Here is a 576716-nt window from a genome sequence, read left to right as displayed (position 1 = left end):
CATCAGGATTGATGTAAATTTGACCTCACTAACTTTGTCAAATAAAATACAACAAATTAACACACAGATGTAAATGCATTAAATTACTATTTATTTGTCACTAAAATAAGAAACAATTGTGCAGGACCTTGGCACAGTGTTTGCACTACAATTACATATTATTTTATCAGACAGCCACAAATGCCAGATTTTGTTTTCAAAAGATAGTAGGCTATTCTAATATGTCATATGAGATATGACTCTCAACAGACGATTTTAGATGAAAAAGCAGTAATTTTGATGATTAGTTGTGTTTATTGATTTGTTACTCATGAAATTTTCAGTGTTCTCTGGCTTTTATTCTGAAATATTAAGTCAGTGAGACCAAAGGGGAGCGAGCATTGTTAATATCGGGACAAATAACCGATCCTAATATCTGATAGGTGCATCCTAGTCTCATTGGGCCTGTTGTGCTGATTCTTTGTCTCATTGGGCTTTAAGCCACTTGCCTATTGTCTGTTTTCTATATTGGCATAAAAGTCCTACAACTCAGGCCTCCTTAAGGCCATAGCTGACACCTATGTGACTCCAGTGTTGTGATAGAGGGCAAGTTTTTTTTCATGGTTATTCCTACTCCATCCACTGTGTGGCACTATAATGGATGTAGGCCAGGTTACAAGCCAAAAGGAGAGACCATGCTGCAGCAAAGAGGTTTACATGTGGCTAACTTCAGGCCTCACTGTAATGAAGATCCTGTTCTGCTTTGACAGAAAGCTTCTCTTTTTTCTTATTTGTTTATTTCTTTTGTTTACACTTCCTACAACTAACTTACTCTTCATGTGGATATTTGAATACCAACACACAGAGGACAAAGGTAGGATAAAGGTATCACTCCTGAATTGACTCTCAGCAACTCCAACCAAGGACCAAGGTTCAGATACGGTTCAGGATTATAAAATTCCACAAAAATATGTGGAAATAGTACCACCAGTGAAAGTGGTGAGATTGGGTATGGGGGTGAGATTAGGCATAGCCATGTTAACAGAGTTTAGTAAGTTTCTGTGGGTTGCTTTCCTTTCTGTTCCTTTAAAAAGCTCTTCTCTCTCCATCCATCCACAATGCTCTTTCTGTCTGTTTATCTATCCTGGATGATAGGTCTTCATTTGCCTACTCGCTGTTTGCTAGTTCTCATGTTGTTTGTTACTCCAGAATAGTGTTTTTTTAGCTGAAAATGCAGTAATTTTGATGATTAGTTGTGTGTATTTATTTGGAACTCATGTGTTCATCAGTGTTGCCTGGCTTTTATTCTGAAATATGAAGTCAGTGAGACCAAACATTGCATTGTTAATATCGGGATCAATATCCGATCGTAATATCTGAAAGATGCATCCCTAGACACATTGGGCCTGTTTTGCTGGTTGTTTATGTCTCATTAGGCCTGTTTTGCTGGTTCTTTATGTCTCATTAGGCCTGTTTTGCATGGTTCTTTATGTCTCATTGGGCCTGCTTTGCTGGTTCTTTATGTCTCATTGGGCCTGCTTTGCTGGTTCTTTATGTCTCATTGGGCCTGTTTTGTTGGTTCTTTATGTCTCATTGGGCCTGTTTTGCTGGTTCTTTATGTCTCATTGGGCCTGTTTTGCTGGTTCTTTGTCTCATTGGGCCTGTTTTACCTGGTTCTATATGTCTCATTGGGCCTGTTTTGCTGGTTCATTATGTCTCATTGGGCCTGTTCTGCTGGTTCTTTATGTCTCATTGGGCCTGTTTTGCTGGTTCTTTGTCTCATTGGGCCTGTTTTACCTGGTTCTATATGTCTCATTGGGCCTGTTTTGCTGGTTCATTATGTCTCATTGGGCCTGTTGTGGTTGGGCATTTAAGCCACTTGCCTATTGTCTATTTTTCTATATTGGCATAAAAAAAAAAATCCTACAGCTTGGGCCTACTTGAAGCCATAGCTGACACCCATGTGACTCCAGTGTTGGGATAGATGGCATGTTTTTTTTTTCATGGTTATTCCTACTCCATCCACTATGTGGCAGTATAATGGAAGTACGCCAAAGGAACGCCAAAAGAAGGAACCCATGCTGTAGCAAAGAGGTTTACATGTGGCTAACTTGAGGCCTCACTGTAATGAAGATTGTTATTGGTGGAACTATAGGTTATTTTACTCATTGTAAGTTTAATTATTTATATATTAAGCCAAGCCTTGCGATTTTATGCAAAAAAAGTCTTAATAAAACTCTCCATCCTGTTTCACTTCAGCGTTTCTCTCTTTTTTTCTGATCCACAGCACATCTCTAGCAGAGGAGCTGAGGTAACACCCCCCGAACGCTGATTGGCCGACTCTGACGCAGACCAGACCTTGGCAACAAGCTATTGGCTGTCATTTTAGGCTCGATTTATTGACTTTACTTATCAGTAAGTAATTTTCTATCTGCTTTAATGGCTGTTATATTATTTTAAAAATAAATGATTGTTTTTATTCATTTATTATTTTTTGCTTTACCTTACATTCTACATATTGAAGTGCTTTATTGACAGTATTTGATGTGTTTGACAGTGATATATTGACAGTTTTTTTAAGATTCTGCTATGTTTTTTTCAATGTGTCAATATTATGTGAAATATTACAACATAAACAACACTGACAATCTATCTAATCTATATTGAGCTCCATTGGCAAGCTCTTCTCTCTTCATCCATCCACAATGCTCTTTCTGTCTGTTTATCTATCCTGGATGATAGGTCTTCAGTTAACTACTCGCTGTTTGCTAGTTCTCATGTTGTTAATTACTCCAGAATAGTGTGTTTTAGCTGAAAATGCAGTAATTTTGATGTTTAGTTGTGTGTATTTATTTGGAACTCATGTGCCCATCAGTGTTACCTGAAATATGAAGTCAGTGAGATCAAACATTGCATTGTTAATATCGGGATCAATATCCGACCCTAATATCTGAAAGATGCATCCCTAGTCTCATTGGGCCTGTTTTGCTGGTTGTTTATGTCTCATTGGGCCTGTTGTGGTTGGACTTTAAGCCACTTGCCTATTGTCTATTTTCTATATTGGCATAAAAAAATTTCTACAACTTAGGCCTACTTGAAGCCATAGCTGACACCTATGTGACTCCAGTGTTGGGATAGATAGCATGTTTTTTTTTCATGGTTATTCCTACTCCATCCACTATGTGGCAGTATAATGGAAGTAGGCCAGGTTACAAGCCAAAAGAAGGGAACCATGCTGTAGCAAAGAGGTTTACATGTGGCTAATTTCAGGCCTCACTGTAATGAATTGGTGGAACTATAGGTCCTAATACTCATTGTGAGTTTAATTCTTTATATATTCAGCCAAGCCTTGTGTGTTTTATTTGAGATTTTGAGCAGATTCTTTTGCAGAAAGCTTCTCTTTTTCTTGTTTGTTTGTTTCTTTGTTTGCATTGTGTACTGGTAATAAGAGGGTGAGTGCAGACCAAATTTTACCCCCCTTCAAGCACTAGTGAGACAGTCCACATTATTCTGTCTTTCCTCCACTCTGATATTAATCTTAGTCTCATCTGTCTGCAAGACCTTTCTCCAGAATTCTGCTGGCTCTCTTAAGTACTTGTTTGCAAATTGTCTATTCTAAGAGTAGTAATATATTTATCAGATGTTTCTCTGTATACTACAGCTGAATTTGGATTTGTATTTGATATGGATGCTTCACTGGAACAATATTACGTAAAACATGTTAAAATAGGCGTATATTATAACTGTGTCAAAATAGTGATTTATTTGTTATAAAAATGCCCTACATACATGTTTAGATTGTCTAAAGTGAGGAAGTTCATTACATCTCAGGTTAGAGGTTTCAAATACAGGTTTGATTGTCTTTATAACTAACCTCAGCAGCTCCTTATCTCTGTGAGAGTTGTAGGCTTCTGCACTTTTACCATGTACAGCACCTGCTGCATGAATTCAGTCTATTTTGATTAAATATCCTTGTTAAAATTAAAACTGGAAATGTTGAGGAAATTAAGTGATTGTAGTTTCTCTATTGTTTTTAAAAAAAAAGTCACGTCTGAGATTTTAGGACATTGTGAGTGAGAGGAGGGGTGAAGTAAATATCAGCAGATCCAACATCAAACTAACTTGACTAAGCTCCCCAAACTCCAGTGAAAATGTGCTTCGATATACAAGCGAAGAACTGTTGTTTTTTTTGGCTCCTTAGTAAGACAGCATGATTCACTCTGTTAAAGTTTGAATGACTAGCGTTTCTGAGGAGACCCTTAAAGCTGGTTGCAATGACCTGTACATGGGTTACTGTCGTGGTCTTCTTTGGAGGACTTCTTTTGGAAAGGAGACTCGTGACCACAGTCTTTCAGTTGTAACAATGAAACATTTTATTCCAGTCAAAAGTACAGTGTGGAGAGAGTCTGCCAATTCAGGGTGCCCCTCTGCTCTCACTCCCAGACAAAGGAACACATTGTGTTTTATTCTCTACTACACGTCATATGTTGTTGTACTGTTCCCATATGCAGGATGTCTGCATTTCACCCAGGAATATTCATTAGCCCCCACAATTACTTATGTGGTCTATGTGCTGCAGACACAGCTGGACCTTTTAACATCTCTGTCACGTAAATCCGAAAGTATGTCTAATCTAAACATTTTATGTTCGTTCAGTTCATGTTCAGTTTATCAAATTTGGTCTGGGAGCAGATCCCAATCTCCTTTCCCAAGTGTAACCCATGGGCCTCACTATATTATTTCTCAACTCCATACCATTCCTTTAGGCCTATGAACATCTGCATAGCCAATAAATATACTAGTTGCTGAGAGTCAATTTATGAGTTGCTGAGCAACTCAAACCAAGGACGTGCATGGTTGAGGCATGGATCAGGATTATAAAATGTCTTCAGAAAGAAGGATGTCCGAAGTACAAAGACCATTGTGAGAGCTTTTCAACTCCTATGTTTTGAATTGTTCTTAAGAACTCAAAGTATGTACTGTTAATTAGAGGGTGAGTGCAGACCAAGCACTTCAAGCACTATTGAGGCAGTCCACATTTCTTCTTTCCTTCAGTCTCATATAGGTTAATCTTAGTCTCATCTGTCCACAAGACCTTTCTGCAAACTTACATAAAAAATGTTAAAATAGGCATATATTATGACAGTGTCAATATAGTGATTTATTCATTATTAAAAATGTGATACATGCATGTTATGATTGACTGGCTTTAAATTAATCTGCAGATGTTTAATGGGTAAGTGAACATTCGGTTTCTATATGCATATTGACTTTCTTTTTTGTCTTTCTTATTTTCAAGATCTCATGACCCACCTGACACACCTTTTTATCTGAAAGTGAATCTGGCCAACAAGGGGCAATCCATCTTCAGCTGTGAGTGGTTGTCTGCATCTGGAACGGGGTCTGGCTGGCTTGCAATTAGTCTGCAACTGTGGAACAGGTACGTGTTAATTCGGTTTTTATAAATTTATTAATTTTCATTTTTCTTGTCACACAGGATCCCATGACGCACCTTTTTACCTGGAAGTGGATCCGGCCAACAAGGGTCTATCCATCTCCAGCTGTTAGTGGTTGTCTCCATCTGGAAGTCTGTCAGCCTGGCTTTCTTTTCACCTACAACTGAGTAACAGGTAAGTGAACATTCGGTTTCTATACAAATGTTGAATTTCTTATTTGTCTTTCTTATTTTCAGGATCTCATGACCCAGCTTTTTATCTAAGAGTGGATCTGGCCAACAAGGGGCAATCCATCTTTAGCTGTGAGTGTCTGGCTGGCTTGCAATTAATCTGCAACTGTGTAACAGCTAAGTGAACATTCAGTTTCTATACTTATATTGACTTTCTTTTTTGTCTTTCTTATTTTCGGGATGTCATGACCCACCTGAAGCACCTTTTTACCTGAAAGTGGATCTGGCCAACAAGGGGCAATCCATCTTCAGCTGCGAGTGGTTGTCTGCATCTAGAATGGTGTCTGGCTGGCTTGCAATTAATCTGCAACTGTGTAACACGTACGTGTTAAATCGGGTTTTATACATATATTGATTTTCTTTTTTCTTGTCACACAGGATCTCATCACGCATCTTTTTACCTGAAAGTGGATCTGGCCAACAAGGGGCAATCCATCTTAAGCTGTGAGTGGTTGTCTGCATCTGGAACGGTGTCTGGCTGGCTTGCAATTAATCTGCAACTGTGTAAAAGATATATGTTAATTCGTTTTTTATACATATTGATTTATTTTTTTTGGATCAGTGTCTGGCTGGCTTGCAATTAATCTGCAACTGTGTTGACTTTCTTTTTTTTTATTTTTATTTTCAGGATCACATGACCCACCAGGCGCATCTTTTTACCTGAAAGTGGATCTTGCAATTAATCTGCAACTGTGTAACAGGTACGTGTTAATTCGGTTTTTATACATATATTGATTTTCTTTTTTCTTGTTACACAGGATCTCATGACGCACCTTTTTACCTGAAAGTGGACCTGGCCAACAAGGGGCAATCCATCTTCAGCTACGAGTGGTTGTCTGTATCTGGTACGGTGTCTGGCTGGCTTGCAATTAATCTGCAACTGTGTAACAGGTACGTGTTAATTCGGTTTTTATACATATTTTGAGTTTCTTTTTTCTTGTCACACAGGATCTCATCACGCATCTTTTTACCTGAAAGTGGATCTGGCCAACAAGGGGCAATCCATCTCCGGCTGCGAGTGGTTGTCTGCATCTGAAACGGTGTCTGGCTGGCTTGCAATTAATCTGCAACTGTGTAACAGGTACGTGTTAATTCGGTTTTTATACATATATTGATTTTTTTTTGTCACACAGGATCCCATCACGCACCTTTTTACCTGAAAGTGGATCCGGCCAACAAGGGGCTATCCATGTCCAGATGTGAGAGGTTGCCTGCATCTGGAATGGTGTCTGACTGGCTTTCTTTTCATCTGCAACTGACTTACAGGTAAGTGAACATTCAGTTTCTATACTTATATTGACTTTCTTTTTTGTCTTTCTTATTTTCAGGATGTCATGACCCACCTGATGCACCTTTTTACCTGAAAGTGGATTTGGCCAACAAGGGGCAATCCATATTCAGCTGTGAGTGGTTGTCTGCATCTGGAACGGTGTCTGGCTGGCTTGCAATAAATCTGCAACTGTGTAAAAGATACGTGTTAATTCGTTTTTTATACATATTGATTTCTTTTTTCTGGATCAGTGTCTGGCTGGCTTGCAATTAATCTGCAACTGTGTTGACTTTCTTTTTTGTCTTTCTTATTTTCAGGATCACATGACCCACCAGGCGCATCTTTTTACCTGTAAGTGGATCTTGCAATTAATCTGCAACTGTGTAACAGGTACGTGTTAATTCGGTTTTTATACATATATTGATTTTTTTTTTCTTGTCACAAAGGATCTCATGACGCACCTTTTTACCTGAAAGTAGATCTGGCCGACAAGGGGCAATCCATCTTCAGCTGCGAGTGGTTGTCTGCATCTGGAACGGTATCTGGCTGGCTTGCAATTCATCTGCAACTGCGTAACAGGTACGTGGTAATTCGGTTTTTATACATATATTGATTTTCTTTTTTCTTGTCACACAGGATCCCATCACGCACCTTTTTACCTGAAAGTGGATCCGGCCAACAAGGGGCTATCCATGTCCAGCTGTGAGAGGTTGCCTGCATCTGGAATGGTGTCTTACTGGCTTTCTTTTCATCTGCAACTGAGTTACAGATAAGTGAACATTCAGTTTCTATACTTATATTGACTTTCTTTTTTGTCTTTCTTATTTTCAGGATGTCATGACCAACCTGATGCAACTTTTTAACTGAAAGTGGATCTGGCCAACAAGGGGCAATCCATCTTCAGCTGTGAGTGGTTGTCTGCATCTAGAACGGTGTCTGGCTGGCTTGCAATTAATCTGCAACTGTGTAAAAGATACGTGTTAATTCGTTTTTTATACATATTGATTTCTTTTTTTTTGAATCAGTGTCTGGCTGGCTTGCAATTAATCTGCAACTGTGTTGACTTTCTTTTTTGTCTTTCTTATTTTCAGGATCTCATGACCCACTTGACGTATCTTTTTACCTGAAAGTGGATCTTGCAATTAATCTGCATCTGTGTAACAGGTACGTGTTAATTCGGTTTTTATACATATTTTGAATTTCTTTTTTCTTGTCACACAGAATCTCATCACGCATCTTTTTACCTGAAAGTGGATCTGGCCAACAAGGGGCTATCCATGTCCAGCTGTGAGAGGTTGCCTGCATCTGGAATGGTGGCTGACTGGCTTACTTTTCATCTGCAACTCAGTAACAGGTAAGTGAACAGTCAGTTACTATACTTATATTGACTTTCTTTTTTGTCTTTCTTATTTTCAGGATGTCATGACCCACCTGACACACCTTTTTAACTGACAGTGGATCTGGCCAACAAGGGGCAATCCATCTTCAGCTGTGAGTGGTTGTCTGCATCTGGAACGGTGTCTGGCTGGCTTGCAATTAATCTGCAACTGTGTAAAAGATATGTGTTAATTCGTTTTTTATACATATTTTGAGTTTCTTTTTTCTTGTCACACAGGATGTCATCACGCATCTTTTTACCTGAAAGTGGATCTGGCAAACAAGGGGCAATCCATCTTCAGTTGCGAGTGTTTGTCTGCATCTGAAACGGTGTGTGGCTGGCTTGCAATTAATCTGCAACTATACATATTGATTTGTTTTTTCTGGATCATTGTCTGGCTGGCTTGCAATTAATCTGCAACTGTGTTGACTTTCTTTTTTGTCTTTCTTATTTTCAGGATGTCATGATCCACCTGACGCACCTTTTTACCTGAAAGTGGATCTAGCAATTAATCTGCAACTGTGTAACAGGTACGTGTTAATTAGGTTTTTATACATATATTGATTTTCTTTTTTCTTGTCACACAGGATCTCATGACGCACCTTTTTACCTGAAAGTGGATCTGGCCAACAAGGGGCAATCCATCTTCAGCTGCAAGTGGTTGTCTGCATCTGGAACGGTGTCTGGCTGGCTTGCAATTAATCTGCAACTGTGTAACAGGTACGTGTTAATTTTGTTTTTATACATATATTGATTTTCTTTTTTCTTGTCACACAGGATCCCATCACGCACCTTTTTACCTGAAAGTAGATCTGGCCAACAAGGGGCTATCCATGTCCAGCTGTGAGAGGTTGCCTGCATCTGGAATGGTGTCTGACTGGCTTTCTTTTCATCTCCAACTGAGTTACCGGTAAGTGACCATTCAGTTTCTATACTTATATTGACTTTCTTTTTTGTCTTTCTTATTTTCAGGATGTCATGACGCACCTGACACACCTTTTTAACTGAAAGTGGATCTTGCAATTAATCTGCAACTGTGTAACTGGTACGTGTTAATTCGGTTTTTATACATATTTTGAGTTTCTTTTTTCTTGTCACACAGGATCTCATCACGCATCTTTTTACCTGAAAGTGGATCTGGCCAACAAGGGGCAATCCATCTCCGGCTGCGAGTGGTTGTCTGCATCTGAAACGGTGTCTGGCTGGCTTGCAATTAATCTGCAACTGTGTAACAGGTACGTGTTAATTCGGTTTTTATACATATATTGATTTTTTTTTGTCACACAGGATCCCATCATGCACCTTTTTACCTGAAAGTGGATCCGGCCAACAAGGGGCTATCCATGTCCAGATGTGAGAGGTTGCCTGCATCTGGAATGGTGTCTGACTGGCTTTCTTTTCATCTGCAACTGACTTACAGGTAAGTGAACATTCAGTTTCTATACTTATATTGACTTTCTTTTTTGTCTTTCTTATTTTCAGGATGTCATGACCCACCTGATGCACCTTTTTACCTGAAAGTGGATTTGGCCAACAAGGGGCAATCCATATTCAGCTGTGAGTGGTTGTCTGCATCTGGAACGGTGTCTGGCTGGCTTGCAATAAATCTGTAACTGTGTAAAAGATACGTGTTAATTCGTTTTTTATACATATTGATTTCTTTTTTTTGGATCAGTGTCTGTCTGGCTTGCAATTAATCTGCAACTGTGTTGACTTTCTTTTTTGTCTTTCTTATTTTCAGGATCACTTGACCCACCAGGTGCATCTTTTTACCTGAAAGTGGATCTTGCAATTAATCTGCAACTGTGTAACAGGTACGTGTTAATTTGTTTTTTATACATATATTGATTTTCTTTTTTCTTGTTACACAGGATCTCATGACGCACCTTTTTACCTGAAAGTGGATCTGGCCAACAAGGGGCAATCCATCTTCAGCTGCGAGTGGTTGTCTGCATCTGGAACGGTGTCTGGCTGGCTTGCAATTAATCTGCAACTGTGTAACAGGTACGTGTTAATTCGGTTTCTATACATATTTTGAGTTTCTTTTTTCTTGTCACACAGGATCTCATCACGCATCTTTTTACCTGAAAGTGGATATGGCCAACAAGGGGCAATCCATCTCCAGCTGCGAGTGGTTGTCTGCATCTGAAACGGTGTCTGGCTGGCTTGCAATTAATCTGCAACTGTGTAACAGATACGTGTTAATTCGGTTTTTATACATATATTGATTTTTTTTTGTCACACAGGTTCCCATCACGTACCTTGTTACCTGAAAGTGGATCCGGCCAACAAGGGGCTATCCATGTCCAGATGTGAGAGGTTGCCTGCATCTGGAATGGTGTCTGACTGGCTTTCTTTTCATCTGCAACTGAGTTTACAGATAAGTGAACATTCAGTTTCCATACTTAAATTGACTTTCTGTTTTGTCTTTCTTATTTTCAGGATGTCATGACCCAACTGATGCACCTTTTTACCTGAAAGTGGATCTGGCCAACAAGGGGCAATCCATCTTCAGCTGTGAGTCGTTGTCTGCATCTGGAACGGTGTCTGGCTGGCTTGCAATTAATCTGCAACTGTGTAACAGATACGTGTTAATTCGGTTTTTATACATATATTGATTTTTTTTTGTCACACAGGATCCCATCACACACCTTTTTACCTGAAAGTGGATCCGGCCAACAAGGGGCTATCCATCTCCAGCTGTGAGTGGTTGTCTGCATCTGGAAAGGTGTCTGGCTGGCTTGCAATAAATCTGCAACTGTGTAAAAGATACGTGTTAATTCGTTTTTTATACATATTGATTTCTTTTTTCTGGATCAGTGTCTGGCTGGCTTGCAATTAATCTGCAACTGTGTTGACTTTCTTTTTTGTCTTTCTTATTTTCAGGATCACATGACCCACCAGGCGCATCTTTTTACCTGTAAGTGGATCTTGCAATTAATCTGCAACTGTGTAACAGGTACGTGTTAATTCGGTTTTTATACATATATTGATTTTCTTTTTTCTTGTCACAAAGGATCTCATGACGCACCTTTTTACCTGAAAGTAGATCTGGCCGACAAGGGGCAATCCATCTTCAGCTGCGAGTGGTTGTCTGCATCTGGAACGGTATCTGGCTGGCTTGCAATTCATCTGCAACTGCGTAACAGGTACGTGGTAATTCGGTTTTTATACATATATTGATTTTCTTTTTTCTTGTCACACAGGATCCCATCACGCACCTTTTTACCTGAAAGTGGATCCGGCCAACAAGGGGCTATCCATGTCCAGCTGTGAGAGGTTGCCTGCATCTGGAATGGTGTCTTACTGGCTTTCTTTTCATCTGCAACTGAGTTACAGATAAGTGAACATTCAGTTTCTATACTTATATTGACTTTCTTTTTTATCTTTCTTATTTTCAGGATGTCATGACCAACCTGATGCAACTTTTTAACTGAAAGTGGATCTGGCCAACAAGGGGCAATCCATCTTCAGCTGTGAGTGGTTGTCTGCATCTGGAACGGTGTCTGGCTGGCTTGCAATTAATCTGCAACTGTGTAAAAGATACGTGTTAATTCGTTTTTTATACATATTGATTTCTTTTTTTTTTAATCAGTGTCTGGCTGGCTTGCAATTAATCTGCAACTGTGTTGACTTTCTTTTTTGTCTTTCTTATTTTCAGGATCTCATGACCCACTTGACGTATCTTTTTACCTGAAAGTGGATCTTGCAATTAATCTGCATCTGTGTAACAGGTACGTGTTAATTCGGTTTTTATACATATTTTGAATTTCTTTTTTCTTGTCACACAGAATCTCATCACGCATCTTTTTACCTGAAAGTGGATCTGGCCAACAAGGGGCTATCCATGTCCAGCTGTGAGAGGTTGCCTGCATCTGGAATGGTGGCTGACTGGCTTACTTTTCATCTGCAACTCAGTAACAGGTAAGTGAACAGTCAGTTACTATACTTATATTGACTTTCTTTTTTGTCTTTCTTATTTTCAGGATGTCATGACCCACCTGACACCTTTTTAACTGACAGTGGATCTGGCCAACAAGGGGCAATCCATCTTCAGCTGTGAGTGGTTGTCTGCATCTGGAACGGTGTCTGGCTGGCTTGCAATTAATCTGCAACTGTGTAAAAGATATGTGTTAATTCGTTTTTTATACATATTTTGAGTTTCTTTTTTCTTGTCACACAGGATGTCATCACGCATCTTTTTACCTGAAAGTGGATCTGGCAAACAAGGGGCAATCCATCTTCAGTTGCGAGTGTTTGTCTGCATCTGAAACGGTGTGTGGCTGGCTTGCAATTAATCTGCAACTATACATATTGATTTGTTTTTTCTGGATCATTGTCTGGCTGGCTTGCAATTAATCTGCAACTGTGTTGACTTTCTTTTTTGTCTTTCTTATTTTCAGGATGTCATGATCCACCTGACGCACCTTTTTACCTGAAAGTGGATCTAGCAATTAATCTGCAACTGTGTAACAGGTACGTGTTAATTAGGTTTTTATACATATATTGATTTTCTTTTTTCTTGTCACACAGGATCTCATGACGCACCTTTTTACCTGAAAGTGGATCTGGCCAACAAGGGGCAATCCATCTTCAGCTGCAAGTGGTTGTCTGCATCTGGAACGGTGTCTGGCTGGCTTGCAATTAATCTGCAACTGTGTAACAGGTACGTGTTAATTTTGTTTTTATACATATATTGATTTTCTTTTTTCTTGTCACACAGGATCCCATCACGCACCTTTTTACCTGAAAGTAGATCTGGCCAACAAGGGGCTATCCATGTCCAGCTGTGAGAGGTTGCCTGCATCTGGAATGGTGTCTGACTGGCTTTCTTTTCATCTCCAACTGAGTTACCGGTAAGTGACCATTCAGTTTCTATACTTATATTGACTTTCTTTTTTGTCTTTCTTATTTTCAGGATGTCATGACGCACCTGACACACCTTTTTAACTGAAAGTGGATCTTGCAATTAATCTGCAACTGTGTAACTGGTACGTGTTAATTCGGTTTCTATACATATTTTGAGTTTCTTTTTTCTTGTCACACAGGATCTCATCACGCATCTTTTTACCTGAAAGTGGATATGGCCAACAAGGGGCAATCCATCTCCAGCTGCGAGTGGTTGTCTGCATCTGAAACGGTGTCTGGCTGGCTTGCAATTAATCTGCAACTGTGTAACAGATACGTGTTAATTCGGTTTTTATACATATATTGATTTTTTTTTGTCACACAGGTTCCCATCACGTACCTTTTTACCTGAAAGTGGATCCGGCCAACAAGGGGCTATCCATGTCCAGATGTGAGAGGTTGCCTGCATCTGGAATGGTGTCTGACTGGCTTTCTTTTCATCTGCAACTGAGTTTACAGATAAGTGAACATTCAGTTTCCATACTTAAATTGACTTTCTGTTTTGTCTTTCTTATTTTCAGGATGTCATGACCCAACTGATGCACCTTTTTACCTGAAAGTGGATCTGGCCAACAAGGGGCAATCCATCTTCAGCTGTGAGTCGTTGTCTGCATCTGGAACGGTGTCTGGCTGGCTTGCAATTAATCTGCAACTGTGTAACAGATACGTGTTAATTCGGTTTTTATACATATATTGATTTTTTTTTGTCACACAGGATCCCATCACACACCTTTTTACCTGAAAGTGGATCCGGCCAACAAGGGGCTATCCATCTCCAGCTGTGAGTGGTTGTCTGCATCTGGAAAGGTGTCTGGCTGGCTTGCAATAAATCTGCAACTGTGTAAAAGATACGTGTTAATTCGTTTTTTATACATATTGATTTCTTTTTTCTGGATCAGTGTCTGGCTGGCTTGCAATTAATCTGCAACTGTGTTGACTTTCTTTTTTGTCTTTCTTATTTTCAGGATCACATGACCCACCAGGCGCATCTTTTTACCTGTAAGTGGATCTTGCAATTAATCTGCAACTGTGTAACAGGTACGTGTTAATTCGGTTTTTATACATATATTGATTTTCTTTTTTCTTGTCACAAAGGATCTCATGACGCACCTTTTTACCTGAAAGTAGATCTGGCCGACAAGGGGCAATCCATCTTCAGCTGCGAGTGGTTGTCTGCATCTGGAACGGTATCTGGCTGGCTTGCAATTCATCTGCAACTGCGTAACAGGTACGTGGTAATTCGGTTTTTATACATATATTGATTTTCTTTTTTCTTGTCACACAGGATCCCATCACGCACCTTTTTACCTGAAAGTGGATCCGGCCAACAAGGGGCTATCCATGTCCAGCTGTGAGAGGTTGCCTGCATCTGGAATGGTGTCTTACTGGCTTTCTTTTCATCTGCAACTGAGTTACAGATAAGTGAACATTCAGTTTCTATACTTATATTGACTTTCTTTTTTATCTTTCTTATTTTCAGGATGTCATGACCAACCTGATGCAACTTTTTAACTGAAAGTGGATCTGGCCAACAAGGGGCAATCCATCTTCAGCTGTGAGTGGTTGTCTGCATCTGGAACGGTGTCTGGCTGGCTTGCAATTAATCTGCAACTGTGTAAAAGATACGTGTTAATTCGTTTTTTATACATATTGATTTCTTTTTTTTTTAATCAGTGTCTGGCTGGCTTGCAATTAATCTGCAACTGTGTTGACTTTCTTTTTTGTCTTTCTTATTTTCAGGATCTCATGACCCACTTGACGTATCTTTTTACCTGAAAGTGGATCTTGCAATTAATCTGCATCTGTGTAACAGGTACGTGTTAATTCGGTTTTTATACATATTTTGAATTTCTTTTTTCTTGTCACACAGAATCTCATCACGCATCTTTTTACCTGAAAGTGGATCTGGCCAACAAGGGGCTATCCATGTCCAGCTGTGAGAGGTTGCCTGCATCTGGAATGGTGGCTGACTGGCTTACTTTTCATCTGCAACTCAGTAACAGGTAAGTGAACAGTCAGTTACTATACTTATATTGACTTTCTTTTTTGTCTTTCTTATTTTCAGGATGTCATGACCCACCTGACACCTTTTTAACTGACAGTGGATCTGGCCAACAAGGGGCAATCCATCTTCAGCTGTGAGTGGTTGTCTGCATCTGGAACGGTGTCTGGCTGGCTTGCAATTAATCTGCAACTGTGTAAAAGATATGTGTTAATTCGTTTTTTATACATATTTTGAGTTTCTTTTTTCTTGTCACACAGGATGTCATCACGCATCTTTTTACCTGAAAGTGGATCTGGCAAACAAGGGGCAATCCATCTTCAGTTGCGAGTGTTTGTCTGCATCTGAAACGGTGTGTGGCTGGCTTGCAATTAATCTGCAACTATACATATTGATTTGTTTTTTCTGGATCATTGTCTGGCTGGCTTGCAATTAATCTGCAACTGTGTTGACTTTCTTTTTTGTCTTTCTTATTTTCAGGATGTCATGATCCACCTGACGCACCTTTTTACCTGAAAGTGGATCTAGCAATTAATCTGCAACTGTGTAACAGGTACGTGTTAATTAGGTTTTTATACATATATTGATTTTCTTTTTTCTTGTCACACAGGATCTCATGACGCACCTTTTTACCTGAAAGTGGATCTGGCCAACAAGGGGCAATCCATCTTCAGCTGCGAGTGGTTGTCTGCATCTGGAACGGTGTCTGGCTGGCTTGCAATTAATCTGCAACTGTGTAACAGGTACGTGTTAATTTTGTTTTTATACATATATTGATTTTCTTTTTTCTTGTCACACAGGATCCCATCACGCACCTTTTTACCTGAAAGTAGATCTGGCCAACAAGGGGCTATCCATGTCCAGCTGTGAGAGGTTGCCTGCATCTGGAATGGTGTCTGACTGGCTTTCTTTTCATCTCCAACTGAGTTACCGGTAAGTGACCATTCAGTTTCTATACTTATATTGACTTTCTTTTTTGTCTTTCTTATTTTCAGGATGTCATGACCAACCTGATGCAACTTTTTACCTGAAAGTGGATCTGGCCAACAAGGGGCAATCCATCTTCAGCTGTGAGTGGTTGTCTGCATCTGGAACGGTGTCTGGCTGGATTGCAATAAATCTGCAACTGTGTAAAAGATACGTGTTAATTCGTTTTTTATACATATTGATTTCTTTTTTCTGGATCAGTGTCTGGCTGGCTTGCAATTAATCTGCAACTGTGTTGACTTTCTTTTTTGTCTTTGTTATTTTCAGGATGTCATGACCCACCTGACGCACCTTTTTACCTGAAAGTGGATCTAGCAATTAATCTGCAACTGTGTAACAGGTACGTTTTAATTCGGTTTTTATACATAGGATCTCATGACGCACCTTTTTACCTGAAAGTGGATCTGGCCAACAAGGGGCAATCCATCTTCAGCTGCGAGTGGTTGTCTGCATCTGGAACGTTGTCTGGCTGGCTTGCAATTATTCTGCAACTGTGTTGACTTTCTTTTTTGTCTTTCTTATTTTCAGGATCTCATGACCCACCTGACGTATCTTTTTACCTGAAAGTGGATCTTGCAATTAATCTGCATCTGTGTAACAGGTACGTGTTAATTCGGTTTTTATACATATTTTGAATTTCTTTTTTCTTGTCACACAGAATCTCATCACGCATCTTTTTACCTGAAAGTGGATCTGGCCAACAAGGGGCTATCCATGTCCAGCTGTGAGAGGTTGCCTGCATCTGGAATGGTGGCTGACTGGCTTACTTTTCATCTGCAACTCAGTAACAGGTAAGTGAACAGTCAGTTACTATACTTATATTTATTTTCTTTTTTGTCTTTCTTATTTTCAGGATGTCATGACCCACCTGACACACCTTTTTACCTGAAAGTGGATCTTGCAATTAATCTGCATCTGTGTAACAGGTACGTGTTAATTCGTTTTTTATACATATTTTGAGTTTCTTTTTTCTTGTCACACAGGATGTCATCACGCATCTTTTTACCTGAAAGTGGATCTGGCAAAGAAGGGGCAATCCATCTTCAGTTGCGAGTGTTTGTCTGCATCTGAAACGGTGTGTGGCTGGCTTGCAATTAATCTGCAACTATACATATTGATTTCTTTTTTCTGGATCATTGTCTGGCTGGCTTGCAATTAATCTGCAACTGTGTTGACTTTCTTTTTTGTCTTTCTTATTTTCAGGATGTCATGATCCACCTGACGCACCTTTTTACCTGAAAGTGGATCTAGCAAGTAATCTGCAACTGTGTAACAGGTACGTGTTAATTAGGTTTTTATACATATATTGATTTTCTTTTTTCTTGTCACACAGGATCTCATGACGCACCTTTTTACCTGAAAGTGGATCTGGCCAACAAGGGGCAATCCATCTTCAGCTGCAAGTGGTTGTCTGCATCTGGAACGGTGTCTGGCTGGCTTGCAATTAATCTGCAACTGTGTAACAGGTACGTGTTAATTTTGTTTTTATACATTTATTGATTTTCTTTTTTCTTGTCACACAGGATCCCATCACGCACCTTTTTACCTGAAAGTAGATCTGGCCAACAAGGGGCTATCCATGTCCAGCTGTGAGAGGTTGCCTGCATCTGGAATGTTGTCTGACTGGCTTTCTTTTCATCTCCAACTGAGTTACCGGTAAGTGACCATTCAGTTTCTATACTTATATTGACTTCTTTTTTGTCTTTCTTATTTTCAGGATGTCATGACCAACCTGATGCAACTTTTTACATGAAAGTGGATCTGGCCAACAAGGGGCAATCCATCTTAAGCTGTGAGTGGTTGTCTGCATCTGGAACGGTGTCTGGCTGGCTTGCAATTAATCTGCAACTGTGTAAAAGATACGTGTTAATTCGTTTTTTATACATATTGATTTCTTTTTTTTGGATCAGTGTCTGGCTGGCTTGCAATTAATCTGCAACTGTGTTGACTTTCTTTTTTGTCTTTCATATTTTCAGGATCTCATGACCCACCTGACGCATCTTTTTACCTGAAAGTGGATTTTGCAGTTAATCTGCAACTGTGTAACAGGTACGTGTTAATTCGGTTTTTATACATGTATTGATTTTCTTTTTTCTTGTCACACAGGATCTCATGACGCACTTTTTTACCTGAAAGTGGATCTGGCCGACAAGGGGCAATCCATCTTCAGCTGCGAGTTGTTGTCTGCATCTGGAACGGTGTCTGGCTGGCTTGTAATTAATCTGCAACTGTGTTGACTTTCTTTTTTGTCTTTCTTATTTTCAGGATCACATGACCCACCAGGCGCAACTTTTTACCTGAAAGTGGATCTTGCAATTAATCTGCAACTGTGTAACAGGTACGTGTTAATTCGGTTTTTATACATATATTGATTTTCTTTTTTCTTGTTATACAGGATCTCATGACGCACCTTTTTACCTGAAAGTGGACCTGGCCTACAAGGGGCAATCCATCTTCAGCTACGAGTGGTTGTCTGCATCTGAAACGGTGTCTGGCTGGCTTGCAATTAATCTGCAACTGTGTAACAGGTACGTGTTAATTTTGTTTTTATACATATATTGATTTTCTTTTTTCTTGTCACACAGGATCCCATCACGCACCTTTTTACCTGAAAGTAGATCTGGCCAACAAGGGGCTATCCATGTCCAGCTGTGAGAGGTTGCCTGCATCTGGAATGGTGTCTGACTGGCTTTCTTTTCATCTGCAACTGAGTTACCGGTAAGTGACCATTCAGTTTCTATACTTATATTGACTTTCTTTTTTGTCTTTCTTATTGTCAGGATGTCATGACCAACCTGATGCAACGTTTTACCTGAAAGTGGATCTGGCCAACAAGGGGCAATCCATCTTCAGCTGCGAGTTGTTGTCTGCATCTGGAACGGTGTCTGGCTCGCTTGTAATTAATCTGCAACTGTGTTGACTTTCTTTTTTGTCTTTCTTATTTTCAGGATCACATGACCCACCAGGCGCAACTTTTTACCTGAAAGTGGATCTTGCAATTAATCTGCAACTGTGTAACAGGTACGTGTTATTTTTGTTTTTATACATTTATTGATTTTCTTTTTTCTTGTCACACAGGATCCCATGACGCACCTTTTAACCTGAAAGTAGATCTGGCCAACAAGGGGCTATCCATGTCCAGCTGTGAGAGGTTGCCTGCATCTGGAATGGTGTCTGACTGGCTTTCTTTTCATCTGCAACTGAGTTACCGGTAAGTGACCATTCAGTTTCTATACTTATATTGACTTTCTTTTTTGTCTTTCTTATTTTCAGGATGTCATGACCCACCTGATGCAACTTTTTACATGAAAGTGGATCTGGCCAACAAGGGGCAATCCATCTTAAGCTGTGAGTGGTTGTCTGCATCTGGAACGGTGTCTGGCTGGCTTGCAATTAATCTGCAACTGTGTAAAAGATACGTGTTAATTCGTTTTTTATACATATTGATTTCTTTTTTTTGGATCAGTGTCTGGCTGGCTTGCAATTAATCTGCAACTGTGTTGACTTTCTTTTTTGTCTTTCATATTTTCAGGATCTCATGACCCACCTGACGCATCTTTTTACCTGAAAGTGGATTTTGCAGTTAATCTGCAACTGTGTAACAGGTACGTGTTAATTCGGTTTTTATACATGTATTGATTTTCTTTTTTCTTGTCACACAGGATCTCATGATGCACTTTTTTACCTGAAAGTGGATCTGGCCGACAAGGGGCAATCCATCTTCAGCTGCGAGTTGTTGTCTGCATCTGGAACGGTGTCTGGCTGGCTTGTAATTAATCTGCAACTGTGTTGACTTTCTTTTTTGTCTTTCTTATTTTCAGGATCACATGACCCACCAGGCGCAACTTTTTATCTGAAAGTGGATCTTGCAATTAATCTGCAACTGTGTAACAGGTACGTGTTAATTCGGTTTTTATACATATATTGATTTTCTTTTTTCTTGTTACACAGGATCTCATGACGCACCTTTTTACCTGAAAGTGGACCTGGCCTACAAGGGGCAATCCATCTTCAGCTACGAGTGGTTGTCTGCATCTGAAACGGTGTCTGGCTGGCTTGCAATTAATCTGCAACTGTGTAACAGGTACGTGTTAATTTTGTTTTTATACATATATTGATTTTCTTTTTCCTTGTCACACAGGATCCCATCACGCACCTTTTTACCTGAAAGTAGATCTGGCCAACAAGGGGCTATCCATGTCCAGCTGTGAGAGGTTGCCTGCATCTGGAATGGTGTCTGACTGGCTTTCTTTTCATCTGCAACTGAGTTACCGGTAAGTGACCATTCAGTTTCTATACTTATATTGACTTTCTTTTTTGTCTTTCTTATTTTCAGGATGTCATGACCAACCTGATGCAACGTTTTACCTGAAAGTGGATCTGGCCAACAAGGGGCAATCCATCTTCAGCTGCGAGTTGTTGTCTGCATCTGGAACGGTGTCTGGCTCGCTTGTAATTAATCTGCAACTGTGTTGACTTTCTTTTTTGTCTTTCTTATTTTCAGGATCACATGACCCACCAGGCGCAACTTTTTACCTGAAAGTGGATCTTGCAATTAATCTGCAACTGTGTAACAGGTACGTGTTATTTTTGTTTTTATACATTTATTGATTTTCTTTTTTCTTGTCACACAGGATCCCATCACGCACCTTTTAACCTGAAAGTAGATCTGGCCAACAAGGGGCTATCCATGTCCAGCTGTGAGAGGTTGCCTGCATCTGGAATGGTGTCTGACTGGCTTTCTTTTCATCTGCAACTGAGTTACCGGTAAGTGACCATTCAGTTTCTATACTTATATTGACTTTATTTTTTGTCTTTCTTATTTTCAGGATGTCATGACCAACCTGATGCAACTTTTTACATGAAAGTGGATCTGGCCAACAAGGGGCAATCCATCTTAAGCTGTGAGTGGTTGTCTGCATCTGGAACGGTGTCTGGCTGGCTTGCAATTAATCTGCAACTGTGTTGACTTTCTTTTTTGTCTTTCATATTTTCAGGATCTCATGACCCACCTGACGCATCTTTTTACCTGAAAGTGGATTTTGCAGTTAATCTGCAACTGTGTAACAGGTACGTGTTAATTCGGTTTTTATACATGTATTGATTTTCTTTTTTCTTGTCACACAGGATCTCATGACGCACTTTTTTACCTGAAAGTGGATCTGGCCGACAAGGGGCAATCCATCTTCAGCTGCGAGTTGTTGTCTGCATCTGTAACGGTGTCTGGCTGGCTTGTAATTAATCTGCAACTGTGTTGACTTTCTTTTTTGTCTTTCTTATTTTCAGGATCACATGACCCACCAGGCGCAACTTTTTACCTGAAAGTGGATCTTGCAATTAATCTGCAACTGTGTAACAGGTACGTGTTAATTCGGTTTTTATACATATATTGATTTTCTTTTTTCTTGTTACACAGGATCTCATGACGCACCTTTTTACCTGAAAGTGGACCTGGCCTACAAGGGGCAATCCATCTTCAGCTACGAGTGGTTGTCTGCATCTGAAACGGTGTCTGGCTGGCTTGCAATTAATCTGCAACTGTGTAACAGGTACGTGTTAATTTTGTTTTTATACATATATTGATTTTCTTTTTCCTTGTCACACAGGATCCCATCACGCACCTTTTTACCTGAAAGTAGATCTGGCCAACAAGGGGCTATCCATGTCCAGCTGTGAGAGGTTGCCTGCATCTGGAATGGTGTCTGACTGGCTTTCTTTTCATCTGCAACTGAGTTACCGGTAAGTGACCATTCAGTTTCTATACTTATATTGACTTTCTTTTTTGTCTTTCTTATTTTCAGGATGTCATGACCAACCTGATGCAACTTTTTACCTGAAAGTGGATCTGGCCAACAAGGGGCAATCCATCTTAAGCTGTGAGTGGTTATCTGCATCTGGAACGGTGTCTGGCTGGCTTGCAATTAATCTGCAACTGTGTAAAAGATACGTGTTAATTCGTTTTTTATACATATTGATTTCTTTTTTTTGGATCATTGTCTGGCTGGCTTGCAATTAATCTGCAACTGTGTTGACTTTCTTTTTTGTCTTTCTTATTTTCAGGATCTCATGACCCACCTGACGCATCTTTTTACCTGAAAGTGGATTTTGCAGTTAATCTGCAACTGTGTAACAGGTACGTGTTAATTCGGTTTTTATACATATATTGATTTTCTTTTTTCTTGTCACACAGGATCTCATGACGCACCTTTTTACCTGAAAGTGGATTTGGCTGACAAGGGGCAATCCATCGTTAGCTGCGAGTTGTTGTCTGCATCTGGAACGGTGTCTGGCTGGCTTGTAATTAATCTGCAACTGTGTTGACTTTCTTTTTTGTCTTTCTTATTTTCAGGATCACATGACCCACCAGGCGCAACTTTTTACCTGAAAGTGGATCTTGCAATTAATCTGCAACTGTGTAACAGGTACGTGTTATTTTTGTTTTTATACATATATTGATTTTCTTTTTTCTTGTCACACAGGATCCCATCACGCACCTTTTAACCTGAAAGTAGATCTGGCCAACAAGGGGCTATCCATGTCCAGCTGTGAGAGGTTGCCTGCATCTGGAATGGTGTCTGACTGGCTTTCTTTTCATCTGCAACTGAGTTACCGGTAAGTGACCATTCAGTTTCTATACTTATGTTGACTTTCTTTTTTGTCTTTCTTATTTTCAGGATGTCATGACCAACCTGATGCAACTTTTTACATGAAAGTGGATCTGGCCAACAAGGAGCAATCCATCTTAAGCTGTGAGTGGTTGTCTGCATCTGGAACGGTGTCTGGCTGGCTTGCAATTAATCTGCAACTGTGTAAAAGATACGTGTTAATTCGTTTTTTATACATATTGATTTCTTTTTTTTGGATCAGTGTCTGGCTGGCTTGCAATTAATCTGCAACTGTGTTGACTTTCTTTTTTGTCTTTCATATTTTCAGGATCTCATGACCCACCTGACGCATCTTTTTACCTGAAAGTGGATTTTGCAGTTAATCTGCAACTGTGTAACAGGTACGTGTTAATTCGGTTTTTATACATATATTGATTTTCTTTTTTCTTGTCACACAGGATCTCATGACGCACTTTTTTACCTGAAAGTGGATCTGGCCGACAAGGGGCAATCCATCTTTAGCTGCGAGTTGTTGTCTGCATCTGGAACGGTGTCTGGCTGGCTTGCAATTAATCTGCAACTGTGTTGACTTTCTTTTTTGTCTTTCTTATTTTCAGTATCACATGACCCACCAGGCGCAACTTTTTACCTGAAAGTGGATCTTGCAATTAATCTGCAACTGTGTAACAGGTACGTGTTAATTCGGTTTTTATACATATATTGATTTTCTTTTTTCTTGTTACACAGGATCTCATGACGCACCTTTTTACCTGAAAGTGGACCTGGCCTACAAGGGGCAATCCATCTTCAGCTACGAGTGGTTGTCTGCATCTGAAACGGTGTCTGGCTGGCTTGCAATTACTCTGCAACTGTGTAACAGGTACGTGTTAATTTGGTTTATATACATATATTGATTTTCTTTTTTCTTGTCACACAGGATCCCATCACGCACCTTTTTACCTGAAAGTGGATCCGGCCAACAAGGGGCAATCCATCTTCGGCTACGAGTGGTTGTCTGCATCTGGAACGTTGTCTGGCTGGCTTGCAATTAATCTGCAACTGTGTAACAGGTACGTGTTAATTCGGTTTTTATACATATTTTGAGTTTCTTTTTTCTTGTCACACAGGATCTCATCACGCATCTTTTTACCTGAAAGTGGACCTGGCCAACAAGGGGCAATCCATCTTCAGCTACGAGTGGTTGTCTGCATCTGGAACGGTGTCTGGCTGGCTTGCAATTAATCTGCAACTGTGTAACAGGTACGTGTTAATTCGGTTTTTATACATATTTTGAGTTTCTTTTTTCTTGTCACGCAGGATCTCATCACGCAACTTTTTACCTGAAAGTGGATCTGGCCAACAAGGGGCAATCCATCTTCAGCTGCGAGTGGTTGTCTGCATCTGAAACGGTGTCTGGCTGGCTTGCAATTAATCTGCAACTGTGTAAAAGATACGTGTTAATTCGTTTTTTTACATATTGATTTCTTTTTTCTAGATCAGTGTCTGGCAGGCTTGCAATTAATCTGCAACTGTGTTGACTTTCTTTTTTGTCTTTCTTATTTTCAGGATGTCATGATCCACCTGACACACCTTTTTACCTGAAAGAGGATCTAGCAATTAATCTGCAACTGTGTAACAGGTACGTGTTAATTCGTTTTTTATACATATATTGATTTTCTTTTTTCTTGTCACACAGGATCTCATGACGCACCTTTTTACCCAAAAATGGATCTAGCCGACAAGGGGCAATCCATCTTCAGCTGCGAGTTGTTGTCTGCATCTGGAACGGTGTCTGGCTGGCTTGTAATTAATCTGCAACTGTGTTGACTTTCTTTTTTGTCTTTCTTATTTTCAGAATCTCATGACCCACCTGATGCATCTTTTTACATGAAGTGGATCTTGCAATTAATCTGCAACTGTGTAACCGGTACGTGTTAGTTCGGTTTTTATACATATATTGATTCTTTTTTTTGTCTCACAGGATCCCATCACGGACCTTTTTACCTGAAAGTGGATCCGGCCCACAAGGGGCTATCGATGTCCAGCTGTGAGAGGTTGCCTGCATCTGGAACGGTGTCTGGCTGGCTTGCAATTAATCTGCAACTGTGTAACAGGTACGTGTTAATTCGGTTTTTATACATATATTGATTTTCTTTTTTCTTGTCACACAGGATCTCATGACGCACCATTTTACCTGAAAGAGGATCTGGCGAACAAGGGGCAATCCATTTTCAGCTGCGAGTTGTTGTCTGCATCTGGAACGGTGTCTGGCTAACTTGTAATTAATCTGCAACTGTGTCGACTTTCTTTTTTGTCTTTCTTATTTTCAGGATGTCATGATCCACCTGACGCACCTTTTTACCTGAAAGTGGATCAGGCAATCCATGTGGAGGGGCAATCCATCTTAAGCTGTGAGTGGTTGTCTGCATCTGGAATGGTGTCTGGCTGACTTGCAATTAATCTGCAACTGTGTAAAAGATACGTGTTAATTCGTTTTTTATACATATTGATTTCTTTTTTCTGGATCAGTGTCTGGCTGGCTTGCAATTAATCTGCAACTGTGTTGACTTTCTTTTTTGTCTTTCTTATTTTCAGGATGTCATGATCCACCTGACGCACCTTTTTACCTGAAAGTGGATCTAGCAATTAATCTGCAACTGTGTAACAGGTACGTGTTAATTAGGTTTTTATACATATATTGATTTTCTTTTTTCTTGTCACACAGGATCTCATGACGCACCTTTTTACCTGAAAGTGGATCTGGCAAACAAGGGGCAATCCATCTTCAGCTGCGAGTGGTTGTCTGCATCTGGAACGGTGTCTGGCTGGCTTGCAATTAATCTGCAACTGTGTAACAGGTATGTGTTAATTCGGTTTTTATACATATATTGATTTTCTTTTTTTTGTCACACAGGATCCCATCACGCACCTTTTTACCTGAAAGTGGATCCGGCCAACAAGGGGCTATCCATGTCCAGCTGTGAGAGGTTGCCTGCATCTGGAATGGTGTCTGACTGGCTTTCTTTTCATCTGCAACGGAGTTACCGGTAAGTGAACATTCAGTGTCTATACTTATATTGACTTTCTTTTTTATCTTTCTTATTGTCAGGATGTCATGACCCACCTGACGCACCTTTTACCTGAAAGTGGATCTATCCAACAAGGGGCAATCCATCTTCAGCTGTGATTGGTTGTCTGCATCTGGAACGATGTCTGGCTGGCTTGCAATTAATCTGCAACTGTGTAAAAGATATGTGTTAATTCGTTTTTTATACATATTGATTTCTTTTTTTTGGATCAGTGTCTGGCTGGCTTGCAATTAATCTGCAACTGTGTTGACTTTCTTTTTTGTCTTTCTTATTTTCAGGATCACATGACCCACCAGGCGCATCTTTTTACCTGAATGTGGATCTTGCAATTAATCTGCAACTGTGTAACAGGTACGTGTTAATTCGTTTTTTGTACATATATTGATTTTCTTTTTTCTTGTCACACAGGATCTCATGACGCACCTTTTAACCTGAAAGTTGTTCTGGCCGACAAGGGGCAATCCATCTTCAGCTGCGAGTGGTTGTCTGCATCTCGAACAGTATCTGGCTGACTTGCAATTAATCTGCAAGTCTGTAAAAGATACGTGTTAATTCGGTTTTTATAGATATATTGATTTTCTTTTTTCTTGTCACACAGGATCCCATCACGCACCTTTTTACCTTACCTGAATGTGTATGTGGCCAACAAGGGGCTATCCATGTCCAGCTGTGAGAGGTTGACTGAATCTGGAATGGTGTCTGACTGGCTTTCTTTTCATCTGCAACTGAGTTACCAGTAAGTGACCATTCAGTTTCTATACTTATATTGACTTTCTTTTTTTTCTTTCTCATTTTCAGGATGTCATGACCCACCTGACGCACCTTTTTACCTGAAAGTGGATCTGGCCAACAAGGGGCAATCCATCTTCAGCTGTGAGTGGTTGTCTGCATCTGGAACGGTGTCTGGCTGGCTTGCAATTAATCTGCAACTGTGTAACAGGTACGTGTTAATTTGGTTTTTATACATATTTTGAGTTTCTTTTTTCTTGTCACACAGGATCTCATCACGCATCTTTTTACCTGAAAGTGGATCTGGCCAACAAGGGGCAATCCATCTTCAGCTGTGAGTGGTTGTCTGCATCTGAAACGGTGTCTGGCTGGCTTGCAATTAATCTGCAACTGTGTAAAAGATACGTGTTAATTCATTTTTTATACATATTGATTTCTTTTTTCTGGATCAGTGTCTGGCTGGCTTGCAATTAATCTGCAACTGTGTTGACTTTCTTTTTTGTCTTTCTCATTTTCAGGATGTCATGACCCACCTGACGCATCTTTTTACCTGAAAGTGGATCTTGGAATTAATCTGCAACTGTGTAACAGGTACGTGTTAATTCGTTTTTTATACATATATTGATTTTCTTTTTTCTTGTCACACAGGATCTCATGACGCACCTTTTTGCCTGAAAGTGGATCTGGCCAACAAGGGGCAATCCATCTTCAGCTGCAAATGGTTGTCTGCATCTGGAACGTTGTCTGGCTGGCTTGCAATTAATCTGCAACTGCGTAACAGGTACGTGTTAAATCGGGTTTTATACATATATTGATTTTCTTTTTTCTTGTCACACAGGATCTCATGATGCAACTTTTTACCTGAATGTGTATGTGGCCAACAAGGGGCAATCCATCTTCAGGTGCGAGTGGTTGTCTGCATCTAGAACGGTGTCTGGCTGGCTTGCAATTAATCTGCAACTGCGTAGCAGGTACGTGTTAATTCGGTTTTTATACATATATTGATTTTCTTTTTTCTTGTCACACAGGATCCCATCACGCACCTTTTTACCTGAAAGTGGATCCGGCCAACAAGGGGCTATCCATGTCCAGCTGTGAGAGGTTGCCTGCATCTGGAATGGTGTCTGACTGGCTTTCTTTTCATCTGCAACTGAGTTACAGGTAAGTGAACATTCAGTTTCTATACTTATATTGACTTTCTTTTTTGTCTTTCTTATTTTCAGGATGTCATGACCCACCTGATGCAACTTTTTACCTGAAAGTGGATCTGGCCAACAAGGGGCAATCCATCTTAAGCTGTGAGTGGTTGTCTGCATCTGGAACGGTGTCTGGCTGGCTTGCAATTAATCTGCAACTGTGTAACAGGTATTTGTGAATTCGTTTTTTATACATATTGATTTCTTTTTTTGGATCAGTGTCTGGCTGGATTGCAATTAATCTGCAACTGTGTTGACTTTCTTTTTTGTCTTTCTCATTTTCAGGATGTCATGACCCACCTGACGCATCTTTTTACCTGAAAGTGGATCTTGCAAGTAATCTGCATCTGTGTAACAGGTACGTGTTAATTTGTTTTTTATACATATATTGATTTTCTTTTTTCTTGTTACACAGGATCTCATGACGCACCTTTATGCCTGAAAGTAGATCTGGCCAACAAGGGGCTATCCATGTCCAGCTGTGAGAGGTTGACTGAATCTGGAATGGTGTCTGACTGGCTTTCTTTTCATCTGCAACTGAGTTACCAGTAAGTGAACATTCAGTTTCTATACTTATATTGACTTTCTTTTTTGTCTTTCTTATTTTCAGGATGTCATGACCCACCTGATGCAACTTTTTACCTGAAAGTGGATCTGGCCAACAAGGGGCAATCCATCTTAAGCTGTGAGTGGTTGTCTGCATCTGGAACGGTGTCTGGCTGGCTTGCAATTAATCTGCAACTGTGTAAAAGATACGTGTTAATTCGTTTTTTTTATACATAATGATTTCTTTTTTCTGGATCAGTGTCTGGCTGGCTTGCAATTAATCTGCAACTGTGTTGACTTTCTTTTTTGTCTTTCTCATTTTCAGGATGTCATGACCCACCTGACGCATCTTTTCACCTGAAAGTGGATCTTAGAATTAATCTGCAACTGTGTAACAGGTACGTGTTAATTCAGTTTTTATACATATATTGATTTTCTTTTTTTTGTCACACAGGATCTCATGACGCACCTTTTTACCTGAAAGTGGACCTGGCCAACAAGGGGCAATCCATCTTCACCTACGAGTTGTTGTCTGCATCTGGAACGGTGTCTGGCTGGCTTGCATGTAATCTGCAACTGTGTAACAGGTACGTGTTAATTCGGTTTTTATACATATTTTGAATTTCTTTTTTCTTGTCACACAGGATCTCATCACGCATCTTTTTACCTGAAAGTGTATCTGGCCAACAAGGGGCAATCCATCTTCAGCTGCGAGTGGTTGTCTGCATCTGAAACGGTGTCTGGCTGGCTTGCAATTAATCTGCAACTGTGTAAAAGATACGTGTTAATTCGTTTTTTTTATACATAATGATTTCTTTTTTCTGGATCAGTGTCTGGCTGGCTTGCAATTAATCTGCAACTGTGTTGACTTTCTTTTTTGTCTTTCTCATTTTCAGGATGTCATGACCCACCTGACGCATCTTTTTACCTGAAAGTGGATCTTGGAATTAATCTGCAACTGTGTAACAGGTACGTGTTAATTTGTTTTTTATACATATATTGATTTTCTTTTTTCTTGTTACACAGGATCTCATGACGCACCTTTATGCCTGAAAGTAGATCTGGCCAATAAGGGGCAATCCATCTTCAGCTGCGAGTGGTTGTCTGCATCTGGAACGTTGTCTGGCTGGCTTGCAATTAATCTGCAACTGCGTAACAGGTACGTGTTAATTCGGTTTTTATACATATATTGATTTTCTTTTTTCTTGTCACACAGGATCCCATCACGCACCTTTTTACCTGAAAGTGGATCCGGCCAACAAGGGGCTATCCATGTCCAGCTGTGAGAGGTTGCCTGCATCTGGAATGGTGTCTGACTGGCTTTCTTTTCATCTGCAACTGAGTTACAGGTAAGTGAACATTCAGTTTCTATACTTATATTGACTTTCTTTTTTGTCTTTCTTATTTTCAGGATGTCATGACCCACCTGATGCAACTTTTTACCTGAAAGTGGATCTGGCCAACAAGGGGCAATCCATCTTAAGCTGTGAGTGGTTGTCTGCATCTGGAACGGTGTCTGGCTGGCTTGCAATTAATCTGCAACTGTGTAAAAGATACGTGTTAATTCGTTTTTTTATACATATTGATTTCTTTTTTCTGGATCAGTGTCTGGCTGGCTTGCAATTAATCTGCAACTGTGTTGACTTTCTTTTTTGTCTTTCTCATTTTCAGGATGTCGTGACCCACCTGACGCATCTTTTTACCTGAAAGTGGATCTTGGAATTAATCTGCAACTGTGTAACAGGTACGTGTTAATTCGTTTTTTATACATATATTGATTTTCTTTTTTCTTGTCACACAGGATCTCATGATGCAACATTTTACCTGAAAGTGGATCTTGGAATTAATCTGCAACTGTGTAACAGGTACGTGTTAATTTGTTTTTTATACATATATTGATTTTCTTTTTTCATGTCACACAGGATCTCATGACGCACCTTTTTGCCTGAAAGTGGATCTGGCCAACAAGGGGCAATTCATCTTCAGCTGCGAGTGGTTGTCTGCATCTGGAACGTTGTCTGGCTGGCTTGCAATTAATCTGCAACTGCGTAACAGGTACGTGTTAATTCGGTTTTTATACATATATTGATTTTCTTTTTTCTTGTCACACAGGATCCCATCACGCACCTTTTTACCTGAAAGTGGATCCGGCCAACAAGGGGCTATCCATGTCCAGCTGTGAGAGGTTGCCTGCATCTGGAATGGTGTCTGACTGGCTTTCTTTTCATCTGCAACTGAGTTACAGGTAAGTGAACATTCAGTTTCTATACTTATATTGACTTTCTTTTTTGTCTTTCTTATTTTTAGGATGTCATGACCCACCTGATGCAACTTTTTACCTGAAAGTGGATCTGGCCAACAAGGGGCAATCCATCTTAAGCTGTGAGTGGTTGTCTGCATCTGGAACGGTGTCTGGCTGGCTTGCAATTAATCTGCAACTGTGTAAAAGATACGTGTTAATTCGTTTTTTATACATATTGATTTCTTTTTTCTGGATCAGTGTCTGGCTGGCTTGCAATTAATATGCAACTGTGTTGACTTTCTTTTTTGTCTTTCTCATTTTCAGAATGTCGTGACCCACCTGACGCATCTTTTTACCTGAAAGTGGATTTTGGAATTAATCTGCAATTGTGTAACAGGTATGTGTTAATTCGTTTTTTATACATATATTGATTTTCTTTTTCCTTGTCACACAGGATCTCATGATGCAACGTTTTACCTGAAAGTGGATCTTGCAATTAATCTGCATCTGTGTAACAGGTACGTGTTAATTCGGTTTTTATACATATATTGATTTTCTTTTTTCTTGTTACACAGGATCTCATGACGCACCTTTTTACCTGAAAGTGAACCTGGCCAAGAAGGGGCAATCCATCTTCACCTACGATTGGTTGTCTGCATCTGGAACGGTGTCTGTCTGGCTTGCAATTAATCTGCAACTGTGTAACAGGTACGTGTTAATTCGGTTTTTATACATATTTTGAATTTCTTTTTTCTTGTCACACAGGATCTCATCACGCATCTTTTTACCTGAAAGTGGATCTGGCCAACAAGGGGCAATCCATCTTCAGCTGCGAGTGGTTGTCTGCATCTGAAACGGTGTCTGGCTGGCTTGCAATTAATCTGCAACTGTGTAACAGGTACGTGTTAATTCGGTTTTTATACATATATTGATTTTTTTTTTGTCACACAGAATCCCATCACGCACCTTTTTACCTGAAAGTGGATCCGGCCAACAACTGGCTATCCATGTCCAGATGTGAGAGGTTGCCTGCATCTGGAATGGTGTCTGACTGGCTTTCTTTTCATCTGCAACTGAGTCACAGGTAAGTGAACATTCAGTTTCTATACTTATATTGACTTTCTTTTTTGTCTTTCTTATTTTCAGGATGTCATGACCCACCTGATGCACCTTTTTACCTGAAATTGGATCTGGCCAACAAGGGACAATCCATCTTCAGCTGCGAGTGGTTGTCTGCATCTGGATCAGTGTCTGGCTGGCTTGCAATTAATCTGCAACTGTGTTGACTTTCTTTTTTGTCTTTCTCATTTTCAGGATGTCATGACCCACCTGACGCATCTTTTTACCTGAAAGTGGATCTTGGAATTAATCTGCAACTGTCTAACAGGTACGTGTTAATTCGTTTTTTATACATATATTGATTTTCTTTTTTCTTGTCACACAGGATCTCATGACGCACCTTTTTACCTGAAAGTGGACCTGGCCAAGAAGGGGCAATCCATCTTCACCTACGAGTGGTTGTCTGCATCTGGAACGGTGTCTGTCTGGCTTGCAATTAATCTGCAACTGTGTAACAGGTACGTGTTAATTCGGTTTTTATACATATTTTGAATTTCTTTTTTCTTGTCACACAGGATCTCATCACGCATCTTTTTACCTGAAAGTGGATCTGGCCAACAAGGGGCAATCCATCTTCAGCTGCGAGTGGTTGTCTGCATCTGAAACGGTGTCTGGCTGGCTTGCAATTAATCTGCAACTGGATAACAGGTACGTGTTAATTCGGTTTTTATACATATATTGATTTTTTTTTTGTCACACAGAATCCCATCACGCACCTTTTTACCTGAAAGTGGATCCGGCCAACAAGTGGCTATCCATGTCCAGATGTGAGAGGTTGCCTGCATCTGGAATGGTGTCTGACTGGCTTTCTTTTCATCTGCAACTGAATCACAGGTAAGTGAACATTCAGTTTCTATACTTATATTGACTTTCTTTTTTGTCTTTCTTATTTTCAGGATGTCATGACCCACCTGATGCACCTTTTTACCTGAAATTGGATCTGGCCAACAAGGGACAATCCATCTTCAGCTGCGAGTGGTTGTCTGCATCTGGATCAGTGTCTGGCTGGCTTGCAATTAATCTGCAACTGTGTTGACTTTCTTTTTTGTCTTTCTCATTTTCAGGATGTCATGACCCACCTGACGCATCTTTTTACCTGAAAGTGGATCTTGGAATTAATCTGCAACTGTCTAACAGGTACGTGTTAATTCGTTTTTTATACATATATTGATTTTCTTTTTTCTTGTCACACAGGATCTCATGACGCACCTTTTTGCCTGAAAGTGGATCTGGCCAACAAGGGGCAATCCATCTTCAGCTGTGAGTGGTTGTCTGCATCTGGAACGTTGTCTGGCTGGCTTGCAATTAATCTGCAACTGCGTAACAGGTACGTGTTAATTCGGTTTTTATACATATATTGATTTTCTTTTTTCTTGTCACACAGGATCCCATCACGCACCTTTTTACCTGAAAGTAGATCCGGCCAACAAGGGGCTATCCATGTCCAGCTGTGAGAGGTTGCCTGCATCTGGAATGGTGTCTGACTGGCTTTCTTTTCATCTGCAACTGAGTTATAGGTAAGTGAACTTTCAGTTTCTATACTTATATTGACTTTCTTTTTTGTCTTTCTTATTTTCAGGATGTCATGACCCACCTGATGCAACTTTTTACCTGAAAGTGGATCTGGCCAACAAGGGGCAATCCATCTTAAGCTGTGAGTGGTTGTCTGCATCTGGAACGGTGTCTGGCTGGCTTGCAATTAATCTGCAACTGTGTAAAAGATACGTGTTAATTCGTTTTTTATACATATTGATTTCTTTTTTGTGGATCAGTGTCTGGCTGGCTTGCAATTAATCTACAACTGTGTTGACTTTCTTTTTTGTCTTTCTTATTTTCAGGATCACATGACCCACCAGGTGCATCTTTTTACCTGAAAGTGGATCTTTCAATTAATCTTCATCTGTGTAACAGGTACGTGTTAATTCGGTTTTTATACATATATTGATTTTCTTTTTTCTTGTTACACAGGATCTCATGACGCACCTTTTTACCTGAAAGTGGACCTGGCCAACAAGGGGCAATCCATCTTCACCTACGAGTTGTTGTCTGCATCTGGAACGGTGTCTGGCTGGCTTGCAAGTAATCTGCAACTTTGTAACAGGTACGTGTTAATTTGGTTTTTATACATATTTTGAATTTCTTTTTTCTTGTCACACAGGATCTCATCACGCATCTTTTTACCTGAAAGTGGATCTGGCCAACAAGGGGCAATCCATCTTCAGCAGCGAGTGGTTGTCTGCATCTGAAACGGTGTCTGGCTGGCTTGCAATTAATCTGCAACTGTGTAACAGGTACGTGTTAATTCGTTTTTTATACATATATTGATTTTCTTTTTTTTTTGTCACACAGGATCCCATCACGCACCTTTTTACCTGAAAGTGGATCCGGCCAACAAGGGGCTATCCATGTCCAGATGTGAGAGGTTGCCTGCATCTGGAATGGTGTCTGACTGGCTTTCTTTTCATCTGCAACTGAGTCACAGGTAAGTGAACATTCAGTTTCTATACTTATATTGACTTTCTTTTTTGTCTTTCTTATTTTCAGGATGTCATGACCCACCTGATGCAACTTTTTACCTGAAAGTGGATCTGGCCAACAAGGGGCAATCCATCTTAAGCTGTGAGTGGTTGTCTACATCTGGAACGGTGTCTGGCTGGCTTGCAATTAATCTGCAACTGTGTAAAAGATACGTGTTAATTCGTTTTTTATACATATTGATTTCTTTTTTCTGGATCAGTGTCTGGCTGGCTTGCAATTAATCTGCAACTGTGTTGACTTTCTTTTTTGTCTTTCTCATTTTCAGGATGTCGTGACCCACCTGACGCATCTTTTTACCTGAAAGTGGATCTTGGAATTAATCTGCAACTGTGTAACAGGTACGTGTTAATTCGTTTTTTATACATATATTGATTTTCTTTTTTCTTGTCACACAGGATCTCATGATGCAACGTTTTACCTGAAAGTGGATCTTGGAATTAATCTGCAACTGTGTAACAGGTACGTGTTAATTTGTTTTTTATACATATATTGATTTTCTTTTTTCATGTCACACAGGATCTCATGACGCACCTTTTTGCCTGAAAGTGGATCTGGCCAACAAGGGGCAATTCATCTTCAGCTGCGAGTGGTTGTCTGCATCTGGAACGTTGTCTGGCTGGCTTGCAATTAATCTGCAACTGCGTAACAGGTACGTGTTAATTCGGTTTTTATACATATATTGATTTTCTTTTTTCTTGTCACACAGGATCCCATCACACACCTTTTTACCTGAAAGTGGATCCGGCCAACAAGGGGCTATCCATGTCCAGCTGTGAGAGGTTGCCTGCATCTGGAATGGTGTCTGACTGGCTTTCTTTTCATCTGCAACTGAGTTACAGGTAAGTGAACATTCAGTTTCTATACTTATATTGACTTTCTTTTTTGTCTTTCTTATTTTTAGGATGTCATGACCCACCTGATGCAACTTTTTACCTGAAAGTGGATCTGGCCAACAAGGGGCAATCCATCTTAAGCTGTGAGTGGTTGTCTGCATCTGGAACGGTGTCTGGCTGGCTTGCAATTAATCTGCAACTGTGTAAAAGATACGTGTTAATTCGTTTTTTATACATATTGATTTCTTTTTTGTGGATCAGTGTCTGGCTGGCTTGCAATTAATATGCAACTGTGTTGACTTTCTTTTTTGTCTTTCTCATTTTCAGAATGTCGTGACCCACCTGACGCATCTTTTTACCTGAAAGTGGATTTTGGAATTAATCTGCAATTGTGTAACAGGTATGTGTTAATTCGTTTTTTATACATATATTGATTTTCTTTTTTCTTGTCACACAGGATCTCATGATGCAACGTTTTACCTGAAAGTGGATCTTGCAATTAATTTGCATCTGTGTAACAGGTACGTGTTAATTCGGTTTTTATACATATATTGATTTTCTTTTTTCTTGTTACACAGGATCTCATGACGCACCTTTTTACCTGAAAGTGGACCTGGCCAAGAAGGGGCAATCCATCTTCACCTACGAGTGGTTGTCTGCATCTGGAACGGTGTCTGTCTGGCTTGCAATTAATCTGCAACTGTGTAACAGGTACGTGTTAATTCGGTTTTTATACATATTTTGAATTTCTTTTTTCTTGTCACACAGGATCTCATCACGCATCTTTTTACCTGAAAGTGGATCTGGCCAACAAGGGGCAATCCATCTTCAGCTGCGAGTGGTTGTCTGCATCTGAAACGGTGTCTGGCTGGCTTGCAATTAATCTGCAACTGTGTAACAGGTACGTGTTAATTCGGTTTTTATACATATATTGATTTTTTTTTGTCACACAGAATCCCATCACGCACCTTTTTACCTGAAAGTGGATCCGGCCAACAAGTGGCTATCCATGTCCAGATGTGAGAGGTTGCCTGCATCTGGAATGGTGTCTGACTGGCTTTCTTTTCATCTGCAACTGAGTCACAGGTAAGTGAACATTCAGTTTCTATACTTATATTGACTTTCTTTTTTGTCTTTCTTATTTTCAGGATGTCATGACCCACCTGATGCACCTTTTTACCTGAAATTGGATCTGGCCAACAAGGGACAATCCATCTTCAGCTGCGAGTGGTTGTCTGCATCTGGATCAGTGTCTGGCTGGCTTGCAATTAATCTGCAACTGTGTTGACTTTCTTTTTTGTCTTTCTCATTTTCAGGATGTCATGACCCACCTGACGCATCTTTTTACCTGAAAGTGGATCTTGGAATTAATCTGCAACTGTCTAACAGGTACGTGTTAATTCGTTTTTTATACATATATTGATTTTCTTTTTTCTTGTCACACAGGATCTCATGACGCACCTTTTTGCCTGAAAGTGGATCTGGCCAACAAGGGGCAATCCATCTTCAGCTGTGAGTGGTTGTCTGCATCTGGAACGTTGTCTGGCTGGCTTGCAATTAATCTGCAACTGCGTAACAGGTACGTGTTAATTCGGTTTTTATACATATATTGATTTTCTTTTTTCTTGTCACACAGGATCCCATCACGCACCTTTTTACCTGAAAGTAGATCCGGCCAACAAGGGGCTATCCATGTCCAGCTGTGAGAGGTTGCCTGCATCTGGAATGGTGTCTGACTGGCTTTCTTTTCATCTGCAACTGAGTTATAGGTAAGTGAACTTTCAGTTTCTATACTTATATTGACTTTCTTTTTTGTCTTTCTTATTTTCAGGATGTCATGACCCACCTGATGCAACTTTTTACCTGAAAGTGGATCTGGCCAACAAGGGGCAATCCATCTTAAGCTGTGAGTGGTTGTCTGCATCTGGAACGGTGTCTGGCTGGCTTGCAATTAATCTGCAACTGTGTAAAAGATACGTGTTAATTCGTTTTTTATACATATTGATTTCTTTTTTGTGGATCAGTGTCTCGCTGGCTTGCAATTAATCTACAACTGTGTTGACTTTCTTTTTTGTCTTTCTTATTTTCAGGATCACATGACCCACCAGGTGCATCTTTTTACCTGAAAGTGGATCTTTCAATTAATCTTCATCTGTGTAACAGGTACGTGTTAATTCGGTTTTTATACATATATTGATTTTCTTTTTTCTTGTTACACAGGATCTCATGACGCACCTTTTTACCTGAAAGTGGACCTGGCCAACAAGGGGCAATCCATCTTCACCTACGAGTTGTTGTCTGCATCTGGAACGGTGTCTGGCTGGCTTGCAAGTAATCTGCAACTTTGTAACAGGTACGTGTTAATTTGGTTTTTATACATATTTTGAATTTCTTTTTTCTTGTCACACAGGATCTCATCACGCATCTTTTTACCTGAAAGTGGATCTGGCCAACAAGGGGCAATCCATCTTCAGCAGCGAGTGGTTGTCTGCATCTGAAACGGTGTCTGGCTGGCTTGCAATTAATCTGCAACTGTGTAACAGGTACGTGTTAATTCGGTTTTTATACATATATTGATTTTCTTTTTTTTTTGTCACACAGGATCCCATCACGCACCTTTTTACCTGAAAGTGGATCCGGCCAACAAGGGGCTATCCATGTCCAGATGTGAGAGGTTGCCTGCATCTGGAATGGTGTCTGACTGGCTTTCTTTTCATCTGCAACTGAGTCACAGGTAAGTGAACATTCAGTTTCTATACTTATATTGACTTTCTTTTTTGTCTTTCTTATTTTCAGGATGTCATGACCCACATGATGCACCTTTTTACCTGAAAGTGGATCTGGCCAACAAGGGGCAATCCATCTCCAGCTGTGAGTGGTTGTCTGCGTCTGGAACGGTGTCTGGCTGGCTTGCAATTAATCTGCAACTGTGTAACAGGTACGTGTTAATTCGGTTTTTATACATATTTTGAGTTTCTTTTTTCTTGTCACACAGGATCTCATCACGCATCTTTTTACCTGAAAGTGGATCTGGCCAACAAGGGGCAATCCATCTTCAGCTGTGAGTGGTTGTCTGCATCTGAAACGGTGTCTGGCTGGCTTGCAATTAATCTGCAACTGTGTAAAAGATACGTGTTAATTCGTTTTTTATACATATTGATTTCTTTTTTCTGGATCAGTGTCTGGCTGGCTTGCAATTAATCTGCAACTGTGTTGACTTTCTTTTTTGTCTTTCTCATTTTCAGGATGTCATGACCCACCTGACGCATCTTTTTAGCTGAAAGTGGATCTTGGAATTAATCTGCAACTGTGTAACAGGTACGTGTTTATTCGTTTTTTATACATATATTGATTTTCTTTTTTCTTGTCACACAGGATCTCATGACGCACCTTTTTGCCTGAAAGTGGATCTGGCCAACAAGGGGCAATCCATCTTGAGCTGCGAGTGGTTGTCTGCATCTGGAACGTTGTCTGGCTGGCTTGCAATTAATCTGCAACTGCGTAACAGGTACGTGTTAATTCGGTTTTTATACATATATTGAGTTTCTTTTTTCTTGTCACACAGGATCCCATCACGCACCTTTTTACCTGAAAGTGGATCCGGCCAACAAGAGCCTATCCATGTCCAGCTGTGAGAGGTTGACTGCATCTGGAATGGTGTCTGACTGGCTTTCTTTTCATCTGCAACTGAGTTACCAGTAAGTGACCATTCAGTTTCTATACTTATATTGACTTTCTTTTTTGTCTTTCTTATTTTCAGGATGTCATGACCCACATGATGCACCTTTTTACCTGAAAGTGGATCTGGACAACAAGGGGCAATCCATCTTCAGCTGCGAGTGGTTGTCTGCATCTGGAACGTTGTGTGGCTGGCTTGCAATTAATCTGCAACTGTGTCAAAGATACGTGTTAATTCGTTTTTTTTTATACATAATGATTTCTTTTTTCTGGATCAGTGTCTGGCTGGCTTTCTTTTTATCTGCAACTGAGTCACAGGTAAGTGAACATTCAGTTTCTATACTTATATTGACTTTCTTTTTTGTCTTTCTTATTTTCAGGATGTCATGACCCACCTGATGCACCTTTTTACCTGAAAGTGGATCTGGCCAACAAGGGGCAATCCATCTTCAGCTGTGAGTGGTTGTCTGCATCTGGATTGGTGTCTGGCTGGCTTGCAATTAATCTGCAACTGTGTGAAAGATACGTGTTAATTCGTTTTTTTTATACATAATGATTTCTTTTTCCTGGATCAGTGTCTGGCTGGCTTGCAATTAATCTGCAACTGTGTTGACTTTCTTTTTTGTCTTTCTCATTTTCAGGATGTCATGACCCACCTGACGCATCTTTTTACCTGAAAGTGGATCTTGGAATTAATCTGCAAATGTGTAACAGGTACGTGTTAATTCGTTTTTTATACATATATTGATTTTCTTTTTTCTTGTCACACAGGATCTCATGACGCACCTTTTTGCCTGAACGTGGTTCCGGCCAACAAGGTGCTATCCATGTCCTGCTGTGAGAGGTTGCCTGCATCTGGAATGGTGTCTGTCTTGCTTTCTTTTCATCTGCAACTGAGTTACAGGTAAGGGAACATTCAGTTTCTATACTTATATTGACTTTCTTTTTCGTCTTTCTTATTTTCAGGATGTCATGACCCACCTGATGCACCTTTTTACCTGAAAATGGATCTGGCCAACACGGGGCAATCCATCTTCAGCTGTGAGTGGTGGTCTGCATCTGGAACGGTGTCTGGCTGGCTTGCAATTAATCTGCAACTGTGTAAAAGATATGTGTTAATTCGTTTTTTACACATATTGATTTCTTTTTTTTGGATCAGTGTCTGGCTGGCTTGCAATTAATCTGCAACTGTGTTGACTTTCTTTTTTGTCTTTCTCATTTTCAGGATGTCATGACCCACCTGACGCATCTTTATACCTGAAAGTGGATCTTGGAATTAATCTGCAACTGTGTAACAGGTACGTGTTAATTCATTTTTTATACATATATTGATTTTCTTTTTTCTTGTCACACAGGATCTCATGACGCACCTTTTTGCCTGAAAGTGGATCTGGCCAACAAGGGGCAATCCATCTTCAGCTGCGAGTGGTTGTCTGCATCTGGAACGTTGTCTGGCTGGCTTGCAATTAATCTGCAACTGTGTAACAGGTACGTGTTAAATCGGGTTTTATACATATATTGATTTTCTTTTTTCTTGTCACGCAGGATCTCATGATGCAACTTTTTACCTGAAAGTGGATCTGGCCAACAAGGGGCAATCCATCTTCAGCTGCGAGTGGTTGTCTGCATCTGAAACGGTGTCTGGCTGGCTTGCTGTTAATCTGCAACTGTGTAACAGGTACGTGTTAATTCGGTTTTTATACATATATTGATTTTCTTTTTTCTTGTCACACAAGATCTCATGACGCACCTTTTTACCTGAAAGTAGATCTGGCCGACAAGGGGCAATCCATCTTCAGCTGCGAGTGGTTGTCTGCATCTGGACCGGTATCTGGCTGTCTTGCAATTAATCTGCAACTGCGTAACAGGTACATGTTAATTCGGTTTTTTACATATATTGATTTTCTTTTTTCTTGTCACACAGGATCCCATCACGCACCTTTTTACCTGAACGTGGTTCCGGCCAACAAGGTGCTATCCATGTCCAGCTGTGAGAGGTTGCCTGCATCTGGAATGGTGTCTGACTGGTTTTCTTTTCATCTGCAACTGAGTTACAGGTAAGTGAACATTCAGTTTCTATACTTATATTGACTTTCTTTTTTGTCTTTTTTATTTTCAGGATGTCATGACCCACCTGATGCACCTTTTTACCTGAAACTGGATCAGGCAATGCATGTGGAGGGGCAATCCATCTTCAGCTGTGAGTGGTTGTCTGCATCTGGAATGGAGTCTGGCTGACTTGCAATTAATCTGCAACTGTGTAACAGGTACGTGTTAATTAGGTTTTTATACATATATTGATTTTCTTTTTTCTTGTCATACAGGATCTCATGACGCACCTTTTTGCCTGAAAGTGGATCTGGCCAACAAGGGGCAATCCATCTTCAGCTGCGAGTGGTTGTCTGCATCTGGAACGTTGTCTGGCTGGCTTGCAATTAATCTGCAACTGCATAACAGGTACGTGTTAATTCGGTTTTTATATATATATTGATTTTCTTTTTTCTTGTCACACAGGATCCCATCACGCACCTTTTTACCTGAAAGTGGATCCGGCCAACAAGGGGCTATCCATGTCCAGCTGTGAGAGGTTGCCTGCATCTGGAATGGTGTCTGACTGGCTTTCTTTTCATCTGCAACTGAGTCACAGGTAAGTGAACATTCAGTTTCTATACTTATATTGACTTTCTTTTTTGTCTTTCTTATTTTCAGGATGTCATGACCCACCTGATGCACCTTTTTACCTGAAAGTGGATCTGGCCAACAAGGGGCAATCCATCTTCAGCTGCGAGTGGTTGTCTGCATCTGGAAGGTTGTGTGGCTGGCTTGCAATTAATCTGCAACTGTGTAAAAGATACGTGTTAATTCGTTTTTTTTATACATAATGATTTCTTTTTTCTGGATCAGTGTCTGGCTGGCTTGCAATTAATCTGCAACTGTGTTGACTTTCTTTTTTGTCTTTCTCATTTTCAGGATGTCATGACCCATCTGACGCATCTTTTTACCTGAAAGTGGATCTTGGAATTAATCTGCAACTGTGTAACAGGTACGTGTTAATTCATTTTTTATACATATATTGATTTTCTTTTTTCTTGTCACACAGGATCTCATGATGCAACGTTTTACCTGAAAGTGGATCTTGCAATTAATCTGCATCTGTGTAACAGGTACGTGTTAATTCGGTTTTTATACATATATTGATTTTCTTTTTTCTTGTTACACAGGATCTCATGACGCACCTTTTTACCTGAAAGTGGACCTGGCCAACAAGGGGCAATCCATCTTCACCTACGAGTGGTTGTCTGCATCTGGAACGGTGTCTGGCTGGCTTGCAATTAATCTGCAACTGTGTAACAGGTACGTGTTAATTCGGTTTTTATACATATTTTGAATTTCTTTTTTCTTGTCACAAAGGATCTCATCACGCATCTTTTTACCTGAAAGTGGATCTGGCCAACAAGGGGCAATCCATCTTCAGCTGCGAGTGGTTGTCTGCATCTGAAACGGTGTCTGGCTGGCTTGCAATTAATCTGCAACTGTGTAACAGGTACGTGTTAATTCGGTTTTTATACATATATTGATTTTTTTTTTGTCACACAGAATCCCATCACGCACCTTTTTACCTGAAAGTGGATCAGGCCAACAAGTGGCTATCCATGTCCAGATGTGAGAGGTTGCCTGCATCTGGAATGGTGTCTGACTGGCTTTCTTTTCATCTGCAACTGAGTTACAGGAAAGTGAACATTCAGTTTCTATACTTATATTTACTTTCTTTTTTGTCTTTCTTATTTTTAGGATGTCATGACCCACCTGACGCAACTGTTTACCTGAAAGTGGATCTGGCCAACAAGGGGCAATCCATCTTCAGCTGTGAGTGGTTGTCTGCATCTGGAACGGTGTCTGGCTGGCTTGCAATTAATCTGCAACTGTGTAAAAGATACGTGTTAATTCGTTTTTTTTATACATAATGATTTCTTTTTTCTGGATCAGTGTCTGGCTGGCTTGCAATTAATCTGCAACTGTGTTGACTTTCTTTTTTGTCTTTCTCATTTTCAGGATGTCATGACCCACCTGACGCATCTTTTTACCTGAAAGTGGATCTTGGAATTAATCTGCAACTGTGTAACAGATACGTGTTAATTCGTTTTTTATACATATATTGATTTTCTTTTTTCTTGTCACACAGGATCTCATGACGCACCTTTTTGCCTGAAAGTGGATCCGGCAAACAAGGGGCAATCCATCTTCAGCTGCGAGTGGTTGTCTGCATCTGGAACGTTGTCTGGCTGGCTTGCAATTAATCTGCAACTGTGTAACAGGTACGTGTTAAATCGGTTTTTATACATATATTGATTTTCTTTTTTCTTGTCACACAGGATCTCATGACGCACCTTTTTACCTGAAAGTAGATCTGGCCGACAAGGGGCAATCCATCTTCAGCTGCGAGTGGTTGTCTGCATCTGGACCGGTATCTGGCTGGCTTGCAATTAATCTGCAACTGCGTAACAGGTACATGTTAATTCGGTTTTTATACATATATTGATTTTCTTTTTTCTTGTCACACAGGATCCCATCACGCACCTTTTTACCTGAACGTGGTTCCGGCCAACAAGGTGCTATCCATGTCCAGCTGTGAGAGGTTGCCTGCATCTGGAATGGTGTCTGACTGGTTTTCTTTTCATCTGCAACTGAGTTACAGGTAAGTGAACATTCAGTTTCTATACTTATATTGACTTTCTTTTTTGTCTTTTTTATTTTCAGGATGTCATGACCCACCTGATGCACCTTTTTACCTGAAACTGGATCAGGCAATGCATGTGGAGGGGCAATCCATCTTCAGCTGTGAGTGGTTGTCTGCATCTGGAATGGAGTCTGGCTGACTTGCAATTAATCTGCAACTGTGTAAAAGATACGTGTTAATTCAATTTTTATACATATTGATTTCTTTTTTCTGGATCAGTTTCTGGCTGGCTTGCAATTAATCTGTAACTGTGTTGACTTTCTTTTTTGTCTTTTTTATTTTCAGGATCTCATGACCCACCTGACGCATCTTTTTAACTGAAAGTGGATCTTGCAATTAATCTGCAACTGTGTAACAGGTACGTGTTAATTCGGTTTTTATACATATATTGATTTTGTTTTTTCTTGTCACACAGGATCTCATGACGCACCTTTATACCTGAAAGTGGACCTGGCCAAAAAGGGGCAATCCATCTTCAGCTAAAAGTGGTTGTCTGCATCTGGAACAGTGTCTGGCTGGCTTGCAATTAATCTGCAACTGTGTAACAGGTACGTGTTAATTCGGTTTTCACACATGTATTGATTTTCTTTTTTTTGTCACACAGGATCCCATCACAGACCTTTTTACCTGAAAGTGGATCCGGCCAACAAGGGGCTATCAACGTCCAGCTGTGAGAGGTTGCCTGCATCTGGAATGGTGTCTGACTGGCTTTCTTTTCATCTGCAACTGAGTTACAGGTAAGTGAACATTCAGTTTATATACTTATATTGACTTTCTTTTTTGTCTTTCTTATTTTCAGGATGTCATGACCCACCTGATGCACCTTTTTACCTGAAAGTGGATCTGGCAATCCATGTGGTTGTCTGCATCTGGAACGATGTCTGGCTGGCTTGCAATTAATCTGCAACTGTGTAACAGGTACGTGTTAAATCGGGTTTTATACATATATTGATTTTCTTTTTTCTTGTCACACAGGATCTCATGATGCAACTTTTTACCTGAAAGTAGATCTGGCCAACAAGGGGCAATCCATCTTCAGGTGCGAGTGGTTGTCTGCATCTAGAACGGTGTCTGGCTGGCTTGCAATTAATCTGCAACTGTGTAACAGGTACGTGTTAATTCGGTTTTTATACATATATTGATTTTCTTTTTTCTCATCACACAGGATCCCATCACGCACCTTTTTACCTGAAAGTGGATCCGGCCAACAAGGGGCTATCCATGTCCAGCTGTGAGAGGTTGCCTGCATCTGGAATGGTGTCTGACTGGCTTTCTTTTCATCTGCAACTGAGTCACAGGTAAGTGAACATTCAGTTTCTATACTTATATTGACTTTCTTTTTTGTCTTTCTTATTTTCAGGATGTCATGACCCACCTGATGCAACTTTTTACCTGAAAGTGGATCTGGCCAACAAGGGGCAATCCATCTTAAGGTGTGAGTGGTTGTCTGCATCTGGAACGGTGTCTGGCTGGCTTGCAATTAATCTGCAACTGTGTAAAATATACGTGTTAATTTGTTTTTTTATACATAATGATTTATTTTTTCTGGATCAGTGTCTGGCTGGCTTGCAATTAATCTGCAACTGTGTTGACTTTCTTTTTTGTCTTTCTCATTTTCAGGATGTCATGACCCACCTGACGCATCTTTTTACCTGAAAGTGGATCTTGGAATTAATCTGCAACTGTGTAACAGGTAAGTGTTAATTCGTTTTTTATACATATATTGATTTTCTTTTTTCTTGTCACACAGGATCTCATGACGCACCTTTTTGCCTGAAAGTGGATCTGGCCAACAAGGGGCAATCCATCTTCAGCTGCGAGTGGGTGTCTGCATCTGGAACGTTGTCTGGCTGGCTTGCAATTAATCTGCAACTGCGTAACAGGTACATGTTAATTCGGTTTTTATACGTATATTGATTTTCTTTTTTCTTGTCACACAGGATCCCATCACGCACCTTTTTACCTGAAAGTGGATCCGGCCAACAAGGGGCTATCCATGTCCAGCTGTGAGAGGTTGCCTGCCTCTGGAATGGTGTCTGACTGGCTTTCTTTTCATCTGCAACTGAGTTACAGGTAAGTGAACATTCAGTTTCTATACTTATATTGACATTCTTTTTTGTCTTTCTTATTTTCAGGATGTCATGACCCACCTGATGCACCTTTTTACCTGAAAGTGGATCTGGCCAACAAGGGGCAATCCATCTTAAGCTGTGAGTGGTTGTCTGCATCTGGAACGGTGTCTGGCTGGCTTGCAATTAATCTGCAACTGCGTAACAGGTACATGTTAATTCGGTTTTTATACATATATTGATTTTCTTTTTTCTTGTCACACAGGATCCCATCACGCACCTTTTTACCTGAAAGTGGATCCGGCCAACAAGGGGCTATCCATGTCCAGCTGTGAGAGGTTGCCTGCATCTGGAATGGTGTCTGACTGGCTTTCTTTTCATCTGCAACTGAGTCACAGGTAAGTGAACATTCAGTTTCTATACTTATATTGACTTTCTTTTTTGTCTTTCTTATTTTCAGGATGTCATGACCCACCTGATGCAACTTTTTACCTGAAAGTGGATCTGTTCAACAAGGGGCAATCCATCTTAAGCTGTGAGTGGTTGTCTGCATCTGGAACGGTGTCTGGCTGTCTTGCAAGTAATCTGCAACTGTGTCAAAGATACGTGTTAATTCGTTTTTTTTTATACATAATGATTTCTTTTTTCTGGATCAGTGTCTGGCTGGCTTGCAATTAATCTGCAACTGTGTTGACTTTCTTTTTTGTCTTTCTCATTTTCAGGATGTCATGACCCACCTGACGCATCTTTTTACCTGAAAGTGGATCTTGGAATTAATCTGCAAATGTGTAACAGGTACGTGTTAATTTTTTTTTTTATACATATATTGATTTTCTTTTTTCTTGTCACACAGGATCTCATGACGCACCTTTTTGCCTGAAAGTGGATCTGGCCAACAAGGGGCAATCCATCTTCAGCTGCAAGTGGTTGTCTGCATCTGGAACGTTGTCTGGCTGGCTTGCAATTAATCTGCAACTGCGTAACAGGTACGTGTTAAATCGGGTTTTATACATATATTGATTTTCTTTTTTCTTGTCACACAGGATCTCATCACGCATCTTTTTACCTGAAAGTGGATCTGGCCAACAAGGGGCAATCCATCTTAAGCTGCGAGTGGTTGTCTGCATCTGAAACGATGTCTGGCTGGCTTGCAATTAATCTGCAACTGTGTAACAGGTACGTGTTAATTCGGTTTTTATACATATATTGATTTTCTTTTTTTTTGTCACACAGGATCCCATCATGCACCTTTTTACCTGAAAGTGGATCCGGCCAACAAGGGGCTATCCATGTCTAGATGTGAGAGGTTGCCTGCATCTGGAATGGTGTCTGACTGGCTTTCTTTTTATCTGCAACTGAGTCACAGGTAAGTGAATATTCAGTTTCTATACTTATATTGACTTTCTTTTTTGTCTTTCTTATTTTCAGGATGTCATGACCCACCTGATGCACCTTTTTACCTGAAAGTGGATCTGGCCAACAAGGGGCAATCCATCTTCAGCTGTGAGTGGTTGTCTGCATCTGGATTGGTGTCTGGCTGGCTTGCAATTAATCTGCAACTGTGTGAAAGATACATGTTAATTCGTTTTTTTTATACATAATGATTTCTTTTTCCTGGATCAGTGTCTGGCTGGCTTGCAATTAATCTGCAACTGTGTTGACTTTCTTTTTTGTCTTTCTCATTTTCAGGATGTCATGACCCACCTGACGCATCTTTTTACCTGAAAGTGGATCTTGGAATTAATCTGCAAATGTGTAACAGGTACGTGTTAATTCGTTTTTTATACATATATTGATTTTCTTTTTTCTTGTCACACAGGATCTCATGACGCACCTTTTTGCCTGAACGTGGTTCCGGCCAACAAGGTGCTATCCATGTCCTGCTGTGAGAGGTTGCCTGCATCTGGAATGGTGTCTGTCTTGCTTTCTTTTCATCTGCAACTGAGTTACAGGTAAGGGAACATTCAGTTTCTATACTTATATTGACTTTCTTTTTCGTCTTTCTTATTTTCAGGATGTCATGACCCACCTGACGCACCTTTTTACCTGAAAATGGATCTGGCCAACACGGGGCAATCCATCTTCAGCTGTGAGTGGTGGTCTGCATCTGGAACGGTGTCTGGCTGGCTTGCAATTAATCTGCAACTGTGTAAAAGATATGTGTTAATTCGTTTTTTACACATATTGATTTCTTTTTTTTGGATCAGTGTCTGGCTGGCTTGCAATTAATCTGCAACTGTGTTGACTTTCTTTTTTGTCTTTCTCATTTTCAGGATGTCATGACCCACCTGACGCATCTTTATACCTGAAAGTGGATCTTGGAATTAATCTGCAACTGTGTAACAGGTACGTGTTAATTCATTTTTTATACATATATTGATTTTCTTTTTTCTTGTCACACAGGATCTCATGACGCACCTTTTTGCCTGAAAGTGGATCTGGCCAACAAGGGGCAATCCATCTTCAGCTGCGAGTGGTTGTCTGCATCTGGAACGTTGTCTGGCTGGCTTGCAATTAATCTGCAACTGTGTAACAGGTACGTGTTAAATCGGGTTTTATACATATATTGATTTTCTTTTTTCTTGTCACGCAGGATCTCATGATGCAACTTTTTACCTGAAAGTGGATCTGGCCAACAAGGGGCAATCCATCTTCAGCTGCGAGTGGTTGTCTGCATCTGAAACGGTGTCTGGCTGGCTTGCTGTTAATCTGCAACTGTGTAACAGGTACGTGTTAATTCGGTTTTTATACATATATTGATTTTCTTTTTTCTTGTCACACAAGATCTCATGACGCACCTTTTTACCTGAAAGTAGATCTGGCCGACAAGGGGCAATCCATCTTCAGCTGCGAGTGGTTGTCTGCATCTGGACCGGTATCTGGCTGTCTTGCAATTAATCTGCAACTGCGTAACAGGTACATGTTAATTCGGTTTTTTACATATATTGATTTTCTTTTTTCTTGTCACACAGGATCCCATCACGCACCTTTTTACCTGAACGTGGTTCCGGCCAACAAGGTGCTATCCATGTCCAGCTGTGAGAGGTTGCCTGCATCTGGAATGGTGTCTGACTGGTTTTCTTTTCATCTGCAACTGAGTTACAGGTAAGTGAACATTCAGTTTCTATACTTATATTGACTTTCTTTTTTGTCTTTTTTATTTTCAGGATGTCATGACCCACCTGATGCACCTTTTTACCTGAAACTGGATCAGGCAATGCATGTGGAGGGGCAATCCATCTTCAGCTGTGAGTGGTTGTCTGCATCTGGAATGGAGTCTGGCTGACTTGCAATTAATCTGCAACTGTGTAACAGGTACGTGTTAATTAGGTTTTTATACATATATTGATTTTCTTTTTTCTTGTCATACAGGATCTCATGACGCACCTTTTTGCCTGAAAGTGGATCTGGCCAACAAGGGGCAATCCATCTTCAGCTGCGAGTGGTTGTCTGCATCTGGAACGTTGTCTGGCTGGCTTGCAATTAATCTGCAACTGCGTAACAGGTACGTGTTAATTCGGTTTTTATATATATATTGATTTTCTTTTTTCTTGTCACACAGGATCCCATCACGCACCTTTTTACCTGAAAGTGGATCCGGCCAACAAGGGGCTATCCATGTCCAGCTGTGAGAGGTTGCCTGCATCTGGAATGGTGTCTGACTGGCTTTCTTTTCATCTGCAACTGAGTCACAGGTAAGTGAACATTCAGTTTCTATACTTATATTGACTTTCTTTTTTGTCTTTCTTATTTTCAGGATGTCATGACCCACCTGATGCACCTTTTTACCTGAAAGTGGATCTGGCCAACAAGGGGCAATCCATCTTCAGCTGCGAGTGGTTGTCTGCATCTGGAAGGTTGTGTGGCTGGCTTGCAATTAATCTGCAACTGTGTAAAAGATACGTGTTAATTCGTTTTTTTTATACATAATGATTTCTTTTTTCTGGATCAGTGTCTGGCTGGCTTGCAATTAATCTGCAACTGTGTTGACTTTCTTTTTTGTCTTTCTCATTTTCAGGATGTCATGACCCATCTGACGCATCTTTTTACCTGAAAGTGGATCTTGGAATTAATCTGCAACTGTGTAACAGGTATGTGTTAATTCATTTTTTATACATATATTGATTTTCTTTTTTCTTGTCACACAGGATCTCATGATGCAACGTTTTACCTGAAAGTGGATCTTGCAATTAATCTGCATCTGTGTAACAGGTACGTGTTAATTCGGTTTTTATACATATATTGATTTTCTTTTTTCTTGTTACACAGGATCTCATGACGCACCTTTTTACCTGAAAGTGGACCTGGCCAACAAGGGGCAATCCATCTTCACCTACGAGTGGTTGTCTGCATCTGGAACGGTGTCTGGCTGGCTTGCAATTAATCTGCAACTGTGTAACAGGTACGTGTTAATTCGGTTTTTATACATATTTTGAATTTCTTTTTTCTTGTCACAAAGGATCTCATCACGCATCTTTTTACCTGAAAGTGGATCTGGCCAACAAGGGGCAATCCATCTTCAGCTGCGAGTGGTTGTCTGCATCTGAAACGGTGTCTGGCTGGCTTGCAATTAATCTGCAACTGTGTAACAGGTACGTGTTAATTCGGTTTTTATACATATATTGATTTTTTTTTTGTCACACAGAATCCCATCACGCACCTTTTTACCTGAAAGTGGATCAGGCCAACAAGTGGCTATCCATGTCCAGATGTGAGAGGTTGCCTGCATCTGGAATGGTGTCTGACTGGCTTTCTTTTCATCTGCAACTGAGTTACAGGAAAGTGAACATTCAGTTTCTATACTTATATTTACTTTCTTTTTTGTCTTTCTTATTTTTAGGATGTCATGACCCACCTGACGCAACTGTTTACCTGAAAGTGGATCTGGCCAACAAGGGGCAATCCATCTTCAGCTGTGAGTGGTTGTCTGCATCTGGAACGGTGTCTGGCTGGCTTGCAATTAATCTGCAACTGTGTAAAAGATACGTGTTAATTCGTTTTTTTTATACATAATGATTTCTTTTTTCTGGATCAGTGTCTGGCTGGCTTGCAATTAATCTGCAACTGTGTTGACTTTCTTTTTTGTCTTTCTCATTTTCAGGATGTCATGACCCACCTGACGCATCTTTTTACCTGAAAGTGGATCTTGGAATTAATCTGCAACTGTGTAACAGATACGTGTTAATTCGTTTTTTATACATATATTGATTTTCTTTTTTCTTGTCACACAGGATCTCATGACGCACCTTTTTGCCTGAAAGTGGATCCGGCAAACAAGGGGCAATCCATCTTCAGCTGCGAGTGGTTGTCTGCATCTGGAACGTTGTCTGGCTGGCTTGCAATTAATCTGCAACTGTGTAACAGGTACGTGTTAAATCGGTTTTTATACATATATTGATTTTCTTTTTTCTTGTCACACAGGATCTCATGACGCACCTTTTTACCTGAAAGTAGATCTGGCCGACAAGGGGCAATCCATCTTCAGCTGCGAGTGGTTGTCTGCATCTGGACCGGTATCTGGCTGGCTTGCAATTAATCTGCAACTGCGTAACAGGTACATGTTAATTCGGTTTTTATACATATATTGATTTTCTTTTTTCTTGTCACACAGGATCCCATCACGCACCTTTTTACCTGAACGTGGTTCCGGCCAACAAGGTGCTATCCATGTCCAGCTGTGAGAGGTTGCCTGCATCTGGAATGGTGTCTGACTGGTTTTCTTTTCATCTGCAACTGAGTTACAGGTAAGTGAACATTCAGTTTCTATACTTATATTGACTTTCTTTTTTGTCTTTTTTATTTTCAGGATGTCATGACCCACCTGATGCACCTTTTTACCTGAAACTGGATCAGGCAATGCATGTGGAGGGGCAATCCATCTTCAGCTGTGAGTGGTTGTCTGCATCTGGAATGGAGTCTGGCTGACTTGCAATTAATCTGCAACTGTGTAAAAGATACGTGTTAATTCAATTTTTATACATATTGATTTCTTTTTTCTGGATCAGTTTCTGGCTGGCTTGCAATTAATCTGTAACTGTGTTGACTTTCTTTTTTGTCTTTTTTATTTTCAGGATCTCATGACCCACCTGACGCATCTTTTTAACTGAAAGTGGATCTTGCAATTAATCTGCAACTGTGTAACAGGTACGTGTTAATTCGGTTTTTATACATATATTGATTTTGTTTTTTCTTGTCACACAGGATCTCATGACGCACCTTTATACCTGAAAGTGGACCTGGCCAAAAAGGGGCAATCCATCTTCAGCTAAAAGTGGTTGTCTGCATCTGGAACAGTGTCTGGCTGGCTTGCAATTAATCTGCAACTGTGTAACAGGTACGTGTTAATTCGGTTTTCACACATGTATTGATTTTCTTTTTTTTGTCACACAGGATCCCATCACAGACCTTTTTACCTGAAAGTGGATCCGGCCAACAAGGGGCTATCAACGTCCAGCTGTGAGAGGTTGCCTGCATCTGGAATGGTGTCTGACTGGCTTTCTTTTCATCTGCAACTGAGTTACAGGTAAGTGAACATTCAGTTTCTATACTTATATTGACTTTCTTTTTTGTCTTTCTTATTTTCAGGATGTCATGACCCACCTGATGCACCTTTTTACCTGAAAGTGGATCTGGCAATCCATGTGGTTGTCTGCATCTGGAACGATGTCTGGCTGGCTTGCAATTAATCTGCAACTGTGTAACAGGTACGTGTTAAATCGGGTTTTATACATATATTGATTTTCTTTTTTCTTGTCACACAGGATCTCATGATGCAACTTTTTACCTGAAAGTAGATCTGGCCAACAAGGGGCAATCCATCTTCAGGTGCGAGTGGTTGTCTGCATCTAGAACGGTGTCTGGCTGGCTTGCAATTAATCTGCAACTGTGTAACAGGTACGTGTTAATTCGGTTTTTATACATATATTGATTTTCTTTTTTCTCATCACACAGGATCCCATCACGCACCTTTTTACCTGAAAGTGGATCCGGCCAACAAGGGGCTATCCATGTCCAGCTGTGAGAGGTTGCCTGCATCTGGAATGGTGTCTGACTGGCTTTCTTTTCATCTGCAACTGAGTCACAGGTAAGTGAACATTCAGTTTCTATACTTATATTGACTTTCTTTTTTGTCTTTCTTATTTTCAGGATGTCATGACCCACCTGATGCAACTTTTTACCTGAAAGTGGATCTGGCCAACAAGGGGCAATCCATCTTAAGCTGTGAGTGGTTGTCTGCATCTGGAACGGTGTCTGGCTGTCTTGCAAGTAATCTGCAACTGTGTAAAAGATACGTGTTAATTCGTTTTTTATACATATTGATTTCTTTTTCTGGATCAGTGTCTGGCTGGCTTGCAATTAATCTGCAACTGTGTTGACTTTCTTTTTTGTCTTTCTTATTTTCAGGATCTCATGACCCACCTGACGCATCTTTTTACCTGAAAGTGGATCTTGCAATTAATCTGCATCTGTGTAACAGGTACGTGTTAATTCGGTTTTTATACATATATTGATTTTCTTTTTTCTTGTTACACAGGATCTCATGACGCACCTTTTTACCTGAAAGTGGACCTGGCCAACAAGGGGCAATCCATCTTCACCTACGAGTTGTTGTCTGCATCTGGAACGGTGTCTGGCTGGCTTGCAAGTAATCTGCAACTGTGTAACAGGTACGTGTTAATTTGGTTTTTATACATATTTTGAATTTCTTTTTTCTTGTCACACAGGATCTCATCACGCATCTTTTTACCTGAAAGTGGATCTGGCCAACAAGGGGCAATCCATCTTAAGGTGTGAGTGGTTGTCTGCATCTGGAACGGTGTCTGGCTGGCTTGCAATTAATCTGCAACTGTGTAAAATATACGTGTTAATTTGTTTTTTTATACATAATGATTTATTTTTTCTGGATCAGTGTCTGGCTGGCTTGCAATTAATCTGCAACTGTGTTGACTTTCTTTTTTGTCTTTCTCATTTTCAGGATGTCATGACCCACCTGACGCATCTTTTTACCTGAAAGTGGATCTTGGAATTAATCTGCAACTGTGTAACAGGTAAGTGTTAATTCGTTTTTTATACATATATTGATTTTCTTTTTTCTTGTCACACAGGATCTCATGACGCACCTTTTTGCCTGAAAGTGGATCTGGCCAACAAGGGGCAATCCATCTTCAGCTGCGAGTGGGTGTCTGCATCTGGAACGTTGTCTGGCTGGCTTGCAATTAATCTGCAACTGCGTAACAGGTACATGTTAATTCGGTTTTTATACGTATATTGATTTTCTTTTTTCTTGTCACACAGGATCCCATCACGCACCTTTTTACCTGAAAGTGGATCCGGCCAACAAGGGGCTATCCATGTCCAGCTGTGAGAGGTTGCCTGCCTCTGGAATGGTGTCTGACTGGCTTTCTTTTCATCTGCAACTGAGTTACAGGTAAGTGAACATTCAGTTTCTATACTTATATTGACATTCTTTTTTGTCTTTCTTATTTTCAGGATGTCATGACCCACCTGATGCACCTTTTTACCTGAAAGTGGATCTGGCCAACAAGGGGCAATCCATCTTAAGCTGTGAGTGGTTGTCTGCATCTGGAACGGTGTCTGGCTGGCTTGCAATTAATCTGCAACTGCGTAACAGGTACATGTTAATTCGGTTTTTATACATATATTGATTTTCTTTTTTCTTGTCACACAGGATCCCATCACGCACCTTTTTACCTGAAAGTGGATCCGGCCAACAAGGGGCTATCCATGTCCAGCTGTGAGAGGTTGCCTGCATCTGGAATGGTGTCTGACTGGCTTTCTTTTCATCTGCAACTGAGTCACAGGTAAGTGAACATTCAGTTTCTATACTTATATTGACTTTCTTTTTTGTCTTTCTTATTTTCAGGATGTCATGACCCACCTGATGCAACTTTTTACCTGAAAGTGGATCTGTTCAACAAGGGGCAATCCATCTTAAGCTGTGAGTGGTTGTCTGCATCTGGAACGGTGTCTGGCTGTCTTGCAAGTAATCTGCAACTGTGTAAAAGATACGTGTTAATTCGTTTTTTATACATATTGATTTCTTTTTTTGGATCAGTGTCTGGCTGGCTTGCAATTAATCTGCAACTGTGTTGACTTTCTTTTTTGTCTTTCTTATTTTCAGGATCTCATGACCCACCTGACGCATCTTTTTACCTGAAAGTGGATCTTGCAATTAATCTGCAACTGTGTAACAGGTACGTGTTAATTCGGTTTTTATACATATTTTGAATTTCTTTTTTCTTTTCACACAGGATCTCATCACGCATCTTTTTACCTGAAAGTGGATCTGGCCAACAAGGGGCAATCCATCTTAAGCTGTGAGTGGTTGTCTGCATCTGGAACGGTTTCTGGCTGGCTTGCAATTAATCTGCAATTGTGTAAAATATACGTGTTAATTTGTTTTTTTATACATAATGATTTATTTTTTCTGGATCAGTGTCTGGCTGGCTTGCAATTAATCTGCAACTGTGTTGACTTTCTTTTTTGTCTTTCTCATTTTCAGGATGTCATGACCCACCTGACGCATCTTTTTACCTGAAAGTGGATCTTGGAATTAATCTGCAACTGTGTAACAGGTACGTGTTAATTCATTTTTTGTACATATATTGATTTTCTTTTTTCTTGTCACACAGGATCTCATGACGCACCTTTTTGCCTGAAAGTGGATCTGGCCAACAAGGGGCAATCCATCTTCAGCTGCGAGTGGTTGTCTGCATCTGGAACGTTGTCTGGCTGGCTTACAATTAATCTGCAACTGCGTAACAGGTACGTGTTAATTCGGTTTTTATACGTATATTGATTTTCTTTTTTCTTGTCACACAGGATCCCATCACGCACCTTTTTACCTGAAAGTGGATCCGGCCAACAAGGGGCTATCCATGTCCAGCTGTGAGAGGTTGCCTGCATCTGGAATGGTGTCTGACTGGCTTTCTTTTCATCTGCAACTGAGTTTCAGGTAAGTGAACATTCAGTTTCTATACTTATATTGACATTCTTTTTTGTCTTTCTTATTTTCAGGATGTCATGACCCACCTGATGCAACTTTTTACCTGAAAGTGGATCTGGCCAACAAGGGGCAATCCATCTTAAGCTGTGAGTGGTTGTCTGCATCTGGAACGGTGTCTGGCTGGCTTGCAATTAATCTGCAACTGTGTAAAAGATACGTGTTAATTCGTTTTTTATACATATTGATTTCTTTTTTCTGGATCAGTGTCTGGCTGGCTTTCAATTAATCTGCAACTGTGTTGACTTTCTTTTTTGTCTTTCTCATTTTCAGGATGTCATGACCCACCTGACGCATCTTTTTACCTGAAAGTGGATCTTGGAATTAATCTGCAACTGTGTAACAGGTACGTGTTAATTCGTTTTTTATACATATATTGATTTTCTTTTTTCTTGTCACATAGGATCTCATGATGCAACGTTTTACCTGAAAGTGGATCTTGCAATTAATCTGCATGTGTGTAACAGGTACGTGTTAATTCGGTTTTTATTCATATATTGATTTTCTTTTTTCTTGTTACACAGGATCTCATGACGCACCTTTTTACCTGAAAGTGGACCTGGCCAACAAGGGGCAATCCATCTTCACCTACGAGTGGTTGTCTGCATCTGGAATGGTGTCTGGCTGGCTTGCAATTAATCTGCAACTGTGTAACAGGTACGTGTTAATTCGGTTTTTATACATATTTTGAATTTCTTTTTTCTTGTCACACAGGATCTCATCACGCATCTTTTTACCTGAAAGTGGATCTGGCCAAAAAGGGGCAATCCATCTTCAGCTGCGAGTGGTTGTCTGCATCTGAAACGGTGTCTGGCTGGCTTGCAATTAATCTGCAACTGTGTAACAGGTACGTGTTAATTCGGTTTTTATACATATATTGATTTTTTTTTTGTCACACAGAATCCCATCACGCATCTTTTTACCTGAAAGTGGATCCGGCCAACAAGTGGCTATCCATGTCCAGATGTGAGAGGTTGCCTGCATCTGGAATGGTGTCTGACTGGCTTTCTTTTCATCTGCAACTGAGTCACAGGTAAGTGAACATTCAGTTTCTATACTTATATTGACTTTCTTTTTTGTCTTTCTTATTTTCAGGATGGCATGACCCACCTGATGCACCTTTTTACCTGAAATTGGATCTGGCCAAGAAGGGGCAATCCATCTTCAGCTGCGAGTGGTTGTCTGCATCTGGATCAGTGTCTGGCTGGCTTGTAATTAATCTGCAACTGTGTTGACTTTCTTTTTTGTCTTTCTCATTTTCAGGATCACATGACCCACCAGGTGCATCTTTTTACCTGAAAGTGGATCTTTCAATTAATCTGCAACTGTGTAAAAGATACGTGTTAATTCGTTTTTTTTATACATAATGATTTCTTTTTTCTGGATCAGTGTCTGGCTGGCTTGCAATTAATCTGCAACTGTGTTGACTTTCTTTTTTATCTTTCTAATTTTCAGGATGTCATGACCCACCTGACGCATCTTTTTACCTGAAAGTGGAACTTGGAATTAATCTGCAACTGTGTAACAGGTACGTGTTAATTCGTTTTTTATACAAATATTGATTTTCTATTTTCTTGTCACACAGGATCTCATGACGCACCTTTTTGCCTGAAAGTGGATCTGGCCAACAAGGGGCAATCCATCTTCAGCTGCGAGTGGTTGTCTGCATCTGGAACGTTGTCTGGCTGGCTTGCAATTAATCTGCAACTGCGTAACAGGTACGTGTTAATTCGGTTTTTATACATATATCGATTTTCTTTTTTCTTGTCACACAGGATCCCATCACACCTTTTTACCTGAAAGTGGATCCGGCCAACAAGGGGCTATCCATGTCCAGCTGTGAGAGGTTGTCTGCATCTGGAATGGTGTCTGACTGGCTTTCTTTTCATCTGCAACTGAGTTACAGGTAAGTGAACATTCAGTTTCTATACTTATATTGACTTTCTTTTTTGTCTTTCTCATTTTCAGGATGTCATGACCCACCTGACGCATCTTTTTACCTAAAAGTGGATCTTGGAATTAATCTGCAACTGTGTAACAGGTACGTGTTTATTCGTTTTTTATACATATATTGATTTTCTTTTTTCTTGTCACACAGGATCTCATGACGCACCTTTTTACCTGAAAATGGACCTGGCCAACAAGGGGCAATCCATCTTCACCTACGAGTTGTTGTCTGCATCTGGAACGGTGTCTGGCTGGCTTGCATGTAATCTGCAACTGTGTAACAGGTACGTGTTAATTCGGTTTTTATACATATTTTGAAGTTCTTTTTTCTTGTCACACAGGATCTCATCACACATCTTTTTACCTGAAAGTGGATCTGGCCAACAAGAGGCAATCCATCTTCAGCTGCGAGTGGTTGTCTGCATCTGAAACGGTGTCTGGCTGGCTTGCAATTAATCTGCAACTGTGTAACAGGTACGTGTTAATTCGGTTTTTATACATATATTGATTTTTTTTTTTGTCACACAGAATCCCATCACGCACCTTTTTACCTGAAAGTGGATCCGGCCAACAAGGGGCTATCCATGTCCAGATGTGAGAGGTTGCCTGCATCTGGAATGGTGTCTGACTGGCTTTCTTTTCATCTGCAACTGAGTCACAGGTAAGTGAACATTCAGTTTCTATACTTATATTGACTTTCTTTTTTGTCTTTCTTATTTTCAGGATGTCATGACCCACCTGATGCACCTTTTTACCTGAAAGTGGATCTGGCCAACAAGGGGCAATCCATCTTCAGCTGCGAGTGGTTGTCTGCATCTGGAACGTTGTGTGGCTGGCTTGCAATTAATCTGCAACTGTGTAAAAGATACGTGTTAATTCGTTTTTTATACATAATGATTTATTTTTTCTGGAACAGTGTCTGGCTGGCTTGCAATTAATCTGCAACTGTATTGACTTTCTTTTTTGTCTTTCTTATTTTCAGGATCTCATGACCCACCTGACACACCTTTTTACCTGAAAGTGGATCTTGGAATTAATCTGCAACTGTGTAACAGGTACATGTTAATTCGTTTTTTATACATATATTGATTTTCTTTTTTCTTGTCACACAGGATCTCATGACGCACCTTTTTGCCTGAAAGTGGATCTGGCCAACAAGGGGCAATCCATCTTCAGCTGCGAGTGGTTGTCTGCATCTGGAACGTTGTCTGGCTGGCTTGCAATTAATCTGCAACTGTGTAACAGGTACGTGTTAATTCGGTTTTTATACATATATTGAGTTTCTTTTTTCTTGTCACACAGGATCCCATCATGCACCTTTTTACCTGAAAGTGGATCCGGCCAACAAGGGGCTATCCATGTCCAGCTGGGAGAGGTTGCCTGCATCTGGAATGGTGTCTGACTGGCTTTCTTTTCATCTGCAACTGAGTTACAGGTAAGTGAACATTCAGTTTCTATACGTACATTGACTTTCTTTTTTGTCTTTCTTATTTTCAGGATGTCATGACCCACCTGATGCACCTTTTTACCTGAAAGTGGATCTGGCCAACAAGGGGCAATCCATCTTCAGCTGCGAGTGGTTGTCTGCATCTGGAACGTTGTCTGGCTGGCTTGCAATTAATCTGCAACTGCGTAACAGGTACGTGTTAATTCGGTTTTTATACATATATTGATTTTCTTTTTTCTTATCACACAGGATCTCATGACGCAACTTTTTACCTTAAAGTGGATCTGGCCAACAAGGGGCTATCCATGTCCAGCTGTGAGAGGTTGCCTGCATCTGGAATGGTGTCTGACTGGCTTTCTTTTCATCTGCAACTGAGTCACAGGTAAGTGAACATTCAGTTTCTATACTTATATTGACTTTCTTTTTTGTCTTTCTTATTTTCAGGATGTCATGACCCACCTGATGCACCTTTTTACCTGAAAGTGGATCTGGCCAACAAGGGGCAATCCATCTTCAGCTGCGAGTGGTTGTCTGCATCTGGAACGTTGTGTGGCTGGCTTGCAATTAATCTGCAACTGTGTAAAAGATACGTGTTAAGTCGTTTTTTATACATAATGATTTCTTTTTTCTGGAACAGTGTCTGGCTGGCTTGCAATTAATCTGCAACTGTATTGACTTTCTTTTTTGTCTTTCTTATTTTCAGGATCTCATGACCCACCTGACGCATCTTTTTACCTGAAAGTGGATCTTGGAATTAATCTGCAACTGTGTAACAGGTACATGTTAATTCGTTTTTTATACATATATTGATTTTCTTTTTTCTTGTCACACAGGATCTCATGACGCACCTTTTTACCTGAAAGTGGATCTGGCCAACAAGGGGCAATCCATCTTCAGCTGCGAGTGGTTGTCTGCATCTGGAACGTTGTCTGGCTGGCTTGCAATTAATCTGCAACTGTGTAACAGGTACGTGTTAATTCGGTTTTTATACATATATTGAGTTTCTTTTTTCTTGTCACACAGGATCCCATCACGCACCTTTTTACCTGAAAGTGGATCCGGCCAACAAGGGGCTATCCATGTCCAGCTGGGAGAGGTTGCCTGCATCTGGAATGGTGTCTGACTGGCTTTCTTTTCATCTGCAACTGAGTTACAGGTAAGTGAACATTCAGTTTCTATACGTCCATTGACTTTCTTTTTTGTCTTTCTTATTTTCAGGATGTCATGACCCACCTGATGCACCTTTTTACCTGAAAGTGGATCTGGCCAACAAGGGGCAATCCATCTTCAGCTGCGAGTGGTTGTCTGCATCTGGAACGTTGTCTGGCTGGCTTGCAATTAATCTGCAACTGTGTTGACTTTCTTTTTTGTCTTTCTCATTTTCAGGATGTCATGACCCACCTGACGCATCTTTTTACCTGAAAGTGGATCTTGGAATTAATCTGCAACTGTGTAACAGGTACGTGTTAATTCAGTTTTTATACATATATTGATTTTCTTTTTTTTGTCACACAGGATCCCATCACGCACCTTTTTACCTGAAAGTGGATCTGGCCAACAAGGGGCTATCCATGTCCAGCTGTGAGAGGTTGCCTGCATCTGGAATGGTGTCTGACTGGCTTTCTTTTCATCTGCAACTGAGTTACAGGTAAGTGAACATTCAGTTTCTATACTTATATTGACTTTCTTTTTTGTCTTTCTTATTTTCAGGATGTCATGACCCACCTGATGCACCTTTTTACCTGAAAGTGGATCTGGCCAACAAGGGGCAATCCATCTTCAGCTGTGAGTGGTTGTCTGCATCTGGAACGGTGTCTGGCTGGCTTGCAATTAATCTGCAACTGTGTAAAAGATACGTGTTAATTCGTTTTTTATACATAATGATTTCTTTTTTCTGGAACAGTGTCTGGCTGGCTTGCAATTAATCTGCAACTGTATTGACTTTCTTTTTTGTCTTTCTTATTTTCAGGATCTCATGACCCACCTGATGCAACTTTTTACCTGAAAGTGGATCTGGCCAACAAGGGGCAATCCATCTTAAGCTGTGAGTGGTTGTCTGCATCTGGAACGGTGTCTGGCTGGCTTGCAATTAATCTGCAACTGTGTAAAAGATACGTGTTAATTCGTTTTTTATACATATTGATTTCTTTTTTTTGGATCATTATGTTTTTTGGATACATAATGATTTCTTTTTTCTGGAACAGTGTCTGGCTGGCTTGCAATTAATCTGCAACTGTATTGACTTTCTTTTTTGTCTTTCTTATTTTCAGGATCTCATGACCCACCTGATGCAACTTTTTACCTGAAAGTGGATCTGGCCAACAAGGGGCAATCCATCTTAAGCTGTGAGTGGTTGTCTGCATCTGGAACGGTGTCTGGCTGGCTTGCAATTAATCTGCAACTGTGTAAAAGATACGTGTTAATTCGTTTTTTATACATATTGATTTCTTTTTTTTGGATCATTATGTTTTTTGGATACATAATGATTTCTTTTTTCTGGAACAGTGTCTGGCTGGCTTGCAATTAATCTGCAACTGTATTGACTTTCTTTTTTGTCTTTCTTATTTTCAGGATCTCATGACCCACCTGATGCAACTTTTTACCTGAAAGTGGATCTGGCCAACAAGGGGCAATCCATCTTAAGCTGTGAGTGGTTGTCTGCATCTGGAACGGTGTCTGGCTGGCTTGCAATTAATCTGCAACTGTGTAAAAGATACGTGTTAATTCTTTTTTTATACATATTGATTTCTTTTTTTTGGATCAGTGTCTGGCTGGCTTGCAATTAATCTGCAACTGTGTTGACTTTCTTTTTTGTCTTTCTTATTTTCAGGATCTCATGACCCACCTGACGCATCTTTTTACCTGAAAGTGGATCTTGCAATTAATCTGCAACTGTGTAACAGGTACGTGTTAAATCGGTTTTTATACATATATTGATTTTCTTTTTTCTTGTCACACAGGATCTCATGACGCACCTTTTTACCTGAAAGTAGATCTGGCCGACAAGGGGCAATCCATCTTCAGCTGCGAGTGGTTGTCTGCATCTGGAACGGTATCTGGCTGGCTTGCAATTAATCTGCAACTGCGTAACAGGTACATGTTAATTCGGTTTTTATACATATATTGATTTTCTTTTTTCTTGTCACACAGGATCCCATCACGCACCTTTTTACCTGAACGTGGTTCCGGCCAACAAGGTGCTATCCATGTCCAGCTGTGAGAGGTTGCCTGCATCTGGAATGGTGTCTGTCTTGCTTTCTTTTCATCTGCAACTGAGTTATAGGTAAGTGAACATTCAGTTTCTATACTTATATTGACTTTCTTTTTTGTCTTTCTTATTTTCAGGATGTCATGACCCACCTGACGCACCTTTTTACCTGAAAATGGATCTGGCCAACACGGGGCAATCCATCTTCAGCTGTGAGTGGTTGTCTGCATCTGGAACGGTGTCTGGCTGGCTTGCAATTAATCTGCAACTGTGAAAAAGATATGTGTTAATTTGTTTTTTATACATATTGATTTCTTTTTTTTGGATCAGTGTCTGGCTGGCTTGCAATTAATCTGCAACTGTGTTGACTTTCTTTTTTGTCTTTCTTATTTTCAGGATCACATGACCCACCAGGTGCATCTTTTTACCTGAAAGTGGATTTTGCAATTAATCTGCAACTGTGTAATAGGTACGTGTTAATTCAGTTTTTATACATATATTGATTTTCTTTTTTCTTGTCACACAGGATCTCATGACGCACCTTTTTGCCTGAAAGTGGATCCGGCCAACAAGGGGCAATCCATCTTCAGCTGCGAGTGGTTGTCTGCATCTGGAATGGTGTCTGGCTGGCTTCCAATTAATCTGCAACTGTGTAACAGGTACGTGTTAATTCGGTTTTTATACATATATTGATTTTCTTTTTTCTTGTCACACAGGATCTCATAACGCACCTTTTTACCTGAAAGTGGATCTGGCCAACAAGGGGCAATCCATCTTCAGCTGCGAGTGGTTGTCTGCATCTGGAACGTTGTCTGGCTGACTTGCAATTAATCTGCAACTGTATAAAAGGTACGTGTTAATTCGGTTTTTATACACATATTGATTTTCTTTTTTCTTATCACACAGGATCTTATGACGCACCTTTTTACCTGAAAGTGGATCTGGCCAACAAGGGGCTATCCATGTCAAGCTGTGAGAGGTTGCCTGCATCTGGAATGGTGTCTGACTGGCTTTCTTTTCATCTGCAACTGAGTTACAGGTAAGTGAACATTCAGTTTCTATACTTATATTGACTTTCTTTTTTGTCTTTCTTATTTTCAGGATGTCATGACCCACCTGATGCAACTTTTTACCTGAAAGTGGATCTGGCCAACATGGGGCAATCCATCTTAAGCTGCGAGTGGTTGTCTGCATCTGGAACGGTGTCTGGCTGGCTTGCAATTAATCTGCAACTGTGTAAAAGATACGTGTTAATTCGTTTTTTATACATATTGATTTCTTTTTTTTGGATCGGTGTCTGGCTGGCTTGCAATTAATCTGAAAATGTGTTGACTTTCTTTTTTGTCTTTCTCATTTTCAGGATGTCATGACCCACCTGACGCATCTTTTTACCTGAAAGTGGATCTTGGAATTAATCTGCAACTGTGTAACAGGTACGTGTTAATTCGTTTTTTATACATATATTGATTTTCTTTTTTCTTGTCACACAGGATCTCATGACGCACCTTTTTGCCTGAAAGTGGATCCGGCCAACAAGGGGCAATCCATCTTCAGCTGCGAGTGGTTGTCTGCATCTGGAATGGTGTCTGGCTGGCTTCCAATTAATCTGCAACTGTGTAACAGGTACGTGTTAATTCGGTTTTTATACATATATTGATTTTCTTTTTTCTTGTCACACAGGATCTCATAACGCACCTTTTTACCTGAAAGTGGATCTGGCCAACAAGGGGCAATCCATCTTCAGCTGCGAGTGGTTGTCTGCATCTGGAACGTTGTCTGGCTGACTTGCAATTAATCTGCAACTGTATAAAAGGTACGTGTTAATTCGGTTTTTATACACATATTGATTTTCTTTTTTCTTATCACACAGGATCTTATGACGCACCTTTTTACCTGAAAGTGGATCTGGCCAACAAGGGGCTATCCATGTCAAGCTGTGAGAGGTTGCCTGCATCTGGAATGGTGTCTGACTGGCTTTCTTTTCATCTGCAACTGAGTTACAGGTAAGTGAACATTCAGTTTCTATACTTATATTGACTTTCTTTTTTGTCTTTCTTATTTTCAGGATGTCATGACCCACCTGATGCAACTTTTTACCTGAAAGTGGATCTGGCCAACATGGGGCAATCCATCTTAAGCTGCGAGTGGTTGTCTGCATCTGGAACGGTGTCTGGCTGGCTTGCAATTAATCTGCAACTGTGTAAAAGATACGTGTTAATTCGTTTTTTATACATATTGATTTCTTTTTTTTGGATCGGTGTCTGGCTGGCTTGCAATTAATCTGAAAATGTGTTGACTTTCTTTTTTGTCTTTCTCATTTTCAGGATGTCATGACCCACCTGACGCATCTTTTTACCTGAAAGTGGATCTTGGAATTAATCTGCAACTGTGTAACAGGTACGTGTTAATTCGTTTTTTATACATATATTGATTTTCTTTTTTCTTGTCACACAGGATCTCATGACGCACCTTTTTGCCTGAAAGTGGATCCGGCCAACAAGGGGCAATCCATCTTCAGCTGCGAGTGGTTGTCTGCATCTGGAATGGTGTCTGGCTGGCTTCCAATTAATCTGCAACTGTGTAACAGGTACGTGTTAATTCGGTTTTTATACATATATTGATTTTCTTTTTTCTTGTCACACAGGATCTCATAACGCACCTTTTTACCTGAAAGTGGATCTGGCCAACAAGGGGCAATCCATCTTCAGCTGCGAGTGGTTGTCTGCATCTGGAACGTTGTCTGGCTGACTTGCAATTAATCTGCAACTGTATAAAAGGTACGTGTTAATTCGGTTTTTATACACATATTGATTTTCTTTTTTCTTATCACACAGGATCTTATGACGCACCTTTTTACCTGAAAGTGGATCTGGCCAACAAGGGGCTATCCATGTCAAGCTGTGAGAGGTTGCCTGCATCTGGAATGGTGTCTGACTGGCTTTCTTTTCATCTGCAACTGAGTTACAGGTAAGTGAACATTCAGTTTCTATACTTATATTGACTTTCTTTTTTGTCTTTCTTATTTTCAGGATGTCATGACCCACCTGATGCAACTTTTTACCTGAAAGTGGATCTGGCCAACAAGGGGCAATCCATCTTAAGCTGTGAGTGGTTGTCTGCATCTGGAACGGTGTCTGGCTGGCTTGCAATTAATCTGCAACTGTGTAAAAGATACGTGTTAATTCGTTTTTTATACATATTGATTTCTTTTTTTTGGATCAGTGTCTGGCTGGCTTGCAATTAATCTGCAACTGTGTTGACTTTCTTTTTTGTCTTTCTTATTTTCAGGATCTCATGACCCACCTGACGCATCCTTTTACCTGAAAGTGGATCTTGCAATTAATCTGCAACTGTGTAACAGGTACGTGTTAATTCGGTTTTTATACATATATTGATTTTCTTTTTTCTTGTTACACAGGATCTCATGACGCACCTTTTTACCTGAAAGTGGACCTGGCCAACAAGGGGCAATCCATCTTCACCTACGAGTGGTTGTCTGCATCTGGAACGGTGTCTGGCTGGCTTCCAATTAATCTGCAACTGTGTAACAGGTACGTGTTAATTCGGTTTTTATACATATTTTGAATTTCTTTTTTCTTGTCACACAGGATCTCATCACGCACCTTTTTGCCTGAAAGTGGATCTGGCCAACAAGGGGCAATCCATCTTCAGCTGCGAGTGGTTGTCTGCATCTGGAACGGTGTCTGGCTGGCTTCCAATTAATCTGCAACTGTGTAACAGGTACGTGTTAATTCGGTTTTTATACATATTTTGAATTTCTTTTTTCTTGTCACACAGGATCTCATCACGCACCTTTTTGCCTGAAAGTGGATCTGGCCAACAAGTGGCTATCCATGTCCAGATGTGAGAGGTTGTCTGCATCTAGAACAGTGTCTGGCTGGCTTGCAATTAATCTGCAACTGTGTAAAAGATACGTGTTAATTCGTTTTTTTTATACATAATGATTTCTTTTTTCTGGATCAGTGTCTGGCTGGCTTGCAATTAATCTGCAACTGTGTTGACTTTCTTTTTTGTCTTTCTCATTTTCAGGATCACATGACCCACCAGGTGCATCTTTTTACCTGAAAGTGGATTTTGCAATTAATCTGCAACTGTGTAATAGGTACGTGTTAATTCGGTTTTTATACATATATTGATTTTCTTTTTTCTTGTCACACAGGATCCCATCACGCACCTTTTTACCTGAAAGTGGATCCGGCCAACAAGGGGCTATCCATGTCCAGCTGTGAGAGGTTGCCTGCATCTGGAATGGTGTCTGACTGGCTTTCTTTTCATCTGCAACTGAGTTACAGGTAAGTGAACATTCAGTTTCTATACTTATATTGACTTTCTTTTTTGTCTTTTTTAGTTTTAGGATGTCATGACCCACCTGACGCAACTGTTTACCTGAAAGTGGATCTGGCCAACAAGGGGCAATCCATCTTCAGCTGTGAGTGGTTGTCTGCATCTGGAACGGTGTCTTTCTGGCTTGCAATTAATCTGCAACTGTGTAAAAGATACGTGTTAATTCGTTTTTTTTATACATAATGATTTCTTTTTTCTGGATCAGGGTCTGGCTGGCTTGCAATTAATCTGCAACTGTGTTGACTTTCTTTTTTGTCTTTCTCATTTTCAGGATGTCATGACCCACCTGACGCATCTTTTTACCTGAAAGTGGATCTTGGAATTAATCTGCAACTGTGTAACAGGTACGTGTTAATTCGGTTTTTATACATATATTGATTTTTTTTTTTGTCACACAGAATCCCATCACGCACCTTTTTACCTGAAAGTGGATCCGGCCAACAAGTGGCTATCCATGTCCAGATGTGAGAGGTTGCCTGCATCTGGAATGGTGTCTGACTGGCTTTCTTTTCATCTGCAACTGAGTCACAGGTAAGTGAACATTCAGTTTCTATACTTATATTGACTTTCTTTTTTGTCTTTCTTATTTTCAGGATGTCATGACCCACCTGATGCACCTTTTTACCTGAAATTGGATCTGGCCAACAAGGGGCAATCCATCTTCAGCTGCGAGTGGTTGTCTGCATCTGGATCAGTGTCTGGCTGGCTTGCAATTAATCTGCAACTGTGTTGACTTTCTTTTTTGTCTTTCTCATTTTCAGGATGTCATGACCCACCTGACGCATGTTTTTACCTGAAAGTGGATCTTGGAATTAATCTGCAACTGTCTAACAGGTACGTGTTAATTCGTTTTTTATACATATATTGATTTTCTTTTTTCTTGTCACACAGGATCCCATCACGCACCTTTTTACCTGAAAGTAGATCCGGCCAACAAGGGGCTATCCATGTCCAGCTGTGAGAGGTTGCCTGCATCTGGAATGGTGTCTGACTGGCTTTCTTTTCATCTGCAACTGAGTTATAGGTAAGTGAACTTTCAGTTTCTATACTTATATTGACTTTCTTTTTTGTCTTTCTTATTTTCAGGATGTCATGACCCACCTGATGCAACTTTTTACCTGAAAGTGGATCTGGCCAACAAGGGGCAATCCATCTTAAGCTGTGAGTGGTTGTCTGCATCTGGAACGGTGTCTGGCTGGCTTGCAATTAATCTGCAACTGTGTAAAAGATACATGTTAATTCGTTTTTTATACATATTGATTTCTTTTTTTTGGATCAGTGTCTGGCTGGCTTGCAATTAATCTGCAACTGTGTTGACTTTCTTTTTTGTCTTTCTTATTTTCAGGATCACATGACCCACCAGGTGCATCTTTTTACCTGAAAGTGGATCTTGGAATTAATCTGCAACTGTGTAACAGGTACGTGTTAATTCAGTTTTTATACATATATTGATTTTCTTTTTTTTGTCACACAGGATCCCATCACGCACCTTTTTACCTGAAAGTGGATCTGGCCAACAAGGGGCTATCCATGTCCAGCTGTGAGAGGTTGACTGCATCTGGAATGGTGTCTGACTGGCTTTCTTTTCATCTGCAACTGAGTTACCAGTAAGTGACCATTCAGTTTCTATACTTATATTGACTTTCTTTTTTTTCTTTCTTGTTTTCAGGATGTCATGACCCACCTGACGCACCTTTTTACCTGAAAGTGGATCTGGCCAACAAGGGGCAATCCATCTTCAGCTGTGAGTGGTTGTCTGCATCTGGAACGGTGTCTGGCTGGCTTGCAATTAATCTGCAACTGTGTAACAGGTACGTGTTAATTCGGTTTTTATACATATTTTGAGTTTCTTTTTTCTTGTCACACAGGATCTCATCACGCATCTGTTTACCTGAAAGTGGATCTGGCCAACAAGGGGCAATCCATCTTCAGCTGTGAGTGGTTGTCTGCATCTGAAACGGTGTCTGGCTGGCTTGCAATTAATCTGCAACTGTCTAAAAGATACGTGTTAATTCGTTTTTTATACATATTGATTTCTTTTTTCTGGATCAGTGTCTGGCTGGCTTGCAATTAATCTGCAACTGTGTTGACTTTCTTTTTTGTCTTTCTCATTTTCAGGAAGTCATGACCCACCTGACGCATCTTTTTACCTGAAAGTGGATCTTGGAATTAATCTGCAACTGTGTAAGAGGTACGTGTTAATTCGTTTTTTATACATATATTGATTTTCTTTTTTCTTGTCACACAGGATCTCATGATGCACCTTTTTGCCTGAAAGTGGATCCGGCCAACAAGGGGCTATCCATGTCCAGCTGTGAGAGGTTGCCTGCATCTGGAATGGTGTCTGACTGGCTTTCTTTTCATCTGCAACTGAGTAACAGGTAAGTGAACATTCAGTTTCTATACTTATATTGACTTTCTTTTTTGTCTTTCTCATTTTCAGGATGTCATGACCCACCTGACGCATCTTTTTACCTGAAAGTGGATCTTGCAATTAATCTGCATCTGTGTAACAGGTACGTGTTAATTCGGTTTTTATACATATATTGATTTTCTTTTTTCTTGTTACACAGGATCTCATGACGCACCTTTTTACATGAAAGTGGACCTGGCCAAGAAGGGGCAATCCATCTTCACCTATGAGTTGTTGTCTGCATCTGGAATGGTGTCTGGCTGGCTTGCATGTAATCTGCAACTGTGTAACAGGTACGTGTTAATTAGGTTTTTATACATATTTTGAATTTCTTTTTTCTTGTCACACAGGATCTCATCACGCATCTTTTTACCTGAAAGTGGATCCGGCCAACAAGGGGCAATCCATCTTCAGCTGCGAGTGGTTGTCTGCATCTGAAACGGTGTCTGGCTGGCTTGCAATTAATCTGCAACTGTGTAACAGGTACGTGTTAATTCGGTTTTTATACATATATTGATTTTCTTTTTTTTTGTCACACAGGATCCCATCACGCACCTTTTTACCTGAAAGTGGATCCGGCCAACAAGGGGCTATCCATGTCTAGATGTGAGAGGTTGCCTGCATCTGGAATGGTGTCTGACTGGCTTTCTTTTCATCTGCAACTGAGTCACAGGTAAGTGAACATTCAGTTTCTATACTTATATTGACTTTCTTTTTTGTCTTTCTTATTTTCAGGATGTCATGACCCACCTGATGCACCTTTTTACCTGAAAGTGGATCTGGCCAACAAGGGGCAATCCATCTTCAGCTGTGAGTGGTTGTCTGCATCTGGAACGTTGTGTGGCTGGCTTGCAATTAATCTGCAACTGTGTAAAAGATACGTGTTAATTCGTTTTTTTTATACATAATGATTTCTTTTTTCTGGATCAGTGTCTGGCTGGCTTGCAATTAATCTGCAACTGTGTTGACTTTCTTTTTTGTCTTTCTCATTTTCAGGATGTCATGACCCACCTGACGCATCTTTTTACCTGAAAGTGGATCTTGGAATTAATCTGCAACTGTGTAACAGGTACGTGTTAATTCAGTTTTTATACATATATTGATTTTCTTTTTTTTGTCATACAGGATCCCATCACGCACCTTTTTACCTGAAAGTGGATCTGGCCAACAAGGGGCTATCCATGTCCAGCTGTGAGAGGTTGACTGCATCTGGAATGGTGTCTGACTGGCTTTCTTTTCATCTGCAACTGAGTTACCAGTAAGTGACCATTCAGTTTCTATACTTATATTGACTTTCTTTTTTTTCTTTCTTAATTTCAGGATGTCATGACCCACCTGACGCACCTTTTTACCTGAAAGTGGATCTGGCCAACAAGGGGCAATCCATCTTCAGCTGTGAGTGGTTGTCTGCATCTGAAACGGTGTCTGGCTGGCTTGCAATTAATCTGCAACTGTGTAAAAGATACGTGTTAATTCGTTTTTTATACATATTGATTTCTTTTTTCTGGATCAGTGTCTGGCTGGCTTGCAATTAATCTGCAACTGTGTTGACTTTCTTTTTTGTCTTTTTCATTTTCAGGATGTCATGACCCACCTGACGCATCTTTTTACCTGAAAGTGGATCTTGGAATTAATCTGCAACTGTGTAACAGGTACGTGTTAATTCGGTTTTTATACATATATTGATTTTCTTATTTTCTTGTCACACAGGATCTCATGATGCACCTTTTTGCCTGAAAGTGGATCTGGCCAACAAGGGGGAATCCATCTTCAGCTGCAAGTGGTTGTCTGCATCTGGAACGTTGTCTGGCTGGCTTGCAATTAATCTGCAACTGAGTAAAAGGTAAGTGAACATTCAGTTTCTATACTTATATTGACTTTCTTTTTTGTCTTTCTCATTTTCAGGATGTCATGACCCACCTGACGCATCTTTTTACCTGAAAGTGGATCTTGCAATTAATCTGCATCTGTGTAACAGGTACGTGTTAATTCGGTTTTTATACATATATTGATTTTCTTTTTTCTTGTTACACAGGATCTCATGACGCACCTTTTTACCTGAAAGTGGACCTGGCCAACAAGGGGCAATCCATCTTCACCTGCGAGTTGTTGTCTGCATCTGGAACGGTGTCTGGCTGGCTTGCATGTAATCTGCAACTGTGTAACAGGTACGTGTTAATTCGGTTTTTATACATATTTTGAATTTCTTTTTTCTTGTCACACAGGATCTCATCACGCATCTTTTTACCTGAAAGTGGATCCGGCCAACAAGGGGCAATCCATCTTCAGCTGCGAGTGGTTGTCTGCATCTGAAACGGTGTCTGGCTGGCTTGCAATTAATCTGCAACTGTGTTGACTTTCTTTTTTGTCTTTCTCATTTTCAGGATGTCATGACCCACCTGACACATCTTTTTACCTGAAAGTGGATCTTGGAATTAATCTGCAACTGTGTAACAGGTACGTGTTAATTCGGTTTTTATACATATATTGATTTTTTTTTTTTGTCACACAGGATCCCATCACGCACCTTTTTACCTGAAAGTGGATCCGGCCAACAAGAGGCTATCCATGTCCAGATGTGAGAGGTTGCCTGCATCTGGAATGGTGTCTGACTGGCTTTCTTTTCATCTGCAACTGAGTCACAGGTAAGTGAACATTCAGTTTCTATACTTATATTGACTTTCTTTTTTGTCTTTCTTATTTTCAGGATGTCATGACCCACCTGATGCACCTTTTTACCTGAAAGTGGATCTGGCCAACAAGGGGCAATCCATCTTCAGCTGTGAGTGGTTGTCTGCATCTGGTTTGGTGTCTGGCTGGCTTGCAATTAATCTGCAACTGTGTAAAAGATATGTGTTAATTCGTTTTTTTTATACATAATGATTTCTTTTTTCTGGATCAGTGTCTGGCTGGCTTGCAATTAATCTGCAACTGTGTTGACTTTCTTTTTTGTCTTTCTCATTTTCAGGATGTCATGACCCACCTGACGCATCTTTTTACCTGAAACTGGATCTTCGAATTAATCTGCAACTGTGTAACAGGTACGTGTTTATTCGTTTTTTATACATATATTGATTTTCTTTTTTCTTGTCACACAGGATCTCATGACGCACCTTTTTGCCTGAAAGTGGATCTGGCCAACAAGGGGCAATCCATCTTGAGCTGCGAGTGGTTGTCTGCATCTGGAACGTTGTCTGGCTGGCTTGCAATTAATCTGCAACTGCGTAACAGGTACGTGTTAATTCGGTTTTTATACATATATTGAGTTTCTTTTTTCTTGTCACACAGGATCCCATCACGCACCTTTTTACCTGAAAGTGGATCCGGCCAACAAGGGGCTATCCATGTCCAGCTGGGAGAGGTTGCCTGCATCTGGAATGGTGTCTGACTGGCTTTCTTTTCATCTGCAACTGAGTTACAGGTAAGTGAACATTCAGTTTCTATACTTATATTTACTTTCTTTTTTGTCTTTCTTATTTTTAGGATGTCATGACCCACCTGACGCAACTGTTTACCTGAAAGTGGATCTGGCCAACAAGAGGCAATCCATCTTCAGCTGTGAGTGGTTGTCTGCATCTGGAACGGTGTCTGGCTGGCTTGCAATTAATCTGCAACTGTGTAAAAGATATGTGTTAATTCGTTTTTTTTATACATAATGATTTCTTTTTTCTGGATCAGTGTCTGGCTGGCTTGCAATTAATCTGTAACTGTGTTGACTTTCTTTTTTGTCTTTCTCATTTTCAGGACGTCATGACCCACCTGACGCATCTTTTTACCTGAAAGTGGATCTGGCCAACAAGGGGCAATCCATCTTCAGCTGCAAGTGGTTGTCTGCATCTGGAACGTTGTCTGGCTGGCTTGCAATTAATCTGCAACTGCGTAACAGGTACGTGTTAAATCGGTTTTTATACATATATTGATTTTCTTTTTTCTTTTCACACAGGATCTCATGATGCAACTTTTTACCTGAAAGTGGATCTGGCCAACAAGGGGCAATCCATCTTCAGGTGCGAGTGGTTGTCTGCATCTAGAACGGTGTCTGGCTGGCTTGCAATTAATCTGCAACTGCGTAACAGGTACGTTTTAATTCGGTTTTTATACATATATTGATTTTCTTTTTTCTTGTCACACAGGATCCCATCACGCACCTTTTTACCTGAAAGTGGATCTTGGAATTAATCTGCAACTGTGTAACAGGTACGTGTTAATTCGTTTTTTATACATATATTGATTTTCTTTTTTCTTGTCACACAGGATCTCATGACGCACCTTTTTACCTGAAAGTGGATCTGGCCAACAAGGGGCAATCCATCTTCAGCTGTGAGTGGTTGTCTGCAACTGGAATGGTGTCTGGCTAGCTTGCAATTAATCTGCAACTGTGTAAAAGAGACGTGTTAATTCGGTTTTTATACATATGTTGACATTCTTTTTTTTTTGTCACACAGGATCCCATCACGCACCTTTTTACCTGAAAGTGGATCTGGCCAACAAGGGGCAATCCATCTTCAGCTGCGAGAGGTTGTCTGCATCTGAAACGGTGTCTGGCTGGCTTGCAATTAATCTGCAACTGTGTAACAGGTACGTGTTAATTCGGTTTTTATACATATATTGATTTTTTTTTGTCACACAGGATCCCATCATGCACCTTTTTACCTGAAAGTGGATCTGGCCAACAAGGGGCTATCCATGTCCAGCTGTGAGAGGTTGCCTGCATCTGGAATGGTGTCTGACTGGCTTTCTTTTCATCTGCAACTGAGTTACAGGTAAGTGAACATTCAGTTTCTATACTTATATTTACTTTCTTTTTTGTCTTTCTTATTTTTAGGATGTCATGACCCACCTGACGCAACTGTTTACCTGAAAGTGGATCTGGCCAAAAAGGGGCTATCCATGTCCAGCTGTGAGAGGTTGCCTGCATCTGGAATGGTGTCTGACTGGCTTTCTTTTAATCTGCAACTTAGTTACAGGTAAGTGAACATTCAGTTTCTATACTTATATTTACTTTCTTTTTTGTCTTTCTTATTTTTAGGATGTCATGACCCACCTGATGCAACTGTTTACTTGAAAGTGGATCTGGCCAACAAGGGGCAATCCATCTTCAGCTGTGAGTGGTTGTCTGCATCTGGAACGGTGTCTGGCTGGCTTGCAATTAATCTGCAACTGTGTAAAAGATATGTGTTAATTTGTTTTTTTTATACAGAATGATTTATTTTTTCTGGATCAGTGTCTGGCTGGCTTGCAATTAATCTGCAACTGTGTTGACTTTCTTTTTTGTCTTTCTCATTTTCAGGATGTCATGAACCACCTGACGCATCTTTTTACCTGAAAGTGGATCTTGGAATTAATCTGCAACTGTGTAACAGGTACGTGTTAATTCGTTTTTTATACATATATTGACTTTCTTTTTTCTTGTCACACAGGATCTCATGACGCACCTTTTTACCTGAAAGTGGATCTGGCCAACAAGGGGCAATCCATCTTCAGCTGTGAGTGGTTGTCTGCATCTGGAATGGTGTCTGGCTGGCTTGCAATTAATCTGCAACTGTGTAAAAGAGACGTGTTAATTCGGTTTTTATACATATATTGATTTTCTTTTTTCTTGTCACACAGGATCCCATCACGCACCTTTTTACCTGAAAGTGGATCCGGCCAACAAGGGGCTATCCATGTCCAGCTGTGAGAGGTTGCCTGCATCTGGAATGGTGTCTGACTGGCTTTCTTTTCATCTGCAACTGAGTAACAGGTAAGTGAACATTCAGTTTCTATACTTATATTGAATTTCTTTTTTGTCTTTCTTATTTTCAGGATGTCATGACCCACCTGATGCAACTTTTTACCTGAAAGTGGATCTGGCCAACAAGGGGCAATCCATCTTAAGCTGTGAGTGGTTGTCTGCATCTGGAACGGTGTCTGGCTGGCTTGCAATTAATCTGCAACTGTGTAACAGGTATTTGTGAATTCGTTTTTTATACATATTGATTTCTTTTTTTGGATCAGTGTCTGGCTGGATTGCAATTAATCTGCAACTGTGTTTACTTTCTTTTTTGTCTTGCTTATTTTCAGGATCTCATGACCCACCTGACGCATCTTTTTACCTGAAAGTGGATCTTGCAAGTAATCTGCATCTGTGTAACAGGTACGTGTTAATTCGTTTTTTATACATATATTGATTTTCTTTTTTCTTGTTACACAGGATCTCATGACGCACCTTTTTACCTGAAAGTGGACCTGGCCAACAAGGGGCAATCCATCTTCACCTACGAGTTGTTGTCTGCATCTGGAACGGTGTCTGGCTGGCTTGCATGTAATCTGCAACTGTGTAACAGGTACGTGTTAATTCGGTTTTTATACATATTTTGAATTTCTTTTTTCTTGTCACACAGGATCTCATCACGCATCTTTTTACCTGAAAGTGTATCTGGCCAACAAGGGGCAATCCATCTTCAGCTGCGAGTGGTTGTCTGCATCTGAAACGGTGTCTGGCTGGCTTGCAATTAATCTGCAACTGTGTAAAAGATACGTGTTAATTCGTTTTTTTTATACATAATGATTTCTTTTTTCTGGATCAGTGTCTGGCTGGCTTGCAATTAATCTGCAACTGTGTTGACTTTCTTTTTTGTCTTTCTCATTTTCAGGATGTCATGACCCACCTGACGCATCTTTTTACCTGAAAGTGGATCTTGGAATTAATCTGCAACTGTGTAACAGGTACGTGTTAATTTGTTTTTTATACATATATTGATTTTCTTTTTTCTTGTTACACAGGATCTCATGACGCACCTTTATGCCTGAAAGTAGATCTGGCCAATAAGGGGCAATCCATCTTCAGCTGCGAGTGGTTGTCTGCATCTGGAACGTTGTCTGGCTGGCTTGCAATTAATCTGCAACTGCGTAACAGGTACGTGTTAATTCGGTTTTTATACATATATTGATTTTCTTTTTTCTTGTCACACAGGATCCCATCACGCACCTTTTTACCTGAAAGTGGATCCGGCCAACAAGGGGCTATCCATGTCCAGCTGTGAGAGGTTGCCTGCATCTGGAATGGTGTCTGACTGGCTTTCTTTTCATCTGCAACTGAGTTACAGGTAAGTGAACATTCAGTTTCTATACTTATATTGACTTTCTTTTTTGTCTTTCTTATTTTCAGGATGTCATGACCCACCTGATGCAACTTTTTACCTGAAAGTGGATCTGGCCAACAAGGGGCAATCCATCTTAAGCTGTGAGTGGTTGTCTGCATCTGGAACGGTGTCTGGCTGGCTTGCAATTAATCTGCAACTGTGTAAAAGATACGTGTTAATTCGTTTTTTATACATATTGATTTCTTTTTTCTGGATCAGTGTCTGGCTGGCTTGCAATTAATCTGCAACTGTGTTGACTTTCTTTTTTGTCTTTCTCATTTTCAGGATGTCGTGACCCACCTGACGCATCTTTTTACCTGAAAGTGGATCTTGGAATTAATCTGCAACTGTGTAACAGGTACGTGTTAATTCGTTTTTTATACATATATTGATTTTCTTTTTTCTTGTCACACTGGATCTCATGATGCAACGTTTTACCTGAAAGTGGATCTTGGAATTAATCTGCAACTGTGTAACAGGTACGTGTTAATTTGTTTTTTATACATATATTGATTTTCTTTTTTCATGTCACACAGGATCTCATGACGCACCTTTTTGCCTGAAAGTGGATCTGGCCAACAAGGGGCAATTCATCTTCAGCTGCGAGTGGTTGTCTGCATCTGGAACGTTGTCTGGCTGGCTTGCAATTAATCTGCAACTGCGTAACAGGTACGTGTTAATTCGGTTTTTATACATATATTGATTTTCTTTTTTCTTGTCACACAGGATCCCATCACGCACCTTTTTACCTGAAAGTGGATCCGGCCAACAAGGGGCTATCCATGTCCAGCTGTGAGAGGTTGCCTGCATCTGGAATGGTGTCTGACTGGCTTTCTTTTCATCTGCAACTGAGTTACAAGTAAGTGAACATTCAGTTTCTATACTTATATTGACTTTCTTTTTTGTCTTTCTTATTTTTAGGATGTCATGACCCACCTGATGCAACTTTTTACCTGAAAGTGGATCTGGCCAACAAGGGGCAATCCATCTTAAGCTGTGAGTGGTTGTCTGCATCTGGAACGGTGTCTGGCTGGCTTGCAATTAATCTGCAACTGTGTAAAAGATACGTGTTAATTCGTTTTTTATACATATTGATTTCTTTTTTCTGGATCAGTGTCTGGCTGGCTTGCAATTAATATGCAACTGTGTTGACTTTCTTTTTTGTCTTTCTCATTTTCAGAATGTCGTGACCCACCTGACGCATCTTTTTACCTGAAAGTGGATTTTGGAATTAATCTGCAATTGTGTAACAGGTATGTGTTAATTCGTTTTTTATACATATATTGATTTTCTTTTTTCTTGTCACACAGGATCTCATGATGCAACGTTTTACCTGAAAGTGGATCTTGCAATTAATCTGCATCTGTGTAACAGGTACGTGTTAATTCGGTTTTTATACATATATTGATTTTCTTTTTTCTTGTTACACAGGATCTCATGACGCACCTTTTTACCTGAAAGTGGACCTGGCCAAGAAGGGGCAATCCATCTTCACCTACGAGTGGTTGTCTGCATCTGGAACGGTGTCTGTCTGGCTTGCAATTAATCTGCAACTGTGTAACAGGTACGTGTTAATTCGGTTTTTATACATATTTTGAATTTCTTTTTTCTTGTCACACAGGATCTCATCACGCATCTTTTTACCTGAAAGTGGATCTGGCCAACAAGGGGCAATCTATCTTCAGCTGCGAGTGGTTGTCTGCATCTGAAACGGTGTCTGGCTGGCTTGCAATTAATCTGCAACTGTGTAACAGGTACGTGTTAATTCGGTTTTTATACATATATTGATTTTTTTTTTGTCACACAGAATCCCATCACGCACCTTTTTACCTGAAAGTGGATCCGGCCAACAAGTGGCTATCCATGTCCAGATGTGAGAGGTTGCCTGCATCTGGAATGGTGTCTGACTGGCTTTCTTTTCATCTGCAACTGAGTCACAGGTAAGTGAACATTCAGTTTCTATACTTATATTGACTTTCTTTTTTGTCTTTCTTATTTTCAGGATGTCATGACCCACCTGATGCACCTTTTTACCTGAAATTGGATCTGGCCAACAAGGGACAATCCATCTTCAGCTGCGAGTGGTTGTCTGCATCTGGATCAGTGTCTGGCTGGCTTGCAATTAATCTGCAACTGTGTAAATGGTACGTCTTAATTCGGTTTTTATGCATATATTGATTTTCATTTTTCTTGTCATACAGGATGTCATGACGCACCTTTTTACCTGAAAGTGGATCTGGCCAACAAGGGGCAATCCATCTTCAACTGTGAGTGTCTGGCTGGCTTGCTATTTATCTGGAACTGTGTAAAAGATACGAGTTAATTCGTTTTTTATACATATTGATTTCTTTTTTCTGGATCAGTGTCTGGCTGGCTTGCAATTAATCTGCAATTGTGCTGACTTTCTTTTTTGTCTTTCTTATTTTCAGGATCTCATGACCCACCTGACGCACCTTTTTACCTGAAAGTGGATCTTGCAATTAATCTGCAACTGTGTAACAGGTACGTGTTAATTCGGTTTTTATACATATATTGTTTTTTCTTTTTTCTTGTCACACAGGATCTCATGACGCACCTTTTTACCTGAAAGTGGATCTGGCCAACAAGTGGCAATCCATCTTCAGCTGCAAGTGGTTGTCTGCATCTGGAATGGTGTCTGACTGGCTTTCTTTTCATCTGCAACTGAATTACAGGTAAGTGAACATTCCGTTTCTATACTTATATTGACTTTCTTTTTTGTCTTTCTTATTTTCAGGATGTCATGACCCACCTGATGCACCTTTTTACCTGAAAGTGGATCTGGCCAACAAGGGGCAATCCATCTTCAGCTGTGAGTGGTTGTCTGCATCTGGAACGGTGTCTGGCTGGCTTGCAATTCATCTGCAACTGTGTAAAAGATACGTGTTAATTCGGTTTTTATACATATATTGATTTTCTTTTTTCTTGTCACACAGGATCTCATGACGCACCTTTTTACCTGAAAGTGGATCTGGCCAACAAGGGGCAATCCATCTTCAGCTGCGAGTGGTTGTCTGCATCTGGAACGGTGTCTGGCTGGCTTGCAATTAATCTGCAACTGTGTAACAAGTACGTGTTAATTCGGTTTTTATACATATATTGATTTTCTTTTTTCTTGTAACACAGGATCTCATGACACACCTTTTTACCTGAAAGTGGATTTGGCCAACAAGGGGCAATCCATCTTCAGCTGTGATAGGTTGTCTGCATCTGGAACAGTGTCTGTCTGGCTTGCAATTAATCTGCAACTGTGTTGACTTTCTTTTTTGTCTTTCTTATTTTCAGGATGTCATGACCCAATTGACGCACCCTTTTTCCTGAAAGTGGATCTGGCCAACAAGTGTCTATCCATCTCCAGCTGAGAGAGGTTGTCTGCATCTGGAAGTCTGTCTGCCTGGCTTTCTTATTTGCAACTGAGTAAAAGGTAAGTGAACATTCGGTTTCTATACATATATTGACTTCATTTATCTTTCTTATTTTCAGGATCTCATGACCCAGCTTTTTACCTGAAAGTGGATTTGGCCAACAACGGGCTATCCAGCTCCAGCTGTGAGTTTGTCTGCATCTGGAACGGTGTCTGACTGGCTTTCTTTTCATCTGCAACTGTGTTGACTTTCTTTTTTGTCTTTCTTATTTTCAGGATCTCATCACCCACCTGACGCACCTTTTTACCTGAAAGTGAATCTGGCCAACAAGGGGCAATCCATCTTCAGCTGTGAGTAGTTGTCTGCATCTGTAACAGTCTCTGGCTGGCTTGCAATTAATCTGCAACTGAGTAACGGGTAAGTGAACATTCAGTTTTTATACATATATTGACTTTCTTATTTTCAAGATCTCATGACCCAGCTTTTTACCTGAAAGTGGTTCTGGCCAACAAGGGGCAATCCATCTTCAGCTGTGAGTGGTTGTCTCCATCTGGAATGGTGTCTGACTGGCTTGCAATTAATCTGCAACTGTGTAACAGGTACGTGTTAATTCAGTTTTTATACATATATTGATTTTCTTTTTTGTCACACAGGATCCCATGACCCACCTTTTTGCCTCAAGGTTGTTCCTATGCAGTTGCTAGGTAGTTGCTATGGTGTTCCAGGTTGTTACCATGGATTTTGTAGGTGGTTGCTATGGTGTCACAGGTGATTGCTAGGGTGTCAGAAGTGGTTGCTATGTTTTTGCTAGATGGTTTCTAAGATGTTGCTAGGCGGTTGCTAGGATGTCACAAGCAGTTTCTATGATGTCACTAGGTGGTTGCAATAGTGTCCCTAAGTGGTTGCTAGGTGGTTGCTATAGTGTTGCTAGGTGGTTGATATACTGTTGCTAGGTGCTTGCTATGGTGTCCCAGGTGGTTGCTATGGATTTTGTTTGTAGTTGCTACGGTGTTGCATGTGGTTGCAATGGTGTCCCTAAGTGATTGCAAGGTGGTTGCTACGCTGGCATTGGTTAGTTGCTATGGTGTCGCCAGATGGTTGATAGGATGTTGCTAGGTGGTTGCAATGGTGTTGCTCTGAAGTCACTAGGTGGTTGCCTGGCCGGAACCCAGGCCGAAGTCTGGAACCAAGCCAGGACCCAGACCGAAGCCTGGAACCAAGCCTTGACACAGGATGAAGTTAGGAACCAGGCAGGGACCCAAGCCGAAGCCAGGAACCAAGCCAGGACCGAAACAGAAGCCGGGACTGTGGGAAGAGCCGTGGAAGGGGCCGGGGCAGTGAGGCTGGAGCAATACAGCTCCGTGAACCAGGCAGATGCACCAGAGAAACCCACCTGCAACCGTGGTTCTGGGCATAATTGTTTAAGAGTAGTGCTTTGACCCCTTAAAATTGCACTGCTTCCCAAAATCTCGACGGTACAGCTGAGTATGAGTACAGCTCAGCTACAGCTCTGTTTACAGAAGACTCAGAGTCTCAGGTTAAGCTACTAAGAATAAGAGGAAGGTAGAAGAGACCACTGAAAAGGAATCGAGAGACAACTGTAAGGCAGACAGCAGTTCTCACCCTCTTGTTCATGAACAATTTCTGATGCTCAGCCAGCAGAGTTTTCCTCACTCCAAAGGTCATACTGCTCTCATACAGGGTCTGACAGCCAGCTTCAGTCAGACTCTCATCTCGCACTCGTAGAAGCAGCATCCCCCTCTCAGCACAGCTGACAGTGACCTGCCTGATCAGCTCATCTAAGGGAAAGACAATCAATGTGTAAGTGAGCAGTGTGCTCACATTGTATCTTACCAGGAGAATTCACCACTTATTTCAACATTTCTTTATTTCTGCACTCCAGTGGATTGATCAACTACATCTGCTTTCAGTGAGCAGTGAGCTGGACTTCACTACAGGAAACACTAAAGCTCAGCTCACTGGAGTCACTCAATCATTTAACCTTTTCATTTCTAACCACCTCCACTCTGCCTGAATCTGATTTACAGGATTTTCATTAATAAAAATTTTAGTTCTTTATTATACAATATTCATTTATTTATTGGTCTTTATTGTCATTATAATTTTAGTGACATGTATGACTTTAATTATTATTATTATTTAATATTTTTAATATATATTAAAGTTACTTCAGTTAGTCTAGCTTAATGAAGGTTGATTGACTGACTGATCAATCACAGTTATTCACATTAGAAAGATGTTTCCTGCATTAGGTTCATGCTTTTAGCCTCTTTACATTCAGTTTAAACTAGATCAGTAAAAGCTTTTTTTAACCTGTTCATGGAGGAGAGGTGTATTCAGGGTGTTATCTGGCAGAACAGTGACTAAAGAAAGCCGTTGTAGCATTATCAGTATTACATGTTCATAGAAGAAAAGATGGAGATGGTAACACTGGTAATTTCAGTAGCAGGTGAGGAAGGTCATACCTTGGTAGCAGAATGGCATTAAGGATCTTCTGGGTTTCTCCTAAAGGTAGACTGTGGTTTCAGTGAAGGTGGGACGAGGCACTGCTGAGAATTTTAATATGAACACTTTTGAGAAATTTCTGATTAGCACTGCTGAGAAATTTTATAATAACACTGCTGAGGTAAATTTAATATTAACACTATTGAGATAAAAATATGATTAGCATTGCTGAGAAATTTAATATTAACACGGCTGAGGTAAATTTATGATTAGCACTGCTGAGATGCATTTCTTATTTACACTGCTGAAATTTTTTTTAGGATTAACACTGCTAAGGTACATTTAAGATTAGCACTGGTGAGAATTGTAATATTAACACTTCTGAGATACATTTATGATTAGCACTGCTGAGATACATTTAAGATTAGCACTGCTGAGATAAATGTAATATTAACACTGCTGAGATGAAAGTGATATCAACACTGCTGTGGTTAATGTATGATTAACACTGCTGAGAAAGTTATGATTATCACTGCTGACATAAAATTAAGATTAGCACTGCTATGGTACATGTATGAACATCACTGCTAAGATAAATGTAATATTAACACTGCTTAAATAAATGTAATATTTTATAAATATTAACATTCATGATTAGCACTGCTGAGATAAATGTTATATTAACATTGCTGAGATAAATTTAATACTAACACTGCTGAGAAATTTAATACTAAAGCTGCTGAGAAATTTAATATTAACACTGCGGAGATAAATTTAGATTTATCACTGATGAGATAAATTTAAAATTAACACTGCTTAAATAAATGTAATATTAACATTGATGAGATGAATTTATGATTAGCACTGCAAAAATGCATTTAATATTAACATTGCTGAAATAAATTTGAGACCAACACTTCTGAGAAAAATTTTGAATTAGCACTGCTGAGGTAAATTTAATATTAACACTGCTGAGATAATGTTATGATTATCAGTGCTGAAAAATTTTATATTAACACTGCTGTGGTAAATTTAAAATGAACACTGCTGTGGTAAATTTAAGATTAACACTGCGGAGATTAATTTATGATTAGCACCTCTGAGATTAATTTAATAGTAGCACTGCTGAGGTAAATTTATGATTAGCACCACTGAGATAAACTTAAGATTAACACTGCTGAGATAAATTTAAGATTAACACTGCTTAAATAAATGTCATATTAACATTGCTGAGATAAAATTAAAATTAGCTCTGCTGAGGTGAATTTCTGATTAGCACTGCTGAGATGAATTTAATATTAACACTGCTGAGAAATGTATTTTTATTAACACTATTGAGATACAATTATGATTAGCATTGCTGAGAAATTTAGGATTAGCACTGCTGAAATAAATGTATTATTAACACTGCTGTGGTAAATGTATGATTATCACTGCTGAGAAAGTTATGATCATCACTGCTGACAAATTTAAGCTTAGGACTGCTGTGGTAAACGTATGATTATCACTGCTGAGATAAATTCATCTCAGCAGTGTTAATCTTAAATTCATCTCAGCAGTGTTATTATTACATTAAAGATTAGCTCTGCTGAGGTGAATTTAATATTAACATTTCTGAGATAAATTTAATAAACACTATTGAGAAAATTATGATTAGCACTGCTGAGATAAATAAGATTTACACTGCTGTGGTTAATGTATGATTAGCACTGCTGAGATAAATTTAATATTAACACTGCTTAAATATATGTAAGATTAATACCGCTAAGGTACATTTAAGATTAGCAATGGTGAGATAATTGTAAAATTAACTCTTCTGAGATAAATTTATGATTAGCACTGCTGAGATACATTTAATATTAACATTGCTGAGAAATGTATAATTAGCACTGCTAAGATTAATTTATTATTAACACTGCTGAGAAATTTATTATTTACACTGCTGAGAAATATTTGGGATTAACACTGCTGAGATAAATTTAAGAATAACGCTGCTGAAATAAATGTAACATTAATTAACACTATTAACACTATTGAGATAAACTTATGATTAGCAGTGCTGAGAAATGTAATATTAATACTGCTGACATAAATGTATTAACACTGCTGAGGTTAAGATATGATTATCACTGCTGACATAAATTTAAGAATAAGACTGCTGCGGTAAACCTATGTTTATCACTGCTGAGAAATTTAATATTAACACTACAGAGATAAATTTTAGATAAGCACTGCTGAGATCAATTTAAAATCAACACTGCTTAAATAAACGTAATATTAACATTGCTGAGAAATTTATGATTAGCACTGGTAAGATACATTTATTAATAACATTGCTAAAAAATTTAGGATTAACTTCTGAGAAATTTATGATTAATACTACTGAGACAAATTTAGGATTAGCACTGCTGAGACAAATTTAGGATTAGCACTGCTAAGATAAATTTATGATTAGCATTGCTGAGGTAAATTTATGATTAGCATTGCTGAGGTAAATTTATGATCACTGCTCAGATTAATTTAATATTAACACTGCTGAGACATTTAATATTAACACTATTGAGATAAAATTATGATTATCACTGCTGAGAAATTTAAGATTAACACTGCTGTGATAAATTTAATATTAACACTGCAGAGATAAATTTAAGATTAGCACGGCTGAGGTTAATTCAAGATGATTAACACTGCTGTGGTAAATGTATGATTGGCACTGCTAAGAAATTTAATATAAACACTGCTTAAATAAATGTAAGATTAATACCGCTAAGGTACTTTTAAGATTAGCACTGGTAAGATAATTGTAATATTAACTCTTCTGAGAAAAATTTATGATTAGCACTGCTGAGATACATTTAATATTAACATTGCTGAGAGAAATTTATGATTAGTACTGCTGAGAAAGATTTAGGATTAACACTTCTGAGAAATTTATTAACACTTCTGAGATGAATTTAATAATAACACTGCTTAAATAAATGTAATATTAACATTGCTGAGATAAATTTAAGATTAACTTCTGAAATAAATTTAAGATTAGCACTGCTAAGATAAATTTATGATTAGCACTGCTTAAATGCATTTAATAACATTGCTGAAATACATTTAGGATGAACACTGCTGAGAAAAATTTTGGATTAGCACTGCTCAGATGAACTTAATATTAACACTGCTGAGAAATTTAATATTAACACTGTTGAGATTAATTTAATATTAACACTGCTGAGATTCATTTATGATTAGCACTGATGAGATGAATGTAATATTAACACTACTGAGAAATGTATAATTAACACTGCTAAGATAAATGTATTTTTATTAACACTATTGAGATTAAATTATGATTAGCATTGCTGAGAAAATTAATATGAACACTGCTGACAAATTTAAGATTAGGACTGCTGCGGTTAATGTATGATTTTTAAAATGTAATTTTCTGATTAACACTGCTGAGATTAATTTAATAATAACACTGCTGAGAAAATTATGATTATGATTGCTGAAATAAATTTAATAACACTGCTTAAATACATGTAATATTAACATGGCTGAGATAAATTTCAGATTAACAATGCTGAGATAAATTTAGGATTAACATTGTTGAGATAAATTTAGGATTAGCACTGCTGAGAAAAATGTTGGATTAGCACTGCTAAGATACATTTATGATTAGCACTGCTGAGATAAAGTTATGATCACTGCTCAGATAAATTTAATATTAACACTGATGAGATTAATTTAATATTAACACTGCTGAGATTCATTTATGACTAACCCTGCTGAGACAAATTTAATATTAACACTGCTTAAATAAATGTCATATTAACATTGCTAAAATAAAATTAAGATTAGCTCTGCTTAAGTGAATTTCTGATTAGCACTGCTGAGATTAATTTAATATTAACACTGCTTAAATAAATGTAAGATTAATACCACTAAGGTACATTTAAGATTAGCACTGCTGAGATGCATTTAATATTAACATTGCTGAGATACATTTCTCATTTACACTGCTGAGAAAGATTTAGGATTAACACTGCTGAGGTAAATTTATTTCTAACACTGCTTAAATAAATGTAATATTAACATTGCTGAGATAAATTTAAGATTAACACTGCTGAGATAAATTCCAGATTAGCATTGCTGAGATAAATTTAGGATTATCACTGCTGAGATAAATGTAATACTAACATTGCAGAGATAAATTTAAGATTAACTTCTGAGAAATTTATGATTGGCACCACGGAGATAAATCTATGATTGGCACTGCTGAAATAAATTTATTATTAGCACTGCTGAGATGCATTTAATTTTAGCACTGCTGAAGTAAATGTAAGATTAGCACTGCTGAGGTAAATGTATGATTAGCACTGCTGAGGTAAATTTAAGAGTAATACTGCTAAGGTACATTTAAGATTAGCACTGGTGAGATAAATGTAATATTAACACTTTTGAAATAAATTTAATATTTAACACTGCTGAGATAAATTTAATAAGACTGCTGAGATAAATTTCAGATTAATATCGCTAAGGTACATTTAAGATTAGCGCTGGTGAGATAATTGCAATATTAACTCTTCTGAGAAAAATTTATGATTAGCACTGCTGAGATAAATTTAATAACACCGCTTAAATAAATGTAATTTTAGCACTGCTGAGATAAATTTCTGATCAACATCGTTGAGATAAATTTATGATTAACACTGCTGAGAAATTCTGGATTATCACTGGTGACATAAATTTAATATTAACACTGCTGACAAATTTAACATTAACACTACTGAGAATTTTTGATTTACACTGCTGAGATAAATTTAGGATTAGCACTGCTGAGAAATTTAATATTAACACTGCTGACAAAGTTATGATTATCACTTCTGAGATAAATTTAATAGCACTGCTTAAATAAATGTAATATTAACATTGCTGAGATACATTTAAGATTAACACTGCTCAGATAAATTTCAGATTAGCACTGTTGAGAGACATTTTGGATTGGCACTGCTGAGAAAAATGTAATATTAACACTGCTGAGGTAAACTTATGATTAGCACTGCTAAGATAAATTTAATATTAACACTGCTGAGAAATTTATGATTAGCGCTATTGAGATACATTTATTATTTGAACTGCTGAGATAAATTTAATATTAACACTGCTGAGATAAACTTATGATTAGCACTGCTGAGGTAAATTTATGATCACTGCTCAGATTAATTTTATATTAACACTGCTGAGATAAATTTATTATTAACACTGCTGAGATAAATTTAGGATTATGATTAGCACTATTGAGACATTTATTATTTGAACTGCTGAGATGAACTTAATAACACTGCTGCGATAAATGTAAGGTTAACACTGCTGTGGTAAATGTATGATTATCACTGCTGACATGAATTTAATAATAACACTGCTGAGAAATTTAATATTAACACTCTTGAGAAATTTATGGGTAGCACTGCTGAGATAAATTTAATATTAACACTGCTGAGGTAAATTTATGATCACTGTTGAGGTAAATGTCATATTAACACTGTTGAGATTAATTTAATATTAACATTGCTTAAATAAATGTCATATTAACATTGCTGAAAAAAAAATTAAGATTAGTTCTGCTGAGGTGAATTTTTGATTAGCACTGCTGAGAGAAATTTAGGATTAGCGCTGCTGAGAAAGTTATGATCACTGCTCAGATGAATTTAATATTAACATTGCTGAGATTAATTTTATATTAACATTGCTTAAATAAATGTCATATTAACATTGCTGAGATAAAATTAAGATTAGTTCTGCTGAGGTGAATTTCTGATTAGCACTGCTGAGAGAAATTTAGGATTAGCGCTGCTGAGAAAGTTATGATCACTGCTCAGATGAATTTAATAACACTGCTGAGATTAATTTAATATTAACACTGCTGAGATAAATTTAATATTAACACTTGAGAAATTTAATATTAACACTGCTGAGGTAAACCTATGATTAGCACTGCTAAGATAAAGTTATGATCACTGCTCAGATAAATGTAATATTAACACTGTTGAGATTAAATATTAACACTGCTTAAATAAATGTCATATTAACATTGCTGAGATAAAATTATGATTAGCATTGCTGAGATAAATTTATGATTAGCACTGCTGAGATAGATTTAAGATGAACACTGCTGTGGTAAATGTATGATTAGCACTGCTGAGATAAATTTCATATTAATACTGCTTAAATAAATGTAAAATTAATACCGCTAAGGTACTTTTAAGATTAGCACTGGTGAGATAATTGTAATATTAAGTCTTCTGAGATACATTAATGATAAGAACTGCTGAGATACATTTAATATTAACACTGCTGAGAAAGATTTAGGATTAACACTGCTGAGGTAAATTTATTTCTAACATTGCTGAGATAAATTTAAGATTAATCCTGCTGAGGTAAATTTAAGATTAGCACTGCTGAGATCAATTTAAGATTAGCACTGCTGAGATCAATTTAAGATTAACACTGCTGAGGTAAATTTAACATTAACATTGCTGAGATAAATTTAAGATTAATCCTGCTGAGGTAAATTTAAGATTAACACTGCTGAGTGGAGGGTGGAAAAGGGGTAAATTTAAGATTAGCACTGCTGAGATTAATTTAATATTAACACTGCTTAAATAACTGTCATATTAACATTGCTGACATAAAATTAAGATTAGCTCTGCTGAGGTGAATTTCTGATTAGCACTGCTGAGGTGAATTTAATATTAACACTGCTTAAATAAATGTAAGATTAATACCGCTAAGGTACATTTAAGATGGTGAGACGCATTTAATATTAACATTGCTGAGATAAATTTATGATTAGCACTGCTGAGAAAGTTATGATCACTGCTCAGATCAATTTAATATTAACACTGCTGAGATTAATTTATGATTAGCACTGCTGAGGTAAACTGATGATTAGCACTGCTAAGGTAAACTTATGATTAGCACTGCTAAGGTAAATTTATGATCACTGCTCAGATGAATTTAATATTAACACTGCTGAGATAAATTTATGATTAGCACTGCTGAGTTCAACTTATGATTAGCACTGCTGGGATAAATTTAATATTAACACTGCTTAAATAAATGTCAAATTAACATTGCTGAGAAAATTAAAATAAGCTCTGGTGAGATAAATTTAATATTAACACTTGAGAAATGTAATATTAACACTGCTGAGGTAAACCTATGATTAGCACTGCTAAGATAAAGTTATGATCACTGCTCAGATAAATGTAATATTAACACTGTTGAGATTAAATATCAGCACTGCTTAAATAAATGTCATATTAACATTGCTGAGATAAAATTATGATTAGCATTGCTGAGATAAATTTATGATTAGCACTGCTGAGATAAATTTAAGATGAACACTGCTGTGGTAAATGTATGATTAGCACTGCTGAGATAAATTTCATATTAATACTGCTTAAATAAATGTAAAATTAATACCGCTAAGGTACTTTTAAGATTAGCACTGGTGAGATAATTGTAATATTAAGTCTTCTGAGATAAATTTATGATAAGAACTGCTGAGATACATTTAATATTAACATTGCTGAGAAAGATTTAGGATTAACACTGCTGAGATCAATTTAAGATTAGCACTGCTGAGATCAATTTAAGATTAACACTGCTGAGGTAAATTTAACATTAACATTGCTGAGATAAATTTAAGATTAATCCTGCTGAGGTAAATTTAAGATTAACACTGCTGAGTGGAGGGTGGAAAAGGGGTAAATTTAAGATTAGCACTGCTGAGATTAATTTAATATTAACACTGCTTAAATAAATGTCATATTAACATTGCTGACATAAAATTAAGATTAGCTCTGCTGAGGTGAATTTCTGATTAGCACTGCTGAGGTGAATTTAATATTAACACTGCTTAAATAAATGTAAGATTAATACCGCTAAGGTACATTTAAGATGGTGAGACGCATTTAATATTAACATTGCTGAGATAAATTTATGATTAGCACTGCTGAGAAAGTTATGATCACTGCTCAGATCAATTTAATATTAACACTGCTGAGATCAATTTAATATTAACACTGCTGAGATTAATTTATGATTAACACTGCTGAGGTAAACTGATGATTAGCACTGTTAAGGTAAACTGATGATTAGCACTGCTAAGGTAAATTTATGATCACTGCTCAGATGAATTTAATATTAACACTGCTGAGATAAATTTATGATTAGCACTGCTGAGATCAACTTATGATTAGCACTGCTGGGATAAATTTAATATTAACACTGCTTAAATAAATGTCAAATTAACATTGCTGAGAAAATTAAAATAAGCTCTGGTGAGGTAAATTTCTGATTAGCACTGCTAAGATGAATTTATTTTTATTAACACTATTGAGATAAAATTATGATTAGCATTGCTGAGAAAATTAATAATTAAATTAATATTAACATGGCTGAGAAATTTCAGATTAACACTGCTGAGATAAATTTAGGATTAGCACTGCTGAGGTAAATATAAGATTAGCACTGCTGAGAAAGTTATGATCACTGCTCAGATGAATTTAATATTAACACTGATTAGATTAATTTCAGATTAGCACTGCTAAGAAATATCAGATTTGCACTGCTGTGGTAAATGTATGATTAGCACTGCTGAGAAATTTCAGATCAACACTGCGGAGATAAATCTAAGATTAGCACTGCTGAGATCAACTTATGATTAGCACTGCTGGGATAAATTTAATATTAACACTGCTGAGATAATTTAATATTTAGCACTATTGAGAAATTTAACATTAACACTGCGGAGATAAATTTAATATTAACACTGCTGAGATCAACTTATGATTAGCACTGCTGGGATAAATTTAATATTAACACTGCTGAGATAATTTTATATTTAGCACTATTGAGAAATTTAACATTAACACTGCTGAGATAAATTTCTCAGCAGTGCTAATCCTAAATTTCTCTCAGCAGTTCAAATAATAAATGTATCTCAATAGTGCTAATCATAATCATAAATTTAGGATTAGCACTATTGAGATACATTTATTACTTGAACTGCTGAGATTAATGTAAGATTATTAACATTGCTGGGTCAGGACTGGTTAGGACAATGACGGGTGAACACTCGCGGTGCGATGCAAGACTTTATTAAACCAAACAGGGGAAACAAGAATGCAGCAATAACAAGAACGAATGAATAAACCAAACAAACGAGACAAACTAACATGAGCTGAACCTGAAAGCCACCTGAGGGCCGGTTGGGAGTCAGGGAGTCAGGCGAGTGTGTGTGTGGTGAAGGACAGTAGTGAAGGACAGATCAGACGGAGCACCGCGCTCGGATTAGCCGAATCCTCAAGACCCCCAACCTGCAGACCCTGAAGAGATCTACTCCTGAACGAGGACAGACTCTCATCCAAAGTCCTCGAGAGAAAACACCATAGACGAACATGAACATGAACATGAACATGAACATGAACATGAACATGAACATGAAGACAACCAGACAGCTTGAAGAATCGAGTATAATTCTCGGAGAGGAGGAGCTCGCTTTAGCTCCCTATAAACCCCCCAGCTCCCAGGTGACCCTAATCACAACACATTACACAGGATAATGAAGCCCACCTGGACTAGACAGAAAACATGGAGTCCTACATAAATGACTGTCAACATAAAAGTCCTGGACCTTGAAGCCTGTGGACCTGACAAAGCACTGCTGAGATATATTTAATATTAATACTGCTGAGATATATTTAATAGTAATACTGCTGAGATAAATGTAATATTAATACTGCTGAGATATTTTTAATATTAACACTGCTGAGATAAAATTAATATTAACACTGCTGAGATATATTTAATATTAACACTGCTGAGATAAATGTAATATTAACACTGCTGAGATAAACGTAAGATTAAAGTCATTTTTCTGGAACGATCTTCTCCAGGAGGTCTATGAACTGATTAGCTTCCAGCAGATGGAGATGAAGCTCCAGCAAGCGGAACTGAATTTCCGGTCTGAAGCAGACAGGACTTATTTAGTGAAGGTAAAGGGAGCAGTGGGAGACAGTGGGAGTAGAAGTTCTGATTTACAGCTCTGTAGTTTTTAAAGCGGGTTTTTTTCTGCTTCACTGTTTAATCATCTCATTTTAGCTCCACTTTTTAGCTCTTCACCTCTCTCCTTCTCTTGAGTTTGTGTGAATTATTGTTTATTATTGTAAGTCCATTGTTAATCCTCCTCCTCCTTCTACTAATAATAACAATAATAATAAAAGTGGAAATAAATAAGTATGAATTGCAGTTTGAAATCTAGAGGTGAAACATTAAGATGAAATATAATATAATATTTTTAATATAATAAAGTGCTGCTACTACTTTTTTGCTATAATTTTTACAGGGATAAGGACAGATATTTGAAAGAGACTTACATTGTAAACAGGTCTGTATGTGTTATGATCTATATTTATAATATATTTTATTTGAGATTTCAGAATCTTAAATTTTGGAGCATCACTGTAAAGATTTGATTGCATTTAGCAACAAGGGCATTGGTGTGGTCAGAATATTGGATGATCATCACCCAACCTCATCCCCAACTGAAAGATTAAAGTTTCCCCAGCTCATCCCAGAAGTAATGGGCACCGTTTACCATTCACTGGCCACTGAATGTTATTAGTTGCACCATTTTCCATGTTTTCAGCTCACACTAATCGTACAGGATACTTTACATAATAAAGTATGCAGAGAAACAGGAGGACTACAATCTGTAATTCTAGAACTACAAAGTTCTCCTACAGTGGGGAAAAAAGTATTTAGTCAGTCACCAATTGTGCAAGTTCTCCCACTTAAAAAAATGAGAGGCGCCTGTAATTGACATCATAGGTAGACCTCAACTATGAGAGACAAAATGAGAAAAAAAATTCTGAAAATCACATCACATAAAGAATTTATTAGACCCAGGGAATTGAAGTACACTGAGATGCTGGAGCTGTCGTCTCGCAGCTTACACGCGATCACTCAGGTTTGTTGACGGTGGAGCAGATGGGTCCTCCCAAGGTTTCTTCCTCCAGCTCTGAGGGAGTTTTTCCTTGCCACTGTTGCCGTTGGCTTGCTCATTGGGGGTCTTTGATTCGTTATTTCTTCTTTGTCTCTCTTTTATTAATCACTATTTATGTAAAGCTGCTTTGTGACGACAACAGTTGTAAAAAGCACAATACAAATAAATCTGACTTGACTTGACTCTTCTGCATTTTCTCTTTCATTAGTCCAACCAAGCCCGATTTTCCTCCACACATTACAGGTGCGGCATCTGTGGTTAATCCAACCAATTTTTCTCAGGGCAATGCATTTTTACTTAAGGACTTCTCCACCGCATCAAAAATGTCCCGTACTGTTGTGGTCCCATGCATGCCAGCTATATCCAACAGCTCCTCAGTGACAGAGAGGTCCGACTTCACGCCTCTAATGAAAATGGATAGCTGCGCTGTATCCGTGCTGTCTGTGCTTTCATCAAGCGCTAATGAAAAGGTGATGTAGTTGCGCGTCTCTGCGGCCAGCTGTGTTGCCAGGTTTCCTGCAAGTTCCCTAATTCTCTGGTCGGGACACAGCTGCTCACAGACCTTCAGCATACACTGCTTCAAAAATGCACCCTCTGAAAAAGACTTAGATGCGCGAGCGATTTCTTCAGCTACAATAAAGCCAGCTTTCACAGTTGCGTTGTTTTGGGCCGTAGCTCTTGTGAACATATTCTGCTGCGATCGCAGTTTGCCTTTTAATTCTTGTACAATTTGTTGCTTTTCTTGAAGGCTAACTTTGGCATACTTAGCTGCACTTTGCTGTTCATATCTCTTTGTTTTGTATTTGGTTAATAAAGTATCATGCTTTGATTTCCATCTCTGCGAGTGTTCATCCCTTCAGGTCTGGCCGTACACGCCATGACAATAACATTAACAGGTGAATGTCATTCTTTATTTTTAGCTTATTTATTTAGATTTTCATTTGTTGTATTTAATAATTAATTTATAATAATTTATTTAAGAAAGATGAGAGAGGCCTGTAATTTTCATCATAGGTACACTTCAACTATAATCCAGGAAATCACATTGTAGGATGTGTAAAGAATTTATTTGTAAATTTTGGTGGAAAATAAGTATTTGGTCAATAACAAAGGTTCAACTCAAAACTTTGTAACATAACCTTTGTTGGCAATGACAGGTCAAACGTTTCCTGTCTTCACCAGGTTTGCACACACTGTAGCTGGTATATTCAGCATGATTAAAAAACCACATGTATCCAGGATGTACTTGGATTACCTGGATGTCATGCAAGCTAGCAGACCAAGAAGCATCCTGGTCAATAAGATGCACAGATCTTCCATTAACTTCTGTTATTAGACTGTACTATTACACTGCATAGTGTTAGAAGGGTGAGCTGAACTGTATTGATTACTTAAGTGCTGATTTAACACTGGGAACTTTACTGTGCATGTAGTCTTTATAAGTCAGAAGTCAGAGGTTTCTTAATAACAAAAACTAACTGGCACCATCAATGATCAGAGACTAATCACATTCCTTTAACAGACGCCCTGGAGAGCCCAAACCTCACCCTAAACACCTCAAACTCGTCTCACCTGGGGAAGCAGTCCAGTACAGCTGTGACCACTGTAACATCTTATACAAATCACACAGGAGCAACTCCATCAGCATCACTGTGGGTAAGAGCACAGAGAATGGCTTTATAATAAGCTCATCTGACTGCAGTAGTAGTAGCAGCATTCTGTAATCATATGTGAGCAGCACGGATTGCTACTGGCTGTCTAAAAACGTCCATAAAAAAAAGTGTGCCACTACCGGATTCACACCCGGCCAGTTTTGTGCTTAGCATGTGCTGCTCTGTTTAGAGAACAGGTATGGACTATATGAAGTTATAAGAACCAATGAAAATTAAAGAGAATATTATATATATATCAAGAATTCTGTGATTTACACTATATGGACAAAAGTATTTGGACACCTGCTCATTCATTGTTTCTTCTAAATGAAGGATATAAAAAAGTATTTATCCTGCTTTTGTTGGAGTAACTGTCTCTACTGTTCAGGGAAGAAGGCTTTCTACTAGAGTTTGGAGGAGCATTGCTGTGAGGATTTGATTGCATTCAATGACGAGAGCGTTAGTGAGGTCAGGATGTTGGATGATCACCACCCCACCACCTCAACTATTAGATGGAGCACCACCATAATTCAGCTCAATGCTGGGTGGTTTTATACCCCTCTAACCCACGCCTGACATCAGGCATGGCGCAAAAAGGTTCATGTTTACTATCTGCTCCATAAAAAGTGTCCTATTCTAATGGCAGTACTTTTCTACAAGCACTAGACAAGCTGCGTGCTGTTTGCACATCTGTGTCAGAAATGGGTGCACCTTAAAGACGCTGAATTCAGTCATTAGAAGGTGTGTCAACAAACATTTGGTCATTGGCCATTATCTATTTTTAGTGGAGCAACTTAACTGGTATCTGTCTGGCTGTCATCAGCTCACAAACAGTAGCTTCCACAGAGAACTGCTGTATGTGTGAACAGCCACTGTGGGTGAGCTGCTGCAATCACAATGTGGCCTGTGTGAATGTTGTACCAGTTTACAGCTACTGATACCAGTTCCTCTTCTTTTCCAGTGAATTTGCTGCAGCCCAACATCTCCTTCAGTGCTTCACCAGTGTTTCACTGGTGGCTTGAAGGGCCTGAAGTGATCAGGAGCTACAGCTCCATCATCTGCTCCGTTCAACCGCAGTATCCAGGAGGCTCCTTCCACCTGGAGTTCAGTGGTGAATCCAGCATCACCAAAACTCAGTCAGCTGTTAACCACTCAACCACCTTCTCCTTCCCTGAGGCTGATTATGTCCACCAGGGAAACTACAGCTGTGTTTATGAAGTAACTGTGTCTTCACGCTCTTTTAGATCCTCCAACACGGAACTCTTGGCCGTCACTGTGAAAGTTACAGTAATAAGATGAGCTCATCGTTTTTCTGGACTAGTTCTCCTGAAGTGTAAATGTTCTGACAGTAATTTCTCCCTCAGTATCGTTGGTTCCCATCATCAGTTTTTCAGCAGCAGCAGCAGGACTGTTACTCGTATCAGTGCCGATCATTGTTTTCCTCAAAGGGAGAAATAAGCAAAAACTGCAGAAAGCTGAGAAGACGTATCGTAGACACTGTGAGTACTTTCTGTTCAGAGGACAGTTTACTGAGGTACATTGAAACTCACAGAAGGTAAACAGAGAGTAGATACACGTGTCCAAATGTTTGTGGACAACTGCTCATTCATTATTTCTTCTGAAATCAAGGGTATTAAAAAGTATCTTATTTTCTTCTCTGCAGAACGAGCATGGATGTGAGGATTACCACCCCACCTCATCCCAAACTCCCCAACTCATCCCAAAACTAATGGATGAAGCATCATCCATTATATTTTGAAGACATTTTACAAAATCTATAAGAAATCCCAAAAAGAAACATTCTTCTTGCAGACTACTTTGTTGAGTTGTTGTGGATCTCTATATTGAGAAGAAACAATGAGCATGAGCAGGTGTCCCAATACTTTTGTCCATATAGTGTACCTAGGTACTGTGTAGAATGCCTTTTGGTAAAAATATACTGAAAAACTATAAAAATAAATAAATAAATAAATAAATAAATAAATAAATAAATAAAAAAATTTAACCAGGCAAGGAACCATGTAAAATGGTGTCATGGTTTTATAAAGAGGTCTTTAAGAAAACCCTTGTTTAAAGTGTAGAGAAATGTGCTGCTGTAAAAGATGGTTAACCACTGAAAAGATGTATTTATTTATTTATTAATTTATCTCTCCACACAATTCTTCAGGTGCCAGAGCCCCGGCGGAAAATGAGGAGACTGAGGGGGAGGAGGATGATGATTATGAAAAAGCAGAAATCGCTCTTAAACAAAGAGAGGACTCTAATCTGGTGCATCCTGTTACACTTAGTAGTCTAATGCCTCTCTGGTTCGTCAGACTGGAATCTGATTGCTAAGTGGGATGAAATCTGCTAATTCACTCTTTTCCCAGTAAAGGGAGGGGATTTGGTTCTACTGGGAGGGACTTTGGATGTACGGAGAGGAGTTACGCTTGTACTGGTGGTGGTTTTGTTTGTACTCGCAAGACTTTTAATTGTACTGGGAAGAGTTCTGATTGTACTGGAAGGAATTCTGGTTGTCCTGGGAGGAGTTTGGGTTGTACTGGGAGGAATTCTGGTTGTACTGGGAGGAGTTGGGGTTGTACTGAACCAGGTGTAAGAGAATTAAAGAACTCTGGAATTAGAGAAGGGTGGAATTCTGGTGGCTTTTGCTTTGTGGGAGAAGACCAGACCCTCCTCTGAAAAGTGAAGCTAGGAGTGAGAGATGTGGCAGAGTTAAAGGAAAGTGAATTGCTACATAAGGTGGTTTTAAGCTTTTTCATATTTCTCATATTTTAACTGTATTGTGACTCAATTATTCTGTAGGAGAAAAAACACAGGATCAGGATCACCTGTTTGAGGAAGAAGATGGAGGTGAAGATGAAGATGATAATAATGAAAGTGGAGAAACAATTCTTCCAGAGAAAAAAAGATTCGGTGACTCTGATGATGACTACATCAATGTAGATGCTGATGTGGGAAAACCAGCATTGGAAAATCAGCAGCAGGTGAATGTTTATGTAAGCTGTGTAGATCATAGTCATTTGAGTCAGTACTGGTTATAATATTGGAAATGGACTTATTTCCCCATCTTTCAGGTTCCTGCCCATTTTGTAGTTCACATAACATTGACATTTTGTGGCTAAAATTGTGTCGTAAACCAGTTTTTCATTTGTGTGTTCTTATATGATCATCCTGTAGATGCCAAACGCACACACGACTGCCCATGTGGAGATTGAGATGGATGATGAAGATTATTATGAGAACTCAGAGGATTCAGAGTTCTCTGATGAGGACTACATTAATGTAAACTAGATAGTGGTGATGACGTACTCTGACCAGAAAAGTCAGGAGGCCTTCATACACATTCAGCCACTAAGCTCAGAGGAGCAGCAGAGTTGATTAGACCCTCTTCCTGTCCCTCTCCGGCTGAGTGCAGAAACCTTGAATCTTGTTGCTTCTTCCTACCCATCCAGCTCCTCTCCTGGAGACTGCTTTTATGACGCTATCTTTCTGGCTGTCCCAAAACCATCTCAACCAAAGGTGTTCCCCTGGATTCAGGTCTTGTGACTGGGAAGAACCAGTAGTGAAGAACACAGAACCCATTGTCATGAAACCAGTTTGAGAGATGTCTTGCTGGAGGTAGCCTTTAGAAGATGGGAAACTGTGGTCATAAAGGGATGCAACAACACATTCAAGAGAATATTGATTGGTATGAACGGCCCAAAGTCAACCAAAAAAACCTTCTCCACACCATTACACCTCCTCCACCAGCCTAGAATGTTCACACAAGGTAGGTTGGGTCTATGGATTCATCCTGTTTGTGCTAAATTCTGACCCTCCTATCTGTAGTGTTCCTCAGCAGAATTCCAGACTCCTCAGACTAGGCTACGTTACTCCAGTGGTGCAGTGTTGGTGAGCCTGTGCTGAGCCACTGCAGCCTCAGCTTTCTGTTCTTGGCTGACAGAAGAGGAACCTGACGTAATCTTCTGCTGTAGCTCCTCCATCCACCTCACCTGAGACACTGTTCTGCTCTCCACAGCTGTACAGAGTGATTCTCTGAGTCACTGTAGCCTTTCTGTCAGCTCCAACCAGTCTGACCATCCTCTGTTGACCCTCTCCTAGTAACAACGTGTTTCCGTCTGCTGGACTGGATGTGTTTTCTTTATTAAATCTCTGACTGTCTCAATTCCAGAAGAGGTGAGGAAAGCTTCTTCGAGCACCTGCTGAAACACTTTCTAGTGACAGATGTGAGTAACTAGGGCAGCGTCACTGCTCACACATTCAGACAGGGGGGACAGTGTGGAGGAGGCCGGCTGTGGTTTCCCTTCTGAGCTTTGCATGTGCTGCTATGTTGTTGATGCTCGGTGTAAAACATTAAGGAAAGGCCACACAAATACAAATCAGCTGGCCCTCCAGTTGGCTACCTGGAGAACTAGGGGCATGTCTGCAAGTGATTGCTGTGATTGTCTGAGTTCATCAACAGTCAAAATCAGTTGGAAGGAAGGGTGAGAACAGGAGCAGCAAGTGGGTAAAATAAGAGTTTTTAAAGTCGGCACAGACAGCAGTTTAACCTTAAGGCCACTACGTATTACTAATGCTGAGAGAATGGCAGTGGACACTAGTAATCTGTTTATTACGAGTGTCCACTGTAATACACTGTAATACACACACTCACACCTAGGGGGCACCATAGCCAATTTAGCATAGCCAATTCACTTACCATGTATTGTGGGAGGAAACCAGAGCAACCGGAGGAAAACCACACAGAGATGGGGAGAACACACCAAACTCCTCACAGAGACCAGAGCAGGAAAAGGTTCTACAGGGAGGTTCTATGGGGATGTTCTATAAGGTTCTATGGGGTGAGTTCTATAAGGTTTTAAGGGGAGGTTCTAAGGTGAGATTCTAAAAGGTTTTATGGGGAGGATCTATGGGGTAAGTTCTATGGGGAGGTTCTATGGGGAGGTTCTATGGGGAGGTTCTATAAGGGGCGGTTCTATAAGGGGAGGTTCTATGGGGTAAGTCATCTCTTTGAATGTCCTCAATGTTAAGGGCATAAAAAAAGGAATGAATGGCAGAATGTTCAGAGATGATGTCACAATGGGCAGCTCTCCCACACACAGCTGAGAGAACGGGAGCTACAGTTTGTTTCTTTAGTTCCAGTGCATTTAAACATTCAGTTCAAGTGAGGATTCTACAGATTTATCAATTCTTCTGTTTACAGACCGTCACTCTCCCTTTTCATGACGGTCATGAACTGAACTACATCCAGTTTTTTCACATATTTTTTTATTTTAAGATATGATTCTTCTCATCCCACCTACCACCTGGGAGTCCATGTTCAAGTATTTTCCAAGTATCGGTCAATAGATGCTCTAAATTCAGTTCAGGATGAGAAGATTACAGAGAGGACGTAATGTACACGAGATAAGGGGTAAAGATAAATTTACCATAACAGTGAAAGTAAATGTGTGTTCCCTTTTTACTCACATACTGAATTTACATATATATGGTCACCTGAAGTAATTCATAATTAATATACTGGCCTTTGGTCAGAGTAAGATCTTCCTGTCGTGAGTATTCAATCAGAAACCTCTAATCAGCATTAGTGAACAGTTCAGTTGTTTTTTGTATTGACTTTTACTGTTTTGACTTCTACATAGCCTGGTATACATAGAGACTAAATCTATAACCACTAGACTACTATAATAACACACAAAGTAAAGTAACAGCAAATGTTACATGTATTATGATTATTATTATTAGTGAAAAATAAGGGATTAAAGACTGCAGACACACTGCTTTCAGAATATAGAAGAGTATATATGATATACAAGCTGACAGCCCTAGTTTCTCTAAAGCAGGAAAGTACGAGCAGTTGGCATCATCACTCGACTATATGTTCAAAGTGTCAACAAGGAATAAATAATAGGAAAAGGGAGTGGTATTGAAACATTGGCAAAAAACAAAATCGATAAAAGGGGAAAAAAGCCTAATAAAATCAATTCAAGTTTATTTATAAAACAACGAATGTCATCACAAAGCATTTAACAGAGATCTGGGTATAAATACCTAGAATAAAACCCAGGAATAAAAACAATCAATCAATACTGAATTAATAGAATATGGAAATGCGCCGTCAAGCCATAAAAGATGAAAACGTGAGTGATATGTTGAAGTCCAGGCAGGTATGCATGGTCATGCAGTGAGGTGAGGATGAATCAACACGAGGCTCTAGATCAGGACAGTGGGCTGTAGGATAGTCGAGAGCCAGGTCTGGTGGTACAAGGATGGAATAGCTGGAACTGGGCATCTCAATACATGGTAGAGAGAGAGAGAGAAAACAGAAAGGAGGGGGGAAAACAAGGGGTTAGGAGATCCAATGGGTAGGGTGGGAGTCAGATCACGGCAAGCTTAAAACATCAACAACAAAAAAAAAACAGTAAAGGTTTCAAGCACATTTAAAACACATCTTAGATAAAACAAGGCCTTGATTCACAGGGAAAGTCCTAACTACATAAACATACTCAAAAGGATTGGATACAATAAAAATGTCCTTCCCTAAATTCAGGCCTCTTTTGCCACAGGACTTACTGTACAAATGACACGGGTAGAATTGATCAAGGTCATAACAGTAGACAGAATTGTGGCCAAAATACATTTGCAAAGAAACAGACATATCTACCACTCTGAGAAAAAGGCCTCAAATGAACAGGATAATACAGCAGTCTCGAGCACAAGCACTGCAATCCATATGATCAGTCCATAAACATTTTCCATTTACCAAACATGGATTTCTATCATCCCGTACAGAACAGCTCAGCCAGTTTGGAGCCGCTGCATTCTGAACTTATTTAATGACCCTGAGCTTATTTAAAGATTTACATAAACTTCCTACCATAGCAGCATTACATTAATCCAATCTTGAGGTTATAAATTTATATACATTTAATAGAGTGCGCGACTGAGTGAGCTCATTTGTGTTCTGTTCTGTTTTATTTTTTATATACATTTTCCTTTGACTTCCTTTTCCTTTGTTTCATAAATTCAATATCACTGTAACTTACCTGGAAGTATTCAGCTGTGTGCTTGTGGTGAAGCGTCCTTCACATCTGCTTGAAGCCACACTACCACATCACAGCCAGCCAGCCAGAGTTGCAGGTGGACAGACAGCCAGCTACAGATTTGTAGATGGGTAAAATAGAACGAGCTGCAGATGAACAGAAAAACAACCACAGAGCTGCAGATTTAAAGACAAACACAGTTGCGGACAGTCAGAGTTGGAACCAGAGTCTAAACAGAATGAACTGCAGATTTATAACCAGAGAGGTATAGATTGACAGACAGACAGACAGACAGAGATGCAGAAGGACCGAAAGCCAAGGGACATACATACAGTCAAACAGAGTTGCAGATACATAGTCGGAAAAACAGCCAGCCAGCCAGCCAGCCAGCCAGCCAGAACTGCACATTGAAAGAAAATTAGCCACTAAATTCTCACACAGTTGCAGATAGACACAACCAGCCAGAGATGCAGATAGTCAGACAGTTTCACATGGATACAGCGTTTCATATGGATAAACACAGCCAGAGTTGCTGCCAGAGCCTTAGCAGGATGAATTGCAGAGTTTTAGATGGAGACAGACAGAGATGCAGAACGGTAAGCAGCCAGCGAGCCAGCCAGAGTTGCACAAGGACAGCCAGTCCAGCCACAGAATCACACATGGAAAGAAAGCCAGCCAGCCACAAAGTTGCACATGGACATGCAAACAGCGCCACACACAGTTGCAGACAGACACAGTTTAAAATGGACAGCATCCCCAGTCAACCAGTTGTAGATGGACAAACAGCGAAATACACACTGCCAAACAGTCACACAGTCAGAAAGACAGCCATCCATTGAACTGCACATGGATAGACAGCCAGCCATCAGAGTTTAAACAGAACGCAACAAAATTGCAGATTCATAGACAGCCAAAGAGTGCTGATGGACAGACAAGCCAGAGAGTGTTGATGGACATTCACACAGCCAAATATAGTTACAGACGCACAGTCAGAAAGACAGCCAGCCACAGAGTTGCACATGGATAAACAGTCAAAGCAGCACACAACAACAGAGACGCAGACACATAGTCAGAAAGAAAGCCATCACTGCACCTGACAGCCAGCCAAACAAAGTTGCAGAGGGATTATCATACATTTGCAGATGGATAGGGAGTTTCACATGCATAGACAGCCAGTCAGAGTAGCTGCCAGAATCTAAACAGAATGAACTGCAGCTTTATAGACAGCCAGAGAGAGGTGTAGATGGACAAAGGAACATACAGTCAAACATGGTTGCAAATGCATAGTCAGAAAGACTGCCAGAGTTGCACATTGACAGACAGACACTGAATTGCAAACAAATGGCCAAGCAGACAGCCACACAGGTGTAAATGAAAAGGCAACCAGAGTTTTAAATGGAGAGACAGCTAGAGATGCTAAAGAACAGGCAGCCAACCAGAGATACACATGAATAGCCAGGCAGCAAGCGTTGCACATGGACATGCAGACAGCCATAGACAGTTGCAGATGGAGTGACAGCCAACCAGCCTGCCAGAGTTGCATCTAGCTTAGCTTACCAGTATACATCAACAAGGCCATGTAAACAAGACATGTAAATAATGTCGTATTGTCATTTTAGGATGTGATGACCACCCCTATAGCAAGCACTTGGTTCACTCCAGGCTAAGCAAAGAACGAGCGCCTTATGTAAAGAGTGTGCGACTTGTCTCTTTCATGTTCCGTTTAGACTTGGTCTATACTTTCCATTGACTTTTTTGCACGAATTCAATAAACATCACTGGATGTATTCAGCTGTGTACTTCTGGTAAAGTACACACTACCACAACACAGAGACAGCCAGCCAGAGCTGCAGATGGACAGACAGCAAGCTATCGTCTTGTAGACAGATAAAACAGAACAAGTTGCAGATGGACTGAAGAACAAATACAGAGCTACAGATTTATAGACAGAAAGTTGCAGACTGAGAAGAGGGACATACATACAGTCAAAGAGTTGCAGATGCATAGTCGGAAAAACAGCCAGCCAACCAGAACTGCACATTGAAAGAAAGTTAGCCACTGAATTGCCACACAGTTGCAGATGGATACAACCAGCCAGAGATGCAGATAGTCAGACAGTTTCATATGGATAGACACAGCCAGAGTTGCTGCCAGAGCCTTAGCAGGATGAATTGCAGAGTTTTAGATGGAGACGGACAGAGATGCAGAACGGTAAGCAGCCAGCGAGCCAGCCAGAGTTGCACACAGACAGCCAGTCCAGCCACAGAATCACATATGGAAAGAAAGCCAGCCAGCCACAAAGTTGCACATGGACATGCAAACAGCGCCACACACAGTTGCAGACAGACACAGTTTAAAATGGACAGCCACCCAGTCAACCTGTTGCAGTTGGATATACAGCCAGTCAGAGTTGTAGCCAGAGTCTAAACAGAACCAATTGCAGATTTATAAACAGCCAGAGAGTTGTAGATGGACAAACAGCCAGAGTTGTGGATCGAAATACACACTGCCAAACAGTCAGAAACCGTCACACAGTCAGAAAGACAGCCAGCCATAGAGTTGCACATTGTTAGACAGCAAGCCATTGAACTGCACATGGACTGACAGCCAGCCATCAGAGTTTAAACAGAACGCAACAAAATTGCAGATTCATAGACAGCCAGAGAGTGCTGATGGACAGACAAGCCAGAAAGTGTTGATGGACATTCACACAGCCAAATATAGTTACAGACGCACAGTCAGGAAGACAGCCAGTCACAGAGTTGCACAGGAATAGACAGACAGAGCCTAGGCAAAACCAGTTTTAAAAACTGTGATGGAACTATGCTAAACAAGTCCTTTTCAGTAACTGAAGCAGGTCTGCTTTGGAGCTGGTGCACCATTTATTAACACAAAAAGCTGTGGTTAGAGAGTGATGTGCAGGCTAGATCATCTGTTACATGAATCAGATCTTTACGGTGAGTCGGTAGGGAGATTATATGCCTTATATGTAAAGAGAGCTACCTCAGATTAAAAGTTGGACTGACACACAGACACTGAAAGTTGCAGATGGATGGACAACCAGCCAGAGTTACAGATGGACAAAGAGATAAAGATATACAGACAGTCACACACTGTTGCAGATGGAATAGATAAAAAGACTTAGCTTTTTATCATAAATATGCCGCCACGACCAGACCTGTAAAGAAAACTGTAATAGTTAAAACCTGGGGGAGTGGATTCATTCAGGGCCATGTATTCATTAGACATGGTGAACTAAGGTGGTTATCCCTAATAAAGTCATTGATAATGTTTGGTTACAATGTGTGGGACCAACACAGGTTAGATACTGCAGGGTTTGTCAGAAATATGAGCTAGAGACAATTTTTAACACAAGCAGAGCAATGGCAGAATTAATGACTGGAATAAAGTAAATCATGTAAATCACTGGCCCTACCCAGTCACACCAGTCAGGCAAGTCAGTCCTAGCATAGTACCTTCTTGATGTTCCCGGAGAGATCAACAGCACAGCTGAAGCCTTTCTTTGCAGAAGGGGACCGGACGTCAAACCTGCAGCCAGTGGTGGAGCGTGAAGAATTGGCTGAACGGCTTGCTCCCTCATCAGTAGATGGGCATGGGGCTAGAAATGACGATCCTGGCAGCGGTCTTCTTCCATATGTTGTCTGGGAGCCTGCAGTAGTGGTCCTCCTGGACACTGGCACCTTGGAGTTACCCTTTGTGACAGATATTAATTAGTGTTTTAGAAGAAGTCTCCAAAAACGAGAACACCACCCTGAGTAGTTGTCCTTCGCTGAAGACAAAGTGCCGAGGACATTTTACCGGTTTCCCTGGTCACGCTGACTCTCCCAGGGCCTCTCCACTGCCACCGTATTCCTTGAGTAAACACAGGGGTTAGTAAGTTAGTAAAGCAAAATAATATAAAGTAACACACTAGATAACACAAGGATTAAAACTGGCTAAGAAACAAGCCAATGCTAATATTAAAGAAAATAAAGAAATGCCTAGGAGTAACAAGCAACATGAGAGGTCTTGTGGACAGAGGAGATTAAGATGAACCTATATTAGAAAAATTGTGTGCTGCTCACTAGCACTTGGAGGGGGGTTAAATTGTCTGCAATCACTCCTTTATTTACATGTAGACCTATATGTAGACCATGGCTTTGTAGCTCATCCTCAGGTAAAAGAGAAAGAGTGAGAATAGAACAATCCACTAAAAGTTATTTGGTTTACTACACCACAAACCCCCAAACCCAATCAAAAACCCTAACATTCAAACAAACATACAGTCATTACACCAATACACACTTTGACGCAGATGACAGCAAAGTACGACCTTCGGCTCCAGCAGATGGACGTTACAACAGCCTCCTTGAATGCTTTAATTAATTGTGAGATCTGTAAGAAGCAACCAGAGAGATTTAAGCGAAAATCAAACATGGTGAAAAGGTTTTCTGTAAAATGATTAAGTCATTGTATGCTCTCAAACAGTCTGGAAGAACCTAGGGGGTGCATTATGATCTAGATGAAAATGGCTTTACACAGAACCTAGATGACCATTGTGTCCAAAACAAGCACACTAAAATCAGGTGGATAATACTAATAATCTGGATTAAGGATCATTTACCAGTTTTCCTACCCTGAGGATGAAGAATCTGGATTAATTCTAATAAGGTTGTTCGATTTTCTGACGTTCTAATTACAAATCATGCAAGGGACAGACAGTCTCGATACTGCAAGATTTGTCTGAAACATTGAGTGACACTGATATTATTTTTTCTGCTTGTATCAAAAAGTAATATCGCACACACACACACACACACACACACACACCTGCCAACTGTCCAAATCACCAAGAATGAACGACGGACCCCAGGCGGCCTCTTCGATCCTTGAGTCTGTCTTTTTCGGAAAGGTGTCCAGAAGTGTGCGGCAGTGCTCCTTCAGGGCCTCGCTGAGTCAGGTGGAGAACAGTGGAGAAAGATGATGCTGAAGGTGTCACACTGCCGAAGCACCAATGGAAGCCTGTTCAGGACACAGGCACCTAGAAAACAGGAGACAGCGGCGTTACTCTTTGGGCCCAAAATGTAAGTGTTTCACAGTGGAATCTCCAACAATGAGAACACGACGACTCTCCCAGGCTGCCTCCGGCCTAGTCTTCCATCTGTGGAGTTTGGTCTGTCTCTACAACAGCAACTAGATCTGCGGTTCAAGCAGGACGAGCTCCATGCAGAGCGTCTGTTCCTCCGCGGTCGCCATGTTCCTCGAGTGTAAACACAAAGACAGAAATGCAAAAGTCAGTTAGTGAGAAAAAGTACTGTACAGTAACACAGGTAGCAGATAGCACAGGGATTACAAGATAAATAAGACAAAGCCAATATTAAGGCTATAAAGTAGGGATAGTTGCTCGACTCGGAGTCCAATTACGTCACAAGCTTTCAAAGCAGGACCGCATCGAAACAGCAATTTGGAGTCTTGCTCAAAATACTAGCTGGTCCTATAGATCCAGTGTGCAAAAGAGGGTTATAGATACACTCTGATGAGAGCTATCCAACTACTGTTTTTGGGTTGTTCCAATAGACAAAGTATAAAAGAACCATTAAAAGAACTGGTGGATGTTTGTATGTTTTGTTGTGTTTTCAGTGGGTTTGTGGTGCAGTAAGCAAAAAAACACTTAGTGGATGGTTCGCTCTGCATTTTTTTCTTATTAGTTTGAAGACAACTTACAAAGCCGCAACCATTACAACATGTACAAGACCTGATCCAAGTTGGACAGTCACTAAATTGTCACAGTTCATTTGGGTCAGACAAGAACACTGGACTGCAGTCAAGCATGTAAGGAGGTACTTAAAGGCTCCAACTAATCATGGACTGTGTTACCAGAAGAGAGGAGAGAAACTGAAGCTTGAGGCACACAGTGATGCAGATTTGGCTTCAAATACAGAAGACAGGCGAAGCACAACAGACTCCGGTTTTAGTCCAACTAAAGATGGTCCTCTTACTCTCTGCTCGGTCTACATGTGAAGGAGAATATATGGCACTCGCTGTTACCATTCAGGAAAGCTTGTACCTCACACAGCTACTAAGTGCCATGAACAGTGATCACCAATATGCACCTGTGAAAATACCTGAAGACAATCAAGAAGCAATCACTCTTTCCATGAACCCTGTATGGTGACAAAGATGAAGACACGACCACATTAGACACCACTTCATTCGATCAGTGCTCCATGAGTGTTAAATAACTGAACACTGTCCCACAGCAGATATGGTTATGAAAAAGCCAAACCTTTTAAAGAGGAGAGTATTTGGATCAGTATACAACACTTACAAACATGACAGATAGAAGCTAGAGTCAAAATGAGAAAGGGAATCTTTGTAGGGTACAACAAGAACAGTCCATCATACCTAGTCTATTTTACAGACACAGGGAAAGTCCTCAAACGCAGACTGGTGAAATTTCTTACAGAGTGTGTTACTGAACACCAAACCCAGACTGACCAGGCAATAGCAGATGACTTCCATGGGGAGAGATGTGTACCCCCATGCCAACAGCTAACCGTGTTCAGACTCCAGAAGAGGTAAAAGGGTTTCAAACTGACGCTTAAGATGGCGTTTAAACAAAGGTTGACATAACAAACACTATTCAAAGAGAGACAGGAAAGCACCTCAGTATTTAAGCTGACTGTGTGTCAGATATTAAAGACCAGATACTGACCAATACTGACTACTGTTACAGGGTCTGTAATGTACCACAGAGCTTCAAAGAGGTGTTCAACAAAATCACAGTTTGAGTTGATGCAGATGACCTTGAGCTCCACCAGGTGGACGTTACAACATCCTACTTGTATACACAGATTGATGGTGAGATGTGTATGGAGCAACCAGAGGGATTTAAAGGAAAGACAAATACAGGTGAAAAGGTTTTTAATCTAGATTTGCACACAGAGAGTGTGTCTGAGTCCCGAACACCAATAGGAAGTCTATTCCAGAGTTGGGGAGCCTTAATAAGAGATAGAAGATAAACAAGAGAAAGCTCATCCTCCAGCGTTGATTCTTCTAAAGCGAGGAACTGACAGAAGGGCAGCATCCTGTGAACGAAGTGTACGTGATGGATTATATGGTTTAAAAAGTTCCCCAAGATATTGTGAGGCCAAACCATTTAGTGACTTCTTAGTCAGAAGGAGTGTTTTATAATCAATGCAGAATTTAAATGGTAACCAGTGCAGGGACGAGAGAATGGGACTAACATGGGCACATTTTCGAGCTCCTAGTGAGAACTCTAGCAGCTGCACTCTGAACTAGTTGGAGCTTTTTTTATTGATTTACATGATTTGCCAATTTACGCAGTTTGGCAATATTACGTAGGTGGAAGAAGGCTGTTTTAATTATGTAACAGATGTGTGCATCAAATGAGAGGACAGAGTCAAAAACAACTCCTAGGGTTTTTACAGTGCTACTGGGTATGACTGAGAATCCATTTAAATCTACAGCAATATTTGCATTTTTGGATCAATAAGTAAGACCTCTGTTTTTTTCTGGATTTAGCAAAAGAAAGTTGTGAGTCATCCAGTTCTTTATGTCTTTAAGACAGTCTTTGGCTGATAAGTAGAGCTGGGTGTCATCAGCACAGCAATGAAAGTCAATACCATGTTTACGGATTATTTTGTTCAGCGGCAGCATATAAAGAGTAAACAGTAGCGGACCCAAGATTGATCCCTGAGAAACACCATATTTTACTTTTGAGTAGTAGGAATTTTCATTATTTAAGTGAACACATTGGTGGCGATCTGTTAGATACAATCTAAACCAAGTGAGGGCCGATCCTTTAATTCCTACAGTATTTTCAAGCCTGTCAAGCAGAACTGCATTATCTATGGTGTCAAATGCAGCACCAAGGTCAAGCAGCACAAGAATAGTAGAGCAGCCCCTATCAAATGAAACGAGGAGGTCATTTGTGGCTCTTAGTAACGCTGTTTCAGTGCTGTGGTTGGGTCTAAATCCAGACGGAAAGACCTTGTAAATGCTACTGTTGTGGAGGTAGGTGCACAGCAGCTGAAACACTGCTTTTTCTAGGACTTCGGCTATGAAGGGGAGATTTGAGATTGGTCTATAATTACCAAGCTCATTGGGGTCAAGGTTAGGTTTTTTGAGAATAGGCTTGATAATTGCTGAATTAAGGGATTTAGGTATGTAGCCAATGTTGAGGGAAGAGTTAACTATGGCCAGTACTGCTTCTATAACCCTAGGCAGAACCTGTTCAAACAACTGTGTTGGAACAGGATCTAGTACACATGAGGATGACTTTAATGAGCTAATAATGCTAACCAAGTCCTTTCAGTAACCGGATGGAAATATTCAGAGTGTGCATTAAAGCTGGTGCACCATTCATCAACATTCACTGCAGTGGTCAGCGACTGACTATGAATTTTTAGTCCAATGTTTTCCATTTTATCCTGCTAATGTCAGCAGGAATGGCTGAGTTAGTGTGTCTGTGACTGCTGTTAAGTTTGATCACATTATTAAAAAGGAATCTGGGGTTGTGTTTGTTATTGTCTATTAGTGATGCGATTTATGATGATTTGGCTTTAATTAAGGCTATTTTGCATTCTGCATGACTATGATGCCATTCAAGCCGTAGAGAGTACATGTATGGTCATTATACCAGAGCGCTAGCTTTTTCTCCCTAAATTGTTTGATCTTAATTGGCACAACATTGTCAAGATTAGAGCGGAGCACGGACAGCAGATCATCTGTTTCATGCTCAAGATCTATATGATGAGATGGGCTGGAGATGGTAAAATCTGGAAGGTTATTAATAAATACACTAGCTGTAGACATTGTTATGGTACGTTTTTGCTCATAATGTGAGGCGGCAGGCGGATATCCTGGTTTAAGACTATATGATTAGGTAATGGTCAGAAATGAAGTCAGGCTGAGAAATGCTTACTAAATGTTCTGTTTCAATACCCAGGGTCAGAACTAGGTCTAGTGTATGGTTGGACCTATATTTATGAGTTGGACCTATAACATTTTAAATAAATCCCAAAGCATCAAGATTAATTTTAAACCCAGTTCTAAGGGGGTCCTGAGTCTTTTTTTTAAAGTTGATTGAAATCTCCAACAATCAAAGCCTCATCAGTAGAGAGAGCTACTTCTGAAAAGAAGTCATCAATTTCACTAAGAATACGGTCCAGGAGGACGATAGACTGTAATAAGCAGAAAACAGTGCTGCTTTCTAGAAGCCGGAGAATAGCCTTCCACTTTAAGACTAAGCACTTCAAACGATTTAGCTTCATAACCTGAGTTTTGGATTATGCCTAGAACTGAATCATAGATTGAGGCTACGCCGCCGCCACGACCTGACCGTAGTGGATAACTGCAGTAGTTAAAGCCTGGGGGAATCGATTCATTCAGAGCAATAATTCAGTAGGTTTAACCCACATTTCACAAAGACACAGTGAACTGAGGGGGTTTACAGTAATAATTTCATTGACAATTACTACTTTACATGCTAGAGAACCTATGTTTAACAGCCCAAACTTAATGTGGGAGTTGCTAGTACTCGGAAATCACGAAGCGCTAACGTTGATTCTAATCAGGTTGTTAAAATAGATTTTTGAACGTCTACAATTGTGGACTATATGAGGGACAGACAGAGTCTCAATACTGCAGGGTTTATCTGGTAAGCTATATGAGAGTGATACTGGTAAATTACTATTTCCCTCGGCCTGCTTCTCCAAAAGCCACTGGATCTTCTGGTCCAGCAGAGCAAGCTCCTTGCTGAGCGTCCGAAGAGCACATTCCTCTGTGGTCGCCTTGTTCCTTGAGGTAAACAAACACACAGAAGCGCAATCGACAGATGGTAAGACAAAGTAACGTGAAGTAAGAGGTCGCAGTTGGCACAAAGATTACAATTCCAACCAGCTAAGAGAAATAAGAAGCAAATAAGCAAAAGCAAAGATGAAGGGATATCAACTGAGGACTAGGAGTAACAAGTCATTTTTCAAGTAATAAGAGAGCAAACAAACAAACAGCAGGTGAGCGAGCGTACGACCTGTCCACCGGAACCGCAAACATCTGCAGTTCATAGCTTTATGATGGGAGAGTCATATGTCTGCTGTAACTGGTGGGTCATCATTTTCTATCTGTGGGGCTCTGGTAGGAATCTGCACCCAACATGTTGCACAGCTGGACTGTAATACCTTTATGTGTGTATTGGGGAATGTGGGGATGGGTCATTTATGCTTGATTTAAATATTAGAATGTAAGAATAAATCACAGGTAATAACTTTTGACTCTGTGGTTTTACAGTTTGTAGAAACATGAATTTCACTTACTGAAGAATTCAGTCTTTAAATGAATCAAATGCATCAATAAACTCAAAGTTCAAATCTGTTCAAATATCATTTATACCGTCTCATAAGGTAGACAATCTTTGCTCACATATTTTCTAGCAGTTCTTATTTTTTAAATGCATTATTGACAGTATTTGATGTATTTGGCAGAGATATATCAGCATAACTAAAGTCTTTTTGTTAAATTGCAGATGATTCTGCTATTTTTGTCAGTAAAGATTACTTTATTTTACAGGTAGTTTTGTTAAAAAGCCTTAACAGATTAAAAGCTGTTACAACAGATTTTTAATGTATTCCATTTATTCAGATTTTGTCAATATGTGCATCTATTTATAACTCTTGCAGTTTATCAGTTTGACCACATGGTGACATCCAAGCTCCATCCATGAGGTCAATTCCAAAGGGATTCCTTCTCACTATATAGAAGTGCACTCTTCTATTCGAGTGAACGGCTTCTGTGTCCTTAATAGTGAGTGATTGGAGTTAATATTATGTGAATATTAAAGAATATTAAAGACACTGTATTAGACTCTCGAGTGCAGAAGCCGTTGTTGTGTGTTTTTGCTTTATAAAAGTGAACTCCATAGAGAGGGAGAGTGTTCCTTCACATTACTTCATGAACTAAACTAAAGTCCATCAGAACCCTAAACTATTGCCAATTTGCACAACAATAAACTAGCTTTATCTTATTATTTCATATTTTAATATTTTTTTTAAAAACATATTGAACTTTAGCATTAACTGAAAGAGCAACAGAAACAGAAAAAAAATTAACAATGTTTATGGAGATTAAATTGAAAGAAATTGCACTCCATACCATTACAATATGGCATTAACAGCAAACAGACAATGAAACTAAGTAAAAAGGTTTTATTAAACCAGCTAAAAGAATCATATTTCATCCTGACATGGCAAAATGTACATAATGTAGGTTTCACTTATATAAGAGAATATCAGCCTTATTAAAAAGACACCCACCAGAAACCACAAGCAACATTTTACCACACAGAACCCACACAGTGTCTATGTTTTTTATATATGTGACTTTCCAAAACAATGGAATCACTTCAGTATGCAGACGGCCCGTCACACCAACATCATCAAGGGAATACTTACATAATTCTCCCTCTGAGAGCATCACTGAATTTAAGAGTCTTCTGTAGGTCTGCTGGTGGAGATGAAAATGGTGTGCTTACACTTTTGCTGAGCATCTCTTGAAGATGACCTGGGAGTCCTTTAGAGGAAAACTTGCAGCCCTGTTTCAGCTAAAGCGGTGACAAATGTTCCCCATCACAGGATGGATAGTACCAACATCATCATACACTGTAAGACAAAAGCAGAAAATACACAAAAGCTTCATTATGATGTTGCAATAAAGTGTAGTGATGAAGGCAGTAGTGCAGAGTAAAAACCTAGAACAGTCATAAATTAAGTGCTTTGAGAGACTGGTTCTACAGCACATCAGAGCCAGTCTCCCACTCAGCTTTGACACACATCAAGTTGCCTTTAAGGCAAACAGGTCCACTGAGGATGCCATCACCACTGCCCTTCACACAGCACTCACACACCTGGATCACCAGGGGAGTTATGTGAGGATGCTGTTCATAGACTTTAGCTCTGCCTTTAACACGGTCATCCCCAGCAGACTGGTGACCAAACTCACAGACCTCGGACTTTCCCAACCCACCTGCATCTGGATTAAGGACTTTTTAACAGGCCGCACCCAGTCTGTTAGATTGGGCCGCCGTCACTCCTCTAGGGTAACACTCAACACTGGAGTTCCACAAGGTTGCGTGCTGAGTCCTCTTCTCTACGCACTCTACACCCACGACTGCACCCCCACCCACTCCAGCAACACAATCATCAAGTTTGCGGATGACACGACCGTGGTGGGACTCATATCTGGTGGAGACGAGACCGCCTACAGGGATGAAGTCCAGGGAATGGCTGAGTGGTGTGCAGAGAACAACTTGAACTCTAAAACTTGAACTCTAAAACAAAGGAACTGGTTATAGACTTACGAAGGAGACGCATCGATCCCACACCACTCTTCATAAATGGGGACTGTATGGAAAGAGTGCCTTCCTTCAGATTTCTGGGTACGCACATCTCTGAAGATCTCTCCTGGAACACCAACACCACAGCTGCGGTCAGGAAGGCACAGCAGAGACTAATAAATAATAAATAAATAAAAAATAACCTCCATGAGAAGCTGCTGGTGTCCTACTACCGCTGTGCCATTGAGAGTGTGTTGACCTACTGCATCTCAATATGGTACGTCAGCTGCTCAGCAGCAGGAAGGAGAGCACTACAGAGAGTGATCAACTCAGCCCAGAAGATCACCAGCTGTCCACTGCCCAGTCTGGAGGACCTGTTCAGCTCCTGCTGCCTCAGCAGGGCAGCCAACATCCTGAAGGACTCCTCCCACCCTGGACATCATCTGTTCCAACAGCTGCCTTCTGGAAAACGCTTCAGGTCCATCACATCCAGGACAAACAGACTGAAAAACAGTTTTTACCCCAGCGCTGTACGGGAATCTGAACACAGCAAAACACACACACATTCACAGAGCACTACCAAGGAACTGAAAACTGAAAAGTAAAAAAAAAACAAAAAAAACAAAACAACAACAACACTGATAGCTGCACTTTCACCAGCCATGCGCACTTTCACTTTTCCATATTTATTTTGAAAAAATCTCTTAACTACTCAGGACTTGTGCAATAATCTGTTAATTATATTGTATATATTTTCATCATCCACTGTGTAAATTTGTGTGTCTATTTTTGTTTTTAGTCGTGTTAATTATTGTATGCTTAAGCACCTTAAGGATTGCTGCTCAATTTCGTTGTACATTGTGCAATGACAATAAAAGTATCTTATCTTATCTTAAATATCTTATAATCGACTATAAAAGACACAATTATTCATATGAAGTTGGTTCATCACATTACATTTGATGGCTATACTGTTTCACCTCCCATTACTTTATTCCACTTACCCCTGAGAATCTTCCAAGAGTCTTCTTCTTTTGTTTTCTAAGTAAAAATAATGAAATATCCTCCACAGAGAAAATTCTGTATGATTTCATGCAAATGACTTTTCTATTTACTAACTTTCTTTAGTTATTTGTGTTCCCATTAATAAAAATGCTGACCTTTCACTGAACACATGGTAGTTAGCTAGCTAATGATCAGGATTTGTCTCCAGATATTAAAGAAACACACAGGTTTCAGCTCCAGCATTTCTTGACCGCAGTGCTTCTACCTGTATGGTGGTCTTTGAGGGGTCAGGTACGGAGCGGATCTCTGGTTGTGCTGTAGCTTCCTATCCCGCCCATTGCCCCACTCCCCCACCCCCCAGTCCTACTGCCACACCCCGGGTTGCCAGATAAGGAAAAACAACAGCAAGGAAACACAGCGAGCTGCAGCCGTGGAGGCGAGGAAGCGACCTGGACCTGGATCATAAGATGTTACACAACTAATCTACGTCCGACTATCTTTCCAAAAATCCCTTTGAGGCGTTGATTCGTTATTTTCACAATGAGGAGTTTAGTGATCAGTGTAAAGAGGCTGCTGCATCCCTGTATAACATTCTAATGAAGTCTGAGGTTGGTGAAAAAAATGCTGCTGCTACTGTTACCGCTTTGTTTTTCTGCACGCTGTCATTTCATTTATTAAACATGTTCCTCTTCTCATTCTCATGTATTTCATGTTATACATATATATCCTGATGTAGACAAAAAAAATCCCCATAGTATTACTCCATATCCATATTTATCATGTTTTTGCCTTAAATGTATTTAACTACATTGATTAAACATATATAGCATGTGTCATATTATTAATACAACGTAGTATTACTTATGATGTTTAACAACTTTTTTTTACTTATTCAGTTTTACTTCTTTTTTTTATTTTTCAACCAAAAAAACAAAATATAAAAAATTGCATCCAAATAAAAAAAACAAAAACAATCTACAACTTTTTATTCAAATTTTTGTTGTTGATAAAAGGGTGGAGGAGGAATGGGTTCTTCTGGAGGTGGGTTTTTCCTTGACTTTAAATGTATATATATAGGTATAAAAATACACACACACACACACACACAGTCTGTCATTTGAGTTTTTTTTGGTTTGTTAGTTTGCTTGTTTTGTTTTGGGCTTTATTTCTAAACGTTATGGCAGCGAACGAACGTTTAGAAGAACTTTATTAGGACGGTGGGGAGTTTGAGCGGTAGACAGTTTTATCCATAGTCTAAAGTACTCTGGTTCCTTCAATAATAATAATAATAAATAATAATAAATAATAAATAATAATAATAATAATAATAATAATAATAATAATAATAATAATAATAAATAAATAATAAATAATAATAATAATAATAATAATAATATAAACAATAATATAATAATAAAATGAGGCTGATGTTTTTCTTGGGAGTTTAGACACCTATTCCTTACATAAACCCAGACTAATTAATTTCAGAAGGAACGTGGTTCTAGTTTTGGAAAAGGAAGCTCAGTGGTGAATTGATTTGGTGGATTTAAGCAATCTTTCAGTACAATGATGAAAAAAAATATTCTCACGTGTATAGACATTTTTTCTAAAAACTCCTGGGTAAAATAAATGAGCACGAATCGTGACTAGGGCTTATAAAATATTTTTGGAAGGCAGACGACCCGTCACTCTACAATCCGACAAAGGTAAGGAGTTTTTAAACAAATCTTTTTAAAACCCTTTGAAAAGATATAACATTAGACATTTCACTACGGCTAGAGAACTGAAGGCCTCGTGGTGGAGCGTTTCAACACAACTCTCACGGGTCGTATGTTTAGGTATTTTACGGGGTTAAACACTTACAGGTATTTAGATGTGTTGAAAGATCTGGTGCATTCATACAATCGTACGTTTCACAGATCTATCAGAATGAAACCCGTTGAGGTGTCGCGCCGTAATCAAGTTCAAGTTCATCATTTATAAGGTAAACGGGTTGGTGGTTAAAATATCTGGCATCTACATTTAAAGTGAACGACGTGGTTCACATTTCCAAAGAAGGCAGGGCGTTCACCAAAGGCAAACATTTTCAGTCGAATATTTCGGAAAGCGGGTCGAAGATTTACGGACAGTCAAGAGGGCACAGGTCTGTCCGCGCTCAGTCGCGTGCACATGCGCCCTCCGGGGCAACGCGTGTCTGACCCCCATAAAATCAGAGGATCTCCTTACAAAGCAGAAAGTGACTGAGGCGCTGACCTTTGGACATTCTTTGAAGAAAAAGCAAAAGAAACAAAGACCAAAACCGCAAAGAAGAGGAAAAGAGTTTGACTGAGTCCCGATAAATTTTAAAAAGAAGAAGAAGAAGAAAAAAACAACAAAACAAAAACAAGCATGTCTCTGATACACGCCGCTTCTACCGAGTGTTTGAAATCAGAGTTGGGCTTATTTACTCTGCCTATCACACAAACCAGCATCCAATCTTACAAATATGTGAAACGCCACCCATCACATCCATCACAGACACCGGTCCCATACATTTCTTCGTAGCAGGTTCGGGAGACGAGCATCTGGATTTGAGTCGTTGGCTGTTGTACCTGACCTGCAAAATGACGAATCCGGACGGTTCTGATTTAGAGCGCGACGCCAAGGTCGGTTTGATCAACTACCCCATCGCGAGCCTTTTTAGCCAGGTGGAAGTTTCTCTGGGCGATAAACTGATTTCCCAGAGCAGTTCGACCTACGGCTACCGAGGCGCCATGGAGTGTTTGCTGAATTATTCTGAGGAGACCCTGCATCTCAATTTCCCACCGGCATGTTTAGAAGGGATACTGCGGGACATATGGACGACGCTGACCCCACTGGAGAGAACCAGGGCCTGTCATAGAGGAGAGAACTCAGCGAACGGAGCCGGGTTTTTGAACTGCTGGGACACAGACACAGACATTTTTAAATTCCGTGGACGTGAGAGTTAAACTGCTGCGTGATAAATACGAATTAGTTTTGATGTCTTCTGATCAAAACCCGGCTATAATCTACGCATCCTGTCGGCTCTGCTGTACGTCAGAAAAGTCAACGGGCGTGAACCTCGCTCACACCTCCGCTCTGATGAGCTCAAACACCAAGTATCCGCTGGAGCGCGTGACCGCTGCACTGATCAGTGTCCCCGCCGGTCACCGCGGATCCAGTCAAGATCATTTGTTTCTGAAACAAGTGCCTAAATTTATAGCGTTGGGATTCGTCCATAACCAGGCCTTTAGCGGTTCTTACACTCGCAACCCTTTTCATTTTCATCACTATGACGTAGAATCTTAACATTTGGCAGTGGATGGCGTTTCCTACCCCGCTACACCTTTCCGCCCTGTTTGTAACTGTCAAAGAAGTCTGAGAGAATATTTGAGTCTGGTCGAGGCCACAGATCAGTACCTAAAGGATCAACATTTGGCCATGAGCAGAGAAGACTATCACCGAGGTTATACTTTATTTATTTCCAGAGTTGGGGGGCTTTATAAGAAAAGGCTCTTCCACCAACTGAGGTTTTCAGAATTTTGGGAACTACTAAGAAGTCAGCAGCCTGAGATCTAAGTATTCTTGATGGATCATAATATGTAATAAGATCTCGCAGGTATTCAGGAGTGAGGCCATGTAGGGCTTTGTATGTTAATAGAAGAATTTAGTAATCAGTACAGAATTTAACTGGGAGCCAGTGCAGTGCTGATAGAACTGGACTGATATGGTCAAATGTTCTAGTTTTAGTAAGGACCCTGGCTGCAGCATTTTGAACTAGTCGAAGTTTATTGAGGTTCCTGCTGGAACAACCTGATAAAAGTGCATTACAGTAATCTTGTCTTAAGGTAGACAGTGGCAGGGGACAAATGAACATTCTGAAATTGTACAATAGTACAGCTCATTTACACTCAGCTAAACGTCTCGCCATAGACGCTCTATTCTTAATGGGAAAGAAGGAGAGGAACAGTAGCATTAGCACAGCATTTACCCTGAGCAGCTGATAAAGAGCACCTTTATGTTAAAAAAGTGACAAATTCCAGCAGATTTTAAAAGTATTGAGCAAAGAAGTTATTCAGTGAATCAAGAAGTGTGTCCACTATTCTTAAAAGGTCATGTATAGACCTTGATGGTCAGGCATAGTTTTGAACTGCTTTAAGAGAAAATACAGGAGCAGTGCTTGAGCAGTTCTCTACCAGCTACATGATCTATATATAAACAGAACTCCAGCAGAATCCACTCTGTGCATGAACTTGATGAGACTCCACTGAATTCTGCATGCAAGGCACCTTTTACCACCCTGTATCCTGTCATTATTTTAAATGTATTTTTTTGTTTTTTAACATTTTTGATAATGTAATAGCAGTGATGTGTGAAGATCAAGACACACCTAGGGCTGGGCCTAAATGTCCAAATATGTTAAAGGACCATAAACTCCATTTTTCCTCTTTTCTCTTCAGTCCTACTTAGCGTTTATGAATCACACTTTAGCCCTTACAATTAAAACTGGCTGTTTTTGTTTATTACAGTGCCTTTAAGATATATGTAAATGAGCTTTGTTCTAATTAGCTGTGTTTCTCTGAAGTTCAAGCTCCTAACTATGGAGTGAAGCATTTGTCAAGTTCTATCAGACATATGAAGTGGAGAATTCAGCATTTCATTTCAGGTCATTTCTCCTGTGTGGGGTGAAACTTTTGCCGTTCTCGGTCAGGTACTTTAAACTACAGGATGTGGGAAAATAAAAATTTTATTTTAGGTCTTTTCAACTGTGTTAAATTCTATTTCAGGTACTTTAACCTAGATACAGTAGGGTATGAAATGTCTGATTTCTGATATTTACAGTATTTTTAGGATTACATTTCAGGGGGGTGAATCATGTTATCTGAAAAATGGGCTACGCTAACCCTCTTATAGAATCCATAGGGGGCGCTACAAACTCTGTGTTGAATGTGAAGCGCAACACTGTTGTATCCCGTATTCAGAGCTATGCTACTGAATTCTGTATGAAAAGTAGCAGAACTTTCCTACAGACCACAGTAACAGAACACTGTTCTACAAGAATAGAGTAGCGTAACGATGTCTTACAGAACACAGTAGCCTGAAACTGTTCATTCACAACAGAGTAGCATAACGCTTTCATTCAGAAGACATTAGAATAATTATTTTAATACAGAATACAGTACCAGTTCTCTTTCAACCAGAATATGGTAGCATAACACTACACAACCAGCATAGAGGAGAATAACTCACACAGAATACAGGATTCAATTCAAATTAATTTTATTTATACAGCGCTTTCACAACAAATGTGGTCACACAGCAGCTTTACAGAGATCGTTTGAGCAAGCCAGTGGCAACAGTGGCAAGGAAAAAGGAGGAACCAAGACTCAAAAAGGGAACCCATCCTCCTCTGGTCGACACCGGATAGCACAATGAAAAGCAAAACAGCAATAAAACACGGAAATAAGGGAATATGGCCAATGTGCCATCAAGCCATAAAAAGATGAAAACAGGAGTGAAATGAAGTCCATGCAGGTACACGGTCATAAGCACAGCCATGCAGTGAGGGGAGGATGACTCAATTCGAGGACCCAGGACCGGACAGCGGGCAGGAGGGTGGTGGAGAGAGAGAGAGAGGTCTGTCGATGGAACAGTTGAAACTGGGCATCTCAACACATGGAAACGAGAGAAAAAAAACAAAAAAAAAAACACAAAGGGTTAGGATGGGAGGGGTGGAATCACAGCAAAAACGTTTTAGAAATGGTTGCAGCAGGACATTGTAGGCAAAAGCAGCCAAACACAAATGCACTCGGACCCGCAGACAGCAGGGGGCAGCTTAGCACATGGAGACCAGAGATGAAATGAAGAAAAAGTAATAATGAAGAAAAGGTTTAGGTTTATATATGAATATGAACAACACTAACACCGCTCAAGCACAACAATTTATACAGAACACAGCAGCGTAATTTTCATGCAAAACACAAGCAGGACACAGCAGGCCAACATGGATCAAACTGAACACAAGCAAGTGGCACAGCTGCAGCCACCTTTAGCACTGTGCTTGCAAGGCAATCTCGAGAAATTGGATTTTTAGACACAGCAGCATAATTATTACACAGAACAGTTAATTGACATCGATCAAGCAGAACACAGCAGCGTAACAATTTTAATGAAAAACACAAGTAGGACACAGCAGCGAAATACCAAATCAAGCAGAACACAAGCAAGTGGCACAGCAGTAAAATCTCGTTCAAGCAGAACACAGCAGCATACCAACGATCATGCAAAATACAAGCAGGGCATAGCAGCCCAACATGGATCAAGCAGAGCACAAGCAAGTGGCACAGCTGCAGCCACTTTTAGCACTGCGCTGGCAAAGCAATCTCGTGGAAAATTGGAGACTGTGGGTGTAAAAGTTTTACCTGTTTCTTACTGAGAGGGAGATTGTGGAGGAGTCTGAAAAGTACAATGCGCCACCTTTTTGCACGTCACTGGGGAAGATGCAATAAAGGTCTACAACATGTTACAATTCAGTGAGGAAAATAAATAAATAAATAAAAATAATGAAGAAAAGGTTTAGGTTTGTATATAAATATGAAGAGCACTGCAACACCGCTCAAGCACAACAAAGCAGCAAAACAATTTACATGCAAAACACAAGCAAGACACAGCAGCCCAACACCGTTCAAGCAGGACAGAGTAGCGAAATATTATTCAAGCAGGACACAGCAGCAGAACAATTTTGATGCAAAACACAAGCAGGACACAGCAACGCAACATGGATCAAGCAGAACTTAGTAGAGAAACATTATTCAAGCAGAACACAGCAGCGAAATACCAAATCAAGCAGAACACAGCAGTGGAACAATTTTGATGCAGAACACAAGCAGGACACAGCAGCCCAACACAGTTCAAGCAGGACAGAGCAGCAAAATTATTATACACAACACAATTCATTGACATCGTTCAAGCAGGACACAAGCAAGTGGCACAGCAGTAAAATATCGTTCAAGCAGAACACAGCAGCGTACCAACGATCATGCAAAACACAAGCAGGACACAGCAGCCCAACACGGTTCAAGTAGAACACAAGCAAATGGCACAGCTGCAGCCACCTTTAGCACTGTGCTTGCAAGTGCGAGTGAGAGCTGTAACACATGCCTACACCAGAAAACAAGCAGGCACTCATGAGATTCATGGTCATGATTCATTACCTTTCCAAGTTTATTCCCAGCCTGTCTGAAGTCAGCGCACTGATCCAGAGATGCAGCTACTACACACAAGGACCATGGAAGGATGGCCCAATGAGAAAAATCCAAACATACTGGACATTCAAAGCAGAAAAGCAAAATACAGATTAAAGACAAGCTGTAGAGAAGACAACTCAAGCAGAACAGCTATTATGACAGACAAAGAGCCCACCAAGCATATACATGTGAGACAAGGTGAAAATTCAGAGAAGGGCAACCTGCTATCATGATCAGCCACGATTCTTCACAGTCCAGACGCCAGATGAAAGAACCTATAGGAGAAACAGAAAACAGAACACACATTCACAGGACACAGTTCAAGTTCCTGTCCCTCTCCAGATGTGGTAATGAACAGAAACAGAAACAAATGTCCTGCCTATGGCCAAGTGTGCAAATTCTGCAACAGAAAATCACTTTACCAAAAATGTGTCTAACAAAACAAACCAAAGCAGAAGGAGAAAAGAAATCATGTAGTTGAACAAAATGCAGAGGTTTACTCATTGGAAAAGCTGAAATCAGAAAAACATTGACACAGTCACAACAAAAGTGGAAAACTGGACAACTGGACTGTAAATAAAACAAGAACTTTGTCTTCAAGTTGGACACTGGTGCTGAATGCAATGTCATCGCAGCAGATCTACAAATCAAAAATGCAAGATTGAATTTTACATTGTTGACAGTGCAATACTAGGACGTGAGACATGCGAGACGTTAGGTGTGGTTTAAAGATGGAAGAACCTATAGGAGAAACAGAAAACACCTCCCATCAGCATCACCCAATGTTGTTGCTGAATCCCGTTTCGAGTCGCAGGTCAGTGAATCCGGTCCACCTGCAGAAACTGGTACTGCAAAACAATCTGACTTACCTGAGACATCAGAGAGAGACATTCTTCACAAGGTCAGGAAGACAAGTGAAAACACCAGCAAGATACAAGGACTGAATCTGGAACACACATACAGTACACATTTAGAATATTCACAAACACATTCAGAGGATACGGTTCAAGCTCCTGTCCATCTGCTGACTGAATTTAAAGTTACTGTCATTTATTGCATCTTAGATTTGTTTAGGTTATTCTGCAATGTCAAGCTATTCTCATATATGAATAAAAAAACAATTGTGGGGATGTCACCTATGTTATGTACCAAAGAGGCAATCAAACACAAAGTATATCACAGAGTCATCCTTAGTCCATACTTTACACTGAGGTACCGGTAAGAAAAAAGGAACACCGGCAGTGGTGTTCGAGGAGCCCTTAGCTTTTCTCGGGCCCGTTGAAAGCACTGACCACAGACCTGAAGAAGGCAAAAGACCACAAATTCACTGAGTTACATGACTCGTTAATCAGAGACAGGACTGTTTGTTGTTGACAGTGATGTACAAGCAATACTAGGACGTGAGACATGATGGAAGAACCTGTAGGAGAAACAGAAGACACCTCCTCAGGGCGGCTAAAAGAGTCTCCATCAGCATCACCCAACGTTGTTGCAGATTCCTGTGTCGAGCCGCAGGTCAGTGAATCCGGTCCACCTGTAGAAGCCGGTATTGCAAAGCAATCTGACTTACCTGAGTCACATCAGAGAGAGGCATAGAGAGAGGCTTCTTCCACAGACCTGAAAAAGGCAAAAGACCATGAATTCGGTGAGGTGCATGACTCGTTAATCAGAGACAGCACTGTTTGTGGTATTAGGGAAGACTAATTGTGGGCAAGGTTGCTGAAAGAAACAGATCAGACAGACAAAGGCCATGAATATCTGCTGTGCAAATGAAGGGACATCAAATGAAGTGAAAAAAAAAAAAAGTGCTCAATGAAATACAAAACAGAACAACAGAAACAGTTGGGTTTGAACAGAATAGCAAATCCAAACTAGCTAAAAATGAACAAGCAACAGAAGCAAGCTGCTCCAGATGTGGTTATGAACATAAACAGAAACAATGTCCTGCCTATGGCCAAGTGTGTAAATCCTGCAACAGAAAAATCACTTTACCAAAAATGTGTAAAACAAAACAATCAAAGCAGAATGAGGAAAAAAAAAAAATATCATGCAGATGAACGAAGGACAGAGCAGGAAGATTTCTTCATTGGAACAGTTGAAATCAGAAAAACAGAATATTAGACAAACAAACACTGTCACAACAAAAGTGAAAAGTGAAATCTTGAAATAAACAAGAACATTGTTTTCAAGTTGGACACTGGTGCTGAATGCAAGGTCATCTCAGGAAATGTCTACAAGTCACTTCGGTTTTCAAGCTGAATTCTGGAGTTTTGTTTTAAATCTCTCACATATTCACACTGCAGGTCACCGTTGGAAAAGCTAACGCTCACCTGTGAACACAAAAGCCAAAAATGCAAGATTGAATTTCACATTGTTGACAGTGATGTACCAGCAACACTAGGACGTGAGACATGATGGAAGAAGCTATAGGAGAAACAGAAAACACGTCCTCAGGGTGGCAGAATAAGTTTCCATCAGCATCACCCAACGTTGTAGGAGATTCCTGTGTCGAGCCGCAGGTCAGTGAATCTGGTCCACCTGCAGAAACTGGTACTGCAAAACAATCAATCTTACCTGAGACACATCCGAGAGAGGCATTCTTCACAAGGTCAGGAAGACAAGTGAAAACGCCAGCAAGATAAAAGGACTGAATCTGAAACACACACATACAGTACACATTTACAATATTCACACAAACATTCAGAGGACACGGTTCAAGCTCCTGTCCATCTGCTGACTGAATTTAAAGTTACTGTCATTTACTGCATCTTAGATTTGTTTAGTTTATTCTGCAACATCAAGCTATTCTAATAAATATGGTGTCAAATGTACAGTTCATGTAGTTCAGTTCAGAGACTTCATCTCATTTCCCTTGAGTTTTAAAGCATTATGGTCCGACAGTGTTTGTATGAACGTTGTTGAGAGTCCTCCACAGCCCAAATCATCCTCATTTATAGTTCTATTCATATTAAGAGAAACAAAAATATATAAATTCAAGTGTGGGGATTTCACATGTTATGTAGCTAAGAGGCAGCCCTACCTAAGAATCACGCAGGTCACCCAAAAGTAATAAAGTGTAAGTGTACCACAGAGTCGTCCTTCCTCCATACTGCACAGCCATGCTGTGAGGTGAGGATGACTCCCTTCGAGGCCCCAGAACCAGACAGCAGGCAGGAGGGTGGTGGAGAGAGCCAGGTCTGCCGACGGAACAGTTGAAACTGGGCATCTCAACACATGGGAAAGAGAGAAAAAACACAAAGGGTTAGGAGGGAGGGAGGGGGAAAATCACAGCAAAAACTTTTTAGAGTGGTTACAGCAGGACAGGGTAGGCAAGAGCAGCCAAACGCACCCGCAGACAGCAGGGGGCAGCTCAGCACACGGGGAAGAGAGAAGAAATTAAGAAAATAATAATAATAATAATAATAATAATGAAGAAAAGGTTTAGGTTTATATATGAATATGAACAGCATTGTTACACCGCTCAAGCACAACAAAGCAGTCAAACAATTTATACAAAACACAGCAGTGTAACCACTCATGCAGAACACAAGCAGGAGAGAGCAGCAAAACACTGTTCAAACAGAACACAAGCAAGTGCCACAGCAGCGAAATATTGTTCAAGCACAAGACAGCAGCGAAACAATTTTGATGCAGGACACAGCATCCCCACATGGTAAAAGCAGAACACAGAAGTGAAAGGTTGTTCAAGCAGAATACAGCAGTGAAATACCAATCAAGCAGAATACAAGCAAGTGGCACAGCAGCGAAACAACTTTGATGCAGAACACAAGCAGGACACAGCAGCCCAACACGGTTCAAGCAGAACACAGTAGTGAAATATCATTCAAGCAGGGCACAGCAGCGTAACAATTTTGATGCAGAACACAAGCAGGACACAGCAGCCCAACACGGTTCAAGCAGAACACAGTAGTGAAATATCATTCAAGCAGGGCACAGCAGCATAACGTTGATGAAAAACACAAGCAGGACACAGCAGCCCAACACGGTTCAAGCAGAACACAGTAGTGAAATATCATTCAAGCAGGGCACAGCAGCGTAACAATTTTTATGCAGAACACAAGCAGGACACAGCAGCCCAACATGGTTCAAGCAGAACACAGTAGCGAAATATCGTTTAAGCAGGGCACAGCAGCATAACGTTGATGAAAAACACAAGCAGGACAGCAGCGAAATTATTATACAGAACAAGTGACACTGTTCAAGCAGAACACAGCAGAGTAACAAATTTGATGCAAAACACAAGAAGGATACAGCAGCCCAACACGGTCGAAGCAGCACACAAGCAAGGGGCACAGCTGCAGCCACCTTTAGCACTGTGCTTGCAAGGCAATCTAATCAAAAATTGGATTTTTAGGTGCAAAAGTTTTACCTGTTTCTTACCGAGAGTGGGATTGTTGAGGAGTCTGAAAAAGTCCAATGCGCCACCTTTCCACACGTCGCAGAGAAAGATGCAGTGATTGTCTACAACATGTTACAATTCAGAGAGAAAGAAACTGAAACAAGAAATGCGCTGAAAAACAAGTTCAGCGATTACTGTGAGTCAAGAAAGAACCTACCCTATGTTCACTATTTGTTCTTCACGAGAGCTCAGGATCCAGGTGAAAGCGTACGGGAAGAATTCGGGGACCAAAAACTGCAGAATTCAGCACAGTACTCACATATTCTGGCCACTGCATGTCACCGTTGGGAAAGCTACCACTCACCTGTGAACACAAAAGCCAAAAATGCTAAACTGAATTTCACATATTGTTGACGGTGATGTACCGGCAATACTAGGACGTGAGACATGGGAGATGTTAGGTGTGGTTGAAAGAGTGCATGGAATCACAAAGTAAAATGACATTCTGAAAGACATTGATCTGTTCACTGTTCTTGGATTCCTACCAGGACATCATCACATTCAAGTAGATCCCATGGTCTCACCAGTGATTCATCCACCAAGAAAAGTCCAGATTGCCCTGAAAGACAACAATCATTGATGAGCTACACAAAATGGTCAGTGAATCCGGTCCATCTGCAGAAGCCGGTCAGACAATCAGACTTACCTGAGTCACATCCGAGAGAGGCATACAGAGAGGCTTCTTCCACAGACCTGAAAGAGGCGAAAGACCATGAATTCAGTGACTTGTTAATCAGAGACAGGACTGTTTGTGGTATTAGGAAAGACCTATTGGGCAAGGTTGCTGAGAGAAACAGATTGGACATAGACAAAGAATATCTGCTGTGCAAATGAAGGGACATCAAGTGAAGTGAAAAAAAAAAAAGAGCAGAATGAGGGGAAAAAAAAAATCATGCAGTTGAACAAAAGACAGAGCAGGAAGATTTCTTCATTGGAACAATTGAAATCAGAAAATCTCAATACATCAGAAAAACATTGACAGTCACAACAAAAGTGAAAATAACAGACCTGAAAATCAAAATAAAAACAACAACTTTGCATTCAGCACCAGTGTCCAATCTGAAGACAATGTCATCACAGCACAGATCTACAAATCAGCTTTGAAACAAAACTCCAGAATTCAGCTTGAAAACCGCTCCCATATTCTAGACACTGCAGGTCACCGCTGGGAAAGCTAACGCTCACCTGTGAACACAAAAGCCAAAAATGCAAGATTAAATTTCACATTGCTGACAGTGATGTACCAGCAACACTAGGACGTGAGACATGATGGAAGAACCTATAGGAGAAACAGAAAACACGTCCTCAGGACGACTGAAACAGTTCCCATCGGCATCACCCAATGTTGTTGCAGATTCCTGTGCCGAGCTGCAGGTCAGTGAATCTGGTCCACCTGCAGAAACTGGTACTGCAAAACAATCAGACTTACCTGAGACACATCCGAGAGAGACATTCTTCACAAGGTCAGGAAGACAAGTGAAAACACCAGCAAGATACAAGGACTGAATCTGGAACACACATACAGTACACATTTACAATATTCACACACACATTCAGAGGACACGGTTCAAGCTCCTGTCCATCTGCTGACTGAATTTAAAGTTACTGTCATTTACTGCATCTTAGATTTGTTTAGGTTATTCTGCAACATTAAGCTATTCTCATAAATATGGTGTCAAATGTACAGTTCATGTAGTTCAGTTCAGAGACTTCATCTCATTTCCCTTGAGTTTTAAAGCATTATGGTTCGACAGTGTTTGTATGAACGTTGTTGAGAGTCCTGCACAGCCCAAATCATCCTCATTTATAGTTCTATTCATATTAAGAGAAACAAAAATATATAAATTCAAGTGTGGAGATTTCACATGTTCTGTAGCTAAGAGGCAGCCCTAGCTAAGAATCACGCAGCTCACCCAAAAGTACTAAAGTGTAAGTGTAGCACAGAGTCGTCCTTCCTCCATACTTTACACTGAGGAACTGAACCGGTTAGCAGAGGGAAAAACGGCCGTGGTGGTCGAGGAGCTCCTCGGCTTTTCCGGGGTCACGCAGACGCCGCCAGTCCCTCTCCGGTGCGGGAGTGGAGACGACGACTCTCGGTGTCCGTCGCGCCGGTAGTGCTGGAGCTCAGACGCCGCGTTGGAGGAGTCACGGGTCAAGCTGGACGACTTCCTTGCAGAGCGGCTGGAAAGCTCGTTTTTCCGCGGTCGCCATGTTTCTCGAGGGTAAAGAGAAAAACGCAAAGGGCGGGTAGTGAGACAGAGGACTGTACAGTAACACAGACAGCACAAGGATTCCAACAAGTGCCTCAGATGAAGAAGACAAAGCTCACATTACGGACTATAAAGTAGGATGGCCGGTCGAAGCTCTGTGTGGAATCACGGCTCGAGCTTTGAAAGCAGGGCCGCATCGAAACAGCAGCTCCGAGTCTCCTGAAAATACCTACGATCACGTGACCGCCGGAAACGAAGCTTCGTTACGTCACTGGAACGCAATCGCGGTTCAATGCGCGTGAGTTTCCGGTCCCGCTGTAGACGAGCTGCATATAATCTGAAATATGTTCTTAAATAAAACGGAAATACAGAACATGTGTGAATTTGCTTCACTTTCATGATCAACTTATTGACATTCCTCAGCATTCAAGGTTTTTTACTGGAGACGATGTGAAATGACCTTGAATAAAAACATTTTACAGCTCTATTTCTGTGTTCAACAGATGTACAGTCTACATGCACATTCAACAGTGGTGTTTTTCCCTTAATCTAATAGTGTCAAACATGGCTGTTTTGTTTAGGAGGAGAGTAAAGGAATTACACACTCAGATGAAATTCATTCAGTTAAAGGAAGAAACGCAGTCCGACATCGCTGTATGGAGCAGTTTGGACAAAGCTTATGAACACAAGTGAATCAGGCAGTGGTGGTGTAGTATTGTATTTGTACAACAGGTGGCGCAGTACAACTTCAAATGAACCACTTCGGCTTCAAATGGTTAAAAAGCCTCGTTCTGCTCATCCCTGATACAAAGATATGACTGGGAGAAACAAGCAGCAGGAGAGCAGCGCTGGACCTGTCAGCCGGAAGTGACGTGTCTGTCCAGTAGAGACAGATTTCTTCTACAGTGTTAAAGTTTTCATTTCACTTCATTTATTTTTTAATAAATTCAATTACATCATGATTTCCAGTACTGAAGTTTACACTTTCTGTCTCTCAGTGTTTTCATCTGCAAGCTTTAAAGACGCTGAGAATTAACCTATTTAATAAAATAAAAATATAATAAAATGTTTAAATCTGTATGATTTACAGTTTAGTACTATAAATATGTATGATGTACTAAATGTGGATTGTTCATCAAATAAACAACATAGAAATACTATAGCAGCATATTCTGGACTTTCTAAATGAAATCAAATATGCTAATTAAACAGTGTGTGTACAATTGCATATGAGTGTACAGTGTTTAAAGCGTTATCTAAATGAGGAGCTTTAGCAGTTTTGAGTTTATGGAAGATTTTCCATCTGCAATCCTCATCGTCGCTCCAGCTTTGCCCAAATGAAGCTGTAGTCCAGTTGTGTTGGGACGAGGCGCAGTCACCGGTATCGCCCCTTCCAGTCTGTCAGTCTACTTCAAGGAGGCACCCAGGACAGACGTTCCCGATAGAGCCAGGTGAGTTCATGTGAACTAGCTGCTTTTAAGCTGATCTTTTACCTTATATGTGACCATAAACGTACAGCGAATATTTGAAAGCTTGGTTTTCTGGTTTCGTGTGTGTTTGTACTTTAGCTGTACGACTGGAGGAGCTAACTTGCTAGCGCTGCTGATGTTCGGCGTTAACTTAGAAACTTCGGGAGCTCTAACCTTTCTAAAAGAGGCTCTTATTTTCCACGTTGTTGGAAAAGGTCCTGATAAAAACACACTAACTTTTATATACTGTTTCATCCGACAACACAGGCTTTCTGCCGTTAGCTGTTTTAGCTGATCTTGTTGTTTCCTCCAGTAGGAATATTAGTTAGAGTTAATAGCTGATGCTGAGCTGCATTAGCTCTGTTTAACTCAACTTTACCTCACATATTTCATTAGTTCTTATTTAAGTGGGAATTGAAAACTTCCAGGGTCACATTTTAGCTCTGAAGCGTAATGAAAAAGTACTGATTGCTTTACAGTATCTGAAAGTAGTCCTCCTTCTAAGTAGCAGAATTAAACAGCTCCAGAAGCTGCTGCTTGTCTAGATATTGGGAGGCAGGGGCTAAATCTGCTAGTCCTGCTCATACTTTGGCAACACAAGATAAAATGAATTTGTGGGTTTTATTAGATCCTGAAATGTATTTGCAGAGACTCTGAATTGATGTAGTTAATTAGCATGTTTTCCTCTCTGACTAAAACCATTTGGTTTAACCTTAACCTTACTTCTACCTGTGCTGTAGGAGGTCTCCCACGTGAGACTTCTAAACCTGAGCCATTTCCAGTGTCTACAGCAAGTCTGTTTATTTACTATTTTTATCAGACCTCTGTTTATACCAACCAACCACTTAATGAATTCCCTCTTGTATCTACATGCTTTGTCCATATAATCAGCAGAAGCTTCCAGCCAGCAGTAATAAATCTACATGCTTTTTAGGACATTTCTGGGACTTCAGTCATTCTAAGGACAAGATTGTTGACTGCCAATCATCGCCCTCCTACTTTGAGCTCCACCTTTCAGTGGCTACATTTGGTTTAGAAATTTGACACTTAGTTTGTTCCCACCCTAATAAGTGTACGCAAGCTCCTCTTTCTCAAGTAAAGTATGGAAAGTGATTCTTTCCATGTCTCCCCTCCTTGTAGCAGACATGGATTGATCCAGTTTATGATTGTGTATCAAGTTCATATACCTAAAACCAAAAGTAAAGAAGTAGTACTGAATTCCACTTGTGACAGATGTAAACGGACACTCACAACAACTGGAATGATTCATAGGATCCTTGATGTGGGAGTCTCTCTTGATTTGTACAGTTATTCTGTTCATTTCAACATTTGAAGGACTGGTAAACATTAAGGTTCAGTTGAAGACTCTTCAGTTTTGTCCTGAGAGGTTTGGGCTTCAAGGTCGTGGCCACATCCAAAAGTTACCCCAACTAAGTGGCTGTTAAAATAATAGACAACAGCCCTGATTTCCTGCGCCGGGAAGTGGACGTTCTCAGAATAGTGAACCACCCTCACATTGTTCACGTCCATGAAATCTTGAACGAGACGGGCAGGTGTTCATCGTGATTGAGTCTGCCGCAACGGATCTAATGGGAATGTGATCTCCACAAATGGAGTTATGTAATAACTGAGGTTTGTGAGAAGGACCACGCCCAAACTTCTCCCCTCCATTTCTTCACACTATAAAACCGTTCCTCTCCCTTCTCGTTCTAGTGACGAAAACTTGCACAGACCAAGCTGTACCCGCCTATTCTGTGCGTCACTCACCTTCGCCTTTCCCGACGTGGATCTCGACATTACCTCGGATGACCAGCTCTTCTCTCTCGACCGGCGTTGTCTCTCTCCTGCCCCTCCTCGTTCCGCTCTGCGGCTCAGGTCGATTCGTTTCTAGCCACTCCTGCTAGTGGGTCTCATCCGGCTCTTCCTGATGCGGCCGCTCTCGTCTCCCTCATTCTGGTTCCCAGCGTTGCCTCGGATCTTCGCCGTCCTCCCCAACTGCACGCGGCTGCTCTCTGCATCCCAGACGTACTGCACCCACGCCGGCTTCTCCCGTGCCTCTGGTGCTTCCACGCGCCTCTTCTTTGAAGTCCAGTTCCCCTCGCATCTTGGATTAGACCGTTGTCAAGCTCCAGAAGGTTCTCCAAGACCGTAGGGTCTCCTTCACTCACTCTGCTCCCAAGGCTGAATTTTGTAACTCTGTATCTCTCCTCCTTAGGAGGTAAACAACCCGCTTTCTGAGTCGGATTTCCGTCTCAGCTATGCCACTGTGGACCACGCCATCGCCTTGATTAAACTGGCTGGCCGTGGTGCTTGGCTGTCCAAGGCTGATGTCGTCTCAGCCACAACATCCCCATGGATGCCAAAACGTGGTCCAAACAGTACCCCAACCAAGTGACTCTAAAAATATTGCATATGGTGATGAACTCGGATGAGGATTCTGATTTCCTGCCCCGGGAACTTGATATTCTCTAGTAGGGATCCTCTCTCACATCATTCACATCCATGACATTTCAATATCCTCATCAACCAGCCAAAACCGGGTTCTTCCAGCTCCTCAGTGCCATGATCTATCTGCACCAGCAGGACTTTCTCACTCGTGACCACAAAAGTGAAAATGTACTGCTGACTGCTGATGACCAGGTCAAACTTCAGTTTTGGTAATAATACAGAATCAATTATTCCTATAAAACATTGTTATAACTTTAAAACAGATATACACACAGTGAGCTCAAAGTCCTCCATTTCTATAGTTACAGCATATTAAATATCAAAGATTTTTACTAAACTAAATATTTTTATACATTTCATGTAATGTCCACTTTGTGCTACAGTTGAAAGGGCAGCTAAGGATTATGTTGTAGAACCGAGCCTCCAGGACACTTGGAAGAAAGCTGAAGATGTTTTTCAGGACAAACTCTGTGGTGCACAACACCTTCTCTTTTTCCCAACAGGATGCTCATCATTCTGCTTCCTCTGCAGAAGTTTCTGCTTCTTCGTGTTCCCAGCAGGCTTGTGAGGATGTGCTCTGTGGGGCAGTGGTGGAGGCAGAAGCTGTACTCACACAGTCCACCATGAAGCAAAGAACCAGGAGGCTAAAGTTTAAGGTATGTGAGCTGAGTGGTGAGTAAATAAATATATTTGTTGTTTAATCTTTTTTTTTTTTATTATTGTGTCCCTCCCACAGATCCTGACAAAGTCAACAAGGGTACACCCCCTGTAGCCCTCAAGCATGGATCTAAGTGTTGACCTACTGGCTGGGTTCAATTAGGAAAGTCCTGCTCCGTGGGTCGTTGTTGAGCTAGAACCGTTGCTCCCACAGTGATGCAGGAAACCAGGAGACAGAGGCTTCAACTCCCCTTCAGATTATTATTATTATTATTATTATTATTATTAACTAGCATCAGACTCTGAGGTATTTGATGTTATCCACATCACTTGACATGTTCTATATAATCTGTCATGTTGTCTCTCAAGCAGATCCTGAAGTCAAGGAAGACTATACCTCTTGTAGCCAGTTAGAGAAGATGTCCAGTACGATTCCAGGTAACTTTCAGTGTTTGTTTAAACTGTGGTGAACATCATGAACCCTTTTAACCTCTGAAACTCCACAGGAACTCATTCCTCACTCCTCTACCTTTAGAAGGATTTGGGCAGTGTGTGCTGTATTCCATGTCCTTGCTGAATAATAATCCTTAGAATGTCAAAGTCTGGGAGTTTAAGAGGTGAAGGAATAAAGGCCCTAAGAAGGTTCATGTCTTCTACATGACACAAATGTATTTCACAACAGGAGAGATGTCTAATACACAACTTTCCATTTTGAACTTCAGTTTCAGGGAGCATCAAGTCCTCTCAAGAACCAATCCAGCTACCAGCCCTCATCAGAGAACAGTCTTCAGAGAAATCCCCCTACTGACATTTATAAGAACTAAATGTGTTGTTGATCAGCTTCACCACCCCAGGAGGATTCATCATTTTAGAATAGAAAATCTTCAAAGGTAAAAATCTGTGCTTGGGTTCGGTACCTACACTGATTCTAACCGTCAGTTCAGTTATACGCAGTAAAAATACACAGCAACACAACACTGTCTAATCGCTCATTCATTATCATTCAGGTTCTGGCCCGCAAAGATGGTCTCTGGGCCTTTACCTTCAACATAGTCCCATACATCCGTTACCACAGGGCAGAGAAGGAGAGGTGGAGGGTAATGAAGGCAAAGGAGATATAAATAGAGAGAGAGAGAGAGAGAGAGAGACCCCCCACATTATGTGGTACAGATGAAAGAAGACAGCGCAGAGTTAAAAAATCTGGCCACGTCATCGGACCACTCCTCAACTCTCTCCACCACATTCACACACTGTATCTTACCTCACGCAGTACAGCGAAGTCTTAATTCCCTCAACTCATCAGACCTTTCCTGCTTGCTTTTTTAAATAAAACTGATCTGGATTAGCTAGAATATCTTTGGGGAACCCTGACTGTTGAGACATACCTCATTATACTGTATATTTACAGTACAACTACAATATGCTGGAGGAACCAAGCAAAGTACTTTATTAGAAATTAGAAACAGAAAAAAAAACTTAAACGAAGTACCAGTCAAAAGTTTAGAGACAGCTGGTTGATTGCGTCCTGCGGTGGGTACCCATTTGTCCCGAGTGTCCTCTTTTTTGAAAAGAAAAATACGGTCATCCTAGCATCAAACGTTTCAGTTAATGATCAGCACACATTCGACCAGGTGTGTCCAAACTTTTGACTGTTATTGTTGATCATTCATCCTTTCCAGTACAACCACACAACGTAAACAGCAGTCTTCCCCATAACAGAAACCCGACACCAAACCAGAACACACCACTTCCACCTAACCTAACACTGTCCACCAGAGCCTCTTCTACTTCCGGCTTCAGCAACTAGATGGAGACACTCAACAAGCCTTCTCCTCTGCTCTCCCAGAGGGAGCTGTCCAGTGCTGCTGGAGTCGAGAGATGCCATGCTGCATATTCGTCTCACGTCCTTTCAATCCCCGAGTGTTTCAGGAAGCATATTCTCTCGAGAGCGAGAAGACACAGGACATGAGGCTGTATGACGCCTCGCAGCTCCCCCTAAAGGAGTCTTTGTGCTCTACATTACACCTCTCTAGGCAAAGGAAGAACACAACACCATAGCAGGGTGTGCACAGAACAAGAAGTGGGCTAATAGCCTACTGTCATTGAGAGAGAGGGAGTTTGATCTCTGGGAGGCCACAGCGATCAGAGCCTGAGATCCAAGAAACCTTTTTCACAACAACCCTCACGCTAACCTGCTGTTTGAAGTTTCTGAACATGCTGATGCAGCATTTATCCACAACTGACTAAACTCCTCAACATACAGTTTTTAAACCAGGAGGCCGAGGTTTCCTCTCCTGTATCTAGACTAAGATTCATTTTTAAAGTATGTGAGATATTTCCTCTTATTGACCATCAGTGTGACCTTCAGTTTAAAATGCAGTCAGTGCAAAAGCTCTACACTCATGCTGCTCAAACACTTGTGGTACTTTTTAATATCAGTGCTGCAATATTTTCATTTCTGCCCCATTGTTGTTTTATAGAAACATGTTAGTGTGCAGTGTGTAGAATACACCCTAAATAAACCCTCATAGTTGGAGATGGAAGTGTATGCAGTGTTTAACGTATGTGTGTATGTGTGTGTTTTCCATTGTAGGAAGAGAACGGGCTGAGATCCTCCTTTTCATCACAACTCGTCCACAGAGAAGCACACGACTAATCAGTTTATCATTAATACTTACATCAGTGCTGAGCAGTGTCTTCATTTCTACACTTTCTTTAGACTCCTCCTTAATGCTTCATCTTTTCCAAACAGCTGTAAAGTTTATATTATTAATATCATGTTCAGGAAAAGAGCCTGAATGAAGAGCTGTTCTGCATTACTGATGTGTTCTGGATGTTTATTTGTTTCTACTCAAAGTAAAATTTAAAACTTCTCTCTGTATTTAGTCCATGTTTAAGTTTAGACCTGCTGCTCTCAGAACTGACCAGAGTCTCTTCAACAAAAGAATTCAGCATTTCTAAGAAAAACACTATATGACAAAAGTATTTGGACACCTGCTTATTTGTTATTTCTTTTAAACTCAAGAGTATTTATAAAGGAGTTTAGCCTGCTTTTGTTGGAGTAACTGTTTCTACTGCCATGGAAGACTTTCTGCTAGATTTTGGAGCATTGCTGTGAGGAATGCATTTAGCAAGAAGAGCATTGGTGAGGTCAGAATATTGGATAATCACCCAACCTCATCTCCAACTCAAAGTAAAAAGTTTCCCTAGCTCACCCTAGAAGTAAAGGACATCATGAGCACCATCATTCCAGAGAACACAGTTCCACCTCTCCTCAGCTCAATGCTGGAGGCTTTATACCCCTCTAGCCCACGATTGGCATTAGGCATGGAGCCGATAGGTTCATGTTTATCTGTTCCAGAGAGTCCTATTCTATTGGCAATACTGCATTACAGGGACAGTGTCAGCAATGGGTGCAACTGATTGCTGAATGCATTGATTAAAAAATGGTGTCCAAAAACATTTGGACATATAGTGTGTTACTGTCAGATAATATAAAGAAAATATCTAATAATTACTTAATAAAATAAAGCTCTGCTGAACTGAGGCTTTATAAAAGTCTAAAAACAGGGCAGATCCTTTATCACAAAAATGAGTCTGTAATCAATCAACCCTTTCATGCAGAAATGAGGGAAAAGTGGTTGGATGCTGCTCAGCTTCACAGCTCTACTGCGCCACCTGTTGTACAAATACAATACTACACCACCACTGCCTGATTCACTTGTGTTCATAAGCTTTGTCCAAACTGCTCCATACAGCGATGTCGGACTGCGTTTCTTCCTTTAACTGAATGAATTTCATCTGAGTGTGTAATTCCTTTACTCTCCTCCTAAACAAAACAGCATGTTTGACACTATTAGATTAAGGGAAAAACACCACTGTTGAATGTGCATGTAGACTGTACATCTGTTGAACACAGAAATAGAGCTGTAAAATGTTTTTATTCAGGTCATTTCACATCGTCTCCAGTAAAAACCCTTGAATGCTGAGGAATGTCAATAATTTGATCATGAAAGTGAAGCAAATTCACACATGTTCTGTATTTCCGTTTTATTTAAGAACATATTTCAGATTATGTGCAGCTCGTCTACAGCGGGACCGGAAACTCACGCGCATTGACCCGTGATTGCGTTCCAGTGACGTAAGGAAGCTTCGTTTCCGGCGGTCACGTGATCGTAGGTATTTTCAGGAGACTCGGAGCTGCTGTTTCGATGCGGCCCTGCTTTCAAAGCTCGAGCCGTGATTCCACACAGAGCTTCGACCGGCCATCCTACTTTATAGTCCGTAATGTGAGCTTTGTCTTCTTCATCTGAGGCACTTGTTGGACTCCTTGTGCTGTCTGTGTTACTGTACAGTCCTCTGTCTCACTACCCGCCCTTTGCGTTTTTCTCTTTACCCTCGAGAAACATGGCGACCGCGGAAAAACGAGCTTTCCAGCCGCTCTGCAAGGAAGTCGTCCAGCTTGACCCGTGACTCCTCCAACGTGGCGTCTGAGCTCCAGCACTACCGGCGCGACGGACACCGAGAGTCGTCGTCTCCACTCCCGCACCGGAGAGGGACTGGCGGCGTCTGCGTGACCCCGGAAAAGCCGAGGAGCTCCTCGACCACCACGGCCGTTTTTCCCTCTGCTAACCGGTTCAGTTCCTCAGTGTAAAGTATGGAGGAATGACGACTCTGTGCTACACTTACACTTTAGTACTTTTGGGTGAGCTGCGTGATTCTTAGCTAGGGCTGCCTCTTAGCTACAGAACATGTGAAATCTCCACACTTGAATTTATATATTTTTGTTTCTCTTAACATGAATAGAACTATAAATGAGGATGATTTGGGCTGTGCAGGACTCTCAACAACGTTCATACAAACACTGTCGAACCGTAATGCTTTAAAACTCAAGGGAAATGAGATGAAGTCTCTGAACTGAACTACATGAACTGTACATTTGACACCATATTTATGAGAATAGCTTGATGTTGCAGAATAACCTAAACAAATCTAAGATGCAGTAAATGACAGTAACTTTAAATTCAGTCAGCAGATGGACAGGAGCTTGAACCGTGTCCTCTGAATGTGTGTGTGAATATTGTAAATGTGTACTGTATGTGTGTTCCAGATTCAGTCCTTGTATTTTGCTGGTGTTTTCACTTGTCTTCCTGACTTTGTGAAGAATGCCTCTCTCTGATGTGTCTCAGGTAAGTCTGATTGTTTTGCAGTACCAGTTTCTGCAGGTGGACCAGATTCACTGACCTGCGGCTCGATACAGGAATCTGCAACAACGTTGGGTGATGCTGATGGGAACTGTTTCAGTCGTCCTGAGGTGTTTTCTGTTTCTCCTATAGGTTCTTCCATCATGTCTCACGTCCTAGTGTTGCTGGTACATCACTGTCAACAATGTGAAATTTAATCTTGCATTTGTGGCTTTTGTGTTCACAGGTGAGCGTTAGCTTTTCCAATGGTGACTTGCAGTGTCTAGAATATGTGAGTGGTTTTCAAGCTGAATTCTGGACTTTTGTTTTAAATCTGAGTGACTTGTAGACATTTCCTGAGATGACCTTGCATTCAGCACCAGTGTCCAACTTGAAAACAATGTTCTTGTTGTTTAAAGATTTTCAGTCCAGTTATTCTTTTCACTTTTGTTGTGACAGTGTTGATGTTTGTCTAATATTCTGTTTTTCTGATTTCAACTGTTCCAATGAAGAAATCTTCCTGCTCTGCCTTTTTGTTCAACTGCATGATTTTTTTCCCTCATTTTGCTTTGATTTGTTTTGTTTTACACATTTTTGGTAAAGTGATTTTTCTGTTGCAGGATTTACACACTTGGCTATAGGCAGGACATTGTTTCTGTTTATGTTCATAACCACATCTGGAGCAGCTTGCTTCTGTTGCTTGTTCAGTTTTAGTTGTTTGGATTTGCTCTTCTGTTCAAACCCAACTGTTTTTGTTTCTGTCGTTCTGTTTTGTATTTCATTGAGCACTTTTTTCACTTCAGTTGATGTCCCTTCATTTGCACAGCAGATATTCACTTCCTTTGTCTATGTCCGACCTGTTTCTCTCAGCAACCTTGCCCACAATTAGTCTTCCCTAATACCACAAACACTCCTGTCTCTGATTAACGAGTCATGTAACTCACCAAATTCATGGTCTTTCGCCTTTTTCAGGTCTGTGGAAGAAGCCTCTCTGTATGCCTCTCTCGGATGTGACTCAGGTAAGTCAGATTGTTTTGCAGTACCAGTTTCTGCAGGTGGACCGGAATCACTGACCTGCTGCTCGAAACAGGAATAGGCAACAACATTAGGTGATTCTGATGGAAACTCTTTCAGCCGTCCTGAGGAGGTGTTTTCTGTTTCTCCTATAGGTTCTTCCATCATGTCTCACGTCCTAGTGTTGCTTGTACATCACTGTCAGCAATGTGAAATTTAATCTCGCATTTTTGGCTTTTGTGTTCACAGGTGAGCGTTAGCTTTCCCAGCGGTGACCTGCAGTGTCTAGAATATGGGAGCGGTTTTCAAGCTGAATTCTGGAGTTTTGTTTCAAAGCTGATTTGTAGATCTGTGCTGTGATGACATTGCATTCAGCACCAGTGTCCAATCTGAAGACAAAGTTGTTGTTTTTATTTTGATTTTCAGTTCTGTTATTTTCACTTTTGTTGTGACTGTCAATGTTTTTCTGATGTATTGAGTTTTTCTGATTTCAGTTGTTCCAATGAAGAAATCTTCCTGCTCTGTCTTTTGTTTAACTGCAGGATTTTATTTTTCCTCATTCTGCTCTTTTTTTTCACTTCACTTGATGTCCCTTCATTTGCACAGCAGATATTCTTTGTCTATGTCCAATCTGTTTCTCTCAGCAACCTTGCCCACAATAGGTCTTTCCTAATACCACAAACAGTCCTGTCTCTGATTAACAAGTCACTGAATTCATGGTCTTTCGCCTCTTTCAGGTCTGTGGAAGAAGCCTCTCTGTATGCCTCTCTCGGATGTGACTCAGGTAAGTCTGATTGTCTGACCGGCTTCTGCAGATGGACCGGATTCACTGACCTGCGGCTCGACACAGGAATCTGCAACAACATTGGGTGATGCTGATGGGAACTGTTTCAGTCGTCCTGAGGTGTTTTCTGTTTCTCCTAAAGGTTCTTCCATCTTTAAACCACACCTAACATCTCACATGTCTCACATCCTAGTATTGCTGGTACATCTCTGTCAACAATGTGAAATTCAATCTTGCATTTTTTATTTGAGTTTTGTTTCAAACCTGATTTGTAGATCTGTGCTGCGATGACATTGTCTTCAAGTTGGACACTGGGGCTGAATGCAAAGTTCTTGTTTTATTTTCAGGGCAGTTATTCTATTGACTTTTGTTGTTACAGTGTTGATGTTTATCTAATACTCCTGTTTTTTTTTTCTTATTTCAACTGTTCCAATGAAGAAATTTTCCTGCTCTGCCTTTTTGTTCAACTGCATGATTTTTTTTTCCCCCGTCATTCTGTTCTGATTTGTTTTGTTAAACAGAAACAATGTCCTGCTTATGGACAAGTGTGCAAATCCTGTAACAGCAAAATCACTTTACCAAAAATGTGTCTATGTTCATAACCACATCTGGAGAAGGACAGGAACTTGAACTGTGTTCTGTGAATGTGTGTTCTGTTTTCTGTTTCTTCTATAGGTTCTTCCATCTGGACTGTGAAGAATCGTGGCTGATCATGATAGCAGGTTGCCCTCACTGAATTCTCACCTTGTCCCACATGTATATGCTTGGTGAGCTCTTTGTCTGTCTGTCATAATAGCTGTTCTGCTTGAGTTGTCTTCTCTACAGCTTGTCTTAAATCTGCATTTTGCTTTTCTTTTTTGAATGTCCAGTATGTTTGGATTTTTCCTCATTGGGCCATCCTTCCATGGTCCTTGTTTGTAGTAGCTGCATCTCTGAATCATTTGCTGTTGCCTTTCGGAATGTAATTTAGCCACTGGCTTTCCCTCCTGCAGAACTGCTGCTCCGAAGCCTTCTGAGCTCGCATCTACAGATGGTGTACCAGTACCATGGTGTTACCAGTACCAGAGATTTCAGTTTTTCATAGCTTTGTGCTCGACTTGCCACGGAGTGTCATGATCGAGCAGTTTTCTGAGAGGTGCACTGACTTGAGACAGGTTGGGAATAAACTTGGAAAGGTACTGAATCATGCCCATTAATCTCATGAGTGCCTGTTTGTTTTCTGGTGTAGGCATATGTGTTACAGTTCTCACTTTATCTCGATCTGGATTGAGATACCTTCTGCAGCGAGCATATGGCCAATGTAACTGATTTGGGATGATCTGATCTTGCACTTGTTTTTGTTGAGTTTCAGGTTCCACGGTTTTTCCCTTTTCAGCACTTGGATGAGCCTGCCGTCATGTTTCCTTAACTGTTTCACCCCAGACTAAGATATCGTTCGTAACGTTGACGACACCTTCCAGGCCTTTAATAGTCTGCAATTGACCTTTGGAATACATCTGAAGCTGAGGACACTCCAAAAGAAAGTCAAAGGAATCTGTATCTTTCAATGGGTATGTTCAGTGTGCAGAGCTTGGAACTTTCATCATGAAGTTTGATCTGCCAAAATCCTCACCACTGTGACCATGCTGCTTACCCAGTCGTTCGGTTCATGCTGTTTGGTGATTACACCCCTTTTCTCCATTTTGTGTAGCTCATCAATGATTGTTGTCTTTCAGGGCAATCGGGACTTTTCTTGGTGGATGACTCACTGGTGAGACCATGGGATCTACTTGAATGTGGTGATGTCCTGGTAGGAATCCAAGAACAGTGAACAGATCAATGTCTTTCAGAATGTCATTTTACTTTGTGATTCCATGCACTCTTTCAACCACACCTAACATCTCCCATGTCTCACGTCGTAGTATTGCTGGTACATCACCGTCAACAATATGTGAAATTCAGTTTAGCATTTTTGGCTTTTGTGTTCACAGGTGAGTGGTAGCTTTACCAACGGTGACATGCAGTGGCCAGAATATGTGAGTACTGTGCTGAATTCTGCAGTTTTTGGTCCCCGAATTCTTCCCGTACGCTTTCAGCTGGATCCTGCTTGTGTTCTGCATGAGTGGTTACACTGCTGTGTTTTGTATAAATTGTTTGACTGCTTTGTTGTGCTTGAGCGGTGTAACAATGCTGTTCATATTCATATATAAACCTAAACCTTTTCTTCATTATTATTATTATTATTATTATTTTCTTAATTTCTTCTCTCTTCCCCGTGTGCTGAGCTGCCCCCTGCTGTCTGCGGGTGCTTTTGGCTGCTCTTGCCTACCCTGTCCTGCTGTAACCACTCAAAGTTTTTTCTGTGATTTTCCACCTCCCTCCCTCCTAACCCTTTGTGTTTTTTCTCTCTTTCCCATGTGTTGAGATGCCCAGTTTCAACTGTTCCGTCGGCAGACCTGGCTCTCTCCACCACCCTCCTGCCTGCTTTCTGGTTCTGGGGCCTCGAATGGAGTCATCCTCCCCTCACTGCATGGCTGTGCAGTATGGAGGAAGGAGGCCTCTGTGCTACACTTACACTTTATTACTTTTGGGTGACCTGCGTGATTCTTAGCTAGGGCTGCCTCTTAGCTACATAACATGTAAAATCTCCACACTTGAATTTATATATTTTTGTTTCTCTTAATATGAATAGAACTATAAATGAGGATGATTTGGGCTGTGCAGGACTCTCAACAGCGTTCATACAAACTCTGTCTGACTATAATGCTTTAAAACTCAAGGGAAATGAGATGAAGTCTCTGAACTGAACTACATGAACTGTACATTTGACACCATATTTATTAGAATAGCTTGATGTTGCAGAATAACCTAAACAAATCTAAGATGCAGTAAATAACAGTAACTTTAAATTCAGTCAGCAGATGGACAGGAGCTTGAACCGTGTCCTCTGAATGTGTGTGTGAACATTGTAAATGTGTACTGTATGTGTGTTCCAGATTCAGTCCTTGTATCTTGCTGGTGTTTTCACTTGTCTTCCTGACCTTGTGAAGAATGCCTCTCTCGGATGTGTCTCAGGTAAGATTGATTGTTCTGCTACACCAGTTTCTGCAGGTGGACCAGATTCACTGACCTGCGGCTCGACACAGGAATCTGCAACAACATTGGGTGATTCTGATGGGAACTGTTTCAGTCGTCCTGAGGACGTGTTTTCTGTTTCTCCTGTATGTTCTTCCATCATGTCTCACGTCCTAGTATTGCTGGTACATCACTGTCAACAATGTGAAATTTAATCTTGCATTTTTGGCTTTTGTGTTCACAGGTAAGCGTTAGCTTTTCCAATGGTGACTTGCAGTGTCTAGAATATGTGAGCGGTTTTCAAGCTGAATTCTGGAGTTTTGTTTTAAATCTAAGTGACTTGTAGACATTTCCTGAGATGACCTTGCATTCAGCACCAGTGTCCAACTTGAAAACAATGTTCTTGTTTATTTTAAGATTTCACTTTTCACTTTTGTTGTGACAGTGTTTGTTTGTCTAATATTCTGTTTTTCTGATTTCAACTGTTCCAATGAAGAAATCTTCCTGCTCTGTCCTTCGTTCATCTGCATGATGTTTTTTTTTTTTCCTCATTCTGCTCTGATTGTTTTGTTTTACACATTTTTGGTAAAGTGATTTTTTTTCTGTTGCAGGATTTACACACTTGGCCATAGGCAGGACATTGTTTCTGTTTATGTTCATAACCACATCTGGAGCAGCTTGCTTCTGTTGCTTGTTCATTTTTAGCTAGTTTGGATTTGCTATTCTGTCTCAAACCCAACTGTTTTTGTTTCTGTTGTTCTGTTTTGTATTTCATTGAGCACTTTTTTTCACTTCATTTGATGTCCCTTCATTTGCACAGCAGATATTCATGGCCTTTGTCTATGTCTGATCTGTTTCTTTCAGCAACCTTGCCCACAATTAGTCTTCCCTAATACCACAAACAGTCCTGTCTCTGATTAACGAGTCATGCAACTCACTGAATTTGTGGTCTTTTGCCTTCTTCAGGTCTGTGGTGTACGCGTAAGTGCTTTCAACGGGCCCGAGAAAAGCTGAGGGCTCCTCGAACACCACTGCCGGTTTTCCCCTCTGCTTGTTTTCCTCTCTTCTTACCGGTTCCTCAGTGTAAAGTATGGACTAAGGACGACTCGGTGATATACTTTGTGTTTGGTTGCCTCTTTGGTACATAACATAGGTGACATCCCCACTTTTTTTTGTTTTTTTTGTATATTTGTTTTTATTCATATATGAGAATAGCTTGATGTTGCAGAATAACCTAAACAAATCTAAGATGCAATAAATGACAGTAACTTTATATTCAGTCAGCAGATGGACAGGAGCTTGAACCGTGTCCTCTGAATGTGTGTGTGAATATTCTAAATGTGCACTGTATGTGTGTTCCAGATTCAGTCCTTGTGTTTTCTTGTCTTCCTGACCTTGTGAAGAATGCCATTCTCGGATGTGTCTCAGGTAAGTCTGGTTTGTTTTGCAATACCAGTTTCTGCAGGTGGACAGGATTCACTGACCTGCGGCTCGAAACGGGAATCGGCAACAACATTAGGTGATTCTGATGGAAACTCTTTTTCAGTCGTCCTGAGGTGTTTTCTGTTTCTCCTTTAGGTTCTTCCATCTTTAAACCACACCTAACATCTCGCATGTCTCACGTCCTAGTATTGCACTGTCAACAATGTAAAATTCAATCTTGCATTTTTGATTTGTAGATCTGTGCTGCGATGACATTGTTTTCAAGTTGGACACTGGTGCTGAATGCAAAGTTCTTGTAGTTTTATTTACAGTCCAGTTATTCTGTTCACTTTTGTTGTGACAGTGTTGATGTTTTTCTGATTTCAGCTTTTCCAATGAGTAAACCTCTGCATTTTGTTCAACTGCATGATTTCTTTTCTCCTTCTGCTTTGATTTGTTTTGTTAGACAATTTTTTGGTAAAGTGACACACTTGTTCATAAGCAGGACATTTGTTTCTGTTTCTGTTCATAACCATATCTGGAGAAGGACAGGAACTTGAACTGTGTCCTGTGAATGTGTGTTCTGTTTTCTGTTTCTCCTATAGGTTCTTCCATCTGGTGTCTGGACTGTTAAGAATCGTGGCTGATCATGATAGCAGGTTGCACTCTCTGAATTCTCACCTTGTTCCACATGTATATGCTTGGTGGGCTCTTTTTCTGTCTGTCATAATAACTTTTCTGCGTGAGTTGTCTTCTCTGCAGCATGTCTTGAATCTGTATTTTGCTTTTCTGCTTTGAATGTCCAGTATGTTTGGATTTTTCTCTTTGGGCTATCCTTCCATGGTCCTTGTGTGTAGTAGCTGCATCTCTGGATCAGTGCGCTGACTTTAGACGGGCTGGGAATAAACTTGGAAAGGTAATGAATCATGACCATGAATCTCATGAGTGCCTGCTTGTTTTTTGGTGTAGGCATGTGTGTTACAGCTCTCACTTTCTCTCGATCTAGATTGAGACCTTCTGCAGAGAGCACATGGCCATGTACCGGATTTGTGATGTGATCTGAAGGTGGATCTGCCAAAATCCTCACCGCTGTGACCCTACTGCTTACCCAGTCGTTCAGTTCATGCTGTTTAGTGATTTACACCCCTTAATTTTGTGTAGCTCATCAATGATTGTTGTCTTTCAGGGCAATCAGGACTTTTCTTGGTGGATGAATCACTGGTGGGACCATGGGATCTACTGAATGTGGTGATGTCCTGGTAGGAATCCAAGAATAGTGAACAGATGACTGTCTATCAGAATGTCATTTTACGTTGTGATTCCATGCACTCTTTCAACCACACCTAACATCTCCCATGTCTCACGTCCTAGTATTGCTGGTACATCACAGTCAACAATATGTGAAATTCAATTTAGCATTTTGTGTTCACAGGTGAGTGGTAGCTTTCCCAACAGTGACATGCGGTGGCCAGAATATGTGAATACTTTGCTGAATTCTGCAGTTTCCGGTTCCCGAATTCCTCCCGTACGCCTCAGTGCTTTCACCTGGATCCTGAGCTCTCGTGAAGAACAAATGGTGAACATAGGGGTAGGTTCTTTCTTGACTCTCGGTAATCGCTGAACTTGTTTTTCAGCACATTTCTTGTTTCAGTTTCTTCCTCACTGAATTTTAACATGTTGTAAACCTTCACTGCATCTTCCCCAGCGACGTGCGGAAAGGTGGGGGCATTGGACTTTTTCAAACTCCTTAACAATCCCACTCTGTGACAAACAGGTAAAACTTTTGCACCCACAGTCTCCAATTTTCCAAGAGATTGCCTTGCCAGCACAGTGCTAAAGGTGGCTGCAGCTGTGCCACTTGCTTGTGTTCTGCTTGAACCATGTTGGGCTGCTGTGTCCTGCTTGTGTTTTGCATGATCGTTGGTACGCTGCTGTGTTCTGCTTGAACGATATTTTACTGCTGTGCCACTTGCTTGTGTTCTGCTTGAACGATGTCAATTAACTGTGTTGTGTATAATAATTTTGCTGCTGTGTTCTGCTTGATCCATGTTGCGTTGCTGTGTCCTGCTTGTGTTTTGCATAAAAATTATTCTGCTGCTGTGTCCTGCTTGAATAATATTTCTCTACCATTTCCTGCTTGAACGGTGTTGGGCAGCTGTGTCTTGCTTGTGTTTTGCATGTAAATTGTTTTGCTGCTTTGTTGTGCTTGGACGGTGTTACAGTGCTGTTCATATTCATATATAAACCTAAACCTTTTCTTCATTATTTTTATTTATTTATTTATTTATTTTCCTCACTGAATTGTAACATGTTGTAGACCTTTACTGCATCTTCCCCAGCGACGTGCAGAAAGGTGGTGCATTGTACTTTTCCGACTCCTCAACAATCCCACTCTCCGTAAGAAACAGGTAAAACTTTTGCACCCACAGTCTCCAATTTTTTACAAGATTGCTTTGCCAGCACAGTGCTAAATGTGGCTGCAGCTGTGCCACTTGCTTGTGTTCTGCTTGATCCATGTTGGGCTGCTATGCCCTGCTTGTATTTTGTATGATCGTTGGTACGCTGCTGTGTTCTGCTTGAACGAGATTTCACTGCTGTGCCACTTGCTTGTGTTCTGCTTGATTGGTATTTTGCTGCTGTGTCCTGCTTGTGTTTTTCATTAAAATTGTTACGCTGCTGTGTTTTGCTTGATCGATGTCAATTAACTGTGTTCTGTATAATAATTATGCTGCTGTGTCTAAAAATCAAATTTTTCTCGAGATTGCCTTGCAAGCACAGTGCTAAAGGTGGCTGCAGCTGTGCCACTTGCTTGTGTTCAGCTTGAACCGTGTTGGGCTGCTGTGTCCTGCTTGTGTTTTACCTAAAAATTGTTACGCTGCTGTGTCCTGCTTGATTGGTATTTCACTACTGTGTTCTGCTTTTACCATGTGGGGCAGGATCTCATGACCCACCTGACGCATCTTTTTACCTAAAAGTGTATCTAGCAATTAATCTGCATCTGTGTAACAGGTACGTGTTAATTCGGTTTTTATACATATATTGATTTTCTTTTTTCTTGTTACACAGGATCTCATGACGCACCTTTTTACCTGAAAGTGGACCTGGCCAACAAGGGGCAATCCATCTTCACCTACGAGTGGTTGTCTGCATCTGGAACGTTGTCTGGCTGACTTGCAATTAATCTGCAACTGTGTAACAGGTACGTGTTAAATCGGGTTTTATACATATATTGATTTTCTTTTTTCTTGTCACACAGGATCTCATGATGCACCTTTTTACCTGAAAGTGGATCTGGCCAACAAGGGGCAATCCATCTTCAGCTGCGAGTGGTTGTCTGCATCTAGAACGGTGTCTGGCTGGCTTGCAATTAATCTGCAACTGTGTAACAGGTACGTGTTAATTTGGTTTTTATACATATATTGATTTTCTTTTTTCTTGTCACACAGGATCCCATCACGCACCTTTTTACCTGAAAGTGGATCCGGCCAACAAGGGGCTCTCCATGTCCTGCTGTGAGAGGTTGCCTGCATCTGGAATGGTGTCTGACTGGTTTCTTTTCATCTGCAACTGAGTTACAGGTAAATGAACATTCAGTTTCTATACTTATATTTACTTTCTTTTTTGTCTTTCTTATTTTCAGAATGTCATGACCCACCTGACGCACCTTTTTACCTGAAAGTGGATCTGGCCAACAAGGGGCAATCCATCTTCAGCTGTGAGTGGTTGTCTGCATCTGGAACGGTGTCTGGCTGGCTTGCAATTAATCTGCAACTGTGTAAAAGATATGTGTCAATTCGTTTTTTATACATATTGATTTCTTTTTTTTGGATCAGTGTCTGGCTGGCTTGCAATTAATCTGCAACTGTATTGACTTTCTTTTTTGTCTTTCTTATTTTCAGGATGTCATTACCCACCTGACGCATCTTTTTACCTGAAAGTGGATCTAGCAATTAATCTGCAACTGTGTAACAGGTACGTGTTAATTCGGTTTTTATACATATTTTGAATTTCTTTTTTCTTGTCACACAGGATCTCATGACGCACCTTTTTACCTGAAAGTAGATCTGGCCGACAAGGGGCAATCCACCTTCAGCTGCAAGTGGTTGTCTGCATCTGGAAGGGTGTCTGGCTGGCTTGCAATTAATCTGCAACTGTGTAAAAGATATGTGTTAATTCGTTTTTTATACATATTGATTTCTTTTTTCTGGATCAGTGTCTGTCTGGCTTGCAATTAATCTGCAACTGTGTTGACTTTCTTTTTTGTCTTTCTTATTTTCAGGATGTCATGACCCACCTGACGCACCTTTTTACCTGAAAGTGGATCTTGCAATTAATCTGCAACTGTGTAACAGGTACGTGTTTATTAGGTTTTTATACATATATTGATTTTCTTTTTTCTTGTCACACAGGATCTCATGACGCACCTTTTTACCTGAAAGTGGATCTGGCCAACAAGGGGCAATCCATCTTCACCTACGAGTGGTTGTCTGCATCTGGAACGGTGTCTGGCTGGCTTGCAATTAATCTGCAACTGTGTAACAGGAACGTGTTAATTCGGTTTTTATACATATTTTGAATTTCTTTTTTCTTGTCACACAGGATCTCATCACGCATCTTTTTACCTGAAAGTGGATCTGGCCAACAAGGGGCAATCCATCTTCAGTTTCGAGTGGTTGTCTGCATCTGAAATGGTGTCTGGCTGGCTTGCAATTAATCTGCAACTGTGTAACAGGTACGTGTTAATTCGGTTTTTATACATATATTGATTTTTTTTTTTTTGTCACACAGGATCCCATCACGCACCTTTTTACCTGAAAGTGGATCCGGCCAACAAGGGGCTATCCATGTCCAGATATGAGAGGTTGCCTGCATCTGGAATGGTGTCTGACTGGCTTTCTTCTCATCTGCAACTGAGTCACAGGTAAGTGAACATTCAGTTTCTATACTTATATTGACTTTCTTTTTTGTCTTTCTTATTTTCAGGATGTCATGACCCACCTGATGCACCTTTTTACCTGAAAGTGGATCTGGCCAACAAGGGGCAATCCATCTTCAGCTGTGAGTGGTTGTCTGCGTCTGGAACGGTGTCTGGCTGGCTTGCAATTAATCTGCAACTGTGTAAAAGATACGTGTTATTTCGTTTTTTATACATAATGATTTCTTTTTTCTGGAACAGTGTCTGGCTGGCTTACAATTAATCTGCAACTGTGTTGACTTTCTTTTTTGTCTTTCTTATTTTCAGGATCACATGACCCACCAGGCGCACATTTTTACCTGAAAGTGGATCTAGCAATTAATCTTCAACTGTGTAACAGGTACGTGTTAATTCGGTTTTTATACATATATTGATTTTCTTTTTTCTTGTCACACAGGATCTCATGACGCACCTTTTTACCTGAAAGTGTATCTGGCCAACAAGGGGCAATCCATCTTCAGCTGCGAGTGGTTGTCTGCATCTGGAACGGTGTCTGGCTGGCTTGTAAATAATCTGCAACTGTGTTGACTTTCTTTTATGTCTTTCTTATTTTCAGGATCTCATGACCCACCTGATGCATCTTTTTACATAAAGTGGATCTTGCAATTAATCTGCAACTGTGTAACAGGTACGTGTTAATTAGGTTTTTATACATATATTGATTTTCTTTTTTCTTGTCACACAGGATCTCATGACGCACCTTTTTACCTGAAAGTGGATCTGGCCAACAAGGGGCAATCCATCTTCAGCTGCGAGTGGTTGTCTGCATCTGGAACGGTGTCTGGCTGGCTTGCAATTAATCTGCAACTGTGTAAAAGATATGTGTTAATTCATTTTTTATACATATTGATTTCTTTTTTCTGGATCAGTGTCTATCTGGCTTGCAATTAATCTGCAACTGTGTTGACTTTCTTTTTTGTCTTTCTTATTTTCAGGATGTCATTACCCACCTGACGCACCTTTTTACCTGAAAGTGGATCTAGCAATTAATCTGCAACTGTGTAACAGGTACGTGTTAATTAGGTTTTTATACATATATTGATTTTCTTTTTTCTTGTCACACAGGATCTCATGACGCACCTTTTTACCTGAAAGTGGATCTGGCCAACAAGGGGCAATCCATCTTCACCTACGAGTGGTTTTCTGCATCTGGAACGGTGTCTGGCTGGCTTGCAATTAATCTGCAACTGTGTAACAGGAACGTGTTAATTCGGTTTTTATACATATTTTGAATTTCTTTTTTCTTGTCACACAGGATCTCATCACGCATCTTTTTACCTGAAAGTGGATCTGGCCAACAAGGGGCAATCCATCTTCAGCTGTCAGTGGTTGTCTGCATCTGGAACGGTGTCTGGCTGGCTTGCAATTAATCTGCAACTGTGTAAAAGATACGTATTAATTCGTTTTTTATACATATTTATTTCTTTTTTCTGGATCAGTGTCTGTCTGGCTTGCAATTAATCTGCAACTGTGTTGACTTTCTTTTTTGTCTTTCTTATTTTCAGGATGTCATTACCCACCTGACGCACCTTTTTACCTGAAAGTGGATCTAGCAATTAATCTGCAACTGTGTAAAAGATATGTGTTAATTCGTTTTTTTATACATATTGATTTCTTTTTTTTGGATCAGTGTCTGGCTGGCTTGCAATTAATCTGCAACTGTGTTGACTTTCTTTTTTGTCTTTCTTATTTTCAGGATGTCATTACCCACCTGACGCACCTTTTTACCTGAAAGTGGATCTGGCAATTAATCTGCAACTGTGTAACAGGTACGTGTTAATTAGGTTTTTATACATATATTGATTTTCTTTTTTCTTGTCACACAGGATCTCATGACGCACCTTTTTACCTGAAAGTGGATCTGGCCAACAAGGGGCAATCCATCTTCACCTACGAGTGGTTGTCTGCATCTGGAACGGTGTCTGGCTGGCTTGCAATTAATCTGCAACTGTGTAACAGGAACGTGTTAATTCGGTTTTTATACATATTTTGAATTTCTTTTTTCTTGTCACACAGGATCTCATCACGCATCTTTTTACCTGAAAGTGGATCTGGCCAACAAGGGGCAATCCATCTTCAGTTTCGAGTGGTTGTCTGCATCTGAAATGGTGTCTGGCTGGCTTGCAATTAATCTGCAACTGTGTAACAGGTACGTGTTAATTCGGTTTTTATACATATATTGATTTTTTTTTTTTGTCACACAGGATCCCATCACGCACCTTTTTACCTGAAAGTGGATCCGGCCAACAAGGGGCTATCCATGTCCAGATATGAGAGGTTGCCTGCATCTGGAATGGTGTCTGACTGGCTTTCTTCTCATCTGCAACTGAGTCACAGGTAAGTGAACATTCAGTTTCTATACTTATATTGACTTTCTTTTTTGTCTTTCTTATTTTCAGGATGTCATGACCCACCTGATGCACCTTTTTACCTGAAAGTGGATCTGGCCAACAAGGGGCAATCCATCTTCAGCTGTGAGTGGTTGTCTGCGTCTGGAACGGTGTCTGGCTGGCTTGCAATTAATCTGCAACTGTGTAAAAGATACGTGTTATTTCGTTTTTTATACATAATGATTTCTTTTTTCTGGAACAGTGTCTGTCTGGCTTGCAATTAATCTGCAACTGTGTTGACTTTCTTTTTTGTCTTTCTTATTTTCAGGATGTCATTACCCACCTGACGCACCTTTTTACCTGAAAGTGGATCTAGCAATTAATCTGCAACTGTGTAAAAGATATGTGTTAATTCGTTTTTTTATACATATTGATTTCTTTTTTTTGGATCAGTGTCTGGCTGGCTTGCAATTAATCTGCAACTGTGTTGACTTTCTTTTTTGTCTTTCTTATTTTCAGGATGTCATTACCCACCTGACGCACCTTTTTACCTGAAAGTGGATCTAGCAATTAATCTGCAACTGTGTAACAGGTACGTGTTAATTAGGTTTTTATACATATATTGATTTTCTTTTTTCTTGTCACACAGGATCTCATGACGCACCTTTTTACCTGAAAGTGGATCTGGCCAACAAGGGGCAATCCATCTTCACCTACGAGTGGTTGTCTGCATCTGGAACGGTGTCTGGCTGGCTTGCAATTAATCTGCAACTGTGTAACAGGAACGTGTTAATTCGGTTTTTATACATATTTTGAATTTCTTTTTTCTTGTCACACAGGATCTCATCACGCATCTTTTTACCTGAAAGTGGATCTGGCCAACAAGGGGCAATCCATCTTCAGTTTCGAGTGGTTGTCTGCATCTGGAACGGTGTCTGGCTGGCTTGCAATTAATCTGCAACTGTGTAACAGGAACGTGTTAATTCGGTTTTTATACATATTTTGAATTTCTTTTTTCTTGTCACACAGGATCTCATCACGCATCTTTTTACCTGAAAGTGGATCTGGCCAACAAGGGGCTATCCATGTCCAGATATGAGAGGTTGCCTGCATCTGGAATGGTGTCTGACTGGCTTTCTTCTCATCTGCAACTGAGTCACAGGTAAGTGAACATTCAGTTTCTATACTTATATTGACTTTCTTTTTTGTCTTTCTTATTTTCAGGATGTCATGACCCACCTGATGCAACTTTTTACCTGAAAGTGGATCTGGCCAACAAGGGGCAATCCATCTTCAGCTGTCAGTGGTTGTCTGCATCTGGAACGGTGTCTGGCTGGCTTGCAATTAATCTGCAACTGTGTAAAAGATACGTGTTAATTCGTTTTTTATACATATTTATTTCTTTTTTCTGGATCAGTGTCTGTCTGGCTTGCAATTAATCTGCAACTGTGTTGACTTTCTTTTTTGTCTTTCTTATTTTCAGGATGTCATTACCCACCTGACGCACCTTTTTACCTGAAAGTGGATCTAGCAATTAATCTGCAACTGTGTAAAAGATATGTGTTAATTCGTTTTTTTATACATATTGATTTCTTTTTTTTGGATCAGTGTCTGGCTGGCTTGCAATTAATCTGCAACTGTGTTGACTTTCTTTTTTGTCTTTTTTATTTTCAGGATGTCATGACCCACCTGACGCACCTTTTTACCTGAAAGTGGATCTAGCAATTAATCTGCAACTGTGTAACAGGTACATGTTAATTCGGTTTTTATACATATATTGATTCTTTTTTTGTCTCACAGGATCTCATGACGCACCTTTTTACCTGAAAGTGGATCTGGCCAACAAGGGGCAATCCATCTTCAGCTGCGAGTGGTTGTCTGCATCTGGAACGGTGTCTGGCTGGCTTGCAATTAATCTGCAACTGTGTAAAAGATACGTGTTAATTCGGTTTTTATACATATGTTGATTTTCTGTTTTTTTGTCACGCAGGATCCCATCACGCACCTTTTTACCTGAAAGTGGATCCGGCCAACAAGGGGCTATCCATGTCCAGCTGTGAGAGGTTGCCTGCATCTGGAATGGTGTCTGACTGGCTTTCTTTTCATCTGCAACTGAGTAACCGGTAAGTGAACATTCAGTTTCTATACTTATATTGACTTTCTTTTTTGTCTTTCTTATTGTCAGGATGTCATGACCCACCTGACGCACCTTTTACCTGAAAGTGGATCTAGCCAACAAGGGGCAATCCATCTTCAGCTGCGAGTGGTTGTCTGCATCTGGAACGGTATCTGGCTGGCTTGCAATTAATCTGCAACTGTGTATCAGGTACGTGTTAATTAGGTTTTTATACATATATTGATTTTCTTTTTTCTTGTCACACAGGATCTCATGATGCACCTTTTAACCTGAAAGTAGATCTGGCCGACAAGGGGCAATCCATCTTCAGCTGCGAGTGGTTGTCTGCATCTGGAACGGTATCTGGCTGGCTTGCAATTAATCTTCAACTGTGTAACAGGTACGTGTTAATTCGGTTTTTATACATATATTGATTTTCTTTTTTCTTGTTACACAGGATCTCATGACGCACCTTTTTACCTGAAAGTGGACCTGGCCAACAAGGGGCAATGCATCTTCAGCTACGAGTGGTTGTCTGCATCTGGAACGGTGTCTGGTTGGCTTGCAATTAATCTGCAACTGTGTAACAGGTACGTGTTAATTCGGTTTTTATACATATTTTGAGTTTCTTTTTTCTTGTCACACAGGATCCCATCACGCACCTTTTTACCTGAAAGTGGATCCGGCCAACAAGGGGCTATGCATGTCCAGATGTGAGAGGTTGCCTGCATCTGGAACAGTGTCTGACTGGCTTTCTTTTCATCTGCAACTGAGTTACAGGTAAGTGAACATTCAGTTACTATACTTATATTGACTTTCTTTTTTGTCTTTCTTATTTTCAGGATGTCATGACTCACCTGATGCAACTTTTTACCTGAAAGTGGATCTGGCCAACAAGGGGCAATCCATCTTCAGCTGTCAGTGGTTGTCTGCATCTGGAACGGTGTCTGGCTGGCTTGCAATTAATCTGCAACTGTGTAAAAGATACGTGTTAATTCGTTTTTTATACATATTTATTTCTTTTTTCTGGATCAGTGTCTGTCTGGCTTGCAATTAATCTGCAACTGTGTTGACTTTCTTTTTTGTCTTTCTTATTTTCAGGATGTCATTACCCACCTGACGCACCTTTTTACCTGAAAGTGGATCTAGCAATTAATCTGCAACTGTGTAAAAGATATGTGTTAATTCGTTTTTTTATACATATTGATTTCTTTTTTTTGGATCAGTGTCTGGCTGGCTTGCAATTAATCTGCAACTGTGTTGACTTTCTTTTTTGTCTTTTTTATTTTCAGGATGTCATGACCCACCTGACGCACCTTTTTACCTGAAAGTGGATCTAGCAATTAATCTGCAACTGTGTAACAGGTACGTGTTAATTCGGTTTTTATATATATATATTGATTCTTTTTTTTGTCTCACAGGATGTCATGACGCACCTTTTTACCTGAAAGTGGATCTGGCCAACAAGGGGCAATCCATCTTCAGCTGCGAGTGGTTGTCTGCATCTGGAACGGTGTCTGGCTGGCTTGCAATTAATCTGCAACTGTGTAACAGGTACGTGTTAATTCGGTTTTTATACATATATTGATTTTCTTTTTTCTTGTCACACAGGATCCCATTACGCACCTTTTTACCTGAAAGTGGATCTTGCAATTAATCTGCAACTGTGTAACAGGTACGTGTTAATTCGGTTTTTATACATATATTGATTTTCTTTTTTCTTGTTGCACAGGATCTCATGACGCACCTTTTTCCCTGAAAGTGGACCTGGCCAACAAGGGGCAATGCATCTTCAGCTACGAGTGGTTGTCTGCCTCTGGAACGGTGTCTGGCTGGCTTGCAATTAATCTGCAACTGTGTAACAGGTACGTGTTAATTCGGTTTTTATACATATATTGATTTTTTTTTTGTCACACAGGATCCCATCACGCACCTTTTTACCTGAAAGTGGATCCGGCCAACAAGGGGCTATCCATGTCCAGATGTGAGAGGTTGCCTGCATCTGGAATGGTATCTGACTGGCTTTCTTTTCATCTTCAACTGAGTCACAGGTAAGTGAACATTCAGTTTCTATACTTATATTGACTTTCTTTTTTGTCTTTTTTATTTTCAGGATGTCATGACCCACCTGATGCAACTTTTTACCTGAAAGTGGATCTGGCCAACAAGGGGCAATCCATCTTAAGCTGTGAGTGGTTGTCTGCATCTGGAACGGTGTCTGTCTGGCTTGCAATTAATCTGCAACTGTGTAAAAGATGTGTTAATTCGTTTTTTATACATATTGATTTCTTTTTTGGATCAGTGTCTGGCTGGCTTGCAATTAATCTACCACTGTGTTGACTTTCTTTTTTGTCTTTCTTATTTTCAGGATCTCATGACCCACCTGACGCACCTTTTTACCTGAAAGTGGATCTTGCAATTAATCTGCATCTGTGTAACAGGTACGTGTTAATTCGGTTTTTATACATATATTGATTTTCTTTTTTCTTGTTGCACAGGATCTCATGACGCACCTTTTTACCTGAAAGTGGACCTGGCCAACAAGGGGCAATCCATCTTCAGCTACGAGTGGTTGTCTGCCTCTGGAACGGTGTCTGGCTGGCTTGCAATTAATCTGCAACTGTGTAACAGGTACGTGTTAATTCGGTTTTTATACATATTTTGAATTTCTTTTTTCTTGTCACACAGGATCTCATGACGCACCTTTTTACCTGAAAGTAGATCTGGCCGACAAGGGGCAATCCACCTTCAGCTGCGAGTGGTTGTCTGCATCTGGAAGGGTGTCTGGCTGGCTTGCAATTAATCTGCAACTGTGTAAAAGATATGTGTTAATTCGTTTTTTATACATATTGATTTCTTTTTTCTGGATCAGTGTCTGTCTGGCTTGCAATTAATCTGCAACTGTGTTGACTTTCTTTTTTGTCTTTCTTATTTTCAGGATGTCATGACCCACCTGACGCACCTTTTTACCTGAAAGTGGATCTTGCAATTAATCTGCAACTGTGTAACAGGTACGTGTTTATTAGGTTTTTATACATATATTGATTTTCTTTTTTCTTGTCACACAGGATCTCATGACGCACCTTTTTACCTGAAAGTGGATCTGGCCAACAAGGGGCAATCCATCTTCAGCTGCGAGTGGTTGTCTGCATCTGGAACGGTATCTGGCTGGCTTGCAATTAATCTGCAACTGTGTATCAGGTACGTGTTAATTAGGTTTTTATACATATATTGATTTTCTTTTTTCTTGTCACACAGGATCTCATGATGCACCTTTTAACCTGAAAGTAGATCTGGCCGACAAGGGGCAATCCATCTTCAGCTGCGAGTGGTTGTCTGCATCTGGAACGGTATCTGGCTGGCTTGCAATTAATCTTCAACTGTGTAACAGGTACGTGTTAATTCGGTTTTTATACATATATTGATTTTCTTTTTTCTTGTTACACAGGATCTCATGACGCACCTTTTTACCTGAAAGTGGACCTGGCCAACAAGGGGCAATGCATCTTCAGCTACGAGTGGTTGTCTGCATCTGGAACGGTGTCTGGTTGGCTTGCAATTAATCTGCAACTGTGTAACAGGTACGTGTTAATTCGGTTTTTATACATATTTTGAGTTTCTTTTTTCTTGTCACACAGGATCCCATCACGCACCTTTTTACCTGAAAGTGGATCCGGCCAACAAGGGGCTATGCATGTCCAGATGTGAGAGGTTGCCTGCATCTGGAACAGTGTCTGACTGGCTTTCTTTTCATCTGCAACTGAGTTACAGGTAAGTGAACATTCAGTTACTATACTTATATTGACTTTCTTTTTTGTCTTTCTTATTTTCAGGATGTCATGACTCACCTGATGCAACTTTTTACCTGAAAGTGGATCTGGCCAACAAGGGGCAATCCATCTTCAGCTGTCAGTGGTTGTCTGCATCTGGAACGGTGTCTGGCTGGCTTGCAATTAATCTGCAACTGTGTAAAAGATACGTGTTAATTCGTTTTTTATACATATTTATTTCTTTTTTCTGGATCAGTGTCTGTCTGGCTTGCAATTAATCTGCAACTGTGTTGACTTTCTTTTTTGTCTTTCTTATTTTCAGGATGTCATTACCCACCTGACGCACCTTTTTACCTGAAAGTGGATCTAGCAATTAATCTGCAACTGTGTAAAAGATATGTGTTAATTCGTTTTTTTATACATATTGATTTCTTTTTTTTGGATCAGTGTCTGGCTGGCTTGCAATTAATCTGCAACTGTGTTGACTTTCTTTTTTGTCTTTTTTATTTTCAGGATGTCATGACCCACCTGACGCACCTTTTTACCTGAAAGTGGATCTAGCAATTAATCTGCAACTGTGTAACAGGTACGTGTTAATTCGGTTTTTATATATATATATTGATTCTTTTTTTTGTCTCACAGGATGTCATGACGCACCTTTTTACCTGAAAGTGGATCTGGCCAACAAGGGGCAATCCATCTTCAGCTGCGAGTGGTTGTCTGCATCTGGAACGGTGTCTGGCTGGCTTGCAATTAATCTGCAACTGTGTAACAGGTACGTGTTAATTCGGTTTTTATACATATATTGATTTTCTTTTTTCTTGTCACACAGGATCCCATTACGCACCTTTTTACCTGAAAGTGGATCTTGCAATTAATCTGCAACTGTGTAACAGGTACGTGTTAATTCGGTTTTTATACATATATTGATTTTCTTTTTTCTTGTTGCACAGGATCTCATGACGCACCTTTTTCCCTGAAAGTGGACCTGGCCAACAAGGGGCAATGCATCTTCAGCTACGAGTGGTTGTCTGCCTCTGGAACGGTGTCTGGCTGGCTTGCAATTAATCTGCAACTGTGTAACAGGTACGTGTTAATTCGGTTTTTATACATATATTGATTTTTTTTTTGTCACACAGGATCCCATCACGCACCTTTTTACCTGAAAGTGGATCCGGCCAACAAGGGGCTATCCATGTCCAGATGTGAGAGGTTGCCTGCATCTGGAATGGTATCTGACTGGCTTTCTTTTCATCTTCAACTGAGTCACAGGTAAGTGAACATTCAGTTTCTATACTTATATTGACTTTCTTTTTTGTCTTTTTTATTTTCAGGATGTCATGACCCACCTGATGCAACTTTTTACCTGAAAGTGGATCTGGCCAACAAGGGGCAATCCATCTTAAGCTGTGAGTGGTTGTCTGCATCTGGAACGGTGTCTGGCTGGCTTGCAATTAATCTGCAACTGTGTAAAAGATGTGTTAATTCGTTTTTTATACATATTGATTTCTTTTTTGGATCAGTGTCTGGCTGGCTTGCAATTAATCTACCACTGTGTTGACTTTCTTTTTTGTCTTTCTTATTTTCAGGATCTCATGACCCACCTGACGCACCTTTTTACCTGAAAGTGGATCTTGCAATTAATCTGCATCTGTGTAACAGGTACGTGTTAATTCGGTTTTTATACATATATTGATTTTCTTTTTTCTTGTTGCACAGGATCTCATGACGCACCTTTTTACCTGAAAGTGGACCTGGCCAACAAGGGGCAATCCATCTTCAGCTACGAGTGGTTGTCTGCCTCTGGAACGGTGTCTGGCTGGCTTGCAATTAATCTGCAACTGTGTAACAGGTACGTGTTAATTCGGTTTTTATACATATTTTGAATTTCTTTTTTCTTGTCACACAGGATCTCATGACGCACCTTTTTACCTGAAAGTAGATCTGGCCGACAAGGGGCAATCCACCTTCAGCTGCGAGTGGTTGTCTGCATCTGGAAGGGTGTCTGGCTGGCTTGCAATTAATCTGCAACTGTGTAAAAGATATGTGTTAATTCGTTTTTTATACATATTGATTTCTTTTTTCTGGATCAGTGTCTGTCTGGCTTGCAATTAATCTGCAACTGTGTTGACTTTCTTTTTTGTCTTTCTTATTTTCAGGATGTCATGACCCACCTGACGCACCTTTTTACCTGAAAGTGGATCTTGCAATTAATCTGCAACTGTGTTGACTTTCTTTTTTGTCTTTCTTATTTTCAGGATGTCATTACCCACCTGACGCACCTTTTTACCTGAAAGTGGATCTAGCAATTAATCTGCAACTGTGTAACAGGTACGTGTTAATTAGGTTTTTATACATATATTGATTTTCTTTTTTCTTGTCACACAGGATCTCATGACGCACCTTTTTACCTGAAAGTGGATCTGGCCAACAAGGGGCAATCCATCTTCACCTACGAGTGGTTGTCTGCATCTGGAACGGTGTCTGGCTGGCTTGCAATTAATCTGCAACTGTGTAACAGGAACGTGTTAATTCGGTTTTTATACATATTTTGAATTTCTTTTTTCTTGTCACACAGGATCTCATCACGCATCTTTTTACCTGAAAGTGGATCTGGCCAACAAGGGGCAATCCATCTTCAGCTGTCAGTGGTTGTCTGCATCTGGAACGGTGTCTGGCTGGCTTGCAATTAATCTGCAACTGTGTAAAAGATACGTGTTAATTCGTTTTTTATACATATTTATTTCTTTTTTCTGGATCAGTGTCTGTCTGGCTTGCAATTAATCTGCAACTGTGTTGACTTTCTTTTTTGTCTTTCTTATTTTCAGGATGTCATTACCCACCTGACGCACCTTTTTACCTGAAAGTGGATCTAGCAATTAATCTGCAACTGTGTAAAAGATATGTGTTAATTCGTTTTTTTATACATATTGATTTCTTTTTTTTGGATCAGTGTCTGGCTGGCTTGCAATTAATCTGCAACTGTGTTGACTTTCTTTTTTGTCTTTCTTATTTTCAGGATGTCATTACCCACCTGACGCACCTTTTTACCTGAAAGTGGATCTGGCAATTAATCTGCAACTGTGTAACAGGTACGTGTTAATTAGGTTTTTATACATATATTGATTTTCTTTTTTCTTGTCACACAGGATCTCATGACGCACCTTTTTACCTGAAAGTGGATCTGGCCAACAAGGGGCAATCCATCTTCACCTACGAGTGGTTGTCTGCATCTGGAACGGTGTCTGGCTGGCTTGCAATTAATCTGCAACTGTGTAACAGGAACGTGTTAATTCGGTTTTTATACATATTTTGAATTTCTTTTTTCTTGTCACACAGGATCTCATCACGCATCTTTTTACCTGAAAGTGGATCTGGCCAACAAGGGGCAATCCATCTTCAGTTTCGAGTGGTTGTCTGCATCTGAAATGGTGTCTGGCTGGCTTGCAATTAATCTGCAACTGTGTAACAGGTACGTGTTAATTCGGTTTTTATACATATATTGATTTTTTTTTTTTGTCACACAGGATCCCATCACGCACCTTTTTACCTGAAAGTGGATCCGGCCAACAAGGGGCTATCCATGTCCAGATATGAGAGGTTGCCTGCATCTGGAATGGTGTCTGACTGGCTTTCTTCTCATCTGCAACTGAGTCACAGGTAAGTGAACATTCAGTTTCTATACTTATATTGACTTTCTTTTTTGTCTTTCTTATTTTCAGGATGTCATGACCCACCTGATGCACCTTTTTACCTGAAAGTGGATCTGGCCAACAAGGGGCAATCCATCTTCAGCTGTGAGTGGTTGTCTGCGTCTGGAACGGTGTCTGGCTGGCTTGCAATTAATCTGCAACTGTGTAAAAGATACGTGTTATTTCGTTTTTTATACATAATGATTTCTTTTTTCTGGAACAGTGTCTGTCTGGCTTGCAATTAATCTGCAACTGTGTTGACTTTCTTTTTTGTCTTTCTTATTTTCAGGATGTCATTACCCACCTGACGCACCTTTTTACCTGAAAGTGGATCTAGCAATTAATCTGCAACTGTGTAAAAGATATGTGTTAATTCGTTTTTTTATACATATTGATTTCTTTTTTTTGGATCAGTGTCTGGCTGGCTTGCAATTAATCTGCAACTGTGTTGACTTTCTTTTTTGTCTTTCTTATTTTCAGGATGTCATTACCCACCTGACGCACCTTTTTACCTGAAAGTGGATCTAGCAATTAATCTGCAACTGTGTAACAGGTACGTGTTAATTAGGTTTTTATACATATATTGATTTTCTTTTTTCTTGTCACACAGGATCTCATGACGCACCTTTTTACCTGAAAGTGGATCTGGCCAACAAGGGGCAATCCATCTTCACCTACGAGTGGTTGTCTGCATCTGGAACGGTGTCTGGCTGGCTTGCAATTAATCTGCAACTGTGTAACAGGAACGTGTTAATTCGGTTTTTATACATATTTTGAATTTCTTTTTTCTTGTCACACAGGATCTCATCACGCATCTTTTTACCTGAAAGTGGATCTGGCCAACAAGGGGCAATCCATCTTCAGCTGCGAGTGGTTGTCTGCATCTGGAACGGTGTTTGGCTGGCCTGCAATTAATCTGCAACTGTGTAAAAGATACGTGTTAATTCATTTTTTATACATATTGATTTCTTTTTTCTGGATCAGTGTCTATCTGGCTTGCAATTAATCTGCAACTGTGTTGACTTTCTTTTTTGTCTTTCTTATTTTCAGGATGTCATTACCCACCTGACGCACCTTTTTACCTGAAAGTGGATCTAGCAATTAATCTGCAACTGTGTAACAGGTACGTGTTAATTAGGTTTTTATACATATATTGATTTTCTTTTTTCTTGTCACACAGGATCTCATGACGCACCTTTTTACCTGAAAGTGGATCTGGCCAACAAGGGGCAATCCATCTTCACCTACGAGTGGTTGTCTGCATCTGGAACGGTGTCTGGCTGGCTTGCAATTAATCTGCAACTGTGTAACAGGAACGTGTTAATTCGGTTTTTATACATATTTTGAATTTCTTTTTTCTTGTCACACAGGATCTCATCACGCATCTTTTTACCTGAAAGTGGATCTGGCCAACAAGGGGCAATCCATCTTCAGCTGTCAGTGGTTGTCTGCATCTGGAACGGTGTCTGGCTGGCTTGCAATTAATCTGCAACTGTGTAAAAGATACGTGTTAATTCGTTTTTTATACATATTTATTTCTTTTTTCTGGATCAGTGTCTGTCTGGCTTGCAATTAATCTGCAACTGTGTTGACTTTCTTTTTTGTCTTTCTTATTTTCAGGATGTCATTACCCACCTGACGCACCTTTTTACCTGAAAGTGGATCTAGCAATTAATCTGCAACTGTGTAAAAGATATGTGTTAATTCGTTTTTTTATACATATTGATTTCTTTTTTTTGGATCAGTGTCTGGCTGGCTTGCAATTAATCTGCAACTGTGTTGACTTTCTTTTTTGTCTTTCTTATTTTCAGGATGTCATTACCCACCTGACGCACCTTTTTACCTGAAAGTGGATCTGGCAATTAATCTGCAACTGTGTAACAGGTACGTGTTAATTAGGTTTTTATACATATATTGATTTTCTTTTTTCTTGTCACACAGGATCTCATGACGCACCTTTTTACCTGAAAGTGGATCTGGCCAACAAGGGGCAATCCATCTTCACCTACGAGTGGTTGTCTGCATCTGGAACGGTGTCTGGCTGGCTTGCAATTAATCTGCAACTGTGTAACAGGAACGTGTTAATTCGGTTTTTATACATATTTTGAATTTCTTTTTTCTTGTCACACAGGATCTCATCACGCATCTTTTTACCTGAAAGTGGATCTGGCCAACAAGGGGCAATCCATCTTCAGTTTCGAGTGGTTGTCTGCATCTGAAATGGTGTCTGGCTGGCTTGCAATTAATCTGCAACTGTGTAACAGGTACGTGTTAATTCGGTTTTTATACATATATTGATTTTTTTTTTTTGTCACACAGGATCCCATCACGCACCTTTTTACCTGAAAGTGGATCCGGCCAACAAGGGGCTATCCATGTCCAGATATGAGAGGTTGCCTGCATCTGGAATGGTGTCTGACTGGCTTTCTTCTCATCTGCAACTGAGTCACAGGTAAGTGAACATTCAGTTTCTATACTTATATTGACTTTCTTTTTTGTCTTTCTTATTTTCAGGATGTCATGACCCACCTGATGCACCTTTTTACCTGAAAGTGGATCTGGCCAACAAGGGGCAATCCATCTTCAGCTGTGAGTGGTTGTCTGCGTCTGGAACGGTGTCTGGCTGGCTTGCAATTAATCTGCAACTGTGTAAAAGATACGTGTTATTTCGTTTTTTATACATAATGATTTCTTTTTTCTGGAACAGTGTCTGTCTGGCTTGCAATTAATCTGCAACTGTGTTGACTTTCTTTTTTGTCTTTCTTATTTTCAGGATGTCATTACCCACCTGACGCACCTTTTTACCTGAAAGTGGATGTAGCAATTAATCTGCAACTGTGTAAAAGATATGTGTTAATTCGTTTTTTTATACATATTGATTTCTTTTTTTTGGATCAGTGTCTGGCTGGCTTGCAATTAATCTGCAACTGTGTTGACTTTCTTTTTTGTCTTTCTTATTTTCAGGATGTCATTACCCACCTGACGCACCTTTTTACCTGAAAGTGGATCTAGCAATTAATCTGCAACTGTGTAACAGGTACGTGTTAATTAGGTTTTTATACATATATTGATTTTCTTTTTTCTTGTCACACAGGATCTCATGACGCACCTTTTTACCTGAAAGTGGATCTGGCCAACAAGGGGCAATCCATCTTCACCTACGAGTGGTTGTCTGCATCTGGAACGGTGTCTGGCTGGCTTGCAATTAATCTGCAACTGTGTAACAGGAACGTGTTAATTCGGTTTTTATACATATTTTGAATTTCTTTTTTCTTGTCACACAGGATCTCATCACGCATCTTTTTACCTGAAAGTGGATCTGGCCAACAAGGGGCAATCCATCTTCAGTTTCGAGTGGTTGTCTGCATCTGGAACGGTGTCTGGCTGGCTTGCAATTAATCTGCAACTGTGTAACAGGAACGTGTTAATTCGGTTTTTATACATATTTTGAATTTCTTTTTTCTTGTCACACAGGATCTCATCACGCATCTTTTTACCTGAAAGTGGATCTGGCCAACAAGGGGCTATCCATGTCCAGATATGAGAGGTTGCCTGCATCTGGAATGGTGTCTGACTGGCTTTCTTCTCATCTGCAACTGAGTCACAGGTAAGTGAACATTCAGTTTCTATACTTATATTGACTTTCTTTTTTGTCTTTCTTATTTTCAGGATGTCATGACCCACCTGATGCAACTTTTTACCTGAAAGTGGATCTGGCCAACAAGGGGCAATCCATCTTCAGCTGTCAGTGGTTGTCTGCATCTGGAACGGTGTCTGGCTGGCTTGCAATTAATCTGCAACTGTGTAAAAGATACGTGTTAATTCGTTTTTTATACATATTTATTTCTTTTTTCTGGATCAGTGTCTGTCTGGCTTGCAATTAATCTGCAACTGTGTTGACTTTCTTTTTTGTCTTTCTTATTTTCAGGATGTCATTACCCACCTGACGCACCTTTTTACCTGAAAGTGGATCTAGCAATTAATCTGCAACTGTGTAAAAGATATGTGTTAATTCGTTTTTTTATACATATTGATTTCTTTTTTTTGGATCAGTGTCTGGCTGGCTTGCAATTAATCTGCAACTGTGTTGACTTTCTTTTTTGTCTTTTTTATTTTCAGGATGTCATGACCCACCTGACGCACCTTTTTACCTGAAAGTGGATCTAGCAATTAATCTGCAACTGTGTAACAGGTACATGTTAATTCGGTTTTTATACATATATTGATTCTTTTTTTGTCTCACAGGATCTCATGACGCACCTTTTTACCTGAAAGTGGATCTGGCCAACAAGGGGCAATCCATCTTCAGCTGCGAGTGGTTGTCTGCATCTGGAACGGTGTCTGGCTGGCTTGCAATTAATCTGCAACTGTGTAAAAGATACGTGTTAATTCGGTTTTTATACATATGTTGATTTTCTGTTTTTTTGTCACGCAGGATCCCATCACGCACCTTTTTACCTGAAAGTGGATCCGGCCAACAAGGGGCTATCCATGTCCAGCTGTGAGAGGTTGCCTGCATCTGGAATGGTGTCTGACTGGCTTTCTTTTCATCTGCAACTGAGTAACCGGTAAGTGAACATTCAGTTTCTATACTTATATTGACTTTCTTTTTTGTCTTTCTTATTGTCAGGATGTCATGACCCACCTGACGCACCTTTTACCTGAAAGTGGATCTAGCCAACAAGGGGCAATCCATCTTCAGCTGCGAGTGGTTGTCTGCATCTGGAACGGTATCTGGCTGGCTTGCAATTAATCTGCAACTGTGTATCAGGTACGTGTTAATTAGGTTTTTATACATATATTGATTTTCTTTTTTCTTGTCACACAGGATCTCATGATGCACCTTTTAACCTGAAAGTAGATCTGGCCGACAAGGGGCAATCCATCTTCAGCTGCGAGTGGTTGTCTGCATCTGGAACGGTATCTGGCTGGCTTGCAATTAATCTTCAACTGTGTAACAGGTACGTGTTAATTCGGTTTTTATACATATATTGATTTTCTTTTTTCTTGTTACACAGGATCTCATGACGCACCTTTTTACCTGAAAGTGGACCTGGCCAACAAGGGGCAATGCATCTTCAGCTACGAGTGGTTGTCTGCATCTGGAACGGTGTCTGGTTGGCTTGCAATTAATCTGCAACTGTGTAACAGGTACGTGTTAATTCGGTTTTTATACATATTTTGAGTTTCTTTTTTCTTGTCACACAGGATCCCATCACGCACCTTTTTACCTGAAAGTGGATCCGGCCAACAAGGGGCTATGCATGTCCAGATGTGAGAGGTTGCCTGCATCTGGAACAGTGTCTGACTGGCTTTCTTTTCATCTGCAACTGAGTTACAGGTAAGTGAACATTCAGTTACTATACTTATATTGACTTTCTTTTTTGTCTTTCTTATTTTCAGGATGTCATGACTCACCTGATGCAACTTTTTACCTGAAAGTGGATCTGGCCAACAAGGGGCAATCCATCTTCAGCTGTCAGTGGTTGTCTGCATCTGGAACGGTGTCTGGCTGGCTTGCAATTAATCTGCAACTGTGTAAAAGATACGTGTTAATTCGTTTTTTATACATATTTATTTCTTTTTTCTGGATCAGTGTCTGTCTGGCTTGCAATTAATCTGCAACTGTGTTGACTTTCTTTTTTGTCTTTCTTATTTTCAGGATGTCATTACCCACCTGACGCACCTTTTTACCTGAAAGTGGATCTAGCAATTAATCTGCAACTGTGTAAAAGATATGTGTTAATTCGTTTTTTTATACATATTGATTTCTTTTTTTTGGATCAGTGTCTGGCTGGCTTGCAATTAATCTGCAACTGTGTTGACTTTCTTTTTTGTCTTTTTTATTTTCAGGATGTCATGACCCACCTGACGCACCTTTTTACCTGAAAGTGGATCTAGCAATTAATCTGCAACTGTGTAAACAGGTACGTGTTAATTCGGTTTTTATACATATATTGATTCTTTTTTTGTCTCACAGGATCTCATGACGCACCTTTTTACCTGAAAGTGGATCTGGCCAACAAGGGGCAATCCATCTTCAGCTGCGAGTGGTTGTCTGCATCTGGAACGGTGTCTGGCTGGCTTGCAATTAATCTGCAACTGTGTAACAGGTACGTGTTAATTCGGTTTTTATACATATATTGATTTTCTTTTTTCTTGTCACACAGGATCCCATTACGCACCTTTTTACCTGAAAGTGGATCTTGCAATTAATCTGCAACTGTGTAACAGGTACGTGTTAATTCGGTTTTTATACATATATTGATTTTCTTTTTTCTTGTCACACAGGATCCCATCACGCACCTTTTTACCTGAAAGTGGATCTGGCCAACAAGGGGCAATCCATCTTCAGCTGTGAGTGGTTGTCTGCGTCTGGAACGGTGTCTGGCTGGCTTGCAATTAATCTGCAACTGTGTAAAAGATACGTGTTATTTCGTTTTTTATACATAATGATTTCTTTTTTCTGGAACAGTGTCTGTCTGGCTTGCAATTAATCTGCAACTGTGTTGACTTTCTTTTTTGTCTTTCTTATTTTCAGGATGTCATTACCCACCTGACGCACCTTTTTACCTGAAAGTGGATCTAGCAATTAATCTGCAACTGTGTAAAAGATATGTGTTAATTCGTTTTTTTATACATATTGATTTCTTTTTTTTGGATCAGTGTCTGGCTGGCTTGCAATTAATCTGCAACTGTGTTGACTTTCTTTTTTGTCTTTCTTATTTTCAGGATGTCATTACCCACCTGACGCACCTTTTTACCTGAAAGTGGATCTAGCAATTAATCTGCAACTGTGTAACAGGTACGTGTTAATTAGGTTTTTATACATATATTGATTTTCTTTTTTCTTGTCACACAGGATCTCATGACGCACCTTTTTACCTGAAAGTGGATCTGGCCAACAAGGGGCAATCCATCTTCACCTACGAGTGGTTGTCTGCATCTGGAACGGTGTCTGGCTGGCTTGCAATTAATCTGCAACTGTGTAACAGGAACGTGTTAATTCGGTTTTTATACATATTTTGAATTTCTTTTTTCTTGTCACACAGGATCTCATCACGCATCTTTTTACCTGAAAGTGGATCTGGCCAACAAGGGGCAATCCATCTTCAGTTTCGAGTGGTTGTCTGCATCTGGAACGGTGTCTGGCTGGCTTGCAATTAATCTGCAACTGTGTAACAGGAACGTGTTAATTCGGTTTTTATACATATTTTGAATTTCTTTTTTCTTGTCACACAGGATCTCATCACGCATCTTTTTACCTGAAAGTGGATCTGGCCAACAAGGGGCTATCCATGTCCAGATATGAGAGGTTGCCTGCATCTGGAATGGTGTCTGACTGGCTTTCTTCTCATCTGCAACTGAGTCACAGGTAAGTGAACATTCAGTTTCTATACTTATATTGACTTTCTTTTTTGTCTTTCTTATTTTCAGGATGTCATGACTCACCTGATGCAACTTTTTACCTGAAAGTGGATCTGGCCAACAAGGGGCAATCCATCTTCAGCTGTCAGTGGTTGTCTGCATCTGGAACGGTGTCTGGCTGGCTTGCAATTAATCTGCAACTGTGTAAAAGATACGTGTTAATTCGTTTTTTATACATATTTATTTCTTTTTTCTGGATCAGTGTCTGTCTGGCTTGCAATTAATCTGCAACTGTGTTGACTTTCTTTTTTGTCTTTCTTATTTTCAGGATGTCATTACCCACCTGACGCACCTTTTTACCTGAAAGTGGATCTAGCAATTAATCTGCAACTGTGTAAAAGATATGTGTTAATTCGTTTTTTTATACATATTGATTTCTTTTTTTTGGATCAGTGTCTGGCTGGCTTGCAATTAATCTGCAACTGTGTTGACTTTCTTTTTTGTCTTTTTTATTTTCAGGATGTCATGACCCACCTGACGCACCTTTTTACCTGAAAGTGGATCTAGCAATTAATCTGCAACTGTGTAAACAGGTACGTGTTAATTCGGTTTTTATACATATATTGATTCTTTTTTTGTCTCACAGGATCTCATGACGCACCTTTTTTACCTGAAAGTGGATCTGGCCAACAAGGGGCAATCCATCTTCAGCTGCGAGTGGTTGTCTGCATCTGGAACGGTGTCTGGCTGGCTTGCAATTAATCTGCAACTGTGTAACAGGTACGTGTTAATTCGGTTTTTATACATATATTGATTTTCTTTTTTCTTGTCACACAGGATCCCATTACGCACCTTTTTACCTGAAAGTGGATCTTGCAATTAATCTGCAACTGTGTAACAGGTACGTGTTAATTCGGTTTTTATACATATATTGATTTTCTTTTTTCTTGTCACACAGGATCCCATCACGCACCTTTTTACCTGAAAGTGGACCTGGCCAACAAGGGGCAATGCATCTTCAGCTACGAGTGGTTGTCTGCATCTGGAACGGTGTCTGGCTGGCTTGCAATTAATCTGCAACTGTGTAACAGGTACGTGTTAATTCGGTTTTTATACATATTTTGAGTTTCTTTTTTCTTGTCACACAGGATCCCATCACGCACCTTTTTACCTGAAAGTGGATCCGGCCAACAAGGGGCTATCCATGTCCAGATGTGAGAGGTTGCCTGCATCTGGAATGGTGTCTGACTGGCTTTCTTCTCATCTGCAACTGAGTCACAGGTAAGTGAACATTTAGTTTCTATACTTATATTGACTTTCTTTTTTGTCTTTCTTATTTTTTGGATGTCATGACCCACCTGACGCAACTGTTTACCTGAAAGTGGATCTGGCCAACAAGGGGCAATCCATCTTCAGCTGTGAGTGGTTGTCTGCATCTGGAACGGTGTCTGGCTGGCTTGCAATTAATCTGCAACTGTGTAAAAGATACGTGTTAATTCGTTTTTTATACATATTTATTTCTTTTTTCTGGATCAGTGTCTGTCTGGCTTGCAATTAATCTGCAACTGTGTTGACTTTCTTTTTTGTCTTTCTTATTTTCAGGATGTCATTACCCACCTGACGCACCTTTTTACCTGAAAGTGGATCTAGCAATTAATCTGCAACTGTGTAAAAGATATGTGTTAATTCGTTTTTTTATACATATTGATTTCTTTTTTTTGGATCAGTGTCTGGCTGGCTTGCAATTAATCTGCAACTGTGTTGACTTTCTTTTTTGTCTTTTTTATTTTCAGGATGTCATGACCCACCTGACGCACCTTTTTACCTGAAAGTGGATCTAGCAATTAATCTGCAACTGTGTAAACAGGTACGTGTTAATTCGGTTTTTATACATATATTGATTCTTTTTTTGTCTCACAGGATCTCATGACGCACCTTTTTACCTGAAAGTGGATCTGGCCAACAAGGGGCAATCCATCTTCAGCTGCGAGTGGTTGTCTGCATCTGGAACGGTGTCTGGCTGGCTTGCAATTAATCTGCAACTGTGTAACAGGTACGTGTTAATTCGGTTTTTATACATATATTGATTTTCTTTTTTCTTGTCACACAGGATCCCATTACGCACCTTTTTACCTGAAAGTGGATCTTGCAATTAATCTGCAACTGTGTAACAGGTACGTGTTAATTCGGTTTTTATACATATATTGATTTTCTTTTTTCTTGTCACACAGGATCCCATCACGCACCTTTTTACCTGAAAGTGGATCTGGCCAACAAGGGGCAATCCATCTTCAGCTGTGAGTGGTTGTCTGCGTCTGGAACGGTGTCTGGCTGGCTTGCAATTAATCTGCAACTGTGTAAAAGATACGTGTTATTTCGTTTTTTATACATAATGATTTCTTTTTTCTGGAACAGTGTCTGTCTGGCTTGCAATTAATCTGCAACTGTGTTGACTTTCTTTTTTGTCTTTCTTATTTTCAGGATGTCATTACCCACCTGACGCACCTTTTTACCTGAAAGTGGATCTAGCAATTAATCTGCAACTGTGTAAAAGATATGTGTTAATTCGTTTTTTTATACATATTGATTTCTTTTTTTTGGATCAGTGTCTGGCTGGCTTGCAATTAATCTGCAACTGTGTTGACTTTCTTTTTTGTCTTTCTTATTTTCAGGATGTCATTACCCACCTGACGCACCTTTTTACCTGAAAGTGGATCTAGCAATTAATCTGCAACTGTGTAACAGGTACGTGTTAATTAGGTTTTTATACATATATTGATTTTCTTTTTTCTTGTCACACAGGATCTCATGACGCACCTTTTTACCTGAAAGTGGATCTGGCCAACAAGGGGCAATCCATCTTCACCTACGAGTGGTTGTCTGCATCTGGAACGGTGTCTGGCTGGCTTGCAATTAATCTGCAACTGTGTAACAGGAACGTGTTAATTCGGTTTTTATACATATTTTGAATTTCTTTTTTCTTGTCACACAGGATCTCATCACGCATCTTTTTACCTGAAAGTGGATCTGGCCAACAAGGGGCAATCCATCTTCAGTTTCGAGTGGTTGTCTGCATCTGGAACGGTGTCTGGCTGGCTTGCAATTAATCTGCAACTGTGTAACAGGAACGTGTTAATTCGGTTTTTATACATATTTTGAATTTCTTTTTTCTTGTCACACAGGATCTCATCACGCATCTTTTTACCTGAAAGTGGATCTGGCCAACAAGGGGCTATCCATGTCCAGATATGAGAGGTTGCCTGCATCTGGAATGGTGTCTGACTGGCTTTCTTCTCATCTGCAACTGAGTCACAGGTAAGTGAACATTCAGTTTCTATACTTATATTGACTTTCTTTTTTGTCTTTCTTATTTTCAGGATGTCATGACTCACCTGATGCAACTTTTTACCTGAAAGTGGATCTGGCCAACAAGGGGCAATCCATCTTCAGCTGTCAGTGGTTGTCTGCATCTGGAACGGTGTCTGGCTGGCTTGCAATTAATCTGCAACTGTGTAAAAGATACGTGTTAATTCGTTTTTTATACATATTTATTTCTTTTTTCTGGATCAGTGTCTGTCTGGCTTGCAATTAATCTGCAACTGTGTTGACTTTCTTTTTTGTCTTTCTTATTTTCAGGATGTCATTACCCACCTGACGCACCTTTTTACCTGAAAGTGGATCTAGCAATTAATCTGCAACTGTGTAAAAGATATGTGTTAATTCGTTTTTTTATACATATTGATTTCTTTTTTTTGGATCAGTGTCTGGCTGGCTTGCAATTAATCTGCAACTGTGTTGACTTTCTTTTTTGTCTTTTTTATTTTCAGGATGTCATGACCCACCTGACGCACCTTTTTACCTGAAAGTGGATCTAGCAATTAATCTGCAACTGTGTAAACAGGTACGTGTTAATTCGGTTTTTATACATATATTGATTCTTTTTTTGTCTCACAGGATCTCATGACGCACCTTTTTTACCTGAAAGTGGATCTGGCCAACAAGGGGCAATCCATCTTCAGCTGCGAGTGGTTGTCTGCATCTGGAACGGTGTCTGGCTGGCTTGCAATTAATCTGCAACTGTGTAACAGGTACGTGTTAATTCGGTTTTTATACATATATTGATTTTCTTTTTTCTTGTCACACAGGATCCCATTACGCACCTTTTTACCTGAAAGTGGATCTTGCAATTAATCTGCAACTGTGTAACAGGTACGTGTTAATTCGGTTTTTATACATATATTGATTTTCTTTTTTCTTGTCACACAGGATCCCATCACGCACCTTTTTACCTGAAAGTGGACCTGGCCAACAAGGGGCAATGCATCTTCAGCTACGAGTGGTTGTCTGCATCTGGAACGGTGTCTGGCTGGCTTGCAATTAATCTGCAACTGTGTAACAGGTACGTGTTAATTCGGTTTTTATACATATTTTGAGTTTCTTTTTTCTTGTCACACAGGATCCCATCACGCACCTTTTTACCTGAAAGTGGATCCGGCCAACAAGGGGCTATCCATGTCCAGATGTGAGAGGTTGCCTGCATCTGGAATGGTGTCTGACTGGCTTTCTTCTCATCTGCAACTGAGTCACAGGTAAGTGAACATTTAGTTTCTATACTTATATTGACTTTCTTTTTTGTCTTTCTTATTTTTTGGATGTCATGACCCACCTGACGCAACTGTTTACCTGAAAGTGGATCTGGCCAACAAGGGGCAATCCATCTTCAGCTGTGAGTGGTTGTCTGCATCTGGAACGGTGTCTGGCTGGCTTGCAATTAATCTGCAACTGTGTAAAAGATACGTGTTAATTCGTTTTTTATACATAATGATTTCTTTTTTCTGGATCAGTGTCTGGCTATCTTGCAATTAATCTGCAACTGTGTTGACTTTCTTTTTTGTCTTTCTCATTTTCAGGATGTCATGACCCACCTGACGCATCTTTTTACCTGAAAGTGGATCTTGGAATTAATCTGCAACTGTGTAACAGGTACGTGTTAATTCGTTTTTTATACATATATTGATTTTCTTTTTTCTTGTCAGACAGGATCTCATGACGCACCTTTTTGCCTGAAAGTGGATCTGGCCAACAAAAGGCAATCCATCTTCAGCTGCGAGTGGTTGTCTGCATCTAGAACGGTGTCTGGTTGGCTTGCAATTAATCTGCAACTGTGTAACAGGTACGTGTTAATTCGGTTTTTATACATATATTGATTTTCTTTTTTCTTGTCACACAGGATCCCATCATGCACCTTTTTACCTGAAAGTGGATCCGGCTAACCAGGGGCTCTCCATGTCCAGCTGTGAGAGATTGCCTGCATCTGGAAATGTGTCTGACTGGTTTCTTTTCATCTGCAACTGAGTCACAGGTAAGTGAACATTCAGTTTCTATACTTATATTTACTTTCTTTTTTGTATTTCTTATTTCAGGATGTCATGACCCACCTGATGCACCTTTTTACCTGAAAGTGGATCTGGCCAACAAGGGGCGATCCATCTTCAGCTGTAAGTGGTTGTCTGCATCTGGAACGGTGTCTGGCTGGCTTGCAATTAATCTGCAACTGTGTAAAAGATACGTGTTAATTCGTTTTTTATACATAATGATTTCTTTTTTCTGGAACAGTGTCTGGCTGGCTTGCAATTAATCTGCAACTGTATTGACTTTCTTTTTTGTATTTCTTATTTTCAGGATCTCATGACCCACCTGACGCATCTTTTTACCTGAAAGTGGATCTTGCAGTTAATCTGCAACTGTGTAACAGGTACGTGTTAATTCGGTTTTTATACATATATTGATTTTCTTTTTTCTTGTCACACAGGATGTCATGACGCACCTTTTTACCTGAAAGTGGATCTGGCCGACAAGGGGCAATCCATCTTCAGCTGCGAGTGGTTGTCTGCATCTGGAACGGTGTCTGGCTGGCTTGCAATTAATCTGCAACTGTGTAAAAGATACGTGTTAATTCGTTTTTTATACATAATGATTTCTTTTTTCTGGATCAGTGTCTGGCTGGCTTGCTATTAATCTGCTACTGTATTGACTTTCTTTTTTGATTTTCTTATTTTCAGGATCTCATGACCCACCTGACACACCTTTTTACCTGAAAGTGGATCTTGCAATTAATCTGCAATTGTGTAACAGGTACGAGTTAATTCAGTTTTTATACACATATTGATTTTCTTTTTTTTTTCACACAGGATCCCATCACGCACCTTTTTACCTGAAAGTGGATCCGGCCAACAAGGGGCCATCCATGTCCAGATGTGAGAGGTTGCCTGCATCTGGAATGGTGTGTGGCTGGCTTGCAATTAATCTGCAACAGTGTAACAGGTACGTGTTAATTCGGTTTTTATTCATATATTGATTTTCTTTTTTCTTGTTACACAGGATCTCATGATGCACCTTTTTACCTGAAAGTGGATCTGGCCAACAAGGGGCAATCCATCTTCAGCTGCGAGTGGTTGTCTGCATCTGGAACGGTGTCTGGCTGGCTTGTAATTAATCTGCAACAGTGTTGACTTTCTTTTTTGTCTTTCTTATTTTCAGGATCTCATGACCCACCTGATGCATCTTTTTACATAAAGTGGATCTTGCAATTAATCTGCAACTGTGTAAAAGATACGTGTTAATTCGTTTTTTATACATAATGATTTCTTTTTTCTGGAACAGTGTCTGGCTGGCTTGCAATTAATCTGCAACTGTATTGACTTTCTTTTTTGTCTTTCTTATTTTCAGGATCTCATGACCCACCTGACGCATCTTTTTACCTGAAAGTGGATCTTGCAATTAATCTGCAACTGCGTAACAGGTACGTGTTAATTCGGATTTTATACATATATTGATTTTCTTTTTTTTTGAAACACAGGATCTCATGACGCACCTTTTTACCTGAAAGTGGACTTGGCCATCAAGGGGCAATCCATCTTCAGCTACGAGTGGTTGTCTGCATCTGGAAGGGTGTCTGGCTGGCTTGCAATTAATCTGCAACTGTGTAAAAGATATGTGTTAATTCGTTTTTTATACATATTGATTTTTTTTTTCTGGATCAGTGTCTGTCTGGCTTGCAATTAATCTGCAACTGTGTTGACTTTCTTTTTTGTCTTTCTTATTTTCAGGATGTCATGACCCACCTGACGCACCTTTTTACCTGAAAGTGGATCTTGCAATTAATCTGCAACTGTGTAACAGGTACGTGTTTATTAGGTTTTTATACATATATTGATTTTCTTTTTTCTTGTCACACAGGATCTCATGACGCACCTTTTTACCTGAAAGTGGATCTGGCCAACAAGGGGCAATCCATCTTCACCTATGAGTGGTTGTCTGCATCTGGAACGGTGTCTGGCTGGCTTGCAATTAATCTGCAACTGTGTAACAGGAACGTGTTAATTCGGTTTTTATACATATTTTGAATTTCTTTTTTCTTGTCACACAGGATCTCATCACGCATCTTTTTACCTGAAAGTGGATCTGGCCAACAAGGGGCAATCCATCTTCAGTTTCGAGTGGTTGTCTGCATCTGAAATGGTGTCTGGCTGGCTTGCAATTAATCTGTAACTGTGTAACAGGTACGTGTTAATTCGGTTTTTATACATATATTGATTTTTTTTTTTTTGTCACACAGGATCCCATCACGCACCTTTTTACCTGAAAGTGGATCCGGCCAACAAGGGGCTATCCATGTCCAGATATGAGAGGTTGCCTGCATCTGGAATGGTGTCTGACTGGCTTTCTTCTCATCTGCAACTGAGTCACAGGTAAGTGAACATTCAGTTTCTATACTTATATTGACTTTCTTTTTTGTCTTTCTTATTTTCAGGATGTCATGACTCACCTGATGCAACTTTTTACCTGAAAGTGGATCTGGCCAACAAGGGGCAATCCATCTTCAGCTGTCAGTGGTTGTCTGCATCTGGAACGGTGTCTGGCTGGCTTGCAATTAATCTGCAACTGTGTAGAAGATACGTGTTAATTCGTTTTTTATACATATTTATTTCTTTTTTCTGGATCAGTGTCTGTCTGGCTTGCAATTAATCTGCAACTGTGTTGACTTTCTTTTTTGTCTTTCTTATTTTCAGGATGTCATTACCCACCTGACGCACCTTTTTACCTGAAAGTGGATCTAGCAATTAATCTGCAACTGTGTAAAAGATATGTGTTAATTCGTTTTTTTATACATATTGATTTCTTTTTTTTGGATCAGTGTCTGGCTGGCTTGCAATTAATCTGCAACTGTGTTGACTTTCTTTTTTGTCTTTTTTATTTTCAGGATGTCATGACCCACCTGATGCACCTTTTTACCTGAAAGTGGATTTAGCAATTAATCTGCAACTGTGTAACAGGTACGTGTTAATTCGGTTTTTATACATATATTGATTCTTTTTTTGTCTCACAGGATCTCATGACGCACCTTTTTACCTGAAAGTGGATCTGGCCAACAAGGGGCAATCCATCTTCAGCTGCGAGTGGTTGTCTGCATCTGGAACGGTGTCTGGCTGGCTTGCAATTAATCTGCAACTGTGTAACAGGTACGTGTTAATTCGGTTTTTATACATATATTGATTTTCTTTTTTCTTGTCACACAGGATCCCATTACGCACCTTTTTACCTGAAAGTGGATCTTGCAATTAATCTGCAACTGTGTAACAGGTACGTGTTAATTCGGTTTTTATACATATATTGATTTTCTTTTTTCTTGTCACACAGGATCCCATCACGCACCTTTTTACCTGAAAGTGGACCTGGCCAACAAGGGGCAATGCATCTTCAGCTACGAGTGGTTGTCTGCATCTGGAACGGTGTCTGGCTGGCTTGCAATTAATCTGCAACTGTGTAACAGGTACGTGTTAATTCGGTTTTTATACATATTTTGAGTTTCTTTTTTCTTGTCACACAGGATCCCATCACGCACCTTTTTACCTGAAAGTGGATCCGGCCAACAAGGGGCTATCCATGTCCAGATGTGAGAGGTTGCCTGCATCTGGAATGGTGTCTGACTGGCTTTCTTCTCATCTGCAACTGAGTCACAGGTAAGTGAACATTCAGTTTCTATACTTATATTGACTTTCTTTTTTGTCTTTCTTATTTTTTGGATGTCATGACCCACCTGACGCAACTGTTTACCTGAAAGTGGATCTGGCCAACAAGGGGCAATCCATCTTCAGCTGTGAGTGGTTGTCTGCATCTGGAACGGTGTCTGGCTGGCTTGCAATTAATCTGCAACTGTGTAAAAGATTCGTGTTAATTCGTTTTTTATACATAATGATTTCTTTTTTCTGGATCAGTGTCTGGCTAGCTTGCAATTAATCTGCAACTGTGTTGACTTTCTTTTTTGTCTTTCTCATTTTCAGGATGTCATGACCCACCTGACGCATCTTTTTACCTGAAAGTGGATCTTGGAATTAATCTGCAACTGTGTAACAGGTACGTGTTAATTCGTTTTTTATACATATATTGATTTTCTTTTTTCTTGTCAGACAGGATCTCATGACGCACCTTTTTGCCTGAAAGTGGATCTGGCCAACAAAAGGCAATCCATCTTCAGCTGCGAGTGGTTGTCTGCATCTAGAACGGTGTCTGGTTGGCTTGCAATTAATCTGCAACTGTGTAACAGGTACGTGTTAATTCGGTTTTTATACATATATTGATTTTCTTTTTTCTTGTCACACAGGATCCCATCATGCACCTTTTTACCTGAAAGTGGATCCGGCTAACCAGGGGCTCTCCATGTCCAGCTGTGAGAGATTGCCTGCATCTGGAAATGTGTCTGACTGGTTTCTTTTCATCTGCAACTGAGTCACAGGTAAGTGAACATTCAGTTTCTATACTTATATTTACTTTCTTTTTTGTATTTCTTATTTCAGGATGTCATGACCCACCTGATGCACCTTTTTACCTGAAAGTGGATCTGGCCAACAAGGGGCGATCCATCTTCAGCTGTAAGTGGTTGTCTGCATCTGGAACGGTGTCTGGCTGGCTTGCAATTAATCTGCAACTGTGTAAAAGATACGTGTTAATTCGTTTTTTATACATAATGATTTCTTTTTTCTGGAACAGTGTCTGGCTGGCTTGCAATTAATCTGCAACTGTATTGACTTTCTTTTTTGTATTTCTTATTTTCAGGATCTCATGACCCACCTGACGCATCTTTTTACCTGAAAGTGGATCTTGCAGTTAATCTGCAACTGTGTAACAGGTACGTGTTAATTCGGTTTTTATACATATATTGATTTTCTTTTTTCTTGTCACACAGGATGTCATGACGCACCTTTTTACCTGAAAGTGGATCTGGCCGACAAGGGGCAATCCATCTTCAGCTGCGAGTGGTTGTCTGCATCTGGAACGGTGTCTGGCTGGCTTGCAATTAATCTGCAACTGTGTAAAAGATACGTGTTAATTCGTTTTTTATACATAATGATTTCTTTTTTCTGGATCAGTGTCTGGCTGGCTTGCTATTAATCTGCTACTGTATTGACTTTCTTTTTTGATTTTCTTATTTTCAGGATCTCATGACCCACCTGACACACCTTTTTACCTGAAAGTGGATCTTGCAATTAATCTGCAATTGTGTAACAGGTACGTGTTAATTCAGTTTTTATACACATATTGATTTTCTTTTTTTTTTCACACAGGATCCCATCACGCACCTTTTTACCTGAAAGTGGATCCGGCCAACAAGGGGCCATCCATGTCCAGATGTGAGAGGTTGCCTGCATCTGGAACGGTGTCTGGCTGGCTTGCAATTAATCTGCAACTGTGTAACAGGTACGTGTTAATTCGGTTTTTATACATATATTGATTTTCTTTTTTCTTGTCACACAGGATCCCATTACGCACCTTTTTACCTGAAAGTGGATCTTGCAATTAATCTGCAACTGTGTAACAGGTACGTGTTAATTCGGTTTTTATACATATATTGATTTTCTTTTTTCTTGTTGCACAGGATCTCATGACGCACCTTTTTCCCTGGAAGTGGACCTGGCCAACAAGGGGCAATCCATCCTCAGCTACGAGTGGTTGTCTGCATCTGAAACGGTGTCTGGCTGGCTTGCAATTAATCTGCAACTGTGTAACAGGTACGTGTTAATTCGGTTTTTATACATATATTGATTTTCTTTTTTCTTGTTACACAGGATCTCATGACGCACCTTTTTACCTGAAAGTGGACCTGGCCAACAAGGGGCAATCCATCTTCAGCTACGAGTGGTTGTCTGCCTCTGGAACGGTGTCTGGCTGGCTTGCAATTAATCTGCAACTGTGTAACAGGTACGTGTTAATTCGGTTTTTATACATATTTTGAATTTCTTTTTTCTTGTCACACAGGATCTCATGACGCACCTTTTTACCTGAAAGTAGATCTGGCCGACAAGGGGCAATCCACCTTCAGCTGCGAGTGGTTGTCTGCATCTGGAAGGGTGTCTGGCTGGCTTGCAATTAATCTGCAACTGTGTAAAAGATATGTGTTAATTCGTTTTTTATACATATTGATTTCTTTTTTCTGGATCAGTGTCTGTCTGGCTTGCAATTAATCTGCAACTGTGTTGACTTTCTTTTTTGTCTTTCTTATTTTCAGGATGTCATGACCCACCTGACGCACCTTTTTACCTGAAAGTGGATCTTGCAATTAATCTGCAACTGTGTAACAGGTACGTGTTTATTAGGTTTTTATACATATATTGATTTTCTTTTTTCTTGTCACACAGGATCTCATGACGCACCTTTTTACCTGAAAGTGGATCTGGCCAACAAGGGGCAATCCATCTTCACCTACGAGTGGTTGTCTGCATCTGGAACGGTGTCTGGCTGGCTTGCAATTAATCTGCAACTGTGTAACAGGAACGTGTTAATTCGGTTTTTATACATATTTTGAATTTCTTTTTTCTTGTCACACAGGATCTCATGACGCACCTTTTTACCTGAAAGTGGATCTGGCCAACAAGGGGCAATCCATCTTCAGCTGCGAGTGGTTGTCTGCATCTGGAACGGTGTCTGGCTGGCTTGCAATTAATCTGCAACTGTGTAACAGGTACGTGTTAATTCGGTTTTTATACATATATTGATTTTCTTTTTTCTTGTCACACAGGATCCCATTACGCACCTTTTTACCTGAAAGTGGATCTTGCAATTAATCTGCAACTGTGTAACAGGTACGTGTTAATTCGGTTTTTATACATATATTGATTTTCTTTTTTCTTGTCACACAGGATCCCATCACGCACCTTTTTACCTGAAAGTGGACCTGGCCAACAAGGGGCAATGCATCTTCAGCTACGAGTGGTTGTCTGCATCTGGAACGGTGTCTGGCTGGCTTGCAATTAATCTGCAACTGTGTAACAGGTACGTGTTAATTCGGTTTTTATACATATTTTGAGTTTCTTTTTTCTTGTCACACAGGATCCCATCACGCACCTTTTTACCTGAAAGTGGATCCGGCCAACAAGGGGCTATCCATGTCCAGATGTGAGAGGTTGCCTGCATCTGGAATGGTGTCTGACTGGCTTTCTTCTCATCTGCAACTGAGTCACAGGTAAGTGAACATTCAGTTTCTATACTTATATTGACTTTCTTTTTTGTCTTTCTTATTTTTTGGATGTCATGACCCACCTGACGCAACTGTTTACCTGAAAGTGGATCTGGCCAACAAGGGGCAATCCATCTTCAGCTGTGAGTGGTTGTCTGCATCTGGAACGGTGTCTGGCTGGCTTGTAATTAATCTGCAACTGTGTAAAAGATACGTGTTAATTCGTTTTTTATACATAATGATTTCTTTTTTCTGGATCAGTGTCTGGCTAGCTTGCAATTAATCTGCAACTGTGTTGACTTTCTTTTTTGTCTTTCTCATTTTCAGGATGTCATGACCCACCTGACGCATCTTTTTACCTGAAAGTGGATCTTGGAATTAATCTGTAACTGTGTAACAGGTACGTGTTAATTCGTTTTTTATACATATATTGATTTTCTTTTTTCTTGTCAGACAGGATCTCATGACGCACCTTTTTGCCTGAAAGTGGATCTGGCCAACAAAAGGCAATCCATCTTCAGCTGCGAGTGGTTGTCTGCATCTAGAACGGTGTCTGGTTGGCTTGCAATTAATCTGCAACTGTGTAACAGGTACGTGTTAATTCGGTTTTTATACATATATTGATTTTCTTTTTTCTTGTCACACAGGATCCCATCATGCACCTTTTTACCTGAAAGTGGATCCGGCTAACCAGGGGCTCTCCATGTCCAGCTGTGAGAGATTGCCTGCATCTGGAAATGTGTCTGACTGGTTTCTTTTCATCTGCAACTGAGTCACAGGTAAGTGAACATTCAGTTTCTATACTTATATTTACTTTCTTTTTTGTATTTCTTATTTCAGGATGTCATGACCCACCTGATGCACCTTTTTACCTGAAAGTGGATCTGGCCAACAAGGGGCGATCCATCTTCAGCTGTAAGTGGTTGTCTGCATCTGGAACGGTGTCTGGCTGGCTTGCAATTAATCTGCAACTGTGTAAAAGATACGTGTTAATTCGTTTTTTATACATAATGATTTCTTTTTTCTGGATCAGTGTCTGGCTGGCTTGCTATTAATCTGCTACTGTATTGACTTTCTTTTTTGATTTTCTTATTTTCAGGATCTCATGACCCACCTGACACACCTTTTTACCTGAAAGTGGATCTTGCAATTAATCTGCAATTGTGTAACAGGTACGTGTTAATTCAGTTTTTATACACATATTGATTTTCTTTTTTTTTTCACACAGGATCCCATCACGCACCTTTTTACCTGAAAGTGGATCCGGCCAACAAGGGGCCATCCATGTCCAGATGTGAGAGGTTGCCTGCATCTGGAATGGTGTGTGGCTGGCTTGCAATTAATCTGCAACAGTGTAACAGGTACGTGTTAATTCGGTTTTTATTCATATATTGATTTTCTTTTTTCTTGTTACACAGGATCTCATGATGCACCTTTTTACCTGAAAGTGGATCTGGCCAACAAGGGGCAATCCATCTTCAGCTGCGAGTGGTTGTCTGCATCTGAAATGGTGTCTGGCTGGCTTGCAATTAATCTGCAACAGTGTAACAGGTACGTGTTAATTCGGTTTTTATACATATATTGATTTTTTTTTTTTTGTCACACAGGATCCCATCACGCACCTTTTTACCTGAAAGTGGATCCGGCCAACAAGGGGCTATCCATGTCCAGATATGAGAGGTTGCCTGCATCTGGAATGGTGTCTGACTGGCTTTCTTCTCATCTGCAACTGAGTCACAGGTAAGTGAACATTCAGTTTCTATACTTATATTGACTTTCTTTTTTGTCTTTCTTATTTTCAGTATGTCATGACCCACCTGATGCACCTTTTTACCTGAAAGTGGATCTGGCCAACAAGGGGCAATCCATCTTCAGCTGTGAGTGGTTGTCTGCGTCTGGAACGGTGTCTGGCTGGCTTGCAATTAATCTGCAACTGTGTAAAAGATACGTGTTATTTCGTTTTTTTATACATAATGATTTCTTTTTTCTGGAACAGTGTCTGGCTGGCTTACAATTAATCTGCAACTGTGTTGACTTTCTTTTTTGTCTTTCTTATTTTCAGGATCACATGACCCACCAGGCGCACATTTTTACCTGAAAGTGGATCTAGCAATTAATCTTCAACTATGTAACAGGTACGTGTTAATTCGGTTTTTATACATATATTGATTTTCTTTTTTCTTGTCACACAGGATCTCATGACGCACCTTTTTACCTGAAAGTGTATCTGGCCAACAAGGGGCAATCCATCTTCAGCTGCGAGTGGTTGTCTGCATCTGGAACGGTGTCTGGCTGGCTTGTAAATAATCTGCAACTGTGTTGACTTTCTTTTATGTCTTTCTTATTTTCAGGATCTCATGACCCACCTGATGCATCTTTTTACATAAAGTGGATCTTGCAATTAATCTGCAACTGTGTAACAGGTACGTGTTAATTAGGTTTTTATACATATATTGATTTTCTTTTTTCTTGTCACACAGGATCTCATGACGCACCTTTTTACCTGAAAGTGGATCTGGCCAACAAGGGGCAATCCATCTTCAGCTGCGAGTGGTTGTCTGCATCTGGAACGGTGTCTGGCTGGCTTGCAATTAATCTGCAACTGTGTAAAAGATACGTGTTAATTCGTTTTTTATACATATTTATTTCTTTTTTCTGGATCAGTGTCTGGCTAGCTTGCAATTAATCTGCAACTGTGTTGACTTTCTTTTTTGTCTTTCTCATTTTCAGGATGTCATGACCCACCTGACGCATCTTTTTACCTGAAAGTGGATCTTGGAATTAATCTGCAACTGTGTAACAGGTACGTGTTAATTCGGTTTTTATACATATATTGATTTTCTTTTTTCTTGTCACACAGGATCCCATCATGCACCTTTTTACCTGAAAGTGGATCCGGCTAACCAGGGGCTCTCCATGTCCAGCTGTGAGAGATTGCCTGCATCTGGAAATGTGTCTGACTGGTTTCTTTTCATCTGCAACTGAGTCACAGGTAAGTGAACATTCAGTTTCTATACTTATATTTACTTTCTTTTTTGTATTTCTTATTTCAGGATGTCATGACCCACCTGATGCACCTTTTTACCTGAAAGTGGATCTGGCCAACAAGGGGCGATCCATCTTCAGCTGTAAGTGGTTGTCTGCATCTGGAACGGTGTCTGGCTGGCTTGCAATTAATCTGCAACTGTGTAAAAGATACGTGTTAATTCGTTTTTTATACATAATGATTTCTTTTTTCTGGAACAGTGTCTGGCTGGCTTGCAATTAATCTGCAACTGTATTGACTTTCTTTTTTGTATTTCTTATTTTCAGGATCTCATGACCCACCTGACGCATCTTTTTACCTGAAAGTGGATCTTGCAGTTAATCTGCAACTGTGTAACAGGTACGTGTTAATTCGGTTTTTATACATATATTGATTTTCTTTTTTCTTGTCACACAGGATGTCATGACGCACCTTTTTACCTGAAAGTGGATCTGGCCGACAAGGGGCAATCCATCTTCAGCTGCGAGTGGTTGTCTGCATCTGGAACGGTATCTGGCTGGCTTGCAATTAATCTTCAACTGTGTAACAGGTACGTGTTAATTCGGTTTTTATACATATATTGATTTTCTTTTTTCTTGTTACACAGGATCTCATGACGCACCTTTTTACCTGAAAGTGGACCTGGCCAACAAGGGGCAATGCATCTTCAGCTACGAGTGGTTGTCTGCATCTGGAACGGTGTCTGGTTGGCTTGCAATTAATCTGCAACTGTGTAACAGGTACGTGTTAATTCGGTTTTTATACATATTTTGAGTTTCTTTTTTCTTGTCACACAGGATCCCATCACGCAATTTTTTACCTGAAAGTGGATCCGGCCAACAAGGGGCTATGCATGTCCAGATGTGAGAGGTTGCCTGCATCTGGAACAGTGTCTGACTGGCTTTCTTTTCATCTGCAACTGAGTTACATGTAAGTGAACATTCAGTTACTATACTTATATTGACTTTCTTTTTTGTCTTTCTTATTTTCAGGATGTCATGACTCACCTGATGCAACTTTTTACCTGAAAGTGGATCTGGCCAACAAGGGGCAATCCATCTTCAGCTGTCAGTGGTTGTCTGCATCTGGAACGGTGTCTGGCTGGCTTGCAATTAATCTGCAACTGTGTAAAAGATACGTGTTAATTCGTTTTTTATACATATTTATTTCTTTTTTCTGGATCAGTGTCTGTCTGGCTTGCAATTAATCTGCAACTGTGTTGACTTTCTTTTTTGTCTTTCTTATTTTCAGGATGTCATTACCCACCTGACGCACCTTTTTACCTGAAAGTGGATCTAGCAATTAATCTGCAACTGTGTAAAAGATATGTGTTAATTCGTTTTTTTATACATATTGATTTCTTTTTTTTGGATCAGTGTCTGGCTGGCTTGCAATTAATCTGCAACTGTGTTGACTTTCTTTTTTGTCTTTCTTATTTTCAGGATGTCATGACCCACCTGACGCACCTTTTTACCTGAAAGTGGATCTAGCAATTAATCTGCAACTGTGTAACAGGTACGTGTTAATTCGGTTTTTATACATATATTGATTCTTTTTTTGTCTCACAGGATCTCATGACGCACCTTTTTACCTGAAAGTGGATCTGGCTAACAAGGGGCAATCCATCTTCAGCTGCGAGTGGTTGTCTGCATCTGGAACGGTGTCTGGCTGGCTTGCAATTAATCTGCAACTGTGTAACAGGTACGTGTTAATTCGGTTTTTATACATATATTGATTTTCTTTTTTCTTGTCACACAGGATCCCATTACGCACCTTTTTACCTGAAAGTGGATCTTGCAATTAATCTGCAACTGTGTAACAGGTACGTGTTAATTCGGTTTTTATACATATATTGATTTTCTTTTTTCTTGTTGCACAGGATCTCATGACGCACCTTTTTCCCATGAAGTGGACCTGGCCAACAAGGGGCAATCCATCCTCAGCTACGAGTGGTTGTCTGCATCTGAAACGGTGTCTGGCTGGCTTGCAATTAATCTGCAACAGTGTAACAGGTACGTGTTAATTCGGTTTTTATACATATATTGATTTTCTTTTTTCTTGTTACACAGGATCTCATGACGCACCTTTTTACCTGAAAGTGGACCTGGCCAACAAGGGGCAATCCATCTTCAGCTACGAGTGGTTGTCTGCCTCTGGAACGGTGTCTGGCTGGCTTGCAATTAATCTGCAACTGTGTAACAGGTACGTGTTAATTCGGTTTTTATACATATTTTGAATTTCTTTTTTCTTGTCACACAGGATCTCATGACGCACCTTTTTACCTGAAAGTAGATCTGGCCGACAAGGGGCAATCCACCTTCAGCTGCGAGTGGTTGTCTGCATCTGGAAGGGTGTCTGGCTGGCTTGCAATTAATCTGCAACTGTGTAAAAGATATGTGTTAATTCGTTTTTTATACATATTGATTTCTTTTTTCTGGATCAGTGTCTGTCTGGCTTGCAATTAATCTGCAACTGTGTTGACTTTCTTTTTTGTCTTTCTTATTTTCAGGATGTCATGACCCACCTGACGCACCTTTTTACCTGAAAGTGGATCTTGCAATTAATCTGCAACTGTGTAACAGGTACGTGTTTATTAGGTTTTTATACATATATTGATTTTCTTTTTTCTTGTCACACAGGATCTCATGACGCACCTTTTTACCTGAAAGTGGATCTGGCCAACAAGGGGCAATCCATCTTCACCTACGAGTGGTTGTCTGCATCTGGAACGGTGTCTGGCTGGCTTGCAATTAATCTGCAACTGTGTAACAGGAACGTGTTAATTCGGTTTTTATACATATTTTGAATTTCTTTTTTCTTGTCACACAGGATCTCATGACGCACCTTTTTACCTGAAAGTGGATCTGGCCAACAAGGGGCAATCCATCTTCAGCTGCGAGTGGTTGTCTGCATCTGGAACGGTGTCTGGCTGGCTTGCAATTAATCTGCAACTGTGTAACAGGTACGTGTTAATTCGGTTTTTATACATATATTGATTTTCTTTTTTCTTGTCACACAGGATCCCATTACGCACCTTTTTACCTGAAAGTGGATCTTGCAATTAATCTGCAACTGTGTAACAGGTACGTGTTAATTCGGTTTTTATACATATATTGATTTTCTTTTTTCTTGTCACACAGGATCCCATCACGCACCTTTTTACCTGAAAGTGGACCTGGCCAACAAGGGGCAATGCATCTTCAGCTACGAGTGGTTGTCTGCATCTGGAACGGTGTCTGGCTGGCTTGCAATTAATCTGCAACTGTGTAACAGGTACGTGTTAATTCGGTTTTTATACATATTTTGAGTTTCTTTTTTCTTGTCACACAGGATCCCATCACGCACCTTTTTACCTGAAAGTGGATCCGGCCAACAAGGGGCTATCCATGTCCAGATGTGAGAGGTTGCCTGCATCTGGAATGGTGTCTGACTGGCTTTCTTCTCATCTGCAACTGAGTCACAGGTAAGTGAACATTCAGTTTCTATACTTATATTGACTTTCTTTTTTGTCTTTCTTATTTTTTGGATGTCATGACCCACCTGACGCAACTGTTTACCTGAAAGTGGATCTGGCCAACAAGGGGCAATCCATCTTCAGCTGTGAGTGGTTGTCTGCATCTGGAACGGTGTCTGGCTGGCTTGTAATTAATCTGCAACTGTGTAAAAGATACGTGTTAATTCGTTTTTTATACATAATGATTTCTTTTTTCTGGATCAGTGTCTGGCTAGCTTGCAATTAATCTGAAACTGTGTTGACTTTCTTTTTTGTCTTTCTCATTTTCAGGATGTCATGACCCACCTGACGCATCTTTTTACCTGAAAGTGGATCTTGGAATTAATCTGCAACTGTGTAACAGGTACGTGTTAATTCGTTTTTTATACATATATTGATTTTCTTTTTTCTTGTCAGACAGGATCTCATGACGCACCTTTTTGCCTGAAAGTGGATCTGGCCAACAAAAGGCAATCCATCTTCAGCTGCGAGTGGTTGTCTGCATCTAGAACGGTGTCTGGTTGGCTTGCAATTAATCTGCAACTGTGTAACAGGTACGTGTTAATTCGGTTTTTATACATATATTGATTTTCTTTTTTCTTGTCACACAGGATCCCATCATGCACCTTTTTACCTGAAAGTGGATCCGGCTAACCAGGGGCTCTCCATGTCCAGCTGTGAGAGATTGCCTGCATCTGGAAATGTGTCTGACTGGTTTCTTTTCATCTGCAACTGAGTCACAGGTAAGTGAACATTCAGTTTCTATACTTATATTTACTTTCTTTTTTGTATTTCTTATTTCAGGATGTCATGACCCACCTGATGCACCTTTTTACCTGAAAGTGGATCTGGCCAACAAGGGGCGATCCATCTTCAGCTGTAAGTGGTTGTCTGCATCTGGAACGGTGTCTGGCTGGCTTGCAATTAATCTGCAACTGTGTAAAAGATACGTGTTAATTCGTTTTTTATACATAATGATTTCTTTTTTCTGGAACAGTGTCTGGCTGGCTTGCAATTAATCTGCAACTGTATTGACTTTCTTTTTTGTATTTCTTATTTTCAGGATCTCATGACCCACCTGACGCATCTTTTTACCTGAAAGTGGATCTTGCAGTTAATCTGCAACTGTGTAACAGGTACGTGTTAATTCGGTTTTTATACATATATTGATTTTCTTTTTTCTTGTCACACAGGATGTCATGACGCACCTTTTTACCTGAAAGTGGATCTGGCCGACAAGGGGCAATCCATCTTCAGCTGCGAGTGGTTGTCTGCATCTGGAACGGTGTCTGGCTGGCTTGCAATTAATCTGCAACTGTGTAAAAGATACGTGTTAATTCGGTTTTTATACATAATGATTTCTTTTTTCTGGATCAGTGTCTGGCTGGCTTGCTATTAATCTGCTACTGTATTGACTTTCTTTTTTGATTTTCTTATTTTCAGGATCTCATGACCCACCTGACACACCTTTTTACCTGAAAGTGGATCTTGCAATTAATCTGCAATTGTGTAACAGGTACGTGTTAATTCAGTTTTTATACACATATTGATTTTCTTTTTTTTTTCACACAGGATCCCATCACGCACCTTTTTACCTGAAAGTGGATCCGGCCAACAAGGGGCCATCCATGTCCAGATGTGAGAGGTTGCCTGCATCTGGAATGGTGTGTGGCTGGCTTGCAATTAATCTGCAACAGTGTAACAGGTACGTGTTAATTCGGTTTTTATTCATATATTGATTTTCTTTTTTCTTGTTACACAGGATCTCATGATGCACCTTTTTACCTGAAAGTGGATCTGGCCAACAAGGGGCAATCCATCTTCAGCTGCGAGTGGTTGTCTGCATCTGAAATGGTGTCTGGCTGGCTTGCAATTAATCTGCAACAGTGTAACAGGTACGTGTTAATTCGGTTTTTATACATATATTGATTTTTTTTTTTTTGTCACACAGGATCCCATCACGCACCTTTTTACCTGAAAGTGGATCCGGCCAACAAGGGGCTATCCATGTCCAGATATGAGAGGTTGCCTGCATCTGGAATGGTGTCTGACTGGCTTTCTTCTCATCTGCAACTGAGTCACAGGTAAGTGAACATTCAGTTTCTATACTTATATTGACTTTCTTTTTTGTCTTTCTTATTTTCAGTATGTCATGACCCACCTGATGCACCTTTTTACCTGAAAGTGGATCTGGCCAACAAGGGGCAATCCATCTTCAGCTGTGAGTGGTTGTCTGCGTCTGGAACGGTGTCTGGCTGGCTTGCAATTAATCTGCAACTGTGTAAAAGATACGTGTTATTTCGTTTTTTTATACATAATGATTTCTTTTTTCTGGAACAGTGTCTGGCTGGCTTACAATTAATCTGCAACTGTGTTGAATTTCTTTTTTGTCTTTCTTATTTTCAGGATCACATGACCCACCAGGCGCACATTTTTACCTGAAAGTGGATCTAGCAATTAATCTTCAACTATGTAACAGGTACGTGTTAATTCGGTTTTTATACATATATTGATTTTCTTTTTTCTTGTCACACAGGATCTCATGACGCACCTTTTTACCTGAAAGTGTATCTGGCCAACAAGGGGCAATCCATCTTCAGCTGCGAGTGGTTGTCTGCATCTGGAACGGTGTCTGGCTGGCTTGTAAATAATCTGCAACTGTGTTGACTTTCTTTTATGTCTTTCTTATTTTCAGGATCTCATGACCCACCTGATGCATCTTTTTACATAAAGTGGATCTTGCAATTAATCTGCAACTGTGTAACAGGTACGTGTTAATTAGGTTTTTATACATATATTGATTTTCTTTTTTCTTGTCACACAGGATCTCATGACGCACCTTTTTACCTGAAAGTGGATCTGGCCAACAAGGGGCAATCCATCTTCAGCTGCGAGTGGTTGTCTGCATCTGGAACGGTGTCTGGCTGGCTTGCAATTAATCTGCAACTGTGTAAAAGATACGTGTTAATTCGTTTTTTATACATATTTATTTCTTTTTTCTGGATCAGTGTCTGTCTGGCTTGCAATTAATCTGCAACTGTGTTGACTTTCTTTTTTGTCTTTCTTATTTTCAGGATGTCATTACTCACCTGACGCACCTTTTTACCTGAAAGTGGATCTAGCAATTAATCTGCAACTGTGTAAAAGATATGTGTTAATTCGTTTTTTTATACACATTGATTTCTTTTTTTTGGATCAGTGTCTGGCTGGCTTGCAATTAATATGCAACTGTGTTGACTTTCTTTTTTGTCTTTTTTATTTTCAGGATGTCATGACCCACCTGACGCACCTTTTTACCTGAAAGTGTATCTAGCAATTAATCTGCAACTGTGTAACAGGTACGTGTTAATTCGGTTTTTATACATATATTGATTCTTTTTTTGTCTCACAGGATCTCATGACGCACCTTTTTACCTGAAAGTGGATCTGGCCAACAAGGGGCAATCCATCTTCAGCTGCGAGTGGTTGTCTGCATCTGGAACGGTGTCTGGCTGGCTTGCAATTAATCTGCAACTGTGTAACAGGTACGTGTTAATTCGGTTTTTATACATATATTGATTTTCTTTTTTCTTGTCACACAGGATCCCATTACGCACCTTTTTACCTGAAAGTGGATCTTGCAATTAATCTGCAACTGTGTAACAGGTACGTGTTAATTCGGTTTTTATACATATATTGATTTTCTTTTTTCTTGTCACACAGGATCCCATCACGCACCTTTTTACCTGAAAGTGGACCTGGCCAACAAGGGGCAATGCATCTTCAGCTACGAGTGGTTGTCTGCATCTGGAACGGTGTCTGGCTGGCTTGCAATTAATCTGCAACTGTGTAACAGGTACGTGTTAATTCGGTTTTTATACATATTTTGAGTTTCTTTTTTCTTGTCACACAGGATCCCATCACGCACCTTTTTACCTGAAAGTGGATCCGGCCAACAAGGGGCTATCCATGTCCAGATGTGAGAGGTTGCCTGCATCTGGAATGGTGTCTGACTGGCTTTCTTCTCATCTGCAACTGAGTCACAGGTAAGTGAACATTCAGTTTCTATACTTATATTGACTTTCTTTTTTGTCTTTCTTATTTTTTGGATGTCATGACCCACCTGACGCAACTGTTTACCTGAAAGTGGATCTGGCCAACAAGGGGCAATCCATCTTCAGCTGTGAGTGGTTGTCTGCATCTGGAACGGTGTCTGGCTGGCTTGCAATTAATCTGCAACTGTGTAAAAGATACGTGTTAATTCGTTTTTTATACATAATGATTTCTTTTTTCTGGATCAGTGTCTGGCTAGCTTGCAATTAATCTGCAACTGTGTTGACTTTCTTTTTTGTTTTTCTCATTTTCAGGATGTCATGACCCACCTGACGCATCTTTTTACCTGAAAGTGGATCTTGGAATTAATCTGCAACTGTGTAACAGGTACGTGTTAATTCGTTTTTTATACATATATTGATTTTCTTTTTTCTTGTCAGACAGGATCTCATGACGCACCTTTTTGCCTGAAAGTGAATCTGGCCAACAAAAGGCAATCCATCTTCAGCTGCGAGTGGTTGTCTGCATCTAGAACGGTGTCTGGTTGGCTTGCAATTAATCTGCAACTGTGTAACAGGTACGTGTTAATTCGGTTTTTATACATATATTGATTTTCTTTTTTCTTGTCACACAGGATCCCATCATGCACCTTTTTACCTGAAAGTGGATCCGGCTAACCAGGGGCTCTCCATGTCCAGCTGTGAGAGATTGCCTGCATCTGGAAATGTGTCTGACTGGTTTCTTTTCATCTGCAACTGAGTCACAGGTAAGTGAACATTCAGTTTCTATACTTATATTTACTTTCTTTTTTGTATTTCTTATTTCAGGATGTCATGACCCACCTGATGCACCTTTTTACCTGAAAGTGGATCTGGCCAACAAGGGGCGATCCATCTTCAGCTGTAAGTGGTTGTCTGCATCTGGAACGGTGTCTGGCTGGCTTGCAATTAATCTGCAACTGTGTAAAAGATACGTGTTAATTCGTTTTTTATACATAATGATTTCTTTTTTCTGGAACAGTGTCTGGCTGGCTTGCAATTAATCTGCAACTGTATTGACTTTCTTTTTTGTATTTCTTATTTTCAGGATCTCATGACCCACCTGATGCATCTTTTTACATAAAGTGGATCTTGCAATTAATCTGCAACTGTGTAAAAGATACGTGTTAATTCGTTTTTTATACATAATGATTTCTTTTTTCTGGAACAGTGTCTGGCTGGCTTGCAATTAATCTGCAACTGTATTGACTTTCTTTTTTGTCTTTCTTATTTTCAGGATCTCATGACCCACCTGACGCATCTTTTTACCTGAAAGTGGATCTTGCAATTAATCTGCAACTGCGTAACAGGTTCGTGTTAATTCGGATTTTATACATATATTGATTTTCTTTTTTTTTGAAACACAGGATCTCATGACGCACCTTTTTACCTGAAAGTGGACTTGGCCATCAAGGGGCAATCCATCTTCAGCTACGAGTGGTTGTCTGCATCTAGAACGGTGTCTGGCTGGCTTGCAATTAATCTGCAACTGAGTTACAGGTAAGTGAACATTCAGTTTCTATACTTATATTGACTTTCTTTTTTGTCTTTCTTATTTTCAGAATGTCATGACCCACCTGATGCAACTTTTTACCTGAAAGTGGATCTGGCCAACAAGGGGCGATCCATCTTCAGCTGTCAGTGGTTGTCTGCATCTGGAACGGTGTCTGGCTGGCTTGCAATTAATCTGCAACTGTGTAAAAGATACGTGTTAATTCGTTTTTTATACATACTGATTTCTTTTTTCTGGATCAGTGTCTGTCTGGCTTGCAATTAATCTGGAACTGTGTTGACTTTCTTTTTTGTCTTTCTTATTTTCAGGATGTCATTACCCACCTGACACACCTTTTTACCTGAAAGTGGATCTAGCAATTAATCTGCAACTGTGTAACAGGTACGTGTTAATTCGGTTTTTATACATATATTGATTTTCTTTTTTCTTGTCACACAGGATCCCATTACGCACCTTTTTTCCTGGAAGTGGATCCGGCCAACAAGAGGCTATCCATATCCAGCTGTGAGAGGTTGCCTGCATCTGGAATGGTGTCTGACTGGCTTTCTTTTCATGTGCAACTGAGTTACAGGTAAGCGAACATTCAGTTTCTATACTTATATTGACTTTCTTTTTTGTCTTTCTTATTTTCAGGATGTCATGACCCACCTGATGCAACTTTTTACCTGAAAGTGGATCTGGCCAACAAGGGGCAATCCATCTTCAGCTGTCAGTGGTTGTCTGCATCTGGAACGTTGTCTGGCTGGCTTGCAATTAATCTGCAACTGTGTTGACTTTCTTTTTTGTCTTTCTTATTTTCAGGATCTCATGACCCACCTGACGCACCTTTTTACCTGAAAGTGGATCTAGCAATTAATCTGCAACTGTGTAACAGGTACGTGTTAATTCGGTTTTTATACATATATTGATTTTCTTTTTTCTTGTCACACAGGATCTCATGACACACCTTTTTACCTGAAAGTGGATCTGGCCAACAAGGGGCAATCCATCTTCAGCTGCGAGTGGTTGTCTGCATCTAGAACGGTGTCTGGCTGGCTTGCAATAATCTGCAACTGTGTAACAGGTACGTGTTAATTCGGTTTTTATACATATTTTGAATATCTTTTTTCTTGTCACACAGGATCTCATCACGCATCTTTTTACCTGAAAGTGGATCTGGCCAACAAGGGGCAATCCATCTTCAGCTGCGAGTGGTTGTCTGCATCTGAAACGGTGTCTGGCTGGCTTGCAATTAATCTGCAACTGTGTAACAGGTACGTGTTAATTCGGTTTTTATACATATTTTGAGTTTCTTTTTTCTTGTCACACAGGATCCCATCACGCACCTTTTTACCTGAAAGTGGATCCGGCCAACAAGGGGCTATCCATGTCCAGATGTGAGAGGTTGCCTGCATCTGGAATGGTGTCTGACTGGCTTTCTTCTCATCTGCAACTGAGTCACAGGTAAGTGAACATTCAGTTTCTATACTTATATTGACTTTCTTTTTTGTCTTTCTTATTTTTTGGATGTCATGACCCACCTGACGCAACTGTTTACCTGAAAGTGGATCTGGCCAACAAGGGGCAATCCATCTTCAGCTGTGAGTGGTTGTCTGCATCTGGAACGGTGTCTGGCTGGCTTGCAATTAATCTGCAACTGTGTAAAAGATACGTGTTAATTCGTTTTTTATACATAATGATTTCTTTTTTCTGGATCAGTGTCTGGCTAGCTTGCAATTAATCTGCAACTGTGTTGACTTTCTTTTTTATCTTTCTCATTTTCAGGATGTCATGACCCACCTGACGCATCTTTTTACCTGAAAGTGGATCTTGGAATTAATCTGCAACTGTGTAACAGGTACGTGTTAATTCGTTTTTTATACATATATTGATTTTCTGTTTTTTTTGTCAGACAGGATCTCATGACGCACCTTTTTGCCTGAAAGTGAATCTGGCCAACAAAAGGCAATCCATCTTCAGCTGCGAGTGGTTGTCTGCATCTAGAACGGTGTCTGGCTGGCTTGCAATTAATCTGCAACTGTGTAAAAGATACGTGTTAATTCGTTTTTTATACATAATGATTTCTTTTTTCTGGAACAGTGTCTGGCTGGCTTGCAATTAATCTGCAACTGTATTGACTTTCTTTTTTGTATTTCTTATTTTCAGGATCTCATGACCCACCTGAGGCATCTTTTTACATAAAGTGGATCTTGCAATTAATCTGCAACTGTGTAAAAGATACGTGTTAATTCGTTTTTTATACATAATGATTTCTTTTTTCTGGAACAGTGTCTGGCTGGCTTGCAATTAATCTGCAACTGTATTGACTTTCTTTTTTGTCTTTCTTATTTTCAGGATCTCATGACCCACCTGACGCATCTTTTTACCTGAAAGTGGATCTTGCAATTAATCTGCAACTGCGTAACAGGTTCGTGTTAATTCGGATTTTATACATATATTGATTTTCTTTTTTTTTGAAACACAGGATCTCATGACGCACCTTTTTACCTGAAAGTGGACTTGGCCATCAAGGGGCAATCCATCTTCAGCTACGAGTGGTTGTCTGCATCTAGAACGGTGTCTGGCTGGCTTGCAATTAATCTGCAACTGTGTAACAGGTACGTGTTAATTCTGTTTTTATACATATATTGATTTTCTTTTTTCTTGTCACACAGGATCCCATTACGCACCTTTTTTCCTGAAAGTGGATCCGGCCAACAAGGGGCTATCCATATCCAGCTCTGAGAGGTTGCCTGCATCTGGAATGGTGTCTGACTGGCTTTCTTTTCATCTGCAACTGAGTTACAGGTAAGTGAACATTCAGTTTCTATACTTATATTGACTTTCTTTTTTGTCTTTCTTATTTTCAGGATGTCATGACCCACCTGATGCAACTTTTTACCTGAAAGTGGATCTGGCCAACAAGGGGCGATCCATCTTCAGCTGTCAGTGGTTGTCTGCATCTGGAACGGTGTCTGGCTGGCTTGCAATTAATCTGCAACTGTGTAAAAGATACGTGTTAATTCGTTTTTTATACATACTGATTTCTTTTTTCTGGATCAGTGTCTGTCTGGCTTGCAATTAATCTGGAACTGTGTTGACTTTCTTTTTTGTCTTTCTTATTTTCAGGATGTCATTACCCACCTGACACACCTTTTTACCTGAAAGTGGATCTAGCAATTAATCTGCAACTGTGTAACAGGTACGTGTTAATTCGGTTTTTATACATATATTGATTTTCTTTTTTCTTGTCACACAGGATCCCATTACGCACCTTTTTTCCTGAAAGTGGATCCGGCCAACAAGAGGCTATCCATATCCAGCTGTGAGAGGTTGCCTGCATCTGGAATGGTGTCTGACTGGCTTTCTTTTCATGTGCAACTGAGTTACAGGTAAGCGAACATTCAGTTTCTATACTTATATTGACTTTCTTTTTTGTCTTTCTTATTTTCAGGATGTCATGACCCACCTGATGCAACTTTTTACCTGAAAGTGGATCTGGCCAACAAGGGGCAATCCATCTTCAGCTGTCAGTGGTTGTCTGCATCTGGAACGTTGTCTGGCTGGCTTGCAATTAATCTGCAACTGTGTTGACTTTCTTTTTTGTCTTTCTTATTTTCAGGATCTCATGACCCACCTGACGCACCTTTTTACCTGAAAGTGGATCTAGCAATTAATCTGCAACTGTGTAACAGGTACGTGTTAATTCGGTTTTTATACATATATTGATTTTCTTTTTTCTTGTCACACAGGATCTCATGACACACCTTTTTACCTGAAAGTGGATCTGGCCAACAAGGGGCAATCCATCTTCAGCTGCGAGTGGTTGTCTGCATCTAGAACGGTGTCTGGCTGGCTTGCAATAATCTGCAACTGTGTAACAGGTACGTGTTAATTCGGTTTTTATACATATTTTGAATATCTTTTTTCTTGTCACACAGGATCTCATCACGCATCTTTTTACCTGAAAGTGGATCTGGCCAACAAGGGGCAATCCATCTTCAGCTGCGAGTGGTTGTCTGCATCTGAAACGGTGTCTGGCTGGCTTGCAATTAATCTGCAACTGTGTAACAGGTACGTGTTAATTCGGTTTTTATACATATTTTGAGTTTCTTTTTTCTTGTCACACAGGATCCCATCACGCACCTTTTTACCTGAAAGTGGATCCGGCCAACAAGGGGCTATCCATGTCCAGATGTGAGAGGTTGCCTGCATCTGGAATGGTGTCTGACTGGCTTTCTTCTCATCTGCAACTGAGTCACAGGTAAGTGAACATTCAGTTTCTATACTTATATTGACTTTCTTTTTTGTCTTTCTTATTTTTTGGATGTCATGACCCACCTGACGCAACTGTTTACCTGAAAGTGGATCTGGCCAACAAGGGGCAATCCATCTTCAGCTGTGAGTGGTTGTCTGCATCTGGAACGGTGTCTGGCTGGCTTGCAATTAATCTGCAACTGTGTAAAAGATACGTGTTAATTCGTTTTTTATACATAATGATTTCTTTTTTCTGGATCAGTGTCTGGCTAGCTTGCAATTAATCTGCAACTGTGTTGACTTTCTTTTTTGTCTTTCTCATTTTCAGGATGTCATGACCCACCTGACGCATCTTTTTACCTGAAAGTGGATCTTGGAATTAATCTGCAACTGTGTAACAGGTACGTGTTAATTCGTTTTTTATACATATATTGATTTTCTTTTTTCTTGTCAGACAGGATCTCATGACGCACCTTTTTGCCTGAAAGTGAATCTGGCCAACAAAAGGCAATCCATCTTCAGCTGCGAGTGGTTGTCTGCATCTAGAACGGTGTCTGGCTGGCTTGCAATTAATCTGCAACTGTGTAAAAGATACGTGTTAATTCGTTTTTTATACATAATGATTTCTTTTTTCTGGAACAGTGTCTGGCTGGCTTGCAATTAATCTGCAACTGTATTGACTTTCTTTTTTGTATTTCTTATTTTCAGGATCTCATGACCCACCTGATGCATCTTTTTACATAAAGTGGATCTTGCAATTAATCTGCAACTGTGTAAAAGATACGTGTTAATTCGTTTTTTATACATAATGATTTCTTTTTTCTGGAACAGTGTCTGGCTGGCTTGCAATTAATCTGCAACTGTATTGACTTTCTTTTTTGTCTTTCTTATTTTCAGGATCTCATGACCCACCTGACGCATCTTTTTACCTGAAAGTGGATCTTGCAATTAATCTGCAACTGCGTAACAGGTACGTGTTAATTCGGATTTTATACATATATTGATTTTCTTTTTTTTTGAAACACAGGATCTCATGACGCACCTTTTTACCTGAAAGTGGACTTGGCCATCAAGGGGCAATCCATCTTCAGCTACGAGTGGTTGTCTGCATCTAGAACGGTGTCTGGCTGGCTTGCAATTAATCTGCAACTGTGTAACAGGGACGTGTTAATTCTGTTTTTATACATATATTGATTTTCTTTTTTCTTGTCACACAGGATCCCATTACGCACCTTTTTTCCTGAAAGTGGATCCGGCCAACAAGGGGCTATCCATATCCAGCTCTGAGAGGTTGCCTGCATCTGGAATGGTGTCTGACTGGCTTTCTTTTCATCTGCAACTGAGTTACAGGTAAGTGAACATTCAGTTTCTATACTTATATTGACTTTCTTTTTTGTCTTTCTTATTTTCAGGATGTCATGACCCACCTGATGCAACTTTTTACCTGAAAGTGGATCTGGCCAACAAGGGGCGATCCATCTTCAGCTGTCAGTGGTTGTCTGCATCTGGAACGGTGTCTGGCTGGCTTGCAATTAATCTGCAACTGTGTAAAAGATACGTGTTAATTCGTTTTTTATACATACTGATTTCTTTTTTCTGGATCAGTGTCTGTCTGGCTTGCAATTAATCTGGAACTGTGTTGACTTTCTTTTTTGTCTTTCTTATTTTCAGGATGTCATTACCCACCTGACACACCTTTTTACCTGAAAGTGGATCTAGCAATTAATCTGCAACTGTGTAACAGGTATGTGTTAATTCGGTTTTTATACATATATTGATTTTCTTTTTTCTTGTCACACAGGATCCCATTACGCACCTTTTTTCCTGAAAGTGGATCCGGCCAACAAGAGGCTATCCATATCCAGCTGTGAGAGGTTGCCTGCATCTGGAATGGTGTCTGACTGGCTTTCTTTTCATGTGCAACTGAGTTACAGGTAAGCGAACATTCAGTTTCTATACTTATATTGACTTTCTTTTTTGTCTTTCTTATTTTCAGGATGTCATGACCCACCTGATGCAACTTTTTACCTGAAAGTGGATCTGGCCAACAAGGGGCAATCCATCTTCAGCTGTCAGTGGTTGTCTGCATCTGGAACGTTGTCTGGCTGGCTTGCAATTAATCTGCAACTGTGTTGACTTTCTTTTTTGTCTTTCTTATTTTCAGGATCTCATGACCCACCTGACGCACCTTTTTACCTGAAAGTGGATCTAGCAATTAATCTGCAACTGTGTAACAGGTACGTGTTAATTAGGTTTTTATACATATATTGATTTTCTTTTTTCTTGTCACACAGGATCTCATGACGCACCTTTTTACCTGAAAGTGGATCTGGCCAACAAGGGGCAATCCATCTTCAGCTGCGAGTGGTTGTCTGCATCTGGAACGGTGTCTGGCTGGCTTGCAATTAATCTGCAACTGTGTAAAAGATACGTGTTAATTCGTTTTTTATACATATTTATTTCTTTTTTCTGGATCAGTGTCTGTCTGGCTTGCAATTAATCTGCAACTGTGTTGACTTTCTTTTTTGTCTTTCTTATTTTCAGGATGTCATTACCCACCTGACGCACCTTTTTACCTGAAAGTGGATCTAGCAATTAATCTGCAACTGTGTAAAAGATATGTGTTAATTCGTTTTTTTATACATATTGATTTCTTTTTTTTGGATCAGTGTCTGGCTGGCTTGCAATTAATATGCAACTGTGTTGACTTTCTTTTTTGTCTTTTTTATTTTCAGGATGTCATGACCCACCTGACGCACCTTTTTACCTGAAAGTGTATCTAGCAATTAATCTGCAACTGTGTAACAGGTACGTGTTAATTCGGTTTTTATACATATATTGATTCTTTTTTTGTCTCACAGGATCTCATGACGCACCTTTTTACCTGAAAGTGGATCTGGCCAACAAGGGGCAATCCATCTTCAGCTGCGAGTGGTTGTCTGCATCTGGAACGGTGTCTGGCTGGCTTGCAATTAATCTGCAACTGTGTAACAGGTACGTGTTAATTCGGTTTTTATACATATATTGATTTTCTTTTTTCTTGTCACACAGGATCCCATTACGCACCTTTTTACCTGAAAGTGGATCTTGCAATTAATCTGCAACTGTGTAACAGGTACGTGTTAATTCGGTTTTTATACATATATTGATTTTCTTTTTTCTTGTCACACAGGATCCCATCACGCACCTTTTTACCTGAAAGTGGACCTGGCCAACAAGGGGCAATGCATCTTCAGCTACGAGTGGTTGTCTGCATCTGGAACGGTGTCTGGCTGGCTTGCAATTAATCTGCAACTGTGTAACAGGTACGTGTTAATTCGGTTTTTATACATATTTTGAGTTTCTTTTTTCTTGTCACACAGGATCCCATCACGCACCTTTTTACCTGAAAGTGGATCCGGCCAACAAGGGGCTATCCATGTCCAGATGTGAGAGGTTGCCTGCATCTGGAATGGTGTCTGACTGGCTTTCTTCTCATCTGCAACTGAGTCACAGGTAAGTGAACATTCAGTTTCTATACTTATATTGACTTTCTTTTTTGTCTTTCTTATTTTTTGGATGTCATGACCCACCTGACGCAACTGTTTACCTGAAAGTGGATCTGGCCAACAAGGGGCAATCCATCTTCAGCTGTGAGTGGTTGTCTGCATCTGGAACGGTGTCTGGCTGGCTTGCAATTAATCTGCAACTGTGTAAAAGATACGTGTTAATTCGTTTTTTATACATAATGATTTCTTTTTTCTGGATCAGTGTCTGGCTAGCTTGCAATTAATCTGCAACTGTGTTGACTTTCTTTTTTGTCTTTCTCATTTTCAGGATGTCATGACCCACCTGACGCATCTTTTTACCTGAAAGTGGATCTTGGAATTAATCTGCAACTGTGTAACAGGTACGTGTTAATTCGTTTTTTATACATATATTGATTTTCTTTTTTCTTGTCAGACAGGATCTCATGACGCACCTTTTTGCCTGAAAGTGAATCTGGCCAACAAAAGGCAATCCATCTTCAGCTGCGAGTGGTTGTCTGCATCTAGAACGGTGTCTGGTTGGCTTGCAATTAATCTGCAACTGTGTAACAGGTACGTGTTAATTCGGTTTTTATACATATATTGATTTTCTTTTTTCTTGTCACACAGGATCCCATCATGCACCTTTTTACCTGAAAGTGGATCCGGCTAACCAGGGGCTCTCCATGTCCAGCTGTGAGAGATTGCCTGCATCTGGAAATGTGTCTGACTGGTTTCTTTTCATCTGCAACTGAGTCACAGGTAAGTGAACATTCAGTTTCTATACTTATATTTACTTTCTTTTTTGTATTTCTTATTTCAGGATGTCATGACCCACCTGATGCACCTTTTTACCTGAAAGTGGATCTGGCCAACAAGGGGCGATCCATCTTCAGCTGTAAGTGGTTGTCTGCATCTGGAACGGTGTCTGGCTGGCTTGCAATTAATCTGCAACTGTGTAAAAGATACGTGTTAATTCGTTTTTTATACATAATGATTTCTTTTTTCTGGAACAGTGTCTGGCTGGCTTGCAATTAATCTGCAACTGTATTGACTTTCTTTTTTGTATTTCTTATTTTCAGGATGTCATGACCCACCTGACGCATCTTTTTACCTGAAAGTGGATCTTGCAGTTAATCTGCAACTGTGTAACAGGTACGTGTTAATTTGGTTTTTATACATATATTGATTTTCTTTTTTCTTGTCACACAGGATGTCATGACGCACCTTTTTACCTGAAAGTGGATCTGGCCGACAAGGGGCAATCCATCTTCAGCTGCGAGTGGTTGTCTGCATCTGGAACGGTGTCTGGCTGGCTTGCAATTAATCTGCAACTGTGTAAAAGATACGTGTTAATTCGTTTTTTATACATAATGATTTCTTTTTTCTGGATCAGTGTCTGGCTGGCTTGCTATTAATCTGCTACTGTATTGACTTTCTTTTTTGATTTTCTTATTTTCAGGATCTCATGACCCACCTGACACACCTTTTTACCTGAAAGTGGATCTTGCAATTAATCTGCAATTGTGTAACAGGTACGTGTTAATTCAGTTTTTATACACATATTGATTTTCTTTTTTTTTTCACACAGGATCCCATCACGCACCTTTTTACCTGAAAGTGGATCCGGCAAACAAGGGGCCATCCATGTCCAGATGTGAGAGGTTGCCTGCATCTGGAATGGTGTGTGGCTGGCTTGCAATTAATCTGCAACAGTGTAACAGGTACGTGTTAATTCGGTTTTTATTCATATATTGATTTTCTTTTTTCTTGTTACACAGGATCTCATGATGCACCTTTTTACCTGAAAGTGGATCTGGCCAACAAGGGGCAATCCATCTTCAGCTGCGAGTGGTTGTCTGCATCTGGAACGGTGTCTGGCTGGCTTGTAATTAATCTGCAACAGTGTTGACTTTCTTTTTTGTCTTTCTTATTTTCAGGATCTCATGACCCACCTGATGCATCTTTTTACATAAAGTGGATCTTGCAATTAATCTGCAACTGTGTAAAAGATACGTGTTAATTCGTTTTTTATACATAATGATTTCTTTTTTCTGGAACAGTGTCTGGCTGGCTTGCAATTAATCTGCAACTGTATTGACTTTCTTTTTTGTCTTTCTTATTTTCAGGATCTCATGACCCACCTGACGCATCTTTTTACCTGAAAGTGGATCTAGCAATTAATCTGCAACTGTGTAACAGGTACGTGTTAATTCGGTTTTTATACATATATTGATTTTCTTTTTTCTTGTCACACAGGATCCCATTACGCACCTTTTTTCCTGAAAGTGGATCCGGCCAACAAGAGGCTATCCATATCCAGCTGTGAGAGGTTGCCTGCATCTGGAATGGTGTCTGACTGGCTTTCTTTTCATGTGCAACTGAGTTACAGGTAAGTGAACATTCAGTTTCTATACTTATATTGACTTTCTTTTTTGTCTTTCTTATTTTCAGGATGTCATGACCCACCTGATGCAACTTTTTACCTGAAAGTGGATCTGGCCAACAAGGGGCAATCCATCTTCAGCTGTCAGTGGTTGTCTGCATCTGGAACGTTGTCTGGCTGGCTTGCAATTAATCTGCAACTGTGTTGACTTTCTTTTTTGTCTTTCTTATTTTCAGGATCTCATGACCCACCTGACGCACCTTTTTACCTGAAAGTGGATCTAGCAATTAATCTGCAACTGTGTAACAGGTACGTGTTAATTCGGTTTTTATACATATATTGATTTTCTTTTTTCTTGTCACACAGGATCTCATGACACACCTTTTTACCTGAAAGTGGATCTGGCCAACAAGGGGCAATCCATCTTCAGCTGCGAGTGGTTGTCTGCATCTAGAACGGTGTCTGGCTGGCTTGCAATAATCTGCAACTGTGTAACAGGTACGTGTTAATTCGGTTTTTATACATATTTTGAATATCTTTTTTCTTGTCACACAGGATCTCATCACGCATCTTTTTACCTGAAAGTGGATCTGGCCAACAAGGGGCAATCCATCTTCAGCTGCGAGTGGTTGTCTGCATCTGAAACGGTGTCTGGCTGGCTTGCAATTAATCTGCAACTGTGTAACAGGTACGTGTTAATTCGGTTTTTATACATATATTGATTTTCTTTTTTCTTGTCACACAGGATCCCATTACGCACCTTTTTTCCTGAAAGTGGATCCGGCCATCAAGGGGCTATCCATATCCAGATGTGATAGGTTGCCTGCATCTGGAATGGTGTCTGACTGGCTTTCTTTTCATCTGCAACTGAGTTACAGGTAAGCGAACATTCAGTTTCTATACTTATATTGACTTTCTTTTTTGTCTTTCTTATTTTCAGGATGTCATGACCCACCTGATGCAACTTTTTACCTGAAAGTGGATCTGGCCAACAAGGGGCAATCCATCTTAAGGTGTAAGTGGTTGTCTGCATCTGGAACGGTGTCTGGCTGGCTTGCAATTAATCTGCAACTGTGTAAAAGATACATGTTAATTCGTTTTTTATACATATTGATTTCTTTTTTCTGGATCAGTGTCTGTCTGGCTGGCAATTAATCTGCAACTGTGTTGACTTTCTTTTTTGTCTTTCTTATTTTCAGGATGTCATTACCCACCTGACGCACCTTTTTACCTGAAAGTGGATCTAGCAATTAATCTGCAACTGTGTAACAGGTACGTGTTAATTCGGTTTTTATACATATATTGTTTTCTTTTTTTCTTGTCACACAGGATCTCATGACGCACCTTTTTACCTGAAAGTGGATCTGGCCAACAAGGGGCAATCCATCTTCAGCTGCGAGTGGTGTTCTGCATCTGGAACGGTGTCTGGCTGGCTTGCAATTAATCTGCAACTGTATTGACTTTCTTTTTTGTATTTCTTATTTTCAGGATGTCATGACCCACCTGACGCATCTTTTTACCTGAAAGTGGATCTTGCAGTTAATCTGCAACTGTGTAACAGGTACGTGTTAATTCGGTTTTTATACATATATTGATTTTCTTTTTTCTTGTCACACAGGATGTCATGACGCACCTTTTTACCTGAAAGTGGATCTGGCCGACAAGGGGCAATCCATCTTCAGCTGCGAGTGGTTGTCTGCATCTGGAACGGTGTCTGGCTGGCTTGCAATTAATCTGCAACTGTGTAAAAGATACGTGTTAATTCGTTTTTTATACATAATGATTTCTTTTTTCTGGATCAGTGTCTGGCTGGCTTGCTATTAATCTGCTACTGTATTGACTTTCTTTTTTGATTTTCTTATTTTCAGGATCTCATGACCCACCTGACACACCTTTTTACCTGAAAGTGGATCTTGCAATTAATCTGCAATTGTGTAACAGGTACGTGTTAATTAAGTTTTTATACACATATTGATTTTCTTTTTTTTTTCACACAGGATCCCATCACGCACCTTTTTACCTGAAAGTGGATCCGGCCAACAAGGGGCCATCCATGTCCAGATGTGAGAGGTTGCCTGCATCTGGAATGGTGTGTGGCTGGCTTGCAATTAATCTGCAACAGTGTAACAGGTACGTGTTAATTCGGTTTTTATTCATATATTGATTTTCTTTTTTCTTGTTACACAGGATCTCATGATGCACCTTTTTACCTGAAAGTGGATCTGGCCAACAAGGGGCAATCCATCTTCAGCTGCGAGTGGTTGTCTGCATCTGGAACGGTGTCTGGCTGGCTCGTAATTAATCTGCAACAGTGTTGACTTTCTTTTTTGTCTTTCTTATTTTCAGGATCTCATGACCCACCTGATGCATCTTTTTACATAAAGTGGATCTTGCAATTAATCTGCAACTGTGTAAAAGATACGTGTTAATTCGTTTTTTATACATAATGATTTCTTTTTTCTGGAACAGTGTCTGGCTGGCTTGCAATTAATCTGCAACTGTATTGACTTTCTTTTTTGTCTTTCTTATTTTCAGGATCTCATGACCCACCTGACGCATCTTTTTACCTGAAAGTGGATCTTGCAATTAATCTGCAACTGCGTAACAGGTACGTGTTAATTCGGATTTTATACATATATTGATTTTCTTTTTTTTTGAAACACAGGATCTCATGACGCACCTTTTTACCTGAAAGTGGACTTGGCCATCAAGGGGCAATCCATCTTCAGCTACAAGTGGTTGTCTGCATCTAGAACGGTGTCTGGCTGGCTTGCAATTAATCTGCAACTGTGTAACAGGTACGTGTTAATTCTGTTTTTATACATATATTGATTTTCTTTTTTCTTGTCACACAGGATCCCATTACGCACCTTTTTTCCTGAAAGTGGATCCGGCCAACAAGGGGCTATCCATATCCAGCTCTGAGAGGTTGCCTGCATCTGGAATGGTGTCTGACTGGCTTTCTTTTCATCTGCAACTGAGTTACAGGTAAGTGAACATTCAGTTTCTATACTTATATTGACTTTCTTTTTTGTCTTTCTTATTTTCAGGATGTCATGACCCACCTGATGCAACTTTTTACCTGAAAGTGGATCTGGCCAACAAGGGGCAATCCATCTTCAGCTGTCAGTGGTTGTCTGCATCTGGAACGGTGTCTGGCTGGCTTGCAATTAATCTGCAACTGTGTAAAAGATACGTGTTAATTCGTTTTTTATACATACTGATTTCTTTTTTCTGGATCAGTGTCTGTCTGGCTTGCAATTAATCTGGAACTGTGTTGACTTTCTTTTTTGTCTTTCTTATTTTCAGGATGTCATTACCCACCTGACACACCTTTTTACCTGAAAGTGGATCTAGCAATTAATCTGCAACTGTGTAACAGGTACGTGTTAATTCGGTTTTTATACATATATTGATTTTCTTTTTTCTTGTCACACAGGATCCCATTACGCACCTTTTTTCCTGAAAGTGGATCCGGCCAACAAGAGGCTATCCATATCCAGCTGTGAGAGGTTGCCTGCATCTGGAATGGTGTCTGACTGGCTTTCTTTTCATGTGCAACTGAGTTACAGGTAAGCGAACATTCAGTTTCTATACTTATATTGACTTTCTTTTTTGTCTTTCTTATTTTCAGGATGTCATGACCCACCTGATGCAACTTTTTACCTGAAAGTGGATCTGGCCAACAAGGGGCAATCCATCTTCAGCTGTCAGTGGTTGTCTGCATCTGGAACGTTGTCTGGCTGGCTTGCAATTAATCTGCAACTGTGTTGACTTTCTTTTTTGTCTTTCTTATTTTCAGGATCTCATGACCCACCTGACGCACCTTTTTACCTGAAAGTGGATCTAGCAATTAATCTGCAACTGTGTAACAGGTACGTGTTAATTCGGTTTTTATACATATATTGATTTTCTTTTTTCTTGTCACACAGGATCTCATGACACACCTTTTTACCTGAAAGTGGATCTGGCCAACAAGGGGCAATCCATCTTCAGCTGCGAGTGGTTGTCTGCATCTAGAACGGTGTCTGGCTGGCTTGCAATAATCTGCAACTGTGTAACAGGTACGTGTTAATTCGGTTTTTATACATATTTTGAATATCTTTTTTCTTGTCACACAGGATCTCATCACGCATCTTTTTACCTGAAAGTGGATCTGGCCAACAAGGGGCAATCCATCTTCAGCTGCGAGTGGTTGTCTGCATCTGAAACGGTGTCTGGCTGGCTTGCAATTAATCTGCAACTGTGTAACAGGTACGTGTTAATTCGGTTTTTATACATATTTTGAGTTTCTTTTTTCTTGTCACACAGGATCCCATCACGCACCTTTTTACCTGAAAGTGGATCCGGCCAACAAGGGGCTATCCATGTCCAGATGTGAGAGGTTGCCTGCATCTGGAATGGTGTCTGACTGGCTTTCTTCTCATCTGCAACTGAGTCACAGGTAAGTGAACATTCAGTTTCTATACTTATATTGACTTTCTTTTTTGTCTTTCTTATTTTTTGGATGTCATGACCCACCTGACGCAACTGTTTACCTGAAAGTGGATCTGGCCAACAAGGGGCAATCCATCTTCAGCTGTGAGTGGTTGTCTGCATCTGGAACGGTGTCTGGCTGGCTTGCAATTAATCTGCAACTGTGTAAAAGATACGTGTTAATTCGTTTTTTATACATAATGATTTCTTTTTTCTGGATCAGTGTCTGGCTAGCTTGCAATTAATCTGCAACTGTGTTGACTTTCTTTTTTGTCTTTCTCATTTTCAGGATGTCATGACCCACCTGACGCATCTTTTTACCTGAAAGTGGATCTTGGAATTAATCTGCAACTGTGTAACAGGTACGTGTTAATTCGTTTTTTATACATATATTGATTTTTTTTTCTTGTCAGACAGGATCTCATGACGCACCTTTTTGCCTGAAAGTGAATCTGGCCAACAAAAGGCAATCCATCTTCAGCTGCGAGTGGTTGTCTGCATCTAGAACGGTGTCTGGCTGGCTTGCAATTAATCTGCAACTGTGTAAAAGATACGTGTTAATTCGTTTTTTATACATAATGATTTCTTTTTTCTGGAACAGTGTCTGGCTGGCTTGCAATTAATCTGCAACTGTATTGACTTTCTTTTTTGTATTTCTTATTTTCAGGATCTCATGACCCACCTGATGCATCTTTTTACATAAAGTGGATCTTGCAATTAATCTGCAACTGTGTAAAAGATACGTGTTAATTCGTTTTTTATACATAATGATTTCTTTTTTCTGGAACAGTGTCTGGCTGGCTTGCAATTAATCTGCAACTGTATTGACTTTCTTTTAGTCTTTCTTATTTTCAGGATCTCATGACCCACCTGACGCATCTTTTTACCTGAAAGTGGATCTTGCAATTAATCTGCAACTGCGTAACAGGTACGTGTTAATTCGGATTTTATACATATATTGATTTTCTTTTTTTTTGAAACACAGGATCTCATGACGCACCTTTTTACCTGAAAGTGGACTTGGCCATCAAGGGGCAATCCATCTTCAGCTACGAGTGGTTGTCTGCATCTAGAACGGTGTCTGGCTGGCTTGCAATTAATCTGCAACTGTGTAACAGGGACGTGTTAATTCTGTTTTTATACATATATTGATTTTCTTTTTTCTTGTCACACAGGATCCCATTACGCACCTTTTTTCCTGAAAGTGGATCCGGCCAACAAGGGGCTATCCATATCCAGCTCTGAGAGGTTGCCTGCATCTGGAATGGTGTCTGACTGGCTTTCTTTTCATCTGCAACTGAGTTACAGGTAAGTGAACATTCAGTTTCTATACTTATATTGACTTTCTTTTTTGTCTTTCTTATTTTCAGGATGTCATGACCCACCTGATGCAACTTTTTACCTGAAAGTGGATCTGGCCAACAAGGGGCGATCCATCTTCAGCTGTCAGTGGTTGTCTGCATCTGGAACGGTGTCTGGCTGGCTTGCAATTAATCTGCAACTGTGTAAAAGATACGTGTTAATTCGTTTTTTATACATACTGATTTCTTTTTTCTGGATCAGTGTCTGTCTGGCTTGCAATTAATCTGGAACTGTGTTGACTTTCTTTTTTGTCTTTCTTATTTTCAGGATGTCATTACCCACCTGACACACCTTTTTACCTGAAAGTGGATCTAGCAATTAATCTGCAACTGTGTAACAGGTATGTGTTAATTCGGTTTTTATACATATATTGATTTTCTTTTTTCTTGTCACACAGGATCCCATTACGCACCTTTTTTCCTGAAAGTGGATCCGGCCAACAAGAGGCTATCCATATCCAGCTGTGAGAGGTTGCCTGCATCTGGAATGGTGTCTGACTGGCTTTCTTTTCATGTGCAACTGAGTTACAGGTAAGCGAACATTCAGTTTCTATACTTATATTGACTTTCTTTTTTGTCTTTCTTATTTTCAGGATGTCATGACCCACCTGATGCAACTTTTTACCTGAAAGTGGATCTGGCCAACAAGGGGCAATCCATCTTCAGCTGTCAGTGGTTGTCTGCATCTGGAACGTTGTCTGGCTGGCTTGCAATTAATCTGCAACTGTGTTGACTTTCTTTTTTGTCTTTCTTATTTTCAGGATCTCATGACCCACCTGACGCACCTTTTTACCTGAAAGTGGATCTAGCAATTAATCTGCAACTGTGTAACAGGTACGTGTTAATTAGGTTTTTATACATATATTGATTTTCTTTTTTCTTGTCACACAGGATCTCATGACGCACCTTTTTACCTGAAAGTGGATCTGGCCAACAAGGGGCAATCCATCTTCAGCTGCGAGTGGTTGTCTGCATCTGGAACGGTGTCTGGCTGGCTTGCAATTAATCTGCAACTGTGTAAAAGATACGTGTTAATTCGTTTTTTATACATATTTATTTCTTTTTTCTGGATCAGTGTCTGTCTGGCTTGCAATTAATCTGCAACTGTGTTGACTTTCTTTTTTGTCTTTCTTATTTTCAGGATGTCATTACCCACCTGACGCACCTTTTTACCTGAAAGTGGATCTAGCAATTAATCTGCAACTGTGTAAAAGATATGTGTTAATTCGTTTTTTTATACATATTGATTTCTTTTTTTTGGATCAGTGTCTGGCTGGCTTGCAATTAATATGCAACTGTGTTGACTTTCTTTTTTGTCTTTTTTATTTTCAGGATGTCATGACCCACCTGACGCACCTTTTTACCTGAAAGTGTATCTAGCAATTAATCTGCAACTGTGTAACAGGTACGTGTTAATTCGGTTTTTATACATATATTGATTCTTTTTTTGTCTCACAGGATCTCATGACGCACCTTTTTACCTGAAAGTGGATCTGGCCAACAAGGGGCAATCCATCTTCAGCTGCGAGTGGTTGTCTGCATCTGGAACGGTGTCTGGCTGGCTTGCAATTAATCTGCAACTGTGTAACAGGTACGTGTTAATTCGGTTTTTATACATATATTGATTTTCTTTTTTCTTGTCACACAGGATCCCATTACGCACCTTTTTACCTGAAAGTGGATCTTGCAATTAATCTGCAACTGTGTAACAGGTACGTGTTAATTCGGTTTTTATACATATATTGATTTTCTTTTTTCTTGTCACACAGGATCCCATCACGCACCTTTTTACCTGAAAGTGGACCTGGCCAACAAGGGGCAATGCATCTTCAGCTACGAGTGGTTGTCTGCATCTGGAACGGTGTCTGGCTGGCTTGCAATTAATCTGCAACTGTGTAACAGGTACGTGTTAATTCGGTTTTTATACATATTTTGAGTTTCTTTTTTCTTGTCACACAGGATCCCATCACGCACCTTTTTACCTGAAAGTGGATCCGGCCAACAAGGGGCTATCCATGTCCAGATGTGAGAGGTTGCCTGCATCTGGAATGGTGTCTGACTGGCTTTCTTCTCATCTGCAACTGAGTCACAGGTAAGTGAACATTCAGTTTCTATACTTATATTGACTTTCTTTTTTGTCTTTCTTATTTTTTGGATGTCATGACCCACCTGACGCAACTGTTTACCTGAAAGTGGATCTGGCCAACAAGGGGCAATCCATCTTCAGCTGTGAGTGGTTGTCTGCATCTGGAACGGTGTCTGGCTGGCTTGCAATTAATCTGCAACTGTGTAAAAGATACGTGTTAATTCGTTTTTTATACATAATGATTTCTTTTTTCTGGATCAGTGTCTGGCTAGCTTGCAATTAATCTGCAACTGTGTTGACTTTCTTTTTTGTCTTTCTCATTTTCAGGATGTCATGACCCACCTGACGCATCTTTTTACCTGAAAGTGGATCTTGGAATTAATCTGCAACTGTGTAACAGGTACGTGTTAATTCGTTTTTTATACATATATTGATTTTCTTTTTTCTTGTCAGACAGGATCTCATGACGCACCTTTTTGCCTGAAAGTGAATCTGGCCAACAAGAGGCAATCCATCTTCAGCTGCGAGTGGTTGTCTGCATCTAGAACGGTGTCTGGTTGGCTTGCAATTAATCTGCAACTGTGTAACAGGTACGTGTTAATTCGGTTTTTATACATATATTGATTTTCTTTTTTCTTGTCACACAGGATCCCATCATGCACCTTTTTACCTGAAAGTGGATCCGGCTAACCAGGGGCTCTCCATGTCCAGCTGTGAGAGATTGCCTGCATCTGGAAATGTGTCTGACTGGTTTCTTTTCATCTGCAACTGAGTCACAGGTAAGTGAACATTCAGTTTCTATACTTATATTTACTTTCTTTTTTGTATTTCTTATTTCAGGATGTCATGACCCACCTGATGCACCTTTTTACCTGAAAGTGGATCTGGCCAACAAGGGGCGATCCATCTTCAGCTGTAAGTGGTTGTCTGCATCTGGAACGGTGTCTGGCTGGCTTGCAATTAATCTGCAACTGTGTAAAAGATACGTGTTAATTCGTTTTTTATACATAATGATTTCTTTTTTCTGGAACAGTGTCTGGCTGGCTTGCAATTAATCTGCAACTGTATTGACTTTCTTTTTTGTATTTCTTATTTTCAGGATGTCATGACCCACCTGACGCATCTTTTTACCTGAAAGTGGATCTTGCAGTTAATCTGCAACTGTGTAACAGGTACGTGTTAATTTGGTTTTTATACATATATTGATTTTCTTTTTTCTTGTCACACAGGATGTCATGACGCACCTTTTTACCTGAAAGTGGATCTGGCCGACAAGGGGCAATCCATCTTCAGCTGCGAGTGGTTGTCTGCATCTGGAACGGTGTCTGGCTGGCTTGCAATTAATCTGCAACTGTGTAAAAGATACGTGTTAATTCGTTTTTTATACATAATGATTTCTTTTTTCTGGATCAGTGTCTGGCTGGCTTGCTATTAATCTGCTACTGTATTGACTTTCTTTTTTGATTTTCTTATTTTCAGGATCTCATGACCCACCTGACACACCTTTTTACCTGAAAGTGGATCTTGCAATTAATCTGCAATTGTGTAACAGGTACGTGTTAATTCAGTTTTTATACACATATTGATTTTCTTTTTTTTTTCACACAGGATCCCATCACGCACCTTTTTACCTGAAAGTGGATCCGGCCAACAAGGGGCCATCCATGTCCAGATGTGAGAGGTTGCCTGCATCTGGAATGGTGTGTGGCTGGCTTGCAATTAATCTGCAACAGTGTAACAGGTACGTGTTAATTCGGTTTTTATTCATATATTGATTTTCTTTTTTCTTGTTACACAGGATCTCATGATGCACCTTTTTACCTGAAAGTGGATCTGGCCAACAAGGGGCAATCCATCTTCAGCTGCGAGTGGTTGTCTGCATCTGGAACGGTGTCTGGCTGGCTTGTAATTAATCTGCAACAGTGTTGACTTTCTTTTTTGTCTTTCTTATTTTCAGGATCTCATGACCCACCTGATGCATCTTTTTACATAAAGTGGATCTTGCAATTAATCTGCAACTGTGTAAAAGATACGTGTTAATTCGTTTTTTATACATAATGATTTCTTTTTTCTGGAACAGTGTCTGGCTGGCTTGCAATTAATCTGCAACTGTATTGACTTTCTTTTTTGTCTTTCTTATTTTCAGGATCTCATGACCCAACTGACGCATCTTTTTACCTGAAAGTGGATCTTGCAATTAATCTGCAACTGCGTAACAGGTACGTGTTAATTCGGATTTTATACATATATTGATTTTCTTTTTTTTTGAAACACAGGATCTCATGACGCACCTTTTTACCTGAAAGTGGACTTGGCCATCAAGGGGCAATCCATCTTCAGCTACGAGTGGTTGTCTGCATCTAGAACGGTGTCTGGCTGGCTTGCAATTAATCTGCAACTGTGTAACAGGTACGTGTTAATTCTGTTTTTATACATATATTGATTTTCTTTTTTCTTGTCACACAGGATCCCATTACGCACCTTTTTTCCTGAAAGTGGATCCGGCCAACAAGGGGCTATCCATATCCAGCTCTGAGAGGTTGCCTGCATCTGGAATGGTGTCTGACTGGCTTTCTTTTCATCTGCAACTGAGTTACAGGTAAGTGAACATTCAGTTTCTATACTTATATTGACTTTCTTTTTTGTCTTTCTTATTTTCAGGATGTCATGACCCACCTGATGCAACTTTTTACCTGAAAGTGGATCTGGCCAACAAGGGGCAATCCATCTTCAGCTGTCAGTGGTTGTCTGCATCTGGAACGGTGTCTGGCTGGCTTGCAATTAATCTGCAACTGTGTAAAAGATACGTGTTAATTCGTTTTTTATACATACTGATTTCTTTTTTCTGGATCAGTGTCTGTCTGGCTTGCAATTAATCTGGAACTGTGTTGACTTTCTTTTTTGTCTTTCTTATTTTCAGGATGTCATTACCCACCTGACACACCTTTTTACCTGAAAGTGGATCTAGCAATTAATCTGCAACTGTGTAACAGGTACGTGTTAATTCGGTTTTTATACATATATTGATTTTCTTTTTTCTTGTCACACAGGATCCCATTACGCACCTTTTTTCCTGAAAGTGGATCCGGCCAACAAGAGGCTATCCATATCCAGCTGTGAGAGGTTGCCTGCATCTGGAATGGTGTCTGACTGGCTTTCTTTTCATGTGCAACTGAGTTACAGGTAAGTGAACATTCAGTTTCTATACTTATATTGACTTTCTTTTTTGTCTTTCTTATTTTCAGGATGTCATGACCCACCTGATGCAACTTTTTACCTGAAAGTGGATCTGGCCAACAAGGGGCAATCCATCTTCAGCTGTCAGTGGTTGTCTGCATCTGGAACGTTGTCTGGCTGGCTTGCAATTAATCTGCAACTGTGTTGACTTTCTTTTTTGTCTTTCTTATTTTCAGGATCTCATGACCCACCTGACGCACCTTTTTACCTGAAAGTGGATCTAGCAATTAATCTGCAACTGTGTAAAAGGTACGTGTTAATTCGGTTTTTATACATATATTGATTTTCTTTTTTCTTGTCACACAGGATCTCATGACACACCTTTTTACCTGAAAGTGGATCTGGCCAACAAGGGGCAATCCATCTTCAGCTGTGAGTGGTTGTCTGCATCTGGAACGGTGTCTGGCTGGCTTGCAATTAATCTGCAACTGTGTAAAAGATACGTGTTAATTCGTTTTTTATACATAATGATTTCTTTTTTCTGGATCAGTGTCTGGCTAGCTTGCAATTAATCTGCAACTGTGTTGACTTTCTTTTTTGTCTTTCTCATTTTCAGGATGTCATGACCCACCTGACGCATCTTTTTACCTGAAAGTGGATCTTGGAATTAATCTGCAACTGTGTAACAGGTACGTGTTAATTCGTTTTTTATACATATATTGATTTTCTTTTTTCTTGTCAGACAGGATCTCATGACGCACCTTTTTGCCTGAAAGTGAATCTGGCCAACAAAAGGCAATCCATCTTCAGCTGCGAGTGGTTGTCTGCATCTAGAACGGTGTCTGGTTGGCTTGCAATTAATCTGCAACTGTGTAACAGGTACGTGTTAATTCGGTTTTTATACATATATTGATTTTCTTTTTTCTTGTCACACAGGATCCCATCATGCACCTTTTTACCTGAAAGTGGATCCGGCTAACCAGGGGCTCTCCATGTCCAGCTGTGAGAGATTGCCTGCATCTGGAAATGTGTCTGACTGGTTTCTTTTCATCTGCAACTGAGTCACAGGTAAGTGAACATTCAGTTTCTATACTTATATTTACTTTCTTTTTTGTATTTCTTATTTCAGGATGTCATGACCCACCTGATGCACCTTTTTACCTGAAAGTGGATCTGGCCAACAAGGGGCGATCCATCTTCAGCTGTAAGTGGTTGTCTGCATCTGGAACGGTGTCTGGCTGGCTTGCAATTAATCTGCAACTGTGTAAAAGATACGTGTTAATTCGTTTTTTATACATAATGATTTCTTTTTTCTGGAACAGTGTCTGGCTGGCTTGCAATTAATCTGCAACTGTATTGACTTTCTTTTTTGTCTTTCTTATTTTCAGGATCTCATGACCCACCTGACGCATCTTTTTACCTGAAAGTGGATCTTGCAATTAATCTGCAACTGCGTAACAGGTACGTGTTAATTCGGATTTTATACATATATTGATTTTCTTTTTTTTTGAAACACAGGATCTCATGACGCACCTTTTTACCTGAAAGTGGACTTGGCCATCAAGGGGCAATCCATCTTCAGCTACGAGTGGTTGTCTGCATCTAGAACGGTGTCTGGCTGGCTTGCAATTAATCTGCAACTGTGTAACAGGTACGTGTTAATTCTGTTTTTATACATATATTGATTTTCTTTTTTCTTGTCACACAGGATCCCATTACGCACCTTTTTTCCTGAAAGTGGATCCGGCCAACAAGGGGCTATCCATATCCAGCTCTGAGAGGTTGCCTGCATCTGGAATGGTGTCTGACTGGCTTTCTTTTCATCTGCAACTGAGTTACAGGTAAGTGAACATTCAGTTTCTATACTTATATTGACTTTCTTTTTTGTCTTTCTTATTTTCAGGATGTCATGACCCACCTGATGCAACTTTTTACCTGAAAGTGGATCTGGCCAACAAGGGGCAATCCATCTTCAGCTGTCAGTGGTTGTCTGCATCTGGAACGGTGTCTGGCTGGCTTGCAATTAATCTGCAACTGTGTAAAAGATACGTGTTAATTCGTTTTTTATACATACTGATTTCTTTTTTCTGGATCAGTGTCTGTCTGGCTTGCAATTAATCTGGAACTGTGTTGACTTTCTTTTTTGTCTTTCTTATTTTCAGGATGTCATTACCCACCTGACACACCTTTTTACCTGAAAGTGGATCTAGCAATTAATCTGCAACTGTGTAACAGGTACGTGTTAATTCGGTTTTTATACATATATTGATTTTCTTTTTTCTTGTCACACAGGATCCCATTACGCACCTTTTTTCCTGAAAGTGGATCCGGCCAACAAGAGGCTATCCATATCCAGCTGTGAGAGGTTGCCTGCATCTGGAATGGTGTCTGACTGGCTTTCTTTTCATGTGCAACTGAGTTACAGGTAAGTGAACATTCAGTTTCTATACTTATATTGACTTTCTTTTTTGTCTTTCTTATTTTCAGGATGTCATGACCCACCTGATGCAACTTTTTACCTGAAAGTGGATCTGGCCAACAAGGGGCAATCCATCTTCAGCTGTCAGTGGTTGTCTGCATCTGGAACGTTGTCTGGCTGGCTTGCAATTAATCTGCAACTGTGTTGACTTTCTTTTTTGTCTTTCTTATTTTCAGGATCTCATGACCCACCTGACGCACCTTTTTACCTGAAAGTGGATCTAGCAATTAATCTGCAACTGTGTAAAAGGTACGTGTTAATTCGGTTTTTATACATATATTGATTTTCTTTTTTCTTGTCACACAGGATCTCATGACACACCTTTTTACCTGAAAGTGGATCTGGCCAACAAGGGGCAATCCATCTTCAGCTGCGAGTGGTTGTCTGCATCTAGAACGGTGTCTGGCTGGCTTGCAATAATCTGCAACTGTGTAACAGGTACGTGTTAATTCGGTTTTTATACATATTTTGAATATCTTTTTTCTTGTCACACAGGATCTCATCACGCATCTTTTTACCTGAAAGTGGATCTGGCCAACAAGGGGCAATCCATCTTCAGCTGCGAGTGGTTGTCTGCATCTGAAACGGTGTCTGGCTGGCTTGCAATTAATCTGCAACTGTGTAACAGGTACGTGTTAATTCGGTTTTTATACATATATTGATTTTCTTTTTTCTTGTCACACAGGATCCCATTACGCACCTTTTTTCCTGAAAGTGGATCCGGCCAACAAGGGGCTATCCATATCCAGATGTGATAGGTTGCCTGCATCTGGAATGGTGTCTGACTGGCTTTCTTTTCATCTGCAACTGAGTTACAGGTAAGCGAACATTCAGTTTCTATACTTATATTGACTTTCTTTTTTGTCTTTCTTATTTTCAGGATGTCATGACCCACCTGATGCAACTTTTTACCTGAAAGTGGATCTGGCCAACAAGGGGCAATCCATCTTAAGGTGTAAGTGGTTGTCTGCATCTGGAACGGTGTCTGGCTGGCTTGCAATTAATCTGCAACTGTGTAAAAGATACATGTTAATTCGTTTTTTATACATATTGATTTCTTTTTTCTGGATCAGTGTCTGTCTGGCTGGCAATTAATCTGCAACTGTGTTGACTTTCTTTTTTGTCTTTCTTATTTTCAGGATGTCATTACCCACCTGACGCACCTTTTTACCTGAAAGTGGATCTAGCAATTAATCTGCAACTGTGTAACAGGTACGTGTTAATTCGGTTTTTATACATATATTGTTTTCTTTTTTTCTTGTCACACAGGATCTCATGACGCACCTTTTTACCTGAAAGTGGATCTGGCCAACAAGGGGCAATCCATCTTCAGCTGCGAGTGGTGTTCTGCATCTGGAACGGTGTCTGGCTGGCTTGCAATTAATCTGCAACTGTATTGACTTTCTTTTTTGTATTTCTTATTTTCAGGATGTCATGACCCACCTGACGCATCTTTTTACCTGAAAGTGGATCTTGCAGTTAATCTGCAACTGTGTAACAGGTACGTGTTAATTCGGTTTTTATACATATATTGATTTTCTTTTTTCTTGTCACACAGGATGTCATGACGCACCTTTTTACCTGAAAGTGGATCTGGCCGACAAGGGGCAATCCATCTTCAGCTGCGAGTGGTTGTCTGCATCTGGAACGGTGTCTGGCTGGCTTGCAATTAATCTGCAACTGTGTAAAAGATACGTGTTAATTCGTTTTTTATACATAATGATTTCTTTTTTCTGGATCAGTGTCTGGCTGGCTTGCTATTAATCTGCTACTGTATTGACTTTCTTTTTTGATTTTCTTATTTTCAGGATCTCATGACCCACCTGACACACCTTTTTACCTGAAAGTGGATCTTGCAATTAATCTGCAATTGTGTAACAGGTACGTGTTAATTAAGTTTTTATACACATATTGATTTTCTTTTTTTTTTCACACAGGATCCCATCACGCACCTTTTTACCTGAAAGTGGATCCGGCCAACAAGGGGCCATCCATGTCCAGATGTGAGAGGTTGCCTGCATCTGGAATGGTGTGTGGCTGGCTTGCAATTAATCTGCAACAGTGTAACAGGTACGTGTTAATTCGGTTTTTATTCATATATTGATTTTCTTTTTTCTTGTTACACAGGATCTCATGATGCACCTTTTTACCTGAAAGTGGATCTGGCCAACAAGGGGCAATCCATCTTCAGCTGCGAGTGGTTGTCTGCATCTGGAACGGTGTCTGGCTGGCTTGTAATTAATCTGCAACAGTGTTGACTTTCTTTTTTGTCTTTCTTATTTTCAGGATCTCATGACCCACCTGATGCATCTTTTTACATAAAGTGGATCTTGCAATTAATCTGCAACTGTGTAAAAGATACGTGTTAATTCGTTTTTTATACGTAATGATTTCTTTTTTCTGGAACAGTGTCTGGCTGGCTTGCAATTAATCTGCAACTGTATTGACTTTCTTTTTTGTCTTTCTTATTTTCAGGATCTCATGACCCACCTGACGCATCTTTTTACCTGAAAGTGGATCTTGCAATTAATCTGCAACTGCGTAACAGGTACGTGTTAATTCGGATTTTATACATATATTGATTTTCTTTTTTTTTGAAACACAGGATCTCATGACGCACCTTTTTACCTGAAAGTGGACTTGGCCATCAAGGGGCAATCCATCTTCAGCTACAAGTGGTTGTCTGCATCTAGAACGGTGTCTGGCTGGCTTGCAATTAATCTGCAACTGTGTAACAGGTACGTGTTAATTCTGTTTTTATACATATATTGATTTTCTTTTTTCTTGTCACACAGGATCCCATTACGCACCTTTTTTCCTGAAAGTGGATCCGGCCAACAAGGGGCTATCCATATCCAGCTCTGAGAGGTTGCCTGCATCTGGAATGGTGTCTGACTGGCTTTCTTTTCATCTGCAACTGAGTTACAGGTAAGTGAACATTCAGTTTCTATACTTATATTGACTTTCTTTTTTGTCTTTCTTATTTTCAGGATGTCATGACCCACCTGATGCAACTTTTTACCTGAAAGTGGATCTGGCCAACAAGGGGCAATCCATCTTCAGCTGTCAGTGGTTGTCTGCATCTGGAACGTTGTCTGGCTGGCTTGCAATTAATCTGCAACTGTGTTGACTTTCTTTTTTGTCTTTCTTATTTTCAGGATCTCATGACCCACCTGACGCACCTTTTTACCTGAAAGTGGATCTAGCAATTAATCTGCAACTGTGTAACAGGTACGTGTTAATTCGGTTTTTATACATATATTGATTTTCTTTTTTCTTGTCACACAGGATCTCATGACACACCTTTTTACCTGAAAGTGGATCTGGCCAACAAGGGGCAATCCATCTTCAGCTGCGAGTGGTTGTCTGCATCTAGAACGGTGTCTGGCTGGCTTGCAATAATCTGCAACTGTGTAACAGGTACGTGTTAATTCGGTTTTTATACATATTTTGAATATCTTTTTTCTTGTCACACAGGATCTCATCACGCATCTTTTTACCTGAAAGTGGATCTGGCCAACAAGGGGCAATCCATCTTCAGCTGCGAGTGGTTGTCTGCATCTGAAACGGTGTCTGGCTGGCTTGCAATTAATCTGCAACTGTGTAACAGGTACGTGTTAATTCGGTTTTTATACATATATTGATTTTCTTTTTTCTTGTCACACAGGATCCCATTACGCACCTTTTTTCCTGAAAGTGGATCCGGCCAACAAGGGGCTATCCATATCCAGATGTGATAGGTTGCCTGCATCTGGAATGGTGTCTGACTGGCTTTCTTTTCATCTGCAACTGAGTTACAGGTAAGCGAACATTCAGTTTCTATACTTATATTGACTTTCTTTTTTGTCTTTCTTATTTTCAGGATGTCATGACCCACCTGATGCAACTTTTTACCTGAAAGTGGATCTGGCCAACAAGGGGCAATCCATCTTAAGGTGTAAGTGGTTGTCTGCATCTGGAACGGTGTCTGGCTGGCTTGCAATTAATCTGCAACTGTGTAAAAGATACATGTTAATTCGTTTTTTATACATATTGATTTCTTTTTTCTGGATCAGTGTCTGTCTGGCTGGCAATTAATCTGCAACTGTGTTGACTTTCTTTTTTGTCTTTCTTATTTTCAGGATGTCATTACCCACCTGACGCACCTTTTTACCTGAAAGTGGATCTAGCAATTAATCTGCAACTGTGTAACAGGTACGTGTTAATTCGGTTTTTATACATATATTGTTTTCTTTTTTTCTTGTCACACAGGATCTCATGACGCACCTTTTTACCTGAAAGTGGATCTGGCCAACAAGGGGCAATCCATCTTCAGCTGCGAGTGGTGTTCTGCATCTGGAACGGTGTCTGGCTGGCTTGCAATTAATCTGCAACTGTGTAACAGGTACGTGTTAATTCGGTTTTTATACATATATTGATTTTCTTTTTTCTTGTCACACAGGATTCCATCACGCACCTTTTTACCTGAAAGTGGATCCGTCCAACAAGGGGCTATCCATGTCCAGCTGTGAGAGGTTGCCTGCATCTGGAATGGTGTCTGACTGGCTTTCTTTTCATCTGCAACTGAGTTACAGGTAAGTGAACATTCAGTTTCTATACTTATATTGACTTTCTTTTTTGTCTTTCTTATTTTCAGGATGTCATGACCCACCTGATGCAACTTTTTACCTGAAAGTGGATCTGGCCAACAAGGGGCAATCCATCTTAAGCTGTGAGTGGTTGTCTGCATCTGGAACGGTGTCTGGCTGGCTGGCAATTAATCTGCAACTGTGTAAAAGATATGTGTTAATTCGTTTTTTATACATATTGATTTCTTTTTTTTGGATCAGTGTCTGGCTGGCTTGCAATTAATCTGCAACTGTGTTGACTTTCTTTTTTGTCTTTCTTATTTTCAGGATCTTATGACCCACCTGACGCATCTTTATACCTGAAAGTGGATCTTGCAATTAATCTGCATCTGTGTAACAGGTACGTGTTAATTCGGTTTTTATACATATATTGATTTTCTTTTTTCTTGTTACACAGGATCTCATGACGCACCTTTTTACCTGAAAGTGGACCTGGTCATCAAGGGGCAATCCATCTTCACCTACGAGTGGTTGTCGGCATTTGGAACGGTGTCTGGCTGGCTTGCAATTAATCTGCAACTGTGTAACAGGTACGTGTTAATTCGGTTTTTATACATATTTTGAATATCTTTTTTCTTGTCACACAGGATCTCATCATGCATCTTTTTACCTGAAAGTGGATCTGGTCAACAAGGGGCAATCCATCTTCAGCTGCGAGTGGTTGTCTGCATCTGAAACGGTGTCTGGCTGGCTTGCAATTAATCTGCAACTGTGTAACAGGTACGTGTTAATTCGGTTTTTATACATATATTGATTTTCTTTTTTCTTGTCACACAGGATCCCATTACGCACCTTTTTTCCTGAAAGTGGATCCGGCCAACAAGGGGCTATCCATATCCAGATGTGATAGGTTGCCTGCATCTGGAATGGTGTCTGACTGGCTTTCTTTTCATCTGCAACTGAGTTACAGGTAAGCGAACATTCAGTTTCTATACTTATATTGACTTTCTTTTTTGTCTTTCTTATTTTCAGGATGTCATGACCCACCTGATGCAACTTTTTACCTGAAAGTGGATCTAGCCAACAAGGGGCAATCCATCTTCAGCTGTCAGTGGTTGTCTGCATCTGAAACGGTGTCTGGCTGGCTTGCAATTAATCTGCAACTGTGTAAAAGATACGTGTTAATTCGTTTTTTATACATATTGATTTCTTTTTTCTGGATCAGTGTCTGTCTGGCTTGCAATTAATCTGCAACTGTGTTGACTTTCTTTTTTGTCTTTCTTATTTTCAGGATGTTATTACCCACCTGACGCACCTTTTTACCTGAAAGTGGATCTAGCAATTAATCTGCAACTGTGTAACAGGTACGTGTTAATTAGGTTTTTATACATATATTGATTTTCTTTTTTCTTGTTACACAGGATCTCATGACGCACCTTTTTACCTGAAAGTGGACCTGGCCATCAAGGGGCAATCCATCTTCACCTACGAGTGGTTGTCGGCATTTGGAACGGTGTCTGGCTGGCTTGCAATTAATCTGCAACTGTGTAACAGGTACGTGTTAATTCGGTTTTTATACATATTTTGAATATCTTTTTTCTTCTCACACAGGATCTCATCATGCATCTTTTTACCTGAAAGTGGATCTGGTCAACAAGGGGTAATCCATCTTCAGCTGCGAGTGGTTGTCTGCATCTGAAACGGTGTCTGGCTGGCTTGCAATTAATCTGCAACTGTGTAACAGGTACGTGTTAATTCGTTTTTTATACATATTGATTTCTTTTTTCTGGATCAGTGTCTGTCTGGCTTGCAATTAATCTGCAACTGTGTTGACTTTCTTTTTTGTCTTTCTTATTTTCAGGATGTTATTACCCACCTGACGCACCTTTTTACCTGAAAGTGGATCTAGCAATTAATCTGCAACTGTGTAACAGGTACGTGTTAATTAGGTTTTTATACATATATTGATTTTCTTTTTTCTTGTCACACAGGATCCCATTACGCACCTTTTTTCCTGAAAGTGGATCCGGCCAACAAGGGGCTATCCATATCCAGCTGTGATAGGTTGCCTGCATCTGGAATGGTGTCTGACTGGCTTTCTTTTCATCTGCAACTGAGTTACAGGTAAGCGAACATTCAGTTTCTATACTTATATTGACTTTCTTTTTTGTCTTTCTTATTTTCAGGATGTCATGACCCACCTGATGCAACTTTTTACCTGAAAGTGGATCTGGCCAACAAGGGGCAATCCATCTTAAGGTGTAAGTGGTTGTCTGCATCTGGAACGTTGTCTGGCTGGCTTGCAATTAATCTGCAACTGTGTAAAAGATACATGTTAATTCGTTTTTTATACATATTGATTTCTTTTTTCTGGATCAGTGTCTGTCTGGCTGGCAATTAATCTGCAACTGTTTTGACTTTCTTTTTTGTCTTTCTTATTTTCAGGATGTCATTACCCACCTGACGCACCTTTTTACCTGAAAGTGGATCTAGCAATTAATCTGCAACTGTGTAACAGGTACGTGTTAATTAGGTTTTTATACATATATTGATTTTCTTTTTTCTTGTCACACAGGATTCCATCACGCACCTTTTTACCTGAAAGTGGATCCGTCCAACAAGGGGCTATCCATGTCCAGCTGTGAGAGGTTGCCTGCATCTGGAATGGTGTCTGACTGGCTTTCTTTTCATCTGCAACTGAGTTACAGGTAAGTGAACATTCAGTTTCTATACTTATATTGACTTTCTTTTGTCTTTCTTATTTTCAGGATGTCATGACCCACCTGATGCAACTTTTTACCTGAAAGTGGATCTGGCCAACAAGGGGCAATCCATCTTAAGCTGTGAGTGGTTGTCTGCATCTGGAACGTTGTCTGGCTGGCTTGCAATTAATCTGCAACTGTGTAAAAGATACGTGTTAATTCGTTTTTTATACATATTGATTTCTTTTTTCTGGATCAGTGTCTGTCTGGCTTGCAATTAATCTGCAACTGTGTTGACTTTCTTTTTTGTCTTTCTTATTTTCAGGATGTTACCCACCTGACGCACCTTTTTACCTGAAAGTGGATCTTGCAATTAATCTGCATCTGTGTAACAGGTACGTGTTAATTCGGTTTTTATACATATATTGATTTTCTTTTTTCTTGTTACACAGGATCTCATGACGCACCTTTTTACCTGAAAGTGGACCTGGCCATCAAGGGGCAATCCATCTTCACCTACGAGTGGTTGTCGGCATTTGGAACGGTGTCTGGCTGGCTTGCAATTAATCTGCAACTGTGTAACAGGTACGTGTTAATTCGGTTTTTATACATATTTTGAATATCTTTTTTCTTGTCACACAGGATCTCATCACGCATCTTTTTACCTGAAAGTGGATCTGGCCAACAAGGGGCAATCCATCTTCAGCTGCGAGTGGTTGTCTGCATCTGAAACGGTGTCTGGCTGGCTTGCAATTAATCTGCAACTGTGTAACAGGTACGTGTTAATTCGGTTTTTATACATATATTGATTTTCTTTTTTCTTGTCACACAGGATCCCATTACGCACCTTTTTTCCTGAAAGTGGATCCGGCCAACAAGGGGCTATCCATATCCAGCTGTGATAGGTTGCCTGCATCTGGAATGGTGTCTGACTGGCTTTCTTTTCATCTGCAACTGAGTTACAGGTAAGCGAACATTCAGTTTCTATACTTATATTGACTTTCTTTTTTGTCTTTCTTATTTTCAGGATGTCATGACCCACCTGATGCAACTTTTTACCTGAAAGTGGATCTAGCCAACAAGGGGCAATCCATCTTCAGCTGTCAGTGGTTGTCTGCATCTGGAACGTTGTCTGGCTGGCTTGCAATTAATCTGCAACTGTGTTGACTTTCTTTTTTGTCTTTCTTATTTTCAGGATCTTATGACCCACCTGACGCATCTTTTTACCTGAAAGTGGATCTTGCAATTAATCTGCATCTGTGTAACAGGTACGTGTTAATTAGGTTTTTATACATATATTGATTTTCTTTTTTCTTGTCACACAGGATCTCATCACGCATCTTTTTACCTGAAAGTGGATCTGGCCAACAAGGGGCAATCCATCTTCAGCTGCGAGTGGTTGACTGCATCTGAAACGGTGTCTGGCTGGCTTGCAGTTAATCTGCAACTGTGTAACAGGTACGTGTTAATTCGGTTTTTATACATATATTGATTTTCTTTTTTCTTGTCACACAGGATCCCATTACGCACCTTTTTTCCTGAAAGTGGATCCGGCCAACAAGGGGCTATCCATATCCAGATGTGATAGGTTGCCTGCATCTGGAATGGTGTCTGACTGGCTTTCTTTTCATCTGCAACTGAGTTACAGGTAAGCGAACATTCAGTTTCTATACTTATATTGACTTTCTTTTTTGTCTTTCTTATTTTCAGGATGTCATGACCCACCTGATGCAACTTTTTACCTGAAAGTGGATCTAGCCAACAAGGGGCAATCCATCTTCAGCTGTCAGTGGTTGTCTGCATCTGGAACGTTGTCTGGCTGGCTTGCAATTAATCTGCAAATGTGTAAAAGATATGTGTTAATTCGTTTTTTATACATATTGATTTCTTTTTTCTGGATCAGTGTCTGTCTGGCTTGCAATTAATCTGCAACTGTGTTGACTTTCTTTTTTGTCTTTCTTATTTTCAGGATGTTATTACCCACCTGACGCACCTTTTTACCTGAAAGTGGATCTAGCAATTAATCTGCAACTGTGTAACAGGTACGTGTTAATTAGGTTTTTATACATATATTGATTTTCTTTTTTCTTGTCACACAGGATCTCATGACGCAACTTTTTACCTGAAAGTGGATCTGGCCAACAAGGGGCAATCCATCTTCAGCTGCGAGTGGTTGTCTGCATCTGGAACGGTGTCTGGCTGGCTTGCAATTAATCTGCAACTGTGTAACAGGTATGTGTTAATTCGGTTTTTATACATATATTGATTTTCTTTTTTCTTGTCACACAGGATTCCATCACGCACCTTTTTACCTGAAAGTGGATCCGGCCAACAAGGGGCTATCCATGTCCAGCTGTGAAAGGTTGCCTGCATCTGGAATGGTGTCTGACTGGCTTTCTTTTCATCTGCAACTGAGTTACAGGTAAGTGAACATTCAGTTTCTATACTTATATTGACTTTCTTTTTTGTCTTTCTTATTTTCAGGATGTCATGACCCACCTGATGCAACTTTTTACCTGAAAGTGGATCTGGCCAACAAGGGGCAATCCATCTTAAGCTGTGAGTGGTTGTCTGCATCTGGAACGGTGTCTGGCTGGCTGGCAATTTTTATACATATATTGATTTTCTTTTTTCTTGTCACACAGGATTCCATCACGCACCTTTTTACCTGAAAGTGGATCCGGCCAACAAGGGGCTATCCATGTCCAGCTGTGAAAGGTTGCCTGCATCTGGAATGGTGTCTGACTGGCTTTCTTTTCATCTGCAACTGAGTTACAGGTAAGTGAACATTCAGTTTCTATACTTATATTGACTTTCTTTTTTGTCTTTCTTATTTTCAGGATGTCATGACCCACCTGATGCAACTTTTTACCTGAAAGTGGATCTGGCCAACAAGGGGCAATCCATCTTAAGCTGTGAGTGGTTGTCTGCATCTGGAACGGTGTCTGGCTGGCTGGCAATTTTTATACATATATTGATTTTCTTTTTTCTTGTCACACAGGATTCCATCACGCACCTTTTTACCTGAAAGTGGATCCGGCCAACAAGGGGCTATCCATGTCCAGCTGTGAAAGGTTGCCTGCATCTGGAATGGTGTCTGACTGGCTTTCTTTTCATCTGCAACTGAGTTACAGGTAAGTGAACATTCAGTTTCTATACTTATATTGACTTTCTTTTTTGTCTTTCTTATTTTCAGGATGTCATGACCCACCTGATGCAACTTTTTACCTGAAAGTGGATCTAGCCAACAAGGGGCAATCCATCTTCAGCTGTCAGTGGTTGTCTGCATCTGGAACGTTGTCTGGCTGGCTTGCAATTAATCTGCAAATGTGTAAAAGATATGTGTTAATTCGTTTTTTATACATATTGATTTCTTTTTTCTGGATCAGTGTCTGTCTGGCTTGCAATTAATCTGCAACTGTGTTGACTTTCTTTTTTGTCTTTCTTATTTTCAGGATGTTATTACCCACCTGACGCACCTTTTTACCTGAAAGTGGATCTAGCAATTAATCTGCAACTGTGTAACAGGTACGTGTTAATTAGGTTTTTATACATATATTGATTTTCTTTTTTCTTGTCACACAGGATCTCATGACGCAACTTTTTACCTGAAAGTGGATCCGGCCAACAAGGGGCTATCCATGTCCAGCTGTGAAAGGTTGCCTGCATCTGGAATGGTGTCTGACTGGCTTTCTTTTCATCTGCAACTGAGTTACAGGTAAGTGAACATTCAGTTTCTATACTTATATTGACTTTCTTTTTTGTCTTTCTTATTTTCAGGATGTCATGACCCACCTGATGCAACTTTTTACCTGAAAGTGGATCTGGCCAACAAGGGGCAATCCATCTTAAGCTGTGAGTGGTTGTCTGCATCTGGAACGGTGTCTGGCTGGCTGGCAATTTTTATACATATATTGATTTTATTTTTTCTTGTCACACAGGATTCCATCACGCACCTTTTTACCTGAAAGTGGATCCGGCCAACAAGGGGCTATCCATGTCCAGCTGTGAAAGGTTGCCTGCATCTGGAATGGTGTCTGACTGGCTTTCTTTTCATCTGCAACTGAGTTACAGGTAAGTGAACATTCAGTTTCTATACTTATATTGACTTTCTTTTTTGTCTTTCTTATTTTCAGGATGTCATGACCCACCTGATGCAACTTTTTACCTGAAAGTGGATCTAGCCAACAAGGGGCAATCCATCTTCAGCTGTCAGTGGTTGTCTGCATCTGGAACGTTGTCTGGCTGGCTTGCAATTAATCTGCAAATGTGTAAAAGATATGTGTTAATTCGTTTTTTATACATATTGATTTCTTTTTTCTGGATCAGTGTCTGTCTGGCTTGCAATTAATCTGCAACTGTGTTGACTTTCTTTTTTGTCTTTCTTATTTTCAGGATGTTATTACCCACCTGACGCACCTTTTTACCTGAAAGTGGATCTAGCAATTAATCTGCAACTGTGTAACAGGTACGTGTTAATTAGGTTTTTATACATATATTGATTTTCTTTTTTCTTGTCACACAGGATCTCATGACGCAACTTTTTACCTGAAAGTGGATCTGGCCAACAAGGGGCAATCCATCTTCAGCTGCGAGTGGTTGTCTGCATCTGGAACGGTGTCTGGCTGGCTTGCAATTAATCTGCAACTGTGTAACAGGTATGTGTTAATTCGGTTTTTATACATATATTGATTTTCTTTTTTCTTGTCACACAGGATTCCATCACGCACCTTTTTACCTGAAAGTGGATCCGGCCAACAAGGGGCTATCCATGTCCAGCTGTGAAAGGTTGCCTGCATCTGGAATGGTGTCTGACTGGCTTTCTTTTCATCTGCAACTGAGTTACAGGTAAGTGAACATTCAGTTTCTATACTTATATTGACTTTCTTTTTTGTCTTTCTTATTTTCAGGATGTCATGACCCACCTGATGCAACTTTTTACCTGAAAGTGGATCTGGCCAACAAGGGGCAATCCATCTTCAGCTGTGAGTGGTTGTCTGCATCTGGAACGGTGTCTGGCTGGCTGGCAATTTTTATACATATATTGATTTTCTTTTTTCTTGTCACACAGGATTCCATCACGCACCTTTTTACCTGAAAGTGGATCCGGCCAACAAGGGGCTATCCATGTCCAGCTGTGAAAGGTTGCCTGCATCTGGAATGGTGTCTGACTGGCTTTCTTTTCATCTGCAACTGAGTTACAGGTAAGTGAACATTCAGTTTCTATACTTATATTGACTTTCTTTTTTGTCTTTCTTATTTTCATGATGTCATGACCCACCTGATGCAACTTTTTACCTGAAAGTGGATCTGGCCAACAAGGGGCAATCCATCTTAAGCTGTGAGTGGTTGTCTGCATCTGGAACGGTGTCTGGCTGGCTGGCAATTAATCTGCAACTGTGTAACAGGTACGTGTTAATTCGGTTTTTATACATATTTTGAATATCTTTTTTCTTGTCACACAGGATCTCATCACGCATCTTTTTACCTGAAAGTGGATCTGGCCAACAAGGGGCAATCCATCTTCAGCTGCGAGTGGTTGTCTGCATCTGAAACGGTGTCTGGCTGGCTTGCAATTAATCTGCAACTGTGTAACAGGTACGTGTTAATTCGGTTTTTATACATATTTTGAGTTTCTTTTTTCTTGTCACACAGGATCCCATCACGCACCTTTTTACCTGAAAGTGGATCCGGCCAACAAGGGGCTATCCATGTCCAGATGTGAGAGGTTGCCTGCATCTGGAATGGTGTCTGACTGGCTTTCTTTTCATCTGCAACTGAGTTACAGGTAAGCGAACATTCAGTTTCTATACTTATATTGACTTTCTTTTTTGTCTTTCTTATTTTCAGGATGTCATGACCCACCTGATGCAACTTTTTACCTGAAAGTGGATCTAGCCAACAAGGGGCAATCCATCTTCAGCTGTCAGTGGTTGTCTGCATCTGGAACGTTGTCTGGCTGGCTTGCAATTAATCTGCAACTGTGTAAAAGATACGTGTTAATTCGTTTTTTATACATATTGATTTCTTTTTTCTGGATCAGTGTCTGTCTGGCTTGCAATTAATCTGCAACTGTGTTGACTTTCTTTTTTGTCTTTCTTACTTTCAGGATGTTATTACCCACCTGACGCACCTTTTTACCTGAAAGTGGATCTAGCAATTAATCTGCAACTGTGTAACAGGTACGTGTTAATTAGGTTTTTATACATATATTGATTTTCTTTTTTCTTGTCACACAGGATCTCATGACGCAACTTTTTACCTGAAAGTGGATCTGGCCAACAAGGGGCAATCCATCTTCAGCTGCGAGTGGTTGTCTGCATCTGGAACGGTGTCTGGCTGGCTTGCAATTAATCTGCAACTGTGTAACAGGTACGTGTTAATTCGGTTTTTATACATATATTGATTTTCTTTTTTCTTGTCACACAGGATTCCATCACGCACCTTTTTACCTGAAAGTGGATCCGGCCAACAAGGGGCTATCCATGTCCAGCTGTGAAAGGTTGCCTGCATCTGGAATGGTGTCTGACTGGCTTTCTTTTCATCTGCAACTGAGTTACAGGTAAGTGAACATTCAGTTTCTATACTTATATTGACTTTCTTTTTTGTCTTTCTTATTTTCAGGATGTCATGACCCACCTGATGCAACTTTTTACCTGAAAGTGGATCTGGCCAACAAGGGGCAATCCATCTTAAGCTGTGAGTGGTTGTCTGCATCTGGAACGGTGTCTGGCTGGCTGGCAATTAATCTGCAACTGTGTAAAAGATATGTGTTAATTCGTTTTTTATACATATTGATTTCTTTTTTTTGGATCAGTGTCTGGCTGGCTTGCAATTAATCTGCAACTGTGTTGACTTTCTTTTTTGTATTTCTTATTTTCAGGATCTTATGACCCACCTGACGCATCTTTTTACCTGAAAGTGGATCTTGCAATTAATCTGCATCTGTGTAACAGGTACGTGTTAATTCGGTTTTTATACATATATTGATTTTCTTTTTTCTTGTCACACAGGATCTCATGACGCACCTTTTTACCTGAAAGTGGACCTGGCCATCAAGGGGCAATCCATCTTCACCTACGAGTGGTTGTCGGCATTTGGAACGGTGTCTGGCTGGCTTGCAATTAATCTGCAACTGTGTAATAGGTACGTGTTAATTCGGTTTTTATACATATTTTGAATATCTTTTTTCTTGTCACACAGGATCTCATCACGCATCTTTTTACCTGAAAGTGGATCTGGCCAACAAGGGGCAATCCATCTTCAGCTGCGAGTGGTTGTCTGCATCTGGAACGGTGTCTGGCTGGCTTGCAATTAATCTGCAACTGTGTAACAGGTACGTGTTAATTCGGTTTTTATACATATATTGATTTTCTTTTTTCTTGTCACACAGGATCCCATTACGCACCTTTTTTCCTGAAAGTGGATCCGGCCAACAAGGGGCTATCCATATCCAGATGTGATAGGTTGCCTGCATCTGGAATGGTGTCTGACTGGCTTTCTTTTCATCTGCAACTGAGTTACAGGTAAGCGAACATTCAGTTTCTATACTTATATTGACTTTCTTTTTTGTCTTTCTTATTTTCAGGATGTCATGACCCACCTGATGCAACTTTTTACCTGAAAGTGGATCTAGCCAACAAGGGGCAATCCATCTTCAGCTGTCAGTGGTTGTCTGCATCTGGAACGTTGTCTGGCTGGCTTGCAATTAATCTGCAACTGTGTAAAAGATACGTGTTAATTCGTTTTTTATACATATTGATTTCTTTTTTCTAGATCAGTGTCTGTCTGGCTTGCAATTAATCTGCAACTGTGTTGACTTTCTTTTTTGTCTTTCTTATTTTCAGGATGTTATTACCCACCTGACGCACCTTTTTACCTTAAAGTGGATCTAGCAATTAATCTGCAACTGTGTAACAGGTACGTGTTAATTAGGTTTTTATACATATATTGATTTTCTTTTTTCTTGTCACACAGGATCTCATGACGCACCTTTTTACCTGAAAGTGGATATGGCCAACAAGGGGCAATCCATCTTCAGCTGCGAGTGGTTGTCTGCATCTGGAACGGTGTCTGGCTGGCTTGCAATTAATCTGCAACTGTGTAACAGGTACGTGTTAATTAGGTTTTTATACATATATTGATTTTCTTTTTTCTTGTCACACAGGATCTCATGACGCAACTTTTTACCTGAAAGTGGATCTGGCCAACAAGGGGCAATCCATCTTCAGCTGCGAGTGGTTGTCTGCATCTGGAACGGTGTCTGGCTGGCTTGCAATTAATCTGCAACTGTGTAACAGGTACGTGTTAATTCGGTTTTTATACATATATTGATTTTCTTTTTTCTTGTCACACAGGATTCCATCACGCACCTTTTTACCTGAAAGTGGATCCGGCCAACAAGGGGCTATCCATGTCCAGCTGTGAAAGGTTGCCTGCATCTGGAATGGTGTCTGACTGGCTTTCTTTTCATCTGCAACTGAGTTACAGGTAAGTGAACATTCAGTTTCTATACTTATATTGACTTTCTTTTTTGTCTTTCTTATTTTCAGGATGTCATGACCCACCTGATGCAACTTTTTACCTGAAAGTGGATCTGGCCAACAAGGGGCAATCCATCTTAAGCTGTGAGTGGTTGTCTGCATCTGGAACGGTGTCTGGCTGGCTGGCAATTAATCTGCAACTGTGTAAAAGATATGTGTTAATTCGTTTTTTATACATATTGATTTCTTTTTTTTGGATCAGTGTCTGGCTGGCTTGCAATTAATCTGCAACTGTGTTGACTTTCTTTTTTGTCTTTCTTATTTTCAGGATCTTATGACCCACCTGACGCATCTTTTTACCTGAAAGTGGATCTTGCAATTAATCTGCATCTGTGTAACAGGTACGTGTTAATTCGGTTTTTATACATATATTGATTTTCTTTTTTCTTGTCACACAGGATCTCATGACGCACCTTTTTACCTGAAAGTGGACCTGGCCATCAAGGGGCAATCCATCTTCACCTACGAGTGGTTGTCGGCATTTGGAACGGTGTCTGGCTGGCTTGCAATTAATCTGCAACTGTGTAACAGGTACGTGTTAATTCGGTTTTTATACATATTTTGAATATCTTTTTTTTTGTCACACAGGATCTCATCACGCATCTTTTTACCTGAAAGTGGATCTGGCCAACAAGGGGCAATCCATCTTCAGCTGCGAGTGGTTGTCTGCATCTGAAACGGTGTCTGGCTGGCTTGCAATTAATCTGCAACTGTGTAACAGGTACGTGTTAATTCGGTTTTTATACATATATTGATTTTCTTTTTTCTTGTCACACAGGATCCCATTACGCACCTTTTTTCCTGAAAGTGGATCCGGCCAACAAGGGGCTATCCATATCCAGCTGTGATAGGTTGCCTGCATCTGGAATGGTGTCTGACTGGCTTTCTTTTCATCTGCAACTGAGTTACAGGTAAGCGAACATTCAGTTTCTATACTTATATTGACTTTCTTTTTTGTCTTTCTTATTTTCAGGATGTCATGACCCACCTGATGCAACTTTTTACCTGAAAGTGGATCTAGCCAACAAGGGGCAATCCATCTTCAGCTGTCAGTGGTTGTCTGCATCTGGAACGTTGTCTGGCTGGCTTGCAATTAATCTGCAATTGTGTAAAAGATACGTGTTAATTCGTTTTTTATACATATTGATTTCTTTTTTCTGGATCAGTGTCTGTCTGGCTTGCAATTAATCTGCAACTGTGTTGACTTTCTTTTTTGTCTTTCTTATTTTCAGGATGTCATTACCCACCTGACGCATCTTTTTACCTGAAAGTGGATCTAGCAATTAATCTGCAACTGTGTAACAGGTACGTGTTAATTAGGTTTTTATACATATATTGATTTTCTTTTTTCTTGTCACACAGGATCTCATGACGCAACTTTTTACCTGAAAGTGGATCTGGCCAACAAGGGGCAATCCATCTTCAGCTGCGAGTGGTTGTCTGCATCTGGAACGGTGTCTGGCTGGCTTGCAATTAATCTGCAACTGTGTAACAGGTACGTGTTAATTCGGTTTTTATACATATATTGATTTTCTTTTTTCTTGTCACACAGGATTCCATCACGCACCTTTTTACCTGAAAGTGGATCCGGCCAACAAGGGGCTATCCATGTCCAGCTGTGAAAGGTTGCCTGCATCTGGAATGGTGTCTGACTGGCTTTCTTTTCATCTGCAACTGAGTTACAGGTAAGTGAACATTCAGTTTCTATACTTATATTGACTTTCTTTTTTGTCTTTCTTATTTTCAGGATGTCATGACCCACCTGATGCAACTTTTTACCTGAAAGTGGATCTGGCCAACAAGGGGCAATCCATCTTAAGCTGTGAGTGGTTGTCTGCATCTGGAACGGTGTCTGGCTGGCTGGCAATTAATCTGCAACTGTGTAAAAGATATGTGTTAATTCGTTTTTTATACATATTGATTTCTTTTTTTTGGATCAGTGTCTGGCTGGCTTGCAATTAATCTGCAACTGTGTTGACTTTCTTTTTTGTCTTTCTTATTTTCAGGATCTTATGACCCACCTGACGCATCTTTTTACCTGAAAGTGGATCTTGCAATTAATCTGCATCTGTGTAACAGGTACGTGTTAATTCGGTTTTTATACATATATTGATTTTCTTTTTTCTTGTCACACAGGATCTCATGACGCACCTTTTTACCTGAAAGTGGACCTGGCCATCAAGGGGCAATCCATCTTCACCTACGAGTGGTTGTCGGCATTTGGAACGGTGTCTGGCTGGCTTGCAATTAATCTGCAACTGTGTAACAGGTACGTGTTAATTCGGTTTTTATACATATTTTGAATATCTTTTTTTTTGTCACACAGGATCTCATCACGCATCTTTTTACCTGAAAGTGGATCTGGCCAACAAGGGGCAATCCATCTTCAGCTGCGAGTGGTTGTCTGCATCTGAAACGGTGTCTGGCTGGCTTGCAATTAATCTGCAACTGTGTAACAGGTACGTGTTAATTCGGTTTTTATACATATATTGATTTTCTTTTTTCTTGTCACACAGGATCCCATTACGCACCTTTTTTCCTGAAAGTGGATCCGGCCAACAAGGGGCTATCCATATCCAGCTGTGATAGGTTGCCTGCATCTGGAATGGTGTCTGACTGGCTTTCTTTTCATCTGCAACTGAGTTACAGGTAAGCGAACATTCAGTTTCTATACTTATATTGACTTTCTTTTTTGTCTTTCTTATTTTCAGGATGTCATGACCCACCTGATGCAACTTTTTACCTGAAAGTGGATCTAGCCAACAAGGGGCAATCCATCTTCAGCTGTCAGTGGTTGTCTGCATCTGGAACGTTGTCTGGCTGGCTTGCAATTAATCTGCAATTGTGTAAAAGATACGTGTTAATTCGTTTTTTATACATATTGATTTCTTTTTTCTGGATCAGTGTCTGTCTGGCTTGCAATTAATCTGCAACTGTGTTGACTTTCTTTTTTGTCTTTCTTATTTTCAGGATGTCATTACCCACCTGACGCATCTTTTTACCTGAAAGTGGATCTAGCAATTAATCTGCAACTGTGTAACAGGTACGTGTTAATTAGGTTTTTATACATATATTGATTTTCTTTTTTCTTGTCACACAGGATCTCATGACGCAACTTTTTACCTGAAAGTGGATCTGGCCAACAAGGGGCAATCCATCTTCAGCTGCGAGTGGTTGTCTGCATCTGGAACGGTGTCTGGCTGGCTTGCAATTAATCTGCAACTGTGTAACAGGTACGTGTTAATTCGGTTTTTATACATATATTGATTTTCTTTTTTCTTGTCACACAGGATTCCATCACGCACCTTTTTACCTGAAAGTGGATCCGGCCAACAAGGGGCTATCCATGTCCAGCTGTGAAAGGTTGCCTGCATCTGGAATGGTGTCTGACTGGCTTTCTTTTCATCTGCAACTGAGTTACAGGTAAGTGAACATTCAGTTTCTATACTTATATTGACTTTCTTTTTTGTCTTTCTTATTTTCAGGATGTCATGACCCACCTGATGCAACTTTTTACCTGAAAGTGGATCTGGCCAACAAGGGGCAATCCATCTTAAGCTGTGAGTGGTTGTCTGCATCTGGAACGGTGTCTGGCTGGCTGGCAATTAATCTGCAACTGTGTAAAAGATATGTGTTAATTCGTTTTTTATACATATTGATTTCTTTTTTTTGGATCAGTGTCTGGCTGGCTTGCAATTAATCTGCAACTGTGTTGACTTTCTTTTTTGTCTTTCTTATTTTCAGGATCTTATGACCCACCTGACGCATCTTTTTACCTGAAAGTGGATCTTGCAATTAATCTGCATCTGTGTAACAGGTACGTGTTAATTCGGTTTTTATACATATATTGATTTTCTTTTTTCTTGTCACACAGGATCTCATGACGCACCTTTTTACCTGAAAGTGGACCTGGCCATCAAGGGGCAATCCATCTTCACCTACGAGTGGTTGTCGGCATTTGGAACGGTGTCTGGCTGGCTTGCAATTAATCTGCAACTGTGTAACAGGTACGTGTTAATTCGGTTTTTATACATATTTTGAATATCTTTTTTTTTGTCACACAGGATCTCATCACGCATCTTTTTACCTGAAAGTGGATCTGGCCAACAAGGGGCAATCCATCTTCAGCTGCGAGTGGTTGTCTGCATCTGAAACGGTGTCTGGCTGGCTTGCAATTAATCTGCAACTGTGTAACAGGTACGTGTTAATTCGGTTTTTATACATATATTGATTTTCTTTTTTCTTGTCACACAGGATCCCATTACGCACCTTTTTTCCTGAAAGTGGATCCGGCCAACAAGGGGCTATCCATATCCAGCTGTGATAGGTTGCCTGCATCTGGAATGGTGTCTGACTGGCTTTCTTTTCATCTGCAACTGAGTTACAGGTAAGCGAACATTCAGTTTCTATACTTATATTGACTTTCTTTTTTGTCTTTCTTATTTTCAGGATGTCATGACCCACCTGATGCAACTTTTTACCTGAAAGTGGATCTAGCCAACAAGGGGCAATCCATCTTCAGCTGTCAGTGGTTGTCTGCATCTGGAACGTTGTCTGGCTGGCTTGCAATTAATCTGCAATTGTGTAAAAGATACGTGTTAATTCGTTTTTTATACATATTGATTTCTTTTTTCTGGATCAGTGTCTGTCTGGCTTGCAATTAATCTGCAACTGTGTTGACTTTCTTTTTTGTCTTTCTTATTTTCAGGATGTCATTACCCACCTGACGCATCTTTTTACCTGAAAGTGGATCTAGCAATTAATCTGCAACTGTGTAACAGGTACGTGTTAATTAGGTTTTTATACATATATTGATTTTCTTTTTTCTTGTCACACAGGATCTCATGACGCAACTTTTTACCTGAAAGTGGATCTGGCCAACAAGGGGCAATCCATCTTCAGCTGCGAGTGGTTGTCTGCATCTGGAACGGTGTCTGGCTGGCTTGCAATTAATCTGCAACTGTGTAACAGGTACGTGTTAATTCGGTTTTTATACATATATTGATTTTCTTTTTTCTTGTCACACAGGATTCCATCACGCACCTTTTTACCTGAAAGTGGATCCGGCCAACAAGGGGCTATCCATGTCCAGCTGTGAAAGGTTGCCTGCATCTGGAATGGTGTCTGACTGGCTTTCTTTTCATCTGCAACTGAGTTACAGGTAAGTGAACATTCAGTTTCTATACTTATATTGACTTTCTTTTTTGTCTTTCTTATTTTCAGGATGTCATGACCCACCTGATGCAACTTTTTACCTGAAAGTGGATCTGGCCAACAAGGGGCAATCCATCTTAAGCTGTGAGTGGTTGTCTACATCTGGAACGGTGTCTGGCTGGCTGGCAATTAATCTGCAACTGTGTAAAAGATATGTGTTAATTCGTTTTTTATACATATTGATTTCTTTTTTTTGGATCAGTGTCTGGCTGGCTTGCAATTAATCTGCAACTGTGTTGACTTTCTTTTTTGTCTTTCTTATTTTCAGGATCTTATGACCCACCTGACGCATCTTTTTACCTGAAAGTGGATCTTGCAATTAATCTGCATCTGTGTAACAGGTACGTGTTAATTCGGTTTTTATACATATATTGATTTTCTTTTTTCTTGTCACACAGGATCTCATGACGCACCTTTTTACCTGAAAGTGGACCTGGCCATCAAGGGGCAATCCATCTTCACCTACGAGTGGTTGTCGGCATTTGGAACGGTGTCTGGCTGGCTTGCAATTAATCTGCAACTGTGTAACAGGTACGTGTTAATTCGGTTTTTATACATATTTTGAATATCTTTTTTCTTGTCACACAGGATCTCATCACGCATCTTTTTACCTGAAAGTGGATCTGGCCAACAAGGGGCAATCCATCTTCAGCTGCGAGTGGTTGTCTGCATCTGGAACGGTGTCTGGCTGGCTTGCAATTAATCTGCAACTGTGTAACAGGTACGTGTTAATTCGGTTTTTATACATATATTGATTTTCTTTTTTCTTGTCACACAGGATCCCATTACGCACCTTTTTTCCTGAAAGTGGATCCGGCCAACAAGGGGCTATCCATATCCAGATGTGATAGGTTGCCTGCATCTGGAATGGTGTCTGACTGGCTTTCTTTTCATCTGCAACTGAGTTACAGGTAAGCGAACATTCAGTTTCTATACTTATATTGACTTTCTTTTTTGTCTTTCTTATTTTCAGGATGTCATGACCCACCTGATGCAACTTTTTACCTGAAAGTGGATCTAGCCAACAAGGGGCAATCCATCTTCAGCTGTCAGTGGTTGTCTGCATCTGGAACGTTGTCTGGCTGGCTTGCAATTAATCTGCAACTGTGTAAAAGATACGTGTTAATTCGTTTTTCATACATATTGATTTCTTTTTTCTAGATCAGTGTCTGTCTGGCTTGCAATTAATCTGCAACTGTGTTGACTTTCTTTTTTGTCTTTCTTATTTTCAGGATGTTATTACCCACCTGACGCACCTTTTTACCTGAAAGTGGATCTAGCAATTAATCTGCAACTGTGTAACAGGTACGTGTTAATTAGGTTTTTATACATATATTGATTTTCTTTTTTCTTGTCACACAGGATCTCATGACGCACCTTTTTACCTGAAAGTGGATATGGCCAACAAGGGGCAATCCATCTTCAGCTGCGAGTGGTTGTCTGCATCTGGAACGGTGTCTGGCTGGCTTGCAATTAATCTGCAACTGTGTAACAGGTACGTGTTAATTCGGTTTTTATACATATATTGATTTTCTTTTTTCTTGTCACACAGGATTCCATCACGCACCTTTTTACCTGAAAGTGGATCCGGCCAACAAGGGGCTATCCATGTCCAGCTGTGAAAGGTTGCCTGCATCTGGAATGGTGTCTGACTGGCTTTCTTTTCATCTGCAACTGAGTTACAGGTAAGTGAACATTCAGTTTCTATACTTATATTGACTTTCTTTTTTGTCTTTCTTATTTTCAGGATGTCATGACCCACCTGATGCAATTTTTTACCTGAAAGTGGATCTGGCCAACAAGGGGCAATCCATCTTAAGCTGTGAGTGGTTGTCTGCATCTGGAACGGTGTCTGGCTGGCTGGCAATTAATCTGCAACTGTGTAAAAGATATGTGTTAATTCGTTTTTTATACATATTGATTTCTTTTTTTTGGATCAGTGTCTGGCTGGCTTGCAATTAATCTGCAACTGTGTTGACTTTCTTTTTTGTCTTTCTTATTTTCAGGATCTTATGACCCACCTGACGCATCTTTTTACCTGAAAGTGGATCTTGCAATTAATCTGCATCTGTGTAACAGGTACGTGTTAATTCGGTTTTTATACATATATTGATTTTCTTTTTTCTTGTCACACAGGATCTCATGACGCACCTTTTTACCTGAAAGTGGACCTGGCCATCAAGGGGCAATCCATCTTCACCTACGAGTGGTTGTCGGCATTTGGAACGGTGTCTGGCTGGCTTGCAATTAATCTGCAACTGTGTAACAGGTACGTGTTAATTCGGTTTTTATACATATTTTGAATATCTTTTTTCTTGTCACACAGGATCTCATCACGCATCTTTTTACCTGAAAGTGGATCTGGCCAACAAGGGGCAATCCATCTTCAGCTGCGAGTGGTTGTCTGCATCTGGAACGGTGTCTGGCTGGCTTGCAATTAATCTGCAACTGTGTAACAGGTACGTGTTAATTCGGTTTTTATACATATATTGATTTTCTTTTTTCTTGTCACACAGGATCCCATTACGCACCTTTTTTCCTGAAAGTGGATCCGGCCAACAAGGGGCTATCCATATCCAGATGTGATAGGTTGCCTGCATCTGGAATGGTGTCTGACTGGCTATCTTTTCATCTGCAACTGAGTTACAGGTAAGCGAACATTCAGTTTCTATACTTATATTGACTTTCTTTTTTGTCTTTCTTATTTTCAGGATGTCATGACCCACCTGATGCAACTTTTTACCTGAAAGTGGATCTAGCCAACAAGGGGCAATCCATCTTCAGCTGTCAGTGGTTGTCTGCATCTGGAACGTTGTCTGGCTGGCTTGCAATTAATCTGCAACTGTGTAAAAGATACGTGTTAATTCGTTTTTTATACATATTGATATCTTTTTTCTGGATCAGTGTCTGTCTGGCTTGCAATTAATCTGCAACTGTGTTGACTTTCTTTTTTGTCTTTCTTATTTTCAGGATGTTATTACCCACCTGACGCACCTTTTTACCTGAAAGTGGATCTAGCAATTAATCTGCAACTGTGTAACAGGTACGTGTTAATTAGGTTTTTATACATATATTGATTTTCTTTTTTCTTGTCACACAGGATCTCATGACGCAACTTTTTACCTGAAAGTGGATCTGGCCAACAAGGGGCAATCCATCTTCAGCTGCGAGTGGTTGTCTGCATCTGGAACGGTGTCTGGCTGGCTTGCAATTAATCTGCAACTGTGTAACAGGTACGTGTTAATTAGGTTTTTATACATATATTGATTTTCTTTTTTCTTGTCACACAGGATCTCATGACGCAACTTTTTACCTGAAAGTGGATCTGGCCAACAAGGGGCAATCCATCTTCAGCTGCGAGTGGTTGTCTGCATCTGGAACGGTGTCTGGCTGGCTTGCAATTAATCTGCAACTGTGTAACAGGTACGTGTTAATTCGGTTTTTATACATATATTGATTTTCTTTTTTCTTGTCACACAGGATTCCATCACGCACCTTTTTACCTGAAAGTGGATCCGGCCAACAAGGGGCTATCCATGTCCAGCTGTGAAAGGTTGCCTGCATCTGGAATGGTGTCTGACTGGCTTTCTTTTCATCTGCAACTGAGTTACAGGTAAGTGAACATTCAGTTTCTATACTTATATTGACTTTCTTTTTTGTCTTTCTTATTTTCAGGATGTCATGACCCACCTGATGCAACTTTTTACCTGAAAGTGGATCTGGCCAACAAGGGGCAATCCATCTTAAGCTGTGAGTGGTTGTCTGCATCTGGAACGTTGTCTGGCTGGCTGGCAATTAATCTGCAACTGTGTAAAAGATATGTGTTAATTCGTTTTTTATACATATTGATTTCTTTTTTTTGGATCAGTGTCTGGCTGGCTTGCAATTAATCTGCAACTGTGTTGACTTTCTTTTTTGTCTTTCTTATTTTCAGGATCTTATGACCCACCTGACGCATCTTTTTACCTGAAAGTGGATCTTGCAATTAATCTGCATCTGTGTAACAGGTACGTGTTAATTCGGTTTTTATACATATATTGATTTTCTTTTTTCTTGTCACACAGGATCTCATGACGCACCTTTTTACCTGAAAGTGGACCTGGCCATCAAGGGGCAATCCATCTTCACCTACGAGTGGTTGTCGGCATTTGGAACGGTGTCTGGCTGGCTTGCAATTAATCTGCAACTGTGTAACAGGTACGTGTTAATTCGGTTTTTATACATATTTTAAATATCTTTTTTCTTGTCACACAGGATCTCATCACGCATCTTTTTACCTGAAAGTGGATCTGGCCAACAAGGGGCAATCCATCTTCAGCTGCGAGTGGTTGTCTGCATCTGGAACGGTGTCTGGCTGGCTTGCAATTAATCTGCAACTGTGTAACAGGTACGTGTTAATTCGGTTTTTATACATATATTGATTTTCTTTTTTCTTGTCACACAGGATTCCATCACGCACCTTTTTACCTGAAAGTGGATCTGGCCAACAAGGGGCAATCCATCTTCAGCTGCGAGTGGTTGTCTGCATCTGAAACGGTGTCTGGCTGGCTTGCAATTAATCTGCAACTGTGTAACAGGTACGTGTTAATTCGGTTTTTATACATATATTGATTTTCTTTTTTCTTGTCACACAGGATTCCATCACGCACCTTTTTACCTGAAAGTGGATCTGGCCAACAAGGGGCAATCCATCTTCAGCTGCGAGTGGTTGTCTGCATCTGAAACGGTGTCTGGCTGGCTTGCAATTAATCTGCAACTGTGTAACAGGTACGTGTTAATTCGGTTTTTATACATATATTGATTTTCTTTTTTCTTGTCACACAGGATCCCATTACGCACCTTTTTTCCTGAAAGTGGATCCGGCCAACAAGGGGCTATCCATATCCAGCTGTGATAGGTTGCCTGCATCTGGAATGGTGTCTGACTGGCTTTCTTTTCATCTGCAACTGAGTTACAGGTAAGCGAACATTCAGTTTCTATACTTATATTGACTTTCTTTTTTGTCTTTCTTATTTTCAGGATGTCATGACCCACCTGATGCAACTTTTTACCTGAAAGTGGATCTAGCCAACAAGGGGCAATCCATCTTCAGCTGTCAGTGGTTGTCTGCATCTGGAACGTTGTCTGGCTGGCTTGCAATTAATCTGCAATTGTGTAAAAGATACGTGTTAATTCGTTTTTTATACATATTGATTTCTTTTTTCTGGATCAGTGTCTGTCTGGCTTGCAATTAATCTGCAACTGTGTTGACTTTCTTTTTTGTCTTTCTTATTTTCAGGATGTCATTACCCACCTGACGCACCTTTTTACCTGAAAGTGGATCTAGCAATTAATCTGCAACTGTGTAACAGGTACGTGTTAATTAGGTTTTTATACATATATTGATTTTCTTTTTTCTTGTCACACAGGATCTCATGACGCACCTTTTTACCTGAAAGTGGATCTGGCCAACAAGGGGCAATCCATCTTCAGCTGCGAGTGGTTGTCTGCATCTGGAACGGTGTCTGGCTGGCTTGCAATTAATCTGCAACTGTGTAACAGGTACGCGTTAATTCGGTTTTTATACATATATTGATTTTCTTTTTTCTTGTCACACAGGATTCCATCACGCACCTTTTTACCTGAAAGTGGATCCGGCCAACAAGGGGCTATCCATGTCCAGCTGTGAAAGGTTGCCTGCATCTGGAATGGTGTCTGACTGGCTTTCTTTTCATCTGCAACTGAGTTACAGGTAAGTGAACATTCAGTTTCTATACTTATATTGACTTTCTTTTTTTGTCTTTCTTATTTTCAGGATGTCATGACCCACCCGATGCAACTTTTTACCTGAAAGTGGATCTGGCCAACAAGGGGCAATCCATCTTAAGCTGTGAGTGGTTGTCTGCATCTGGAACGGTGTCTGGCTGGCTGGCAATTAATCTGCAACTGTGTAAAAGATATGTGTTAATTCGTTTTTTATACATATTGATTTCTTTTTTTTGGATCAGTGTCTGGCTGGCTTGCAATTAATCTGCAACTGTGTTGACTTTCTTTTTTGTCTTTCTTATTTTCAGGATCTTATGACCCACCTGACGCATCTTTTTACCTGAAAGTGGATCTTGCAATTAATCTGCATCTGTGTAACAGGTACGTGTTAATTCGGTTTTTATACATATATTGATTTTCTTTTTTCTTATTACACAGGATCTCATGACGCACCTTTTTACCTGAAAGTGGACTTGGCCGTCAAGGGGCAATGCATCTTCAGCTACGAGTGGTTGTCTGCATCTGGAACGGTGTCTGGCTGGCTTGCAATTAATCTGCAACTGTGTAACAGGTACGTGTTAATTCGGTTTTTATACATATATTCATTTTTTTTTGTCACACAGGATCCCATCACGCACCTTTTTACCTGAAAGTGGATCCGGCCAACAAGGGGCTATCCATGTCCAGATGTGAGAGGTTGCCTGCATCTGGAATGGTGTCTGACTGGCTTTCTTTTCATCTGCAACTGAGTTACAGGTAAGTGATCATTAAGTTTCTATACTTATATTGACTTTCTTTTTTGTCTTTCTTATTTTCAGGATGTCATGACCCACCTGATGCACCTTTTTACCTGAAAGTGGATCTGGCCAACAAGGGGCAATCCATCTTCAGCTGTGAGTGGTTGTCTGCATCTGGAACGTTGTCTGGCTGGCTTGCAATTAATCTGCAACTGTGTAAAAGATACGTGTTAATTCGTTTTTTATACATATTGATTTCTTTTTTCTGGATCAGTGTCTGTCTGGCTTGCAATTAATCTGCAACTGTGTTGACTTTCTTTTTTGTCTTTCTTATTTTCAGGATGTCATTACCCACCTGACGCACCTTTTTACCTGAAAGTGGATCTAGCAATTAATCTGCAACTGTGTAACAGGTATGTGTTAATTAGGTTTTTATACATATATTGATTTTCTTTTTTCTTGTCACACAGGATTCCATCACGCACCTTTTTACCTGAAAGTGGATCTGGCCAACAAGGGGCAATCCATCTTCAGCTGCGAGTGGTTGTCTGCATCTGAAACGGTGTCTGGCTGGCTTGCAATTAATCTGCAACTGTGTAACAGGTACGTGTTAATTCGGTTTTTATACATATATTGATTTTCTTTTTTCTTGTCACACAGGATTCCATCACGCACCTTTTTACCTGAAAGTGGATCTGGCCAACAAGGGGCAATCCATCTTCAGCTGCGAGTGGTTGTCTGCATCTGAAACGGTGTCTGGCTGGCTTGCAATTAATCTGCAACTGTGTAACAGGTACGTGTTAATTCGGTTTTTATACATATATTGATTTTCTTTTTTCTTGTCACACAGGATCCCATTACGCACCTTTTTTCCTGAAAGTGGATCCGGCCAACAAGGGGCTATCCATATCCAGCTGTGATAGGTTGCCTGCATCTGGAATGGTGTCTGACTGGCTTTCTTTTCATCTGCAACTGAGTTACAGGTAAGCGAACATTCAGTTTCTATACTTATATTGACTTTCTTTTTTGTCTTTCTTATTTTCAGGATGTCATGACCCACCTGATGCAACTTTTTACCTGAAAGTGGATCTAGCCAACAAGGGGCAATCCATCTTCAGCTGTCAGTGGTTGTCTGCATCTGGAACGTTGTCTGGCTGGCTTGCAATTAATCTGCAATTGTGTAAAAGATACGTGTTAATTCGTTTTTTATACATATTGATTTCTTTTTTCTGGATCAGTGTCTGTCTGGCTTGCAATTAATCTGCAACTTTGTTGACTTTCTTTTTTGTCTTTCTTATTTTCAGGATGTCATTACCCACCTGACGCACCTTTTTACCTGAAAGTGGATCTAGCAATTAATCTGCAACTGTGTAACAGGTACGTGTTAATTAGGTTTTTATACATATATTGATTTTCTTTTTTCTTGTCACACAGGATCTCATGACGCACCTTTTTACCTGAAAGTGGATCTGGCCAACAAGGGGCAATCCATCTTCAGCTGCGAGTGGTTGTCTGCATCTGGAACGGTGTCTGGCTGGCTTGCAATTAATCTGCAACTGTGTAACAGGTACGCGTTAATTCGGTTTTTATACATATATTGATTTTCTTTTTTCTTGTCACACAGGATTCCATCACGCACCTTTTTACCTGAAAGTGGATCCGGCCAACAAGGGGGCTATCCATGTCCAGCTGTGAAAGGTTGCCTGCATCTGGAATGGTGTCTGACTGGCTTTCTTTTCATCTGCAACTGAGTTACAGGTAAGTGAACATTCAGTTTCTATACTTATATTGACTTTCTTTTTTTGTCTTTCTTATTTTCAGGATGTCATGACCCACCCGATGCAACTTTTTACCTGAAAGTGGATCTGGCCAACAAGGGGCAATCCATCTTAAGCTGTGAGTGGTTGTCTGCATCTGGAACGGTGTCTGGCTGGCTGGCAATTAATCTGCAACTGTGTAAAAGATATGTGTTAATTCGTTTTTTATACATATTGATTTCTTTTTTTTGGATCAGTGTCTGGCTGGCTTGCAATTAATCTGCAACTGTGTTGACTTTCTTTTTTGTCTTTCTTATTTTCAGGATCTTATGACCCACCTGACGCATCTTTTTACCTGAAAGTGGATCTTGCAATTAATCTGCATCTGTGTAACAGGTACGTGTTAATTCGGTTTTTATACATATATTGATTTTCTTTTTTCTTATTACACAGGATCTCATGACGCACCTTTTTACCTGAAAGTGGACTTGGCCGTCAAGGGGCAATGCATCTTCAGCTACGAGTGGTTGTCTGCATCTGGAACGGTGTCTGGCTGGCTTGCAATTAATCTGCAACTGTGTAACAGGTACGTGTTAATTCGGTTTTTATACATATATTCATTTTTTTTTGTCACACAGGATCCCATCACGCACCTTTTTACCTGAAAGTGGATCCGGCCAACAAGGGGCTATCCATGTCCAGATGTGAGAGGTTGCCTGCATCTGGAATGGTGTCTGACTGGCTTTCTTCTCATCTGCAACTGAGTCACAGGTAAGTGAACATTCAGTTTCTATACTTATATTGACTTTCTTTTTTGTCTTTCTTATTTTTTGGATGTCATGACCCACCTGACGCAACTGTTTACCTGAAAGTGGATCTGGCCAACAAGGGGCAATCCATCTTCAGCTGTGAGTGGTTGTCTGCATCTGGAACGGTGTCTGGCTGGCTTGCAATTAATCTGCAACTGTGTAAAAGATACGTGTTAATTCGTTTTTTATACATAATGATTTCTTTTTTCTGGATCAGTGTCTGGCTAGCTTGCAATTAATCTGCAACTGTGTTGACTTTCTTTTTTGTCTTTCTCATTTTCAGGATGTCATGACCCACCTGACGCATCTTTTTACCTGAAAGTGGATCTTGGAATTAATCTGCAACTGTGTAACAGGTACGTGTTAATTCGTTTTTTATACATATATTGATTTTCTTTTTTCTTGTCAGACAGGATCTCATGACGCACCTTTTTGCCTGAAAGTGAATCTGGCCAACAAAAGGCAATCCATCTTCAGCTGCGAGTGGTTGTCTGCATCTAGAACGGTGTCTGGTTGGCTTGCAATTAATCTGCAACTGTGTAACAGGTACGTGTTAATTCGGTTTTTATACATATATTGATTTTCTTTTTTCTTGTCACACAGGATCCCATCATGCACCTTTTTACCTGAAAGTGGATCCGGCTAACCAGGGGCTCTCCATGTCCAGCTGTGAGAGATTGCCTGCATCTGGAAATGTGTCTGACTGGTTTCTTTTCATCTGCAACTGAGTCACAGGTAAGTGAACATTCAGTTTCTATACTTATATTTACTTTCTTTTTTGTATTTCTTATTTCAGGATGTCATGACCCACCTGATGCACCTTTTTACCTGAAAGTGGATCTGGCCAACAAGGGGCGATCCATCTTCAGCTGTAAGTGGTTGTCTGCATCTGGAACGGTGTCTGGCTGGCTTGCAATTAATCTGCAACTGTGTAAAAGATACGTGTTAATTCGTTTTTTATACATAATGATTTCTTTTTTCTGGAACAGTGTCTGGCTGGCTTGCAATTAATCTGCAACTGTATTGACTTTCTTTTTTGTATTTCTTATTTTCAGGATGTCATGACCCACCTGACGCATCTTTTTACCTGAAAGTGGATCTTGCAGTTAATCTGCAACTGTGTAACAGGTACGTGTTAATTTGGTTTTTATACATATATTGATTTTCTTTTTTCTTGTCACACAGGATGTCATGACGCACCTTTTTACCTGAAAGTGGATCTGGCCGACAAGGGGCAATCCATCTTCAGCTGCGAGTGGTTGTCTGCATCTGGAACGGTGTCTGGCTGGCTTGCAATTAATCTGCAACTGTGTAAAAGATACGTGTTAATTCGTTTTTTATACATAATGATTTCTTTTTTCTGGATCAGTGTCTGGCTGGCTTGCTATTAATCTGCTACTGTATTGACTTTCTTTTTTGATTTTCTTATTTTCAGGATCTCATGACCCACCTGACACACCTTTTTACCTGAAAGTGGATCTTGCAATTAATCTGCAATTGTGTAACAGGTACGTGTTAATTCAGTTTTTATACACATATTGATTTTCTTTTTTTTTTCACACAGGATCCCATCACGCACCTTTTTACCTGAAAGTGGATCCGGCCAACAAGGGGCCATCCATGTCCAGATGTGAGAGGTTGCCTGCATCTGGAATGGTGTGTGGCTGGCTTGCAATTAATCTGCAACAGTGTAACAGGTACGTGTTAATTCGGTTTTTATTCATATATTGATTTTCTTTTTTCTTGTTACACAGGATCTCATGATGCACCTTTTTACCTGAAAGTGGATCTGGCCAACAAGGGGCAATCCATCTTCAGCTGCGAGTGGTTGTCTGCATCTGGAACGGTGTCTGGCTGGCTTGTAATTAATCTGCAACAGTGTTGACTTTCTTTTTTGTCTTTCTTATTTTCAGGATCTCATGACCCACCTGATGCATCTTTTTACATAAAGTGGATCTTGCAATTAATCTGCAACTGTGTAAAAGATACGTGTTAATTCGTTTTTTATACATAATGATTTCTTTTTTCTGGAACAGTGTCTGGCTGGCTTGCAATTAATCTGCAACTGTATTGACTTTCTTTTTTGTCTTTCTTATTTTCAGGATCTCATGACCCACCTGACGCATCTTTTTACCTGAAAGTGGATCTAGCAATTAATCTGCAACTGTGTAACAGGTACGTGTTAATTCGGTTTTTATACATATATTGATTTTCTTTTTTCTTGTCACACAGGATCCCATTACGCACCTTTTTTCCTGAAAGTGGATCCGGCCAACAAGAGGCTATCCATATCCAGCTGTGAGAGGTTGCCTGCATCTGGAATGGTGTCTGACTGGCTTTCTTTTCATGTGCAACTGAGTTACAGGTAAGTGAACATTCAGTTTCTATACTTATATTGACTTTCTTTTTTGTCTTTCTTATTTTCAGGATGTCATGACCCACCTGATGCAACTTTTTACCTGAAAGTGGATCTGGCCAACAAGGGGCAATCCATCTTCAGCTGTCAGTGGTTGTCTGCATCTGGAACGTTGTCTGGCTGGCTTGCAATTAATCTGCAACTGTGTTGACTTTCTTTTTTGTCTTTCTTATTTTCAGGATCTCATGACCCACCTGACGCACCTTTTTACCTGAAAGTGGATCTAGCAATTAATCTGCAACTGTGTAACAGGTACGTGTTAATTCGGTTTTTATACATATATTGATTTTCTTTTTTCTTGTCACACAGGATCTCATGACACACCTTTTTACCTGAAAGTGGATCTGGCCAACAAGGGGCAATCCATCTTCAGCTGCGAGTGGTTGTCTGCATCTAGAACGGTGTCTGGCTGGCTTGCAATAATCTGCAACTGTGTAACAGGTACGTGTTAATTCGGTTTTTATACATATTTTGAATATCTTTTTTCTTGTCACACAGGATCTCATCACGCATCTTTTTACCTGAAAGTGGATCTGGCCAACAAGGGGCAATCCATCTTCAGCTGCGAGTGGTTGTCTGCATCTGAAACGGTGTCTGGCTGGCTTGCAATTAATCTGCAACTGTGTAACAGGTACGTGTTAATTCGGTTTTTATACATATATTGATTTTCTTTTTTCTTGTCACACAGGATCCCATTACGCACCTTTTTTCCTGAAAGTGGATCCGGCCATCAAGGGGCTATCCATATCCAGATGTGATAGGTTGCCTGCATCTGGAATGGTGTCTGACTGGCTTTCTTTTCATCTGCAACTGAGTTACAGGTAAGCGAACATTCAGTTTCTATACTTATATTGACTTTCTTTTTTGTCTTTCTTATTTTCAGGATGTCATGACCCACCTGATGCAACTTTTTACCTGAAAGTGGATCTGGCCAACAAGGGGCAATCCATCTTAAGGTGTAAGTGGTTGTCTGCATCTGGAACGGTGTCTGGCTGGCTTGCAATTAATCTGCAACTGTGTAAAAGATACATGTTAATTCGTTTTTTATACATATTGATTTCTTTTTTCTGGATCAGTGTCTGTCTGGCTGGCAATTAATCTGCAACTGTGTTGACTTTCTTTTTTGTCTTTCTTATTTTCAGGATGTCATTACCCACCTGACGCACCTTTTTACCTGAAAGTGGATCTAGCAATTAATCTGCAACTGTGTAACAGGTACGTGTTAATTCGGTTTTTATACATATATTGTTTTCTTTTTTTCTTGTCACACAGGATCTCATGACGCACCTTTTTACCTGAAAGTGGATCTGGCCAACAAGGGGCAATCCATCTTCAGCTGCGAGTGGTGTTCTGCATCTGGAACGGTGTCTGGCTGGCTTGCAATTAATCTGCAACTGTATTGACTTTCTTTTTTGTATTTCTTATTTTCAGGATGTCATGACCCACCTGACGCATCTTTTTACCTGAAAGTGGATCTTGCAGTTAATCTGCAACTGTGTAACAGGTACGTGTTAATTCGGTTTTTATACATATATTGATTTTCTTTTTTCTTGTCACACAGGATGTCATGACGCACCTTTTTACCTGAAAGTGGATCTGGCCGACAAGGGGCAATCCATCTTCAGCTGCGAGTGGTTGTCTGCATCTGGAACGGTGTCTGGCTGGCTTGCAATTAATCTGCAACTGTGTAAAAGATACGTGTTAATTCGTTTTTTATACATAATGATTTCTTTTTTCTGGATCAGTGTCTGGCTGGCTTGCTATTAATCTGCTACTGTATTGACTTTCTTTTTTGATTTTCTTATTTTCAGGATCTCATGACCCACCTGACACACCTTTTTACCTGAAAGTGGATCTTGCAATTAATCTGCAATTGTGTAACAGGTACGTGTTAATTAAGTTTTTATACACATATTGATTTTCTTTTTTTTTTCACACAGGATCCCATCACGCACCTTTTTACCTGAAAGTGGATCCGGCCAACAAGGGGCCATCCATGTCCAGATGTGAGAGGTTGCCTGCATCTGGAATGGTGTGTGGCTGGCTTGCAATTAATCTGCAACAGTGTAACAGGTACGTGTTAATTCGGTTTTTATTCATATATTGATTTTCTTTTTTCTTGTTACACAGGATCTCATGATGCACCTTTTTACCTGAAAGTGGATCTGGCCAACAAGGGGCAATCCATCTTCAGCTGCGAGTGGTTGTCTGCATCTGGAACGGTGTCTGGCTGGCTCGTAATTAATCTGCAACAGTGTTGACTTTCTTTTTTGTCTTTCTTATTTTCAGGATCTCATGACCCACCTGATGCATCTTTTTACATAAAGTGGATCTTGCAATTAATCTGCAACTGTGTAAAAGATACGTGTTAATTCGTTTTTTATACATAATGATTTCTTTTTTCTGGAACAGTGTCTGGCTGGCTTGCAATTAATCTGCAACTGTATTGACTTTCTTTTTTGTCTTTCTTATTTTCAGGATCTCATGACCCACCTGACGCATCTTTTTACCTGAAAGTGGATCTTGCAATTAATCTGCAACTGCGTAACAGGTACGTGTTAATTCGGATTTTATACATATATTGATTTTCTTTTTTTTTGAAACACAGGATCTCATGACGCACCTTTTTACCTGAAAGTGGACTTGGCCATCAAGGGGCAATCCATCTTCAGCTACAAGTGGTTGTCTGCATCTAGAACGGTGTCTGGCTGGCTTGCAATTAATCTGCAACTGTGTAACAGGTACGTGTTAATTCTGTTTTTATACATATATTGATTTTCTTTTTTCTTGTCACACAGGATCCCATTACGCACCTTTTTTCCTGAAAGTGGATCCGGCCAACAAGGGGCTATCCATATCCAGCTCTGAGAGGTTGCCTGCATCTGGAATGGTGTCTGACTGGCTTTCTTTTCATCTGCAACTGAGTTACAGGTAAGTGAACATTCAGTTTCTATACTTATATTGACTTTCTTTTTTGTCTTTCTTATTTTCAGGATGTCATGACCCACCTGATGCAACTTTTTACCTGAAAGTGGATCTGGCCAACAAGGGGCAATCCATCTTCAGCTGTCAGTGGTTGTCTGCATCTGGAACGGTGTCTGGCTGGCTTGCAATTAATCTGCAACTGTGTAAAAGATACGTGTTAATTCGTTTTTTATACATACTGATTTCTTTTTTCTGGATCAGTGTCTGTCTGGCTTGCAATTAATCTGGAACTGTGTTGACTTTCTTTTTTGTCTTTCTTATTTTCAGGATGTCATTACCCACCTGACACACCTTTTTACCTGAAAGTGGATCTAGCAATTAATCTGCAACTGTGTAACAGGTACGTGTTAATTCGGTTTTTATACATATATTGATTTTCTTTTTTCTTGTCACACAGGATCCCATTACGCACCTTTTTTCCTGAAAGTGGATCCGGCCAACAAGAGGCTATCCATATCCAGCTGTGAGAGGTTGCCTGCATCTGGAATGGTGTCTGACTGGCTTTCTTTTCATGTGCAACTGAGTTACAGGTAAGCGAACATTCAGTTTCTATACTTATATTGACTTTCTTTTTTGTCTTTCTTATTTTCAGGATGTCATGACCCACCTGATGCAACTTTTTACCTGAAAGTGGATCTGGCCAACAAGGGGCAATCCATCTTCAGCTGTCAGTGGTTGTCTGCATCTGGAACGTTGTCTGGCTGGCTTGCAATTAATCTGCAACTGTGTTGACTTTCTTTTTTGTCTTTCTTATTTTCAGGATCTCATGACCCACCTGACGCACCTTTTTACCTGAAAGTGGATCTAGCAATTAATCTGCAACTGTGTAACAGGTACGTGTTAATTCGGTTTTTATACATATATTGATTTTCTTTTTTCTTGTCACACAGGATCTCATGACACACCTTTTTACCTGAAAGTGGATCTGGCCAACAAGGGGCAATCCATCTTCAGCTGCGAGTGGTTGTCTGCATCTAGAACGGTGTCTGGCTGGCTTGCAATAATCTGCAACTGTGTAACAGGTACGTGTTAATTCGGTTTTTATACATATTTTGAATATCTTTTTTCTTGTCACACAGGATCTCATCACGCATCTTTTTACCTGAAAGTGGATCTGGCCAACAAGGGGCAATCCATCTTCAGCTGCGAGTGGTTGTCTGCATCTGAAACGGTGTCTGGCTGGCTTGCAATTAATCTGCAACTGTGTAACAGGTACGTGTTAATTCGGTTTTTATACATATTTTGAGTTTCTTTTTTCTTGTCACACAGGATCCCATCACGCACCTTTTTACCTGAAAGTGGATCCGGCCAACAAGGGGCTATCCATGTCCAGATGTGAGAGGTTGCCTGCATCTGGAATGGTGTCTGACTGGCTTTCTTCTCATCTGCAACTGAGTCACAGGTAAGTGAACATTCAGTTTCTATACTTATATTGACTTTCTTTTTTGTCTTTCTTATTTTTTGGATGTCATGACCCACCTGACGCAACTGTTTACCTGAAAGTGGATCTGGCCAACAAGGGGCAATCCATCTTCAGCTGTGAGTGGTTGTCTGCATCTGGAACGGTGTCTGGCTGGCTTGCAATTAATCTGCAACTGTGTAAAAGATACGTGTTAATTCGTTTTTTATACATAATGATTTCTTTTTTCTGGATCAGTGTCTGGCTAGCTTGCAATTAATCTGCAACTGTGTTGACTTTCTTTTTTGTCTTTCTCATTTTCAGGATGTCATGACCCACCTGACGCATCTTTTTACCTGAAAGTGGATCTTGGAATTAATCTGCAACTGTGTAACAGGTACGTGTTAATTCGTTTTTTATACATATATTGATTTTTTTTTCTTGTCAGACAGGATCTCATGACGCACCTTTTTGCCTGAAAGTGAATCTGGCCAACAAAAGGCAATCCATCTTCAGCTGCGAGTGGTTGTCTGCATCTAGAACGGTGTCTGGCTGGCTTGCAATTAATCTGCAACTGTGTAAAAGATACGTGTTAATTCGTTTTTTATACATAATGATTTCTTTTTTCTGGAACAGTGTCTGGCTGGCTTGCAATTAATCTGCAACTGTATTGACTTTCTTTTTTGTATTTCTTATTTTCAGGATCTCATGACCCACCTGATGCATCTTTTTACATAAAGTGGATCTTGCAATTAATCTGCAACTGTGTAAAAGATACGTGTTAATTCGTTTTTTATACATAATGATTTCTTTTTTCTGGAACAGTGTCTGGCTGGCTTGCAATTAATCTGCAACTGTATTGACTTTCTTTTAGTCTTTCTTATTTTCAGGATCTCATGACCCACCTGACGCATCTTTTTACCTGAAAGTGGATCTTGCAATTAATCTGCAACTGCGTAACAGGTACGTGTTAATTCGGATTTTATACATATATTGATTTTCTTTTTTTTTGAAACACAGGATCTCATGACGCACCTTTTTACCTGAAAGTGGACTTGGCCATCAAGGGGCAATCCATCTTCAGCTACGAGTGGTTGTCTGCATCTAGAACGGTGTCTGGCTGGCTTGCAATTAATCTGCAACTGTGTAACAGGGACGTGTTAATTCTGTTTTTATACATATATTGATTTTCTTTTTTCTTGTCACACAGGATCCCATTACGCACCTTTTTTCCTGAAAGTGGATCCGGCCAACAAGGGGCTATCCATATCCAGCTCTGAGAGGTTGCCTGCATCTGGAATGGTGTCTGACTGGCTTTCTTTTCATCTGCAACTGAGTTACAGGTAAGTGAACATTCAGTTTCTATACTTATATTGACTTTCTTTTTTGTCTTTCTTATTTTCAGGATGTCATGACCCACCTGATGCAACTTTTTACCTGAAAGTGGATCTGGCCAACAAGGGGCGATCCATCTTCAGCTGTCAGTGGTTGTCTGCATCTGGAACGGTGTCTGGCTGGCTTGCAATTAATCTGCAACTGTGTAAAAGATACGTGTTAATTCGTTTTTTATACATACTGATTTCTTTTTTCTGGATCAGTGTCTGTCTGGCTTGCAATTAATCTGGAACTGTGTTGACTTTCTTTTTTGTCTTTCTTATTTTCAGGATGTCATTACCCACCTGACACACCTTTTTACCTGAAAGTGGATCTAGCAATTAATCTGCAACTGTGTAACAGGTATGTGTTAATTCGGTTTTTATACATATATTGATTTTCTTTTTTCTTGTCACACAGGATCCCATTACGCACCTTTTTTCCTGAAAGTGGATCCGGCCAACAAGAGGCTATCCATATCCAGCTGTGAGAGGTTGCCTGCATCTGGAATGGTGTCTGACTGGCTTTCTTTTCATGTGCAACTGAGTTACAGGTAAGCGAACATTCAGTTTCTATACTTATATTGACTTTCTTTTTTGTCTTTCTTATTTTCAGGATGTCATGACCCACCTGATGCAACTTTTTACCTGAAAGTGGATCTGGCCAACAAGGGGCAATCCATCTTCAGCTGTCAGTGGTTGTCTGCATCTGGAACGTTGTCTGGCTGGCTTGCAATTAATCTGCAACTGTGTTGACTTTCTTTTTTGTCTTTCTTATTTTCAGGATCTCATGACCCACCTGACGCACCTTTTTACCTGAAAGTGGATCTAGCAATTAATCTGCAACTGTGTAACAGGTACGTGTTAATTAGGTTTTTATACATATATTGATTTTCTTTTTTCTTGTCACACAGGATCTCATGACGCACCTTTTTACCTGAAAGTGGATCTGGCCAACAAGGGGCAATCCATCTTCAGCTGCGAGTGGTTGTCTGCATCTGGAACGGTGTCTGGCTGGCTTGCAATTAATCTGCAACTGTGTAAAAGATACGTGTTAATTCGTTTTTTATACATATTTATTTCTTTTTTCTGGATCAGTGTCTGTCTGGCTTGCAATTAATCTGCAACTGTGTTGACTTTCTTTTTTGTCTTTCTTATTTTCAGGATGTCATTACCCACCTGACGCACCTTTTTACCTGAAAGTGGATCTAGCAATTAATCTGCAACTGTGTAAAAGATATGTGTTAATTCGTTTTTTTATACATATTGATTTCTTTTTTTTGGATCAGTGTCTGGCTGGCTTGCAATTAATATGCAACTGTGTTGACTTTCTTTTTTGTCTTTTTTATTTTCAGGATGTCATGACCCACCTGACGCACCTTTTTACCTGAAAGTGTATCTAGCAATTAATCTGCAACTGTGTAACAGGTACGTGTTAATTCGGTTTTTATACATATATTGATTCTTTTTTTGTCTCACAGGATCTCATGACGCACCTTTTTACCTGAAAGTGGATCTGGCCAACAAGGGGCAATCCATCTTCAGCTGCGAGTGGTTGTCTGCATCTGGAACGGTGTCTGGCTGGCTTGCAATTAATCTGCAACTGTGTAACAGGTACGTGTTAATTCGGTTTTTATACATATATTGATTTTCTTTTTTCTTGTCACACAGGATCCCATTACGCACCTTTTTACCTGAAAGTGGATCTTGCAATTAATCTGCAACTGTGTAACAGGTACGTGTTAATTCGGTTTTTATACATATATTGATTTTCTTTTTTCTTGTCACACAGGATCCCATCACGCACCTTTTTACCTGAAAGTGGACCTGGCCAACAAGGGGCAATGCATCTTCAGCTACGAGTGGTTGTCTGCATCTGGAACGGTGTCTGGCTGGCTTGCAATTAATCTGCAACTGTGTAACAGGTACGTGTTAATTCGGTTTTTATACATATTTTGATTTTCTTTTTTCTTGTCACACAGGATCCCATCATGCACCTTTTTACCTGAAAGTGGATCCGGCTAACCAGGGGCTCTCCATGTCCAGCTGTGAGAGATTGCCTGCATCTGGAAATGTGTCTGACTGGTTTCTTTTCATCTGCAACTGAGTCACAGGTAAGTGAACATTCAGTTTCTATACTTATATTTACTTTCTTTTTTGTATTTCTTATTTCAGGATGTCATGACCCACCTGATGCACCTTTTTACCTGAAAGTGGATCTGGCCAACAAGGGGCGATCCATCTTCAGCTGTAAGTGGTTGTCTGCATCTGGAACGGTGTCTGGCTGGCTTGCAATTAATCTGCAACTGTGTAAAAGATACGTGTTAATTCGTTTTTTATACATAATGATTTCTTTTTTCTGGAACAGTGTCTGGCTGGCTTGCAATTAATCTGCAACTGTATTGACTTTCTTTTTTGTATTTCTTATTTTCAGGATGTCATGACCCACCTGACGCATCTTTTTACCTGAAAGTGGATCTTGCAGTTAATCTGCAACTGTGTAACAGGTACGTGTTAATTTGGTTTTTATACATATATTGATTTTCTTTTTTCTTGTCACACAGGATGTCATGACGCACCTTTTTACCTGAAAGTGGATCTGGCCGACAAGGGGCAATCCATCTTCAGCTGCGAGTGGTTGTCTGCATCTGGAACGGTGTCTGGCTGGCTTGCAATTAATCTGCAACTGTGTAAAAGATACGTGTTAATTCGTTTTTTATACATAATGATTTCTTTTTTCTGGATCAGTGTCTGGCTGGCTTGCTATTAATCTGCTACTGTATTGACTTTCTTTTTTGATTTTCTTATTTTCAGGATCTCATGACCCACCTGACACACCTTTTTACCTGAAAGTGGATCTTGCAATTAATCTGCAATTGTGTAACAGGTACGTGTTAATTCAGTTTTTATACACATATTGATTTTCTTTTTTTTTTCACACAGGATCCCATCACGCACCTTTTTACCTGAAAGTGGATCCGGCCAACAAGGGGCCATCCATGTCCAGATGTGAGAGGTTGCCTGCATCTGGAATGGTGTGTGGCTGGCTTGCAATTAATCTGCAACAGTGTAACAGGTACGTGTTAATTCGGTTTTTATTCATATATTGATTTTCTTTTTTCTTGTTACACAGGATCTCATGATGCACCTTTTTACCTGAAAGTGGATCTGGCCAACAAGGGGCAATCCATCTTCAGCTGCGAGTGGTTGTCTGCATCTGGAACGGTGTCTGGCTGGCTTGTAATTAATCTGCAACAGTGTTGACTTTCTTTTTTGTCTTTCTTATTTTCAGGATCTCATGACCCACCTGATGCATCTTTTTACATAAAGTGGATCTTGCAATTAATCTGCAACTGTGTAAAAGATACGTGTTAATTCGTTTTTTATACATAATGATTTCTTTTTTCTGGAACAGTGTCTGGCTGGCTTGCAATTAATCTGCAACTGTATTGACTTTCTTTTTTGTCTTTCTTATTTTCAGGATCTCATGACCCACCTGACGCATCTTTTTACCTGAAAGTGGATCTTGCAATTAATCTGCAACTGCGTAACAGGTACGTGTTAATTCGGATTTTATACATATATTGATTTTCTTTTTTTTTGAAACACAGGATCTCATGACGCACCTTTTTACCTGAAAGTGGACTTGGCCATCAAGGGGCAATCCATCTTCAGCTACGAGTGGTTGTCTGCATCTAGAACGGTGTCTGGCTGGCTTGCAATTAATCTGCAACTGTGTAACAGGTACGTGTTAATTCTGTTTTTATACATATATTGATTTTCTTTTTTCTTGTCACACAGGATCCCATTACGCACCTTTTTTCCTGAAAGTGGATCCGGCCAACAAGGGGCTATCCATATCCAGCTCTGAGAGGTTGCCTGCATCTGGAATGGTGTCTGACTGGCTTTCTTTTCATCTGCAACTGAGTTACAGGTAAGTGAACATTCAGTTTCTATACTTATATTGACTTTCTTTTTTGTCTTTCTTATTTTCAGGATGTCATGACCCACCTGATGCAACTTTTTACCTGAAAGTGGATCTGGCCAACAAGGGGCAATCCATCTTCAGCTGTCAGTGGTTGTCTGCATCTGGAACGGTGTCTGGCTGGCTTGCAATTAATCTGCAACTGTGTAAAAGATACGTGTTAATTCGTTTTTTATACATACTGATTTCTTTTTTCTGGATCAGTGTCTGTCTGGCTTGCAATTAATCTGGAACTGTGTTGACTTTCTTTTTTGTCTTTCTTATTTTCAGGATGTCATTACCCACCTGACACACCTTTTTACCTGAAAGTGGATCTAGCAATTAATCTGCAACTGTGTAACAGGTACGTGTTAATTCGGTTTTTATACATATATTGATTTTCTTTTTTCTTGTCACACAGGATCCCATTACGCACCTTTTTTCCTGAAAGTGGATCCGGCCAACAAGAGGCTATCCATATCCAGCTGTGAGAGGTTGCCTGCATCTGGAATGGTGTCTGACTGGCTTTCTTTTCATGTGCAACTGAGTTACAGGTAAGTGAACATTCAGTTTCTATACTTATATTGACTTTCTTTTTTGTCTTTCTTATTTTCAGGATGTCATGACCCACCTGATGCAACTTTTTACCTGAAAGTGGATCTGGCCAACAAGGGGCAATCCATCTTCAGCTGTCAGTGGTTGTCTGCATCTGGAACGTTGTCTGGCTGGCTTGCAATTAATCTGCAACTGTGTTGACTTTCTTTTTTGTCTTTCTTATTTTCAGGATCTCATGACCCACCTGACGCACCTTTTTACCTGAAAGTGGATCTAGCAATTAATCTGCAACTGTGTAAAAGGTACGTGTTAATTCGGTTTTTATACATATATTGATTTTCTTTTTTCTTGTCACACAGGATCTCATGACACACCTTTTTACCTGAAAGTGGATCTGGCCAACAAGGGGCAATCCATCTTCAGCTGCGAGTGGTTGTCTGCATCTAGAACGGTGTCTGGCTGGCTTGCAATAATCTGCAACTGTGTAACAGGTACGTGTTAATTCGGTTTTTATACATATTTTGAATATCTTTTTTCTTGTCACACAGGATCTCATCACGCATCTTTTTACCTGAAAGTGGATCTGGCCAACAAGGGGCAATCCATCTTCAGCTGCGAGTGGTTGTCTGCATCTGAAACGGTGTCTGGCTGGCTTGCAATTAATCTGCAACTGTGTAACAGGTACGTGTTAATTCGGTTTTTATACATATATTGATTTTCTTTTTTCTTGTCACACAGGATCCCATTACGCACCTTTTTTCCTGAAAGTGGATCCGGCCAACAAGGGGCTATCCATATCCAGATGTGATAGGTTGCCTGCATCTGGAATGGTGTCTGACTGGCTTTCTTTTCATCTGCAACTGAGTTACAGGTAAGCGAACATTCAGTTTCTATACTTATATTGACTTTCTTTTTTGTCTTTCTTATTTTCAGGATGTCATGACCCACCTGATGCAACTTTTTACCTGAAAGTGGATCTGGCCAACAAGGGGCAATCCATCTTAAGGTGTAAGTGGTTGTCTGCATCTGGAACGGTGTCTGGCTGGCTTGCAATTAATCTGCAACTGTGTAAAAGATACATGTTAATTCGTTTTTTATACATATTGATTTCTTTTTTCTGGATCAGTGTCTGTCTGGCTGGCAATTAATCTGCAACTGTGTTGACTTTCTTTTTTGTCTTTCTTATTTTCAGGATGTCATTACCCACCTGACGCACCTTTTTACCTGAAAGTGGATCTAGCAATTAATCTGCAACTGTGTAACAGGTACGTGTTAATTCGGTTTTTATACATATATTGTTTTCTTTTTTTCTTGTCACACAGGATCTCATGACGCACCTTTTTACCTGAAAGTGGATCTGGCCAACAAGGGGCAATCCATCTTCAGCTGCGAGTGGTGTTCTGCATCTGGAACGGTGTCTGGCTGGCTTGCAATTAATCTGCAACTGTATTGACTTTCTTTTTTGTATTTCTTATTTTCAGGATGTCATGACCCACCTGACGCATCTTTTTACCTGAAAGTGGATCTTGCAGTTAATCTGCAACTGTGTAACAGGTACGTGTTAATTCGGTTTTTATACATATATTGATTTTCTTTTTTCTTGTCACACAGGATGTCATGACGCACCTTTTTACCTGAAAGTGGATCTGGCCGACAAGGGGCAATCCATCTTCAGCTGCGAGTGGTTGTCTGCATCTGGAACGGTGTCTGGCTGGCTTGCAATTAATCTGCAACTGTGTAAAAGATACGTGTTAATTCGTTTTTTATACATAATGATTTCTTTTTTCTGGATCAGTGTCTGGCTGGCTTGCTATTAATCTGCTACTGTATTGACTTTCTTTTTTGATTTTCTTATTTTCAGGATCTCATGACCCACCTGACACACCTTTTTACCTGAAAGTGGATCTTGCAATTAATCTGCAATTGTGTAACAGGTACGTGTTAATTAAGTTTTTATACACATATTGATTTTCTTTTTTTTTTCACACAGGATCCCATCACGCACCTTTTTACCTGAAAGTGGATCCGGCCAACAAGGGGCCATCCATGTCCAGATGTGAGAGGTTGCCTGCATCTGGAATGGTGTGTGGCTGGCTTGCAATTAATCTGCAACAGTGTAACAGGTACGTGTTAATTCGGTTTTTATTCATATATTGATTTTCTTTTTTCTTGTTACACAGGATCTCATGATGCACCTTTTTACCTGAAAGTGGATCTGGCCAACAAGGGGCAATCCATCTTCAGCTGCGAGTGGTTGTCTGCATCTGGAACGGTGTCTGGCTGGCTTGTAATTAATCTGCAACAGTGTTGACTTTCTTTTTTGTCTTTCTTATTTTCAGGATCTCATGACCCACCTGATGCATCTTTTTACATAAAGTGGATCTTGCAATTAATCTGCAACTGTGTAAAAGATACGTGTTAATTCGTTTTTTATACGTAATGATTTCTTTTTTCTGGAACAGTGTCTGGCTGGCTTGCAATTAATCTGCAACTGTATTGACTTTCTTTTTTGTCTTTCTTATTTTCAGGATCTCATGACCCACCTGACGCATCTTTTTACCTGAAAGTGGATCTTGCAATTAATCTGCAACTGCGTAACAGGTACGTGTTAATTCGGATTTTATACATATATTGATTTTCTTTTTTTTTGAAACACAGGATCTCATGACGCACCTTTTTACCTGAAAGTGGACTTGGCCATCAAGGGGCAATCCATCTTCAGCTACAAGTGGTTGTCTGCATCTAGAACGGTGTCTGGCTGGCTTGCAATTAATCTGCAACTGTGTAACAGGTACGTGTTAATTCTGTTTTTATACATATATTGATTTTCTTTTTTCTTGTCACACAGGATCCCATTACGCACCTTTTTTCCTGAAAGTGGATCCGGCCAACAAGGGGCTATCCATATCCAGCTCTGAGAGGTTGCCTGCATCTGGAATGGTGTCTGACTGGCTTTCTTTTCATCTGCAACTGAGTTACAGGTAAGTGAACATTCAGTTTCTATACTTATATTGACTTTCTTTTTTGTCTTTCTTATTTTCAGGATGTCATGACCCACCTGATGCAACTTTTTACCTGAAAGTGGATCTGGCCAACAAGGGGCAATCCATCTTCAGCTGTCAGTGGTTGTCTGCATCTGGAACGTTGTCTGGCTGGCTTGCAATTAATCTGCAACTGTGTTGACTTTCTTTTTTGTCTTTCTTATTTTCAGGATCTCATGACCCACCTGACGCACCTTTTTACCTGAAAGTGGATCTAGCAATTAATCTGCAACTGTGTAACAGGTACGTGTTAATTCGGTTTTTATACATATATTGATTTTCTTTTTTCTTGTCACACAGGATCTCATGACACACCTTTTTACCTGAAAGTGGATCTGGCCAACAAGGGGCAATCCATCTTCAGCTGCGAGTGGTTGTCTGCATCTAGAACGGTGTCTGGCTGGCTTGCAATAATCTGCAACTGTGTAACAGGTACGTGTTAATTCGGTTTTTATACATATTTTGAATATCTTTTTTCTTGTCACACAGGATCTCATCACGCATCTTTTTACCTGAAAGTGGATCTGGCCAACAAGGGGCAATCCATCTTCAGCTGCGAGTGGTTGTCTGCATCTGAAACGGTGTCTGGCTGGCTTGCAATTAATCTGCAACTGTGTAACAGGTACGTGTTAATTCGGTTTTTATACATATATTGATTTTCTTTTTTCTTGTCACACAGGATCCCATTACGCACCTTTTTTCCTGAAAGTGGATCCGGCCAACAAGGGGCTATCCATATCCAGATGTGATAGGTTGCCTGCATCTGGAATGGTGTCTGACTGGCTTTCTTTTCATCTGCAACTGAGTTACAGGTAAGCGAACATTCAGTTTCTATACTTATATTGACTTTCTTTTTTGTCTTTCTTATTTTCAGGATGTCATGACCCACCTGATGCAACTTTTTACCTGAAAGTGGATCTGGCCAACAAGGGGCAATCCATCTTAAGGTGTAAGTGGTTGTCTGCATCTGGAACGGTGTCTGGCTGGCTTGCAATTAATCTGCAACTGTGTAAAAGATACATGTTAATTCGTTTTTTATACATATTGATTTCTTTTTTCTGGATCAGTGTCTGTCTGGCTGGCAATTAATCTGCAACTGTGTTGACTTTCTTTTTTGTCTTTCTTATTTTCAGGATGTCATTACCCACCTGACGCACCTTTTTACCTGAAAGTGGATCTAGCAATTAATCTGCAACTGTGTAACAGGTACGTGTTAATTCGGTTTTTATACATATATTGTTTTCTTTTTTTCTTGTCACACAGGATCTCATGACGCACCTTTTTACCTGAAAGTGGATCTGGCCAACAAGGGGCAATCCATCTTCAGCTGCGAGTGGTGTTCTGCATCTGGAACGGTGTCTGGCTGGCTTGCAATTAATCTGCAACTGTGTAACAGGTACGTGTTAATTCGGTTTTTATACATATATTGATTTTCTTTTTTCTTGTCACACAGGATTCCATCACGCACCTTTTTACCTGAAAGTGGATCCGTCCAACAAGGGGCTATCCATGTCCAGCTGTGAGAGGTTGCCTGCATCTGGAATGGTGTCTGACTGGCTTTCTTTTCATCTGCAACTGAGTTACAGGTAAGTGAACATTCAGTTTCTATACTTATATTGACTTTCTTTTTTGTCTTTCTTATTTTCAGGATGTCATGACCCACCTGATGCAACTTTTTACCTGAAAGTGGATCTGGCCAACAAGGGGCAATCCATCTTAAGCTGTGAGTGGTTGTCTGCATCTGGAACGGTGTCTGGCTGGCTGGCAATTAATCTGCAACTGTGTAAAAGATATGTGTTAATTCGTTTTTTATACATATTGATTTCTTTTTTTTGGATCAGTGTCTGGCTGGCTTGCAATTAATCTGCAACTGTGTTGACTTTCTTTTTTGTCTTTCTTATTTTCAGGATCTTATGACCCACCTGACGCATCTTTATACCTGAAAGTGGATCTTGCAATTAATCTGCATCTGTGTAACAGGTACGTGTTAATTCGGTTTTTATACATATATTGATTTTCTTTTTTCTTGTTACACAGGATCTCATGACGCACCTTTTTACCTGAAAGTGGACCTGGTCATCAAGGGGCAATCCATCTTCACCTACGAGTGGTTGTCGGCATTTGGAACGGTGTCTGGCTGGCTTGCAATTAATCTGCAACTGTGTAACAGGTACGTGTTAATTCGGTTTTTATACATATTTTGAATATCTTTTTTCTTGTCACACAGGATCTCATCATGCATCTTTTTACCTGAAAGTGGATCTGGTCAACAAGGGGCAATCCATCTTCAGCTGCGAGTGGTTGTCTGCATCTGAAACGGTGTCTGGCTGGCTTGCAATTAATCTGCAACTGTGTAACAGGTACGTGTTAATTCGGTTTTTATACATATATTGATTTTCTTTTTTCTTGTCACACAGGATCCCATTACGCACCTTTTTTCCTGAAAGTGGATCCGGCCAACAAGGGGCTATCCATATCCAGATGTGATAGGTTGCCTGCATCTGGAATGGTGTCTGACTGGCTTTCTTTTCATCTGCAACTGAGTTACAGGTAAGCGAACATTCAGTTTCTATACTTATATTGACTTTCTTTTTTGTCTTTCTTATTTTCAGGATGTCATGACCCACCTGATGCAACTTTTTACCTGAAAGTGGATCTAGCCAACAAGGGGCAATCCATCTTCAGCTGTCAGTGGTTGTCTGCATCTGAAACGGTGTCTGGCTGGCTTGCAATTAATCTGCAACTGTGTAAAAGATACGTGTTAATTCGTTTTTTATACATATTGATTTCTTTTTTCTGGATCAGTGTCTGTCTGACTTGCAATTAATCTGCAACTGTGTTGACTTTCTTTTTTGTCTTTCTTATTTTCAGGATGTTATTACCCACCTGACGCACCTTTTTACCTGAAAGTGGATCTAGCAATTAATCTGCAACTGTGTAACAGGTACGTGTTAATTAGGTTTTTATACATATATTGATTTTCTTTTTTCTTGTTACACAGGATCTCATGACGCACCTTTTTACCTGAAAGTGGACCTGGCCATCAAGGGGCAATCCATCTTCACCTACGAGTGGTTGTCGGCATTTGGAACGGTGTCTGGCTGGCTTGCAATTAATCTGCAACTGTGTAACAGGTACGTGTTAATTCGGTTTTTATACATATTTTGAATATCTTTTTTCTTCTCACACAGGATCTCATCATGCATCTTTTTACCTGAAAGTGGATCTGGTCAACAAGGGGTAATCCATCTTCAGCTGCGAGTGGTTGTCTGCATCTGAAACGGTGTCTGGCTGGCTTGCAATTAATCTGCAACTGTGTAACAGGTACGTGTTAATTCGTTTTTTATACATATTGATTTCTTTTTTCTGGATCAGTGTCTGTCTGGCTTGCAATTAATCTGCAACTGTGTTGACTTTCTTTTTTGTCTTTCTTATTTTCAGGATGTTATTACCCACCTGACGCACCTTTTTACCTGAAAGTGGATCTAGCAATTAATCTGCAACTGTGTAACAGGTACGTGTTAATTAGGTTTTTATACATATATTGATTTTCTTTTTTCTTGTCACACAGGATCCCATTACGCACCTTTTTTCCTGAAAGTGGATCCGGCCAACAAGGGGCTATCCATATCCAGCTGTGATAGGTTGCCTGCATCTGGAATGGTGTCTGACTGGCTTTCTTTTCATCTGCAACTGAGTTACAGGTAAGCGAACATTCAGTTTCTATACTTATATTGACTTTCTTTTTTGTCTTTCTTATTTTCAGGATGTCATGACCCACCTGATGCAACTTTTTACCTGAAAGTGGATCTGGCCAACAAGGGGCAATCCATCTTAAGGTGTAAGTGGTTGTCTGCATCTGGAACGTTGTCTGGCTGGCTTGCAATTAATCTGCAACTGTGTAAAAGATACATGTTAATTCGTTTTTTATACATATTGATTTCTTTTTTCTGGATCAGTGTCTGTCTGGCTGGCAATTAATCTGCAACTGTTTTGACTTTCTTTTTTGTCTTTCTTATTTTCAGGATGTCATTACCCACCTGACGCACCTTTTTACCTGAAAGTGGATCTAGCAATTAATCTGCAACTGTGTAACAGGTACGTGTTAATTAGGTTTTTATACATATATTGATTTTCTTTTTTCTTGTCACACAGGATTCCATCACGCACCTTTTTACCTGAAAGTGGATCCGTCCAACAAGGGGCTATCCATGTCCAGCTGTGAGAGGTTGCCTGCATCTGGAATGGTGTCTGACTGGCTTTCTTTTCATCTGCAACTGAGTTACAGGTAAGTGAACATTCAGTTTCTATACTTATATTGACTTTCTTTTGTCTTTCTTATTTTCAGGATGTCATGACCCACCTGATGCAACTTTTTACCTGAAAGTGGATCTGGCCAACAAGGGGCAATCCATCTTAAGCTGTGAGTGGTTGTCTGCATCTGGAACGTTGTCTGGCTGGCTTGCAATTAATCTGCAACTGTGTAAAAGATACGTGTTAATTCGTTTTTTATACATATTGATTTCTTTTTTCTGGATCAGTGTCTGTCTGGCTTGCAATTAATCTGCAACTGTGTTGACTTTCTTTTTTGTCTTTCTTATTTTCAGGATGTTACCCACCTGACGCACCTTTTTACCTGAAAGTGGATCTTGCAATTAATCTGCATCTGTGTAACAGGTACGTGTTAATTCGGTTTTTATACATATATTGATTTTCTTTTTTCTTGTTACACAGGATCTCATGACGCACCTTTTTACCTGAAAGTGGACCTGGCCATCAAGGGGCAATCCATCTTCACCTACGAGTGGTTGTCGGCATTTGGAACGGTGTCTGGCTGGCTTGCAATTAATCTGCAACTGTGTAACAGGTACGTGTTAATTCGGTTTTCATACATATTTTGAATATCTTTTTTCTTGTCACACAGGATCTCATCACGCATCTTTTTACCTGAAAGTGGATCTGGCCAACAAGGGGCAATCCATCTTCAGCTGCGAGTGGTTGTCTGCATCTGAAACGGTGTCTGGCTGGCTTGCAATTAATCTGCAACTGTGTAACAGGTACGTGTTAATTCGGTTTTTATACATATATTGATTTTCTTTTTTCTTGTCACACAGGATCCCATTACGCACCTTTTTTCCTGAAAGTGGATCCGGCCAACAAGGGGCTATCCATATCCAGCTGTGATAGGTTGCCTGCATCTGGAATGGTGTCTGACTGGCTTTCTTTTCATCTGCAACTGAGTTACAGGTAAGCGAACATTCAGTTTCTATACTTATATTGACTTTCTTTTTTGTCTTTCTTATTTTCAGGATGTCATGACCCACCTGATGCAACTTTTTACCTGAAAGTGGATCTAGCCAACAAGGGGCAATCCATCTTCAGCTGTCAGTGGTTGTCTGCATCTGGAACGTTGTCTGGCTGGCTTGCAATTAATCTGCAACTGTGTTGACTTTCTTTTTTGTCTTTCTTATTTTCAGGATCTTATGACCCACCTGACGCATCTTTTTACCTGAAAGTGGATCTTGCAATTAATCTGCATCTGTGTAACAGGTACGTGTTAATTAGGTTTTTATACATATATTGATTTTCTTTTTTCTTGTCACACAGGATCTCATCACGCATCTTTTTACCTGAAAGTGGATCTGGCCAACAAGGGGCAATCCATCTTCAGCTGCGAGTGGTTGACTGCATCTGAAACGGTGTCTGGCTGGCTTGCAGTTAATCTGCAACTGTGTAACAGGTACGTGTTAATTCGGTTTTTATACATATATTGATTTTCTTTTTTCTTGTCACACAGGATCCCATTACGCACCTTTTTTCCTGAAAGTGGATCCGGCCAACAAGGGGCTATCCATATCCAGATGTGATAGGTTGCCTGCATCTGGAATGGTGTCTGACTGGCTTTCTTTTCATCTGCAACTGAGTTACAGGTAAGCGAACATTCAGTTTCTATACTTATATTGACTTTCTTTTTTGTCTTTCTTATTTTCAGGATGTCATGACCCACCTGATGCAACTTTTTACCTGAAAGTGGATCTAGCCAACAAGGGGCAATCCATCTTCAGCTGTCAGTGGTTGTCTGCATCTGGAACGTTGTCTGGCTGGCTTGCAATTAATCTGCAAATGTGTAAAAGATATGTGTTAATTCGTTTTTTATACATATTGATTTCTTTTTTCTGGATCAGTGTCTGTCTGGCTTGCAATTAATCTGCAACTGTGTTGACTTTCTTTTTTGTCTTTCTTATTTTCAGGATGTTATTACCCACCTGACGCACCTTTTTACCTGAAAGTGGATCTAGCAATTAATCTGCAACTGTGTAACAGGTACGTGTTAATTAGGTTTTTATACATATATTGATTTTCTTTTTTCTTGTCACACAGGATCTCATGACGCAACTTTTTACCTGAAAGTGGATCTGGCCAACAAGGGGCAATCCATCTTCAGCTGCGAGTGGTTGTCTGCATCTGGAACGGTGTCTGGCTGGCTTGCAATTAATCTGCAACTGTGTAACAGGTATGTGTTAATTCGGTTTTTATACATATATTGATTTTCTTTTTTCTTGTCACACAGGATTCCATCACGCACCTTTTTACCTGAAAGTGGATCCGGCCAACAAGGGGCTATCCATGTCCAGCTGTGAAAGGTTGCCTGCATCTGGAATGGTGTCTGACTGGCTTTCTTTTCATCTGCAACTGAGTTACAGGTAAGTGAACATTCAGTTTCTATACTTATATTGACTTTCTTTTTTGTCTTTCTTATTTTCAGGATGTCATGACCCACCTGATGCAACTTTTTACCTGAAAGTGGATCTGGCCAACAAGGGGCAATCCATCTTAAGCTGTGAGTGGTTGTCTGCATCTGGAACGGTGTCTGGCTGGCTGGCAATTTTTATACATATATTGATTTTCTTTTTTCTTGTCACACAGGATTCCATCACGCACCTTTTTACCTGAAAGTGGATCCGGCCAACAAGGGGCTATCCATGTCCAGCTGTGAAAGGTTGCCTGCATCTGGAATGGTGTCTGACTGGCTTTCTTTTCATCTGCAACTGAGTTACAGGTAAGTGAACATTCAGTTTCTATACTTATATTGACTTTCTTTTTTGTCTTTCTTATTTTCAGGATGTCATGACCCACCTGATGCAACTTTTTACCTGAAAGTGGATCTGGCCAACAAGGGGCAATCCATCTTAAGCTGTGAGTGGTTGTCTGCATCTGGAACGGTGTCTGGCTGGCTGGCAATTTTTATACATATATTGATTTTCTTTTTTCTTGTCACACAGGATTCCATCACGCACCTTTTTACCTGAAAGTGGATCCGGCCAACAAGGGGCTATCCATGTCCAGCTGTGAAAGGTTGCCTGCATCTGGAATGGTGTCTGACTGGCTTTCTTTTCATCTGCAACTGAGTTACAGGTAAGTGAACATTCAGTTTCTATACTTATATTGACTTTCTTTTTTGTCTTTCTTATTTTCAGGATGTCATGACCCACCTGATGCAACTTTTTACCTGAAAGTGGATCTAGCCAACAAGGGGCAATCCATCTTCAGCTGTCAGTGGTTGTCTGCATCTGGAACGTTGTCTGGCTGGCTTGCAATTAATCTGCAAATGTGTAAAAGATATGTGTTAATTCGTTTTTTATACATATTGATTTCTTTTTTCTGGATCAGTGTCTGTCTGGCTTGCAATTAATCTGCAACTGTGTTGACTTTCTTTTTTGTCTTTCTTATTTTCAGGATGTTATTACCCACCTGACGCACCTTTTTACCTGAAAGTGGATCTAGCAATTAATCTGCAACTGTGTAACAGGTACGTGTTAATTAGGTTTTTATACATATATTGATTTTCTTTTTTCTTGTCACACAGGATCTCATGACGCAACTTTTTACCTGAAAGTGGATCCGGCCAACAAGGGGCTATCCATGTCCAGCTGTGAAAGGTTGCCTGCATCTGGAATGGTGTCTGACTGGCTTTCTTTTCATCTGCAACTGAGTTACAGGTAAGTGAACATTCAGTTTCTATACTTATATTGACTTTCTTTTTTGTCTTTCTTATTTTCAGGATGTCATGACCCACCTGATGCAACTTTTTACCTGAAAGTGGATCTGGCCAACAAGGGGCAATCCATCTTAAGCTGTGAGTGGTTGTCTGCATCTGGAACGGTGTCTGGCTGGCTGGCAATTTTTATACATATATTGATTTTATTTTTTCTTGTCACACAGGATTCCATCACGCACCTTTTTACCTGAAAGTGGATCCGGCCAACAAGGGGCTATCCATGTCCAGCTGTGAAAGGTTGCCTGCATCTGGAATGGTGTCTGACTGGCTTTCTTTTCATCTGCAACTGAGTTACAGGTAAGTGAACATTCAGTTTCTATACTTATATTGACTTTCTTTTTTGTCTTTCTTATTTTCAGGATGTCATGACCCACCTGATGCAACTTTTTACCTGAAAGTGGATCTAGCCAACAAGGGGCAATCCATCTTCAGCTGTCAGTGGTTGTCTGCATCTGGAACGTTGTCTGGCTGGCTTGCAATTAATCTGCAAATGTGTAAAAGATATGTGTTAATTCGTTTTTTATACATATTGATTTCTTTTTTCTGGATCAGTGTCTGTCTGGCTTGCAATTAATCTGCAACTGTGTTGACTTTCTTTTTTGTCTTTCTTATTTTCAGGATGTTATTACCCACCTGACGCACCTTTTTACCTGAAAGTGGATCTAGCAATTAATCTGCAACTGTGTAACAGGTACGTGTTAATTAGGTTTTTATACATATATTGATTTTCTTTTTTCTTGTCACACAGGATCTCATGACGCAACTTTTTACCTGAAAGTGGATCTGGCCAACAAGGGGCAATCCATCTTCAGCTGCGAGTGGTTGTCTGCATCTGGAACGGTGTCTGGCTGGCTTGCAATTAATCTGCAACTGTGTAACAGGTATGTGTTAATTCGGTTTTTATACATATATTGATTTTCTTTTTTCTTGTCACACAGGATTCCATCACGCACCTTTTTACCTGAAAGTGGATCCGGCCAACAAGGGGCTATCCATGTCCAGCTGTGAAAGGTTGCCTGCATCTGGAATGGTGTCTGACTGGCTTTCTTTTCATCTGCAACTGAGTTACAGGTAAGTGAACATTCAGTTTCTATACTTATATTGACTTTCTTTTTTGTCTTTCTTATTTTCAGGATGTCATGACCCACCTGATGCAACTTTTTACCTGAAAGTGGATCTGGCCAACAAGGGGCAATCCATCTTCAGCTGTGAGTGGTTGTCTGCATCTGGAACGGTGTCTGGCTGGCTGGCAATTTTTATACATATATTGATTTTCTTTTTTCTTGTCACACAGGATTCCATCACGCACCTTTTTACCTGAAAGTGGATCCGGCCAACAAGGGGCTATCCATGTCCAGCTGTGAAAGGTTGCCTGCATCTGGAATGGTGTCTGACTGGCTTTCTTTTCATCTGCAACTGAGTTACAGGTAAGTGAACATTCAGTTTCTATACTTATATTGACTTTCTTTTTTGTCTTTCTTATTTTCATGATGTCATGACCCACCTGATGCAACTTTTTACCTGAAAGTGGATCTGGCCAACAAGGGGCAATCCATCTTAAGCTGTGAGTGGTTGTCTGCATCTGGAACGGTGTCTGGCTGGCTGGCAATTAATCTGCAACTGTGTAACAGGTACGTGTTAATTCGGTTTTTATACATATTTTGAATATCTTTTTTCTTGTCACACAGGATCTCATCACGCATCTTTTTACCTGAAAGTGGATCTGGCCAACAAGGGGCAATCCATCTTCAGCTGCGAGTGGTTGTCTGCATCTGAAACGGTGTCTGGCTGGCTTGCAATTAATCTGCAACTGTGTAACAGGTACGTGTTAATTCGGTTTTTATACATATATTGATTTTCTTTTTTCTTGTCACACAGGATCCCATTACGCACCTTTTTTCCTGAAAGTGGATCCGGCCAACAAGGGGCTATCCATATCCAGATGTGATAGGTTGCCTGCATCTGGAATGGTGTCTGACTGGCTTTCTTTTCATCTGCAACTGAGTTACAGGTAAGCGAACATTCAGTTTCTATACTTATATTGACTTTCTTTTTTGTCTTTCTTATTTTCAGGATGTCATGACCCACCTGATGCAACTTTTTACCTGAAAGTGGATCTAGCCAACAAGGGGCAATCCATCTTCAGCTGTCAGTGGTTGTCTGCATCTGGAACGTTGTCTGGCTGGCTTGCAATTAATCTGCAACTGTGTAAAAGATACGTGTTAATTCGTTTTTTATACATATTGATTTCTTTTTTCTGGATCAGTGTCTGTCTGGCTTGCAATTAATCTGCAACTGTGTTGACTTTCTTTTTTGTCTTTCTTACTTTCAGGATGTTATTACCCACCTGACGCACCTTTTTACCTGAAAGTGGATCTAGCAATTAATCTGCAACTGTGTAACAGGTACGTGTTAATTAGGTTTTTATACATATATTGATTTTCTTTTTTCTTGTCACACAGGATCTCATGACGCAACTTTTTACCTGAAAGTGGATCTGGCCAACAAGGGGCAATCCATCTTCAGCTGCGAGTGGTTGTCTGCATCTGGAACGGTGTCTGGCTGGCTTGCAATTAATCTGCAACTGTGTAACAGGTACGTGTTAATTCGGTTTTTATACATATATTGATTTTCTTTTTTCTTGTCACACAGGATTCCATCACGCACCTTTTTACCTGAAAGTGGATCCGGCCAACAAGGGGCTATCCATGTCCAGCTGTGAAAGGTTGCCTGCATCTGGAATGGTGTCTGACTGGCTTTCTTTTCATCTGCAACTGAGTTACAGGTAAGTGAACATTCAGTTTCTATACTTATATTGACTTTCTTTTTTGTCTTTCTTATTTTCAGGATGTCATGACCCACCTGATGCAACTTTTTACCTGAAAGTGGATCTGGCCAACAAGGGGCAATCCATCTTAAGCTGTGAGTGGTTGTCTGCATCTGGAACGGTGTCTGGCTGGCTGGCAATTAATCTGCAACTGTGTAAAAGATATGTGTTAATTCGTTTTTTATACATATTGATTTCTTTTTTTTGGATCAGTGTCTGGCTGGCTTGCAATTAATCTGCAACTGTGTTGACTTTCTTTTTTGTATTTCTTATTTTCAGGATCTTATGACCCACCTGACGCATCTTTTTACCTGAAAGTGGATCTTGCAATTAATCTGCATCTGTGTAACAGGTACGTGTTAATTCGGTTTTTATACATATATTGATTTTCTTTTTTCTTGTCACACAGGATCTCATGACGCACCTTTTTACCTGAAAGTGGACCTGGCCATCAAGGGGCAATCCATCTTCACCTACGAGTGGTTGTCGGCATTTGGAACGGTGTCTGGCTGGCTTGCAATTAATCTGCAACTGTGTAATAGGTACGTGTTAATTCGGTTTTTATACATATTTTGAATATCTTTTTTCTTGTCACACAGGATCTCATCACGCATCTTTTTACCTGAAAGTGGATCTGGCCAACAAGGGGCAATCCATCTTCAGCTGCGAGTGGTTGTCTGCATCTGGAACGGTGTCTGGCTGGCTTGCAATTAATCTGCAACTGTGTAACAGGTACGTGTTAATTCGGTTTTTATACATATATTGATTTTCTTTTTTCTTGTCACACAGGATCCCATTACGCACCTTTTTTCCTGAAAGTGGATCCGGCCAACAAGGGGCTATCCATATCCAGATGTGATAGGTTGCCTGCATCTGGAATGGTGTCTGACTGGCTTTCTTTTCATCTGCAACTGAGTTACAGGTAAGCGAACATTCAGTTTCTATACTTATATTGACTTTCTTTTTTGTCTTTCTTATTTTCAGGATGTCATGACCCACCTGATGCAACTTTTTACCTGAAAGTGGATCTAGCCAACAAGGGGCAATCCATCTTCAGCTGTCAGTGGTTGTCTGCATCTGGAACGTTGTCTGGCTGGCTTGCAATTAATCTGCAACTGTGTAAAAGATACGTGTTAATTCGTTTTTTATACATATTGATTTCTTTTTTCTAGATCAGTGTCTGTCTGGCTTGCAATTAATCTGCAACTGTGTTGACTTTCTTTTTTGTCTTTCTTATTTTCAGGATGTTATTACCCACCTGACGCACCTTTTTACCTTAAAGTGGATCTAGCAATTAATCTGCAACTGTGTAACAGGTACGTGTTAATTAGGTTTTTATACATATATTGATTTTCTTTTTTCTTGTCACACAGGATCTCATGACGCACCTTTTTACCTGAAAGTGGATATGGCCAACAAGGGGCAATCCATCTTCAGCTGCGAGTGGTTGTCTGCATCTGGAACGGTGTCTGGCTGGCTTGCAATTAATCTGCAACTGTGTAACAGGTACGTGTTAATTAGGTTTTTATACATATATTAATTTTCTTTTTTCTTGTCACACAGGATCTCATGACGCAACTTTTTACCTGAAAGTGGATCTGGCCAACAAGGGGCAATCCATCTTCAGCTGCGAGTGGTTGTCTGCATCTGGAACGGTGTCTGGCTGGCTTGCAATTAATCTGCAACTGTGTAACAGGTACGTGTTAATTCGGTTTTTATACATATATTGATTTTCTTTTTTCTTGTCACACAGGATTCCATCACGCACCTTTTTACCTGAAAGTGGATCCGGCCAACAAGGGGCTATCCATGTCCAGCTGTGAAAGGTTGCCTGCATCTGGAATGGTGTCTGACTGGCTTTCTTTTCATCTGCAACTGAGTTACAGGTAAGTGAACATTCAGTTTCTATACTTATATTGACTTTCTTTTTTGTCTTTCTTATTTTCAGGATGTCATGACCCACCTGATGCAACTTTTTACCTGAAAGTGGATCTGGCCAACAAGGGGCAATCCATCTTAAGCTGTGAGTGGTTGTCTGCATCTGGAACGGTGTCTGGCTGGCTGGCAATTAATCTGCAACTGTGTAAAAGATATGTGTTAATTCGTTTTTTATACATATTGATTTCTTTTTTTTGGATCAGTGTCTGGCTGGCTTGCAATTAATCTGCAACTGTGTTGACTTTCTTTTTTGTCTTTCTTATTTTCAGGATCTTATGACCCACCTGACGCATCTTTTTACCTGAAAGTGGATCTTGCAATTAATCTGCATCTGTGTAACAGGTACGTGTTAATTCGGTTTTTATACATATATTGATTTTCTTTTTTCTTGTCACACAGGATCTCATGACGCACCTTTTTACCTGAAAGTGGACCTGGCCATCAAGGGGCAATCCATCTTCACCTACGAGTGGTTGTCGGCATTTGGAACGGTGTCTGGCTGGCTTGCAATTAATCTGCAACTGTGTAACAGGTACGTGTTAATTCGGTTTTTATACATATTTTGAATATCTTTTTTTTTGTCACACAGGATCTCATCACGCATCTTTTTACCTGAAAGTGGATCTGGCCAACAAGGGGCAATCCATCTTCAGCTGCGAGTGGTTGTCTGCATCTGAAACGGTGTCTGGCTGGCTTGCAATTAATCTGCAACTGTGTAACAGGTACGTGTTAATTCGGTTTTTATACATATATTGATTTTCTTTTTTCTTGTCACACAGGATCCCATTACGCACCTTTTTTCCTGAAAGTGGATCCGGCCAACAAGGGGCTATCCATATCCAGCTGTGATAGGTTGCCTGCATCTGGAATGGTGTCTGACTGGCTTTCTTTTCATCTGCAACTGAGTTACAGGTAAGCGAACATTCAGTTTCTATACTTATATTGACTTTCTTTTTTGTCTTTCTTATTTTCAGGATGTCATGACCCACCTGATGCAACTTTTTACCTGAAAGTGGATCTAGCCAACAAGGGGCAATCCATCTTCAGCTGTCAGTGGTTGTCTGCATCTGGAACGTTGTCTGGCTGGCTTGCAATTAATCTGCAATTGTGTAAAAGATACGTGTTAATTCGTTTTTTATACATATTGATTTCTTTTTTCTGGATCAGTGTCTGTCTGGCTTGCAATTAATCTGCAACTGTGTTGACTTTCTTTTTTGTCTTTCTTATTTTCAGGATGTCATTACCCACCTGACGCATCTTTTTACCTGAAAGTGGATCTAGCAATTAATCTGCAACTGTGTAACAGGTACGTGTTAATTAGGTTTTTATACATATATTGATTTTCTTTTTTCTTGTCACACAGGATCTCATGACGCAACTTTTTACCTGAAAGTGGATCTGGCCAACAAGGGGCAATCCATCTTCAGCTGCGAGTGGTTGTCTGCATCTGGAACGGTGTCTGGCTGGCTTGCAATTAATCTGCAACTGTGTAACAGGTACGTGTTAATTCGGTTTTTATACATATATTGATTTTCTTTTTTCTTGTCACACAGGATTCCATCACGTACCTTTTTACCTGAAAGTGGATCCGGCCAACAAGGGGCTATCCATGTCCAGCTGTGAAAGGTTGCCTGCATCTGGAATGGTGTCTGACTGGCTTTCTTTTCATCTGCAACTGAGTTACAGGTAAGTGAACATTCAGTTTCTATACTTATATTGACTTTCTTTTTTGTCTTTCTTATTTTCAGGATGTCATGACCCACCTGATGCAACTTTTTACCTGAAAGTGGATCTGGCCAACAAGGGGCAATCCATCTTAAGCTGTGAGTGGTTGTCTGCATCTGGAACGGTGTCTGGCTGGCTGGCAATTAATCTGCAACTGTGTAAAAGATATGTGTTAATTCGTTTTTTATACATATTGATTTCTTTTTTTTGGATCAGTGTCTGGCTGGCTTGCAATTAATCTGCAACTGTGTTGACTTTCTTTTTTGTCTTTCTTATTTTCAGGATCTTATGACCCACCTGACGCATCTTTTTACCTGAAAGTGGATCTTGCAATTAATCTGCATCTGTGTAACAGGTACGTGTTAATTCGGTTTTTATACATATATTGATTTTCTTTTTTCTTGTCACACAGGATCTCATGACGCACCTTTTTACCTGAAAGTGGACCTGGCCATCAAGGGGCAATCCATCTTCACCTACGAGTGGTTGTCGGCATTTGGAACGGTGTCTGGCTGGCTTGCAATTAATCTGCAACTGTGTAACAGGTACGTGTTAATTCGGTTTTTATACATATTTTGAATATCTTTTTTTTTGTCACACAGGATCTCATCACGCATCTTTTTACCTGAAAGTGGATCTGGCCAACAAGGGGCAATCCATCTTCAGCTGCGAGTGGTTGTCTGCATCTGAAACGGTGTCTGGCTGGCTTGCAATTAATCTGCAACTGTGTAACAGGTACGTGTTAATTCGGTTTTTATACATATATTGATTTTCTTTTTTCTTGTCACACAGGATCCCATTACGCACCTTTTTTCCTGAAAGTGGATCCGGCCAACAAGGGGCTATCCATATCCAGCTGTGATAGGTTGCCTGCATCTGGAATGGTGTCTGACTGGCTTTCTTTTCATCTGCAACTGAGTTACAGGTAAGCGAACATTCAGTTTCTATACTTATATTGACTTTCTTTTTTGTCTTTCTTATTTTCAGGATGTCATGACCCACCTGATGCAACTTTTTACCTGAAAGTGGATCTAGCCAACAAGGGGCAATCCATCTTCAGCTGTCAGTGGTTGTCTGCATCTGGAACGTTGTCTGGCTGGCTTGCAATTAATCTGCAATTGTGTAAAAGATACGTGTTAATTCGTTTTTTATACATATTGATTTCTTTTTTCTGGATCAGTGTCTGTCTGGCTTGCAATTAATCTGCAACTGTGTTGACTTTCTTTTTTGTCTTTCTTATTTTCAGGATGTCATTACCCACCTGACGCATCTTTTTACCTGAAAGTGGATCTAGCAATTAATCTGCAACTGTGTAACAGGTACGTGTTAATTAGGTTTTTATACATATATTGATTTTCTTTTTTCTTGTCACACAGGATCTCATGACGCAACTTTTTACCTGAAAGTGGATCTGGCCAACAAGGGGCAATCCATCTTCAGCTGCGAGTGGTTGTCTGCATCTGGAACGGTGTCTGGCTGGCTTGCAATTAATCTGCAACTGTGTAACAGGTACGTGTTAATTCGGTTTTTATACATATATTGATTTTCTTTTTTCTTGTCACACAGGATTCCATCACGCACCTTTTTACCTGAAAGTGGATCCGGCCAACAAGGGGCTATCCATGTCCAGCTGTGAAAGGTTGCCTGCATCTGGAATGGTGTCTGACTGGCTTTCTTTTCATCTGCAACTGAGTTACAGGTAAGTGAACATTCAGTTTCTATACTTATATTGACTTTCTTTTTTGTCTTTCTTATTTTCAGGATGTCATGACCCACCTGATGCAACTTTTTACCTGAAAGTGGATCTGGCCAACAAGGGGCAATCCATCTTAAGCTGTGAGTGGTTGTCTGCATCTGGAACGGTGTCTGGCTGGCTGGCAATTAATCTGCAACTGTGTAAAAGATATGTGTTAATTCGTTTTTTATACATATTGATTTCTTTTTTTTGGATCAGTGTCTGGCTGGCTTGCAATTAATCTGCAACTGTGTTGACTTTCTTTTTTGTCTTTCTTATTTTCAGGATCTTATGACCCACCTGACGCATCTTTTTACCTGAAAGTGGATCTTGCAATTAATCTGCATCTGTGTAACAGGTACGTGTTAATTCGGTTTTTATACATATATTGATTTTCTTTTTTCTTGTCACACAGGATCTCATGACGCACCTTTTTACCTGAAAGTGGACCTGGCCATCAAGGGGCAATCCATCTTCACCTACGAGTGGTTGTCGGCATTTGGAACGGTGTCTGGCTGGCTTGCAATTAATCTGCAACTGTGTAACAGGTACGTGTTAATTCGGTTTTTATACATATTTTGAATATCTTTTTTTTTGTCACACAGGATCTCATCACGCATCTTTTTACCTGAAAGTGGATCTGGCCAACAAGGGGCAATCCATCTTCAGCTGCGAGTGGTTGTCTGCATCTGAAACGGTGTCTGGCTGGCTTGCAATTAATCTGCAACTGTGTAACAGGTACGTGTTAATTCGGTTTTTATACATATATTGATTTTCTTTTTTCTTGTCACACAGGATCCCATTACGCACCTTTTTTCCTGAAAGTGGATCCGGCCAACAAGGGGCTATCCATATCCAGCTGTGATAGGTTGCCTGCATCTGGAATGGTGTCTGACTGGCTTTCTTTTCATCTGCAACTGAGTTACAGGTAAGCGAACATTCAGTTTCTATACTTATATTGACTTTCTTTTTTGTCTTTCTTATTTTCAGGATGTCATGACCCACCTGATGCAACTTTTTACCTGAAAGTGGATCTAGCCAACAAGGGGCAATCCATCTTCAGCTGTCAGTGGTTGTCTGCATCTGGAACGTTGTCTGGCTGGCTTGCAATTAATCTGCAATTGTGTAAAAGATACGTGTTAATTCGTTTTTTATACATATTGATTTCTTTTTTCTGGATCAGTGTCTGTCTGGCTTGCAATTAATCTGCAACTGTGTTGACTTTCTTTTTTGTCTTTCTTATTTTCAGGATGTCATTACCCACCTGACGCATCTTTTTACCTGAAAGTGGATCTAGCAATTAATCTGCAACTGTGTAACAGGTACGTGTTAATTAGGTTTTTATACATATATTGATTTTCTTTTTTCTTGTCACACAGGATCTCATGACGCAACTTTTTACCTGAAAGTGGATCTGGCCAACAAGGGGCAATCCATCTTCAGCTGCGAGTGGTTGTCTGCATCTGGAACGGTGTCTGGCTGGCTTGCAATTAATCTGCAACTGTGTAACAGGTACGTGTTAATTCGGTTTTTATACATATATTGATTTTCTTTTTTCTTGTCACACAGGATTCCATCACGCACCTTTTTACCTGAAAGTGGATCCGGCCAACAAGGGGCTATCCATGTCCAGCTGTGAAAGGTTGCCTGCATCTGGAATGGTGTCTGACTGGCTTTCTTTTCATCTGCAACTGAGTTACAGGTAAGTGAACATTCAGTTTCTATACTTATATTGACTTTCTTTTTTGTCTTTCTTATTTTCAGGATGTCATGACCCACCTGATGCAACTTTTTACCTGAAAGTGGATCTGGCCAACAAGGGGCAATCCATCTTAAGCTGTGAGTGGTTGTCTACATCTGGAACGGTGTCTGGCTGGCTGGCAATTAATCTGCAACTGTGTAAAAGATATGTGTTAATTCGTTTTTTATACATATTGATTTCTTTTTTTTGGATCAGTGTCTGGCTGGCTTGCAATTAATCTGCAACTGTGTTGACTTTCTTTTTTGTCTTTCTTATTTTCAGGATCTTATGACCCACCTGACGCATCTTTTTACCTGAAAGTGGATCTTGCAATTAATCTGCATCTGTGTAACAGGTACGTGTTAATTCGGTTTTTATACATATATTGATTTTCTTTTTTCTTGTCACACAGGATCTCATGACGCACCTTTTTACCTGAAAGTGGACCTGGCCATCAAGGGGCAATCCATCTTCACCTACGAGTGGTTGTCGGCATTTGGAACGGTGTCTGGCTGGCTTGCAATTAATCTGCAACTGTGTAACAGGTACGTGTTAATTCGGTTTTTATACATATTTTGAATATCTTTTTTCTTGTCACACAGGATCTCATCACGCATCTTTTTACCTGAAAGTGGATCTGGCCAACAAGGGGCAATCCATCTTCAGCTGCGAGTGGTTGTCTGCATCTGGAACGGTGTCTGGCTGGCTTGCAATTAATCTGCAACTGTGTAACAGGTACGTGTTAATTCGGTTTTTATACATATATTGATTTTCTTTTTTCTTGTCACACAGGATCCCATTACGCACCTTTTTTCCTGAAAGTGGATCCGGCCAACAAGGGGCTATCCATATCCAGATGTGATAGGTTGCCTGCATCTGGAATGGTGTCTGACTGGCTTTCTTTTCATCTGCAACTGAGTTACAGGTAAGCGAACATTCAGTTTCTATACTTATATTGACTTTCTTTTTTGTCTTTCTTATTTTCAGGATGTCATGACCCACCTGATGCAACTTTTTACCTGAAAGTGGATCTAGCCAACAAGGGGCAATCCATCTTCAGCTGTCAGTGGTTGTCTGCATCTGGAACGTTGTCTGGCTGGCTTGCAATTAATCTGCAACTGTGTAAAAGATACGTGTTAATTCGTTTTTCATACATATTGATTTCTTTTTTCTAGATCAGTGTCTGTCTGGCTTGCAATTAATCTGCAACTGTGTTGACTTTCTTTTTTGTCTTTCTTATTTTCAGGATGTTATTACCCACCTGACGCACCTTTTTACCTGAAAGTGGATCTAGCAATTAATCTGCAACTGTGTAACAGGTACGTGTTAATTAGGTTTTTATACATATATTGATTTTCTTTTTTCTTGTCACACAGGATCTCATGACGCACCTTTTTACCTGAAAGTGGATATGGCCAACAAGGGGCAATCCATCTTCAGCTGCGAGTGGTTGTCTGCATCTGGAACGGTGTCTGGCTGGCTTGCAATTAATCTGCAACTGTGTAACAGGTACGTGTTAATTCGGTTTTTATACATATATTGATTTTCTTTTTTCTTGTCACACAGGATTCCATCACGCACCTTTTTACCTGAAAGTGGATCCGGCCAACAAGGGGCTATCCATGTCCAGCTGTGAAAGGTTGCCTGCATCTGGAATGGTGTCTGACTGGCTTTCTTTTCATCTGCAACTGAGTTACAGGTAAGTGAACATTCAGTTTCTATACTTATATTGACTTTCTTTTTTGTCTTTCTTATTTTCAGGATGTCATGACCCACCTGATGCAATTTTTTACCTGAAAGTGGATCTGGCCAACAAGGGGCAATCCATCTTAAGCTGTGAGTGGTTGTCTGCATCTGGAACGGTGTCTGGCTGGCTGGCAATTAATCTGCAACTGTGTAAAAGATATGTGTTAATTCGTTTTTTATACATATTGATTTCTTTTTTTTGGATCAGTGTCTGGCTGGCTTGCAATTAATCTGCAACTGTGTTGACTTTCTTTTTTGTCTTTCTTATTTTCAGGATCTTATGACCCACCTGACGCATCTTTTTACCTGAAAGTGGATCTTGCAATTAATCTGCATCTGTGTAACAGGTACGTGTTAATTCGGTTTTTATACATATATTGATTTTCTTTTTTCTTGTCACACAGGATCTCATGACGCACCTTTTTACCTGAAAGTGGACCTGGCCATCAAGGGGCAATCCATCTTCACCTACGAGTGGTTGTCGGCATTTGGAACGGTGTCTGGCTGGCTTGCAATTAATCTGCAACTGTGTAACAGGTACGTGTTAATTCGGTTTTTATACATATTTTGAATATCTTTTTTCTTGTCACACAGGATCTCATCACGCATCTTTTTACCTGAAAGTGGATCTGGCCAACAAGGGGCAATCCATCTTCAGCTGCGAGTGGTTGTCTGCATCTGGAACGGTGTCTGGCTGGCTTGCAATTAATCTGCAACTGTGTAACAGGTACGTGTTAATTCGGTTTTTATACATATATTGATTTTCTTTTTTCTTGTCACACAGGATCCCATTACGCACCTTTTTTCCTGAAAGTGGATCCGGCCAACAAGGGGCTATCCATATCCAGATGTGATAGGTTGCCTGCATCTGGAATGGTGTCTGACTGGCTATCTTTTCATCTGCAACTGAGTTACAGGTAAGCGAACATTCAGTTTCTATACTTATATTGACTTTCTTTTTTGTCTTTCTTATTTTCAGGATGTCATGACCCACCTGATGCAACTTTTTACCTGAAAGTGGATCTAGCCAACAAGGGGCAATCCATCTTCAGCTGTCAGTGGTTGTCTGCATCTGGAACGTTGTCTGGCTGGCTTGCAATTAATCTGCAACTGTGTAAAAGATACGTGTTAATTCGTTTTTTATACATATTGATTTCTTTTTTCTGGATCAGTGTCTGTCTGGCTTGCAATTAATCTGCAACTGTGTTGACTTTCTTTTTTGTCTTTCTTATTTTCAGGATGTTATTACCCACCTGACGCACCTTTTTACCTGAAAGTGGATCTAGCAATTAATCTGCAACTGTGTAACAGGTACGTGTTAATTAGGTTTTTATACATATATTGATTTTCTTTTTTCTTGTCACACAGGATCTCATGACGCAACTTTTTACCTGAAAGTGGATCTGGCCAACAAGGGGCAATCCATCTTCAGCTGCGAGTGGTTGTCTGCATCTGGAACGGTGTCTGGCTGGCTTGCAATTAATCTGCAACTGTGTAACAGGTACGTGTTAATTAGGTTTTTATACATATATTGATTTTCTTTTTTCTTGTCACACAGGATCTCATGACGCAACTTTTTACCTGAAAGTGGATCTGGCCAACAAGGGGCAATCCATCTTCAGCTGCGAGTGGTTGTCTGCATCTGGAACGGTGTCTGGCTGGCTTGCAATTAATCTGCAACTGTGTAACAGGTACGTGTTAATTCGGTTTTTATACATATATTGATTTTCTTTTTTCTTGTCACACAGGATTCCATCACGCACCTTTTTACCTGAAAGTGGATCCGGCCAACAAGGGGCTATCCATGTCCAGCTGTGAAAGGTTGCCTGCATCTGGAATGGTGTCTGACTGGCTTTCTTTTCATCTGCAACTGAGTTACAGGTAAGTGAACATTCAGTTTCTATACTTATATTGACTTTCTTTTTTGTCTTTCTTATTTTCAGGATGTCATGACCCACCTGATGCAACTTTTTACCTGAAAGTGGATCTGGCCAACAAGGGGCAATCCATCTTAAGCTGTGAGTGGTTGTCTACATCTGGAACGGTGTCTGGCTGGCTGGCAATTAATCTGCAACTGTGTAAAAGATATGTGTTAATTCGTTTTTTATACATATTGATTTCTTTTTTTTGGATCAGTGTCTGGCTGGCTTGCAATTAATCTGCAACTGTGTTGACTTTCTTTTTTGTCTTTCTTATTTTCAGGATCTTATGACCCACCTGACGCATCTTTTTACCTGAAAGTGGATCTTGCAATTAATCTGCATCTGTGTAACAGGTACGTGTTAATTCGGTTTTTATACATATATTGATTTTCTTTTTTCTTGTCACACAGGATCTCATGACGCACCTTTTTACCTGAAAGTGGACCTGGCCATCAAGGGGCAATCCATCTTCACCTACGAGTGGTTGTCGGCATTTGGAACGGTGTCTGGCTGGCTTGCAATTAATCTGCAACTGTGTAACAGGTACGTGTTAATTCGGTTTTTATACATATTTTGAATATCTTTTTTCTTGTCACACAGGATCTCATCACGCATCTTTTTACCTGAAAGTGGATCTGGCCAACAAGGGGCAATCCATCTTCAGCTGCGAGTGGTTGTCTGCATCTGGAACGGTGTCTGGCTGGCTTGCAATTAATCTGCAACTGTGTAACAGGTACGTGTTAATTCGGTTTTTATACATATATTGATTTTCTTTTTTCTTGTCACACAGGATCCCATTACGCACCTTTTTTCCTGAAAGTGGATCCGGCCAACAAGGGGCTATCCATATCCAGATGTGATAGGTTGCCTGCATCTGGAATGGTGTCTGACTGGCTTTCTTTTCATCTGCAACTGAGTTACAGGTAAGCGAACATTCAGTTTCTATACTTATATTGACTTTCTTTTTTGTCTTTCTTATTTTCAGGATGTCATGACCCACCTGATGCAACTTTTTACCTGAAAGTGGATCTAGCCAACAAGGGGCAATCCATCTTCAGCTGTCAGTGGTTGTCTGCATCTGGAACGTTGTCTGGCTGGCTTGCAATTAATCTGCAACTGTGTAAAAGATACGTGTTAATTCGTTTTTCATACATATTGATTTCTTTTTTCTAGATCAGTGTCTGTCTGGCTTGCAATTAATCTGCAACTGTGTTGACTTTCTTTTTTGTCTTTCTTATTTTCAGGATGTTATTACCCACCTGACGCACCTTTTTACCTGAAAGTGGATCTAGCAATTAATCTGCAACTGTGTAACAGGTACGTGTTAATTAGGTTTTTATACATATATTGATTTTCTTTTTTCTTGTCACACAGGATCTCATGACGCACCTTTTTACCTGAAAGTGGATATGGCCAACAAGGGGCAATCCATCTTCAGCTGCGAGTGGTTGTCTGCATCTGGAACGGTGTCTGGCTGGCTTGCAATTAATCTGCAACTGTGTAACAGGTACGTGTTAATTCGGTTTTTATACATATATTGATTTTCTTTTTTCTTGTCACACAGGATTCCATCACGCACCTTTTTACCTGAAAGTGGATCCGGCCAACAAGGGGCTATCCATGTCCAGCTGTGAAAGGTTGCCTGCATCTGGAATGGTGTCTGACTGGCTTTCTTTTCATCTGCAACTGAGTTACAGGTAAGTGAACATTCAGTTTCTATACTTATATTGACTTTCTTTTTTGTCTTTCTTATTTTCAGGATGTCATGACCCACCTGATGCAATTTTTTACCTGAAAGTGGATCTGGCCAACAAGGGGCAATCCATCTTAAGCTGTGAGTGGTTGTCTGCATCTGGAACGGTGTCTGGCTGGCTGGCAATTAATCTGCAACTGTGTAAAAGATATGTGTTAATTCGTTTTTTATACATATTGATTTCTTTTTTTTGGATCAGTGTCTGGCTGGCTTGCAATTAATCTGCAACTGTGTTGACTTTCTTTTTTGTCTTTCTTATTTTCAGGATCTTATGACCCACCTGACGCATCTTTTTACCTGAAAGTGGATCTTGCAATTAATCTGCATCTGTGTAACAGGTACGTGTTAATTCGGTTTTTATACATATATTGATTTTCTTTTTTCTTGTCACACAGGATCTCATGACGCACCTTTTTACCTGAAAGTGGACCTGGCCATCAAGGGGCAATCCATCTTCACCTACGAGTGGTTGTCGGCATTTGGAACGGTGTCTGGCTGGCTTGCAATTAATCTGCAACTGTGTAACAGGTACGTGTTAATTCGGTTTTTATACATATTTTGAATATCTTTTGTCTTGTCACACAGGATCTCATCACGCATCTTTTTACCTGAAAGTGGATCTGGCCAACAAGGGGCAATCCATCTTCAGCTGCGAGTGGTTGTCTGCATCTGGAACGGTGTCTGGCTGGCTTGCAATTAATCTGCAACTGTGTAACAGGTACGTGTTAATTCGGTTTTTATACATATATTGATTTTCTTTTTTCTTGTCACACAGGATCCCATTACGCACCTTTTTTCCTGAAAGTGGATCCGGCCAACAAGGGGCTATCCATATCCAGATGTGATAGGTTGCCTGCATCTGGAATGGTGTCTGACTGGCTATCTTTTCATCTGCAACTGAGTTACAGGTAAGCGAACATTCAGTTTCTATACTTATATTGACTTTCTTTTTTGTCTTTCTTATTTTCAGGATGTCATGACCCACCTGATGCAACTTTTTACCTGAAAGTGGATCTAGCCAACAAGGGGCAATCCATCTTCAGCTGTCAGTGGTTGTCTGCATCTGGAACGTTGTCTGGCTGGCTTGCAATTAATCTGCAACTGTGTAAAAGATACGTGTTAATTCGTTTTTTATACATATTGATTTCTTTTTTCTGGATCAGTGTCTGTCTGGCTTGCAATTAATCTGCAACTGTGTTGACTTTCTTTTTTGTCTTTCTTATTTTCAGGATGTTATTACCCACCTGACGCACCTTTTTACCTGAAAGTGGATCTAGCAATTAATCTGCAACTGTGTAACAGGTACGTGTTAATTAGGTTTTTATACATATATTGATTTTCTTTTTTCTTGTCACACAGGATCTCATGACGCAACTTTTTACCTGAAAGTGGATCTGGCCAACAAGGGGCAATCCATCTTCAGCTGCGAGTGGTTGTCTGCATCTGGAACGGTGTCTGGCTGGCTTGCAATTAATCTGCAACTGTGTAACAGGTACGTGTTAATTAGGTTTTTATACATATATTGATTTTCTTTTTTCTTGTCACACAGGATCTCATGACGCAACTTTTTACCTGAAAGTGGATCTGGCCAACAAGGGGCAATCCATCTTCAGCTGCGAGTGGTTGTCTGCATCTGGAACGGTGTCTGGCTGGCTTGCAATTAATCTGCAACTGTGTAACAGGTACGTGTTAATTCGGTTTTTATACATATATTGATTTTCTTTTTTCTTGTCACACAGGATTCCATCACGCACCTTTTTACCTGAAAGTGGATCCGGCCAACAAGGGGCTATCCATGTCCAGCTGTGAAAGGTTGCCTGCATCTGGAATGGTGTCTGACTGGCTTTCTTTTCATCTGCAACTGAGTTACAGGTAAGTGAACATTCAGTTTCTATACTTATATTGACTTTCTTTTTTGTCTTTCTTATTTTCAGGATGTCATGACCCACCTGATGCAACTTTTTACCTGAAAGTGGATCTGGCCAACAAGGGGCAATCCATCTTAAGCTGTGAGTGGTTGTCTGCATCTGGAACGTTGTCTGGCTGGCTGGCAATTAATCTGCAACTGTGTAAAAGATATGTGTTAATTCGTTTTTTATACATATTGATTTCTTTTTTTTGGATCAGTGTCTGGCTGGCTTGCAATTAATCTGCAACTGTGTTGACTTTCTTTTTTGTCTTTCTTATTTTCAGGATCTTATGACCCACCTGACGCATCTTTTTACCTGAAAGTGGATCTTGCAATTAATCTGCATCTGTGTAACAGGTACGTGTTAATTCGGTTTTTATACATATATTGATTTTCTTTTTTCTTGTCACACAGGATCTCATGACGCACCTTTTTACCTGAAAGTGGACCTGGCCATCAAGGGGCAATCCATCTTCACCTACGAGTGGTTGTCGGCATTTGGAACGGTGTCTGGCTGGCTTGCAATTAATCTGCAACTGTGTAACAGGTACGTGTTAATTCGGTTTTTATACATATTTTAAATATCTTTTTTCTTGTCACACAGGATCTCATCACGCATCTTTTTACCTGAAAGTGGATCTGGCCAACAAGGGGCAATCCATCTTCAGCTGCGAGTGGTTGTCTGCATCTGAAACGGTGTCTGGCTGGCTTGCAATTAATCTGCAACTGTGTAACAGGTACGTGTTAATTCGGTTTTTATACATATATTGATTTTCTTTTTTCTTGTCACACAGGATTCCATCACGCACCTTTTTACCTGAAAGTGGATCTGGCCAACAAGGGGCAATCCATCTTCAGCTGCGAGTGGTTGTCTGCATCTGAAACGGTGTCTGGCTGGCTTGCAATTAATCTGCAACTGTGTAACAGGTACGTGTTAATTCGGTTTTTATACATATATTGATTTTCTTTTTTCTTGTCACACAGGATTCCATCACGCACCTTTTTACCTGAAAGTGGATCTGGCCAACAAGGGGCAATCCATCTTCAGCTGCGAGTGGTTGTCTGCATCTGAAACGGTGTCTGGCTGGCTTGCAATTAATCTGCAACTGTGTAACAGGTACGTGTTAATTCGGTTTTTATACATATATTGATTTTCTTTTTTCTTGTCACACAGGATCCCATTACGCACCTTTTTTCCTGAAAGTGGATCCGGCCAACAAGGGGCTATCCATATCCAGCTGTGATAGGTTGCCTGCATCTGGAATGGTGTCTGACTGGCTTTCTTTTCATCTGCAACTGAGTTACAGGTAAGCGAACATTCAGTTTCTATACTTATATTGACTTTCTTTTTTGTCTTTCTTATTTTCAGGATGTCATGACCCACCTGATGCAACTTTTTACCTGAAAGTGGATCTAGCCAACAAGGGGCAATCCATCTTCAGCTGTCAGTGGTTGTCTGCATCTGGAACGTTGTCTGGCTGGCTTGCAATTAATCTGCAATTGTGTAAAAGATACGTGTTAATTCGTTTTTTATACATATTGATTTCTTTTTTCTGGATCAGTGTCTGTCTGGCTTGCAATTAATCTGCAACTGTGTTGACTTTCTTTTTTGTCTTTCTTATTTTCAGGATGTCATTACCCACCTGACGCACCTTTTTACCTGAAAGTGGATCTAGCAATTAATCTGCAACTGTGTAACAGGTACGTGTTAATTAGGTTTTTATACATATATTGATTTTCTTTTTTCTTGTCACACAGGATCTCATGACGCACCTTTTTACCTGAAAGTGGATCTGGCCAACAAGGGGCAATCCATCTTCAGCTGCGAGTGGTTGTCTGCATCTGGAACGGTGTCTGGCTGGCTTGCAATTAATCTGCAACTGTGTAACAGGTACGCGTTAATTCGGTTTTTATACATATATTGATTTTCTTTTTTCTTGTCACACAGGATTCCATCACGCACCTTTTTACCTGAAAGTGGATCCGGCCAACAAGGGGCTATCCATGTCCAGCTGTGAAAGGTTGCCTGCATCTGGAATGGTGTCTGACTGGCTTTCTTTTCATCTGCAACTGAGTTACAGGTAAGTGAACATTCAGTTTCTATACTTATATTGACTTTCTTTTTTTGTCTTTCTTATTTTCAGGATGTCATGACCCACCCGATGCAACTTTTTACCTGAAAGTGGATCTGGCCAACAAGGGGCAATCCATCTTAAGCTGTGAGTGGTTGTCTGCATCTGGAACGGTGTCTGGCTGGCTGGCAATTAATCTGCAACTGTGTAAAAGATATGTGTTAATTCGTTTTTTATACATATTGATTTCTTTTTTTTGGATCAGTGTCTGGCTGGCTTGCAATTAATCTGCAACTGTGTTGACTTTCTTTTTTGTCTTTCTTATTTTCAGGATCTTATGACCCACCTGACGCATCTTTTTACCTGAAAGTGGATCTTGCAATTAATCTGCATCTGTGTAACAGGTACGTGTTAATTCGGTTTTTATACATATATTGATTTTCTTTTTTCTTATTACACAGGATCTCATGACGCACCTTTTTACCTGAAAGTGGACTTGGCCGTCAAGGGGCAATGCATCTTCAGCTACGAGTGGTTGTCTGCATCTGGAACGGTGTCTGGCTGGCTTGCAATTAATCTGCAACTGTGTAACAGGTACGTGTTAATTCGGTTTTTATACATATATTCATTTTTTTTTGTCACACAGGATCCCATCACGCACCTTTTTACCTGAAAGTGGATCCGGCCAACAAGGGGCTATCCATGTCCAGATGTGAGAGGTTGCCTGCATCTGGAATGGTGTCTGACTGGCTTTCTTTTCATCTGCAACTGAGTTACAGGTAAGTGATCATTAAGTTTCTATACTTATATTGACTTTCTTTTTTGTCTTTCTTATTTTCAGGATGTCATGACCCACCTGATGCACCTTTTTACCTGAAAGTGGATCTGGCCAACAAGGGGCAATCCATCTTCAGCTGTGAGTGGTTGTCTGCATCTGGAACGTTGTCTGGCTGGCTTGCAATTAATCTGCAACTGTGTAAAAGATACGTGTTAATTCGTTTTTTATACATATTGATTTCTTTTTTCTGGATCAGTGTCTGTCTGGCTTGCAATTAATCTGCAACTGTGTTGACTTTCTTTTTTGTCTTTCTTATTTTCAGGATGTCATTACCCACCTGACGCACCTTTTTACCTGAAAGTGGATCTAGCAATTAATCTGCAACTGTGTAACAGGTATGTGTTAATTAGGTTTTTATACATATATTGATTTTCTTTTTTCTTGTCACACAGGATTCCATCACGCACCTTTTTACCTGAAAGTGGATCTGGCCAACAAGGGGCAATCCATCTTCAGCTGCGAGTGGTTGTCTGCATCTGAAACGGTGTCTGGCTGGCTTGCAATTAATCTGCAACTGTGTAACAGGTACGTGTTAATTCGGTTTTTATACATATATTGATTTTCTTTTTTCTTGTCACACAGGATTCCATCACGCACCTTTTTACCTGAAAGTGGATCTGGCCAACAAGGGGCAATCCATCTTCAGCTGCGAGTGGTTGTCTGCATCTGAAACGGTGTCTGGCTGGCTTGCAATTAATCTGCAACTGTGTAACAGGTACGTGTTAATTCGGTTTTTATACATATATTGATTTTCTTTTTTCTTGTCACACAGGATCCCATTACGCACCTTTTTTCCTGAAAGTGGATCCGGCCAACAAGGGGCTATCCATATCCAGCTGTGATAGGTTGCCTGCATCTGGAATGGTGTCTGACTGGCTTTCTTTTCATCTGCAACTGAGTTACAGGTAAGCGAACATTCAGTTTCTATACTTATATTGACTTTCTTTTTTGTCTTTCTTATTTTCAGGATGTCATGACCCACCTGATGCAACTTTTTACCTGAAAGTGGATCTAGCCAACAAGGGGCAATCCATCTTCAGCTGTCAGTGGTTGTCTGCATCTGGAACGTTGTCTGGCTGGCTTGCAATTAATCTGCAATTGTGTAAAAGATACGTGTTAATTCGTTTTTTATACATATTGATTTCTTTTTTCTGGATCAGTGTCTGTCTGGCTTGCAATTAATCTGCAACTGTGTTGACTTTCTTTTTTGTCTTTCTTATTTTCAGGATGTCATTACCCACCTGACGCACCTTTTTACCTGAAAGTGGATCTAGCAATTAATCTGCAACTGTGTAACAGGTACGTGTTAATTAGGTTTTTATACATATATTGATTTTCTTTTTTCTTGTCACACAGGATCTCATGACGCACCTTTTTACCTGAAAGTGGATCTGGCCAACAAGGGGCAATCCATCTTCAGCTGCGAGTGGTTGTCTGCATCTGGAACGGTGTCTGGCTGGCTTGCAATTAATCTGCAACTGTGTAACAGGTACGCGTTAATTCGGTTTTTATACATATATTGATTTTCTTTTTTCTTGTCACACAGGATTCCATCACGCACCTTTTTACCTGAAAGTGGATCCGGCCAACAAGGGGGCTATCCATGTCCAGCTGTGAAAGGTTGCCTGCATCTGGAATGGTGTCTGACTGGCTTTCTTTTCATCTGCAACTGAGTTACAGGTAAGTGAACATTCAGTTTCTATACTTATATTGACTTTCTTTTTTTGTCTTTCTTATTTTCAGGATGTCATGACCCACCCGATGCAACTTTTTACCTGAAAGTGGATCTGGCCAACAAGGGGCAATCCATCTTAAGCTGTGAGTGGTTGTCTGCATCTGGAACGGTGTCTGGCTGGCTGGCAATTAATCTGCAACTGTGTAAAAGATATGTGTTAATTCGTTTTTTATACATATTGATTTCTTTTTTTTGGATCAGTGTCTGGCTGGCTTGCAATTAATCTGCAACTGTGTTGACTTTCTTTTTTGTCTTTCTTATTTTCAGGATCTTATGACCCACCTGACGCATCTTTTTACCTGAAAGTGGATCTTGCAATTAATCTGCATCTGTGTAACAGGTACGTGTTAATTCGGTTTTTATACATATATTGATTTTCTTTTTTCTTATTACACAGGATCTCATGACGCACCTTTTTACCTGAAAGTGGACTTGGCCGTCAAGGGGCAATGCATCTTCAGCTACGAGTGGTTGTCTGCATCTGGAACGGTGTCTGGCTGGCTTGCAATTAATCTGCAACTGTGTAACAGGTACGTGTTAATTCGGTTTTTATACATATATTCATTTTTTTTTGTCACACAGGATCCCATCACGCACCTTTTTACCTGAAAGTGGATCCGGCCAACAAGGGGCTATCCATGTCCAGATGTGAGAGGTTGCCTGCATCTGGAATGGTGTCTGACTGGCTTTCTTTTCATCTGCAACTGAGTTACAGGTAAGTGATCATTAAGTTTCTATACTTATATTGACTTTCTTTTTTGTCTTTCTTATTTTCAGGATGTCATGACCCACCTGATGCACCTTTTTACCTGAAAGTGGATCTGGCCAACAAGGGGCAATCCATCTTCAGCTGTGAGTGGTTGTCTGCATCTGGAACGTTGTCTGGCTGGCTTGCAATTAATCTGCAACTGTGTAAAAGATACGTGTTAATTCGTTTTTTATACATATTGATTTCTTTTTTCTGGATCAGTGTCTGTCTGGCTTACAATTAATCTGCAACTGTGTTGACTTTCTTTTTTGTCTTTCTTATTTTCAGGATGTCATTACCCACCTGACGCACCTTTTTACCTGAAAGTGGATCTAGCAATTAATCTGCAACTGTGTAACAGGTATGTGTTAATTAGGTTTTTATACATATATTGATTTTCTTTTTTCTTGTCACACAGGATCTCATGACGCACCTTTTTACCTGAAAGTGGATATGGCCAACAAGGGGCAATCCATCTTCAGCTGCGAGTGGTTGTCTGCATCTGGAACGGTGTCTGGCTGGCTTGCAATTAATCTGCAACTGTGTAACAGGTACGTGTTAATTCGGTTTTTATACATATATTGATTTTCTTTTTTCTTGTCACACAGGATTCCATCACGCACCTTTTTACCTGAAAGTGGATCCGGCCAACAAGGGGCTATCTATGTCCAGCTGTGAGAGGTTGCCTGCATCTGGAATTTTGTCTGACTGGCTTTCTTTTCATCTGCAACTGAGTTACAGGTAAGTGAACATTCAGTTTCTATACTTATATTGACTTTCTTTTTTGTCTTTCTTATTTTCAGGATGTCATGACCCACCTGATGCAACTTTTTACCTGAAAGTGGATCTGGCCAACAAGGGGCAATCCATCTTAAGCTGTGAGTGGTTGTCTGCATCTGGAACGGTGTCTGGCTGGCTGGCAATTAATCTGCAAGTGTGTAAAAGATATGTGTTAATTCGTTTTTTATACATATTGATTTCTTTTTTTTGGATCAGTGTCTGGCTGGCTTGCAATTAATCTGCAACTGTGTTGACTTTCTTTTTTGTCTTTCTTATTTTCAGGATCTTATGACCCATCTGACGCATCTTTTTACCTGAAAGTGGATCTTGCAATTAATCTGCATCTGTGTAACAGGTACGTGTTAATTAGGTTTTTATACATATATTGATTTTCTTTTTTCTTGTCACACAGGATTCCATCACGCACCTTTTTACCTGAAAGTGGATCTGGCCAACAAGGGGCAATCCATCTTCAGCTGCGAGTGGTTGTCTGCATCTGAAACGGTGTCTGGCTGGCTTGCAATTAATCTGCAACTGTGTAACAGGTACGTGTTAATTCGGTTTTTATACATATATTGATTTTCTTTTTTCTTGTCACACAGGATTCCATCACGCACCTTTTTACCTGAAAGTGGATCTGGCCAACAAGGGGCAATCCATCTTCAGCTGCGAGTGGTTGTCTGCATCTGAAACGGTGTCTGGCTGGCTTGCAATTAATCTGCAACTGTGTAACAGGTACGTGTTAATTCGGTTTTTATACATATATTGATTTTCTTTTTTCTTGTCACACAGGATCCCATTACGCACCTTTTTTCCTGAAAGTGGATTCGGCCAACAAGGGGCTATCCATATCCAGCTGTGATAGGTTGCCTGCATCTGGAATGGTGTCTGACTGGCTTTCTTTTCATCTGCAACTGAGTTACAGGTAAGCGAACATTCAGTTTCTATACTTATATTGACTTTCTTTTTTGTCTTTCTTATTTTCAGGATGTCATGACCCACCTGATGCAACTTTTTACCTGAAAGTGGATCTAGCCAACAAGGGGCAATCCATCTTCAGCTGTCAGTGGTTGTCTGCATCTGGAACGTTGTCTGGCTGGCTTGCAATTAATCTGCAATTGTGTAAAAGATACGTGTTAATTCGTTTTTTATACATATTGATTTCTTTTTTCTGGATCAGTGTCTGTCTGGCTTGCAATTAATCTGCAACTGTGTTGACTTTCTTTTTTGTCTTTCTTATTTTCAGGATGTCATTACCCACCTGACGCACCTTTTTACCTGAAAGTGGATCTAGCAATTAATCTGCAACTGTGTAACAGGTACGTGTTAATTAGGTTTTTATACATATATTGATTTTCTTTTTTCTTGTCACACAGGATCTCATGACGCACCTTTTTTCCTGAAAGTGGATCCGGCCAACAAGGGGCTATCCATGTCCAGCTGTGAAAGGTTGCCTGCATCTGGAATGGTGTCTGACTGGCTTTCTTTTCATCTGCAACTGAGTTACAGGTAAGTGAACATTCAGTTTCTATACTTATATTGACTTTCTTTTTTTGTCTTTCTTATTTTCAGGATGTCATGACCCACCTGACGCATCTTTTTACCTGAAAGTGGATCTTGCAATTAATCTGCATCTGTGTAACAGGTACGTGTTAATTCGGTTTTTATACATATATTGATTTTCTTTTTTCTTATTACACAGGATCTCATGACGCACCTTTTTACCTGAAAGTGGACTTGGCCGTCAAGGGGCAATGCATCTTCAGCTACGAGTGGTTGTCTGCATCTGGAACGGTGTCTGGCTGGCTTGCAATTAATCTGCAACTGTGTAACAGGTACGTGTTAATTCGGTTTTTATACATATATTCATTTTTTTTTGTCACACAGGATCCCATCACGCACCTTTTTACCTGAAAGTGGATCCGGCCAACAAGGGGCTATCCATGTCCAGATGTGAGAGGTTGCCTGCATCTGGAATGGTGTCTGACTGGCTTTCTTTTCATCTGCAACTGAGTTACAGGTAAGTGATCATTAAGTTTCTATACTTATATTGACTTTCTTTTTTGTCTTTCTTATTTTCAGGATGTCATGACCCACCTGATGCACCTTTTTACCTGAAAGTGGATCTGGCCAACAAGGGGCAATCAATCTTCAGCTGTGAGTGGTTGTCTGCATCTGGAACGTTGTCTGGCTGGCTTGCAATTAATCTGCAACTGTGTAAAAGATACGTGTTAATTCGTTTTTTATACATATTGATTTCTTTTTTCTGGATCAGTGTCTGTCTGGCTTGCAATTAATCTGCAACTGTGTTGACTTTCTTTTTTGTCTTTCTTATTTTCAGGATGTCATTACCCACCTGACGCACCTTTTTACCTGAAAGTGGATCTAGCAATTAATCTGCAACTGTGTAACAGGTATGTGTTAATTAGGTTTTTATACATATATTGATTTTCTTTTTTCTTGTCACACAGGATCTCATGACGCACCTTTTTACCTGAAAGTGGATATGGCCAACAAGGGGCAATCCATCTTCAGCTGCGAGTGGTTGTCTGCATCTGGAACGGTGTCTGGCTGGTTTGCAATTAATCTGCAACTGTGTAACAGGTACGTGTTAATTCGGTTTTTATACATATATTGATTTTCTTTTTTCTTGTCACACAGGATTCCATCACGCACCTTTTTACCTGAAAGTGGATCCGGCCAACAAGGGGCTATCCATGTCCAGCTGTGAGAGGTTGCCTGCATCTGGAATTTTGTCTGACTGGCTTTCTTTTCATCTGCAACTGAGTTACAGGTAAGTGAACATTCAGTTTCTATACTTATATTGACTTTCTTTTTTGTCTTTCTTATTTTCAGGATGTCATGACCCACCTGATGCAACTTTTTACCTGAAAGTGGATCTGGCCAACAAGGGGCAATCCATCTTAAGCTGTGAGTGGTTGTCTGCATCTGGAACGGTGTCTGGCTGGCTGGCAATTAATCTATAACTGTGTAAAAGATATGTGTTAATTCGTTTTTTATACATATTGATTTCTTTTTTTTGGATCAGTGTCTGGCTGGCTTGCAATTAATCTGCAACTGTGTTGACTTTCTTTTTTGTCTTTCTTATTTTCCAGATCTTATGACCCACCTGACGCATCTTTTTACCTGAAAGTGGATCTTGCAATTAATCTGCATCTGTGTAACAGGTACGTGTTAATTCGGTTTTTATACATATATTGATTTTCTTTTTTCTTGTTACACAGGATCTCATGACGCACCTTTTTACCTGAAAGTGGACCTGGCCATCAAGGGGCAATCCATCTTCACCTACGAGTGGTTGTCTGCATTTGGAACGGTGTCTGGCTGGCTTGCAATTAATCTGCAACTGTGTAACAGGTACGTGTTAATTCGGTTTTTATACATATATTCATTTTTTTTTGTCACACAGGATCCCATCACGCACCTTTTTACCTGAAAGTGGATCCGGCCAACAAGGGGCTATCCATGTCCAGATGTGAGAGGTTGCCTGCATCTGGAATGGTGTCTGACTGGCTTTCTTTTCCATCTGCAACTGAGTTACAGGTAAGTGATCATTAAGTTTCTATACTTATATTGACTTTCTTTTTTGTCTTTCTTATTTTCAGGATGTCATGACCCACCTGATGCACCTTTTTACCTGAAAGTGGATCTGGCCAACAAGGGGCAATCCATCTTCAGCTGTGAGTGGTTGTCTGCATCTGGAACGGTGTCTGGCTGGCAATTAATCTGCAACTGTGTAAAAGATATGTGTTAATTTGTTTTTTATACATATTGATTTCTTTTTTTTGGATCAGTGTCTGGCTGGCTTGCAATTAATCTGCAACTGTGTTGACTTTCTTTTTTGTCTTTCTTATTTTCAGGATCTTATGACCCACCTGACGCATCTTTTTACCTGAAAGTGGATCTTGCAATTAATCTGCATCTGTGTAACAGGTACGTGTTAAGTCGGTTTTTATACATATATTGATTTTCTTTTTTCTTGTTACACAGGATCTCATGACGCACCTTTTTACCTGAAAGTGGACCTGGCCATCAAGGGACAATCCATCTTCAGCTGCGAGTGGTTGTCTGCATCTGGAACGGTGTCTGGCTGGCTTGCAATTAATCTTCAACTGTGTAACAGGTACGTGTTATTTCGGTTTTTATACATATATTGATTTTTTTTTTTGTCACACAGGATCCCATCACGCACCTTTTTACCTGAAAGTGGATCCGGCCAACAAGGGGCTATCCATCTTCAGCTGCGAGTGGTTGTCTGCATCTGGAACGGTGTCTGGCTGGCTTGCAATTAATCTGCAACTGTGTAACAGGTACGTGTTAATTCGGTTTTTATATATATATTGATTTTCTTTTTTCTTGTCACACAGGATCCCATTACGCACCTTTTTTCCTGAAAGTGGATCCGGCCAACAAGGGGCTATCCATATCCAGCTGTGAGAGGTTGCCTGCATCTGGAATGGTGTCTGACTGGCTTTCTTTTCATCTGCAACTGAGTTACAGGTAAGTGAACATTCAGTTTCTATACTTATATTGACTTTCTTTTTTGTCTTTCTTATTTTCAGGATGTCAGGACCCACCTGATGCAACTTTTTACCTGAAAGTGGATCTGGCCAACAAGGGGCAATCCATCTTAAGCTGTGAGTGGTTGTCTGCATCTGGAACGGTGTCTGGCTGGCTGGCAATTAATCTGCAACTGTGTAAAAGATATGTGTTAATTCGTTTTTTATACATATTGATTTCTTTTTTTTGGATCAGTGTCTGGCTGGCTTGCAATTAATCTGCAACTGTGTTGACTTTCTTTTTTGTCTTTCTTATTTTCAGGATCTTATGACCCACCTGACGCATCTTTTTACCTGAAAGTGGATCTTGGAATTAATCTGCAACTGTGTAACAGGTGCGTGTTGATTCGTTTTTTATACATATATTGATTTTCTTTTTTCTTGTCACACAGGATCTCATGACGCACCTTTTTGCCTGAAAGTGGATCTGGCCAACAAGGGGCAATCCATCTTCAGCTGCGAGTGGTTGTCTGCATCTAGAACTTTGTCTGGCTGGCTTGCAATTAATCTGCAACTGTGTAACAGGTACGTGTTAAATTGGGTTTTATACATATATTGATTTTCTTTTTTCTTATCACACAGGTTCTCATGATGCAACTTTTTACCTGAAAGTGGATCTGGCCAACAAGGGGCAATCCATCTTCAGCTGCGAGTGGTTGACTGCATCTAGAACGGTGTCTGGCTGGCTTGCAATTAATCTGCAACTGTGTAACACGTACGTGTTAAATCGGGTTTTATACATATATTGATTTTCTTTTTTCTTGTCACACAGGATCCCATCACGCACCGTTTTACCTGAAAGTGGATCCGGCCAACAAGGGGCTATCTATATCCAGCTGTGAGAGGTTGCCTGCATCTGGAATGGTGTCTGACTGGCTTTCTTTTCATCTGCAACTGAGTTACAGGTAAGCGAACATTCAGTTTCTATACTTATATTGACTTTTTTTTTGTCTTTCTTATTTTCAGGATGTCATGACCCACCTGATGCAACTTTTTACCTGAAAGTGGATCTGGCCAACAAGGGGCAATCCATCTTAAGCTGTGAGTGGTTGTCTGCATCTGGAACGGTGTCTGGCTGGCTTGCAATTAATCTGCAACTGTGTAAAAGATACGTGTTAATTCGTTTTTTATACATATTGATTTCTTTTTTCTGGATCAGTGTCTGTCTGGCTGGCAATTAATCTGCAACTGTGTTGACTTTCTTTTTTGTCTTTCTTATTTTCAGGATGTCATTACCCACCTGACGCACCTTTTTACCTGAAAGTGGATCTAGCAATTAATCTGCAACTGTGTAACAGGTACGTGTTAATTAGGTTTTTATACATATATTGTTTTCTTTTTTCTTGTCACACAGGATCTCATGACGCACCTTTTTACCTGAAAGTGGATCTGGCCAACAAGGGGCAATCCATCTTCAGCTGCGAGTGGTTGTCTGCATCTGGAACGGTGTCTGGCTGGCTTGTAAATAATCTGCAACTGTGTTGACTTTCTATTTTGTCTTTCTTATTTTCAGGATCTTATGACCCACCTGACGCATCTTTTTACCTGAAAGTGGATCTTGCAATTAATCTGCATCTGTGTAACAGGTACGTGTTAAGTCGGTTTTTATACATATATTGATTTTCTTTTTTCTTATTACACAGGATCTCATGACGCACCTTTTTACCTGAAAGTGGACCTGGCCATCAAGGGACAATCCATCTTCACCTACGAGGGGTTGTCTGCATTTGGAACGGTGTCTGGCTGGCTTGCAATTAATCTGCAACTGTGTAACAGGTACGTGTTAATTCGGTTTTTATACATATATTGATTTTCTTTTTTCTTGTCACACAGGATCCCATTACGCACCTTTTTTCCTGAAAGTGGATCCGGCCAACAAGGGGCTATCCATATCCAGCTGTGAGAGGTTGCCTGCATCTGGAATGGTGTCTGACTGGCTTTCTTTTCATCTGCAACTGAGTTACAGGTAAGTGATCATTAAGTTTCTATACTTATATTGACTTTCTTTTTTGTCTTTCTTATTTTCAGGATGTCAGGACCCACCTGATGCAACTTTTTACCTGAAAGTGGATCTGGCCAACAAGGGGCAATCCATCTTAAGCTGTGAGTGGTTGTCTGCATCTAGAACGGTGTCTGGCTGGCTGGCAATTAATCTGCAACTGTGTAAAAGATGTGTGTTAATTCGTTTTTTATACATATTGATTTCTTTTTTTTGGATCAGTGTCTGGCTGGCTTGCAATTAATCTGCAACTGTGTTGACTTTCTTTTTTGTCTTTCTTATTTTCAGGATCTTATGACCCACCTGACGCATCTTTTTACCTGAAAGTGGATCTTGGAATTAATCTGCAACTGTGTAACAGGTGCGTGTTGATTCGTTTTTTATACATATATTGATTTTCTTTTTTCTTGTCACACAGGATCTCATGACGCACCTTTTTGCCTGAAAGTGGATCTGGCCAACAAGGGGCAATCCATCTTCAGCTGCGAGTGGTTGTCTGCATCTGGAACTTTTTCTGGCTGGCTTGCAATTAATCTGCAACTGTGTAACAGGTACGTGTTAAATTGGGTTTTATACATATATTGATTTTCTTTTTTCTTATCACACAGGTTCTCATGATGCAACTTTTTACCTGAAAATGGATCTGGCCAACAAGGGGCAATCCATCTTCAGCTGCGAGTGGTTGTCTGCATCTGGAACGGTGTCTGGCTGGCTTGTAAATAATCTGCAACTGTGTTGACTTTCTTTTTTGTCTTTCTTATATTCAGGATCTCATGACCCACCTGATGCGTCTTTTTACATAAAGTGGATCTTGCAATTAATCTGCAACTGTGTAACAGGTACGTGTTAATTCGGTTTTTATACATATATTGATTTTCTTTTTTCTTGTTACACAGGATCTCATGACGCACCTTTTTACCTGAAAGTGGACCTGGCCAACAAGGGGCAATCCATCTTCACCTACGAGTGGTTGTCTGCATCTGGAACGGTGTCTGGCTGGCTTGCAATTAATCTGTAACTGTGTAACAGGTACGTGTTAATTCGGTTTTTATACATATTTTGAGTTTCTTTTTTCTTGTCACACAGGATCTCATCACGCATCTTTTTACCTGAAAGTGGATCTGGCCAACAAGGGGCAATCCATCTTAAGCTGTGAGTGGTTGTCTGCATCTGGAACGGTGTCTGGCTGGCTTGCAATTAATCTGCAACTGTGTAAAAGATACGTGTTAATTCGTTTTTTATACATAATGATTTCTTTTTTTTGGATCAGTGTCAGGCTGGCTTGCAATTAATCTGCAACTGTGTTGACTTTCTTTTTTGTCTTTCTTATTTTCAGGATGTCATTACCCACCTGACGCACCTTTTTACCTGAAAGTGGATCTAGCAATTAATCTGCAACTGTGTAACAGGTACGTGTTAATTAGGTTTTTATACATATATTGTTTTCTTTTTTCTTGTCACACAGGATCTCATGACGCACCTTTTTACCTGAAAGTGGATCTGGCCAACAAGGGGCAATCCATCTTCAGCTGCGAGTGGTTGTCTGCATCTGGAACGGTGTCTGGCTGGCTTGTAAATAATCTGCAACTGTGTTGACTTTCTTTTTTGTCTTTATTTTCAGGATCTCATGACCCACCTGATGCATCTTTTTACTTAAAGTGGATCTTGCAATTAATCTGCAACTGTGTAACAGGTACGTGTTAGTTCGGTTTTTATACATATATTGATTCTTTTTTTTGTCTCACAGGATCCCATCACGGACCTTTTTACCTGAAAGTGGATCCGGCCAACAAGGGGCTATCAATGTCCAGCTGTGAGAGGTTGCCTGCATCTGGAACGGTGTCTGACTGGCTTTCTTTTCATCTGCAACTGAGTTACAGGTAAGTGAACATTCAGTTTATATACTTATATTGACTTTGTTTTTTGTCTTTCTTATTTTCAGGATGTCATGACCCACCTGATGCACCTTTTTACCTGAAAGTTGATCTGGCCAACAAGGGGCAATCCATCTTCAGCTGTGAGTGGTTGTCTGCATCTGGAACGGTGTCTGGCTGGCTTGCAATTAATCTGCAACTGTGTAAAAGATACGTGTTAATTCGTTTTTTATACATAATGATTTCTTTTTTCTGGAACAGTGTCTGGCTGGCTTGCAATTAATCTGCAACTGTATTGACTTTCTTTTTTGTCTTTCTTATTTTCAGGATCTCATGACCCACCTGACGCATCTTTTTACCTGAAAGTGGATCTTGCAATTAATCTGCAACTGTGTAACAGGTACGTGTTAATTCGGTTTTTATACATATATTGATTTTCTTTTTTCTTGTCACACAGGATCTCATGACGCACCTTTTTACCTGAAAGTGTATCTGGCCAACAAGGGGCAATCCATCTTCAGCTGCGAGTGGTTGTCTGCATCTGGAACGGTGTCTGGCTGGCTTGCAATTAATCTGCAACTTGTAACAGGTACTTGTTAATTCGGTTTTTATACAGATATTGATTTTCTTTTTTCTTGTCACACAGAATCTCATGACGCACCATTTTACCTGAAAGTGGATCTGGCGAACAAGGGGCAATCCATCTTCAGCTACGAGTGGTTGTCTGCATCTGGAACGGTGTCTGGCTGGCTTGCAATTAATCTGCAACTGTGTTGACTTTCTTTTTTGTCTTTCTTATTTTCAGGATGTCATGACTGACCTGACGCACCTTTTTACCTGAAAGTGGATCTGGCCAACAAGGGGCAATCCATCTTCAGCTGTGAGTGGTTGTCTGCATCTGGAACGGTGTCTGGCTGGCTTGCAATTAATCTGCAACTGTGTAACAGGTACGTGTTAATTCGGTTTTTATACATATATTGATTTTCTTTTTCTTGTCACACAGGATCCCATCACACACCTTTTTACCTGAAAGTGGATCTGGCCAACAAGGTGCAATCCATCTTCAGCTGTGATAGGTTGTCTGCATCTGGAACAGTGTCTGGCTGGCTTGCAATTAATCTGCAACTGTGTGGACTTTCTTTTTTGTCTTTCTTATTTTCAGGGTCTCATGACCCACCTGACGCACCTTTTTACCTGAAAGTGGATCTTGCAATTAATCTGCAACTGTGTAACAGGTACATGTTAATTCGTTTTTTTCACATATATTGATTTTCTTTTTTCTTGTCACACAGGATCTCATGACGCACCTTTTTACCTTAAAGTGTATCTGGCCAACAAGGGGCAATCTATCTTCATCTGCGAGTGGTTGTCTGCATCTGGAACGGTGTCTGGCTGGCTTGCAATTAATCTGCAACTGTGTAAAAGATACGTGTTAATTCGTTTTTTATACATATTGATTTCTTTTTTCTGGATCAGTGTCTGGCTGGCTTGCAATTAATCTGCAACTGTGTTGACTTTCTTTTTTGTCTTTCTTATTTTCAGGATCTCATGACCCACCTGACGCATTTTTTACCTGAAAGTGGATCTTGCAGTTAATCTGCAACTGTGTAACAGGTACGTGTTAATTCGTTTTTTATACATATATTGATTTTCTTTTTTCTTGTCACACAGGATCTCATGACGCACCTTTTTACCTGAAAGTCGATCTGGCCGACAAGGGGCAATCCATCTTCAGCTGCGAGTTGTTGTCTGCATCTGGAACGGTGTCTGGCTGGCTTGTAATTAATCTGCAACTGTGTTGACTTTCTTTTTTGTCTTTCTTATTTTCAGGATCTCATGTCCCACCTGATGCATCTTTATACATAAAGTGGATCTTGCAATTAATCTGCAACTGTGTAACAGGTACGTGTTAGTTCGGTTTTTATACATATATTGATTCTTTTTTTTGTCTCACAGGATCCCATCACGGACCTTTTTACCTGAAAGTGGATCCGGCCAACAAGGGGCTATCAATGTCCAGCTGTGAGAGGTTGCCTGCATCTGGAACGGTGTCTGACTGGCTTTCTTTTCATCTGCAACTGAGTTACAGGTAAGTGAACATTCAGTTTATATACTTATATTGACTTTGTTTTTTGTATTTCTTATTTTCAGGATGTCATGACCCACCTGATGCACCTTTTTACCTGAAAGTTGATCTGGCCAACAAGGGGCAATCCATCTTAAGCTGTGAGTGGTTGTCTGCATCTGGAACGGTGTCTGGCTGGCTTGCAATTAATCTGCAACTGTGTAAAAGATACGTGTTAATTCGTTTTTTATACATAATGATTTCTTTTTTCTGGAACAGTGTCTGGCTGGCTTGCAATTAATCTGCAACTGTATTGACTTTCTTTTTTGTCTTTCTTATTTTCAGGATCTCATGACCCACCTGACGCATCTTTTTACCTGAAAGTGGATCTTGCAATTAATCTGCAACTGTGTAACAGGTACTTGTTAATTCGGTTTTTATACAGATATTGATTTTCTTTTTTCTTGTCACACAGAATCTCATGACGCACCATTTTACCTGAAAGTGGATCTGGCGAACAAGGGGCAATCCATCTTCAGCTACGAGTGGTTGTCTGCATCTGGAACGGTGTCTGGCTGGCTTGCAATTAATCTGCAACTGTGTTGACTTTCTTTTTTGTCTTTCTTATTTTCAGGATGTCATGACTGACCTGACGCACCTTTTTACCTGAAAGTGGATCTGGCCAACAAGGGGCAATCCATCTTCAGCTGTGAGTGGTTGTCTGCATCTGGAACGGTGTCTGGCTGGCTTGCAATTAATCTGCAACTGTGTAACAGGTACGTGTTAATTCGGTTTTTATACATATATTGATTTTCTTTTTTTTTGTCACACAGGATCCCATCACACACCTTTTTACCTGAAAGTGGATCTGGCCAACAAGGTGCAATCCATCTTCAGCTGTGATAGGTTGTCTGCATCTGGAACAGTGTCTGGCTGGCTTGCAATTAATCTGCAACTGTGTGGACTTTCTTTTTTGTCTTTCTTATTTTCAGGGTCTCATGACCCACCTGACGCACCTTTTTACCTGAAAGTGGATCTTGCAATTAATCTGCAACTGTGTAACAGGTACATGTTAATTCGTTTTTTTCACATATATTGATTTTCTTTTTTCTTGTCACACAGGATCTCATGACGCACCTTTTTACCTTAAAGTGTATCTGGCCAACAAGGGGCAATCTATCTTCATCTGCGAGTGGTTTTCTGCGTCTGGAACGGTGTCTGGCTGGCTTGCAATTAATCTGCAACTGTGTAAAAGATACGTGTTAATTCGTTTTTTATACATATTGATTTCTTTTTTCTGGATCAGTGTCTGGCTGGCTTGCAATTAATCTGCAACTGTGTTGACTTTCTTTTTTGTCTTTCTTATTTTCAGGATCTCATGACCCACCTGACACATCTTTTTACCTGAAAGTGGATCTTGCAGTTAATCTGCAACTGTGTAACAGGTACGTGTTAATTCGTTTTTTATACATATATTGATTTTCTTTTTTCTTGTCACACAGGATCTCATGACGCACCTTTTTACCTGAAAGTGGATCTGGCCGACAAGGGGCAATCCATCTTCAGCTGCGAGTTGTTGTCTGCATCTGGAACGGTGTCTGGCTGGCTTGTAATTAATCTGCAACTGTGTTGACTTTCTTTTTTGTCTTTCTTATTTTCAGGTTCTCATGACCCACCTGATGCATCTTTATACATAAAGTGGATCTTGCAATTAATCTGCAACTGTGTAACAGGTACGTGTTAGTTCGGTTTTTATACATATATTGATTCTTTTTTTTGTCTCACAGGATCCCATCACGGACCTTTTTACCTGAAAGTGGATCCGGCCAACAAGGGGCTATCAATGTCCAGCTGTGAGAGGTTGCCTGCATCTGGAACGGTGTCTGACTGGCTTGCAATTAATCTGCAACTGTGTAACAGGTACGTGTTAATTCGGTTTTTATACATATATTGATTTTCTTTTTTCTTGTCACACAGGATTCCATCACGCACCTTTTTACCTGAAAGTGGATCCGTCCAACAAGGGGCTATCCATGTCCAGCTGTGAGAGGTTGCCTGCATCTGGAATGGTGTCTGACTGGCTTTCTTTTCATCTGCAACTGAGTTACAGGTAAGTGAACATTCAGTTTCTATACTTATATTGACTTTCTTTTTTGTCTTTCTTATTTTCAGGATGTCATGACCCACCTGATGCACCTTTTTACCTGAAAGTGGATCTGGCCAACAAGGGGCAATCCATCTTAAGCTGTGAGTGGTTGTCTGCATCTGAAATGGTGTCTGGCTGGCTGGCAATTAATCTGCAACTGTGTAAAAGATACGTGTTAATTCGGTTTTTATACATATATTGATTTTCTTTTTTCTTGTCACACAGGATCCCATTACGCACCTTTTTTCCTGAAAGTGGATCCGGCCAACAAGGGGCTATCCATATCCAGCTGTGAGAGGTTGCCTGCATCTGGAATGGTGTCTGACTGGCTTTCTATTCATCTGCAACTGAGTTACAGGTAAGAGAACATTCAGTTTCTATACTTATATTGACTTTCTTTTTTGTCTTTCTTATTTTCAGGATGTCATGACCCACCTGATGCAACTTTTTACCTGAAAGTGGATCTGGCCAACAAGGGGCAATCCATCTTCAGCTGTGAGTGGTTGTCTGCATCTGGAACGGTGTCTGGCTGGCTTGCAATTAATCTGCAACTGTGTAAAAGATACGTGTTAATTCGTTTTTTATACATATTGATTTCTTTTTTTTGGATCAGTGTCTGGCTGGCTTGCAATTAATCTGCAACTGTGTTGACTTTCTTTTTTGTCTTTCTTATTTTCAGGATGTCATTACCCACCTGACGCACCTTTTTACCTGAAAGTGGATCTAGCAATTAATCTGCAACTGTGTAACAGGTACGTGTTAATTCGGTTTTTATACATATATTGTTTTCTTTTTTCTTGTCACACAGGATCTCATGACGCACCTTTTTACCTGAAAGTGGATCTGGCCAACAAGGGGCAATCCATCTTCAGCTGCGAGTGGTTGTCTGCATCTGGAACGGTGTCTGGCTGGCTTGCAATTAATCTGCAACTGTGTAACAGGTACGTGTTAATTCGGTTTTTATACATATATTGATTTTCTTTTTTCTTGTCACACAGGATTCCATCACGCACCTTTTTACCTGAAAGTGGATCCGTCCAACAAGGGGCTATCCATGTCCAGCTGTGAGAGGTTGCCTGCATCTGGAATGGTGTCTGACTGGCTTTCTTTTCATCTGCAACTGAGTTACAGGTAAGTGAACATTCAGTTTCTATACTTATATTGACTTTCTTTTTTGTCTTTCTTATTTTCAGGATGTCATGACCCACCTGATGCACCTTTTTACCTGAAAGTGGATCTGGCCAACAAGGGGCAATCCATCTTAAGCTGTGAGTGGTTGTCTGCATCTGAAATGGTGTCTGGCTGGCTTGCAATTAATCTGCAACTGTGTAAAAGATACGTGTTAATTCGGTTTTTATATATATGTTGATATTCTTTTTTTTTGTCACACAGGATCCCATCACGCACCTTTTTACCTGAAAGTGGATCCGGCCAACAAGGGGCTATCCATGTCCAGCTGTGAGAGGTTGCCTGCATCTGGAACGGTGTCTGACTGGCTTTCTTTTCATCTGCAACTGAGTAACCGGTAAGTGAACATTCAGTTTCTATACTTATATTGACTTTCTTTTTTGTCTTTCTTATTGTCAGGATGTCATGACCCACCTGACGCACCTTTTTACCTGAAAGTGGATCTAGCAATTAATCTGCAACTGTGTAACAGGTACGTATTAATTCGGGTTTTTATACATATATTGATTTTCTTTTTTTTTTGTCACATAGGATCTTATGACGCACTTTTTTACCTGAAAGTGGATCTGGCCAACAAGGGGCAATCCATCTTCAGCTGAGAGTGGTTGTCTGCATCTAGATGGGTGTCTGGCTGGCTTGCAATTAATCTGCAACAGTGTAACTGGTACGTATTAATTCGGGTTTTTATACATATATTGATTTTCTTTTTTTTTTGTCTCACAGGATCCCATCACGGACCTTTTTACCTGAAAGTGGATCCGGCCAACAAGGGGCTATCAACGTCCAGCTGTGAGAGGTTGCCTGCATCTGGAATGGTGTCTGACTGGCTTTCTTTTCATCTGCAACTGAGTTACAGGTAAGTGATCATTAAGTTTCTATACTTATATTGACTTTCTTTTTTGTCTTTCTTATTTTCAGGATGTCATGACCCACCTGATGCAACTTTTTACCTGAAAGTGGATCTGGCCAACAAGGGGCAATCCATCTTCAGCTGTCAGTGGTTGTCTGCATCTGGAACGTTGTCTGGCTGGCTTGCAATTAATCTGCAACTGTGTAAAAGATACGTGTTAATTCGTTTTTTTATACATATTGATTTCTTTTTTCTGGATCAATGTCTGGCTGGCTTGCAATTAATCTGCAACTGTGTTGACTTTCTTTTTTGTCTTTCTTATTTTCAGGATCTCATGACCCACCTGACGCATCTTTTTAACTGAAAGTGGATCTTGCAATTAATCTGCAACTGTGTAACAGGTACATGTTAATTTGGGTTTTTATACATATATTGATTTTCTTTTTTTTTGTCACATAGGATCTCATGACGCACTTTTTTACCTGAAAGTGGATCTGGCCAACAAGGGGCAATCCATCTTCAGCTGAGAGTGGTTGTCTGCATCTAGAACGGTGTCTGGCTGGCTTGCAATTAATCTGCAACTGTGTTGACTTTCTTTTTTGTCTTTCTTATTTTCAGGATCTCATGACCCACCTGACGTATCTTTTTACCTGAAAGTGGATCTTGCAGTTAATCTGCAACTGTGTAACAGGTACGTGTTAATTTGTTTTATATACATGTATTGATTTTCTTTTTTCTTGTCACACAGGATCTCATGACGCACCTTTTTACCTGAAAGTGGATCTGGCCGACAAGGGGCAATCCATCTTCAGCTGCGAGTTGTTGTCTGCATCTGGAACGGTGTCTGGCTGGCTTGTAATTAATCTGCAACTGTGTAACAGGTACGTATTAATTCGGGTTTTTATACATATATTGATTTTCTTTTTTTTTTGTCACATAGGATCTTATGACGCACTTTTTTACCTGAAAGTGGATCTGGCCAACAAGGGGCAATCCATCTTCAGCTGAGAGTGGTTGTCTGCATCTAGAACGGTGTCTGGCTGGCTTGCAATTAATCTGCAACAGTGTAACTGGTACGTATTAATTCGGGTTTTTATACATATATTGATTTTCTTTTTTTTTTGTCTCACAGGATCCCATCACGGACCTTTTTATCTGAAAGTGGATCCGGCCAACAAGGGGCTATCAACGTCCAGCTGTGAGAGGTTGCCTGCATCTGGAATGGTGTCTGGCTGACTTGCAATTAATCTGCAACTGTGTAAAAGATATGTGTTAATTCATTTTTTATACATATTGATTTCTTTTTTCTGGATCAATGTCTGGCTGGCTTGCAATTAATCTGCAACTGTGTTGACTTTCTTTTTTGTCTTTCTTATTTTCAGGATCTCATGACCCACCTGACGCATCTTTTTAACTGAAAGTGGATCTTGCAATTAATCTGCAACTGTGTAACAGGTACGTGTTAATTCGGTTTTTATACATATATTGATTTTCTTTTTTCTTGTCACACAGGATCCCATCATGCACCTTTATACCTGAAAGTGGATCTGGCCAACAAGGGGCAATCCATCTTCAGCTGTGAGAGGTTGCCTGCATCTGGAATGGTGTCTGACTGGCTTGCAATTAATCTGCAACTGTGTAACAGGTACGTGTTAATTCGGTTTTTATACATATATTGATTTTCTTTTTTCTTGTCACACAGGATCCCATTACGCACCTTTTTTCCTGAAAGTGGATCCGGCCAACAAGGGGCTATCCATATCCAGCTGTGAGAGGTTGCCTGCATCTGGAATGGTGTCTGACTGGCTTTCTATTCATCTGCAACTGAGTTACAGGTAAGAGAACATTCAGTTTCTATACTTATATTGACTTTCTTTTTTGTCTTTCTTATTTTCAGGATGTCATGACCCACCTGATGCAACTTTTTACCTGAAAGTGGATCTGGCCAACAAGGGGCAATCCATCTTCAGCTGTCAGTGGTTGTCTGCATCTGGAACGGTATCTGGCTGGCTTGCAATTAATCTGCAACTGTGTAAAAGATACGTGTTAATTCGTTTTTTATACATATTGATTTCTTTTTTCTGGATCAGTGTCTGTCTGGCTTGCAATTATTCTGGAACTGTGTTGACTTTCTTTTTTGTCTTTCTTATTTTCAGGATGTCATTACCCACCTGACGCACCTTTTTACCTGAACGTGGATCTAGCAATTAATCTGCAACTGTGTAACAGGTACGTGTTAATTAGGTTTTTATACATATATTGTTTTCTTTTTTCTTGTCACACAGGATCTCATGACGCACCTTTTTACCTGAAAGTGGATCTGGCCAACAAGGGGCAATCCATCTTCAGCTGCGAGTGGTTGTCTGCATCTGGAACGGTGTCTGGCTGGCTTGCAATTAATCTGCAACTGTGTAACAGGTACGTGTTAATTCGGTTTTTATACATATATTGATTTTCTTTTTTCTTGTCACACAGGATCCCATTACGCACCTTTTTTCCTGAAAGTGGATCTGGCCAACAAGGGGCTATCCATATCCAGCTGTGAGAGGTTGCCTGCATCTGGAATGGTGTCTTACTGGCTTTCTTTTCATCTACAACTGAGTCACAGGTAAGTGAACATTCAGTTTCTATACTTATATTGACTTTCTTTTTTGTCTTTCTTATTTTCAGGATGTCATGACCCACCTGATGCAACTTTTTACCTGAAAGTGGATCTGGCCAACAAGGGGCAATCCATCTTCAGCTGTCAGTGGTTGTCTGCATCTGGAACGTTGTCTGGCTGGCTTGCAATTAATCTGCAACTGTGTAAAAGATACATGTTAATTCGTTTTTTATACATATTGATTTCTTTTTTCTGGATCAGTGTCTGTCTGGCTTGCAATTAATCTGCAACTGTGTTGACTTTCTTTTTTGTCTTTCTTATTTTCAGGATGTCATTACCCACCTGACGCACCTTTTTACCTGAAAGTGGATCTTGCAATTAATCTGCAACTGTGTAACAGGTACATGTTAATTCAGTTTTTATACATATATTGATTTTCTTATTTCTTGTCACACAGGATCTCATGACGCACCTTTTTACCTGAAAGTGGATCTTGCAATTAATCTGCAACTGTGTAACAGGTACGTGTTAATTCAGTTTTTATACATATATTGATTTTCTTATTTCTTGTCACACAGGATCTCATGACGCACCTTTTTACCTGAAAGTGGATCTTGCAAACAAGGGGCAATCCATCTTCAGCTAAGAGTGGTTGTCTGCATCTGGAACGGTGTCTGGCTGGCTTGCAATTAATCTGCAACTGTGTAACAGGTACGTGTTAATTCGGGTTTTTATACATATATTGATTTTCTTTTTTCTTGACACACAGGATCTCATGACGTACCTTTTTACCTGAAAGTGGATCTGGCCAACAAGGGGCAATCCATCTTCAGCTGCGAGTGGTTGTCTGCATCTAGAACGGTGTCTGGCTAGCTTGCAATTAATCTGCAACTGTGTAACAGGTATGTGTTAATTCGGTTTTTATACATGTATTGATTTTCTTTTTTCTTGTCACACAGGATCTCATGACGCACCTTTTTACCTGAAAGTGGATCTGGCCAACAAGGGGCTATCCATGTCCAGCTGTGAGAGGTTGCCTGCATCTGGAATGGTGTCTGACTGGCTTTCTTTTCATCTGCAACTGAGTTACAGGTAAGTGAACATTCAGTTTATATACTTATATTGACTTTGTTTTTTGTATTTCTTATTTTCAGGATGTCATGACCCACCTGATGCACCTTTTTACCTGAAAGTTGATCTGGCCAACAAGGGGCAATCCATCTTAAGCTGTGAGTGGTTGTCTGCATCTGGAACGGTGTCTGGCTGGCTTGCAATTAATCTGCAACTGTGTAAAAGATACGTGTTAATTCGTTTTTTATACATAATGATTTCTTTTTTCTGGAACAGTGTCTGGCTGGCTTGCAATTAATCTGCAACTGTATTGACTTTCTTTTTTGTCTTTCTTATTTTCAGGATCTCATGACCCACCTGACGCATCTTTTTACCTGAAAGTGGATCTTGCAATTAATCTGCAACTGTGTAACAGGTACTTGTTAATTCGGTTTTTATACAGATATTGATTTTCTTTTTTCTTGTCACACAGAATCTCATGACGCACCATTTTACCTGAAAGTGGATCTGGCGAACAAGGGGCAATCCATCTTCAGCTACGAGTGGTTGTCTGCATCTGGAACGGTGTCTGGCTGGCTTGCAATTAATCTGCAACTGTGTTGACTTTCTTTTTTGTCTTTCTTATTTTCAGGATGTCATGACTGACCTGACGCACCTTTTTACCTGAAAGTGGATCTGGCCAACAAGGGGCAATCCATCTTCAGCTGTGAGTGGTTGTCTGCATCTGGAACGGTGTCTGGCTGGCTTGCAATTAATCTGCAACTGTGTAACAGGTACGTGTTAATTCGGTTTTTATACATATATTGATTTTCTTTTTTTTTGTCACACAGGATCCCATCACACACCTTTTTACCTGAAAGTGGATCTGGCCAACAAGGTGCAATCCATCTTCAGCTGTGATAGGTTGTCTGCATCTGGAACAGTGTCTGGCTGGCTTGCAATTAATCTGCAACTGTGTGGACTTTCTTTTTTGTCTTTCTTATTTTCAGGGTCTCATGACCCACCTGACGCACCTTTTTACCTGAAAGTGGATCTTGCAATTAATCTGCAACTGTGTAACAGGTACATGTTAATTCGTTTTTTTCACATATATTGATTTTCTTTTTTCTTGTCACACAGGATCTCATGACGCACCTTTTTACCTTAAAGTGTATCTGGCCAACAAGGGGCAATCTATCTTCATCTGCGAGTGGTTTTCTGCGTCTGGAACGGTGTCTGGCTGGCTTGCAATTAATCTGCAACTGTGTAAAAGATACGTGTTAATTCGTTTTTTATACATATTGATTTCTTTTTTCTGGATCAGTGTCTGGCTGGCTTGCAATTAATCTGCAACTGTGTTGACTTTCTTTTTTGTCTTTCTTATTTTCAGGATCTCATGACCCACCTGACACATCTTTTTACCTGAAAGTGGATCTTGCAGTTAATCTGCAACTGTGTAACAGGTACGTGTTAATTCGTTTTTTATACATATATTGATTTTCTTTTTTCTTGTCACACAGGATCTCATGACGCACCTTTTTACCTGAAAGTGGATCTGGCCGACAAGGGGCAATCCATCTTCAGCTGCGAGTTGTTGTCTGCATCTGGAACGGTGTCTGGCTGGCTTGTAATTAATCTGCAACTGTGTTGACTTTCTTTTTTGTCTTTCTTATTTTCAGGTTCTCATGACCCACCTGATGCATCTTTATACATAAAGTGGATCTTGCAATTAATCTGCAACTGTGTAACAGGTACGTGTTAGTTCGGTTTTTATACATATATTGATTCTTTTTTTTGTCTCACAGGATCCCATCACGGACCTTTTTACCTGAAAGTGGATCCGGCCAACAAGGGGCTATCAATGTCCAGCTGTGAGAGGTTGCCTGCATCTGGAACGGTGTCTGACTGGCTTGCAATTAATCTGCAACTGTGTAACAGGTACGTGTTAATTCGGTTTTTATACATATATTGATTTTCTTTTTTCTTGTCACACAGGATTCCATCACGCACCTTTTTACCTGAAAGTGGATCCGTCCAACAAGGGGCTATCCATGTCCAGCTGTGAGAGGTTGCCTGCATCTGGAATGGTGTCTGACTGGCTTTCTTTTCATCTGCAACTGAGTTACAGGTAAGTGAACATTCAGTTTCTATACTTATATTGACTTTCTTTTTTGTCTTTCTTATTTTCAGGATGTCATGACCCACCTGATGCACCTTTTTACCTGAAAGTGGATCTGGCCAACAAGGGGCAATCCATCTTAAGCTGTGAGTGGTTGTCTGCATCTGAAATGGTGTCTGGCTGGCTGGCAATTAATCTGCAACTGTGTAAAAGATACGTGTTAATTCGGTTTTTATACATATATTGATTTTCTTTTTTCTTGTCACACAGGATCCCATTACGCACCTTTTTTCCTGAAAGTGGATCCGGCCAACAAGGGGCTATCCATATCCAGCTGTGAGAGGTTGCCTGCATCTGGAATGGTGTCTGACTGGCTTTCTATTCATCTGCAACTGAGTTACAGGTAAGAGAACATTCAGTTTCTATACTTATATTGACTTTCTTTTTTGTCTTTCTTATTTTCAGGATGTCATGACCCACCTGATGCAACTTTTTACCTGAAAGTGGATCTGGCCAACAAGGGGCAATCCATCTTCAGCTGTGAGTGGTTGTCTGCATCTGGAACGGTGTCTGGCTGGCTTGCAATTAATCTGCAACTGTGTAAAAGATACGTGTTAATTCGTTTTTTATACATATTGATTTCTTTTTTTTGGATCAGTGTCTGGCTGGCTTGCAATTAATCTGCAACTGTGTTGACTTTCTTTTTTGTCTTTCTTATTTTCAGGATGTCATTACCCACCTGACGCACCTTTTTACCTGAAAGTGGATCTAGCAATTAATCTGCAACTGTGTAACAGGTACGTGTTAATTCGGTTTTTATACATATATTGTTTTCTTTTTTCTTGTCACACAGGATCTCATGACGCACCTTTTTACCTGAAAGTGGATCTGGCCAACAAGGGGCAATCCATCTTCAGCTGCGAGTGGTTGTCTGCATCTGGAACGGTGTCTGGCTGGCTTGCAATTAATCTGCAACTGTGTAACAGGTACGTGTTAATTCGGTTTTTATACATATATTGATTTTCTTTTTTCTTGTCACACAGGATTCCATCACGCACCTTTTTACCTGAAAGTGGATCCGTCCAACAAGGGGCTATCCATGTCCAGCTGTGAGAGGTTGCCTGCATCTGGAATGGTGTCTGACTGGCTTTCTTTTCATCTGCAACTGAGTTACAGGTAAGTGAACATTCAGTTTCTATACTTATATTGACTTTCTTTTTTGTCTTTCTTATTTTCAGGATGTCATGACCCACCTGATGCACCTTTTTACCTGAAAGTGGATCTGGCCAACAAGGGGCAATCCATCTTAAGCTGTGAGTGGTTGTCTGCATCTGAAATGGTGTCTGGCTGGCTTGCAATTAATCTGCAACTGTGTAAAAGATACGTGTTAATTCGGTTTTTATATATATGTTGATATTCTTTTTTTTTGTCACACAGGATCCCATCACGCACCTTTTTACCTGAAAGTGGATCCGGCCAACAAGGGGCTATCCATGTCCAGCTGTGAGAGGTTGCCTGCATCTGGAACGGTGTCTGACTGGCTTTCTTTTCATCTGCAACTGAGTTACAGGTAAGTGAACATTCAGTTTCTATACTTATATTGACTTTCTTTTTTGTCTTTCTTATTGTCAGGATGTCATGACCCACCTGACGCACCTTTTTACCTGAAAGTGGATCTAGCAATTAATCTGCAACTGTGTAACAGGTACGTATTAATTCGGGTTTTTATACATATATTGATTTTCTTTTTTTTTTGTCACATAGGATCTTATGACGCACTTTTTTACCTGAAAGTGGATCTGGCCAACAAGGGGCAATCCATCTTCAGCTGAGAGTGGTTGTCTGCATCTAGATGGGTGTCTGGCTGGCTTGCAATTAATCTGCAACAGTGTAACTGGTACGTATTAATTCGGGTTTTTATACATATATTGATTTTCTTTTTTTTTTGTCTCACAGGATCCCATCACGGACCTTTTTACCTGAAAGTGGATCCGGCCAACAAGGGGCTATCAACGTCCAGCTGTGAGAGGTTGCCTGCATCTGGAATGGTGTCTGACTGGCTTTCTTTTCATCTGCAACTGAGTTACAGGTAAGTGATCATTAAGTTTCTATACTTATATTGACTTTCTTTTTTGTCTTTCTTATTTTCAGGATGTCATGACCCACCTGATGCAACTTTTTACCTGAAAGTGGATCTGGCCAACAAGGGGCAATCCATCTTCAGCTGTCAGTGGTTGTCTGCATCTGGAACGTTGTCTGGCTGGCTTGCAATTAATCTGCAACTGTGTAAAAGATACGTGTTAATTCGTTTTTTTATACATATTGATTTCTTTTTTCTGGATCAATGTCTGGCTGGCTTGCAATTAATCTGCAACTGTGTTGACTTTCTTTTTTGTCTTTCTTATTTTCAGGATCTCATGACCCACCTGACGCATCTTTTTAACTGAAAGTGGATCTTGCAATTAATCTGCAACTGTGTAACAGGTACATGTTAATTTGGGTTTTTATACATATATTGATTTTCTTTTTTTTTGTCACATAGGATCTCATGACGCACTTTTTTACCTGAAAGTGGATCTGGCCAACAAGGGGCAATCCATCTTCAGCTGAGAGTGGTTGTCTGCATCTAGAACGGTGTCTGGCTGGCTTGCAATTAATCTGCAACTGTGTTGACTTTCTTTTTTGTCTTTCTTATTTTCAGGATCTCATGACCCACCTGACGTATCTTTTTACCTGAAAGTGGATCTTGCAGTTAATCTGCAACTGTGTAACAGGTACGTGTTAATTTGTTTTATATACATGTATTGATTTTCTTTTTTCTTGTCACACAGGATCTCATGACGCACCTTTTTACCTGAAAGTGGATCTGGCCGACAAGGGGCAATCCATCTTCAGCTGCGAGTTGTTGTCTGCATCTGGAACGGTGTCTGGCTGGCTTGTAATTAATCTGCAACTGTGTAACAGGTACGTATTAATTCGGGTTTTTATACATATATTGATTTTCTTTTTTTTTTGTCACATAGGATCTTATGACGCACTTTTTTACCTGAAAGTGGATCTGGCCAACAAGGGGCAATCCATCTTCAGCTGAGAGTGGTTGTCTGCATCTAGAACGGTGTCTGGCTGGCTTGCAATTAATCTGCAACAGTGTAACTGGTACGTATTAATTCGGGTTTTTATACATATATTGATTTTCTTTTTTTTTTGTCTCACAGGATCCCATCACGGACCTTTTTATCTGAAAGTGGATCCGGCCAACAAGGGGCTATCAACGTCCAGCTGTGAGAGGTTGCCTGCATCTGGAATGGTGTCTGGCTGACTTGCAATTAATCTGCAACTGTGTAAAAGATATGTGTTAATTCATTTTTTATACATATTGATTTCTTTTTTCTGGATCAATGTCTGGCTGGCTTGCAATTAATCTGCAACTGTGTTGACTTTCTTTTTTGTCTTTCTTATTTTCAGGATCTCATGACCCACCTGACGCATCTTTTTAACTGAAAGTGGATCTTGCAATTAATCTGCAACTGTGTAACAGGTACGTGTTAATTCGGTTTTTATACATATATTGATTTTCTTTTTTCTTGTCACACAGGATCCCATCATGCACCTTTATACCTGAAAGTGGATCTGGCCAACAAGGGGCAATCCATCTTCAGCTGTGAGAGGTTGCCTGCATCTGGAATGGTGTCTGACTGGCTTGCAATTAATCTGCAACTGTGTAACAGGTACGTGTTAATTCGGTTTTTATACATATATTGATTTTCTTTTTTCTTGTCACACAGGATCCCATTACGCACCTTTTTTCCTGAAAGTGGATCCGGCCAACAAGGGGCTATCCATATCCAGCTGTGAGAGGTTGCCTGCATCTGGAATGGTGTCTGACTGGCTTTCTATTCATCTGCAACTGAGTTACAGGTAAGAGAACATTCAGTTTCTATACTTATATTGACTTTCTTTTTTGTCTTTCTTATTTTCAGGATGTCATGACCCACCTGATGCAACTTTTTACCTGAAAGTGGATCTGGCCAACAAGGGGCAATCCATCTTCAGCTGTCAGTGGTTGTCTGCATCTGGAACGGTATCTGGCTGGCTTGCAATTAATCTGCAACTGTGTAAAAGATACGTGTTAATTCGTTTTTTATACATATTGATTTCTTTTTTCTGGATCAGTGTCTGTCTGGCTTGCAATTATTCTGGAACTGTGTTGACTTTCTTTTTTGTCTTTCTTATTTTCAGGATGTCATTACCCACCTGACGCACCTTTTTACCTGAACGTGGATCTAGCAATTAATCTGCAACTGTGTAACAGGTACGTGTTAATTAGGTTTTTATACATATATTGTTTTCTTTTTTCTTGTCACACAGGATCTCATGACGCACCTTTTTACCTGAAAGTGGATCTGGCCAACAAGGGGCAATCCATCTTCAGCTGCGAGTGGTTGTCTGCATCTGGAACGGTGTCTGGCTGGCTTGCAATTAATCTGCAACTGTGTAACAGGTACGTGTTAATTCGGTTTTTATACATATATTGATTTTCTTTTTTCTTGTCACACAGGATCCCATTACGCACCTTTTTTCCTGAAAGTGGATCTGGCCAACAAGGGGCTATCCATATCCAGCTGTGAGAGGTTGCCTGCATCTGGAATGGTGTCTTACTGGCTTTCTTTTCATCTACAACTGAGTCACAGGTAAGTGAACATTCAGTTTCTATACTTATATTGACTTTCTTTTTTGTCTTTCTTATTTTCAGGATGTCATGACCCACCTGATGCAACTTTTTACCTGAAAGTGGATCTGGCCAACAAGGGGCAATCCATCTTCAGCTGTCAGTGGTTGTCTGCATCTGGAACGTTGTCTGGCTGGCTTGCAATTAATCTGCAACTGTGTAAAAGATACATGTTAATTCGTTTTTTATACATATTGATTTCTTTTTTCTGGATCAGTGTCTGTCTGGCTTGCAATTAATCTGCAACTGTGTTGACTTTCTTTTTTGTCTTTCTTATTTTCAGGATGTCATTACCCACCTGACGCACCTTTTTACCTGAAAGTGGATCTTGCAATTAATCTGCAACTGTGTAACAGGTACATGTTAATTCAGTTTTTATACATATATTGATTTTCTTATTTCTTGTCACACAGGATCTCATGACGCACCTTTTTACCTGAAAGTGGATCTTGCAATTAATCTGCAACTGTGTAACAGGTACGTGTTAATTCAGTTTTTATACATATATTGATTTTCTTATTTCTTGTCACACAGGATCTCATGACGCACCTTTTTACCTGAAAGTGGATCTTGCAAACAAGGGGCAATCCATCTTCAGCTAAGAGTGGTTGTCTGCATCTGGAACGGTGTCTGGCTGGCTTGCAATTAATCTGCAACTGTGTAACAGGTACGTGTTAATTCGGGTTTTTATACATATATTGATTTTCTTTTTTCTTGACACACAGGATCTCATGACGTACCTTTTTACCTGAAAGTGGATCTGGCCAACAAGGGGCAATCCATCTTCAGCTGCGAGTGGTTGTCTGCATCTAGAACGGTGTCTGGCTAGCTTGCAATTAATCTGCAACTGTGTAACAGGTATGTGTTAATTCGGTTTTTATACATGTATTGATTTTCTTTTTTCTTGTCACACAGGATCTCATGACGCACCTTTTTACCTGAAAGTGGATCTGGCCAACAAGGGGCTATCCATGTCCAGCTGTGAGAGGTTGCCTGCATCTGGAATGGTGTCTGACTGGCTTTCTTTTCATCTGCAACTGAGTTACAGGTAAGTGAACATTCAGTTTCTATACATATTGACTTTCTTTTTTATCTTTCTTATTTTCAGGATGTCATGACCCACCTGACGCACCTTTTTACCTGAAAGTGGATCTGGCCAACAAGGGGCAATCCATCTTCAGCTGTGAGTGTCTGGCTGGCTTGCTATTTATCTGGAACTGTGTAAAAGATAAGTGTTAATTCGTTTTTTATACATATTGATTTCTTTTTTCTGGATCAGTGTCTGGCTGGCTTGCAATTAATCTGCAATTGTGTTGACTTTCTTTTTTGTCTTTCTTATTTTCAGGATCTCAAGACCCACCTGACGCATCTTTTTACCTGGAAGTGGATCTTGCAATTAATCTGCAACTGTGTAACAGGTACTTGTAAATTCAGTTTTTATACATATATTTTATACATATTGATTTCTTTTTTCTGGATCAGTGTCTGGCTGGCTTGCAATTAATCTGCAATTGTGTTGACTTTCTTTTTTGTCTTTCTTATTTTCAGGATCTCAAGACCCACCTGACGCATCTTTTTACCTGAAAGTGGATCTTGCAATTAATCTGCAACTGTATAACAGGTACGTGTTAATTCAGTTTTTATACATATATTGATTTTCTTTTTTCTTGTCACACAGGATCTCATGACGCACCTTTTTACCTGAAAGTGTATCTGGCCAACAAGGGGCAATCCATCTTCAGCTGCGAGTGGTTGTCTGCATCTGGAACTGTGTCTGGCTGGCTTGCAATTAATCTGCAACTGTGTAACAGGTACGTGTTAATTCAGTTTTTATACATATATTGATTTTCTTTTTTCTTGTCACACAGGATCTCATGATGCACCTTTTTACCTGAAAGTGGATCTGGCCAAAAAGGGGCAATCCATCTTCAGCTGTGATAGGTTGTCTGCATCTGGAACAGTGTCTGGCTGGCTTGCAATTAATCTGCAACTGTGTTGACTTTCTTTTTTGTCTTTCTTATTTTCAGGATGTCATGACCCAATTGACGCACCCTTTTTCCTGAAAGTGGATCTGGCCAACAAGTGTCTATCCATCTCCAGCTGAGAGAGGTTGTCTGCATCTGGAAGTCTGTCTGCCTGGCTTTCTTATTTGCAACTGAGTAACAGGTAAGTGAACATTCGGTTTCTATACATATATTGACTTCATTTATCTTTCTTATTTTCAGGATCTCATGACCCAGCTTTTTACCTGAAAGTGGATCTGGCCAACAAGGGGCAATCCATCTTCAGCTGTGATTGGTTGTCTGCATCTGGAACAGTGTCTGGCTGGCCTGCAATTAATCTGCAACCGTGTATCAGGTATGTGTTAATTCGGTTTTTATACATATATTGATTTTCTTTTTTCTTGTCACACAGGATCCCATGACGCACCTTTTTACCTGAAAGTGGATCCGGCCAACAAGGGGCTATCCAGCTCCAGCTGTGAGTTTGTCTGCGTCTGGAACGGTGTCTGACTGGCTTTCTTTTCATCTGCAATTGTGTTGACTTTCTTTTTTGTCTTTCTTATTTTCAGGATCTCATGACCCACCTGACGCACCTTTTTACCTGAAATTGAATCTGGCCAACAAGGGGCAATCCATCTTCAGCTGTGAGTTGTTGTCTGCATCTGTAACAGTCTCTGGCTGGCTTGCAATTAATCTGCATCTGAGTAACGGGTAAGTGAACATTCGGTTTTTATACATATATTGACTTTCTTATTTTCAGGATCTCATGACCCAGCTTTTTACCTGAAAGTGGTTCTGGCCAACAAGGGGCAATCCCTCTTCAGCTGTGAGTGGTTGTCTCCATCTGGAGTGGTGTCTGACTGGCTTGCAATTAATCTGCAACTGTGTAACAGGTTCGTGTTAATTCAATTTTTATACATATATTGATTTTCTTTTTTGTCACACAGGATCCCATGACCCACCTTTTTGCCTCAAGGTTGTTCCTATGCAGTTGCTAGGTAGTTGCTATGGTGTTCCAGGTTGTTACCATGGATTTTGTAGGTGGTTGCTATGGTGTCACAGGTGATTGCTAGGGTGTCAGAAGTGGTTGCTATGTTTTTGCTAGATGGTTTCTAAGATGTTGCTAGGCGGTTGCTAGGATGTCACAAGCAGTTTCTATGATGTCACTAGGTGGTTGCAATAGTGTCCCTAAGTGGTTGCTAGGTGGTTGCTATACTGTTGCTAGGTGCTTGCTATGGTGTCCCAGGTGGTTGCTATGGATTTTGTTTGTAGTTGCTACGGTGTTGCATGTGGTTGCAATGGTGTCCCTAAGTGATTGCAAGGTGGTTGCTACGCTGGCATTGGTTGGTTGCTATGGTGTCGCCAGATGGTTGATAGGATGTTGCTAGGTGGTTGCAATGGTGTTGCTCTGGAGTCACTAGGTGGTTGCCTGGCCGGAACCCAGGCCGAAGTCTGGAACCAAGCCAGGACCCAGACCGAAGCCTGGAACCAAGCTGGGACCCAGACCGAAGCCTGGAACCAAGCCTTGACACAGGATGAAGTTAGGAACCAGGCAGGGACCCAAGCCGAAGCCAGGAACCAAGCCAGGACCGAAACAGAAGCCGGGACTGTGGGAAGAGCCGTGGAAGGGGCCGGGGCAGTGAGGCTGGAGCAATACAGCTCCGTGAACCAGGCAGATGCACCAGAGAAACCCACCTGCAACCGTGGTTCTGGGCATAATTGTTTAAGAGTAGTGCTTTGACCCCTTAAAATTGCACTGCTTCCCAAAATCTCGACGGTACAGCTGAGTATGAGTACAGCTCAGCTACAGCTCTGTTTACAGAAGACTCAGAGTCTCAGGTTAAGCTACTAAGAATAAGAGGAAGGTAGAAGAGACCACTGAAAAGGAATCGAGAGACAACTGTAAGGCAGACAGCAGTTCTCACCCTCTTGTTCATGAACAATTTCTGATGCTCAGCCAGCAGAGTTTTCCTCACTCCAAAGGTCATACTGCTCTCATACAGGGTCTGACAGCCAGCTTCAGTCAGACTCTCATCTCGCACTCGTAGAAGCAGCATCCCCCTCTCAGCACAGCTGACAGTGACCTGCCTGATCAGCTCATCTAAGGGAAAGACAATCAATGTGTAAGTGAGCAGTGTGCTCATATTGTATCTTACCAGGAGAATTCACCACTTATTTCAACATTTCTTTATTTCTGCACTCCAGTGGATTGATCAACTACATCTGCTTTCAGTGAGCAGTGAGCTGGACTTCACTACAGGAAACACTAAAGCTCAGCTCACTGGAGTCACTCAATCATTTAACCTTTTCATTTCTAACCACCTCCACTCTGCCTGAATCTGATTTACAGGATTTTCATTAATAAACATTTTAGTTCTTTATTATACAATATTCATTTATTTATTGGTCTTTATTGTTATTATAATTTTAGTGACATGTATGACTTTAATTATTATTATTATTTAATATTTTTTTATATATATTAAAGTTACTTCAGTTAGTCTAGCTTAATGAAGGTTGATTGACTGACTGATCAATCACAGTTATTCACATTAGAAAGATGTTTCCTGCATTAGGTTCATGCTTTTAGCCTCTTTACATTCAGTTTAAACTAGATCAGTAAAAGCTTTTTTTAACCTGTTCATGGAGGAGAGGTGTATTCAGGGTGTTATCTGGCAGAACAGTGACTAAAGAAAGCCGTTGTAGCATTATCAGTATTACATGTTCATAGAAGAAAAGATGGAGATGGTAACACTGGTAATTTCAGTAGCAGCTAAAACTGCTACATGGTGAGCAGGTGAGGAAGGTCATACCTTGGTGGCAGAATGGCATTAAGGATCTTCTGGGTTTCTCCTAAAGGTAGACTGTGGTTTCAGTGAAGGTGGGACGAGGCACTGCTGAGAATTTTAATATGAACACTTGAGAAATTTCTGATTAGCACTGCTGAGAAATTTTATAATAACACTGCTGAGGTAAATTTAATATTAACACTATTGAGATAAAAATATGATTAGCATTGCTGAGAAATTTAATATTAACACGGCTGAGGTAAATTTATGATTAGCACTGCTGAGATGCATTTCTTATTTACACTGCTGAAATTTTTTTTAGGATTAACACTGCTAAGGTACATTTAAGATTAGCACTGGTGAGAATTGTAATATTAACACTTCTGAGATACATTTATGATTAGCACTGCTGAGATACATTTAAGATTAGCACTGCTGAGATAAATGTAATATTAACACTGCTGAGATGAAAGTGATATCAACACTGCTGTGGTTAATGTATGATTAACACTGCTGAGAAAGTTATGATTATCACTGCTGACATAAAATTAAGATTAGCACTGCTATGGTACATGTATGAACATCACTGCTAAGATAAATTTAATATTAACACTGCTTAAATAAATGTAATATTTTATAAATATTAACATTCATGATTAGCACTGCTGAGATAAATGTTATATTAACATTGCTGAGATAAATTTAATACTAACACTGCTGAGAAATTTAATACTAACACTGCTGAGAAATTTAATATTAACACTGCGGAGATAAATTTAGATTTATCACTGATGAGATAAATTTAAAATGAACACTGCTTAAATAAATGTAATATTAACATCGATGAGATGAATTTATGATTAGCACTGCAAAGATGCATTTAATATTAACATTGCTGAAATAAATTTGAGACCAACACTTCTGAGAAAAATTTAGAATTAGCACTGCTGAGGTAAATTTAATATTAACACTGCTGAGATAATGTTATGATTATCAGTGATGAAAAATTTTATATAATAACACTGCTGTGGTAAATTTAAAATGAACACTGCTGTGGTAAATTTAAGATTAACACTGCGGAGATTAATTTATGATTAGCACCTCTGAGATTAATTTAATAGTAGCACTGCTGAGGTAAATTTATGATTAACACCGCTGAGATAAATTTAAGATTAACACTGCTGAGATAAATTTAAGATTAACACTGCTTAAATAAATGTCATATTAACATTGCTGAGATAAAATTAAAATTAGCTCTGCTGAGGTGAATTTCTGATTAGCACTGCTGAGATGAATTTAATATTAACACTGCTGAGAAATGTATTTTTATTAACACTATTGAGATACAATTATGATTAGCATTGCTGAGAAATTTAGGATTAGCACTGCTGAAATAAATTTATTATTAACACTGCTGTGGTAAATGTATGATTATCACTGCTGAGAAAGTTATGATTATCACTGCTGACAAATTTAAGCTTAGGACTGCTGTGGTAAAGGTATGATTATCACTGCTGAGCCGTGTTAATCTTAAATTCATCTCAGCAGTGTTATTATTACATTTAAGATTAGCTCTGCTGAGGTGAATTTAATATTAACATTTCTGAGATAAATTTAATAAACACTATTGAGAAAATTATGATTAGCACTGCTGAGATAAATTTAATATTAACGCTGCTTAAATATATGTAAGATTAATACCGCTAAGGTACATTTAAGATTAGCAATGGTGAGATAATTGTAAAATTAACTCTTCTGAGATAAATTTATGATTAGCACTGCTAAGATTAATTTATTATTAACACTGCTGAGAAATTTATTATTTACACTGCTGAGAAATATTTGGGATTAACACTGCTGAGATAAATTTAAGAATAACGCTGCTGAAATAAATGTAACAACATTGCTGAGATAAATTTAAGAATAACCCTCCTGAGGTGAATTTCTGATTAGCACTGCTGAGATAAATTTATTTTTATTAACACTATTGAGATAAACTTATGATTAGCAGTGCTGAGAAATGTAATATTAATACTGCTGACATAAATGTATTAACACTGCTGAGGTTAAGATATGATTATCACTGCTGACATAAATTTAAGAATAAGACTGCTGCGGTAAACCTATGTTTATCACTGCTGAGAAATTTAATATTAACACTACAGAGATAAATTTTAGATAAGCACTGCTGAGATCAATTTAAAATCAACACTGCTTAAATAAACGTAATATTAACATTGCTGAGAAATTTATGATTAGCACTGGTAAGATACATTTATTAATAACATTGCTAAAAAAATTAGGATTAACTTCTGAGAAATTTATGATTAATACTACTGAGACAAATTTAGGATTAGCACTGCTAAGATAAATTTATGATTAGCATTGCTGAGGTAAATTTATGATCACTGCTCAGATGAATTTAATATTAACACTGCTGAGACATTTAATATTAACACTATTGAGATAAAATTATGATTATCACTGCTGAGAAATTTAAGATTAACACTGCTGTGATAAATTTAATATTAACACTGCAGAGATAAATTTAAGATTAGCACGGCTGAGGTTAATTCAAGATGATTAACACTGCTGTGGTAAATGTATGATTGGCACTGCTAAGAAATTTAATATAAACACTGCTTAAATAAATGTAAGATTAATACCGCTAAGGTACTTTTAAGATTAGCACTGGTAAGATAATTGTAATATTAACTCTTCTGAGATAAATTTATGATTAGCACTGCTGAGATACATTTAATATTAACATTGCTGAGAGAAATTTATGATTAGCACTGGTGAGAAAGATTTAGGATTAACACTTCTGAGAAATTTATTAACACTTCTGAGATGAATTTAATAATAACACTGCTTAAATAAATGTAATATTAACATTGCTGAGATAAATTTAAGATTAACTTCTGAAATAAATTTAAGATTAGCACTGCTAAGATAAATATATGATTAGCACTGCTTAAATGCATTTAATAACATTGCTGAAATACATTTAGGATGAACACTGCTGAGAAAAATTTTGGATTAGCACTGCTCAGATGAACTTAATATTAACACTGCTGAGAAATTTAATATTAACACTGTTGAGATTCATTTAATATTAACACTGCTGAGATTCATTTATGATTAGCACTGATGAGATGAATGTAATATTAACACTACTGAGAAATGTATAATTAACACTGCTAAGATAAATGTATTTTTATTAACACTATTGAGATAAAATTATGATTAGCATTGCAGAGAAAATTAATATGAACACTGCTGACAAATTAAAGATTAGGACTGCTGCGGTTAATGTATGATTTTTAAAATGTAATTTTCTGATTAACACTGCTGAGATTAATTTAATAATAACACTGCTGAGAAAATTATGATTGTGATTGCTGAAATAAATTTAATAACACTGCTTAAATACATGTAATATTAACATGGCTGAGATAAATTTCAGATTAACAATGCTGAGATAAATTTAGGATTAACATTGTTGAGATAAATTTAGGATTAGCACTGCTGAGAAAAATGTTGGATTAGCACTGCTAAGATACATTTATGATTAGCACTGCTGAGATAAAGTTATGATCACTGCTCAGATAAATTTAATATTAACACTGATGAGATTAATTTAATATTAACACTGCTGAGATTCATTTATGACTAACCCTGCTGAGACAAATTTAATATTAACACTGCTTAAATAAATGTCATATTAACATTGCTAAAATAAAATTAAGATTAGCTCTGCTTAAGTGAATTTCTGATTAGCACTGCTGAGATTAATTTAATATTAACACTGCTTAAATAAATGTAAGATTAATACCACTAAGGTACATTTAAGATTAGCACTGCTGAGATGCATTTAATATTAACATTGCTGAGATACATTTCTCATTTACACTGCTGAGAAAGATTTAGGATTAACACTGCTGAGGTAAATTTATTTCTAACACTGCTTAAATAAATGTAATATTAACATTGATGAGATAAATTTAAGATTAACACTGCTGAGATAAATTTAGGATTATCACTGCTGAGATAAATGTAATACTAACATTGCAGAGATAAATTTAAGATTAACTTCTGAGAAATTTGATTGGCACCGCGGAGATAAATTTATGATTGGCACTGCTGAAATAAATTTATTATTAGCACTGCTGAGATACATTTAATTTTAGCACTGCTGAAGTAAATGTAAGATTAGCACTGCTGAGGTAAATGTATGATTAGCACTGCTGAGGTAAATGTATGATTAGCACTGCTGAGGTAAATTTAAGAGTAATACTGCTAAGGTACATTTAAGATTAGCACTGGTGAGATAAATGTAATATTAACACTTTTGAAATAAATTTAATATTTAACACTGCTGAGATAAATTTAATAACACTGCTGAGATAAATTTCAGATTAATATCGCTAAGGTACATTTAAGATTAGCGCTGGTGAGATAATTGCAATATTAACTCTTCTGAGATAAATTTATGATTAGCACTGCTGAGATAAATTTAATAACACCGCTTAAATAAATGTAATTTTAGCACTGCTGAGATAAATTTCTGATCAACATCGTTGAGATAAATTTATGATTAACACTGCTGAGAAATTCTGGATTATCACTGCTGACATAAATTTAATATTAACACTGCTGACAAATTTAACATTAACACTACTGAGAATTTATGATTTACACTGCTGAGATAAATTTAGGATTAGCACTGCTGAGAAATTTAATATTAACACTGCTGACAAAGTTATGATTATCACTTCTGAGATAAATTTAATAGCACTGCTTAAATAAATGTAATATTAACATTGCTGAGATACATTTAAGATTAACACTGCTCAGATAAATTTCAGATTAGCACTGTTGAGAGACATTTTGGATTGGCACTGCTGAGAAAAATGTAATAACACTGCTGAGGTAAACTTATGATTAGCACTGCTAAGATAAATTTAATATTAACACTGCTGAGAAATTTATGATTAGCGCTATTGAGATACATTTATTATTTGAACTGCTGAGATAAATTTAATATTAACACTGCTGAGATAAACTTATGATTAGCACTGCTGAGGTAAATTTATGATCACTGCTCAGATTAATTTTATATTAACACTGCTGAGATAAATTTATTATTAACACTGCTGAGATAAATTTAGGATTATGATTAGCACTATTGAGACATTTATTATTTGAACTGCTGAGATGAATTTAATAACACTGCTGAGATAAATGTAAGGTTAACACTGCTGTGGTAAATGTATTATTATCACTGCTGACATGAATTTAATATTAACACTGCTGAGAAATTTAATATTAACACTCTTGAGAAATTTATGAGTAGCACTGCTGAGATAAATTTAATATTAACACTGCTGAGGTAAATTTATGATCACTGTTGAGGTAAATGTCATATTAACACTGTTGAGATTAATTTAATATTAACATTGCTTAAATAAATGTCATATTAACATTGCTGAAAAAAAAATTAAGATTAGTTCTGCTGAGGTGAATTTTTGATTAGCACTGCTGAGAGAAATTTAGGATTAGCGCTGCTGAGAAAGTTATGATCACTGCTCAGATGAATTTAATATTAACATTGCTGAGATTAATTTTATATTAACATTGCTTAAATAAATGTCATATTAACATTGCTGAGATAAAATTAAGATTAGTTCTGCTGAGGTGAATTTCTGATTAGCACTGCTGAGAGAAATTTAGGATTAGCGCTGCTGAGAAAGTTATGATCACTGCTCAGATGAATTTAATAACACTGCTGAGATTAATTTAATATTAACACTGCTGAGATAAATTTAATATTAACACTTGAGAAATTTAATATTAACACTGCTGAGGTAAACCTATGATTAGCACTGCTAAGATAAAGTTATGATCACTGCTTAGATAAATGTAATATTAACACTGTTGAGATTAAATATTAACACTGCTTAAATAAATGTCATATTAACATTGCTGAGATAAAATTATGATTAGCATTGCTGAGGTGAATTTCTGATTAGCACTGCTGAGGTGAATTTAATATTAACACTGCTTAAATAAATGTAAGATTAATACCGCTAAGGTACATTTAAGATGGTGAGACGCATTTAATATTAACATTGCTGAGATAAATTTATGATTAGCACTGCTGAGAAAGTTATGATCACTGCTCAGATCAATTTATGATTAGCACTGCTGAGATCAAATTATGATTAGCACTGCTGGGATAAATTTAATATTAACACTGCTTAAATAAATGTCAAATTAACATTGCTGAGAAAATTAAAATAAGCTCTGGTGAGGTAAATTTCTGATTAGCACTGCTAAGATGAATTTATTTTTATTAACACTATTGAGATAAAATTATGATTAGCATTGCTGAGAAAATTAATAATTAAATTAATATTAACATGGGTGAGAAATTTCAGATTAACACTGCTGAGATAAATTTAGGATTAGCACTGCTGAGGTAAATTTCTGATCAACACTGCTGAGGTAAATATAAGATTAGCACTGCTGAGAAAGTTATGATCACTGCTCAGATGAATTTAATATTAACACTGATTAGATTAATTTCAGATTAGCACTGCTGAGAAATATCAGATTAGCACTGCTGTGGTAAATGTATGATTAGCACTGCTGAGATAATTTAATATTTAGCACTATTGAGAAATTTAACATTAACACTGCTGAGATAAATTTCTCAGCAGTGCTAATCCTAAATTTCTCTCAGCAGTTCAAATAATAAATGTATCTCAATGGTGCTAATCATAATCATAAATTTAGGATTAGCACTATTGAGATACATTTATTACTGGAACTGCTGAGATTAATGTAAGATTATTAACACTGCTGGGTCAGGACTGGTTAGGACAATGACGGGTGAACACTCGCGGTGCGATGCAAGACTTTATTAAACCAAACAGGGGAAACAAGAATGCAGCAATAACAAGAAAGAATAAATAAACCAAACAAACGAGACAAACTAACATGAGCTGAACCTGAAAGCCACCTGAGGGCCGGTTGGGAGTCAGGGAGTCAGGCGAGATAGTGAAGGACAGATCAGACGGAGCACCGCGCTCGGATTGGCCGAATCCTCAAGACCCCCAACCTGCAGACCCTGAAGAGATCTACTCCTGAACGAGGACAGACTCTCATCCAAAGTCCTCGAGAGAAAACACCATAGACGACCATGAACATGAACATGAAGACAACCAGACAGCTTGAAGTAGCGAGTATAATTCTCGGAGAGGAGGAGCTCGCTTTAGCTCCCTATAAACCCCCCAGCTCCCAGGTGACCCTAATCACAACACATTACACAGGATAATGAAGCCCACCTGGACTAGACAGAAAACATGGAGTCCTACATAAATGACTGTCAACATAAAAGTCCTGGACCTTGAAGCCTGTGGACCTGACAAAGCACTGCTGAGATATATTTAATATTAATACTGCTGAGATATATTTAATAGTAATACTGCTGAGATAAATGTAATATTAATACTGCTGAGATAAATGTAATATTAATATTGCTGAGATATTTTTAATATTAACACTGCTGAGATAAAATTAATATTAACACTGCTGAGATAAATGTAATATTAACACTACTGAGATCACATTAATATTAACACTGCTGAGATATTTTTAATATTAACACTACTGAGATCACATTAATATTAACACTGCTGAGATATATTTAATATTAACACTGCTGAGATAAATGTAATATTAACACTGCTGAGATAAACGTAAGATTAAAGTCATTTTTCTGGAACGATCTTCTCCAGGAGGTCTATGAACTGATTAGCTTCCAGCAGATGGAGATGAAGCTCCAGCAAGCGGAACTGAATTTCCGGTCTGAAGCAGACAGGACTTATTTAGTGAAGGTAAAGGGAGCAGTGGGAGACAGTGGGAGTAGAAGTTCTGATTTACAGCTCTGTAGTTTTTAAAGCGGGTTTTTTTCTGCTTCACTGTTTAATCATCTCATTTTAGCTCCACTTTTTAGCTCTTCACCTCTCTCCTTCTCTTGAGTTTGTGTGAATTATTGTTTATTATTGTAAGTCCATTGTTAATCCTCCTCCTCCTTCTACTAATAATAACAATAATAATAAAAGTGGAAATAGATAAGTATGAATTGCAGTTTGAAATCTAGAGGTGAAACATTAAGATGAAATATAATATAATATTTTTAATATAATAAAGTGCTGCTACTACTTTTTTGCTATAATTTTTACAGGGATAAGGACAGATATTTGAAAGAGACTTACATTGTAAACAGGTCTGTATGTGTTATGATCTATATTTATAATATATTTTATTTGAGATTTCAGAATCTTACATTTTGGAGCATCACTGTAAAGATTTGATTGCATTTAGCAACAAGGGCATTGGTGCGGTCAGAATATTGGATGATCATCACCCAACCTCATCCCCAACTGAAAGATTAAAGTTTCCCCAGCTCATCCCAGAAGTAATGGGCACCGTTTACCATTCACTGGCCACTGAATGTTATTAGTTGCACCATTTTCCATGTTTTCAGCTCACACTAATCGTACAGGATACTTTACATAATAAAGTATGCAGAGAAACAGGAGGACTACAATCTGTAATTCTAGAACTACAAAGTTCTCCTATAGTGGGGAAAAAAAAGTATTTAGTCAGTCACCAATTGTTCTCCCACTTAAAAAAATGAGAGGCGCCTGTAATTGACATCATAGGTAGACCTCAACTATGAGAGACAAAATGAGAAAAAAATTCTGAAAATCACATCACATAAAGAATTTATTAGACCCAGGGAATTGAAGTACACTGAGATGCTGGAGCTGTCGTCTCGCAGCTTACACGCGATCACTCAGGTTTGTTGACAGTGGAGCAGATGGGTGCTCCCGTGTCCGTGTTACCTTCTGGCTCTCTCCTTTTAATTAGGCTGTAATAGTCAGACCTGCCGGAGTCGTCAGACACAATCTGATACTGACCAACATTCTCTGCTCTCCATAAAATTCCTCTCCGAATGAACCCTCTCTTTTTACCCTCTCCGAGTAAATGGCCACCCGGCCCGACCTGCTGGAAGATTGCCCGTTAAGGTCCCCTCTACCTTCGTCAAACCAGCTGCCACCTACCGGTCCAACCAGCAGGCCCCCGACCCACCACCACCCATAGCAGAACAGCGGCTCACACACCTACCACTGCTACCTGTTTAGCGACCATGTTAAAAACATTTTTAACTATCTGTTATATCTGGTTTGGTAATTTTTAGCATTAATGTTTAAATAGTTCTGGCCAGAGGAGGATGGGTCCCCCTTGTGAGTCTTGGTTCCTCCCAAGGTTTCTTCCTCCAGCTCTGAGGGAGTTTTTCCTTGCCACTGTTGCCGTTGGCTTGCTCATTGGGGGTCTTTGATTCGTTATTTCTTCTTTGTCTCTCTTTTATTAATCACTATTTATGTAAAGCTGCTTTGTGACGACAACAGTTGTAAAAAGCACAATACAAATAAATCTGACTTGACTTGACTCTTCTGCATTTTCTCTTCCATTAGTCCAACCAAGCCCGATTTTCCTCCACACATTACAGGTGCGGCGTCTGTGGTTAATCCAACCAATTTTTCTCAGGGCAATGCATTTTTACTTAAGGACTTCTCCACCGCATCAAAAATGTCCCGTACTGTTGTGGTCCCATGCATGCCAGCTATATCCAACAGCTCCTCAGTGACAGAGAGGTCCGACTTCACGCCTCTAATGAAAATGGATAGCTGCGCTGTATCCGTGCTGTCTGTGCTTTCATCAAGCGCTAATGAAAAGGTGATGTAGTTGCGCGTCTCTGCGGCCAGCTGTGTTGCCAGGTTTCCTGCAAGTTCCCTAATTCTCTGGTCGGGACACAGCTGCTCACAGACCTTCAGCATACACTGCTTCAAAAATGCACCCTCTGAAAAAGACTTAGATGCGCGAGCGATTTCTTCAGCTACAATAAAGCCAGCTTTCACAGCTGCGTTGTTTTGGGCCGTAGCTCTTGTGAACATATTCTGCTGCGATCGCAGTTTGCCTTTTAATTCTTGTACAATTTGTTGCTTTTCTTGAAGGCTAACTTTGGCATACTTAGCTGCACTTTGCTGTTCATATCTCTTTGTTTTGTATTTGGTTAATAAAGTATCATGCTTTGATTTCCATCTCTGCGAGTGTTCATCCCTTCAGGTCTGGCCGTACACGCCATGACAATAACATTAACAGGTGAATGTGATTCTTTATTTTAGCTTATTTATTTAGATTTTCATTTGTTGTATTTAATAATTAATTTATAATAATTTATTTAAGAAAGATGAGAGAGGCCTGTAATTTTCATCATAGGTACACTTCAACTATAATCCAGGAAATCACATTGTAGGATGTGTAAAGAATTTATTTGTAAATTTTGGTGGAAAATAAGTATTTGGTCAATAACAAAGGTTCAACTCAAAACTTTGTAACATAACCTTTGTTGGCAATGACAGGTCAAACGTTTCCTGTCTTCACCAGGTTTGCACACACTGTAGCTGGTATATTCAGCATGATTAAAAAACCACATGTATCCAGGATGTACTTGGATTACCTGGATGTCATGCAAGCTAGCAGACCAAGAAGCATCCTGGTCAATAAGACACACAGATCTTCCATTAACTTCTGTTATTAGACTGTACTATTACACTGCATAGTGTTAGAAGGGTGAGCTGAACTGTATTGATTACTTAAGTGCTGATTTAACACTGGGAACTTTACTGTGCATGTAGTCTTTATAAGTCAGAAGTCAGAGGTTTCTTAATAACAAAAACTAACTGGCACCATCAATGATCAGAGACTAATCACATTCCTTTAACAGACGCCCTGGAGAGCCCAAACCTCACCCTAAACACCTCAAACTCGTCTCACCTGGGGAAGCAGTCCAGTACAGCTGTGACCACTGTAACATCTTATACAAATCAGACAGGAGCAACTCCATCAGCATCACTGTGGGTAAGAGCACAGAGAATGGCTTTATAATAAGCTCATCTGACTGCAGTAGTAGTAGCAGCATTCTGTAATCATATGTGAGCAGCACGGATTGCTACTGGCTGTCTAAAAACATCCATAAAAAAAAGTGTGCCACTACCGGATTCACACCCGGCCAGTTTTGTGCTTAGCATGTGCTGCTCTGTTTAGAGAACAGGTATGGACTATATGAAGTTATAAGAACCAATGAAAATTAAAGAGAATATTATATATATATATCAAGAATTCTGTGATTTACACTATATGGACAAAAGTATTTGGACACCTGCTCATTCGTTGTTTCTTCTAAATGAAGGATATAAAAAAGTATTTATCCTGCTTTTGTTGGAGTAACTGTCTCTACTGTTCAGGGAAGAAGGCTTTCTACTAGAGTTTGGAGGAGCATTGCTGTGAGGATTTGATTGCATTCAATGACAAGAGCGTTAGTGAGGTCAGGATGTTGGATGATCACCACCCCACCACCTCAACTATTAGATGGAGCACCACCATAATTCAGCTCAATGCTGGGTGGTTTTATACCCCTCTAACCCACGCCTGACATCAGGCATGGCGCAAGAAGGTTCATGTTTACTATCTGCTCCATAAAAAGTGTCCTATTCTAATGGCAGTACTTTTCTACAAGCACTAGACAAGCTGCGTGCTGTTTGCACATCTGTGTCAGAAATGGGTGCACCTTAAAGATGCTGAATTCAGTCATTAGAAGGTGTGTCAACAAACATTTGGTCATTGGCCATTATCTATTTTTAGTAGAGCAACTTAACTGGTATCTGTCTGGCTGTCATCAGCTCACAAACAGTAGCTTCCACAGAGAACTGCTGTATGTGTGAACAGCCACTGTGGGTGAGCTGCTGCAATCACAATGTGGCCTGTGTGAATGTTGTACCAGTTTACAGCTACTGATACCAGTTCCTCTTCTTTTCCAGTGAATTTGCTGCAGCCCAACATCTCCTTCAGTGCTTCACCAGTGTTTGGACTGGAGCTGCTGCTGCAGATATGATATCTGACCTGTAGGTGGCGCTACTGTGTCGCTTTTCATCCTGAATCAGTGTAATCTCTGTGAAACTGGACTGAATTGTCTACTTATGTCTCTTTACCCTGAACTGTCTCCGTTTTGTTGTGCTAATAACCACAGTATGAGGAGGCCTGGAAAAAATGACCTTAACGTGGTTTCAGACTGACCTAAAGTGACCTTCACCTTTAAGTTCCATAATGAGTGTAAACAGTCCTTATTTCCCAACATGAACCCAGACCCAGATTCATTTTAGAAACTATGAACTGAAACTCCATGGCAGCATTTAAAAACCATTAATATGCAACATTATGGGCTGTTTAATTTAGACGTCTAATAGACTGTAGTGTCTAAACGATTAACTCCGGCATATATTAAATATAACAGCAGTTTATTAGTTCTTATCTCCTGCTCTCCGGGACCCTCACCTCACTTGGCCTTGGAGAGGCAATCTCCCCGCACCCTTCCACAAGCCTTTGCAAGGTCTAGGCCACAGAGACCAGCTACAGTTTGTTTCTCTAGTTCCAGTGCATTTAAACATTCAGTTCAAGTGAGGATTCTACAGATTTATCAATTCTTCTGTTTACAGACCGTCACTCTCCCTTTTCATGACGGTCATGAACTGAACTACATCCAGTTTTTTCACATATTTTTTTTATTTTAAGATATGATTCTTCTCATCCCACCTACCACCTGGGAGTCCATGTTCAAGTATTTTCCAAGTATCGGTCAATAGATGCTCTAAATTCAGTTCAGGATGAGAAGATTACAGAGAGGACGTAATGTACACGAGAAAAGGGGTAAAGATAAATTTACCATAACAGTAAAAGTAAATGTGTGTTCCACTTTTACTCACATACTGAATTTACATATATATGGTCACCTGAAGTAATTCATAATTAATATACTGGCCTTTGGCCAGAGTAAGATCTTCCTGTCGTGAGTATTCAATCAAAAACCTCTAATCAGCATTAGTGAACAGTTCAGTTGTTTTTTGTATTGACTTTTACTGTTTTGACTTCTACATAGCCTGGTATACATAGAGACTAAATCTATAACCACTAGACTACTATAATAACACACAAAGTAAAGTAACAGCAAATGTTACATGTATTATGATTATTATTATTCGTGAAAAATAAGGGATTAAAGACTGCACACACTGCTTTCAGAATATAGAGTATATATGATATACAAGCTGACAGCCCTAGTTTCTCTAAAGCAGGAAAGTACGAGCAGTTGCCGTCATCACTCGACTATATGTTCAAAGTGTCAACAAGTAATAAATAACAGGAGAAGGGAGTGGTATTGAAACATTGGCAAAAAACAAAATAGATAAAAGGGGAAAAAAGCCTTATAAAATCAATTCAAGTTTATTTATAAAACAACGAATGTCATCACAAAGCATTTAACAGAGATCTGGGTATAAATACCTAGAATAAAACCCAGGAATAAAAACAATAAATCAATACTGAATTAAGAGAATATGGAAATGCGCCGTCAAGCCATAAAAGATGAAAACGTGAGTGAAATGTTGAAGTCCAGGCAGGTATGCATGGTCATGCAGTGAGGTGAGGATGAATCAACACGAGGCTCTAGATCAGGACAGTGGGCTGTAGGTTAGTCGAGAGCCAGGTCTGGTGGTACAAGGATGGAATAGCTGGAACTGGGCATCTCAATACATGGTAGAGAGAGAGAGAGAGAGAGAGAGAGAGAGAAAAAACAGAAAGGAGGGGGGAAAACAAGGGGTTAGGAGATCCAATGGGTAGGGTGGGAGTCAGATCACGGCAAGCTTAAAACATCAACAACAAAAAAAAACAGTAAAGGTTTCAAGCACATTTAAAACACATCTTAGATAAAACAAGGCATTGATTCACAGGGAAAGTCCTAACTACATAAACATACTCAAAGGATTGGATACAATAAAAATGTCCTTCCCTAAACTCAGGCCTCTTTTGCCACAGGACTTACTGTACAAATGACACGGGTAGAATTGATCAAGGTCATAACAGTAGAGACAGAATTGTGGCCAAAATACATTTGCAAAGAAACAGACATATCTACCACTCCGAGAAAAAGGCCTCGAATGAACAGGATAATACAGCAGTCTCGAGCACAAGCACTGCAATCCATATGATCAGCTCAGAGTCCATAAACATTTTCCATTTACCAAACATGGATTTCTATCATCCCGGAAGACTGGTGTCCTCACCCCCTTATTTCAGTCCTGAAGCACTGTGGCTGTAAAAGCTACATAGGACAACCACATGCGGTCATTTCCTAAAGTAGTGTTGGTAAGAGTCTCAAACGCGAGAACAGCTCAGCCAGTTTGGATGAAACACTTTGTTTTGAACACAGAAACTCACAGGAGACATCGGTATGATTGACTAACTAAACATTAGGTGGTGCATTGTCCTTGTGTGTGAAAAAGGATAGGAACCAGATTCCTGGGGGCCTGAAAGGAGGTCAAGGGTGCACAATGTTCTGGGCCATTTTCAAGAAGAAAATTAAGAAAGGGATTTAGGAGTATGAGCAGACTGGTGTACGACCTGTAAACGTAGATTAGAAAGACAATAATAATCAGAACCTGTAATCAGATCAGGACAGAACAGTGTTAGTATGAAAACAGGCTACAGCAGCATGATTAGAATACCCCCAGAGTTGCTTCTTCTGAAGTGGGAAACTGATAGTAGTCCAGAATCCTGCAAAAGAAATGTACGTTACTGGTTGTAGGGTTTAAGAAGTTCTCCAAGATGCTGTGGGGACAAACAATCGAGAGACTCATTTCAGAAGTATTTTATAATCAACATGGAATTTAACTGGAATCCAGTGCAGGGACGAGAGAATAGACACATGTGGTCACAATTTCAAGCTCTGGTGAGCAGTCAAGCCGCTGCATTCTGAACTTATTTAATGACCCTGAGCTTATTTAAAGATTTACATAAACTTCCTACCATAGCAGCATTACATTAATCCAATCTTGAGGTTATAAATCTATATAAATTTAATAGAGTGCGCGACTGAGTGAGCTCATTTGTGTTCTGTTCTGTTTTATTTTTTATATACATTTTCCTTTGACTTGTTTCATAAATTCAATATCACTGTAACTTACCTGGAAGTATTCAGCTGTGTGCTTGTGGTGAAGCGTCCTTCACATCTGCTTGAAGCCACACTACCCCATCACAGCCAGCCAGCCAGAGTTGCAGGTGGACAGACAGCGAGCTACAGATTTGTAGATGGGTAAAATAGAACGAGCTGCAGATGAACAGAAAAACAACCACAGAGCTGCAGATTTAAAGACAAACACAGTTGCAGACAGTCAGAGTTGGAACCAGAGTCTAAACAGAATGAACTGCAGATTTATAACCAGAGAGGTATAGATTGACAGACAGACAGACAGAGATGCAGAAGGACCGAAAGCCAAGGGACATACATACAGTCAAACAGAGTTGCAGATGCATAGTCGGAAAAACAGCCAGCCAGCCAGCCAGCCAGCCAGAACTGCACATTGAAAGAAAATTAGCCACTAAATTGCCACACAGTCGCAGATAGACACAACCAGCCAGAGATGCAGATAGTCAGACAGTTTCACATGGATAAACACAGCCAGAGTTGCTGCCAGAGCCTTAGCAGGATGAATTGCAGAGTTTTAGATGGAGACAGACAGAGATGCAGAACGGTAAGCAGCCAGTGAGCCAGCCAGAGTTGCACAAGGACAGCCAGTCCAGCCACAGAATCACACATGGAAAGAAAGCCAGCCAGCCACAAAGTTGCACATGGACATGCAAACAGCGCCACACACAGTTGCAGACAGACACAGTTTAAAATGGACAGCCACCCAGTCAACAAGTTGTAGATGGACAAACAGCGAAATACACACTGCCAAACAGTCAGAAACAGTCACACAGTCAGAAAGACAGCCATCCATTGAACTGCACATGGATAGACAGCCAGCCATCAGAGTTTAAACAGAACGCAACAAAATTGCAGATTCATAGACAGCCAAAGAGTGCTGATGGACAGACAAGCCAGAGAGTGTTGATGGACATTCACACAGCCAAATATAGTTACAGACGCACAGTCAGGAAGACAGCCAGCCACAGAGTTGCACATGGATACAGTCAAAGCAGCACACAACAACAGAGACGCAGACACATAGTCAGAAAGAAAGCAATCACTGCACCTGACAGCCAGCCAAACAAAGTTGCAGAGGGATTATCATACATTTGCAGACGGATAGGGAGTTTTACATGCATAGACAGCCAGTCAGAGTAGCTGCCAGAATCAAAACAGAATGAACTGCAGCTTTACAGACAGCCAGAGAGAGGTGTAGATGGACAAAGGAACATACAGTCAAACATGGTTGCAAATGCATAGTCAGAAAGACTGCCAGAGTTGCACATTGACAGACAGACACTGAATTGCAAACAAATGGCCAAGCAGACAGCCACAAAGGTGTAAATGAAAAGGCAACCAGAGTTTTAAATGGAGAGACAGATAGAGATGCTAAAGAACAGGCAGCCAACCAGAGATACACATGAATAGCCAGGCAGCAAGCGTTGCACATGGACATGCAGACAGCCATAGACAGTTGCAGATGGAGTGACAGCCAACCAGCCTGCCAGAGTTGCAGATCCTAAAGGAATGAGGGCGCTGGTGAGTGGGTCTTCTAGGAGCCACAGTTAACCTATAAGGGAGGGGGGGGGGGAACACACCAATAGCATTAGGATAAAGCAATTACTTACATCTAGCTTAGCTTACCAGTATACATCAACAAGGCCATGTAAACAAGACATGTAAATAATGTCGTATTGTCATTTTAGGATGTGATGACCACCCCTACAGCAAGCACTTGGTTCACTCCAGGCTAAGCAAAGAACGAGCGCCTTATGTAAAGAGTGTGCGACTTGTCTCTTTCATGTTCCGTTTTGACTTTGTCTATACTTTCCATTGACTTTTTTGCACAAATTCAATAAGCATCACTGGATGTATTCAGCTGTGTACTTCTGGTAAAGTACACACTACCACAACACAGAGACAGCCAGCCAGAGCTGCAGATGGACAGACAGCAAGCTATCGTCTTGTAGACAAATAAAACAGAACAAGTTGCAGATGGACTGAAGAACAAATACAGAGCTACAGATTTATAGACAGAAAGTTGCAGACTGAGAAGAGGGACATACATACAGTCAAACAGAGTTGCAGATGCATAGTCGGAAAAACAGCCAGCCAACCAGAACTGCACATTGAAAGAAAGTTAGCCACTGAATTGCCACACAGTTGCAGATGGATACAACCAGCCAGAGATGCAGATAGTCAGACAGTTTCATATGGATAGACACAGCCAGAGTTGCTGCCAGAGCCTTAGCAGGATGAATTGCAGAGTTTTAGATGGAGACGGACAGAGATGCAGAACGGTAAGCAGCCAGCGAGCCAGCCAGAGTTGCACACAGACAGCCAGTCCAGCCACAGAATCACATATGGAAAGAAAGCCAGCCAGCCACAAAGTTGCACATGGACATGCAAACAGCGCCACACACAGTTGCAGACAGACACAGTTTAAAATGGACAGCCACCCAGTCAACCTGTTGCAGTTGGATATACAGCCAGTCAGAGTTGTAGCCAGAGTCTAAACAGAACCAATTGCAGATTTATTTATAAACAGCCAGAGAGTTGTAGATGGACAAACAGCCAGAGTTGTGGATCGAAATACACACTGCCAAACAGTCAGAAACCGTCACACAGTCAGAAAGACAGACAGCCATAGAGTTGCACATTGTTAGACAGCAAGCCATTGAACTGCACATGGACTGACAGCCAGCCATCAGAGTTTAAACAGAACGCAACAAAATTGCAGATTCATAGACAGCCAGAGAGTGCTGATGGACAGACAAGCCAGAAAGTGTTGATGGACATTCACACAGCCAAATATAGTTACAGACGCACAGTCAGGAAGACAGCCAGTCACAGAGTTGCACAGGAATAGACAGACAGAGCCTAGGCAAAACCAGTTTTAAAAACTGTGATGGAACTATGCTAAACAAGTCCTTTTCAGTAACTGAAGCAGGTCTGCTTTGGAGCTGGTGCACCATTTATTAACACAAAAAGCTGTGGTTAGAGAGTGATGTGCAGGCTAGATCATCTGTTACATGAATCAGATCTTTACGGTGAGTCGGTAGGGAGATTATATGCCTTATATGTAAAGAGAGCTACCTCAGATTAAAAGTTGGACTGACACACAGACACTGAAAGTTGCAGATGGATGGACAACCAGCCAGAGTTACAGATGGACAAAGAGATAAAGATATACAGACAGTCACACACTGTTGCAGATGGAATAGATAAAAAGACTTAGCTTTTTATCATAAATATGCCGCCACGACCAGACCTGTAAAGAAAACTGTAATAGTTAAAACCTGGGGGAGTGGATTCATTCAGGGCCATGTATTCATTAGACATGGTGAACTAAGGTGGTTATCCCTAATAAAGTCATTGATAATGTTTGGTTACAATGTGTGGGACCAACACAGGTTAGATACTGCAGGGTTTGTCAGAAATATGAGCTAGAGACAATTTTTAACACAAGCAGAGCAATGGCAGAATTAATGATTGGAATAAAGTAAATCATGTAAATCACTGGCCCTACCCAGTCACACCAGTCAGGCAAGTCAGTCCTAGCATAGTACCTTCTTGATGTTCCCGGAGAGATCAACAAACCCCAGGGAGCACAGATGAAGCCTTTCTTTGCAGAAGGGGACCGGACGTCAAACCTGCAGCCAGTGGTGGAGCGTGAAGAGTTGGCTGAACGGCTTGCTCCCTCATCAGTAGATGGGCATGGGGCTAGAAATGACGATCCTGGCAGCGGTCTTCTTCCATATGTTGTCTGGGAGCCTGCAGTAGTGGTCCTCCTGGACACTGGCACCTTGGAGTTACCCTTTGTGACAGATATTAATTAGTGTTTTAGAAGAAGTCTCCAAAAACGAGAACACCACCCTGAGTAGTTGTCCTTCGCTGAAGACAAAGTGCCGAGGACATTTTACCGGTTTCCCTGGTCACGCTGACTCTCCCAGGGCCTCTCCACTGCCACCGTATTCCTTGAGTAAACACAGGGGTTAGTAAGTTAGTAAAGCAAAATAATATAAAGTAACACACTAGATAACACAAGGATTAAAACTGGCTAAGAAACAAGCCAATGCTAATATTAAAGAAAATAAAGAAATGCCTAGGAGTAACAAGCAACATGAGAGGTCTTGTGGACAGAGGAGATAAAGATGAACCTATATAAGAAAAATTGTGTGCTGCTCACTAGCACTTGGAGGGGGGTTAAATTGTCTGCAATCACTCCTTTATTTACATGTAGACCTATATGTAGACCATGGCTTTGTAGCTCATCCTCAGGTAAAAGAGAAAGAGTGAGAATAGAACAATCCACTAAAAGTTATTTGGTTTACTACACCACAAACCCCCAAACCCAATCAAAAACCCTAACATTCAAACAAACATACAGTCATTACACCAATACACACTTTGACGCAGATGACAGCAAAGTACGACCTTCGGCTCCAGCAGATGGACGTTACAACAGCCTCCTTGAATGCTTTAATTAATTGTGAGATCTGTAAGAAGCAACCAGAGAGATTTAAGCGAAAATCAAACATGGTGAAAAGGTTTTCTGTAAAATGATTAAGTCATTGTATGCTCTCAAACAGTCTGGAAGAACCTAGGGGGTGCATTATGATCTAGATGAAAATGGCTTTACACAGAACCTAGATGACCATTGTGTCCAAAACAAGCACACTAAACTCAGGTGGATAATACTAATAATCTGGATTAAGGATCATTTACCAGTTTTCCTACCCTGAGGATGAAGAATCTGGATTAATTCTAATAAGGTTGTTCGATTTTCTGACGTTCTAATTACAAATCATGCAAGGGACAGACAGTCTCGATACTGCAAGATTTGTCTGAAACATTGAGTGACACTGATATTATTTTTTCTGCTTGTATCAAAAAGTAATATCGCACACACACACCTGCCAACTGTCCAAATCACCAAGAATGAACGACGGACCCCAGGCGGCCTCTTCGATCCTTGAGTCTGTCTTTTTCGGAAAGGTGTCCAGAAGTGTGCGGCAGTGCTCCTTCAGGGCCTCGCTGAGTCAGGTGGAGAACAGTGGAGAAAGATGATGCTGAAGGTGTCACACTGCCGAAGCACCAATGGAAGCCTGTTCAGGACACAGGCACCTAGAAAACAGGAGACAGCGGCGTTACTCTTTGGGCCCAAAATGTAAGTGTTTCACAGTGGAATCTCCAACAATGAGAACACGACGACTCTCCCAGGCTGCCTCCGGCCTAGTCTTCCATCTGTGGAGTTTGGTCTGTCTCTACAACAGCAACTAGATCTGCGGTTCAAGCAGGACGAGCTCCATGCAGAGTTCCTCCTGTTCCTCCGCGGTCGCCATGTTCCTCGAGTGTAAACACAAAGACAGAAATGCAAAAGTCAGTTAGTGAGAAAAAGTACTGTACAGTAACACAGGTAGCAGATAGCACAGGGATTACAAGATAAATAAGACAAAGCCAATATTAAGGCTATAAAAGTAGGGATAGTTGCTCGACTCGGAGTCCAATTACGTCACAAGCTTTCAAAGCAGGACCGCATCGAAACAGCAATTTGGAGTCTTGCTCAAAATACTAGCTGGTCCTATAGATCCAGTGTGCAAAAGAGGGTTATAGATACACTCTGATGAGAGCTATCCAACTACTGTTTTTGGGTTGTTCCAATAGACAAAGTATAAAAGAACCATTAAAAGAACTGGTGGATGTTTGTATGTTTTGTTGTGTTTTCAGTGGGTTTGTGGTGCAGTAAGCAAAAAAACACTTAGTGGATGGTTCGCTCTGCATTTTTTTCTTATTAGTTTGAAGACAACTTACAAAGCCGCAACCATTACAACATGTACAAGACCTGATGCAAGTTGGACAGTCACTAAATTGTCACAGTTCATTTGGGTCAGACAAGAACACTGGACTGCAGTCAAGCATGTAAGGAGGTACTTAAAGTAGGTACTTAAAGTACCTAATCATGGACTGTGTTACCAGAAGAGAGGAGAGAAACTGAAGCTTGAGGCACACAGTGATGCAGATTTGGCTTCAAATACAGAAGACAGGCGAAGCACAACAGACTCCGGTTTTAGTCCAACTAAAGATGGTCCTCTTACTCTCTGCTCGGTCTACATGTGAAGGAGAATATATGGCACTCGCTGTTACCATTCAGGAAAGCTTGTACCTCACAAAGATGAAGACACGACCACATTAGACACCACTTCATTCGATCAGTGCTCCATGAGTGTTAAATAACTGAACACTGTCCCACAGCAGATATGGTTATGAAAAAGCCAAACCTTTTAAAGAGGAGAGTATTTGGATCAGTATACAACACTTACAAACACGACAGATAGAAGCTAAAGTCAAAATGAGAAAGGGAATCTTTGTAGGGTACAACAAGAACAGTCCATCATACCTAGTCTATTTTACAGACACAGGGAAAGTCCTCAAACGCAGACTGGTGAAATTTCTTACAGAGTGTGTTACTGAACACCAAACCAAGACTGACCAGGCAATAGCATATGACTTCCATGGGGAGAGATGTGTACCCCCATGCCAACAGCTAACCGTGTTCAGACTCCAGAAGAGGTAAAAGGGTTTCAAACTGACGCTTAAGATGGCGTTTAAACAAAGGTTGACATAACAAACACTATTCAAAGAGAGACAGGAAAGCACCTCAGTATTTAAGCTGACTGTGTGTCAGATATTAAAGACCAGATACTGACCAATACTGACTACTGTTACAGGGTCTGTAATGTACCACAGAGCTTCAAAGAGGTGTTCAACAAAATCACAGTTTGAGTTGATGCAGATGACCTTGAGCTCCACCAGGTGGACGTTACAACATCCTACTTGTATGCACAGATTGATGGTGAGATGTGTATGGAGCAACCAGAGGGATTTAAAGGAAAGACAAATACAGGTGAAAAGGTTTTCTGTAAACTGAATAAGTCACTGTATGCTCTCAAACCATCTGGAAGAACCTGAAACATGATTATTAAGATGAAAATGGCTTTACACAGAACCTAGATGACCATCGTGTCTTCAACAAACACCCTGAAAACAGCAGGATGATACTGATAATCTGCGTTGAGGATCTCATCATTGCTGCCAGAAACAATGACTTACTCATGGAGGTGAAAAAAAGGCAAACAACATTCAAGATGAAGGAAAACTGAACTATTTTCTAGGTACTGATTTGGATCAAAGTCAAGGAGCAGTAAAGAGGAGTCAAAAGAAGTACACATCAAAAGTACTAGAACAATTTGGTATGTCTGCTAAGGTCAACCCCATGTAGACAAAAGTCACAGTGTAACAAGTAGTGATTCTGTTGATCCTACAAGATCTCACAAAGCAGCAGGTAGATTGATGTATGTGAAGAGCCAAAGGTGTGGGGGGCATTAGGTAGCAAGGAAGCTTAGTAATGTGGACAAATTCAGGCCTCACTGTATTGAAGACCCTTATTTAAGGAACATAAGGTTCTAATACTCATTGCAAGTTTTTACATGGTTCCATTTTTTATATATTCATGTTGTGTGTAGGTTTTACGCCTTACAATTAACTTGCTCCCCATATGGCTATTGGGATAAACTTTACACAGAGGACTCTGTGGGACAACGGCAGCATTCCTGAATGGAATCACAGAAACTCAAACCAAGGACTTCCCTGGTTTAGACTTTCCTTTCATAAGGAAACACCCAAGAAGTCTTCAGAGAGAAGGACATCTGAAGTAAAAAACACCTCGGTGAGAGCTACTGTTTTCAATTGTTCCAATGGACACCAAGTATGAAAGAACGGTTAAAAAAAAACTGGTGGATGTTTGTGTTTTGTGTTTTTACTGGGTTTGTGGTACAGAAAAAAAAAATACAAACACTTGGTGGATTCTTTTCTTTTTAATCTAAAGATGACTTAAAGCTGCAACAGTTACAATGTGTACAAGATCTGATCCAAGTTGGACCGTCAGTAAATTGTCGCAGTACGTGTCTGAGCCAAATGAACAACACTGGACTGCAGTCAAGCATGTATAAGGGAGGGTGGGGAGAAACTGACACTTGAGGCACACAGTGATGCAGATTCAGCATCAAATACAGAAGACAGACGAAGCACAACAGACTCCGGTTTTAGTCCAACTAAAGACGGTCCTCTTACTCTCTGTTCTCTACATGTGAAGTGAGAATATATGGCACTGTCTGCAACCACTAAGGAAAGCTTGTACCTCACAGCTACTAAATGCCATGAACATGTGATTTCCAATATTTTCACAGGTGCATATTGGTGGACAACCAAGAAGCAATCGCTCTTTCCATGAACCCTGTAGGTTGATAAAGATGGAAAGATGTATGTAGACATTAGACGCCAGTATTTGATCAGTATACAACCATTACAAACGTAACAGATAGAAGTTAGACTCAAAATGTTAAAGGGAATCTTTGTTAGGTAGGACAAGAACAGTCCATCATACCTAGTCTACTATCCAGACACAGGGAAAGTCCTCAAACACAGGCTTGTGAAATTTTTTTACAGAGTGTGTTACAGAACCCCAAACCCAGACTGACCAGGTAATAGCAGCTGATTATTTCCATGGGGAGAGATGCGTACCCCAATGCCAACAGCTAACCATGTTAACCCACCCCAGAAGAGGTTCAAGAGTTTCAACCTCATGCTCAGGGATGGCGCTTAAATAGAAGGAGACAGACATAGTGCACGCCATCTAAAAAGAGAGAGGAAAGCACCTCAGTATTCAGCTGACTGTGTCAGATATTAAAGACCAGATTATCACAGATACTGACTTCTGTTACAGGGTCTGTTTTGGGTTCATGCAGATGACAGCACAGTATGACCTTCAGCTCCACCAGATGGACATTACAACAGCCACTTGCACAGACTGATTGTGAAATGCATATGGAGCAACCAGAGGAATTTGAAGGAAAATCAAGAGGTGAAAAGGTTTTCTGTAAACTGAATAAATCATTGTATGCTCTCTTGCCAGTGACTTCTTTAGAGTCTATAGATCATATATTTAACAGCCCACATTCAGTGTGGGAGCTGCTTGTACTCTGAAAGCCAAACCTTTTAAAGATGAGAGTATTTGGATCAGCATACAACACTTACAAACATGACAGATAGAAGCGAGACTCAAAATGAGAAAGGGAATGATTATTTCCATGGGGAGAGATGTGTACCCCCTTGCAAACAGCTAACCGTGGTGATCAGATTCCTGAAGACGTTCAAGAGTCTCAAACTGATGCTAAAGACATGGTACACACTATTCAAAAAGAGACAGGACAGCACCTCAGTATTTAGCTTACTGTGGGTCAGATATTAAAGACCAGATACTGACCAATACTGACTACTGTTACAGGGTCTGTAATGTACCACAGATCTTCAAAGAGGTGTTCAACAAAATCACAGTATTGGGTTGAAGCAGATGACCTTGAGCTCCACTAGATGGACTTTTACAACAGCCTACTAGCATGCACAGATTGATGGAGATGTATATGGAGCAAACAGAGGGAACAAAAATTTAAAGGAAACACAAATACAGGTGAAAAGGTTTTCTGTAAACTGAATAAGTCACTGAATGCTCTCAAACCATCTGGAGAAACCTGAAACAACATGACCATTTACACAGAACCCAGCTGACCATCGTGTCTACAACACACACCCTGAAAACAGGAGGATGAGAAAGAACTGGTGGATGTTTGTATGTTTTGTTGTGTTTTCAGTGGGTTTGTGGTGCAGTAAACAATATAACACTTAGTGGATGGTTCTCTCTGCATTTTTTTTATTTTTATTTCAAGACGACTTGCAAAGCCGTAACCGTTACAACGTGTACAAGACCTGATCCAAGTTGGACCGTCAGTAAATTGTCGCTGTTCATTTGGCTCAGACAAGAACAACACTGGACTGCAGTCAAGCATGAAAGGAGGTACTTATAGCCTTCAACTGATCATAGACTGTGTTACCAGAAGAGAGGAGAGAAACTGAAGCTTGAGGCACACAGTGATGCAGATTTGGCTTCAAATACAGAAGACAGGCGAAGCACAACAGACTCCAGCACTAAAGACGGTCCTCTAACTCTCCGCTCGGTCTACATGTGAAGGAGAATATATGGCACTCGCTGTTCCAACTTAGGAAAGCTTGTACCTCACACAGCTACTAAATGCCGTGAACAGTGATCACCAAGATACATCTCTGATAATACCTGAAGACAACCAAGACGCAATTGCTCTTTCCATGAACCCTGTATGGTGACAAAGATGAAGACACGTCCACATTAGACACCACTTCATTAGATCAGCGCTTCATAAGTGTAAAATAACTGAACCCTGTCCCACAGCAGATATGGTGGCAGATGTTATGACAATACCTGCAACTAAGCTGAAGCTGGAGTTAGTTAAGAGCTTTGTGTTTGGGATGTAAACAGGTAAGTGTTGTGCTGTGGAATGCCATGTACAGTGTGAGAGCAAGTGAGGCTCGAATCAACTGATGGGTTACACATTAACCATTTTACACAGCAATTTACCTAAAGAACTCTTCACAACAGGAGCTTAAACAGCAGTTTGAAACCACCTCCATACAACATGCTGACAGGGAGAAAGCCTAACCTAGACTCAAAAGTGTTAAAGGGAATCTTTGTAGGGTAAGAACAGTCCATCATACCTAGTCTACTATCCAGACACAGAGAAAGTCCATAAACACAGACTGGTGAAATTTCTTAGAGTGTGTTACTGAACACCAAACCCAGACTGACCAGTCAATAGCAGATGATTATTTTCATGGAGAGAGATGTGTAGCCCCTTGAAAACAGCTAACTGTGCTGATCAGATTCCTGAAGAGGTTCAAGAGTCTCAAACTGATGCTAAAGACAGACACACTATTCAAAGAGAGACAGGACTCAGTATTCAGCTGACCGTGTGTCAGATATTAAAGACCAGATACTGACCAATACTGACTACTGTTACAGGGTCTGTAATGTACCACAGATCTTCAAAGAGGTGTTCAACAAAATCACAGTTTTGGGTTGATGCAGATGACCTTCAGCTCCACCAGGTTGACGCTACAACATCCTACTTCAATGCTTTAATTAATTGTGAGATGTATATGGAGCAACCAGAGGAAAATACAGGTGAAAAGGTCTGCTGTATGCTGAAATAAGTCACTGAATAAGTCACTGTATGCTCTCAAACAGTCTGGAAGAACCTGTAACAACATGTTACCTGATTATCCTGATGGAAATAACTTTACACAGAAGCTAGATGATCACTGGGTCTACAACAAACCCCTGAAAACAGGGTTAGATGTTCATCATGAAGTACAGTAAGCTAGCTGTGATGCTGTTGGTTATCATGATCACAGGAGCGTATTTATTGTCTCAGGAACAGACTGGCTCCTTTACGAGTGTGTTGCTACAGTATCTGTACATAAAGGCTCTATATAACATGACATTGAGGTCAGAAGTCCATCATGAACGCTAAAAGCCTCCACAAACTTCCAGAGGGGCTGATTCTATGTCCCCCACCAATGTGAAAACCACTCCTAGGCCTTGATTCAGAGCTCTGTATTCACTAGGTTTTGATCAAGTTTCACAGAGACATCGTGAACTAAGGAGCTGATCAGTCAGAACTTCACTGACCGTGATTTCTTTAGGGGCTAGAGATCGTATATTTAACAGCCCAGATTCAATACAGGAGCTGCTTGTACTCGGAAAGCTGAATGAATCTGGATCAATTCTAATAAAGTTGATAAAGACGATTTTCTGACGTTACGATTATAAATCATGCGGGGACACAGACACAGTCTCCATACTGCAGGGTTTGTCTGAAACACTATGAGTGACACTGATATATTACTTTTAATACAAGCAGAGAAATCACAGAATTAATGCTGATAAAATCGAGGAAATCCTCTTAAACTAACCTGACTGGTGGGACTGGGAAGGGCCAGAAGCCGCGACGCTGCCGCTGAGGGAAGCCGCCTGCCGACGTCCAGAACACGAACACCTGGAGAACAGGAGACCGTGGCGCTGCTCTTTGGGCTCCGATACTCTGAGGAGTTTTACAGTAGAGTCTCCAACAATGAGAGCACCGCCCTGAGGAGCTGTACTCGGAGCCGGCGCAGGTGAAGGAGAAGTCGAAGAGCTGTGGTGGTGGAGGAGCCCTCGACTTTTTCGACCACGCCGACGCCCCCAGACCCTCTCCGGTGCGGGAGTGGATGTGACGATCCTCGGGGTCTTCCGCTCCGGTAGCGCTGGAACTGAGACCGCCGCGTTGGAGACGTCGCGGGCTGCCTCTGGCCTCGTCTTCCGTCGGTGGAACTCGGACTGCCGGTCCAGCTGGACGAGCTCCAAGCTGAGCGTCTGGAGAGCTCGTTCCTCCGCGGTCTCCATGTTCCTCCACAGTAAACAGACAGAAACACAGACGGTCAGCGAGACAGAGGACTGTACAGTAACACAGCCAGCTGCTGTAATCCTCGAGCTCTCTGCTCCCTAAGATCAGTAAGACAGAGCTGAGAGTAAAGACTATAAAGGAGAGTCGGTCGCTCGACGCTCTGAGTCGACTCACGTCTCAAACAGCGGTTCAGAGTCTCGCTCAAAATACCGGAAATCACGTGATCGCTGGAAGCGAAGCTTCGTTACGTCACTGTAGGCGCTGTAGACCCGAGCACAAGGAGCTGAATATAAACTGAAATATGTACTTAAATAAAATATAAATGTATAAAATTAATGAATTTGGTTGACTTTCATTTTAAGAGAAATATTTGAACATCAGGTGTTGTTTCCAAACCGACAAAAGAGATAAAAGTCCTTGACAAACCTCCGTATTCGAGGGTTTTAACTGGAGAAGATGTGAAATGTCCTCTAATAAAACATTAAAAGGAACAATAAGGACTAAATGACAGCAATCGTTTAAAATGTCTACCGCAGTCCAGTTTCCAAACACTGGAGAGAGGGGTCTGCCCCGCCCCCTCAACCCCAGACCCGCAGCTCGAGCGGGTTGCCAGGTTGAGGACACTGAACCTGCAGGAACGAGCGCGAGACGAGTTCAATAACTTTGACAAGCGACGACGAGTCATATTCTGTAAGATGATCAGTAAATATACTCGCTTGATCTGTTTTTATTGTCTGTTCATTATAAACCAGCTCATGAGGATTTTATATAACTCTGTCAACTGTTAGCGAGCTGGATGCAGCGCTGCCGGCTTTATCCAGAGCCAAGCTCCTTCTCCTGAACACAAAAGCCCACTGCTCCTAAAATCCACTCTGGAGCTGGAGTTACTAATTTACACATCCTGACAACATACTGCTCAGTTTAACAGATAATATACACACTTTTCTCCGAGTAGTAGCTGCTGTAGACCTCAGTTATGAAGGGCCCTCGCTGGAGCTTCACCACACAAACCTTCTGGACGCAGGAAGGTCATCAGGGCTTCCAGCTCTTCAGCTTTCATTCATCACCAGCTCCCTCCATTTCATGTAGTTACTGTTACACATCAGTTTATTTCAGACTGTCTTTACCCTGATTTACACTTCTAACATTGTTGTTTGTTGTTAAAATAAAGTCTAATTATTAATGAACAATGCTGTTGTAACAAAGTATGACTTATGAGTTGATGAAAAAGACAAGATGAAAATGAACAACTTTATTAAACAGTTTTATACATTATCTATTTACAGAGTAATAAGGGTTTATAAGGGTAAGTACGTAACAAAATGGTAATCATATTGTTTAAAATGGTTATGATGAACATGATTTACAGTATTGAAAAGTGAAAATTTCATTAATCATTAATAATCATTAATAAAATCAGAAATGCTCAGATCAGTATACAAACTCCAATCAGTGCAACGACCTTATTGTAAAAATAATGCAAAACAAGGTATAGCAACAGATATGAATAAATATAATACAGAAAAATATGTAGAATGGACTTTAAAGGGACTTGAGAGATGTGCAGCTCTTCCTCCAGTGGGAACTGCTGCTCATTAGTCTGTCTGGAACGCTGCACTGTGGAGAAGAACTGAAGTTGTTACACAAAAAATGTAGTTATTGTTTTGTGGGCTAGTTCTTCAGCACAGTGTGATGTAGAAAAGAAAGGATAGTTTATAGCTGTGGAGCATACGATCAAGCCTGGGTTTGCCTGAGTTCCTCTATGGTTGGTGCCGGGACGGGTAGAAGCAGGCCAAACCTTCTGGGGTCATCAGGGCGAAGCGACCTCAGTCTGGGTCTTCCCCCGCCAGTCATGAAGCAGCAGCTGTAAGAATCAAATTCTAACAAACTGTTTACAAAGACCAGGAAGATATTCCTCATCTGGGCTGTCATCACCTTTCCATTTTCTCCCTGATAATCTGTTCCACAATCAAAACTGTCAAATGTGAGATGAGTAAATACTAGGAATCATACTACAAGTACATTTACTTCTACATTACTACTCAAAACAATAATCACAACTTCTTGAGGTCACTGATCTCATGTTCATTCATGTTCAGGTTTTCGTTGTCTTGGACTCTCCTATTCTGAAGACAATATGATAAAGAATTACACACTGTCAGCATAGGTGTGGACTGCAGCTACTATTTTCTCTGTGTCATGTTTAGTAATAAACTATAGTTACCTCTTCTCCAAAGCTTCAGAGACATCCACTTTAATTAAGGCTATTTTGCATTCTGCATGACTATGATGCCATTCAAGCCATAGAGAGTATGTGTATGGTCATTATACCAAGGCGCTAGCTTTTTCTCCATAATTAGTTTGATCTTAATTGGCACAACATTGTCAAGATTAGAGCGGAGCACAGACAGCAGATCATCTGTTTCATGCTCAAGATCTATATGATGAGATGGGCTGGAGATGGTTAAATTTGGAAGGATATTAATAAATACACTAGCTGTAGACATTGTTATGGTATGTTTTTGCTCATAAAGCGAGGCGGCAGGCGGATATCCTGGTTTAAGACTACATGATTAGGTAATGGTCAGAAATGGAGTCAGGCTGAGAAGTGCTTACTAAATGTTCTGTTTCAATACCCAGGGTCAGAACTAGGTCTAGTGTATGGTTGGACCTATATCTATGAGTTGGACCTATAACATTTTAAATAAATCCCAAAGCATCAAGATTCATTTTAAACCCAGTTCTAAGGGGGTCCTGAGTCTTTTTTTAAAGTGAATATTGAAATCTCCAACAATCAAAGCCTCATCAGTAGAGACAGCTACTTCTGAAAAGAATTTCACTAAGAAAATCTGTATACGGTCCAGGAGGACGATAGACTGTAATAAGCAGAACACAGTGCTGCTTTCTAGAAGCCGGATGAAAAGCCTCCCACTTTAAGACTAAGCACTTCAAGCGATTTAGCTTCATAACCTGAGTTTTGGATTAGGCCTAGAACTGAATCATAGATTGAGGCTACGCCGCCGCCACGACCGGACCTTAGTGGATAACTGCAGTAGTTAAAGCCTGGGGGAGTCAATTCATTCAGAGCAATAATTCATTAGGTTTAACCCACATTTCACAAAGACACAGTGAACTGAGGGGGTTTACAGTAATAATTTCATTGACAATGACTACTTTACATGCTAGAGAACGTATGTTTAACAGCCCAAACTTAATGTGGGAGTTGCTAGTACTCGGAAATCACGAAGCGCTAACGTTGATTCTAATCAGGTTGTTAAAATTGATTTTTGAACGTCTACAATTGCGGACCATATAAGGGACAGACACAGTCTCAATACTGCAGGGTTTATCTGATAAGCTATATGAGAGTGATACTGGTAAATTGCTATTTTCCTCGGCCTGCTTCTCCAAAAGCCACTGGATCTTCTGGTCCAGCAGAGCAAGCTCCTTGCTGAGCGTCCGAAGAGCACATTCCTCTGCGGTCGCCATGTTCCTTGAGGTAAACAAACACACAGAAGCGCAATCGACAGATGGTAAGACGTGACGTGAAGTAAGAGGTCGCAGTTGGCACAAAGATTACAATACCAACCAGCTAAGAGAAATAAGAAGCAAATAAGCAAAAGCAAAGATGAAGGGATATCAACTGAGGACTAGGAGTAACAAGTCATTTTTCAAGTAATAAGAGAGCAAACAAACAGCAGGTGCGCGAGCGTACGACCTGTCCACCGGAACCGCAAACATCTGCAGTTCATAGCTTTATGATGGGAGAGTCATATGTCTGCTGTAACTGGTGGGTCATCATTTTCTATCTGTGGGGCTCTGGTAGGAATCTGCACCCAACATGTTGCACAGCTGGACTGTAATACCTTTATGTGTGTATTGGGGAATGTGGGGATGGGTCATTTATGCTTGATTTAAATATTAGAATGTAAGAATAAATCACAGGTAATAACTTTTGACTCTTTGGTTTTACACAGTTTGTAGAAACATGAATTTCTCTTTAAATGAATCAAATGCATCAATAAAGTCAAAGTTCAAATCTGTTGAAATATCATTTATACCGTCTCATAAGGTAGACAATCTTTGCTCACATATTTTCTAGCAGTTCTTATTTTTTAAATGCATTATTGACAGTATTTGATGTATTTGTCAGAGATATATCAGCATAACTAAAGTCTTTTTGTTAAATTGCAGATGATTCTGCTATTTTTGTCAGTAAAGATTACTTTATTTTACAGGTAGTTTTGTTAAAAAGCCTCAACAGATTAAAAGCTGTTAAAACTGATTTTTAATGTATTCCATTTATTCAGATTTTGTCAATATGTGCATCTATTTATAACTCTTGCAGTTTATCAGTTTGACCACAAGGTGACATCCAAGCTCCATCCATGAGGTCAATTCCAAAGGGATTCCTTCTCACTATATAGAAGTGCACTCTTCTATTCGAGTGAACGGCTTCTGTGTCCTTAATAGTGAGTGATTGGAGTTAATATTATGTGAATATTAAAGAATATTAAAGACACTGTATTAGACTCTCGAGTGCAGAAGCCGTTGTTGTGTGTTTTTGCTTTATAAAAGTGAACTCCATAGAGAGGGAGAGTGTTCCTTCACATTACTTCATGAACTAAACTAAAGTCCATCAGAACCCTAAACTACTGCCAATTTGCAAAACAATAAACTAGCTTTATCTTATTATTTCATATTTTAATATTTTTTAAAAAAACATATTGAACTTTAGCATTAACTGAAAGAGCAACAGAAACAGAAAAAAAATTAACAATGTTTATGGAGATTAAATTGAAAGAAATTGCACTCCATACCATTACAATACGGCATTACAGACAAATGACAAAGAGACAAACAGACAATAAAACTAAGTAAAAAGGTTTTATTAAACCAGCTAAAAGAATCATATTTCATCCTGACATGGCAAAATGTACATAATGTAGGTTTCACTTATATAAGAGAATATCAGCCTTATTAAAAAGACACCCACCAGAATCCACAAGCAACATTTTACCACACAGAACCCACACAGTGTCTATGTTTTTTTATATACGTGACTTTCCAAAACAATGGAATCACTTCAGTATGCAGACGGCCCGTCACACCAACATCATCAAGGGAATACTTACATAATTCTCCCTCTGAGAGCATCACTGAATTTAAGAGTCTTCTGTAGGTCTGCTGGTGGAGATGAAAATGGTGTGCTTACACTTTTGCTGAGCATCTCTTGAAGATGACCTGGGAGTCCTTTAGAGGAAAACTTGCAGCCCTGTTTCAGCTAAAGCGGTGACAAATGTTCCCCACCACAGGATGGATGCCATCAACCTCATCATACACTGTAAGACAAAAGCAGAAAATACACAAAAGCTTCATTATGATGTTGCAATAAAGTGTAGTGATGAAGGCAGTAGTGCAGAGTAAAAACCTAGAACAGTCATAAATTAAGTGATTTGAGAGACTGGTTCTACAGCACATCAGAGCCAGTCTCCCACTCAGCTTTGACACACATCAGGTTGCCTTTAAGGCAAACAGGTCCACTGAGGATGCCATCGCCACTGCCCTTCACACAGCACTCACACACCTGGATCACCAGGGGAGTTATGTGAGGATGCTGTTCATAGACTTTAGCTCTGCCTTTAACACGGTCATCCCCAGCAGACTGGTGACCAAACTCACAGACCTTGGACTTTCCCAACCCACCTGCATCTGGATTAAGGACTTTTTAACAGACCGCACCCAGTCTGTTAGATTGGGCCGCCGTCACTCCTCTAGAGTAACACTCAACACTGAAGTTCCACAAGGTTGCGTGCTGAGTCCTCTTCTCTACGCACTCTACACCCACGACTGCACCCCCACCCACTCCAGCAACACAATCATCAAGTTTGCGGACGACACGACCGTGGTGGGACTCATATCTGGTGGAGACGAGACCGCCTACAGGGATGAAGTCCAGGGACTGGCTGAGTGGTGTGCAGAGAACAACAAAGGAACTGGTTATAGACTTACAGAGGAGACGCATCGATCCCACACCACTCTTCATAAATGGGGACTGTGTGGAAAGAGTGCCTTCCTTCAGATTTCTGGGTACGCACATCTCTGAAGATCTCTCCTGGAACACCAACACCACAGCTGCGGTCAGGAAGGCACAGCAGAGACTCTATTTCCTGAATTCTCAGGAAAAATAACCTCCATGAGAAGCTGCTGGTGTCCTACTACCGCTGTGCCATTGAGAGTGTGTTGACCTACTGCATCTCAATATGGTACGTCAGCTGCTCAGCAGCAGGAAGGAGAGCACTAGAGAGAGTGATCAACTCAGCCCAGAAGATCACCAGCTGTCCACTGCCCAGTCTGGAGGACCTGTTCAGCTCCTGCTGCCTCAGCAGGGCAGCCAACATCCTGAAGGACTCCTCCCACCCTGGACATCATCTGTTCCAACAGCTGCCTTCTGGAAAACGCTTCAGGTCCATCACATCCAGGACAAACAGACTGAACAACATTTTTTACCCCAGCGCTGTACGGGAACTGAACACAGCAAAACACACACACATTCACAGAGCACTACCAAGGAACTGAAAACTGAAAAGTAAAAAAAACAAAAACAAAAACAAAAACAAAACAACAACAACACTGATAGCCGCACTTTCACTTTTCCATACTTATTTTGATCTCTTGAACTACTCAGGACTTGTACAATAATCTGTTAATTATATTGTATATATTTTCATCATCCACTGTGTAAATTTGTGTGTCTATTTTTGTTTTTAGTCGTGTTAATTATTGTATGCTTAAGCACCTTAAGGATTGCTGCTCAATTTCGTTGTACATTGTGCAATGACAATAAAAGTATCTTATCTTATCTTAAATATCTTATAATCGACTATAAAAGACACAATTATTCATATGAAGTTGGTTCATCACATTACATTTGATGGCTATACTGTTTCACCTCCCATTACTTTATTCCACTTACCCCTGAGAATCTTCCAAGAGTCTTCTTCTTTTGTTTTCTAAGTAAAAATAATGAAATATCCTCCACAGAGAAAATTCTGTATGATTTCATGCAAATGACTTTTCTATTTACTGTGGATTTCTTTCTTTAGTTATTTGTGTTTACATTAATAAAAATGCTGACCTTTCACTGAACACATGGTAGTTAGCTAGCTAATGATCAGGATTTGTCTCCAGATATTAAAGAAACACACAGGTTTCAGCTCCAGCGTTTCTTGACCGCAGTGCTTCTAGCTGTATGGTGGTCTTTGAGGGGTCAGGTACGGAGCGGATCTCTGGTTGTGCTGTAGCTTCCTATCCCGCCCATTGCCCCACTCCCCCACCCCCCAGTCCTACTGCCACACCCCGGGTTGCCAGATAAGGAAAAACAACAGCAAGGAAACACAGCGAGCTGCAGCCGTGGAGGCGAGGAAGCGACCTGGACCTGGATCATAAGATGTTACACAACTAATCTACGTCCGACTATCTTTCCAAAAATCCCTTTGAGGCGTTGATTCGTTATTTTCACAATGAGGAGTTTAGTGATCAGTGTAAAGAGGCTGCTGCATAACATTCTAATGAAGTCTGAGGTTGGTGAAAAAAATGCTGCTGCTACTGTTACCGCTTTGTTTTTCTGCACGCTGTCATTTCATTTATTAAACATGTTCCTCTTCTCATTCTCATGTATTTCATGTTATACATATATATCCTGATGTAGACAAAAGAAATCCCCATAGTATTACTCCATATCCATATTTATCATGTTTTTGTCTTAAATGTATTTAACTACATTGATTAAACATATATAGCATGTTTCATATTATTAATACAACATATTATTACGTATGATGTTTAACAACTTTTTTTTACTTATTCAGTTTTACTTCTTTTTTTATTTTTCAAAAAAAAAAAAAAAAAATATAAAAAATTGCATCCAAATTTAAAAAAAAACAAAAACAATCTACAACTTTTTATTCAAATTTTTGTTGTTGATAAAAGGGTGGAGGAGGAACGGGTTCTTCTGGAGGTGGGTTTTTCCTTGACTTTAAATATATATATATATATAGGTATAAAAATACACACACACAGTCTGTCATTTGAGTTTTTTTTGGTTTGTTAGTTTGCTTGTTTTGTTTTGGGCTTTATTTCTAAACGTTATGGCAGCGAACGAACGTTTAGAAGAACTTTATTAGGACGGTGGGGAGTTTGAGCGGTAGACAGTTTTATCCGTAGTCTAAAGTACTCTGGTTCCTTCAATAATAATAATAAATAATAAATAATAAATAATAAATAATAATAATAATAATCATAAATAATAATAATAATAATAATAATAATAATAAATAAATAATGATAATAATAATAATAATAAATAATAATAAATAAATAATAATAATAATAATAATAATAATAATAATAATAAATAATAATAATAATAATAATAATATAAACAATAATATAATAATATGAGGCCGATGTTTTTCTTGGGAGTTTAGACACATATTCCTTACATAAACCCAGACTAATTCATTTCAGAAGGAACGTGGTTCTAGTTTTGGAAAAGGAAGCTCAGTGGTGAATTGATTTGGTGGATTTAAGCAATCTTTCAGTACAATGATGAAAAAAAATATTCTCACGTGTATAGACATTTTTTCTAAAAACTCCTGGGTAAAATAAATGAGCACGAATCGTGACTAGGGCTTATAAAATATTTTTGGAAGGCAGACGACCCGTCACTCTACAATCCGACAAAGGTAAGGAGTTTTTAAACAAATCTTTTTAAAACCCTTTGAAAAGATTTAACATTAGACATTTCACTACGGCTAGAGAACTGAAGGCCTCGTGGTGGAGCGTTTCAACACAACTCTCACGGGTCGTATGTTTAGGTATTTTACGGGGTTAAACACTTACAGGTATTTAGATGTGTTGAAAGATCTGGTGCATTCATACAATCGTACGTTTCACAGATCTATCAGAATGAAACCCGTTGAGGTGTCGCGCCGTAATCAAGTTCAAGTTCATCATTTATAAGGTAAACGGGTTGGTGGTTAAAATATCTGGCATCTACATTTAAAGTGAACGACGTGGTTCACATTTCCAAAGAAGGCAGGGCGTTCACCAAAGGCAAACATTTTCAGACGAATATTTCGGAAAGCGGGTCGAAGATTTACGGACAGTCAAGAGGGCACAGGTCTGTCCGCGCTCAGTCGCGTGCACATGCGCCCTCCGGGGCAACGCGTGTCTGACCCCCATAAAATCAGAGGATCTCCTTACAGAGCAGAAAGTGACTGAGGCGCTGACCTTTGGACATTCTTTGAAGAAAAAGCAAAAGAAACAAAGACCAAAACCGCAAAGAAGAGGAAAAGAGTTTGACTGAGTCCCGATCAATTTTAAAAAGAAGAAGAAGAAGAAAAAAACAACAAAACAAAAACAAGCATGTCTCTGATACACGCCGCTTCTACCGAGTGTTTGAAATCAGAGTTGGGCTTATTTACTCTGCCTATCACACAAACCAGCATCCAATCTTACAAATATGTGAAACGCCACCCATCACATCCATCACAGACACCGGTCCCATACATTTCTTCGTAGCAGGTTCGGGAGACGAGCATCTGGATTTGAGTCGTTGGCTGTTGTACCTGACCTGCAAAATGACGAATCCGGACGGTTCTGATTTAGCGCGCGACGCCAAGGTCGGTTTGATCAACTACCCCATCGCGAGCCTTTTTAGCCAGGTGGAAGTTTCTCTGGGCGATAAACTGATTTCCCAGAGCAGTTCGACCTACGGCTACCGAGCCGCCATGGAGTGTTTGCTGAATTATTCTGAGGAGACCCTGCATCTCAATTTCCCACCGGCATGTTTAGAAGGGATACTGCGGGACATATGGACGACGTTGACCCCACTGGAGAGAACCAGGGCCTGTCATAGAGGAGAGAACTCAGCGAACGGAGCCGGGTTTTTGAACTGCTGGGACACAGACACAGACATTTTTAAATTCCGTGGACGTGAGAGTTAAACTGCTGCGTGATAAATACGAATTAGTTTTGTCTTCTGATCAAAACCCGGCTATAAACTACGCATCCTGTCGGCTCTGCTGTACGTCAGAAAAGTCAACGGGCGTGAACCTCGCTCACACCTCCGCTCTGATGAGCTCAAACACCAAGTATCCGCTGGAGCGCGTGACCGCTGCACTGATCAGTGTCCCCGCCGGTCACCGCGGATCCAGTCAAGATCATTTGTTTCTGAAACAAGTGCCTAAATTTATAGCGTTGGGATTCGTCCATAACCAGGCCTTTATCGGTTCTTACACTCGCAACCCTTTTCATTTTCATCACTATGACGTAGAATCTTAACATTTGACGGTGGATGGCGTTTCCTACCCCGCTACACCTTTCCGCCCTGTTTGTAACTGTCAAAGAAGTCTGAGAGAATATTTGAGTCTGGTCGAGGCCACAGATCAGTACCTAAAGGATCAACATTTGGCCATGAGCAGAGAAGACTATCACCGAGGTTATACTTTATTTATTTCCAGAGTTGGGGGGCTTTATAAGAAAAGGCTCTTCCACCAACTGAGGTTTTCAGAATTTTGGGAACTACTAAGAAGTCAGCAGCCTGAGATCTAAGTATTCTTGATGGATCATAATATGTAATAAGATCTCGCAGGTACTCAGGAGCGAGGCCATGTAGGGCTTTGTATGTTAATAGAAGAATTTAATAATCAGTACAGAATTTAACTGGGAGCCAGTGCAGTGCTGATAGAACTGGACTGATATGGTCAAATGTTCTAGTTTTAGTAAGGACCCTGGCTGCAGCATTTTGAACTAGTCGAAGTTTATTGAGGTTCCTGCTGGAACAACCTGATAAAAGTGCATTACAATAATCTAGTCTTAAGGTAGACAGTGGCGGGGGACAAATGAACATTCTGAAATTGTACAATAGTACAGCTCATTTACACTCAGCTAAACGTCTCGCCATAGACGCTCTATTCTTAATGGGAAAGAAGGAGAGGAACAGTAGCATTAGCACAGCATTTACCCTGAGCAGCTGATAAAGAGAACCTTTACGTTAAAAAAGTGACAAATTCCAGCAGATTTTAAAAGTACTGAGAAAAGAAGTTATTCAGTGAATTAAGAAGTGTGTCCACTATTCTTAAAAGGTCATGTATAGACCTTGATGGTCAGGCATAGTTTTGAACTGCTTTAAGAGAAAATGCAGGAGCAGCGCTTGAGCAGTTCTCTACCAGCTACATGATCTATATATAAACAGAACTGCAGCAGAATCCACTCTGTGCATGAACTTGATGAAACTCCACTGAACTTTGCATGCAAGGCACCTTTTACCACCCTGTATCCTGTCATTATTTTAAATGTATTTTTTTGTTTTTTAACATTTTTGATAATGTAATAGCAGTGATGTGTGAAGATTAAGACACACCTAGGGCTGGGCCTAAATGTCCAAATATTATGTTTAAGGACCATAAACTCAATTTTTCCTCTTTTCTCTTCAGTCCTACTTAGTGTTTGTGAATCACACTTTAGCCCTTACAATTAAAACTGTCTGTTTTTGTTTATTACAGTGCCTTTAAGATATATGTAAATGAGCTTTGTTCTGATTAGCTGTGTTTCTCTGAAGTTCAAGCTCTTAACTATGGAGTGAAGCATTTGTCAAGTTCTAGCAGACATATGAAGTGGAGAATTCAGCATTTCATTTCAGGTCATTTCTCCTGTGTGGGGTGAAACTTTTGGCGTTCTCGATCAGGTACTACAGGATGTGGGAAAATAAACATTTTATTTTAGGTCTTTTCAACTGTGTGAAATTCTGCTTCAGGTACTTTAACCTAGATACAGTGGGGTATGAAATGTCTGATTTCTGATATTTACAGTATTTTTAGGATTACATTTCAGGGGGTGAATCATGTTATCTGAAAAATGGGCTACGCTAACCCTCTTATAGAATCCATAGGGGGCGCTACAAGCTCTGTGTTGAATGTGAAGCGCAACACTGTTGTATCCCGTATTCAGAGCTATGCTACTGAATTCTGTATAAAAAGTAGCAGACCTTTCCTACAGACCACAGTAACAGAACACTGTTCTACCAGAATAGAGTAGCGTAACGATGTCTTACAGAACGCAGTAGCCTGAAACTGTTCATTCACAACAGAGTAGCATAACGCTTTCATTCAGAAGACATTAGAATAATTATTATAATACAGAATACAGTACCAGTTCTCTTTCAACCAGAATATGGTAGCATAACACTACACAACCAGCATAGAGGAGAATAACTCACAGAATACAGGATTCAATTCAAATGAATTTTATTTATACAGCGCTTTCACAACAAATGTGGTCACACAGCAGCTTTACAGAGATCGTTTGAGCAAGCCAGTGGCAACAGTGGCAAGGAAAAAGGAGGAACCAAGACTCAAAAAGGGAACCCATCCTCCTCTGGTCGACACCGGATAGCACAATGAAAAGCAAAACAGCAATAAAACACGGAAATAAGGGAATATGGCCAATGTGCCGTCAAGCCATAAAAAGATGAAAACAGGAGTGAAATGAAGTCCATGCAGGTACACGGTCATAAGCACAGCCATGCAGTGAGGGGAGGATGACTCAATTCGAGGACCCAGGACCGGACAGCGGGCAGGAGGGTGGTGGAGAGAGAGAGAGAGGTCTGTCGATGGAACAGTTGAAACTGGGCATCTCAACACATGGAAACGAGAGAAAAAAAAAAACACAAAGGGTTAGGATGGGAGGGGTGGAATCACAGCAAAAACTTTTTAGAAATGGTTGCAGCAGGACATTGTAGGCAAAAGCAGCCAAACACAAATGCACTCGGACCCGCAGACAGCAGGGGGCAGCTTAGCACATGGAGACCAGAGATGAAATGAAGAAAAAGTAATAATGAAGAAAAGGTTTAGGTTTATATATGAATATGAACAACACTAACACCGCTCAAGCACAACAATTTATACAGAACACAGCAGCGTAATTTTCATGCAAAACACAAGCAGGACACAGCAGGCCAACATGGATCAAACTGAACACAAGCAAGTGGCACAGCTGCAGCCACCTTTAGCACTGTGCTTGCAAGGCAATCTCGAGAAATTGGATTTTTAGACACAGCAGCATAATTATTACACAGAACACAGTTAATTGACATCGATCAAGCAGAACACAGCAGCGTAACAATTTTAATGAAAAACACAAGTAGGACACAGCAGCGAAATAACAAATCAAGCAGAACACAAGCAAGTGGCACAGCAGTAAAATCTCGTTCAAGCAGAACACAGCAGCGTACCAACGATCATGCAAAATACAAGCAGGGCATAGCAGCCCAATATGGATCAAGCAGAGCACAAGCAAGTGGCACAGCTGCAGCCACTTTTAGCACTGTGCTGGCAAAGCAATCTCGTGGAAAATTGGAGACTGGGTGTAAAAGTTTTACCTGTTTCTTACTGAGAGGGAGATTGTGGAGGAGTCTGAAAAGTACAATGCGCCACCTTTCTGCACGTCGCTGGGGAAGATGCAATAAAGGTCTACAACATGTTACAATTCAGTGAGGAAAATAAATAAATAAATAAAAATAATGAAGAAAAGGTTTAGGTTTATATATAAATATGAAGAGCACTGTAACACCGCTCAAGCACAACAAAGCAGCAAAACAATTTACATGCAAAACACAAGCAAGACACAGCAGCCCAACACCGTTCAAGCAGGACAGAGTAGCAAAATATTATTCAAGCAGGACACAGTAGCAGAACAATTTTGATGCAAAACACAAGCAGGACACAGCAACGCAACATGGATCAAGCAGAACTTAGTAGAGAAACATTATTCAAGCAGAACACAGCAGCGAAATACCAAATCAAGCAGAACACAGCAGTGGAACAATTTTGATGCAGAACACAAGCAGGACACAGCAGCCCAACACAGTTCAAGCAGGACAGAGCAGCAAAATTATTATACACAACACAATTCATTGACATCGTTCAAGCAGGACACAAGCAAGTGGCACAGCAGTAAAATATCGTTCAAGCAGAACACAGCAGCGTACCAACGATCATGCAAAACACAAGCAGGACACAGCAGCCCAACACGGTTCAAGTAGAACACAAGCAAATGGCACAGCTGCAGCCACCTTTAGCACTGTGCTTGCAAGTGCGAGTGAGAGCTGTAACACATGCCTACACCAGAAAACAAGCAGGCACTCATGAGATTCATGGTCATGATTCATTACCTTTCCAAGTTTATTCCCAGTGCGCTGACTTCAGACAGGCTGATCCAGAGATGCAGCTACTACACACAAGGACCATGGAAGGATAGCCCAATGAGAAAAATCCAAACATACTGGACATTCAAAGCAGAAAAGCAAAATACAGATTAAAGACAAGCTGTAGAGAAGACAACTCAAGCAGAACAGCTATTATGACAGACAGACAAAGAGCCCACCAAGCATATACATGTGAGACAAGGTGAAAATTCAGAGAAGGGCAACCTGCTATCATGATCAGCCACGATTCTTCACAGTCCAGACGCCAGATGAAAGAACCTATAGGAAAAACAGAAAACAGAACACACATTCACAGGACACAGTTCAAGTTCCTGTCCCTCTCCAGATGTGGTAATGAACAGAAACAGAAACAAATGTCCTGCCTATGGCCAAGTGTGCAAATTCTGCAACAGAAAATCACTTTACCAAAAATGTGTCTAACAAAACAAACCAAAGCAGAAGGAGAAAAGAAATCATGTAGTTGAACAAAAATGCAGAGGTTTACTCATTGGAAAAGCTGAAATCAGAAAAACATTGACACAGTCACAACAAAAGTGGAAAACTGGACAACTGGACTGTAAATAAAACTACAAGAACTTTGTCTTCAAGTTGGACACTGGTGCTGAATGCAATGTCATCGCAGCAGATCTACAAATCAAAAATGCAAGATTGAATTTTACATTGTTGACAGTGCAATACTAGGACGTGAGACATGCGAGACGTTAGGTGTGGTTTAAAGATGGAAGAACCTATAGGAGAAACAGAAAACACCTCAGGACGACTGAAAAACAGTTCCCATCAGCATCACCCAATGTTGTTGCTGATTCCCGTTTCGAGTCGCAGGTCAGTGAATCCGGTCCACCTGCAGAAACTGGTACTGCAAAACAATCAGACTTACCTGAGACACATCAGAGAGAGACATTCTTCACAAGGTCAGGAAGACAAGTGAAAACACCAGCAAGATACAAGGACTGAATCTGGAACACACATACAGTACACATTTAGAATATTCACAAACACATTCAGAGGACACGGTTCAAGCTCCTGTCCATCTGCTGACTGAATTTAAAGTTACTGTCATTTATTGCATCTTAGATTTGTTTAGGTTATTCTGCAATGTCAAGCTATTCTCATATATGAATAAAAAAAAAAATTGTGGGGATGTCACCTATGTTATGTACCAAAGAGGCAACCAAACACAAAGTATATCACAGAGTCATCCTTAGTCCATACTTTACACTGAGGTACCGGTAAGAAAAAAGGAACACCGGCAGTGGTGTTCGAGGAGCCCTTAGCTTTTCTCGGGCCCGTTGAAAGCACTGACCACAGACCTGAAGAAGGCAAAAGACCACAAATTCACTGAGTTACATGACTCGTTAATCAGAGACAGGACTGTTTGTTGTTGACAGTGATGTACAAGCAATACTAGGACGTGAGACATGATGGAAGAACCTGTAGGAGAAACAGAAGACACCTCCTCAGGGCGGCTAAAAGAGTCTCCATCAGCATCACCCAACGTTGTTGCAGATTCCTGTGTCGAGCCGCAGGTCAGTGAATCCGGTCCACCTGTAGAAGCCGGTATTGCAAAACAATCTGACTTACCTGAGTCACATCAGAGAGAGGCATAGAGAGAGGCTTCTTCCACAGACCTGAAAAAGGCAAAAGACCATGAATTCGGTGAGGTGCATGACTCGTTAATCAGAGACAGCACTGTTTGTGGTATTAGGGAAGACTAATTGTGGGCAAGGTTGCTGAAAGAAACAGATCAGACAGACAAAGGCCATGAATATCTGCTGTGCAAATGAAGGGACATCAAATGAAGTGAAAAAAAAAAAAAAAAAGTGCTCAATGAAATACAAAACAGAACAACAGAAAGTTGGATTTGAACAGAATAGCAAATCCAAACTAGCTAAAAATGAACAAGCAACAGAAGCAAGCTGCTCCAGATGTGGTTATGAACATAAACAGAAACAATGTCCTGCCTATGGCCAAGTGTGTAAATCCTGCAACAGAAAAATCACTTTACCAAAAATGTGTAAAACAAAACAATCAGAGCAGAATGAGGAAAAAAAAATATCATGCAGATGAACGAAGGACAGAGCAGGAAGATTTCTTCATTGGAACAGTTGAAATCAGAAAAACAGAATATTAGACAAACACTGTCACAACAAAAGTGAAAAGTGAAATCTTGAAATAAACAAGAACATTGTTTTCAAGTTGGACACTGGTGCTGAATGCAAGGTCATCTCAGGAAATGTCTACAAGTCACTTCGGTTTTCAAGCTAAATTCTGGAGTTTTGTTTTAAATCTCTCACATATTCTAGACACTGCAGGTCACCGTTGGAAAAGCTAACGCTCACCTGTGAACACAAAAGCCAAAAATGCAAGATTGAATTTCACATTGTTGACAGTGATGTACCAGCAACACTAGGACGTGAGACATGATGGAAGAAGCTATAGGAGAAACAGAAAACACGTCCTCAGGGTGGCAGAATAAGTTTCCATCAGCATCACCCAATGTTGTTGGAGATTCCTGTGTCGAGCCGCAGGTCAGTGAATCTGGTCCACCTGCAGAAACTGGTTCTGCAAAACAATCAATCTTACCTGAGACACATCCGAGAGAGGCATTCTTCACAAGGTCAGGAAGACAAGTGAAAACGCCAGCAAGATAAAAGGACTGAATCTGGAACACACACATACAGTACACATTTACAATATTCACACAAACATTCAGAGGACACGGTTCAAGCTCCTGTCCATCTGCTGACTGAATTTAAAGTTACTGTCATTTACTGCATCTTAGATTTGTTTAGGTTATTCTGCAACATCAAGCTATTCTCATAAATATGGTGTCAAATGTACAGTTCATGTAGTTCAGTTCAGAGACTTCATCTCATTTCCCTTGAGTTTTAAAGCATTATGGTCCGACAGTGTTTGTATGAACGTTGTTGAGAGTCCTGCACAGCCCAAATCATCCTCATTTATAGTTCTATTCATATTAAGAGAAACAAAAATATATAAATTCAAGTGTGGGGATTTCACATGTTATGTAGCTAAGAGGCAGCCCTAGCTAAGAATCACGCAGCTCACCCAAAAGTAATAAAGTGTGAGTGTACCACAGAGTCGTCCTTCCTCCATACTGCACAGCCATGCTGTGAGGTGAGGATGACTCCATTCGAGGCCCCAGAACCAGACAGCAGGCAGGAGGGTGGTGGAGAGAGCCAGGTCTGCCGACGGAACAGTTGAAACTGGGCATCTCAACACATGGGAAAGAGAGAAAAAACACAAAGGGTTAGGAGGGAGGGAGGGGGAAAATCACAGCAAAAACTTTTTAGAGTGGTTACAGCAGGACAGGGTAGGCAAGAGAAGCCAAACGCACCCGCAGACAGCAGGGGGCAGCTCAGCACACAGGGAAGAGAAAAGAAATGAAGAAAATAATAATAATAATAATAATGAAGAAAAGGTTTAGGTTTATATATGAATATGAACAGCATTGTTACACCGCTCAAGCACAACAAAGCAGTCAAACAATTTATACAAAACACAGCAGTGTAACCACTCATGCAGAACACAAGCAGGAGAGAGCAGCAAAACACTGTTCAAACAGAACACAAGCAAGTGCCACAGCAGCGAAATATTGTTCAAGCACAAGACAGCAGCGAAACAATTTTGATGCAGGACACAGCATCCCCACATAGTAAAAGCAGAACACAGTAGTGAAAGGTTGTTCAAGCAGAATACAGCAGTGAAATACCAATCAAGCAGAATACAAGCAAGTGGCACAGCAGCGAAACAACTTTGATGCAGGACACAGCAGCCCCACATGGTAAAAGCAGAACACAGTAGTGAAAGGTTGTTCAAGCAGAACACAGCAGCGTAACAATTTTTATGCAGAACACAAGCAGGACACAGCAGCCCAACACGGTTCAAGCAGAACACAGTAGTGAAATATCATTCAAGCAGGGCACAGCAGCGTAACAATTTTGATGCAGAACACAAGCAGGACACAGCAGCCCAACACGGTTCAAGCAGAACACAGTAGTGAAATATCATTCAAGCAGGGCACAGCAGCGTAACAATTTTGATGCAGAACACAAGCAGGACACAGCAGCCCAACATGGTTCAAGCAGAACACAGTAGCGAAATATCGTTTAAGCAGGGCACAGCAGCATAACGTTGATGAAAAACACAAGCAGGACAGCAGCGAAATTATTATACAGAACAAGTGACACTGTTCAAGCAGAACACAGCAGAGTAACAAATTTGATGCAAAACACAAGAAGGATACAGCAGCCCAACACGGTCGAAGCAGCACACAAGCAAGGGGCACAGCTGCAGCCACCTTTAGCACTGTGCTTGCAAGGCAATCTAATCAAAAATTGGATTTTTAGGTGCAAAAGTCTTACCTGTTTCTTACAGAGAGTGGGATTGTTGAGGAGTCTGAAATGGTACAATGCGCCACCTTTCCGCACGTCGCAGGGAAAGATGCAGTGATGGTCTACAACATGTTACAATTCAGAGAGAAAGAAACTGAAACAAGAAATGTGCTGAAAAACAAGTTCAGGGATTACTGAGAGTCAAGAAAGAACCTACCCTATGTTCACCATTTGTTCTTCACGAGAGCTCAGGATCCAGCTGAAAGCGTACGGGAAGAATTCGGGGACCAAAAACTGCAGAATTCAGCACAGTACTCACATATTCTGGCCACTGCATGTCACCGTTGGGAAAGCTACCACTCACCTGTGAACACAAAAGCCAAAAATGCTAAACTGAATTTCACATATTGTTGACGGTGATGTACCAGCAATACTACGACGTGAGACATGGGAGATGTTAGGTGTGGTTGAAAGAGTGCATGGAATCACAAAGTAAAATGACATTCTGAAAGACATCTGTTCACTGTTCTTGGATTCCTACCAGGACATCACCACATTCAAGTAGATCCCATGGTCTCACCAGTGATTCATCCACCAAGAAAAGTCCCGATTGCCCTGAAAGACAACAATCATTGATGAGCTACACAAAATGGAGAAAAGGGGTGTAATCACCAAACAGCATGAACCGAACGACTGGGTAAGCAGCATGGTCACAGAGGTGAGGATTTTGGCAGATCAAACTTCATGATGAAAGTTCCAAGCTCTGCACACTGAACATACCCATTGAAAGATACAGATTCCTTTGACTTTCTTTTGGAGTGTCCTCAGCTTCAGATGTATTCCAAAGGTCAATTGCAGACTATTAAAGGCCTGGAAGGTGTCGTCAACGTTACGAACGATATCTTAGTCTGGGGTGAAACGGTTAAGGAAACATGACGGCAGGCTCATCCAAGTGCTGAAAAGGGAAAAACCGTGGAACCTGAAACTCAGCAAAAACAAGTGCAAGATCAGATCATCCCAAATCAGTTACATTGGCCATATGCTCGCTGCAGAAGGTATCTCAATCCAGATCGAGATAAAGTGAGAACTGTAACACATATGCCTACACCAGAAAACAAACAGGCACTCATGAGATTAATGGGCATGATTCAGTACCTTTCCAAGTTTATTCCCAACCTGTCTCAAGTCGGTGCACCTCTCAGAAAACTGCTTGAGCATGACACTCCGTGGCAAGTCGAGCACAAAGCTATGAAAAACTGAAATCTCTGGTACTGGTAACACCATGGTACTGGTACACCATCTGTAGATGCGAGCTCAGAAGGCTTCGGAGCAGCAGTTCTGCAGGAGGGAAAGCCAGTGGCTAAATTACATTCCGAAAGGCAACAGCAAATGATTCAGAGATGCAGCTACTACACACAAGGACCATGGAAGGATGGCCCAATGAGGAAAAATCCAAACATACTGGACATTCAAAAAAGAAAAGCAAAATGCAGATTTAAGACAAGCTGCAGAGAAGACAACTCAAGTAGAACAGCTATTATGACAGACAGACAAAGAGCGCACCAAGCATATACATGTGGGACAAGGTGAGAATTCAGTGAGGGCAACCTGCTATCATGATCAGCCACGATTCTTCACAGTCCAGACGCCAGATGGAAGAACCTATAGAAGAAACAGAAAACAGAACACACATTCACAGAACACGGTTCAAGTTCCTGTCCTTCTCCAGATGTGGTTATGAACATAGACACATTTTTGGTAAAGTGATTTTGCTGTTACAGGATTTGCACACTTGTCCATAAGCAGGACATTGTTTCTGTTTAACAAAACAAATCAGAACAGAATGACGGGGGAAAAAAAAAATCATGCAGTTGAACAAAAAGGCAGAGCAGGAAGATTTCTTCATTGGAACAGTTGAAATAAGAAAAAAAAACAGGAGTATTAGATAAACATCAACACTGTAACAACAAAAGTCAATAGAATAACTGCCCTGAAAATAAAACAAGAACTTTGCATTCAGCACCAGTGTCCAACTTGAAGACAATGTCATCGCAGCACAGATCTACAAATCAGGTTTGAAACAAAACTCAAATCAAAAATGCAAGATTGAATTTCACATTGTTGACAGAGATGTACCACCAATACTAGGATGTGAGACATGTGAGATGTTAGGTGTGGTTTAAAGATGGAAGAACCTATAGGAGAAACAGAAAACACCTCAGGACGACTGAAAAACAGTTCCCATCAGCATCACCCAATGTTGTTGCAGATTCCTGTGTCGAGCCGCAGGTCAGTGAATCCGGTCCATCTGCAGAAGCCGGTCAGACAATCAGACTTACCTGAGTCACATCCGAGAGAGGCATACAGAGAGGCTTCTTCCACAGACCTGAAAGAGGCGAAAGACCATGAATTCAGTGACTTGTTAATCAGAGACAGGACTGTTTGTGGTATTAGGAAAGACCTATTGTGGGCAAGGTTGCTGAGAGAAACAGATTGGACATAGACAAAGAATATCTGCTGTGCAAATGAAGGGACATCAAGTGAAGTGAAAAAAAAGAGCAGAATGAGGAAAAATAAAATCATGCAGTTAAACAAAAGACAGAGCAGGAAGATTTCTTCATTGGAACAATTGAAATCAGAAAAACTCAATACATCAGAAAAACATTGACAGTCACAACAAAAGTGAAAATAACAGAACTGAAAATCAAAATAAAAACAACAACTTTGTCTTCAGATTGGACACTGGTGCTGAATGCAATGTCATCACAGCACAGATCTACAAATCAGCTTTGAAACAAAACTCCAGAATTCAGCTTGAAAACCGCTCACATATTCTAGACACTGCAGGTCACCGCTGGGAAAGCTAACGCTCACCTGTGAACACAAAAGCCAAAAATGGAAGATTAAATTTCACATTGCTGACAGTGATGTACAAGCAACACTAGGACGTGAGACATGATGGAAGAACCTATAGGAGAAACAGAAAACACCTCCTCAGGATGGCTGAAAGAGTTTCCATCAGAATCACCTAATGTTGTTGCCTATTCCTGTTTCGAGCAGCAGGTCAGTGATTCCGGTCCACCTGCAGAAACTGGTACTGCAAAACAATCTGACTTACCTGAGTCACATCCGAGAGAGGCATACAGAGAGGCTTCTTCCACAGACCTGAAAAAGGCGAAAGACCATGAATTTGGTGAGTTACATGACTCGTTAATCAGAGACAGGAGTGTTTGTGGTATTAGGGAAGACTAATTGTGGGCAAGGTTGCTGAGAGAAACAGGTCGGACATGGACAAAGGCCATGAATATCTGCTGTGCAAATGAAGGGACATCAACTGAAGTGAAAAAAGTGCTCAATGAAATACAAAACAGAACGACAGAAACAAAACAAACAGTTGGGTTTGAACAGAAGAGCAAATCCAAACAACTAAAACTGAACAAGCAACAGAAGCAAGCTGCTCCAGATGTGGTTATGAACATAAACAGAAACAATGTCCTGCCTATAGCCAAGTGTGTAAATCCTGCAACAGAAAAATCAGTTTACCAAAAATGTGTAAAACAAAACAAATCAAAGCAAAATGAGGGAAAAAAATCATGCAGTTGAACAAAAAGGCAGAGCAGGAAGATTTCTTCATTGGAACAGTTGAAATCAGAAAAACAGAATATTAGACAAACATAAACACTGTCACAACAAAAGTGAAATCTTGAAATAAACAAGAACTTTGTTTTCAAGTTGGACACTGGTGCTGAATGCAAGGTCATCTCAGGAAATGTCTACAAGTCACTCAGATTTAAAACAAAACTCTAGAATTCAGCTTGAAAACCGCTCACATATTCTAGACACTGCAGGTCACCATTGGAAAAGCTAACGCTCACCTGTGAACACAAAAGCCACAAATGCAAGATTAAATTTCACATTGTTGACAGTGATGTACCAGCAACACTAGGACGTGAGACATGATGGAAGAACCTATAGGAGAAACAGAAAACACGTCCTCAGGACGACTGAAACAGTTCCCATCAGCATCACCCAATGTTGTTGCAGATTCCTGTGTCGAGCAGCAGGTCAGTGAATCCGGTCCACCTGCAGAAACTGGTACTGCAAAACAATCAGACTTACCTGAGACATCCGAGAGAGGCATTCTTCACAAGGTCAGGAAGACAAGTGAAAACACCAGCAAGATACAAGGACTGAATCTGGAACACACATACAGTACACATTTACAATATTCACACACACATTCAGAGGACACGGTTCAAGCTCCTGTCCATCTGCTGACTGAATTTAAAGTTACTGTCATTTACTGCATCTTAGATTTGTTTAGGTTATTCTGCAACATCAAGCTATTCTAATAAATATGGTGTCAAATGTACAGTTCATGTAGTTCAGTTCAGAGACTTCATCTCATTTCCCTTGAGTTTTAAAGCATTATGGTCCGACAGTGTTTGTATGAACGTTGTTGAGAGTCCTGCACAGCCCAAATCATCCTCATTTATAGTTCTATTCATATTAAGAGAAACAAAAATGTATAAATTCAAGTGTGGAGATTTCACATGTTCTGTAGCTAAGAGGCAGCCCTAGCTAAGAATCACGCAGCTCACCCAAAAGTACTAAAGTGTAAGTGTAGCACAGAGTCGTCCTTCCTCCATACTTTACACTGAGGAGCTGAACCGGTTAGCAGAGGGAAAAACGGCCGTGGTGGTCGAGGAGCTCCTCGGCTTTTCCGGGGTCACGCAGACGCCGCCAGTCCCTCTCCGGTGCGGGAGTGGAGACGACGACTCCCGGTGTCCGTCGCGCCGGTAGTGCTGGAGCTCAGACGCCGCGTTGGAGGAGTCACGGGTCAAGCTGGACGACTTCCTTGCAGAGCGGCTGGAAAGCTGGTTTTTCCGCGGTCGCCATGTTTCTCGAGGGTAAAGAGAAAAACGCAAAGGGCGGGTAGTGAGACAGAGGACTGTACAGTAACACAGACAGCACAAGGATTCCAACAAGTGCCTCAGATGAAGAAGACAAAGCTCACATTACGGACTATAAAGTAGGATGGCCGGTCGAAGCTCTGTGTGGAATCACGGCTCGAGCTTTGAAAGCAGGGCCGCATCGAAACAGCAGCTCCGAGTCTCCTGAAAATACCTACGATCACGTGACCGCCGGAAACGAAGCTTCCTTACGTCACTGGAACGCAATCGCGGTTCAATGCGCGTGAGTTTCCGGTCCCGCTGTAGACGAGCTGCATATAATCTGAAATATGTACTTAAATAAAACGGAGATACAGAACATGTGTGAATTTGCTTCACTTTCATGATCAAATTATTGACATTCCTCAGCATTCAAGGGTTTTTACTGGAGACGATGTGAAATGACCTTGAATAAAAACATTTTACAGCTCTATTTCTGTGTTCAACAGATGTACAGTCTACATGCACATTCAACAGTGGTGTTTTTCCCTTAATCTAATAGTGTCAAACATGCTGTTTTGTTTAGGAGGAGAGTAAAGGAATTACACACTCAGATGAAATTCATTCAGTTAAAGGAAGAAACGCAGTCCGACATCGCTGTATGGAGCAGTTTGGACAAAGCTTATGAACACAAGTGAATCAGGCAGTGGTGGTGTAGTATTGTATTTGTACAACAGGTGGCGCAGTAGAGCTGTGAAGCTGAGCAGCATCCAACCACTTTTCCCTCATTTCTGCATGAAAGGGTTGATTGATTACAGACTCATTTTTGTGATAAAGGATCTGCCCTGTTTTTAGACTTTTATAAAGCCTCAGTTCAGCAGAGCTCTATTTTATTAAGTAATTATTAGATATTTTCTTTATATTATCTGACAGTAACACACTAAACGTCCAAATGTTTCTGGACACTATTTTTTAATCAATGCATTCAGCAATCAGTTGCACCCATTGCTGAAACTGTCACTGTAATGCAGTATTGCCAATAGAATAGGACTCTCTGGAACAGATAAACATGAACCTATAGGCTCCATGCCTAATGCCAATCGTGGGCTAGAGGGGTATAAAGCCTCCAGCATTGAGCTGAGGAGAGGTGGAACTGTGTTCTCTGGAATGATGGTGCTCATGATGCCCTTTACTTCTAGGGTGAGCTGGGGAAACTTTTAGCTTTGAGTTGGAGATGAGGTTGGGTGATTATCCAATATTCTGACCTCACCAATGCTCTTCTTGCTAAATGCATTCCTCACAGCAATGCTCCAAAATCTAGCAGAAAGTCTTCCATGGCAGTAGAAACAGTTACTCCAACAAAAGCAGGCTAAACTCCTTTTTAATACTCTTGAGTTTAAAAGAAATAACAAATAAGCAGGTGTCCAAATACTTTTGTCATATAGTGTTTTTCTTAGAAATGCTGAATTCTTTTGTTGAAGAGACTCTGGGTCAGTTCTGAGAGCAGCAGGTCTAAACTTAAACCTGGACTAAATACAGAGAGAAGTTTTAAATTTTACTTTGAGTAGAAACAAATAAACATCCAGAACACATCAGTAATGCAGAACAGCTCTTCATTCAGGCTCTTTTCCTGAACATGATATTAATAATATAAACTTTACAGCTGTTTGGAAAAGATGAAGCATTAAGGAGGAGTCTAAAGAAAGTGTAGAAATGAAGATGCTGCTCAGCACTGATGTAAGTATTAATGATAAACTGATTAGTCGTGTGCTTCTCTGTGGACGAGTTGTGATGAAAAGGAGGATCTCAGCCCATTCTCTTCCTACAATGGAAAACACACACACACGTTAAACACTGCATACACTTCCATCTCCAACTATGAGGGTTTATTTAGGGTGTATTCTACACACTGTACACTAACACGTTTCTATAAAACAACAATGGGGCAGAAATGAAAATATTGCAGCACTGATATTAAAAAGTACCACAAGTGTTTGAGCAGCATGAGTGTAGAGCTTTTGCACTGACTGCATTTTAAACTGAAGGTCACACTGATGGTCAATAAGAGGAAATATCTCACATACTTTAAAAATGAATCTTAGTCTAGATACAGGAGAGGAAACCTCGGCCTCCTGGTTTAAAAACTGTATGTTGAGGAGTTTAGTCAGTTGTGGATAAATGCTGCATCAGCATGTTCAGAAACTTCAAACAGCAGGTTAGCGTGTGGGTTGTTGTGAAAAAGGTTTCTTGGATCTCAGGCTCTGATCGCTGTGGCCTCCCAGAGATCAAACTCCCTCTCTCTCAATGACAGTAGGCTATTAGCCCACTTCTTGTTCTGTGCACACCCTGCTATGGTGTTGTGTTCTTCCTTTGCCTAGAGAGGTGTAATGTAGAGCACAAAGACTCCTTTAGGGGGAGCTGCAAGGCGTTATACAGCCTCATGTCCTGTGTCTTCTCGCTCTCGAGAGAATATGCTTCCTGAAACACTCGGGGATTGAAAGGACGTGAGACGAATATGCAGCATGGCATCTCTCGACTCCAGCAGCACTGGACAGCTCCCTCTGGGAGAGCAGAGGAGAAGGCTTGTTGAGTGTCTCCATCTAGTGGCTGAAGCCGGAAGTAGAAGAGGCTCTGGTGGACAGTGTTAGGTTAGGTGGAAGTGGTGTGTTCTGGTTTGGTGTCGGGTTTCTGTTATGGGGAAGACTGCTGTTTACGTTGTGTGGTTGTACTGGAAAGGATGAATGATCAACAATAACAGTCAAAAGTTTGGACACACCTGGTCGAATGTGTGCTGATCATTAACTGAAACGTTTGATGCTAGGATGACCGTATTTTTCTTTTCAAAAAAGAGGACACTCGGGACAAACGGGTACCCACTGCAGGACGCAATCAACCAGCTGTCTCTAAACTTTTGACTGGTACTTCGTTTAAGTTTTTTTTTCTGTTTGTAATTTCTAATAAAGTACTTAGCTTGGTTCCTCCAGCATATTGTAGTTGTACTGTAAATATACAGTATAATGAGGTATGTCTCAACAGTCAGGGTTCCCCAAAGATATTCTAGCTAATCCAGATCAGTTTTATTTAAAAAAGCAAGCAGGAAACGTCTGATGAGCTGAGGGAATTAAGACTTCGCCGTACTGCGTGAGGTAAGATACAGTGTGTGAATGTGGTGGAGAGAGTTGAGGAGTGGTCCGATGACGTGGCCAGATTTTTTAACTCTGCGCTGTCTTCTTTCTTCTGTACCACATAATGTGGGGGGTCTCTCTCTCTCTCTCTCTCTCTATTTATATCTCCCTTGCCTTCATTACCCTCCACCTCTCCTTCTCTGCCCTGTGGTAACGGATGTATGGGACTATGTTGTAGGTAAAGGCCCAGAGACCATCTTTGCGGGCCAGAACCTGAATGATAATGAATGAGCGATTAGACAGTGTTGTGTTGCTGCGTATTTTCTAACTGAACTGACGGTTAGAATCAGTGTAGATACCGAACCCAAGCACAGATTTTTACCTTTGAAGATTTTCTATTCTAAAATGACGAATCCTCCTGGGGTGGTGAAGCTGATCAACAACACATTTAGTTCTTATAAATGTCAGTAGGGGGATTTCTCTGAAGACTGTTCTCTGATGAGGGCTGGTAGCTGGATTGGTTCTTGAGAGGACCTGATGCTCCCTGAAACTGAAGTTCAAAATGGAAAGTTGTGTATTAGACATCTCTCCTGTTGTGAAAGACATTTGTGTCACGTAGAAGACATGAACCTTCTTAGGGCCTTTATTCCTTCACCTCTTAAACTCCCAGACTTTGACATTCTAAGGATTATTATTCAGCAAGGACATGGAATACAGCACACACTGCCCAAATCCTTCTAAAGGTAGAGGAGTGAGGAATGAGTTCCTGTGGAGTTTCAGAGGTTAAAAGGGTTCATGATGTTCACCACAGTTTAAACAAACACTGAAAGTTACCTGGAATCGTACTGGACATCTTCTCTAACTGGCTACAAGAGGTATAGTCTTCCTTGTCTTCAGGATCTGCTTGAGAGACAACATGACAGATTATCTAGAACATGTCAAGTGATGTGGATAACATCAAATACCTCAGAGTTTGATGCTAGTTAATAATAATAATAATAATAATAATAATAATCTGAAGGGGAGTTGAAGCCTCGGTCTCCTGGTTTCCTGCATCACTGTGGGAGCAACGGTTCTAGCTCAACAACGACCCACGGAGCAGGACTTTCCTAATTGAACCCAGCCAGTAGGTCAACACTTAGATCCATGCTTGAGGGCTACAAGGGGTGTACCCTTGTTGACTTTGACAGGATCTGTGGGAGGGACACAATAAAAAAAAAAGATTAAACAACAAATATATTTATTTACTCACCACTCAGCTCACATACCTTAAACTTTAGCCTCCTGGTTCTTTGCTTCATGGTGGACTGTGTGAGTACAGCTTCTGCCTCTACCACTGCCCCACAGAGCACATCCTCACAAGCCTGCTGGGAACACGAAGAAGCAGAAACTTCTGCAGAGGAAGCAGAATGATGAGCATCCTGCTGGGAAAAAGAGAAGGTGTTGTGCACCACAGAGTTTGTCCTGAAAAACATCTTCAGCTTTCTTCCAAGTGTCCTGGAGGCTCGGTTCTACAACATAATCCTTAGCTGCCCTTTCAACTGTAGCACAAAGTGGACATTACATGAAATGTATAAAAATATTTAGTTTAGTAAAAATCTTTGATATTTAATATGCTGTAACTATAGTAATGGAGGACTTTGAGCTCACTGTGTGTATATCTGTTTTAAAGTTATAACAATGTTTTATAGGAATAATTGATTCTGTATTATTACCAAAACTGAAGTTTGACCTGGTCATCAGCAGTCAGCAGTACATTTTCACTTTTGTGGTCACGAGTGAGAAAGTCCTGCTGGTGCAGATAGATCGTGGCACTGAGGAGCTGGAAGAACCCGGTTTTGGCTGGTTGATGAGGATATTGAAATGTCATGGATGTGAATGATGTGAGAGAGGATCCCTACTAGAGAATATCAAGTTCCCGGGGCAGGAAATCAGAATTCTCATCCGAGTTCATCACCATATGCAATATTTTTAGAGTCACTTGGTTGGGGTACTGTTTGGACCACGTTTTGGCATCCATGGGGATGTTGTGGCTGAGACGACATCAGCCTTGGACAGCCAAGCACCACGGCCAGCCAGTTTAATCAAGGCGATGGCGTGGTCCACAATGGCATAGCTGAGACGGAAATCCGACTCAGAAAGCGGGTTGTTTACCTCCTAAGGAGTTACAAAATTCAGCCTTGGGAGCAGAGTGAGTGAAGGAGACCCTACGGTCTTGGAGAACCTTCTGGAGCTTGACAACGGTCTAATCCAAGATGCGAGGGGAACTGGACTTCAAAGAAGAGGCGCGTGGAAGCACCAGAGGCACGGGAGAAGCCGGCGTGGGTGCAGTACATCTGGGACGCAGAGAGCAGCCGCGTGCAGTTGGGGAGGACGGCGAAGATCCGAGGCAACGCTGGGAACCAGAATGAGGGAGACGAGAGCGGCCGCATCAGGAAGAGCCGGATGAGACCCACTAGCAGGAGTGGCTAGAACAGAAACGAATCGACCTGAGCCGCAGAGCGGAATGAGGAGGGGCAGGAGAGAGACAACGCCGGTCGAGAGAGAAGAGCTGGTCATCCGAGGTAATGTCGAGATCCATGTCGGGAAAGGCGAAGGTGAGTGACGCACAGAATAGGCGGGTACAGCTTGGTCTGTGCAAGTTTTTGTCACGAGAACGAGAGGAACGGTTTTATAGTGCGAAGAAATGGAGGGTAGAAGTTTGGGCGTGGTCCTTCTCACAAACCTCAGTTATTACATAACTCCATTTGTGGAGATCACATTCCCATTAGATCCGTTGCGGCAGACTCAATCACGATGAACACCTGCCCGTCTCGTTCAAGATTTCATGGACGTGAACAATGTGAGGGTGGTTCACTATTCTGAGAACGTCCACTTCCCGGCGCAGGAAATCAGGGCTGTTGTCTATTATTTTAACAGCCACTTAGTTGGGGTAACTTTTGGATGTGGCCACGACCTTGAAGCCCAAACCTCTCAGGACAAAACTGAAGAGTCTTCAACTGAACCTTAATGTTTACCAGTCCTTCAAATGTTGAAATGAACAGAATAACTGTACAAATCAAGAGAGACTCCCACATCAAGGATCCTATGAATCATTCCAGTTGTTGTGAGTGTCCGTTTACATCTGTCACAAGTGGAATTCAGTACTACTTCTTTACTTTTGGTTTTAGGTATATGAACTTGATACACAATCATAAACTGGATCAATCCATGTCTGCTACAAGGAGGGGAGACATGGAAAGAATCACTTTCCATACTTTACTTGAGAAAGAGGAGCTTGCGTACACTTATTAGGGTGGGAACAAACTAAGCGTCAAATTTCTAAACCAAATGTAGCCACTGAAAGGTGGAGCTCAAAGTAGGAGGGCGATGATTGGCAGTCAACAATCTTGTCCTTAGAATGACTGAAGTCCCAGAAATGTCCTAAAAAGCATGTAGATTTATTACTGCTGGCTGGAAGCTTCTGCTGATTATATGGACAAAGCATGTAGATACAAGAGGGAATTCATTAAGTGGTTGGTTGGTATAAACAGAGGTCTGATAAAAATAGTAAATAAACAGACTTGCTGTAGACACTGGAAATGGCTCAGGTTTAGAAGTCTCACGTGGGAGACCTCCTACAGCACAGGTAGAAGTAAGGTTAAGGTTAAACCAAATGGTTTTAGTCAGAGAGGAAAACATGCTAATTAACTACATCAATTCAGAGTCTCTGCAAATACATTTCAGGATCTAATAAAACCCACAAATTCATTTTACCTTGTGTTGCCAAAGTATGAGCAGGACTAGCAGATTTAGCCCCTGCCTCCCAATATCTAGACAAGCAGCAGCTTCTGGAGCTGTTTAATTCTGCTACTTAGAAGGAGGACTACTTTCAGATACTGTAAAACAATCAGTACTTTTTCATTACGCTTCAGAGCTAAAATGTGACCCTGGAAGTTTTCAATTCCCACTTAAATAAGAACTAATGAAATATGTGAGGTAAAGTTGAGTTAAACAGAGCTAATGCAGCTCAGCATCAGCTATTAACTCTAACTAATATTCCTACTGGAGGAAACAGCAAGATCAGCTAAAACAGCTAACGGCAGAAAGCCTGTGTTGTCGGATGAAACAGTATATAAAAGTTAGTCCGTTTTTATCAGGAGCTTTTCCAACAACGTGGAAAATAAGAGCCTCTTTTAGAAAGGTTAGAGCTCCCGAAGTTTCTAAGTTAACGCCGAACATCAGCAGCGCTAGCAAGTTAGCTCCTCCAGTCGTACAGCTAAAGTACAAACACACACGAAACCAGAAAACCAAGCTTTCAAATATTCGCTGTACGTTTATGGTCACATATAAGGTAAAAGATCAGCTTAAAAGCAGCTAGTTCACATGAACTCACCTGGCTCTATCGGGAACGTCTGTCCTGGGAGCCTCCTTGAAGTAGACTGACAGACTGGAAGGGGCGATACCGGTGACTGCGCCTCGTCCCAACAGAACTGGACTACAGCTTCATTTGGGCAAAGCTGGAGCGACGATGAGGATTGCAGATGGAAAATCTTCCATAAACTCAAAACTGCTAAAGCTCCTCATTTAGATAACGCTTTAAACACTGTACACTCATATGCAATTGTACACACACTGTTTAATTAGCATATTTGATTTCATTTAGAAAGTCCAGAATATGCTGCCATAGTATTTCTATGTTGTTTATTTGATGAACAATCCACATTTAGTACATCATACATATTTATAGTACTAAACTGTAAATCATACAGATTTAAACATTTTATTATATTTTGTTATTTTATTAAAAAGGTTAATTCTCAGCGTCTTTAAAGCTTGCAGATGAAAACACTGAGAGACAGAAAGTGTAAACTTCAGTACTGGAAATCATGATGTAATTGAATTTATTAAAAAATAAATGAAGTGAAATGAAAACTTTAACACTGTAGAAGAAATCTGTCTCTACTGGACAGACACGTCACTTCCGGCTGACAGGTCCAGCGCTGCTCTCCTGCTGCTTGTTTCTCCCAGTCATATCTTTGTATCAGGGATGAGCAGAACGAGGCTTTTTAACCATTTGAAGCCGAAGTGGTTCATTTGAAGCTGTACTGCGCCACCTGTTGTACAAATTCAATACTACACCACCACTGCCTGATTCACTTGTGTTCATAAGCTTTGTCCAAACTGCTCCATACAGCGATGTCGGACTGCGTTTCTTCCTTTAACTGAATGAATTTCATCTGAGTGTGTAATTCCTTTACTCTCCTCCTAAACAAAACAGCCATGTTTGACACTATTAGATTAAGGGAAAAACACCACTGTTGAATGTGCATGTAGACTGTACATCTGTTGAACACAGAAATAGAGCTGTAAAATGTTTTTATTCAAGGTCATTTCACATCGTCTCCAGTAAAAACCCTTGAATGCTGAGGAATGTCAATAATTTGATCATGAAAGTGAAGCAAATTCACACATGTTCTGTATTTCCGTTTTATTTAAGAACATATTTCAGATTATATGCAGCTGGTCTACAGCGGGACCGGAAACTCACGCGCATTGAACCGTGATTGCGTTCCAGTGACGTAAGGAAGCTTCGTTTCCGGCGGTCACGTGATCGTAGGTATTTTCAGGAGACTCGGAGCTGCTGTTTCGATGCGGCCCTGCTTTCAAAGCTCGAGCCGTGATTCCACACAGAGCTTCGACCGGCCATCCTACTTTATAGTCCGTAATGTGAGCTTTGTCTTCTTCATCTGAGGCACTTGTTGGAATCCTTGTGCTGTCTGTGTTACTGTACAGTCCTCTGTCTCACTACCCGCCCTTTGCGTTTTTCTCTTTACCCTCGAGAAACATGGCGACCGCGGAAAAACGAGCTTTCCAGCCGCTCTGCAAGGAAGTCGTCCAGCTTGACCCGTGACTCCTCCAACGCGGCGTCTGAGCTCCAGCACTACCGGCGCGACGGACACCGAGAGTCGTCGTCTCCACTCCCGCACCGGAGAGGGACTGGCGGCGTCTGCGTGACCCCGGAAAAGCCGAGGAGCTCCTCGACCACCACGGCCGTTTTTCCCTCTGCTAACCGGTTCAGTTCCTCAGTGTAAAGTATGGAGGAAGGACGACTCTGTGCTACACTTACACTTTAGTACTTTTGGGTGAGCTGCGTGATTCTTAGCTAGGGCTGCCTCTTAGCTACATAACATGTAAAATCTCCACACTTGAATTTATATATTTTTGTTTCTCTTAATATGAATAGAACTATAAATGAGGATGATTTGGGCTGTGCAGGACTCTCAACAACGTTCATACAAACACTGTCGAACTGTAATGCTTTAAAACTCAAGGGAAATGAGATGAAGTCTCTGAACTGAACAACATGAACTGTACATTTGACACCATATTTATTAGAATAGCTTGATGTTGCAGAATAACCTAAACAAATCTAAGATGCAGTAAATGACAGTAACTTTAAATTCAGTCAGCAGATGGACAGGAGCTTGAACCGTGTCCTCTGAATGTGTGTGTGAATATTCTAAATGTGTACTGTATGTGTGTTCCAGATTCAGTCCTTGTATCTTGCTGGTGTTTTCACTTGTCTTCCTGACCTTGTGAAGAATGCCTCTCTCGGATGTGTCTCAGGTAAGATTGATTGTTCTGCTACACCAGTTTCTGCAGGTGGACCAGATTCACTGACCTGCGGCTCGACACAGGAATCTCCAACAACGTTGGGTGATGCTGATGGAAACTTATTCTGCCACCCTGAGGACGTGTTTTCTGTTTCTCCTATAGGTTCTTCCATCATGTCTCACGTCCTAGTATTGCTGGTACATCACTGTCAACAGTGTGAAATTCAATCTTGCATTTGTGGCTTTTGTGTTCACAGGTGAGCGTTATCTTTTCCAATGGTGACCTGCAGTGTCTAGAATATGTGAGCGGTTTTCAAGCTGAATTCTGGAGTTTTGTTTTAAATCTAAGTGACTTGTAGACATTTCCTGAGATGACCTTGCATTCAGCACCAGTGTCCAACTTGAAAACAATGTTCTTGTTTTATTTTCAGTCCAGTTATTCTATTGACTTTTCTTGTTACAGTGTTGATGTTTATCTAATACTCCTGTTTTTGTTTCTTATTTCAACTGTTCCAATGAAGAAATCTTCCTGCTCTGCCTTTTTGTTCAACTGCATGATTTTTTTGTTCCTCATTTTGCTTTGATTTGTTTAGTTTTACACATTTTTGGTAAAGTGATTTTTCTGTTGCAGGATTTACACACTTGGCTATAGGCAGGACATTGTTTCTGTTTATGTTCATAACCACATCTGGAGCAGCTTGCTTCTGTTGCTTGTTCAGTTTTAGTTGTTTGGATTTGCTCTTCTGTTCAAACCCAACTGTTTTTGTTTCTGTTCTGTTTTGTATTTCATTGAGCACTTTTTTCACTTCAGTTGATGTCCCTTCATTTGCACAGCAGATATTTACTGCCTTTGTCTATGTCCGACCTGTTTCTCTCAGCAACCTTGCCCACAATTAGTCTTCCCTAATACCACAAACACTCCTGTCTCTGATTAACGAGTCATGTAACTCACCAAATTCATGGTCTTTCGCCTTTTTCAGGTCTGTGGAAGAAGCCTCTCTGTATGCCTCTCTCGGATGTGACTCAGGTAAGTCAGATTGTTTTGCAGTACCAGTTTCTGCAGGTGGACCGGAATCACTGACCTGCTGCTCGAAACAGGAATCTGCAACAACATTAGGTGATTCTGATGGAAACTCTTTCAGCCATCCTGAGGAGGTGTTTTCTGTTTCTCCTATAGGTTCTTCCATCATGTCTCACGTCCTAGTGTTGCTTGTACATCACTGTCAGCAATGTGAAATTTAATCTTGCATTTTTGGCTTTTGTGTTCACAGGTGAGCGTTAGCTTTCCCAGCGGTGACCTGCAGTGTCTAGAATATGTGAGTGGTTTTCAAGCTGAATTCTGGAGTTTTGTTTCAAAGCTGATTTGTAGATCTGTGCTGTGATGACATTGTCTTCAGATTGGACACTGGTGCTGAATGCAAAGTTGTTGTTTTTATTTTGATTTTCAGTTCTGTTATTTTCACTTTTGTTGTGACTGTCAATGTTTTTCTGATGTATTGAGTTTTTCTGATTTCAATTGTTCCAATGAAGAAATCTTCCTGCTCTGTCTTTTGTTCAACTGCATGATTTTTTTTTTTCTCATTCTGCTCTTTTTTTTCACTTCACTTGATGTCCCTTCATTTGCACAGCAGATATTCTTTGTCTATGTCCAATCTGTTTCTCTCAGCAACCTTGTCCACAATAGGTCTTTCCTAATACCACAAACAGTCCTGTCTCTGATTAACAAGTCACTGAATTCATGGTCTTTCGCCTCTTTCAGGTCTGTGGAAGAAGCCTCTCTGTATGCCTCTCTCGGATGTGACTCAGGTAAGTCTGATTGTCTGACCGGCTTCTGCAGATGGACCGGATTCACTGACCTGCGGCTCGACACAGGAATCTGCAACAACATTGGGTGATGCTGATGGGAACTTTTTTCAGTCGTCCTGAGGTGTTTTCTGTTTCTCCTATAGGTTCTTCCATCTTTAAACCACACCTAACGTCTCACATGTCTCACATCCTAGTATTGCTGGTACATCACTGTCAACAATGTGAAATTCAATCTTGCATTTTTGATTTGAGTTTTGTTTCAAACATGATTTGTAGATCTGTGCTGCGATGACATTGTCTTCAAGTTGGACACTGGTGCTGAATGCAAAGTTCTTGTTTTATTTTCAGGGCAGTTATTCTATTGACTTTTGTTGTTACAGTGTTGATGTTTATCTAATACTCCTGTTTTTTTTCTTATTTCAACTGTTCCAATGAAGAAATCTTCCTGCTCTGCCTTTTTGTTCAACTGCATGATTTCCCCCCCCCCGTCATTCTGTTCTGATTTGTTTTGTTAAACAGAAACAATGTCCTGCTTATGGACAAGTGTGCAAATCCTGTAACAGCAAAATCACTTTACCAAAAATGTGTCTATGTTCATAACCACATCTGGAGAAGGACAGGAACTTGAACTGTGTTCTGTGAATGTGTGTTCTGTTTTCTGTTTCTTCTATAGGTTCTTCCATCTGGTGTCTGGACTGTGAAGAATCGTGGCTGATCATGATAGCAGGTTGCCCTCACTGAATTCTCACCTTGTCCCACGTGTATATGCTTGGTGCGCTCTTTGTCTGTCTGTCATAATAGCTGTTCTACTTGAGTTGTCTTCTCTACAGCTTGTCTTAAATCTGCATTTTGCTTTTCTTTTTTGAATGTCCAGTATGTTTGGATTTTTCCTCATTGGGCCATCCTTCCATGGTCCTTGTTTGTAGTAGCTGCATCTCTGAATCATTTGCTGTTGCCTTTCGGAATGTAATTTAGCCACTGGCTTTCCCTCCTGCAGAACTGCTGCTCCGAAGCCTTCTGAGCTCGCATCTACAGATGGTGTACCAGTACCATGGTGTTACCAGTACCAGAGATTTCAGTTTTTCATAGCTTTGTGCTCGACTTGCCACGGAGTGTCATGATCGAGCAGTTTTCTGAGAGGTGCACTGACTTGAGACAGGTTGGGAATAAACTTGGAAAGGTACTGAATCATGCCCATTAATCTCATGAGTGCCTGTTTGTTTTCTGGTGTAGGCATATGTGTTACAGTTCTCACTTTATCTCGATCTGGATTGAGACCTTCTGCAGCGAGCATATGGCCAATGTAACTGATTTGGGATGATCTGATCTTGCACTTGTTTTTGTTGAGTTTCAGGTTCCACGGTTTTTCCCTTTTCAGCACTTGGATGAGCCTGCCGTCATGTTTCCTTAACTGTTTCACCCCAGACTAAGATATCGTTCGTAACGTTGACGACACCTTCCAGGCCTTTAATAGTCTGCAATTGACCTTTGGAATACATCTGAAGCTGAGGACACTCCAAAAGAAAGTCAAAGGAATCTGTATCTTTCAATGGGTATGTTCAGTGTGCAGAGCTTGGAACTTTCATCATGAAGTTTGATCTGCCAAAATCCTCACCACTGTGACCATGCTGCTTACCCAGTCGTTCGGTTTATGCTGTTTGGTGATTACACCCCTTTTCTCCATTTTGTGTAGCTCATCAATGATTGTTGTCTTTCAGGGCAATCGGGACTTTTCTTGGTGGATGACTCACTGGTGAGACCATGGGATCTACTTGAATGTGGTGATGTCCTGGTAGGAATCCAAGAACAGTGAACAGATCAATGTCTTTCAGAATGTCATTTTACTTTGTGATTCCATGCACTCTTTCAACCACACCTAACATCTCCCATGTCTCACGTCCTAGTATTGCTGGTACATCACCGTCAACAATATGTGAAATTCAGTTTAGCATTTTTGGCTTTTGTGTTCACAGGTGAGTGGTAGCTTTCCCAACTGTGACATGCAGTGGCCAGAATATGTGAGTACTGTGCTGAATTCTGCAGTTTTTGGTCCCCGAATTCTTCCCGTACGCTTTCAGCTGGATCCTGCTTGTGTTCTGCATGAGTGGTTACACTGCTTTGTATAAATTGTTTGACTGCTTTGTTGTGCTTGAGCGGTGTAACAATGCTGTTCATATTCATATATAAACCTAAACTTTTTCTTCATTATTATTATTATTATTTTCTTAATTTCTTCTCTCTTCCCCGTGTGCTGAGCTGCCCCCTGCTGTCTGCGGGTGCTTTTGGCTGCTCTTGCCTACCCTGTCCTGCTGTAACCACTCTAAAAAGTTTTTTCTGTGATTTTCCGCCTCCCTCCCTCCTAACCCTTTGTGTTTTTTCTCTCTTTCCCATGTGTTGAGATGCCCAGTTTCAACTGTTCCGTCGGCAGACCTGGCTCTCTCCACCACCCTCCTGCCTGCTGTCTGGTTCTGGGGCCTCGAATGGAGTCATCCTACCCTCACTGCATGGCTGTGCAGTATGGAGGAAGGAGGCCTCTGTGCTACACTTACACTTTATTACTTTTGGGTGACCTGCGTGATTCTTAGCTAGGGCTGCCTCTTAGCTACATAACATGTAAAATCTCCACACTTGAATTTATATATTTTTGTTTCTCTTAATATGAATATAACTATAAATGAGGATGATTTGGGCTGTGCAGGACTCTCAACAGCGTTCATACAAACTCTGTCGGACTATAATGCTTTAAAACTCAAGGGAAATGAGATGAAGTCTCTGAACTGAACTACATGAACTGTACATTTGACACCATATTTATTAGAATAGCTTGATGTTGCAGAATAACCTAAACAAATCTAAGATGCAGTAAATGACAGTAACTTTAAATTCAGTCAGCAGATGGACAGGAGCTTGAACCGTGTCCTCTGAATGTGTGTGTGAATATTCTAAATGTGTACTGTATGTGTGTTCCAGATTCAGTCCTTGTATCTTGCTGGTGTTTTCACTTGTCTTCCTGACCTTGTGAAGAATGCCTCTCTCGGATGTGTCTCAGGTAAGATTGATTGTTCTGCTACACCAGTTTCTGCAGGTGGACCAGATTCACTGACCTGCGGCTCGACACAGGAATCTCCAACAACGTTGGGTGATGCTGATGGAAACTTATTCTGCCACCCTGAGGACGTGTTTTCTGTTTCTCCTATAGGTTCTTCCATCATGTCTCACGTCCTAGTATTGCTGGTACATCACTGTCAACAATGTGAAATTTAATCTTGCATTTGTGGCTTTTGTGTTCACAGGTGAGCGTTATCTTTTCCAATGGTGACCTGCAGTGTCTAGAATATGTGAGCGGTTTTCAAGCTGAATTTTGGAGTTTTGTTTTAAATCTAAGTGACTTGTAGACATTTCCTGAGATGACCTTGCATTCAGCACCAGTGTCCAACTTGAAAACAATGTTCTTGTTTATTTCAAGATTTCACTTTTCACTTTTGTTGTGACAGTGTTTGTTTGTCTAATATTCTGTTTTTCTGATTTCAACTGTTCCAATGAAGAAATCTTCCTGCTCTGTCCTTCGTTCATCTGCATGATGTTTTTTTTTTTCCTCATTCTGCTCTGATTGTTTTGTTTTACACATTTTTGGTAAAGTGATTTTTTTTCTGTTGCAGGATTTACACACTTGGCCATAGGCAGGACATTGTTTCTGTTTATGTTCATAACCACATCTGGAGCAGCTTGCTTCTGTTGCTTGTTCATTTTTAGCTAGTTTGGATTTGCTATTCTGTCTCAAACCCAACTGTTTTTGTTTCTGTTGTTCTGTTTTGTATTTCATTGAGCACTTTTTTTCACTTCATTTGATGTCCCTTCATTTGCACAGCAGATATTCATGGCCTTTGTCTATGTCTGATCTGTTTCTTTCAGCAACCTTGCCCACAATTAGTCTTCCCTAATACCACAAACAGTCCTGTCTCTGATTAACGAGTCATGCAACTCACTGAATTTGTGGTCTTTTGCCTTCTTCAGGTCTGTGGTGTACGCGTCAGTGCTTTCAACGGGCCCGAGAAAAGCTGAGGGCTCCTCGAACACCACTGCCGGTTTTCCCCTCTGCTTGTTTTCCTCTCTTCTTACCGGTTCCTCAGTGTAAAGTATGGACTAAGGACGACTCGGTGATATACTTTGTGTTTGGTTGCCTCTTTGGTACATAACATAGGTGACATCCCCACTTTTTTTTGTTTTTTTTTGTTTATTTGTTTTTATTCATATATGAGAATAGCTTGACATTGCAGAATAACCTAAACAAATCTAAGATGCAATAAATGACAGTAACTTTATATTCAGTCAGCAGATGGACAGGAGCTTGAACCGTGTCCTCTGAATGTGTTTGTGAATATTCTAAATGTGCACTGTATGTGTGTTCCAGATTCAGTCCTTGTGTTTTCTTGTCTTCCTGACCTTGTGAAGAATGCCATTCTCGGATGTGACTCAGGTAAGTCTGGTTTGTTTTGCAATACCAGTTTCTGCAGGTGGACTGGATTCACTGACCTGCGGCTCGAAACGGGAATCGGCAACAACATTAGGTGATTCTGATGGAAACTCTTTTTCAGTCGTCCTGAGGATGTTTTCTGTTTCTCCTTTAGGTTCTTCCATCTTTAAACCACACCTAACATCTCGCATGTCTCACGTCCTAGTATTGCACTGTCAACAATGTAAAATTCAATCTTGCATTTTTGATTTGTAGATCTGTGCTGCGATGACATTGTTTTCAAGTTGGACACTGGTGCTGAATGCAAAGTTCTTGTAGTTTTATTTACAGTCCAGTTATTCTGTTCACTTTTGTTGTGACAGTGTTGATGTTTTTCTGATTTCAGCTTTTCCAATGAGTAAACCTCTGCATTTTGTTCAACTGCATGATTTCTTTTCTCCTTCTGCTTTGATTTGTTTTGTTAGACAAATTTTTGGTTAAGTGACACACTTGTTCATAAGCAGGACATTTGTTTCTGTTTCTGTTCATAACCATATCTGGAGAAGGACAGGAACTTGAACTGTGTCCTGTGAATGTGTGTTCTGTTTTCTGTTTCTCCTATAGGTTCTTCCATCTGGTGTCTGGACTGTTAAGAATCGTGGCTGATCATGATAGCAGGTTGCACTCTCTGAATTCTCACCTTGTTCCACATGTATATGCTTGGTGGGCTCTTTTTCTGTCTGTCATAATAACTTTTCTGCGTGAGTTGTCTTCTCTGCAGCATGTCTTGAATCTGTATTTTGCTTTTCTGCTTTGAATGTCCAGTATGTTTGGATTTTTCTCTTTGGGCTATCCTTCCATGGTCCTTGTGTGTAGTAGCTGCATCTCTGGATCAGTGCGCTGACTTTAGACGGGCTGGGAATAAACTTGGAAAGGTAATGAATCATGACCATGAATCTCATGAGTGCCTGCTTGTTTTTTGGTGTAGGCATGTGTGTTACAGCTCTCACTTTCTCTCGATCTAGATTGAGACCTTCTGCAGAGAGCACATGGCCATGTACCGGATGTGTGATGTGATCTGAAGGTGGATCTGCCAAAATCCTCACCGCTGTGACCCTACTGCTTACCCAGTCGTTCAGTTCATGCTGTTTAGTGATTTACACCCCTTAATTTTGTGTAGCTCATCAATGATTGTTGTCTTTCAGGGCAATCAGGACGTTTCTTGGTGGATGAATCACTGGTGGGACCATGGGATCTACTGAATGTGGTGATGTCCTGGTAGGAATCCAAGAATAGTGAACAGATGACTGTCTATCAGAATGTCATTTTACGTTGTGATTCCATGCACTCTTTCAACCACACCTAACATCTCCCATGTCTCACGTCCTAGTATTGCTGGTACATCAGTCAACAATATGTGAAATTCAATTTAGCATTTTGTGTTCACAGGTGAGTGGTAGCTTTCCCAACAGTGACATGCGGTGGCCAGAATATGTGAATACTTTGCTGAATTCTGCAGTTTCCGGTTCCCGAATTCCTCCCGTACGCTTTCAGCTGGATCCAGAGCTCTCATTAAGAACAAATGGTGAACATAACTTGTTTTTCAGCACATTTCTTGTTTCAGTTTCTTCCTCACTGAATTTTAACATGTTGTAAACCTTCACTGCATCTTCCCCAGCGACGTGCGGAAAGGTGGGGGCATTGGACTTTTTTAAACTCCTTAACAATCCCACTCTGTGACAAACAGGTAAAACTTTTGCACCCACAGTCTCCAATTTTCCAAGAGATTGCCTTGCCAGCACAGTGCTAAAGGTGGCTGCAGCTGTGCCACTTGCTTGTGTTCTGCTTGAACCATGTTGGGCTGCTGTGTCCTGCTTGTGTTTTGCATGATCGTTGGTACGCTGCTGTGTTCTGCTTGAACGATATTTTACTGCTGTGCCACTTGCTTGTGTTCTGCTTGAACCATGTTGGGCTGCTGTGTCCTGCTTGTGTTTTGCATGATCGTTGGTACGCTGCTGTGTTCTGCTTGAACAATATTTTACTGCTGTGCCACTTGCTTGTGTTCTGCTTGAACGATGTCAATTAACTGTGTTGTGTATAATAATTTTGCTGCTGTGTTCTGCTTGATCCATGTTGCGTTGCTGTGTCCTGCTTGTGTTTTGCATAAAAATTATTCTGCTGCTGTGTCCTGCTTGAATAATATTTCTCTACCATTTCCTGCTTGAACGGTGTTGGGCAGCTGTGTCTTGCTTGTGTTTTGCATGTAAATTGTTTTGCTGCTTTGTTGTGCTTGGACGGTGTTACAGTGCTGTTCATATTCATATATAAACCTAAACCTTTTCTTCATTATTTTTATTTATTTATTTATTTTCCTCACTGAATTGTAACATGTTGTAGACCTTTACTGCATCTTCCCCAGCGACGTGCAGAAAGGTGGCGCATTGTACTTTTCCGACTCCTCAACAATCGCACTCTCCGTAAGAAACAGGTAAAACTTTTGCACCCACAGTCTCCAATTTTTTACAAGATTGCTTTGCCAGCACAGTGCTAAATGTGGCTGCAGCTGTGCCATTTGCTTGTGTTCTGCTTGATCCATGTTGGGCTGCTATGCCCTGCTTGTATTTTGTATGATCGTTGGTACGCTGCTGTGTTCTGCTTGAACGAGATTTCACTGCTGTGCCACTTGCTTGTGTTCTGCTTGATTGGTATTTTGCTGCTGTGTCCTGCTTGTGTTTTTCATTAAAATTGTTAAGCTGCTGTGTTCTGCTTGAACGATGTCAATTAACTGTGTTCTGTATAATAATTATGCTGCTGTGTCTAAAAATCAAATTTTTCTTGAGATTGCCTTGCAAGCACAGTGCTAAAGGTGGCTGCAGCTGTGCCACTTGCTTGTGTTCAGCTTGAACCGTGTTGGGCTGCTGTGTCCTGCTTGTGTTTTACCTAAAAATTGTTACGCTGCTGTGTCCTGCTTGATTTGTATTTCACTGCTGTGCCACTTGCTTGTATTCTGCTTGATTGGTATTTCACTACTGTGTTCTGCTTTTACCATGTGGGGCAGGATCTCATGACCCACCTGACGCATCTTTTTACCTAAAAGTGGATCTAGCAATTAATCTGCATCTGTGTAACAGGTACGTGTTAATTCGGTTTTTATACATATATTGATTTTCTTTTTTCTTGTTACACAGGATCTCATGACGCACCTTTTTACCTGAAAGTGGACCTGGCCAACAAGGGGCAATCCATCTTCACCTACGAGTGGTTGTCTGCATCTGGAACGGTGTCTGGCTGACTTGCAATTAATCTGCAACTGTGTAACAGGTACGTGTTAATTTGGTTTTTATACATATATTGATTTTCTTTTTTCTTGTCACACAGGATCCCATCACGCACCTTTTTACCTGAAAGTGGATCCGGCCAACAAGAGGCTCTCCATGTCCTGCTGTGAGAGGTTGCCTGCATCTGGAATGGTGTCTGACTGGTTTCTTTTCATCTGCAACTGAGTTACAGGTAAATGAACATTCAGTTTCTATACTTATATTTACTTTCTTTTTTGTCTTTCTTATTTTCAGAATGTCATGACCCACCTGACGCACCTTTTTACCTAAAAGAGGATCTGGCCAACAAGGGGCAATCCATCTTCAGCTGTGAGTGGTTGTCTGCATCTGGAACGGTGTCTGGCTGGCTTGCAATTAATCTGCAACTGTGTAAAAGATACGTGTTAATTCGTTTTTTACACATATTGATTTCTTTTTTCTGGATCAGTGTCTGGCTGGCTTGCAATTAATCTGCAACTGTGTTGACTTTCTTTTTTGTCTTTCTTATTTTCAGGATCTCATGACCCACCTGACGCATCTTTTTACCTGAAAGTGGATCTTGCAGTTAATCTGCAACTGTGTAACAGGTACGTGTTAATTCGGTTTTTATACATATATTGATTTTCTTTTTTCTTGTCACACAGGATCTCATGACGCACCTTTTTACCTGAAAGTGGATCTGGCCGACAAGGGGCAATCCATCTTCAGCTGCGAGTTGTTGTCTGCATCTGGAACGGTGTCTGGCTGGCTTGTAATTAATCTGCAACTGTGTTGAATTTTTTTTTTGTCTTTCTTATTTTCAGGATCTCATGATGCATCTTTTTACCTGAAAGTGGATCTGGCCAACAAGGGGCAATCCATCTTCAGCTGCGAGTGGTTGTCTGCATCTGAAACGGTGTCTGGCTGGCTTGCAATTAATCTGCAACTGTGTAACAGGTACGTGTTAATTCGGTTTTTATACATATATTGATTTTTTTTTTGTCACACAGGATCCCATCACGCACCTTTTTACCTGAAAGTGGATCCTGCCAACAAGGGGCTATCCATGTCCAGATGTGAGAGGTTGCCTGCATCTGGAATGGTATCTGACTGGCTTTCTTTTCATCTTCAACTGAGTCACAGGTAAGTGAACATTCAGTTTCTATACTTATATTGACTTTCTTTTTTGTCTTTTATTTTCAGGATGTCATGACCCACCTGATGAAACTTTTTACCTGAAAGTGGATCTGGCCAACAAGGGGCAATCCATCTTCAGCTGTGAGTGGTTGTCTGCATCTGGAACGGTGTCTGGCTGGCTTGCAATTAATCTGCAACTGTGTAAAAGATATGTGTTAATTCGTTTTTTATACATATTGATTTCTTTTTTGGATCAGTGTCTGGCTGGCTTGCAATTAATCTACAACTGTGTTGACTTTCTTTTTTGTCTTTCTTATTTTCAGGATCTCATGACCCACCTGACGCATCTTTTTACCTGAAAGTGGATCTTGCAATTAATCTGCATCTGTGTAACAGGTACGTGTTAATTCGGTTTTTATACATATATTGATTTTCTTTTTTCTTGTTACACAGGATCTCATGATGCATCTTTTTACCTGAAAGTGGATCTGGCCAACAAGGGGCAATCCATCTTCAGCTGCGAGTGGTTGTCTGCATCTGAAACGGTGTCTGGCTGGCTTGCAATTAATCTGCAACTGTGTAACAGGTACGTGTTAATTCGGTTTTTATACATATATTGATTTTTTTTTTGTCACACAGGATCCCATCACGCACCTTTTTTACCTGAAAGTGGATCCGGCCAACAAGGGGCTATCCATGTCCAGCTGTGAGAGGTTGCCTGCATCTGGAATGGTGTCTTACTGGCTTTCTTTTCATCTGCAACTGAGTTACAGGTACGTGTTAATTAGGTTTTTATACATATATTGATTTTCTTTTTTCTTGTCACACAGGATCTCAAGTCGCACCTTTTTACCTGAAAGTGGATCTGGCCAACAAGGGGCAATCCATTTTCAGCTGCGAGTGGTTGTCTGCATCTGGAACGGTGTCTGGCTGGCTTGCAATTAATCTGCAACTGTGTAACAGGTACGTGTTAATTCGGTTTTTATACATATATTGATTTTCTTTTTTCTTGTCACACAGGATCCCATCACACACCTTTTTACCTGAAAGTGGATCTGGCCAACAAGGTGCAATCCATCTTCAGCTGTGATAGGTTGTCTACATCTGGAACAGTGTCTGGCTGGCTTGCAATTAATCTGCAACTGTGTGGACTTTCTTTTTTGTCTTTCTTATTTTTAGGATCTCATGACCCACCTGACGCACCTTTTTACCTGAAAGTGGATCTTGCAATTAAACTGCAACTGTGTAACAGGTACATGTTAATTCGGTTTTTACACATATATTGATTTTCTTTTTTCTTGTCACACAGGATCTCATGACGCACCTTTTTACCTTAAAGTGTATCTGGCAAACAAGGGGCAATCCATCTTCAGCTGCGAGTGGTTGTCTGCATCTGGAACGGTGTCTGGCTGGCTTGCAATTAATCTGCAACTGTGTAACAGATACGTGTTAATTCGTTTTTTAAACATATTGATTTTTTTTCTGGATCAGTGTCTGGCTGGCTTGCAATTCATCTGCAACTGTGTTGACTTTCTTTTTTGTCTTTCTCATTTTCAGGAGGTCATGACCCACCTGATGCACCTTTTTACCTGAAAGTGGATCTGGCCAAAAAGGGGCAATCCATCTTCAGCTGTGAGTGGTTGTCTGCATCTGGAACGGTGTCTGGCTGGCTTGTAATTAATCTGCAACTGTGTCGACTTTCTTTTTTGTCTTTCTTATTTTCAGGATCTCATGACCCACCTGATGCATCTTTTTACCTGAAAGTGGATCTTGCAATTAATCTGCAACTGTGTAACAGGTACGTGTTAATTCGTTTTTTATACATATATTGATTCTTTTTTTGTCTCACAGGATCCCATCACGGACCTTTTTACCTGAAAGTGGATCCGGCCAACAAGGGGCTATCAACGTCCTGCTGTGAGAGGTTGCCTGCATCTGGAATGGTGTCTGATTGGCTTTCTTTTCATCTGCAACTGAGTTACAGGTAAGTGAACATTCAGTTTCTATACTTATATTTACTTTCTTTTTTGTCTTTCTTATTTTCAGGATGTCATGACCTACCTGACGCACCTTTTTACCTGAAAGTGGATCAGGCAATCCATGTGGAGGGGCAATCCATCTTCAGCTGTGAGAGGTTGTCTGCATCTGGAACGGTGTCTGGCTGGCTTGCAATTAATCTGCAACTGTGTAAAAGATATGTGTTAATTCATTTTTTATACATATTGATTTCTTTTTTTTGGATCAGTGTCTGGCTGGCTTGCAATTAATCTGCAACTGTGTTGACTTTCTTTTTTGTCTTTCTTATTTTCAGGATCACATGACCCACCAGGCGCATCTTTTTACCTGAAAGTGGATCTTGCAATTAATCTGCAACTGTGTAACAGGTATGTGTTAATTCGGTTTTTATACATATATTGATTTTCTTTTTTCTTGTCACAGAGGATCCCATCACGCACCTTTTTACCTGAAAGTGGACCTGGCCAACAAGGGGCAATGCATCTTCAGCTACGAGTGGTTGTCTGCATCTGGAACGGTGTCTTGCTGGCTTGCAATTAATCTGCAACTGTGTAACAGGTACGTGTTAATTCGGTTTTTACACATATTTTGAGTTTCTTTTTTCTTGTCACACAGGATCTCATCACGCATCTTTTTACCTGAAAGTGGATCTGGCCAACAAGGGGCAATCCATCTCCAGCTGCGAGTGGTTGTCTGCATCTGAAACGGTGTCTGGCTGGCTTGCAATTAATCTGCAACTGTGTAACAGGTACGTGTTAATTCGGTTTTTATACATATTTTGATTTTTTTTTTGTCACACAGGATCCTATCACGCACCTTTTTACCTGAAAGTGGATCCGGCCAACATTTACATTTATGGTATTTAGCTGACGCTCTTATCCAAAGCGACTTACAAGGTTCCTCGTATCACAGAGGAGGGCCAATGTAGTGTTAGGAGTCTTGCCCAAGGACTCTTATTGGTGTAGCGCAGCATAGTCACCCAGACCGGGAATTGAACCCCAATATTCCACGGGGTGTGGTAGCACACTGGCAGGTAGTGGTGTTATCTGTTGCGCCACACCAATCACAACAAGGGGCTATCCATGTCCAGATGTGAGAGGTTGCCTGCATCTGGAATGGTGTCTGACTGGCTTTCTTTTCATCTGCAACTAAGTTACAGGTAAGTGAACATTCAGTTTCTATACTTATATTGACTTTCTTTTTTGTCTTTCTTATTTTCAGGATGTCATGACCCACCTGATGCACCTTTTTACCTGAAAGTGGATCTGGCCAACAAGGGGCAATCCATCTTCAGCTGTGAGTGGTTGTCTGCATCTGGAACGGTGTCTGGCTGGCTTGTAATTAATCTGCAACTGTGTCGACTTTCTTTTTTATCTTTCTTATTTTCAGGATCTCATGACCCACCTGATGCATCTTTTTACCTGAAAGTGGATCTAGCAATTAATCTGCAACTGTGTAACAGGTACGTGTTAATTCAGTTTTTATACATATATTGATTTTTTTTGTCACACAGGATCCCATCATGCACCTTTTTACCTGAAAGTGGATCCGGCCAACAAGGGGCTATCCATGTCCAGATGTGAGAGGTTGCCTGCATCTGGAATGGTGTCTGACTGGCTTTCTTTTCATCTGCAACTGAGTCACAGGTAAGTGAACATTCAGTTTCTATACTTATACTTACTTTCTTTTTTGTCTTTCTTATTTTTAGGATGTCATGACCCACCTGACGCACCTTTTACCTGAAAGTGGATCTAGCCAACAAGGGGCAATCCATCTTCAGCTGTGAGTGGTTGTCTGCATCTGGAACGGTGTCTGGCTGGCTTGCAATTAATCTGCAACTGTGTAAAAGATACGTGTTAATGCGTTTTTTATACATATTGATTTCTTTTTTTTGGATCAGTGTCTGGCTGGCTTGCAATTAATCTGCAACTGTGTTGACTTTCTTTTTTGTCTTTCTTATTTTCAGGATCACATGACCCACCAGGCGCATCTTTTTACCTGAAAGTGGATCTTGCAATTAATCTTCAACTGTGTAAAAGGTACGTGTTAATTCGGTTTTTATACATATATTGATTTTCTTTTTTCTTGTCACACAGGATCTCATGATGCACCTTTTAACCTGAAAGTAGATCTGGCCGACAAGGGGCAATCCATCTTCAGCTGCGAGTGGTTGTCTGCATCTGGAACGGTGTCTGGCTGGCTTGCAATTAATCTGCAACTGTGTAAAAGATATGTGTTAATTCGTTTTTTATACATATTGATTTCTTTTTTGGATCAGTGTCTGGCTGGCTTGCAATTAATCTACAACTGTGTTGACTTTCTTTTTTGTCTTTCTTATTTTCAGGATCTCATGACCCACCTGACGCATCTTTTTACCTGAAAGTGGATCTTGCAATTAATCTGCATCTGTGTAACAGGTACGTGTTAATTCGGTTTTTATACATATATTGATTTTCTTTTTTCTTGTTACACAGGATCTCATGATGCATCTTTTTACCTGAAAGTGGATCTGGCCAACAAGGGGCAATCCATCTCCAGCTGCGAGTGGTTGTCTGCATCTGAAACGGTGTCTGGCTGGCTTGCAATTAATCTGCAACTGTGTAACAGGTACGTGTTAATTCGGTTTTTATACATATATTGATTTTTTTTTTGTCACACAGGATCCCATCACGCACCTTTTTTACCTGAAAGTGGATCCGGCCAACAAGGGGCTATCCATGTCCAGCTGTGAGAGGTTGCCTGCATCTGGAATGGTGTCTTACTGGCTTTCTTTTCATCTGCAACTGAGTTACAGGTACGTGTTAATTAGGTTTTTATACATATATTGATTTTCTTTTTTCTTGTCACACAGGATCTCAAGTCGCACCTTTTTACCTGAAAGTGGATCTGGCCAACAAGGGGCAATCCATTTTCAGCTGCGAGTGGTTGTCTGCATCTGGAACGGTGTCTGGCTGGCTTGCAATTAATCTGCAACTGTGTAACAGGTACGTGTTAATTCGGTTTTTATACATATATTGATTTTCTTTTTTCTTGTCACACAGGATCCCATCACACACCTTTTTACCTGAAAGTGGATCTGGCCAACAAGGTGCAATCCATCTTCAGCTGTGATAGGTTGTCTACATCTGGAACAGTGTCTGGCTGGCTTGCAATTAATCTGCAACTGTGTGGACTTTCTTTTTTGTCTTTCTTATTTTTAGGATCTCATGACCCACCTGACGCACCTTTTTACCTGAAAGTGGATCTTGCAATTAAACTGCAACTGTGTAACAGGTACATGTTAATTCGGTTTTTACACATATATTGATTTTCTTTTTTCTTGTCACACAGGATCTCATGACGCACCTTTTTACCTTAAAGTGTATCTGGCAAACAAGGGGCAATCCATCTTCAGCTGCGAGTGGTTGTCTGCATCTGGAACGGTGTCTGGCTGGCTTGCAATTAATCTGCAACTGTGTAACAGATACGTGTTAATTCGTTTTTTAAACATATTGATTTTTTTTCTGGATCAGTGTCTGGCTGGCTTGCAATTCATCTGCAACTGTGTTGACTTTCTTTTTTGTCTTTCTCATTTTCAGGATGTCATGACCCACCTGATGCACCTTTTTACCTGAAAGTGGATCTGGCCAAAAAGGGGCAATCCATCTTCAGCTGTGAGTGGTTGTCTGCATCTGGAACGGTGTCTGGCTGGCTTGTAATTAATCTGCAACTGTGTCGACTTTCTTTTTTGTCTTTCTTATTTTCAGGATCTCATGACCCACCTGATGCATCTTTTTACCTGAAAGTGGATCTTGCAATTAATCTGCAACTGTGTAACAGGTACGTGTTAATTCGTTTTTTATACATATATTGATTCTTTTTTTGTCTCACAGGATCCCATCACGGACCTTTTTACCTGAAAGTGGATCCGGCCAACAAGGGGCTATCAACGTCCTGCTGTGAGAGGTTGCCTGCATCTGGAATGGTGTCTGATTGGCTTTCTTTTCATCTGCAACTGAGTTACAGGTAAGTGAACATTCAGTTTCTATACTTATATTTACTTTCTTTTTTGTCTTTCTTATTTTCAGGATGTCATGACCTACCTGACGCACCTTTTTACCTGAAAGTGGATCAGGCAATCCATGTGGAGGGGCAATCCATCTTCAGCTGTGAGAGGTTGTCTGCATCTGGAACGGTGTCTGGCTGGCTTGCAATTAATCTGCAACTGTGTAAAAGATACGTGTTAATGCGTTTTTTATACATATTGATTTCTTTTTTTTGGATCAGTGTCTGGCTGGCTTGCAATTAATCTGCAACTGTGTTGACTTTCTTTTTTGTCTTTCTTATTTTCAGGATCACATGACCCACCAGGCGCATCTTTTTACCTGAAAGTGGATCTTGCAATTAATCTTCAACTGTGTAAAAGGTACGTGTTAATTCGGTTTTTATACATATATTGATTTTCTTTTTTCTTGTCACACAGGATCTCATGATGCACCTTTTAACCTGAAAGTAGATCTGGCCGACAAGGGGCAATCCATCTTCAGCTGCGAGTGGTTGTCTGCATCTGGAACGGTGTCTGGCTGGCTTGCAATTAATCTGCAACTGTGTAATAGGTATGTGTTAATTCGGTTTTTACACATATTTTGAGTTTCTTTTTTCTTGTCACACAGGATCTCATCACGCATCTTTTTACCTGAAAGTGGATCTGGCCAACAAGGGGCAATCCATCTCCAGCTGCGAGTGGTTGTCTGCATCTGAAACGGTGTCTGGCTGGCTTGCAATTAATCTGCAACTGTGTAACAGGTACGTGTTAATTCGGTTTTTATACATATATTGATTTTTTTTTTGTCACACAGGATCCCATCACGCACCTTTTTTACCTGAAAGTGGATCCGGCCAACAAGGGGCTATCCATGTCCAGCTGTGAGAGGTTGCCTGCATCTGGAATGGTGTCTTACTGGCTTTCTTTTCATCTGCAACTGAGTTACAGGTACGTGTTAATTAGGTTTTTATACATATATTGATTTTCTTTTTTCTTGTCACACAGGATCTCAAGTCGCACCTTTTTACCTGAAAGTGGATCTGGCCAACAAGGGGCAATCTATCTTCAGCTGTGAGTGGTTGTCTGCATCTGGAACGGTGTCTGGCTGGCTTGCAATTAATCTGCAACTGTGTAACAGGTATGTGTTAATTCGGTTTTTACACATATTTTGAGTTTCTTTTTTCTTGTCACACAGGATCTCATCACGCATCTTTTTACCTGAAAGTGGATCTGGCCAACAAGGGGCAATCCATCTCCAGCTGCGAGTGGTTGTCTGCATCTGAAACGGTGTCTGGCTGGCTTGCAATTAATCTGCAACTGTGTAACAGGTACGTGTTAATTCGGTTTTTATACATATTTTGATTTTTTTTTTGTCACACAGGATCCTATCACGCACCTTTTTACCTGAAAGTGGATCCGGCCAACAAGGGGCTATCCATGTCCAGATGTGAGAGGTTGCCTGCATCTGGAATGGTGTCTGACTGGCTTTCTTTTCATCTGCAACTAAGTTACAGGTAAGTGAACATTCAGTTTCTATACTTATATTGACTTTCTTTTTTGTCTTTCTTATTTTCAGGATGTCATGACCCACCTGATGCACCTTTTTACCTGAAAGTGGATCTGGCCAACAAGGGGCAATCCATCTTCAGCTGTGAGTGGTTGTCTGCATCTGGAACGGTGTCTGGCTGGCTTGTAATTAATCTGCAACTGTGTCGACTTTCTTTTTTATCTTTCTTATTTTCAGGATCTCATGACCCACCTGATGCATCTTTTTACCTGAAAGTGGATCTAGCAATTAATCTGCAAATGTGTAACAGGTACGTGTTAATTCAGTTTTTATACATATATTGATTTTTTTTGTCACACAGGATCCCATCATGCACCTTTTTACCTGAAAGTTGATCCGGCCAACAAGGGGCTATCCATGTCCAGATGTGAGAGGTTGCCTGCATCTGGAATGGTGTCTGACTGGCTTTCTTTTCATCTGCAACTGAGTCACAGGTAAGTGAACATTCAGTTTCTATACTTATATTTACTTTCTTTTTTGTCTTTCTTATTTTTAGGATGTCATGACCCACCTGACGCACCTTTTACCTGAAAGTGGATCTAGCCAACAAGGGGCAATCCATCTTCAGCTGTGAGTGGTTGTCTGCATCTGGAACGGTGTTTGGCTGGCTTGCAATTAATCTGCAACTGTGTAAAAGATACGTGTTAATGCGTTTTTTATACATATTGATTTCTTTTTTTTGGATCAGTGTCTGGCTGGCTTGCAATTAATCTGCAACTGTGTTGACTTTCTTTTTTGTCTTTCTTATTTTCAGCATCACATGACCCACCAGGCGCATCTTTTTACCTGAAAGTGGATCTTGCAATTAATCTTCAACTGTGTAACAGGTACGTGTTAATTCGGTTTTTATACATATATTGATTTTCTTTTTTCTTGTCACACAGGATCTCATGATGCACCTTTTAACCTGAAAGTAGATCTGGCCGACAAGGGGCAATCCATCTTCAGCTGCGAGTGGTTGTCTGCATCTGGAACGGTATCTGGCTGGCTTGCAATTAATCTTCAACTGTGTAACAGGTACGTGTTAATTCGGTTTTTATACATATATTGATTTTCTTTTTTCTTGTCACACAGGATCCCATCACGCACCTTTTTACCTGAAAGTGGACCTGGCCAACAAGGGGCAATGCATCTTCAGCTACGAGTGGTTGTCTGCATCTGGAACGGTGTCTGGCTGGCTTGCAATAAATCTGCAACTGTGTAAAAGATACGTGTTATTGCGTTTTTTATACATATTGATTTCTTTTTTCTGGATTAGTGTCTGTCTGGCTTGCAATTAATCTGCAACTGTGTTGACTTTCTTTTTTGTCTTTCTTATTTTCAGGATGTCATTACCCACCTGACGCACCTTTTTACCTGAAAGTGGATCTAGCAATTAATCTGCAACTGTGTAAAAGATATGTGTTAATTCGTTTTTTATACATATTGATTTCTTTTTTTTGGATCAGTGTCTGTCTGGCTTGCAATTAATCTGCAACTGTGTTGACTTTCTTTTTTGTCTTTCTTATTTTCAGGATGTCATTACCCACCTGACGCACCTTTTTACCTGAAAGTGGATCTTGCAATTAATCTGCAATTGTGTAAAAGGTACGTGTTAATTCGGTTTTTATACATATATTGATTCTTTTTTTGTCTCACAGGATCTCATGACGCACCTTTTTACCTGAAAGTGGATCTGGCCAACAAGGGGCAATCCATCTTCAGCTGCGAGTGGTTGTCTGCATCTGGAACGGTGTCTGGCTGGCTTGCAATTAATCTGCAACTGTGTTACAGGTACGTGTTAATTCGGTTTTTATACATATATTGATTTTCTTTTTTCTTGTCACACAGGATCCCATTACGCACCTTTTTACCTGAAAGTGGATCCGGCCAACAAGGGGCTATCCATATCCAGCTGTGAGAGGTTGCCTGCATCTGGAATGGTGTCTGACTGGCTTTCTTTTCATCTGCAACAGAGTTACAGGTAAGCGAACATTCAGTTTCTATACTTATATTGACTTTCTTTTTTGTCTTTCTTATTTTCAAGATGTCATGACCCACCTGATGCAACTTTTTACCTGAAAGTGGATCTGGCCAACAAGGGGCAATCCATCTTCAGCTGTCAGTGATTGTCTTTATCTGGAACGGTGTCTGGCTGGCTTGCAATTAATCTGCAACTGTGTAAAAGATACGTTTTAATTCGTTTTTTTATACATATTGATTTCTTTTTTCTGGATCAGTGTCTGTCTGGCTTGCAATTAATCTGCAACTGTGTTGACTTTCTTTTTTGTCTTTCTTATTTTCAGGATGTCATTACCCACCTGACGCACCTTTTTACCTGAAAGTGGATCTAGCAATTAATCTGCAACTGTGTAACAGGTACGTGTTAATTCGGTTTTTATACATATATTGATTTTCTTTTTTCTTGTCACACAGGATCTCATGACGCACCTTTTTACCTGAAAGTGGATCTGGCCTACGAGGGGCAATCCATCTTCACCTACGAGTGGTTGTCTGCATCTGGAACGGTGTCTGGCTGGCTTGCAATTAATCTGCAACTGTGTAAAAGATACGTGTTAATTCGTTTTTTATACATATTGATTTCTTTTTTCTGGAACAGTGTCTGGCTGGCTTGCAATTAATCTGCAACTGTATTGACTTTCTTTTTTGTCTTTCTTATTTTCAGGATCTCATGACCCACCTGACACACCTTTTTACCTGAAAGTGGATCTTGCAATTAATCTGCAATTGTGTAAAAGGTACGTGTTAATTCGGTTTTTATACATATATTGATTCTTTTTTTGTCTCACAGGATCTCATGACGCACCTTTTTACCTGAAAGTGGATCTGGCCAACAAGGGGCAATCCATCTTCAGCTGCGAGTGGTTGTCTGCATCTGGAACGGTGTCTGGCTGGCTTGCAATTAATCTGCAACTGTGTAACAGGTACGTGTTAATTCGGTTTTTATACATATATTGATTTTCTTTTTTCTTGTCACACAGGATCCCATTACGCACCTTTTTACCTGAAAGTGGATCCGGCCAACAAGGGGCTATTCATATCCAGCTGTGAGAGGTTGCCTGCATCTGGAATGGTGTCTGACTGGCTTTCTTTTCATCTGCAACAGAGTTACAGTTAAGCGAACATTCAGTTTCTATACTTATATTGACTTTCTTTTTTGTCTTTCTTATTTTCAAGATGTCATGACCCACCTTATGCAACTTTTTACCTGAAAGTGGATCTGGCCAACAAGGGGCAATCCATCTTCAGCTGTCAGTGATTGTCTTTATCTGGAACGGTGTCTGGCTGGCTTGCAATTAATCTGCAACTGTGTAAAAGATACGTTTTAATTCGTTTTTTTATACATATTGATTTCTTTTTTCTGGATCAGTGTCTGTGTGGCTTGCAATTAATCTGCAACTGTGTTGACTTTCTTTTTTGTCTTTCTTATTTTCAGGATGTCATTACCCACCTGACGCACCTTTTTACCTGAAAGTGGATCTAGCAATTAATCTGCAACTGTGTAACAGGTACGTGTTAATTCGGTTTTTATACATATATTGATTTTCTTTTTTCTTGTCACACAGGATCTCATGACGCACCTTTTTACCTGAAAGTGGATCTGGCCAACAAGGGGCAATCCATCTTCACCTACGAGTGGTTGTCTGCATCTGGAACGGTGTCTGGCTGGCTTGCAATTAATCTGCAACTGTGTAAAAGATACGTGTTAATTCGTTTTTTATACATTTTGATTTCTTTTTTCTGGATCAGTGTCTGGCTGGCTTGCAATTAATCTGCAACTGTGTTGACTTTCTTTTTTGTCTTTCTTATTTTCAGGATGTCATTACCCACCTGACGCACCTTTTTACCTGAAAGTGGATCTAGCAATTAATCTGCAACTGTGTTACAGGTACGTGTTAATTAGGTTTTTATACATATATTGATTTTCTTTTTTCTTGTCACACAGGATCTCATGACGCACCTTTTTACCTGAAAGTGGATTTGGCCAACAAGGGGCAATCCATCTTCACCTACGAGTGGTTGTCTGCATCTGGAACGGTGTCTGGCTGGCTTGCAATTAATCTGCAACTGTGTAACAGGTACGTGTTAATTCGTTTTTTATACATATATAGATTTTTTTTTTTTTGTCACACAGGATCCCATCACGCACCTTTTTACCTGAAAGTGGATCCGGCCAACAAGGGGCTATCCATGTCCAGATGTGAGAGGTTGCCTGCATCTGGAATGGTGTCTGACAAGCTTTCTTCTCATCTGCAACTGAGTCACAGGTAAGTGAACATTCAGGTTTTATACTTATGTTGACTTTTTTTTTTGTCTTTCTTATTTTCAGGATGTCATGACCCACCTGATGCACCTTTTTACCTGAAAGTTGATCTGGCCAACAAGGGGCAATCCATCTTAAGCTGTGAGTGGTTGTCTGCATCTGGAACGGTGTCTGGCTGGCTTGCAATTAATCTGCAACTGTGTAAAAGATACGTGTTAATTCGTTTTTTATACATAATGATTTCTTTTTTCTGGAACAGTGTCTGGCTGGCTTGCAATTAATCTGCAACTGTATTGACTTTCTTTTTTGTCTTTCTTATTTTCAGGATGTCATGACCCACCTGATGCACCTTTTTACCTGAAAGTTGATCTGGCCAACAAGGGGCAATCCATCTTAAGCTGTGAGTGGTTGTCTGCATCTGGAACGGTGTCTGGCTGGCTTGCAATTAATCTGCAACTGTGTAAAAGATACGTGTTAATTCGTTTTTTATACATAATGATTTCTTTTTTTCTGGAACAGTGTCTGGCTGGCTTGCAATTAATCTGCAACTGTATTGACTTTCTTTTTTGTCTTTCTTATTTTCAGGATCTCATGACCCACCTGACACACCTTTTTACCTGAAAGTGGATCTTGCAATTAATCTGCAATTGTGTAAAAGGTACGTGTTAGTTCGGTTTTTATACATATATTGATTCTTTTTTTGTCTCACAGGATCTCATGACGCACCTTTTTACCTGAAAGTGGATCTGGCCAACAAGGGGCAATCCATCTTCAGCTGCGAGTGGTTGTCTGCATCTGGAACGGTGTCTGGCTGGCTTGCAATTAATCTGCAACTGTGTAACAGGTACGTGTAAATTCGGTTTTTATACATATATTGATTTTCTTTTTTCTTGTCACACAGGATCCCATTACGCACCTTTTTACCTGAAAGTGGATCCGGCCAACAAGGGGCTATCCATATCCAGCTGTGAGAGGTTGCCTGCATCTGGAATGGTGTCTGACTGGCTTTCTTTTCATCTGCAACAGAGTTACAGGTAAGCGACCATTCAGTTTCTATACTTATATTGACTTTCTTTTTTGTCTTTCTTATTTTCAAGATGTCATGACCCACCTGATGCAACTTTTTACCTGAAAGTGGATCTGGCCAACAAGGGGCAATCTATCTTCAGCTGTCAGTGATTGTCTTTATCTGGAACGGTGTCTGGCTGGCTTGCAATTAATCTGCAACTGTGTAAAAGATATGTGTTAATTCGTTTTTTATACATATTGATTTCTTTTTTCTGGATCAGTGTCTGTCTGGCTTGCAATTAATCTGCAACTGTGTTGACTTTCTTTTTTGTCTTTCTTATTTTCAGGATGTCATTACCCACCTGACGCACCTTTTTACCTGAAAGTGGATCTAGCAATTAATCTGCAACTGTGTAACAGGTACGTGTTAATTCGTTTTTTTTACATATATTGATTTTCTTTTTTCTTGTCACACAGGATCTCATGACGCACCTTTTTACCTGAAAGTGGATCTGGCCAACAAGGGGCAATCCATCTTCACCTACGAGTGGTTGTCTGCATCTGGAACGGTGTCTGCCTGGCTTGCAATTAATCTGCAACTGTGTAAAAGATATGTGTTAATTCGTTTTTTATACATATTGATTTCTTCTTTCTGGAACAGTGTCTGGGTGGCTTGCAATTAATCTGCAATTGTATTGACTTTCTTTTTTGTCTTTCTTATTTTCAGGATCTCATGACCCACCTGACACACCTTTTTACCTGAAAGTGGATCTTGCAATTAATCTGCAATTGTGTAAAAGGTACGTGTTAATTCGGTTTTTATACATATATTGATTCTTTTTTTGTCTCACAGGATCTCATGACGCACCTTTTTACCTGAAAGTGGATCTGGCCAACAAGGGGCAATCCATCTTCAGCTGCGAGTGGTTGTCTGCATCTGGAACGGTGTCTGGCTGGCTTGCAATTAATCTGCAACTGTGTAACAGGTACGTGTTAATTCGGTTTTTATACATATATTGATTTTCTTTTTTCTTGTCACACAGGATCCCATTACGCACCTTTTTACCCGAAAGTGGATCCGGCCAACAAGGGGCTATCCATATCCAGCTGTGAGAGGTTGCCTGCATCTGGAATGGTGTCTGACTGGTTTCTTTTCATCTGCAACAGAGTTACAGGTAAGCGAACATTCAGTTTCTATACTTATATTGACTTTCTTTTTTGTCTTTCTTATTTTCAAGATGTCATGACCCACCTGATGCAACTTTTTACCTGAAAGTGAATCTGGCCAACAAGGGGCAATCCATCTTCAGCTGTCAGTGATTGTCTTTATCTGGAACGGTGTCTGGCTGGCTTGCAATTAATCTGCAACTGTGTAAAAGATACGTTTTAATTCGTTTTTTTATACATATTGATTTCTTTTTTCTGGATCAGTGTCTGTCTGGCTTGCAATTAATCTGCAACTGTGTTGACTTTCTTTTTTGTCTTTCTTATTTTCAGGATGTCATTACCCACCTGACGCACCTTTTTACCTGAAAGTGGATCTAGCAATTAATCTGCAACTGTGTAACAGGTACGTGTTAATTCGGTTTTTATACATATATTGATTTTCTTTTTTCTTGTCACACAGGATCTCATGACGCACCTTTTTACCTGAAAGTGGATCTGGCCAACAAGGGGCAATCCATCTTCACCTACGAGTGGTTGTCTGCATCTGGAACGGTGTCTGGCTGGCTTGCAATTAATCTGCAACTGTGTAACAGGTACGTGTTAATTCGTTTTTTATACATATATTGATTCTTTTTTTGTCTCACAGGATCCCATCACGGACCTTTTTACCTGAAAGTGGATCCGGCCAACAAGGGGCTATCAACGTCCTGCTGTGAGAGGTTGCCTGCATCTGGAATGGTGTCTGATTGGCTTTCTTTTCATCTGCAACTGAGTTACAGGTAAGTGAACATTCAGTTTCTATACTTATATTTACTTTCTTTTTTGTCTTTCTTATTTTCAGGATGTCATGACCTACCTGACGCACCTTTTTACCTGAAAGTGGATCAGGCAATCCATGTGGAGGGGCAATCCATCTTCAGCTGTGAGAGGTTGTCTGCATCTGGAACGGTGTCTGGCTGGCTTGCAATTAATCTGCAACTGTGTAAAAGATACGTGTTAATGCGTTTTTTATACATATTGATTTCTTTTTTTTGGATCAGTGTCTGGCTGGCTTGCAATTAATCTGCAACTGTGTTGACTTTCTTTTTTGTCTTTCTTATTTTCAGGATCACATGACCCACCAGGCGCATCTTTTTACCTGAAAGTGGATCTTGCAATTAATCTTCAACTGTGTAAAAGGTACGTGTTAATTCGGTTTTTATACATATATTGATTTTCTTTTTTCTTGTCACACAGGATCTCATGATGCACCTTTTAACCTGAAAGTAGATCTGGCCGACAAGGGGCAATCCATCTTCAGCTGCGAGTGGTTGTCTGCATCTGGAACGGTGTCTGGCTGGCTTGCAATTAATCTGCAACTGTGTAATAGGTATGTGTTAATTCGGTTTTTACACATATTTTGAGTTTCTTTTTTCTTGTCACACAGGATCTCATCACGCATCTTTTTACCTGAAAGTGGATCTGGCCAACAAGGGGCAATCCATCTCCAGCTGCGAGTGGTTGTCTGCATCTGAAACGGTGTCTGGCTGGCTTGCAATTAATCTGCAACTGTGTAACAGGTACGTGTTAATTCGGTTTTTATACATATATTGATTTTTTTTTTGTCACACAGGATCCCATCACGCACCTTTTTTACCTGAAAGTGGATCCGGCCAACAAGGGGCTATCCATGTCCAGCTGTGAGAGGTTGCCTGCATCTGGAATGGTGTCTTACTGGCTTTCTTTTCATCTGCAACTGAGTTACAGGTACGTGTTAATTAGGTTTTTATACATATATTGATTTTCTTTTTTCTTGTCACACAGGATCTCAAGTCGCACCTTTTTACCTGAAAGTGGATCTGGCCAACAAGGGGCAATCTATCTTCAGCTGTGAGTGGTTGTCTGCATCTGGAACGGTGTCTGGCTGGCTTGCAATTAATCTGCAACTGTGTAACAGGTATGTGTTAATTCGGTTTTTACACATATTTTGAGTTTCTTTTTTCTTGTCACACAGGATCTCATCACGCATCTTTTTACCTGAAAGTGGATCTGGCCAACAAGGGGCAATCCATCTCCAGCTGCGAGTGGTTGTCTGCATCTGAAACGGTGTCTGGCTGGCTTGCAATTAATCTGCAACTGTGTAACAGGTACGTGTTAATTCGGTTTTTATACATATTTTGATTTTTTTTTTGTCACACAGGATCCTATCACGCACCTTTTTACCTGAAAGTGGATCCGGCCAACAAGGGGCTATCCATGTCCAGATGTGAGAGGTTGCCTGCATCTGGAATGGTGTCTGACTGGCTTTCTTTTCATCTGCAACTAAGTTACAGGTAAGTGAACATTCAGTTTCTATACTTATATTGACTTTCTTTTTTGTCTTTCTTATTTTCAGGATGTCATGACCCACCTGATGCACCTTTTTACCTGAAAGTGGATCTGGCCAACAAGGGGCAATCCATCTTCAGCTGTGAGTGGTTGTCTGCATCTGGAACGGTGTCTGGCTGGCTTGTAATTAATCTGCAACTGTGTCGACTTTCTTTTTTATCTTTCTTATTTTCAGGATCTCATGACCCACCTGATGCATCTTTTTACCTGAAAGTGGATCTAGCAATTAATCTGCAAATGTGTAACAGGTACGTGTTAATTCAGTTTTTATACATATATTGATTTTTTTTGTCACACAGGATCCCATCATGCACCTTTTTACCTGAAAGTTGATCCGGCCAACAAGGGGCTATCCATGTCCAGATGTGAGAGGTTGCCTGCATCTGGAATGGTGTCTGACTGGCTTTCTTTTCATCTGCAACTGAGTCACAGGTAAGTGAACATTCAGTTTCTATACTTATATTTACTTTCTTTTTTGTCTTTCTTATTTTTAGGATGTCATGACCCACCTGACGCACCTTTTACCTGAAAGTGGATCTAGCCAACAAGGGGCAATCCATCTTCAGCTGTGAGTGGTTGTCTGCATCTGGAACGGTGTTTGGCTGGCTTGCAATTAATCTGCAACTGTGTAAAAGATACGTGTTAATGCGTTTTTTATACATATTGATTTCTTTTTTTTGGATCAGTGTCTGGCTGGCTTGCAATTAATCTGCAACTGTGTTGACTTTCTTTTTTGTCTTTCTTATTTTCAGCATCACATGACCCACCAGGCGCATCTTTTTACCTGAAAGTGGATCTTGCAATTAATCTTCAACTGTGTAACAGGTACGTGTTAATTCGGTTTTTATACATATATTGATTTTCTTTTTTCTTGTCACACAGGATCTCATGATGCACCTTTTAACCTGAAAGTAGATCTGGCCGACAAGGGGCAATCCATCTTCAGCTGCGAGTGGTTGTCTGCATCTGGAACGGTATCTGGCTGGCTTGCAATTAATCTTCAACTGTGTAACAGGTACGTGTTAATTCGGTTTTTATACATATATTGATTTTCTTTTTTCTTGTCACACAGGATCCCATCACGCACCTTTTTACCTGAAAGTGGACCTGGCCAACAAGGGGCAATGCATCTTCAGCTACGAGTGGTTGTCTGCATCTGGAACGGTGTCTGGCTGGCTTGCAATTAATCTGCAACTGTGTAACAGGTACGTGTTAATTCGGTTTTTATACATATATTGATTTTCTTTTTTCTTGTCACACAGGAACCCATCACGCACCTTTTTACCTGAAAGTGGATCCGGCCAACAAGGGGCTATCCATGTCCAGATGTGAGAGGTTGCCTGCATCTTGAATGGTGTCTTACTGGCTTTCTTTTCATCTGCAACTAAGTTACAGGTAAGTGAACATTCAGTTTCTATACTTATATTGACTTTCTTTTTTGTCTTTCTTATTTTCAGGATGTCATGACCCACCTGATGCACCTTTTTACCTGAAAGTGGATCTGGCCAACAAGGGGCAATCCATCTTCAGCTGTGAGTGGTTGTCTGCATCTGGAACGGTGTCTGGCTGGCTTGTAATTAATCTGCAACTGTGTCGACTTTCTTTTTTATCTTTCTTATTTTCAGGATCTCATGACCCACCTGATGCATCTTTTTACCTGAAAGTGGATCTAGCAATTAATCTGCAACTGTGTAACAGGTACGTGTTAATTCAGTTTTTATACATATATTGATTTTTTTTGTCACACAGGATCCCATCATGCACCTTTTTACCTGAAAGTGGATCTGGCCAACAAGGGGCAATCCATCTTCAGCTGTCAGTGATTGTCTTTATCTGGAACGGTGTCTGGCTGGCTTGCAATTAATCTGCAACTGTGTAAAAGATACGTTTTAATTCGTTTTTTTATACATATTGATTTCTTTTTTCTGGATCAGTGTCTGTCTGGCTTGCAATTAATCTGCAACTGTGTTGACTTTCTTTTTTGTCTTTCTTATTTTCAGGATGTCATTACCCACCTGACGCACCTTTTTACCTGAAAGTGGATCTAGCAATTAATCTGCAACTGTGTAACAGGTACGTGTTAATTCGGTTTTTATACATATATTGATTTTCTTTTTTCTTGTCACACAGGATCTCATGACGCACCTTTTTACCTGAAAGTGGATCTGGCCTACGAGGGGCAATCCATCTTCACCTACGAGTGGTTGTCTGCATCTGGAACGGTGTCTGGCTGGCTTGCAATTAATCTGCAACTGTGTAAAAGATACGTGTTAATTCGTTTTTTATACATATTGATTTCTTTTTTCTGGAACAGTGTCTGGCTGGCTTGCAATTAATCTGCAACTGTATTGACTTTCTTTTTTGTCTTTCTTATTTTCAGGATCTCATGACCCACCTGACACACCTTTTTACCTGAAAGTGGATCTTGCAATTAATCTGCAATTGTGTAAAAGGTACGTGTTAATTCGGTTTTTATACATATATTGATTCTTTTTTTGTCTCACAGGATCTCATGACGCACCTTTTTACCTGAAAGTGGATCTGGCCAACAAGGGGCAATCCATCTTCAGCTGCGAGTGGTTGTCTGCATCTGGAACGGTGTCTGGCTGGCTTGCAATTAATCTGCAACTGTGTAACAGGTACGTGTTAATTCGGTTTTTATACATATATTGATTTTCTTTTTTCTTGTCACACAGGATCCCATTACGCACCTTTTTACCTGAAAGTGGATCCGGCCAACAAGGGGCTATTCATATCCAGCTGTGAGAGGTTGCCTGCATCTGGAATGGTGTCTGACTGGCTTTCTTTTCATCTGCAACAGAGTTACAGTTAAGCGAACATTCAGTTTCTATACTTATATTGACTTTCTTTTTTGTCTTTCTTATTTTCAAGATGTCATGACCCACCTTATGCAACTTTTTACCTGAAAGTGGATCTGGCCAACAAGGGGCAATCCATCTTCAGCTGTCAGTGATTGTCTTTATCTGGAACGGTGTCTGGCTGGCTTGCAATTAATCTGCAACTGTGTAAAAGATACGTTTTAATTCGTTTTTTTATACATATTGATTTCTTTTTTCTGGATCAGTGTCTGTGTGGCTTGCAATTAATCTGCAACTGTGTTGACTTTCTTTTTTGTCTTTCTTATTTTCAGGATGTCATTACCCACCTGACGCACCTTTTTACCTGAAAGTGGATCTAGCAATTAATCTGCAACTGTGTAACAGGTACGTGTTAATTCGGTTTTTATACATATATTGATTTTCTTTTTTCTTGTCACACAGGATCTCATGACGCACCTTTTTACCTGAAAGTGGATCTGGCCAACAAGGGGCAATCCATCTTCACCTACGAGTGGTTGTCTGCATCTGGAACGGTGTCTGGCTGGCTTGCAATTAATCTGCAACTGTGTAAAAGATACGTGTTAATTCGTTTTTTATACATTTTGATTTCTTTTTTCTGGATCAGTGTCTGGCTGGCTTGCAATTAATCTGCAACTGTGTTGACTTTCTTTTTTGTCTTTCTTATTTTCAGGATGTCATTACCCACCTGACGCACCTTTTTACCTGAAAGTGGATCTAGCAATTAATCTGCAACTGTGTTACAGGTACGTGTTAATTAGGTTTTTATACATATATTGATTTTCTTTTTTCTTGTCACACAGGATCTCATGACGCACCTTTTTACCTGAAAGTGGATTTGGCCAACAAGGGGCAATCCATCTTCACCTACGAGTGGTTGTCTGCATCTGGAACGGTGTCTGGCTGGCTTGCAATTAATCTGCAACTGTGTAACAGGTACGTGTTAATTCGTTTTTTATACATATATAGATTTTTTTTTTTTTGTCACACAGGATCCCATCACGCACCTTTTTACCTGAAAGTGGATCCGGCCAACAAGGGGCTATCCATGTCCAGATGTGAGAGGTTGCCTGCATCTGGAATGGTGTCTGACAAGCTTTCTTCTCATCTGCAACTGAGTCACAGGTAAGTGAACATTCAGGTTTTATACTTATGTTGACTTTTTTTTTTGTCTTTCTTATTTTCAGGATGTCATGACCCACCTGATGCACCTTTTTACCTGAAAGTTGATCTGGCCAACAAGGGGCAATCCATCTTAAGCTGTGAGTGGTTGTCTGCATCTGGAACGGTGTCTGGCTGGCTTGCAATTAATCTGCAACTGTGTAAAAGATACGTGTTAATTCGTTTTTTATACATAATGATTTCTTTTTTCTGGAACAGTGTCTGGCTGGCTTGCAATTAATCTGCAACTGTATTGACTTTCTTTTTTGTCTTTCTTATTTTCAGGATGTCATGACCCACCTGATGCACCTTTTTACCTGAAAGTTGATCTGGCCAACAAGGGGCAATCCATCTTAAGCTGTGAGTGGTTGTCTGCATCTGGAACGGTGTCTGGCTGGCTTGCAATTAATCTGCAACTGTGTAAAAGATACGTGTTAATTCGTTTTTTATACATAATGATTTCTTTTTTTCTGGAACAGTGTCTGGCTGGCTTGCAATTAATCTGCAACTGTATTGACTTTCTTTTTTGTCTTTCTTATTTTCAGGATCTCATGACCCACCTGACACACCTTTTTACCTGAAAGTGGATCTTGCAATTAATCTGCAATTGTGTAAAAGGTACGTGTTAGTTCGGTTTTTATACATATATTGATTCTTTTTTTGTCTCACAGGATCTCATGACGCACCTTTTTACCTGAAAGTGGATCTGGCCAACAAGGGGCAATCCATCTTCAGCTGCGAGTGGTTGTCTGCATCTGGAACGGTGTCTGGCTGGCTTGCAATTAATCTGCAACTGTGTAACAGGTACGTGTAAATTCGGTTTTTATACATATATTGATTTTCTTTTTTCTTGTCACACAGGATCCCATTACGCACCTTTTTACCTGAAAGTGGATCCGGCCAACAAGGGGCTATCCATATCCAGCTGTGAGAGGTTGCCTGCATCTGGAATGGTGTCTGACTGGCTTTCTTTTCATCTGCAACAGAGTTACAGGTAAGCGACCATTCAGTTTCTATACTTATATTGACTTTCTTTTTTGTCTTTCTTATTTTCAAGATGTCATGACCCACCTGATGCAACTTTTTACCTGAAAGTGGATCTGGCCAACAAGGGGCAATCTATCTTCAGCTGTCAGTGATTGTCTTTATCTGGAACGGTGTCTGGCTGGCTTGCAATTAATCTGCAACTGTGTAAAAGATATGTGTTAATTCGTTTTTTATACATATTGATTTCTTTTTTCTGGATCAGTGTCTGTCTGGCTTGCAATTAATCTGCAACTGTGTTGACTTTCTTTTTTGTCTTTCTTATTTTCAGGATGTCATTACCCACCTGACGCACCTTTTTACCTGAAAGTGGATCTAGCAATTAATCTGCAACTGTGTAACAGGTACGTGTTAATTCGTTTTTTTTACATATATTGATTTTCTTTTTTCTTGTCACACAGGATCTCATGACGCACCTTTTTACCTGAAAGTGGATCTGGCCAACAAGGGGCAATCCATCTTCACCTACGAGTGGTTGTCTGCATCTGGAACGGTGTCTGCCTGGCTTGCAATTAATCTGCAACTGTGTAAAAGATATGTGTTAATTCGTTTTTTATACATATTGATTTCTTCTTTCTGGAACAGTGTCTGGGTGGCTTGCAATTAATCTGCAATTGTATTGACTTTCTTTTTTGTCTTTCTTATTTTCAGGATCTCATGACCCACCTGACACACCTTTTTACCTGAAAGTGGATCTTGCAATTAATCTGCAATTGTGTAAAAGGTACGTGTTAATTCGGTTTTTATACATATATTGATTCTTTTTTTGTCTCACAGGATCTCATGACGCACCTTTTTACCTGAAAGTGGATCTGGCCAACAAGGGGCAATCCATCTTCAGCTGCGAGTGGTTGTCTGCATCTGGAACGGTGTCTGGCTGGCTTGCAATTAATCTGCAACTGTGTAACAGGTACGTGTTAATTCGGTTTTTATACATATATTGATTTTCTTTTTTCTTGTCACACAGGATCCCATTACGCACCTTTTTACCCGAAAGTGGATCCGGCCAACAAGGGGCTATCCATATCCAGCTGTGAGAGGTTGCCTGCATCTGGAATGGTGTCTGACTGGTTTCTTTTCATCTGCAACAGAGTTACAGGTAAGCGAACATTCAGTTTCTATACTTATATTGACTTTCTTTTTTGTCTTTCTTATTTTCAAGATGTCATGACCCACCTGATGCAACTTTTTACCTGAAAGTGAATCTGGCCAACAAGGGGCAATCCATCTTCAGCTGTCAGTGATTGTCTTTATCTGGAACGGTGTCTGGCTGGCTTGCAATTAATCTGCAACTGTGTAAAAGATACGTTTTAATTCGTTTTTTTATACATATTGATTTCTTTTTTCTGGATCAGTGTCTGTCTGGCTTGCAATTAATCTGCAACTGTGTTGACTTTCTTTTTTGTCTTTCTTATTTTCAGGATGTCATTACCCACCTGACGCACCTTTTTACCTGAAAGTGGATCTAGCAATTAATCTGCAACTGTGTAACAGGTACGTGTTAATTCGGTTTTTATACATATATTGATTTTCTTTTTTCTTGTCACACAGGATCTCATGACGCACCTTTTTACCTGAAAGTGGATCTGGCCAACAAGGGGCAATCCATCTTCACCTACGAGTGGTTGTCTGCATCTGGAACGGTGTCTGGCTGGCTTGCAATTAATCTGCAACTGTGTAACAGGTACGTGTTAATTCGTTTTTTATACATATATTGATTCTTTTTTTGTCTCACAGGATCCCATCACGGACCTTTTTACCTGAAAGTGGATCCGGCCAACAAGGGGCTATCAACGTCCTGCTGTGAGAGGTTGCCTGCATCTGGAATGGTGTCTGATTGGCTTTCTTTTCATCTGCAACTGAGTTACAGGTAAGTGAACATTCAGTTTCTATACTTATATTTACTTTCTTTTTTGTCTTTCTTATTTTCAGGATGTCATGACCTACCTGACGCACCTTTTTACCTGAAAGTGGATCAGGCAATCCATGTGGAGGGGCAATCCATCTTCAGCTGTGAGAGGTTGTCTGCATCTGGAACGGTGTCTGGCTGGCTTGCAATTAATCTGCAACTGTGTAAAAGATACGTGTTAATGCGTTTTTTATACATATTGATTTCTTTTTTTTGGATCAGTGTCTGGCTGGCTTGCAATTAATCTGCAACTGTGTTGACTTTCTTTTTTGTCTTTCTTATTTTCAGGATCACATGACCCACCAGGCGCATCTTTTTACCTGAAAGTGGATCTTGCAATTAATCTTCAACTGTGTAAAAGGTACGTGTTAATTCGGTTTTTATACATATATTGATTTTCTTTTTTCTTGTCACACAGGATCTCATGATGCACCTTTTAACCTGAAAGTAGATCTGGCCGACAAGGGGCAATCCATCTTCAGCTGCGAGTGGTTGTCTGCATCTGGAACGGTGTCTGGCTGGCTTGCAATTAATCTGCAACTGTGTAATAGGTATGTGTTAATTCGGTTTTTACACATATTTTGAGTTTCTTTTTTCTTGTCACACAGGATCTCATCACGCATCTTTTTACCTGAAAGTGGATCTGGCCAACAAGGGGCAATCCATCTCCAGCTGCGAGTGGTTGTCTGCATCTGAAACGGTGTCTGGCTGGCTTGCAATTAATCTGCAACTGTGTAACAGGTACGTGTTAATTCGGTTTTTATACATATATTGATTTTTTTTTTGTCACACAGGATCCCATCACGCACCTTTTTTACCTGAAAGTGGATCCGGCCAACAAGGGGCTATCCATGTCCAGCTGTGAGAGGTTGCCTGCATCTGGAATGGTGTCTTACTGGCTTTCTTTTCATCTGCAACTGAGTTACAGGTACGTGTTAATTAGGTTTTTATACATATATTGATTTTCTTTTTTCTTGTCACACAGGATCTCAAGTCGCACCTTTTTACCTGAAAGTGGATCTGGCCAACAAGGGGCAATCTATCTTCAGCTGTGAGTGGTTGTCTGCATCTGGAACGGTGTCTGGCTGGCTTGCAATTAATCTGCAACTGTGTAACAGGTATGTGTTAATTCGGTTTTTACACATATTTTGAGTTTCTTTTTTCTTGTCACACAGGATCTCATCACGCATCTTTTTACCTGAAAGTGGATCTGGCCAACAAGGGGCAATCCATCTCCAGCTGCGAGTGGTTGTCTGCATCTGAAACGGTGTCTGGCTGGCTTGCAATTAATCTGCAACTGTGTAACAGGTACGTGTTAATTCGGTTTTTATACATATTTTGATTTTTTTTTTGTCACACAGGATCCTATCACGCACCTTTTTACCTGAAAGTGGATCTGGCCAACAAGGGGCTATCCATGTCCAGATGTGAGAGGTTGCCTGCATCTGGAATGGTGTCTGACTGGCTTTCTTTTCATCTGCAACTAAGTTACAGGTAAGTGAACATTCAGTTTCTATACTTATATTGACTTTCTTTTTTGTCTTTCTTATTTTCAGGATGTCATGACCCACCTGATGCACCTTTTTACCTGAAAGTGGATCTGGCCAACAAGGGGCAATCCATCTTCAGCTGTGAGTGGTTGTCTGCATCTGGAACGGTGTCTGGCTGGCTTGTAATTAATCTGCAACTGTGTCGACTTTCTTTTTTATCTTTCTTATTTTCAGGATCTCATGACCCACCTGATGCATCTTTTTACCTGAAAGTGGATCTAGCAATTAATCTGCAAATGTGTAACAGGTACGTGTTAATTCAGTTTTTATACATATATTGATTTTTTTTGTCACACAGGATCCCATCATGCACCTTTTTACCTGAAAGTTGATCCGGCCAACAAGGGGCTATCCATGTCCAGATGTGAGAGGTTGCCTGCATCTGGAATGGTGTCTGACTGGCTTTCTTTTCATCTGCAACTGAGTCACAGGTAAGTGAACATTCAGTTTCTATACTTATATTTACTTTCTTTTTTGTCTTTCTTATTTTTAGGATGTCATGACCCACCTGACGCACCTTTTACCTGAAAGTGGATCTAGCCAACAAGGGGCAATCCATCTTCAGCTGTGAGTGGTTGTCTGCATCTGGAACGGTGTTTGGCTGGCTTGCAATTAATCTGCAACTGTGTAAAAGATACGTGTTAATGCGTTTTTTATACATATTGATTTCTTTTTTTTGGATCAGTGTCTGGCTGGCTTGCAATTAATCTGCAACTGTGTTGACTTTCTTTTTTGTCTTTCTTATTTTCAGCATCACATGACCCACCAGGCGCATCTTTTTACCTGAAAGTGGATCTTGCAATTAATCTTCAACTGTGTAACAGGTACGTGTTAATTCGGTTTTTATACATATATTGATTTTCTTTTTTCTTGTCACACAGGATCTCATGATGCACCTTTTAACCTGAAAGTAGATCTGGCCGACAAGGGGCAATCCATCTTCAGCTGCGAGTGGTTGTCTGCATCTGGAACGGTATCTGGCTGGCTTGCAATTAATCTTCAACTGTGTAACAGGTACGTGTTAATTCGGTTTTTATACATATATTGATTTTCTTTTTTCTTGTCACACAGGATCCCATCACGCACCTTTTTACCTGAAAGTGGACCTGGCCAACAAGGGGCAATGCATCTTCAGCTACGAGTGGTTGTCTGCATCTGGAACGGTGTCTGGCTGGCTTGCAATTAATCTGCAACTGTGTAACAGGTACGTGTTAATTCGGTTTTTATACATATATTGATTTTCTTTTTTCTTGTCACACAGGAACCCATCACGCACCTTTTTACCTGAAAGTGGATCCGGCCAACAAGGGGCTATCCATGTCCAGATGTGAGAGGTTGCCTGCATCTTGAATGGTGTCTTACTGGCTTTCTTTTCATCTGCAACTAAGTTACAGGTAAGTGAACATTCAGTTTCTATACTTATATTGACTTTCTTTTTTGTCTTTCTTATTTTCAGGATGTCATGACCCACCTGATGCACCTTTTTACCTGAAAGTGGATCTGGCCAACAAGGGGCAATCCATCTTCAGCTGTGAGTGGTTGTCTGCATCTGGAACGGTGTCTGGCTGGCTTGTAATTAATCTGCAACTGTGTCGACTTTCTTTTTTATCTTTCTTATTTTCAGGATCTCATGACCCACCTGATGCATCTTTTTACCTGAAAGTGGATCTAGCAATTAATCTGCAACTGTGTAACAGGTACGTGTTAATTCAGTTTTTATACATATATTGATTTTTTTTGTCACACAGGATCCCATCATGCACCTTTTTACCTGAAAGTGGATCCGGCCAACAAGGGGCTATCCATGTCCAGATTTGAGAGGTTGCCTGCATCTGGAATGGTGTCTGACTGGCTTTCTTTTCAACTGCAACTGAGTCACAGGTAAGTGAACATTCAGTTTCTATACTTATATTGACTTTCTTTTTTGTCTTTCTTATTTTTAGGATGTCATGACCCACCTGACGCAACTGTTTACCTGAAAGTGGATCTGGCCAACAAGGGGCAATCCATCTTCAGCTGTGAGTGGTTGTCTGCATCTGGAACGGTGTCTGGCTGGCTTGCAATAAATCTGCAACTGTGTAAAAGATACGTGTTAATGCGTTTTTTATACATATTGATTTCTTTTTTCTGGATTAGTGTCTGTCTGGCTTGCAATTAATCTGCAACTGTGTTGACTTTCTTTTTTGTCTTTCTTATTTTCAGGATGTCATTACCCACCTGACGCACCTTTTTACCTGAAAGTGGATCTAGCAATTAATCTGCAACTGTGTAAAAGATATGTGTTAATTCGTTTTTTATACATATTGATTTCTTTTTTTTGGATCAGTGTCTGTCTGGCTTGCAATTAATCTGCAACTGTGTTGACTTTCTTTTTTGTCTTTCTTATTTTCAGGATGTCATTACCCACCTGACGCACCTTTTTACCTGAAAGTGGATCTTGCAATTAATCTGCAATTGTGTAAAAGGTACGTGTTAATTCGGTTTTTATACATATATTGATTCTTTTTTTGTCTCACAGGATCTCATGACGCACCTTTTTACCTGAAAGTGGATCTGGCCAACAAGGGGCAATCCATCTTCAGCTGCGAGTGGTTGTCTGCATCTGGAACGGTGTCTGGCTGGCTTGCAATTAATCTGCAACTGTGTTACAGGTACGTGTTAATTCGGTTTTTATACATATATTGATTTTCTTTTTTCTTGTCACACAGGATCCCATTACGCACCTTTTTACCTGAAAGTGGATCCGGCCAACAAGGGGCTATCCATATCCAGCTGTGAGAGGTTGCCTGCATCTGGAATGGTGTCTGACTGGCTTTCTTTTCATCTGCAACAGAGTTACAGGTAAGCGAACATTCAGTTTCTATACTTATATTGACTTTCTTTTTTGTCTTTCTTATTTTCAAGATGTCATGACCCACCTGATGCAACTTTTTACCTGAAAGTGGATCTGGCCAACAAGGGGCAATCCATCTTCAGCTGTCAGTGATTGTCTTTATCTGGAACGGTGTCTGGCTGGCTTGCAATTAATCTGCAACTGTGTAAAAGATACGTTTTAATTCGTTTTTTTATACATATTGATTTCTTTTTTCTGGATCAGTGTCTGTCTGGCTTGCAATTAATCTGCAACTGTGTTGACTTTCTTTTTTGTCTTTCTTATTTTCAGGATGTCATTACCCACCTGACGCACCTTTTTACCTGAAAGTGGATCTAGCAATTAATCTGCAACTGTGTAACAGGTACGTGTTAATTCGGTTTTTATACATATATTGATTTTCTTTTTTCTTGTCACACAGGATCTCATGACGCACCTTTTTACCTGAAAGTGGATCTGGCCTACGAGGGGCAATCCATCTTCACCTACGAGTGGTTGTCTGCATCTGGAACGGTGTCTGGCTGGCTTGCAATTAATCTGCAACTGTGTAAAAGATACGTGTTAATTCGTTTTTTATACATATTGATTTCTTTTTTCTGGAACAGTGTCTGGCTGGCTTGCAATTAATCTGCAACTGTATTGACTTTCTTTTTTGTCTTTCTTATTTTCAGGATCTCATGACCCACCTGACACACCTTTTTACCTGAAAGTGGATCTTGCAATTAATCTGCAATTGTGTAAAAGGTACGTGTTAATTCGGTTTTTATACATATATTGATTCTTTTTTTGTCTCACAGGATCTCATGACGCACCTTTTTACCTGAAAGTGGATCTGGCCAACAAGGGGCAATCCATCTTCAGCTGCGAGTGGTTGTCTGCATCTGGAACGGTGTCTGGCTGGCTTGCAATTAATCTGCAACTGTGTAACAGGTACGTGTTAATTCGGTTTTTATACATATATTGATTTTCTTTTTTCTTGTCACACAGGATCCCATTACGCACCTTTTTACCTGAAAGTGGATCCGGCCAACAAGGGGCTATTCATATCCAGCTGTGAGAGGTTGCCTGCATCTGGAATGGTGTCTGACTGGCTTTCTTTTCATCTGCAACAGAGTTACAGTTAAGCGAACATTCAGTTTCTATACTTATATTGACTTTCTTTTTTGTCTTTCTTATTTTCAAGATGTCATGACCCACCTTATGCAACTTTTTACCTGAAAGTGGATCTGGCCAACAAGGGGCAATCCATCTTCAGCTGTCAGTGATTGTCTTTATCTGGAACGGTGTCTGGCTGGCTTGCAATTAATCTGCAACTGTGTAAAAGATACGTTTTAATTCGTTTTTTTATACATATTGATTTCTTTTTTCTGGATCAGTGTCTGTGTGGCTTGCAATTAATCTGCAACTGTGTTGACTTTCTTTTTTGTCTTTCTTATTTTCAGGATGTCATTACCCACCTGACGCACCTTTTTACCTGAAAGTGGATCTAGCAATTAATCTGCAACTGTGTAACAGGTACGTGTTAATTCGGTTTTTATACATATATTGATTTTCTTTTTTCTTGTCACACAGGATCTCATGACGCACCTTTTTACCTGAAAGTGGATCTGGCCAACAAGGGGCAATCCATCTTCACCTACGAGTGGTTGTCTGCATCTGGAACGGTGTCTGGCTGGCTTGCAATTAATCTGCAACTGTGTAAAAGATACGTGTTAATTTGTTTTTTATACATTTTGATTTCTTTTTTCTGGATCAGTGTCTGGCTGGCTTGCAATTAATCTGCAACTGTGTTGACTTTCTTTTTTGTCTTTCTTATTTTCAGGATGTCATTACCCACCTGACGCACCTTTTTACCTGAAAGTGGATCTAGCAATTAATCTGCAACTGTGTTACAGGTACGTGTTAATTAGGTTTTTATACATATATTGATTTTCTTTTTTCTTGTCACACAGGATCTCATGACGCACCTTTTTACCTGAAAGTGGATTTGGCCAACAAGGGGCAATCCATCTTCACCTACGAGTGGTTGTCTGCATCTGGAACGGTGTCTGGCTGGCTTGCAATTAATCTGCAACTGTGTAACAGGTACGTGTTAATTCGTTTTTTATACATATATAGATTTTTTTTTTTTTGTCACACAGGATCCCATCACGCACCTTTTTACCTGAAAGTGGATCCGGCCAACAAGGGGCTATCCATGTCCAGATGTGAGAGGTTGCCTGCATCTGGAATGGTGTCTGACAAGCTTTCTTCTCATCTGCAACTGAGTCACAGGTAAGTGAACATTCAGGTTTTATAGTTATGTTGACTTTTTTTTTTGTCTTTCTTATTTTCAGGATGTCATGACCCACCTGATGCACCTTTTTACCTGAAAGTTGATCTGGCCAACAAGGGGCAATCCATCTTAAGCTGTGAGTGGTTGTCTGCATCTGGAACGGTGTCTGGCTGGCTTGCAATTAATCTGCAACTGTGTAAAAGATACGTGTTAATTCGTTTTTTATACATAATGATTTCTTTTTTCTGGAACAGTGTCTGGCTGGCTTGCAATTAATCTGCAACTGTATTGACTTTCTTTTTTGTCTTTCTTATTTTCAGGATGTCATGACCCACCTGATGCACCTTTTTACCTGAAAGTTGATCTGGCCAACAAGGGGCAATCCATCTTAAGCTGTGAGTGGTTGTCTGCATCTGGAACGGTGTCTGGCTGGCTTGCAATTAATCTGCAACTGTGTAAAAGATACGTGTTAATTCGTTTTTTATACATAATGATTTCTTTTTTTCTGGAACAGTGTCTGGCTGGCTTGCAATTAATCTGCAACTGTATTGACTTTCTTTTTTGTCTTTCTTATTTTCAGGATCTCATGACCCACCTGACACACCTTTTTACCTGAAAGTGGATCTTGCAATTAATCTGCAATTGTGTAAAAGGTACGTGTTAGTTCGGTTTTTATACATATATTGATTCTTTTTTTGTCTCACAGGATCTCATGACGCACCTTTTTACCTGAAAGTGGATCTGGCCAACAAGGGGCAATCCATCTTCAGCTGCGAGTGGTTGTCTGCATCTGGAACGGTGTCTGGCTGGCTTGCAATTAATCTGCAACTGTGTAACAGGTACGTGTAAATTCGGTTTTTATACATATATTGATTTTCTTTTTTCTTGTCACACAGGATCCCATTACGCACCTTTTTACCTGAAAGTGGATCCGGCCAACAAGGGGCTATCCATATCCAGCTGTGAGAGGTTGCCTGCATCTGGAATGGTGTCTGACTGGCTTTCTTTTCATCTGCAACAGAGTTACAGGTAAGCGACCATTCAGTTTCTATACTTATATTGACTTTCTTTTTTGTCTTTCTTATTTTCAAGATGTCATGACCCACCTGATGCAACTTTTTACCTGAAAGTGGATCTGGCCAACAAGGGGCAATCTATCTTCAGCTGTCAGTGATTGTCTTTATCTGGAACGGTGTCTGGCTGGCTTGCAATTAATCTGCAACTGTGTAAAAGATATGTGTTAATTCGTTTTTTATACATATTGATTTCTTTTTTCTGGATCAGTGTCTGTCTGGCTTGCAATTAATCTGCAACTGTGTTGACTTTCTTTTTTGTCTTTCTTATTTTCAGGATGTCATTACCCACCTGACGCACCTTTTTACCTGAAAGTGGATCTAGCAATTAATCTGCAACTGTGTAACAGGTACGTGTTAATTCGTTTTTTTTACATATATTGATTTTCTTTTTTCTTGTCACACAGGATCTCATGACGCACCTTTTTACCTGAAAGTGGATCTGGCCAACAAGGGGCAATCCATCTTCACCTACGAGTGGTTGTCTGCATCTGGAACGGTGTCTGCCTGGCTTGCAATTAATCTGCAACTGTGTAAAAGATATGTGTTAATTCGTTTTTTATACATATTGATTTCTTCTTTCTGGAACAGTGTCTGGCTGGCTTGCAATTAATCTGCAATTGTATTGACTTTCTTTTTTGTCTTTCTTATTTTCAGGATCTCATGACCCACCTGACACACCTTTTTACCTGAAAGTGGATCTTGCAATTAATCTGCAATTGTGTAAAAGGTACGTGTTAATTCGGTTTTTATACATATATTGATTCTTTTTTTGTCTCACAGGATCTCATGACGCACCTTTTTACCTGAAAGTGGATCTGGCCAACAAGGGGCAATCCATCTTCAGCTGCGAGTGGTTGTCTGCATCTGGAACGGTGTCTGGCTGGCTTGCAATTAATCTGCAACTGTGTAACAGGTACGTGTTAATTCGGTTTTTATACATATATTGATTTTCTTTTTTCTTGTCACACAGGATCCCATTACGCACCTTTTTACCCGAAAGTGGATCCGGCCAACAAGGGGCTATCCATATCCAGCTGTGAGAGGTTGCCTGCATCTGGAATGGTGTCTGACTGGTTTCTTTTCATCTGCAACAGAGTTACAGGTAAGCGAACATTCAGTTTCTATACTTATATTGACTTTCTTTTTTGTCTTTCTTATTTTCAAGATGTCATGACCCACCTGATGCAACTTTTTACCTGAAAGTGAATCTGGCCAACAAGGGGCAATCCATCTTCAGCTGTCAGTGATTGTCTTTATCTGGAACGGTGTCTGGCTGGCTTGCAATTAATCTGCAACTGTGTAAAAGATACGTTTTAATTCGTTTTTTTATACATATTGATTTCTTTTTTCTGGATCAGTGTCTGTCTGGCTTGCAATTAATCTGCAACTGTGTTGACTTTCTTTTTTGTCTTTCTTATTTTCAGGATGTCATTACCCACCTGACGCACCTTTTTACCTGAAAGTGGATCTAGCAATTAATCTGCAACTGTGTAACAGGTACGTGTTAATTCGGTTTTTATACATATATTGATTTTCTTTTTTCTAGTCACACAGGATCTCATGACGCACCTTTTTACCTGAAAGTGGATCTGGCCAACAAGGGGCAATCCATCTTCACCTACGAGTGGTTGTCTGCATCTGGAACGGTGTCTGGCTGGCTTGCAATTAATCTGCAACTGTGTAAAAGATACGTGTTAATTCGGTTTTTATACATATTGATTTGTTTTTTCTGGAACAGTGTCTGGCTGGCTTGCAATTAATCTGCAACTGTGTAACAGGTACGTGTTAATTCGTTTTTTATACATATATTGATTTTTTTTTTTTTGTCACACAGGATCCCATCACACACCTTTTTACCTGAAAGTGGATCCGGCCAACAAGGGGCTATCCATGTCCAGATGTGAGAGGTTGCCTTCATCTGGAATGGTGTCTGACTGGCTTTCTTCTCATCTGCAACTGAGTCACAGGTAAGTGAACATTCAGTTTCTATACTTATATTGACTTTCTTTTTTGTCTTTCTTATTTTCAGGATGTCATGACCCACCTGATGCACCTTTTTACCTGAAAGTGGATCTGGCCAACAAGGGGCAATCCATCTTAAGCTGTGAGTGGTTGTCTGCATCTGGAACGGTGTCTGGCTGGCTTGCAATTAATCTGCAACTGTATTGACTTTCTTTTTTGTATTTCTTATTTTCAGGATCTCATGACCCACCTGACGCATCTTTTTACCTGAAAGTGGATCTTGCAGTTAATCTGCAACTGTGTAACAGGTACGTGTTAATTCGGTTTTTATACATATATTGATTTTCTTTTTTCTTGTCACACAGGATGTCATGACGCACCTTTTTACCTGAAAGTGGATCTGGCCGACAAGGGGCAATCCATCTTCAGCTGCGAGTGGTTGTCTGCATCTGGAACGGTGTCTGGCTGGCTTGCAATTAATCTGCAACTGTGTAAAAGATACGTGTTAATTCGTTTTTTATACATAATGATTTCTTTTTTCTGGATCAGTGTCTGGCTGGCTTGCAATTAATCTGCAACTGTGTTGACTTTCTTTTTTGTCTTTCTCATTTTCAGGATGTCATGACCCACCTGACGCATCTTTTTACCTGAAAGTGGATCTTGGAATTAATCTGCAACTGTGTAACAGGTATGTGTTAATTCGTTTTTTATACATATATTGATTTTCTTTTTTCTTGTCAGACAGGATCTCATGACGCACCTTTTTGCCTGAAAGTGGATCTGGCCAACAAAAGGCAATCCAGTTTCAGCTGCGAGTGGTTGTCTGCATCTAGAACGGTGTCTGGCTGGCTTGCAATTAATCTGCAACTGTGTAACAGGTACGTGTTAATTTGGTTTTTATACATATATTGATTTTCTTTTTTCTTGTCACACAGGATCCCATAACGCACCTTTTTACCTGAACGTGGATCCGGCCAACAAGGGGCTATCCATATCCAGATGTGAGAGGTTGCCTGCATCTGGAATGGTGTCTGACTGGCTTTCTTTTCATCTGCAACTGAGTCACAGGTAAGTGAACATTCAGTTTCTATACTTATATTGACTTTCTTTTTTGTCTTTCTTATTTTCAGGATGTCATGACCCACCTGATGCACCTTTTACCTGAAGGTGGATCAAGCCAACAAGGGGCAATCCATCTTCAGCTGTGAGTGGTTGTCTGCATCTGGAACGGTGTCTGGCTGGCTTGCAATTAATCTGCAACTGTGTAAAAGATATGTGTTAATTCGTTTTTTATACATATTGATTTCTTTTTTTTGGATCAGTGTCTGGCTGGCTTGCAATTAATCTGCAACTGTGTTGACTTTCTTTTTTGTCTTTCTTATTTTCAGGATGTCATTACCCACCTGACACACCTTTTTACCTGAAAGTGGATCTAGCAATTAATCTGCAACTGTGTAACAGATACGTGTTAATTCGGTTTTTATACATATATTGATTTTCTTTTTTCTTGTCACACAGGATCCCATTACGCACCTTTTTCCTGAAAGTGGATCCGGCCAACAAGAGGCTATCCATATCCAGCTGTGAGAGGTTGCCTGCATCTGGAATGGTGTCTGACTGTCTTTCTTTTCATCTGCAACTGAGTTACAGGTAAGCGAACATTCAGTTTCTATACTTATATTGACTTTCTTTTTTGTCTTTCTTATTTTCAGGATGTCATGACCCACCTGATGCAACTTTTTACCTGAAAGTCGATCTGGCCAACAAGGGGCAATCCATCTTCAGCTGTGAGTGGTTGTCTGCATCTGGAACGATGTCTGGCTGGCTTGCAATTAATCTGCAACTGTGTAAAAGATACGTGTTAATTCATTTTTTATACATAATGATTTCTTTTTTCTGGAACAGTGTCTGGCTGGCTTGCAATTAATCTGCAACTGTATTGACTTTCTGTTTTGTCTTTCTTATTTTCAGGATCTCATGACCCACCTGACACACCTTTTTACCTGAAAGTGGATCTAGCAATTAATCTGCAACTGTGTAACAGGTACGTGTTAAGTAGGTTTTTATACATATATTGATTCTTTTTTTGTCTCACAGGATCTCATGACGCACCTTTTTACCTGAAAGTGGATCTGGCCAACAAGGGGCAATCCATCTTCAGCTGCGAGTGGTTATCTGCATCTGGAACGGTGTCTGGCTGGCTTGCAATTAATCTTCAACTGTGTAACAGGTATGTGTTAATTCGGTTTTTATACATATATTGATTTTTTTTTTTTGTCACACAGGATCCCATCACGCACCTTTTTACCTGAAAGTGGACCTGGCCATCAAGGGGCAATCCATCTTCACCTACGAGTGGTTGTCTGCATTTGGAACGGTGTCTGGCTGGCTTGCAATTAATCTGCAACTGTGTAACAGGTACGTGTTAAATCGGGTTTTATACATATATTGAATTTCTTTTTTCTTGTCACACAGGATCTCATGATGCAACTTTTTACCTGAAAGTGGATCTGGCCAACAAGGGGCAATCCATCTTCAGCTGCGAGTGGTTGTCTGCATCTAGAACGGTGTCTGGCTGGCTTGCAATTAATCTGCAACTGTGTAACACGAACGTGTTAAATCGGGTTTTATACATATATTGATTTTCTTTTTTCTTGTCACACAGGATCCCATTACGCACCTTTTTTCCTGAAAGTGGATCCGGCCAACAAGGGGCTATCCATATCCAGCTGTGAGAGGTTGCCTGCATCTGGAATGGTGTCTGACTGGCTTTCTTTTCATCTGCAACTGAGTTACAGGTAAGTGAACATTCAGTTTCTATACTTATATTGACTTTCTTTTTTGTCTTTCTTATTTTCAGGATGTCATGACCCACCTGATGCACCTTTTTACCTGAAAGTTGATCTGGCCAACAAGGGGCAATCCATCTTAAGCTGTGAGTGGTTGTCTGCATCTGGAACGGTGTCTGGCTGGCTGGCAATTAATCTGCAACTGTGTAAAAGATATGTGTTAATTCGTTTTTTATACATATTGATTTCTTTTTTTTGGATCAGTGTCTGGCTGGCTTGCAATTAATCTGCAACTGTGTTGACTTTCTTTTTTGTCTTTCTTATTTTCAGAATCTTATGACCCACCTGACGCATCTTTTTACCTGAAAGTGGATCTTGCAATTAATCTGCATCTGTGTAACAGGTACGTGTTAATTCGGTTTTTATACATATATTGATTTTCTTTTTTCTTGTTACACAGGATCTCATGACGCACCTTTTTACCTGAAAGTGGACCTGGCCATCAAGGGGCAATCCATCTTCACCTACGAGTGGTTGTCTGCATTTGGAACGGTGTCTGGCTGGCTTGCAATTAATCTGCAACTGTGTAACAGGTACGTGTTAAATCGGGTTTTATACATATATTGAATTTCTTTTTTCTTGTCACACAGGATCTCATGATGCAACTTTTTACCTGAAAGTGGATCTGGCCAACAAGGGGCAATCCATCTTCAGCTGCGAGTGGTTGTCTGCATCTAGAACGGTGTCTGGCTGGCTTGCAATTAATCTGCAACTGTGTAACACGTACGTGTTAAATCGGGTTTTATACATATATTGATTTTCTTTTTTCTTGTCACACAGGATCCCATCACGCACCTTTTTACCTGAAAGTGGATCCGGCCAACAAGGGGCTCTCCATGTCCAGCTGTGAGAGGTTGCCTGCATCTGGAATGGTGTCTGACTGGTTTCTTTTCATCTGTAACTGATTTACAGGTAAATGAACATTCAGTTTCTATACTTATATTTACTTTCTTTTTTGTCTTTCTTATTTCCAGAATGTCATGACCCACCTGATGCACCTTTTTACCTGAAAGTGGATCTGGCCAACAAGGGGCAATCCATCTTAAGCTGTGAGTGGTTGTCTGCATCTGAAATGGTGTCTGGCTGGCTTGCAATTAATCTGCAACTGTGTAAAAGATACGTGTTAATTCGGTTTTTATACATATGTTGATATTTTTTTTTTTGTCACACAGGATCCCATCACGCACCTTTTTACCTGAAAGTGGATCCGGCCAACAAGGGGCTATCCATGTCCAGCTGTGAGAGGTTGCCTGCATCTGGAATGGTGTCTGACTGGCTTTCTTTTCATCTGCAACTGAGTTACAGGTAAGCGAACATTCAGTTTCTATACTTATATTGACTTTCTTTTTTGTCTTTCTTATTTTCAGGATGTCATGACCCACCTGATGCAACTTTTTACCTGAAAGTGGATCTGGCCAACAAGGGGCAATCCATCTTCAGCTGCGAGTGGTTATCTGCATCTGGAACGGTGTCTGGCTGGCTTGCAATTAATCTTCAACTGTGTAACAGGTACGTGTTTATTCGGTTTTTATACATATATTGATTTTTTTTTTTGTCACACAGGATCCCATCACGCACCTTTTTACCTGAAAGTGGATCCGGCCAACAAGGGGCTATCCATCTTCAGCTGCGAGTGGTTGTCTGCATCTGGAACGGTGTCTGGCTGGCTTGCAATTAATCTGCAACTGTGTAACAGGTACGTGTTAATTCGGTTTTTATACATATATTGATTTTCTTTTTTCTTGTCACACAGGATCCCATTACGCACCTTTTTTCCTGAAAGTGGATCCGGCCAACAAGGGGCTATCCATATCCAGCTGTGAGAGGTTGCCTGCATCTGGAATGGTGTCTGACTGGCTTTCTTTTCATCTGCAACTGAGTTACAGGTAAGTGAACATTCAGTTTCTATACTTATATTGACTTTCTTTTTTGTCTTTCTTATTTTCAGGATGTCATGACCCACCTGATGCACCTTTTTACCTGAAAGTTGATCTGGCCAACAAGGGGCAATCCATCTTCAGCTGTGAGTGGTTGTCTGCATCTGGAACGGTGTCTGGCTGGCTGGCAATTAATCTGCAACTGTGTAAAAGATATGTGTTAATTCGTTTTTTATACATATTGATTTCTTTTTTTTGGATCAGTGTCTGGCTGGCTTGCAATTAATCTGCAACTGTGTTGACTTTCTTTTTTGTCTTTCTTATTTTCAGGATCTTATGACCCACCTGATGCATCTTTTTACCTGAAAGTGGATCTTGCAGTTAATCTGCATCTGTGCAACAGGTACGTGTTAATTCGGTTTTTATACATATATTGATTTTCTTTTTTCTTGTTACACAGGATCTCATGACGCACCTTTTTACCTGAAAGTGGACCTGGCCATCAAGGGGCAATCCATCTTCACCTACGAGTGGTTGTCTGCATTTGGAACGGTGTCTGGCTGGCTTGCAATTAATCTGCAACTGTGTAACAGGTACGTGTTAATTCGGTTTTTATACATTTATTGATTTTCTTTTTTCTTGTCACACAGGATCCCATTACGCACCTTTTTTCCTGAAAGTGGATCCGGCCAAGAAGGGGCTATCCATATCCAGCTGTGAGAGGTTGCCTGCATCTGGAATGGTGTCTGACTGGCTTTCTTTTCATCTGCAACTGAGTTACAGGTAAGCGAACATTCAGTTTCTATACTTATATTGACTTTCTTTTTTGTCTTTCTTATTTTCAGGATGTCATGACCCACCTGATGCAACTTTTTACCTGAAAGTGGATCTGGCCAACAAGGGGCAATCCATCTTCAGCTGTCAGTGGTTGTCTGCATCTGGAACGGTGTCTGGCTGGCTTGCAATTAATCTGCAACTGTGTAAAAGATGCGTGTTAATTCGTTTTTTATACATATTGATTTCTTTTTTCTGGATCAGTGTCTGTCTGGCTTGCAATTAATCTGCAACTGTGTTGACTTTCTTTTTTGTCTTTCTTATTTTCAGGATGTCATTACCCACCTGACGCACCTTTTTACCTGAAAGTGGATCTAGCAATTAATCTGCAACTGTGTAACAAGTACGTGTTAAGTAGGTTTTTATACATATATTGTTTTTTTTTTCTTGTCACACAGGATCTCATGACGCACCTTTTTACCTGAAAGTGGATCTGGCCAACAAGGGGCAATCCATCTTCAGCTGCGAGTGGTTATCTGCATCTGGAACGGTGTCTGGCTGGCTTGCAATTAATCTTCAACTGTGTAACAGGTACGTGTTTATTCGGTTTTTATACATATATTGATTTTTTTTTTTTGTCACACAGGATCCCATCACGCACCTTTTTACCTGAAAGTGGATCCGGCCAACAAGGGGCTATCCATCTTCAGCTGCGAGTGGTTGTCTGCATCTGGAACGGTGTCTGGCTGGCTTGCAATTAATCTGCAACTGTGTAACAGGTACGTGTTAATTCGGTTTTTATACATATATTGATTTTCTTTTTTCTTGTCACACAGGATCCCATTACGCACCTTTTTTCCTGAAAGTGGATCCGGCCAACAAGGGGCTATCCATATCCAGCTGTGAGAGGTTGCCTGCATCTGGAATTGTGTCTGACTGGCTTTCTTTTCATCTGCAACTGAGTTACAGGTAAGTGAACATTCAGTTTCTATACTTATATTGACTTTCTTTTTTGTCTTTCTTATTTTCAGGATGTCATGACCCACCTGATGCACCTTTTTACCTGAAAGTTGATCTGGCCAACAAGGGGCAATCCATCTTCAGCTGTGAGTGGTTGTCTGCATCTGGAACGGTGTCTGGCTGGCTTGCAATTAATCTGCAACTTGTAACAGGTACTTGTTAATTCGGTTTTTATACATATATTGATTTTCTTTTTTCTTGTCACACAGAATCTCATGACGCACCATTTTACCTGAAAGTGCATCTGGCGAACAAGGGGCAATCCATCTTCAGCTACGAGTGGTTGTCTGCATCTGGAACGTTGTCTGGCTGGCTTGCAATTAATCTGCAACTGTGTAACAGGTACGTGTTAATTTGGGTTTTTATACATATATGGATTTTCTTTTTTTTTGTCACATAGGATCTCATGACGCACTTTTTTACCTGAAAGTGGATCTGGCCAACAAGGGGCAATCCATCTTCAGCTGAGAGTGGTTGTCTGCATCTAGAACGGTGTCTGGCTGGCTTCCAATTAATCTGCAACTGTGTTGACTTTCTTTTTTGTCTTTCTTATTTTCAGGATCTCATGACCCACCTGATGCATTTTTTTACCTGAAAGTGGATCTTGCAATTAATCTGCAACTGTGTAACAGGTACGTATTAATTCGGTTTTTATACATATATTGATTCTTTTTTTTGTCTCACAGGATCCCATCACGGACCTTTTTACCTGAAAGTGGATCTGGCCAAAAAGGGGATATCAACGTCCAGCTGTGAGAGGTTGCCTGCATCTGGAATGGTGTCTGACTGGCTTTCTTTTCATCTGCAACTGAGTTACAGGTAAGTGAACATTCAGTTTCTATACTTATATTGACTTTCTTTTTTGTCTTTCTTATTGTCAGGATGTCATGACCCACCTGAGGCAACTTTTTACCTGAAAGTGGATCAGGCAATCCATGTGGAGGGGCAATCCATCTTCAGCTGTGAGTGGTTGTCTGCATCTGGAATGGTGTCTGGCTGACTTGCAATTAATCTGCAACTGTGTAAAAGATACGTGTTAATTCATTTTTTATACATATTGATTTCTTTTTTCTGGATCAATGTCTGGCTGGCTTGCAATTAATCTGCCACTGTGTTGACTTTCTTTTTTGTCTTTCTTATTTTCAGGATCTCATGACCCACCTGACGCATCTTTTTAACTGAAAGTGGATCTTGCAATTAATCTGCAACTGTGTAACAGGTACGTGTTAATTCGTTTTTTATACATATATTGATTTTCTTTTTTCTTGTCACACAGGATCTCATGACGCACCTTTATACCTGAAAGTGGATCTGGCCAACAAGGGGCAATCCATCTTCAGCTGCGAGTGGTTGTCTGCATCTGGAACGGTGTCTGGCTGGCTTGCAATTAATCTGCAACTTGTAACAGGTACTTGTTAATTTGGTTTTTATACATATATTGATTTTCTTTTTTCTTGTCACACAGAATCTCATGACGCACCATTTTACCTGAAAGTGGATCTGGCGAACAAGGGGCAATCCATCTTCAGCTACGAGTGGTTGTCTGCATCTGGAACGGTGTCTGGCTGGCTTGCAATTAATCTGCAACTGTGTAACAGGTACGTGTTAATTTGGGTTTTTATACATATATGGATTTTCTTTTTTTTTGTCACATAGGATCTCATGACGCACTTTTTTACCTGAAAGTGGATATGGCCAACAAGGGGCAATCCATCTTCAGCTGAGAGTGGTTGTCTGCATCTAGAACGGTGTCTGGCTGGCTTCCAATTAATCTTCAACTGTGTAACAGGTACGTGTTTATTCGGTTTTTATACATATATTGATTTTTTTTTTTGTCACACAGGATCCCATCACGCACCTTTTTACCTGAAAGTGGATCCGGCCAACAAGGGGCTATCCATCTTCAGCTGCGAGTGGTTGTCTGCATCTGGAACGGTGTCTGGCTGGCTTGCAATTAATCTGCAACTTTGTAACAGGTACGTGTTAATTCGGTTTTTATACATATATTGATTTTCTTTTTTCTTGTCACACAGGATCCCATTACGCACCTTTTTTCCTGAAAGTGGATCCGGCCAACAAGGGGCTATCCATATCCAGCTGTGAGAGGTTGCCTGCATCTGGAATGGTGTCTGACTGGCTTTCTTTTCATCTGCAACTGAGTTACAGGTAAGTGAACATTCAGTTTCTATACTTATATTGACTTTCTTTTTTGTCTTTCTTATTTTCAGGATGTCATGACCCACCTGATGCACCTTTTTACCTGAAAGTTGATCTGGCCAACAAGGGGCAATCCATCTTAAGCTGTGAGTGGTTGTCTGCATCTGGAACGGTGTCTGGCTGGCTTGCAATTAATCTGCAACTTGTAACAGGTACTTGTTAATTCGGTTTTTATACATATATTGATTTTCTTTTTTCTTGTCACACAGAATCTCATGACGCACCATTTTACCTGAAAGTGCATCTGGCGAACAAGGGGCAATCCATCTTCAGCTACGAGTGGTTGTCTGCATCTGGAACGTTGTCTGGCTGGCTTGCAATTAATCTGCAACTTTGTAACAGGTACGTGTTAATTTGGGTTTTTATACATATATGGATTTTCTTTTTTTTTGTCACATAGGATCTCATGACGCACTTTTTTACCTGAAAGTGGATCTGGCCAACAAGGGGCAATCCATCTTCAGCTGAGAGTGGTTGTCTGCATCTAGAACGGTGTCTGGCTGGCTTCCAATTAATCTGCAACTGTGTTGACTTTCTTTTTTGTCTTTCTTATTTTCAGGATCTCATGACCCACCTGATGCATTTTTTTACCTGAAAGTGGATCTTGCAATTAATCTGCAACTGTGTAACAGGTACGTATTAATTCGGTTTTTATACATATATTGATTCTTTTTTTGTCTCACAGGATCCCATCACGGACCTTTTTACCTGAAAGTGGATCTGGCCAAAAAGGGGATATCAACGTCCAGCTGTGAGAGGTTGCCTGCATCTGGAATGGTGTCTGACTGGCTTTCTTTTCATCTGCAACTGAGTTACAGGTAAGTGAACATTCAGTTTCTATACTTATATTGACTTTCTTTTTTGTCTTTCTTATTGTCAGGATGTCATGACCCACCTGAGGCAACTTTTTACCTGAAAGTGGATCAGGCAATCCATGTGGAGGGGCAATCCATCTTCAGCTGTGAGTGGTTGTCTGCATCTGGAATGGTGTCTGGCTGACTTGCAATTAATCTGCAACTGTGTAAAAGATACGTGTTAATTCATTTTTTATACATATTGATTTCTTTTTTCTGGATCAATGTCTGGCTGGCTTGCAATTAATCTGCCACTGTGTTGACTTTCTTTTTTGTCTTTCTTATTTTCAGGATCTCATGACCCACCTGACGCATCTTTTTAACTGAAAGTGGATCTTGCAATTAATCTGCAACTGTGTAACAGGTACGTGTTAATTCGTTTTTTATACATATATTGATTTTCTTTTTTCTTGTCACACAGGATCTCATGACGCACCTTTATACCTGAAAGTGGATCTGGCCAACAAGGGGCAATCCATCTTCAGCTGTCAGTGGTTGTCTGCATCTGGAACGGTGTCTGGCTGGCTTGCAATTAATCTGCAACTGTGTAAAAGATACGTGTTAATTCGTTTTTTATACATATTGATTTCTTTTTTCTGGATCAGTGTCTGTCTGGCTTGCAATTAATCTGCAACTGTGTTGACTTTCTTTTTTGTCTTTCTTATTTTCAGGATGTCATTACCCATCTGACGCACATTTTTACCTGAAAGTGGATCTAGCAATTAATCTGCAACTGTGTAACAGGTACGTGTTAATTTGGTTTTTATACATATATTGTTTTCTTTTTTCTTGTCACACAGGATCTCATGATGCACCTTTTTACCTGAAAGTGGATCTGGCCAACAAGGGGAAATCCATCTTCAGCTGCGAGTGGTTATCTGCATCTGGAACGGTGTCTGGCTGGCTTGCAATTAATCTTCAACTGTGTAACAGGTACGTGTTTATTCGGTTTTTATACATATATTGATTTTTTTTTTTGTCACACAGGATCCCATCACGCACCTTTTTACCTGAAAGTGGATCCGGCCAACAAGGGGCTATCCATCTTCAGCTACGAGTGGTTGTCTGCATTTGGAACGGTGTCTGGCTGGCTTGCAATTAATCTGCAACTGTGTAACAGGTACGTGTTAATTCGGTTTTTATACATTTATTGATTTTCTTTTTTCTTGTCACACAGGATCCCATTACGCACCTTTTTTCCTGAAAGTGGATCCGGCCAACAAGGGGCTATCCATATCCAGCTGTGAGAGGTTGCCTGCATCTGGAATGGTGTCTGACTGGCTTTCTTTTCATCTGCAACTGAGTTACAGGTAAGCGAACATTCAGTTTCTATACTTATATTGACTTTCTTTTTTGTCTTTCTTATTTTCAGGATGTCATGACCCACCTGATGCAACTTTTTACCTGAAAGTGGATCTGGCCAACAAGGGGCAATCCATCTTCAGCTGTCAGTGGTTGTCTGCATCTGGAATGGTGTCTGGCTGGCTTGCAATTAATCTGCAACTGTGTAAAAGATACGTGTTAATTCGTTTTTTATACATATTGATTTCTTTTTTCTGGATCAGTGTCTGTCTGGCTTGCAATTAATCTGCAACTGTGTTGACTTTCTTTTTTGTCTTTCTTATTTTCAGGATGTCATTACCCATCTGACGCACCTTTTTACCTGAAAGTGGATCTAGCAATTAATCTGCAACTGTGTAACAGGTACGTGTTAATTTGGTTTTTATACATATATTGTTTTCTTTTTTCTTGTCACACAGGATCTCATGACGCACCTTTTTACCTGAAAGTGGATCTGGCCAACAAGGGGCAATCCATCTTCAGCTGCGAGTGGTTGTCTGCATCTGGAACGGTGTCTGGCTGGCTTGCAATTAATCTTCAACTGTGTAACAGGTATGTGTTATTTCGGTTTTTATACATATATTGATTTTTTTTTTTTGTCACACAGGATCCCATCACGCACCTTTTTACCTGAAAGTGGATCCGGCCAACAAGGGGCTATCCATCTTCAGCTGCGAGTGGTTGTCTGCATCTGGAACGTTGTCTGGCTGGCTTGCAATTAATCTGCAACTGTGTAACAGGTACGTGTTAATTCGGTTTTTATACATATATTGATTTTCTTTTTTCTTGTCACACAGGATCCCATTACGCACCTTTTTTCCTGAAAGTGGATCCGGCCAACAAGGGGCTATCCATATCCAGCTGTGAGAGGTTGCCTGCATCTGGAATGGTGTCTGACTGGCTTTCTTTTCATCTGCAACTGAGTTACAGGTAAGTGAACATTCAGTTTATATACTTATATTGACTTTGTTTTTTGTCTTTCTTATTTTCAGGATGTCATGACCCACCTGATGCACCTTTTTACCTGAAAGTTGATCTGGCCAACAAGGGGCAATCCATCTTCAGCTGTGAGTGGTTGTCTGCATCTGGAACGGTGTCTGGCTGGCTTGCAATTAATCTGCAACTTGTAACAGGTACTTCTTAATTCGGTTTTTATACATATATTGATTTTCTTTTTTCTTGTCACACAGAATCTCATGACGCACCATTTTACCTGAAAGTGCATCTGGCGAACAAGGGGCAATCCATCTTCAGCTACGAGTGGTTGTCTGCATCTGGAACGTTGTCTGGCTGGCTTGCAATTAATCTGCAACTGTGTAACAGGTACGTGTTAATTTGGGTTTTTATACATATATGGATTTTCTTTTTTTTTGTCACATAGGATCTCATGACGCACTTTTTTACCTGAAAGTGGATCTGGCCAACAAGGGGCAATCCATCTTCAGCTGAGAGTGGTTGTCTGCATCTAGAACGGTGTCTGGCTGGCTTCCAATTAATCTGCAACTGTGTTGACTTTCTTTTTTGTCTTTCTTATTTTCAGGATCTCATGACCCACCTGATGCATTTTTTTACCTGAAAGTGGATCTTGCAATTAATCTGCAACTGTGTAACAGGTACGTATTAATTCGGTTTTTATACATATATTGATTCTTTTTTTGTCTCACAGGATCCCATCACGGACCTTTTTACCTGAAAGTGGATCTGGCCAAAAAGGGGATATCAACGTCCAGCTGTGAGAGGTTGCCTGCATCTGGAATGGTGTCTGACTGGCTTTCTTTTCATCTGCAACTGAGTTACAGGTAAGTGAACATTCAGTTTCTATACTTATATTGACTTTCTTTTTTGTCTTTCTTATTGTCAGGATGTCATGACCCACCTAATGCAACTTTTTACCTGAAAGTGGATCTGGCCAACAAGGGGCAATCCATCTTCAGCTGTCAGTGGTTGTCTGCATCTGGAACGGTGTCTGGCTGGCTTGCAATTAATCTGCAACTGTGTAAAAGATACGTGTTAATTCGTTTTTTATACATATTGATTTCTTTTTTCTGGATCAGTGTCTGTCTGGCTTGCAATTAATCTGCAACTGTGTTGACTTTCTTTTTTGTCTTTCTTATTTTCAGGATCTCATGACCCACCTGACACACCTTTTTACCTGAAAGTGGATCTAGCAATTAATCTGCAACTGTGTAACAGGTACGTGTTAAGTAGGTTTTTATACATTTATTGTTTTCTTTTTTCTTGTCACACAGGATCTCATGACGCACCTTTTTACCTGAAAGTGGATCTGGCCAACAAGGGGCAATCCATCTTCAGCTGCGAGTGGTTATCTGCATCTGGAACGGTGTCTGGCTGGCTTGCAATTAATCTTCAACTGTGTAACAGGTATGTGTTAATTCGGTTTTTATACATATATTGATTTTTTTTTTTTTGTCACACAGGATCCCATCACGCACCTTTTTACCTGAAAGTGGACCTGGCCATCAAGGGGCAATCCATCTTCACCTACGAGTGGTTGTCTGCATTTGGAACGGTGTCTGGCTGGCTTGCAATTAATCTGCAACTGTGTAACAGGTACGTGTTAAATCGGGTTTTATACATATATTGAATTTCTTTTTTCTTGTCACACAGGATCTCATGATGCAACTTTTTACCTGAAAGTGGATCTGGCCAACAAGGGGCAATCCATCTTCAGCTGCGAGTGGTTGTCTGCATCTAGAACGGTGTCTGGCTGGCTTGCAATTAATCTGCAACTGTGTAACACGTACGTGTTAAATCGGGTTTTATACATATATTGATTTTCTTTTTTCTTGTCACACAGGATCCCATTACGCACCTTTTTTCCTGAAAGTGGATCCGGCCAACAAGGGGCTATCCATATCCAGCTGTGAGAGGTTGCCTGCATCTGGAATGGTGTCTGACTGGCTTTCTTTTCATCTGCAACTGAGTTACAGGTAAGTGAACATTCAGTTTCTATACTTATATTGACTTTCTTTTTTGTCTTTCTTATTTTCAGGATGTCATGACCCACCTGATGCACCTTTTTACCTGAAAGTTGATCTGGCCAACAAGGGGCAATCCATCTTAAGCTGTGAGTGGTTGTCTGCATCTGGAACGGTGTCTGGCTGGCTGGCAATTAATCTGCAACTGTGTAAAAGATATGTGTTAATTCGTTTTTTATACATATTGATTTCTTTTTTTTGGATCAGTGTCTGGCTGGCTTGCAATTAATCTGCAACTGTGTTGACTTTCTTTTTTGTCTTTCTTATTTTCAGAATCTTATGACCCACCTGACGCATCTTTTTACCTGAAAGTGGATCTTGCAATTAATCTGCATCTGTGTAACAGGTACGTGTTAATTCGGTTTTTATACATATATTGATTTTCTTTTTTCTTGTTACACAGGATCTCATGACGCACCTTTTTACCTGAAAGTGGACCTGGCCATCAAGGGGCAATCCATCTTCACCTACGAGTGGTTGTCTGCATTTGGAACGGTGTCTGGCTGGCTTGCAATTAATCTGCAACTGTGTAACAGGTACGTGTTAAATCGGGTTTTATACATATATTGAATTTCTTTTTTCTTGTCACACAGGATCTCATGATGCAACTTTTTACCTGAAAGTGGATCTGGCCAACAAGGGGCAATCCATCTTCAGCTGCGAGTGGTTGTCTGCATCTAGAACGGTGTCTGGCTGGCTTGCAATTAATCTGCAACTGTGTAACACGTACGTGTTAAATCGGGTTTTATACATATATTGATTTTCTTTTTTCTTGTCACACAGGATCCCATCACGCACCTTTTTACCTGAAAGTGGATCCGGCCAACAAGGGGCTCTCCATGTCCAGCTGTGAGAGGTTGCCTGCATCTGGAATGGTGTCTGACTGGTTTCTTTTCATCTGTAACTGATTTACAGGTAAATGAACATTCAGTTTCTATACTTATATTTACTTTCTTTTTTGTCTTTCTTATTTCCAGAATGTCATGACCCACCTGATGCACCTTTTTACCTGAAAGTGGATCTGGCCAACAAGGGGCAATCCATCTTAAGCTGTGAGTGGTTGTCTGCATCTGAAATGGTGTCTGGCTGGCTTGCAATTAATCTGCAACTGTGTAAAAGATACGTGTTAATTCGGTTTTTATACATATGTTGATATTTTTTTTTTTGTCACACAGGATCCCATCACGCACCTTTTTACCTGAAAGTGGATCCGGCCAACAAGGGGCTATCCATGTCCAGCTGTGAGAGGTTGCCTGCATCTGGAATGGTGTCTGACTGGCTTTCTTTTCATCTGCAACTGAGTTACAGGTAAGCGAACATTCAGTTTCTATACTTATATTGACTTTCTTTTTTGTCTTTCTTATTTTCAGGATGTCATGACCCACCTGATGCAACTTTTTACCTGAAAGTGGATCTGGCCAACAAGGGGCAATCCATCTTCAGCTGCGAGTGGTTATCTGCATCTGGAACGGTGTCTGGCTGGCTTGCAATTAATCTTCAACTGTGTAACAGGTACGTGTTTATTCGGTTTTTATACATATATTGATTTTTTTTTTTGTCACACAGGATCCCATCACGCACCTTTTTACCTGAAAGTGGATCCGGCCAACAAGGGGCTATCCATCTTCAGCTGCGAGTGGTTGTCTGCATCTGGAACGGTGTCTGGCTGGCTTGCAATTAATCTGCAACTGTGTAACAGGTACGTGTTAATTCGGTTTTTATACATATATTGATTTTCTTTTTTCTTGTCACACAGGATCCCATTACGCACCTTTTTTCCTGAAAGTGGATCCGGCCAACAAGGGGCTATCCATATCCAGCTGTGAGAGGTTGCCTGCATCTGGAATGGTGTCTGACTGGCTTTCTTTTCATCTGCAACTGAGTTACAGGTAAGTGAACATTCAGTTTCTATACTTATATTGACTTTCTTTTTTGTCTTTCTTATTTTCAGGATGTCATGACCCACCTGATGCACCTTTTTACCTGAAAGTTGATCTGGCCAACAAGGGGCAATCCATCTTCAGCTGTGAGTGGTTGTCTGCATCTGGAACGGTGTCTGGCTGGCTGGCAATTAATCTGCAACTGTGTAAAAGATATGTGTTAATTCGTTTTTTATACATATTGATTTCTTTTTTTTGGATCAGTGTCTGGCTGGCTTGCAATTAATCTGCAACTGTGTTGACTTTCTTTTTTGTCTTTCTTATTTTCAGGATCTTATGACCCACCTGATGCATCTTTTTACCTGAAAGTGGATCTTGCAGTTAATCTGCATCTGTGCAACAGGTACGTGTTAATTCGGTTTTTATACATATATTGATTTTCTTTTTTCTTGTTACACAGGATCTCATGACGCACCTTTTTACCTGAAAGTGGACCTGGCCATCAAGGGGCAATCCATCTTCACCTACGAGTGGTTGTCTGCATTTGGAACGGTGTCTGGCTGGCTTGCAATTAATCTGCAACTGTGTAACAGGTACGTGTTAATTCGGTTTTTATACATTTATTGATTTTCTTTTTTCTTGTCACACAGGATCCCATTACGCACCTTTTTTCCTGAAAGTGGATCCGGCCAAGAAGGGGCTATCCATATCCAGCTGTGAGAGGTTGCCTGCATCTGGAATGGTGTCTGACTGGCTTTCTTTTCATCTGCAACTGAGTTACAGGTAAGCGAACATTCAGTTTCTATACTTATATTGACTTTCTTTTTTGTCTTTCTTATTTTCAGGATGTCATGACCCACCTGATGCAACTTTTTACCTGAAAGTGGATCTGGCCAACAAGGGGCAATCCATCTTCAGCTGTCAGTGGTTGTCTGCATCTGGAACGGTGTCTGGCTGGCTTGCAATTAATCTGCAACTGTGTAAAAGATGCGTGTTAATTCGTTTTTTATACATATTGATTTCTTTTTTCTGGATCAGTGTCTGTCTGGCTTGCAATTAATCTGCAACTGTGTTGACTTTCTTTTTTGTCTTTCTTATTTTCAGGATGTCATTACCCACCTGACGCACCTTTTTACCTGAAAGTGGATCTAGCAATTAATCTGCAACTGTGTAACAAGTACGTGTTAAGTAGGTTTTTATACATATATTGTTTTTTTTTTCTTGTCACACAGGATCTCATGACGCACCTTTTTACCTGAAAGTGGATCTGGCCAACAAGGGGCAATCCATCTTCAGCTGCGAGTGGTTATCTGCATCTGGAACGGTGTCTGGCTGGCTTGCAATTAATCTTCAACTGTGTAACAGGTACGTGTTTATTCGGTTTTTATACATATATTGATTTTTTTTTTTGTCACACAGGATCCCATCACGCACCTTTTTACCTGAAAGTGGATCCGGCCAACAAGGGGCTATCCATCTTCAGCTGCGAGTGGTTGTCTGCATCTGGAACGGTGTCTGGCTGGCTTGCAATTAATCTGCAACTGTGTAACAGGTACGTGTTAATTCGGTTTTTATACATATATTGATTTTCTTTTTTCTTGTCACACAGGATCCCATTACGCACCTTTTTTCCTGAAAGTGGATCCGGCCAACAAGGGGCTATCCATATCCAGCTGTGAGAGGTTGCCTGCATCTGGAATGGTGTCTGACTGGCTTTCTTTTCATCTGCAACTGAGTTACAGGTAAGTGAACATTCAGTTTCTATACTTATATTGACTTTCTTTTTTGTCTTTCTTATTTTCAGGATGTCATGACCCACCTGATGCACCTTTTTACCTGAAAGTTGATCTGGCCAACAAGGGGCAATCCATCTTCAGCTGTGAGTGGTTGTCTGCATCTGGAACGGTGTCTGGCTGGCTTGCAATTAATCTGCAACTTGTAACAGGTACTTGTTAATTCGGTTTTTATACATATATTGATTTTCTTTTTTCTTGTCACACAGAATCTCATGACGCACCATTTTACCTGAAAGTGCATCTGGCGAACAAGGGGCAATCCATCTTCAGCTACGAGTGGTTGTCTGCATCTGGAACGTTGTCTGGCTGGCTTGCAATTAATCTGCAACTGTGTAACAGGTACGTGTTAATTTGGGTTTTTATACATATATGGATTTTCTTTTTTTTGTCACATAGGATCTCATGACGCACTTTTTTACCTGAAAGTGGATCTGGCCAACAAGGGGCAATCCATCTTCAGCTGAGAGTGGTTGTCTGCATCTAGAACGGTGTCTGGCTGGCTTCCAATTAATCTGCAACTGTGTTGACTTTCTTTTTTGTCTTTCTTATTTTCAGGATCTCATGACCCACCTGATGCATTTTTTTACCTGAAAGTGGATCTTGCAATTAATCTGCAACTGTGTAACAGGTACGTATTAATTCGGTTTTTATACATATATTGATTCTTTTTTTGTCTCACAGGATCCCATCACGGACCTTTTTACCTGAAAGTGGATCTGGCCAAAAAGGGGATATCAACGTCCAGCTGTGAGAGGTTGCCTGCATCTGGAATGGTGTCTGACTGGCTTTCTTTTCATCTGCAACTGAGTTACAGGTAAGTGAACATTCAGTTTCTATACTTATATTGACTTTCTTTTTTGTCTTTCTTATTGTCAGGATGTCATGACCCACCTGAGGCAACTTTTTACCTGAAAGTGGATCAGGCAATCCATGTGGAGGGGCAATCCATCTTCAGCTGTGAGTGGTTGTCTGCATCTGGAATGGTGTCTGGCTGACTTGCAATTAATCTGCAACTGTGTAAAAGATACGTGTTAATTCATTTTTTATACATATTGATTTCTTTTTTCTGGATCAATGTCTGGCTGGCTTGCAATTAATCTGCCACTGTGTTGACTTTCTTTTTTGTCTTTCTTATTTTCAGGATCTCATGACCCACCTGACGCATCTTTTTAACTGAAAGTGGATCTTGCAATTAATCTGCAACTGTGTAACAGGTACGTGTTAATTCGTTTTTTATACATATATTGATTTTCTTTTTTCTTGTCACACAGGATCTCATGACGCACCTTTATACCTGAAAGTGGATCTGGCCAACAAGGGGCAATCCATCTTCAGCTGCGAGTGGTTGTCTGCATCTGGAACGGTGTCTGGCTGGCTTGCAATTAATCTGCAACTTGTAACAGGTACTTGTTAATTTGGTTTTTATACATATATTGATTTTCTTTTTTCTTGTCACACAGAATCTCATGACGCACCATTTTACCTGAAAGTGGATCTGGCGAACAAGGGGCAATCCATCTTCAGCTACGAGTGGTTGTCTGCATCTGGAACGGTGTCTGGCTGGCTTGCAATTAATCTGCAACTGTGTAACAGGTACGTGTTAATTTGGGTTTTTATACATATATGGATTTTCTTTTTTTTTGTCACATAGGATCTCATGACGCACTTTTTTACCTGAAAGTGGATATGGCCAACAAGGGGCAATCCATCTTCAGCTGAGAGTGGTTGTCTGCATCTAGAACGGTGTCTGGCTGGCTTCCAATTAATCTTCAACTGTGTAACAGGTACGTGTTTATTCGGTTTTTATACATATATTGATTTTTTTTTTTTGTCACACAGGATCCCATCACGCACCTTTTTACCTGAAAGTGGATCCGGCCAACAAGGGGCTATCCATCTTCAGCTGCGAGTGGTTGTCTGCATCTGGAACGGTGTCTGGCTGGCTTGCAATTAATCTGCAACTGTGTAACAGGTACGTGTTAATTCGGTTTTTATACATATATTGATTTTCTTTTTTCTTGTCACACAGGATCCCATTACGCACCTTTTTTCCTGAAAGTGGATCCGGCCAACAAGGGGCTATCCATATCCAGCTGTGAGAGGTTGCCTGCATCTGGAATGGTGTCTGACTGGCTTTCTTTTCATCTGCAACTGAGTTACAGGTAAGTGAACATTCAGTTTCTATACTTATATTGACTTTCTTTTTTGTCTTTCTTATTTTCAGGATGTCATGACCCACCTGATGCACCTTTTTACCTGAAAGTTGATCTGGCCAACAAGGGGCAATCCATCTTCAGCTGTGAGTGGTTGTCTGCATCTGGAACGGTGTCTGGCTGGCTTGCAATTAATCTGCAACTTGTAACAGGTACTTGTTAATTCGGTTTTTATACATATATTGATTTTCTTTTTTCTTGTCACACAGAATCTCATGACGCACCATTTTACCTGAAAGTGCATCTGGCGAACAAGGGGCAATCCATCTTCAGCTACGAGTGGTTGTCTGCATCTGGAACGTTGTCTGGCTGGCTTGCAATTAATCTGCAACTGTGTAACAGGTACGTGTTAATTTGGGTTTTTATACATATATGGATTTTCTTTTTTTTTGTCACATAGGATCTCATGACGCACTTTTTTACCTGAAAGTGGATCTGGCCAACAAGGGGCAATCCATCTTCAGCTGAGAGTGGTTGTCTGCATCTAGAACGGTGTCTGGCTGGCTTCCAATTAATCTGCAACTGTGTTGACTTTCTTTTTTGTCTTTCTTATTTTCAGGATCTCATGACCCACCTGATGCATTTTTTTACCTGAAAGTGGATCTTGCAATTAATCTGCAACTGTGTAACAGGTACGTATTAATTCGGTTTTTATACATATATTGATTCTTTTTTTGTCTCACAGGATCCCATCACGGACCTTTTTACCTGAAAGTGGATCTGGCCAAAAAGGGGATATCAACGTCCAGCTGTGAGAGGTTGCCTGCATCTGGAATGGTGTCTGACTGGCTTTCTTTTCATCTGCAACTGAGTTACAGGTAAGTGAACATTCAGTTTCTATACTTATATTGACTTTCTTTTTTGTCTTTCTTATTGTCAGGATGTCATGACCCACCTGAGGCAACTTTTTACCTGAAAGTGGATCAGGCAATCCATGTGGAGGGGCAATCCATCTTCAGCTGTGAGTGGTTGTCTGCATCTGGAATGGTGTCTGGCTGACTTGCAATTAATCTGCAACTGTGTAAAAGATACGTGTTAATTCATTTTTTATACATATTGATTTCTTTTTTCTGGATCAATGTCTGGCTGGCTTGCAATTAATCTGCCACTGTGTTGACTTTCTTTTTTGTCTTTCTTATTTTCAGGATCTCATGACCCACCTGACGCATCTTTTTAACTGAAAGTGGATCTTGCAATTAATCTGCAACTGTGTAACAGGTACGTGTTAATTCGTTTTTTATACATATATTGATTTTCTTTTTTCTTGTCACACAGGATCTCATGACGCACCTTTATACCTGAAAGTGGATCTGGCCAACAAGGGGCAATCCATCTTCAGCTGTCAGTGGTTGTCTGCATCTGGAACGGTGTCTGGCTGGCTTGCAATTAATCTGCAACTGTGTAAAAGATACGTGTTAATTCGTTTTTTATACATATTGATTTCTTTTTTCTGGATCAGTGTCTGTCTGGCTTGCAATTAATCTGCAACTGTGTTGACTTTCTTTTTTGTCTTTCTTATTTTCAGGATGTCATTACCCATCTGACGCACATTTTTACCTGAAAGTGGATCTAGCAATTAATCTGCAACTGTGTAACAGGTACGTGTTAATTTGGTTTTTATACATATATTGTTTTCTTTTTTCTTGTCACACAGGATCTCATGACGCACCTTTTTACCTGAAAGTGGATCTGGCCAACAAGGGGAAATCCATCTTCAGCTGCGAGTGGTTATCTGCATCTGGAACGGTGTCTGGCTGGCTTGCAATTAATCTTCAACTGTGTAACAGGTACGTGTTTATTCGGTTTTTATACATATATTGATTTTTTTTTTTGTCACACAGGATCCCATCACGCACCTTTTTACCTGAAAGTGGATCCGGCCAACAAGGGGCTATCCATCTTCAGCTACGAGTGGTTGTCTGCATCTGGAACGGTGTCTGGCTGGCTTGCAATTAATCTGCAACTGTGTAACAGGTACGTGTTAATTCGGTTTTTATACATATATTGATTTTCTTTTTTCTTGTCACACAGGATCCCATTACGCACCTTTTTTCCTGAAAGTGGATCCGGCCAACAAGGGGCTATCCATATCCAGCTGTGAGAGGTTGCCTGCATCTGGAATGGTGTCTGACTGGCTTTCTTTTCATCTGCAACTGAGTTACAGGTAAGTGAACATTCAGTTTCTATACTTATATTGACTTTCTTTTTTGTCTTTCTTATTTTCAGGATGTCATGACCCACCTGATGCACCTTTTTACCTGAAAGTTGATCTGGCCAACAAGGGGCAATCCATCTTCAGCTGTGAGTGGTTGTCTGCATCTGGAACGGTGTCTGGCTGGCTGGCAATTAATCTGCAACTGTGTAAAAGATATGTGTTAATTCGTTTTTTATACATATTGATTTCTTTTTTTTGGATCAGTGTCTGGCTGGCTTGCAATTAATCTGCAACTGTGTTGACTTTCTTTTTTGTCTTTCTTATTTTCAGGATCTTATGACCCACCTGATTCATCTTTTTACCTGAAAGTGGATCTTGCAGTTAATCTGCATCTGTGCAACAGGTACGTGTTAATTCGGTTTTTATACATATATTGATTTTCCTTTTTCTTGTTACACAGGATCTCATGACGCACCTTTTTACCTGAAAGTGGACCTGGCCATCAAGGGGCAATCCATCTTCACCTACGAGTGGTTGTCTGCATTTGGAACGGTGTCTGGCTGGCTTGCAATTAATCTGCAACTGTGTAACAGGTACGTGTTAATTCGGTTTTTATACATTTATTGATTTTCTTTTTTCTTGTCACACAGGATCCCATTACGCACCTTTTTTCCTGAAAGTGGATCCGGCCAAGAAGGGGCTATCCATATCCAGCTGTGAGAGGTTGCCTGCATCTGGAATGGTGTCTGACTGGCTTTCTTTTCATCTGCAACTGAGTTACAGGTAAGCGAACATTCAGTTTCTATACTTATATTGACTTTCTTTTTTGTCTTTCTTATTTTCAGGATGTCATGACCCACCTGATGCAACTTTTTACCTGAAAGTGGATCTGGCCAACAAGGGGCAATCCATCTTCAGCTGTCAGTGGTTGTCTGCATCTGGAATGGTGTCTGGCTGGCTTGCAATTAATCTGCAACTGTGTAAAAGATACGTGTTAATTCGTTTTTTATACATATTGATTTCTTTTTTCTGGATCAGTGTCTGTCTGGCTTGCAATTAATCTGCAACTGTGTTGACTTTCTTTTTTGTCTTTCTTATTTTCAGGATGTCATTACCCATCTGACGCACCTTTTTACCTGAAAGTGGATCTAGCAATTAATCTGCAACTGTGTAACAGGTACGTGTTAATTTGGTTTTTATACATATATTGTTTTCTTTTTTCTTGTCACACAGGATCTCATGACGCACCTTTTTACCTGAAAGTGGATCTGGCCAACAAGGGGCAATCCATCTTCAGCTGCGAGTGGTTGTCTGCATCTGGAACGGTGTCTGGCTGGCTTGCAATTAATCTTCAACTGTGTAACAGGTATGTGTTATTTCGGTTTTTATACATATATTGATTTTTTTTTTTTGTCACACAGGATCCCATCACGCACCTTTTTACCTGAAAGTGGATCCGGCCAACAAGGGGCTATCCATCTTCAGCTGCGAGTGGTTGTCTGCATCTGGAACGTTGTCTGGCTGGCTTGCAATTAATCTGCAACTGTGTAACAGGTACGTGTTAATTCGGTTTTTATACATATATTGATTTTCTTTTTTCTTGTCACACAGGATCCCATTACGCACCTTTTTTCCTGAAAGTGGATCCGGCCAACAAGGGGCTATCCATATCCAGCTGTGAGAGGTTGCCTGCATCTGGAATGGTGTCTGACTGGCTTTCTTTTCATCTGCAACTGAGTTACAGGTAAGTGAACATTCAGTTTATATACTTATATTGACTTTGTTTTTTGTCTTTCTTATTTTCAGGATGTCATGACCCACCTGATGCACCTTTTTACCTGAAAGTTGATCTGGCCAACAAGGGGCAATCCATCTTCAGCTGTGAGTGGTTGTCTGCATCTGGAACGGTGTCTGGCTGGCTTGCAATTAATCTGCAACTTGTAACAGGTACTTGTTAATTCGGTTTTTATACATATATTGATTTTCTTTTTTCTTGTCACACAGAATCTCATGACGCACCATTTTACCTGAAAGTGCATCTGGCGAACAAGGGGCAATCCATCTTCAGCTACGAGTGGTTGTCTGCATCTGGAACGTTGTCTGGCTGGCTTGCAATTAATCTGCAACTGTGTAACAGGTACGTGTTAATTTGGGTTTTTATACATATATGGATTTTCTTTTTTTTTGTCACATAGGATCTCATGACGCACTTTTTTACCTGAAAGTGGATCTGGCCAACAAGGGGCAATCCATCTTCAGCTGAGAGTGGTTGTCTGCATCTAGAACGGTGTCTGGCTGGCTTCCAATTAATCTGCAACTGTGTTGACTTTCTTTTTTGTCTTTCTTATTTTCAGGATCTCATGACCCACCTGATGCATTTTTTTACCTGAAAGTGGATCTTGCAATTAATCTGCAACTGTGTAACAGGTACGTATTAATTCGGTTTTTATACATATATTGATTCTTTTTTTGTCTCACAGGATCCCATCACGGACCTTTTTACCTGAAAGTGGATCTGGCCAAAAAGGGGATATCAACGTCCAGCTGTGAGAGGTTGCCTGCATCTGGAATGGTGTCTGACTGGCTTTCTTTTCATCTGCAACTGAGTTACAGGTAAGTGAACATTCAGTTTCTATACTTATATTGACTTTCTTTTTTGTCTTTCTTATTGTCAGGATGTCATGACCCACCTAATGCAACTTTTTACCTGAAAGTGGATCTGGCCAACAAGGGGCAATCCATCTTCAGCTGTCAGTGGTTGTCTGCATCTGGAACGGTGTCTGGCTGGCTTGCAATTAATCTGCAACTGTGTAAAAGATACGTGTTAATTCGTTTTTTATACATATTGATTTCTTTTTTCTGGATCAGTGTCTGTCTGGCTTGCAATTAATCTGCAACTGTGTTGACTTTCTTTTTTGTCTTTCTTATTTTCAGGATCTCATGACCCACCTGACACACCTTTTTACCTGAAAGTGGATCTAGCAATTAATCTGCAACTGTGTAACAGGTACGTGTTAAGTAGGTTTTTATACATTTATTGTTTTCTTTTTTCTTGTCACACAGGATCTCATGACGCACCTTTTTACCTGAAAGTGGATCTGGCCAACAAGGGGCAATCCATCTTCAGCTGCGAGTGGTTATCTGCATCTGGAACGGTGTCTGGCTGGCTTGCAATTAATCTTCAACTGTGTAACAGGTATGTGTTAATTCGGTTTTTATACATATATTGATTTTTTTTTTTTGTCACACAGGATCCCATCACGCACCTTTTTACCTGAAAGTGGACCTGGCCATCAAGGGGCAATCCATCTTCACCTACGAGTGGTTGTCTGCATTTGGAACGGTGTCTGGCTGGCTTGCAATTAATCTGCAACTGTGTAACAGGTACGTGTTAAATCGGGTTTTATACATATATTGAATTTCTTTTTTCTTGTCACACAGGATCTCATGATGCAACTTTTTACCTGAAAGTGGATCTGGCCAACAAGGGGCAATCCATCTTCAGCTGCGAGTGGTTGTCTGCATCTAGAACGGTGTCTGGCTGGCTTGCAATTAATCTGCAACTGTGTAACACGTACGTGTTAAATCGGGTTTTATACATATATTGATTTTCTTTTTTCTTGTCACACAGGATCCCATCACGCACCTTTTTACCTGAAAGTGGATCCGGCCAACAAGGGGCTCTCCATGTCCAGCTGTGAGAGGTTGCCTGCATCTGGAATGGTGTCTGACTGGTTTCTTTTCATCTGTAACTGATTTACAGGTAAATGAACATTCAGTTTCTATACTTATATTTACTTTCTTTTTTGTCTTTCTTATTTCCAGAATGTCATGACCCACCTGATGCACCTTTTTACCTGAAAGTGGATCTGGCCAACAAGGGGCAATCCATCTTAAGCTGTGAGTGGTTGTCTGCATCTGAAATGGTGTCTGGCTGGCTTGCAATTAATCTGCAACTGTGTAAAAGATACGTGTTAATTCGGTTTTTATACATATGTTGATATTTTTTTTTTTGTCACACAGGATCCCATCACGCACCTTTTTACCTGAAAGTGGATCCGGCCAACAAGGGGCTATCCATGTCCAGCTGTGAGAGGTTGCCTGCATCTGGAATGGTGTCTGACTGGCTTTCTTTTCATCTGCAACTGAGTTACAGGTAAGCGAACATTCAGTTTCTATACTTATATTGACTTTCTTTTTTGTCTTTCTTATTTTCAGGATGTCATGACCCACCTGATGCAACTTTTTACCTGAAAGTGGATCTGGCCAACAAGGGGCAATCCATCTTCAGCTGCGAGTGGTTATCTGCATCTGGAACGGTGTCTGGCTGGCTTGCAATTAATCTTCAACTGTGTAACAGGTACGTGTTTATTCGGTTTTTATACATATATTGATTTTTTTTTTTTGTCACACAGGATCCCATCACGCACCTTTTTACCTGAAAGTGGATCCGGCCAACAAGGGGCTATCCATCTTCAGCTGCGAGTGGTTGTCTGCATCTGGAACGGTGTCTGGCTGGCTTGCAATTAATCTGCAACTGTGTAACAGGTACGTGTTAATTCGGTTTTTATACATATATTGATTTTCTTTTTTCTTGTCACACAGGATCCCATTACGCACCTTTTTTCCTGAAAGTGGATCCGGCCAACAAGGGGCTATCCATATCCAGCTGTGAGAGGTTGCCTGCATCTGGAATGGTGTCTGACTGGCTTTCTTTTCATCTGCAACTGAGTTACAGGTAAGTGAACATTCAGTTTCTATACTTATATTGACTTTCTTTTTTGTCTTTCTTATTTTCAGGATGTCATGACCCACCTGATGCACCTTTTTACCTGAAAGTTGATCTGGCCAACAAGGGGCAATCCATCTTCAGCTGTGAGTGGTTGTCTGCATCTGGAACGGTGTCTGGCTGGCTGGCAATTAATCTGCAACTGTGTAAAAGATATGTGTTAATTCGTTTTTTATACATATTGATTTCTTTTTTTTGGATCAGTGTCTGGCTGGCTTGCAATTAATCTGCAACTGTGTTGACTTTCTTTTTTGTCTTTCTTATTTTCAGGATCTTATGACCCACCTGATGCATCTTTTTACCTGAAAGTGGATCTTGCAGTTAATCTGCATCTGTGCAACAGGTACGTGTTAATTCGGTTTTTATACATATATTGATTTTCTTTTTTCTTGTTACACAGGATCTCATGACGCACCTTTTTACCTGAAAGTGGACCTGGCCATCAAGGGGCAATCCATCTTCACCTACGAGTGGTTGTCTGCATTTGGAACGGTGTCTGGCTGGCTTGCAATTAATCTGCAACTGTGTAACAGGTACGTGTTAATTCGGTTTTTATACATTTATTGATTTTCTTTTTTCTTGTCACACAGGATCCCATTACGCACCTTTTTTCCTGAAAGTGGATCCGGCCAAGAAGGGGCTATCCATATCCAGCTGTGAGAGGTTGCCTGCATCTGGAATGGTGTCTGACTGGCTTTCTTTTCATCTGCAACTGAGTTACAGGTAAGCGAACATTCAGTTTCTATACTTATATTGACTTTCTTTTTTGTCTTTCTTATTTTCAGGATGTCATGACCCACCTGATGCAACTTTTTACCTGAAAGTGGATCTGGCCAACAAGGGGCAATCCATCTTCAGCTGTCAGTGGTTGTCTGCATCTGGAACGGTGTCTGGCTGGCTTGCAATTAATCTGCAACTGTGTAAAAGATGCGTGTTAATTCGTTTTTTATACATATTGATTTCTTTTTTCTGGATCAGTGTCTGTCTGGCTTGCAATTAATCTGCAACTGTGTTGACTTTCTTTTTTGTCTTTCTTATTTTCAGGATGTCATTACCCACCTGACGCACCTTTTTACCTGAAAGTGGATCTAGCAATTAATCTGCAACTGTGTAACAAGTACGTGTTAAGTAGGTTTTTATACATATATTGTTTTTTTTTTTCTTGTCACACAGGATCTCATGACGCACCTTTTTACCTGAAAGTGGATCTGGCCAACAAGGGGCAATCCATCTTCAGCTGCGAGTGGTTATCTGCATCTGGAACGGTGTCTGGCTGGCTTGCAATTAATCTTCAACTGTGTAACAGGTACGTGTTTATTCGGTTTTTATACATATATTGATTTTTTTTTTTGTCACACAGGATCCCATCACGCACCTTTTTACCTGAAAGTGGATCCGGCCAACAAGGGGCTATCCATCTTCAGCTGCGAGTGGTTGTCTGCATCTGGAACGGTGTCTGGCTGGCTTGCAATTAATCTGCAACTGTGTAACAGGTACGTGTTAATTCGGTTTTTATACATATATTGATTTTCTTTTTTCTTGTCACACAGGATCCCATTACGCACCTTTTTTCCTGAAAGTGGATCCGGCCAACAAGGGGCTATCCATATCCAGCTGTGAGAGGTTGCCTGCATCTGGAATGGTGTCTGACTGGCTTTCTTTTCATCTGCAACTGAGTTACAGGTAAGTGAACATTCAGTTTCTATACTTATATTGACTTTCTTTTTTGTCTTTCTTATTTTCAGGATGTCATGACCCACCTGATGCACCTTTTTACCTGAAAGTTGATCTGGCCAACAAGGGGCAATCCATCTTCAGCTGTGAGTGGTTGTCTGCATCTGGAACGGTGTCTGGCTGGCTTGCAATTAATCTGCAACTTGTAACAGGTACTTGTTAATTCGGTTTTTATACATATATTGATTTTCTTTTTTCTTGTCACACAGAATCTCATGACGCACCATTTTACCTGAAAGTGCATCTGGCGAACAAGGGGCAATCCATCTTCAGCTACGAGTGGTTGTCTGCATCTGGAACGTTGTCTGGCTGGCTTGCAATTAATCTGCAACTGTGTAACAGGTACGTGTTAATTTGGGTTTTTATACATATATGGATTTTCTTTTTTTTTGTCACATAGGATCTCATGACGCACTTTTTTACCTGAAAGTGGATCTGGCCAACAAGGGGCAATCCATCTTCAGCTGAGAGTGGTTGTCTGCATCTAGAACGGTGTCTGGCTGGCTTCCAATTAATCTGCAACTGTGTTGACTTTCTTTTTTGTCTTTCTTATTTTCAGGATCTCATGACCCACCTGATGCATTTTTTTACCTGAAAGTGGATCTTGCAATTAATCTGCAACTGTGTAACAGGTACGTATTAATTCGGTTTTTATACATATATTGATTCTTTTTTTGTCTCACAGGATCCCATCACGGACCTTTTTACCTGAAAGTGGATCTGGCCAAAAAGGGGATATCAACGTCCAGCTGTGAGAGGTTGCCTGCATCTGGAATGGTGTCTGACTGGCTTTCTTTTCATCTGCAACTGAGTTACAGGTAAGTGAACATTCAGTTTCTATACTTATATTGACTTTCTTTTTTGTCTTTCTTATTGTCAGGATGTCATGACCCACCTGAGGCAACTTTTTACCTGAAAGTGGATCAGGCAATCCATGTGGAGGGGCAATCCATCTTCAGCTGTGAGTGGTTGTCTGCATCTGGAATGGTGTCTGGCTGACTTGCAATTAATCTGCAACTGTGTAAAAGATACGTGTTAATTCATTTTTTATACATATTGATTTCTTTTTTCTGGATCAATGTCTGGCTGGCTTGCAATTAATCTGCCACTGTGTTGACTTTCTTTTTTGTCTTTCTTATTTTCAGGATCTCATGACCCACCTGACGCATCTTTTTAACTGAAAGTGGATCTTGCAATTAATCTGCAACTGTGTAACAGGTACGTGTTAATTCGTTTTTTATACATATATTGATTTTCTTTTTTCTTGTCACACAGGATCTCATGACGCACCTTTATACCTGAAAGTGGATCTGGCCAACAAGGGGCAATCCATCTTCAGCTGCGAGTGGTTGTCTGCATCTGGAACGGTGTCTGGCTGGCTTGCAATTAATCTGCAACTTGTAACAGGTACTTGTTAATTTGGTTTTTATACATATATTGATTTTCTTTTTTCTTGTCACACAGAATCTCATGACGCACCATTTTACCTGAAAGTGGATCTGGCGAACAAGGGGCAATCCATCTTCAGCTACGAGTGGTTGTCTGCATCTGGAACGGTGTCTGGCTGGCTTGCAATTAATCTGCAACTGTGTAACAGGTACGTGTTAATTTGGGTTTTTATACATATATGGATTTTCTTTTTTTTTGTCACATAGGATCTCATGACGCACTTTTTTACCTGAAAGTGGATATGGCCAACAAGGGGCAATCCATCTTCAGCTGAGAGTGGTTGTCTGCATCTAGAACGGTGTCTGGCTGGCTTCCAATTAATCTTCAACTGTGTAACAGGTACGTGTTTATTCGGTTTTTATACATATATTGATTTTTTTTTTTGTCACACAGGATCCCATCACGCACCTTTTTACCTGAAAGTGGATCCGGCCAACAAGGGGCTATCCATCTTCAGCTGCGAGTGGTTGTCTGCATCTGGAACGGTGTCTGGCTGGCTTGCAATTAATCTGCAACTGTGTAACAGGTACGTGTTAATTCGGTTTTTATACATATATTGATTTTCTTTTTTCTTGTCACACAGGATCCCATTACGCACCTTTTTTCCTGAAAGTGGATCCGGCCAACAAGGGGCTATCCATATCCAGCTGTGAGAGGTTGCCTGCATCTGGAATGGTGTCTGACTGGCTTTCTTTTCATCTGCAACTGAGTTACAGGTAAGTGAACATTCAGTTTCTATACTTATATTGACTTTCTTTTTTGTCTTTCTTATTTTCAGGATGTCATGACCCACCTGATGCACCTTTTTACCTGAAAGTTGATCTGGCCAACAAGGGGCAATCCATCTTCAGCTGTGAGTGGTTGTCTGCATCTGGAACGGTGTCTGGCTGGCTTGCAATTAATCTGCAACTTGTAACAGGTACTTGTTAATTCGGTTTTTATACATATATTGATTTTCTTTTTTCTTGTCACACAGAATCTCATGACGCACCATTTTACCTGAAAGTGCATCTGGCGAACAAGGGGCAATCCATCTTCAGCTACGAGTGGTTGTCTGCATCTGGAACGTTGTCTGGCTGGCTTGCAATTAATCTGCAACTGTGTAACAGGTACGTGTTAATTTGGGTTTTTATACATATATGGATTTTCTTTTTTTTTGTCACATAGGATCTCATGACGCACTTTTTTACCTGAAAGTGGATCTGGCCAACAAGGGGCAATCCATCTTCAGCTGAGAGTGGTTGTCTGCATCTAGAACGGTGTCTGGCTGGCTTCCAATTAATCTGCAACTGTGTTGACTTTCTTTTTTGTCTTTCTTATTTTCAGGATCTCATGACCCACCTGATGCATTTTTTTACCTGAAAGTGGATCTTGCAATTAATCTGCAACTGTGTAACAGGTACGTATTAATTCGGTTTTTATACATATATTGATTCTTTTTTTGTCTCACAGGATCCCATCACGGACCTTTTTACCTGAAAGTGGATCTGGCCAAAAAGGGGATATCAACGTCCAGCTGTGAGAGGTTGCCTGCATCTGGAATGGTGTCTGACTGGCTTTCTTTTCATCTGCAACTGAGTTACAGGTAAGTGAACATTCAGTTTCTATACTTATATTGACTTTCTTTTTTGTCTTTCTTATTGTCAGGATGTCATGACCCACCTGAGGCAACTTTTTACCTGAAAGTGGATCAGGCAATCCATGTGGAGGGGCAATCCATCTTCAGCTGTGAGTGGTTGTCTGCATCTGGAATGGTGTCTGGCTGACTTGCAATTAATCTGCAACTGTGTAAAAGATACGTGTTAATTCATTTTTTATACATATTGATTTCTTTTTTCTGGATCAATGTCTGGCTGGCTTGCAATTAATCTGCCACTGTGTTGACTTTCTTTTTTGTCTTTCTTATTTTCAGGATCTCATGACCCACCTGACGCATCTTTTTAACTGAAAGTGGATCTTGCAATTAATCTGCAACTGTGTAACAGGTACGTGTTAATTCGTTTTTTATACATATATTGATTTTCTTTTTTCTTGTCACACAGGATCTCATGACGCACCTTTATACCTGAAAGTGGATCTGGCCAACAAGGGGCAATCCATCTTCAGCTGCGAGTGGTTGTCTGCATCTGGAACGGTGTCTGGCTGGCTTGCAATTAATCTGCAACTTGTAACAGGTACTTGTTAATTTGGTTTTTATACATATATTGATTTTCTTTTTTCTTGTCACACAGAATCTCATGACGCACCATTTTACCTGAAAGTGGATCTGGCGAACAAGGGGCAATCCATCTTCAGCTACGAGTGGTTGTCTGCATCTGGAACGGTGTCTGGCTGGCTTGCAATTAATCTGCAACTGTGTAACAGGTACGTGTTAATTTGGGTTTTTATACATATATGGATTTTCTTTTTTTTTGTCACATAGGATCTCATGACGCACTTTTTTACCTGAAAGTGGATATGGCCAACAAGGGGCAATACATCTTCAGCTGAGAGTGGTTGTCTGCATCTAGAACGGTGTCTGGCTGGCTTCCAATTAATCTTCAACTGTGTAACAGGTACGTGTTTATTCGGTTTTTATACATATATTGATTTTTTTTTTTGTCACACAGGATCCCATCACGCACCTTTTTACCTGAAAGTGGATCCGGCCAACAAGGGGCTATCCATCTTCAGCTGCGAGTGGTTGTCTGCATCTGGAACGGTGTCTGGCTGGCTTGCAATTAATCTGCAACTGTGTAACAGGTACGTGTTAATTCGGTTTTTATACATATATTGATTTTCTTTTTTCTTGTCACACAGGATCCCATTACGCACCTTTTTTCCTGAAAGTGGATCCGGCCAACAAGGGGCTATCCATATCCAGCTGTGAGAGGTTGCCTGCATCTGGAATGGTGTCTGACTGGCTTTCTTTTCATCTGCAACTGAGTTACAGGTAAGTGAACATTCAGTTTCTATACTTATATTGACTTTCTTTTTTGTCTTTCTTATTTTCAGGATGTCATGACCCACCTGATGCACCTTTTTACCTGAAAGTTGATCTGGCCAACAAGGGGCAATCCATCTTCAGCTGTGAGTGGTTGTCTGCATCTGGAACGGTGTCTGGCTGGCTTGCAATTAATCTGCAACTTGTAACAGGTACTTGTTAATTCGGTTTTTATACATATATTGATTTTCTTTTTTCTTGTCACACAGAATCTCATGACGCACCATTTTACCTGAAAGTGCATCTGGCGAACAAGGGGCAATCCATCTTCAGCTACGAGTGGTTGTCTGCATCTGGAACGTTGTCTGGCTGGCTTGCAATTAATCTGCAACTGTGTAACAGGTACGTGTTAATTTGGGTTTTTATACATATATGGATTTTCTTTTTTTTTGTCACATAGGATCTCATGACGCACTTTTTTACCTGAAAGTGGATCTGGCCAACAAGGGGCAATCCATCTTCAGCTGAGAGTGGTTGTCTGCATCTAGAACGGTGTCTGGCTGGCTTCCAATTAATCTGCAACTGTGTTGACTTTCTTTTTTGTCTTTCTTATTTTCAGGATCTCATGACCCACCTGATGCATTTTTTTACCTGAAAGTGGATCTTGCAATTAATCTGCAACTGTGTAACAGGTACGTATTAATTCGGTTTTTATACATATATTGATTCTTTTTTTGTCTCACAGGATCCCATCACGGACCTTTTTACCTGAAAGTGGATCTGGCCAAAAAGGGGATATCAACGTCCAGCTGTGAGAGGTTGCCTGCATCTGGAATGGTGTCTGACTGGCTTTCTTTTCATCTGCAACTGAGTTACAGGTAAGTGAACATTCAGTTTCTATACTTATATTGACTTTCTTTTTTGTCTTTCTTATTGTCAGGATGTCATGACCCACCTGAGGCAACTTTTTACCTGAAAGTGGATCAGGCAATCCATGTGGAGGGGCAATCCATCTTCAGCTGTGAGTGGTTGTCTGCATCTGGAATGGTGTCTGGCTGACTTGCAATTAATCTGCAACTGTGTAAAAGATACGTGTTAATTCATTTTTTATACATATTGATTTCTTTTTTCTGGATCAATGTCTGGCTGGCTTGCAATTAATCTGCCACTGTGTTGACTTTCTTTTTTGTCTTTCTTATTTTCAGGATCTCATGACCCACCTGACGCATCTTTTTAACTGAAAGTGGATCTTGCAATTAATCTGCAACTGTGTAACAGGTACGTGTTAATTCGTTTTTTATACATATATTGATTTTCTTTTTTCTTGTCACACAGGATCTCATGACGCACCTTTATACCTGAAAGTGGATCTGGCCAACAAGGGGCAATCCATCTTCAGCTGTCAGTGGTTGTCTGCATCTGGAACGGTGTCTGGCTGGCTTGCAATTAATCTGCAACTGTGTAAAAGATACGTGTTAATTCGTTTTTTATACATATTGATTTCTTTTTTCTGGATCAGTGTCTGTCTGGCTTGCAATTAATCTGCAACTGTGTTGACTTTCTTTTTTGTCTTTCTTATTTTCAGGATGTCATTACCCATCTGATGCACATTTTTACCTGAAAGTGGATCTAGCAATTAATCTGCAACTGTGTAACAGGTACGTGTTAATTTGGTTTTTATACATATATTGTTTTCTTTTTTCTTGTCACACAGGATCTCATGACGCACCTTTTTACCTGAAAGTGGATCTGGCCAACAAGGGGAAATCCATCTTCAGCTGCGAGTGGTTATCTGCATCTGGAACGGTGTCTGGCTGGCTTGCAATTAATCTTCAACTGTGTAACAGGTACGTGTTTATTCGGTTTTTATACATATATTGATTTTTTTTTTTGTCACACAGGATCCCATCACGCACCTTTTTACCTGAAAGTGGATCCGGCCAACAAGGGGCTATCCATCTTCAGCTACGAGTGGTTGTCTGCATCTGGAACGGTGTCTGGCTGGCTTGCAATTAATCTGCAACTGTGTAACAGGTACGTGTTAATTCGGTTTTTATACATATATTGATTTTCTTTTTTCTTGTCACACAGGATCCCATTACGCACCTTTTTTCCTGAAAGTGGATCCGGCCAACAAGGGGCTATCCATATCCAGCTGTGAGAGGTTGCCTGCATCTGGAATGGTGTCTGACTGGCTTTCTTTTCATCTGCAACTGAGTTACAGGTAAGTGAACATTCAGTTTCTATACTTATATTGACTTTCTTTTTTGTCTTTCTTATTTTCAGGATGTCATGACCCACCTGATGCACCTTTTTACCTGAAAGTTGATCTGGCCAACAAGGGGCAATCCATCTTCAGCTGTGAGTGGTTGTCTGCATCTGGAACGGTGTCTGGCTGGCTGGCAATTAATCTGCAACTGTGTAAAAGATATGTGTTAATTCGTTTTTTATACATATTGATTTCTTTTTTTTGGATCAGTGTCTGGCTGGCTTGCAATTAATCTGCAACTGTGTTGACTTTCTTTTTTGTCTTTCTTATTTTCAGGATCTTATGACCCACCTGATTCATCTTTTTACCTGAAAGTGGATCTTGCAGTTAATCTGCATCTGTGCAACAGGTACGTGTTAATTCGGTTTTTATACATATATTGATTTTCCTTTTTCTTGTTACACAGGATCTCATGACGCACCTTTTTACCTGAAAGTGGACCTGGCCATCAAGGGGCAATCCATCTTCACCTACGAGTGGTTGTCTGCATTTGGAACGGTGTCTGGCTGGCTTGCAATTAATCTGCAACTGTGTAACAGGTACGTGTTAATTCGGTTTTTATACATTTATTGATTTTCTTTTTTCTTGTCACACAGGATCCCATTACGCACCTTTTTTCCTGAAAGTGGATCCGGCCAACAAGGGGCTATCCATATCCAGCTGTGAGAGGTTGCCTGCATCTGGAATGGTGTCTGACAGGCTTTCTTTTCATCTGCAACTGAGTTACAGGTAAGCGAACATTCAGTTTCTATACTTATATTGACTTTCTTTTTTGTCTTTCTTATTTTCAGGATGTCATGACCCACCTGATGCAACTTTTTACCTGAAAGTGGATCTGGCCAACAAGGGGCAATCCATCTTCAGCTGTCAGTGGTTGTCTGCATCTGGAATGGTGTCTGGCTGGCTTGCAATTAATCTGCAACTGTGTAAAAGATACGTGTTAATTCGTTTTTTATACATATTGATTTCTTTTTTCTGGATCAGTGTCTGTCTGGCTTGCAATTAATCTGCAACTGTGTTGACTTTCTTTTTTGTCTTTCTTATTTTCAGGATGTCATTACCCATCTGACGCACCTTTTTACCTGAAAGTGGATCTAGCAATTAATCTGCAACTGTGTAACAGGTACGTGTTAATTTGGTTTTTATACATATATTGTTTTCTTTTTTCTTGTCACACAGGATCTCATGACGCACCTTTTTACCTGAAAGTGGATCTGGCCAACAAGGGGCAATCCATCTTCAGCTGCGAGTGGTTGTCTGCATCTGGAACGGTGTCTGGCTGGCTTGCAATTAATCTTCAACTGTGTAACAGGTATGTGTTATTTCGGTTTTTATACATATATTGATTTTTTTTTTTTGTCACACAGGATCCCATCACGCACCTTTTTACCTGAAAGTGGATCCGGCCAACAAGGGGCTATCCATCTTCAGCTGCGAGTGGTTGTCTGCATCTGGAACGTTGTCTGGCTGGCTTGCAATTAATCTGCAACTGTGTAACAGGTACGTGTTAATTCGGTTTTTATACATATATTGATTTTCTTTTTTCTTGTCACACAGGATCCCATTACGCACCTTTTTTCCTGAAAGTGGATCCGGCCAACAAGGGGCTATCCATATCCAGCTGTGAGAGGTTGCCTGCATCTGGAATGGTGTCTGACTGGCTTTCTTTTCATCTGCAACTGAGTTACAGGTAAGTGAACATTCAGTTTATATACTTATATTGACTTTGTTTTTTGTCTTTCTTATTTTCAGGATGTCATGACCCACCTGATGCACCTTTTTACCTGAAAGTTGATCTGGCCAACAAGGGGCAATCCATCTTCAGCTGTGAGTGGTTGTCTGCATCTGGAACGGTGTCTGGCTGGCTTGCAATTAATCTGCAACTTGTAACAGGTACTTGTTAATTCGGTTTTTATACATATATTGATTTTCTTTTTTCTTGTCACACAGAATCTCATGACGCACCATTTTACCTGAAAGTGCATCTGGCGAACAAGGGGCAATCCATCTTCAGCTACGAGTGGTTGTCTGCATCTGGAACGTTGTCTGGCTGGCTTGCAATTAATCTGCAACTGTGTAACAGGTACGTGTTAATTTGGGTTTTTATACATATATGGATTTTCTTTTTTTTTGTCACATAGGATCTCATGACGCACTTTTTTACCTGAAAGTGGATCTGGCCAACAAGGGGCAATCCATCTTCAGCTGAGAGTGGTTGTCTGCATCTAGAACGGTGTCTGGCTGGCTTCCAATTAATCTGCAACTGTGTTGACTTTCTTTTTTGTCTTTCTTATTTTCAGGATCTCATGACCCACCTGATGCATTTTTTTACCTGAAAGTGGATCTTGCAATTAATCTGCAACTGTGTAACAGGTACGTATTAATTCGGTTTTTATACATATATTGATTCTTTTTTTGTCTCACAGGATCCCATCACGGACCTTTTTACCTGAAAGTGGATCTGGCCAAAAAGGGGATATCAACGTCCAGCTGTGAGAGGTTGCCTGCATCTGGAATGGTGTCTGACTGGCTTTCTTTTCATCTGCAACTGAGTTACAGGTAAGTGAACATTCAGTTTCTATACTTATATTGACTTTCTTTTTTGTCTTTCTTATTGTCAGGATGTCATGACCCACCTAATGCAACTTTTTACCTGAAAGTGGATCTGGCCAACAAGGGGCAATCCATCTTCAGCTGTCAGTGGTTGTCTGCATCTGGAACGGTGTCTGGCTGGCTTGCAATTAATCTGCAACTGTGTAAAAGATACGTGTTAATTCGTTTTTTATACATATTGATTTCTTTTTTCTGGATCAGTGTCTGTCTGGCTTGCAATTAATCTGCAACTGTGTTGACTTTCTTTTTTGTCTTTCTTATTTTCAGGATGTCATTACCCATCTGACGCACATTTTTACCTGAAAGTGGATCTAGCAATTAATCTGCAACTGTGTAACAGGTACGTGTTAATTTGGTTTTTATACATATATTGTTTTCTTTTTTCTTGTCACACAGGATCTCATGACGCACCTTTTTACCTGAAAGTGGATCTGGCCAACAAGGGGCAATCCATCTTCAGCTGCGAGTGGTTGTCTGCATCTGGAACGGTGTCTGGCTGGCTTGCAATTAATCTTCAACTGTGTAACAGGTATGTGTTATTTCGGTTTTTATACATATATTGATTTTTTTTTTTTGTCACACAGGATCCCATCACGCACCTTTTTACCTGAAAGTGGATCCGGCCAACAAGGGGCTATCCATCTTCAGCTGCGAGTGGTTGTCTGCATCTGGAACGGTGTCTGGCTGGCTTGCAATTAATCTGCAACTGTGTAACAGGTACGTGTTAATTCGGTTTTTATACATATATTGATTTTCTTTTTTCTTGTCACACAGGATCCCATTACGCACCTTTTTTCCTGAAAGTGGATCCGGCCAACAAGGGGCTATCCATATCCAGCTGTGAGAGGTTGCCTGCATCTGGAATGGTGTCTGACTGGCTTTCTTTTCATCTGCAACTGAGTTACAGGTAAGTGAACATTCAGTTTATATACTTATATTGACTTTGTTTTTTGTCTTTCTTATTTTCAGGATGTCATGACCCACCTGATGCACCTTTTTACCTGAAAGTTGATCTGGCCAACAAGGGGCAATCCATCTTCAGCTGTGAGTGGTTGTCTGCATCTGGAACGGTGTCTGGCTGGCTTGCAATTAATCTGCAACTTGTAACAGGTACTTGTTAATTCGGTTTTTATACATATATTGATTTTCTTTTTTCTTGTCACACAGAATCTCATGACGCACCATTTTACCTGAAAGTGGATCTGGCGAACAAGGGGCAATCCATCTTCAGCTACGAGTGGTTGTCTGCATCTGGAACGTTGTCTGGCTGGCTTGCAATTAATCTGCAACTGTGTAACAGGTACGTGTTAATTTGGGTTTTTATACATATATGGATTTTCTTTTTTTTTGTCACATAGGATCTCATGACGCACTTTTTTACCTGAAAGTGGATCTGGCCAACAAGGGGCAATCCATCTTCAGCTGAGAGTGGTTGTCTGCATCTAGAACGGTGTCTGGCTGGCTTCCAATTAATCTGCAACTGTGTTGACTTTCTTTTTTGTCTTTCTTATTTTCAGGATCTCATGACCCACCTGATGCATTTTTTTACCTGAAAGTGGATCTTGCAATTAATCTGCAACTGTGTAACAGGTACGTATTAATTCGGTTTTTATACATATATTGATTCTTTTTTTGTCTCACAGGATCCCATCACGGACCTTTTTACCTGAAAGTGGATCTGGCCAAAAAGGGGATATCAACGTCCAGCTGTGAGAGGTTGCCTGCATCTGGAATGGTGTCTGACTGGCTTTCTTTTCATCTGCAACTGAGTTACAGGTAAGTGAACATTCAGTTTCTATACTTATATTGACTTTCTTTTTTGTCTTTCTTATTGTCAGGATGTCATGACCCACCTGAGGCAACTTTTTACCTGAAAGTGGATCAGGCAATCCATGTGGAGGGGCAATCCATCTTCAGCTGTGAGTGGTTGTCTGCATCTGGAATGGTGTCTGGCTGACTTGCAATTAATCTGCAACTGTGTAAAAGATACGTGTTAATTCATTTTTTATACATATTGATTTCTTTTTTCTGGATCAATGTCTGGCTGGCTTGCAATTAATCTGCCACTGTGTTGACTTTCTTTTTTGTCTTTCTTATTTTCAGGATCTCATGACCCACCTGACGCATCTTTTTAACTGAAAGTGGATCTTGCAATTAATCTGCAACTGTGTAACAGGTACGTGTTAATTCGTTTTTTATACATATATTGATTTTCTTTTTTCTTGTCACACAGGATCTCATGACGCACCTTTATACCTGAAAGTGGATCTGGCCAACAAGGGGCAATCCATCTTCAGCTGCGAGTGGTTGTCTGCATCTGGAATGGTGTCTGGCTGGCTTGCAATTAATCTGCAACTGTGTAAAAGATACGAGTTAATTCGGTTTTTTTACATATGTTGATATTCTTTTTTTTTGTCACACAGGATCCCATCACGCACCTTTTTACCTGAAAGTGGATCCGGCCAACAAGGGGCTATCCATGTCCAGCTGTGAGAGGTTGCCTGCATCTGGAATGGTGTCTGACTGGCTTTCTTTTCATCTGCAACTGAGTAACCGGTAAGTGAACATTCAGTTTCTATACTTATATTGACTTTCTTTTTTGTCTTTCTTATTGTCAGGATGTCATGACCCACCTGACGCACCTTTTACCTGAAAGTGGATCTAGCCAACAAGGGGCAATCCATCTTCAGCTGTGAGTGGTTGTCTGCATCTGGAACGGTGTCTGGCTGGCTTGCAATTAATCTGCAACTGTGTAAAAGATATGTGTTAATTCGTTTTTTATACATATTGATTTCTTTTTTTTGGATCAGTGTCTTGCTGGCTTGCAATTAATCTGCAACTGTGTTGACTTTCTTTTTTGTCTTTCTTATTTTCAGGATCACATGACCCACCAGGCGCATCTTTTTACCTGAAAGTGGATCTTGCAATTAATCTGCAACTGTGTAACAGGTACGTGTTAATTCGGTTTTTATACATATATTGATTTTCTTTTTTCTTGTCACACAGGATCCCATCACGCACCTTTTTACCTGAAAGTGGATCCGGCCAACAAGGGGCTATCCATATCCAGCTGTGAGAGGTTGCCTGCATCTGGAATGGTGTCTGACTGGCTTTCTTTTCATCTGCAACTGAGTTACAGGTAAGTGAACATTCAGTTTCTATACTTATATTGACTTTCTTTTTTGTCTTTCTTATTGTCAGGATGTCATGACCCACCTGAGGCAACTTTTTACCTGAAAGTGGATCAGGCAATCCATGTGGAGGGGCAATCCATCTTCAGCTGTGAGTGGTTGTCTGCATCTGGAATGGTGTCTGGCTGACTTGCAATTAATCTGCAACTGTGTAAAAGATACGTGTTAATTCATTTTTTATACATATTGATTTCTTTTTTCTGGATCAATGTCTGGCTGGCTTGCAATTAATCTGCCACTGTGTTGACTTTCTTTTTTGTCTTTCTTATTTTCAGGATCTCATGACCCACCTGACGCATCTTTTTAACTGAAAGTGGATCTTGCAATTAATCTGCAACTGTGTAACAGGTACGTGTTAATTCGTTTTTTATACATATATTGATTTTCTTTTTTCTTGTCACACAGGATCTCATGACGCACCTTTATACCTGAAAGTGGATCTGGCCAACAAGGGGCAATCCATCTTCAGCTGCGAGTGGTTGTCTGCATCTGGAACGTTGTCTGGCTGGCTTGCAATTAATCTGCAACTGTGTAACAGGTACGTGTTAATTCGGTTTTTATACATATATTGATTTTCTTTTTTCTTGTCACACAGGATCCCATTACGCACCTTTTTTCCTGAAAGTGGATCCGGCCAACAAGGGGCTATCCATATCCAGCTGTGAGAGGTTGCCTGCATCTGGAATGGTGTCTGACTGGCTTTCTTTTCATCTGCAACTGAGTTACAGGTAAGTGAACATTCAGTTTATATACTTATATTGACTTTGTTTTTTGTCTTTCTTATTTTCAGGATGTCATGACCCACCTGATGCACCTTTTTACCTGAAAGTTGATCTGGCCAACAAGGGGCAATCCATCTTCAGCTGTGAGTGGTTGTCTGCATCTGGAACGGTGTCTGGCTGGCTTGCAATTAATCTGCAACTTGTAACAGGTACTTGTTAATTCGGTTTTTATACATATATTGATTTTCTTTTTTCTTGTCACACAGAATCTCATGACGCACCATTTTACCTGAAAGTGCATCTGGCGAACAAGGGGCAATCCATCTTCAGCTACGAGTGGTTGTCTGCATCTGGAACGTTGTCTGGCTGGCTTGCAATTAATCTGCAACTGTGTAACAGGTACGTGTTAATTTGGGTTTTTATACATATATGGATTTTCTTTTTTTTTGTCACATAGGATCTCATGACGCACTTTTTTACCTGAAAGTGGATCTGGCCAACAAGGGGCAATCCATCTTCAGCTGAGAGTGGTTGTCTGCATCTAGAACGGTGTCTGGCTGGCTTCCAATTAATCTGCAACTGTGTTGACTTTCTTTTTTGTCTTTCTTATTTTCAGGATCTCATGACCCACCTGATGCATTTTTTTACCTGAAAGTGGATCTTGCAATTAATCTGCAACTGTGTAACAGGTACGTATTAATTCGGTTTTTATACATATATTGATTCTTTTTTTGTCTCACAGGATCCCATCACGGACCTTTTTACCTGAAAGTGGATCTGGCCAAAAAGGGGATATCAACGTCCAGCTGTGAGAGGTTGCCTGCATCTGGAATGGTGTCTGACTGGCTTTCTTTTCATCTGCAACTGAGTTACAGGTAAGTGAACATTCAGTTTCTATACTTATATTGACTTTCTTTTTTGTCTTTCTTATTGTCAGGATGTCATGACCCACCTAATGCAACTTTTTACCTGAAAGTGGATCTGGCCAACAAGGGGCAATCCATCTTCAGCTGTCAGTGGTTGTCTGCATCTGGAACGGTGTCTGGCTGGCTTGCAATTAATCTGCAACTGTGTAAAAGATACGTGTTAATTCGTTTTTTATACATATTGATTTCTTTTTTCTGGATCAGTGTCTGTCTGGCTTGCAATTAATCTGCAACTGTGTTGACTTTCTTTTTTGTCTTTCTTATTTTCAGGATGTCATTACCCATCTGACGCACATTTTTACCTGAAAGTGGATCTAGCAATTAATCTGCAACTGTGTAACAGGTACGTGTTAATTTGGTTTTTATACATATATTGTTTTCTTTTTTCTTGTCACACAGGATCTCATGACGCACCTTTTTACCTGAAAGTGGATCTGGCCAACAAGGGGCAATCCATCTTCAGCTGCGAGTGGTTGTCTGCATCTGGAACGGTGTCTGGCTGGCTTGCAATTAATCTTCAACTGTGTAACAGGTATGTGTTATTTCGGTTTTTATACATATATTGATTTTTTTTTTTTGTCACACAGGATCCCATCACGCACCTTTTTACCTGAAAGTGGATCCGGCCAACAAGGGGCTATCCATCTTCAGCTGCGAGTGGTTGTCTGCATCTGGAACGGTGTCTGGCTGGCTTGCAATTAATCTGCAACTGTGTAACAGGTACGTGTTAATTCGGTTTTTATACATATATTGATTTTCTTTTTTCTTGTCACACAGGATCCCATTACGCACCTTTTTTCCTGAAAGTGGATCCGGCCAACAAGGGGCTATCCATATCCAGCTGTGAGAGGTTGCCTGCATCTGGAATGGTGTCTGACTGGCTTTCTTTTCATCTGCAACTGAGTTACAGGTAAGTGAACATTCAGTTTATATACTTATATTGACTTTGTTTTTTGTCTTTCTTATTTTCAGGATGTCATGACCCACCTGATGCACCTTTTTACCTGAAAGTTGATCTGGCCAACAAGGGGCAATCCATCTTCAGCTGTGAGTGGTTGTCTGCATCTGGAACGGTGTCTGGCTGGCTTGCAATTAATCTGCAACTTGTAACAGGTACTTGTTAATTCGGTTTTTATACATATATTGATTTTCTTTTTTCTTGTCACACAGAATCTCATGACGCACCATTTTACCTGAAAGTGGATCTGGCGAACAAGGGGCAATCCATCTTCAGCTACGAGTGGTTGTCTGCATCTGGAACGTTGTCTGGCTGGCTTGCAATTAATCTGCAACTGTGTAACAGGTACGTGTTAATTTGGGTTTTTATACATATATGGATTTTCTTTTTTTTTGTCACATAGGATCTCATGACGCACTTTTTTACCTGAAAGTGGATCTGGCCAACAAGGGGCAATCCATCTTCAGCTGAGAGTGGTTGTCTGCATCTAGAACGGTGTCTGGCTGGCTTCCAATTAATCTGCAACTGTGTTGACTTTCTTTTTTGTCTTTCTTATTTTCAGGATCTCATGACCCACCTGATGCATTTTTTTACCTGAAAGTGGATCTTGCAATTAATCTGCAACTGTGTAACAGGTACGTATTAATTCGGTTTTTATACATATATTGATTCTTTTTTTGTCTCACAGGATCCCATCACGGACCTTTTTACCTGAAAGTGGATCTGGCCAAAAAGGGGATATCAACGTCCAGCTGTGAGAGGTTGCCTGCATCTGGAATGGTGTCTGACTGGCTTTCTTTTCATCTGCAACTGAGTTACAGGTAAGTGAACATTCAGTTTCTATACTTATATTTACTTTCTTTTTTGTCTTTCTTATTGTCAGGATGTCATGACCCACCTGAGGCAACTTTTTACCTGAAAGTGGATCAGGCAATCCATGTGGAGGGGCAATCCATCTTCAGCTGTGAGTGGTTGTCTGCATCTGGAATGGTGTCTGGCTGACTTGCAATTAATCTGCAACTGTGTAAAAGATACGTGTTAATTCATTTTTTATACATATTGATTTCTTTTTTCTGGATCAATGTCTGGCTGGCTTGCAATTAATCTGCCACTGTGTTGACTTTCTTTTTTGTCTTTCTTATTTTCAGGATCTCATGACCCACCTGACGCATCTTTTTAACTGAAAGTGGATCTTGCAATTAATCTGCAACTGTGTAACAGGTACGTGTTAATTCGTTTTTTATACATATATTGATTTTCTTTTTTCTTGTCACACAGGATCTCATGACGCACCTTTATACCTGAAAGTGGATCTGGCCAACAAGGGGCAATCCATCTTCAGCTGCGAGTGGTTGTCTGCATCTGGAATGGTGTCTGGCTGGCTTGCAATTAATCTGCAACTGTGTAAAAGATACGAGTTAATTCGGTTTTTTTACATATGTTGATATTCTTTTTTTTTGTCACACAGGATCCCATCACGCACCTTTTTACCTGAAAGTGGATCCGGCCAACAAGGGGCTATCCATGTCCAGCTGTGAGAGGTTGCCTGCATCTGGAATGGTGTCTGACTGGCTTTCTTTTCATCTGCAACTGAGTAACCGGTAAGTGAACATTCAGTTTCTATACTTATATTGACTTTCTTTTTTGTCTTTCTTATTGTCAGGATGTCATGACCCACCTGACGCACCTTTTACCTGAAAGTGGATCTAGCCAACAAGGGGCAATCCATCTTCAGCTGTGAGTGGTTGTCTGCATCTGGAACGGTGTCTGGCTGGCTTGCAATTAATCTGCAACTGTGTAAAAGATATGTGTTAATTCGTTTTTTATACATATTGATTTCTTTTTTTTGGATCAGTGTCTTGCTGGCTTGCAATTAATCTGCAACTGTGTTGACTTTCTTTTTTGTCTTTCTTATTTTCAGGATCACATGACCCACCAGGCGCATCTTTTTACCTGAAAGTGGATCTTGCAATTAATCTGCAACTGTGTAACAGGTACGTGTTAATTCGGTTTTTATACATATATTGATTTTCTTTTTTCTTGTCACACAGGATCCCATCACGCACCTTTTTACCTGAAAGTGGATCCGGCCAACAAGGGGCTATCCATATCCAGCTGTGAGAGGTTGCCTGCATCTGGAATGGTGTCTGACTGGCTTTCTTTTCATCTGCAACTGAGTTACAGGTAAGTGAACATTCAGTTTCTATACTTATATTGACTTTCTTTTTTGTCTTTCTTATTGTCAGGATGTCATGACCCACCTGAGGCAACTTTTTACCTGAAAGTGGATCAGGCAATCCATGTGGAGGGGCAATCCATCTTCAGCTGTGAGTGGTTGTCTGCATCTGGAATGGTGTCTGGCTGACTTGCAATTAATCTGCAACTGTGTAAAAGATACGTGTTAATTCATTTTTTATACATATTGATTTCTTTTTTCTGGATCAATGTCTGGCTGGCTTGCAATTAATCTGCCACTGTGTTGACTTTCTTTTTTGTCTTTCTTATTTTCAGGATCTCATGACCCACCTGACGCATCTTTTTAACTGAAAGTGGATCTTGCAATTAATCTGCAACTGTGTAACAGGTACGTGTTAATTCGTTTTTTATACATATATTGATTTTCTTTTTTCTTGTCACACAGGATCTCATGACGCACCTTTATACCTGAAAGTGGATCTGGCCAACAAGGGGCAATCCATCTTCAGCTGCGAGTGGTTGTCTGCATCTGGAACGGTGTCTGGCTGGCTTGCAATTAATCTGCAACTTGTAACAGGTACTTGTTAATTCGGTTTTTATACATATATTGATTTTCTTTTTTCTTGTCACACAGAATCTCATGACGCACCATTTTACCTGAAAGTGGATCTGGCGAACAAGGGGCAATCCATCTTCAGCTACGAGTGGTTGTCTGCATCTGGAACGGTGTCTGGCTGGCTTGCAATTAATCTGCAACTGTGTAACAGGTACGTGTTAATTTGGGTTTTTATACATATATGGATTTTCTTTTTTTTTGTCACATAGGATCTCATGACGCACTTTTTTACCTGAAAGTGGATCTGGCCAACAAGGGGCAATCCATCTTCAGCTGAGAGTGGTTGTCTGCATCTAGAACGGTGTCTGGCTGGCTTCCAATTAATCTGCAACTGTGTTGACTTTCTTTTTTGTCTTTCTTATTTTCAGGATCTCATGACCCACCTGATGCATTTTTTTTACCTGAAAGTGGAACTTGCAATTAATCTGCAACTGTGTAACAGGTACGTATTAATTCGGTTTTTATACATATATTGATTCTTTTTTTGTCTCACAGGATCCCATCACGGACCTTTTTACCTGAAAGTGGATCTGGCCAAAAAGGGGATATCAACGTCCAGCTGTGAGAGGTTGCCTGCATCTGGAATGGTGTCTGACTGGCTTTCTTTTCATCTGCAACTGAGTTACAGGTAAGTGAACATTCAGTTTCTATACTTATATTGACTTTCTTTTTTGTCTTTCTTATTGTCAGGATGTCATGACCCACCTGAGGCAACTTTTTACCTGAAAGTGGTTCAGGCAATCCATGTGGAGGGGCAATCCATCTTCAGCTGTGAGTGGTTGTCTGCATCTGGAATGGTGTCTGGCTGACTTGCAATTAATCTGCAACTGTGTAAAAGATACGTGTTAATTCATTTTTTATACATATTGATTTCTTTTTTCTGGATCAATGTCTGGCTGGCTTGCAATTAATCTGCCACTGTGTTGACTTTCTTTTTTGTCTTTCTTATTTTCAGGATCTCATGACCCACCTGACGCATCTTTTTAACTGAAAGTGGATCTTGCAATTAATCTGCAACTGTGTAACAGGTACGTGTTAATTCGTTTTTTATACATATATTGATTTTCTTTTTTCTTGTCACACAGGATCTCATGACGCACCTTTATACCTGAAAGTGGATCTGGCCAACAAGGGGCAATCCATCTTCAGCTGCGAGTGGTTGTCTGCATCTGGAATGGTGTCTGGCTGGCTTGCAATTAATCTGCAACTGTGTAAAAGATACGAGTTAATTCGGTTTTTGTACATATGTTGATATTCTTTTTTTTTGTCACACAGGATCCCATCACGCACCTTTTTACCTGAAAGTGGATCCGGCCAACAAGGGGCTATCCATGTCCAGCTGTGAGAGGTTGCCTGCATCTGGAATGGTGTCTGACTGGCTTTCTTTTCATCTGCAACTGAGTAACCGGTAAATGAACATTCAGTTTCTATACTTATATTGACTTTCTTTTTTGTCTTTCTTATTGTCAGGATGTCATGACCCACCTGACGCACCTTTTACCTGAAAGTGGATCTAGCCAACAAGGGGCAATCCATCTTCAGCTGTGAGTGGTTGTCTGCATCTGGAACGGTGTCTGGCTGGCTTGCAATTAATCTGCAACTGTGTAAAAGATATGTGTTAATTCGTTTTTTATACATATTGATTTCTTTTTTTTGGATCAGTGTCTTGCTGGCTTGCAATTAATCTGCAACTGTGTTGACTTTCTTTTTTGTCTTTCTTATTTTCAGGATCACATGACCCACCAGGCGCATCTTTTTACCTGAAAGTGGATCTTGCAATTAATCTGCAACTGTGTAACAGGTACGTGTTAATTCGGTTTTTATACATATATTGATTTTCTTTTTTCTTGTCACACAGGATCCCATCACGCACCTTTTTACCTGAAAGTGGATCCGGCCAACAAGGGGCTATCCATATCCAGCTGTGAGAGGTTGCCTGCATCTGGAATGGTGTCTGACTGGCTTTCTTTTCATCTGCAACTGAGTTACAGGTAAGTGAACATTCAGTTTCTATACTTATATTGACTTTCTTTTTTGTCTTTCTTATTGTCAGGATGTCATGACCCACCTGAGGCAACTTTTTACCTGAAAGTGGATCAGGCAATCCATGTGGAGGGGCAATCCATCTTCAGCTGTGAGTGGTTGTCTGCATCTGGAATGGTGTCTGGCTGACTTGCAATTAATCTGCAACTGTGTAAAAGATACGTGTTAATTCATTTTTTATACATATTGATTTCTTTTTTCTGGATCAATGTCTGGCTGGCTTGCAATTAATCTGCCACTGTGTTGACTTTCTTTTTTGTCTTTCTTATTTTCAGGATCTCATGACCCACCTGACGCATCTTTTTACCTGAAAGTGGGTCTTGCAATTAATCTGCAACTGTGTAACAGGTACGTGTTAATTCGTTTTTTATACATATATTGATTTTCTTTTTTCTTGTCACACAGGATCTCATGACGCACCTTTATACCTGAAAGTGGATCTGGCCAACAAGGGGCAATCCATCTTCAGCTGCGAGTGGTTGTCTGCATCTGGAACGGTGTCTGGCTGGCTTGCAATTAATCTGCAACTTGTAACAGGTACTTGTTAATTCGGTTTTTATACATATATTGATTTTCTTTTTTCTTGTCACACAGAATCTCATGACGCACCATTTTACCTGAAAGTGGATCTGGCGAACAAGGGGCAATCCATCTTCAGCTACGAGTGGTTGTCTGCATCTGGAACGGTGTCTGGCTGGCTTGCAATTAATCTGCAACTGTGTAACAGGTACGTGTTAATTTGGGTTTTTATACATATATGGATTTTCTTTTTTCTTGTCACATAGGATCTCATGACGCACTTTTTTACCTGAAAGTGGATCTGGCCAACAAGGGGCAATCCATCTTCAGCTGAGAGTGGTTGTCTGCATCTAGAACGGTGTCTGGCTGGCTTCCAATTAATCTGCAACTGTGTTGACTTTCTTTTTTGTCTTTCTTATTTTCAGGATCTCATGACCCACCTGATGCATTTTTTTACCTGAAAGTGGAACTTGCAATTAATCTGCAACTGTGTAACAGGTACGTATTAATTCGGTTTTTATACATATATTGATTCTTTTTTTGTCTCACAGGATCCCATCACGGACCTTTTTACCTGAAAGTGGATCTGGCCAAAAAGGGGATATCAACGTCCAGCTGTGAGAGGTTGCCTGCATCTGGAATGGTGTCTGACTGGCTTTCTTTTCATCTGCAACTGAGTTACAGGTAAGTGAACATTCAGTTTCTATACTTATATTGACTTTCTTTTTTGTCTTTCTTATTGTCAGGATGTCATGACCCACCTGAGGCAACTTTTTCCCTGAAAGTGGTTCAGGCAATCCATGTGGAGGGGCAATCCATCTTCAGCTGTGAGTGGTTGTCTGCATCTGGAATGGTGTCTGGCTGACTTGCAATTAATCTGCAACTGTGTAAAAGATACGTGTTAATTCATTTTTTATACATATTGATTTCTTTTTTCTGGATCAATGTCTGGCTGGCTTGCAATTAATCTGCCACTGTGTTGACTTTCTTTTTTGTCTTTCTTATTTTCAGGATCTCATGACCCACCTGACGCATCTTTTTAACTGAAAGTGGATCTTGCAATTAATCTGCAACTGTGTAACAGGTACGTGTTAATTCGTTTTTTATACATATATTGATTTTCTTTTTTCTTGTCACACAGGATCTCATGACGCACCTTTATACCTGAAAGTGGATCTGGCCAACAAGGGGCAATCCATCTTCAGCTGCGAGTGGTTGTCTGCATCTGGAATGGTGTCTGGCTGGCTTGCAATTAATCTGCAACTGTGTAAAAGATACGAGTTAATTCGGTTTTTGTACATATGTTGATATTCTTTTTTTTTTGTCACACAGGATCCCATCACGCACCTTTTTACCTGAAAGTGGATCCGGCCAACAAGGGGCTATCCATGTCCAGCTGTGAGAGGTTGCCTGCATCTGGAATGGTGTCTGACTGGCTTTCTTTTCATCTGCAACTGAGTAACCGGTAAGTGAACATTCAGTTTCTATACTTATATTGACTTTCTTTTTTGTCTTTCTTATTGTCAGGATGTCATGACCCACCTGACGCACCTTTTACCTGAAAGTGGATCTAGCCAACAAGGGGCAATCCATCTTCAGCTGTGAGTGGTTGTCTGCATCTGGAACGGTGTCTGGCTGGCTTGCAATTAATCTGCAACTGTGTAAAAGATATGTGTTAATTCGTTTTTTATACATATTGATTTCTTTTTTTTGGATCAGTGTCTTGCTGGCTTGCAATTAATCTGCAACTGTGTTGACTTTCTTTTTTGTCTTTCTTATTTTCAGGATCACATGACCCACCAGGCGCATCTTTTTACCTGAAAGTGGATCTTGCAATTAATCTGCAACTGTGTAACAGGTACGTGTTAATTCGGTTTTTATACATATATTGATTTTCTTTTTTCTTGTCACACAGGATCCCATCACGCACCTTTTTACCTGAAAGTGGATCCGGCCAACAAGGGGCTATCCATATCCAGCTGTGAGAGGTTGCCTGCATCTGGAATGGTGTCTGACTGGCTTTCTTTTCATCTGCAACTGAGTTACAGGTAAGTGAACATTCAGTTTCTATACTTATATTGACTTTCTTTTTTGTCTTTCTTATTGTCAGGATGTCATGACCCACCTGAGGCAACTTTTTACCTGAAAGTGGATCAGGCAATCCATGTGGAGGGGCAATCCATCTTCAGCTGTGAGTGGTTGTCTGCATCTGGAATGGTGTCTGGCTGACTTGCAATTAATCTGCAACTGTGTAAAAGATACGTGTTAATTCATTTTTTATACATATTGATTTCTTTTTTCTGGATCAATGTCTGGCTGGCTTGCAATTAATCTGCCACTGTGTTGACTTTCTTTTTTGTCTTTCTTATTTTCAGGATCTCATGACCCACCTGACGGATCTTTTTAACTGAAAGTGGATCTTGCAATTAATCTGCAACTGTGTAACAGGTACGTGTTAATTCGGTTTTTATACATATATTGATTTTCTTTTTTCTTGTCACACAGGATCTCATGACGCACCTTTATACCTGAAAGTGGATCTGGCCAACAAGGGGCTATCCATCTTCAGCTGCGAGTGGTTGTCTGCATCTGGAACGGTGTCTGGCTGGCTTGCAATTAATCTGCAACTGTGTAACAGGTACGTGTTAATTCGGTTTTTATACATATATTGATTTTCTTTTTTCTTGTCACACAGGATCCCATTACGCACCTTTTTTCCTGAAAGTGGATCCGGCCAACAAGGGGCTATCCATATCCAGCTGTGAGAGGTTGCCTGCATCTGGAATGGTGTCTGACTGGCTTTCTTTTCATCTGCAACTGAGTTACAGGTAAGTGAACATTCAGTTTATATACTTATATTGACTTTGTTTTTTGTCTTTCTTATTTTCAGGATGTCATGACCCACCTGATGCACCTTTTTACCTGAAAGTTGATCTGGCCAACAAGGGGCAATCCATCTTCAGCTGTGAGTGGTTGTCTGCATCTGGAACGGTGTCTGGCTGGCTTGCAATTAATCTGCAACTTGTAACAGGTACTTGTTAATTCGGTTTTTATACATATATTGATTTTCTTTTTTCTTGTCACACAGAATCTCATGACGCACCATTTTACCTGAAAGTGGATCTGGCGAACAAGGGGCAATCCATCTTCAGCTACGAGTGGTTGTCTGCATCTGGAACGTTGTCTGGCTGGCTTGCAATTAATCTGCAACTGTGTAACAGGTACGTGTTAATTTGGGTTTTTATACATATATGGATTTTCTTTTTTTTTGTCACATAGGATCTCATGACGCACTTTTTTACCTGAAAGTGGATCTGGCCAACAAGGGGCAATCCATCTTCAGCTGAGAGTGGTTGTCTGCATCTAGAACGGTGTCTGGCTGGCTTCCAATTAATCTGCAACTGTGTTGACTTTCTTTTTTGTCTTTCTTATTTTCAGGATCTCATGACCCACCTGATGCATTTTTTTACCTGAAAGTGGATCTTGCAATTAATCTGCAACTGTGTAACAGGTACGTATTAATTCGGTTTTTATACATATATTGATTCTTTTTTTGTCTCACAGGATCCCATCACGGACCTTTTTACCTGAAAGTGGATCTGGCCAAAAAGGGGATATCAACGTCCAGCTGTGAGAGGTTGCCTGCATCTGGAATGGTGTCTGACTGGCTTTCTTTTCATCTGCAACTGAGTTACAGGTAAGTGAACATTCAGTTTCTATACTTATATTGACTTTCTTTTTTGTCTTTCTTATTGTCAGGATGTCATGACCCACCTGAGGCAACTTTTTACCTGAAAGTGGATCAGGCAATCCATGTGGAGGGGCAATCCATCTTCAGCTGTGAGTGGTTGTCTGCATCTGGAATGGTGTCTGGCTGACTTGCAATTAATCTGCAACTGTGTAAAAGATACGTGTTAATTCATTTTTTATACATATTGATTTCTTTTTTCTGGATCAATGTCTGGCTGGCTTGCAATTAATCTGCCACTGTGTTGACTTTCTTTTTTCTCTTTCTTATTTTCAGGATCTCATGACCCACCTGACGCATCTTTTTAACTGAAAGTGGATCTTGCAATTAATCTGCAACTGTGTAACAGGTACGTGTTAATTCGTTTTTTATACATATATTGATTTTCTTTTTTCTTGTCACACAGGATCTCATGACGCACCTTTATACCTGAAAGTGGATCTGGCCAACAAGGGGCAATCCATCTTCAGCTGCGAGTGGTTGTCTGCATCTGGAACGGTGTCTGGCTGGCTTGCAATTAATCTGCAACTTGTAACAGGTACTTGTTAATTCGGTTTTTATACATATATTGATTTTCTTTTTTCTTGTCACACAGAATCTCATGACGCACCATTTTACCTGAAAGTGGATCTGGCGAACAAGGGGCAATCCATCTTCAGCTACGAGTGGTTGTCTGCATCTGGAACGGTGTCTGGCTGGCTTGCAATTAATCTGCAACTGTGTAACAGGTACGTGTTAATTTGGGTTTTTATACATATATGGATTTTCTTTTTTTTTGTCACATAGGATCTCATGACGCACTTTTTTACCTGAAAGTGGATATGGCCAACAAGGGGCAATCCATCTTCAGCTGAGAGTGGTTGTCTGCATCTAGAACGGTGTCTGGCTGGCTTCCAATTAATCTGCAACTGTGTTGACTTTCTTTTTTGTCTTTCTTATTTTCAGGATCTCATGACCCACCTGATGCATTTTTTTACCTGAAAGTGGAACTTGCAATTAATCTGCAACTGTGTAACAGGTACGTATTAATTCGGTTTTTATACATATATTGATTCTTTTTTTGTCTCACAGGATCCCATCACGGACCTTTTTACCTGAAAGTGGATCTGGCCAAAAAGGGGATATCAACGTCCAGCTGTGAGAGGTTGCCTGCATCTGGAATGGTGTCTGACTGGCTTTCTTTTCATCTGCAACTGAGTTACAGGTAAGTGAACATTCAGTTTCTATACTTATATTGACTTTCTTTTTTGTCTTTCTTATTGTCAGGATGTCATGACCCACCTGAGGCAACTTTTTACCTGAAAGTGGTTCAGGCAATCCATGTGGAGGGGCAATCCATCTTCAGCTGTGAGTGGTTGTCTGCATCTGGAATGGTGTCTGGCTGACTTGCAATTAATCTGCAACTGTGTAAAAGATACGTGTTAATTCATTTTTTATACATATTGATTTCTTTTTTCTGGATCAATGTCTGGCTGGCTTGCAATTAATCTGCCACTGTGTTGACTTTCTTTTTTGTCTTTCTTATTTTCAGGATCTCATGACCCACCTGACGCATCTTTTTAACTGAAAGTGGATCTTGCAATTAATCTGCAACTGTGTAACAGGTACGTGTTAATTCGTTTTTTATACATATATTGATTTTCTTTTTTCTTGTCACACAGGATCTCATGACGCACCTTTATACCTGAAAGTGGATCTGGCCAACAAGGGGCAATCCATCTTCAGCTGCGAGTGGTTGTCTGCATCTGGAATGGTGTCTGGCTGGCTTGCAATTAATCTGCAACTGTGTAAAAGATACGAGTTAATTCGGTTTTTGTACATATGTTGATATTCTTTTTTTTTGTCACACAGGATCCCATCACGCACCTTTTTACCTGAAAGTGGATCCGGCCAACAAGGGGCTATCCATGTCCAGCTGTGAGAGGTTGCCTGCATCTGGAATGGTGTCTGACTGGCTTTCTTTTCATCTGCAACTGAGTAACCGGTAAGTGAACATTCAGTTTCTATACTTATATTGACTTTCTTTTTTGTCTTTCTTATTGTCAGGATGTCATGACCCACCTGACGCACCTTTTACCTGAAAGTGGATCTAGCCAACAAGGGGCAATCCATCTTCAGCTGTGAGTGGTTGTCTGCATCTGGAACGGTGTCTGGCTGGCTTGCAATTAATCTGCAACTGTGTAAAAGATATGTGTTAATTCGTTTTTTATACATATTGATTTCTTTTTTTTGGATCAGTGTCTTGCTGGCTTGCAATTAATCTGCAACTGTGTTGACTTTCTTTTTTGTCTTTCTTATTTTCAGGATCACATGACCCACCAGGCGCATCTTTTTACCTGAAAGTGGATCTTGCAATTAATCTGCAACTGTGTAACAGGTACGTGTTAATTCGGTTTTTATACATATATTGATTTTCTTTTTTCTTGTCACACAGGATCCCATCACGCACCTTTTTACCTGAAAGTGGATCCGGCCAACAAGGGGCTATCCATATCCAGCTGTGAGAGGTTGCCTGCATCTGGAATGGTGTCTGACTGGCTTTCTTTTCATCTGCAACTGATTTACAGGTAAGTGAACATTCAGTTTCTATACTTATATTGACTTTCTTTTTTGTCTTTCTTATTGTCAGGATGTCATGACCCACCTGAGGCAACTTTTTACCTGAAAGTGGATCAGGCAATCCATGTGGAGGGGCAATCCATCTTCAGCTGTGAGTGGTTGTCTGCATCTGGAATGGTGTCTGGCTGACTTGCAATTAATCTGCAACTGTGTAAAAGATACGTGTTAATTCATTTTTTATATATATTGATTTCTTTTTTCTGGATCAATGTCTGGCTGGCTTGCAATTAATCTGCCACTGTGTTGACTTTCTTTTTTGTCTTTCTTATTTTCAGGATCTCATGACCCACCTGACGCATCTTTTTAACTGAAAGTGGATCTTGCAATTAATCTGCAACTGTGTAACAGGTACGTGTTAATTCGTTTTTTATACATATATTGATTTTCTTTTTTCTTGTCACACAGGATCTCATGACGCACCTTTATACCTGAAAGTGGATCTGGCCAACAAGGGGCAATCCATCTTCAGCTGCGAGTGGTTGTCTGCATCTGGAATGGTGTCTGGCTGGCTTGCAATTAATCTGCAACTGTGTAAAAGATACGAGTTAATTCGGTTTTTGTACATATGTTGATATTCTTTTTTTTTGTCACACAGGATCCCATCACGCACCTTTTTACCTGAAAGTGGATCCGGCCAACAAGGGGCTATCCATGTCCAGCTGTGAGAGGTTGCCTGCATCTGGAATGGTGTCTGACTGGCTTTCTTTTCATCTGCAACTGAGTAACCGGTAAGTGAACATTCAGTTTCTATACTTATATTGACTTTCTTTTTTGTCTTTCTTATTGTCAGGATGTCATGACCCACCTGACGCACCTTTTACCTGAAAGTGGATCTAGCCAACAAGGGGCAATCCATCTTCAGCTGTGAGTGGTTGTCTGCATCTGGAACGGTGTCTGGCTGGCTTGCAATTAATCTGCAACTGTGTAAAAGATATGTGTTAATTCGTTTTTTATACATATTGATTTCTTTTTTTTGGATCAGTGTCTTGCTGGCTTGCAATTAATCTGCAACTGTGTTGACTTTCTTTTTTGTCTTTCTTATTTTCAGGATCACATGACCCACCAGGCGCATCTTTTTACCTGAAAGTGGATCTTGCAATTAATCTGCAACTGTGTAACAGGTACGTGTTAATTCGGTTTTTATACATATATTGATTTTCTTTTTTCTTGTCACACAGGATCCCATCACGCACCTTTTTACCTGAAAGTGGATCCGGCCAACAAGGGGCTATCCATATCCAGCTGTGAGAGGTTGCCTGCATCTGGAATGGTGTCTGACTGGCTTTCTTTTCATCTGCAACTGAGTTACAGGTAAGTGAACATTCAGTTTCTATACTTATATTGACTTTCTTTTTTGTCTTTCTTATTGTCAGGATGTCATGACCCACCTGAGGCAACTTTTTACCTGAAAGTGGATCAGGCAATCCATGTGGAGGGGCAATCCATCTTCAGCTGTGAGTGGTTGTCTGCATCTGGAATGGTGTCTGGCTGACTTGCAATTAATCTGCAACTGTGTAAAAGATACGTGTTAATTCATTTTTTATACATATTGATTTCTTTTTTCTGGATCAATGTCTGGCTGGCTTGCAATTAATCTGCCACTGTGTTGACTTTCTTTTTTGTCTTTCTTATTTTCAGGATCTCATGACCCACCTGACGCATCTTTTTACCTGAAAGTGGATCTTGCAATTAATCTGCAACTGTGTAACAGGTACGTGTTAATTCGTTTTTTATACATATATTGATTTTCTTTTTTCTTGTCACACAGGATCTCATGACGCACCTTTATACCTGAAAGTGGATCTGGCCAACAAGGGGCAATCCATCTTCAGCTGCGAGTGGTTGTCTGCATCTGGAACGGTGTCTGGCTTGCTTGCAATTAATCTGCAACTTGTAACAGGTACTTGTTAATTCGGTTTTTATACATATATTGATTTTCTTTTTTCTTGTCACACAGAATCTCATGACGCACCATTTTACCTGAAAGTGGATCTGGCGAACAAGGGGCAATCCATCTTCAGCTACGAGTGGTTGTCTGCATCTGGAACGGTGTCTGGCTGGCTTGCAATTAATCTGCAACTGTGTAACAGGTACGTGTTAATTTGGGTTTTTATACATATATGGATTTTCTTTTTTTTTGTCACATAGGATCTCATGACGCACTTTTTTACCTGAAAGTGGATCTGGCCAACAAGGGGCAATCCATCTTCAGCTGAGAGTGGTTGTCTGCATCTAGAACGGTGTCTGGCTGGCTTCCAATTAATCTGCAACTGTGTTGACTTTCTTTTTTGTCTTTCTTATTTTCAGGATCTCATGACCCACCTGATGCATTTTTTTTACCTGAAAGTGGAACTTGCAATTAATCTGCAACTGTGTAACAGGTACGTATTAATTCGGTTTTTATACATATATTGATTCTTTTTTTGTCTCACAGGATCCCATCACGGACCTTTTTACCTGAAAGTGGATCTGGCCAAAAAGGGGATATCAACGTCCAGCTGTGAGAGGTTGCCTGCATCTGGAATGGTGTCTGACTGGCTTTCTTTTTATCTGCAACTGAGTTACAGGTAAGTGAACATTCAGTTTCTATACTTATATTGACTTTCTTTTTTGTCTTTCTTATTGTCAGGATGTCATGACCCACCTGAGGCAACTTTTTACCTGAAAGTGGTTCAGGCAATCCATGTGGAGGGGCAATCCATCTTCAGCTGTGAGTGGTTGTCTGCATCTGGAATGGTGTCTGGCTGACTTGCAATTAATCTGCAACTGTGTAAAAGATACGTGTTAATTCATTTTTTATACATATTGATTTCTTTTTTCTGGATCAATGTCTGGCTGGCTTGCAATTAATCTGCCACTGTGTTGACTTTCTTTTTTGTCTTTCTTATTTTCAGGATCTCATGACCCACCTGACGCATCTTTTTAACTGAAAGTGGATCTTGCAATTAATCTGCAACTGTGTAACAGGTACGTGTTAATTCGTTTTTTATACATATATTGATTTTCTTTTTTCTTGTCACACAGGATCTCATGACGCACCTTTATACCTGAAAGTGGATCTGGCCAACAAGGGGCAATCCATCTTCAGCTGCGAGTGGTTGTCTGCATCTGGAATGGTGTCTGGCTGGCTTGCAATTAATCTGCAACTGTGTAAAAGATACGAGTTAATTCGGTTTTTGTACATATGTTGATATTCTTTTTTTTTGTCACACAGGATCCCATCACGCACCTTTTTACCTGAAAGTGGATCCGGCCAACAAGGGGCTATCCATGTCCAGCTGTGAGAGGTTGCCTGCATCTGGAATGGTGTCTGACTGGCTTTCTTTTCATCTGCAACTGAGTAACCGGTAAGTGAACATTCAGTTTCTATACTTATATTGACTTTCTTTTTTGTCTTTCTTATTGTCAGGATGTCATGACCCACCTGACGCACCTTTTACCTGAAAGTGGATCTAGCCAACAAGGGGCAATCCATCTTCAGCTGTGAGTGGTTGTCTGCATCTGGAACGGTGTCTGGCTGGCTTGCAATTAATCTGCAACTGTGTAAAAGATATGTGTTAATTCGTTTTTTATACATATTGATTTCTTTTTTTTGGATCAGTGTCTTGCTGGCTTGCAATTAATCTGCAACTGTGTTGACTTTCTTTTTTGTCTTTCTTATTTTCAGGATCACATGACCCACCAGGCGCATCTTTTTACCTGAAAGTGGATCTTGCAATTAATCTGCAACTGTGTAACAGGTACGTGTTAATTCGGTTTTTATACATATATTGATTTTCTTTTTTCTTGTCACACAGGATCCCATCACGCACCTTTTTACCTGAAAGTGGATCCGGCCAACAAGGGGCTATCCATATCCAGCTGTGAGAGGTTGCCTGCATCTGGAATGGTGTCTGACTGGCTTTCTTTTCATCTGCAACTGAGTTACAGGTAAGTGAACATTCAGTTTCTATACTTATATTGACTTTCTTTTTTGTCTTTCTTATTGTCAGGATGTCATGACCCACCTGAGGCAACTTTTTACCTGAAAGTGGATCAGGCAATCCATGTGGAGGGGCAATCCATCTTCAGCTGTGAGTGGTTGTCTGCATCTGGAATGGTGTCTGGCTGACTTGCAATTAATCTGCAACTGTGTAAAAGATACGTGTTAATTCATTTTTTATACATATTGATTTCTTTTTTCTGGATCAATGTCTGGCTGGCTTGCAATTAATCTGCCACTGTGTTGACTTTCTTTTTTGTCTTTCTTATTTTCAGGATCTCATGACCCACCTGACGCATCTTTTTACCTGAAAGTGGATCTTGCAATTAATCTGCAACTGTGTAACAGGTACGTGTTAATTCGTTTTTTATACATATATTGATTTTCTTTTTTCTTGTCACACAGGATCTCATGACGCACCTTTATACCTGAAAGTGGATCTGGCCAACAAGGGGCAATCCATCTTCAGCTGCGAGTGGTTGTCTGCATCTGGAACGGTGTCTGGCTGGCTTGCAATTAATCTGCAACTTGTAACAGGTACTTGTTAATTCGGTTTTTATACATATATTGATTTTCTTTTTTCTTGTCACACAGAATCTCATGACGCACCATTTTACCTGAAAGTGGATCTGGCGAACAAGGGGCAATCCATCTTCAGCTACGAGTGGTTGTCTGCATCTGGAACGGTGTCTGGCTGGCTTGCAATTAATCTGCAACTGTGTAACAGGTACGTGTTAATTTGGGTTTTTATACATATATGGATTTTCTTTTTTTTTGTCACATAGGATCTCATGACGCACTTTTTTACCTGAAAGTGGATCTGGCCAACAAGGGGCAATCCATCTTCAGCTGAGAGTGGTTGTCTGCATCTAGAACGGTGTCTGGCTGGCTTCCAATTAATCTGCAACTGTGTTGACTTTCTTTTTTGTCTTTCTTATTTTCAGGATCTCATGACCCACCTGATGCATTTTTTTACCTGAAAGTGGAACTTGCAATTAATCTGCAACTGTGTAACAGGTACGTATTAATTCGGTTTTTATACATATATTGATTCTTTTTTTGTCTCACAGGATCCCATCACGGACCTTTTTACCTGAAAGTGGATCTGGCCAAAAAGGGGATATCAACGTCCAGCTGTGAGAGGTTGCCTGCATCTGGAATGGTGTCTGACTGGCTTTCTTTTCATCTGCAACTGAGTTACAGGTAAGTGAACATTCAGTTTCTATACTTATATTGACTTTCTTTTTTGTCTTTCTTATTGTCAGGATGTCATGACCCACCTGAGGCAACTTTTTACCTGAAAGTGGATCAGGCAATCCATGTGGAGGGGCAATCCATCTTCAGCTGTGAGTGGTTGTCTGCATCTGGAATGGTGTCTGGCTGACTTGCAATTAATCTGCAACTGTGTAAAAGATATATGTTAATTCATTTTTTATACATATTGATTTCTTTTTTCTGGATCAATGTCTGGCTGGCTTGCAATTAATCTGCCACTGTGTTGACTTTCTTTTTTGTCTTTCTTATTTTCAGGATCACATGACCCACCAGGCGCATCTTTTTACCTGAAAGTGGATCTTGCAATTAATCTGCAACTGTGTAACAGGTACGTGTTAATTCGGTTTTTATACATATATTGATTTTCTTTTTTCTTGTCACACAGGATCCCATCACGCACCTTTTTACCTGAAAGTGGATCCGGCCAACAAGGGGCTATCCATATCCAGCTGTGAGAGGTTGCCTGCATCTGGAATGGTGTCTGACTGGCTTTCTTTTCATCTGCAACTGAGTTACAGGTAAGTGAACATTCAGTTTCTATACTTATATTGACTTTCTTTTTTGACTTTCTTATTGTCAGGATGTCATGACCCACCTGAGGCAACTTTTTACCTGAAAGTGGATCAGGCAATCCATGTGGAGGGGCAATCCATCTTCAGCTGTGAGTGGTTGTCTGCATCTGGAATGGTGTCTGGCTGACTTGCAATTAATCTGCAACTGTGTAAAAGATACGTGTTAATTCATTTTTTATACATATTGATTTCTTTTTTCTGGATCAATGTCTGGCTGGCTTGCAATTAATCTGCCACTGTGTTGACTTTCTTTTTTGTCTTTCTTATTTTCAGGATCTCATGACCCACCTGACGCATCTTTTTAACTGAAAGTGGATCTTGCAATTAATCTGCAACTGTGTAACAGGTACGTGTTAATTCGGTTTTTATACATATATTGATTTTCTTTTTTCTTGTCACACAGGATCTCATGACGCACCTTTATACCTGAAAGTGGATCTGGCCAACAAGGGGCAATCCATCTTCAGCTGCGAGTGGTTGTCTGCATCTGGAATGGTGTCTGGCTGGCTTGCAATTAATCTGCAACTGTGTAAAAGATACGAGTTAATTCGGTTTTTGTACATATGTTGATATTCTTTTTTTTTGTCACACAGGATCCCATCACGCACCTTTTTACCTGAAAGTGGATCCGGCCAACAAGGGGCTATCCATGTCCAGCTGTGAGAGGTTGCCTGCATCTGGAATGGTGTCTGACTGGCTTTCTTTTCATCTGCAACTGAGTAACCGGTAAGTGAACATTCAGTTTCTATACTTATATTGACTTTCTTTTTTGTCTTTCTTATTGTCAGGATGTCATGACCCACCTGACGCACCTTTTACCTGAAAGTGGATCTAGCCAACAAGGGGCAATCCATCTTCAGCTGTGAGTGGTTGTCTGCATCTGGAACGGTGTCTGGCTGGCTTGCAATTAATCTGCAACTGTGTAAAAGATATGTGTTAATTCGTTTTTTATACATATTGATTTCTTTTTTTTGGATCAGTGTCTTGCTGGCTTGCAATTAATCTGCAACTGTGTTGACTTTCTTTTTTGTCTTTCTTATTTTCAGGATCACATGACCCACCAGGCGCATCTTTTTACCTGAAAGTGGATCTTGCAATTAATCTGCAACTGTGTAACAGGTACGTGTTAATTCGGTTTTTATACATATATTGATTTTCTTTTTTCTTGTCACACAGGATCTCATGACGCACCTTTTTACCTGAAAGTGGATCTGGCCAACAAGGGGCAATCCATCTTCAGCTGCGAGTGGTTGTCTGCATCCTGAACCGTGTCTGGCTGGCTTGCAATTAATCTGCAACTGTGTAACACGTACGTGTTAAATCGGGTTTTATACATATATTGATTTTCTTTTTTCTTGTCACACAGGATCCCATCACGCACCTTTTTACCTGAAAGTGGATCCGGCCAACAAGGGGCTCTCCATGTCCAGCTGTGAGAGGTTGCCTGCATCTGGAATGGTGTCTGACTGGTTTCTTTTCATTTGTAACCGAGTTACAGGTAAATGAACATTCAGTTTCTATACTTATATTGACTTTCTTTTTTGTCTTTCTTATTGTCAGGATGTCATGACCCACCTGAGGCAACTTTTTACCTGAAAGTGGATCAGGCAATCCATGTGGAGGGGCAATCCATCTTCAGCTGTGAGTGGTTGTCTGCATCTGGAATGGTGTCTGGCTGACTTGCAATTAATCTGCAACTGTGTAAAAGATATATGTTAATTCATTTTTTATACATATTGATTTCTTTTTTCTGGATCAATGTCTGGCTGGCTTGCAATTAATCTGCCACTGTGTTGACTTTCTTTTTTGTCTTTCTTATTTTCAGGATCACATGACCCACCAGGCGCATCTTTTTACCTGAAAGTGGATCTTGCAATTAATCTGCAACTGTGTAACAGGTACGTGTTAATTCGGTTTTTATACATATATTGATTTTCTTTTTTCTTGTCACACAGGATCCCATCACGCACCTTTTTACCTGAAAGTGGATCCGGCCAACAAGGGGCTATCCATGTCCAGCTGTGAGAGGTTGCCTGCATCTGGAATGGTGTCTGACTGGTTTTCTTTTCATCTGCAACTGAGTAACCGGTAAGTGAACATTCAGTTTCTATACTTATATTGACTTTCTTTTTTGTCTTTCTTATTGTCAGGATGTCATGACCCACCTGACGCACCTTTTACCTGAAAGTGGATCTAGCCAACAAGGGGCAATCCATCTTCAGCTGTGAGTGGTTGTCTGCATCTGGAATGGTGTCTGGCTGGCTTGCAATTAATCTGCAACTGTGTAAAAGATATGTGTTAATTCGTTTTTTATACATATTGATTTCTTTTTTTTGGATCAGTGTCTGGCTGGCTTGCAATTAATCTGCAACTGTGTTGACTTTCTTTTTTGTCTTTCTTATTTTCAGGATCACATGACCCACCAGGCGCATCTTTTTACCTGAAAGTGGATCTTGCAATTAATCTGCAACTGTGTAACAGGTACGTGTTAATTCGGTTTTTATACATATATTGATTTTCTTTTTTCTTGTCACACAGGATCTCATGACGCACCTTTTTACCTGAAAGTGGATCTGGCCAACAAGGGGCAATCCATCTTCAGCTGCGAGTGGTTGTCTGCATCCTGAACCGTGTCTGGCTGGCTTGCAATTAATCTGCAACTGTGTAACACGTACGTGTTAAATCGGGTTTTATACATATATTGATTTTCTTTTTTCTTGTCACACAGGATCCCATCACGCACCTTTTTACCTGAAAGTGGATCCGGCCAACAAGGGGCTCTCCATGTCCAGCTGTGAGAGGTTGCCTGCATCTGGAATGGTGTCTGACTGGTTTCTTTTCATTTGTAACCGAGTTACAGGTAAATGAACATTCAGTTTCTATACTTATATTTACTTTCTTTTTTGTCTTTCTTATTTTCAGAATGTCATGACCCACCTGATGCAACTTTTTACCTGAAAGTGGATCTGGCCAACAAGGGGCAATCCATCATCAGCTGTGAGTGGTTGTCTGCATCTGGAATGGTGTCTGTCTGGCTTGCAATTAATCTGCAACTGTGTAAAAGATATGTGTTAATTTGTTTTTTATACATATTGATTTGTTTTTTTTGGATCAGTGTCTGGCTGGCTTGCAATTAATCTGCAACTGTGTTGACTTTCTTTTTTGTCTTTCTTATTTTCAGGATCTCATGACCCACCAGGCGCATCTTTTTACCTGAAAGTGGATCTAGCAATTAATCTGCAACTGTGTAACAGGTACGTGTTAATTAGGTTTTTATACATATATTGATTTTCTTTTTTCTTGTCACACAGGATCTCATGACACACCTTTTTACCTGAAAGTGGATCTGGCCAACAAGGGGCAATCCATCTTCAGCTGCGAGTGGTTGTCTGCATCTGGAACGGTGTCTGGCTGGTTTGCAATTAATCTGCAACTGTGTAACAGGTACGTGTTAATTCGGTTTTTATACATATATTGATTTTCTTTTTTCTTGTCACACAGGATTCCATCACGCACCTTTTTACCTGAAAGTGGATCCGTCCAACAAGGGGCTATCCATGTCCAGCTGTGAGAGGTTGCCTGCATCTGGAATGGTGTCTGACTGGCTTTCTTTTCATCTGCAACTGAGTTACAGGTAAGTGAACATTCAGATTCTATACTTATTTTGACTTTCTTTTTTGTCTTTCTTATTTTCAGGATGTCATGACCCACCTGATGCAACTTTTTACCTGAAAGTGGATCTGGCCAACAAGGGGCAATCCATCTTAAGCTGTGAGTGGTTGTCTGCATCTGGAACGGTGTCTGGCTGGCTGGCAATTAATCTGCAACTGTGTAAAAGATATGTGTTAATTCGTTTTTTATACATATTGATTTGTTTTTTTTGGATCAGTGTCTGGCTGGCTTGCAATTAATCTGCAACTGTGTTGACTTTCTTTTTTGTCTTTCTTATTTTCAGGATCTTATGACCCACCTGACGCATCTTTTTACCTGAAAGTGGATCTTGCAATTAATCTGCATCTGTTTAACAGGTACGTGTTAATTCGGTTTTTATACATATATTGATTTTCTTTTTTCTTGTTACACAGGATCTCATGACGCACCTTTTTACCTGAAAGTGGACTTGGCCATCAAGGGGCAATGCATCTTCAGCTACGAGTGGTTGTCTGCATCTGGAACGGTGTCTGGCTGGCTTGCAATTAATCTGCAACTGTGTAACAGGTACGTGTTAATTCGGTTTTTATACATATATTGATTTTCTTTTTTCTTGTCACACAGGATCCCATTACGCACCTTTTTTCCTGAAAGTGGATCCGGCCAACAAGGGCCTATCCATATCCAGCTGTGAGAGGTTGCCTGCATCTGGAATGGTGTCTGACTGGCTTTCTTTTCATCTGCAACTGAGTTACAGGTAAGTGAACATTCAGTTTCTATACTTATATTGACTTTCTTTTTTGTCTTTCTTATTTTCAGGATGTCATTACCCACCTGACGCACCTTTTTACCTGAAAGTGGATCTAGCAATTAATCTGCAACTGTGTAACAGGTACGTGTTAATTCGGTTTTTATACATATATTGATTTTCTTTTTTCTTGTCACACAGGATTCCATCACGCACCTTTTTACCTGAAAGTGGATCTGGCCAACAAGGGGCAATCCATCTTAAGCTGTGAGTGGTTGTCTGCATCTGGAACGGTGTCTGGTTGGCTGGCAATTAATCTGCAACTGTGTAAAAGATATGTGTTAATTCGTTTTTTATACATATTGATTTCTTTTTTTTGGATCAGTGTCTGGCTGGCTTGCAATTAATCTGCAACTGTGTTGACTTTCTTTTTTGTCTTTCTTATTTTCAGGATCTTATGACCCACCTGACACATCTTTTTACCTGAAAGTGGATCTTGCAATTAATCTGCATCTGTGTAACAGGTACGTGTTAATTCGGTTTTTATACATATATTGATTTTCTTTTTTTTTGTTACACAGGATCTCATGACGCACCTTTTTACCTGAAAGTGGACTTGGCCATCAAGGGGCAATGCATCTTCAGCTACGAGTGGTTGTCTGCATCTGGAACGGTGTCTGGCTGGCTTGCAATTAATCTGCAACTGTGTAACAGGTACGTGTTAATTCGGTTTTTATACATATATTGATTTTCTTTTTTCTTGTCACACAGGATCCCATTACGCAACTTTTTTCTTGAAAGTGGATCCGGCCAACAAGGGCCTATCCATATCCAGCTGTGAGAGGTTGCCTGCATCTGGAATGGTGTCTGACTGGCTTTCTTTTCATCTGCAACTGAGTTACAGGTAAGCGAACATTCAGTTTCTATACTTATATTGACTTTCTTTTTTGTCTTTCTTATTTTCAGGATGTCATGACCCACCTGATGCACCTTTTTACCTGAAAGTGGATCTGGCCAACAAGGGGCAATCCATCTTAAGCTGTGAGTGGTTGTCTACATCTGAAATGGTGTCTGGCTGGCTTGCAATTAATCTGCAACTGTGTAAAAGATACGTGTTAATTCGGTTTTTATACATATGTTGATTTTTTTTTTTTTGTCACACAGGATCCCATCACGCACCTTTTTACCTGAACGTGGATCCGGCCAACAAGGGGCTATCCATGTCCAGCTGTGAGAGGTTGCCTGCATCTGGAATGTTGTCTGACTGGCTTTCTTTTCATCTGCAACTGAGTAACAGGTAAGTGAACATTCAGTTTCTATACTTATATTGACTTTCTTTTTTGTCTTTCTTATTTTCAGGATGTCATGACCCACCTGATGCACCTTTTTACCTGAAAGTGGATCTGGCCAACAAGGGGCAATCCATCTTAAGCTGTGAGTGGTTGTCTGCGTCTGGAACGGTGTCTGGCTGGCTTGCAATTAATCTGCAACTGTGTAAAAGATACGTGTTAATTCGTTTTTTATACTTATTGATTTCTTTTTTTTGGATCAGTGTCTGGCTGGCTTGCAATTAATCTGCAATTGTGTTGACTTTCTTTTTTGTCTTTCTTATTTTCAGGATCTCATGACCCACCTGACGCATCTTTTTACCTGAAAGTGGATCTTGCAATTAATCTGCATCTGTGTAACAGGTACGTGTTAATTCGGTTTTTATACATATATTGATTTTCTTTTTTCTTGTTACACAGGATCTCATGATGCACCTTTTTACCTGAAAGTGGACCTGGCCAACAAGGGGCAATCCATCTTCACCTACGAGTGGTTGTCTGCATCTGGAACGGTGTCTGGCTGGCTTGCAATTAATCTACAACTGTGTAACTGGTGCGTGTTAATTCGGTTTTTATACTTATTTTGAATTTCTTTTTTCTTGTCACACAGGATCTCATCACGCATCTTTTTACCTGAAAGTGGATCTGGCCAACAAGGGGCAATCCATCTTCAGCTGCGAGTGGTTGTGTGCATCTGAAACGGTGTCTGGCTGGCTTGCAATTAATCTGCAACTGTGTAACAGGTACGTGTTAGTTCGGTTTTTATACATATATTGATTCTTTTTTTTGTCTCACAGGATCCCATCACAGACCTTTTTACCTGAAAGTGGATCCGGCCAACAAGGGGCTATCAATGTCCAGCTGTGAGAGGTTGCCTGCATCTGGAGTGGTGTCTGACTGGCTTTCTTTTCATCTGCAACTGAGTTACAGGTAAGTGAATATTCAGTTTCTATACATATTGACTTTCTTTTTTATCTTTCTTATTTTCAGGATGTCATGACCCACCTGACGCACCTTTTTACCTGAAAGTGGATCTGGCGAACAAGGGGCAATCCATCTTCAGCTGTGAGTGTCTGGCTGGCTTGCTATTTATCTGGAACTGTGTAAAAGATACGTGTTAATTCGTTTTTTTATACATATTGATTTCTTTTTTCTGGATCAGTGTCTGGCTGGCTTGCAATTAATCTGCAATTGTGTTGACTTTCTTTTTTGTCTTTCTTATTTTCAGGATTTCAAGACCCACCTGACGCATCTTTTTACCTGAAAGTGGATCTTGCAATTAATCTGCAACTGTGTAAAAGATATGTGTTAATTCGTTTTTTATACATATTGATTTCTTTTTTCTGGATCAGTGTCTGTCTGGCTTGCAATTAATCTGCAACTGTGTTGACTTTCTTTTTTGTCTTTCTTATTTTCAGGATCTCATGACCCACCTGACGCATCTTTTTACCTGAAAGTGGATCTTGCAATTAATCTGCAACTGTGTAAAAGGTACGTGTTAATTCGGTTTTTATACATATATTGATTTTCTTTTTTCTTCTCACACAGGATCTCATCACGCATCTTTTTACCTGAAAGTGGATCTGGCCAACAAGGGGCAATCCATCTTCAGCTGCGAGTGGTTGTCTGCATCTGGAACGTTGTCGGGCTGGCTTGCAATTAATCTGCAACTGTGTAACAGGTATGTGTTAATTCGGTTTTTATACATATATTGATTTTCTTTTTTCTTGTCACACAGGATCTCATGACGCACCTTTTTACCTGAAAGTGGATCTGGCCAACATGGGGCAATCCATCTTCAGCTGCGAGTGGTTGTCTGCATCTGGAACGGTGTCTGGCTGGCTTGCAATTAATCTGCAACTGTGTAACAGGTATGTGTTAATTCGGTTTTTATACATATATTGATTTTCGTTTTTCTTGTCACACAGGATCCCATCACGAACCTTTTTACCTGAAAGTGGATCCGGCCAACAAGGGGCTATCCATCTCCAGCTTTGAGAGGTTGCCTGCATCTGGAATGGTGTCTGACTGGCTTTCTTTTCATCTGCAACTGAGTTACAGGTAAGTGAACATTCAGTTACTATACTTATATTGACTTTCTTTTTTGTCTTTCTTATTTTCAGGATGTCATGACTCACCTGATGCAACTTTTTACCTGAAAGTGGATCTGGCCAACAAGGGGCAATCCATCTTAAGCTGTGAGTGGTTGTCTGCATCTGGAACGGTGTCTGGCTGGCTTGCAATTAATCTGCAACTGTGTAAAAGATACATGTTAATTCGTTTTTTATACATATTGATTTGTTTTTTTTGGATCAGTTTCTGGCTGGCTTGCAATTAATCTGCAACTGTGTTGACTTTCTTTTTTGTCTTTCTTATTTTCAGGATCACATGACCCACCAGGCGCATCTTTTTACCTGAAAGTGGATCTTGCAATTAATCTGCAACTGTGTAACAGGTACGTGTTAATTCGGTTTTTATACATATATTGATTTTCGTTTTTCTTGTCACACAGGATCCCATCATGCACCTTTTTACCTGAAAGTGGATCCGGCCAACAAGGGGCTATCCGTGTCCAGCTGTGAGAGGTTGCCTGCATCTGGAATGGTGTCTCACTGGCTTTCTTTTCATCTGCAACTGAGTTACAGGTAAGTGAACATTCTGTTTCTATACTTATATTGACTTTCTTTTTTGTCTTTCTTATTTTCAGGATGTCATGACCCACCTGATGCACCTTTTTACCTGAAAGTGGATATGGCCAACAAGGGGCAATCCATCTTCAGCTGTGAGTGGTTATCTTCATCTGGAACGGTGTCTGGCTGGCTTGCAATTAATCTGCAACTGTGTAAAAGATATGTGTTAATTCGCTTTTTATACATATTGATTTCTTTTTTCTGGATCAGTGTCTGTCTGGCTTGCAATTAATCTGCAACTGTGTTGACTTTCTTTTTTGTCTTTCTTATTTTCAGGATCTCATGACCCACCTGACGCATCTTTTTACCTGAAAGTGGATCTAGCAATTAATCTGCAACTGTGTAAAAGGTACGTGTTAATTCGGTTTTTATACATATATTGATTTTCTTTTTTCTTGTCACACAGGATCTCATCACGCATCTTTTTACCTGAAAGTGGATCTGGCCAACAAGGGGCAATCAATCTTCAGCTGCGAGTGGTTGTCTGCATCTGGAACGTTGTCTGGCTGGCTTGCAATTAATCTGCAACTGTGTAACAGGTATGTGTTAATTCGGTTTTTATACATATATTGATTTTCTTTTTTCTTGTCACACAGGATCTCATGACGCACCTTTTTACCTGAAAGTGGATCTGGCCAACATGGGGCAATCCATCTTCAGCTGCGAGTGGTTGTCTGCATCTGGAACGGTGTCTGGCTGGCTTGCAATTAATCTGCAACTGTGTTGACTTTCTTTTTTGTTTTTCTTATTTTCAGGATCTTATGACCCACCTGACGCATCTTTTTACCTGAAAGTGGATCTTGCAATTAATCTGCATCTGTGTAACAGGTACGTGTTAATTCGGTTTTTATACATATATTGATTTTCTTTTTTCTTGTTACACAGGATCTCATGACGCACCTTTTTACCTGAAAGTGGACTTGGCCATCAAGGGGCAATGCATCTTCAGCTACGAGTGGTTGTCTGCATCTGGAACGGTGTCTGGCTGGCTTGCAATTAATCTGCAACTGTGTAACAGGTACGTGTTAATTCGGTTTTTATACATATATTGATTTTCTTTTTTCTTGTCACACAGGATCCCATTACGCACCTTTTTTCCTGAAAGTGGATCCGGCCAACAAGGGCCTATCCATATCCAGCTGTGAGAGGTTGCCTGCATCTGGAATGGTGTCTGACTGGCTTTCTTTTCATCTGCAACTGAGTTACAGGTAAGTGAACATTCAGTTTCTATACTTATATTGACTTTCTTTTTTGTCTTTCTTATATTCAGGATGTCATGACCCACCTGATGCAACTTTTTACCTGAAAGTGGATCTGGCCAACAAGGGGCAATCCATCTTCAGCTGTCAGTGGTTGTCTGCATCTGGAACGTTGTCTGGCTGGCTTGCAATTAATCTGCAACTGTGTAAAAGATACGTGTTAAATCGTTTTTTATACATATTGATTTCTTTTTTCTGGATCAGTGTCTGTCCGGCTTGCAATTAATCTGCAACTGTGTTGACTTTCTTTTTTGTCTTTCTTATTTTCAGGATGTCATTACCCACCTGACGCACCTTTTTACCTGAAAGTGGATCTAGCAATTAATCTGCAACTGTGTAACAGGTACGTGTTAATTAGGTTTTTATACATATATTGATTTTCTTTTTTCTTGTCACACAGGATCTCATGACGCACCTTTTTACCTGAAAGTGGATCTGGCCAACAAGGGGCAATCCATCTTCAGCTGCGAGTGGTTGTCTGCATCTGGAACGGTGTCTGGCTGGCTTGCAATTAATCTGCAACTGTGTAACAGGTACGTGTTAATTCGTTTTTTATACATATATTGATTTTCTTTTTTCTTGTCACACAGGATTCCATCACGCACCTTTTTACCTGAAAGTGGATCCGGCCAACAAGGGGCTATCCATGTCCAGCTGTGAGAGGTTGCCTGCATCTGGAATGGTGTCTGACTGGCTTTCTTTTCATCTGCAACTGAGTTACAGGTAAGTGAACATTCAGTTTCTATACTTATATTGACTTTCTTTTTTGTCTTTCTTATTTTCAGGATGTCATGACCCACCTGATGCAACTTTTTACCTGAAAGTGGATCTGGCCAACAAGGGGCAATCCATCTTAAGCTGTGAGTGGTTGTCTGCATCTGGAACGGTGTCTGGCTGGCTTGCAATTAATCTGCATCTGTGTAACAGGTACGTGTTAATTCGGTTTTTATACATATATTGATTTTCTTTTTTCTTGTTACACAGGATCTCATGACGCACCTTTTTACCTGAAAGTGGATCTGGCCATCAAGGGGCAATGCATCTTCAGCTACGAGTGGTTGTCTGCATCTGGAACGGTGTCTGGCTGGCTTGCAATTAATCTGCAACTGTGTAACAGGTACGTGTTAATTCGGTTTTTATACATATATTGATTTTCTTTTTTCTTGTCACACAGGATCCCATTACGCACCTTTTTTCTTGAAAGTGGATCCGGCCAACAAGGGCCTATCCATATCCAGCTGTGAGAGGTTGCCTGCATCTGGAATGGTGTCTGACTGGCTTTCTTTTCATCTGCAACTGAGTTACAGGTAAGCGAACATTCAGTTTCTATACTTATATTGACTTTCTTTTTTGTCTTTCTTATTTTCAGGATGTCATGACCCACCTGATGCAACTTTTTACCTGAAAGTGGATCTGGCCAACAAGGGGCAATCCATCTTCAGCTGTCAGTGGTTGTCTGCATCTGGAACGTTGTCTGGCTGGCTTGCAATTAATCTGCAACTGTGTAAAAGATACGTGTTAAATCGTTTTTTATACATATTGATTTCTTTTTTCTGGATCAGTGTCTGTCCGGCTTGCAATTAATCTGCAACTGTGTTGACTTTCTTTTTTGTCTTTCTTATTTTCAGGATGTCATTACCCACCTGACGCACCTTTTTACCTGAAAGTGGATCTAGCAATTAATCTGCAACTGTGTAACAGGTACGTGTTAATTAGGTTTTTATACATATATTGATTTTCTTTTTTCTTGTCACACAGGATCTCATGACGCACCTTTTTACCTGAAAGTGAATCTGGCCAACAAGGGGCAATCCATCTTCAGCTGCGAGTGGTTGTCTGCATCTGGAACGGTGTCTGGCTGGCTTGCAATTAATCTGCAACTGTGTAACAGGTACGTGTTAATTCGTTTTTTATACATATATTGATTTTCTTTTTTCTTGTCACACAGGATTCCATCACGCACCTTTTTACCTGAAAGTGGATCCGGCCAACAAGGGGCTATCCATGTCCAGCTGTGAGAGGTTGCCTGCATCTGGAATGGTGTCTGACTGGCTTTCTTTTCATCTGCAACTGAGTTACAGGTAAGTGAACATTCAGTTTCTATACTTATATTGACTTTCTTTTTTGTCTTTCTTATTTTCAGGATGTCATGACCCACCTGATGCAACTTTTTACCTGAAAGTGGATCTGGCCAACAAGGGGCAATCCATCTTAAGCTGTGAGTGGTTGTCTGCATCTGGAACGGTGTCTGGCTGGCTTGCAATTAATCTGCATCTGTGTAACAGGTACGTGTTAATTCGGTTTTTATACATATATTGATTTTCTTTTTTCTTGTTACACAGGATCTCATGACGCACCTTTTTACCTGAAAGTGGATCTGGCCATCAAGGGGCAATGCATCTTCAGCTACGAGTGGTTGTCTGCATCTGGAACGGTGTCTGGCTGGCTTGCAATTAATCTGCAACTGTGTAACAGGTACGTGTTAATTCGGTTTTTATACATATATTGATTTTCTTTTTTCTTGTCACACAGGATCCCATTACGCACCTTTTTTCTTGAAAGTGGATCCGGCCAACAAGGGCCTATCCATATCCAGCTGTGAGAGGTTGCCTGCATCTGGAATGGTGTCTGACTGGCTTTCTTTTCATCTGCAACTGAGTTACAGGTAAGCGAACATTCAGTTTCTATACTTATATTGACTTTCTTTTTTGTCTTTCTTATTTTCAGGATGTCATGACCCACCTGATGCAACTTTTTACCTGAAAGTGGATCTGGCCAACAAGGGGCAATCCATCTTAAGCTGTGAGTGGTTGTCTGCATCTGGAACGGTGTCTGGCTGGCTGGCAATTAATCTGCAACTGTGTAAAAGATATGTGTTAATTCGTTTTTTATACATATTGATTTCTTTTTTTTGGATCAGTGTCTGGCTGGCTTGCAATTAATCTGCAACTGTGTTGACTTTCTTTTTTGTCTTTCTTATTTTCAGGATCTTATGACCCACCTGACGCATCTTTTTACCTGAAAGTGGATCTTGCAATTAATCTGCATCTGTTTAACAGGTACGTGTTAATTCGGTTTTTATACATATATTGATTTTCTTTTTTCTTGTTACACAGGATCTCATGATGCACCTTTTTACCTGAAAGTGGACTTGGCCATCAAGGGGCAATGCATCTTCAGCTACGAGTGGTTGTCTGCATCTGGAACGGTGTCTGGCTGGCTTGCAATTAATCTGCAACTGTGTAACAGGTACGTGTTAATTCGGTTTTTATACATATATTGATTTTCTTTTTTCTTGTCACACAGGATCCCATTACGCACCTTTTTTCCTGAAAGTGGATCCGGCCAACAAGGGCCTATCCATATCCAGCTGTGAGAGGTTGCCTGCATCTGGAATGGTGTCTGACTGGCTTTCTTTTCATCTGCAACTGAGTTACAGGTAAGCGAACATTCAGTTTCTATACTTATATTGACTTTCTTTTTTGTCTTTCTTATTTTCAGGATGTCATTACCCACCTGACGCACCTTTTTACCTGAAAGTGGATCTAGCAATTAATCTGCAACTGTGTAACAGGTACGTGTTAATTCGGTTTTTATACATATATTGATTTTCTTTTTTCTTGTCACACAGGATCACATTACGCACCTTTTTTCCTGAAAGTGGATCCGGCCAACAAGGGGCTATCCATATCCAGCTGTGAGAGGTTGCCTGCATCTGGAATGGTGTCTGACTGGCTTTCTTTTCATCTGCAACTGAGTTACAGGTAAGCGAACATTCAGTTTCTATACTTATATTGACTTTGTTTTTTGTCTTTCTTATTTTCAGGATGTCATGACCCACCTGATGCAACTTTTTACCTGAAAGTGGATCTGGCCAACAAGGGGCAATCCATCTTCAGCTGTCAGTGGTTGTCTGCATCTGGAACGTTGTCTGGCTGGCTTGCAATTAATCTGCAACTGTGTAAAAGATACGTGTTAATTCGTTTTTTATACATATTGATTTCTTTTTTCTGGATCAGTGTCTGTCTGGCTTGCAATTAATCCGCAACTGTGTTGACTTTCTTTTTTGTCTTTCTTATTTTCAGGATGTCATTACCCACCTGACGCACCTTTTTACCTGAAAGTGGATCTAGCAATTAATCTGCAACTGTGTAACAGGTACGTGTTAATTAGGTTTTTATACATATATTGATTTTCTATTTTCTTGTCACACAGGATCTCATGACGCACCTTTTTACCTGAAAGTGGATCTGGCCAACAAGGGGCAATCCATCTTCAGCTGCGAGTGGTTGTCTGCATCTGGAACGGTGTCTGGCTGGCTTGCAATTAATCTGCAACTGTGTAACATGTACGTGTTAATTCGGTTTTTATACATATATTGATTTTCTTTTTTCTTGTCACACAGGATTCCATCACGCACCTTTTTACCTGAAAGTGGATCCGGCCAACAAGGGGCTATCCATGTCCAGCTGTGAGAGGTTGCCTGCATCTGGAATGGTGTCTGACTGGCTTTCTTTTCATCTGCAACTGAGTTACAGGTAAGTGAACATTCAGTTTCTATACTTATATTGACTTTCTTTTTTGTCTTTCTTATTTTCAGGATGTCATGACCCACCTGATGCAACTTTTTACCTGAAAGTGGATCTGGCCAACAAGGGGCAATCCATCTTAAGCTGTGAGTGGTTGTCGGCATCTGGAATGGTGTCTGGCTGGCTGGCAATTAATCTGCAACTGTGTAAAAGATATGTGTTAATTCGTTTTTTATACATATTGATTTCTTTTTTTTGGATCAGTGTCTGGCTGGCTTGCAATTAATCTGCAACTGTGTTGACTTTCTTTTTTGTCTTTCTTATTTTCAGGATCTTATGACCCACCTGACGCATCTTTTTACCTGAAAGTGGATCTTGCAATTAATCTGCATCTGTGTAACAGGTACGTGTTAATTCGGTTTTTATACATATATTGATTTTCTTTTTTCTTGTCACACAGGATCTCATGACGCACCTTTTTACCTGAAAGTGGATCTGGCCAACAAGGGGCAATCCATCTTCAGCTGCGATTGGTTGTCTGCATCTGGAACGTTGTCTGGCTGGCTTGCAATTAATCTGCAACTGTGTAACAGGTACGTGTTAATTCGGTTTTTATACATATATTGATTTTCTTTTTTCTTGTCACACAGGATCCCATTATGCACCTTTTTACCTGAAAGTGGATCCGGCCAACAAGGGGCTATTCGTGTCCAGCTGTGAGAGGTTGCCTGCATTTGCAATGGTGTCTCACTGGCTTTCTATTCATCTGCAACTGAGTTACAGGTAAGTGAACATTCAGTTTCTATACATATATTGATTTTTTTTTGTCACACAGGATCTCATCACGCACCTTTTTCCCTGAAAGTGGATCCGGCCAACAAGGGGCTATCCATGTCCAGATGTGAGAGGTTGCCTGCATCTGGAATGGTGTCTGACTGGCTTTCTTTTCATCTGCAACTGAGTTACAGGTAAGTGAACATTCAGTTTCTATACTTACATTGACTTTCTTTTTTGTCTTTTTTATTTTCAGGATGTCGTGACCCACCTGATGCACCTTTTTACCTGAAAGTGGATCTGGCCAACAAGGGGCAATCCATCTTCAGCTGTGAGTGGTTGTCTGCATCTGGAACGGTGTCTGGCTGGCTTGCAATAAATCTGCAACTGTGTAAAAGATACGTGTTAATTCGTTTTTTATAAATATTGATTTCTTTTTTCTAGATCAGTGTCTGGCTGGCTTGCAATTAATCTGCAACTGTGTTGACTTTCTTTTTTGACTTTCTTATTTTCAGAATGTCATGACCCACCTGACGCACCTTTTTACCTGAAAGTGGATCTAGCAATTAATCTGCAACTGTGTAACAGGTACGTGTTCATTAGGTTTTTATACATATATTGATTTTCTTTTTTCTTGTCACACAGGATATCATGACGCACCTTTTTACCTGAAAGTGGATCTGGCCAACAAGGGGCAATCCATCTTCAGCTGCGAGTGGTTGTCTGCATCTGGAACGGTGTCTGGCTGGCTTGCAATTAATCTGCAACTGTGTAACAGGTACGTGTTAATTCGGTTTTTATACATATATTGATTTTCTTTTTTCTTGTCACACAGGATCCCATTACGCACCTTTTTACCTGAAAGTGGATCCGGCCAACAAGGGGCTATCCGTGTCCAGCTGTGAGAGGTTGCCTGCATCTGGAATTGTGTCTGACTGGCTTTCTTTTCATCTGCAACTGAGTCACAGGTAAGTGAATATTCAGTTTCTATACTTATATTGACTTTCTTTTTTGTCTTTCTTATTTTCAGGATGTCATGACCCACCTGATGCACCTTTTTACCTGAAAGTGGATCTGGCCAACAATGGGCAATCCATCTTCAGCTGTGAGTGGTTGTCTACATCTGGAACGGTGTCTGGCTGGCTTGCAATTAATCTGCAACTGTGTAAAAGATACGTGTTAATTCGTTTTTTATACATATTGATTTCTTTTTTTTGGATCAGTGTCTGGCTGGCTTGCAATTAATCTGCAACTGTGTTGACTTTCTTTTTTGTCTTTCTTATTTTCAGGATCACATGACCCACCAGGCGCATCTTTTTACCTGAAAGTGGATCTTGCAATTAATCTGCAACTGTGTAACAGGTACGTGTTAATTCGGTTTTTATACATATATTTATTTTCTTTTTTCTTGTTACACAGGATCTCATGACGCACCTTTTTACCTGAAAGTGGATCTGGCCAACATGGGGCAATCCATCTTCAGCTGCGAGTGGTTGTCTGCATCTGGAACGGTGTCTGGCTGGCTTGCAATTAATCTGCAACTCTGTAACAGGTACGTGTTAATTCGGTTTTTATACATATATTGATTTTCTTTTTTCTTGTTACACAGGATCTCATGACGCACCTTTTTACCTGAAAGTGGATCTGGCCAACATGGGGCAATCCATCTTCAGCTGCGAGTGGTTGTCTGCATCTGGAACGGTGTCTGGCTGGCTTGCAATTAATCTGCAACTGTGTAACAGGTACGTGTTAATTCGGTTTTTATACATATATTGATTTTCGTTTTTCTTGTCACACAGGATCCCATCATGCACCTTTTTACCTGAAAGTGGATCCGGCCAACAAGGGGCTATTCGTGTCCAGCTGTGAGAGGTTGCCTGCATCTGGAATGGTGTCTCACTGGCTTTCTATTCATCTGCAACTGAGTTACAGGTAAGTGAACATTCAGTTTTTATACATATATTGATTTTTTTTTGTCACACAGGATCTCATCACGCACCTTTTTCCCTGAAAGTGGATCCGGCCAACAAGGGGCTATCCATGTCCAGATGTGAGAGGTTGCCTGCATCTGGAATGGTGTCTGACTGGCTTTCTTTTCATCTGCAACTGAGTTACAGGTAAGTGAACATTCAGTTTCTATACTTACATTGACTTTCTTTTTTGTCTTTTTTATTTTCAGGATGTCGTGACCCACCTGATGCACCTTTTTACCTGAAAGTGGATCTGGCCAACAAGGGGCAATCCATCTTCAGCTGTGAGTGGTTGTCTGCATCTGGAACGGTGTCTGGCTGGCTTGCAATAAATCTGCAACTGTGTAAAAGATACGTGTTAATTCGTTTTTTATACATATTGATTTCTTTTTTCTAGATCAGTGTCTGGCTGGCTTGCAATTAATCTGCAACTGTGTTGACTTTCTTTTTTGACTTTCTTATTTTCAGAATGTCATGACCCACCTGACGCACCTTTTTACCTGAAAGTGGATCTAGCAATTAATCTGCAACTGTGTAACAGGTACGTGTTCATTAGGTTTTTATACATATATTGATTTTCTTTTTTCTTGTCACACAGGATATCATGACGCACCTTTTTACCTGAAAGTGGATCTGGCCAACAAGGGGCAATCCATCTTCAGCTGCGAGTGGTTGTCTGCATCTGGAACGGTGTCTGGCTGGCTTGCAATTAATCTGCAACTGTGTAACAGGTACGTGTTAATTCGGTTTTTATACATATATTGATTTTCTTTTTTCTTGTCACACAGGATCCCATTACGCACCTTTTTACCTGAAAGTGGATCCGGCCAACAAGGGGCTATCCGTGTCCAGCTGTGAGAGGTTGCCTGCATCTGGAATGGTGTCTGACTGGCTTTCTTTTCATCTGCAACTGAGTCACAGGTAAGTGAATATTCAGTTTCTATACTTATATTGACTTTCTTTTTTGTCTTTCTTATTTTCAGGATGTCATGACCCACCTGATGCACCTTTTTACCTGAAAGTGGATCTGGCCAACAATGGGCAATCCATCTTCAGCTGTGAGTGGTTGTCTACATCTGGAACGGTGTCTGGCTGGCTTGCAATTAATCTGCAACTGTGTAAAAGATACGTGTTAATTCGTTTTTTATACATATTGATTTCTTTTTTTTGGATCAGTGTCTGGCTGGCTTGCAATTAATCTGCAACTGTGTTGACTTTCTTTTTTGTCTTTCTTATTTTCAGGATCACATGACCCACCAGGCGCATCTTTTTACCTGAAAGTGGATCTTGCAATTAATCTGCAACTGTGTAACAGGTACGTGTTAATTCGGTTTTTATACATATATTTATTTTCTTTTTTCTTGTTACACAGGATCTCATGACGCACCTTTTTACCTGAAAGTGGATCTGGCCAACATGGGGCAATCCATCTTCAGCTGCGAGTGGTTGTCTGCATCTGGAACGGTGTCTGGCTGGCTTGCAATTAATCTGCAACTGTGTAACAGGTACGTGTTAATTCGGTTTTTATACATATATTGATTTTCTTTTTTCTTGTTACACAGGATCTCATGATGCACCTTTTTACCTGAAAGTGGATCTGGCCAACATGGGGCAATCCATCTTCAGCTGCGAGTGGTTGTCTGCATCTGGAACGGTGTCTGGCTGGCTTGCAATTAATCTGCAACTGTGTAACAGGTACGTGTTAATTCGGTTTTTATACATATATTGATTTTCTTTTTTCTTGTCACACAGGATCCCATCATGCACCTTTTTACCTGAAAGTGGATCCGGCCAACAAGGGGCTATCCGTGTCCAGCTGTGAGAGGTTGCCTGCATCTGGAATGGTGTCTCACTGGCTTTCTTTTCATCTGCAACTGAGTTACAGGTAAGTGAACATTCTGTTTCTATAATTATATTGACTTTCTTTTTTGTCTTTCTTATTTTCAGGATGTCATGACCCACCTGATGCACCTTTTTACCTGAAAGTGGATCTGGCCAACAAGGGGCAATCCATCTTCAGCTGTGAGTGGTTGTCTTCATCTGGAACGGTGTCTGGCTGGCTTGCAATTAATCTGCAACTGTGTAAAAGATATGTGTTAATTCGTTTTTTATACATATTGATTTCTTTTTTCTGGATCAGTGTCTGTCTGGCTTGCAATTAATCTGCAACTGTGTTGACTTTCTTTTTTGTCTTTCTTATTTTCAGGATGTCATTACCCACCTGACGCACCTTTTTACCTGAAAGTGGATCTAGCAATTAATCTGCAACTGTGTAACAGGTACGTGTTAATTAGGTTTTTATACATATATTGATTTTCTTTTTTCTTGTCACACAGGATCTCATGACGCACCTTTTTACCTGAAAGTGGATCTGGCCAACATGGGGCAATCCATCTTCAGCTGCGAGTGGTTGTCTGCATCTGGAACGGTGTCTGGCTGGCTTGCAATTAATCTGCAACTGTGTTGACTTTCTTTTTTGTTTTTCTTATTTTCAGGATCTTATGACCCACCTGACGCATCTTTTTACCTGAAAGTGGATCTTGCAATTAATCTGCATCTGTGTAACAGGTACGTGTTAATTCGGTTTTTATACATATATTGATTTTCTTTTTTCTTGTTACACAGGATCTCATGACGCACCTTTTTACCTGAAAGTGGACTTGGCCATCAAGGGGCAATGCATCTTCAGCTACGAGTGGTTGTCTGCATCTGGAACGGTGTCTGGCTGGCTTGCAATTAATCTGCAACTGTGTAACAGGTACGTGTTAATTCGGTTTTTATACATATATTGATTTTCTTTTTTCTTGTCACACAGGATCCCATTACGCACCTTTTTTCCTGAAAGTGGATCCGGCCAACAAGGGCCTATCCATATCCAGCTGTGAGAGGTTGCCTGCATCTGGAATGGTGTCTGACTGGCTTTCTTTTCATCTGCAACTGAGTTACAGGTAAGTGAACATTCAGTTTCTATACTTATATTGACTTTCTTTTTTGTCTTTCTTATATTCAGGATGTCATGACCCACCTGATGCAACTTTTTACCTGAAAGTGGATCTGGCCAACAAGGGGCAATCCATCTTCAGCTGTCAGTGGTTGTCTGCATCTGGAACGTTGTCTGGCTGGCTTGCAATTAATCTGCAACTGTGTAAAAGATACGTGTTAAATCGTTTTTTATACATATTGATTTCTTTTTTCTGGATCAGTGTCTGTCCGGCTTGCAATTAATCTGCAACTGTGTTGACTTTCTTTTTTGTCTTTCTTATTTTCAGGATGTCATTACCCACCTGACGCACCTTTTTACCTGAAAGTGGATCTAGCAATTAATCTGCAACTGTGTAACAGGTACGTGTTAATTAGGTTTTTATACATATATTGATTTTCTTTTTTCTTGTCACACAGGATCTCATGACGCACCTTTTTACCTGAAAGTGGATCTGGCCAACAAGGGGCAATCCATCTTCAGCTGCGAGTGGTTGTCTGCATCTGGAACGGTGTCTGGCTGGCTTGCAATTAATCTGCAACTGTGTAACAGGTACGTGTTAATTCGTTTTTTATACATATATTGATTTTCTTTTTTCTTGTCACACAGGATTCCATCACGCACCTTTTTACCTGAAAGTGGATCCGGCCAACAAGGGGCTATCCATGTCCAGCTGTGAGAGGTTGCCTGCATCTGGAATGGTGTCTGACTGGCTTTCTTTTCATCTGCAACTGAGTTACAGGTAAGTGAACATTCAGTTTCTATACTTATATTGACTTTCTTTTTTGTCTTTCTTATTTTCAGGATGTCATGACCCACCTGATGCAACTTTTTACCTGAAAGTGGATCTGGCCAACAAGGGGCAATCCATCTTAAGCTGTGAGTGGTTGTCTGCATCTGGAACGGTGTCTGGCTGGCTTGCAATTAATCTGCATCTGTGTAACAGGTACGTGTTAATTCGGTTTTTATACATATATTGATTTTCTTTTTTCTTGTTACACAGGATCTCATGACGCACCTTTTTACCTGAAAGTTGATCTGGCCATCAAGGGGCAATGCATCTTCAGCTACGAGTGGTTGTCTGCATCTGGAACGGTGTCTGGCTGGCTTGCAATTAATCTGCAACTGTGTAACAGGTACGTGTTAATTCGGTTTTTATACATATATTGATTTTCTTTTTTCTTGTCACACAGGATCCCATTACGCACCTTTTTTCTTGAAAGTGGATCCGGCCAACAAGGGCCTATCCATATCCAGCTGTGAGAGGTTGCCTGCATCTGGAATGGTGTCTGACTGGCTTTCTTTTCATCTGCAACTGAGTTACAGGTAAGCGAACATTCAGTTTCTATACTTATATTGACTTTCTTTTTTGTCTTTCTTATTTTCAGGATGTCATGACCCACCTGATGCAACTTTTTACCTGAAAGTGGATCTGGCCAACAAGGGGCAATCCATCTTCAGCTGTCAGTGGTTGTCTGCATCTGGAACGTTGTCTGGCTGGCTTGCAATTAATCTGCAACTGTGTAAAAGATACGTGTTAAATCGTTTTTTATACATATTGATTTCTTTTTTCTGGATCAGTGTCTGTCCGGCTTGCAATTAATCTGCAACTGTGTTGACTTTCTTTTTTGTCTTTCTTATTTTCAGGATGTCATTACCCACCTGACGCACCTTTTTACCTGAAAGTGGATCTAGCAATTAATCTGCAACTGTGTAACAGGTACGTGTTAATTAGGTTTTTATACATATATTGATTTTCTTTTTTCTTGTCACACAGGATCTCATGACGCACCTTTTTACCTGAAAGTGAATCTGGCCAACAAGGGGCAATCCATCTTCAGCTGCGAGTGGTTGTCTGCATCTGGAACGGTGTCTGCCTGGCTTGCAATTAATCTGCAACTGTGTAACAGGTACGTGTTAATTCGTTTTTTATACATATATTGATTTTCTTTTTTCTTGTCACACAGGATTCCATCACGCACCTTTTTACCTGAAAGTGGATCCGGCCAACAAGGGGCTATCCATGTCCAGCTGTGAGAGGTTGCCTGCATCTGGAATGGTGTCTGACTGGCTTTCTTTTCATCTGCAACTGAGTTACAGGTAAGTGAACATTCAGTTTCTATACTTATATTGACTTTCTTTTTTGTCTTTCTTATTTTCAGGATGTCATGACCCACCTGATGCAACTTTTTACCTGAAAGTGGATCTGGCCAACAAGGGGCAATCCATCTTAAGCTGTGAGTGGTTGTCTGCATCTGGAACGGTGTCTGGCTGGCTTGCAATTAATCTGCATCTGTGTAACAGGTACGTGTTAATTCGGTTTTTATACATATATTGATTTTCTTTTTTCTTGTTACACAGGATCTCATGACGCACCTTTTTACCTGAAAGTGGATCTGGCCATCAAGGGGCAATGCATCTTCAGCTACGAGTGGTTGTCTGCATCTGGAACGGTGTCTGGCTGGCTTGCAATTAATCTGCAACTGTGTAACAGGTACGTGTTAATTCGGTTTTTATACATATATTGATTTTCTTTTTTCTTGTCACACAGGATCCCATTACGCACCTTTTTTCTTGAAAGTGGATCCGGCCAACAAGGGCCTATCCATATCCAGCTGTGAGAGGTTGCCTGCATCTGGAATGGTGTCTGACTGGCTTTCTTTTCATCTGCAACTGAGTTACAGGTAAGCGAACATTCAGTTTCTATACTTATATTGACTTTCTTTTTTGTCTTTCTTATTTTCAGGATGTCATGACCCACCTGATGCAACTTTTTACCTGAAAGTGGATCTGGCCAACAAGGGGCAATCCATCTTAAGCTGTGAGTGGTTGTCTGCATCTGGAACGGTGTCTGGCTGGCTGGCAATTAATCTGCAACTGTGTAAAAGATATGTGTTAATTCGTTTTTTATACATATTGATTTCTTTTTTTTGGATCAGTGTCTGGCTGGCTTGCAATTAATCTGCAACTGTGTTGACTTTCTTTTTTGTCTTTCTTATTTTCAGGATCTTATGACCCACCTGACGCATCTTTTTACCTGAAAGTGGATCTTGCAATTAATCTGCATCTGTTTAACAGGTACGTGTTAATTCGGTTTTTATACATATATTGATTTTCTTTTTTCTTGTTACACAGGATCTCATGATGCACCTTTTTACCTGAAAGTGGACTTGGCCATCAAGGGGCAATGCATCTTCAGCTACGAGTGGTTGTCTGCATCTGGAACGGTGTCTGGCTGGCTTGCAATTAATCTGCAACTGTGTAACAGGTACGTGTTAATTCGGTTTTTATACATATATTGATTTTCTTTTTTCTTGTCACACAGGATCCCATTACGCACCTTTTTTCCTGAAAGTGGATCCGGCCAACAAGGGCCTATCCATATCCAGCTGTGAGAGGTTGCCTGCATCTGGAATGGTGTCTGACTGGCTTTCTTTTCATCTGCAACTGAGTTACAGGTAAGCGAACATTCAGTTTCTATACTTATATTGACTTTGTTTTTTGTCTTTCTTATTTTCAGGATGTCATGACCCACCTGATGCAACTTTTTACCTGAAAGTGGATCTGGCCAACAAGGGGCAATCCATCTTCAGCTGTCAGTGGTTGTCTGCATCTGGAACGTTGTCTGGCTGGCTTGCAATTAATCTGCAACTGTGTAAAAGATACGTGTTAATTCGTTTTTTATACATATTGATTTCTTTTTTCTGGATCAGTGTCTGTCTGGCTTGCAATTAATCCGCAACTGTGTTGACTTTCTTTTTTGTCTTTCTTATTTTCAGGATGTCATTACCCACCTGACGCACCTTTTTACCTGAAAGTGGATCTAGCAATTAATCTGCAACTGTGTAACAGGTACGTGTTAATTAGGTTTTTATACATATATTGATTTTCTATTTTCTTGTCACACAGGATCTCATGACGCACCTTTTTACCTGAAAGTGGATCTGGCCAACAAGGGGCAATCCATCTTCAGCTGCGAGTGGTTGTCTGCATCTGGAACGGTGTCTGGCTGGCTTGCAATTAATCTGCAACTGTGTAACATGTACGTGTTAATTCGGTTTTTATACATATATTGATTTTCTTTTTTCTTGTCACACAGGATTCCATCACGCACCTTTTTACCTGAAAGTGGATCCGGCCAACAAGGGGCTATCCATGTCCAGCTGTGAGAGGTTGCCTGCATCTGGAATGGTGTCTGACTGGCTTTCTTTTCATCTGCAACTGAGTTACAGGTAAGTGAACATTCAGTTTCTATACTTATATTGACTTTCTTTTTTGTCTTTCTTATTTTCAGGATGTCATGACCCACCTGATGCAACTTTTTACCTGAAAGTGGATCTGGCCAACAAGGGGCAATCCATCTTAAGCTGTGAGTGGTTGTCGGCATCTGGAATGGTGTCTGGCTGGCTGGCAATTAATCTGCAACTGTGTAAAAGATATGTGTTAATTCGTTTTTTATACATATTGATTTCTTTTTTTTGGATCAGTGTCTGGCTGGCTTGCAATTAATCTGCAACTGTGTTGACTTTCTTTTTTGTCTTTCTTATTTTCAGGATCTTATGACCCACCTGACGCATCTTTTTACCTGAAAGTGGATCTAGCAATTAATCTGCATCTGTGTAACAGGTACGTGTTAATTCGGTTTTTATACATATATTGATTTTCTTTTTTCTTGTCACACAGGATCTCATGACGCACCTTTTTACCTGAAAGTGGATCTGGCCAACAAGGGGCAATCCATCTTCAGCTGCGATTGGTTGTCTGCATCTGGAACGTTGTCTGGCTGGCTTGCAATTAATCTGCAACTGTGTAACAGGTACGTGTTAATTCGGTTTTTATACATATATTGATTTTCTTTTTTCTTGTCACACAGGATCCCATTATGCACCTTTTTACCTGAAAGTGGATCCGGCCAACAAGGGGCTATTCGTGTCCAGCTGTGAGAGGTTGCCTGCATTTGCAATGGTGTCTCACTGGCTTTCTATTCATCTGCAACTGAGTTACAGGTAAGTGAACATTCAGTTTCTATACATATATTGATTTTTTTTTGTCACACAGGATCTCATCACGCACCTTTTTCCCTGAAAGTGGATCCGGCCAACAAGGGGCTATCCATGTCCAGATGTGAGAGGTTGCCTGCATCTGGAATGGTGTCTGACTGGCTTTCTTTTCATCTGCAACTGAGTTACAGGTAAGTGAACATTCAGTTTCTATACTTACATTGACTTTCTTTTTTGTCTTTTTTATTTTCAGGATGTCGTGACCCACCTGATGCACCTTTTTACCTGAAAGTGGATCTGGCCAACAAGGGGCAATCCATCTTCAGCTGTGAGTGGTTGTCTGCATCTGGAACGGTGTCTGGCTGGCTTGCAATAAATCTGCAACTGTGTAAAAGATACGTGTTAATTCGTTTTTTATAAATATTGATTTCTTTTTTCTAGATCAGTGTCTGGCTGGCTTGCAATTAATCTGCAACTGTGTTGACTTTCTTTTTTGACTTTCTTATTTTCAGAATGTCATGACCCACCTGACGCACCTTTTTACCTGAAAGTGGATCTAGCAATTAATCTGCAACTGTGTAACAGGTACGTGTTCATTAGGTTTTTATACATATATTGATTTTCTTTTTTCTTGTCACACAGGATATCATGACGCACCTTTTTACCTGAAAGTGGATCTGGCCAACAAGGGGCAATCCATCTTCAGCTGCGAGTGGTTGTCTGCATCTGGAACGGTGTCTGGCTGGCTTGCAATTAATCTGCAACTGTGTAACAGGTACGTGTTAATTCGGTTTTTATACATATATTGATTTTCTTTTTTCTTGTCACACAGGATCCCATTACGCACCTTTTTACCTGAAAGTGGATCCGGCCAACAAGGGGCTATCCGTGTCCAGCTGTGAGAGGTTGCCTGCATCTGGAATTGTGTCTGACTGGCTTTCTTTTCATCTGCAACTGAGTCACAGGTAAGTGAATATTCAGTTTCTATACTTATATTGACTTTCTTTTTTGTCTTTCTTATTTTCAGGATGTCATGACCCACCTGATGCACCTTTTTACCTGAAAGTGGATCTGGCCAACAATGGGCAATCCATCTTCAGCTGTGAGTGGTTGTCTACATCTGGAACGGTGTCTGGCTGGCTTGCAATTAATCTGCAACTGTGTAAAAGATACGTGTTAATTCGTTTTTTATACATATTGATTTCTTTTTTTTGGATCAGTGTCTGGCTGGCTTGCAATTAATCTGCAACTGTGTTGACTTTCTTTTTTGTCTTTCTTATTTTCAGGATCACATGACCCACCAGGCGCATCTTTTTACCTGAAAGTGGATCTTGCAATTAATCTGCAACTGTGTAACAGGTACGTGTTAATTCGGTTTTTATACATATATTTATTTTCTTTTTTCTTGTTACACAGGATCTCATGACGCACCTTTTTACCTGAAAGTGGATCTGGCCAACATGGGGCAATCCATCTTCAGCTGCGAGTGGTTGTCTGCATCTGGAACGGTGTCTGGCTGGCTTGCAATTAATCTGCAACTCTGTAACAGGTACGTGTTAATTCGGTTTTTATACATATATTGATTTTCTTTTTTCTTGTTACACAGGATCTCATGACGCACCTTTTTACCTGAAAGTGGATCTGGCCAACATGGGGCAATCCATCTTCAGCTGCGAGTGGTTGTCTGCATCTGGAACGGTGTCTGGCTGGCTTGCAATTAATCTGCAACTGTGTAACAGGTACGTGTTAATTCGGTTTTTATACATATATTGATTTTCGTTTTTCTTGTCACACAGGATCCCATCATGCACCTTTTTACCTGAAAGTGGATCCGGCCAACAAGGGGCTATTCGTGTCCAGCTGTGAGAGGTTGCCTGCATCTGGAATGGTGTCTCACTGGCTTTCTATTCATCTGCAACTGAGTTACAGGTAAGTGAACATTCAGTTTTTATACATATATTGATTTTTTTTTGTCACACAGGATCTCATCACGCACCTTTTTCCCTGAAAGTGGATCCGGCCAACAAGGGGCTATCCATGTCCAGATGTGAGAGGTTGCCTGCATCTGGAATGGTGTCTGACTGGCTTTCTTTTCATCTGCAACTGAGTTACAGGTAAGTGAACATTCAGTTTCTATACTTACATTGACTTTCTTTTTTGTCTTTTTTATTTTCAGGATGTCGTGACCCACCTGATGCACCTTTTTACCTGAAAGTGGATCTGGCCAACAAGGGGCAATCCATCTTCAGCTGTGAGTGGTTGTCTGCATCTGGAACGGTGTCTGGCTGGCTTGCAATAAATCTGCAACTGTGTAAAAGATACGTGTTAATTCGTTTTTTATACATATTGATTTCTTTTTTCTAGATCAGTGTCTGGCTGGCTTGCAATTAATCTGCAACTGTGTTGACTTTCTTTTTTGACTTTCTTATTTTCAGAATGTCATGACCCACCTGACGCACCTTTTTACCTGAAAGTGGATCTAGCAATTAATCTGCAACTGTGTAACAGGTACGTGTTCATTAGGTTTTTATACATATATTGATTTTCTTTTTTCTTGTCACACAGGATATCATGACGCACCTTTTTACCTGAAAGTGGATCTGGCCAACATGGGGCAATCCATCTTCAGCTGCGAGTGGTTGTCTGCATCTGGAACGGTGTCTGGCTGGCTTGCAATTAATCTGCAACTCTGTAACAGGTACGTGTTAATTCGGTTTTTATACATATATTGATTTTCTTTTTTCTTGTTACACAGGATCTCATGACGCACCTTTTTACCTGAAAGTGGATCTGGCCAACATGGGGCAATCCATCTTCAGCTGCGAGTGGTTGTCTGCATCTGGAACGGTGTCTGGCTGGCTTGCAATTAATCTGCAACTGTGTAACAGGTACGTGTTAATTCGGTTTTTATACATATATTGATTTTCGTTTTTCTTGTCACACAGGATCCCATCATGCACCTTTTTACCTGAAAGTGGATCCGGCCAACAAGGGGCTATTCGTGTCCAGCTGTGAGAGGTTGCCTGCATCTGGAATGGTGTCTCACTGGCTTTCTATTCATCTGCAACTGAGTTACAGGTAAGTGAACATTCAGTTTTTATACATATATTGATTTTTTTTTGTCACACAGGATCTCATCACGCACCTTTTTCCCTGAAAGTGGATCCGGCCAACAAGGGGCTATCCATGTCCAGATGTGAGAGGTTGCCTGCATCTGGAATGGTGTCTGACTGGCTTTCTTTTCATCTGCAACTGAGTTACAGGTAAGTGAACATTCAGTTTCTATACTTACATTGACTTTCTTTTTTGTCTTTTTTATTTTCAGGATGTCGTGACCCACCTGATGCACCTTTTTACCTGAAAGTGGATCTGGCCAACAAGGGGCAATCCATCTTCAGCTGTGAGTGGTTGTCTGCATCTGGAACGGTGTCTGGCTGGCTTGCAATAAATCTGCAACTGTGTAAAAGATACGTGTTAATTCGTTTTTTATACATATTGATTTCTTTTTTCTAGATCAGTGTCTGGCTGGCTTGCAATTAATCTGCAACTGTGTTGACTTTCTTTTTTGACTTTCTTATTTTCAGAATGTCATGACCCACCTGACGCACCTTTTTACCTGAAAGTGGATCTAGCAATTAATCTGCAACTGTGTAACAGGTACGTGTTCATTAGGTTTTTATACATATATTGATTTTCTTTTTTCTTGTCACACAGGATATCATGACGCACCTTTTTACCTGAAAGTGGATCTGGCCAACAAGGGGCAATCCATCTTCAGCTGCGAGTGGTTGTCTGCATCTGGAACGGTGTCTGGCTGGCTTGCAATTAATCTGCAACTGTGTAACAGGTACGTGTTAATTCGGTTTTTATACATATATTGATTTTCTTTTTTCTTGTCACACAGGATCCCATTACGCACCTTTTTACCTGAAAGTGGATCCGGCCAACAAGGGGCTATCCGTGTCCAGCTGTGAGAGGTTGCCTGCATCTGGAATGGTGTCTGACTGGCTTTCTTTTCATCTGCAACTGAGTCACAGGTAAGTGAATATTCAGTTTCTATACTTATATTGACTTTCTTTTTTGTCTTTCTTATTTTCAGGATGTCATGACCCACCTGATGCACCTTTTTACCTGAAAGTGGATCTGGCCAACAATGGGCAATCCATCTTCAGCTGTGAGTGGTTGTCTACATCTGGAACGGTGTCTGGCTGGCTTGCAATTAATCTGCAACTGTGTAAAAGATACGTGTTAATTCGTTTTTTATACATATTGATTTCTTTTTTTTGGATCAGTGTCTGGCTGGCTTGCAATTAATCTGCAACTGTGTTGACTTTCTTTTTTGTCTTTCTTATTTTCAGGATCACATGACCCACCAGGCGCATCTTTTTACCTGAAAGTGGATCTTGCAATTAATCTGCAACTGTGTAACAGGTACGTGTTAATTCGGTTTTTATACATATATTTATTTTCTTTTTTCTTGTTACACAGGATCTCATGACGCACCTTTTTACCTGAAAGTGGATCTGGCCAACATGGGGCAATCCATCTTCAGCTGCGAGTGGTTGTCTGCATCTGGAACGGTGTCTGGCTGGCTTGCAATTAATCTGCAACTGTGTAACAGGTACGTGTTAATTCGGTTTTTATACATATATTGATTTTCTTTTTTCTTGTTACACAGGATCTCATGATGCACCTTTTTACCTGAAAGTGGATCTGGCCAACATGGGGCAATCCATCTTCAGCTGCGAGTGGTTGTCTGCATCTGGAACGGTGTCTGGCTGGCTTGCAATTAATCTGCAACTGTGTAACAGGTACGTGTTAATTCGGTTTTTATACATATATTGATTTTCTTTTTTCTTGTCACACAGGATCCCATCATGCACCTTTTTACCTGAAAGTGGATCCGGCCAACAAGGGGCTATCCGTGTCCAGCTGTGAGAGGTTGCCTGCATCTGGAATGGTGTCTCACTGGCTTTCTTTTCATCTGCAACTGAGTTACAGGTAAGTGAACATTCTGTTTCTATAATTATATTGACTTTCTTTTTTGTCTTTCTTATTTTCAGGATGTCATGACCCACCTGATGCACCTTTTTACCTGAAAGTGGATCTGGCCAACAAGGGGCAATCCATCTTCAGCTGTGAGTGGTTGTCTTCATCTGGAACGGTGTCTGGCTGGCTTGCAATTAATCTGCAACTGTGTAAAAGATATGTGTTAATTCGTTTTTTATACATATTGATTTCTTTTTTCTGGATCAGTGTCTGTCTGGCTTGCAATTAATCTGCAACTGTGTTGACTTTCTTTTTTGTCTTTCTTATTTTCAGGATGTCATTACCCACCTGACGCACCTTTTTACCTGAAAGTGGATCTAGCAATTAATCTGCAACTGTGTAACAGGTACGTGTTAATTAGGTTTTTATACATATATTGATTTTCTTTTTTCTTGTCACACAGGATCTCATGACGCACCTTTTTACCTGAAAGTGGATCTGGCCAACATGGGGCAATCCATCTTCAGCTGCGAGTGGTTGTCTGCATCTGGAACGGTGTCTGGCTGGCTTGCAATTAATCTGCAACTGTGTTGACTTTCTTTTTTGTTTTTCTTATTTTCAGGATCTTATGACCCACCTGACGCATCTTTTTACCTGAAAGTGGATCTTGCAATTAATCTGCATCTGTGTAACAGGTACGTGTTAATTCGGTTTTTATACATATATTGATTTTCTTTTTTCTTGTTACACAGGATCTCATGACGCACCTTTTTACCTGAAAGTGGACTTGGCCATCAAGGGGCAATGCATCTTCAGCTACGAGTGGTTGTCTGCATCTGGAACGGTGTCTGGCTGGCTTGCAATTAATCTGCAACTGTGTAACAGGTACGTGTTAATTCGGTTTTTATACATATATTGATTTTCTTTTTTCTTGTCACACAGGATCCCATTACGCACCTTTTTTCCTGAAAGTGGATCCGGCCAACAAGGGCCTATCCATATCCAGCTGTGAGAGGTTGCCTGCATCTGGAATGGTGTCTGACTGGCTTTCTTTTCATCTGCAACTGAGTTACAGGTAAGTGAACATTCAGTTTCTATACTTATATTGACTTTCTTTTTTGTCTTTCTTATATTCAGGATGTCATGACCCACCTGATGCAACTTTTTACCTGAAAGTGGATCTGGCCAACAAGGGGCAATCCATCTTCAGCTGTCAGTGGTTGTCTGCATCTGGAACGTTGTCTGGCTGGCTTGCAATTAATCTGCAACTGTGTAAAAGATACGTGTTAAATCGTTTTTTATACATATTGATTTCTTTTTTCTGGATCAGTGTCTGTCCGGCTTGCAATTAATCTGCAACTGTGTTGACTTTCTTTTTTGTCTTTCTTATTTTCAGGATGTCATTACCCACCTGACGCACCTTTTTACCTGAAAGTGGATCTAGCAATTAATCTGCAACTGTGTAACAGGTAAGTGTTAATTAGGTTTTTATACATATATTGATTTTCTTTTTTCTTGTCACACAGGATCTCATGACGCACCTTTTTACCTGAAAGTGGATCTGGCCAACAAGGGGCAATCCATCTTCAGCTGCGAGTGGTTGTCTGCATCTGGAACGGTGTCTGGCTGGCTTGCAATTAATCTGCAACTGTGTAACAGGTACGTGTTAATTCGTTTTTTATACATATATTGATTTTCTTTTTTCTTGTCACACAGGATTCCATCACGCACCTTTTTACCTGAAAGTGGATCCGGCCAACAAGGGGCTATCCATGTCCAGCTGTGAGAGGTTGCCTGCATCTGGAATGGTGTCTGACTGGCTTTCTTTTCATCTGCAACTGAGTTACAGGTAAGTGAACATTCAGTTTCTATACTTATATTGACTTTCTTTTTTGTCTTTCTTATTTTCAGGATGTCATGACCCACCTGATGCAACTTTTTACCTGAAAGTGGATCTGGCCAACAAGGGGCAATCCATCTTAAGCTGTGAGTGGTTGTCTGCATCTGGAACGGTGTCTGGCTGGCTTGCAATTAATCTGCATCTGTGTAACAGGTACGTGTTAATTCGGTTTTTATACATATATTGATTTTCTTTTTTCTTGTTACACAGGATCTCATGACGCACCTTTTTACCTGAAAGTGGATCTGGCCATCAAGGGGCAATGCATCTTCAGCTACGAGTGGTTGTCTGCATCTGGAACGGTGTCTGGCTGGCTTGCAATTAATCTGCAACTGTGTAACAGGTACGTGTTAATTCGGTTTTTATACATATATTGATTTTCTTTTTTCTTGTCACACAGGATCCCATTACGCACCTTTTTTCTTGAAAGTGGATCCGGCCAACAAGGGCCTATCCATATCCAGCTGTGAGAGGTTGCCTGCATCTGGAATGGTGTCTGACTGGCTTTCTTTTCATCTGCAACTGAGTTACAGGTAAGCGAACATTCAGTTTCTATACTTATATTGACTTTCTTTTTTGTCTTTCTTATTTTCAGGATGTCATGACCCACCTGATGCAACTTTTTACCTGAAAGTGGATCTGGCCAACAAGGGGCAATCCATCTTCAGCTGTCAGTGGTTGTCTGCATCTGGAACGTTGTCTGGCTGGCTTGCAATTAATCTGCAACTGTGTAAAAGATACGTGTTAAATCGTTTTTTATACATATTGATTTCTTTTTTCTGGATCAGTGTCTGTCCGGCTTGCAATTAATCTGCAACTGTGTTGACTTTCTTTTTTGTCTTTCTTATTTTCAGGATGTCATTACCCACCTGACGCACCTTTTTACCTGAAAGTGGATCTAGCAATTAATCTGCAACTGTGTAACAGGTACGTGTTAATTAGGTTTTTATACATATATTGATTTTCTTTTTTCTTGTCACACAGGATCTCATGACGCACCTTTTTACCTGAAAGTGAATCTGGCCAACAAGGGGCAATCCATCTTCAGCTGCGAGTGGTTGTCTGCATCTGGAACGGTGTCTGGCTGGCTTGCAATTAATCTGCAACTGTGTAACAGGTACGTGTTAATTCGTTTTTTATACATATATTGATTTTCTTTTTTCTTGTCACACAGGATTCCATCACGCACCTTTTTACCTGAAAGTGGATCCGGCCAACAAGGGGCTATCCATGTCCAGCTGTGAGAGGTTGCCTGCATCTGGAATGGTGTCTGACTGGCTTTCTTTTCATCTGCAACTGAGTTACAGGTAAGTGAACATTCAGTTTCTATACTTATATTGACTTTCTTTTTTGTCTTTCTTATTTTCAGGATGTCATGACCCACCTGATGCAACTTTTTACCTGAAAGTGGATCTGGCCAACAAGGGGCAATCCATCTTAAGCTGTGAGTGGTTGTCTGCATCTGGAACGGTGTCTGGCTGGCTTGCAATTAATCTGCATCTGTGTAACAGGTACGTGTTAATTCGGTTTTTATACATATATTGATTTTCTTTTTTCTTGTTACACAGGATCTCATGACGCACCTTTTTACCTGAAAGTGGATCTGGCCATCAAGGGGCAATGCATCTTCAGCTACGAGTGGTTGTCTGCATCTGGAACGGTGTCTGGCTGGCTTGCAATTAATCTGCAACTGTGTAACAGGTACGTGTTAATTCGGTTTTTATACATATATTGATTTTCTTTTTTCTTGTCACACAGGATCCCATTACGCACCTTTTTTCTTGAAAGTGGATCCGGCCAACAAGGGCCTATCCATATCCAGCTGTGAGAGGTTGCCTGCATCTGGAATGGTGTCTGACTGGCTTTCTTTTCATCTGCAACTGAGTTACAGGTAAGCGAACATTCAGTTTCTATACTTATATTGACTTTCTTTTTTGTCTTTCTTATTTTCAGGATGTCATGACCCACCTGATGCAACTTTTTACCTGAAAGTGGATCTGGCCAACAAGGGGCAATCCATCTTAAGCTGTGAGTGGTTGTCTGCATCTGGAACGGTGTCTGGCTGGCTGGCAATTAATCTGCAACTGTGTAAAAGATATGTGTTAATTCGTTTTTTATACATATTGATTTCTTTTTTTTGGATCAGTGTCTGGCTGGCTTGCAATTAATCTGCAACTGTGTTGACTTTCTTTTTTGTCTTTCTTATTTTCAGGATCTTATGACCCACCTGACGCATCTTTTTACCTGAAAGTGGATCTTGCAATTAATCTGCATCTGTTTAACAGGTACGTGTTAATTCGGTTTTTATACATATATTGATTTTCTTTTTTCTTGTTACACAGGATCTCATGATGCACCTTTTTACCTGAAAGTGGACTTGGCCATCAAGGGGCAATGCATCTTCAGCTACGAGTGGTTGTCTGCATCTGGAACGGTGTCTGGCTGGCTTGCAATTAATCTGCAACTGTGTAACAGGTACGTGTTAATTCGGTTTTTATACATATATTGATTTTCTTTTTTCTTGTCACACAGGATCCCATTACGCACCTTTTTTCCTGAAAGTGGATCCGGCCAACAAGGGCCTATCCATATCCAGCTGTGAGAGGTTGCCTGCATCTGGAATGGTGTCTGACTGGCTTTCTTTTCATCTGCAACTGAGTTACAGGTAAGCGAACATTCAGTTTCTATACTTATATTGACTTTCTTTTTTGTCTTTCTTATTTTCAGGATGTCATTACCCACCTGACGCACCTTTTTACCTGAAAGTGGATCTAGCAATTAATCTGCAACTGTGTAACAGGTACGTGTTAATTCGGTTTTTATACATATATTGATTTTCTTTTTTCTTGTCACACAGGATCACATTACGCACCTTTTTTCCTGAAAGTGGATCCGGCCAACAAGGGGCTATTCGTGTCCAGCTGTGAGAGGTTGCCTGCATTTGCAATGGTGTCTCACTGGCTTTCTATTCATCTGCAACTGAGTTACAGGTAAGTGAACATTCAGTTTCTATACATATATTGATTTTTTTTTGTCACACAGGATCTCATCACGCACCTTTTTCCCTGAAAGTGGATCCGGCCAACAAGGGGCTATCCATGTCCAGATGTGAGAGGTTGCCTGCATCTGGAATGGTGTCTGACTGGCTTTCTTTTCATCTGCAACTGAGTTACAGGTAAGTGAACATTCAGTTTCTATACTTACATTGACTTTCTTTTTTGTCTTTTTTATTTTCAGGATGTCGTGACCCACCTGATGCACCTTTTTACCTGAAAGTGGATCTGGCCAACAAGGGGCAATCCATCTTCAGCTGTGAGTGGTTGTCTGCATCTGGAACGGTGTCTGGCTGGCTTGCAATAAATCTGCAACTGTGTAAAAGATACGTGTTAATTCGTTTTTTATAAATATTGATTTCTTTTTTCTAGATCAGTGTCTGGCTGGCTTGCAATTAATCTGCAACTGTGTTGACTTTCTTTTTTGACTTTCTTATTTTCAGAATGTCATGACCCACCTGACGCACCTTTTTACCTGAAAGTGGATCTAGCAATTAATCTGCAACTGTGTAACAGGTACGTGTTCATTAGGTTTTTATACATATATTGATTTTCTTTTTTCTTGTCACACAGGATATCATGACGCACCTTTTTACCTGAAAGTGGATCTGGCCAACAAGGGGCAATCCATCTTCAGCTGCGAGTGGTTGTCTGCATCTGGAACGGTGTCTGGCTGGCTTGCAATTAATCTGCAACTGTGTAACAGGTACGTGTTAATTCGGTTTTTATACATATATTGATTTTCTTTTTTCTTGTCACACAGGATCCCATTACGCACCTTTTTACCTGAAAGTGGATCCGGCCAACAAGGGGCTATCCGTGTCCAGCTGTGAGAGGTTGCCTGCATCTGGAATTGTGTCTGACTGGCTTTCTTTTCATCTGCAACTGAGTCACAGGTAAGTGAATATTCAGTTTCTATACTTATATTGACTTTCTTTTTTGTCTTTCTTATTTTCAGGATGTCATGACCCACCTGATGCACCTTTTTACCTGAAAGTGGATCTGGCCAACAATGGGCAATCCATCTTCAGCTGTGAGTGGTTGTCTACATCTGGAACGGTGTCTGGCTGGCTTGCAATTAATCTGCAACTGTGTAAAAGATACGTGTTAATTCGTTTTTTATACATATTGATTTCTTTTTTTTGGATCAGTGTCTGGCTGGCTTGCAATTAATCTGCAACTGTGTTGACTTTCTTTTTTGTCTTTCTTATTTTCAGGATCACATGACCCACCAGGCGCATCTTTTTACCTGAAAGTGGATCTTGCAATTAATCTGCAACTGTGTAACAGGTACGTGTTAATTCGGTTTTTATACATATATTTATTTTCTTTTTTCTTGTTACACAGGATCTCATGACGCACCTTTTTACCTGAAAGTGGATCTGGCCAACATGGGGCAATCCATCTTCAGCTGCGAGTGGTTGTCTGCATCTGGAACGGTGTCTGGCTGGCTTGCAATTAATCTGCAACTCTGTAACAGGTACGTGTTAATTCGGTTTTTATACATATATTGATTTTCTTTTTTCTTGTCACACAGGATCCCATTACGCACCTTTTTACCTGAAAGTGGATCCGGCCAACAAGGGGCTATCCGTGTCCAACTGTGAGAGGTTGCCTGCATCTGGAATGGTGTCTCACTGGCTTTCTATTCATCTGCAACTGAGTTACAGGTAAGTGAACATTCAGTTTCTATACATATATTGATTTTTTTTGTCACACAGGATCCCATCACGCACCTTTTTCCCTGAAAGTGGATCCGGCCAACAAGGGGCTATCCATGTCCAGATGTGAGAGGTTGCCTGCATCTGGAATGGTGTCTGACTGGCTTTCTTTTCATCTGCAACTGAGTTACAGGTAAGTGAACATTCAGTTTCTATACTTATATTGACTTTCTTTTTTGTCTTTCTTATTTTCAGGATGTCGTGACCCACCTGATGCACCTTTTTACCTGAAAGTGGATCTGGCCAACAAGGGGCAATCCATCTTCAGCTGTGAGCGGTTGTCTGCATCTGGAACGGTGTCTGGCTGGCTTGCAATAAATCTGCAACTGTGTAAAAGATACGTGTTAATTCGTTTTTTATACATATTGATTTCTTTTTTCTAGATCAGTGTCTGGCTGGCTTGCAATTAATCTGCAACTGTGTTGACTTTCTTTTTTGACTTTCTTATTTTCAGAATGTCATGACCCACCTGACGCACCTTTTTACCTGAAAGTGGATCTAGCAATTAATCTGCAACTGTGTAACAGGTACGTGTTCATTAGGTTTTTATACATATATTGATTTTCTTTTTTCTTGTCACACAGGATATCATGACGCACCTTTTTACCTGAAAGTGGATCTGGCCAACAAGGGGCAATCCATCTTCAGCTGCGAGTGGTTGTCTGCATCTGGAACGGTGTCTGGCTGGCTTGCAATTAATCTGCAACTGTGTAACAGGTACGTGTTAATTCGGTTTTTATACATATATTGATTTTCTTTTTTCTTGTCACACAGGATCCCATTACGCACCTTTTTACCTGAAAGTGGATCCGGCCAACAAAGGGCTATCCGTGTCCAGCTGTGAGAGGTTGCCTGCATCTGGAATGGTGTCTGACTGGCTTTCTTTTCATCTGCAACTGAGTCACAGGTAAGTGAACATTCAGTTTCTATACTTATATTGACTTTCTTTTTTGTCTTTCTTATTTTCAGGATGTCATGACCCACCTGATGCACCTTTTTACCTGAAAGTGGATCTGGCCAACAATGGGCAATCCATCTTCAGCTGTGAGTGGTTGTCTGCATCTGGAACGGTGTCTGGCTGGCTTGCAATTAATCTGCAACTGTGTAAAAGATATGTGTTAATTCGTTTTTTATACATATTGATTTCTTTTTTCTGGATCAGTGTCTGTCTGGCTTGCAATTAATCTGCAACTGTGTTGACTTTCTTTTTTGTCTTTCTTATTTTCAGGATCTCATGACCCACCTGACGCATCTTTTTACCTGAAAGTGGATCTTGCAATTAATCTGCAACTGTGTAAAAGGTACGTGTTAATTCGGTTTTTATACATATATTGATTTTCTTTTTTCTTGTCACATAGGATCTCATCACGCATCTTTTTACCTGAAAGTGGATCTGGCCAACAAGGGGCAATCCATCTTCAGCTGCGAGTGGTTGTCTGCATCTGGAACGTTGTCTGGCTGGCTTGCAATTAATCTGCAACTGTGTAACAGGTATGTGTTAATTCGGTTTTTATACATATATTGATTTTCTTTTTTCTTGTCACACAGGATCTCATGACGCACCTTTTTACCTGAAAGTGGATCTGGCCAACATGGGGCAATCCATCTTCAGCTGCGAGTGGTTGTCTGCATCTGGAACGGTGTCTGGCTGGCTTGCAATTAATCTGCAACTGTGTAACAGGTATGTGTTAATTCGTTTTTTATACATATATTGATTTTCGTTTTTCTTGTCACACAGGATCCCATTACGAACCTTTTTACCTGAAAGTGGATCCGGCCAACAAGGGGCTATCCATCGCCAGCTTTGAGAGGTTGCCTGCATCTGGAATGGTGTCTGACTGGCTTTCTTTTCATCTGCAACTGAGTTACAGGTAAGTGAACATTCAGTTACTATACTTATATTGACTTTCTTTTTTGTCTTTCTTATTTTCAGGATGTCATGACTCACCTGATGCAACTTTTTACCTGAAAGTGGATTTGGCCAACAAGGGGCAATCCATCTTAAGCTGTGAGTGGTTGTCTGCATCTGGAACGGTGTCTGGCTGGCTTGCAATTAATCTGCAACTGTGTAAAAGATACATGTTAATTCGTTTTTTATATATATTGATTTGTTTTTTTTGGATCAGTGTCTGGCTGGCTTGCAATTAATCTGCAACTGTGTTGACTTTCTTTTTTGTCTTTCTTATTTTCAGGATCACATGACCCACCAGGCGCATCTTTTTACCTGAAAGTGGATCTTGCAATTAATCTGCAACTGTGTAACAGGTACGTGTTAATTCGGTTTTTATACATATATTTATTTTCTTTTTTCTTGTTACACAGGATCTCATGACGCACCTTTTTACCTGAAAGTGGACCTGGCCAACAAGGGGCAATCCATCTTCAGCTACGAGTGGTTGGCTGCATCTGGAACGGTGTCTGGCTGGCTTGCAATTAATCTGCAACTGTGTAACAGGTACGTGTTAATTCGGTTTTTATACATATTTTGAGTTTCTTTTTTCTTGTCACATAGGATCTCATCACACATCTTTTTACCTGAAAGTGGATCTGGCCAACAAGGGGCAATCCATCTCCAGCTGCGAGTGGTTGTCTGCATCTGAAACGGTGTCTGGCTGGCTTGCAATTAATCTGCAACTGTGTAACAGGTACGTGTTAATTCGGTTTTTATACATATATTGATTTTTTTTTGTCACACAGGATCCCATCACGCACCTTTTCCCTGAAAGTGGATCCGGCCAACAAGGGGCAATCCATCTTAAGCTGTGAGTGGTTGTCTGCATCTGGAACGGTGTCTGGCTGGCTTGCAATAAATCTGCAACTGTGTAAAAGATACGTGTTAATTCGTTTTTTATACATATTGATTTCTTTTTTCTGGATCAGTGTCTGGCTGGCTTGCAATTAATCTGCAACTGTGTTGACTTTCTTTTTTGACTTTCTTATTTTCAGGATGTCATGACCCACCTGACGCACCTTTTTACCTGAAAGTGGATCTAGCAATTAATCTGCAACTGTGTAACAGGTACGTGTTAATTAGGTTTTTATACATATATTGATTTTTTTTTTCTTGTCACACAGAATCCCATCACGCACCTTTTCCCTGAAAGTGGATCCGGCCAACAAGGGGCTATCCATGTCCAGATGTGAGAGGTTGCCTGCATCTGGAATGGTGTCTGACTGGCTTTCTTTTCATCTGCAACTGAGTTACAGGTAAGTGAACATTCAGTTTCTATACTTATATTGACTTTCTTTTTTGTCTTTCTTATTTTCAGGATGTCATGACCCACCTGACGCACCTTTTTACCTGAAAGTGGATCTAGCAATTAATCTGCAACTGTGTAACAGGTACGTGTTAATTAGGTTTTTATACATATATTGATTTTCTTTTTTCTTGTCACACAGGATCTCATGACGCACCTTTTTACCTGAAAGTGGATCTGGCCAACAAGGGGCAATACATCTTCAGCTGCGAGTGGTTGTCTGCATCTGGAACGGTGTCTGGCTGGCTTGCAATTAATCTGCAACTGTGTAACAGGTAAGTGAACATTCAGTTTCTATACTTATATTGACTTTCTTTTTTGTCTTTCTTATTTTCAGGATGTCATGACCCACCTGATGCACCTTTTTACCTGAAAGTGGATCTGGCCAACAAGGGGCAATCCATCTTCAGCTGTGAGTGGTTGTCTGCATCTGGAACGGTGTCTGGCTGGCTTGCAATTAATCTGCAACTGTGTAAAAGATATGTGTTAATTCGTTTTTTATACATATTGATTTCTTTTTTCTGGATCAGTGTCTGTCTGGCTTGCAATTAATCTGCAACTGTGTTGACTTTCTTTTTTGTCTTTCTTATTTTCAGGATCTCATGACCCACCTGACGCATCTTTTTACCTGAAAGTGGATCTTGCAATTAATCTGCAACTGTGTAAAAGGTACGTGTTAATTCGGTTTTTATACATATATTGATTTTCTTTTTTCTTGTCACACAGGATCTCATCACGCATCTTTTTACCTGAAAGTGGATCTGGCCAACAAGGGGCAATCCATCTTCACCTACGAGTGGTTGTCTGCATCTGGAACGGTGTCTGGCTGGCTTGCAATTAATCTGCAACTGTGTAACAGGTATGTGTTAATTCGGTTTTTATACATATTTTGAATTTCTTTTTTCTTGTCACACAGGATCTCATCACGCATCTTTTTACCTGAAAGTGGATCTGGCCAACAAGGGGCAATCCATCTTCAGCTGGGAGTGGTTGTCTGCATCTGAAACGGTGTCTGGCTGGCTTGCAATTAATCTGCAACTGTGTAACAGGTACAAGTTAATTCGGTTTTTATACATATATTAATTTTTTTTTTGTCACACAGGATCCAATCACGCACCTTTTTACCTGAAAGTGGATCTGGCCAACAAGGGGCTATCCATGTCCAGCTGTGAGAGGTTGCCTGCATCTGGAATGGTGTCTGACTGGCTTTCTTTTCATCTGCAACTGAGTTAACGGTAAGTGAACATTGAGTTTCTATACTTATATTGACTTTCTTTTTTGTCTTTCTTATTTTCAGGATGTCTTGACCCACCTGTTGCAACTTTTTACCTGAAAGTGGATCTGGCCAAAAGGGGCAATCCATCTTAAGCTGTGAGTGGTTGTCTGCATCTGGAACGGTGTCTGGCTGGCTTGCAATTAATCTGCGACTGTGTAAAAGATACGTGTTAATTCGTTTTTTATACATATTGATTTCTTTTTTTTTGATCAGTGTCTGGCTGACTTGCAATTAATCTGCAACTGTGTTGACTTTCTTTTTTGTCTTTCTTATTTTCAGGATGTCATGACCCACCTGACGCACCTTTTTACCTGAAAGTGGATCTGGCCAACAAGGGGCAATCCATCTTAAGCTGTGAGTGGTTGTCTGCATCTAGAACGGTGTCTGGCTGGCTTGCAATTAATCTGCAACTGTGTAACAGGTACGTGTTAATTCGGTTTTTATACATATATTGATTTTCTTGTTTCTTCTCACACAGGATCCCATCACACACCTTTTTACCTGAAAGTGGATCTGGCCAACAAGGTGCAATCCATCTTCAGCTGTGATAGGTTGTCTGCATCTGGAACAGTGTCTGGCTGGCTTGCAATTAATCTGCAACTGTGTAAAAGATACGTGTTAATTCGTTTTTTAAACATATTGATTTTTTTTCTGGATCAGTGTCTGGCTGGCTTGCAATTAATCTGCAAGTGTGTTGACTTTCTTTTTTGTCTTTCTTATTTTCAGGATCTCATGACCCACCTGACGCATCTTTTTACCTGAAAGTGGATCTTGCAGTTAATCTGCAACTGTGTAACAGGTACGTGTTAATTCGGTTTTTATACATATATTGATTTTCTTTTTTCTTGTCACACAGGATCTCATGACACACCTTTTTACCTGAAAGTGGATCTGGCCTACAAGGGGCAATCCATCTTAAGCTGCGAGTGGTTGTCTGCATCTGGAACGGTGTCTGGCTAACTTGTAATTAATCTGCAACTGTGTCGACTTTCTTTTTTGTCTTTCTTATTTTCAGGATCTCATGACCCACCTGATGCATCTTTTTACCTGAAAGTGGATCTTGAAATTAATCTGCAACTGTGTAACAGGTACGTGTTAATTCGGTTTTTATACATATATTGATTCTTTTTTTGTCTCACAGGATCCCATCACAGACCTTTTTACCTGAAAGTGGATCCCGCCAACAAGGGGCTATCAACGTCCAGCTGTGAGAGGTTGCCTGCATCTGGAATGGTGTCTGACTGGCTTTCTTTTCATCTGCAACTGAGTTACCGGTAAGTGAACATTCAGTTTCTATACTTATATTGACTTTCTTTTTTGTCTTTCTTATTTTCAGGATCTCATCACCCACCTGATACAACTTTTTACCTGAAAGTGGATCTGGCCAACAAGGGGCAATCCATCTTAAGCTGTGAGTGGTTGTCTGCATCTGGAATGGTGTCTGGCTGGCTTGCAATTAATCTGCAACTTTTTTGACTTTCTTTTTTGTCTTTCTTATTTTCAGGATCTCATGACCAACCTGACGCATCTTTTTACCTGAAAGTGGATCTTGCAGTTAATCTGCAACTGTGTAACAGGTACGTGTTAATTCGGTTTTTATACATATATTGATTCTTTTGTTGTCTCATAGGATCCCATCACAGACCTTTTTACCTGAAAGTGGATCCTGCCAACAAGGGGCAATCCATCTTAAGCTGCGAGTGGTTGTCTGCATCTGGAACGGTGTCTGGCTAACTTGTAATTAATCTGCAACTGTGTCGACTTTCTTTTTTGTCTTTCTTATTTTCAGGATCTCATGACCCACCTGACGCATCTTTTTACCTGAAAGTGGATCTTGCAATTAATCTGCATCTGTGTAACAGGTACGTGTTAATTCGGTTTTTATACATATATTGATTTTCTTTTTTCTTGTTACACAGGATCTCATGACGCACCTTTTTACCTGAAAGTGGACCTGGCCAACAAGGGGCAATCCATCTTCACCTATGAGTTGTTGTCTGCATCTGAAACGGTGTCTGGCTGGCTTGCAATTAATCTGCAACTGTGTAACAGGTACGTGTTAATTCGGTTTTTATACATATATTGATTTTTTTTTTTGTCACACAGGATCCCATCACGCACCTTTTTACCTGAAAGTGGATCCGGCCAACAAGGGGCTATCCATGTCCAGATGTGAGAGGTTGCCTGCATCTGGAATGGTGTCTGACTGGCTTTCTTTTCATCTGCAACTGAGTAACAGGTAAGTGAACATTCAGTTTCTATACTTATATTGACTTTCTTTTTTGTCTTTCTTATTTTCAGGATGTCATGACCCACCTGACGCACCTTTTTACCTGAAAGTGGATCTGGCCAACAAGGGGCAATCCATCTTCAGCTGCGAGTGGTTGTCTGCATCTGGAACGTTGTCTGGCTGGCTTGCAATTAATCTGCAACTGTGTAACAGGTACGTGTTAATTCGGTTTTTATACATATATTGATTTTTTTTTTGTCACACAGGATCCCATCACGCACCTTTTTACCTGAAAGTGGATCCGGCCAACAAGGGGCTATCCATGTCCAGATGTGAGAGGTTGCCTGCATCTGGAATGGTGTCTGACTGGCTTTCTTTTCATCTGCAACTGAGTCACAGGTAAGTGAACATTCAGTTTCTATACTTATATTGACTTTCTTTTTTGTCTTTCTTATTTTCAGGATGTCATGACCCACCTGATGCACCTTTTTACCTGAAAGTGGATCTGGCCAACAAGGGGCAATCCATCTTCAGCTGCGAGTGGTTGTCTGCATCTGGAACGGTGTCTGGCTGGCTTGCAATTAATCTGCAACTGTGTAAAAGATACGTGGTAATTCGTTTTTTATACATAATGATTTCTTTTTTCTGGAACAGTGTCTGGCTGGCTTGCAATTAATCTGCAACTGTATTGACTTTCTTTTTTGTCTTTCATATTTTCAGGATCTCATGACCCACCTGACACACCTTTTTACCTGAAAGTGGATCTTGCAATTAATCTGCAATTGTGTAACAGGTACGTGTTAATTCGGTTTTTATACATATATTGATTTTCTTTTTTCTTGTCTCACAGGATCTCATGACGCACCTTTTTACCTGAAAGTGGATCTGGCCAACAAGGGGCAATCCATCTTCAGCTGCGAGTGGTTGTCTGCATCTGGAACGTTGTCTGGCTGGCTTGCAATTAATCTGCAACTGTGTAAGAGGTACATGTTAATTCGGTTTTTATACATATATTGATTTTCTTTTTTCTTATCACACAGGATCTCATGACGCACCTTTTTTACCTGAAAGTGGATCTGGCCAAAAAGGGGCTATCCATGTCCAGCTGTGAGAGGTTGCCTGCATCTGGAATGGTGTCTGACTGGCTTTCTTTTCATCTGCAGCTGAGTTACAGGTAAGTGAACATTCAGTTTCTATACTTATATTTACTTTCTTTTTTGTCTTTCTTATTTTTAGGATGTCATGACCCTCCTGACGCAACTGTTTACCTGAAAGTGGATCTGGCCAACAAGGGGCAATCCATCTTCAGCTGTGAGTGGTTGTCTGCAACTGGAATGGTGTCTGGCTGGCTTGCATTTAATCTGCAACTGTGTAAATATACGTGTTAATTCGTTTTTTATACATATGTTGACATTCTTTTTTTTTTGTCACACAGGATCCCATCACGCACCTTTTTACCTGAAAGTAGATCCGGCCAACAAGGGGCTATCCATGTCCCGCTGTGAGAGGTTGCCTGCATCTGGAATGGTGTCTGACTGGCTTTCTTTTCATCTGCAACTGAGTTACAGGTAAGTGAACATTCAGTTTCTATACTTATATTGACTTTCTTTTTTGTCTTTCTTATTTTCAGGATGTCATGACCCACCTGACGCACCTTTTTACCTGAAAGTGGATCTGGCCAACAAGGGGCAATCCATCTTCAGCTGTGAGTGGTTGTCTGCATCTGGAACGGTCTCTGGCTGGCTTGCAATTAATCTGCAACTGTGTAAAAGATATGTGTTAATTAGTTTTTTATACATATTGATTTCTTTTTTTTGGATCAGTGTCTGGGTGGCTTGCAATTAATCTGCAACTGTGTTGACTTTCTTTTTTGTCTTTCTTATTTTCAGGATCACATGACCCACCAGGTGCATCTTTTTACCTGAAAGTGGATTTTGAAATTAATCTTCAACTGTGTAACAGGTATGTGTTAATTCGGTTTTTATACATAGATTGATTTTCTTTTTTCTTGTCACACAGGATCTCATGACGCACCTTTTTACCTGAAAGTAGATCTGGCCGAAAAGGGGCAATCCATCTTCAGCTGCGAGTGGTTGTCTGCATCTGGAACGATATCTGGCTGGCTTGCAATTAATCTGCAGCTGTGTAACAGGTACGTGTTAATTAGGTTTTTATACATATATTGATTTTCTTTTTTCTTGTCACACAGGATCCCATCACGCACCTTTTTACCTGAACGTGGTTCCGGCCAACAAGGTGCTATCCATTTCCAGCTGTGAGAGGTTGCCTGCATCTGGAATGGTGTCTGACTGGCTTTCTTTTCATCTGCAACTGAGTTACAGGTAAGTGAACATTCAGTTTCTATACTTATATTGACTTTCTTTTTTGTCTTTCTTATTTTCAGGATCTCATGACCCACCTGAGGCATCTTTTTACCTGAAAGTGGATCTTGCAGTTAATCTGCAACTGTGTAACAGGTACGTGTTAGTTCGGTTTTTATACATATATTGATTTTCTTTTTTCTTGTCACACAGGATCTCTTGACGCACCTTTTTACCTGAAAGTAGATCTGGCCGACAAGGGGCAATCCGCCTTCAGCTGCGAGTGGTTTTCTGCATCTGGAACGGTATCTGGCTGGCTTGCAATTAATCTGCAACTGTGTAAAAGATACGTGTTAATTCTTTTTTTCATACATAATGATTTATTTTTTCTGGATCAGTGTCTGGCTGGCTTGCAATTAATCTGCAACTGTGTTGACTTTCTTTTTTGTCTTTCTTATTTTCAGGATGTCATGACCCACCTGATGCAACTTTTTACCTGAAAGTGGATCTGGCCAACAAGGGGCAATCCATCTTAAGCTGTGAGTGGTTGTCTGCATCTGGAACGGTGTCTGGCTGGCTTGCAATTAATCTGCAACTGTATTGACTTTCTTTTTTGTCTTTCTTATTTTCAGGATCTCATGACCCACCTGACGCATCTTTTTACCTGAAAGTGGATTTTGCAATTAATCTGCAACTGTGTATCAGGTACGTGTTAATTCGGTTTTTATACATATATTGATTTTCTTTTTTCTTGTCACACAGGATCTCATGGCGCACCTTTTTACCTGAAAGTAGATCTGGCCGACAAGGGGCAATCCATCTTCAGCTGCGAGTGGTTGTCTGCATCTGGAACGGTGTCTGGCTGGCTTGCAATTAATCTGCAACTGTGTAACAGGTACGTGTTAATTCGGTTTTTATACATATATTGATTTTCTTTTTTCTTGTCACACAGGATCCCATCACGCACCTTTTTACCTGAACGTGGTTCCGGCCAACAAGGTGCTATCCATGTCCAGCTGTGAGAGGTTGCTTGCATCTGGAATGGTGTCTGACTGGCTTTCTTTTCATCTGCAACTGAGTTACCGGTAAGTGAACATTCAGTTTCTTTACTTATATTGACTTTCTTATTTGTCTTTCTTATTTTCAGGATGTCATGACCCACCTGATGCACATTTTTACCTGAAAGTGGATCTGGCCAACAAGGGGCAATCCATCTTCAGCTGTGAGTGGTTGTCTGCATCTCGAACGGTGTCTGGCTGGCTTGCAATAAATCTGCAACTGTGTAAAAGATACGTGTTAATTCGTTTTTTATACATAATGATTTCATTTTTCTGGAACAGTGTCTGGCTGGCTTGCAATTAATCTGCAACTGTATTGACTTTCTTTTTTGTCTTTCTTATTTTCAGGATCTCATGACCCACCTGACGCATCTTTTTAACTGAAAGTGGATCTTGCAATTAATCTGCAACTGTGTAAAAGGTACGTGTTAATTCGTTTTTTATACATATATTGATTTTCTTTTTTCTTGTCACACAGGATCTCATGACGCACCTTTTTACCTGAAAGTAAATCTGGCCGACAAGGGGCAATCCATTTTCAGCTGCGAGTGGTTGTCTGCATCTGGAACGGTGTCGGGCTGGCTTGTAATTAATCTGCAACTGTGTTGACTTTCTTTTTTGTCTTTCTTATTTTCAGGATCTCATGACCCACGTGACGCATCTTTTTAACTGAAAGTGGATCTTGCAATTAATCTGCAACTGTGTAAAAGGTACGTGTTAATTCGTTTTTTATACATATATTGATTTTCTTTTTTCTTGTCACACAGGATCTCATGACGCACCTTTATACCTGAAAGTGGACCTGGCCAAAAAGGGGCAATCCATCTTCAGCTACGAGTGGTTGTCTGCATCTGGAACGGTGTCTGGCTGGCTTGCAATTAATCTGCAACTGTGTAACAGGTACGTGTTCATTCGGTTTTCACACATGTATTGATTTTCTTTTTTTTGTCACACAGGATCCCATAACAGACCTTTTTACCTGAAAGTGGATCCGGCCAACAAGGGGCTATCAACGTCCAGCTGTGAGAGGTTGCCTGCATCTGGAATGGTGTCTGACTGGCTTTCTTTTCATCTGCAACTGAGTTACAGGTAAGTGAACATTCAGTTTCTATACTTATATTGACTTTCTTTTTTGTCTTTCTTATTTTCAGGATGTCATGACCCACCTGACGCACCTTTTTACCTGAAAGTGGATCTGGCCAACAAGGGGCAATCCATCTTCAGCTGTGAGTGTCTGGCTGGCTTGCTATTTATCTGCAACTGTGTAAAAGATACATGTTAATTCGTTTTTTATACATATTGATTTCATTTTTCTGGATCAGTGTCTGGCTGGCTTGCAATTAATCTGCAACTGTGTTGACTTTCTTTTTTGTCTTTCTTATTTTCAGGATCTCAAGACTCACCTGACGCATCTTTTTACCTGAAAGTGGATCTTGAAATTAATCTGCAGCTGTGTAACAGGTACGTGTTAATTCAGTTTTTATACATATATTGATTTTCTTTTTTCTTGTCACACAGGATCTCATGACGCACCTTTTTACCTGAAAGTGGATCTGGCCAACAAGGGGCAATCCATCTTAAGCTGCGAGTGGTTGTCTGCATCTGGAACTGTGTCTGGCTGGCTTGCAATTAATCTGCAACTGTGTAACAGGTACGTGTTAATTCAGTTTTTATACATATATTGATTTTCTTTTTTCTTGTCACACAGGATCTCATGACGCACCTTTTTACCTGAAAGTGGATCTTGCAAACAAGGGGCAATCCATCTTCAGCTACGAGTGGTTGTCTGCATCTGGAACGGTGTCTGGCTGGCTTGGAATTAATCTGCAACTGTGTAACAGGTACGTGTTAATTCGGGTTTTTATACATATATTGATTTTCTTTTTTCTTGTCACACAGGATCTCATGATGCACCTTTTTACCTGAAAGTGGATCTGGCCAACAAGCAGCAATCCATCTTCAGCTGCGAGTGGTTGTCTGCATCTAGAACGGTGTCTGGCTAGCTTGCAATTAATCTGCAACTGTGTTTACTTTCTTTTTTGTCTTTCTTATTTTCAGGATTTCATGACCCACCTGATGCACCTTTTTACCTAAAAGTGGATCTTGCAATTAATCTGCAACTGTGTAACAGGTACGTGTTAATTCAGTTTTTATACATATATTGATTTTCTTTTTTCTTGTCACACAGGATCTCATGACGCACCTTTTTACCTGAAAGTGTATCTGGCCAACAAGGGGCAATCCATCTTCAGCTGCGAGTGGTTGTCTGCATCTAGAACGGTGTCTGGCTAGCTTGCAATTAATCTGCAACTGTGTAACAGGTATGTGTTAATTCGGTTTTTATACATATATTGATTTTGTTTTTTCTTGTCACACCGGATCTCATGACGCACCTTTTTACCTGAAAGTGTATCTGGCCAACAAGGGGCAATCCATCTTCAGCTGCAAGTGGTTGTCTGCATCTGGTACTGTGTCTGGCTGTCTTGCAATTAATCTGCAACTGTGTAACAAGTACATGTTAATTCAGTTTTTATACATATATTGATTTTCTTTTTTCTTGTCACACAGGATCTCATGACGCACCTTTTTACCTGAAAGTGGATCTTGCAAACAAGGTGCTATCCATGTCCAGCTGTGAGAGGTTGCCTGCATCTGGAATGGTGTCTGACTGGCTTTCTTTTCATCTGCAACTGAGTTACAAGTAAGTGAACATTCAGTTTCTATACTTATATTGACTTTCTTTTTTGTCTTTCTTATTTTCAGGATGTCATGACCCACCTGACGCACCTTTTTACCTGAAAGTGGATCTGGCCAACAAGGGGCAATCCATCTTCAGCTGTGAGTGTCTGGCTGGCTTGCTTTTTATCTGCAACTGTGTAAAAGATACGTGTTAATTCGTTTTTTATACATATTGATTTCTTTTTTCTGGATCAGTGTCTGGCTGGCTTGCAATTAATCTGCAATTGTGTTGACTTTCTTTTTTGTCTTTCTTATTTTCAGGATCTCATGACCCACCTGACGCATCTTTTTACCTGAATGTGGATCTTGCAATTAATCTGCAACTGTGTAACAGGTACGTGTTTTTTCGGTTTTTATACATATATTAATTTTCTTTTTTCTTGTCACACAGGATCTCATGATGCACCTTTTTACCTGAAAGTGGACCTGGCCAAAAAGGGGCAATCCATCTTCAGCTACGAGTGGTTGTCTGCATCTGTAACCGTGTCTGGCTGGCTTGCAATTAATCTGCAACTGTGTAACAGGTACGTGTTAATTCGGTTTTTATACATATATTGATTTTCTTTTTTCTTGTCACACAGGATCTCATGACGCACCTTTATACCTGAAAGTGGACCTGGCCAAAAAGGGGCAATCCATCTTCAGCTACGAGTGGTTGTCTGCATCTGGAACGGTGTCTGGCTGGCTTGCAATTAATCTGCAACTGTGTAACAGGTACGTGTTAATTCGGTTTTTATACATATATTGATTTTCTTTTTTCTTGTCACACAGGATCCCATCATGCACCTTTTTACCTGAAAGTGGATCTGGCCAACAAGGTGCAATCCATCTTCAGCTGTGATAGGTTGTCTGCATCTGGAACAGTGTCTGGCTGGCTTGCAATTAATCTGCAACTGTGTTGACTTTCTTTTTTGTCTTTCTTATTTTCAGGATCTCATGACCCACCTGACGCACCTTTTTACCTGAAAGTGGATCTTGCAATTAATCTGCAACTGTGTAACAGGTACGTGTTAATTCAGTTTTTATACATATATTGATTTTCTTTTTTCTTGTCACACAGGATCTCATGACGCACCTATTTACCTGAAAGTGGATCTTGCAAACAAGGGGCAATCCATCTTCAGCTACGAGTGGTTGTCTGCATCTGGAACGGTGTCTGGCTGGCTTGCAATTAATCTGCAACTGTGTAACATGTATGTGTTAATTCTGTTTTTATACATGTATTGATTTTCTTTTTTCTTGTCACACAGGATCTCATCACCCACCTGACGCACCTTTTTACCTGAAAGTGGATCTTGCAATTAATCTGCAACTGTGTAACAGGTACGTGTTAATTCAGTTTTTATACATATATTGATTTTCTTTTTTCTTGTCACACAGGATCTCATAACGCACCTTTTTACCTGAAAGTGGATCTGGCCAACAAGGGGCAATCCATCTTCAGCTGCGAGTGGTTGTCTGCATCTGGAACTGTCTGGCAGGCTTGCAATTAATCTGCAACTGTGTAACAGGTACGTGTTAATTCAGTTTTTATACATATATTGATTTTCTTTTTTCTTGTCACACAGGATCTCATGACGCACCTTTTTACCTGAAAGTGGATCTTGCAAACAAGGGGCAATCCATCTTCAGCTACGAGTGGTTGTCTGCATCTAGAACGGTGTCTGGCTGGCTTGCAATTAATCTGCAACTGTGTAAAAGATACGTATTAATTCGTTTTTTATACATATTGATTTCTTTTTTCTGGAACAGTGTCTGGCTGGCTTGCAATTAATCTGCAACTGTGTTGACTTTCTTTTTTGTCTTTCTTATTTTCAGGATCTCATGACCCACCTGACGGACCTTTTTACCTGAAGTTTTTATACATATATTGATTTTCTTTTTTCTTGTCACACAGGATCTCATGACGCACCTTTTTTTATACATATATTTTTTATTTTTTATTGGCCAACAAGGGGCAATCCATCTTCAGCTGTGAGTGTCTGGCTGGCTTGCTATTTATCTGCAACTGTGTAAAAGATACGTGTTAATTCGTTTTTTACACATATTGATTTCTTTTTTCTGGAACGGTGTCTGGCTGGCTTGCAATTAATCTGCAACTGTGTAACAGGTACGTGTTAATTCGGTTTTTATACATATATTGATTTTCTTTTTTTTTTGTCACACAGGATCCCATTACGCACCTTTTTACCTGAAAGTGGATCTGGCCAACAAGGTGCAATCCATCTTCAGCTGTGATAGGTTGTCTGCATCTGGAACAGTGTCTGGCTGGCTTGCAATTAATCTGCAACTGTGTTGACGTTCTTTTTTGTCTTTCTTATTTTCAGGATCTCATGACCCACCTGACGCACCTTTTTACCTGAAAGTGGATCTTGCAATTAATCTGCAACTGTGTAACAGGTACGTGTTAATTCAGTTTTTATACATATATTGATTTTCTTTTTTCTTGTCACACAGGATCTCATGACGCACCTTTTTACCTGAAAGTGGATCTGACCAACAAGGGGCAATCCATCTTCAGCTGCGAGTGGTTGTCTGCATCTGGAACTGTGTCTGGCTGGATTGCAATTAATCTGCAACTCTGTAACAGGTACGTGTTAATTCGGGTTTTTATAAATATATTGATTTTCTTTTTTCTTGTCACACAGGATCTCATGATGCACCTTTTTACCTGAAAGTGGATCTGGCCAACAAGGGGCAATCCATCTTCAGCTGCGAGTGGTTGTCTGCATGTAGAATGGTGTCTGGCTAGCTTGCAATTAATCTGCAACTGTGTAACAGGTACGTGTTAATTCGGTTTTTATACATATATTGATTTTCTTTTTTCTTGTCACACAGGATCTCATGACGCACCTTTATACCTGAAAGTGGACCTGGCCAAAAAGGGGCAATCCATCTTCAGCTACGAGTGGTTGTCTGCATCTGGAACGGTGTCTGGCTGGCTTGCAATTAATCTGCAACTGTGTAACAGGTACGTGTTAATTCGGTTTTTATACATATATTGATTTTCTTTTGTCTTGTCACACAGGATCCCATCACGCACCTTTTTACCTGAAAGTGGATCCGGCCAACAAGGGGCTATCCATGTCCAGCTGTGAGAGGTTGCCTGCATCTGGAAGTCTGTCTGCCTGGCTTTGTTATTTGCAACTGAGTAAAAGGTAAGTGAACATTCGGTTTCTATACATTTATTGACTTCATTTATCTTTCTTATTTTCAGGATCTCATGACCCAGCTTTTTACCTGAAAGTGGATCTGGCCAACAATGGGCAATCCATCTTCAGCTGTGACTGGATGTCTGCATCTGGAACGGTGTCTGGCTGGCTTGCAATTAATCTGCAACTGTGTAACAGGTATGTGTTAATTCGGTTTTTATACATATATTGATTTTCTTTTTTCTTGTCACACAGGATCCGATGACGCACCTTTTTACCTGAAAGTGGATCCGGCCAACAAGGGGCTATCCAGCTCCAGCTGTGAGTTTGTCTGCATCTGGAACGGTGTCTGACTGGCTTTCTTTTCATCTGCAACTGTGTTGACTTTCTTTTTTGTCTTTCTTATTTTCAGGATCTCATGACCCATCTGACGCACCTTTTCACCTGAAAGTGAATCTGGCCAACAAGGGGCAATCCATCTTCAGCTGTGAGTTGTTGTCTGCATCTGTAACAGTCTCTGGCTGGCTTGCAATTAATCTGCAACTAAGTAACGGGTAAGTGAACATTCGGTTTTTATACATATATTGACTTTCTTATTTTCAGGATCTCATGACCCAGCTTTTTACCTGAAAGTGGATCTGGCCAACAAGGGGCAATCCATCTTCAGCTGTGAGTGGTTGTCTCCATCTGGAATGGTGTCTGACTGGCTTGCAATTAATCTGCAACTGTGTAACAGGTATGTGTTAATTCAGTTTTTATACATATATTGATTTTCTTTTTTGTCACACAGGATCCCATGACCCACCTTTTTGCCTCAAGGTTGTTCCTATGCAGTTGCTAGGTAGTTGCTATGGTGTTCCAGGTTTTTACCTTGGATTTTGTAGGTGGTTGCTATGGTGTCAGAAGTGGTTGCTATGTTTTTGCTAGATGGTTTCTAAGATGTTGCTAGGCGGTTGCTAGGATGTCACAAGCAGTTTCTATGATGTCACTAGGTGGTTGCTATAGTGTCCCTAAGTGGTTGCTAGGTGGTTGCTATAGTGTTGCTAGGTGGTTGAAATACTGTTGCTAGGTGCTTGCTATGGTGTCCCAGGTGGTTGCTATGGATTTTGTTTGTGGTTGCTATGGTGTTGCAAGTGGTTGCAATGGTGTCCCTAAGTGATTGCAAGGTGGTTGCTACGCTGGCATTGGTTGGTTGCTATGGTGTCGCCAGATGGTTGATAGGATGTTGCTAGGTGGTTGCAATGGTGTTGCTCTGGAGTCACTAGGTGGTTGCCTGGCCGGAACCCAGGCCGAAGTCTGGAACCAAGCCAGGACCCAGACTGAAGCCTGGAACCAAGCTGGGACCCAGACCGAAGCCTGGAACCAAGCCTTGACACAGGATGAAGTTAGGAACCAGGCAGGGACCCAAGCCGAAGCCAGGAACCAAGCCAGGACTGAAACAGAAGCCGGGACTGTGGGAAGAGCCGTGGAAGGGGCTGGGGCAGTGAGGCTGGAGCAATACAGCTCCATGAACCAGGCAGATGCACCAGAGAAACCCACCTGCAACCGTGGTTCTGGGCATAATTGTTTAAGAGTAGTGCTTTGACCCCTTAAAATTGCACTGCTTCCCAAAATCTCGACGGTACAGCTGAGTATGAGTACAGCTCAGCTACAGCTCTGTTTACAGAAGACTCAGAGTCTCAGGTTAAGCTACTAAGAATAAGAGGAAGGTAGAAGAGACCACTGAAAAGGAATCGAGAGACAACTGTAAGGCAGACAGCAGTTCTCACCCTCTTGTTCATGAACAATTTCTGATGCTCAGCCAGCAGAGTTTTCCTCACTCCAAAGGTCATACTGCTCTCATACAGGGTCTGACAGCCAGCTTCAGTCAGACTCTCATCTTGCACTCGTAGAAGCAGCATCCCCCTCTCAGCACAACTGACAGTGACCTGCCTGATCAGCTCATCTAAGGGAAAGACAATTAATGTGTAAGTGAGCAGTGTGTTCACATTGTATCTTACCAGGAGAATTCACCACTTATTTCAACATTTCTTTATTTCTGCACTCCAGTGGATTGATCAACTACATCTGCTTTCAGTGAGCAGTGAGCTGGACTTCACTACAGGAAACACTAAAGCTCAGCTCACTGGAGTCACTCAATCATTTAACCTTTTCATTTCTAACCACCTCCACTCTGCCTGAATCTGATTTACAGGATTTTCATTAATAAAAATTTTAGTTCTTTATTATACAATATTCATTTATTTATTGGTCTTTATTGTTATTATAATTTTAGTGACATGTATGACTTTAATTATTATTATTATTTAATATTTTTTTTATATATATTAAAGTTACTTCAGTTAGTCTAGCTTAATGAAGGTTGATTGACTGACTGATCAATCACAGTTATTCACATTAGAAAGATGTTTCCTGCATTAGGTTCATGCTTTTAGCCTCTTTACATTCAGTTTAAACTAGATCAGTAAAAGCTTTTTTTAACCTGTTCATGGAGGAGAGGTGTATTCAGGGTGTTATCTGGCAGAACAGTGACTAAAGAAAGCCGTTGGAGCATTATAAGTATTACATGTTCATAGAAGAAAAGATGGAGATGGTAACACTGGTAATTTCAGTAGCAGCTAAAACTGCTACATGGTGAGCAGGTGAGGAAGGTCATACCTTGGTGGCAGAATGGCATTAAGGATCTTCTGGGTTTCTCCTAAAGGTAGACTGTGGTTTCAGTGAAGGTGGAACGAGGCACTGCTGAGAATTTTAATATGAACACTTTTGAGATAAATTTCTGATTAGTACTGCTGAGAAATTTTATAATAACACTGCTGAGGTAAATTTAATATTAACACTATTGAGATAAAAATATGATTAGCATTGCTGAGAAATTTTATATTAACACGGCTGAGGTAAATTTATGATTAGCACTGCTGAGATGCATTTCTTATTTACACTGCTGAATTTCTTTTTAGGATTAACACTGCTAAGGTACATTTAAGATTAGCACTGGTGAGAATTGTAATATTAACACTTCTGAGATACATTTATGATTAGCACTGCTGAGATACATTTAAGATTAGCACTGCTGAGATAAATGTAATATTAACACTGCTGAGATGAAAGCGATATCAACACTGCTGTGGTTAATGTATGATTAACACTGCTGAGAAAGTTATGATTATCACTGCTGACATAAAATTAAGATTAGCACTGCTATGGTACATGTATGAACATCACTGCTAAGATAAATTTAATATTAACACTGCTTAAATAAATGTAATATTTTATAAATATTAACATTCATGATTAGCACTGCTGAGATAAATGTTATATTAACATTGCTGAGATAAATTTAATACTAACACTGCTAAGAAATTTGATACTAACGCTGCTGAGAAATTTAATATTAACACTGCGGAAATAAATTTAGAATTATCACTGATGAGATAAATTTACAATTAACACTGCTTAAATAAATGTAATATTAACATTGATGAGATAAATTTATGATTAGCACTGCAAAGATGCATTTAATATTAACATTGCTGAAATAAATTTGAGACCAACACTTCTGAGAAAAATTTAGAATTAGCACTGCTGAGGTAAATTTAATATTAACACTATTGAGATAAAAATATGATTAGCATTGCTGAGAAATTTTATATTAACACGGCTGAGGTAAATGTATGATTAACACTGCTGAGAAAGTTATGATTATCACTGCTGACATAAAATTAAGATTAGCACTGCTATGGTACATGTATGAACATCACTGCTAAGATAAATTTAATATTAACACTGCTTAAATAAATGTAATATTTTATAAATATTAACATTCATGATTAGCACTGCTGAGATAAATGTTATATTAACATTGCTGAGATAAATTTAATACTAACACTGCTAAGAAATTTGATACTAATGCTGCTGAGAAATTTAATATTAACACTGCGGAAATAAATTTAGAATTATCACTGATGAGATAAATTTACAATTAACACTGCTTAAATAAATGTAATATTAACATTGATGAGATAAATTTATGATTAGCACTGCAAAGATGCATTTAATATTAACATTGCTGAAATAAATTTGAGACCAACACTTCTGAGAAAAATTTAGAATTAGCACTGCTGAGGTAAATTTAATATTAACACTGCTGAGATAATGTTATGATTATCAGTGATGAAAAATTTAATATTAACACTGCTGTGGTAAATTTAAAATGAACACTGCTGTGGTAAATGTAAGATTAACACTGCAGAGATTAATTTATGGTTAGCACCTCTGAGATTAATTTAATAGTAGCACTGCTGAGGTAAATTTATGATTAGCACCGCTGAGATAAATTTAAGATTAACACTGCTGAGATAAATTTAAGATTAACACTGCTTAAATAAATGTCATATTAACATTGCTGAGATAAAATTAAGATTAGCTCTGCTGAGGTGAATTTCTGATTAGCACTGCTGAGATGAATTTAATATTAACACTGCTGAGAAATGTATTTTTGTTAACACTATAGAGATACAATTATGATTAGCATTGCTGAGAAATTTAGGATTAGCACTGCTGAAATAAATTTATTATTAACACTGCTGTGGTAAATGTATGATTATCACTGCTGAGAAAGTTATGCTTATCACTGCTGACAAATTTAAGCTTAGGACTGCTGTGGTAAACATATGATTATCACTGCTGAGATAAATTCATCTCAGCAGTGTTAATCTTAAATTCATCTCAGCAGTGTTATTATTACATTTAAGATTAGCTCTGCTGAGGTGAATTTAAGATTAACATTTCTGAGATAAATTTAATAAACACTATTGAGAAAATTATGATTAGCATTGCTGAGATAAATAAGATTTACACTGCTGTGGTTAATGTATGATTAGCACTGCTGAGATAAATTTAATATTAACACTGCTTAAATATATGTAAGATTAATACCGCTAAGGTACATTTAAGATTAGCAATGGTGAGATAATTGTAAAATTAACTCTTCTGAGATAAATTTATGATTAGCACTGCTGAGATACATTTAATATTAACATTGCTGAGAAATTTAGGATTAGCACTGCTGAGACAAATTTAGGATTAGCACTGCTAAGATAAATTTATGATTAGCATTGCTGAGGTAAATTTATGATCACTGCTCAGATGAATTTAATATTAACACTGCTGAGACATTTAATATTAACACTATTGAGATAAAATTATGATTATCACTGCTGAGAAATTTAAGATTAACACTGCTGTGATAAATATAATATTAACACTGCAGAGATAAATTTAAGATTAGCATGGCTGAGGTTAATTCAAGATGATTAACACTGCTGTGGTAAATGTATGATTAGCACTGCTAAGAAATTTAATATAAACACTGCTTAAATAAATGTAAGATTAATACCGCTAAGGTACTTTTAAGATTAGCACTGGTAAGATAATTGTAATATTAACTCTTCTGAGATAAATTTATGATTAGCACTGCTGAGATACATTTAATATTAACATTGCTGAGATAAATTTATGATTAGCACTGCTGAGAAAGATTTAGGATTAACACTTCTGAGAAATTTATTAACACTTCTGAGATGAATTTAATAACACTGCTTAAATAAATGTAATATTAACATTGCTGAGATAAATTTAAGATTAACTTCTGAAATAAATTTAAGATTAGCACTGCTAAGATAAATTTATGATTAGCACTGCTTAAATGCATTTAATAACATTGCTGAAATACATTTAGGATGAACACTGCTGATTTTGGATTAGCACTGCTCAGATGAACTTAATATTAACACTGCTGAGAAATTTAATATTAACACTGATGAGATGAATGTAATATTAACACTACTGAGAAATGTATAATTAACACTGCTAAGATAAATGTATTTTTATTAACACTATTGAGATAAAATTATGATTAGCATTGCTGAGAAAATTAATATGAACACTGCTGACAAATTTAAGATTAGGACTGCTGCGGTTAACGTATGATTTTTAAAATGTAATTTTCTGATTAACACTGCTGAGATTAATTTAATAATAACACTGCTGAGAGAATTATGATTATGATTGCTGAAATAAATTTAATAACACTGCTTAAATACATGTAATATTAACATGGCTGAGATAAATTTCAGATTAACAATGCTGAGATAAATTTAGGATTAACATTGTTGAGATAAATTTAGGATTAGCACTGCTGAGAAAAATGTTGGATTAGCACTGCTAAGATACATTTATGATTAGCACTGCTGAGATAAAGTTATGATCACTGCTCAGATAAATTTAATATAATTAACACTGATGAGATTAATTTAATATTAACACTGCTGAGATTCATTTATGACTAACCCTGCTGAGACAAATTTAATATTAACACTGCTTAAATAAATCTCTTATTAACATTGCTAAGAGAAAATTAAGATTAGCTCTGCTTATCTGAATTTCTGATTAGCACTGCTGAGATTAATTTAATATTAATACTGCTTAAATAAATGTAAGATTAATACCACTAAGGTACATTTAAGATTAGCACTGCTGAGATGCATTTAATATTAACATTGCTGAAATATATTTCTCATTTACACTGCTGAGAAAGATTTAGGATTAACACTGCTGAGGTAAATTTATTTCTAACACTGCTTAAATAAATGTAATATTAACATTGCTGAGATAAATTTAAGATTAACACTGCTGAGATAAATTCCAGATTAGCATTGCTGAGATAAATTTAGGATTATCACTGCTGAGATAAATGTAATACTAACATTGCAGAGATAAATTTAAGATTAACTTCTGAGAAATTTATGATTGGCACCGCGGAGATAAATTTATGATTGGCACTGCTGAAATAAATTTATTATTAGCACTGCTGAGATACAATTAATTTTAGCACTGCTAAAGTAAGTGTAAGATTAGCACTGCTGAGGTAAATGTATGATTAGCACTGCTGAGGTAAATTTAAGAGTAATACTGCTAAGGTAAATTTAAGACTAGCACTGGTGAGATAAATGTAATATTAACACTTTTGAAATAAATTTAATATTTAACACTGCTGAGATAAATTTAATAACACTGCTGAGATAAATTTCAGATTAATATCGCTAAGGTACATTTAAGATTAGCGCTGGTGAGATAATTGCAATATTAACTCTTCTGAGATAAATTTATGATTAGCACTGTTGAGATAAATTTAATAACACCGCTTAAATAAATGTAATTTTAGCACTGCTGAGAAATTTCTGATCAACATCGTTGAGATAAATTTATGATTAACACTGCTGAGAAATTCTGGATTATCACTGCTGACATAAATTTTATTTTGCTGACAAATTTAACATTAACACTACTGAGAATTTATGATTTACACTGCTGAGATAAATTTAGGATTAGCACTGCTGAGAAATTTAATATTAACACTGCTGACAAAGTTATGATTATCACTTCTGAGATAAATTTAATAGCACTGCTTAAATAAATGTAATATTAACATTGCTGAGATACATTTAAGATTAACACTGCTCAGATAAATTTCAGATTAGCACTGTTGAGAGAAATTTTGGATTGGCACTGCTGAGAAAAATGTAATATTAACACTGCTGAGGTAAACTTATGATTAGCACTGCTAAGATAAATTTAATATTAACACTGCTGAGGTAAACTTATGATTAGCACTGCTAAGATAAATTTAATATTAACACTGCTGAGAAATTTATGATTAGCACTATTGAGATAAATTTATTATTTGAACTGCTGAGATAAACTTATGATTAGCACTGCTGAGGTAAATTTATGATCACTGCTCATATTAATTTTATATTAACACTGCTGAGATAAATTTAGGATTATGATTAGCACTATTGAGACATTTATTATTTGAACTGCTGAGATGAATTTAATAACACTGCTGAGATAAATGTAAGGTTAACACTGCTGTGGTAAATGTATGATTATCACTGCTGACATGAATTTAATATTAACACTGCTGAGAAATTTAATATTAACACTCTTGAGAAATTTATGAGTAGCACTGCTGAGATAAATTTAATATTAACACTGCTGAGGTAAATTTATGATCACTGTTGAGGTAAATGTCATATTAACACTGTTGAGATTAATTTAATATTAACATTGCTTAAATAAATGTCATAACATTGCTGAGATAAAATTAAGATTAGTTCTGCTGAGGTGAATTTTTGATTAGCACTGCTGAGAGAAATTTAGGATTAGCGCTGCTGAGAAAGTTATGATCACTGCTCAGATGAATTTAATATTAACACTGCTGAGATTAATTTTATATTAACATTGCTTAAATAAATGTCATATTAACATTGCTGAGATAAAATTAAGATTAGTTCTGCTGAGGTGAATTTCTGATTAGCACTGCTGAGAGAAATTTAGGATTAGCGCTGCTGAGAAAGTTATGATCACTGCTCAGATGAATTTAATAACACTGCTGAGATTAATTTAATATTAACACTGCTGAGATTAATTTAATATTAACACTGCTGAGATAAATTTAATATTAACACTTGAGAAATTTAATATTAACACTGCTGAGGTAAACTTATGATTAGCACTGCTAAGATAAAGTTATGATCACTGCTCAGATAAATGTAATATTAACACTGTTGAGATTAATTTAATATTAACACTGCTTAAATAAATGTCTTATTAACATTGCTGAGATAAAATTATGATTAGCACTGCTGAGAGAAATTTAAGATGAACACTGCTGTGGTAAATGTATGATTAGCACTGCTGAGATAAATTCCATATTAATACTGCTTAAATAAATGTAAAATTAATACCGCTAAGGTGCTTTTAAGATTAGCACTGGTGAGATAATTGTAATATTAAGTCTTCTGAGATAAATTTATGATAAGAACTGCTGAGATACATTTAATATTAACATTGCTGAGATAAATTTAAGATTAACACTGCTGAGAAAGATTTAGGATTAACACTGCTGAGGTAAATTTATTTCTAACATTGCTGAGATAAATGTCAGATTAGCACTGCTGAGGTAAATTTAAGATTAGCACTATTGAAATAAATGTAATGTATAGCACTGCTGAGATAAATGTATGATTAGCCCTGCTGAGATCAATTTAAGATTAGCCCTGCTGAGATCAATTTAAGATTAGCACTGCTGAGATCAATTTAAGATTAACACTGCTGAGGTAAATTTAAGATTAACACTGCTGAGTGGAGGGTGGAAAAGGGGTAAATTTAAGATTAGCACTGCTGAGATTAATTTAATATTAACACTACTTAAATAAATGCAAGATTAATACCGCTAAGGTACATTTAAGATGGTGAGACGCATTTAATATTAACATTGCTGAGATAAATTTATGATTAGCACTGCTGAGAAAGTTATGATCACTGCTCAGATAAATTTAATATTAACACTGCTGAGATTAATTTATGATTAGCACTGCTGAGGTAAACTGATGATTAGCACTGCTAAGGTAAACTTATGATTAGCACTGCTAAGGTAAATTTATGATCACTGCTCAGATGAATTTAATATTAACACTGCTGAGATAAATCTATGATTAGCACTGCTGAGAAAGTTATGATCACTGCTCAGATGAATTTAATATTAACACTGCTGAGATCAACTTATGATTAGCACTGCTGGGATAAATTTAATATTAAAACTGCTTAAATAAATGTCAAATTAACATTGCTGAGAAAATTAAAATAAGCTCTGGTGAGGTAAATTTCTGAATAGCACTGCTGAGATGAATTTATTTTTATTAACACTTGATATAAAATTATGATTAGCATTGCTGAGAAAATTAATAATTAAATTAATATTAACATGGCTGAGAATTTTCAGATTAACACTGCTGAGATAAATTTAGGATTAGCACTGCTGAGGTAAATTTCTGATCAACACTGCTGAGGTAAATATAAGATTAGCACTGCTGAGAAAGTTATGATCACTGCTCAGATGAATTTAATATTAACACTGATTAGATTAATTTCAGATTAGCACTGCTGTGAAATATCAGATTAGCACTGCTGAGATGCATTTAATTTTAACACTGCTGAGGTAAATGTATGATTAGCACTGCTGAGAAATTTCAGATCAACACTGCAGAGATAAATTTAAGATTAGCACTGCTGAGATCAACTTATGATTAGCACTGCTGGGATAAATTTAATATTAACACTGCTGGGATAATTTAATATTTAGCACTATTGAGAAATTTAACATTAACACTGCTGAGATAAATGCATGATTAGCACTTCTGAGAGATGTAATAATACTGCTGAGACAAATTTATTATTAACACAATCCTAAATTTCTCTCAGCAGTTCAAATAATAAATGTATCTCAATAGTGCTAATCATAATCATAAATTTAGGATTAGCACTATTGAGATACATTTATTACTTGAACTGCTGAGATTAATGTAAGATTATTAACACTGCTGGGTCAGGACTGGTTAGGACAATGACGGGTGAACACTCGCGGTGCGATGCAAGACTTTATTAAACCAAACAGGGGAAACAAGAATGCAGCAATAACAAGAAAGAATGAATAAACCAAACAAACGAGACAAACTAACATGAGCTGAACCTGAAAGCCACCTGAGGGCTGGTTGGGAGTCAGGGAGTCAGGCGAGATAGTGAAGGACAGATCAGACGGAGCACCGCGCTCGTCAGGCGACACTAAACTTAAGTGACTCAGAACAACGGGATTAGCCGAATCCTCAAGACCCCCAACCTGCAGACCCTGAAGAGATCTACTCCTGAACGAGGACAGACTCTCATCCAAAGTCCTCGAGAGAAAACACCATAGACGACCATGAACCACATGAACATGAAGACAACCAGACAGCTTGAAGTAGCGAGTATAATTCTCGGAGAGGAGGAGCTCGCTTTAGCTCCCTATAAACCCCCCAGCTCCCTATAAACCCCCCAGCTCCCTATAAACCCCCCAGCTCCCTATAAACCCCCCAGCTCCCAGGTGACCCTAATCACAACACATTACACACGATAATGAAGCCCACCTGGACTAGACAGAAAACATAAGTCCTACATAAATGACTGTCAACATAAAAGTCCTGGACCTTGAAGCCTGTGGACCTGACAAAGCAGTGCTGAGATATATTTAATATTAATACTGCTGAGATAAATGTAATATTAACACTGCTGAGATAAATTTAATATTAATATTGCTGAGATATTTTTAATATTAACACTGCTGAGATAAAATTAATATTAACACTGCTGAGATCACATTAATATTAACACTGCTGAGATATTTTTAATATTAACACTGCTGAGATAAATGTAATATTAACACTGCTGAGATAAACGTAAGATTAAAGTCATTTTTCTGGAACGATCTTCTCCAGGAGGTCTATGAACTGATTAGCTTCCAGCAGATGGAGATGAAGCTCCAGCAAGCGGAACTGAATTTCCGGTCTGAAGCAGACAGGACTTATTTAGTGAAGGTAAAGGGAGCAGTGGGAGACAGTGGGAGTAGAAGTTCTGATTTACAGCTCTGTAGTTTTTAAAGCGGGTTTTTTTCTGCTTCACTGTTTAATCATCTCATTTTAGCTCCACTTTTTAGCTCTTTACCTCTCTCCTTCTCTTGAGTTTGTGTGAATTATTGTTTATTATTGTAAGTCCATTGTTAATCCTCCTCCTCCTTCTACTAATAATAACAATAATAATAAAAGTGGAAATAAATAAGTATGAATTGCAGTTTGAAATCTAGAGGTGAAACATTAAGATGAAATATAATATAATATTTTTAATATAATAAAGTGCTGCTACTACTTTTTTGCTATAATTTTTACAGGGATAAGGACAGATATTTGAAAGAGATTTACATTGTAAACAGGTCTGTATGTGTTATGATCTATATTTATAATATATTTTATTTGAGATTTCAGAATCTTAAATTTTGGAGCATCACTGTAAAGATTTGATTGCATTTAGCAACAAGGGCATTGGTGCGGTCAGAATATTGGATGATCATCACCCAACCTCATCCTCAACTGAAAGATTAAAGTTTCCCCAGCTCATCCCAGAAGTAATGGGCACCGTTTACCATTCACTGGCCACTGAATGTTATTAGTTGCACCATTTTCCATGTTTTCAGCTCACACTAATCGTACAGGATACTTTACATAATAAAGTATGCAGAGAAACAGGAGGACTACAATCTGTAATTCTAGAACTACAAAGTTCTCCTACAGTGGGGAAAAAAAGTATTTAGTCAGTCACCAATTGTGCAAGTTCTCCCACTTAAAAAAATGAGAGGCGCCTGTAATTGACATCATAGGTAGACCTCAACTATGAGAGACAAAATGAGAAAAAAAATTCTGAAAATCACATCACATAAAGAACTTATTAGACCCAGGGAATTGAAGTACACTGAGATGCTGTAGCTGTCGTCTCGCAGCTTACACGCGATCACTCAGGTTTGTTGACGGTGGAGCAGATGGGTGCTCCCGTGTCCGTGTTACCTTCTGGCTCTCTCCTTTTAATTAGGCTGTAATAGTCAGACCTGCCGGAGTCGTCAGACACAATCTGATACTGACCAACATTCTCTGCTCTCCATAAAATTCCTCTCCGAATTAACCCTCTCTTTTTACCCTCTCCGAGTAAATGGCCACCCGGCCCGACCTGCTGGAAGATTGCCCGTTAAGGTCCCCTCTACCTTCGTCAAACCAGCTGCCACCTACCGGTCCAACCAGCAGGCCCCCGGTCCAACCAGCAGGCCCCCGACCCACCACCACCCATAGCAGACCAGCGGCTCACACACCTACCACTGCTACCTGTTTAGCGACCATGTTAAAAACATTTTTAACTATCTGTTGTATCTGGTTTGGTAATTTTTAGCATTAATGTTTAAATAGTTCTGGCCAGAGGAAGATGGGTCCCCTTGTGAGTCTTGGTTCCTCCCAAGGTTTCTTCCTCCAGCTCTGAGGGAGTTTTTCCTTGCCACTGTTGCCGTTGGCTTGCTCATTGGGGGTCTTTGATTCGTTATTTCTTCTTTGTCTCTCTTTTATTAATCACTATTTATGTAAAGCTGCTTTGTGACGACAACAGTTGTAAAAAGTGCAATACAAATAAATCTGACTTGACTTGACTCTTCTGCATTTTCTCTTTCATTAGTCCAACCAAGCCTGATTTTCCTCCACACATTACAGGTGCGGCGTCTGTGGTTAATCCAACCAATTTTTCTCAGGGCAATGCATTTTTACTTAAGGACTTCTCCACCGCATCAAAAATGTCCCGTACTGTTGTGGTCCCATGCATGCCAGCTATATCCAACAGCTCCTCAGTGACAGAGAGGTCCGACTTCACGCCTCTAATGAAAATGGATAGCTGCGCTGTATCCGTGCTGTCTGTGCTTTCATCAAGCGCTAATGAAAAGGTGATGTAGTTGCGCGTCTCTGCGGCCAGCTGTGTTGCCAGGTTTCCTGCAAGTTCCCTAATTCTCTGGTCGGGACACAGCTGCTCACAGACCTTCAGCATACACTGCTTCAAAAATGCACCCTCTGAAAAAGACTTAGATGCGCGAGCGATTTCTTCAGCTACAATAAAGCCAGCTTTCACAGCTGCGTTGTTTTGGGCCGTAGCTCTTGTGAACATATTCTGCTGCGATCGCAGTTTGCCTTTTAATTCCTGTACAATTTGTTGCTTTTCTTGAAGGCTAACTTTGGCATACTTAGCTCCGTGTTTGGTATCAAAGTGCCGACGTAAATTGTACTCCTTGACAACTGCCATCAATTTTTCTTTTCCTGGACATTTTGGGATCAATATTTGTAGCTATTTCTTAATTCCACTTGTTGAAAAAATCACATCAAAAAGGATACACTGTAATCTAGTGGTGAAATGCCGTCACTTGGCGGGCAACAGAGGAAAACAACTAAAAACACTTTTAATCAACAATTATAGGACTTCAGTGGTTTCAGTGGTTTTGAATGTTTGAAGTGTTTTCAATGTTTGAATGTTGTTTTCTGGTCTTTCAGGCAGGAATAATCTTTAATTAGCAGAAGAAATTGTTACATAAATGAATATGATGTATTGTGTCGAGAATGATGCACAATCAGGATTGTGGTGTGATTCTGAAGGGGCCGCATGGCACTTCCAAGCTTTTGCTTTCCCTTTTTGGCGAAATTGATACACGGATTGGACCATGTATCAAAAGGGCTGATGGTAGCAACAGCAAACAAACACTGGTTGGCGCCAGGTTTTTCAACGTTTGCAGAAAAGTTTTGCAAATCCTGAGTCATTTGTATGAACATAACATAGGGAAAATGACACGACAGCTCAATCGGCACATCCTACTCCAAATTTTCCATTTGAACACATTATGATTGACTTCATTGAGCTAACACCATGCCAAAATTGCTGGTATTGTCTGATAATCATTGTTCAGCAAATGTCCATGTAGAAAACAAGACACACTCGCAGTAGCAAAATGCTTGCTAAGGGAAGTAATTACTAGAGTACTTCCTTTGGAGTTCCAGTAAAAATTTCATCAGACAATGGCAAGCACTTTTAGAACAAACTGATCCAACATCTTTCTGGTGCTTTGAAAATTGATTTGAAAACACATTGCGCTTATCATCCGCAGTCGGCTGGTGCATGGGAAAGTCTAAACCAGACCATCAAATAATTCAAACCGCCAAACAGGACTGAGCCCAATGGAAGTATTATGTGGTTTTCCTAACCTTTCTCTTTACAGGCCAGTTGAATGCTCTCTACAGCAGGTCGATGATCACATGATTGATTATATGAGTGCACTGTGCAAAACTCTTCAGTCTATTCATTCACAGGTGAAAGAGGTGTTGCCAGTGAGTGCTGAGGGTCCTCTACACTCTGTGAAAGTCGGTGACTGGGTGGTAGTGAAAACCTATCGAAGGAAGGCTCATGGATCCACTGCTCACATTGCAAGAGAGAGACTGTTCCAGACAGCTTTGTGTCTAAAACTGAAGATCCAGGTGATCAGGTGACGTGCTAGTAACCTCTCCCTGTTATGCCCAACGTCTCCTATGTAGTGCAAAACTCCACTAGGCAGAAGACGGTTGTTTCCATGCCATGGAAACCAACGCTGGCCCGGAGTAGTGGCCCAGAAGCAGATGCTTGTCGACAAGTTTGCTGTTGTTTCCACTGTTTTCCGTCTAGTGTGTTAAAATTTTCTTTAGGGAAACAGACAGGACTTTGACCTTTGTGTTACACTTGTTCTTACTTATACTTCGCTCTCTCCTATCTTTATGAACAATTGTATTAGATTTTATGACATGTAGAGGTCATTGGAATCGTGGACATAGATCTAAATTCAGATCAACTAGTTCTGAACAGTTAGAATCTTTGTTTGACATTTTATGTTTAAAGGGAGGAAATGTGGTTTTGAGATCATAGTAGTACATAGTCAGGTGATCTATTATCTCTCACATATACCATATGTATTTCATTTCATCATCATTCTCTTAGTAAATTATATCCAGGCTAACATACTACTAGACTTACGCACTTAATCAAAACTTTCGGGTGGACTTTTACTGCTCCATATGAAGGAGACCACAAATCAGTTACTCCCCTTCAGCCGGAGTGGAACAAACTAGCTACTCCTCCGATCCCAAGTGTAGACCTTATCTGTTTTCTCTATGCTGGCCACAGTGAGTTATTGTTCAAGTGACCTCGAAGTTGCGTACCAACTCGTTTGGGTATCTCCAGGTGTGAGGGGCTTCTAAAAAACATATTTGAGCTTCCTTCCTCTTCATTAATTATGCACGTATGTTAACGCCCTTTTGTTTATTCATATCACAGTTAGGTGTAACCAATGCACTTCAATAACTTCTTTGTCTTCTGTGAATCAATGGAAAGTGACAACACCCCTTTGGGAAGATATATATGACCTTTTGTAACTTGGTCAACCTTCAGAGATCTCGGAGTATTTGCCAGGAGCTTCTCCCCGGCCGAAAGCTTTTCAATAAATATATTACTTTGGAGTATTAATAGTGATTTCTGCTTATTTAAAAAATGTCCACCATGGCTTAGTGTCAGTTTTAGGTTCAGCTCAGGTTTAGACTTGATTTAAAGTTAGGCTTGACATCAGTTTTAGGTTCAGCTGAGGTTTAGGCTTGATTTAAAGTTAGGCTTAGTGTCAGTTTTAGGTTCAGCTCAGGTTAGGCTTGATTAAAAGTTAGGCCTGACATCAGTTTTAGGTTCAGCTGAGGTTTAGGCTGGATTTAAAGTTAGGCTTGACATCGGTTTTAGGTTCAGCTGAGGTTTAGGCTGGATTTAAAGTTAGGCTTAGTGTCAGTTTTAGGTTCAGCTGAGGTTTAGAGTTGATTTAAAGTTAGGCTTAGTGTCAGTTTTAGATTCAGTTGAGGTTTAGGCTATTTTAAGCAGACCTTTGTAGGAAGATAAAGTAATGGGAGGTAAAATACTGGACAGATCAGGTGGTTATAGGAGAAGACTTTATTGTAGTTCCAGACGACTCAGTTGACCATCTTCCTTCTAGAGGGCAGCAGCATCTTTTTGATTATATTTTCAATAACTTAGTCTCCAATACTCCTTTAACTGATCACTGTTCAGTTCCCTTCTTCCCCTCTTTGAACAAATGTAAATCACCTTTGAATTCAATTAGGAAATTTAATAGTAACCTTTTGCTTAATTGAAGATATTTCACTACTGGAAATTTCACCTTTGAACAAATGGGAGTGGTTTAAATGCAATGTTGGAGCAGCAGCAATTAGGACAGTATGCTTCTAAACAGATGAGGGTCCAACACTCACAACAGACACACACAGACTCGTTCAGCATTGATTAGGAAGTGAATATGGGTTGAATGCAGTGTATTAAGCTTAGCCTGTAGCTCAGCTAGTCTGTGCTGCAGCATGACTGAGGAGACAGAGGCTGCTTCTCTTTAGTGAACTGCATCTCTTCATTTTATTTAAACGGGCTGGAGCACGGTCGAGGAGAAGAACCAGGCTGAACCAGCAGACAGAGTCCAGCCTGTTTCTCTGTGCAGCTGGACACAACGCAGAGTCGTGGACGGGTATTCCGGATGTAAAGAGGACCGGCTACATTTATACACTGATCCATTAATCAAGACTTTTATCTTAGATTTTGTCTGAATAACTTAATACTTTTGTCTCAGTCCCTCTGACGCCCACTTTCCAGAATGTGTGAAAGTGTGTAAAACAGAAAGAAGAGAGAGACATTTTTAGGTCAAATAAAGTTCATTTTATTATTTTTATCGGTGGTTAATAAGAATGAGAATTATATCAGGGGTATATTAATTTAATTTTGAAAATATCAAATTGACATTTCCGTTGTATTAAAGGTGTAGTTGTATTAAACGATAGAAACGGTCATTGTAGGAGATTAAACTAGACGCTAGGTGGCAGCATGGAGTCAGGAGTCAAATGCTTCAACAGCACTGAACTGTGTTAATACTCTGAAAAGCTTCTCAGTGAGCATCTCTACACCAAAGCTGCTCAAGTACTTCAAGTACATCGCTGCGCTAATGGCGCCCCCTGTGGAGAGTCTTAAGCTCGCGGGAGCCATTACAGCACAGTGTGTAATAAAAACAATCAAAATTTCTAAAGAATTTCATTTTTAAAGCATAAAGGAAAATGATATTACTCTCCAGTGTAAATTAGACTTTCCAGCAGTAAATATTCACTCAGCTTCTAGTTAAAGAAATATTTGAAGGAAACCCCTCATATGAGTCGTGTTTTATGTTAAATTGAATATAGGAAATGTTACACAAGGAACGACAACAAATATTTACCATCTCACCCTGAATGTCACGAGAAGCGCCGGGAAGCGAGTCTTTATACAAGGAAGCTGTTATTGACATATAATGATCGCTAGATGGCGATTCTTCCACGCATCATTCAGTTGGGTGTAGAGACTCTCGATATGCCGGGTGAGTTTAAACTGTTCACTGGATGTTCAAAAATATTATTATAATTAAAAATATATTAAATAATCATAGTAATAAAAAAATAATAATAATCATATACATAAGAATAATCAGTGTAATTACAAATTACAAAAGTATATTTAAGTATTAAATAATTGTTTACCGTTGTCTACAGAATATTGGTTCTGAAAGATGCCAATGCCCCCTACTGTTACCATAAAGCTATAACTGTCAAGCCCTCGTTATCGTGCCCTCCCCCGGGGCGATCCCGAGCCGCTGCCCACAGGCCCAAATAGGGACTTCCTGATCGTGTCTGTTTATTTGTGTTGATTCATTGTTCATGTGTTTCACCTGGGACTGGATGTACTAAAGGAGTGTAGTTCCCTTTGTTCTCTGCCGTGAATTGACTCGACTGGAATCCCTGTGACGCTCTGGGATTCATCACGCGTTACGGCCGTGTTCAGCTCAGCTCTAGTTTTGCAGTCCATGTTTAGGAGAGATTCTCCATCTGACTCGGAGGCAAGCGAGGTACGTTCGCTTCTTGCTCAGGTTCCAAGGCGACCTACATTTTAGGCAGTACTCTGCAGGTTCAGGTTAGGTCTGCCCTGCTTTCTAGTCTGGCAGCTGGCTCTCCAGCTACCCCTGTGTGTTTACGATATCATAGTCTGTTTCGAGAGGCAAGCGTGTTACATTCGCTTCCTGCTCAGGTTCCAAGGCGACCTACGTTTTAGTACTCTGCAGGTTCAGGTTAGGTCGGCCTTGCTTGCTGGTCTAGCGGCTAGTTCCCCAGCTACCTTCGTTTGTACACAGAGCTCAGCTCTGTCCTTAGTTTTGTTTCTCCCCTCTCTGCCCAAGCGAGGCTTGTGGTTTTGTGTTTATCTCCCCTTTAGTTCTCCCCTCGTTTCACTCTCGTTCAGCTCCCTGCTCCTCCCAGTCCCGGGTTTGTTTTGTTCGCCATCTGATTTGTGGTGTTTTGGTTCTGTTCATGGTTTTGCCCATGTTGCTGCACTTTGCTGTTCATATCTCTTTGTTTTGTATTTGGTTAATAAAGTATCATGCTTTGATTTCCATCTCTGCGAGTGTTCATCCCTTCAGGTCTGGCCGTACACGCCATGACAATAACATTAACAGGTGAATGTCATTCTTTATTTTAGCTTATTTATTTCGATTTTCATTTGTTGTATTTAATAATTAATTTATAATAATTTATTAAAGAAAGATGAGAGAGGCCTGTAATTTTCATCATAGGTACACTTCAACTATAATCCAGGAAATCACATTGTAGGATGTGTAAAGAATTTATTTGTAAATTTTGGTGGAAAATAAGTATTTGGTCAATAACAAGGGTTCAACTCAAAACTTTGTAACATAACCTTTGTTGGCAATGACAGGTCAAACGTTTCCTGTCTTCACCAGGTTTGCACACACTGTAGCTGGTATATTCAGCATGATTAAAAAACCACATGTATCCAGGATGTACTTGGATTACCTGGATGTCATGCAAGCTAGCAGACCAAGAAGCATCCTGGTCAATAAGACGCACAGATCTTCCATTAACTTCTGTTATTAGACTGTACTATTACACTGCATAGTGTTAGAAGGGTGAGCTGAACTGTATTGATTACTTAAGTGCTGATTTAACACTGGGAACTTTACTGTGCATGTAGTCTTTATAAGTCAAAAGTCAGAGGTTTCTTAATAACAAAAACTAACTGGCACCATCAATGATCAGAGACTAATCACATTCCTTTAACAGACGCCCTGGAGAGCCCAAACCTCACCCTAAACACCTCAAACTCATCTCACCTGGGGAAGCAGTCCAGTACAGCTGTGACCACTGTAACATCTTATACAAATCAGACAGGAGCAACTCCATCAGCATCACTGTGGGTAAGAGCACAGAGAATGGCTTTATAATAAGCTCATCTGACTGCAGTAGTAGTAGCAGCATTCTGTAATCATATGTGAGCAGCACGGATTGCTACTGGCTGTCTAAAAACGTCCATAAAAAAAAAAGTGTGCCACTACCGGATTCACACCCGGCCAGTTTTGTGCTTAGCATGTGCTGCTCTGTTTAGAGAACAGGTATGGACTATATGAAGTTATAAGAACCAATGAAAATTAAAGAGAATATTATATATATATATCAAGAATTCTGTGATTTACACTGTATGGACAAAAGTATTTGGACACCTGCTCATTCATTGTTTCTTCTAAATGAAGGATATAAAAAAGTATTTATCCTGCTTTTGTTGGAGTAACTGTCTCTACTGTTCAGGGAAGAAGGCTTTCTACTAGAGTTTGGAGGAGCATTGCTGTGAGGATTTGATTGCATTCAGTGACAAGAGTGTTAGTGAGGTCAGGATGTTGGATGATCACCACCCCACCACCTCAACTATTAGATGGAGCACCACCATAATTCAGCTCAATCTGCTCCACATCTGCTCCATAAAAAGTGTCCTATTCTAATGGCAGTACTTTTCTACAAGCACTAGACAAGCTGCATGCTGTTTGCACATCTGTGTCAGAAATGGGTGCACCTTAAAGATACTGTATTCAGTCATTAGAAGGTGTGTCAACAAACATTTGGTCATTGGCCATTATCTATTTTTAGTAGAGCAACTTAACTGGTATCTGTCTGGCTGTCATCAGCTCACAAACAGTAGCTTCCACAGAGAACTGCTGTATGTGTGAACAGCCACTGTGGGTGAGCTGCTGCAATCACAATGTGGCCTGTGTGAATGTTGTACCAGTTTACAGCTACTGATACCAGTTCCTCTTCTTTTCCAGTGAATTTGCTGCAGCCCAACATCTCCTTCAGTGCTTCACCAGTGTTTCACTGGTGGCTTGAAGGGCCTGAAGTGACCAGGAGCTACAGCTCCATCATCTGCTCCGTTCAACCGCAGTATCCAGGAGGCTCCTTTCACCTGGAGTTCAGTGGTGAATCCAGCATCACCAAAACTCAGTCAGCTGTTAACCACTCAACCACCTTCTCCTTCCCTGAGGCTGATTATGTCCACCAGGGAAACTACAGCTGTGTTTATGAAGTAACTGTGTCTTCACGCTCTTTTAGATCCTCCAACACGGAACTCTTGGCCGTCACTGTGAAAGTTACAGTAATAAGATGAGCTCATCGTTTTTCTGGACTAGTTCTCCTGAAGTGTAAATGTTCTGACAGTAATTTCTCCCTCAGTATCGTTGGTTCCCATCATCAGTTTTTCAGCAGCAGCAGCAGGACTGTTACTCGTATCAGTGTCGATCATTGTTTTCCTCAAAGGGAGAAATAAGCAAAAACTGCAGAAAGCTGAGAAGACGTATCGTAGACACTGTGAGTACTTTCTGTTCAGAGGACAGTTTACTGAGGTACATTGAAACTCACAGAAGGTAAACAGAGAGTAGATACACGTGTCCAAATGTTTGTGGACACCTGCTCATTCATTATTTCTTCTGAAATCAAGGGTATTAAAAAGTATCTTATTTTCTTCTCTGCAGAACGAGCATGGATGTGAGGATTACCACCCCACCTCATCCCAAACTCCCCAACTCATCTCAAAACTAATGGATGAAGCATCATCCATTATATTTTGAAGACATTTTACAAAATCTATAAGAAATCACAAAAAGAAACATTCTTCTTGCAGACTACTTTGTTGAGTTGTTGTGGATCTCTATATTGAGAAGAAACAATGAGCATGAGCAGGTGTCCCAATACTTTTGTCCATATAGTGTACCTAGGTACTGTGTAGAATGCCTTTTGGTAAAAATATACTGAAAAACTATAAAAATAAATAAATAAATAAAAAAAATTAACCAGGCAAGGAACCATGTAAAATGGTGTCATGGTTTTATAAAGAGGCCTTTAAGAAAACCCTTGTTTAAAGTGTAGAGAAATGTGCTGCTGTAAAAGATGGTTAACCACTGAAAAGATGTATTTATTTATTTATTAATTTATCTCTCCACACAATTCTTCAGGTGCCAGAGCCCCGGCGGAAAATGAGGAGACTGAGGGGGAGGAGGATGATGATTATGAAAAAGCAGAAATCGCTCTTAAACAAAGAGAGGACTCTAATCTGGTGCATCCTGTTACACTTAATAGTCTAATGCCTCTCTGGTTCGTCCGACTGGAATCTGATTGCTTAGTGGGATGAAATCTGCTAATTCACTCTTTTCCCAGTAAAGGGAGGGGATTTGGTTCTACTGGGAGGGACTTTGGATGTACGGAGAGGAGTTACGCTTGTACTGGTGGTGGTTTTGTTTGTACTCGCAAGACTTTTAATTGTACTGGGAAGAGTTCTGATTGTACTGGAAGGAATTCTGGTTGTCCTGGGAGGAGTTTGGGTTGTACTGGGAGGAATTCTGGTTGTACTGGGAGGAGTTGGGGTTGTACTGAACCAGGTGTAAGAGAATTAAAGAACTCTGGAATTAGAGAAGGGTGGAATTCTGGTGGCTTTTGCTTTGTGGGAGAAGACCAGACCCTCCTCTGAAAAGTGAAGCTAGGACTGAGAGATGTGGCAGAGTTAAAGGAAAGTGAATTGCTACATAAGGTGGTTTTAAGCTTTTTCATATTTCTCATATTTTAACTGTATTGTGACTCAATTATTCTGTAGGAGAAAAAACACAGGATCAGGATCACCTGTTTGAGGAAGAAGATGAAGGTGAAGATGAAGATGATAATAATGAAAGTGGAGAAACAATTCTTCCAGAGAAAAAAAGATTCGGTGACTCTGATGATGACTACATCAATGTAGATGCTGATGTGGGAAAACCAGCATTGGAAAATCAGCAGCAGGTGAATGTTTATGTAAGCTGTGTAGATCATAGTCATTTGAGTCAGTACTGGTTATAATATTGGAAATGAACTATAATATTGGAAAACATTGACATTTTGTGGCTAAAATTGTGTCGTAAACCAGTTTTTCATTTGTGTGTTCTTATATGATCATCCTGTAGATGCCAAACACACACACGACTGCCCATGTGGAGATTGAGATGGATGATGAAGATTATTATGAGAACTCAGAGGATTCAGAGTTCTCTGATGAGGACTACATTAATGTAAACTAGATAGTGGTGATGACGTACTCTGACCAGAAAAGTCAGGAGGCCTTCATACACATTCAGCCACTAAGCTCAGAGGAGCAGCAGAGTTGATTAGACCCTCTTCCTGTCCCTCTCCGGCTGAGTGCAGAAACCTTGAATGTTGCTGCTTCTTCCTACCCATCCAGCTCCTCTCCTGGAGACTGCTTTTATGACGCTATCTTTCTGGCTGTCCCAAAACCATCTCAACCAAAGGTGTTCCCCTGGATTCAGGTCTTGTGACTGGGAAGAACCAGTAGTGAAGAACACAGAACCCATTGTCATGAAACCACTTTGAGAGACGTCTTGCTGGAGGTAGCCTTTAGAAGATGGGAAACTGTGGTCACGAAGGGATGCACATGGTCAACATGGGGATGCAACAACACATTCAAGAGAATATTGATTGGTATGAACGGCCCAAAGTCAACCAAAAAAAACCTTCTCCACACCATTACACCTCCTCCACCAGCCTAGAATGTTCACACAAGGTAGGTTGGGTCTATGGATTCATCCTGTTTGTGCTAAATTCTGACCCTCCTATCTGTAGTGTTCCTCAGCAGAATTCCAGACTCCTCAGACTAGGCTACGTTACTCCAGTGGTGCAGTGTTGGTGAGCCTGTGCTGAGCCACTGCAGCCTCAGCTTTCTGTTCTTGGCTGACAGAAGAGGAACCTGACGTAATCTTCTGCTGTAGCTCCTCCATCCACCTCACCTGAGACACTGTTCTGCTCTCCACAGCTGTACAGAGTGATTCTCTGAGTCACTGTAGCCTTTCTGTCAGCTCCAACCAGTCTGACCATCCTCTGTTGACCCTCTCCGTCTGCTGAACTGGATGTGTTTTCTTTATTAAATCTCTGACTGTCTCAATTCCAGAAGAGGTGAGGAAAGCTTCTTCGAGCACCTGCTGAAACACTTTCTAGTGACAGATGTGAGTAACTAGGGCAGCGTCACTGCTCACACATTCAGACAGGGGGGACAGTGTGGAGGAGGCCGGCTGTGGTTTCCCTTCTGAGCTTTGCATGTGCTGCTATGTTGTTGATGCTCGGTGTAAAACATTAAGGAAAGGCCACACAAATACAAATCAGCTGGCCCTCCAGTTGGCTACCTGGAGAACTAGGGGCATGTCTGCAAGTGATTGCTGTGATTGTCTGAGTTCATCAACAGTCAAAATCAGTTCTGATCTGAATCAGCTCCAATATCCCTGTTCAGTCTTGTCCTCTCCTTCTCACCTCCACTATAGAAAGGAAGCAGTAGGAAGGAAGGGTGAGAACAGGAGCAGCAAGTGGGTAAAATAAGAGTTTTTAAAGTCGGCACAGACAGCAGTTTAACCTTAAGGCCACTACGTATTACTAATGCTGAGAGAATGGCAGTGGACACTAGTAATCTGTTTATTACGAGTGTCCACTGTAATACACTGTAATACACACACTCACACCTAGGGGGCACCATAGCCAATTTAGCATAGCCAATTCACTTACCATGTATTGTGGGAGGAAACCAGAGCAACCGGAGGAAAACCACACAGAGATGGGGAGAACACACCAAACTCCTCACAGAGACCAGAACAGGAAAAGGTTCTAAAGGGAGGTTCTATGGGGATGTTCTATAAGGTTCTATGGGGTGAGTTCTATAAGGTTTTAAGGGGAGGTTCTAAGGTGAGATTCTAAAAGGTTTTATGGGGAGGATCTATGGGGTAAGTTCTATGGGGAGGTTCTATGGAGTAAGTTCTATGGGGAGGTTCTATAAGGGGAGGTTCTATAAGGGGAGGTTCTATAAGGGGAGGTTCTATGGGGTAAGTCATCTCTTTGAATGTCCTCAATGTTAAGGGCATAAAAAAGGAATGAATGGCGGAATGTTCAGAGATGATGTCACAATGGGCAGCTCTCCCACACACAGCTGAGAGAACGGGAGCGGTGCCCTTTATCTCCACTGCTCTCCAGTCCTGTCTGTGCATGGAGCAGCTTCAGGACCAAGCATCAAGTGGACAAAAGTTTGTGGACAGAGATCTATTAGCCAGACATTTTGAATGAGCTAATGTACCAACTATATGCCATAGCAACACCTTAGCAACAAACACAGCAACATTACTGAGCCACAATCACTCTCTAGTTAACGATGAATAAATGTATTGATGGTAAACACTGTATATTATAATTAGCTTAACGATGATCTTAATTACCCATGTTGATCAGTAGTGTTGTGTTTATGAGCTCTGAGCTCCACTCACATCTTTCTCCTTCTTCTCCTCCATTTCCAGTCTAACTGAAGAGGTGACGTCTGTCTCTCACGCTCTCCACGCTGAAAAAAGCACTGGAACATAGTGATGTCACAGTCAACCTGCCCCGCCCCTTAGTTACCGTTGCTAACCAGCTCCATCAGAATTCTTTATTCGCCAAGGACCAGTGCAAGGAATTTCAAGTAATGAATAAAGGACATCATTATTATTACTGTTGTTGTTGTTCATTTATAATTAACAATAATGGCGATATAAATATATTCAAATATTTAAAACTGTAAACATAACCGTTATTATTAATAGTAAAATAAATGATATAAATGAATTAATACAGTGTAATACCTGTAACTGTCAGGCCCTTGGCACGCGCTCAGCAGCCGGCTTCCCTCATTAAGCGGATCAAGGTCAGCTGGGACTGGAGCTTCTTAAGCCGTGGCTTTGTTTTCTCTCGTTGTCGTGAATCAGCTCTGTTACAGACCTCTGTAGCACTGCGCTCTACGCTCTGCTCAAAGAGGAAGTGGACCGATCCTGTCGTTGCCTGTTTGGTCTTATGTCTGTTATCCTTGTTGCTCTGTCTGCTCTGCTAATCTAAACCCTGATGCCTCCCTGTTTCACTGAAGTCTTGCTTCTCTGTTTTTCCTTCATTGTTTTGGTTTGTTGGTTTTTCCTGCTTCCAGGTTTCTGTTCAATGTTTTTTCAACACCTCACTTGTGTTCTTTCTCCTGGCCCAAGCTCCGTCTAGTGTTCTGCTTTTGTATGATGTGTTTCTCGTTTTCCTGAATACTGCTCAGCTTCCTCCCAGTCCCAGCTGTGTTACTGTGTCCAGTTTGAGTTGTGAGGTTTTGATTTTGTTTCTGGTTCTGTGCATTAGATTGCTGTTCCCCCGGTTGTGCTTTGCTTTGTTGTGTCTGTTTACTTTTGCCCAGGTTACATTAAAGTCCTGCATCGTCCATCCCTGCAAGTGTTTCCTTGTGTTCACTGCCACGTCTGACCAGGTATGACAGTAACTAATAAATTATTTATTATCATTATTATTATTGAAAACAACTGTATCATTTAAAACATCACATCTGTAATACATAAAGGAAATTATTATTGTGGTTGTCATTATTTATTAACAATAATAACAATGGCAATATTTACATATTTAATGTGCTAAAATGCCTTAAGATGAAACGATTAGCCTCGTTAATAAGTGAGTCTATGACTGGAGCTGCTGGTGCAGATATGTCTGACCTGTAGGTGGCGCTGCTGAGTCGCTTTTCATCCTGAATCAGTGTGTGAAACTGGACTGAATTGTCTACTTATGTCTCTTTACCCTGAACTGTCTCCGTTTTGTTGTGCTAATAACCACAGTATGAGGAGGCCTGGAAAAAATGACCTTAACGTGGTTTCAGACTGACCTAAAGTGACCTTCACCTTTAAGTTCCATAATGAGTGTAAACAGTCCTTATTTCCCAACATGAACCCAGACCCAGATTCATTTGAGAAACTATGAACTGAAACTCCATGGCAGCATTTGAAAACCATTAATATGCAACATTATGGGCTGTTTAATTTAGACGTCTAATAGACTGTAGTGTCTAAACGATTAACTCCGGCATATATTAAATATAACAGCAGTTTATTAGTTCTTATCTCCTGCTCTCCGGGACCCTCACCTCACTTGGCCTTGGAGAGGCAATCTCCCCGCACCCTCCCACAAGCCTTTGCAAGGTCTAGGCCACAGAGACCAGCTACAGTTTGTTTCTCTAGTTCCAGTGCATTTAAACATTCAGTTCAAGTGAGGATTCTACAGATTTATCAATTCTTCTGTTTACAGACCGTCACTCTCCCTTTTCATGACGGTCATGAACTGAACTACATCCAGTTTTTTCACATATTTTTTTATTTTAAGATATGATTCTTCTCATCCCACCTACCACCTGGGAGTCCATGTTCAAGTATTTTCCAAGTATCGGTCAATAGATGCTCTAAATTCAGTTCAGGATGAGAAGATTACAGAGAGGATGTAATGTACACGAGATAAGGGGTAAAGATAAATTTACCATAACAGTGAAAGTAAATGTGTGTTCCCCTTTTACTCACATACTGAATTTACATACATATGGTCACCTGAAGTAATTCATAATTAATATACTGGCCTTTGGCCAGAGTAAGATCTTCCTGTCGTGAGTATTCAATCAAAAACCTCTAATCAGCATTAGTGAACAGTTCAGTTGTTTTTTGTATTGACTTTTACTGTTTTGACTTCTACATAGCCTGGTATACATAGAGACTAAATCTATAACCACTAGACTACTATAATAACACACAAAGTAAAGTAACAGCAAATGTTACATGTATTATGATTATTATTATTAGTGAAAAATAAGGGATTAAAGACTGCACACACTGCTTTCAGAATATAGAAGAGTATATATGATATACAAGCTGACAGCCCTAGTTTCTCTAAAGCAGGAAAGTACGAGCAGTTGGCGTCATCACTCGACTATATGTTTAAAGTGTCAACAAGTAATAAATAATAGGAAAAGGGAGTGGTATTGAGACATTGGCAAAAAACAAAATAGATAAAAGGGGAAAAAAGCCTTATAAAATCAATTCAAGTTTATTTATAAAACAACGAATGTCATCACAAAGCATTTAACAGAGATCTGGGTATAAATACCTAGAATAAAACCCAGGAATAAAAACAATAAATCAATACTGAATTAAGAGAATATGGAAATGCGCCGTCAAGCCATAAAAGATGAAAACGTGAGTGAAATGTTGAAGTCCAGGCAGGTATGCATGGTCATGCAGTGAGGTGAGGATGAATCAACACGAGGCTCTAGATCAGGACAGTGGGCTGTAGGATAGTCGAGAGCCAGGTCTGGTGGTACAAGGATGGAATAGCTGGAACTGGGCATCTCAATACATGGTAGAGAGAGAGAGAGAGAGAGAGAGAGAGAGAGAGAGAGAGAGAGAGAGAGAGAGAGAGAGAGAACAGAAAGGAGGGGGGAAAACAAGGGGTTAGGAGATCCAATGGGTAGGGTGGGAGTCAGATCACGGCAAGCTTAAAACATCAACAACAAAAAAAAACAGTAAAGGTTTCAAGCACATTTAAAACACATCTTAGATAAAACAAGGCCTTGATTCACAGGGAAAGTCCTAACTACATAAACATACTCAAAAGGATTGGATACAATAAAAATGTTCCTTCCCTAAATTCAGGCCTCTTTTGCCACAGGACTTACTGTACAAATGACACGGGTAGAATTGATCAAGGTCATAACAGTAGAGACAGAATTGTGGCCAAAATACATTTGCAAAGAAACAGACATATCTACCACTCTGAGAAAAAGGCCTCGAATGAACAGGATAATACAGCAGTCTCGAGCACAAGCACTGCAATCCATATGATCAGTCCATAAACATTTTCCATTTACCAAACATGGATTTCTATCATCCCGTACAGAACAGCTCAGTCAGTTTGGATGAAACACTTTGTTTTGAACACAGAAACTCACAAGAGACATCGGTATGATTGACTAACTAAACATTAGGTGGTGCATTGTCCTTGTGTGTGAAAAAGGATAGGAACCAGATTCCTGGGGGCCTGAAAGGAGGTCAAGGGTGCACAATGTTCTGGGCCATTTTCAAGAAGAAAATTAAGAAAGGGATTTAAGAGTATGAGCAGACTGGTGTACGACCTGTAAACGTAGATTAGAAAGACAATAATAATCAGAACCTGTAATCAGATCAGGACAGAACATTGTTAGTATGAAAACAGGCTACAGCAGCATGATTAGAATACCCCCAGAGTTGCTTCTTCTGAAGTGGGAAACTGATAGTAGTCCAGAATCCTGCAAAAGAAATGTACGTTACTGGTTGTAGGGTTTAAGAAGTTCTCCAAGATGCTGTGGGGACAAACAATCGAGAGACTCATTTCAGAAGAAGTATTTTATAATCAACATGGAATTTAACTGGAATCCAGTGCAGGGACGAGAAAATAGACACATGTGGTCACAATTTCAAGCTCTAGTGAGCAGTCAAGCCGCTGCATTCTGAACTTATTTAATGACCCTGAGCTTATTTAAAGATTTACATAAACTTCCTACCATAGCAGCATTACATTAATCCAATCTTGAGGTTATAAATCTATATAAATTTAATAGAGTGCGCGACTGAGTGAGCTCATTTGTGTTCTGTTCTGTTTTATTTTTTATATACATTTTCCTTTGACTTGTTTCATAAATTCAATATCACTGTAACTTACCTGGAAGTATTCAGCTGTGTGCTTGTGGTGAAGCGTCCTTCACATCTGCTTGAAGCCACACTACCACATCACAGCCAGCCAGCCAGAGTTGCAGGTGGACAGACAGCGAGCTACAGATTTGTAGATGGGTAAAATAGAACGAGCTGCAGATGAACAGAAAAACAACCACAGAGCTGCAGATTTAAAGACAAACACAGTTGCAGACAGTCAGAGTTGGAACCAGAGTCTAAACAGAATGAACTGCAGATTTATAACCAGAGAGGTATAGATTGATAGACAGACAGACAGACAGAGATGCAGAAGGACCGAAAGCCAAGGGACATACAGTCAAACAGAGTTGCAGATGCATAGTCGGAAAAACAGCCAGCCAGCCAGCCAGCCAGCCAGAACTGCACATTGAAAGAAAATTAGCCACTAAATTGCCACACAGTTGCAGATAGACACAACCAGCCAGAGATGCAGATAGTCAGACAGTTTCACATGGATACAGCGTTTCATATGGATAAACACAGCCAGAGTTGCTGCCAGAGCCTTAGCAGGATGAATTGCAGAGTTTTAGATGGAGACAGACAGAGATGCAGAACGGTAAGCAGCCAGCGAGCCAGCCAGAGTTGCACAAGGACAGCCAGTCCAGCCACAGAATCACACATGGAAAGAAAGCCAGCCAGCCACAAAGTTGCACATGGACATGCAAACAGCGCCACACACAGTTGCAGACAGACACAGTTTAAAATGGACAGCCACCCAGTCAACCAGTTGTAGATGGACAAACAGCGAAATACACACTGCCAAACAGTCAGAAAGACAGCCATCCATTGAACTGCACATGGATAGACAGCCAGCCATCAGAGTTTAAACAGAACGCAACAAAATTGCAGATTCATAGACAGCCAAAGAGTGCTGATGGACAGACAAGCCAGAGAGTGTTGATGGACATTCACACAGCCAAATATAGTTACAGACGCACAGTCAGAAAGACAGCCAGCCACAGAGTTGCACATGGATAAACAGTCAAAGCAGCACACAACAACAGAGACGCAGACACATAGTCAGAAAGAAAGCCATCACTGCACCTGACAGCCAGCCAAACAAAGTTGCAGAGGGATTATCATACATTTGCAGACGGATAGGGAGTTTCACATGCATAGACAGCCAGTCAGAGTAGCTGCCAGAATCTAAACAGAATGAACTGCAGCTTTATAGACAGCCAGAGAGAGGTGTAGATGGACAAAGGAACATACAGTCAAACATGGTTGCAAATGCATAGTCAGAAAGACTGCCAGAGTTGCACATTGACAGACAGACACTGAATTGCAAACAAATGGCCAAGCAGACAGCCACACAGGTGTAAATGAAAAGGCAACCAGAGTTTTAAATGGAGAGACAGCTAGAGATGCTAAAGAACAGGCAGCCAACCAGAGATACACATGAATAGCCAGGCAGCAAGCGTTGCACATGGACATGCAGACAGCCATAGACAGTTGCAGATGGAGTGACAGCCAACCAGCCTGCCAGAGTTGCAGATCCTAAGGGAATGAGGGCGCTGGTGAGTGGGTCTTCTAGAAGCCACAGTTAACCCTTAAAGGGGGGGGGGACACCAATAGCATTAGGATAAAGCAATTACTTACATCTAGCTTAGCTTACCAGTATACATCAACAAGGCCATGTAAACAAGACATGTAAATAATGTCGTATTGTCATTTTAGGATGTGATGACCACCCCTATAGCAAGCACTTGGTTCACTCCAGGCTAAGCAAAGAACGAGCGCCTTATGTAAAGAGTGTGCGACTTGTCTCTTTCATGTTCCGTTTAGACTTGGTCTATACTTTCCATTGACTTTTTTACACGAATTCAATAAACATCACTGGATGTATTCAGCTGTGTACTTCTGGTAAAGTACACACTACCACAACACAGAGACAGCCAGCCAGAGCTGCAGATGGACAGACAGCAAGCTATCGTCTTGTAGACAGATAAAACAGAACAAGTTGCAGATGGACTGAAGAACAAATACAGAGCTACAGATTTATAGACAGAAAGTTGCAGACTGAGAAGAGGGACATACATACAGTCAAACAGAGTTGCAGATGCATAGTCGGAAAAACAGCCAGCCAACCAGAACTGCACATTGAAAGAAAGTTAGCCACTGAATTGACACACAGTTGCAGATGGATACAACCAGCCAGAGATGCAGATAGTCAGACAGTTTCATATGGATAGACACAGCCAGAGTTGCTGCCAGAGCCTTAGCAGGATGAATTGCAGAGTTTTAGATGGAGACGGACAGAGATGCAGAACGGTAAGCAGCCAGCGAGCCAGCCAGAGTTGCACACAGACAGCCAGTCCAGCCACAGAATCACATATGGAAAGAAAGCCAGCCAGCCAGCCACAAAGTTGCACATGGACATGCAAACAGCGCCACACACAGTTGCAGACAGACACGGTTTAAAATGGACAGCCACCCAGTCAACCTGTTGCAGTTGGATATACAGCCAGTCAGAGTTGTAGCCAGAGTCTAAACAGAACCAATTGCAGATTTATAAACAGCCAGAGAGTTGTAGATGGACAAACAGCCAGAGTTGTGGATCGAAATACACACTGCCAAACAGTCAGAAACAGTCACACAGTCAGAAAGACAGCCAGCCATAGAGTTGCACATTGTTAGACAGCAAGCCATTGAACTGCACATGGACTGACAGCCAGCCATCAGAGTTTAAACAGAACGCAACAAAATTGCAGATTCATAGACAGCCAGAGAGTGCTGATGGACAGACAAGCCAGAAAGTGTTGATGGACATTCACACAGCCAAATATAGTTACAGACGCACAGTCAGGAAGACAGCCAGTCACAGAGTTGCACAGGAAAAGACAGACAGAGCCTAGGCAAAACCAGTTTTAAAAACTGTGATGGAACTATGCTAAACAAGTCCTTTTCAGTAACTGAAGCAGGTCTGCTTTGGAGCTGGTGCACCATTTATTAACACAAAAAGCTGTGGTTAGAGAGTGATGTGCAGGCTAGATCATCTGTTACATGAATCAGATCTTTACGGTGAGTCGGTAGGGAGATTATATGCCTTATATGTAAAGAGAGCTACCTCAGATCAAAAGTTGGACTGACACACAGACACTGAAAGTTGCAGATGGATGGACAACCAGCCAGAGTTACAGATGGACAAAGAGATAAAGATATACAGACAGTCACACACTGTTGCAGATGGAATAGATAAAAAGACTTAGCTTTTTATCATAAATATGCCGCCACGACCAGACCTGTAAAGAAAACTGTAATAGTTAAAACCTGGGGGAGTGGATTCATTCAGGGCCATGTATTCATTAGACATGGTGAACTAAGGTGGTTATCCCTAATAAAGTCATTGATAATGTTTGGTTACAATGTGTGGGACCAACACAGGTTAGATAATGCAGGGTTTGTCAGAAATATGAGCTAGAGACAATTTTTAACACAAGCAGAGCAATGGCAAAATTAATGATTGGAATAAAGTAAATCATGTAAATCACTGGCCCTACCCAGTCACACCAGTCAGGCAAGTCAGTCCTAGCATAGTACCTTCTTGATGTTCCCGGAGAGATCAACAAACCCCAGGGAGCACAGATGAAGCCTTTCTTTGCAGAAGGGGACCGGACGTCAAACCTGCAGCCAGTGGTGGAGCGTGAAGAGTTGGCTGAACGGCTTGCTCCCTCATCAGTAGATGGGCATGGGGCTAGAAATGACGATCCTGGCAGCGGTCTTCTTCCATATGTTGTCTGGGAGCCTGCAGTAGTGGTCCTCCTGGACACTGGCACCTTGGAGTTACCCTTTGTGACAGATATTAATTAGTGTTTTAGAAGAAGTCTCCAAAAACGAGAACACCACCCTGAGTAGTTGTCCTTCGCTGAAGACAAAGTGCCGAGGACATTTTACCGGTTTCCCTGGTCACGCTGACTCTCCCAGGGCCTCTCCACTGCCACCGTATTCCTTGAGTAAAC

The 576716-nt window shown here is 40.2% G+C and overlaps 1 protein-coding gene across 1 annotated transcript; it reads left to right on the top strand.

The window, feature by feature from the left end:
- Nucleotides 1–95598: 95598 nt before the first annotated feature.
- LOC140565090 (uncharacterized) lies at nucleotides 95599–569062 on the top strand. The gene is made up of 7 exons (XM_072690902.1): nucleotides 95599–95961; nucleotides 100093–100099; nucleotides 563950–564275; nucleotides 566110–566214; nucleotides 566783–566845; nucleotides 567108–567112; nucleotides 568936–569062. The coding sequence occupies exons 1-7, from the start codon at nucleotides 95599–95601 to the stop codon at nucleotides 569060–569062; spliced, it is 996 nt and encodes a 331-aa protein (XP_072547003.1).
- The last annotated feature ends 7654 nt before the right edge of the window (nucleotides 569063–576716 follow it).

Source organism: Salminus brasiliensis, chromosome 11 (assembly GCF_030463535.1).
Source record: "Salminus brasiliensis chromosome 11, fSalBra1.hap2, whole genome shotgun sequence".
Taxonomy (NCBI): domain Eukaryota; kingdom Metazoa; phylum Chordata; class Actinopteri; order Characiformes; family Bryconidae; genus Salminus; species Salminus brasiliensis.
The sequence above is the reverse complement of the archived record's forward strand: the minus strand, read 5'-3'. Positions and strand labels throughout refer to the sequence as shown.

Bases quoted from the DNA above. Each gene is read 5' to 3' on its own strand.
- LOC140565090 (XM_072690902.1), top strand. From the start codon at position 95,599: ATGTTGTACCAGTTTACAGCTACTGATACCAGTTCCTCTTCTTTTCCA. The intron at 564,276-566,109 runs GTAATAAGATGA...ATCATCCTGTAG, and splicing joins CCGTCACTGTGAAAGTTACA to ATGCCAAACACACACACGAC. The intron at 566,215-566,782 runs GTAAACTAGATA...TCCTATCTGTAG, and splicing joins CTGATGAGGACTACATTAAT to TGTTCCTCAGCAGAATTCCA.